Source organism: Dendrobates tinctorius, unplaced genomic scaffold (assembly GCF_039654945.1).
Source record: "Dendrobates tinctorius isolate UK_male_01 unplaced genomic scaffold, ASM3965494v1 ptg000133l, whole genome shotgun sequence".
In the NCBI taxonomy this organism is placed as follows: Eukaryota; Metazoa; Chordata; class Amphibia; order Anura; family Dendrobatidae; genus Dendrobates; species Dendrobates tinctorius.
In genome coordinates, this window is record NW_027361801.1 from 12,893,900 (window position 1) to 13,470,615 (window position 576,716).

The 576,716-nt window shown below is 43.7% G+C and overlaps 1 protein-coding gene across 4 annotated transcripts; it reads left to right on the forward strand.

Moving 5' to 3' along the window:
- The first annotated feature begins 1,787 nt into the window (after positions 1-1,787).
- On the forward strand, positions 1,788-483,633 carry DOCK11 (dedicator of cytokinesis 11). 4 transcript variants are annotated; one of them, XM_073543480.1, is made up of 54 exons: positions 1,788-1,990; positions 58,788-58,904; positions 59,287-59,376; positions 61,199-61,281; positions 67,745-67,814; positions 68,871-68,966; positions 77,214-77,348; positions 84,318-84,495; positions 94,637-94,716; positions 101,689-101,772; positions 106,333-106,473; positions 106,879-107,091; positions 108,122-108,244; positions 117,304-117,386; positions 117,478-117,600; positions 122,689-122,765; positions 136,699-136,883; positions 136,971-137,036; positions 140,510-140,602; positions 140,769-140,892; positions 149,159-149,280; positions 150,353-150,436; positions 151,785-151,874; positions 153,789-153,907; positions 157,043-157,112; positions 161,604-161,729; positions 164,536-164,607; positions 186,306-186,452; positions 187,234-187,317; positions 192,592-192,703; positions 217,681-217,719; positions 241,112-241,290; positions 244,864-244,980; positions 262,372-262,444; positions 266,209-266,312; positions 267,112-267,223; positions 272,118-272,184; positions 274,173-274,220; positions 305,753-305,892; positions 316,985-317,100; positions 318,738-318,875; positions 328,585-328,767; positions 335,488-335,601; positions 336,867-337,085; positions 340,445-340,502; positions 340,832-340,938; positions 383,440-383,562; positions 409,785-409,898; positions 454,912-455,058; positions 458,234-458,444; positions 458,911-459,101; positions 464,289-464,389; positions 467,588-467,726; positions 482,663-483,633. In XM_073543480.1, the coding sequence occupies exons 1-54, from the start codon at positions 1,889-1,891 to the stop codon at positions 482,747-482,749; spliced, it is 6,216 nt and encodes a 2,071-aa protein (XP_073399581.1). In that variant the 5' UTR covers positions 1,788-1,888; the 3' UTR covers positions 482,750-483,633. The 4 variants fall into 4 exon arrangements, with proteins under 4 accessions (XP_073399581.1, XP_073399582.1, XP_073399584.1 ...); XM_073543481.1 differs by having other exon boundaries at positions 336,870-337,085; XM_073543483.1 differs by lacking the exon at positions 217,681-217,719 and having other exon boundaries at positions 336,870-337,085.
- The last annotated feature ends 93,083 nt before the right edge of the window (positions 483,634-576,716 follow it).

A 576,716-nucleotide genomic window follows, 5' to 3' on the forward strand; every position in this document is an offset into this window, starting at 1 on the left:
CACAGCCCTGACAGTGCTCAGCCCTCAGCAGCTCTCCTTCCTCTCAGCATCCTCCTGTCACAGCCCTGACAGGGCTCAGCCCTCAGCAGCTCTCCTTCCTCTCAGCATCCTCCTGTCACAGCCCTGACAGTGCTCAGCCCTCAGCAGCTCTCCTTCCTCTCAGCATCCTCCTGTCACAGTCCTGACAGGGCTCAGCCCTCAGCAGCTCTCCTTCCTCTCAGCATCCTCCTGTCACAGCCCTGACAGGGCTCAGCCCTCAGCAGCTCTCCTTCCTCTCAGCATCCTCCTGTCACAGCTCTGACAGGGCTCAGCCCACAGCAGCTCTCCTTCCTCTCAGCATCCTCCTGTCACAGCCCTGACAGTGCTCAGCCCTCAGCAGCTCTCCTTCCTCTCAGCATCCTCCTGTCACAGCCCTGAGAGTGCTCAGCCCTCAGCAGCTCTCCTTCCTCTCAGCATCCTCCTGTCACAGCCCTGACAGGGCTCAGCCCACAGCAGCTCTCCTTCCTCTCAGCATCCTCCTGTCACAGCCCTGACAGGGCTCAGCCCACAGCAGCTCTCCTTCCTCTCAGCATCCTCCTGTCACAGCCCTGACAGTGCTCAGCCCTCGGTAGCTCTCCTTCCTCTCAGCATCCTCCTGTCACAGCCCTGACAGGGCTCAGCCCACAGCAGCTCTCCTTCCTCTCAGCATCCTCCTGTCACAGCCCTGACAGGGCTCAGCCCACAGCAGCTCTCCTTCCTCTCAGCATCCTCCTGTCACAGCCCTGACAGGGCTCAGCCCTCAGCAGCTCTCCTTCCTCTCAGCATCCTCCTGTCACAGCCCTGACATGGCTCAGCCCTCGGTAGCTCTCTTTCCTCTCAGCATCCTCCTGTCACAGCCCTGACAGGGCTCAGCCCTCAGCAGCTCTCCTTCCTCTCAGCATCCTCCTGTCACAGTCCTGACAGGGCTCAGCCCTCAGCAGCTCTCCTTCCTCTCAGCATCCTCCTGTCACAGCCCTGACAGGGCTCAGCCCTCAGCAGCTCTCCTTCCTCTCAGCATCCTCCTGTCACAGCTCTGACAGGGCTCAGCCCACAGCAGCTCTCCTTCCTTTCAGCATCCTCCTGTCACAGCCCTGACAGGGCTCAGCCCTCAGCAGCTCTCCTTCCTCTCAGCATCCTCCTGTCACAGCTCTGACAGGGCTCAGCCCTCAGCAGCTCTCCTTCCTCTCAGCATCCTCCTGTCACAGCCCTGACAGTGCTCAGCCCTCAGCAGCTCTCCTTCCTCTCAGCATCCTCCTGTCACAGCCCTGACAGGGCTCAGCCCTCAGCAGCTCTCCTTCCTCTCAGCAGCTCTCCTTCCTCTCAGCATCCTCCTGTCACAGCCCTGACAGTGCTCAGCCCTCAGCAGCTCTCCTTCCTCTCAGCATCCTCCTGTCACAGTCCTGACAGGGCTCAGCCCTCAGCAGCTCTCCTTCCTCTCAGCATCCTCCTGTCACAGCCCTGACAGGGCTCAGCCCTCAGCAGCTCTCCTTCCTCTCAGCATCCTCCTGTCACAGCCCTGACAGTGCTCAGCCCACAGCAGCTCTCCTTCCTCTCAGCATCCTCCTGTCACAGCCCTGACAGGGCTCAGCCCTCAGCAGCTCTCCTTCCTCTCAGCATCCTCCTGTCACAGCTCTGACAGGGCTCAGCCCACAGCAGCTCTCCTTCCTTTCAGCATCCTCCTGTCACAGCCCTGACAGGGCTCAGCCCTCAGCAGCTTCTTCTCATGATGATAATGCTATGACTGAGCAATTAAAGTGAAAGCAGCAGAGGAGGAGGAGCAGCACCAGAGAGGAGTGAGAGCGCAGCTCCGGAGTGTCACACTGCAGCCGCCCCTCACTGGCACAACGAACAGCCTGACTGCCACTTCAACATGTCTGAAGTAAGGAAATTCACCAAAAGGCTCAGCAAGCCCGGGACAGCGGCAGAGCTGAGGCAGAATGTGTGTGAGGCGGTGAGGAGCTCGGTGATACTGGTGAGTGCCCACCATTGCCCCCAGCTGTCCCCTTCCCTGATCACACGTGGGCTCTATGGGGCAATGCCTGTGTCCTGTGCCCACCACTGAGGCTGCTCAGCCCCCTCCCTGCCCTCCTGTGCTGGAGACTGTGACATGAGGACATGATTGTACAGGAAGTTTGCAGCAAGATGTGGTTACAATGTATCCGGCTGACACCACTTCTCACGTCTCCTTATGAGTGAGTGCTCAGCTGCGGGGTCTGTCACTGAGTATCGGGGGCTCCTGGTGAGGACCCTGCTGCCCTCTGCTCAGTGCAGGACACATCTTTGTTGTTGCTGGCTGATGGCAGCCACACCCAGGCTGAGGAGATGCTGAGCTGAGGAGATGCTTGTGCAGCTCAGCTCCTGCAGAGCTGGCTGGGGCTGAGGGGCTCCCTGGACCACAGCAATGGCCGCTGGGCAACTTGTTATTTTCACCATAGAAGTCAATGGAACTGTGACAATGCAGAGCAATTAACGTGTATGAAGCGCCTGAGTAGTGGGAAATGTGTGTTGTTGTGTCATGTGCAATAGTCTACAAATGTCAAACGGTGAGACCAAAAAATATTTTGTAAAAATTGTTGAAATGTCTGACAGGAAATAATTTTATATGTGAAGTATCCCAGGTGAGGCGTCGTATGGCTGAGGTGCAACATGAGGTCCAGGAGGTCTTCCCTACACATGATCCCAGGGCCCTTGGTAATAGCCTCCCAGGGTCCCTCTTTGCTCTCACCCTCACCATCCAAGACTTTTTTTTACTAATAAACTTTTTTTTATTAGTTTTATTACTACCATTTTTGTGGTCGATGCAACTTTCTGATCTCTTTTTATTTAATTTTTTGAGAGGTGAAGTCATACTCCCCACCATCCCGGATTCAGCGAGACTGTCCCTACCCGAGGGCTCCAAAGAATCTGCATCTCTTGGCAGAAATCGCAGGCCAAAATGCTTGCGGAATTGATGCAACTTTGTTGCGGATTGTCATGCGTTTTTTGATGTGCGGATTTGCCTTACTCAATGTATAGTCAATGAGCGCAAAAACGCTGTGTTTCCGCACAAAGAATTGACATGCTGCGGGAAAAAAATAACGCAGCGAATCTGCGCGGATTTTTCCGCAGCATGTGCACAGCAAATCTCAAATTCCCATTGGCTATCATTGGTACTGTACTAAACTGCGTGTTTGATGCAATTCCACGCATCCAAAAACACTGCAGAAATGCATCAAAAACCGCAACGTGTCTTCATCTCCCCGTAGGCATTGAAAAAAACTGGTTCTAGCATTTTTTTTTATTTTCGGCATTCATTGCATGGCATAAATATTCTGATATTTTAATAGCTAGGACAGTTACACATGTGGCAATACTAAAATATATAAAAAATATTAGATTTTGATTTTATGTTCCAGTAAAAGGGGGGTGATATGAATTTTATAATATTTTTATTTTTTTTACATTATTTTCAGTCCCTCTAAGGGACTTGAATCTGCAATCACATCATGGTGTAAAATTGCCAGTCTCTTAGGTGTACAGACATGGCAGACAGTATGTGATCAGAGCAGCACCTTCTCCGTACAGTACATGCAGTGCACTTATCCACTGTACGTGTACGGCAGATGTCGCCAATGGAAACCTTGACATGGTGTGTTCTCTAGGTGCCAATGGCCCCAACACTTGCTTAGATTAAATGGGCACTGGTGTCATCCTATTTAGGGAATTTATCAAAAAAAGCATACAATTTTTCTGGGCTTTGAAATATGACAAATTTTGCTGCATACAGGGCTTAATAGGGACAGAGGAAAAATATTCTCTAGCAGAAATTGCTGTAAATTGTAGTCTACATCTTTGCCAGATCAAAGCTGGTATATATTATTGCTCAAGATGTGCCAAATTTATTAAGAAGAGTGCACCTAAATCTAGCACATTTTACTCCACCAGGTCTTTTGTACAAGGAAGTTTTTTGAACTTTGTAGCAACTGAGCATTGAATGGGTAAAAAAAAGATATATTTCTATTCAAAACCTCATCAATTACCCAGACTTGTACCCTTTCGGCTGGTGGTCCCAGCTCGTTTCTGCTTCCTGTAACAATGACATGCCGTACACCAAGCACATGACCATTGCGGCCAAGTCCTGGCCTTGTTGGTCAGGTATTTTGTATACCGCCACTAGAGCATCAAAGGTTTGAAAGGGTAAGTAAAGTTTCTTTGTATTTTCGCCAATCCCAGCTCTTTGCTATTTTTTTTCAATTCATGGCAAAATTAAGTTTAGGAAAAATGCATTGTATTGATTCACACAGTTTCTGCCATGCTTACCGTAGAGGCAGGCTGCAAAGCTGCCATGGTGCCTGGGAGGAGATAGATGGCAGCGGACCATGCTTGATTCCTAGTTCCAAAAATATTACTCTTGGGGAAAAATAAATATTTTGATGCCATCTAGCCTTTCTACCTTGATTGAATAAGGAGTGAAGTGTGAGGGTGATCAGCTGATGGATGAAGTGGCAGAAGGGGCATAGATTTAGTAAGAAGATTTTGCACATATAATGGGTTGACACTTGAGTTGACGTGGCAGATTGAGGGGCTGCACAAGGTAGGGTTCCCTTTTCTAAATGTGCTCTGGACCACCCACCTATAACACACACTTGTTCCACGTCTCCTCAGTAGTGTTTACAATAGATAGAATTTCAAGGGTGGTTGTTCTCAGGCTTAGGCCATGTTCACACACAGCGTAAGTGCTATTCTTAATCTACTCTTTTTTTTATCCACATATTTCCTGCAGGAGTCCGGTGTATACCCAAAAACAGTCTTCTCTAATTATTGCATTTTGCAGTGTTTTTCTCTTTATTTAATGACTTTCTGGTACAGACTCGACACAGTGTTGTTTTTTTTAGGGCAAAAAGCTTTGATTATGCATTTAAAAATCCAACTGTGTTGTTTTGTTTTTTTTTACCTTTTTTGTACAGATTTTTTTTAGACACACCATAGAAGCTTATAGAAAAAAAGTACCAAAAAACACACAGATCAGCATCTTTTCACACACAGTGGGAATGAGTTTTAGGGTATGTGCACACGTTGCAGATTCGTCTGCAGATTTTTCTGCGCGGAATCTGCAGAATCCGCAAGTCAAAATGCCTGCGTTTACCTGCGGATTTACAGCGGATTTCACCTGTGTTTTGACACCTGTGGATTCCTATAATGGAATAGGTGTAAAACGCTGCGGAATCCGCACAAAGAGTTGACATGCTGCGGAAAATAAACCTGCTTTTCCACACGGAAATTTCCGCAGCATGTGCACAGCGTTTCTTGTTTTCCATAGGATAACATGGTACTGTACATCCCCTGGAAGACTGCTGCAGATCCGCAGGGCCAAATCCGGTACGGACCTGCAGACGAATCTGCAACGTGTGCACATACCCTTAATGAAACCCCATTCACTCAGCTTGGACAGTTAAATGCAGTAGATTTTCTGGACAAAAGAACTCCAAAAAAAATCCCATGACCTTAATATTCAATGAAGTTTTGACACCTCACACCAGCTGCATATTTGCGTAGCTGACCTGCACTGTGCACTCTCCAATGCCACAGCATCACTAGCATCACAGCATCCATGATACTATACTGCAGCAATGGTCGGTAACTTAAACATCGAGCATTAAACAAGAATGGGGAAATATGAAACAGGCAATCCCTGCATGTGTTGCAGCTGTCGAACAGCCGCGAGACATGCAATCACGAGGACTCAAACAAACATATTTTTTGTGCACACTGAAGACACTTGGTTAGCATAAAAGCATGCTTGCTCACCACTAGTTCTGATCACTGGAAAATTGCATCTTGTGCCACCAACATTTCCTTCCATTGGATGAATATATTCTATTATTTCTAAACACTGTTTTTCTGTGATTACTTTGTGTCTTCGTTCATACTGCACCCACACACACAAATGATACACCATTTGAAAGGTAAACTTGCCCCCTTCAGCAAGAAAAATAGCCAAACAAACCACACATCCATGATTTGATCAAAAAATACAGTTTAAACATTAATTTTCATAAACCTGCAGTAAGGAAAAACTACCTGCAGGTGGCACCACAATACCCCAAAGCACACTACCACAAAGCTGCTTACAGACATTACAAACAAATCCAATATTTGGATTGGGGGCTTTCCAGCTAGCTCAACTGCTTGCCCAGCCTATTTCAGCCAAATTGGAGGTTTGCACACTTCAGTGCAGGTGAGTCACATATGCAAACACATTTGTAAACATGCACTGCCTATTAAATTGCACACTTGCTCCATTCATACTCCACCCACCCACACAAACAAATAATACACCATTTGCAAGGTCAAATGACCTGCAGGTGGAAGCACAGTACCCCAAAGCACACTACCACAAAGCTGCTTACAGAAATCACAAACAAATCCAAACATTTGCCTTGGGGCCTTGCTCAAGTGCTTGCCCAGCCTATTTCAGTCACATTGGAGGACTGCATACTTCACTGCAGGTGAGTCACATATGCAAACACATTTGTAAACATGCACTGCTTTTTCAGTGATTACTTCGCCCCACACACACATGATACACCATTTGAAAGGTAAACTTGCCCCCTTTAGCAAGAAAAGAGCCAAACAAACCACACATTCACGATTTTATCACTAAATACAGTTTAAACATTCATTTTCAAAAACCTGCTGAAAGAAACAATGACCTGCAGGTCGCACCTCAACCGGAAGACATTTTTTGGCCTCTACTTATCAAACCAATTTATTGTATTACCAATCTACACATATAAATACCTGTCTGTGTTCATCATCTCATGAAATACATTTACATTTGACCAGCTTGCTTTTTCTGAAATTGCATGCGCCCCTGACGACCAATGTGCGAAAATGTTGCAGCGGCCAAGCTAGTATACTCCAAAAGAGTGTTATTTTTCTTTTTTAAGTGCATTGAAAAGAATAGTTTATGCTTTGTAATAAATATTTGAAAAAAAAAAAATAACATGCTGTATATATATATTTTTTACAATGGAAGTCAATGGCTGACATGTGCAGCTGTATTTTAGCGAAGGCAGATACTCATTACCGATGTTGATTGAGCAGCCTGGATTCCAATTGTTTCACTGTACTTTTGGCACTTCCCTTGTAAAGTGCTGTTTTTACTAAACTATTGATAAATATGAGCATTTTTTTTATCTTGTTGATTGCTGTTTATTTACTAGAATCTAAACATTGTTTTCTATATGTATTACATACACTGATCCACACATGACCTTTGTGATAAAATGCACAAAGAAAATAAAAGAGGTTCTAAAGACACCCACATACGGTATGTGTTCATGTACCATTCCCTACTGTAATCAGCATCCTTTGGATTTTCATCGTGGTGTGTGGGATTTTACCAGATAATCCTGCGCCTCCATTTTTTGCCGTATCTATGACAGAAGCTCAGAACGAAGCCTATAACGAAAATGTGAAGAGAGCGTTATTGTTTCCTTCGTAATAAAAGAATTAATGAGCATTTTTTTTAATCACTTTTCTATGTGTTGTTCCTCTATAATTCCTTCTACACATTCCTGAAGAAATTGACAGGTGTTACTAAATTGGCCCTACACAATCTGACATTTAACAGTGTTGAGTATATAAGGAAAAACCCCTTTGAGATGAGGATTGGTAACACCTATTTGTCAATGTATTCATACATTTTGAAGGAGGAATAGCAGAGTAAGGCCGGGGTCACACTAGAGAGGAATACGGACGAGTGAGAGGCGTTAAAAGCACGCATTAGACACAGACAAATGATTCTCTATGGGGTACCTCGCACCAGCCGTATATTTCTCATCCATATTCTACGGTCTGTGCCAATCGCAGCATGCTGCGATTGTCAGCGTACTACGGCTGTAGTACGCCAATGCAAATCTATGGGTGCGCAAAAAATACGGGTTACACACGGACCGCACGTGTGACCTGCGAGAAATACGCAGGTCTTTTGGCTGATGCCAGGAAATGGCCCAATCCATCATCAGGAAGCTGATACATGCAAATCACCTCAAATAGCGCTCCAGACATCCAGGAAGTACGCCTCCACGGAGTACAACAGCGTCATGGCGACATTTTATCTGAATGTGGAAATGCTAATTGTCCTGGTGCAGGAGCGTCCCGAACTATGGGACCAACATGATGCCCATTATGCCCGCCGGGCAAGAAAGGAGGCTTCATGGAGGCGCATATGTAGGCAGATGTTCCATGACTTTGGTGATCGGCCACGTGATGAGCAGCAGAAACTGAGTAAGTACAAGTCAAAAAATTAGTAAAATTACCTCACAACAAAAAATGAATATAGAATCAGCACCCCCCTTCCTGTGCTTGTACTTTTTTCCTCATGAGGCCGTTAGAATTTGATGTGACACGTGGTTTGACACTGCCATCATTTGGGCCAGGCCACAAGCTCCTCATCCTCCTAGCCAAACAAGTTATTAAGTGTAGTTACTTGATACATCAACTAATGTGACCCGGTGTATCTGGCCTGTATGCCCCAATTAGATATGCCACCATGGGTAGAAAGCACACCCCAGAAGGCCCCATGCCTAGACTACTGGTAGCAAATGTGACCTATCAAATATGTGAATTTGACAATATTTCCTGTCACATTGCAGTGGAAGATGTGATGAGACGCTGGCGAAGCATCCGGGACCAATACTGCCGGGAACGTCAGCAGCTGTCCAGGAGTGGGGATGCGGGCTACGTCAAGAGAAAGTACATATACTATGACCGCCTCTCCTTCCTCACCCCAATTCTGGATCTCAGACCGTAAGTATATACCTCACACCACATTACACAGATACTTTGCAGGGCCAAAAATATTTAGTTATTTTTGGCTCTGTTCTATTTCATAACAGAACTCAGTCCAACCTTAAGGATAGAGGAACTGGCTCCGAAACTGACCCCGTCATCGATCCTCTGTCTGCAGGGGAAGAGGTGGCTGGCCCATCTTCTCCACCTACTAGGAGCATGGCTGAAGATTCTAGTCAGGAAGTGCCATTGCCTGCGCCCCAAAGCCCACCACCAGGACCATCTGGTGCGGCTGCAGCATCAGCAAGAGCAGAGGAGCAGGGCAACATTAGCAACAGCCCAACTGGCCATATTCGGGGCTCCCCACAGCCTGCTGCCACATCCCGGCGAGGAAGAAGCCGAAGGCGGCAAATACCTGCCACTAATAAATTATTTAGCCAGAGTAAATAGTGATGATGGGGAGGAGGCATACTCACGCAGCCTGGCCAATTATCTCCGTGCCCTTTCCCGTGAGGTCAGGCTCCGTATTCGAGGATGTTTTCAGATCCTGCTTGATGCGTGCACATACCCCAATACCCCCTACGAATTATTTGAATATATTGAGAGGTGGCAGCTTTCCCCAAGAAATCTCATGCGCCTTAGGCACCCCCCACAAATGCATGCTCAAGCAGGATCTGAGGATCCTCAAATACATGGGCCTACACCTCACCCCCTTCCTCCCACTACCCAACCTTCAATACAGCAGCCACAAATGTCTGCCTCTAGCCAACCACACCAATATGGCCACTTGTTCCCACCCAGTGTTGGAGGCTGGTCCCAACCTGGTTGGGGACGATATGGCTATCTTGGTGGGTATGAGACACGTGCCTACCACAGCCAACAAGATGCCCCTCCTCATTATTACTCTGGCCAGTACCACCAACAATCACAGGAGGCAGGACACTACCCACATCATGGGCAACAGTATGACCTCACACAGGGCGATGTTGGGCAGAGTAGCCAGCAGCAACCACAGGCTGCTCTTCCGTCTTCTCCTTCCCCAACGTATGAGAATTTATAATTCTGTGTCGACAATCAGTCTGATGCCAGGAGATGTCCAGTGCGGTTTCACTGGTGCTACAAACACCAATCCAAAGGAAAAAACAGGTGGTCTCCATCACCAAACTTTGTGAAAAAAGTGAAAACTCACATTTTTTTCAGAATGTTTTCCAATCATATTAATAATCCACCATGACAGGCAAGGCTACCTTACGCCTTTCAGACAGATATTACATGTCTGTACAAAAGAGAATATTTAACCATGCTATACTGGTCAAGTGAAAGGATGAAAATACACTACTCACTTGTTAAGACATAGAAAGAGCGTGATGTTCTTAAGGCTGGTCGCCTTGATTTGTGACTATAGATAGCTGGCAAAAAATTACTACTTCACTAAGGCCAGTCTTTTCTAGGGATTAGCAAGTGAGTAGTGTATTTTCATCCTTTGACTTTACAGTATAGCGCGGTGAAATATTCTCTTTTTTACAGACATGTAATATCTGAAAGGTGTAAGGTAGCCTTGCCTGTCATGGTGGATTATTAATATGATTGGAAAACATTCAGAAGAAATGTGAGTGTTATCTTTTATCAATAATTTTGGTGCTGGAGACCACCTCTTTTTTCCTTTGGATTGAACATTTCTAATGTAGCAATGTTGTCATGTTATTGCATAATGTTATTTTGTGTTCTGTTTGAAAATGTTACTTTTCAAAAAAGTTTTCTTATGCAAAAAGGGTAATTTGGCCCATTGCCACAGTTTTCATATGGCAATAATATGTTTGCCTTTAAAAAAACAAACAAAAAAAGGCAAAAGTAAAAATTTGTCTACTACAGTTTACGTATCTGTGATTTCTCAAAAACAGTGTCAGCATACTAACATACGCTTAGCAATGTAATGAAACAGTAATAGAATCAGAAGGGGTATGAATATATATATTTAGACACACATAAAACCAAAAATTATAACATAGACACAGCATGCTCTTGCCAAGAAGTTTCCCCCTCAGGTGAGATAAAGTAATTAGTGAAAATATCACGCACTTTGAGCCCAGAGAGCCGTCTACGTTGAGGGTTGATATGTGGTCTCACCCTACGCACATTGTCTGGCCTACGCACAACACCAGCCGAGGAGGAACAATCATGTATCCTGGTGAAGTTATGAAGAACCACACAGGCTTTTCCAACTTCATTAACATTTTTTTCACTCAGCTAAATGGCAGACTGGAGTACCCGCCATTTGGCACAAAGAATGCCAAAGGAACGCTCCACCAGTCGCCTAGCACGTGATAGGTGCAAGTTAAAAATTCTGCGCCTGTGGTCAAGGTTGCGCCGGGGATATGGCCTCATGACATTGCGCGTTAACTGAAACGCCTCATCTGCCACAAGGACATAAGGGACTGATTCTACAGTGGAGCCTGGTAGCTGGCGTGGTGATGGTAGATCCAACTGGTTGGTGCGTAGCCGCCGAGCCATTATGGAAGTATTAAAGACTCGAGTCTCCCGTCCTTCCATAGGCCCCAATGTCAACAATTATAAACTTGTACTGAGGGTCTGCCAGAGCCAACAGTACAACAGAAAAGTATTGTTTCTAATTGAAGAATTGGGAGCCAGAGTTCGGCAGCTTACGCACCCGAATATGTTTGCCATCAAGGGCCCCAATACAATTAGGAAACTGGCATTCCTCCTCAAAGTCCCTTGATGTCCTCAACCTGTCTTCCATCCTGGGCTCGGGCATGACGACTTGATGGAGTCTTGTCCAGATTTCTATACATGTTGACCTGACTATGCCAGAAATGGTAGCTCTTCCAATGAGAAACTCATGGTGGAGGGCGGCATAAGACAGGCCAGTGGACAGGAAGCTGAAGAACAACAGAAATGGATAATTTTAGAATGCAGAAAGTCCAAAAAAATCAGTTACATGCCGACCAAACTTGGTAGGAATTGAGATAGACTAACACACACATATTTGGTTGCACAAAGACTAAGTGATATTCAGTACATATTAGACCTAACATTCTGGTCTGTAAGTTTAAACATATGTGGACTAAGATGAGGGCATTAAACTTAGTCCAATAAGCCAAAAATACATACTTTGGCCCACACATTATGAACATAGAGAATGTGGTTTTGTAGTACATACCGTATTGTGAGTAGAAGTCGCTCCTCTGCAGATATAGCTTTGCGCATCCTTGTGTCCTGAAAGGTTATCCCAGGGCGCACTGTCTCCAAGAGTCGATCAAATGTGGCAATGCTCATGCGACAGTATTGGTAAAATTTAACAGGATGCTCCCGCAGAGAAGAATAGAGGCGGTGGAAATGACCTCTTGTGAGTCGTTGCCTCAAAAGTGGATGGACCCACATGCGTCTCCTCCTCCGCAGATCCACTATCACTGGGTATGGGTGACCAAAGCGGCGTGACAAAAGCCAGTTGAAGAGAACCTGCTCAGTTGTGTTGAAACTCAGACCCTCTGCCATGTTGCACATACAACACCAACACACCTAGTGAAGGCAAGGTCACAAATGGACAGAATGGAGGCAGCCACCTGTTCCTGAGGCAATAAATAGGGTGCAGGCTAATTATTTAAATAGTTAGCAGGCCTCAAAACCGTTAAATGTCCATTTTGCAAGGCTGCGAGAAAATCTCAGCATACGGATGCCATACGAATTACATACGGATGCAGACATGCGCAAAATACGCAACCACACCTGGCTTACGGATGACATACGGAGCACTATTTAGGGGTCATTCATCCGTATTACGCCTGTAAACTACGGACCGTATTTTGCGTCGGTTAGTGTGACCCCGGCCTTATAGCACAAATTTTAAAGGGGTTGTCATTACTTGGATAACACTTTTTAAAGGGGTTGTCAGATCGTAAGCTACAAGTTTGCATTCACTCTGTGACTGCAGACTTGTGAATCCTCACATAGCGCGCAGTGCGCACAATGAGGATTTGTCGACGCCGGGAGAGGGCGGTGATTCATACTCCCAGCCACATTCTGAATACATGGGCGCAGCCTCACTCAATACAAGTGTATTAAGCAAGGCCGGAAAGAGTCTAGTCGGAATGTTTCTAGGAGTATGTATATCATAGCGGTCACATGACTGCCTGCTTCTGGCACTGGAAAATTTTCTGAGTGCACAGTGCGCGCGATGTGAGAATTCACAAGTCTGCAGTCACATAGAGTGACTACAGACTTGAAGCTTAAAGGGCCTTTTACACATAGCGATAGCGCTAAAGCGTCTCCGATTTTGTGACGCAACAGCGATATCGCTAGCGATCACGCTACATGTGACACCTCCGACTGGCCCCCCCCGCTGGACATCGCTGATCGCATGAGAAAGTCCTGGGCCGTTTTCTTCTCGCTGGCGCTGACGAGCGACGCTTGGACGCAGGTGGAAGTCGTCATCATTGCTGCGTGTGACAAGTAAGTAAAGATCACCGAGTATCGCTGCGTCGCTGATGAGATCTGCCTGTTTGGCAGCAGATTAGCGACCATTTAGCGATGCACCAGTGATCTTGACCGGGTCGTATTGTTGTCGGGATCGCTGGTGCATCGCTAAATGTAACGGGACCTTAAGACCAGACAACCCCTTTAATTGCTGTAGTTCATTGTGTGAAATATTAAAAACTTTATACCCACCTCCCACACTTGGCCCAGTTCCAGCGATGTTGACGCTGTCACTCATGGGTGCTCATGTGACTCTCGCATGACATTGTTATGCCACTTGAGCACTACAGCTCATTAGTAGCCACTGATGGGCTGCTTCACCTGCACTCCTTTCAGACGAAACTTGAGTGTCCAATTGAAATGCGTGCAAAACAGTCAATCGGTGGCCGCTGATTGGCTGCTGCGCACACATGGAATGTGTAATGCGAGTACTGAGTAAAAGATTTGCTATTTTACGTGGCGATCCACAGCGTTTAAAAAGTGTTTTTCCAAGTAGCGGACAACCCCTTTAACTAGAACACAGGTTTTACCTAATATACAATTAACAGACCAAGCTGCGATGTTCATGTTCAGCTAAAGGGTGCCTCTTTAGTTTTGTTTAAGCACTATACTTCACTGCAGTTCTGTTGATCAGGTGATCAGACCCTCCCTAGTCACACATTGCGTATGTTTTGCCCGAAAAGCCCCTTGGTTGGTGACACTGTTATTAGACTAGATTCATACTGCGTTAGAGCAGTCCGTTCAACGCATGCATTAAACGGACTGCGCTAACACTACTTATTTTTGGTCGCGTTATGCGAACGTGCTAGCGCAGATGCTCCATCTGCGCTAGTAGTGACAGACCTTCGAACGCTGCAGACCGCGTCCTAGGGTCAGTCACAGCATGAGGGCACATCGCTAACGCATGCCAATTATGACATGCGTTAGCAATGCACTACGTTATGGCAGTCAATTGGTGTGTTACCGCATCCGTTACATAGCGCTAATGCCGCTATGTAACGGATTCGTTAAACGCAGTGCCATAACGCAATATGAGCCTAGCCTTACTTCTATAATGTCACATTATGCTTTGAGTCAATTCTGTGTCCTACTAGAGTAGCAGCACCCTCTGTTGAATACATTGTACACTCCTCTTCCAGGTTTGGACCACCTGTCCTTGGGTGTAATGTCACTTTTGTGATGTGACCCCTGAGATAGCTTCAGTCTGAACAAGAATCTTTATTGTACTTTGTGACCAGTTTCAGAAACTGTATTGTATGAATTGTTTGGCTGCAGTGCTTATCATATGACCTGGCAATGTGATCACATCATATAAACAAGTTTTGCAATACTCTTTAACCCCTTCAGTTTCACTTCATAATTTTATTTCCTTTTTCTAGGATTTTCAAATAGCCTTTGATTAAATGTAAAACAGATTTTATTAAATAATCTTAACCCCTTTCTCCAATCTCTTAGTTTTTGCGCTTTTGTTTGTTTTTGTCCTTCCCTTCTCCCAAAAGCCATCACGTTTTTGGTATTAATACAGTTATGAGGGCTTTATTTTTGCTTGATGATTTGTAATTTTGATTCACAGGGCCGTGGAGTTGGAGTCTGTGTCCATTTTGGTGGAGTCGGTGTAAAATAGACCGACTCCAACTTCTAAAATACCGTATATAATAAATTGGGTTCATTAGTTCAGTGCAGGATGTGCTGTAAATGTTTTCAGAATAATTTGGGAAAGTTATAAAAATGTCCTATAAATGTCTGTTCTATTCCTGATTTAATCATCTCTGCTGTTAGTTTAGATGAATCTGTGCCGCACTTTATGTACATGCTCAGTAGTGACCAGTGCTGTGGAGTCGTAGTTGAGATGAATCTGTGCTGCACTTTATGTACATGCTCAGTAGTGACCAGTGCTGTGGAGTTATATTTGAGATGAATCTGTACTGCACTTTATGTACATGCTCAGTAGTGACCAGTGCTGTGGGGTTGTAGCTGAGATGAATCTGTGCTGCACTTTATATACATGCTCAGTAGTGACCAGTGCTGTTGAGTCATAGTTGAGATGAATCTGTCCTGCACTTTATGCACAAGCTCAGTAGTGACCAGTGCTGTGGAGTCGTAATTGAGATGAACCTGTTGTGAGCTCATCTGTTCATTCATCTTTTGTGTCCGAGGATCTCCCTCTTCTGGTGAAGGAAGGTAGTGAGGCTAATTTGGATGAAAGAAACCAAACACTTGATCAGGTGGATTGTGACTGGGTAACGGGAACTACAGACTGGATATAAGGCAGCCGACACCCTTCTGAGTCGCTGGTGATTTCTCTGCTGGATTCTTGGAGACCAGTCTGATTCCTGCTTCCCAAAGATAAGTTTTTGCTCTGCTATTGAACTTATTAGTTTTGGTTTTGTTTACCTTGTTTTTTGAGTTCAGCCATCCCCGGCCGGGGGTGTGCTGGATTCTTTTTCCTTGATCAGTGTTCTCTTTTGCTCTGCTTCCAGAATATTCTGAGTGCTGATATAGGGTTTGAAGTCTAGTGACTTCAGGGTCCTTTTTGCTTATCAGTTGTGTTGGTAATATTTTTAGCAGGGTTTTCTCGGGTTGCAGACAGCAGCTTTTCTGTCCTGTCCTTTTTAGTTAGCTTGGGCCCAATCGTTTGCTCAACCTATCTTTCTATCTGTGTTAGTGTTTTCATCTTGCTTCACCGTCATTATATGTTGGGGGCTGCCTATTGCTTTGGGGTCTGCTCTGGGGCAGTCAGTTTTTCCCTTTTCTCTCTTTAGGCTTATTTAGATCTCCGGCTGTGACGAGGTGTCTAGGATCACCGTAGGAACACTCCACGGCTACTGCTAGTTGTGTGATAGGATCAGGGGTCTGCAATCCGCTAGTTTCCAACCTCTCTGATTTTCTGGGCTGAGCTTGTGTTTTGTTTTTTTCTCCTCGGTGACTCAATCATAACATGAACCTGTGCTGCACTTTATGTACATGCTCAGTAGTGACCAGTGCTGTGGAGTCATAGTTGAGATGAACCTGTGCTGCACTTTATGTACATGTTCAGTAGTGACCAGTGCTGTGGGGTTGTAGCTAAGATTAATCTGTGCTGCACTTTATATACATGCTCAGTAGTGAGGCTGTGCTGTGGAGTCATAGCTGAGATGAATCTGTGCTATACTTTATGTACAGGCTTAGTAGTGACCAGTACTGTGGAGTCTTAGTTGAGATAAATCTGTGCTGCACTTTATGTACATGCTCAGTAGTGAGGCAATGCTGTGGAGTTATAGTTGAGATGAATCTGTGCTGCACTTTATGTACATGCTCAGTAGTGACCAGTGCTGTGGAGTTATAGTTGAGATGAATCTGTGCTGCACTTTATGTACATGCTCAGTAGTGACCAGTGCTGTGGAGTCATAGTTGAGATGAATCTGTGCTGCACCTTATCCACATGCTCAGTAGTGACCAGTGCTGTGGAGTCATAGTTGAGATGAATCTGTACTGCACTTTATGTACATGCTCAGTAGTAAGGCAGGGCTGTGGAGTTGTAGTTTAGATGAATCTGTGCTGCTCATTTTGTACATGCTCAGTAGTGACCAGTGCTGTGGAGTCGTAGTTGAGATGAATCTGTGCTGCACTTTATGCACATACTCAGTAGTGAGGCAGGGCTGTGTAGTCATAGTTGAGCTGTATGTATGCTGCACTTTATGTACATGCTCAGTAGTGACCAGTGCTGTGGGGTTGTAGATGAGATGAATCTGTGCTGCCCTTTATGTACATGGTCAGTAGTGACCAGTGCTGTGGAGTCATAGATGAGATGAATCTGTGCTGCACATTATGTACATGCTCAGTAGTGAGGCAGTGATGTGGAGTCGTAGATGAGATGAATCTGTGCTGCCCTTTATGTGCATGCTCAGTAGTGACCAGTGCTCTGGAGTCATAGTTGAGATGAATCTGTGCTGCACTTTATGTACATGCTCAGTAGTGAGGCAGGGCTGTGGAGTTGTAGTTGAGATGAATCTGTGCTGCATTTTATGTACATGCTCAGCAGTGAGGCAGTGCTGTGGAGTCGTAGTTGAGATGAATCTGTGCTGCACTTTATGTACATGCTCAGTAGTGAGGCAGGGCTGTGGAGTTGTAGTTGAGATGAATCTGTGCTGCATTTCATGTACATGCTCAGCAGTGAGGCAGTGCTGTGGAGTCGTAGTTGAGATGAATCTGTGCTGCACTTTATGTACATGCTCAGTAGTGACCAGTGCTGTGGGGTTGTAGATGAGATGAATCTGTGCTGCCCTTTATGTACATAGTCAGTAGTGACCAGTGCTGTGGAGTCATAGTTGAGATGAATCTGTGCTGCACTTTACGTACATGCTCAGTAGTGAGGCAGGGCTTTGTAGTCATAGTTGAGATGAACCTGTGCTGCACTTTATGTACATGCTCAGTAGTGACCAGTGATGTGAAGTTGTAGTTGAAATGAATCTGTGCTGCATTTTATGTACATGCTCAGTAGTGAGGCAGTGTTGTGGAGTCGTAGTTGAGATGAATCTGTGCTGCTCATTATGTACATGCTCAGTAGTGACCAGTGCTGTGAAGTTGTAGTTGAGATGAATCTGTGCTGCACTTTATGTACATGCTCAGTAGTGACCAGTCCTGTGAAGTTGTAGTTGAGATGAATCTGAGCTGCATTTTATGTACATGCTCAGTAATGAGGCAGTGTTGTGGAGTCGTAGTTGAGATGAATCTGTGCTGCACTTTATGTACATGCTCAGTAGTGAACAGGGCTGTGGAGTCGTAGTTGAGATGAATCTGTGCTGCTCATTATGTACATGCTCAGTAGTGACCAGTGCTGTGAAGTTGTAGTTAAGATGAATCTGTGCTGCATTTTATGTACATGCTCAGTAGTGAGGCAGGGCTGTGGAGTCGTAGTTGAGATGAATCTGTGCTGCACTTTATGCACATGCTCAGTAGTGAGGCAGTGCTGTGGAGTCGTAGTTGAGATGAATCTGTGCTGCACTTTATTTACATGCTCAGTAGTGAGGCAGTGTTGTGGAGTCATAGTTGAGATGTATCTGTGCTTTGCTTTATGTACATGCTCAGTAGTGAGGCAGTGCTGTGGAGTCATAGTTGAGATGAATCTGTGCTGCTTTTTATGCTCAGTTGTGAGGCAGGGCTTTGTAGTCATAGTTGAGATGAATCTATGCTGCACTTTATGTACATGGTCAGTAGTGACCAGTGCTGTGAAGTTGTAGTTGAGATTAATCTGTGCTGCACTTTATGTACATGCTCAGTAGTGACCAGTGCTGTGAAGTTGTAGTTGAGATGAATCTGTGCTGCACTTTATATACATGCTCAGTAGTGAGGCTGTGCTGTGGAGTTGTAGTTGAGATGAATCTGTGCTGCACTTTATATACATGCTCAGTAGTGAGGCAGGGCTGTGGAGTCGGTAGTTGAGATGAATCTGTGCTGCTCATTATGTACATGCGCAATAGTGAGGCAGGGCTGTGTAGTCGTAGTTGAGATGAATCTGCTGCACTTTATGTACAGGTTCAGTAGTGACCAGTGCTGTGGAGTCATAGTTGAGATGAATCTGTGCTGCACTTTATGTACATGCTCATAAATGACCAGTGTGGAGTCGTAGTTGAGATGAATCTGTGCTGCACTTTATGTGCATGCTCAGTAGTGACCAGTGCTGTAAGGTCATAGTTGAGATGAATCTGTGCTGCACTTTATGTACATGCTCAGAAATGACCAGTGCTGTGGAGTCATAGTTGAGATGAATCTGTGCTGCACTTTATGTACATGCTTAGTAGTGACCAGGCCTGTGGAGTCGTAGTTGAGATGAATCTGTGCTGCACTTTATGTACATGCTCAGTAGTGATCAGGGCTGTGGAGTCATAGTTGAGATGAATCTGTGCTGCACTTTATGTACATGCTCAGTGGTGAGGCACGGCTGTGGAGTCGGAGTCTGAAGTCAAGGAAATTGAGGGGTCTTAGTCTGTAGTTTGGCTTACCGACCCAACAGCCCTGGTTTTGAATGACACCATTCATTATTAAAAGAAAGTGATACACATTTATTTTGTAATCTTTTACAAATTGATTGTACATTTTTTTAATTCCGTTTTCCGTAAATAAATATGGGACAGTTATCTTCCATGAGTCGCTTTTAACAGTATTCAGAGACACGCTCTGTAGCAGCTACATTGACCAAAGACCTTACAATAGTCAGGAGATGTTCATTGACTTCCATTGAAAAGTTTTCTAGGCACGTTTTGTTACCTGTGCAAAGTTGTTTTGAGAATTAGAAAAGATGTGATCACCTATTTTGAATGGTAGATGATGTTATCTATAAATGTTAAATGCTTGATAATAAGATTACTGCCGAAATGTAATCGGTACACAATAGTATGTATCAGCTTAATATTTTGACATAGTAACCAGTTGAAAAATTGCAAAATTTAGATATTTGGGATTATCCAACGCAGAACAATTTGCATGTTCTCCCCATGTTTGTCTGGGTTTCTTCCGAATACTCTAGTTTCCTCCACATTCCAAAGACAATCTGATAGGGAATTTACATTATGGGGACAGTGATGAAACGTGCTGTGGAATATGATGGCGCTATATAAGGGAGTAGTAAATAAATAAACATATTTTAGGAAGTAACTCCATAATATATCTTAGTTGCAAAATTAATAAAGAAAAACTCCGAACAAAAATTGTATCCCCCTAAATTTTATAAATATGTATGTGATGTAGCATAGGTGCATTAAAATACTGACCAATCGCCATCTTTCCCTGGTTTCCAGCACCACTCCAGTCCTTTACTGGCCCATATGACTTAAAATTAGAGTACACAGATCCCACAAGTGTTTATGTACGGACCAGAAATCACTTTTTGGCCTGGGTTACATGGCTGTCGATTCAATCATGCGAGAGAATCGGGGCCAATTATGCAAACACTCTCGGATCAAACTCTGTCAGAGTTTGATCCGAGTGTCAGTGCACTGTGCTCTGATTCTCTCGCATGAGAATCTCAGCAAAGGTATGAAGAAGACGAAAAAAGTAATTTCTCCATCTTCTCCATTGTCTGTGTCCACGGTAATCGCACTGCCCCCAGAGTGCAGTCCGATATTTCACACGCACCCAATGACTTGTATGGGTGTGTGAGAGCTGAATCTCGCAGCCACTCCCAGCATGCTGCAATTGTTTTCTCCAGTCAAATCCGCAAGACAAAAAAAAAAAAATAAATTTGGAGATCTACACTGCCCTATAGAATAACACTGGGCCCAAGTGCTATCCGATAAAACATTGCATAGCATTCCGCTGACTTATACAATTGTGTGAACAATCCCTTACAATGTAAGACTTTGAAGGCTTGTTTTGAGGCTGCATTGACTTATACAGGAGTGAGCCCCATGCAACGGTACCTGTATGAGCCTGGCAAAGATGAGGAGCGTGCACGTGATCCAGAAAAGGAGCAAAGCAATACTGGTAAAACCAGGGAAAATGACTACAGGACATCACATACATGTAAGGATTAGGGGATACACTTCTATATCTCAGAAATTTTGTAATATAGTCTTATAGTTTCACAGAATGTAGTCTTAAAGGGGTTGTTCCATGAACAAAGTATATGTTAATTATTAGAACTTGAAATAAAAATAAGTTTCACTATTGGATGTCTTAAAAAAAAAAAGTTCCTGTGCTGAGGATTTTCTAAATGTGCTCCTGCTGTGTACTGTGTAATGGCTGTGTCTGACCGTGCAGAAATATGGTCTGATCATACCACAGCTCTTGGACAGGCGAGGAAACAGAGTATACAGACAGGACAGCTTGGTATCATGTTATACGCAGGAATAACTACTCTATAGTGACTTCCATCAGACCAGCAAATGCGCAGTCACTGACACACTTTGCGGAAGTCATCACCGCTAGGCAAGACCTTAATGGCGGGATATTCTTCACCCAATCCCGATAGGGATCCCGATAGGGATGGGGGCTTTACGGATCCCTTCCCAGACTGCTGTCGCATGGTAGCTGGCATCTGGTCATGCTGAAAATGGAGTCAGGCAATAAAGTAAATCCAGAGCTAGTAGTATAAAACACAAATGAAAACCAAAGGAGAACCCTGGAACAATTGCTAATACAGAAGAACCATTAACGATCATTAGCAGCTACTGAGAAGCAACCAAAACCCAACCAGGAAGCACTCACCCTACCACTACACAAGGGAACTGAATAAACAACATTGAACTGGATTAGAATCGGGCCTTAAATAGTCAGCCCAAATCCAAAGATAACCAGGTGATGCATTCCTCCCAGTCATGTCCAGGAAACCACTCCCTGTTCATCTGAACAGCATGGTGCACACATTTCCACCATTGGGTTATACCAAGCATGGCAGTGTCCTGTGTTTTCTGGCAATCGGGAGACACAGTGCAAAACAAGTGGGAAGAATCACATTCCATGTTATAGCATTGCAAACCACTTCCAAACATGAGGCACCAGTGTGTGTAATTGCACCACCCAAGTGCACAGTAGCTCCTCCCCCAGTACTCCAGGAGGAGTACGAATGCGTCCACAGCAGGTATTCCTAACAGATCGTAAATTATTCTTTTTGTGAGGCAAAATATTTCACTTTTTTTAAGTAATGTTTTACCTCACAGAAAGAATCACCTGTGATCCCCTGCTGTCCTGTCTGTATCCTCTCTTTGCTTCCTCCCCTCCCAGGAGCTGTGGTATGACCAGCCCATGTCCCTGTACAGTCACAGACATTACACAGTACACAGCAGGGGCACATTTCTAAGATTAGCTCAGCAAAGGAACATTCTACTGTAGTTAAAGGGAACCTGTCAGCACATTCTGTCCTACTAGCTAAAAATATCATTTTATTCAGTGTCAGCTATGCATTCCTTAAATACTTATGCAACCCCCTGACTCCCCATGTACCACCCATAACAACCTTTCATATTTCTCCTGCCATGTGTGCTAATAGGGTCCTTCTGGTCCGATGGGCATGGTTTCAGTTCACTCACTCCACCCCTCTCCTCGGTGGCTGCATGCGTGCATGACCGATAACTGTGAGATATCGCGCCTGCACAGTCAAATGGTTTCTTGCGTGTGCGCAGTGTACTTTATCCAATTGTGGGCAAAGCCGAAAAGCAGAGGTGCGCATGCGCGAGAAACCATTTGACTGTGCAGGCGCGATATCTCACAGTGATCTGCGTCATCCACATCAAGGACTGCGTGCAGCAGCCGAGGAGAGGGGTGGAGTGAGTGAACTGAAGCTACGCCCATCGGACCAGATAGACCCTATTAGCATACATCGCAGGAGAATTATAAAAGGTTTTCATGGGTGATACATGGGGAGTCAGGGAGTTACATAAGTATTTAGGGAATGCATAGCTGAATAAAATTATGTTTTTAGCTGGTACGACAGAAAAGTGGTGACAGGTTGCTTTTAAACACATCGAATTGTGATTAAAATTAGTTTTGTTCGGGGGAAAACCCCTTTAAGTTTTAAAGTGTTATTTTTTAAACAACATATTTATTGTCTGAGTGCAAATGCATAGTCTTATAGACAAATTAATGTGTGTGAGGGCATCATGCATAAGGGCTTTGGTGAATTACAGGCAGAAGTGATCAGTAATGGCATAGGGAGGAAGGTCATATAGGGTGTGTTGTTGTACATTTCTGCATGTGATTCCACATTGCCCCAGGGTTGCCAATTCAAAGCAGCAGACTATTTCTGTCTACTAAATACAATTACGGTATATTACATGACCCACAAAGCATCATTCACTGCAGCCTTACTAGATCTATTCGTGTCTGTTGAATAATACAGTTCATTGGATTGTGTGTGCATTACTACTTGCTTCTAAATCACGTTAAATTACACAACTTATTTATATGTTCCATATCAACGTTCTTTCTTGATTATTTAAAGAGGTTATCTGGGCAGTTGATATTGATGACCTGTCCTTAGGATAACGAATCAATATGATATTGATGGGTGTCCAACATCTGGCACCACCACTAGACAGCTGTTATTAGCTCTTACGGCAGCTGAATGTAAACATTGACTGGAGCTGTACAACACAACTCTATTTAATGTGTAGCGGCCGCTGCCTAGTACTGCAGTGTTGAATAGGAGCTGATCTGTAGTTTTTGGTAGCGACTGCTGCACATCGAATGGAGATGGACTGTTCAGTGTTTTCATCTTGATAACCTATCTTATCAATATTATATTCCTGGTCATCTCGTTTTAAGTACTTCTATGTTTTCCCAGAAAATATAGACCGGCCTGCATGGATTTATCAGTGTATTATGAGGATGGTTATCTCCACTTGTATTGTATTTGTCCATATGTATTCATATACTGTTTCCAGTTTATTATTTATGGCTATAGACTTCCCTTTTTAAATGTGTTTATTAACCGTAAAACATTATATGCACACATGAATACAGCCAAAGTGATACACATGTACTTGTCCAAGCAACTATAAAGAACAGCAACCTTACATGTTAGATCCTTAATACATCTATTGAACTCATAAGCCCATGTATTGCTGTAAGGATAATACACCAAATCAACAAGTGAGCAGAACATTTTGCCTTTATAACCATTTGGCGATATATATCTCAAAATGACACTACATATCTAATTAAACTGCAACTACTACTAACACACTGCCAAGTACATTTATGCAGTATTAATAGCCATTCGATGCCATAGGGTAACCCGAAATATTTTAATCATAGTATTTACGGTGGTACTGAACCGCTATGTACTAGAATGGTAAGGTTAGAGGAGTTCCACTTATCCCAAATTTTATCAAATTTCCCTGGACAGCCCCGGTTTTGATATAGCATTCCTTCAAACGGTATAACTGAATTTACCAATTCAATCAACGCTCTGAGAGAAGGATGTACACCACCCATCCACCATAGCGCCAGCATCTTTCTAGCCAGAAAGAGTGTCTCCCACAAGACGATTCTAACATGGTGTCCCCACATCTTCCCGTCCAGCACCCCAAATAGACAGACCAATGGCTTAAGGGGAACCGGGATTTGTACTAAGGAAGTCAACAGTGATGTTACCTCACTCCAGTAGGAGAGGATAATAGGACAACTCCACACCATATTAGTAAAATCTGCCTCTGCTGAGTGACATCTCAAATAATCCGAAAGACTGGAGTCGACCCATTTTGAAGAGTCGTGATGGGGTTAAATATGACTGGTGTATCATATATAACTGAATCATTCTATTATTGATCGATGGAGACACCCAATCGAAGACTCAAGACCCTCCTCCCAATGCTCGTCCTGAGCATCAGGAATAAAATCCCCTCACCTCCTCCTGACCGCTACCATGGCAGAGCCAGTTCCCACAGACAGCATATATGTGTATAGAGCAGAAATGAGACCCTGGGGCCCCTGTGACTTAAAGATTCCTATTAAAGGAAAAGATGAGATAGCTTGGATCCCACCCACAGAGCGCAAATGTGACTGAAAAGCTCATCTAAGCTGAAGGTAGCAATAAAATTGGGACCTCGGGATATTGTTTTTAGATTGAATTTGTTCAAGGACACCATTTACATATAAATCTCTGACCGAGGAAACATCATATGCAATCCAGAAGTCAGTGGATGGGTGGTGCAGGAGCATCGGGAAATATGCATTGTTCCATAATGGCATTTCAGTTACAATATCCCCAAAGTGGACCACCTTTTTAATCTGTCTCCAAACTGACCTCGCTAAACGGAGTAAAGGTAATAATCGGGGGGTGCCAGGTTTATTCATTTCCAAAAAACCCAGCGGGCCGTCAATTCTCGCACCGTGGGCCAGGTGACTTTCGGAATTAGGCAGTTGGCTATCATGCATCCATCTACTCAAGGCCTTGACCTGTCCAGCCAGATAATATAAATAGAAATCTGGCAGAGCTGCCCTGCCCATCTGTTTAGGTCTCTGTAAAGTAGATAATTTAAGCTTGGGTCTGGTTTTCCCCCAAATGAAAGACGTAGTTAAAGAATTTAAATTTGCAAAAAAGGACTTGGGGATCATCACCGCACTGTGTTTGAGGGAATAACTAAGCTTAGGGAGCAAAATCATCTTATTGAGGGTTAAACGATCAGCGACAGCGGGAGTTTACTCCAGGATGCAAATATAATCTTAACTAGATCCAATAGTGGAAGGACATTAAGTTGTAGGTCAAGTTCACTATTTTTTGGAATATTAAGTCCTAGATATTTAAAATGTGACACTATAGGCAATGAAGATAAAGTATCAAGGTGGGCTCCCGGGTTATGAGAAAGGGGCAACAAGGCAGACTTCTCCCAGTTAATGTATAGACCCGAGTATTTACTGAATTTATCAATGGTATTGATTACACATGGCAGAGTCTCCTCTGTGTTATCCATGAATATGACCATGTCATCGGCATAAAGGCCGACAGTATCTAGTCGATCTGCTATGTTTATGCCCTTAATATTCGGAGATAACCTTACACGTATTGCCAACGATTCGATCGCAAGAGCAAAGAGGGCCGGGAAGAGGGGGCACCCATGCCACGTCCCTCTAGACAGGGAAAGTAGTTCCGATATGGAGTTATTTATAATTATACAGGCCTTAGGTTTTGTGTAAATTGTGCCAATCCATTTTTGAAATCTATCTCTGAAACCATATTTCTGCAAACACGCAAATAGGAAAGGCCATTCAAGGGAGTCAAAGGCCTTAGCAGTGTCTAACGATGACAAAGCCCAAGAATTGTCCGACACCAAAGAACTATACTGAACCACCAACTGGACCTGCCTAATGTTAATGGAGGTGCTTTTGCCAGGCATGAAACCAGTTTGGTCAGGGTGTATGAGATCCAATATAACCGAGTTCAATCTAGTGGCCAGAACCTTAGTAAAAATTTTATAGTCTACATTTACCAGTGATAGGGAGCGGTATGATCCACATTCAAGGGGATACAATATTTGCTTCATAAAAGGAACCCGGCATACACCCTCCCTCCAAATCCCCTGAAACACCTCTAAGAGAAGTGGCGCCAGTACATCTTTATACTTTCTATATAGTTCAATTGGGAACCCATCCGGTCCAGGAGCCTTCCCAGAGGCCATATCCATCATAGCACATTCAATTTCTTCTATAGTAAAATCACGTCCAAAAGGGCTCGCTGAGTAGGGTCAAAGGAGGGGAATTTTATGTCTGATAGATAGTCCAGATATTCTGGGACATCAAAACCACTCCTAGAAGTATATAACGTATTATAATAGTCAAAAAAGCAATGAAGTATATCCTCAGTTGAGGTATAGGCTTCCCTTTTTGCATGTGACTGGCCCCCAATACCTAGGGATTCTACATGTGATTGTTGGTAGAAGTAAAATCTAAGTTACACTGGACTGCGGATACATCTATATTTTTTTTAGGGTCCACCTCACATTTGAAGTCACTTTGAGGGGTCTATATGGCAGAAAATACCCAAAAGTGACACCATTCTAAAAACTGCACCCCTCAAGCTGCTCAAAAATACATTCAAGAAGTTATTAACCCTTCAGGTGCTTCACAGCAACTAAAGCAATGTGGAAGGAAAAAATGGACATTTTAATTTTTCCAACAAAAATTTTCTTTTAGCATCAATTTTTTCATTTTCACATGGGTAACAGGATAAAATGGATCCTAAAATTTGTTGGGGCAATTTCTCCTGAGTACAACGATACCTCATATATGGTTATAAACCACTGTTTGGGCACACGGCAGGGCCTGGAAGGGAAGGAGCACCATTTGACTTTTTGAATGGAAAATATGCAGGAATATTTAGCAGTTGCCATGTCGAGTTTGGAGAGTCACTGTGCGCCTAAACATTGGAGCTCCCCCACAAGTGACCCCATTTTGGAAACTAGACCCTCCAAGGAACTTATCTAGATGCATAGTGAGCACTTTGAACCCCCAAGTGCTTCACAAATTGATCCGTGAAAAAAAAGGACTTTTTTCACAAAAATTTTCTTTTAGCCCCAGGTTTTTCATTTTCACATGGGCAACAGGATAAAATGGATCCTAAAATTGGTTGGGCAATTTCTCGTGAGTACACAGATACCTCATATGTGGTCATAAACCACTGTTTGGGCGCACGGCAGGGCCTGGAAGGGAAAGAGCACCATTTGACTTTTTGAATGGAAAATTAGCTCCAATCGTTAGCGGACACCATGTTGTGTTTGGAGAGCCCCTGTGTACCTAAACATTGGAGCTCCCCCACAAGTGACCCCATTTTGGAAACTAGACCCCACAAGGAACTTATCTAGATGTGTGGTGAGCACTTTGAACCCCCAAGTGCTTCACAGAAGTTTATAACGCAGAGCAGTGAAAATAAAAAATATTTTTTTTTCCTCAAAAATCATTTTTTAGCCCGCTATTTTTTATTTTCACAAGGCTAACAGGAGAAATTGGACCACAAAAGTTGTTGTGCAATTTGTCCTGAGTACGCTGGTACCCCATATGTGGGGGGAACCACTGTTTGGGCGCATGGGAGAGCTCAGAAGGGAAGGAGCGTGATTTTGGAATGCAGACTCATGGAATGTTCTGCGGTCATCATGTTGCGTTTGCAGAGCCCCTGATGTGTCTAAACAGTAGAAACCCCTCACAAGTGACCCCATTTTGGAAACTAGACCCCCCAAGGAGCTTATCTAGATGCGTAGTGAGCACTTTGAACCCCCAAGTGCTTCATAGAAGTTTATAAACGCAGAGCCATGAAAATAAAAAATCATTTTTTTTCCTCAAAAATTATTTTTTAGCCCGCTATTTTTTATTTTCACAAGGGTAACAGTATAAATTGGATCCCTAAAGTTGTTGATCAGTTTGTCCTGAGTACTTTGGTACCCCATATGTGGGGGGAAACCACTGTTTGCGCGCACGGCAGGGCTCAGAAGGGAAGAAGCGCCATTTGACTTTTTGAATGGAAAATTAGCTCAAATCGTTAGCGGACACCATGTCGTATTTGAAGAGGCCCTGTCTGCCTACACTTTGGAGCTCCCCCACAAATGACCCCATTTTGGAAACTAGACCCCCCTAAGGAACTTATCTAGATTCATATTGAGCACTGTGAACCCCCAGGTGCTTTACAGAAGTGTATAACGCAGAGCCGTGAAAATAAAAATAATTTTTTTTCCTCAAAAAATGATTTTTTAGCCCGCTATTTTTTATTTTCATAATGGTAACAGGAGAAATTGGACCCCAAAAGTTGTCCAGTTTGTCCTGAGTACGCTGGTACCCCATATGTGGGGGGGACCACTGTTTGGTCACACATCGGGGCTCGGAAGGGAAGTAGTGACGTTTTGAAATACCGACTTGATGGAATGATCTGCGGGTGTCATGTTACGTTTGCAGGGCCTCTGATGTGCCTAAACAGTGGAAACCCCCCACAAGTGACGCCATTTTGGAAACTAAACCACCGAAGGAGCTTATTTAGATGTGTGGTGAGCACATTGAACCCCCAAGTGCTTCACAGAAGTTTATAACGCAGAACTGTGAAAATAAAAAATCCTTTTTTTTCCTCAAAAAATGATTTTTTAGCCCGCAATTTTTTATTTTCACAAGGGTAACAGGATAAATTCGATCCCAAAAGTTGTCCAGTTTGTCGGGAGTACGCTGGTACCCGATATGTGGGGGGGGACCACTGTTTGGGCACATGTCAGGGCTCGGAAGGGAAGTAGTGACGTTTTGAAATACCGACTTGATGGAATGGTCTGCGGACGTCATGTTACGTTTGCAGAGCCTCTGATGTGCCTAAACAGTAGAAACCCCCCCACAAGTGACCCCATTTTGGAAACTAGACCCCCCAAGGAGCTTATCTAGATGTTTAGTGAGCACTTTGAACCCCAAGTGCTTCACAGAAGTTTATAAACGCAGAGCCATGAAAATAAAAAAATCATTTTTTTTCCTCAAAAATGATATTTTAGCCTAAACAGTGGAAACTCCACACAAGTGACCCCATTTTGGAAACTAGACCACCCAAGGAACTTATCTAGATGTGTGGTGAGCACTTTGAACCCCCAAGTGCTTCACAGAAGTTTATAACGCAGAGCAGTGAAAATGAAAAATATTTTTTTTTCCTCAAAAATCATTTTTTAGCCCGCTATTTATTTTCACAAGGCTAACAGGAGAAATTGGACCACAAAAGTTGTTGTGCAATTTGTCCTGAGTACGCTGGTACCCCATATGTGGGGGGAACCACTGTTTGGGCGCATGGGAGAGCTCAGAAGGGAAGGAGCGTGATTTTGGAATGCAGACTCATGGAATGTTCTGCGGTCATCATGTTGCGTTTGCAGAGCCCCTGATGTGTCTAAACAGTAGAAACCCCTCACAAGTGACCCCATTTTGGAAACTAAACCCCCCAAGGAGCTTATCTAGATGTGTAGTGAGCACTTTGAACCCCCAAGTGCTTCATAGAAGTTTATAAACGCAGAGCCATGAAAATAAAAAATCATTTTTTTTCCTCAAAAATGATATTTTAGCCTAAACAGTGGAAACTCCACACAAGTGACCCCATTTTGGAAACTAGACCACCCAAGGAACTTATTTAGATGTGTGGTATGCACTGTGAACCCCCAAGTGCTTCACAGAAGTTTATAACGCAGAGCCGTGAAAATAAAAAAATCATTTCTTTTCACTAAAATCATTTTTTTAGCCACCATTCTTTTATTTTCCCAAGGGTAACAGGAGAAATTAGACCCCCAAAGTTGTTGTGCAATTTTTCCTGAGTATGCTGATACCCCATATGTGGGGGTAAACCACTGTTTGGGCACACGTCGGGGCTCGGAATGGAGGGAGTGCTGTTTGATATTTTGAACGCAAAATTGGCTGGAATAAATCGTGGTGCCATGTCGCGTTCGGAGACCCCGTGATGTGCCTAAACAGTCGAAACCCCTCAATTCTAACTCGAACTCTATCCCCAACACACCCCTAACCCAACCCTAATCATAACCCTAACCACAACTCTAACCCCAACACACCCCTAAACCTAATCCCAACTCTAACCCTAACCACAAGCCTAACCCTAAAGACAACCCCAACCCACCCCTAACCCTAATTCTAACCCTAACCCTAATTCCAACCCTAACCCTAATTCTAACCCTATCTCTAACCCTAATTCTAACCCTAACCCTATCTATAACCCTAATTCCAACCCTAACCCTAATTCTAACCCTAAATGGAAAAAAATATATATATTTTTTATTTTATTATTTGTGCCTGGGGGGTGTATTTACTTTTTTTTTTTTCATTTTGATCACTGTGAGAGTTTATCACGGTGATCAAAAGGAAAAATGAATGGGCAGCCGGCAAATACATGGGTGCCGCCATCTTGGACAATGGCAGGCACACTGCGCATGCGCCCGCCATTTTGCAAGATGGCGGCGCCCATGATCCGGACGGCGGGACACCGGGAGCCACAGCAGGACATCGTAGGTACCGGGGGGGAATCGGAAGGTGGGGGGAGCGATAGGAAGGGGAGGGGGAGCAGATGATGATGGCGGCGACACCAGTCGGTGTGGGGGGGGGTCGGTGTCCAGCCATGTCCGATGCTATTGCAGCATCGGCCATGGCTGGATTGTAATATTTCACCAAATTTCATTGGTGAAATATTACAAATCGCTCTGATTGGCTGTTTCACTTTTAACACTAGAAGTCCCAGAAATTTTGAGCTCCCCCCTGAAGTCCCGAAAGAGGGTCAAATGACCCTTAGTCCGAACTAATGACTCTGATGGCTCCAATTAGCATCCTTTCATTTCTAAATGTGGCCATTGTCTGAGGAATCTGCAGGGGGGAGTAGAGCTGAATTCATCCTCAAAACACTGTGTGAAACACAGGTTAAGAGACTTTGCATTTTGAGGGAACTGACAATTTGTATAAACCACACATTTTGTTTTGAAGCACACATGAAGTGTTTAGGGAGAGATGTGACCTTTTGCTGCTGATCCGTGATGTTGTGCTGCATTATCCAGGTCATTTTGCCAAATGTACATATAGTTTGCAAAACATACAATCTGTTTCAATTTTTCAAGTTTTTCTAAAATAATTTAGTTATGTTTTTCTTTTAAAAAAAGATGCGAAAGAAGTGGGTTAAAAAGGTCTTGTAAAAGAGCAAAAGAATGTAAGCTGCTCCTGAGTGTGTTTGCCCACCCCCCAGCTGCATTGTTGTTTGGAGGATATGCATAAGGTTGCTAACACCTTAGCAAATTTGCATGCAGTCTTTTGTGCTGTGGTTTATAAATAAGTGACTGCTTCACAAGAAGCAAAATGCAGAGAAGGCTCACCACTCAACTGGCATTGGAACTGATCCTGAGCTACTCACACACACACACACACACACACACACATGCAGCCCCCACTGCAGCCTATTGTAAATATGTGTGGAATTGTTTTATTCCTTGTATGTTTTTTATTATTTTTATATCAAAAATAAAAAGCATGGAGACAAATAACAGTTGTTCTTTTGTATATTTTTCACACTGACATTTCAGTCCTCTTGACTTAGACACAAATGCTTCTGGTCATTACTCACAGCTGTACCTTGCTCTAAAATTTCTAATTCTCTATTTAAAATATATAAAAAATGATTCATTGTTTCAGTGCTTTTTTGCTCAAATAAAACTAAACTAAATACAATATGTATAGTCTTTATATTATCAAATACAATAAACTGAATAGAACTAACTAGAAACTAAAAGGCTAAACTCAATGGAAAACAACAACCTCCTGTGGTGCGACAGTAGTGGCCTTAATTACAGAACAAAAGACGATGATTATAGGATGTTAGATAAAATCCTTCAGGTCATTCGACCCGTCTCTGGGTTCCAAAGGTAGAAATGTTAAATGACCCCTCTCTGGGACTTCTAGTGTTAACAGCCAACCAGAGCGATCGTAGGCATGTGGGGGCTAAGCCACGCCCCCTGGGATTAACCATAGAGTGTCACCCGACCCGCAGGAACGCTATTTATAGCATGACGCTTACGGGGGCGTCATGGGTCGTTTGGGCACGACTTTTCATGATGCCTACATAGGCGTCATGGGTCGTGAAGGGGTTAAACTATATGTTCGGCCCCGAGAACATAATAAAGTCTATATTCCCCTCCCGTGCCGCCTCCTTTCCAGTGGTGTAGGCACTCACGGTCCCGTTGCTGTGATTCAGTGGAATGACACATGATGCCCGGCGCCCAATCAGTGCTGGAATGAAGCTGATTGGAAGCTTATGTCACGCGTCACAACATCGCATCACAGCTCCGGGAAGAGCGAGTGCCGACACTGCTGGAACGGTGTCAGGATGGGAGGTGAGTATAAGCTTTATTATTTTATCGGGGCCGAACATTTAGTTTTCCTAAGAAGAATTTGTCCTAGTAGTGGACAACCCCTTTAAAGCAGTCCCATTAAATTTATCACTGGCTAATCCTGCATAAATGTGTAAATGTAGTGTATTCTAATTACATTAATATACTCACGGATCGCTTTTATAATGTAGACTAACACTGTAAAAGTGAATTCCAGCTTTCACACGTAGAGCCCAGTGCGAGCCGTCAGGTCTGAATAGCCATCAAATGACCCAGAAGAGGATCAGAGTGACACCTGAAACGGGGTAGGAAGGTGATCGGCAAGTATATTAATGCAACTGCACTACACTAACATTTACATAGGTTTAGCCAATAAAAATTTTTATGGGAATGCGTCTTTAGATTAACAGCAATATCTAAGTGAAGCAAGTGTAGAGGGCTTGTTGTATATTAGCTCTGTCCTCCGTATTTTCACTCCACACACGGACAGTGCCACCGCTTTCTATAACCCTCACATCAGCCATAGACTCAGTAGCCCCTCTCATGCATGGCAAAGTGCAACAAATCAATAGGCAACCCTGGCACAACAATCTCACCAAAAAACTTCGACAAGCATCCAGGGTCACAGAGCGGTGTTGGAAGAAAACACGCCTGCCAGACTATTTCACTGCTTTCAAACAAGCTACACTTACCTTCAAATTAGCCCTGACCTCTGCTGAACAGACCTATTTCACAATCCTTGTATCTTCATTATCTTACAACCCAAAACAACTGTTCAGCACATTCAACTCTCTCCTCCGTCCACCATTGCCACCTCCAACTCCCCTCATCTCTGCCAAGGACTTGCCCCACCTACTTAAAAAATAAAACAAAGCAAACCTTTACTGTTCCACCACCCCAACCACTCCGTATACCAGACCTCTGCCCTTCCCTAATAACCTCCCTCTCCAACATTACTGAAGGAGAGCTTACTCACCTCCTTTCGATATCACACCTCACCACCTGTGCACTTGACCCCATCCCTTCCCACCCTCTCCCCAACCTCACTAACACGCTCATTCCAGCCCTAACCCATCTCTTCAGCCTATTGCTATCTTCTGGTACCTTCCCCTTTGCTTTCAAAGATGCCACCATCACACCCATCCTCAAAAAAACTAACCTTGACCCAACTGCTATGCCCAGCTATCGCCCCATATCACTGCTCCCGTTTGCTTCCAAACTCCTTGAACAGCATGTCCATTCTCAACTTTCCTCCCACCTCTCAGATAAACTCCTTGACGACCTCCAATCTGGCTTCCCCCCCCCCACCACTCCACCGAAACTGCCCTGACCGAAATTACTAATAACTTACTCAGAGCCAAAGCAAACAGACAGTTCTCCATCCTCCTCCTTCTCGACCTGTCCTCTGCCTTTGACACAGTCGACCACTGCCTACTGCTACAGATTCTTTCTTCCCTTGGCATCAAAGACCTTGCCCAGTCCTGGATTGTCTCATACTATTCCGACCGCACATTCAGCGTTTCCCACTCCCACATTACCTCCTCATCTTGCCCTCTCTCTGTTAGAGTCACTCAAGGCTCTATCCTGGGCCCCTACTTTTTTTCCATCTATAACCTTGGCCTAGGACAAGTTATAAAGTCCCATGGCTTCCAGTACCACCTTTATGCGGACGACACTCAGATCTACCTCTCTGGCCCAGATGTCACCTCTCTGCTGTCCAGAATCCTGGAGTGTCTATCAGCCATATCCTCCTTCTTCACCTCTTGTTTCCTAAACCTCAATGTAGACAAAACCGAACTCATCATCTTTACTCCATCTCGCGTATCTCACCTACCCGACCTATCTTTTATGGTAAATGGCATTGTGTTCTCTCCCACACCTGAAATCCACTGCCTCGGAGTAGCTCTCGACTCTGCCCTATCCTTCAAACCACACGTCCAAACTCTTGCCACCTCCTGTCGCCTCCAACTCAAAAATATTTCCAGAATCCGTCCCTTCCTCAGTCCTCAATCTACTAAAACTCTTGTGCATGCCCTCATCATCTCCCACCTTGATTACTGCAACACCCTCCTATGTGGCCTCCCCGCTAACTCTCTTGAACCACTCCTGTCTGTCCTCAACTCTGCTGTCCGATTAATCCACCTCTCTCCTCGCTACTCCACTGTTTCTCCCCTCTGCAAATCCATCCACTGGCTCCCAATTACCCAAAGAATCCAGTTCAAACTACTAACACTGACATACAAAGCCATCCACAACCTGTCCCCTCCCTATATCTGAACTATTCTCCCAATATCTTCCCTCACGTAATCTTCGATCCTCCCAAGACCTCCTACTCTCCTCCACACTTATTTGTTCCTCACACACCTGCCTCCAAGATTTCTCCCGAATATCCCCTATCCTCTGGAATTCCATGCCTCAACACATCCGATTATCCACCACCCTTGGATCCTTCAGACAGAACTTGAAAACCCATCTCTTCTAGAAAGCTTACAGCCTGCAATCACCATTCTGCCGCCTCACCACCACCAGAGCTGCTGCACCCCCGACCTTCTGTCTCTTCCCCATTATCCCATAGAATGTAAGTCCGCAAGGACAGGGTCTTCTCCCCTCTGTACCGGTCTCTCATTGTAAATTTGTTTACTGTAAACAATATCTATAACATTGTATGTAACCCCCTTCTCATGTACAGCACCATGGAATTAATGGTGCTATATAAATTATTATTATTAATAATAATAATATTATAGTGTGACAGTTTTACAGAGATATATTTTCATTAAAAAAAACCTGCACTGTTACTTCCCATTTCCTGGACAATAGAAACAATTTTCTAAGTGTTACAAAATTTCATACTACACCAGAGGAAGATATACTATTTTCCATTACACATTACTCACTAGACTAAGGCTAGTTTCACACTTGCTTTTTTTTGCAGCGCGTTTTTCCCGCAAAAAAACGCATTGAAAAAACGCATACAAAAGCATACAACTGCTGCGTTTTTTTCAAGCATTTTTATGAGCATGCATGAAAAAAACGCAGCGTTTTTATGCGTTTGTATGCGTTTTTAGTGCGTTTTTACCGCGTTTGTGTTTTTTTCCAACATTAGGTGGCCCCTCACACTAACCCAAACCATGACTTTACTAACCCTAACCCTGACCCTAACCCTAACCCTGACCCTAACCCTAACCCTGACCCTAACCCTTAACCAAATCATACTTAACCCTAACCCAAACCCTAAACCCTAACTAACCCTAACCCTGACCCTAACCCTAACCCTAACCCTGACCCTAACCCTGACCCTAACCCTAACCATGACCCTAACCCTTAACAAAACCATACTTAACCCTAACCCTGACCCTAACCCTGACCCTAACCCTAACCCTGACCCTAACCCTGACCCTAACCCTAACCATGACCCTAACCCTTAACAAAACCATACTTAACCCTAACCCTGACCCTAACCCTGACCCTAACCCTGACCCTAACCCTAACCCTTAACCAAACCATACTTAACCCTAATCCTGACCCTAACCCTGACCCTAACCCTTAACCAAACCATACTTAACCCTAACCCTGACCCAAACCCCAACCCTAACCCTGACCCTGACCCTAACCCTAACCCTAAACCCCCTTAACTAACCCTAACTCTAACCCAAACCCCTAAATTCCATGGTTAAAAAAAAAAAACGCATATGCAAAAAAACGCATACATGAGCATGCCAGTGCGCACATATGCGCATCCATAGGCTATAATGGCCATTTTTAGCGCAAAACGTGCGCATATGTGCGCATGCGCTTTTTTGCAGGGCCAAAAAATGCAACATGCTGCGTCTGGAAAATACAAACGCACACCCCAAAAAAACGCAGCGCATGAAAATCGCATACATGCGCTTACAAGCGCGCAGGTATGCGCACCCATGTTAAATATAGGGGAAAAAACGCATGCGCACATATGCGTTTTTTTCCAGCGCTAAAAAACGCAAATGTGAAACCAGCCTTATGTATATATTTCATCCAAAATATACTAAACAAAAGGAGTGGATGGAACTGTGTGGAGGTTAGAAGTATTTTCTGAGAACATGGAATGTCCTGGGAAAGAATATGCAAGACAAAAATAACCACTAGTAAAATATCTGTGGAGCAGTGTTAAGGCTCATACTCATCTGTGAGGAAAACGGACAAGTGCAATCTGATAAAAAAAAATTTGATTGCACTCTGACCAATGTTAATCTATGAGTCCCTGCTCATCTGCGATTTTTTTTTCCCAGCTGAAATTGGACTGAGAAAAAAATCTCAGCATGCTGCGATTGTCCTCATATTTCGGACAAAACTCACACATGCAAATCTATGGGTGTGATAAAATAAATCGCCCTCCACTCTGACCATGCGAGTGCCCTCCAATTTTTAAACACCGGTGTCCTTGAAAACCCTACATTTCAGCAACCGCGTACAGTAAAATCACAGCGTGACCTGACAGAATAGAATAGATATATATACACACAGAGCAGATAGATATAAATGTCAGTCACATATAGAATTAGTACAGTGCTTGTGTAGCTTACTGCACATGTATTTAAATAATGAATAAATATCTGAAAAAAATGGCATGGTATCCCTCCAAACATTTTATTAACCAGCAGAGGGAAAGCAGGCAGCTGGGGCAGATGTTTATAGCCTTGTAGGGGGGTAAAATCCATGGAGCCTCCCAGGCTATTAACCCCTTCATGACCCAGTATATTTTGACCTTAATGACCAAGCCATTTTTTGCAATTCTGACCAGTGTCCCTTTATGAGGTAATAATTCAGGAACGCTTCAACGGATCCTAGCGATTCTGAGATTGTTGTTTCGTGACATATTGGGCTTCATGTTAGTGGTAAATTTAGGTCTATAATTTTTGCGTTTATTTGTGAAAAAAACGGAATTTTGGTAAAAATTTTGAAAATTTTGCAATTTTCAAATTTTGAGTTTTTATTCTGTTAAACCAGAGAGTAATAACATTTCTCACATGTCTACTTTACATCAGCACAATTTTGGAAACAAAATTTTTTTTTCTTAGGAGGTTATAAGGGTTAAAAGTTGACCAGCGATTTCTCATTTTTACAACAAGATTTTCAAAACCATTTTTTTTAGGGACCACATCACATTTGAAGTCACTTTGAGGGGTCTATATGGAAGAAAATACCCAAAAGTGACACCATTCTAAAAACTGCACCCCTCAAGCTACTCAAAACTACATTCAACCATTCAAGTGCTTCACAGGAACTAAAGCAACGTAGAAGGAAAAAATAGACCTTTTAATTTTCCCAGCAAAAATTTTCTTTTGGCATCAATTTTTTCATTTTCACATGGGCAACAGGATTAAATGGATCCTAAAATTTGTTGGGCAATTTCTCCTGAGTACACCGATACCTCATATGTGGTCATAAATCACTGTTTGGGTGCACGGCAGGGCTCAGAAGGGAAGGAGCGCCATTTGACTTTTTGAATGGAAAATATGCTGGAATATTTAGCGGTTGCCATGTCGCGTTTGGAGAGCCCCTGTGTGCCTAAACATTGGAGCTCCCCCACAAGTGACCCCATTTTGGAAACTAGACCCCCCAAAGAACTTACCTAGATGCATTTGAACCCCCAGGTGCTTTACAAATTGATCCGTAAAAAAAAAAGTTCTTTTTGTCACAAAAATTTTCTTTTAGCCTCAGTTTTTTCATTGTCACATGGGCAACAGGATAAAATGGATCCTAAAATTTGTTGGCCAATTTCTCCTGAGGACACTAATACCTCATATGTAGTCATAAACCACTGTTTGGGCGCACGGCAGGGCCCGGAAGGGAAGGAGCGCCATTTGACTTTTTGAATGGAAAATTAGCTCTAATCGTTAGCGGACACCATGTCGCGTTTGGAGAGCCCCTGTGTGCCTAAACAGTGAAAAAAAACCACAAGTGACACCATTTTGGAAACTAGACCCCTTAAGGAACTTATGTAGATGTGTGGTGAGCACTTTGAACCACCAAGTGCTTCACAGAAGTTTATAACGTAGAGCAGTGAAAATAAAAAATAATTTATTTTCCTCAAAAATGATATTTAGCCCGCTATTTTTCATTTTAACAAGGCTAACAGGATAAATTGGACCACAAAAGTTGCTGGGCAATTTGTCCTGAGTACACCGATACCCCATATGTGGGGGGATCCACAGTTTGAGTGCACGGGAGAGCTCGGAAAGGAAGGAGCACCATTTTGGAATGCAGACTTTGATGTAAAGCTCTGCAGGCGTTATGTTGCGTTTGCAGAGCCCCTGATGTGCCTAAACAGGAGAAACCTCCCACAAGTGTCCCCATTTTAGAAACTAGACCCCCTAAGGAGCTTATCTAGATGTGTAGTGAGCACTTTGAACCCCCAGGTGCTTCACAGAAGTTTATAACGCAGAGCCATGAAAATAAAAAATCATTTTTTTTCCTCAAAAAATGATTATTTGGTCCACAATTTTTTATTTTCAGAAGGGTAACAGGAGAAATTGGACCCCAAAAGTTGTTCTACAGTTTGTTCTGAGTACACTGGTACCCTATATGTGGGGGGGGGCAACCACTGTTCGGGCACATGTCGGGGCTCGGAAGGGAAGTAGTGACGTTTTGAAATGCCGACTTTGATTGAATGGTTTGCGGGTGTCATGTTACGTTGCAGAGCCCCTGATGTGCCTAAACTGTGGAAACCCCCAACAAGTGATCCCATTTTGGAAACTAGACCCCCCAAGGAACTTATCTTCCCCAAAATGCTTCACAGAAGTTTATAACACAGAACCATGAAAATAAAAAAATCATTTTTTGAGGAAAAAAATGATTTTTTATTTTCATGGTTCTGTGTTATAAACTTCTGTGAAGCATTTTGGGGAAGATAAGTTCCTTGGGGGGTCTAGTTTCCAATATGGGATCACTTGTGGGGGGTTTCCACAGTTTAGGCACATCAGGGGCTCTGCAACGTAACATGACACCCGCAAACCATTCAATCAAAGTGTGCGTTTATCAGTGTGTTTGTGTGCATGTGCATGTTTGTGTGTATGTGCGTGTGCGGACATTATACTGTGTGTGTCTGTGTATGCGTGTGCGTATGTGTGTATGTGCATGCTTGTGTGTTAATGTGCGTCTGTGTATCTGCGTGTGTGGGAACATTGTACTGTGTGTATGTGCGTGCATGTGTACGTGCGGACATTATACTGTGTGTATATGAGTGCGTATGCGTGTTTGTGAGTGTGTATCTGTGTGTATGAATAGGCATGTGTGTTTGTGCATATGGGGATATACTGGGTATGCATGTGTGTATGTGCATGCGTATGTATGTGCGTATGTGCGTGTGGGTATGCACAGACGTGTATGAGCTTGCGTGTGTATGTGCGTATGTTTCTGCTTGCATGTGTGTGTATGAGTATGTGGAGACAGTATACTGTGTGTGTATGCGTGTTTGTATGTGCGTGTATGTATCTACATGTGTATATTTGCGTGTGTGTATGCACGGGCGTGTGTGTCGTTTCATTATATGTGTGTATACATGTGCATATGTGTGTTTCTATGTGCGTGCTTCCATGTGTTTATGTGCGTGCACATGAATGTGTGTGGGGACATTACACTGTGTGTGTGCGTATGTGTATATCTGCATGTGTATATATATGCGTGTGTGTATGCACGTGAGTGTATGTGCGTGCTTGTATGTGTATGTGTGGACATTATGCTCTGTGTATATTTGTGTCTGTATGCGTGTGTTTGTGTGTAACTGCGTGCATGTGTAAGTGCGTGTGGGGACATTATACTGTGTGTATATGTATGCATGTCTAGGTGTCCCGGTGGGGGTCCGGCGGCTGGGGTCCGCTGGTGGTACTGCGCAAGGGCCTGGTACCACCAGCGGGTGCGATATTGGAATACCCATCACTTGGGTATTCAAATATGGTGGTCGGCCTACTTCCGATGCGGCACGGTGGATTGTGGGATAGCGACACAATCGCTGGAAGCTGTGACAGAGTCGATTGGCAATTATATATTAGATAGACAGATAGATAGATAGAAGATAAGCCAGCAATTCATGTGCCACATTCAGTAAAATTACAGCGTGACAGGTTAGCATAGAATACATAGAATAGATATATACACATAGAATATATATATACACACATACAGTATATATAGATGTCAGTGTCATACACACATTTATATGTATATATATTACATACTGTAGATAGAAGAGAAGCCGGCAATTCAGCAGCCTCTTAGTGTAAAATCACAGCAGGAGCAGACAAGATGGAAGAGATGGATTATATACAGTATACACACATAGAATACATAGATAAATAGATGTCAGTGACACACACATATGTATATGTACCTATATTACATAGATAGAAGAAAATCCTGTAATTCTTCTGCCGTTTACTGTAAAATCATCTCAGGAGCCGACAGGATAGAATAGCTGGATAACACACAGCAAATAAATATAGAATAGGTAGATATACAGATGTGTGTGACAAGTACAATTAGTACCATGTGTGCACCTTAATGTACATGTATTTAGTTATGAAAAGATTATTTTTCTGGAAAAAAATGGTGTGGTGTCAATTTTTGTAGCCAGCAGAAGGAAAGCTGAGGGCTTTGGGACGATGTTTATAGCCTGGGAAGGGGGTAATACCCATGGAGCTTCCTAGGCTATTAATGTCAGCTCACAGCTGTATACTTAGCTGTTATGAATGAGTCACCGGAGGAGGACAAAACAAAAATGCAAGCTAAGTCCAGAAAACCGGAGAGGTTGGTAGCTAGCAGATTGCAGACCCCTGATCCTATTCACAACAACTAACAGTAGCCGTGGAGCGTTCCTACGGTGGTCCTAGATGCCTCTTCACAGCTGGAGAACTAAATAAGCCTAAAGAAAGAAAGGGGAAATCTAAACTGCCCCAGAGCAGACCCCAAAGCAATACACAGCCCCCAACATGTATTGTCGGTGAAAACAGATGAAAACACAAACACAGACAGAAAGACAGGCAGAGCAAACGATGGGGCCCAACTAACTAGATAGGAAAGGACAGAAAAGATGCTGGCTGCAATCCGCAAAAACCCTACCAAAAGTGTCCCAACACGTCTGATAGGAAAAATGGCCCTGAAGTCACTAGACTTCAAAATCCCTATATCAGCACTCCGATATATTCTGAAGACAGAGCAAAAGAGATTTAACCGATCAGGGACAAAAATGGAAATTCAGCAGAGCCCCAGCCAGGGCTGGCAGAACACAAAACTAAGCAAATCAGACAAAATCTCATGGAACAACAACAGAGCAAAACTTAGCTTTAGAAGACAGGAACTGAACTGGAGGCCAGAGCTCAGATCAGAGAAATCACCAGCAACCCTACAGGGCGTCGGCTGCCTTATATCCACTCAGAGATTCCGGTTGTCCAATCGCAATCCACCTGTTCAGGTGACAGGTTTCTCCCATCCAAATCAGTTTCACCACCTCCTTTCACCAGCAGAGGGAGTTCATCGGACATCAAATGTGAATGAGAAAATGAGCTCACAACACTTAGCCTTTACTAGCTATTGAACTGGGGGACCCTAAAAAAAATGTAGGTCCCCCTATAATTAATAACCAGCAAAGGATATGCAGACAGCTGCAGCTTATATTAGTAGCCTAGGAAGGGGCCATGGATACTCGCCCGCCCAGGCTAAAAACATCAGCTCTCAGCCACCCCAGAAAAGGCGCATCTATAAGATGTGCCAGTTCTGGCACTTAGCCTCGCTCTTCCGACTTGCCCTGTAGTGGTGGCAAGTGGGGTGATAGTTGGGGGGGATTGATGTCACCTTTGTATTGTCAGGTGACATCAAGCCCTGAGGTTAGCAATGGAGTGGCGTCAATAAGGCGCCCCCATTACTAATCCCATATTCACATTGTAAGAAAACACACAGAAAAAAGTAGTTTAATTGAAAGAATGACAGACTCCTTTAATAATCTTAATTAAACCATACTTACGACCTCGCCTAATTCCACTGAAGCCCTCATTCTCCTGTAATAAACCAAAAATAAAAAGCAACAATATCCCTCACCTCTCCCTCGTTCTATCCCATGCCGTAATCCATGTCTGAGGGAGAAATAGTTTTCAAATCCAGGAGAACTCGCCTCTGCACCGTGAGACTTTCTCACTGTGCTAGCGGGGATCTCACCGAGGTCACCACAGTTCAGCCCGGCCGGTAACGGAGCCTCAGTGACCGGAGGTAACCTCGATGACTACCCGTCACTGATGCTGCACTCGCAGCAACTCTTTCACTACTGGTTCTCATCCTGGAAGGTAGCATCTTGGCACAGTCCAGGTTGAAAACTATGGCAGGGGACAAAACGATTGACAGGTTAGGGATATTGTTGTTTTTTTGTTTTTGGTTTGTTACAGGAGAATGAGGGGCTTCAGTGGAATTAGGCGTTAGAGGAATATAACTGTTTGTTGTTTTTAAATAAAATTGGAAAACTGTGTTTAGTCTTCTAATAAAGCACTTTATTCTGGCTTTGTCTTTATTTACCATATAACTATAGGATTAGTAATGAATAAGTGTCTTATAGACGCTTCTCCATTACTAAGCTGTGGGCTTGATGTCATCTGACAATACAAAGGTGACATCAACCCCACAAATATTACCCCACTTGCCACCGCTGCATGGCAAGTGGGAAAAGCGCTAGAATTGGCATATCTAATTGTCACGCTGCAGCTCTACAGGTAAATGCAAGCTCCACAAGATGGCAGCAGAGTGGAGGGAAAGCTGAAATACTGCACAGAGCAGACCAGCAGCACTGCAGCGAGGCTACCACCAGGTGGCAGCAGAATAGTCAAACAAGCCGAGTAAGTACCAGAGAGTAGTGCATTACCAGTGGGAATACCAAACACAGAGTCAGAGGAATGCCAAAAAGGTCAGTACCGGTCAGAAGCAGAAATACCAGAAGCAAAAGACAGGAGCAGGTCAGAGGCAAAGCAGAGTTGGGTACTGAGGAGTCCAAACACACAAGGACACACAGAGACGAGACAGGCAGGGACGGAAAATACAGACACAAGCAAAGGCAGCTAAGTGCAGCAGCACAAACCAGGGGTTCTCCAGAGTCATTTACACAAGCCCTAGGCAGGAAATATAACTGACACTGCATGCAGCAAACAGTGCAGAGAAATACCCGACCTGACTCCAGAAGGAGGCAGAGAAAAATTAACCCCTGAATGACCAGACTGGGAAAAGGAGAGACAGGAGACACCTGGTCTGGATCATGACAGTACCCTCCTCTCATGGGGCGCTACCGGACCCCAGGTTTCTCAGGATAGCGCGTATGAAAAGCCTGGACCAACCGATCTGAATGGACTGATTTCGCCGGGACCCAAGATTGATCCTCAGGACCGTAACCCCTCCAATATACCAAGTACTGAAGCGAACTGTGAACCATCCGAGAATCAACAATCCGTTCCACTTCATACTCAGTTTGACCATCCACCAAGACAGGAGACGAAGGGGATGGAGACCCAGCATAGGAAAGTACAAATTACATAAGCAGAGACTTATGGAACACATTGGGGATACGAAGCGACGGAGGTAAGCTTAAGTGAAAGGCCACTGGATTGACAACCTCAATGATCTCATAAGGACCAATACACTTTGGACCCAGCTTAGTGGAAGAAAGTTTCAGACGCATGTTCTTGGTAGACAACCACACTTTATCTACTATCAGAAATATAGGTCCTAGAGATCGTCGCTTATCAGCAAAATTTTTCTGTTTGCCCTGAGCCACCCCAGTGTTCTTCTGGACCTCTCGCCACACCTCCGCCAACCGTTGAACCGCTGAATCAGCCCCTGGACACCCTGAATCCAGCCTGAAAAATTCACCAAAATGGCGGTGAAAACCGTAGTTACAAGATAACAGAGAAGTGCCAGTGGACTGATTAACTGCATTATTAAATGCAAACTCAGCCACAGGCAACAAGGAACACCAATCATCCTGCTGAGATGTGGAAAGACACCGCAAAATCTGTTCCAGTGACTGATTGGTCCTTTCCGTCTGACTGACTGTTGGTTTCGGTATGGTAGGCTGAGGAGGTCAAGCTAATACCCAATCTTTTACAAAAAGCCCTCCAAAATTTGGACACAAACTGCACCCCTCTATCAGACCCCAAATTCAGAGGCACGCCATGCAACTGCACAACGTGTTCAATAAACAACCTAGATAGCGTTTCTGCATTGGGTAGTCCTGCCAAAGGTACAATATGTGCCTGTTTGCTAAATCTGTCAACCACTACCCAGACCACAGTTTTGCCATTGGAAAGAGGGAGATCAGTGATAAAATCCATGAACAAATGAGTCCAGGGTCTATACGGAATTGGAAATGGCACCAATTCCCCGACCGTCCGGTTATGGGAACTTTTAGCACGGGCACACGTATCACAAGCAGACACAAACATGGCAATGTCAGAAGACATGGAGGGCTGCCAAAACAGTCTAGCAATAGCTCTCCGGGTGGCCGAGATTCCATTGTGCCCACTGAGAGCAGAATCGTGGAACTCCCGGAGCACCCTCAACCGATATTGAACAGGGACGAAGAGCTTGATATCAGGCAAAGACGGAGGAGCGAGAGACTAAGCCTCACGAATTTCTCGTTCCAATTCACCCCCGCAACAACCACCTCATGCTGAAGAATGGGGGAAGGAGGTTTCGGGAGGTGATATCGGATCCAAGCTGCGAGATAAGGCATTGGCCTTGACATTCTTGGAACCCGGTCGAAAGGTGATGGAAAAATTAAAACGTGAAAAAAAAAAGCGACCACTTCACCTGTCTAGTAGTCAAACGTTTGGCAGACTCAATGTAGGACAGGTTCTTGTGGTCCGTAATCATCGTGATCCGATGAACAGCCCCCTCCATAAAGTGCCCCCATTCTTCAAAAGCCAGTTTTATGGCTAATAAATCCTGATTCCCTCCATCGTAATTTCTCTCAGCAGGAGAGAATTTCTTGGAGAAAAAGGCACAAGGTCTTAAGTTAGTCAAAGTCATGGGTCCCTGAGACAGCACCACTCCCACCTCTGACGCGTCCACCTCAACAATGAATGGTTCAGACGGATCGTGCTGTACCAATACAGGAGCAGACATGAATCATTTTTTCAATGTAGAAAAGGCTACCACTGCCGGGGCCGACCAGTTTTTAAGATCAGCCCCCTTACGAGTGAGATCAGTGAGAGGCTTGACCACCTGAGAAAACCCCTTAATAAATTTGCGATAGTAATTGGCAAAACCCAAAAACCGCTGAAGACCTTTAAGGTCTCTGGGTTGCACCCAATCAACAATGGCCTGTACCTTCCAAGGTCCATACGAAACACCGTGGCAGACAGTATGAACTCCAGAAAGGACAGCTCTTGGACAAAAAATGATCACTTTTCAGGCTTAGTGAACAGAGAGTTCTCCTGTAACCTCTGGAGAACTGCACGTAGCTGACCCAAGTGAGATTCTTTGTCAGAAGAAAATACAAGAATGTCATATAAATAAACCCCCATAAAGCGCCCATATATTCTGAAAAACCACTGGCGCAAAAGGGCATGACCAAATTTTCAAACAGACTTTCAGAGATGAGAAATGCGATTTTCCACTCATCCCCCTCCCGAATACGGATAAGGTTATATGCTCCCCTGAGGGCCAACTTGGAAATCCACTTAGCCCAAGATAATAGGTTGTACAGATCAGGATAGGCGGGAGGGAGTAGATATTTCGCACCATAATTTTATTTAGTTCCCGAAAATTAAGGCAAGGGCGTAGACCACCATCCTTTTTTTAACAAAAAAAAAATCCAGCGGCCACCGGAGAAACAGAGTGATGGATGTGACCTTTGCGTAAACTTTCAGAGATATAATTTTTCATAGCAGTACGTTCCGGTTCGGAAAGATTGTACAAACAGGCCTTGGGCAATTTAGCACCGGGAATAAGATTAATAGTGCAATCATAGGGGCGATTGCAATACCTCAGCCTATTTTTCGGAAAACACGTCCTCAAAACCTTTCAGGTACTCCGGAATACCGTCCAGATTAACGGATGCCATAAGCACAGTCGAAAGACAACCATTTGCACAATTAGGACCCCATTTCACAATATCCCGAGAGTCACAGTGAATAACAGGGTTATGTAATTGCAACCAGCAAAATCCCAACACCAGTCCCGCTGGAAGATTATCCAGACCATGACATTTGTTCCTGATGCAAGGACCCCACCTTGAGGAAAAACTCTTCAGAGACAAATTTAATAACATTTTTTGCCAATGGTGTTTTATCAATGGCAATGATATGGATTGGGGTTTCAAGCCTAACTGTCCCTATCTTACTCCTGGATACCAGACTTGAGTCAATGAAGTTCATGAACGACCCACAGTCCACAAAAGCTGTAGTGGGTGTGAAACAATCCCCGCAACAAAGATCCACCTCTATCAAAAATTTTTGGAATGAAAAAAAGGTACTTGAGAGTCTGGGTGACCTCAACAATCACCCAGACTTGGCCAGTCAGTTTGTCGGTGTGCAAGAGTAGCAGTCCTTTTTCCAATGTCCCAGACTTCCACAGTAAAAACATAGCTTCCCTTCATGTCATCGCCTCCTTTCCCTCTCCTTGAGATCAGTGGCCCCAACCTCCATAGATTCCGTATAGGGCATCACTTCGGATTTAACAAGATGTATAGGATTCTCTTGCTGGATTACTCCTCTCTCCCGCAACCTCTGATCCATACGATTGGCCTGAGTCATGGCCTCCTCCAAGGAGTTGGGTGGCGGATGGAGAGCCAGAGCGTCCTTAAGATGATCTGACAGTCTTCTCCTGAACTGACATCTTAATGCAGAGTCGTCCCAAGACACTTCGGTGTACAACCGTCTAAACTCTGAGCAATACCATTCGGCAGTGAGTTTAATCTGGGAGAGACCCATGATCGTGTCCTTTGCCACCATGGCCCGGTCTGGTTCATCGTAAATAAGTCTAAAAGCCTCAAAGAACTTATCCACAGACACACGTACAGGGTCAGTCATAGGTAGAGAAAAAGCCCAAGTTTGAGGACCCTCCCGGAGTAAAGAAATAATTATCCCCACTTGTTGGCTCATCTCCTGAAGATCTGGGTCTAATGGAAAAAAGCAACTTACAACTCTCTTGGAATGTACAGAACTTGTCTTTTTCCCTGGAGAAAATATCAGGGAGCCTGACCGTAGGTTCAGGAGAGTGCAAAGAGACATCTATGGAGTCCGAAGGCTTACAGACTAATTGTGTCAAAGAACCCTGAACAAACGTGTAAAGTATAGCGTGGCACTACTACAGGGTGCACAAGTAGGTTACCCAGACCAACGTGAATAATAAAGTAACTTGGCACTCAACTGAATGATCCTTTCAAGATGAGATATTTATTTTTGCAGTCAGAAAAATTCAGTCACAAAAAGACGTTTCGGCCTACAACTGGCCTTCATCAGTCTGCTGTAGTCAATACAAAATAAAATACAGAAAAACGAAATCATAATATGTCCTCATAATCAGTACAGTGAGGCGTAATATGCGTTTGCACTTATATGTCCAGACATGTAGTATAGTACATCATAATACACATAAAAACATGAAATTTAAGCACATTAATCCTGTGATAATACATAAGGAGGACCAAGTGGGGGAGAAATAGGTAAATTAATAAAAGTTGACGGCCTACCCGACTGCTGACAATAATGAGATTTAGGCCTCATACTCACTGGCGATTAAAAAAAGGTCCGATTTCTGGACTGTAAAAAAGGGTGGAGTGTTATGCGAGTGTCATGCGATTGCTATGCGATTTTTAATCTTTCCATCCATTTTCTATCCGTTTTCCTTCCGTTTTACATCCGTTTGCAATCCGTTTTTTTTTCCCAGCAACTATTTTTCTACAGTCATTTACAGGACCATTTACAGTGTTCTATACCACAGAATGGTAATGTATCCGTTTAAAACGAATGGAAAACGGATGGTCCGTTTTTTTAATTGCACCCATTGACTTGTATTGGCGAAAATCGCTGCAAATCGCAGCATGATGTCACCCATTCACTAACAATGGTCAGAGTGCAATCCGATTTAAAATCGGATTGCAATCGTCCGATTTTATCGTCAGTGAGTATGAGGCCTAAGAGTGGAAAACTGTGCGAGTTCCTATAATAGAAAATGAGGTGGTTCAGGGTTGTCAAGACGGATAAGTGAGACTATAAAGTGCAGTACTAGAGAAATCATACCTATTGCGAGACAGTGGTTTAGAAGCCAACTGTCTCTAGGACATATTGTGCTCTATTAGATAAAACACAAGTCAGGTGAGTATATAACATATAGTAACTCATTATAGAGAAAGTGACAAATAGGAATATACACCTGGTAAATCGGGAAAATATGGATGTTGTTAAGCGGCTATGTGAATGCTTACCGTGCCCTTCCTATTTAGACAGATCTGTTATACCCCACTTGGCGTCAGGGCTAGCAGCGGATACTGCATCCTGGTTGACACGCCTCGGTACTACACCCGCACGGTAAGCATTCACATAGCCGCTTAGCCTGACATAAGCTTCTGATTTGCATTCTAAGGCCGGGGTCACACTAGAGAGGAATACGGACGAGTGAGAGGCGTTAAAAGCACGCATTACACACGGACAAATGATTCTCTATGGGTTTGCTCCCAACAGCCGTATATTTCTCGTCCGTATTCTGCGGTCCGTGCCAATCGCAGCATGCTGCGATTGTCAGCGTCCTACGCCCGTAGTACGCCAATGCAAGTCTATGGGTGCGCTAAAAATACGGATTACACACGGAACACACGTGTGACTGGCAAGAAATATGCACCCGGTGTCTTTTAGCAAAGCCGGCAATTCAGTGCGCTATACAGTAAACTCACACTGACAGGTTTAATGAAGAAAGAATAGATATATACACATAGAATACACATATTTATATATATATATATATACACTAGATTATGGCCCGATGCTATCGCATCGGGAGGATGCGATAGCATCACACCTCTTGCCATGTTAACCCTCAACACACACACTCCTCTCACCTTTCACCATCTCCACTCACTCTTTCACTCCACATACGACCCCTTCTGTCACACCGTCTCTCATACTCACGCCGTCATCGCCGCTGTTCCACGATCCCCGACATCGTCTTCCGCCGGCGCCATCCTGGATCCAGATGTTGTCCATGCCGGCGACATGTTCTTGCGGCGACGCCATCTTGAGTATCGTGAAATCCCACGATAGTCAAGATGGCGTCGCCGGAAGAACATGTCGCCGGCGTGGCGACGTCGGGATCCAAAATGGCGTCGGCGAAATCTCGCGAGTTTTCGCCGACGCCATTTTGGATCCCGACGTCGTCCTCGCCGGCGACGCCATCTTGAGTATCGCGGGATTTCGCCGATCCAAAATAGCGTCGCCGCAGGAACATGTCGCCGGCGTGGATGCCGTCGGGATCCAAAATGGCGTCGGCGAAATCTCGCAAGATTTCGCCGACGCCATTTTGGATCCCGACGTCCTCCACACCGGCGACATGTTCTTGCGACGACGCCATCTTGACTATCGCGGGATTTCGCCGATCCAAAATGGCGTCGCCGCAAGAACATGTCGCCGGCGTGGAGGACGTCTGGATCCAGGATGGCGCCGGCGGAAGAAGATGTCGGGGATCATGGATCAGCGGCGGTGACGGCGTGAGTATGAGAAACGGAGTGAGAGAAAGGGTCGTATGTGGAGTGAAAGAGTGAGTGGAGATGGTGAAAGGTGAGAGGAGTGTGTGTGTTGAGGGTTAACATGGAAAGAGGTGTGCGGTGACGTCACCGGTTACAACTGGACGGAAGTTGTTACAACCGGAAGTTGCTTAGGGCATTTATTATTATAGATACATACATACATGTCATTGTGACAAACATATATATATATTTATATTTCACAGAGTTCTTCATAGCAGAATTGCCGCTAATTAAATTGCCGGCTTCTATCAAATCATTGCCCAACCCAACATGAAATGACACATGGTTTACATTCAATAAAGCATTTCATTTCATGTTTTTTTATATGTCCCTGACTAATAATTAGATGAGGGGGTGTGTGCAAAATTTGGGAGTTGTAGTTGTTATTTTAAGGGGTTAATTCGTTGTTAAAAAATGTGTGGGCTTCCCATTGCCCTGTAGCGGTGGCGAATGGGTTAATCTAACAAAGGGTTAATGTCACCTTACAATCGAATGGTGACATTAACCCTTTGTTAGATTAACCCACTTGCCACCACTATAGGACAATGGGAAGCCCACGCATTTTTTTACAACGAATTAACCCCTTAAAATAACAACTACAACTCCCAAATTTTGCACACAAACCCTCATCTAATTATTAGTCAGGGACATATAAAAAAACATGAAATGAAATGCTTTACTGAATGTAAACCATGTGTCATTTCATGTCGGGTTGGGCAATGATTTGATAGAAGCCGGCAATTTAATTAGCGGCTATTCTGCTATGAAGAATATATATATGTATGTTTATCTCAATGACTTGTGTGTGTGTATATATATATATACAGTATATATATATATATATATGCATTCTATGTGTCCATATCTATTATTTCATTTCCGTTATAAACCCAGTCATAGGGCTCCATTATATGTCCATTTTGCAAGGCGGCGAGAAAATCTCGCCATACGGATGCCATACGGATTACATACGGATGCTGACATACGCAAAATACGCGACCACACCTTGCTTACGGATGACATACGGAGCACTATTTAGGAGTCATTCATCCGTATTACGCATGTAAACTACGGACCGTATTTTGCGTCAGTTAGTGTGACCCCGGCCTTATACCTGCGGTTCTCACTGCCTAGCGTCCTCTTTCACAGCATAACATGTGACCTGACTCTTCAATACAAGTCCACTAAAGCACCAACAGGTATTAACTCCTTATGTGACACCATATATTTTTGGGTTTCTATTTATCTTACCTGCTGTTTCTACCGCTCAGCATTCTCTTCCACAGTGTTGTATGAAACGTGCTTCCTTAATACAATTCTGACATAGCACCAACAGGTATTAATCCCTTATATGACATCACATATATACAGTTCTCTGGGTTCTCATTCATTATCAATATTATTATAATTTTTTTTTTTCCAATTTTAATTACCTTATTTTACAAAATTCTTATATGATTTATTCATGAAATCTCTATTTCTCATAGGCATATATCCCTAACAGGCATAAAGCCCTAGAGGTTTAATCTTCATTAACAACATCCATATTTTCCCGATTTACCAGGTGTATATTCCTATTTGTCACTTTCTCTATAATGAGTTACTATATGTTATATACTCACCTGACTTATGTTTTATCTAATAGAGCACAATACGTCCTAGAGACAGTTGGAGATTTTAGTGGCTTCTAAACCACTGTCTCGCAATAGGTATGATTTCTCTAGTACTGCACTTTATAGTCTCACTTATCCGTCTTGACAACCCTGAACCACCTCATTTTCCATTATAGGAACTCGCACAGTTTTCCACTCTTAGGCCGGAGTCACACTAGCGATTAAATCGGATGAATGCAATGCGATAAAAAAATCGCATTGCATTCTTGACAATGTTATTCTATGGTGCTGCTCCCATCATGCGTTTTTTTATCGGATCCGTTCCTCGGACCGAGACCGATTTTCGGATCGGATTCGCCAATGCAAGTCTATGGATGCGAATCGCATTGAAAACGCACCACACGTGTGACTTGCGATTAAATCGCAAGACTTCTCCAGGTCAACAGGAAAGACCATCAGGCATTGGCATTGGATGTCAATTTGATGCTTGGATGCGAATAAAAATTGGTTCATCGCCATAAAATGGGATGACAGACGGATCCCTGGACAAGAAATCTTTGTGCGATTTCGTACCGTAAAAATTGGACCGATTTTTTAATGGTTGTGTGTGACTCCAGCCTTAATCTCATTGTCAGCAGTCGGGTAGGCCGACAATTTTTATTAATTTACCTATTTCTCCCCCACTTGGTTCTCCTTATGTATTATCACAGGGTTAATGTGCTTAAATTTCATGTTTTTATGTGTATTATGATGTACTATACTACATGTATGGACATATAAGTGCAAACGCATATTACGCCTCACTGTACTGATTATGAGGACATATTATGACTTCGTTTTTCTGTATTTTATTTTGTATTGATTACAGCAGACTGATGAAGGCCAGTTGTAGGCCGAAATGTCTTTTTGTGACTGCATTTTTCTGACTGCAAAAATAAATATCTTATCTTGAAAGGATCATTCAGTTGAGTGCCAAGTTACTTTATTATAAAGAACCCTGAACAGACTTAAAGGGAACCTGTCACCCCCTCCAGGCGATTTTAAGTAAAAGAGCCACTTTGTGCAGCACTAATACTGCATTCTGTCAAGGTGGCTCTTTTATTTAGAGTACCTTCCACCGCAGAAATAATCTTTTTTAAAATTGGTCAGACATACCTGATATTTGACAGGGGGGCAGGTCTTTCCCCATCTGACAGAGATGCCTCACATCCATCACTCATGTCTTCCTGCGTTGTTTGCTCCGCCTCTTCATTTTTCTTTTCAAATCCTGGCGCCTGCGCTGTAGTATGTATTCTGGGGCATGCGCAGTGACCGCTGCCTGTCCTCTCTCATGACTTCCTGGCCTTCCTATCGCTTGGCCAGAGATCCCGTCCTGCAGTCGCTTATGATTTATTCACCCTGCGGGGCTGGGAATCTTGGGCATGCACAGTAGTTATCTGTGGCTCTCATGCCCAAGATTCCCAGCCCCGCATTGTGAATAAATCATAAGCGACTGAGGGGCGGGATCTCTGGCCGCGCATCCACTCAGGCGCGATAGGACGGCCAGGAAGTCATGAGAGAGGACGGGCAGCGGTCACTGCGTATGCCCCAGAATACATACTACAGCGCAGGCGCCAGGATTTGAAAAGAAAAATGAAGAGGTGGAGCAAACAACGCAGGAAGAAATGAGTGATGGATGTGAGGTATCTCGGTCAGAGGGGGAAAGATCTGCCCCCCTGTCAAATATCAGGTATGTCTGACCAATTTTAAAAAAGATTTCAGCGGTGGAAGGTACCCTAAATAAAAGAGCCACCTTGACAGAATGCAGCATTAGTGCTGCACAAGGTGGCTCTTTTACTTAAAATCACCTGGAGGGGGTGACCGGTTCCCTTTAACCGTCTCAGTAAGATCCCTCTGGAGATGATTATGGGAAGTCGCCAAAGATCTATGTTCCACAGACAAGTCCAGCATTATTTGAGTCAAATTTGACATCTGGTCTGCAAGGGTACTTAGCGAATCCATGACAAAAGAGGAAAAAGAAAAAAACCTGTCTTCGGTCAGACCGTCAAAAGGAGAGACAGGAAAAACCCGGTCTGGATCATGACACTAATAGATGTGCCTTTTCTAAGCAGCTGTGGGCTGCTATTTTTAGGCTGGGGGGCCAATATCCATGGCCCCTTACCAGCCTGGGAATACTAGCCCCCAGCTGTCTGCTTTAGCAAGGCTGGTCATCAAAAGTGGGGGGGGCCTGTTTATTTAAATAATTTAAAAAAAACAGCATGGGGACCCCTCTATTGATAACTAGCCTTGCTGGAGCTGACAGCTGAAGGTTGCAGCCCCCAGCTGTGAGTTTTGTCTGGCTTGTTCTCAAAAATTTGGGGGAAACCATGCATATTTTTTTAAAATTATTTATTTACAGCGCATGAGCGGCTGATGAATATTTCCATCATCCACTCCTGCTCTCAGGCTGAGTTCACACGTGGCGTTTTTTTCGCGTTTCCGCGGCGGTTTTAACCACGCGATTTTGCTGCGAAAACGCGAAAAATAAGCATCCCATGCATTCCTATGGGATTCCGCAATGCTGTACTAATGCTGCGGTTTTTACCGCGGCGGAATCGCTTCGCGGTAAAAACCGCAGCATGCTCATTAATTTGCGGAATCGCGGCGATCCCGCACCCATAGGAATGCATTGTTCCGCTTATTTCCCATATGTGGCTGTGCACACCATGCGGAAAGTAAGCAGAACATTTGCGGATGGTACCCACGGTCCGGAGGAGAGGAGACTGTCCTCCGGGCTTTGGGTACCATATCCCTGCAAAAAATAGAATTTAAAAATAAAAAATTGTTATTCTCACCCTCCGACGTCCCGCGCAGTCTTCCTGCTTCTCTTCACGCTCTCGTTCCCAGTAGTCCTTTGCGAAAATGCCCGCGATGGCGTCCGTTCTCGCGGGATCGCGAAGTCTCGCGGTCATTCGCGCGACGTCATCGCGAATCACCGCGAGACGTCGCGATCCCGCGAGAACGGACGTCATCGCGGGCATTTTCGCAAAGGATTACTGGGAACGGCTGCGCGGGACGTCGGAGGGTAAGAATAACACTATTTTTTATTTTTTTTACATTCTATCTTTTACTACTGATGCTGCATAGGCGGCCTCAGTAGTAAAAAGTTGGTCACACTTGTCAAACACTATGTTTGACGAGTGTGACCAACCTGTCAATCAGTTCTCCAAGCGATGCTACAGATCGCTTGGAGAACGCTAGCATTTTGCAAGCTAATTACGCTTGCAAAATGCTAGTTTTTCCGCGGGAAAATCGCGGGAATTTAAAATGCGATTTTCCCGCGGACTGGAATTCCGGAATTCTCGCGGTAATTTCCGCGAGAGTTCCGGTACGTGTGCACTTAGCCTCACTGTTATTAGCAGCAGCAGGTGTCGGATGATGGGAGCAGTAGTCCCATCAGCTGACACCAGTCACCGAAGGTAAACTTTATACCTCCAATCACTGCTGAGTGCTCACACTGTCTTTTGACAGCATGAGAACCGCAGCTCTCTAACCGGCGGGGATGGTTTCACCGCCAATCAGAAGAGGTGTTTGCCACGCTTTCATGCATATGACAGCGTGTCAAACACTATATTGTCGGGCCCCCCCATTCAAGTGAATGGGGTTCTGGTCCGCCCTGCTGGATGACAGGCTGTATTGACGCATCAAGCAGCCTGCCATCTAGATGGATGTAGCGGAGCTGACTGTGAGGTCACATCCTGCTGTCCTTGACTTTTCTGCAGCAAATACGCTGCAAAAAAAGTCAGCCTGCATATTTGTACTGTTTTTTCACCATCCATTCATGTCAAGGGGTGAAAAATGCTGCAAAAACACTGAAAGAGGTAACATGATGTGTAAAAAAACCCCCTGCAAAGCACAAAATCTTGATGACCAAAAAAACAATGTGTGTGCAGGAGATTTCTGAAATCTCATAGGCTTTGCTGGGACTGTAAAAAGCAGCTGAAAATTAGCATTAAAAAAATGCAGCAAAAACACCCAGTGTGAACTTACTCAAATACAAGCGATAGTCTCTTCTAACCATTGTGACAATGTACATGTCTTTTTTCTTGAAACAGGAAGTTAGGGTAAGTGCACACGTTGCGGATTGTGCTGCAGATTTTTCCATGCGGATTTGGCTAAATCCGCAGGTAAATCCGCAGGTAAAAAGACTTGCGTTTTATCTGCGGATTAGCCTTCTGTTTGACACCTGGACAATGGAGCAGGTGTAAAACCGCTGTGGATTCCGCACAAAGAATTGACATGCTGCGGATCTGAAACCGCGGAAAAATCCACAGCATGTGCACTGCGGTTTTCATTTTCCATAGAAAATAAAGATACTGTACAATGCAGCAGAAACTTCTGCGGATCCGCAGGGCCAAATCCGCAGCGTGTGCACACACCCTTAGGGTCATAAAAATTGCCTGTGCCAGTGTGAAAATTGCAGGATTTCATTTCTTATTTTTAATACAAATTGTGATATGTAAAAAGAAAAAAATAGCAGAAAAATACATTTGATAGAGTAATTTAACCAATAGATTATTTTCTGATGATATCTTCCCTTTAAGTTCCAGCCTGATAGTTTTGTTGTAGATATTTTTGCTTTTGAAAATGTGTTCTATGCATTAGAAAGGGTAGTTTTCTGCTATGTGTGTTTGAATTTCTGTAAACCTTCAAGTAAATGGAATAGTTGGAGAAATTTCTGTGAATAAAGTTTTTTATGATGTAGCATTGTATTTATGCAATGAAACATAAATCAGTTTGTAACTTTAATCATTTTCTGATTCTGCAGTGTTTTCTGTATGGTAAAATAGTGACTGAGTCTGCTGTTCTAGCTTTTGTGTAGTAGGAAAACCCCTATAAGTTCATTTCTGCAGGCTTTTTAGGGTTTTGCCATTTTTGTCCCATATTTCAGCATTAGCTTTGTAATTTACATACTATATCATCTGAACCATTTATTTTTTAGATCTGTGCCTAAGTGTAAAGACACTTTTACATATTTAAAATATATGGTACTTCTGCTTTTCTCAGGAAATGTAAATGAGCCCTGCTTGTTTAGGGTCATGTTTGTGTTTTGTCGCTAAGGAAATTCGGCCATACTCTAACCACAACATACTGTTTGGTTTGCCAACAGCTTGCAGAAAAGGGACTAAGTGAATGTTAGGACTTGATTACATTAAACTAAGGAGCCAATTCATCAGTTTTTGCCAGATTCTGGCATAAGACTGATATATCAGAATTTTTTTGTGTAATTTGTAATTGGGCGTTTTTACACTTGTACCTGCTAGCTACGCCAACGTTTCGAAGAGTAGGTATATATGCAAATAGCATTAAGGTTTGGAACCACACAGGGCCTCGATGACAACAGTGGACCTATGTGGGCCTATAACTTCAAGAAGTCATACCTCAGAATTGATGATATTAAAGGGAATTTGTCAGGCAGCTTTTTCTACCCCATCTGAGAGAAGCATGATGTAGGGGCAGAGAGCCTGATTCCAGCGATGTGTCACTTTCCGGGCTGCTTGCTGTAGCTTTGATAAAATCCCTGTTTTATCTGCTGCAGATCCAGCAATTCTCTGAATGTTGAGCTCTGTATAACCCCGCCCACACTACTGATGACAGCTTTCTGTGTACACTGTGCATAGGCAGAAAGCTGCCAATCAGTGGTGAGAGCAGGATTATACAGAGCTCATGAATATGGAGGACTACATGGCAGCAGATTTACTAGTCCTCCAATGATCTCATACTGATAAAATAATGTTTTTTTATCAAAACTACAGAAACCAGCCCAGTAAGTGACATATCGCTGGAATCAGGGTCTCCGTGGCTACATCATCCTGCTTTCAAATTAGGTGGCACATATTTTGAGTCAGATTACCTTTTCAGAGCTGCTTTGTATTTATAGAGATCATGCAAAGTGTAAGAAAAGCTGTAAACATGCCATGGTACTAAACAAGAATTTTAGATAAATTTTCCTTTAGGAAAAAAGCATGTATTTTTAGAATTTGTCACGATTTGTTGTGCAGTATTTGAGAATATATTATGTAACTTGTGTGCATTAAAATGTGATAAACACTTTTGCCGTTTGCATTTTTCAGTGTTGGTTGCAGCCACTGACACATTCCCAAGAACTGTCAGCCTGGTTTCAACCACACTGTCTACAAGGGAGATCAGATAATAATGACAGACTCAGATCTTCCCATGTAGTTTTCCACTGCTGATAATTTCCACAAACCTCAAAATAAATTTTCATCACAAAAATTGGGATTTTTGCTTTCCTATGAATACGGCATGATGTCTTTAGAGTTTCCCGTTAAACCAAACTGCAAAGTGAATTAAACGCGAATAAAAGAAAACTGGCCACAAAGAGGGTTTGTCGCTTTGGAGGTCTCGGCCTATTTACAAAATGTTTGCCGTGCTCACTGCTTTAAAATAGGAACTGTGCAATACTTCAATTTTTTGTTTAATGCTAGTGTTGGTAAATGTAAAAATTTGCTATTTTTTGCATTAATGCCACTTCCGCGACTTTTCAGAAAAGTTGTGCACAGTTAGCTACTGCTAGTAATGCAGCTACATCCAGCATCTTTTGTCAGAAAAATTGCAAAGAAAGTTGTGCAAACTCACTCCAGTAAGGGAGACAGTGTAAGAAATGGAGCAACATTCCACAGAAATACAGTATAATGCATATTACGACGAATACATTTATCAAACAACATCATCTCTTTGTTGAATTTGGCACAAAGAACGGCAAGGCAGCAACAAGGAAAATTACTTTAAAAAGTCCCTTCGTAATAAGTCCTTTCCATACCATGTTCATTTTTCTTATAGGAGAAGGCAAGAGTGGTGGAACCCATAGACTATGAGACCGTTATTTCACAAAGAAAAGCTCAGATCTTCAGTGATCCACATCGAGATATGCTGATGTTTCCCATGGAGGATGTCTTTGTGAGTATTCGGCGTGTACACTTGTTCTATAGATAATAAAAAAAAGAAAACGTGGCTGTAGCTCACAGTCTAGCAACTTGTTTGTTGAAAATCAGGAATTATGAATTTTTAATCCGGTGTGCGGCATCTCCTTGAGCAAGGAGCAATGGTAGTATATGTCAAAAATCGATAAAATTCCAGCACTTGGTGTAAAAAAAAAAAATCCTATGTTCTGCCGTGATTAAAAACACATATGGTGCTGTGGTCAAAAGCCCAGATTGTTTTTTTTAGACCATATGCATTAATTTTATCTATTTATTTATTTTTTAAGATTTTAATTTGTTTTACTCATTTGTATAAATATGCTCAAGAAAGGTTTATGGTATTTTTCCTTTATTGTAAGATTTCCACAGTGGGACGTCAGCATAGAACCATCCAATCAACAGTACCAGATGATGCTGAAAACAAAGCCAGAAGCTTGTTTGTAAAGGAGGTGCGTAAAGTTTAGTAATCACGCATGCGAGTCTGTCTATAATTAACATGGGAAATCACTAAACAATGTCTTTACTTCCAAGAAATGTCGATTCACATTCCTGTCTCAAAGAAGTAATATTTTGTCTGGAAATGATTGCGTTCTCCATTGCCAAGCACATGGTACGGCAGTTATCAGTTTGTTATCTCAGATTGGTAGCTCTTGATGATTTCTTTTGGGGAATCCGTGACAAGGATCAGGAAACCCTAAGGCCACTTTCACACCTTCAGTATTTGGTCAGTATTTTACATCAGTATTTATAAGCCAAAACCTGGAGAGGAACAATCAGAGGAAAAGTATAATAGAAACCCATCACCACTTCTATCACCCACTCCTGGTTATGGCTTATAAATACTGATGTAAAATACTGAACGTGTGAATGTGGCATGAAGAATTAAGAAAAAGCTTGCTTGCAAATCATTAAGTGAAGAACATCTTTTCTACTATTTTAGCATTCTCTATAGTTATTTATTCACAATATTTGTATAACTAGTCTTTAACCTCTTAACATCCAATGACGGACATAGTCTTTCATTGGACGCCTCCCCCTCATCGCCGGAGCCCGCACCTTTTCCAGCATATGACAGATGATCTGATCAGCTGACATGTTCTCCTAACAGCCGCGGGTGAAATTGCGATTCACCCGCGGCTGTTAACATGTTAAATGCGTCTGTCAAACTCTGACAGCGGCATTTAACATGGACGTGCAGGAAGCGCGTCCTTTTCTGTTCCCATCGGCGCCCATGACCGTGGGTCGCCGACGGGTTGGCATGACAACCCAGGTTCAGGAGAAGACCCCTGTGGTTGTCATTGCTGCATAGCTATGAGCGTCACCTAGTGGTCGGCGCTCATAGCAAGTGAGCATTTCTGATACATAGAGCATCAAAGTGACTATGTAAGACATCTGTCTTTAATGCAGGTATCAAGTTGATTAGGAACGTCTAACTGGTCTGTAGGAGCCAGAACTGGTTAGTAGGGGATTAAATACTTATTTCTCACTACTAAATGCAAATAAATTTATATAATTTTTACAATGTGATTTTCTGGATTTTATTTTTGATATTCTATCACTCAATGTTAAAATTAACCTACCCTTAAAATTATAGACTGTTCATGTCTTTGTTAGTGGGTAAACTTACAGAATCAGCAAGGGATCAAATACTCATTTCCCCCCACTGTATATCGCAGGCAATAAACTAATAGCCACAGCGTACTAGGCCATTCTAGATGTATATCGTGGCCTTTCATGCACTTTATGACTAGATTGCTGTGCTTAGCAAATAATGTACAGCTATATGGTGCATCACGTTTATTGTGTAGCGCCTGATAGTTGGTTTAATGTCCCTTTTCCTCCACCCTACTGTCCCTTAAAGAAGCGTTTTCAAATTTAAAAGTTATTCACGATCCACGGGATAGGGGATAACTTCACGATCGCTGGGGGTTCGACTGCTATGATCTCCATCAATCCAGAGAACTAAGGCCAGATTGACATAACGTTATGGCCGTCCGTTTAATGCATGCGTTAAACAGACTGCGTTAATGCTACTCTTCTTTTGATCGCGCTTGTGCAGGTTTTGGAACATCCACACATTACACATTCAGGAGCTTTTATGACATCCTATTCTTTTATATGGAGGTTGATACAGTATTAATTTGGGACGGGTTAACATCTAGATAAATAAATGTTTTTTAGGTTACTGAATAGGAATAATATTATTCATGTTTTTATCTCTATAAATATACAATGAAACACCAGTATAAATCTGTATATTTATTGTTTTAGTGTATAAAATATTACAGTTCAGACTGGAAAGTGGTGAACTACAAATATGAGGAATATTCAGGGGATTTCAGAGCCTTGCCTTGGTAAGTCCTGTAAGGTTTGTAAAAAAAAAAAGCAAAAAAAACCAAAACTTCACAAAACATTGGATATGAGACTTGAACATGTAAATCTAATGAAAAGATTATGTCATTTTTTTATTTTTTAATGTCTTTAATGATCAACATCTAAAATATAAAAACCCGTCCATAGCTTTTGATGCCATCAATTGCTTAAATCTTGTCTAGATTGGAATCCCACATAAATATTGACTCATAGTCCTGGGATCCGCTGCTTTTATCATCCTCTGGGAAGCACCAGTGACAGAAGTGGTAATACATGGATAGTTACCATGTATAGACAGGCGATATGTGCAAAATATCAACATTGCTATTTACATAACTGTTCCTTTCCCTGGTGGATTTTATAAGCTGCTGAGCTCCTATTTTTGATTCTTGAATTCTTGAAGGCTGCTGTATGCTGAGAACATTGTACGCAGAGAGGCTGCAAGAAATAAGATCACAAGTTCTTTTGTCTGGGGGGCTGTGCTTCACTGGAGCTGTGTGAGAGAAATATCCAAATCTTTGGATTTGTGGATCTTTATTAATAGTGGAGATTGGCAAATGAGTGGAAATGCTCGTAATGTCCTCAGATGAGTGGACATGCTTGGGAACATGTGTATGTATCCTGTCGTGGCCAAAAGTGTTGAAATTAGAGTTGAGCGACTTTGGTCGGATCGGGTTTCATGAAACAAAATTTGAGTCGGATGAAACTGGTCCGACTAGGGCAAAAAAAAGTTGGAGTTTCGTCCGAAACCCGACCCCAATGCAAGTCAGTGGGGAATAAAAGTCGGCATTGAGTGGATGAATGTCATCCTCTCAATGCCGACTTTTATTCCCCATTGACTTGCATTGGGGTCGGGTTTCGGACGAAACTCCGACTTTTTTTGCCCTAGTCAGACCAGTTTCATCCGACTCAAATTTTGTTTCATGAAACCCGATCCGACCAAAGTCGCTCAACTCTAGATGAAATTGTTCCAGAAGATGAAGTATTTCTCCTGGAAAATTATCCAAATTGCCTTTTTTTCTCTTTTTTTTGTTCCAGTACACACAAATCAAATAAACATGTTTATAATAAAACGTGTAATTGCCGTAATTTTTGGAGAGAAATATTTCATTTTCTTTTCTTTTGTTACAGTGACATATACCTGCTTAACAGAGGACAATAGGATATATAGGACAATAGGATACTATTTTGACCTCTGATGATGGAGTCCTAAGGACATGTTTAGTGTGTCCATCAGAAGCTTTCCTGGGGCAGTCTCTAAACTGTGTGTAACAATGATATATAATCAGAACCTAACAACAGTGCTATTAAGACCTCATTCAGATGTTCGTTTGTCACTTATGTGTTATGTGTTTTTCACATATAAAACATAAACACATTGAAATTTATGGGCCTGTTCATTAATTTGTATTTTTTTGCAGACCATATGTCTGCACCAAAACATTGAGATGGGTTTGGTTTTGATCTTATCTGCCCCAACTCGACCAGAAAGAGAAGAAAAAGACCTTTTATTATACTCACCTGCGGGGCTGTCCGGTCCAAGGGGTGTCAGTGTTCTTGGTCCGACGCCTCTCACCTTCTTGCTTCGTGTGGATGACACGACCCTATGTTCTCCACATAGTCTCCTTGGCATTGCGCTCCTGTGCAGGCGTACTTCAAATAATACAGTGTGTATGCATCTGGGTTCTTTGACTTTTCCCGACACCTGCGCACTGCAGTACTTTACTCTGCCCTTGGGCACGGCAGAGAAGTACACCTGCGCACGAGCGCAATGCCGAGGAGACTGTGTGGATGACGTAGGGACGCGTCATCCACATGAAGCAAGAAGGAGGACGGCATCGCAAGGAGATTGGAGGCGCTGGACCAAGAGCATGGACACTTCTCAGACCAGACCGCCCAACAGGTGAGTACAATAGAAGGTCTTTTTCTTCTCTTTCAGGTCGGCTTGGGGGCAGATGTTCAGTATTATTATAGAATGCTGTATATCAGCCCTGAAAGGTGGAGGCCTTACCTCATATCAGACAAACCTGGTGACAGGTTCCCTTTAATCCCTTAACCCCCAAGGATGGTTTGCACGTTCGTGACCGGGCCAATTTTTACAATTCTGACCACTGTCCCTTTATGAGGTAATAACTCTGAAACGCTTCCATGGATACTGGTGATTCTGACACTGTTTTCTCGTGACATATCGTACTTCATGTTAGTGGTAAAATTTCATTCAAATAACTTGCGCTTATTTGTGAAAAAAGCGGAAATTTGGCGAACATTTTGAAAATTTTGCAATTTTCCAACTTTTAATTTTTATGCCCTTAAATCACAGAGATGTGGCACACGAATAACTTAATAAGTAACATTTCACATATGTTTACTTTACATCAGCACAATTTTGGAACCAAAATTTTTTTTGTCAGGAAGTTATAAGGGTTAAAATTTGACCAGCGATTTCTCATTTTTGCAACACCATTTTATTTTTACGGACCACATCACATTTGAAGTCACTTTGAGGGGTCTATATGATAGAAAATACCCAAAAGTGACACCATTCTAAAAACTGCACCCCTCATGGTGCTAAAAACCATATTCACGAAGTTTATTAACCCTTCAGGTGCATCACAGGAATTTTTTGAATATTTAAAATAAAATGGACATTTAACTTTTTTTCACAAAAAAATTACTTCAGGTCCAATTTTTTTTATTTTACCAAGGGTAACAGGAGAAATTGGGGGCAAAAGTTATTGTGCAATTTGTCCTGAGTACGCTGATACCTGATATGTGTGGGGGAACCACTGTTTCGGCGCATGGCAGAACTTAAAAGGGAAGGAGCGCCGTTTGACTTTTTCAATGCAAAATTGGCTGGAATTCAGATCGGACGCCATGTCACGTTTGGAGAGCCCCTGATGTACCTAAACAGTGGAAACCCCCCACAAGTAACCCCATTTTGGAAACTAGACCCCCCCAAGGAACTTATCTAGATATGTGGTGAGAACTTTGAACCCACAAGGGCTTCACAGAAGTTTATAACGTACAGCGGTACAATTAAAAAAATCATATTTTTTCCACAAAAATGATCTTTTCACCCCCAATTTTTATTTTCCCAAGGGTAACAGGACCCTAAAAGTTAATGTGCAATTTGTCCTGAGTACGCTGATACCCCATATGTGGGTGTAAACGACTATTTGGGCGCATGGCAGAGCTCGGAAGGGAAGCAGCGCCATTTGACTTTTTTGGCTGAAATTGAGATCGGACACCATGTCGCGTTTGGAGAGCCCCTGATGTACTAAACAGTGGAAACCCTCCACAAGCGACCCCATTTTGGAAACTAGACCCCCTAAGGAACTTATCTAGACGTGTGGTGAGCACTTTGAACCCCCCAGTGCTTCACAAGTTTATAACGCCTGGGCGTGAAAATAAAAAAATCATATTTTTTCCACAAACATGATCTTTTAGTCCCCAATTTTTTATTTTCTCAAGGGTAACAGGAGAAATTGGACCCCAAAAGTTGTTTTGCAATTTGTCCTGAGTAGGCTGATACCCCATATGTGGGGGTAAAACACTGTTTGGGCACATGGCAGAGCTTGGAAGGGAAGGAGCACCATTTGACTTTCTCAACGCAGAATTGGCAGGAATTGAGATCACATGCCATGTTGCGTTTGGAGAGCACCTGATGTGCCCAAACAGTGGAAACCCCCCAATTCTAACTCCAACCCTAACCCCAACACACCCCTAACCCTAATCTCAGTCCTAACCCTATCCCTAACTCTAGCCCTAACCCTAGCCCTAATGGGAAAATGGAAATAAATACATTTTTTTAATTTTATTATTTTTCCCTAACTAAGGGGGTGATAAAGGGGGTTTGATTTACTATTTATGGCGGTTTTTATGTTTGGCAGCTGTCACACGCTAAAAGATGCTTTTTATTGTAAAAATAGTTTTTGCATCACCACATTTTGAGAGCTATAATTTTTCCGTATTTTGACCCACCGAGTCATGTGAGGTCTTATTTTTTGCGGGACGAGTTGACGTTTTTATTGGTACCATTTTCGGGCATGTGACTTTTTTGATCGCTTTTTATTCCGATTTTTTGGACGCAGAATGAACAAAAACCAGCATTTCAAGAATTTCTTTTGGCGGGTGCGTTTACACCGTTCCACGTGCGGTAAAATTGATAAAGCGGTTTTATTCTTCGGGTCAGTACGGTTACAGCGATACTTCATTTATGTCTTTTTTTGTGTTTTGGCGCTTTTATGCAATGAAAACAATTTTATATAAAAAATAATTATTTTTGCATCGCTTTATTCTGCGAGCTATAGCTTTATTTTTTCGCTGATGACGCTGTATGGCGGCTCATTTTTTGCGGGACAAGATGACGTTTTCAGCGGTACCATGGTTATTTATATCCGTCTTTTTGATTGCGCGTTACTGCACTTTTTGTTTGGCGGTATGATGATAAAGCATTATTTTTTGCTTTGTTTTTAATTTTTATTTTTTAAGGGGTTCACTAAGGGGGTTAACTAATGGGACAGTTTTATAGGGCGGGTCGTTACGGATGCGGCGATACTAAATATGTGTACTTTTATTGTTTTGTTTTTTTTATTACCAAAAGATGATTTTATTAGGGAATTTTTTTTTTTTTTTATTTATTTAGTGATTTTTTTATAAATTATTTTACACTTTTTTTTTTTTTTACTTTATTACTATATTCCAGGGGGGACATAACTGTCATGTGACAGATCGCTGATCTGTCACATCACAGATCGCTGTGACAGATCAGCGATCTGTTACAGGCAGTGCAGAAAGCTTCCTCGTGCCTGCGCTTTGCAGGCATGAGTAAGCCGGCTCCCTGCAGGCCCCCAAAGGTCCCTGCTGCCATTTTGGATCCGGGGACCTGCAGGGAAGGAGATCCCCGCAGCAGCGCTGCACATTGCGCTGCTGCGAGGGTCTCAGGGAAGCACGGCTGGAGCCCCCTCCCTGCCGATGCTTCCCTAAACCCCCGGTACACTGGAATCGTGTTTGATCGCAGTGTGCCAGGGGTTAATGTGTCGGGGGTTGTCCATGTCCGCCCCTGACACATAGTGCCGGGTGTCAGCTGTGATAATCAGCTGACACCCGGCCGTGATCGGCGCTCATCACGTGAGCGCCGCTGATCGCTGTGACGTACTATCCCGTCCCTGGGATTTAAGTCCCAGGGCACATGGACGGATAAGTACGTCATATGGCAGAAAGGGGTTAAACACTGCTGGTAAAAACGTAAACTGACTTAAACACTGATGAAATTTGGATCCAAAAGATTACAGAACAACGGTTTGTGTTTTTACATATGAGAAAAATCACTGACGTCTGAATGAGACCTTACTCCTTGATATTCACTGATCATGTCAGGCAGGACTTTTGGATAGTTAAAGGAAAAAAAAAGAAAAAAACCTACATAAAAATCAATATTTGTGAATTTTCTCACAAAAATAAATGGCATATTCACAGGATATCCCAAAAATATCTACAGTAAACTCCAGAGTTTGAGCCCCTACTTATCATCATATACATGAAACACGAGAAGCAATGGAATGAGACTGAAAGGGAGAAAATACAGATTGCATATTAGAAAATTTGTTTTGACAGTGTGGGTGATCAATGAGTGGAACAGGCTGCCATGAGAGGTGGTGAGTTCTCCTTCAATCGAAGTCTTCAAACAGAGGCTGGACAGACATCTATCTGAGATGGTTTAGTGAATCCTGAATTGAGCAGAGGGTTGATTTTATAGTATCAGAAAAATTAACTGGGGAGAAGTTTCCTCGGTGCTTGTTTCTCCAGCTTCTCCCCATTCAGTACCCTATTTTCATTTAGGAAAAGTCCTTCATTCAAGTCCAGTCGGGCAGGGAGAAGCAGCAGGGAAACAACCAATGGACTTCTCTCCCTATGCTTGGACTTTTCTCCTCTTATAGTTTCCCTTTTGGGGGCATTTCCATTATGGTCCCTCTTCTAAATCTGAAATAGCTTTTGGAACAATGCCTAGGACAAATGATGGTGGTACTTCTGGCAACTATGAATCTAGTGACTTAGCTTTTGGAATTACTTAAAATAATTAGTGTTTCTTCAAAATGATTTCCAATAGAGTGTGTAATAGATATTGTACTGTAGTTTCTGAAAATAGCAATGAACAGATCTGCATTCTGGGCTAGAATAAGTTGTGAGCTAATGACTTGTCACAGACCACCGGAAAACCAGACATCTAAATGGTGAATCATACACTGAATTTCCTGTTATATTCAGTGTATTGGCTTAGAGGACGAGAAGGTATAATCTAGTGCTACAAATCATCCAGTTTCTCACTTTTTAATGGAAAATGTTACTACATGCATTTTCTGTCATCTTGGATTGAGGCAGTAGCACTCTGCTTGCAATTTAATACGTTATTAAATAAAAACTTCTTGATTTCCCCCATTTCAGCAAATCGTTTCAGCCGGAGAAGACGCCCAGCCATGTGTTTGAGATAGATGAGGATTTTGACAAAGATGAGGTAATGAATGGACTGAATTCAGCATTTTTGGGAAGATGTTGTAACAGATTTATTCCTTCCTATTTAAAGATAGTGACAAAGAGATCACAGGCAGCGATCAAAGTATTACTGTGATTTCTCTGTTCTAACAGTTCAAGGTAGGGTTCACGTTACAGTCTTGTGGAGGTAGATTACTGTGTGGCCACATAATCTGTGGTTTATTGTTGATTGCCTACAGATTTTGAAGAAAAGTAGAGGTCCAGCATTTGTTCTTATTTGCTTCATCACTACTTGCCACAAAAATGCAGCAGTTCATATTATATCGCTTGCGGTTAGCCAGGACGTTCTTGGTACCCACCAGATTACTGTCCTACGTGAGAACCCAGCCTTATGCTTTTTCTCTCTCATATGCTGAATACTTGTCCGAATCTAATGTAATCTACAGTATGTTGTGACATGGGAAGGATACTGGCCTGCAAATAGAAAATAACTATATCACTATTTACTTGTGGCTTAGTGATATTTTGGTAGTTTTTGAAGTATGGTTTTCATGTGTAAAAGTGCAGGTGGTATAACTCGTGAAATTCGCCAGTAAAGATGTATTTAAATTTTTTTTAAAAATCTCATCCATGCTTTTAACTGTGCTGAAATTGAGCTTAAAAAATATGCAGCATTGCAATTGTTTCTTTGGATTTTCACTGTGGATTTTACCCTTTTGGAATACATTGTTCGCACTCATGCAGTTGCTTTGATGGAAATTTTTCTGCAACGTATGAAACCACGCAGGTGAATAAGATTCAACAACTTGAGTTCACAAAATGTATAAACACTCAACTATAGCATGGTGCTTGACTTTGAAGTGCCATTATCTTAGGCTGTATATTTCTGAATCATATTTCTGAATCAACTATAGCATAGTCTATGGAATAATTTTTTTTCAATAAAATATACAATAAGGTTGATAAAAAGGAACCATAAATTGCTAAGATTTCTGACAATAATTACACTTTATTGGAGCCCTTGAAATATTATTATTATTATCATTGTGAAATATAATTTATTTTTATGTATTTGCAGGATTCTTCATCGATCTGCTCCCACAGAGGGGGAGTCATCAAACAAGGCTGGCTGTATAAAGCCAATATAGGCACCACCATTCCTGTCACTATGAAGGCAAGTGGTCGACTTATTTAATCATTTGTCATATTCTGTATCCGCTGGGTCAAATGCCTGAAACTACTCCTAACCCTGCAACTGTGTGTCTATCAGATGTTTTTTGGCTAAGGAAAGTATAATTTCCTTTAGTAAATTATGTTAGGGAATTACTTTTTGATCAATCCTCTAAAGGGTCCTCATAACTGACAGCACATGTGAAAAAGACTTGGGTATACTAATAGATCACAGACTAAATATGAGTCAACAGTGTGATGCAGCAGCAAAAAAGGCAAATGCAATTCTAGGATGTATTAACAGAAGCATACAGTCTAGATCACGTGAAGTCATTATTTCCCTCTACTCCTCTTTGGTCAGACCTCATCTGGAATATTGTGTCCAGTTTTGGGCACCACATTTTAAAAAAGACATCAACAAACTGGAGCAAGTTCAGAAAAGAGCGACCAGAATGGTGACCGGTCTGCAAACCCTGTCTTATGAGGAAAGGTTGCAGGATTTGGGATTGTTTAGTTTGAAAAAGAGAAGACTGAGAGGAGACTTAATAGCTGTCTACAAATATCTAAAGGGCTGTCACACTGTAGAAGGATCAACTTTATTCTCATTTGCACAAGGAAAGACTAGAAGCAATGGGATGAAACTGAATGGGAGGAGACACAGATTAGATATTAGAAAAAACTTTTTGACAGTTGGAGTGATCAATGAGTGGAACAGGCTGCCACGAGAAGTGGTGAGTTCTCCTTCAATGGAAGTCTTCAAACAAAGGCTGGACAGACATCTGACTGGGATGATTTAGCGAATCCTGCTTTGAGCAGGGGGTTGGACCAGATGGCCCAGGAGGTCCCTTCCAACTCTACGATTCTATGATTCTATGATTCTATAACTGGTTACAAATGTACAACATACTTGAAATAGCATCTGTCAGCAGGTTTTTGCTATATAATCTAAGAGTAGTGTAGAGACACAACATTGTATCTTAGTTACCAGATGTATATTTTAGCAAACCAAACAGAATAGGTTATTATCTGTATGTTGGCTTTTGAATTTATGCATTTCTTTCTGGCTGGTCAAGAAAACAGACTTTTGTTTGTGCAAGCCTGTAATATTGACTTGTGTTGTGCGCTTATCTTTAATGACTAGTCATGTTTACTGATATGCTAATTAATCATTCTCTAGGCCAGATAGTTTGTTGATTTTTAAAACAAAGGAGGAAAAACTATGCAAATAGATTAAATAATCAAGTAATGCTACTTGAGCTCATTTCCATTCTTACCCTTTATGTAAATACTGAATGAAGGACACTTGTTAAGTATAAAAAATCGGTTACATGCCTCCATATAGACTGACAGAGACAGAGAAAGAGACAGCCAGAGATTCTGCCAAGACATCCGAGCATCCAGGGGATCCTACAGGACTACTGCCAATTCATCATAGCTCCATCACAACGTACACGGATCTATCATTCTACAGGGAGCAACCTAGAGGTTTTTGGCCCCTGTTGGAAGAATACAGACCTTCTCTATTGACCATCGCTGAACCATGGAGATGTTCGGAGAAGCCAGGTTGTGACCCTCCAGTCAACTTGCCTTGAACCTCAATGGACTGTCATCTTCCTAAGCTTGTCGTTACCTTCTCTCTGTGCGTGCCACAGTTGGGGTAGTCGACCCTGGGAGCTCTGAAGTAACAGCTGCTATTATCACACCAAGCCAGCAGAAGAGTGAGACTCTGTAATGTGCACCATCTTGGGGTATTTTGCTGAGACTTTTCTATGTGTTATCTGCCTGTTTTGTGGTACAATAATGTGGTTCAGTAAAGCATTGCCACACTGTTTTACCCTCACCCTGTGTCGTTTGAATAGCGTTATGCCCACATTAAAAGGAGAGCACGTGTTCAGCGGGACAATCCCTGGTCTATGCGGTTTCGGCTAGCGGACCTGGGCACTCACCGATCCCTGTGTCTTCACAAATAGCATAATGTAGGTGCTGAGAGACTGATTCTAGCAATATGTCACTTATTAGGCTGTGTGTTGCTTTTACAGTAAAATTAGTGTTTTATCAGCAGGAGATTATCACTACCGGACTAGATATCTCATGTCGCCTAGTCAACTACTCTGTGTAACACTACTCCCTAAAATGATTAGCAGCTTTCTGGCAATGTACAGTGTATACAGAAAGCAGCCAGTTAGTGGTGTGGGTGGAGTTATACACAACTCAGTATTTGAGCTCTGCTAGGTCTGCAGCAGATAAAACAGGGATTGTATCAAAATGACAGCTTGCAGACCAGCAAGTGACACATCGCTGGAATCAGGGTCTTAGCCCCTACATCATGCTGCTCTCAGATTACATAGCAAAAACCTACTGACAGATTCTCCTTAACTTTTTTGGCAGCCAGCACTTTCTTTACATATTTGCAACTTGTACATTATGTTTTCCTTTGGGAATGTGTTAGCATTGATCTGCACGGCTGTATGTTATTAGCTGTACAGGAGTTGCATAGTCAACAGATTCCGTTTGTGTACTAAAATCACAGCCAAATTTGCACATGTGCGCCAATGGGATGCTGATGGTTTTCTCTACTAGGAAGATTAAATGGCATTTGTTCAGGATGACAGTCAAGGCGAAGATTTGTTCTAGAAAGCAGTGTTAAGACCTTTGTAGCTGCAGCATTTGTTTGGTGGTTTTCTTACTGAAAGAACCCTGTTGTAAACCAAAAATCTGCTGATTGCCAGAGTCGCACTGAATCAAGTAGGGAACACCACTATGTCATCCACATAACCTAATAGGCATATAAAAAGGAAGTGCCTGGTCTATAATAGCCATTTTCATACACACTATTCGTTTTTTATGAGTTCCATCAAGAAACTTATCAATTAGCCAGAGTGGCTACAAAAAGTGTCATTCACTATGGAGGTCCTGACAGTACATAAACAAGTCACTGATGGTAATTAGAAAAATATTATTTGTGTCTCCTTTCGTGATGCTGCTGGTCAATTACACATTTGCTGCCAGGGACCCTGTAAAACACTACTGATAACTAAGGGCATCAACTGCAAGATGTTCTGCAGTCAATGAGGGGGCCTGTATAGTAAAAGGGAGAGGGCAAAAAAATCCCTTCCTCATGACATTGCCTAAAGTTTCAAAGATAGGGAGGATGTATTCTCATGTGATCCTTTGTCTGCTCATTATCTCTCAGTAAGGCCTCATTCACACGTCCATGTTTAAAAATGTATGTCTCCATGTGTTTTTTCATGGACACATGCTCTGTGAAAAAGCACAGACATGTGAATAGCACCATAGATTATAATGATACAAGCTGTATCCCTGAAAGCAATGGGTAGAGCACATACTGTACATGCAACATGGACGTCTGAAAGAAGTTTTGCCCAAATGATGTCATTAGAGAAAAATTGCTCAAAGGAAGAGGGCAAAATGCCAGCTAGCCTAAAAGTAGGTTGATAATATGCACTTGACATAGCTGTGTGAAGCTATAGCTGTATGAAGCATTATGCTTAGCAATAATAGAGGCTTAATTTGAGTATATATTTCTTAGTAGCTCGGAACACTTTCCTGAGGGTTATTTTATGATAATTGCTTGAATAACTGTAAGGATATGTTCACAGGTTTTATTTTATATACAGTATTTTTCGGACTATAAGATGCACCGGGACCATAAGGCGCACCCCAAATTTTTGTGTGGTATATAGCAGAAAAAAGATTTTTATATGATGGAGGTCCGTCTTATTGTCTGAATTTAAGCTATCTTACCTGAGGGCCGGCGGTGGTAAAGTGGGGTCACAGAAGGCATGGTCCCTTCAGGAAGCCGGCGGCAGAAGTGGGGCAGTGCTGCAGTCCCCGGGTGTGATGCTGCAGGTCCGGTATCGGCAGTGAGCAGGGTCTCTTCCTCAGGATGCCGGTGGCAGAAATGTGGCGACGCCGCGGCCCGGTGTCCATGGCGAGCAGAGCTGAGTGCATCACCAGTTTCTTGGCGACAATCTTCCTGAGGCCGCTCGTGCGCAGATTGAGATCTCGGCGGCCATTTTCCTGAAGCCGAGGGCTGCAGAGATCTCAATCTGCGCACGTGCTGCCTCTGGCGGCCCACGGCTTCAGGAAGATGGCTGCAGGGAAACCGGTGATGCACTCGCCTCTGCGCGCTGTGAACACCGGGCCGCGGTGTCGCCACATTTTTGCCGCTATCCTGAGGAAGGGTCCCTGCTCAGATGCACTCCACACCGCCGACGCCTAGCCTCAGCATCGCCACACCTCTGCCACCGCTGGTCCTGCTGCTAGTCCACTGCCGCAACCCCCTGGTAAGCCTGCGTTCGGACTATAAGACACCCCCCCCATTTTCCTCCCAAATTTTTTTGGGAAAAAGTGCATCTTTAGTCCGAAAAATACGGAAGGCTTTTCTGGCTGAAAAATCCACTGCAAAAAAAAGCAGCTTTAAAAAAAAGTTTTTTGGTGTGTGCTTTTTTCATTTCATTGGAGCATTTTTTCTGCATCCAGTAATTCAGAAGACATATTTCGAGCATTTTTCAAAACTAGACAGCTAGAATGACACAGTGCTTCTTTTTGCATATAAGACAAACTGCAAGGAAAAAAATGGCACGAGTTTTCCCATTGAAATTAATAAAAAGTTTATTGAAAAATAATTTTAAACAGAGTCCGCTCCAAAACTCCACAAAATTCCTCCATGTTAGCATCTGATAAATACCAGATTATTTTTTTTTTAATCAAGTTCAGAAGACATTAGAGACTCTGCAAACTGCAATTATTTTTTCTTCTAATAAGTATAAAAAAATCAGGTGTGTTGCTGAGATAAATGCAAATATGCTGTAGGAGGCATCTGCAATGCAGAGAACATTAACTCTCCTATTAACACTGACCACTCATTGCTCCACTTCTGCCATAAGACAAAAAGGCTTTAGACCTCTTCTGACTGATTTTGTTTCTCAGAATTCCTGAACTGATTGGCAATGCAGGAATTAGGTGTATAAAAATGTCACATTTTGTCATGTAGTAGCTTGCAGGCTTCCAATTACGGGGAGTGCATAATAAATTTCTCCTTTTATTTGGTGGGAGTCTAGGTATTGGGGACACAATATGGGCACTGAAAACCGGGCGTGTTGTCACTGCGTGAAACCAGACTGACAGTGCTCAGACGATCTCCTATGTTATATTTTTGTAATCTAAAGTTTATATTACAAGTGGCTAATTGTATCATAGCGAAAAAATTAGAAAATTGCATCCATGTTCTCAGCCGGGTAGTATTCATTAGTTTATCTAGTATTCTCTAATGGTACTTTTATAGTACTAAGCTGAGCTGTACTTGCAGGGGGGCTTTGTGCTTGATTTTCTGCATGAATATTTAGCAGGGACAATTTGCATGTCTTTATGCTCAATACTTTAATGAGGATTAACTACCTTCTGTATTAAAAAGGAATTGCAGTGTTTTATATAGGATACACAGGACATGTCCTATCTACTATTTTTGTTGGCTGAAGCTGTGGGTGCCTACATATTGTGCTGCACCTGCTGTGCTAGGAGTTCCAGAGTAGACCGGGGCAATCTGCGACTCGCAAGCCACATCCTGTTCTATGGTTGTTACGGTCCAGCCCACAGACTGGGACAGCCTGTTAGCTAAAAGCAATGGTGCACTACCTGTGGGTGGGGGAAGCCCGGTGTCCATGGTACCACGTTTTCCTCTGTAGGACCTTACATTGATGCAGATATCGATGGATACAATGGTAGAAAATGGAACTGTTAGCTTCCTCTTCCACCATTTAGCCTTTGCAACTGAGATTTATTGCAACAGGCTCCATGATGTCAATATATTGTTTCCGCTAAACAGAGCCTCAGTCCTTGCAGCAATGAATGGAGCAATATGTTGGCGAAACGGGCCACATGAGTAGTAATTTTTTTGTTTTTCTTTATATTGTTTTGGGTACCATCATACTGTGTGGGGTCTGTGAGGGCCATCATACTGTGTGCAAATCTATGGGTTCAGCATACTGTGTGAGGCTATGGGTATCATCGTACTGTGTGGGTGGGATATGAAGGCCATCAAACGGTGTGTGGAGCTTTGTGGACCAGGATATTATGTGGGTGGCTGTGGAATTATCATATAGTTTAGCGGGTTGTATGAACCATCATGCTATGTGGGCAGCTGTGAGAGCATCATACTGTGTGGCAAACATCATTTTGTGTGAGCGGTTGAGGAGTACATGATACTTTGTGGGGACTGTGAGTACCACTATACTGTATGTGGGGGGACTGGGGAGATGTGGAAGGCATCATACTATTAATGGAAGGATGTGTTGCTCATCATGCTGTGGGATACTTCATACTTTGTGGAGAGCTATGGAGCATCATACTGTGTGAGGGGCTGCAAGGACAACTATGCTCTTTGTGAGGGGGGCTGTTTGGAACATCATACTGCATGGAGGGTAGCTGTGTGGAGTTTGTGGGGACCATCCTACTGTCTGTGGGGGATCATACTGTGTAAGGTGGAGCTGTTGATCAAGGTGCAAGGGATGAATTACAAGAGCAGTATTTACTGCTTTTTAAAAAGTTTATTAAACGCAGTAAATTATTTGCTGCTGCAGGCAAGAATACATTACAGTAAGCCCTACTGTAACATGTAGCAGCCAGTCAAAATACTTAATTATTCTCAATATTAAGCAATAAAAAAATGTTATGACCTCAGGGGAGAAATATTATGTAAAACTCAAAATAAAAATAAGTTAAAAAAAACGAGCAAAATAAAAAAACATCTAGGACCACTGTCAAACTTACTGCTGACAGAAAAAAAATCAGTGAAGAAGCCACATTGCTAGTTAAATTTCATTCTATAGATCAATAGGGGTCAAGGAAGGATTTCTATTGATTAGTAAGTAATGGAGTATTCTATACATGTCTTCACTTACTTCAGTTGTAAAACACTAATTGGGAACTATCTCAGAACTTCATACATCTGCTAAACTCAGACCAGTTGAAACCTCCTTGCACATTAATGATGATGCAGAGTCGGGTCTTCCGGGCAGACATGTACAGTACTGTTAATGCATTAAAAATCAATCTTATGGCTATTACACTGAGTAGTCTTCATTTCTTTTAAACCAAACTATTAATAAGTTTGGCATACATAAGAGTTTTTTGTTTGCAAAATGCAATAATAATTTTTTTTTATAAGTGGACTTGTGGCTTGCTCAAAAAAATTTAAATTAAATACATTGTAAATATACTTGAGCTCATCTGATTTTGTCACTTTTTCACGTTTTGTGCTGTGTCTCTCATTGTAGAGATATTCATATGTGCTCTTTCTGAAGTGCACTATGTGAAATCTCTGCTTTGCAGTCCAACTGGATACTTCTTCAGTGTCTTCTCTGGGGGGCGTGCCTTTTCACCCATTCCTTCCAAATGCTGCCAATCATAGCTTAGCAACCAAGACTGTCAGATCAGCTGCCGAGTTATGATTGACATCGTCCGGGAGGGAGGAATGAAAGAGCACCAGAGAAGACAGAAGAGGTGAGAAGGAGAATTCACATTTTTCCAGTCTGAGGATATAAGTGATGAAATTTGCTTTTATTCCTTTAAAAGCCTGTACTGTAACATAAACCAGACTAGTGTAAAAAAAAGTGATGGGTATATATTATCCATTATATAGATACAGTATGTGCAGTATTGATTATATATAATTTGTAGTGATGAGCGAACGTTCTTGGATAAGTTGTCATCCGAGCACGCTCGGGAGATAAGAGTATAATAATAATTTTATTTAGCGCTAACATATTCCGCAGCACTTTAAAGTTTGTACACAGTTTGTCCCTGATGAGGCTAACAATCTAAATTCCCTAGCAATATGTCTTTGGAATGTGGTAGGAAACCGTAGAACCCCCACGCAAACATGGGGAGAACATACAAACTCCTTGCAGATGTTGTCCTTGATGGGATTTGAACCCAGGGACTCCAGTGCTGCAAGGCTATCCACTGAGCCACTGTGCTGCCCAGTATCACTTAACATGTTGCAGCTGTCAAACATCCTTGAGACATGCAGCCTTGGCGACTCGAACATAGAGCATGCCGAAGATACTCTGTTAGCACCCGAGCTTGCTTGGATAACACCTTATCCGAGCACATTTGCTCATCACTAATCATTTGTAATCCTCAATTTTAAGGTGTTTCTGCATTGCATGTTTGTTGTACTGGCAGAAGGTGTTTTGCATTACATAACTTTGTTTTATTACACTATTAGGTATTCAGAAAGCGTTATTTTTACTTGACTCAGCTGCCTGATGGCTCCTATATTCTAAACTCATACAAGGATGACAAATCTTCAAAGGACTCAAAAGGCTGTATCTTCTTGGATTCCTGCATTGATGTCACCCAGGTACCGGGTATCAGAGTTATTTTGCTCTTCTAAGTCTAAGACTAAATGGTATTGAAAATCAGACAAAGCTTGGGTCATCTTAAGAGGCTTTTTCACAAATCTTATACTTGGACTTAATGTTTTTTTTAATAGAATTTTTCCATAAACATACGAAAAAGCATGCACTTGTAATAATTATTAAATGGAACTGACAAAAAGAAGAAATGCAAATAGAACTTCTAGAAAAAAAGACTGGTTTCAGGGCAATACGAATCATGGCAAACTGTGGCATTGATCCAATTCGTCAGCGACCACAATATTTCCTCATTTAAAAAGTTATCTACAATCGCCGGAATTCCCACAATGTTGTCATTTTTAGGAATTGTTGCTTTCAGCTGGAACTATTTCCATAATAGGGAACATAAAGGTAGTCAGATGGTCCCAGTAATGCAATTTTGCCTCAATTCAAGAGGATTCCTTTATCCCTGTGAAGCTCTAGTTAAAAGCAATAGACGTATAGATTATCAGATCATATGAAATTTACCAGGTTCTGTGCATTTTTCCCAAATAAATTAGCCGCAAACTGTAGGTGCTCCAACTGCCCTGAAAAAAATGTGTATAACACTCTGATATCTCCTAGGACTGTACCCAAACCCTTTCAATCTCTTTAACAAAATATAGTTTTGTAAATGTCAAAATGACCTCACCATAGAAACGGACCAACAATCCATTTAAAAACACAGTACATTGACAGACTTCTCATGTTTCTAAAATTAAAAAGAAGGTTGACAAATTATCCTTCTTGTGGTCAGGCAGACTCTTTTGTGCAGGACACTGAATCAAACTGACGGTGTCACTGTTAGAGGTAACATTATCCTGTTGTGACTGAGAAAAGTGATGTGCCATGTATATATATTCCATAATGCTATCCGCTATCCCACCCCCTCACTAATGCACATGCTGGTGACAAAGCAGTGGAGGACAATTGGAACATGTATTTGGAAATAATTTTGCCCAGATGGCTGGTGCTACGGTTGGTGGGGCTTCTGATAGCGGTTCAAACATTCTTAGCCATGGTATTTTTTTTTTCTTTAATACTATCCTGTCTATTTCCTGTGACTGATGAAATCTTCTGTAATGTGTAGAAAGGAAGCTAGCACTTTTTGGACAATTTATGCGAATCAAAAATTGTTTAAATTTACCAGGACCAGCAAGTTTCAAAACATTAGACTTGAATTTGATTTACCTTGAATTGATTTAGTGATCTTTAGTTTGAAGCAGAAACAAGCAAAATTTGGTGGGGAATATTTTGAAGCTGCAACAGCCTATTTCTGGTGGTTTTAAATTTAACTTTCTGATTATTAGTTACCCTTTAAAGGAAACGCGGCATAAAAATAGGCCACAGCAATCATTCCATTCTCATGTACTGTATAACATGGGAATGATAAACAAATTGGAGCCCATGCCAGGTCTTCTATTTTTTCTTTGTCAGTCAGGAAAAAACATATTTGCCCTTTGGTGTTTGTTTTCAGAAAAAACTTTTCTATTCTTCAGTAAAACCCAGCTGCATAGAATTACTCATGTGCCCAATAAATTATTTTTTTAATATTGCTGAAGCAGAAAAGTATCACAAAGTGTAAGTAAAACTTTTGGGTTCTAATCTGAAGGACATCAAGGCAAACCTTTGTCCACCCGGAGCATTGGGTACAGGTTGAACTTCGACACCTCATTTAGTTTACGGAAGTCATTAGAGAATCGTAATGATCCGTCTGGCTTCAGGATTAGTAAAATTAGGCTAGCCCAGTCACTTCGGGATTCCTCGATCACTCCCAGTTGGAGCATTTGTTTCACCTCACTCGCGATGGCTTGTCTACGGGCCTCGGGCACGCGGTATGGTTTCATTCGCACCCTTACGTGAGGCTCGGTGACAATGTCATGGTGGATGACAGAAGTACGACCGGATAATCCCAAAAATACATCTGTATTCTCCTGTACCAATTTTCCGCACCTCTCGCCGCTGTTGTTTCAAGAGGGTGTCTCCTATCTTCACCTCTCCCTCGGCCTCCGTCCAGACCAACATCTGAGGGTCTCCAGAGGACACGTCGGGAGTCACTTCCGTAAGCATACACTCCCGGTCCTTCTATGCTTTCACCAAATTTACGTGATATAACTGTTTGGGTTTCATTTTGCCAGGCTGGTAAACTCGACAGTTTACTTTCCCCACTTTTTCCCGAACTTCATACGACACTTACCACTTGGCCATAAACTTGCTTTCAGTGGTGGGCACCAAAACCAACACCTGATCTCCTGTTTTAAAGGAGCGGGCTGTGGCCTTTTTGTTATATATGCAGCCTTGCTCTGCCTGAGCACCCATCAAATACTCTTTTACAATAGGCCTGACCGCTGCAATTTGGTCCTGCATATTTGCCATGTGCTCAATGACACTTTTATGCGGCGTATGTTCCTGCTCCCACTTCTCTTTGGCTACGTCCAGCAGACTCTTAGGATGTCTGCCATACAATAGCTCAAAGTGTGAAAACCCCATGGAAGCCTGCGGTACCTAGCGAATGGAAAACATCAAGTAGGGAAACAACATCATGTCCCAATCCCTTCCATCCTTAGAGACTACTTTCTTCAACATGGATTTGAGGATTTTGTTGAAGAGCTCGACTAATCCGTTGGGCTGAAGGTGGTACACAGACGTACGCAACTGTTTTATCTTGAGTAGCCTGCACAGTTCCTTCGTCACCTTGGACATAAAAGGAGTTCCCTGATCAGTGAGGCTCTCCTTTGGTAGCTCAAGGCGATAGAACATGGCAAACAACTCCCAGGTGATAAGCTTAGCCAAGGTGTGCCGAAGCAATATGGTCTCTGTACCGGGTGGCGTAGTCTACGACTACTTTTGTGGTGGTGGCTCTGGGCGGATTTCACTATTGGCCCTACCAGATCCATCGCGATCCGCTCAAAAGGTACCTCTATAATGGTCAGAGAGACCAATGGACTCCGGTAATTCACGGTGGGTAAGGTTAGTTGGTACTCCGGATACGTATCACAGAAACTCTGGACCTCAGTGTAGACACCGGGCCAAAAAAAACGCTGCAGTATGCGCTCCTGTGTCTTTTTGGCCCCCAAATGCCCTCCCAGCATGTGAGTGTGAGACATGTCGAGCGCTGCCCGACAGTAGGATTGGGGCACTACCAGTTGTTCTAACTCCTCATCCTGGATTTTATCAACCATGTACAGTAACTCCTGGTTGATTGCCATCCGTGGGAACACCGTCTCCGCCCCCGGTTGCTGTGCCACCCCATTTACCTCGATTACTCTTTCCCGTGCCCGGGTCAGAGTGGGATCCTGGAGCTGAGCTGTCCCGAACTTACCAGGGGACACTTCCAGTTCTTCGATCGGTGGGGTCTCCTCGACCTCTCCTGCCAATACCTCTAAGGGATACCTATCGGGGTTACACTCTGTCCCTAGGTTGGCGACCCCTACGGCAGGTATCCCTGACTCGGGATCTTCGATTTCTGCGCCCAGAATACCATTTACCCAAGTCTCTTCCCAATATAGTCCCATACGGAATAGTCTTTACCACTCCCACCACGTCTTATTTTTCCACACGGGGTGGAAAACGTAACCTCCGTGGTTGACTACTCTCAGAGCTCCCCATGTATGCATATTGCCCCCATTTTCCATACATTGGGGTTGTCTCCAACAACAAAGGACCCATGAACCAGAGTAACTAAGCTCCCCGTGTCCAATAGAGCATCCGTCTGGTACCCATTAATGAGCACCTTGCACAGCTTGGGTTCGGTACCGGCAGTGCCTGTAGTGGTGGTGTAGACTGGCTGGGTGCACATAGACACACGGCAAGTATACCCACAGTACATGGATTCAGTTGTCAGGGGCAGTTGGCAGCAGCCGCACGTCTGGGCCCTTGGCACCGTCAACACTTAATAACTGCTCCACGAGTGAACCTTGGGACCGTTTTAGGGGACACTGGTCTGTTGTCACTCTCCCTTTGGGATACCCCCTTAGTATGGGCTCAGTCCGGATTGGCCCCAGTGTAGGGTCATTGATTTTTCCCAGACTATGGGGTTGGTGGGCCTTTTGTGACAGCAGAAGTGAAGCAGTGTCCCATATAAAGTCCTGAGTGGCTGTATACCGCTCCACCAGTCCAATCACCTGGTCCAGAGTGCCCTGGTCCCCCTGAACCACCCAACGCTGTATGCCTGCTGGCAGAGCCCTCACCAGCTGGTCGACCACCACCCTCTCTACCATCTGGAAAGGACTTAGGGTCATATGCCTGAGACCTGGCGAGATGCGACTCCACAAAAGTCCACTGAAATACCCGTTGAGCCCGCACATAAGTATTAACCCTCAGTTGGGCAAGGATCTCACCTTTCAGCTTCCCATAGGAAGGGCATTGTCCCGATTGAGGTCCAGATAGGCCTTCTGGGCATCTCCTGTCAGGAAGGGGACCACAACTTCAATCCACTGGGAAAATGGCAATTTTCCTCAGTGCCAACTGGACCTTGTACCGGGCATCAGAACGGATTGAGGTCGTTGGTGAGGGCACCTCTTGCAGAGCCGCAATTTGTTGCAAACTCAAAATTGTTTGTTTGCTGCTGCTCCTGTAGCTGCTGCTGCTGACACTCCTGCAATTCTTCTGTTGAACTTGAGAGACGGCCAGCAGCCTTAATATTATCTCCATCTTGTCAGCCGGCTTGAGCTGCAGCGTTGCAGGCCTAATAACCGATATGCAACACGCTTTTGGAGTGATAAAGGATTCCTCTTGACTTAAGGCAAAATTGCATTACTGGGACTCTCTGACTACCTTTATGTTCCCTATTATGGAAATAGTTTCAGCTGAAAGCAACAATTCCTAAAAATGACAACATTGTGGGAATTCCTGCGATTGCAGATAACTTTTTAAATGAGGAAATATTGTGGTCTCTCACGAATTGGATCAATGCCACAGTGCCATGATTCATATTGCCCTGAAACCAGTCTTTTTTCCTAGAAGTTCTATTTGCATTTCTTCTTTTTGGAGTATGCCTCAGTTCACACTGCCCACATTCTCCACCATATGTAGTGCAGCGGTGTGCATGCTGTGCAGTGAAGAGGCATTGAAACAGGAAAGTTCAAAGTAAAACGTAGTTTTAATGTCCAAATTTACAAACAAAACACACCGGTATCCTTCGGATCGCTGCCGGAAAACAAGACAGTCCGCAAATGCGTCCGGTTGCCAAGGGCGACTGTAACACTGTATCCCGCTGCGGGGTGCCAGGAGTTCGCTCTGCTGGGCTCTGTGTTCCCTCACACAGGCAGAGCTGTTGCAGAACTGACTGCACTGCTTGCTGCCAACTCCACACTGACACACGCTCGATCTGAACAAGGGCAATCCTACACTTGTTTTTGTTTTTTTTTTTTCACCATGTTCACTAAATGCTAAACGTGACCCACCATTATGATTCTTCATGTCATTACAAGTTCATAGACACCAAACATGTCTAGGTTCTTTATCTAAGTAGTGAAAAAAATTCCAAACTTTGTTTAGAAAAAAAAAATTGTGCCATTTTCCGATGCCCGAAGCGTCTCCACTTTTCATGATCTCGGATTACGTTTTTAATGATACCATTTTGGTGCAGATACAATCTTTTAATTGCCAGTTATTGCATTTTAATGCGATGTCGTGGCGACCAAAAAAACGTAACTCTGGCGTTTTGACTTTTTTTCTCGCTACATCATTTGCTGGTCAGGTTAATCCTTTTTTTGGTTGATAGATCGGTCAAGTCAGAACCCGTAGACACCAAATATGTCTATGTTTGATTTTATTTTTATTGTTTTATTTTGAATGGGGCAAAAGGGGGGTGATTTAAACTTTTATATATTTATTTATTTTTATATTTTTATAACTTTTTTTTTTTACTTTTGCATACTTCAATAGTCTTCATGGGAGACTAGAATCTGCTATAACCCGATCGGCACTGCTACATGTATTCAACGATCAGATCACCTATGTGTAGCTGAATTACTCACTTTCTATGAGCGCCGACCACCTGGCAGCGCTCACAGCAAGCCGGCAGTGACAACCATAGAGGTATCCAGGAGACCTCCGATTGTCATGCCATCCCACCGGTGACCCGCGATCACGTGACAGGGGTCACTGGTGGGCGGATTTCCAGCCTTATGGCCGGAAGCGCGCATTAAATGCCGCTGTCAGAGTTTGACAGTGGCATTTAATGGGTTAACGGCCACAGGTGGATCGCGATTCCACCTGCGGCTATTCCGGGCACATGTCAGCTGTCCAAAACAGCTGACATCTCTGACATTATGGACAAGATGTATTTACATAGTTTCATGGAATTGTGATTTGCAATAAATAACAATCGCCTCTCTAAGTATTCCAGAAAATGGGACCAATGGAACTTAACATTTCCTAAGCTTTAGCCAATACCAATATTTTGTTATGTGGTGGGTTTGGTTGAGACATTTCCTTTTTCTTTTAGTAGTACTTGATGTTAAAATATTATTATGCTTATTATAGTGTTTGTTAGATACTTATTAAGCCTTTATTATCACCATTTTGCTTTACCTGGGAGAGAAGCGGCATGCGCTGTACTACTACGGTGCATGTCGCAAAGGGGTTAAACATAAAAAGGTGGGAACTATGCTTCCTGATTAACCTTAATGACGTCTAAAACATGGTGAGAGTATAGAAAGTTGCAAGTTATAACTCCGTTATGATTAGCCGAGCAAAGTTATGCTTTGGTCTGAATACTTACTGGGTGTCTTTGACAAAATTGGATAAATTGACAAAAGGGTACAAAACTAATAACCAATTGTAGAAGGATCTTAAAATGGGGAATTAGTTATACAGATACATGAGATATAGACTTACATGTAAACACAAATGATCTACCTTGCTTACTGTATATGGAAACTGCTTTATATATTCTCTCTATTGACAGTACAGCTTTTTTTCTCCTTTAGTGTCCAAAGCTGCGTCGCAATGCTTTCGAGTTGAGGATGTTAGATAAATCGAGCCATCATCTGGCAGCTGAGACGGAACAGGAAATGGAGGAGTGGCTGCAGACATTGAAGAAAATCATTCAATTCAATACAGACAGCTTGGTGCAAGAGAGGAGATACACAGCAGATCCTGTCCAAGGTTATATAGCCAGCAATACCGTATGTGGTGTAATGGATGCGTGCAAGCCTTGTGTGCAGCACACATTAATAAGGCAGATGAAGATGGTCCTCTGGCACCAGCAGAGCTGCACATTACCGTTACTGATTCATTTTCAATTACAGTTTGTCATCTATGTAATTTTAATCAGTCACTGTCTCTACAAGATCAAATTCATTGCTATTGAAACGCTTCCAAAAATGATAAATGCTGCTCAGTTCTAAGCCGAAACATGTAAATGGTGCAAATTATTCTCATTTAAAAAAAAAAAATATCATAAAATTTTGTCCTTCACTTATTCTTATTTTGGTAATTGACTACCGGAAAAAAGGGTTCTTACTGTCAAAAAACTAAAATATTATAGAAGAACTATTAAAATAAATGGGACTTTCAAAAATTGCTCTTCCAAAGGCTCAGACAAAAATGCAAAACAAACAAGCCGATTGTTTGTGGGGATTGTGGGGTTGATGTCAGCAGCTGGCACTAACATCAAGCCCACTGGTTAGTAATGGAGCGGCATCTGTCAGACACCCTTATTACTACAGGCACTTACCTAGAGGTCAAAAGAAACAAATACACACACAAAAAAGTCCTTTATTTGAAAAAAATCACTCCTTGACAATGTTCCTCTTTCACCCATTTATTAAAAATATATATACTGTATATATCCACACTGGTCCGCCCTAATGCAAATGGAGGTCTCACGATGATCCCCGTCTTCTTCATCCAGTGTATGGAGCTCCGTTCAGAGAATGAAGCTCCATAGACTGGAGCACCAGCCGCTGCCAAGTCTTAAGCTGCTCTCCGCAAGACCTGTCCGCTGTGAACATTAAGGTTACCTCAGTTTACAGCTGCCGGTTTTTGCCGCCTCCTGATTCAAGATTTTTTTTTATTTATTATATGATATTTTAAGTCATTTCCTTATCTACTTTTGTTTGCAGGGCAATTGTTTTGCTCTTACCCCCATTTTGCTTCCTTTTGCAGCCCCTTAGCCCTTACAACAGCCATTTTACAGCCATTTTCTAGCACCAACGTTCGGCTCCCCATTAAGTTATATGGGGTTTTGGACCAGGGTCATGTTCTGGTATCCAAACTGAACTTTCTTCATAAGTTCGGCCGAACCTGATGAACCTGAACTTCTGTGGAGTTTTCTCATCCCTAGTGAAGATGTAGGTATTCACACATATGACTGTTTCACACTTGCGACTGGTGTATTCATATTATTATTACTTTTTTTTATAAAACTTAGATTCTTTTGAGATCTGTGCTTTTTTTGGGCACAAAACATGTAATTCTTCCTGAAAATGATTGCAAACACAAATTCTTTGGTATTATTATCTTCATTTAATTTGTCTTAAATGAAAAAACACAAAAAGAATTATCCTAAAGCCAAAATAGATATAATTCCACACCAAACATAAAAAAGAGGATGGACAAAAGTATTGGCGCTGTTCGAAAAATCATGTGATGCTTCTCTAATTTGTGTAATTAACAGCACCTGTAACTTGCCTGTGGCACCTAACAGGTGTTGGCAATAACTAAATCACACTTGCAGCCAGTTAACATGGATTAAAGTTGACTCAGTCTCTGTCCTGTGTCCTTGTGTGTACTTTATTGAGCATGGAGAAAAGAAAGAAGATCAAAGAACTGTCTGAGGACTTGAGAAACCAAATTGTGAGGAAGCATGAGCAATCTCAAGGCTACAAGTCCATCTCCAAAGACCTGAATGTTCCTGTGTCTACCGTGCGCAGTGTCATCAAGAAGTTTAAAGCCCATAGCACTGTGGCTAACCTCCCTAGATGTGGAAAGAAAAATTGACAAGAGATTTCAACGCAAGATTGTGCGGATGTTGGATAAAGAACCTCGACTAACATCTAAACAAGTTCAAGCTGCCCTGCAGTCCGAGGGTACAACAGTGTCAACCCGTACTATCCGTCGGCGTCTGAATGAAAAGGTACTATATGGTAGGAGACCCAGGAAGACCCCACTTCTTACCCCGAGACATAAAAAAGCCAGGCTTGAGTTTGCCAAATCTTACGTGAAAAAGCCTAAAACGTTTTGGAAGAATGTTCTCTGGTCAGATGAGACAAAAGTAGAGCTTTTTGGGCAAAGGCATCAACATAGAGTTTACAGGAGAAAAAAAGAGGCATTCAAAAAAAAGAACACGGTCCCTAAAGTCAAACATGGCGGAGGTTCCCTGATGTTTTGGGCTTGCTTTGCTGCCTCTGGCACTGGACTGCTTGACCATGTGCATGCCCTTATGAAGTCTGAAGACTACCAACAAATTTTGCAGCATAATGTAGGGCCCAGTGTGAGAAAGCTGGGTCTCCCTCAGAGGTCATGGGTCTTCCAGCAGGACAATGACCCAAAACACACTTCAAAAAGCACTAGAAAATGGTTTGAGAGAAAGCACTGGAGACTTCTAAGGTGGCCAGCAATGAGTCCAGACCTTAAATCCCATAGAACACCTGTGGAGAGATCTAAAAATGGCAGTTTGGAGAAGGCACCCTTCAAATAAAATATCAGGGACCTGGAGCAGTTTGCCAAAGAAGAATGGTCTAAAATTCCAGCAGAGCATTGTAAGAAACTCATTGATGGTCAGGAGGAGGACATAATTTTACCTCTATATAAGTCACTAGTGCGACCACACTTAGAATACTGTGTACAGTTCTGGTCTCCGGTGTATAAGAAAGACATAGCTGAACTGGAGCTGGTGCAGAGAAGAGCGACCAAGGTTATTAGGGAACTGGGGGGTCTGCAATACCAAGACAGGTTATTACACTTGGGGTTATTTAGTTTGGAGAATCGAAGGCTTAGGGGTGATCTTATTACAATGTATAAATATATGAGGGGACAATACCAAGACCTATCTAATGATCTTTTTACTCTTAGACCTGTGACGGGGACAAGGGGGCATCCTCTACGTCTGGAGGAAAGAAGGTTTAAGCATACGAACAGACGTGGATTCTTTACTGTAAGAGCAGTGAGACTATGGAACTCTCTGCCATATGATATTGTAATGAGTGATTCCCTACTAAAATTTAAGAAGGGACTGGATGCCTTTCTTGAAAAGTATAATATTACAGGGTATATACACTAGTTTCCTTAGTGTTGCGTTGATCCAGGGAGCTAGTCTGACTGCCGTATGTGGAGTCGGGAAGGAATTTTTTTCCCCAATGTGAAGCTTACTGTTTGCCACACGGGTTTTTTTTGCCTTCCTCTGGATCAACATGTTAGGGCAAGTTAGGATAGGATATGGGTTGAACTAGATGGACTTAAAGTCTCCCTTCAACCTTAATTACTATGTTACCGGAAGTGGTTGGTCGCAGTTATTTTGGCTAAAGGTTGTGCAACCAAGTATTAGGCTGAGGGTGCCAATACTTTTGTCTGGCCCATTTTTGGAGTTTTGTGTGAAATGATCAATGTTTTGCTTTTTGCTTCATTCTGTTTTGTGTTTTTTCATTTAAAACAAATTAAATGAAGATAATAATACCAAAGAATTTGTGTTTGCAATCATTTTCAGGAAGAAACTGAGTATTATCTGACAGAATTGCAGGGGTGTCAATACTTTTGGCCACAACTGTAAAACACTTGATGCACCCCCTTTCTTCTCTCACCACCATGGTTTAGCTGCATAAAGCTTCATGGTTATTTCTCATTTTTCTGAAAATTATTATTTTCTTAAACATTCAAAAACTTTGAGGTATAATGAAATGTCTGGATTGTACGTGTTTGAGTTTATTCTGCAGCTGTTAGCTGGTGGCAAAATAGCTAGAACTCAGTGTGTTCAAAACGTTTCCTGCGATTGACTTTTGGCTTCATGTATATGGAAAGTTAAGAATTTTGGACTGAATCCTTCTTTATCCATCAACTCAACTTACAGTATTATTATATAGCTTAGTTACAACAAAAAAAGAACTAGTAAGTCAGCAGAAAAAAAAGCAGTAAGCATATCTATACTGAAGCAATAACAAATTGGACTAGAATATATAATTTTATAAAGCATATACAGTATGTATTTCTGTAGAATCCTTTTCTCAAAATTCAGTTTTTTTACCCATCCAAAATATTCAATAGCTAAATAAAATGTGTATTCCTTAAATCCAGTTTCAGTTTAACCACCCATTTAAAGTGGTTTTCCATTATAAAATTGTTTCTCCCCATATGTTGAAAATAACAAACACACCACAATCATTGGTAATGTGCACTGCAGCCTATAAATAATCAATGGGGGAGACCACCTACTGAGGGTGACTATAGCCTAGGCTGTTTGTTATTTTCTACATGTGCAGAGCTATAAGGCTAGAGAGAGACTAGAGAGAATTACGGACGAGTGAGAGGCGCTAAAACCAAGCATTGCACTCGGACCAATGTTTCTCTAAGGGGCAGCTCCCATCTGCTGTATATTTCTTGGCCGTATTTTACAGGCTGAGAAAATACGCCAATGCAAGTCAATGGGGGCGAGAAAAATACGGATTACACACGGACCAGACCAGACGTGTGACTTGTGAGAAATATGCACCGCTGTCCTTTAACAAAAGCCAGCAATTCATTTTGCGATACAGTGAAATCACACTGACATGTTTAATAAAGAATAGAAAGAATAGATATAGACACATAGAATACATATATATTTTTATATTGCATATCTGTATATACAGTATATATATATAAACACACATGTCATTGAGACACACATATATATATGTATATAAATTTATATTTCATAGAGTTCTACATAGCAGAATAGCCACTAAATCAATTGCCGGCTTCTGTAAAATCATTCCAAAACCCGACATGAAAATGACAGATGGTTTACATACAGTAAACCATTTCATTTCATCTAGTTTTTTATATATCTCTGACTAATAATTAGATTAGATTAGATTGCTATTCCAAAAAAAAGCCATGGATCTGTAAAAAAAATAAAATAAAAAAGCAACAATATACTCACCTCTCCGCTGTTCAGTAAGGTCCCCGCTGCAATCCATCAGAAGGGGTTAACTGGTTTACAACATGATCGGTGCTAATGCGACCGACCCCGCTGTAAACCACTGCCGAATGAACTTTTTCCCACACTCATCAGTTCACCTCAGGTCAGCCAGGGGACTCGGTGCAGCCTCACTGACATCAGTGGTAGTCAGTGAGGCTACGTGGCGTCCCCTGGCTGACCTGAGGTGAACTGATGAGCGTGGGAAAAATTTCAGAAACTTTCCCACGCTCATTAGTTAATCTCTGGTCAGCCGGGGAGGCTGCGCAGAGATTAACTAATTCATTCGGCAGTGGTTTACAGTGGTGCCGGTCGCATTAGCACCGGTCCCGTTGTAAACCAGTTTACCCCTTCTGATGGATAACAGCGGGGAACCTGACTGAAGAGCGGAGAGGTAAGTATATTGTTGCTTTTTTATTATTTATTTGTATTCTTTTTTTACAGATCCATGGCTTTTTTTTAAAATAGCAGTTGAATAAATTTGGTCAAAAACTTGGTGTGTTTATTTCATTAAAAGAATTTTTAATTAATGTCTGTGTGTGTTTTTTTAACCCTTTAATACTATAGGGTTAATAATGGATAGGTGTCTCATTGACACCTCTCCATTATTAACCTGGCTTAATGTCACTTTTCAATAGCAAGGTGACAGTAACCCAATATTATTAACCCATTTGCCACCATTACATGGCAATGAGAATAGAGAGGCTAAGTACCAGAAGAGGCACATCTTATAAATGTGCCTTTTCTGGGGTGTCTGGGGGCAGATTTTTGTAGCCGGGGGGGGGGGGTCAAAAACAATAGTCCCTCTCAAGGCTATTAATATCTGCTCTCACTCACTGGCTTTACCTCTGTGGTTGCAAAATTACCGCTGGAGCCCACACATTTTTTTTCAACGAAATAACCCCTTATTTTAACACCTAGATGTCCCAAATTTTGCACACATACCCTAATCTAATTATTAGTCAAAGACATATAAAAAACTAAATTAAATGGTTTACTGTATGTAAACCATGTGTCATTTCATGTCTAGTTTTGGAATGATTTTACAGAAGCCGGCAATTGATTTAGCGGCTATTCTGCTATGTAGAACTCAATGAAAAAAAAATAAATTATATATATATGTATATACTGTATATATGTATTCTATGTGTCTATATCTATTCTTTTGTTTATGCTTTAACCTGTCATTGGGCTCCATTATATGTCCATTTTGCAAGGAGGCAAGAAAATCTCGGCATACGGATGCAATACGGATGTCATGCGCAAAAAATGCAGCCACACCTTGACAACGGATGACATACAGATCACTGTTCAGGGAACATTTCTGCGTATTACGACCGTAAAATACGGTCCGTATTTTTATACGTTGTGTCTGACTCCAGCTTAAGGGTAATAAAAGGATCCTGACATACCCTTTAAGCTTTCCCCTTTTACAACCAATGATGTATAGGTACGTCATAGGTCGCCCCCTCCCCTCTTTGAAGCACGTCAGGTAACGGATCCTCCTTCCAGTAGAAAACTCAGCTCAAAATGAGGAGCTGCCTCTTATCTCCTAGGCTGCACTCTCACGCTCTGCGCCCACCCCTCGGCTTGTGCAGTCTCTCTCCTCCCATATCTGAAAGTATGATTTTCTGTCCAGAACTGTGGAGGCTCATAACTTCCCACCCGAAGCTCTGAATGGAGCGACAGAGGTGCCACTGGATTCTGCTGGATTTTATCTGCGCTGGGAGACCAAATATGCCTACTGTATGTAATTCCTGGTAGCTATGCTTCATAACTCCATAACACAGAGTGTTAGGGGTGGCTAGATGTTATGGGCTCATGGGGGGAAGGAATGCAGAGTCCGATAATGTGTTATGCTGGGCTCAGCGATATTGCATTCTGTTATTATAGGTAATTTTCCAGATTCAATACCTCAGAGCCTTGCTGTGACCTGTGGTGCTTGGGAGTTAGACAAAGGAATCCAGTTTGGCTGTGCCTGTAGGAGAGTTCATACTCCTTTGCTAATTGCTAGTCACAGAGCTTCAAAGGGCTGGAGTTTAATTAAAGAAAAACAATATCCTGTGGAATCCCAAGGGTGGGGCACATTTCAGGAGTGGAGGGACATCTCCATCGTCCCTCACAGCCCATAACAGCTGCAGGTGCAATATCTTACAGTTGCATTTATCATATCCACGCCGGAAGCGCGTCACTATCCCTGCCCATCAGTGCCCCTATCACATGATTGTGGGGCGCCAATGGGTTGGCATGACAAGAGACTCCTGTGCTTGTCATTTCAGATCATCTATGAGTGCTGCCCTTGGGCCGGCGTTCAAAGAGAATGATCATTTCTGCTAGACATAGCAGGACTGAAGCCATCCAATGTGTAGCGCAAGAGATCAGTAGGTCGCAGCTTCAGGTCTTCTAAGTAGAAGTAAAAAGTGCAAAAATATGTTTTTAAAAATATAAAAGTTCAAATAAACCCCCTTTTTCCCCATTCATTAATTCAATCAGTAAATGTATAACGAGAAAAAAAGGGACCAGAACAACTAATCTGTGTACATGAAAAAATGAATGGGGCCATGCATCGTGAGATTTTGAGTGCAAACCTCCTTCCATCAGCAAGGGCATTGAAGCTGAAACATGGATGGGTCTTTCAGCATGATAATGATGCCAAGCACACCACCAGGGCAACGAAGGAGTGGCTTTGTAAGAAGTTTATGAAGGTCCTGGAGTGGCCTAGCCAGTTTCCAGATCTCAACCCCATAGAAAACCTTTGGAGGGATTTGAAAATCCGTGTGCCCAGCGACAGGCCCAAAACATCACTGCTCTAGAGGAGATCTGCATGGAGGAATGGGCCAACATACCAACAACAGTGTGTGGCAACCTTGTAAAAACTTACAGAAAACGTTTGACCTCTGTCATTGCCAACAAAGGATATATCACAAAATATTGAGACTAACTTTTGCTAATGACCAAATACTTATTTCTCACCATAATTTGCAAAATAAATCTTGCCAAATCAGACAAAGTGATTTTCTGGATTTGTTTTCTCATTTTGACTCTCATAGTTGTGGTCTACCTATCATGTCAATTACAGGCCTCTCTCATCTTTTTAAGTGGGAGAACTTGCACAATTGTTGGCTGACTAAATACTTTTTTTCCCCACTGTACATTAAAAAATAGTTTTTAATGGCAGGCATTCACTTTAGGAACTATTCACTTCTTAGTAAGTGATATTATTTTTTTTTTTAACCTCCACCGATCCTGATAATGAAGGGTCTACAGTGCTGCATCTCCCTCAGTGCTGGTTACCTTCAAAGCGTCAGGAGCACTGCGTGTAGGGGAGAAGCTATAACGAGGAAGCACTGTGGGTTATTCATTTTTAGGATTGTGGGAGATCCTGAGGTCAGATTCCCACCAATCGTTAAAGGGAATCTGTCAGCAGAATTTCACTCACCAAACTATTTTTATGTACATGTAACACTTTCAAAGACAAGTCCAGCTATACTTATTATGGCTATGGAAATCCTTCATTACTGAGAAATTCGTGTATGAATTGAATTGCAAATGACTATGATAGATCTGAAGCTTAACCACAGAAGCTCTATTCCCTGCCCGGCGCTGCCTCCTTTTTGCTTTACTGACAGCTCTTTTGCTTGAACGCAAACAGCATAAAGACTGTCAGTCTGGAGTAGACAGATCAATTCGTAATCTCTCAGTAATGGAAGAACAGACTTGCCAGGTAAAGGTATTGCTGGACTTGTCTTAGAAAGAGTTGCATACGCATTTACCGGTATATAGTTTGGGGGGTGAAATCCTGCTGACAGATTTCTTTTAAGTGATGGTTTATTATATAGATATGCCAACAGTTACTGTGATGTTATTACCTCTTCAAAGGGAATCTGTTACCAGGTATTTGTTACCCATTATGAGAGCAGAATGATGTTTGGGCAGAGACCCTGATTCCAGTAATGTGTCACTAACTGGGCTGCTTGCTGCAGTTTTGCTAAAATCACTGTTTTATCTGCTGCATATCTAGCAGTTCTCTGAATGCTGAACTCTATATAACACCGCCCACACCAGTGATTGACAGTTTACTGTGTACACTGTGCAGATGCAGAAAGCTGACAATCAGTGGTGGGTTTATACAGAGCTCATGAATATGGAGGACAACATGGCAACAAGTTTACTAGTTATTTTACTCACTTATATAGCGCCATTAATTCCACAGCGCTTTACAAACATTATTGACACTGTGCCCATTGGGGCTCACCCAGGAACCCAGTGCTGCAAGGCTGCAATGCTAACCACTGAGCCACTGTGCTGCCCAATATCTGCTACAGATCAAACTGGGGTCACAAGCTTTACATTATTCTGCCCTCAGACTAGGTGGCTAAAACCTAGTGACAGATTCCCTTTAAGGGGTAATACAGATGTTGAAAATAGTAAACCAAGTGTCTAGTAAATTCCTCCAATAGACAAGAATATTATACAAGGTGGAGAGAGCAGCTCAGAAGGTTAGCAAAGTGAAGCCTATGTAAGGTCTAGTCCAGCTCCATAAATGAAAATCAGTGCTGCCCAATTTCTAAAAAAATGAAATGAAGGGGGGTGTAGGGGAATTTTCTCTCTTGCGTCTTTATCCTTTATTTGGTTGATTAGCAAGACAAGGTCTGGAGATGGTGTAATTGGAGAGAGCATATGGCCACTAGCATATGTTCTTGGAATGGCTTAGGCATGCAAACATTTTTTTCCCCAAGACCGTTTATTTCAGGAGTAAAGGGAATCCTTGCAGACTGGCATACACTGTGGGTCAGTGACTCCTGTTTCCGTTTATCATTTCTTTCTAGGTTTAGTGCTCCCTGTATAAATAGTCCATTGAGCGCAATAGACATACTCTGGAAGGACTGACATGCATTTTTTTCCCAGCTCAAGTCCTTTTTGATAAAACTAAATGTCTGGTATTAATATAAGGTTAAAAATAAATTGTTTATGTTTCTGGATAGAAAATGTGCACATTTAGACTAGAGAATTATAGAGGAGTGGAAACAAATATAGCGAGTGACCTAAAAAGTTGTACTTCCCAAACTGATGCTGAGCTAAGGGAATTTCATGGCGTTCTGCAACTCACATCTGCTTTTCTCTATTATACAGATGATGAGGGCGGTGGTGCTGGGAAATCGGATAACATCATGGAAAGCCTGGAGAAGAGCATGAATCCAGAGCTGGTGAAGGTATCAGCTTTTATGACTTGGAAATACAAGGCAGAATTGGAAATAAGGCAGTGGTTATATCACGCTACTTTCCTGGAAACCAATTTTCAAATGTGTTTTTGAGGTCTGATCTCGTGTGAAGGTCAGAGATTTATACTTCTAAAGAGGTTTTTCCATTTTTCCGCCATCACTTTAAACTAGAGTATGGTATATAAAAATATAACGGAGGTTAAAAATGAAAAATTTCAGAGCTACAAAATTGTAGAAATCATTACTGGATCATGGTGGTTTTCTGTTCGTAAGAAAGGTTTAAAGGCTATGTACCCAACATATTTTTTATTATCTGCTCCCTAACTGCAAAGTAAGTAACTTTCTGAATAGTTTTCATTGGAAAGATTTCCAATATTTTGCTGCTACCAATGTCTGTAGGTCCGATATCTAGGTGAGTGCTTTTGCAAAACTTGTACAAAGCTGTCAGAGTTCCTGCTCCTGATTCTGAGGTCTCTCTCTACTCTCCTGCCCTTGTCTCAGTATTAGTAATGGCAAGAGTTGAGAGGGGATAGTTTCTTCAGTTTTATGGAGAAGTAGAGAAAACTAACCTAAAGAGGTTGTCCACTACCTTTACACTGATGACCTATCCTGATGATAGGTTATCAATTTCAAGATAGTGGACAACCTCTTTAAAATAAGGAGGAAAGCACCATAGAGAATAAAACAATTGCACTATAAGAAAATGAAGACCTCAGCACCACGGACACACAGAGATTGACACGACTGCAGCCGCAGACGCGGCCCAGCAGGCGCCTCCACGCCGACGGCGAGGGGGCAGGCGTCCCCCGGGGATGCAATATGGACCCTCTATACCACATATGGGGACCCGGGCCTACCTGAACTAGGGAAGGGCAGCGACCGGGATACTGTGGCAGCTGAGCATGTGGACAAGGACACGTAGGACTTGATGACACCGCACAACTTCAGGTATAAATAAAGTAAAGTTTACTTAAAATAAAGTCACAGTACATAGACAAAACCAGGACACACAAGGTCATCAGGACACATGAGGTCATCAGGACATCAGGGTCACCCACAGGACATCAGGGTCACCGGCAGACATCAGACAGGAGTCGTTTGGTTCCGGACATCCAACACGACCTACAGGCACCATTGCAGTCATCAGGCTCCAGGCAGCGGTCATCAGGTTTCCAGACTGCGGTCGTCAGGCTCCGGGCATCAGACCTAGGAAGGAACTCAAGCGTGATGGTGCTAACACCGCAGGATTGCTTGGCCTTCATGGAGCTAGCACCGCATGGTAGTCAGAGCACAGCATAGTAGATGCTCGGCAGGAACACCGGTTACAAGAGTCTCAGAGTCACTGGGTGCAGGGCTCCAAACACAGAGGGATTCCAGGAACACAACACAGCAGACAATTCAGAAATGGTCAGGTACAGGATCAGGGACTCAAGCCTGGATACACCGCCTCTAGGCCAGGGCAAATTTAGACAGGGTAAGGTACAGGAGCATGGATTCAGGCCCAGATATACCGCCTCCGGGGCAGGGCGAGGGAGCAGGACAAAGCAGGAATCAAGGCAGGAACTTTGGTACCATAACTGAGACAGACATGGCAAAGTCCAGGAGCTTTGTGAGTAGCTCTGGCCCCACCCATAGGGCAGGTAAGTTTATTAAGGAGCTGCCCCTCAGCAATTGGCTGGGGACAGCATTTCAAGTACACACACTAACCCTGATAAAAGCAGGGAAGGTGTGGCTGCGCATGCCCTAAGCACACACAGAAACCATTGCAGCACAATCAGTGCAGGAACTAGAGCACCTGGCATTGTGTGCAAGCCTAGACACACGTGGAAAGTCATGCACCAGCTGCAAATGACCTCACAACCCGCGGACAGCTTCCACAGCGGCGACCAGGGACCGCACATGTGAATGGTCAAGCAGCAGAGCAAAGACCTAACACCACATGTGCAGCTACGCAGCAGAGCAGGGAACTGAGCAGGCTCCATACAGGTAACAGCCAGCAGTATCCCAGCTCAATTAGGGGGAAAGGAGTAAGGGGTTAAAGCAGAAAACATGCATTGTCACGCCGACAATCAAATACAAACAGAACGGCGTGACAGAGATCTGACACCAAGGAGGTATCACTGAAAGGGATACTTCAACAAGAGATAAATCTGACATTTGACATCGTTTTATCAGTTAAAGGTAACCACTAACATATGTAAAAATGATTGTTTCCACATCAAAAGTGTCCATAGCCGGTAAAGAGGACCTGTCACCAGTTCAAAGGTGACCAGTTTTTGCTCTTATTTTACTTTCACTGCTCACCTGAGCCTTTCTTACTTTTTTTTTTTTTAAATCTGCCATGCAGTTCCAGGTTTCAAAGACATGGGCCTTCTTATTTGGTGCTAATTTTTATGATGTTTAATAACAAGGTGTTACTCATAGGTTGATAATGCAGAGCTTCCTAAAGACACGCCCCAGAGGATCCTGTGAGCCATGCCCCCTTAGTAAAAGCTAGGAAAATTTCCACTATATATATAAGTCCATACCTCTAGAACTGTATGGTTGATTAAAAAAAGCAGCAGAAAGCAGAATACTTAACACAGCAGTGAAAATAAATTCAGAGCAAAACCTTGGCTCTTTTGACCTAGTGACAGGTCCTCTTTAAGTATTATGAGCTAAACCCAGGAGTGGATCCAGAAAAGTAAAAGTATAAAAAAAAATGATATTTCTGTTTTCTTTTGTATCCATCTTTGTGTTTCCCACTAACATATGTAAAAAATCATGTTTTCCATGTCAAAAGTGTCTATAGCCTTTAAATATGCAAATTGCCTCTTCAGAGAAAAAGAGGACTTGAAACTCTATAGCGCCACCTGTTGGTAGTAGCAATCCTACAAGTCACAATCAACCCTTTAACGAGTCTTGTAATATGACTTAGGATAAAAGCCAAATCAGAATCTCAATTTGCAGACACGGTGTTTCGAGCTATTGGCTCTCAGTGCAAAGTATGAGAACTGATTTGGCTAGGTGAGAGCCAAATCAGTTCTCATACTTTGCACTGACGAGAACCAATAGCTCGAAACACCGTGTCTGCAAATTGAGATTCTGATTTGGCTTTTATCCTAAGTCATATTACAAGACTCGTTAAAGAGTTGATTGTGACTTGTAGGATCGCTACTACCAACAGGTGGCGCTATAGAGTTCAAGTCCTCTTTTTCTCTGAAGAGGCAATTTGCATATTATTTTCCCAGCCAGAAGAGCATTGCACGACGAATAAGCCTCCTTACCTTGACAAGCCAGAGCTGGCATGTCACTCTCTACAAGGAGAAACCTTACCCCTATAGCCTTTAAAGTGAATCTGTCACCAGTTTTTTGTTGTTTAATCTCAGAACAACATAATGTGGAGACAGAGACCCTGATTCCAGCAATGTGTCACTTACTGGGCTCCTTACTGTAGTTTTGACAAAATCACTGTTATCAGCAGGATATTATCACTAGAGGACTAGTAAACCAGTAGTCGTGTAGTCAAGCCCCACCCATACCACTGACTGGCAGCTTTCTGCCTTTGCACAGTGTACACAATAAGCTGCCAATCAGTGGTGTGGGCATCATTATACAGGGCTCTGAATTCAGAGATCTAATAGATCTACAGTAGATAAAACATGGATTCCAATTAGTAAGGCTGGTTTCACAACGGCATAGGGCATAGCTGTGGAGGGCTGCGTAGTTCCTCCGTTGAGCCAAGCCCACTGCCACACCTTCCATTCTGCTCCGCCTACGTCAGCATGCATCCTGCGTACCTATCTTTAACATTGGGTATGCAGGCCATGCGAATGTATGTGGATGCCTCCGCATTCGTCGTTTTGAGAGGCGCTGCAGGGGACCTTACAATAAAGTGTCAGATCGCTGATCCGACACTTTGCACTGCACTGTCAGATCAGCGATCTGACAGGCGCTGCAGAGGCTTTCTTAGTGCCTCCTGCCACCTCCCTGCAGGACCCCGAAGGCCCCCGCGGCCATATTGTATCTGAGGGTCTTAGGGAAGCACGCAGGGAGCATGTTTGATCGCAGTGTGCCGGAGGTGGTCCGTTACTGCCCCTGGCACATAGTGCCGGGTGTCAGCTGTGATAATACCTGCGTATTTGCAGCGTCCATGCAGCCTGTCATCCAGCAGAGACACTGAGCAGCTGACGCGAACCCCATTCACTTGAATGGGGGCCCGAACATACAGTATTTGCCATGCTGTAATATGCATGACAGCGCGGCAAACACCACTTCTGATCGGCGGTGAAAACATCCAAGCCGGTCAGACAGTTGCGGTTCCCACGATGTCAAAAGACAGCGTGAGCGCTCAGCTGTGATCGGGAGGTATAAAGTTTACCTCCGGTCACGTCAGTTGATGAGACTACCGCTCCCATCATCCGACACCTGCTGCCGCTAATAACAGTGAGAGTAGGAGCATCTGATGGTAGTATTCATCATCCACTCCTGTGCTGTAAATAAATAATTAAATAAAAAAAACCTGCATGGGCTCCCCCATATTTTTGATAATCAGCCAGTCAAAACTCACAGCTGGGGGCTGCAACCCTGAGCTCTCAGCGGTAGCAAGGCTGGTTATCAATAGAGGAGTCCCACAATATTTTTTAAAATTATTTAAATACATAATTTAATAAACGGCATGGGGTCCCCCACATTTATGACAACCAACCTTGCTAAAGCTGACAGCTGGGGGCTGGTTTTCTCAGGATGGTAAGGGGCCATGGATATTGCCTCCCTCCACAGCCTAAAAATAGCAGCCCGCAGCAGCCCAGAAAAGGCACATCTATTAGATGCATCAATTCTAGCGCTTTGCCCGGCTCTTCCAACTTGCCCTGTAGCGGTGGCAAGTGGGGTTCATATTTGTGGGGTTGATGTCACCTTTGTATTTTCTGGTGACTTCAAGCCCACGGATTAGTAATCCATTACTAATCCTGTAGTTGTAGTGGAAATAACCACACAGCCAGAATAAAGTCTTTTATTTTAAATAAAACGAAACACAGTTTTACCTTTTTATTTAAAAATCACAAACACAGTTATACTCACCTAACGCCTATTTCATTGAAGCCCTCGTCTTCTGTAATAAAACAAAAATAAAAAAACAACAATATCCCTCACCTGTCTGTCATTCTGTTCCATTTTTTAATCCATGTCTTGGGGATAATTAGTTTTCAGCCTGGACGGTGCCAAGATGCGACCGTCCATGCTGAGAACCACTGGTGAATGAGCTGCTGCTAGTGCAGCCTCAGTGACTAGCGGTGACGTCACTGAGGCTGCGTTCCCAACCGAGCAGAACTGCGGTGACTTTGGTGAGATCCCCGCTAGCACTGTGAGAAAGTCGTTCTGTGCGGGGCAAGTTCACCGCAGTTGATATTCACCTCAGTGAAATTCTCACGGTGAACTGTGGTGAACTCGCCCTTGCATCGTGCGACTTTCTCACGGTGCTAGCAAGGATCTCACCGAGGTCACCGCAATTCAGCCCGGCTGGGAATGCAGCCTCAGTGACTTCACCGCTAGTCACTGAGGCTGCGCTCCCAGGAGCTCATTCACCAGTGGTTTTTGCATCTTGGCACCGTCCAGGTTGAAAACTGTTTATCCCCCAGACATGGATTATGGCTTGGGACAGAATGACGGAAAGGTGAGGGATATTGTTGTTTTTTATTTTAATTCTCTTGCAGGAGACGAGAGCTTCGGTGTAAGCATGGTATAATTAAAGGAGTCTGTGGTATTCTTTTAATTAAAGGACTTTATTCTGGGTGTCTGGGTTTTCATACAATGTGACTATGGGGTTAGTAATGGGGGCGTCTTATTGACACATCTCCATTACTATCCTCGAGGCTTTATGTCACCTGACAATACAAAAGTAACATCAACCCCCAACTATCACCCCACTTGCCACCACTACAGGGCAAGTGGGAAGCGCGAGCCTAAGTGCCAGAATTGGCGCATCTTAGAGATGCGCCTATTCTGGAGCTGCTGAGAGCTCATGTTTTTAGCCTGGGGGGCCACAAGCCATGGCCCCTTCCTAGGCAATTAATATCAGCCTGCAGCTGTCTGCGTAGCCTTTGCTAGTTATTAATTATAGGGGGACCCTACATCATTTTTTCTTAGGGTCCTCCATTTTAATAGACCGTAAAGGATTAGTATACAGCTGTGAGCTGATATTAATAGCCTGGGAAGCTCCATGGGTTTTACCACGTTCCCAGGCTATAAACATCGACCCCCAAATTAAATACATGTACAGTAAGCTGCACACACACAGTACTAATTGTATTTGTCACTGACATCTGTATATCTACCTATTCTATTTGTATTTAATCCATCTATTTCATGTTATCAACTCCTTCTAAGATTTTACACTACGGGGCTGCTGAATTCCCGGCTTTTCTTCTAGATAGATAGATATGTGTGTGTCACTGACCTCTATATATCTATGTGTTCTATGCGTATATATCTATTCTATCTATTGTATTCTAACCTGTCACTCTGTGATTAACTGTACGCGACTGCTGAATTGCCGGCTTTTCAAAGGGTCTAGAGGTATGGTTCCACGGGAAGTTTTTTTTCTTCCCTGAGAGCACTCAACTTTATTAGCATGCACTAAGAGACACATATTAGCCCCAAAAACGCATGAAAAAAACACACAAAAAACGCAAACATGCTTTTTTGCTGCAGCTTCTTTCCTGCCAAGAAATCAGATTTTGCTGCAGAAAAAAAGAACAGCAAAAATGCCCAGTGTGAATATACCTTAAGAGTAAAGTAGAGTTGTAGAAGAATTGGACGTATTACAAATTTCACTTTCTATTGCTTTGTAAATCTAGAAGCTAAGTGGACCCATAGGTGTCTGGTATTTTATTACATATTTTTCAAAGAACCTTGACAGTACAATGTCTTCTATAAAAGGATATCAATTCACTTCATGATGTCATCCTATTTATTTATTTATAGTATGGAAGAGAGACTGAACAACTGAATAAATTGAGCAGAAGTGAAGGACGACAGAACCTGTTCTCATTCGACTCTGACGTGCAGGTGATGTTCTTAGCATATATTATTGCACTTTTTTGTGCAGTGCTAATAGCAGTTTTCTTTTTTAGAGTTCTATGATTGTTTTTCATTTTTTTTAGACCTAGCTGAGTACTATATATTCTTAACTTGCGTTGCACAGTATTAAAAATGTATTGTTTCTCAATTGTTCCGTTTTTTTTGTTTTGCACGTTTCTATCAGATTGAAAAGAAGGGTCAAAGAGACAGTAAAAATTAAGAGCTGTAGTAAATAAGAGCGTATGAACAGGTACATAGTTAGATTATATTTTCTCCATCGATTGCATCTCACATATAACCTTTAAATTTGTTACCAGTGGGAGACATATAACAACTGACACTTTGCTCTCATAATCATACACAGATCTGCAATGAGATAACAGATAGCACAGTACAGCAGAGCCAATACCGTACAGCAGAGCTCATACAGTACAGTTTAAATGGACTTTGTTTCATTACAAACACATCTGCATTTGTTCTTTCACATCGCTATCAGCCCTGCTATACTGGCCCTCCTCCTACTCTGGCTGACGGTGAAATGTAAGCTTAAACACTGTGAAAGGACAACTGCAAATGTGTTTGCAATTAGACAAGTTTTAGCTCCGTTTTACTTTGTTGGTTATAATCAGGAACAGCTCCGCAGCAGAACTGACAGCACTGTGAGAGGATGATTGCAGCTGCAAATGTGTTTGTAATAAGAACAAGTACACTTCTGCTGTACTACAGTATGTGAGCTCTGCTCTACTGTGTTAGTTCTTATCTCACTGCAGAACTGTGTGATTATGAGATCAAAGTATCAGTCATTACTTGGTTCACACTGATAACTCCCCCTTTCATTTAAAATAAGCGCTGGGGGCAGAATGTCAGGGAGATCTGTGTCTTGCTAATAGATATTAACTGCTCACTTGTATATGATCGCAGATATCAAGTTATCATTTTATTCAACTTTCTATGACTGCATGTCCATATGGATAGCTTAGGAGGGTTGATCCTACTTACAGATTCGATTTAACCCCTTTCCAACCTTAGACATATAGGTAAGTCTAAGATTACCTCCCCCTGTTTGCTGCGGGCTCCGGCCATGAGCCTGCAACTTTTACTACACAAGTCAGCTGATTTAACTAGCTGACATGTGCCCATAACAGCCGCAAGTAGAATCGCGATCCACCCGTGGCAGTAAACATGTTAAGTGCCGCTGTCAATCTCTGACAACGGCATTTAACATGCTCGCGCCTGAAATGCGTCACTAATCCCACCCATCGGCGCCTGTGTCACATGACTGTGGGTCGCCGATGGGTTGGGATGACAACCTAGGGCTTGAAGAAGACCCCAGTGATTGTCATTACCGAATAACTGTGAGCGACGCACAGCGGTCAGAACTCACAGCAAGTGAGCATTTCTGCTACACAAAGCAGGACAAGCCTCCTGCTGTTAAATATCCTTTGTTTGGTGACATCATGGTGACATAACCATGATGTCACCAAAAATCCTTTAAGGGAATCTGTCACCCATTTTTAGTGATATCATGTAAAGATATCACCCAATTGTGCGTCCCATAAGGATTCTATTAGGACTTTTGATTCCCCCCGACCCCGCACCTTTGATGCATAAATACCTTTTTTATCTTGGTGGAGATATATGGAAATCGCCGCAGTCCGGTCCGATGGGTGGGGCTCAGTCATCTTCTCCCCCCCTCGGCTTACTGAATGTAATCTTCATCTGTGAATATCACAGATGCCGTAGTTTTCCGCGCTTGCGCATTGGAAAGGCCTCCGACGCTTGCGCAGTATGCTTTGCCCAACTGTGGGCAAAGCATATAATCGGTACTGCGCATTTGCCGGTGTTTTTCAGCGCGGTCTATGCCCCGGAAGTGTGTCCTGCATGTGAAGACTTCCGGGGCATAGACTGCACTGAAAAATACTGGCGCAGAATAATGAGCCCCATATATTGCTTCATACAGTATAATGAGCCCCATATAATGCTCCATACAGAATAATAGGCCCCATATATTGCTTCATACAGAAAAAGGGTCCTCATATAATGCGCCTTACACAATAATGGACATCATATAATGGTCTATACAGAATAATGGGCCCCATACAATGCTCCATACAGAACTCCATACAGAAAATGGGCCTCATATAATGCTCCATACAGAATAATGGAAACTATATAATGCTCCATACAGAATAATGGGCCCAATATAATGATCCATACAGAATAAGGGGCCCAATATAATGCTCCATACAGAATAACAGGCCCAATATAATGCGCCATACAGAATAACTGGCCCAATATAATGCTCCATACAGGATAATGGGCCCCATATAATGCTTCATACAGGATAATGGGCCCCATATAATGCTTCATACAGAATAACAGGCCCAATATAATGCTCCATACAGAATAACAGGCCCAATATAATGCTCTATACAGGATAATGGGCCCCATATAATGCTTCATACAGGATAATGGGACCCATATAATGCTTCATACAGGATAATGGGCCCCATATAATGCTTCATACAGGATAATGGGCCCCATATAATGCTCCATACAGGATAATGGGCCCCATATAATGGTCCATACTGGATAATGGGCCACATATAATGCGCCATACAGAAAAATGAACACCATGTAATGCTCCAAATAGGATAATGGGCCCCATATAATGCTCCATACTGGATAATGGGCCCCATATAATGCGCCATACAGAATAATGGACACCATGTAATGCTCCAAACAGGATAATGGGCCCCATATAATGCTCCATACTGGATAATGGGCCCCATATAATGCTCCATACAGGATAATGGGCCACATATATTGCTCCATACTGGATAATGGGCCCCATATAATGCTCCATACTGGATAATGGGCCCCATATAATGCTCCATAGAGGATAATGGGCCCCATATAATGCTCCAAACAGGATAATGGGCCCCATATAATGCTCCATACAGGATAATTGGCCCCATATAATGCTCCATACAGGATAATGGGCCCCATATAATGCTCCATACAGGCATACAGGATAATGGGCCCCATATAATGCTCCAAACAGGATAATGGGCCCCATATAATGCTCCGTACTGGATAATGGGCCCCACCCTACCCGCGCCCTCCGGTCTGCTGATGACTTGAGGTTAGCATCCTCAATAATCAGAACCTCCCACTCCCGTCTCCAAGACTTTACACGTGCTGCGCCAATTCTTTGGAATGCACTTCCCAGGTCAATACGATTAGTCCCCAATCCCCACAATTTTAAGCGTGCCGTGAAAACGCATTTATTCAGATTGGCCTATCGCCTCAACACATTAACCTAATCTATCCTTGTGTGGCACAGCCAAAAGTTTTACCATAACCAGGTTCCCCGCATCATGTTCCCACATGCTTTATGCATCCATTAGCCTTCTGTGTCTGTACTGTTACACACTTAACATTATGGCTGGTCCATACAATCAGGGCAACTGTTACCACCCACCTTTCATGTCTACCTCTTTCCTCATAGACTGTAAGCTTGCGAGCAGGGCCCTCATTCCTCTTGGTATTTGTTATAATCTATGTGATTATTGTTATTGTTATGCTGTAATGTCTATTGTCTGTACAAGTCCCCTCTGAAATGTAAAGTGCTGCGGAATATGTCGGCGCTATAGAAATAAAATGTATTATTATTATATAATGCCCCATAGAGAATAATGGGCTCATCTCCCCCGCTGGGCTCATTCCCCCCCCCCCTCACTCTCATCTCCCCTGCTGGGCTCATTTCTCCCCCCCGGCTCACTCTCATCTCCCCCGGGGGCTGGGCTCATTCTCCCACCAGCCCCGCCGCCGCTCATTCTCAGCGCAGCTCACCTGAGTCTAGGTGCCGGTAACTTTTTCCTGTGAGAGAGCGCGGTCACGTGGTACCGCTCATTAAGGTCATGAATATGGGCGCCACACCTATGGGAGAGGAGTGGCATCCATATTCATGACCTTAATGAGCGGTAACATGTGGACCGCGTGCTCTCACAGGAAAAGAGATGGTGGTCAGTGTGATGTTGGGCAGAGAGCGGGGGACCGACCCCGGACTTAAAAAGAAAAAAAAAAAAACTTGTTCAGGTGCCGAGTGGGCCCCCCTGTCTCGCCAGGGCCCCGGCACTTGCCCGGGTACGCCGGGTGCAGACGCCAGCCCTGCTGACTCTGAACACTGAGTAAGGAATGTTATTTATGGTGTTTGATAAAGCTTGATAATGGAAACTTGTGTCGATGGCACCAGATTTACATGCAACCTTGTCACTCCATGTAGCTGTCAGCTAAACCCTGATGCCTGCTGCGTAGGAAGTTTCTTTCCCTGCTTTCCTCTCTGTTCTGACCCTATGCTTTAAGTAGGTTAGTTGTAACTTACATATAAGCCTTTACAAAATGAATAAAAAGTGGATAAGAGTCCCATTCTGCCTCTCGGTCGGACCCTCACTGATCTATATCTTTGACTATTTAAGCATTGTAGGTACAGTGTCTTGTATGATATTGCTGCATTCAGTGAGGCTTTTTTCCTTATATTTTTAGAGACTGGACTTCTCTGGTATCGAGCCAGACATACGGCCATTTGAAGAGAAAAGCAGACGTCATTTCTTAGTCAAATGCCAGGAACTGAGCTTTAATATACTCGGGAATGTGACTGAAAATGCTGAAGGACCCTTGACAAATGTAAGCACTTACTATGTTCAAGTTAATAACATGTAAAGTTTCCAACTGCTAATAAAAAATTACAGATTGAATTCTAGAAATATTGTCAACTGGCAAAGTTATATCTTGCTTGCTTTACACCAGTGTCATATTATAGAAATACAATGGGACCTCTGTAAAAAAAAATGGTAGTCATGCTAACTGTGTGGATTCATGTACATATAAATAAATGTTTATTAAAGAGTATTAATCATCGATGTAGTGTACCAGACAATGGGCAATGCTATATTTTGAAATGAATTTCTGAATGTTTCCTTCAACACAGTAAAAAACAATTATGATTCTTCTCCAGACCAACCACAAGATTAGTTGTGATTTTCTTCCATTCATGCACATCAGTTTCCATATACATATTTTTTTTTTCAGGTTGAACCATTTTTTGTCAGTTTAGCACTGTTTGATGTGAAAAAGAACTGCAAACTTTCCGCCGACTTCCATGTGGACCTAAATCCTTCGTCAGTAAGAGAAATGTTAAACAATTTTTCATCAGAGGCGGCTGCTAATGGAAGCCCTAAAAAGTTCTCCAGCGAGAATCTTATACACGGCATCCCAGAATCTCAATTCCAGGTCATAAAAGAGGTGAAGAATATTCAGCATCTGTTCTATTCTCTGTCTGTTTATCTACCTACATTTTGCTTGTATTTGTATATATCTGATTCAGAGCTTGGGGTCCCTGTGCAAGAAATTTGTCTAGATCTCTCTCTCTTTAGTGGCACCAAAGAAGCAGAAAGGCACATGACACACAAATTCCAGTCAAGCCCAAGACACATGCCACATAGCCTCTATTCACAGACTAAACTTATACTACATAGCCAAGAGTCACACACTAGAAACATACCACTTGAATGCCAGTCACACACTACACACATGCCACCTAGAAGTCAGTCACCTGCCACATGTATGCTTATTACACACTAGAATCATGCCCCATAGTCAACTGTCACGCCCTAAACACATGCCACATACATGTCAGTCATACTCTACACACATGGCACATAGCCAGCAATAACACACTAGATAAATACCACATGCATGTAAGTAATACACAAAGACTCATTGCTTAAAGGAGTATTCCAATCTCCAAGATCCAATCCCAATATGTAGCAGGTGTTATAATAATAATATTAGCAAATACCTCCAATTAGACATGTAGTATAGTTCTTCTGATTCGCTATGTCTCTTTCCTCGTGTGCATGCATTGCAGGACCTCAAGTATCCATGGTTATGACCACTGATACAGTGACAGTTAGTTAGCTAGTTGCTAGTGGTCATAACCATGGATACCGAAGGTCCTGAACATGAGGAAAGACACATAGCAAATCAGAAAAACTATACTACATTTCTAATTGGAGGTATTTGCTAACTTATTATTATTATTATTATTACTACTACATCTATTACATATTGGGATGAGTTCTTGAAGATGGGAATACCCCTTTAAGGCCTTGCACTGACATACAGCTAGGAAAGGCCTCTGTGCTGCTGAATCCAATGCCCAGGTGGTTTGTCTTCCCCTTAAATGCATATATGCCGACATATATCTTTAACGTGCAAGATTCCCCATTGTTTAGATCTCAGATTAAAATGCTTTTTTTTTCTATGACTACAGGGAATATTTTCAGTGACAAATCCACATCCTGAGGTTTTTTTGGTGGCACGTATTGAAAAAGTCTTGCAGGGAAATATTACACATTGTGCAGAACCGTACATCAAAATCTCCGATCCAGCAAAGGTATTCTATTTTTAGAAAAATATGTTGTAAAGTTTCTCTCTCTTTCTTTCACTCAGGTCATTGTTCCCTGTGCTTTCGCCTATAGTTTCTTGTCATTATAGTTACTGTAATTACTTACTGCTGTTTAATTGCCCACTTTATACTAAATAAAAAGCTTCCTGTTTTAATAGTTTTTTTTTCCCAGTATAATTTAAGCACTTACAGAGGACTAATAAATGAAAAGTTTTCTAAATGATCCATTACACTGTCTAAAGTTAAGCACTTGGACACATCGCCACCCACTGCTATTATCTTGAAAAAGAAAAATAACAATTGTTAATAAACAAATTAAGTAATTCTAATAATTCTTTTTTTTAAATGTATAAATAAAAAAATACAAAACGTATTAAAATACAGAATTAGTAAATATTTATGGTGGTTTATTTTATTTTATTTTATTTTGCTTATGAATTGTGTGTTGTTTTAGCTATTTCATTAATTTCATATATAATCTTTATTCTATAATCTTTTTTTAAAAAGAGCGCAAACATATTCCGCAGCACTTTATAGTTTGCACAAATTATTGGCACTGTGCCTGATGGGCCTCACAATCTAAATTCCCTATCAGTATGTCTTATGTCAGTATACAGGGGTTGGACAAAATAATGGAAACACCTAATGTTTTGGCATCATAATCTTCGAACATGTTATAAACATGCAAACCGTGACATATGGTAATGTTTTGTAGTTGATTATTTGTGTTATGTGATATGTGTATGTAAATTAACTGTTTGTTTTACAGAATTGTAAGAACATTGATGAAAACCTGATACCAATGGCAGACCTCTCGGATTTTCAAAGAGGCCAAATTGTTGGTGCTCGTATGGCAGACGCTAGTGTAACAGAAAGTGCCCAAATGCTTGGCGTGTCAAGAGGTACTGTCTACAAAGTAATGACTGCATTTGAAAGAGAAGGAAAAACGTCCGCAGCAAAGCACAGGTCCGGACGAAAGTCGAAGTTTACTGAGAGAGACCGTCGGACTCTAAAGCGAATTGTGAGAGAGGATCGCAAGACCACGGCTCCGAAAATCACTGCTGAGCTCAATGAACACCCAGTTTCCACGAAAACTGTTCGTCGGGAGCTGCACAAATCTGGATTGCACGGAAGAGCTGCAATTAGAAAACTGCTGCTCTCAATGACAAATGTTTCCAAGCATTTAGAGTGGTGTAGAAACCTCTAGATTTAGTCCCTCGAGCAGTGGAAACATGTGATATTCTCAGACGAATCATCGTTTACCCTATTTCCGACCTCCGGCCGAGTGTACGTTTGGAGACAGCCGAAAGAAGCATTCCATCCAGACTGCATTCTCCCAACCGTAAAACATGGCGGAGGTTCTGTGATGATCTGGGGTGCTATTTCGTGGAGATCCGCCGGGCCAATGATATCCCTTTATGGAAGAATTAACCGCCGCGATTATTCAGGCATTTTGGGCGACCAAGTGCATCCTATGGTTCAAGCACTGTTCCCGGAGGGGAACGCCATCTTTCAGGATGACAATGCACCAATTCATACAGCTAGAATCGTTAAAGCATTTCACGAGGAACATTGTAATGAAGTTGAGCATCTCATCTGGCCCCCACAATCCCCAGACCTCAACATTATTGAGCATTTATGGCCGATTTTAGAGATTGAAGTTAGACGTCGATTTCTGCAGCCATCGTCGCTCAAAGAACTGGAGGGTGTTTTAACTGAAGAATGGGCTACAATTCCTTTGGAAACAATTCACACCTTGTATGAATCCATACCTCAGAGAATTGAGGCTGTAATCGCCGCAAAAGGTGGACTGTTAGGACTCAGATTTCTGCCTCTCCTTTGCTGAGATCTAGGTCCTCACATTCTGCAGTCTCCTGCGCTTTTCCTGCTGCAGAGGAGATTGCCCTGCGGCAACTCTCTCCAGAGGCTAAGTCCTTTGTTCCCTCATCTGAGCATGCTCCTGGGACGAACTCCCATTGGAGTTCGGGAGTCAGGTGCTCAGGTCCTGTGTCGAATCCCATTGGCTCTTCATGGAGCCTTGGAGATTTCCGGAAGGTCCCGTTTGGTATAAAAAGCGCAGATGGCTGTTCCGCCATGCGCTAGTATTTCTCATACTTGCTGCTGTATGTATGGTGATGGATGCTTGAACTGGTGACTGACTTATTAAGAAACCCCTTCCCTCTGATAATATGATTGTGTGAGTGTTTGGGCTCAGCCAGTGGCAGCGCTAGCGCCAGCGCGCCTTAGCTCCATCTTGCACAGCAGCTTAGCGTCTGCATTGCGCCAGCGTTATTGCAGCGCCTTGCCAACGGCTCAGTTCTTGCCGTGCTGCAGTTGCAGCTTATTTCTGCGTCCGCAGTTGCGACGCCACGCAGCTCATTTTACGGTAGGTCTAGACGGAGTAGTCCTGCTGTCTAAGGCTACCCCTGTGACTCTTGATACCGTGTCTGCATCGCTGAAAGTCTGTGACTCTGAACAGACTCAGCGTTTAGTTTATGCTTTGTTCCTGCAGCTCTGTGAGCATAACAGAGCTTGCTTGAGTGCACTGGGTGCAGTTAAAACCCTGTGCACATTACCGCCTTAGTGCTCTGCCTCTTTTAGCAGCGATTTTTCCATCCACCGCACGGTGGACCCCGAGTGGCGAAGGCACTTTATTTCTTTTTTATTTAGTGTCTTCCGCCACTCCTAACATAATAATAGCGCCAGGGTCTGGCTAGAGATGGCAGAACAGCAGCAACTTCTGCAGTGTGTACGTCAGCTCGAGACTCGCCTGGTTACCCTCGAGAGGTCCCTCGCTGCTGCGCAAGCCACAGACGCTGCTGTCCAGGCACTCACAGATGTGGTAGGGCGTATGTCCATGTCTTCCCTTGTGCCGAGTTACCCGCCTCCCGTTGCCCGATAAATTCTCTGGGGATGGCGCCTCCTGCAGGGGTTTCATCAGCCAGTGCTCAATACATCTGGAGCTGCTGGCTGCGCAATTCCCTACAGAGCGGGCTAAGGTGGCCTTTATTATCTCCCTACTGTCGGGCAAGGCCTTGGAATGGGCTACGCCTTTATGGGAACGTGGTGACCTTGAGATTCGGACCGCTGCCAACTTGCTAACAGCCATCAAGAAAGTATTTCTCGGTCCTCGGGTCACACACGATACGTCTCTGCAACTACTCGCCCTTACTCAGGGGTCACTCTCGGTTAGCCAGTATGCCGTCCGTTTTCGGACACTGGCGTCCGAGTTGGAATAGTCCGACAAAGCCCTCATCCCCGTTTTTTGGCGAGGTCTAGCAGAGCATGTGAAGGATGCTCTCTCCACTAGAGAGATCCCCACCAGCTTGGAGGAATGATTTCCGTCTCCTCACGTATCGACCTCTGTTTTTCGGAGCGCGGTATGGAGCGGGCTCACTCCAAGCGAAGAGCTGTTTCGGCTTCTAAATTTTTTGAACCTCTTGAGCTGTCTGAGCCAGAGGTTCTACCCCCTGAGCCCATGGAGGTGTCTCGTACCAATCTTAATACAGACTCAGATCAGGAATCCATTTGCGGTTGTCACCATGTATGTGCAGTTTCTCCGGAAGCCAGCTCCCCACCACGGTCGGAGTCTGAACCAGTCATCGAGACCTTTGTCCCTCCTCATTTTAGGGCTCAGGTTCTCGCATGGGCTCATGCGTCCAATGCACCTCACCATCGGGGCTACGTGCAAATCTCGAAGCTTTTGGCCGGAGCGTATTGGTGGCCCCATAGAGCTCGGGACATTAAAAAATTTATCCAGGCTTGCACCTCATGTGCTCAGAACAGCCTTCCTAGGCAGAGGGTGGCGACAGCCGCCGACTCATGGCGACACTCTGTTGCATCGGCCGCTCACGCCATTTCCCAGGTGTCTCTTCTGAAACCTGGTGACCTTGCCTCCACTGATGCCGTCCAGGTGTCCCAGTTTACCGTCTCACCTACCAGGACACCAGGCTCGCCTTCGGACGAGTTTGTGCCCTATGCCACCACAGGGCACAGGTTGATGGTCCGGAGGGCTCAGGGAGGAGGGGGCCCTAGGAGGGGGGGTAATGTTAGGACTCAGATTTCTGCCTCTCCTTTGCTGAGATCTAGGTCCTCACATTCTGCAGTCTCCTGCGCTTTTCCTGCTGCAGAGGAGATTGCAGAGGAGATTGCCCTGCGGCAACTCTCTCCAGAGGCTAAGTCCTTTGTTCCCTCATATGAGCATGCTCATGGGACGAACTCCCATTGGAGTTCGGGAGTCAGGTGCTCAGGTCCTGTGTCGAATCCCACTGGCTCTTCATGGAGCCTTGGAGATTTCCGGAAGGTCCCGTTTGGTATAAAAAGCGCGCATGGCTGTGGTGATGGATGCTTGTGTTATGGTCACGTGTGTCAGGACGCAGATGATACCGCAAGGCGGACCCATAACACACGTGACCCTGGATACACCGCCTCCAGTGGGGCGCATTTAAATAATAAAACGTGCAGGTGGATACACCGCCTCCACCTGGCGAATTTGGGTATTACACGTTATACATGCAATATCTGGAAACACCGCCTCCAGTAAGGCGCATTTAAATAATAAAGGGGGGAACCTGGGTAACTTTAACAATGGTGGGCCCTGCAATAGGGAAAAGGGAATTGGAGACCTCCTGAGCTCCCCTGAGCCAGTGTCCCTGCACTCCTAACGTTCCCTATGCCGGTTTCGCACCGGGCGCCGCACGCGTACCTCAACGCCCTAGCTCGCCCTGACCCTAAACCCTCACTAGGGAATAGGTCGGTGCGGAAACTAATCCCACCACTGCACTAATAACACACATGAGGAAAGAGACAATACAGGGGAAACACCACTTAGCTTTGCTCTGTTGCGTGCGCTCCTAGCAACAGAGCCCTCCACCTGAGTGCATCTTCTCCTCCACCTGGATCCATCACCATAACTTCACCTTAGTGCAGTCTTGGAGCAGAGTCCAACACCAGTTGCAGCTGCTTAGTACCAGAGTCCCAAGGAAGTGTTCAGCTTCTGCCACGAAGTCAAGCATGCTTGAGTCCAGCTCAGCGGCCAAGTCCCACATGGTGAGTGCCACTCTCCATAGTAGCCACTCCACCAGACCATGCAGACACTTCCCGCTGACTCCATCACTGCGACCCCACCACGCCATGCGAGCCCTTCGTCTAGACACCATAGCTGCAACAAGTCCCCCCTGGCTAAGCTGCGCAGGACTCCTCACCAGCTCCATCCTTCATCCAGGCTCTCCAAACTCAGAGTGAACACAAACTCACAATATCACAGGCAGTGAGTGAACCCCCTGAGCACACCTTTATAGGGTGTCACACCTGATCCATAATTAAGTGCAAAAAACCCTAAAGTGCAATACCACTCACGACCACCGGGGACAGTCAAGACACCTTGGAACTTTCCAAAGTAAAAAAAGTTCACCCAGTGATTTAAAACTGTCAGATCACTTCAGATCATGACAGTACCCCCTCCTTAATGAGGGGCCTCTGGACCCTCAAGACCACCCCTCATTAGGGAAACACCCACAGCGGGGACGCCCAGACCCTGAGTTCACCCCACCATTACCTGACACTTCAGGTTTATGACAAACGCACCGCTGGTATTGGCAATAAAGTTCATTTTGGAGGCACCACTCATCTCCACAGCGCCGGCCTGGGGAACGAGTTTATGTAAGTGTATGCTTGTTAAGAGCTGATCAGACTCCACAACACATTTCCACAAGATGTTTTTTGGTGGCACCATACACGCTCATTCACACACAAGTCCGGACCTGAATGTTTATTGCATACATTCGTTTGTCATAATTGGTGAACTCATTCTGAACTAGACAACAGAGGCGTCCCCCTGTGTTACCACACTCACACCCCCACTATTCACCAAGGGACACCACCCTCCAACCCTTTCACCATGAGGACTGCGCCTCCTAGGGTTGGTTAATGGCGAGGGTAGAGATTTGTCCCTACTCCCCCACAGCACACCTGCTGCACACACCAGGAGGAGAAGGGGACCGGGAAATGGAGGAAATATACACTTGCTGGTCGCCTCCACACAACCAGGAGGGCGGCTTCTTCGGTGGTATAGAAGATTTGGCGTAAACCCCGCGGACTATCACACCAGTCAGCTCACCACAGGGGCGTACCCCTTCACCTCGGGGAATACCAGGCAGCTCCGTGGGGCACCATTCCTCCCACCTGCCTGGGTGCGCCCGCCTGCATGAACCAGTCCTGCTCCCCAGCAGCGACTCTAGGGGGTTTTAGTACCATAGCCGCAGGAATATGGAGGAAAATATATATACTCGCTGGTCGCCTCCACACGACCAGGAGGGGCGGCATCGAAGATTTGGCATGAGCCCCGCGGACTATTCACCAATCTGCTCACTACAGGGACGTACCCCTTTACCTCGGGGAATACCAGGCAGCTCCGTGGGGCACCATTCCTCCCACCTGCCTGGGTGCGTCCCCTGTAAGAGCAAGTCCCGCTCCCCAGCAGCGACTACACACCTAGTCTGCTCACCACAGGGATGTACCCCTTCACCTCGGGGAATACCAGGCAGCTCCCTGGGGCACCATTCCTCCCACCTGCCTGGGTACCTCCCCGTGCGAGAGCAAGTCCCGCTCCCCAGCAGCGACTCTAGGGGCTTTTGCCAGACCGCAGCCGCCATTTTTTTTTTTTCTCTGGTTATCTGAGCAGAGGCCCCAGACCGTGATAACTGCTGCTGCAGCGGCTCTAAACACCTTGCCGCTCCCCACTCACATCAGTGAGGCCCGGCAGCAATTACTCAGCGGTCTCCACATGGCCAAAACTCACCAGAAAAAAAAAACAAAAACTGTGTGGCCTGTGATAATGTCATGGTCACGTGTGTCAGGACGCAGATGTTTCCGCAAGGCGAACCCATGTGACACACGTGACCCTGGATACACCGCCTCCAGTGGGGCGAATTTAAATAATAAAGGGGGGAACCTGGGTAACTTTAACAATGGTGGGCCCTGCAATAGGGAAAAGGGAATTGGAGACCTCCTGAGCTCCCCTGAGCCAGTGTCCCTGCACTCCTAACGTTCCCTATGCCGGTTTCGCACCGGGCGCCGCACGCGTACCTCAACGCCCTAGCTCGCCCTGACCCTAAACCCTCACTAGGGAATAGGTCGGTGCGGAAACTAATCCCACCACTGCACTAATAACACACATGAGGAAAGAGACAATACAGGGGAAACACCACTTAGCTTTGCTCTGTTGCGTGCGCTCCTAGCAACAGAGCCCTCCACCTGAGTGCATCTTCTCCTCCACCTGGATCCATCACCATAACAGGATCCTTCACCTTAGTGCAGTCTTGGAGCAGAGTCCAACACCAGTTGCAGCTGCTTAGTACCAGAGTCCCAAGGAAGTGTTCAGCTTCTGCCACGAAGTCAAGCATGCTTGAGTCCAGCTCAGCGGCCAAGTCCCACATGGTGAGTGCCACTCTCCATAGTAGCCACTCCACCAGACCATGCAGACACTTCCCGCTGACTCCATCACTGCGACCCCACCACGCCATGCGAGCCCTTCGTCCAGACACCATAGCTGCAACAAGTCCCCCCTGGCTAAGCTGCGCAGGACTCCTCACCAGCTCCATCCTTCATCCAGGCTCTCCAAACTCAGAGTGAACACAAACTCACAATATCACAGGCAGTGAGTGAACCCCCTGAGCACACCTTTATAGGGTGTCACACCTGATCCATAATTAAGTGCAAAAAACCCTAAAGTGCAATACCACTCACCACCACCGGGGACAGTCAAGACACCTTGGAACTTTCCAAAGTAAAAAAAGTTCACCCAGTGATTTAAAACTGTCAGATCACTTCAGATCATGACAGCTTGGACTGGTGACTGACTTATTAAGAAACCCCTTCCCTCTGATAATACGATTGTGTGAGCGTTTGGGCTCAGCCAGTGGCAGCGCTAGCGCCAGCGCGCCTTAGCTCCATCTTGCACAGCAGCTTAGCGTCTGCATTGCGCCTGCGTTATTGCGGCGCCTTGCCAGCATCTCAGTTCTTGCCGTGCTGCAGTTGCAGCTTATTTCTGCGTCCGCAGTTGCGACGCCACGCAGCTCATTTTACGGTAGGTCTAGACGGAGTAGTCCTGCTGTCTAAGGCTATTCCCTCCTGTGACCCTTGATACCGTGTCTGCGTCGCTGAAAGTCTGTGACTCTGAACAGACTCAGCGTTTAGTTTATGCTTTGTTCCTGCAGCACTGTGAGCATAACAGAGCTTGCTTGAGTGCACTGGGTGCAGTTAAAACCCTGTGCACATTACCACATTAGTGCTCTGCCTCTTTTAGCAGCGGTTTTTCCATCCACCGCACGGTGGACCCCGAGTGGCGAAAGCGCTTTATTTATTTTTTTATTTAGTGTCTTCCGCCACTCCTAACATGGACATACACCATATTAAACTAACTTTTGTTGATTTTTCCAGGTGTTTACATTATTTTGTCCAACCCCTGTATGTGAATTAGGCTGGGGTCCCACTTGCGACAAACTTGCATGAGTCTCACATCTCAATACCCGGCACTGGCGCCGGCCCCTGGCACCGGAGTGTGCATGAGTCTCACATCTCAATACCCGGCACTGGCGCCGGCCCCTGGCACCGGAGTGTGCATGAGTCTCACATCTCAATACCCGGCACTGTTGCCGGCCCCTGGGACCGGAGTGTGCGGCTGCATGTGTTTCTATGCAGCTGAGCGCTCTGGACCCGAGTGTCGGCGGCACTACCTTTCACAAGTGTGACCCCGGCCTTATTGTTTATTTTAACTCATTAAACATGTGACCAGTCTTTTGCAAAACTTCATCAAAGTAGCTGGATGATGGCCACCTCCCCTACCAATGCAGATGGGCACCAGTCAGTATGGTGTATCAGGGCATTCATGTTCTGCAGATCTTCTTGACATTTATGGCACATCTTGTGGTTGTGCCATAACCCCTTTTTAATCAACTACATTAATTTGCTGTTTTTATATTGTTATGTATTTATCATTATTGGTAAAGTTTTTTTACAGCTAATTTTTTGTTGTTATTTACTTTTAGACTGCACAGAAAGTGCACAAGATTGCACGACAGGTCTGCAGTCGCTTGGGTCAGTACAGAATGCCATTTGCTTGGGCTGCAAGGTACATTATTGTTTGACTTTTCAGAATAGTCTATATTTAGCTTCATGTAATGTTTTAATGCATTTTCATTCTGTTATTGTTTGTTTTTAAGGCCGGTATTCAAAGACACCCAGGGGACCCTAGATGTGGAAGGGAAATTTTCTCCATTATATAAACAGGATAGCGGTAAACTTTCTAATGATGATCTTCTCAAACTTCTGGCAGAGTACAGAAAGTATGTCAGCCTTTTTATTCTCATGTATAATTTAGTCATTTTAATAAATTAAATTTGCATTTTACTTTTTTATTGATTAAGTTATTGTCATTTCTACTATATAGTATGTACAGTATTATAATGTTAATGCTTTATGTCCTAAACAATAGATAAACAACCTGTATCTGCCAGATATGAAGAGATTCAAGCTAAATAGATAAAAAAAAACCTTAACTTTACTGATTATTATACAAAAACAAACCATTAATTAAATAGACAGGACAATAAGTTGATAATATGCAATATCCTGTCAATAAAAATGCGAGTACTAGTATTGAAAATTGAAATGGAGAGAAGTATATAAACTCTCCTCTGTTAGCTAAAGGTCACATGAGTAAAGAATAAGAGGTATATTACCTAAATCCTGAAAACCATCGGTGAGAAAAATGTAGGTGCTGTGGCCTCCCTACACCCAATGCTGTTTTGCTTATGCTTCTTCCGAGGGCCTTCTGATTTACGAGCATTGGTGACAGAATGGCTACTGGTGGAAAAGAGCTCACTGATACCAGCGCGGTCCTGTAATAGGAGCCTCCGGTGTCAGTGCATGACATTTCTTCCCTCCAAAATATTCAACAATCAATACTGTTTTATTATTGAAAAGTGGAAGCATTTGGAAACCGCAGCAACTCAAACATGAAGAGGAGACCACTTAATGTTTTAGAATGGGTCATCAAGTGCTAAGGAACAGAGGTCAGAAAAGTCACCAACGCTATGCTGACTTCATAACTGCCAAACCAAACCTTTAGTATTAACATGTGCATAAAAGCTGTGCACCAGGAGATTCATGGTCAAGCGGTTGCACACAAGCCTCACATTACGAAGCACAATGTGAAGCATCAGAGAGAATGGTGTAAAGCAAGTTATCATAGCTGCATATGATGGACCAATGGATTTTGGATGGGAGGTCATAATACAGTGCTGTGCAAATTAATTGAGACAAAGCATTTTAAGTAAAATCGTAAGTGGGTTACCAGTCAGTGATTCAAACCAGTTTTAACTGCTTTGAACAGGCACTCACACCTGTTCAAAGTAGTTAAAACTGGTTTGAATCACTGACTGGTAACCAACTTACGATTTTACTTAAAATGCTTTGTCTCAATTAATTTGCACAGCACTGTAGTTCCCGTAGGTTTAATGTGTGGGTGGTCCGGTATTTTTGGCTATATCATTTAGATTGGTATTGTGTGAGCAGTGTTTCCAGCTGTTGATTTTTGTAATTTTTCTTAGAAAAAGTCTGTTTGTTCTGCATCTCACATGGACAGGAGTAGATTTCTGACTTAGTTGTACCACAAAGGTGGAGTAAATTTTGCCGAGTTTGCCAGGCAGGCTTTGCTAGGCCATGCTCCACCATGCTCCACCAATTTTTGGCATACAAGCCTCAAAAGTCTCAAATTTGTTTATCAACTTCAAGCATCATTATAAGGTGTTTTATGCCTGAAAACTAGTGAAAACACTAATGAATTGAACCATCAGTCTTTTTCTGAGTACTATGAGCATTTAACGGGTTAATTTATCACCAGTGATAAGTGTGTTTATAGTGCAGGTATCATCAGAAAATAACCTATTTTTAAACTAAGTTTTTGTTTTCAATGTACTTTTAAAAAATGTTGGCATTTTGTTTCCCTACCATGTATGTTTCATTTAATAGAAAACAAAATTAGAAATCTTGGAATTTTCACATTTGTTACCGTATTAAAGCTATTTTACACTTGTATCTCCTGTCCTTTCAGAAACATTTTTTAGTAGTTTTATCATCACAGGCAGTTTTAAATTACAGATAACACCTCATTACACAGCTGATAGCACAGTATCCACCAGTCACAATAGAGGTCACAGCTGACCCTGTGTCCCCTCCCTTTGCATTGACAGTTGGATACCCTCATTAGATGCTGCAATACAAAAGACAGAGGCTGAGTCAGTCTATTGCTGCTAATGTACGGTACATGTTGATTTCCCGGAAGAACAGGAGTCTAGAATAGTCGTAGTGGCCAACGTGAAAATTGCATATTTTTGATTATAATACAGATCCTGATATGAAAAAAACTGTATAAGAAGATTTAAAAAAATACATTTAACACAATAACCTAATTTAAAAACTTCCTGATGACACATTGTCTTTGACCCCTTCACGACCTTGTACATATACAGTAGGTACATCCAAGGTCGCCTACCCCTGTTTGCTGTGGGCTCCGTTTATGAGCCCGCACCTTTTCTGGCACATGACAGCAGATTTTATCAGCTTACTTGTGCCCCTAACAGTCGCGGGTGGAATCACGATCCACCTGCAGCTGTAAACATGTTAAATGCCGCTGTCAATCTCTGACAGCGGCATTTAACATGCCCGCACCAGAAGCGTGTCACAAACATCGCCCATTGGCACCTGTGTCACATCAAGGCGGGACGATGGGTTGGCATGACAACCCGGGGTCTGCAGTAGACCCCTGTGGTTGTCATTGCCAAACTGCTATGAGCGCTGCCCAGTGGCAGATGAGTATTTTAACTATACACAGCAGGTATGAAGCACTGCTAATGTGTAGCACAAGCGTTCAGAATATTGCAGCTTCTAGTCTCCCATGGAGACTATTGAATCCAGCAAAAAGTAAAAAAAAAACTTTTTAAAATATTTAAAAAAATGTAAAAGTTTAAATCAACCCCCATTCGCCCCATTCAAAATTAAACAATAAAAAATACACATATTTGCGATTGCCACATTCAGAATAGCCTGATTTATCAATATATAAAAAGAATTCTTCGGATCAGTAAACGGCGTAACGAGAAAAAAAATCAAAACGCCAGAATTATATATTTTTGGTCGCCACAACATTGCATTAAAGTGCAATAACGGGTGATCAAAACGTTGTATCAACACTAAAATGGTATCAATAGAAATGTCAGCTCAACGGGCTCTCACCCAGCCCCAGATCATGAAAAATAGCGACGCTACAGGTCTTGGAAAATGGTTCAAAAAACATAACTGTATTTCTCAAGATCTACACCGCAGCTATGAGGCATACAGGTAAGACTGATTTAACCTATTACCTGCACGTGCATATTAATAGCACAAAATCGTCCAGAGGGTGACAGATTGCCTTTAAATAAAAAAGAACCTATACATGTTTGGCATCTATGAACTCGTAATGACCTGGAGAATCATAATGGCAGGGCAGTTTTAGTGAACATGGTAAAACAAAAATTCACTTTTTTTGCAATTCCACTGCACTTTGAATTTTTTTCTCATTTTCCAGTACACTATATGGTAAAACCATGGGTGTCATTCAAAAGTACAACTTGTCCTGCAAAAAACAAGCCCTCACATGGCCATATTGATTTAAAAATAAAGAAATTAAGGCTCTGGGAAGAAGGGGAACAAAAAACAAAACTCAAAAGCCCAAGGTGATGAAGGGGTTAAAGAGGTTTTCCACTACTCAATGATTATGTTTCCCCATGTAAATTGAAAGCACCCTGTACTTCCCTCCAATGACGGTGCTGATCCAGTAATGTCAGTGTCTGGGTTCATGGGACATTGTGTCACGTGAGCCCTGCAGCCAATCAGTTGCTGCTAATGGGCTGCTTCACTCTCATGTCCTTAAGAAAAAGCTCACATCCGGAGGAAAGATGAACGGCTACTACTTTCTGGCTTCCTCTGTATTTCAGTTTCATCCACAAGTGATAGTGGAGCGGCCCAATAGCAGCCTCTGATTGACTGCATGGTTCAAATGATTTATCAAAAAAAATTAAAAAAAAGTAAATAATGTTTAAAAATAAATATAGATAAAAAACAAACTTTTGAATAAACCTCCATTCCCACCTGTTAAAAATAGACATAAAAAATTAAAATACTAGGAATCAGCAAGTCTCTGATCTGTATAAAATTGATTAATCTACACCATAAAAGCTGTAAAGAAAACAACAAAGTAAATGCTATAATTGCTGTTTTTTTGTCATTGTACTTCCCCCCAAAATGCAATATAAAACAATAATGCGTATCCCAAAACCCTGCCAAGCAAAATCTCAGCTTGCCACACAAAAAGCAAAGCCTTAAACTGCGCCATCGACAAAAAAGTTAGGCTATGTGCACATGTAGTTTTAGGTGCTGCGGATTTGGGAAAATCCGCAGGTAAATCCGCAGGTCAAAAGACCTGCGGTTTACCTGCGGATTAGCCTGCTGTTTACCTCTGCGGTTTCACATCTCTACAATGGAGAAGGTGTGAAACCCCTGCGGATTCCGCACAAAGAATTGACATTCTGCGGGTTTGAACCCGCAGCAAATCCGCAGCATGTGCACAGCGTTTTTCAGTTTACCATTGAAAACAGTGGTACAATGCAGCTAAATCTGCTGCGGTTCCGCAGAGCCTGAAACGCTGCGGATCCGCAGCAGAATCCACAACGTGTGCACATGGCCTTACTGGTCTCAGAAAATGGCTTTAAGGAACCAATTTTTTTTTTGAATGAACACCTGCATTTATTTTTACCACTAAAATAAAAAAGAAACAACAAAACATACCAGTTTGGTATTTCTGTAATCATAATGACCGGAACCATCATGTTGCAAGGTCTTTTTTATCTCACCATGAATGGTGTAAACCCCTCACTCCCTAAAAAAAGGCAAAATTTTTTTCCTTCACCGTTTTAGCGCACATAGAATTTTTTTTTCCTATTTTCCGTACATCATGTGAAGAAGTTAATTGTGTAATTCAAAAGCATAAATTGTCCCAAAAAACAAGCCTACGTATGGCTGTTTCAGCGTACAAATAAATAAGTTATTGCTCTTGGAAGAAGGGGATGAGAAAATGCAAAAATAAAAATTGTACGAAGTGGAAAGGGGTTAAACAGCTTCCTACTTGATCATATGAAATCAAACAAAACCACTGTATATATCCTCCGAGTTTAGTGTCTCTCCTTTATCCCATTTTGCCATCAGAACATTCAAGAGTGAGGCCAAAATTTATCATATACAGAAAAAAAGTTTTAGTTTTTTTTTTCTTTTTAACATACCGTACTTTATTTTAATTCTGTAACTAATATTTTTCAATTCTTTTCCTTATACAGACCAGAAAAGACTAAGCTCCAAATTATACCTGGACACCTGGACGTTACTGTAGACTGTGTTCCTCTCGACTTTTCAAGTATGACATTTACTATAAAATCCCTACGTCTTGAGAAATCATAGTGTTACAGCATAGGAAATTAGTAATCTGCATGTCACTAGTTTTTATCTACTAATGGTGAAAAGTATTTGCCAGTAGCTGCAGTATGGCTTAGTAATATGTCTGCAACGGTAAAGTGATGTCACATATTCTGCTAGTCTACAGCTATTTGAAATCCAATACCAACAACGTACAAATTACATTAATTCTACTTTGGGAGGCAATTTAAACACCAACTTTTGTTGCATTGTGGCTTATAATTGCAAGTTTGAGGCCCAGTAGTCGGTATAAAAATTGAAAGATTTATAATTTTTAAATATACAGTATATAGTGACATGGAAAAAAAATCAATACGTTACCTATTTTTCGGACTATAAAACACACCAGACCATGAGACGCAGCTAGGTTTTAGAGGAGGTAATTAGGAAAAAAAAAGATTGAAGCAAAAAATGTTTTTAATTCTGTATTTAACTCCTTCATGACCGGCGCTTTTTTCGGTTTTGAGTTTTCGTTTTTCACTCCCCTTTTTTCCAGAGCCATAACTTTTTTATTTTTCCATTAATTATTTCCATTTGAGGGCTTGTTTTTTGTGGGACAAATTGTACTTTTGAACGATACCATTGGTTTCTCTATCGCTTCATTGGGGGACACAGAAACCATGGACTTGTCATATCCGGCCCGGCTCTACTGTCCCATTGTCAGATGATAGGTATGAAGATGGTGCGCACTCAAGGTCTAGGGTAAAGTAGGTGCTGGTGAATTAGACCACTAGGGTCTTGTACAAATAAAAGAATGATTCACCGCACTCAACACACTGATCGTATGCAAAAAACTCATATTTATTGAATGTGTCCAATCCATCAAAAAAAGAAGGAAGTGCCCAAGCAGAATTCAAGAAACGTACAAACAAAAATACCCGACGTTTCGATCCTCCCGGATCTTATTCATGGGGTACACTAAAACAAAAGGATATACATAAAACAAAGTGAATAAAAACATATATACAGAATATACATATCACGCGTGGTTAGGCATTCATGAATGTATAAACATAATGGAGATATGAAAAAAAATTTTTATATATAGATGAACAAACATGTATAGTCATAGATCGAAGCCTAATGCATCGCTGAAGCACAATTTTAAAGACATTTATATAATACGTTAGGTAGTCAAGATACAGATGTTCAAAACTAGCAATAGGAGATTCAGAGACCAGAGACCATGGATTTACCTCGATTTAATTAATAACGGACCTAGGGCACTCAAAGAGGATACACCTCCCCTCAAGGTAACTGAAGAGAATATACAGTACATGGAAAAAATGTAAGTTATTTCATCATTATATGGTATAGAAAAAAATGTCTAATCCAGTAAGAATATATGTGCTATACCTGAAAGGTTCGTAGAAAATAGCTTCGACTGATATCCTCTAGTTAATGTAATGAAAATACAAAGGATAGAAATAGATTCCCACTAAATGAAGAAGGAGATATGCAGTATCCATTAGTATCACATTAAAGAGGATAGAAAGGTTAATGTAAAGGTATGTAATATACCTTAAGGTGGGTAGATTCTGACTTGAGGCCATAATTTGGAAGTTTCCACCTGAGGTAGGTAATGTTTAGCCAGAAATTGCCATATAGGAATTTCAACCTGTGAAATGGGTGGCACATATTACAAAAAGTAAGGAAGGGGGGGGTTTTAGGGATGCCAGTACTGAAGTGCAATAGGCGGTGCATGAAAATAAAATGAGCCTGAGCTTGAGAAGTACCGTTGCCGTGGCCAAGTAGCCTGATGAGAGGGCGTCACGAAGGAAAAGTCCGAGGCGGATGAAGGAAAGGGAATTCAGAATGACAGAGAGTGGACCGTTGATCCACAGGAAGTGCACCACAGCTGCTACAGACTCTGTAAGACCCATGGAGTGGTTGAGAGTCTGAAAGAGAAAGATACCAACTAAAAAGGGAAATTAACTCGTTCGTTGCCGAAGCAGACATTGCCAAAGCCGTGAAGAATCAGGACCCTGGATAAGAGCTTCATTGAACAAGGAAAAAAAAATCATGCGATTCACAGAAGGTAAACGTTGAACGAAGAGATTTCCTTCCTGAAAAAAAAGCAAAGATGGACTCAAACCTAGATTCCCAAACGTCATGCTGAGGAAGAAGTACTGAAGAACAACGAGGCTGAGCCTGAGGAAGGGAAGCGCTTGTCCTTCCTGTGAGCTCTTAATAATTTGGCCTATTGGAGCCACACGGAAGGAACGGAATGTTGGTGAGGGACCTCGTTGGGCATAATTTCGCTCGTGAAACAGAAAGCCAAATGGACCGTAGATGGGAACGATTAGGCAAAAATCCATGTCTCCCTACAAGAAAAATTTTGGACAGTAAGGACTGTCAAACTTCCGACCGGTCTCCAGAAGGAATGCTCTGAGCAAGCTAGGCCATGCGTCTATAGAACTTCGCAACCCGAGTGGGGGCTAAGGCAGGACACGCTATAGCGGCGGGTGCTTTGAAGGTTGACCCTGCTAACTACTGTGTGAATTCGACGTTGGTATCATTGAGGGATGAACGTCTGGGCGAGGAAAGACCGTAGCGGAGAACTTGGAACCGGAGGGTCCGTAGTCGCAGAAGTAGTCTAATTTGTGAAGCGCTCAGGAGAAAAAAGGATATACCGAGGCGCCCCCTTTGTTTGGAAACGGCTGAAGTCCGTTCCATGAGAATATGACAAGCCCTGAGAGCAGGCTCTGAGAACCTGCTAAAGAACCGAACACTGAAAACATACTGAATGGAACCTGGGGATGACCTGGATCTCATCGCTGCGATGTAGGCACAGGTTGGCTTTCAATAGACAACTGATTGCTCGATAGGCAGGTAGACTGAAGACTACTGGATGACCCTTCAGACTGAGATCAAGAGGAAGATAAACCCAACATACAAGGATGAGGGTGAATATAGGAAAAATTAGACCAGCTGGACTTATAAAACCGAATAGTCGAACAAGGAAAGTCCACGGTAAAACATGGAGTATGTCAACTGAAAGAAAGTTGGCTCTAGGTAGATCAGATAGACCCCAGAAAGACAACTAGGCTGAAAGGAAGGCCAATCCTCATGACGATGTAAACTGTCGAATCCATCCTGGACCCTCTGGAGTAGGGAGGGGATTGCAGTGTGTAGAACCGCGTGCCTAAGTCAAAGACAACGCGTGCGCAAATAACACAGTGAAAAAAATACAATTCTAGCTGAAATAAGAAACATGTTATAACAGGACTCATCCTTAGATCCAAGACTGGAGCAGCTTTCTACCCTGGTCGATACTTGCGCAGAGTGAAATCCCACTCCTGTCTGAGGTGAGATACTTGCCCCAGTCACGGTCAGAAGTCACATCTGTGAGCTGACGGAGGCTTTATTCGGTGTCTGCCTGAAAGAATAGGTAAGTTCTGACAAATAAGGAGCTTTGGTATTGTGGTAGATCGAAGGCCCTTAGGACAAACTAGAACCTATAAACTACTATTCGCCAAACCTTAATGATAGGCGTAAGACACCGGGCAGTAAAGTTAGCCTGCGGACGGAGCTGCAAACTGATCAGAAGGTGGGACAAAACTCTTGTGGAGTAACTCACACTTAGGGTCCAAATCATGCCACAGTAAACCTCAACCATCCGTACCTGACACGAGAGTGTCTGACCTACCTGAAGGTGGAGATACAGTTATGTTGCTACTGAGATCCGCCCTGTGGTACAGAGATCCCCTCCGTTTGGACATGGTAGCCTTTTACGTTTAGCTGTTAACAAACCACAGATGTTATTGACTATGAAATATGCAGCTGAAAGGTGTCCTAGACTCACATGAAAGAGGCTTGAAATCGCAGATGCAGTCCGCTAGAGGTAAGGAATGCTGTCACCTCATCTCGAGTAGTGATTATACGGGAGCTAGGCAAACGCTGCAAAGGACCCTGAGGAACGTGAGAGAGTGCGTTCCTGACTCATCTGACAATGGGACAGTAGAGCCGGGCCGGATATGACAAGCCCATGGTTTCTGTGTCCCCCAATGAAGACTCAGAGAAACAGATTTTACGGTAAGCAACTAAAAATCCTGTTTTTACCATGTCTGTGTAACAGAAAACGGGAAAAAAATTCCAACCAGGTCATTACGAATTCATAGACACCAAACATGTCTAGGTTTTTTTTTTATCTAAGTGGTGAAAAAGAAATTTCAAAGTTTGCTAAAAAAAAAAATAAAAAAAAAATTGCGCAATTTTCTGAAACCCGTAGCGTCTACATTTTTCGTGATCTCGGTTTTGTTGAGGGCTTATTTATTGCGTGCCAAGCTGTCGTTTTTAATGATACCATTTTAATGCAATGTTGCGGCGACCAAAAAAAACGTAATTCTGACGTCTTGATTTTTTTTTCTCGCTACGCCGTTTAGCGATCAGGTTAATCTTTTTTTTTTTATAGTTCAGGCGATTCTGAACGCGGCGATACTAAATATGTCTGTTTGATTTTCTTTTTATTGTTTTATTTTGAGTGGGGCGAAAGGGAGGGTGATTCGCACTTTCATTTTTTTTTTTTCTTCATATTTTTAAAAACTTTTAATTTTTTTTACTTTTGTCATGCTTCAATAGCCTCCATTGGAGGCTAGAAGCTGCCACAACTTGATCGGCTCTGCTACGTAGAGGCGATGCTCAGATCACCTCTATGTAGCTGAACTGCAGACTTGCCATGAGCACTGACGGCAGCGGCATTTAACTAATTAATAGCCGCAGGTGGATCGTGGCTATTGCGGGCACATGTCAGCTGTTCAAAACTGCTGACATGTCCCGGCTTTGAGGTGGGTTCACCGCTGGAGCCCATATCAAAGCGGGGGATACTGACAATGGCGTAATAGTACGTCTGATGTCGGTAAGGGGTTATTATCCCGTATCCTGGTATATATGGTCCCCTCATCCCCATCCTCATTCACATGGCCCCCTCATTCCTACCCTGGTATGCATGGCCTTCTCATCCCTATCTTAGTATGCATGGCCCCATCCCTATTCTGGTATGCAGGGCCCCCATCTTGTCCTAGCATGCATGGCCCCATCCCTATTCTGGTATGATTGGCCCCCGTCCTGGTCCTGGTATGCATGGTCTTAGCCTTATGATTGTTCCCCATCCCCATTCTGGCATGCATGGCCACATCAGAAAACATAAAAAAAATTACACTTACCTTCCCGGCGCTCCCTCACAGCATCTTGTTCCGAAGCCAGACGCTGCTTTATGCTTGTAAGCAGCAGGCAGGGACGTCATGCACTACTTGCAAGCTGAAAGGCAGCTGCCGTAATACTCACTGCTCTGCACGCCGGGACTGTGTGCGTAGAGAGCAGTGAGTATTCATTGTGAGTACTCAAACAGTGTCAGCTGCCGGCTTCCTGCAGCTGCTGGGCGGTCACGTGTGCCGCTACTGGGCGTGGAGAGAGGTGAATATATATTTCTTTAAAGTAGCGGCACATGTGACCACCCGGCAGCTGCAGGAAGGCTCCGGCTGACACTGTGCGCACTACTGAAGCGCAATGAATACTCACTGCTCTCTGTGCACACAGTCCTGGCGTGCAGAGCAGTGAGTATTCTGGTAACTGCCTTTTGGCTTGCAATCAGCGCATGTTGTCCCAGCTTACAAGCATAAAGCAGCTGCTGGCATCGGAACAAGATGTTGAGAGGGAGCGCCTGAAAGGTAAGTGTAATTGTTTTTTATTAAAAAATGTTTCCTGATGGGGCAATGCATTTAAGCACTGGAGTTGGGGGCCAGTCATACCAAGATGCTATTAAAGAGAAATGAATAGTCATTGCCCTCCACGCCCATGGGCGTGGAATGTAGTAAATATTCATTTCTCTTTAGCAGTGGGCACAGGAGTAGGCCACAGAAGCCGGCTCCTGCCTCTGTCACCCGCTGTTTCGACGATGCCGCTCCCCCACCACTGCCAGAGGTGGTACATCTGGACTATAATACACCCCCTCATTTCCTCCACATTTTTGGAGGAAAAAAGTGCGTCTTATAGTCCGAAAAATACGGTAAACTAATTTTAATGTAAAAGCGTACTTTTTAAAATCATTAATTTTCGGATGACACATTTTTCTTTAACCCCTTCAACACATCAGTTTATGTACGGTGCAAGTCGAAAGCGGGTGTATGGAGCGGGCTCATTGGGTGAGCCTGTACAATACTCGGTACTTAGAGGCAGGATCCGCCTCTAACAGTCGTGAGTGGAGCAGAGCTCCGCTTTTGATTATTAAGTGCAGATGGGTGGACACCTGGATGTTCGGGTCCGGCGGGTTTGGCCAAACAGTTACAAAAAAGTTCGGGTACCAGAACAATACCCGAGCCCGGATCCCATTCACTTGAATGGGGGGCTCAAACATCCAGTGTTTGCCACACAGTCATGTGCATGACAGTGCGGCAAACAGCGCTTCTGATCGGCGGTAGAATCATCACCACTGGTCAGACAGCCACCGTTCTCCTGCTGTCAAAAGACGGAGGTTTACCTCAGGTTACTTTTGTTGGCTGGTAGGATTATTGCTCTCATCAGCTGCTGCCTGCTGCTGCTAATGACAGTGAGAGCATGAGTGGCTGATAAGAGTATTTCTCTATCGCTTCATTGGGGGACACAGAGACCATGGGTGTACGCTGCTGCCACTAGGAGGCTGACACTATGCACAAAAAAAGGTTAGCTCCTCCGCAGTGTACACCCCACTGACCGGCAGGAAATTCCTCAGTTTAGCTTAGTGTCAGTAGGAGGTGGACACGGGTCTTTCATTAGACCCTTATCTACCTCGATGTGCGTCGTTCCCTTTCAGGTTTCCGGAGGGATACAGTGTGAATAGTCACAACTGTACTCCCACAAAGAGACTATGAGTACGGCGTGTACTGCCACCCCGTATCCTTATAGTTCTCCACAGCAGGACCAAGAGCTCGGCACGGGTGCGTGCCAGCGATCCAGATGGTCCTCGCCTCCCCGTCTCCCACCCACTCGCCCACCAGAGCCTGTCGGTTTGGATGAGACACGGACACAACAAAAGACGGATCAGACAGCGTGGGATAATGAGGTACCTTTATTGAATGCAAGATGGAGGTAAGTATGGGGTCCGAGTCGCGTCCTCCTCATCCCTAGATGGGCATCTCGGCGAATTTTCTTCAAAGCGGCCACGGCGGCGGCCGCAGTTACTCCTGGCCCTGGCATCAGTAGGGGCCTTGCCCGGCGGTTTCCCCCCCCCGCCTTCAGTCCTAGGCGCAGCAGATATCAGTGGCATTCTTCAGAACGGTTGCCGCGGCAGCGCTGTGGGACCTACGCGCCGCCCCGCGCTGACAGGCGGCCGCTGCTATTAATTTAGGTCCCGGCTTCATTTCGGGCCTTCTTCTGCGTCGCGGCCACCCCCCGCCCCTTTCTCCTAGTGCCTGTTTCACACTTCTGTTTTTGTGTCCGCCAAACGGATCCTTTTCCGTTTTTGACGGAAACTGATGCAAACGGATCCGTTTTTTTAAAAACGGATCCGTTTTTTTGACGGATCCGCGGTAACCGTAATGGAAGTCTATGGGACAAAAAAAAAAAACGGATCCTGCAAAAAATGGCGGATCCGTTTTTTTACGGAAAACAACGGATTTTGACGGATTTGAAAAAACGGAAGTGTGAAACAGGCCTAAGCGGGCTTCTCTCCCGCCCATGCTAGGTCCGCCCACCGCTCTCTCTTTGATCCTAGCCTGTTCTGGCCAGCGGGCGGTGCCTCCTTCAGCTTCGGCGGCTAGCTCCGCCCTTCTTCCTCTGAAAGCGCGCGTTCCTCCTGTTCCTCTCAGGCGGCCACCATCTTCGCAGCCTGTCAGCCAGACACTGCTCTCCGCTGCCCTACATCTTCAGACAAGTCGTGTGGCACGTTTTCTAGGGACACCGGACCGTGAGTAGCTCTGCATCTGCAGACTGACACCCTCCTTTGCCTTTCTGTCCCCCAACCTTCCGGCATGTCTTCAGGGTCCTTATTTCCTTCCTTCATTATGCCTAACTCTAAGGCTGAGCGTGGCCATCCGCCGGCCCCCACGGGCTCTTTAGTCCAGTTCTTCGCATGCTCCTCTTGCAATCGTAAACTTCCCTCAGGTCAGCCTGCTCCCCTCTGCCTGGACTGCAGCAATCCCATTCAGCAAGACCCCGTCCAGGAGCCATCTATTGCGCCACGTGGAAGCGAACCCCCCATTCCTGGTTGGGCCTCGTCTCTTTCACAATCTGTGGCAGACCTCACCAGAGTGTCTCAGTCCCTAGTAGTCGTCCTTGATAAGTTGCCCCTGGACACTTCTGCAGGGTCCAGCAGGTCACATGAATCTCCATTTGAGCCAGCCAGCAGAAGCCGCAAAAGGCCCAGACAGGACCTTCCGCCGGGATCCTCTCCTGGCCTCACATCCCCACATAGTCCTTCCCAGCAGTCGCCCTCCCGTGCCTCCTCACCCGAGCCAGGTGAAGCGTTCTCGGATGTGTCATCCGAAGAGATCTTAGAGCTGGATTCGGACCAGGACGTGGACATGAAGGTTACGGTACAGAACCTCATTGCTGCGATTAACCACACCTTCGAAATCTCAGGCTCTCCTGCGAAATCCTCAGAACAGGAGGTTTCGTTCAGACGGCCAGAAACACCTTCCAGGGTCTTCGCCTCCCACTCTGAGTTTGGCAAGATCCTTACCAGGGAAAGAGAAAATCCGACCAGGCGCTTTCAAAGAGGGAAGCGCCTCGGCGTGCTGTACCCGTTTGCCAAAGAGCTCACCGTCAACTGGTCTGCTTCCCCCTCGGTAGACGCACCCGTGTCCAGACTTTCTAACAACACGGTACTCCCGATTTCAGGTGTGGCGTCACTAAAGGATTCTAATGATAGAATTATAGGATCTTTAGCAACATATGAAGCGGCTTCAGCAGTGCTAAGCCCAGCCTTTGCTTCATCTTGGGTAGCGAAGGCCATAGCCACTTGGGCAGAGGATCTCCGCAAGGGCATCCTAGATAAAGCCCAACCAGAGCAATTGGCCAAACTGGCCAGCCAGATCTCTCATGCAGGGGATTATCTGCTCTCTGCCTCCTTGGATGCCGCGTCTTGCGCAGTTCAGGCGTCAAGCAACGTGGTAGCAATCCGACGTACAATTTGGCTCAAGGCTTGGCAGGCGGATTTGTCTTCAAAAAAGTCCCTTACCAATCTGCCTTTTCAGGGAGCGCGTCTCTTCGGATCCCAGCTGGACCAGATTATTAAGGACGCCACTGGGGGCATGAGTTCCCTCCTCCCTCAGTCCAAGCCTCACAGACTTCTGCTAAGACGTCAGTTTCGGCCCTTTCGGACTTTCCGCTGCTTCAATGCGGCAGACAACTTCTCTAACCAACAGAGACCGCAGGCACGCCAGGATAGAAAAAGGTGTCCTTCAGACCCACTCCCTCCTGGCGATCTCACAACTCCCAGGGCAGATCCTCCAGATCCAGATCTGGACGGTCCACATCCGCATGACTATCAACGAACTCCCGAGGGTCCTTCCCAATTGGGAGGTCGACTCCTTTTCTTCAGAGACGTCTGGCTTGCCTCAGTAGAGGATGCTTGGGTCAGGGAAGTTGTATCATCAGGATACAAGATAGAGTTTGTTTCTCGTCCCCGGGATCGTTTCTTCGAGTCCCGACCTCCAAAAGATCCTGCCTTATGTTCCGGGGTTCTTTGCGTCCATCGCCTCTCTCCTCAGTTCCGAAGTGATTGTGCCTGTTCCCGAATCAGAACGTTTCACAGGGTTTTATTCAAACCTGTTCGTGATGCCGAAAAAAGGCGGTACAGTTCGCCCCATCTTGTACCTCAAGTTACTCAACAAGAGAGTCCGACTGCATCATTTCCGAATGGAGTCTCTTCGGTCGGTAATCGCTTCCATGGAAACGCAGGAGTTCATGTGTTCAATAGACATTCAAGATGCCTATCTACATGTTCCCATATTCTCCGGCCATCAGAAATTCCTGCGTTTCGCCATTCGCCAGGAACATTACCAGTTTGTTGCACTGCCGTTCGGTCTCGCCACCGCACCCAGAGTATTTACAAAGATCATGGCGGCGTTGATGGCCTTGTTGAGAATCAGAGGTCTCGTTCTTTTTCTGTACCTCGACGACATCCTGATCAAAGCTCCATCCTTTCATCAAGCTCACCAAAGTCTTACCATCGTCCTCAACACCCTGTCCAATTTCGGGTGGCTCATCAACAAAAAGAAGTCCTGCTTTGTTCCGACACAACGTCTTGTGTTTCTGGGTCTATTGTTCGACACTCGTCGATCAAGGGTTTTTCTCCCACAAGAAAAGATTTGCTCCCTGCAGCGGGATGTACGATCGCTGCAGATCTTACGACTTCCATCTCTCCGGACAACCATGAAAGTCCTGGGAAAGATGGTGGCAGCGACAGAGGCGGTCCCCTTTGCCCAATTTCACTCCAGACCTCTCCAACACGCCATCCTGTCTCGGTGGAACAGGTCTGTTCTTTCCCTGGACCGCCCATTTCGTCTTTCATACCGGGTCAAGCAGTCCCTCAATTGGTGGCTGACGTCTCCTCTCATCTCCCTAGGACGGTCATTCCTTCCCATTCACTGGCAGATTGTGACAACGGATGCCAGCCTTCTCGGCTGGGGGGCAGTGTTCCGCAATCACACGGTTCAGGGTCGATGGTCGACTCAGGAGTCAGCTCTGCCGATCAACGTCCTCGAGATACGAGCGATTTATCTGTCTCTCGTTCACTGGGAGAGACTTCTCAAGAGCCTGCCTATCCTGATTCAGACAGACAATGCCAAAGCGGTGGCATATGTCAACCGCCAGGGGGGGACACGGAGTGTCTCCGCCCTGGCAGAAGTATCCAAGATTCTTCATTGGGCAGAGGTTTCAGTCCCGGCAATATCCGCGATGCACATTCCCGGCGTGGACAACTGGGCCGCCGATTTTCTCAGCCGCGAGGGCCTCGCGGCGGGAGAGTGGTCCCTACATCCGGAGGTATTTCTTCAGCTTTGCCGTCGTTGGGGAACCCCGGACGTAGATCTGCTAGCTTCTCGCCTCAACAGGAAAGTCCCACAGTTTGTGTCCAGGGCTCGAAATCCTCTCGCAGTGGGCGCCGACGCTCTGGCCATTCCTTGGTCGCAGTTCGAGCTCCCCTACCTGTTCCCTCCCCTGCCTCTTCTTCCCAGGCTGTTGAAGAAAATCAAGGCGGAAGGAATTCCAGTCATCCTCATCACCCCGAATTGGCCCAGAAGGTCTTGGTTCGCGGACATTGTCAACCTTCTCGCGGACGCCCCCTGGAAGCTTCCAGACAGAGCAGATCTGCTGTCTCAAGGTCCGATTTGCCACCCCAATTCTCGGCCTCTCAATTTAACGGCGTGGCTGTTGAGACCGAGGTTTTGAAGCGATCAGGCTTTTCGGATCGAGTTATTCAGACCATGATCCGGGCCAGAAAGCCATCGTCTTCCAAAATTTATTACCGTACCTGGAAGGCCTATTTCACTTGGTGCGAGGCCAACGACATTCCGCCCATGCATTTTTCGCTCCCTTCTGTCCTGGCGTTTCTTCAGGCAGGGCTTGATGCAGGCCTTGCCCTCAGCTCTTTAAAAGGTCAAGTTTCAGCGCTGTCTATTTTATTTCAGAAGACGTTGGCCTCCCGTCCTCAAGTCAAAACCTTCCTTCAAGGAGTGGCTCATACGACTCCTCCGTACCGAGCGCCTGTAGATCCTTGGGATCTTAATCTGGTTCTTGAGGTTCTGTAAGGTCCTCCCTTTGATCCTCTCAGGGAAGTTTCCCTATCCCTTCTTTCATGGAAAGTAGCCTTCCTAGTAGCCATCACCTCCATCCGGCGCGTGTCGGAATTGGCGGCACTCTCTTGGCTCTCTCCTTTCTTGGTACTCCACCAGGACAAGGTAGTTCTGCGGCCCCCGCCCTCTTTCCTTCCTAAGGTGGTGTCCACTTTCCACCTGAATGAGGATATTGTTCTCCCGTCCTTTTGTCCGGGTCCAACTCATCCTCGGGAGCACTCCTTGAACAAGCTGGACTTGGTCAGGGCGATGAAGGTCTACCTAGCTAGGACGACTTCTTTGCGGAAGACAGACTCTCTCTTCATCATTTCAGATGGGGCGCGGAAAGGTCAGCCGGCCTCCAAAGCTACTATTGCTTGATGGATCAGATCGGCAATTTTGGAGGCCTACCGGGTCAAACATCGATTGGCTCCTCCAGTTAATTAGAGCTCACTCTACCCGGGCAGTGGGTGCCTCCTGGGCGGTGCGCCACAGAGCTTCCGCGCTGCAGCTTTGCAAAGCTGCAATCTGGTCATCGGTTCACACATTTGTGAAATTCTACAAGGGCCACACCTACGCTTCGGCGGATGCCAGCCTAGGTAGAAGGATCCTGCAGGCAGCGGTGGTGAGTCCGCAGACCTGATGGAAGTTTGCTTTCCCTCCCCAGGGACTGCTTTGGGACGTCCCATGGTCTCTGTGTCCCCCAATGAAGCGATAGAGAAAACAGGATTTTTGGGTTGCTTACCGTAAAATCTGTTTCTCGGAGCCTTCATTCGGGGACACAGCACCCTCCTACTGCTTTCTGACTAACTGAGGAATTTCCTGCCGGTCGGTGGGGTGTACACTGCGGAGGAGAAGCTAACCTTTTTTTGTGCATAGTGTCAGCCTCCTAGTGGCAGCAGCGTATACCCATGGTCTCTGTGTACCCCAATGTAGGCTCCGAGAAACAGATTTTAAGGTAAGCAACCCAAAAATCCTGTTTTACCAGCCGGCTCCAACGCTTTAAATAAATAATACAAAAAAAACAACTGGCGTTGAATGGTGTTTTTTAAAAGTACAACTCGTCCAGCAAAAAAAAGTTGCCCTATTTTGTCTATGTGGTCAGAAAATTAAAAAAAGTTATGGCTGTGGGAAATAGGTGAGGAAAAAAGAAATTATCTTGTCCTGAAGGGGTTACGTAGGCTGTCAGCATCTGACCATGGGAATTATTAAAGGTGCAGAGGTTGAGCAGTTGCAGACATATTCACAACCATATGTGCAGCGCTGTACCTTGGCAAACAATAGCCATGGCCCCTTTATTTAGATGATGGGCACAGATGCCAGAGTTGGACCCTATCGACGATCAGTTGTTGGACTATCCTAAGAGAAGTGCATCAGTATTATAGTCATTGAAATACCCTTTAATATTTTCTAATTGCATTTATATTATAGTATTACTTGGTCTGAGATAGATACATCTGGGCTCAGTACCAGGCCCAAATTAGCAGATACGCTAAACTAAAGTTGATATCTTCTGTTAATAAGATATTTTTATTTTTTCACGTTACCTCTGTTAAAGTTCATGGATTTCCCATGTTTCACCTTATGTAATGCATATGTTGATTTTTGAAAAGAAACAGCAAACGGCAAGTAAAGTTGTGCCTGGGGATACAAACATTACAACTGCAGAAATTAGAAAATAAATGTTTGATGAGAAAACATTATTAAATGGATTTTGTACTGCAAGAGAAAACAAGAAAAACAACTTTGGGTTTTGGAAGTAAACCCATCATGTGATCTTGTAATGTAGCATAATGTTAATAAGAGTATTCGGTATGTTTCCATACATATACAAAGCTGACACGGATTCCTCTTGTCAATGTAACTTATGAATAATCAGATTTGTGAGTGAATTTTTTTAAATTATGCATATTTAATTAAACAAAATCTGTAATATAATCAAGGACATTTATTTTGCTTTTAGTACAGTAAGAGAGGCAAAGAATGTATGATCTCTTGGGTTCTCATAGTGGGAAGCTCTAACTTTCACTAGAATATTCCTAAACTGTCCCCTAGTTTGGGATAGTTGGTGATACAGTATAGTTATATGCTAATATAATGCTTTCTATAATTTTTTTCCACAAGATTGTGTGACGTCATCATGTATACCCATCAGACCGTATGACAAAGAAAACCAGAAAATTGCAGTGGAAGTTGAGGAATTTGTCCCAGAAGTGACAAAGTATTGCTATCCGTTTACCACATACAGAAACCATCTCTACGTATATCCTCTACATTTAAAGTACGATAGTCAAAAATCATTTGCCAAGGTGAGTAGATGATGTTCAGTTTTGTCCATTATGGTTGTATGATAGCAGGTTTTATTCTAAAGCATTGTGGTTTCTGTATTTCTACAGGCTAGGAATATTGCCGTCAAGATTGAATTCCGAGACCTAGATGAGCCGGATGCGCCAGCTCTGAAGGTTTGCCGATTTAACCTTTTGAAAAACATACTACGGGCTCGCTCACATGAACATTTTCATCGGAAGAGTGCTATGCTGTTACGATTCTGTAGTCATGTGTCCCGGGACCAGGGGCTCTTCCTCTGTCACTAACACTAGGGGGCACCCTAGATCACTCTGTTCCGCGGATTACTTCTGATAGTGAAGACGCCGAGGCACGTACCTTGCCTTAGCTCCTGAATCTGCCCTCAATCTGTACCCTTCCTTCACCCAGGAAACAAAGGAGTAGTAGTGTACCATAATACACCAACTAGGCTAACAAGGTAGTATGAACAGGGATAAAGGAAAATACCAATCATACAAATGTATTCATACAAACAGAGATATACACCGAGGAATGGATGATGGGATAAAACCAAAGGAGGAGGAGGGAATTATCACACACCCAGAACCGAGCAACAGTCACAGATAAATCCACCAAAGACCTTCTCAACTAATAACCAACAACCTCCAGCCATGCAGCATAAGCTATCTCTCTGACAATAAGTGCTTGTCAGGGCCCAGATTGTAGGAATGGGAGTGGCTAACAGTGAAGAGCTGAGCCTTAATGCAGGAAAGCTTCCAGGAGCTCTCAACTGAGCAGATTAACCCCTGTACTGCTAAAAGAAACCTGCACTGTTTAATATGAAGGTGAAGTGCTTAAGTGCTTCTAATTAGTGCAGGAGTAGGATAAATCTGACACTGTGGTCTTCTTGCTCCTCTCTGTCACCGTAAACCCATGACATATGCAATGTTTTATCGGATAGCACTCAATGGGGCAGTGCTGAGTGGCGTTTTTTTTCCCATACTGATTCGGTGTAAGAAAAAAATCTCTTTATGTTGAAAGTTACTGCACCAGTAGGATTGCACTCTACATCATACGGCTCTCTCAGAAGGTAGCAAAACCCTGGCAATAGATTCAATTTAAAACCTTTTTGTACACTTTTAGAATCATTTTTTTTCCTGAAAGGGAAAATTAAGCAGCTTTTTAAGTATTCTCCATTGGCACAGACTACAAAACAACTCTGATTATACTCTTGTTTAGCTCTTCTCATCTGTCCCCTGTTTCTTGCCCTCATACATTTAGTAGTTTAGAAAGAATAAAAGACAGTTGAAAACCAGTGTGACTGCGGGATGAAACTACACAGGGTGTGTATGCATTCACGGAGATGCACAGAGCACCATAAGAGCTGTTGACACAAAATTATAGGAAATGTTTTATAAAGACTAGAGTTGAGCGACTTTGATCGGATCGGGTTTCGTGAAACCCGAATGAAACAATCCGACTAGGGCAAAAAAAAGTTGGAGTTTCGCCCGAAACCCGACCCCAATGCAAGTTAATGGGGAATAAAAGTCGGCATTGAGCGGATGACATTCATCCACTCAATGCCGACTTTTATTCCCCATTGACTTGCATTGGGGTCGGGTTTTGGACGAAACTCCAACTTTTTTTGCCCTAGTCGGACCAGTTTCATCCGACTCAAATTTTGTTTCATTCGGGTTTCACCAAACCCGATCTGACCAAAGTCGCTCAACTCTAATCAAGACTGCTAGCAAAGTTGCTTTGCTTTTCATAATATATAAAACCGAAAGAAATGAACTGGAGTATATGATGGTATACATACAATATGTAGAAGCATGTTCACACTGGCCATTAAACCGACAAAACCTAAGATAGAAGCAAAATGAACATATACCCTGCTATAAGTAAAAAGCAATCGTGCATATAAATAACATAAACTACTTAATAAACACTGTTTACTATGTTATATATACACTATTGCTTTTTACTTACTTCTAGCAGGGTATACAGTATATTGTAGTTCACTCCGAAGGGTTAAGCAGGCTCCCTTTTTTGTCATTTACATGGTGTAATAAATTATATATTACATTGATAAATTCGTCTTGGAATTTTACTTTAATCAAATGTTGCATTTTGCCCATAAAATAAGCACAATGATAAATGTCCCACCATTACTGCTGAAAAGTGATCTGTTTACAATAGGAAGTCTGAGATTAGTATCACACTTAATGGCCAGTATGAAAATTGCAATATTTCAGATTTTCTTTTAAAATATAGATAGTGATATAGAAAAGAAATATATATATATCAGAATGAAAAGAAAAATGCATTTAACATAAAGACCCGATTTAGTGTACACTAGGTCATTTTTTTATGACAGTTCCTTTAATAGAAAGCCAAACAGATGTAAGTAAATATTTGACCATTTCTGTCTGCTATATGTCTGTTGTATTTTTTTCCCATATTTTTATTCATAAGTCCCAAATTGTCACAGTGGTTCTAAGAATACTGTTTTTAGATTTAGACGTGGGTTTTTTTGGTGCAGAAGAAAAACCATGTTGCTCACCCTCATTCACATTTGAGTTATACAAGGTGATTAATTCTCTACTGTACCGGGAATCTGGGAATAATTGCTGTAGCTTCTAAAAGAAACGGTTGACCGCACTGAAATTTGGACTGTACATGCTTTGGTTTATGAGAAGTGCAGTGAACCTCGGCGTCAAGAAATATCCTTGCATCGAGTGGTCTCACCATCTTGTCGTCCCACCGGTCATCTCCACTATGAGGTAGACTTGCTGCACGCCTTTCTGCACGTTTGTAGTTTATGTGTGGTGCTTGCATTTCACTCCTGCTGAATTCTTTCTTCATTTGTTAACAGTGTATAGATACAGTTTGGAGAAGCATGTTTTCATTGTGAAAACTTATTGGAAAACTGAGTCCTTAAAGAGGGCCCAAAGTGAGTTTCTAAAGAAGTTTGGAGGTCGAAATCCCACATCCAAACTTTGTATTCTGTCATTTGTGAATAAGTTAGAACGTACAGGAACATTACTGGATTTGGCATGATGAACTACAGCTGAAAATGTCAGGAAACAATTAAAGATGTGAAACAGCGACTTCTGGCATTTACACATAAGTCATTGCAGAGGCTTTCCCAGGAGGCAGTCATGTCATATTCCACATGTCAACAAGCAGCCAAGAAAGGTCATGTTCGCCCTGATAGAGTCACTGATCTTCAGTAATTGAAGGGGCCCGATCAAAGAAAAGAATACGTTATTACCAGAGTTTTTTCCATTTGAAGGGTTGGGTGTACAGTATCAAGCCACGAATATTACTGGCACTCCTAGAGTTCATACAGCAAGAAATTCAGGCTATGACCCGAGACGTACTGCATAGAACATTCAACAAATGGGAGTGCTGTGTGCAGCGTGCACGGATGCAAACGGTGGACATCTTCATCACCTTCTATAAGACATCAGTTTCTCATGAACCAATATATGTACAGTCCAAATTTCAGTACGATAGATTTCTCTTTTTGAAGTTACATCAATTTTTCCGGGTAAAGTAAAAAGTGAACCACCCTGTATATCGGTGATCTGTCACATAATAGTAAAGGCATTGTCATTATAACACTTTGACTTCTTGTTGGCTGCAGTGTATTTACGGAAAGCCTGGGGGACCTGTGTTCACCACAAATTCATACGCTGTGGTCCTGCACCATAACCAAAGCCCAGAGTTTTATGACGAGGTGAGTTTCTTATATGATAGCAGTGATCTCCTTACTGCCGGCTCCTTGTAAAGCAAAGGTAGTAAACTCCTTTGCCAGAAATGTCAATGTTCAAAAATGGAATTTGAATGTTTGTTTTAAAGAAAAAAATAAATATGCCGTCAACCAGATATAATTTTTTTTCCAGATAAAAATTGAGCTCCCTTTACATCTTCACCAGAAGCATCATTTGTTGTTCACTTTTTTTCATGTCAGCTGTGACATCAATTCAAAGGGAAGCAGTAAGAAACACGACAATGCTGAAACACCAGGTAAAAGACAACATTGTTTTATAGCTATGGCTTATTTCTGACTGATGTACTGAATATTATGTCTCCTGTGAAACTAGTCAATAGGGAATTTCAATGTTGAAAGTCCATCTATTTCCGACTGAACTTTTGGCATTTTCCTGTAGGACGAAAACAGTGCTATGCGTTTGGCGCACGAATTGTTTTACACTGCTGCTCCAGGCTTGGCGCACATGCCACCCTGCTACATTATCAATATATTCTCTTATGACACCAGCCAATTAAGCAGGGCACATTGCTGAGTTTTAAATCATGCATATACTGTATTGGGTAATGACAGGAACGGACAGCAAACCAGTTACTAAACTCTGCCAATTTGCTCCACGAGCCAGTAGCTATTTGTTAGATGCAGCAAAGGCCAGTATAGCGATGAAAGGTTGAATAATGAAGCATTACTCAGTCGCCTCATTGGGGGACAAAGAACCATGGGTGTTATGCTGCTGTCCACTAGGAGGCGACACTATGCATAATCTGAAAAAGATTAACTTTGGCTCCACCTCTGCAGTATACACCCCTGGACGGCGTCAGCCTTCTCCAGTTTTTGCTTAGTGTCGCATAGGAGGCACACCTAAAGATTTTTTCCCTTTTTTATTTTTCCTGTTTTTTTCCTGACGGATTACAGATGAAGAAAAGTGGGTCTCCTGCGAGACCCCCGCCATGGCTCCTTCCTTGGCTCCTATTATAGGGTGCCCGGTTGAAGTCGAGGTGGCTGTTCCCCTTGTGGCTCCTTCCCCAGTCCCTCGGGTACTGGTTCGAAGTCGAGATTCCCCTCCTTCCCCAACTTCTTTGGGGTCTGGGTTGAGGTCGAGGCGAGGATGAAGACCCCTGATGGTGACAGACGCACCCTCCTTAATCCCCCTCTGGGGGCATTAAGTTGAGACACCACAGGTACGGTCTATATAAGGCAGCATTCTGCAGCTTAAACAGCCGGGGACCCCAGCCTCACTGCGGGCTCCTGTTGGGGCCGGGGAAGAGTGCAGACAGACATGGCACATACAGAGACAGGGCTCCCTGCACCCCTGTCTCTGCGGCAGCACCGGCTCCATAGCGCCTCAGGGGGACCCCCCATACGGACACCGCTATCACTGCTGGCCCCACCGCTACTCTGTCTCTCAATCCGGGGGGGTCTGATTCAGATCTGACCCCCTCCCGGACATCCGCGCTGGCCTGGAGCCCTCCTGGGCATCAGACTTCTAATTTAGACTGCAGCTTCGGCCTAGCTGAAGCTGCCGCCTTCTCCCCGCCCCCCGGATGACGATTATGACACCCTATAGTGTCATAGAAGGGGCGGATCGAGGCAGAAAGGGCGTGTTTTTACATAGCCCTGCGCGCCCTTTTCAGTTCTCCACCCCCTTCTCCTCCTCAGCGTCCCGGTGGCCATCTTTGCTGCAAGCCACTCTGACAGGACGCCCACAGCAATGTCAGCAGTCTCTGGGGGGCACAGGACTGTGATTTGTCGGCGCTGGACCTAGGGGCACACTGGTGGGGTAAGATCACAGCTGGCTTCTCTTTACTCAGCTGTGAATTCATATCACCTATAAGGCTCTCCTATAGGCCACCCCTGTAGGGTCCCTGATAGCCAGCCTCTGTGCACTATGCCGGGCTCGAGAAAGAGAACCAGGCAGGACTGCTTTTATGCATTCTGCACAGCCTGCAAAACCACTCTCCCCAGTGGTAGCACGTACCTGCATTGCCGGGATTGCATCCAAAACACTGGGTCAGAACCGCAGGAAGCCCCTACCAATGCTTCAGCGTCGGCTACCACACCGGAATGGGCTGCTCAGATGTCGCAGTCTATGACACAGTCCATAGATAATCTAACCTCCACACTGCTGCAGGCTCTGCAGGGGCATGTCTCGGCTATGAACGTTACCCAGCAAAAGGATAGCTTGTCTTGGGAACATGCCGTTTCCGACACTCACAGACGTAAGCGAACCCAGAGGTCGCGGTCATCTGCGTCATCCCATAGCACACGGTCATCTCCCTCCAGGGAGAGACACCGTGATTCCAGGTCACCTAGACCGTCCCCTACCAGAGACAGACAACGCAGATCCCCGCAGCGATCTCCGACCACAGCAGACCTCCACTCCACTTTGCCCACCAGGGATCGCCTTAGTGACACGCAGGATTCGGAAGGCATCTGTGACTCCGACTCAGACAACGAAACGGAGAGGTCTGCCGTACCTTGTCCCCCTAGCACTACAGCGCTAGTTGAGGACATAGTCTCTTCCATCTACCGGGTGCTGGAAATTTCTGATCCAACCCCGGAAGCCCCAGAACACAAAATTTGCTTTGAAAGTGTCCTGAAACCACCTAAGGTCTTCCCTAATCACCCGGAGTTTCAGACGATACTTACTAAGCAGTTCTCACAGCCTAAGAAGAAATTTGCCAATCGCAAATATTTGGAAGCAAGGTGCCGCTTCCCAGAGAAGGACACCAAGGGGTGGACAGACCCACCCGAAGTGGACCCCCCAGTCTCTAGGCTAGCAGCACAGACCTTACTCTCACTGCCAGATTGCTCAACCCTCAGGGACGCAGCAGACCGGCAGGTAGAACGCATGGCCAGTTCAGTTTTTGAAGCGGCAGGGGCCTCCCTGGCCCCGGCGTTCGCTTCAGTTTGGGCGGCCAAGGCCATTCTGGCTTGGGCCAAAGCATTGCAAGAGGGTCTTCAAGCTTCAAATCCCGGGCTTTCGGACCAAGCGGTTCAAATAGCAGTTGTAGCAGATTACATGCTTCATGCAGCCCTGGACTCTGCAAGAGGTGTAGCGGGGATAGCAGCAAATGCCATCACGATCCGGCGTATCCTCTGGCTGCGGGAATGGAAAGCGGATGCGGCCTCAAAGAAGTCCCTCACGCATCTTCCGTACCTTAGTGGACGACTTTTTGGTGAAAAATTGGACACAATGATATCCAACGCCACTGGGGGTAAGAGTACATCTCTCCGTCAGCGGAAACCTAGACGCACGTTCAAACGGCGTAACCAAACACGATTCCGATCCTTTCGAAATTCTTCGGGCTGGTCCGTCTTGCGACCAGCACAAAATCGTAACCGCTCTCTACGCAGGGACAACCCACGGGCGGTGCAGAGGCCGGACAGGACCTGGCAGTCGAAAGCAGGCCAAGCGAAACCCAAGGGAAGAAAACCTCAGAACTTCGCTTCATCATGACTCACGAACTCCGGTAGACACACCACCAGTAGGCGGGCGACTTCTACTCTTTCAGCAAGTCTGGCTACCTATTACAGAAGACAGGTGGGTCAGGGAAATAGTGTCTTCCGGATACAAGATAGAGTTCACTTCCAGTCCACCGAACCGGTTCTTCCTCTCTGTTCCACCAAAACCGCCAGACAAGGCTCGTGCCTTCCACCAAGCGGTCTCCTCTCTCCTTCAAGCAGGAGTCGTGGTACCGGTTCCCATGAACGAACGCTTCCGAGGGTTCTACTCCAATCTATTCGTAGTCCCCAAGAAAGGAGGCAGTGTCCGGCCCATACTAGACCTAAAACAGCTCAACAAATATGTACGGGTCCGTCATTTTCACATGGAGTCCCTTCGGTCCATCATTGTGTCCATGGAGCAGGGAGAATATCTCGCCTCCATAGATATACAAGACGCATACCTGCACACACCAATTGCTTCCGCCCATCAACGGTTTCTCAGGTTCGCGATCAACCAGGACCACTACCAGTTCGTGGCTCTCCCGTTCGGGCTTGCCACGGCTCCAAGAATGTTTACCAAGGTCATAGCAGCTACCATGGACGTTCTACACTCCAGAGGCATTGTAGTCGTTCCATACCTGGACGACCTTCTCATCGAGGCTTCCACCTTCAATGACTGCGAGGACAGTTTCTCAATCACAATCGACACTCTGAGTCGCCTGGGCTGGTTAGTCAACCTACAAAAGTCATCGACTACCCCGAGTCAGGCCCTGACCTTCCTGGGGATGCTATTCAACACTTCCAGGGGTCTGGTGCTCCTACCCAGGGACAAGACACTGGCTCTCCGTCTGGGAGTTCACATACTCCTCCGCAATCCTCCTCGATCCCTCTGGTTTGCCATGAGAGTCCTCTGCAGGGTGGCAGCAGCAATGGAGGCGGTACCATTTGCCCAGTTTCACCTCAGGCTTCTTCAACTTGCCATCCTCAAGTCTTGGGACAGGAATCCCTTCTCCCTCGACAGGGAATTCCGGTTGACATCGTCAACCAGGAGGTCCCTACACTGGTGGCTCAAGCCAACTTCGCTTGCAAGAGGAAAATCTTTTCTCTCAGGTCACTGGAAGGTCCTGACCACCAATGCAAGCCTGACAGGTTGGGGTGCGGTGCACCTACATCACAGGGCACAAGGCAAGTGGTCACTAGCGGAAATGACTTTGCCCATCAATATTCTGGAAATTCAGGCCATCTTCCTGGCACTGAGAGCCTTTCATCGCTTGCTGGCAGCCTCTCACATAAGGATACAGTCGGACAATGCCACAGCGGTGGCATATGTGAATCACCAAGGTGGAACCCGCAGTGCCCAGGCGATGAGAGAAGTGGCACATATCCTCTACTGGGTGGAAGAGACGAGGTCGGTACTCTCAGCGGTCCACATTCCCGGTGTGGACAACTTTGAAGCCGACTTCCTCAGCAGACAAGGAATGGACGCGGGGGAGTGGTCTCTCCATCCCAAAATTTTTCACCAGATCTGCCATCGCTGGGGGACCCCGGACGTGGACCTAATGGCATCCCATTTCAATGCCAAGGTCTCCAATTTCATGGCCAGGACACACGACCCGCGGTCGCTCGGAGCGGATGCCCTGGTGCAGGACTGGACCCAGTTCCAGCTTCTGTACATTTTTCCACCCATCCCCCTGATCTCCAGAGTCGTGAGGAAGATCAAACAAGAGGGAGGTCCAACCATCCTGATCGCGCCGGACTGGCCAAGACGTACATGGTACGCCAACGTCGTGCAACTTACAGCAGATGCCCCATGGCGTCTCCCCAACCGTCACGACCTTCTGTCACAAGGTCCGTTCTACCATCTGAACTCAGGGGCTCTCAATTTGACGGCGTGGCCCTTGAAACCTGGGTTCTAACCCAAGCAGGGCTCTCACCAGACGTCATCACAACCATGATCAGAGCAAGAAAGCCAGCCTCCGCCAAGATTTATTATCGTACCTGGAGAGCTTTCTTTACCTGGTGCGAATCCCGTGGACAGGTCCCACTCCCTTATTCCCTCCCGAAGGTGCTGGGTTTTCTTCAATCGGGCCTGGATGCCGGGCTATCCCTAGGCTCGCTTAAGAGCCAGGTGTCAGCGCTTTCAGTGCTTTTCCAAATGCGTATTGGTAACAAGCCGCAAGTAAGGACTTTTCTCCAGGGAGTTTCCCGATTGGTTCCCCCCCTACAGACTCCCGCTGGAATTTGGGATCTCAACCTGATCCTGACAGCATTACAGGCACCACCTTTCGAACCCCTTAAGGAAGTCCCACTCTGCATCCTGTCACAGAAAGTGGTTTTTCTGGTGGCAATCACCTCGCTGCGCAGGGTGTCTGAATTGTCAGCACTCTCCTGCAGACGGCCTTTCCTAGCTTTTCACCAGGACAAGGTGGTTCTCCGTACAGTACCATCCTTCCTTCCGAAGGTTGTGTCCACCTTCCACCTCAATGAAGAAATTTCACTGCCATCCCTTTGCCCGGTTCCGGTTCATTAAGTGGAGAAGACTCTGCATACGCTTGACCTCGTCAGGGCATTGCGTATATACGTGTCTAGGACTGCACCCTTCCGGAAGTCTGATTCCCTTTTCCTTCTTCCGGAGGGCGTTCGCAAGGGTCTGCCGGCTTCCAAAGCTACCCTTGCCAGGTGGATCAAGTCCACCATACAAGAGGCTTACCGACTTAACAATTCCCCTCTTCCAGCCGGTATCACGGCGCACTCTACGCGGGCAGTAGGGGCCTCCTGGGCCATTCGGCACCAGGCTTCGGCACCAGGTTTCGGCACAACAAGTGTGTAAGGCGGTCACTAGGACTAGCCTGCACACGTTTACGAAACACTACAGTGTTCATACCCAGTCCTCAGCAGATGCGAGCCTGGGTAGACGGGTTCTGCAGGCGGCAGTGCCCCAAGTTTAGGGACCTGCTAGCACAATATTCGTCCATTGCTTCCCACCCAGGGACTGCTTTGGGACGTCCCATGGTTCTGTGTCCCCCAATGAGGCGACAGAGTAAAGGAGATTTTTGTGTACTCACCGTAAAATCTCTTTCTCTTAGCCTCTAATTGGGGGACACAGCTCCCACCCTGTTGCCCTTACGGGCCGTTGTTTACGGTTGAGTTCTCATATTGTTCTTTGACCTCGTACATAGTAGCCTTCTTACAGGCATGGTTATGTTATTTCTGTTACGTTCCTCCTAATGCTTTTGCACAAAACTGGAGAAGGCTGACGCCGTCCAGGGGTGTATACTGCAGAGGAGGAGCCAAAGTTAATCTTTTTCAGATTATGCATAGTGTCGCCTCCTAGTGGACAGCAGCATGACACCCATGGTTCTGTGTCCCCCAATTATAGGCTAAGAGAAAGAGATTTTACAGTGAGTACACAAAAATCTCCTTTTTCTGGGACTTGCTAAGTGTAGTGGCTAGTGCCAAGACTGTCTATGGAAGCTGTCTTAAAGGGAATCTGTCACCAGGTTTTTGCCACCTAACTTGAGAGCAACATCATGAGCAGTCAGAGACCTTTATTTCAGTAATGTATCACTGACTAGGCTGCTTGCTGTAATTTTTATAAAAATCACTATTTTATAAGCAGGATATTTTATTAGAAGACTAGTTGGCCTACTGTCAAGTAGTTAAGAATATTCATGTGTTTTCTGTATAACCAACCCACCACCACTGATTGACAGCTTTCTGCCTATGCACAGTGTACAAATAAAACTGTCAGTCAGAGCAGTGGGTGGGGTTACACAGAGTTCTCTGTTCTATGACAGGGGTTAGCAAAAATCTGGTGATAAATTCCCTTTAAGAGTTGGCAGATCTCCACATACAGCATGTTACACCATGGTTTGGAACTATGGGGTACTATTGAAGATGCTCTGGGGTCCTTCGGATCTGGCATCACACTGGAAGTCGCCATTTACTTTAGCTAAGTGAAAAAATAGTTCTAGTTAGGTGAGCCTCATCGCTGGTTAGTACGTTCAGTTTTAGGGTCATTTTTTGTCACATCCAAGGGTAGATTCAAGAAAAATGTCAAACACACTTTTAATTTCTAGCTACAAAAACTACGCAGAAACTGAATTCCTAAAGCCAGCCTTAAACTGCAGAGTGCTTTTTTTTATTCAAAACCTGGTGCATTATTTTATGGGAAAAAAAGAGTAATGCATGTAACAAAATGTGCCACTTTAGTGCTGTGTTTTTAATGTTCTGGTACGTTAATATATTGATGGTTTAATCTTTAGTGCCATGGCACCTTTATTCAGCAATTGTAGCAGTGCTATGAATGCTGAGCTCTGTATAACCCCGCCCACACCAACACCAGATTGGCAGCTTCCTGTGCACACTGTCAGCAAGCTACCAGTCAGTAGTGGGAGTGTGGTTAGGTAGATTTGCCGGACTGCCTTGCCTTGTAGTGATAATGTCCAGCTGTTAAAACACTGATTGTATTGAAACTACAGCAAGCTGCTGAGCAAGTGACACATCCCTGGGAATCAGTGTCTCTGCCCCTACATCATGCTGCTTTCAAGGTACATAGCAAAAACCCACTGGCAGATTCCCTTTAAGATCCTTTCCTTAGATCTGTATTATTAACCCCTTAATGACCACCAATACGTCTTTTAACTGACATGAGATATAAGAGAATAGCCTCCCCATACAGGTGACAATCCAGCAGCTGTCGGCTGTACACTATAGCTGACAAATTGCTGCATCAGCCACGATCAGTGTTTGCACCATCCAAATCATTTTAACCCCTTAGATGCTGCTGTTAATAGTGACAACATCATATAAATGGTTAATAGAGTGTGGGGGCTTCCTCTTTATCCCCATCTCAAATTTCTGATATTTTTTTATAAATAAAAACAAAACATATTGACCTAAATTTACCGTTATCATAAAGTACAATGTGTCACGAAAAAAAATCTCAAAATCACTGGGATTTGTTGAAGTGTTCCAGAGTTATTACCACATAAAGCGACACTGGTCAGATTTAAAAAATTTGGCTCTGTCACTAAGGGGTTAATGGATTTTTTGTTTGTTTTTATTTGTTTACAGTTGGATACAGCTGGATCCGATTACTGAAGGAAGGCAGAATTATAACATATGACCAACAATTGCCAGTCTCTGGCAGTCTTCCCTCTGGGTATCTGGGTCAGTCTGAGACAGACACCAAAAAGGTAAAATAGATGCATAGATAGATAAATAGACATATATTAAATATAGTAAACCATGAGATACATACATACATACATACATAGTAGGACAATAGATAGATATTAAAACAATATATAGGCATTCGACTGGTACATATCTATTAGATAGATATTAGAATGATAGTGTCATGAGGGTGTCATGTCCCCCTGGAAGACCTGGAGTTAGACAGTTACGTTGGTCAATGAATCGCAGGTGTTCTTTAAAGATGGTGTAATTTGTGTCTCGTATTAAATGGATTTAGTTTCTTCTGGTGCCAAAAAGGTTAACAACCCTTTCTTTGCTGATCAGATGCATGCAGCTCCATTTCAGCTGCTTCTGATCTGGTCATTACCTCTTTCTATATAAACTGGTGAGACCTTCTTGTCCCTGCCGGTGAAAGATTTGTCTTCCTGTGCTGTGTGCTAAAGCTAAGTGTCTGGAGTAGAGTTGCTGTAGACGTGGTCTGTGGTTTGCTGTAGTACGTGTGTGTTTATCTCCTTGTCCCTGTTTCCATTTAGTTTATTCCTCATGTCACTATCCTCCTCCCTATTGTTGGTACAGTTAGTACTTTTGTATGATAGAGGTTTTCTGTTATCCCTGTTTTGTCTTTGTGTCTTGTTTACATTACATTTCTATCCCATCATTCTGTTGCATCATGTGGTGGGGGATGAGACAGATCAGGGTTTAACAGGAGCATAGTAAGATTGGAGACTCAGGCCTCTCTACCTTCAAGAGTATCCCCGGGGACAGGCATAGTTAGGGTCCCAGTTCCAGCGACAATACAAGTCCCCCTTTCCTTACCAAAGACCATCACAGCGTGACCGATAGATATATTAGATAAATAATAGATTTTAAAATATATTAGATAATACATACATATTGATAGATATTACAACAATCTATAAGAATTCGAGCGATAGATATATATTAGATAGACAGAATGATTGATATATTACATAATATATACATTCTTTCCAGATAGAACAATGTATAGGTATTATAACAATTGATAGATAGATACAAATAGTAATCATGGCAATTTTTGTGCATTTGTAGATTAGCAGTGATATCAAATGGGTGGATGGAGCAAAACCACTATTCAAAATTGGGAGTCATCTGGAATCCACTGTGTATACACAAGTAAGTGTGTCCTAGTGAGCCCCATTTGTAATCCGTGTAATATACAGTTTCTCTAAGTCTGTGATAATCTTTTATTTCATTTGAAATATTTACAATATTTGGATGTTGCAAAAAAACTGTTTATTTACCATTATTTGCAGAAATTCTTTTAACTTTCAAGATTATCCAATCAAATAATTGACCCTAAATTTAGATACTAATCGTTAGTCATGACTAAACCATTAGTCAGAAATATGTGAGAACAAAGAATTCAGGTTGACTGATAGTCACAAAGATTTTACTCTAACGTTGAATTGGCTAGCAATTAGTTGTAAATAGTAAGTTAAAAAGTGTAATAGTATAGTTGTTTTAATTACCTCACTGTTTCCTTTAATTTCCAAGCCAGTTCCCTTTCCTTGTCTATACATTGGAGAAGGGGGCTGGCTTGGCAATTGGAATGAGCAGTCAACTGGCCATTTCCATACTCTGCTCCGTTTATGTTCTGAAATAGGAGACACAGGACTGGATGCCGAACTGCTGGGACCTAGGATGAAGCGGCTACAATAGGCTAGGTGTCTAAACAAATATATTGATAATGTGCATTTGGTTCCACTCTCTGAGTGCTGTGTTGTCGCTCTGCAGAAGAATTCTTTCACCATGGCACTCTGCATTATATGGGTGAGAACGTTAGCACACATGCTTCATCCAAAATGCTTAAAACATCCAATATTAATATCCGTAAATGTCTGTATAACTTACGGTATATTGACAGGCTGCAGGTGGTCAGCGTCCGTTGATTAGCTGCAAAGGTCACATGTCCTAACAATTTCAAGTGACCACCAAGACACTCCGTGCCTACATTGGAGGAGCGGTTTCAATACAGAAGGCAATCATGTGGCTTTTTTATTTTTAATATGGCCACTTTGGCTGTCTAGAAGTAGACAACCCCTTTAATATTAGATATTCTGTTTTATTTATTTTACTCACCGTATATAGTGCCATTAATTCCACATCTTCATTAAGACTGTATAAATAAGTTATCTAACTTACTAGTTCTTGTTTACATTTTTTTTCCAAGAAAACCCCTTTTAATATGACAATTCATTTCCAATTTTCATAACTTTAAGCTCATGGGTCCCAATGCAGAATCTGTTACCAGGTGCCGCTCCTGCCATGTCTGATTTATATTATGATGTCTTTTCTCATGGTAGCAGGGCATTAGGGTCCGCATGTAGCTGCAACCTCTGCTCCCCACCTTATCTAGTCCCCCTGGTAATGTTTTGTCTTGTAATATAAGTGTTAATCGTTGTAGTCGCTTTTTTTTTTTGCATTATTAATGGTCTGTAACTGACGCATTATCTGCTTTCAGGATTTACATCTGTACAATTTCTTTGAGTACTGCCAGAAAATCTCGTCCAGCTCTAAAGATGTTCCCGGGGAACTTGTGAAATATTTAAAGGTACAAATTGCTTTTTCAGGCCGCTTACACCAGTTTTTCCCAGAGCGAATGCTTCCTGCCACAAAGTGTTTACAGCTGCTGTCACAGCTTTTATTGGTAGAGTGTTAGTGAGCGCTGGAGTATATATGTAGTAAGGCTTTTGATTCATTCATCACTCGTTCACAGATTTAAAGTCGCTTCAATGGAAGGAATAACTTACACTTAGCTTATTCCTCCAAAGACACTGGGAGTGGGGAATTTATTAAACTATTTACCCCAGTTCCCTTGTGTAGAAAAGTGCCAAATTTTAACGTATACCACATTTGCACAAAATTAGCTACTTTTTACTTCTTTGGTCACTTTTGAAGTGTGAAGAGAAATGCGTTGGTTAGATTTATTCATTTACTTTTCTTATATAGCGGCATCATATTCTGCAGCGCTGTACAGACATCACTTTCCCCATTGGGGCTCACAATGTAAATTCCCTGTCAGTCTGTGGAGTGTAGGAGGAAAGCCATGCAAACACGGGGAGAACATACAAACTTACTATTATAGATTTGTATTTACAACAGAAATTGGCGTAAATTAGAGCGCAAATCTAGACCTGCTCAGAACATGCATAGATTTCACTTTTTGGCACATTGTCGGCGAGTGATGCACCAAATTTATTAGGAGGCATGAAGCTTTTATTAAATTGACAAATAAAGTTGCACTGTGTAGTGCTATAGTATGTAAACATGAAATATGAATTGCAATACTGCTTTAGAAAATAGGAAAAAACAAAGTTACTTAACACATAATTTGGCCAATTTATGCATGCCCAGCATCCAGCGACAAAACGATCTTCTTTTTCTGGGGACCTAACCTAATGTGTTTCCTCTCCTGGGCAGATCGCCTACATGTATATGGGTAGGTGGGATCCTGCTGTGATTAAAACCGCCTTGTCGGTGGCTGCTGGGCATGCATGAATTGGCCAAATTATGTGCCAAGTATCTACATTTTTTCCTATTATTGAGAGCAGTAATGCTTATTACAATTTCATACGTGTCGTATTTACATGCTATAGCACTACAGAGTGTTACTTTATTTGTTATTTATATATGGAGATGGCCACTCTTAGTAAGCACCTGTTCACACCAGTATTCTGTTTGAAAGTGACGTTCAGTCTTTTGATACTTTTAATAAATTATGCACATTTTAGCCCAACGTGCTGTTGCTTATCCAGGCTGACATAAGCGGTGAAATTGCATTACAGGTGATCAGACATGAAAGTGTTAAGGACTTCTCATATACGTTTTCCAAAGTAAGAGATTATACCAGTAGGATGGAATTCTCAACTTTCCACTGTACTGGCGGACACTTATTTAACCACACTTACTCCCGGTCACATTGACCTAAAGGTCAGGGATCAAACAGGTGTCATGCTGTTAAAACACGGTTTAGAGGAGCCTGTGTTCTGTAGCCATTAAAAATGTGATGACTAGGGAATCTTACGTTTTCCCCAGACTCTTGTGTTATTTTTTTTAGCTCCCGAGTTGGTAAAGTAAGCAATTGCAATGATAACCCAATGTTGAGTTTTTTTCCTTGCAAGAGTGAAGTGTTACTCTCTGTAATTTTTAGTGCAGGGTCTGAGGTGCTGGAGTACGACAAAGGGAATTTGTGTTCTTTGAATCCTTGTTTTATATACTACCACTTAGTGATAGGACAAATATTTCTGTACGCTTTTTAAGGGCTTTATTTTTACTTTTGTAAGACATCATTAACCAGAGATGTTAGTTTATGGACTTGGTTTAGTGAGTGCAAATTTTTTGTCTCCAAAAAGAGCCGAACATATACAGTAATTGATTTAAATATACATCTGTTAAATGGAGCATATCTGCCATCTAGTGGAAACTTGTGTGTATTACACCATTGATGGGTCTTATTTCCCTGCAGTGTTTGCATGCCATGGAGGTCCACGTAATGGTAGAGTTCCTACCTGTAACTCTCATGCAGCTTTTTCAAGTTTTGACATCGCTTTCCAATGAAGACGAAGTAGCTTTAAATTGTTCTTTGTAAGTGTGCTTTCCATATGGTAATAGTAGACATGCTTGAAATTAGATGTTATGTCAGGATATCTGTTACGTGCACTATGTCTGACGTCTAGTGGAAGTTTAAGTCCATTGCACCTTGGATGTATCTTTTTTTTTTTTAAATTCGTTTATTAAACCATAGACAGGGTATACAATATTCGAACTGACGATGAAAATACCATATAAAACGTATACGTTACACAAAGCATTAATATCAAACAGTGTATGTATACCAGTTGTTTACAGAATAAAATATAATGTCAGTTACCTTACATTAGTCTGCATGGTATTATTCAAATAATAAAGCCTGTCAAACCTCCAAACCATTACTACTGCTACAAAACAACAACTATTTGCAGCCTGTGTCCTCATAATTGACTCCCCGCGATATCGCCATCCTACAATGTGAGATGAGAGGAATTCCACCTCTCCCATATCTTCTCAAATTTACCCAGGCACCCTCTGTTTTGGTACAGTGTCCGCTCGTATGGTATAATCGAGTTTACCAATTCAATCCAGGCCCTAAGGGAGGGATCTGAACCCCCCCAACACCGTAGTGCCAGTACCTTCCATGCCATAAACCGTCTCCCGCAAGAAAATCCCCGTATAATGTCCCCATGTCTCATCAACCCTGGATGTATCTTGTAATATCTTTGCATCAAAATAATTCAGATTACCTCCCTAGAAGGTTAATGTAATCCATATTGTAAGGGAGTCTTTTTGCATGCCATTCAGAACATCTTTAGACATGGGCCATAATTTTCAATAGTGTCCTATGTCATACCACGCTATTGTAAAAGAATGTATAAGAATAAAGTATATGACAGAGCACAGTCAAACAGCCGTGATACCCATGCGAGGAACGCATTGCAATCCTCGGACTGGTAGACGCTCTCTTGACCTGAATGTGACAGTATGTGTTTTTATGCAGCTGTCACTCTTGAGTCAGGAGAGACGACAGCCAGTTCAAGGATTGTGATTTGATCCTTGCGAGACTATTACGGCCGTCTGACTGCGCTCTTAGATGTAGTCTGTAAGCATAAAACGGCTTTTCAAACCAAGCCTCACCGCTCATTGCATCATGCGAATGGACAAGAAGTTCAGTGCAGCGCCCTACCTTCTTGTTTTCTGTTTATCTCCTTCCCCCTCTTTATTGATTTACATCTGTGGCTTTACAGAGGCCAGAGAGATAGATGATAAACATGTAGGTGAGACGGTGGACTGAACTGCTCCGGCATGCAGAGGGTGCACTGAGTGCCTGTGCTTGGTCTAAACTATGGGTGCACAACTCCGGTCATCAAGGGCCACCAACAGTGCATGTTTTCAGGATCTCCTTAGTATTACACAGGTGATCATTTAATCATCTGCACAGCAAATGATTTCAACACCATGTGCAATGCTAAGGAAATCCTGAAAACATGACCTGCTGGTGGCCCTTGATGACCGGAGTTGTGTATCTCTGGGCTTAACAGTCATTTTCTGTTGTCAGATTCCATTTAACCACTGTGGCTCTTTGTAGCCTTCTTTTTTTAAGCCTACTTCTTTATGGCTTTGAAATATACCATTGTCTGTAGTAAAAGTTTACTAATAGTATTAGAAGCCATCAAGTTAGGAACAAAAGTTTAAAGGGAACTTGTCAGTTTCATGCTGCCCAAAATCCACAGCTGCACAATTCAATCTGATGTTTAATAAAAAATATATTTTAAAGACCCTGCTGGGGACCATAGGCATAGACGAAACTAGTCCGGCCAGTGCTGCTCCAAGTGACTGATGGGTCTCCTATGTGTGAGCATCGGAAGAGACCTGCTGGGAAAAGCCGTTCGGCGGCAGCTTTGGACTAGTTTAATCTCTACACATAGACTCCATCTGGATCTTTAAACTACATTTTTCTGTTGAAGAACGAAGCATATTATGCAGCCCTAGTTTGGGCATCATGAAACAACTGACAAGTTTCTTGTAAGGTGCATTATTATTGTGCCTATTATATTTGGGCTAATGCCTCTTTATAATTTGTTCAATGAATACATGTTGAGGATCTCTATCAAATAATTGTAACATATGCTGCTGGATCCCAGTCCATACATCAGTCTTTGGGATCGTGCACACAACCGTAATTATTGGAAGAGTGCTGTCTGTCGTTTTAATGGATGGCACTCATCCCCATGTTATTCAGTGAGGTAGTGCACATGTCTGATCTTTTCCATGAACAGAGTCTTTCCAAGGAAAAAAATGCAGCTTGCCTGAGTTTGATCCAATGTTCGGATCGCATTCAGGCATGGAAGTCAAAGGGTGCGTGGAAAACATTGGACTGCATTTGGATGACGTCTGAGCTATGTCTGATTTTGGAACTGACAGAATGAAAAAGATGGAACAGTTTTTTTCTCCATCTTCTCCACATCCAAGAGAATCGGATCACGCTGTGATCATACTCTGAAGGGAGTTCAGTATTTGGTCAGTATTTTACCTCAGTATTTGTAAGCCAAAACCAGGAGAGGAACAATCAGAGTAAAAGTATAATAGAAACCCGTCACCACTTCTGTATTTATCACCCACTCCTGGTTTTGGATTACAAATAGTGATGGGAAATACTGACCAAATACTGAACGTATTATACATTATTATACAAATACTGAATTTTTCTGATTCACTATGTCTCTTTCCTCAAGTGCAGACATTGTAGGACCTTAGGTATCCATGGTTACGACCACTGATATAGTTACAGTTGCTAGTGGTCGACTCGTAACCATGGTTACCTAAGGTCCTGCAATGTCTGCACATGAAGAAGGAAATGTAGCGAATCAGAAAAACTATAATATATTTCTAATTGACGGTATTTGCTAATATTAGAATTATTAAACCTACTGCATATTGGGATAGGATCTTGGAGATGAGAAGACCCCTTTAATGTTCATATATTGGCAGACCATCATAATTGCTGCCTCAGAGAAGCCTCATCCGTGGATTTTCCCACTATCAGGACCACTTGAATATTGTAGCATTGGCTTCTTTCATATCTCCATTAAGGTTAACAATATATAACCATATGTAATATATAAGTAAGTACGCTGTTTGCTGAATTTTCAAATTCATATAATTAAATTAATGTTTTCATTGAAGGGTGCTTCTCCATATTGTGTCCAAGTGCCATGAAGAAGGTTTAGATCACTACCTTCGGTCTTTTATAAAGGTAAGATGAGCCTTAAATATAGTCCACCTCGCTTTGAGAAAATGAAACAAAAATTCAAGCAAATGTAACTGAGCAAACATACCCTGCATGTTGTTCATGGCTAGGTGTTAGGCGTCGGGTTCCTGTCGCTGCTCAGCAGGAAGCCCAATCAGGGCCGGCTCCAGGTTTTTGTGGGCCCCGGGCGAAAGCGTCTCCCCTTTAACACATACCACAATTTATGATGCACAGATACGGCAAAGAAATATAGGTATAGTACAATGCCAAAGATTTCACTTACTTCTTACATTACATGAGTGATATCTATTGTAAATTCTACAATGGCTCAGAAACCAGCAAATCCTCGCAGAGCACAGTGCGTGCCCTAGTGGGGATTCAAAAGTTTTCATTTAAGACCGGACAGTATAGAACTCCATACATTATTCTGGGCATCACATAGTCTTCCATACAGTTTATTGGGCACCACATATTGCTTCATACAGAATAATGAGCCTCACATAATGCTCCATACAGAATATTGAGCCTCATATAATGCTCCATACAGAATAATGAGCCCCAAATATTGCTTCATACAGAAAAATGGGCCTCATAATGCTCCATACAATATAATGAGCCCCAAATATTGCTTCATACAGAATAATGGGCTTCATATAATGCTCCATACAATATAATGAACCCCAAATATTGCTTCATACAGAATAATGAGCCCCATATATTGCTTCATACAGTGTAATGAGCCCCATATAATGCTCCATACAGAATAATGGGCCTCATATATTGCTTCATACAGTATAATGAGCCCCATATATTGCTTCATACAGCATAATGGGCCCCATATATTGCTTCATATAGAAAAAGGGTCCTCATGTAATGCTCCTTACATAATAATGGGCATCATGTAATGGTCTATACAGAATAATGGGCCCCATACAATGATCCATACAGAACTCCATACAGAAAATGGGCCTCATATAATACATAATAATACAGCACAGTACAAAAAGAGGACTTGAAAAACCTCCAATAATGAGAACAGCAATAGAACAACAAGGTTTACCCGTACAGGCCTCCAAACAAATGCACTATCAGGGTGCAGTGGACCCATATAAAGATGGCAACACAGGTGCAAAAATACCAATCAAGCAACTGCTCCAGCCTACCAATACATGGAGGGGGCGATTGCCTGGTATGTTGATGCACAAAAACAACTTGTATGCAGCGCTGTTCACACTAAGGCCATGCACAGCGTCCAGGCCAGCCTAGTACCAACACCCTTCTATTAGTTCAGGCGGGCTGCCCAGCGCTAACAAATGCATGCCGTGTGGAAAACAGACACCGCAGTTTACAAGACCAAATGGGCCCAACTGCACCCTGAATAAAAAGTGCAAAAAACACATTTTAAAAATATTTTTTAAAAAATGTGGAGTATTAGTTAATATTTTGGCCAAAGTAGTGGAGTAGATTTCTTCTGCTGAAGAAAGTCCTCCACGCTGCTACTGCATCTGTCTTAAACAGAGAAAATAGAGCAGGCATCCATCTCTGTATGTTGTGTATATGAGACCTCATGGCAGCTAATCTCCACCCACCAGCTCAGAGAGAAATAAAAATTAGAGATGGCGTATGCACTGGGGAAAGCTGGTGAAAAATACAGGATACAAATTACATGATTGCCAGAAATAGTGTTATTCCTCATGTACACACATAACAGCTTATTCTGATAAGTCACCTGAATTGACAGGTATGCTTTAAAATGGTAGAGTCACCTCACAGATAAGGGTAAGATATTTTAAGGAGCCATACTGTAAGCTTGCTCTTCAGCCTGAGGTGGTGGGAGGAGTTGCAGCTCCTTTGCTTTGCTCTGCAGTAATTATCGGCTCTGATAACTTGCTGGTCTTTCATTGGCCAGCTTGAAGGAGCACATTTGTCAGAATGCAGACTGTTCCACAAGATATGTTTTAGTGACGTTATAGTGTCTGCAATATCTGTTTAGGAACTGCTCCAAGTTACTTGGAGAGGTCCTCTTTTTGTCCTTCAGCCATGGTGAATGAAGATTTGAGAGTCCTAGTGTTAGGGCTGGCGGAACGCACCAAATAATAAAGATGGTAATAAGGTGCGTTTGCAGCCCGGGGTCCACCCTGCAGGGGTGGTAAACTGCTGCTAGTAATGGCGGACGCTATATGGCGGTATAACAGAGGGATACATGTGGGTTAACATCACCCGGTGTGTACAGGGGCGGACTCTGTTGCTTCACAGAGCCGCACTACCGCTGAACATAAATGCTCACAGAGCTCGGCAAGGTAAACGCTCAGTATCAGGTCACAGGACTCAGCCCCAAGGACACAGGGTCAGAGTCCCTCTAGAGCTACTAAGCGTGCGGCGTCGCAACTGCGGACGCCACTAAGTGACGCTGGCGACCGTGGAGTGTCAACCAAAAGAACCGTGGCGTACAGACCAAGCCACCACTTGGCGTTGATGCCAGTCACTGACTCTGCCTCCTACTTGCTCCTCAGCCTGGGCGCTAACAGGCTAGACTACACAAAACATGCATACCAAGGGTAGGGGTTTCCAATGAGTCATTCACCAGAGACATTCATACATGCATACAACTCTCACTCCACATGGTCTAAATCCTTCTCTATATTAGCGCATGGCCGAGCGGCCATGCGAACCTTTTATAGCCATGTCCTTCTGGTACCTTCCTGACCTTCCTGATGGTCCAGTCAGAGCTGGAGAAGGACCTGAGCATGTGACCTCCGATCTCCAATGAGATATCATCCCACGGGCATGCTCAGTGGACTGAAAGGAGGACTTAGCCCCTGGAGTAGCTTGCTGCTGACCAGCATGCATTGCTATAGCTGGACCAGAGGTGGCAGCAGCAACCAAACCTACAGAGCTGGTCTGAGCAGAGCGCCTTGATCGACGAGTCTGCTGAGCAGCCTCCTCTGCGTCTGGAGAGGAATGGGAGACTGCTGAATGCAAGGTTTGGGATCAGGGCCGGCGTCAGCACCCGGCATACCCGGGCAAGTCCCGGGGCTCTGGCGAGACAGAGGGGCCCACTCGGCACCTGAATGTCGGTCCCCCGCTCTCCGCCCAACATCAAACTGACCACCATCTCTTTTCCTGTGAGAGCACACGGTCCACATGTTACCGCTCATTAAGGTCATGAATATGGATGCCACTCCTCTCCCATAGGCGTGGCGCCCATATTCATGACCTTAATGAGTGGTACCACGTGACCGCGCGCTCTCACAGGAAAAAGTTACCGCCACCTGGACTCAGGTGAGCGGCGCTGACAATGAGCGGCGGTGGGGCTGGGGGGAGAATGAGCCCAGCCCCCGGGGGAGATGAGAGTGAGCCGGGTTGGAGAAATGAGCCCAGCAGGGGAGATGAGAGTGAGGGGGGGAATGAGCCCAGCGGGGGAGATGAGCCCATTATTCTCTATGGGGCATTATATGGGGCCCATTATCCTGTATGCCTGTATGGAGCATTATATGGGGCCCCTTATCCTGTATGGAGCATTATATGGGGCCCATTATCCTGTTTGGAGCATTATATGGGGCCCATTATCCTCTATGGAGCATTATATGGGGCCCATTATCCTATTTGGAGCATTACATGGTGTTCATTATTCTGTATGGACCATTATATGGGGCACATTATCCTGTATGGAGCATTACTCCACTCCATTACTCAGCAGAACTAATCAATGTAGCTGTGAATCCAGCACTGAAGTCAAATAAATTACTTGCAAGAAGTATCTCTATCTCTATATGTGTCAGTGCCTTTACCTGTTTCTCTGTTCTCCATACTTTGATAGGCTCAGTGACCTGATACCTCTGTGATCTGGATGTCCATCTTGCTTAAATCAAGATTGATTTTGGTAGTTTTTTTGTAATTGATGAGACAAGAGGGAGGAGAACAAGTGGCTTTAAGTATACAAAGATATAGTATAGGAAGTATAGGAAGTTATATTACAAAGTTTATTTTACTTACTTGAACTACTGATTTATGCAAAGTTTGTTGAAACAAAAGTGATACGGTAATTTAAATATCGGAAATCCTGCAAGATTCTTGTTTAGCTTATCCTCAATAAAAGATAGGGAATGACAAACTCTAACTTAAAATTAATATATGAGACCTTTATTTTTTATATAGCGCTAACATATTCTGCAGCGCTTTACAGTTTGCACACATTATCATCGCTGTCCCCGATGGGGCTCACAATCTAAATTCCCTATGTCTTTGGAATGTGGGAGGAAACCAGAGAACCCGGAGGAAACCCATGCAAGCGCGGGAGAACATACAAACTCCTTGCAGGTGTTGTCCTTGGTGGAATTTGAACCCAGGACTCCAGCGCTGCAAGGCTGCAGTGCTAACCACTGAGCCACCGTTCTGCCCATATAGTTAAATAGTTGCACTACAATTTCTGAATATAAATGTTTGCTTCTATCTTTGCTGTTTTTCGTTACTGATCATTGTTGTGTATTTTTGCAGTATGTCTTTAAAACACAGAAGCTGTCTTCTCCGCAAAGCAAGACTCTCCATGAGATTTTGGCAACCACAATGATTACTGTTCTGAAGCAGTCAGCTGATTTCTTGGCAATAAATAAGTTACTTAAGGTAATGTGGCATGTGTTTTTGCTAGATTTGAAGTTTATGGCTGCCATTTAAAACATAGTATTTCGATCAGAGTTTCTTTGTTGCACTCCTAAGATTGTGGTTGGTGCTTAAAAGGAAATAGATAAGTCTAATACTGATAGGTAACATTAAGCACTCAATTTTTGCGGTCCAGTATAGATGAAGCAAAATGTTTTTATTATAATATTATGGGAATCCACAGCCAAAAATGAGCAAAACAGAAATTATTATCACAAAGTTTTGGCCTTTATGGCCTTTTTCAAGGGTTTTCTGCATGACAGAAGTATAAACATAATTACATTATAACAGTTAATAAATGCCAATTTTTTGTTTCTTAGCAGTTTTAGAATCTGATACTGCAGGTGCTATTTTGGGTTCACGTATCGCCTGAACAGTCTCAGGCTCAGGTACTGCATGTACGGTTTCAGGATCATGTACTGCCGGAGCGGTTTCAGGCTCAGGTACCACAGATGTGGTTTTAGGTTGAGAATACTGCTTGAGAGATTTCAAGTTCAGGTACCGCTGGAGCGGTTTCAGGCTCATGTACTGCAGAAGCTGTTTCAGACACGAAGTGCAGATACAGATCAGATTGGACCAGGTACTAGAACAGAACAGAAACAGGTACAGGGACCTGACAACAGGCTTGCAGCTAGCAGACTGCCAAAACTCAGTTATTGCTCAGGCACTTTCCTACAGGTGGAGGTGCCTTAAGTACTAAGTACCTCCCAGCTATTGGCTGGGGACACATAAGATTGTGTGCTCTGTTTCTTTAAGAGATTGGGAGTGTACGCACCCTAAACGCACCAGCAGGGGAGCTCTGTGGCGCAGACCGAGCTTGGAATGTGGGAACCAGAGCATGGAGACATGACAGGGCAGACTGAGCGGTGAGTAAGTAGGTGTCCCAGCCAGAAGGGAGAAGCTGGGGCATACAGGGATGGAGAAGTTAAATATTGGCTCCTCTAATGAGGCAATAAAAGTCCTCAGTACTTGCATTAAGTAAAAATAATAACAACCCTTTTTCAGTGTTACAGCTGATCTGTGGTCCTGATTTAAGTTTGATGTAAATGTGTGAAGTTCGCTCTTGTGCAATATAAAGTTTTAAAAAATGAAAAGAGATATTTATATCTGTAACTGTCTATAATATTAGGGACAGGCCTAACAGATTGAAGGTTGAAATCAATTAAAAATATTAAGATTGGTGAATTTAACTTGTGTGATAGTACAGTGGCCAGTAGTGAGGCAGCAACACTTGGGCATTGTTGTTATTATGTCCTGTTAAATTAAAGCATATATTTGGAGTAGGGTTTACTTTCTTTTTTTTTCACGACTTGTAGACATATAGGTTTAATGGATAATTATATATTACTGAGTTTGTAAGTGAAAGTTGTGTTCTCTCTAGAGATGGGCGGACCCCTGTATGTTTAGGTCCGGCGGGTATGGCCAAAACAGTTTAAAAAAAAAAAAAGTTTGGGGTTCAGTACAAGAACAGTACCCGAACCCGGACACCATTCACTTGAATGCGGGGCCCCGAACATCATGACATGACAGCACAGCAAACACATCTGATTGGCGGTAAAATCACTACTGCCGGTGAGACAGCCACGGTTTCCACTTCGTCAAATGACAGCGTGAGCTCGCAGCTGTGATCGGAGGTAAAAGGTTTACCTCCGGTCACTGGCGTCGGCTGATGGGACTACTGCTCCCATCAGCCTACGCCTGCTGCCATTAATAACAACGATAGCAAGGAGCAGTTGATGGGCGTATTCATCAGCCGGTGCCTGCACTCTAAATAAATAATTAAAAAAAAAAAAAGCCTGGTGTGAGTTCCCCTGTATTTTTGATAACCAGCCAGGCAAAACTGACAGCTGCGGGCTGCAACCCTCAGGTGTTCGCATTCGCAAAGTTGGTTATCAGTAATAGAGAGGTTCCATGCCATTTTTTTAAATTATGTAAATAAATAATTTAAAAAAGCAGGCTTGGGCCCCCCTACATTTTTGACAACCAGCTTTGCTAAAGCAGACAGCTGGGGGCTTGTATTCTCAGGCTGGTAAGAGGCCATGGATATTTCCCCCCAGTCTAAAAATATCAGCCCACAGCTGCCTAGAAAAGGTGCATCTATTAGATGTGCCAATTCTGGCGCTTTGCCTGACTCTTCCAACATGCCCTGTAGCGGTGGCAAGTGGAGTTCATATTTGTGAGGTTCATGTCACATTTGTATTTTCCGGTGACATCAAGCCCATGGCATAGTAATGGAGAGGCCTCTACACGTTGCGCAAAAAATCTGATTGTAGTTAGCCTGAAGACTGGCTGAAATTTGATGAATTTCCCGCAAGATCTTTTTTTACCTTTTAGGGTGTTCATTGTGTTCAGATGCTAGTTACTAAAGGGGTTGTCCAGTGAAAGCAAGTTATCACTTATTCACAGGGCCCTACCATGTGGACTTCTACCTAACAACAGAAAAGGGCACTGTTGCATTCATGCCCTATGGAGCTCCCGAATGCTACACTGAGCTTTTTCCGTCAGCCCCATAGAATATAAATGGAGTTGCGGTTGGGTATCCGACCTGTCCCATTTTAACGGGAGTAAAAATTACCCATTCTGCTGAGCAGTGCAGGTCCCAGCAGTCGGATCCCACTAATCAATAAATTCTCGAATATCCTTTGGATAGGTTATAACATGTGTTCACCGGACAACCACTTTAAATACTTTTTTACTAGCAAACGGTATAAAAGCATTTCAATGTATTCTATATCTAATTATTAAATTGGTATGTCATTATTTTTTTCAGTACTCGTGGTTTTTCTTTGAAGCATTGGCAAAGGCTATGGCATTGTACCTAATAGAAGAAAACAAAATCAAGGTAAGCTGTGCTGACGATCAAGAAAGTCTGTATAAGCATATTTGGAATATATCGGATTGTAGGCCTAAGACTACGTGCAAACGTTCAGTTTCTGGTCAGTATTTTACATTAGTATTTGTAAGTCAAAACCAGGAGTGGGTGATAAATACAGAAGTTGTAACGTATTATTTCTATTATACTTTTCCTCCTGATTTTGTGTTACAAATATTGATGTAAAATACAGACCAAATACTGAATGTGTGAACTCGGTCTTAAAGGGAACCTGTCAGCAGGGTTATGCATAGTAACCTACACAGTGTTAGTTCGGCGCCATTATACTGAATAAAATGATACCTTGGTTGATGAAATCCCTCTTGTGGCCATATCTTAATCTTTATTTTCAGTAATGATATGCTCGTGTCCTAAGGCGGGGTTCATGTATGTGGTGCTCTGATTAGATATCCATAACGCAGACTGCTGACAGGTCACTGATCCCTCACCATCCTGCCCGATAGTTTACATAATGAATACCATCACATACTGAATAAAAAAAAAATGCTTCTGCAGGCAGGTGCTCACTGTGGCACCTGCGCTGCAGCATAATTGCATGGTTACTGTGCACGTAATCCCTTTTGCAGATTTACTTGAGTGGGGAAAAAAAAAGTCATTTTGAAAATGGCACCTGGGGTGCCTGCGCAGTAGCAGCTATCAGTTTGTATAGAGATCTGATAGCTGTTGCGCAGGTGCCTGGGGCACCATCTTGCTGGAGAAAAAATAAAGATGGCGCCACCCGCGCATGCGCAATAGCAGCTGTCGGCGATCTGCGATATCTGCTACTGCACAGGCGCGGGTGGCGCCATCTTGGAGGAGGACATTTTTTTTCCTTCTCCATTCTCCAGCAAGATGTCGCCGCCGGCACTTGCGCAACAGCAGCTATCAGATCTCGATACAGACCAACAGCGTCTACTGCGCAGGCGCCATTTTCAAAGTGGCTTTTTTTTCCTCGCTCAAATAAATCTGCAAACGATTAAGTGCACAGTAACCATGCGATTATGTTGCAGCGCAGGTGCCACGGCCGGTATCTGCCTGCAGAAGCGTTTTTTTTTTAATTGAGTGTGTGATGGTATTCATTATGCAAACTAGGGGGCAGGACGGTTAGAGATAAGTGACCTGTCAGCAGTCTGCATTATGAATATATAATCAGAGCACCACATACACCAGCCCCGCCTTAGGACACGAGCATATCATTAACACAATACTGAAAATAAAGATTAAGAAACAGCCACAAGACAGATTTCATCAAACAAGATATCACTTTATTCAGTATAACGGCGCCAGTCTGACACTGCGTAGATTACTATGCACAATCCTGCTGACAGGTTCCCTTTAACATGACTCTATACTTTTTCACACAGTTTTCTTTTACTCTGTCGCCTAATTGGGGGACACAGAACCTTGGGTGTTATGCTACTGTCCACTAGGAGGCGACACTATGCATAATCTGAAAAAGATTAACTTTGGCTCCTCCTCTGCAGTATACACCCCTGGACGGCGTCAGCCTTCTCCAGTTTTTGCTTAGTGTCGCAAGGAGGCACACCTTTTTTCTTCCGTTTTTTTCCTTTTTTTCACGGAAATACAGATGAAGAAAAGTGGGTCTCCAGCGAGACTCCCGGCATGGCTCCCTCCTCGGTCCCCTATTAGGGGTACCCGGTTGAGGTCGAGGTGGTTTTTCCCCATGTCGCTCCCTCCCCAGTCCCTCGGGTCCTGGTTCGAGGTCGAGACCCCCCTCCTTCCCCAACCCCTTTAAGGGGTCTGGGTTGAGGTTGAGGTGAGGATGAAGACCCCCTGACGGTGACAGACACACCCTCCCTAATCCCCCGCAGGGGGTATTAGGTTGAGACGCCTCAGGTAGGGTCGGAGATCAGGCGGCATTTCGCAGCTTCCAGGGACCCCAGGCTGGCTGAGGGATCCTGTTGGGGCCGGGGGAGGGTGCGGACTGGATGGCACAGCAGAGACAGGGTTTTTCTGCGTCCCTGTCTCTGCAACAGCAGCGGCTCCATAGCGCTTCAGGGGCACCCCATACAAAAACCGCTACCCCTGCTACCCCCACCGCTATCCAGTCGACCATTCTGGGGGGGTCTGGTACAAATCCGCCCCCCCCCCCCCGGACTACCGCGCCGCTCTGGAGCCCTCCTGGGCATCAGGCTTCTAATTTAGGCCGCGGCTTCAGCTAGGCCGATGCCCAGGAGGGCTTTTCCCCGCCCCCCGGCCCGCGCCCCGGATGACCAAAATGACACGCTGGAGTGTCATAGAAGGGGCGGATTGAGGCAGAAAGGGCGCGTTTTTACACAGCCCAGCGCGCCCTTTTCAGCTCTCCGCCCCCTCCTCCCTCTCCTCAGAGCCCCGGGTTCTCATTACTCAGCTGTGAATCTATACTTCCTATAAGGCTTTCTGTGGGTTCCCTCTGCGTAGCCACCCCTGTACGATCCCTTATAGCCAGCCTCTGTGCACTATGCCGGGCTCAAGGAAGAGAACCAGGCAGGAATGTTTCTATGCATTCTGCACAGCCTGCAAAGCCGCGCTCCCTAGTGGCAGCACGTATCCGCCCTGCCGGGACTGCATCCAGAACTCTGGGTCAGAACCCCAGGGAGTCCCTACTGACGCTTCAGTGTCACAGGCCACGCCGGAATGGGCAACTCAGATGTCTCAGTCTATGTCACAGTCCATAGACAACCTAACTGCTACATTACTGCAAGCTCTGCAGAGTCGGGCCCCGGCTATGGACGGTACACAGCAAAAGGACAGCTTGTCTCAGGAACATGCTGCTTCCGACTCTCACAGACGTAAGCGGACCCACAGGTCTCGATCACCTAAGTCGCACTATAGCACAAGGTCGTCCCCCTCTAGGGAGAGACAGCGTCATTCCAGGTCTCCTGGGCAGTCCCCTGCCACAGACAGACAGTGCAATTTACCACAGGGATCCCCCATCACAGAAGACCCCCGCCCCAGGTCGCCCTCCAGGGATCACCTTAGCGAGGCACAGGATTCGGAGGGCATCTGTGACTCCGACTCAGATAATGAAACGGTCAGGTCCGTGGTACCTTCTCCCCCTAGCAATACAGCGCTAGTTGAGGACATAATTTCTGCCATTCATCGGGTGCTAAAAATTCCAGAGTCGCCCCCGGAAGTCCCAGAACATAGGATTTGCTTCGAAAGTGTTCAAAAACCACCTAAGGTCTTCCCTAATCACGATGAGTTTGAGAAAATACTTACCAAACAGTTTGCGCAGCCTGACAAAAAATTTGCTAATCGCAAATATTTGGAAGCGAAGTACCCCTTCCCACAGAAAGACACCAAACAATGGACAGATCCACCTGAAGTGGACCCTCCGGTTTCTAGGCTAGCAGCGCAGACTTTACTCTCTCTGCCGGATAGCTCAACCCTCAGGGACGCAGCAGACCGGCAAGTAGAACGCTTGGCTCATTCTATTTTCGAAGCGGCAGGCGCCTCTCTGGGCCCTGCATTTGCTTCAGTTTGGGCATCCAAGGCCATCCTGGCTTGGGCCAAAAAACTACAGGAGGGTCTTCAGGCTTCAAATCCTGAACTCTCGGACCAAGCGGTCCAGATGGCAGTGGTAGCAGACTACATGATTCATGTAGCCCTTGATTCCGCCAGAGGTGTAGCGGGAATAGCATCAAACGCCATCACGATCCGACGCATCCTCTGGCTGCGAGAATGGAAAGCGGATGCAGCCTCAAAGAAGTCCCTCACGCGACTTCCGTATTTTACTGGAAGACTTTTCGGCGAAAAGTTGGACACCATGATAGCCAATGCCACTGGGGGTAAGAGTACCTCTCTCCCTCAACTAAAACCGAAACGCACGTTTAAACGAAGAAACCAGACGCGATTCCGATCCTTTCGGAATTCCTCAGGCTGGTCCGTTTCGCGCCCAGTGCAAAACCGCAACCGTTCTCCACGCAGAGACAACCCACGGACTCAGCAGCGACCGGACAGGGCTTGGCAGTGGAAAGCAGGCCAAGCGAAACCCAAGGGAGGAAAACCTCAGAACTTCACTTCATCATGACTCGAGACCTCCGGAAGACACCCCACCAGTAGGCGGCCGACTTTTACTCTTTCAGCAAGTCTGGCTGCCTATTACAGAAGACAGGTGGGTCAGGGAAATAGTGTCTTCCGGATACAAGATAGAGTTCACTTCCGTTCCACCGAACCGGTTCTTCCTTTCTGTTCCTCCAACACCACCAGAAAAGGCTCGTGTTTTCCACCAAGCGGTTTCCTCTCTCCTTCAATCAGGAGTTGTGGTGCCGGTTCCCGCGAACGAGAGATTCCGAGGATTCTACTCAAATTTGTTCGTAGTCCCCAAGAAAGGAGGCGGCGTCCGACCCATACTGGACCTAAAACAGCTCAACAATTACGTACGGGTCCGTCATTTCCGTATGGAGTCCCTCCGGTCCATCATTGCATCCATGGAGCAGGGAGAATACCTCGCCTCCACAGACATACAGGATGCGTATCTCCACATACCAATTGCTCCCGCCCACCAAAGGTTTCTCAGGTTCGCGGTCAACCAAAACCACTACCAGTTTGTCGCCCTTCCGTTCGGACTCGCCACGGCTCCAAGAACGTTCACCAAAGTCATGGCGGCCACCATGGACGTCCTGCACTCAAGAGGCATCCTAGTTGTCCCGTACCTGGACGACCTCCTCGTCAAGTCTCCCACTTTCAAAGACTGCGAGGTCAGTGTCTCAATCACTCTAGACACTCTGAGTCGCCTGGGATGGCTAGTCAACCTACAGAAATCGTCGACCATCCCAACTCGGACTCTAACATTCCTGGGAATGGTATTCGACTCCGCCAGGGGCCTGGTGCTCCTTCCCAAGGACAAGACACTGGCCATCCGTCTGGGAGTTCGCACACTCCTTCACAGTCCTCCTCGATCTCTCCGGTTTGCCATGAGAGTCCTCGGCCGGATGGCAGCAGCAATAGAGGCAGTGCCATTTGCCCAGTTTCACCTCAGGGTCCTTCAACTAGCCATGCTCAGATCTTGGGACAGGAACCCCTTCTCCCTCGACAGGGAGTTCAGGTTGACGTCATCAACCAGGAGGTCCCTGCATTGGTGGCTCAAACCAACCTCGCTTACATGAGGGAAGCCATTCCTCTCAGGACAATGGAAGATCCTGACTACCGATGCAAGCCTGACAGGCTGGGGGGCGGTGCACCTACATCACAGGGCACAGGGCAAGTGGTCACCGAGGGAAGTGACATTGCCCATCAATGTTCTGGAAATCAGGGCCATTCTCTTGGCACTGAGAGCCTTTCATCACTTGCTTGCAGCCTCGCACATACGGATTCAGTCGGACAATGCCACGGCTGTGGCATACGTGAACCACCAAGGCGGGACCCGCAGCGCCCAGGCGATGAGAGAAGTGGCTCATATCCTCCGCTGGGCGGAAGACACAAGGTCGGTACTTTCTGCGGTACACATTCCGGGTGTAGAAAACTGGGAAGCCGACTTCCTCAGCAGGCAAGGAATGGACTCGGGGGAGTGGTCTCTCCATCCCGAGATTTTTTACCAGATCTGTCAACGCTGGGGAACCCCGGATGTGGACCTAATGGCATCCCATCTCAATACCAAGGTTCCCAATTTCATGGCCAGGACACACGACCCGCGGTCGCTCGGAGCGGATGCCCTGGTCCAGGACTGGTCCCAGTTCCGACTCCTGTACATTTTTCCACCCCTCCCCCTAAGGCTGTGTGCACACGCTGCGGATTAGGTGCGGATTCATCCACGCGGATTTTGTAAAATCCGCAGGTGAAACCGCAGGTCAAAAGACCTGCGGTTTTACCCGCGGATTGCTCTGCGGTTTTGCCCTGCGGTTTTTCATCTCCTCAATGGAGGAGATGGCAAACCTCAGGGGAATCCGCAGAAAGAATTGACATGTCAATTCTTTCTGCTGATTGAAAACCGCAGATAATCCGCGCGGAAAATTCCGCACCGTCTGCACTGCGGTTTTTGATTCCCATAGGGAATCATGCTACTGTACACCGCAGCAAAAACTGCTGCGGGTCCGCAGCGGCCAAAATCGCTGCGGAACCGCAGCAAAATCCGCAGCGTGTGCACACAGCCTAATCGCCAGGGTCGTGAGGAAGATCAAGCAAGAGGGAGTTCCGACCATCCTCATCGCGCCAGACTGGCCCAGACGTACTTGGTACGCCGACATCGTCCAACTTACGGCAGACGCCCCCTGGCGTCTACCCGACCGTCACGACCTTCTGTCTCAAGGTCCGTTCTTCCACCAGAATTCAGGGGCTCTCAATTTGACGGCATGGCCCTTGAAACCTGGATTCTAACCTAGGCAGGTTTTTCACCGGCAGTCATTACAACTATGATCAGGGCAAGGAAGCCTGCCTCCGCCAAGCTCTATTATCGTACCTGGAGAGCTTTCTTTTCTTGGTGCGAATCTCATGGACAAGTCCCACTCCCTTATTCCCTCCCGAAGGTACTAGGTTTTCTTCAATCGGGCCTAGATGCCAAGCTATCCTTAAGTTCGCTTAAGAGTCAGGTGTCGGCGCTTTCAGTCTTTTTTCAAAAGCGCATTGCTATTAAACCGCAAGTCAGGACTTTCATCCAGGGAGTTTCCCGATTGGTTCCTCCCTACATACGTCCGCTGGATACGTGGGACCTCAATCTGGTCCTGACAGCATTGCAAGCTCCACCCTTTGAACCTCTTAGAGGAGTTCCACTCTCCATTCTGTCTCAGAAAGTGGTTTTTCTAGTGGCGATCACCTCGTTACGCAGAGTGTCGGAATTGTCAGCACTTTCCTGCAGACGGCCTTTCCTAGCCTTTCACCAGGACAAGGTGGTTCTCCGCACGGTACCATCCTTCCTTCCGAAGGTTGTGTCCAACTTTCACCTTAATGAAGAGATTTCACTGCCTTCCCTTTGCCCGGTTCCGGTTCATAGAGTGGAGAAGGCTCTGCATACGCTTGACCTCGTCAGAGCATTGCAAATTTACGTGTCCAGGACTGCACCTTTCCGGAAATCTGATTCCCTCTTCATTCTTCCGGAAGGTAGTCGCAAGGGGTTACCGGCTTCCAAGGCTACCCTTGCCAGGTGGATCAGGTCCACCATACACGAGGCCTACCGACTTAACAGTTCCCCTCTTCCGGCCGGTATCACGGCACACTCTACACGGGCAGTAGGGGCCTCCTGGGCCATTCGGCATCAGGCTTCGGCACAACAAGTGTGCAAGGCGGCCACTTGGACTAGCCTACACACGTTTACGAAACACTACAGTGTTCATACCCAGTCCTCAGCGGATGCGAGCCTGGGTAGACTGGTTCTGCAGGCGGCAGTACCCCAAGTCTAGGGGACTGTCAGCACAATATTCGTCCACTGCTTCCCACCCAGGGACTGCTTTGGGACGTCCCAAGGTTCTGTGTCCCCCAATTAGGCGACAGAGTAAAGGAGATTTTTGTGTACTCACCGTAAAATCTCTTTCTCTTAGCCTTTAATTGGGGGACACAGCTCCCACCCTGTTGCCCTTACGGGCCGTTGTTTCCTGTTGAGTTCTCATATTGTTCTTTGAGCTCGTACATAGTAGCCTTCTTACAGGCATGGTTATGTTATTTGGTTACGTTCCTCCTTATGCTTTGGCACAAAACTGGAGAAGGCTGACGCCGTCCAGGGGTGTATACTGCAGAGGAGGAGCCAAAGTTAATCTTTTTCAGATTATGCATAGTGTCGCCTCCTAGTGGACAGCAGCATAACACCCAAGGTTCTGTGTCCCCCAATTAAAGGCTAAGAGAAAGAGATTACTCTGTCGCCTAATTGGGGGACACAGAACCTTGGGTGTTATGCTGCTGTCCACTAGGAGGCGACACTATGCATAATCTGAAAAAGATTAACTTTGGCTCCTCCTCTGCAGTATACACCCCTGGACGGCGTCAGCCTTCTCCAGTTTTTGCTTAGTGTCGCAAGGAGGCACACCTTTTTTTCTTCCGTTTTTTTTTTTTTCCTTTTTTTCACCGGAAATACAGATGAAGAAAAGTGGGTCTCCAGCGAGACTCCCGGCATGGCTCCCTCCTCGGTCCCCTATTAGGGGTACCCGGTTGAGGTCGAGGAGGTTTTTCCCCATGTCGCTCCCTCCCCAGTCCCTCGGGTAATGGTTCGAGGTCGAGACCCCCCTCCTTCCCCAACCCCTTTAAGGGGTCTGGGTTGAGGTTGAGGCGAGGATGAAGACCCCCTGACGGTGACAGACGCACCCTCCCTAATCCCCCGCAGGGGGTATTAGGTTGAGACGCCTCAGGTAGGGTCGGAGATCAGGCAGCATTTCGCAGCTTCCAGGGACCCCAGGCTGGCTGAGGGATCCTGTTGGGGCCGGGGGAGGGTGCGGACTGGATGGCACAGCAGAGACAGGGCTTTTCTGCGTCCCTGTCTCTGCAACAGCAGCGGCTCCATAGCGCTTCAGGGGCCCCCCATACAAAAACCGCTACCCCTGCTACCCCCACCGCTATCCAGTCGACCATTCTGGGGGGGTCTGGTGCAAATCCGCCCCCCCCCCGGACTACCGCGCCGCTCTGGAGCCCTCCTGGGCATCAGGCTTCTAATTTAGGCCGCGGCTTCGGCCTAGCTGAAGCCGCCGCCTTTTCCCCGCCCCCCGGCCCGCCCCCCGGATGACCAAAATGACACACTGGAGTGTCAAAGAAGGGGCGGATTGATGCAGAAAGGGGGTGTTTTTACACAGCCCAGCGCGTCCTTTTCAGCTCTCCGCCCCCTCCTCCCTCTCCTCAGAGCCCCGGTGGCCATTTTTTCTGGATGAGATCCAGGAGAGGAGCATCACAGCGGTCTCCGGGGGGCACAGAACTGGGATCTGTCGGCGCTGGACCTAGGGGCACACCGGTGGGGTAAGCTCACAGCTGGGTTCTCATTACTCAGCTGTGAATCTATACTTCCTATAAGGCTTTCTGTGGGTTCCCTCTGCGTAGCCACCCCTGTACGATCCCTTATAGCCAGCCTCTGTGCACTATGCCGGGCTCAAGGAAGAGAACCAGGCAGGAATGTTTCTATGCATTCTGTACAGCCTGCAAAGCCACGCTCCCTAGTGGCAGCACGTATCCGCACTGCCGGGACTGCATCCAGAACTCTGGGTCAGAACCCCAGGGAGTCCCTACTGACGCTTCAGTGTCACAGACCACGCCGGAATGGGCAACTCAGATGTCTCAGTCTATGTCACAGTCCATAGACAACCTAACTGCTACATTACTGCAAGCTCTGCAGAGTCGGGCCCCGGCTATGGACGGTACACAGCAAACGGACAGCTTGTCTCAGGAACATGCTGCTTCCAACTCTCACAGACGTAAGCGGACCCACAGGTCTCTATCACCTGAGTCGCACTATAGCACAAGGTCGTCCCCCTCTAGGGAGAGACAGCGTCATTCCAGGTCTCCTGGGCAGTCCCCTGCCACAGACAGACAGTGCAATTTACCACAGGGATCCCCCACCACAGAAGACCCCCGCCCCAGGTCGCCCTCCAGGGATCACCTTAGCGAGGCACAGGATTCGGAGGGTGTCTGTGACTCCGACTCAGATAATGAAACGGTCAGGTCCGTGGTACCTTCTCCCCCTAGCAATACAGCGCTAGTTGAGGACATAATTTCTGCCATTCATCGGGTGCTAAAAATTCCAGAGTCGCCCCCGGAAGTCCCAGAACAGAGGATTTGCTTCGAAAGTGTTCAAAAACCACCTAAGGTCTTCCCTAATCACGATGAGTTTGAGAAAATACTTACCAAACAGTTTGCACAGCCTGACAAAAAATTCGCTAATCGCAAATATTTGGAAGCGAAGTACCCCTTCCCACAGAAAGACACCAAACAATGGACAGATCCACCTGAAGTGGACCCTCCGGTTTCTAGGCTAGCAGTGCAGACTTTACTCTCTCTGCCGGATAGCTCAACCCTCAGGGACGCAGCAGACCGGCAAGTAGAACGCATGGCTCGTTCTATTTTCGAAGCGGCAGGCGCCTCTCTGGGCCCTGCGTTTGCTTCAGTTTGGGCAGCCAAGGCCATCCTGGCTTGGGCCAAAAAACTACAGGAGGGTCTTCAGGCTTCAAGTCCTGAACTCTCGGACCAAGCGGTCCAGATGGCAGTGGTAGCAGACTACATAATTCATGCAGCCCTGGATTCCGCCAGAGGTGTAGCGGGAATAGCATCAAACGCCATCACGATCCGACGCATCCTCTGGCTGCGAGAATGGAAAGCGGATGCGGCCTCAATGAAGTCCCTCACGAGACTTCCGTATTTTACTGGAAGACTTTTCGGCGAAAAGTTGGACACCATGATAGCCAATGCCACTGGGGGTAAGAGTACCTCTCTCCCTCAACTAAAACCGAAACGCACGTTTAAACAAAGAAACCAGACGTGATTCCGATCCTTTCGGAATTCCTCGGGCTGGTCCGTTTTGCGCCCAGTGCAAAACCGCAACCGTTCTCCACGCAGAGACAACCCACGGACGCAGCAGCGACCGGACAGGGCTTGGCAGTGGAAAGCAGGCCAAGCGAAACCCAAGGGAGGAAAACCTCAGAACTTCACTTCATCATGACTCGAGACCTCCGGAAGACACCCCACCAGTAGGCGGCCGACTTTTCCTCTTTCAGCAAGTCTGGCTGCCTATTACAGAAGACAGGTGGGTCAGGGAAATAGTGTCTTCCGGATACAAGATAGAGTTCACTTCCGTTCCACCGAACCGGTTCTTCCTTTCTGTTCCTCCAACACCACCAGAAAAGGCTCGTGTTTTCCACCAAGCGGTTTCCTCTCTCCTTCAATCAGGAGTTGTGGTGCCGGTTCCCGCGAACGAGAGATTCCGAGGATTCTACTCAAATTTGTTCGTAGTCCCCAAGAAAGGAGGCGGCGTCCGACCCATACTGGACCTAAAACAGCTCAACAATTACGTACGGGTCCGTCATTTCCGCATGGAGTCCCTCCGGTCCATCATTGCATCCATGGAGCAGGGAGAATACCTCGCCTCCATAGACATACAGGATGCGTATCTCCACATACCAATTGCTCCCGCCCACCAAAGGTTTCTCAGGTTCGCGGTCAACCAAAACCACTACCAGTTTGTCGCCCTTCCGTTCGGACTCGCCACGGCTCCAAGAACGTTCACCAAAGTCATGGCGGCCACCATGGACGTCCTGCACTCAAGAGGCATCCTAGTCGTCCCGTACCTGGACGACCTCCTCGTCAAGTCTCCCACTTTCAAAGACTGCGAGGTCAGTGTCTCAATCACTCTAGACACTCTGAGTCGCCTGGGATGGCTAGTCAACCTACAGAAATCGTCGACCATCCCAACTCGGACTCTAACATTCCTGGGAATGGTATTCGACACCGCCAGGGGCCTGGTGCTCCTTCCCAAGGACAAGACACTGGCCATCCGTCTGGGAGTTCGCACACTCCTTCACAGTCCTCCTCGATCTCTCCGGTTTGCCATGAGAATCCTCGGCAGGATGGCAGCAGCAATAGAGGCAGTGCCATTTGCCCAGTTTCACCTCAGGGTCCTTCAACTAGCCATACTCAGATCTTGGGACAGGAACCCTCTCTCCCTCGACAGGGAGTTCAGGTTGACGTCATCAACCAGGAGGTCCCTGCATTGGTGGCTCAAACCAAACTCGCTTACACGAGGGAAGCCATTCCTCTCAGGACAATGGAAGATCCTGACTACCGATGCAAGCCTGACAGGCTGGGGGGCGGTGCACCTACATCACAGGGCACAGGGCAAGTGGTCACCGAGGGAAGTGACATTGCCTATCAATGTTCTGGAAATCAGGGCCATTCTCTTGGCACTGAGAGCATTTCATCACTTGCTTGCAGCCTCGCACATACGGATGCAGTCGGACAATGCCACGGCTGTGGCATACGTGAACCACCAAGGCGGGACCCGCAGCGCCCAGGCGATGAGAGAAGTGGCTCATATCCTCCGCTGGGCGGAAGACACAAGGTCGGTACTTTCTGCGGTACACATTCCAGGTGTAGAAAACTGGGAAGCCGACTTCCTCAGCAGGCAAGGAATGGACTCGGGGGAGTGGTCTCTCCATCCCGAGATTTTTTACCAGATCTGTCAACGCTGGGGAACCCCGGATGTGGACCTAATGGCATCCCATCTCAATACCAAGGTTCCCAATTTCATGGCCAGGACACACGACCCGCGGTCGCTCGGAGCGGATGCCCTGGTCCAGGACTGGTCCCAGTTCCGACTCCTGTACATTTTTCCACCCCTCCCCCTAATCGCCAGGGTCGTGAGGAAGATCAAGCAAGAGGGAGTTCCGACCATCCTCATCGCGCCAGACTGGCCCAGACGTACTTGGTACGCCGACATCGTCCAACTCACGGCAGACGCCCCCTGGCGTCTACCCGACCGTCACGACCTTCTGTCTCAAGGTCCGTTCTTCCACCAGACTTCAGGGGCTCTCAATTTGACGGCATGGCCCTTGAAACCTGGATTCTAACCCAGGCAGGTTTTTCACCGGCAGTCATTGCAACTATGATCAGGGCAAGGAAGCCTGCCTCCGCCAAGCTCTATTATCGTACCTGGAGAGCTTTCTTTTCTTGGTGCGAATCTCATGGACAAGTCCCACTCCCTTATTCCCTCCCGAAGGTACTAGGTTTTCTTCAATCGGGCCTAGATGCCAAGCTATCCTTAAGTTCGCTTAAGAGTCAGGTGTCATAGAATCATAGAATCATAGAATGATGTCGGCGCTTTCAGTCCTTTTTCAAAAGCGCATTGCTATTAAACCGCAAGTAAGGACTTTCATCCAGGGAGTTTCCCGATTGGTTCCTCCCTACAAACGTCCGCTGGATACGTGGGACCTCAATCTGGTCCTGACAGCATTGCAAGCTCCACCCTTCGAACCTCTTAGAGGAGTTCCACTCTCCATTCTGTCTCAGAAAGTGGTTTTTCTAGTGGCGATCACCTCGTTACGCAGTGTCGGAATTGTCAGCACTTTCCTGCAGACGGCCTTTCCTAGCCTTTCACCAGGACAAGGTGGTTCTCCGCACGGTACCATCCTTCCTTCCGAAGGTTGTGTCCAACTTTCACCTTAATGAAGAGATTTCACTGCCTTCCCTTTGCCCAGTTCCGGTTCATAGAGTGGAGAAGGCTCTGCATACGCTTGACCTCGTCAGAGCATTGCGGATTTACGTGTCCAGGACTGCACCTTTCTGGAAATCTGATTCCCTCTTCATTCTTCCGGAAGGTAGTCGCAAGGGGTTGCCGGCTTCCAAGGCTACCCTTGCCAGGTGGATCAAGTCCACCATACATGAGGCCTACCGACTTAACAGTTCCCCTCTTCCGGCCGGTATCACGGCACACTCTACACGGGCAGTAGGGGCCTCCTGGGCCATTCGGCATCAGGCTTCGGCACAACAAGTGTGCAAGGCGGCCACTTGGACTAGCCTACACACGTTTACGAAACACTACAGTGTTCATACCCAGTCCTCAGCGGATGCGAGCCTGGGTAGACTGGTTCTGCAGGCGGCAGTACCCCAAGTCTAGGGGACTGTCAGCACAATATTCGTCCACTGCTTCCCACCCAGGGAATGCTTTGGGACGTCCCAAGGTTCTGTGTCCCCCAATTAGGCGACAGAGTAAAGGAGATTTTTGTGTACTCACCGTAAAATCTCTTTCTCTTAGCCTTTAATTGGGGGACACAGCTCCCACCCTGTTGCCCTTACGGGCCGTTGTTTCCTGTTGAGTTCTCATATTGTTCTTTGAGCTCGTACATAGTAGCCTTCTCACAGGCATGGTTATGTTATTTGGTTACGTTCCTCCTTATGCTTTGGCACAAAACTGGAGAAGGCTGACTCCGTCCAGGGGTGTATACTGCAGAGGAGGAGCCAAAGTTAATCTTTTTCAGATTATGCATAGTGTCGCCTCCTAGTGGACAGCAGCATAACACCCAAGGTTCTGTGTCCCCCAATTAAAGGCTAAGAGAAAGAGATTTTACGGTGAGTACACAAAAATCTCCTTTTTACGGTGAGTACACAAAAATCTCCTTTTTTTTTGTTTACACTTCTGTCCTTGAGAACCTCCATGAAGGATCTTGAGGTGTGTGTGTGTGTATATATATATATATATATATATATATATATACACAGTTTTGGCAAAAATTAAGAGCCCACCACATCAAAACTCTGTCATGGGCAGTCCATTCTCCAGACCTGAACCCCATTGAAAACCTCTGGCATGTAATCAAGAGGATGATGGATAGTCACAAGCCATAAAACAAGGAAGAACTGCTTAAATTTTTCCACAAGAAGCAGTGTGAAAGGCTGGTGGAAAGCATGCCAAGACGCATGAAAGCTGTTTTTAAAAATCATGGCTATTCCACAAAATATTGATTTCTGAACTGAACTGAACATTAGTATTGTTTCTAAATGATTATGAACTTGTTTTCTTTACATTACTTGAGGTCCGAAAGCACTGTTTTTTTTCTCTAATTTTAAGCATTTCTCATTTTCAGGAAAAAAGTACAAAATGTATTGCTTGGAAATTCGGAGACATGTTGTCAGAAGTTTGTAGACTGAAAGAACAATTTACGTTTTACTCAAAAATATACCTATAAAGAGAAAAATCAGACAAACTGAACATTTGAAACAGAGATATATATACAGTACAAATACACACAATGTGGAAAATAAGTATTTGATACACTGCTGATTTTTCTAATTTTACCACCGACAAAGAGTGGAGAGAGCTGTAGTTTTTATCACTTCAACTGTGAGAGACAAAATCTAAAATTAAAATCCAGAAAATCATATTGTATGAGTTTTAAATAATTAAATTTAATTTTTATTTCATGAAATAAGTATTTGATATGCAATTTAATTATGTAAAAATCATACAATGTGATTTTCTGGTTTTTTTTAAGATTCTGTCTTTCACAGATGAAGTGTACCTATGATAAAAATTACACACCTCTCCATTCTTAGTAGGCAGGAAAACTTGCAAAATCGTCAGTGTATCAAATACTCATGTTCCTGTTTGTATGTATGTGTATGTATATATATATATATATATATATATATATATATATACTAGCTGAAGAGCCCGGCGCTGCCCGGGCATAGTAACTAACTGTGGTTAGTTATAGCAAATTATAATTATCCTCCATCCCATAGTCCCGTGCCCATATACCCATCATACATATCCTCCATCCCAAAGTCGAGTGCCCATATACCCATCACACATCCTCCATTCCATAGTCCCATGCCCATATACCCATCACACATCCTCCATCCCATAGTCCCATGCCCATATACCCATCTTACATATTCGCCATCCCATAGTCGAGTGCTCATCTACCCATCACACATCCTTCATCTCATAGTCCCATGCCCATATACCCATCATACATATCCTCCATCCCATAGTCCCGTGCCCATATACCCATCATACATATCCGCGATCCCATAGTCCCATGCCCATATACCCGTCATACAATTCCTCCATCCCATAGTCCAGTTCCCATATATCCATCACACATCCTCCATCCCATAGTCCCGTGCCCATATACCCATCACACATCCTCCATCCCATAGTCCCATGCCCATATACCCATCACATATCCTCCATTCCATAGTCCCATGCCCATATACCCACCATACATATTCGCCATCCCATAGTCGAGTGCCCATATACCCATCACACATCCTTCATCTCATAGTCCCATGCCCATATACCCATCATATATATCCTCCATCCCATAGTCCCTTGCCCATATACCCGTCATACATATCCGCGATCCCATAGTCCCATGCCCATATACCCATCATACACATCCTGCATCCCATAGTCCAGTGCCCATCTACCCATCACACATCCTTCATCTCATAGTCCCATGCCCATATACCCATCATACATATCCTCCATCCCATAGTCCCGTAGCCATATACCCATCATACATATCCGCGATCCCATAGTCCCATGCCCATATGCCCGTCATACAATTCCTCCATCCCATAGTCCAGTTCCCATATATCCATCACACATCCTCCATCCCATAGTCCCGTGCCCATATACCCATCACACATCCTCCATCCCATAGTCCCATGCCCATATACCCATCACACATCCTCCATCCCATAGTCCCATGCCCATATACCCATCATACATATTCGCCATCCCATAGTCGAGTGCCCATATACCCATCACACATCCTTCATCTCATAGTCCCATGCCCATATACCCATCATACATATCCTCCATCCCATAGTCCCTTGCCCATATACCCATCATACATATCCGCCATCCCATAGTCCCATGCCCATATACCCATCATACACATCCTGCATCCCATAGTCCAGTGCCCATACACCCATCACACATCCTCCATCCCATAGTCCCGTGCCCATATACCCGTCATACATATCCTCCATCCCATAGTCCAGTGCCCATACACCCATCACGCATCCTCCATCCCATAGTCCAGTGCCCATATACCCGTCATACATATCCTCCATCTCATAGTCCAGTGCCCATATACCTATCACACATCCTCCATCCCATAGTCAACCATTATGGCATCATAATGAGTGGCGGGGCTTGCAACCTATGATGACATCAGCGTCGCCATGGCAACCATTATGACATCATAATGAGGGGTGGGGCTTGATACACACACACTTTTTCCCCATTATGTAGATAGGGGCAACATTTTTGGTGAATTGGAACACGCGGGGTTAAAATTTCGCCTCACAGCATAGCCTAGGACACTCTCGGGGTCCAGACGTGTGACTGTGCCACATTTTGTGGCTGTAGCTGCCTGGGCATAGTAACTAACTGTGGTTAGTTATAGAAAATTATAATTATCCTCCATCCCATAGTCACGTGCCCAAATACCCATCATACATATCCACGATCCCATAGGCCCATGCCCATATACCCATCATACATATCCTCCATCCCATAGTCGAGTGTCCATATACCCATCATACATCCTTCATCTCATAGTCCCATGGCCATATACCCATCATACATCCTCCATCCCATAGTCCCGTGCCCATATACCCATCATACATATCCTCCATCCCATAGTCCCGTGCCCATATACCCGTCATGCATATCCTCCATCCCATAGTCCCATGCCCATATACCCGTCATACATATCCTCCATCCCATAGTCCCTTGCCCATATACCCGTCATACATATCCTCCATCCCATAGTCCAGTGCCCATATACCCGTCATACATATCCTCCATCCCATAGTCCCGTGCCCATATACCCATCACACATCCTCCATCCCATAGTCCCGTGCCCATATACCCATCATAGATATCCTTCATCCCACAGTCCCGTGCCCATATACCCATCATACATATCCACCATTCCATAGTCCCGTGCCCATATACCTGTCATACATATCCTCCATCCCACAGTCCCGTGCCCATATACCCGTCATACATATCCACCATTCCATAGTCCGGTGCCCATATACCCATCACACATTCTCCATCCCATAGTCAACCATTATGACATCATAATGAACGGCGGGGCTTGCAACCTATGATGACATCAGCGTTGCCATGGCAACCATTGTGACATCATAATGAGGGGCGGGGCTTGACGCGCACACATTTTTTCCCCAGTATGTAGACGGGGCAAAATTGTTTGGTGAATTGGAACACGCGGGGTTAAAATTTCGCCTCACATCATAGCTTAGGACGCTCTAGGGGTCCAGACGTGTGACTGTGCCAAATTTTGTGGCTGTAGCTGCGACGGTGCGGATGCCTATCCCGGACATACACACATACACACACACACACACACAGCTGAAGAGCCCGGCGCTGCCCGGGCATAGTAACTAACTGTGGTTAGTTATAGAAAATTATAATTATCCTCCATCGCATAGTCCCATGCCCATATACCCATCATACATATCCACGATCCCATAGGCCCGTGCCCATATACCCATCATACACATCCTCCATCCCATAGTCCCATGCCCATATAACCATCATACATATTCTCCATCCCATAGTCCCATGCCCATATACCCATCATACATATCCTCCATCCCATAGGCCCGTGCCCATATGCCCATCATACATATCTGCCATCTCATAGTCCCGTGCCCATATACCCATCATACATATCCTCCATCCCATAGTCCAGTGCCCATATACCCATCACACATCCTCCATCCCATAGTCCCGTGCCCATATACATATCCGCCATCCCATAGTCCCATGCCCATATACCCATCATACATATCCTCCATCCCATAGTCCAGTGCCCATATACCCATCACACATCCTCCATCCCATAGTCCCGTGCCCATATACATATCCGCCATCCCATAGTCCTGTTCCCATATACCCATCATACATATCCTCCATCCCATAGTCCCGTGCCCATATACATATCCTCCATCCCATAGTCCCGTGCCCATATACCTGTCATACATATCCTCCATCCCATAGTCCGGTGCCCATATACTCATCACACATTCTCCAATCCATAGTCAACCATTATGACATCATAATGAGCGGCGGCGGGGCTTGCAACCTTTGATGACATCAGCGTCGCCATGGCAACCATTGTGACATCATAATGAGGGGCGGGGCTTGACACGCACACACTGCTTCCCCAGTATGCAAATAGGGGCATTGTAAGATGCTCCATAGATTATGCCCCAATAAGATGCTCCATAGATTATGCCCCATATAATGCTCCATAGATTATGCCCTCATATGCTGCTCCATAGAATATGCCCCCATATGCTGCTCCATAGATTATGCCCCCATATGCTGCTCCATAGAATATGCCCCCATATGCTGCTCCATAGAATATGCCCCCATATGCTGCTGCATAAAATATGCCCCATATGCTGCTCCATAGACTATGCCCCCATATGCTGCCCCATAGACTATGCCCCCATATGCTGCCCCATAGGCTATGCCCCCATATGCTGCCCCATAGAATATGCTGCCCCATAGAATATGCCCCCATATGCTGCCCCATAGAATATTCCCCCATATGCTGCCCCATGGAATATGCCCCCATATGCTGCCCCATAGAATATGCCCCCATATGCTGCTCCATAGAATATGCCCCCATATGCTGCCCCCATAAGATGCTCCATATATTATGCCCCCATATGCTGCTGCAAAAAAGCCATACTCACCTCTCCTGCTCAGGTCCCGGCACCTGAGATATTCACCTGTCCGGGGTCCATCACTGCTCACCGCTATCTGCCGCTTCCTGTGTCAGTGACTGTTCAGCCAGCAGAGGGCGCAGCATGCACTTACCATATCACCGCGCCCTCTGCTACCTAAACGTCACTGACACAGGCCGCAGCAGACAGCAGTGAGCAGCGATGGACCCCAGACAGGTGAATATCGCTATACTTACCCCCTCCTGGCGTGGTCTCTGCAGCCCCGCTTCTCCAAGGTCTCTCTTCCTGCCTTCAGTGGTCACGTGATACCGCTCATTACACTCATTAATATGCGCATATTCATGAGTTTAATGAGTGGTACCACGTGAAGGCAGGAAGGGAGACCGTGGAGAAGCTGGGGGGGGCTGCAGAGACCGCACCAGGGGGGGTAAGTATGATCTCTGACACCCCCGCTCCCCCTCCCCCACCGACGTCCAGGTATATGACTTGTGTATAAGCCGAGAGGGGGGACTTTCAGCCCAAAAAAATGGGCTGAAAATCTCGGCTTATGCAAGAGTATATACTAGGTTCCTTGATAGGGGGTTAATCCAGGGAACTAGTCTGATTGTTATATGTGGAGTCGGGAAGGAATTTTTTCCCCAATGTGGAGCAATGTAAGTCAGAAATGGGTGTATGGAGCGGGCTCTTGGGGTGAGCTCCGCTCATGCTCGGCAAGTCATGGCTGTGTGTTACAGCCATGGCCTGCCCCTAACAATCGCAGGTAGTGCAAAGCGCTGCCCACATTTGGTAAAACACATCGGCATAGGGGTGCATCATTCTATGCGCCCATCGGCGCTTCTGCTTGATTGTGGATCATCGATGTGTTACTATGATAGCAGGAGGGGGTAGTCCTGCATTTACCACAAGTGCTATGTATACAGCATATACATAGAATAAGCAACCAGACAATTCCAGCTTCAAGCCCCCTAAGGGGACTAACAAGATCAGTGCAAATGAAAAAAAAAAAAAGTTCAAATCTCCCACCTTTTCACCCATTAAAAATTAAGATAAAAAAATAAACATATGAGGCATCGCCAACTTAATAAATGTCAGATCTATCAAAGTATAAAAGTAAGTAACTTGATTGGTAAACATCATAAACGAAAAAAATTGAAGAGGTTAAAATCACATTTTTTCGGTCACTGCAATACCACAAAAAATGCTGTAACAAGCTATCAAAACATCATATCTATCCTAAAATGACATCAATAAAAATGTTGTATCGCACAGAAAAATGAAAACATGACGAGTCTCAGAATATGGTGACACAACTCCAATTTTTTTTTTAAATATCAGAATTATTTTTAATCACTAAAATAATAAAAGACTGCATGTCACTGTAATCATACTGATGAGAAAAATCATATTGTGATGTCGAATGTACACAGTAAAAACAATTCCCAAAAAACAATGTCAGAATTGTGATTTTTTTTTTCCCACAATTTCTCTCCACCTGGAATTTTTTCCCCGTTTTCCAGTATACCATATGGTAAACTAAATGATGTAATTAAAAAGTACAACTTGTCGCACAAAAAACCAAGCCCTCATATGTCTATGTGGACAGAAAGATTTAAAAATAAGTAATGACGCTGTGAAGACAGTGAGAAAAAATGAAATTGCAAAAATGGAAATTGGCCGCTTTTTGAAGGGACTAACAGCCTTCATAGAAATATATGAAAAAATTGTGACTTTCGGTTGCCATCTGAGCTGTTTTTTGCCTAATTTGTTAATGAATTCCACTATATAGGCAATATGCACCTCTTAAGCTCCCACTAATATTAGCTGCAGAGTATCTCTCTGCTGAAACCCATAGTGGTCAGATATTTACTGTAGGTAAACCTGGAAGCTATTGTGAAATGGGCTCTGCAAGCAAAGAAAAAAAATTGCCTAGGGGATTGCATTGGTAAAAAAATAAACTGTTATACTGACCTAGTGGCCACCCAGCTGGATCCAGTGCAAAGCACTCTGTATTCCGTGGTCTACTTAGAGCTAGGAAGCACTGATGTCACCAATCGATCAGCTGCTGGACAACAATATCCTGTGATTGACTACAGTGATCAGGTGACTGAGCAATGCATCATCATAAAACATTTGATAATGCATTGCTCAAGTCACCTGATCGCTGAGGTCACAGGTGGTTGGTAGAATGGTGTCATCATCATTTCCTGTCTCTGCAGACCACGGAGCGGCCTGTGCTAGAAAAAGTGGATGAGTATGTTTGCTTTCTTTTAATAGCTGAGCAAAGTTTTATTTGGACTGGACAACTCTTGTAATTATCTCTTTAGGCGTACTACATAAGAAGTAAAGTTTTACAATCAATTACAATTAACATCTACAGGATGTCTTCCACCTTGCCCACTTCATGGAGGTCCTCGATCAGGAATGCCCCAGTAACATAGTTCAAGGTCAAGAAAAGGCCCAAATATTTATAATATTTTAGTTTTTCCCTTAGTTTTCCATTCCATTTTAAGTTTCAGTTTAATATTCAACAGGTACCTCGACCTCAGAGGTTTCCAGACTCGTATCAAAATGTTCTACATTCTTTGCTGCTGTCAATAATACCGCATGTCACCATAAGATACGGTGAGATTCCCGAAGAGTCTCGAAATGTCAACATGAGCTTGGCAAACTTCATCAAGGTGAGATTATGTCCGTGCATGCAATATTTACAGAACACCTATTGATGTAACTAGATTGGACATACCGTAGAATTATTTTAATATTCTTAATGTCTTTTTTTTCTAAAACATTTACAGTGTCATAGATTTTTACATCTTTTGTAGAGCCCAGTCTCATAGTTTTCCCCAAACATCCCAATACAGCATATTGATAATTTTGTAGGTCAGGAAGTTGAAGATTTTTTACTAACTTCTCCTTGATACTTAGTAGGTGCCTTACATTAATGGTTATAACTGAGTGCATTTGATCACCATTTCCCTTTGGCACTTTTGACATGACCTTCTTTTAAATCCCAGTGCTTTTGGCATCATCGACAGCAAATTCTTCACTCATCAATAGATATCAGCGAGTACAGGCAGCCGAGCTTCTCTTGTGTATAGAGCCAGCTGCTCTGCTTCCTGGACATCTTCTGTTCTTCCCAGATCATTAGCTTCACATACAATGGTGTAACTGCTCGGGTAGACAGCACAGCAGCTTCTATGATCGGAGGGTCCCAGTAGTGCGTAGTTCTGTGCATAGGTCTTAAGCTGTAATTGTGTTATAGCCCTTTTGAAGAAGCCAGAATAGATCACCATGGTTTGTGTAAGATTAAAAAGAAAGAAGTACCATAGAATGGGCAAAGGGAACTAAAATGAAAAAAACACAGGATGTGCAACCTTTTTTTTTAACCACTTATTTTGCTTTATTTCTATAAATTTAGTATGAACGTGAATAATTAACTAGTTTCCCATGTTATTTCAGAGATGTCTTACATTTATGGACAGAGGATTTGTCTTTAATCTCATTAATGACTACATGTCTGGATTCAGTCTTAAAGATCCAAAGGTAAATGAATAGACTTTAAGGAAATGTTATACTATGTGATGCAGTGACCCCTGTGACAGCTAGGGGGCGCTGTATGGGCTTCCCAGGACATGCATGCAGGCATTTCCTTTATTGTGATGGGGAAAAGTTGAGCGGCAGGATTGTAAATGGCCGATATGTATCACAAGGGTGAGTGCCTTGTTGTGGAAGCTTGAATGTGTGTTGACAGCAGATAATAATGCTGAGGGTTTGTTGCTGTGTTTTGGGAAAGCTTCTAGGTGGCTTGGTGAGATGGGCGGGACCAGTCATCTACAAACCCACCCAGGGGCGTGTGTCTAAATGCCCAGGATACAGCCTGTGTGTGTGGCTGTGTGAAATAGGACCTTTAGTGAGGTCATAACCATGTGATCCATACCTCACCAGTGTCTGCAAATTGAGATTCTAATTCAGCTTTTATCCTAAGTCATGTGACAAGGCTCGTTAAAGGGTCGACATTCACTTTTAGGATTGCTACTTCCAATAGATAGCACTAGAGTTCTAGTTCTCTTCCTCTCTGAAGAGACAATTTACAAAATAATTAGTGACTCCTGTAATAAGGGTTGCCAGGTAGATCCAAATATTTCAACTAAACAGAGAGAAGATCAAATATGCAAACATTGCAGTCAAAAACAATCAAGCTGGTACTAAGCGGTGATGTGGTGGATAACAGGTGGAAAAAAAGAGCATGTCAACAGCTGTACACGAGATCAACATATAAAATGTTGCAGTTATACAAATAATAGGTGAGGATCTATAATAAATGTGACCTAATATATGAGTAGCTGTTTGCAGGCTGTGTGATGCACTACACTAAAATTAATGCACTACACTAAAAGTATAATGCCCAGGTACAAAAACAAACAGTAAGCAGCACTTCAAACAGACTAAGTAGTGCACTGCGATGAGCACTGCATTGAGTTTTCCATTGGAATGCCCAAAAAATAGGTTTACACTGGAAACCCCGACAAAGCAGCTCACTATTAAAAGGCCAGCAAAGTCAAATTGGCCTCCTGAGGCAAAAATATTTGTATTTCTTATACGTGCACTACTGGGATGGAAGATGGACAGAGTCCAAAGTAACGGTCAGGGCTTCACTCAAGTCCCTTTTTTTTGGGGGGGGGGGGGCTGTGAGTATTTCAGTGGAAATTCTGACATAATGCTCAACATAGAGCCTTGCATAAGTGTGAATTTAGCCTAATTATTAGGTAGAAATAATAGCAAGTAGAAATAGCAAAAACTGAGGCCCATTCTTCAGCTAGATGTCTTGGACATTGTTAGCAATGTTTCCAAAGAGTGAAGTGTGATGCTAGTCTTGAATTGGCTCCATTTCCTATTTTGAAGCAGAAACTTTGGCCTTGATGCTGTCGTTACTACATAATGTGAAACATTCTGAGACGTTGTGCCTGCTCCAAATTAAATTGTAAAATCCAAACTGATACATTGAGCATCAAGACAGATCTCTCTTTATTACATCATAGGTCAGTGTATCTATAGGCATTTTCTGGACATCCATTGTAGCAATATAATTGGCTCAGCTTATCTCTACATATATACTGGCACTAGCATACATACATCTCATTGACTAAAGTTAATACTGTCTACACCCAGCTGAAGAGATCAGGTGTGGCTCTATCTCTTCTTTACTTTCACTTTGGTATGTTTTCTCGCTAAGGCCTGTTTCACACTTCCGTTTTTGACCATCAGTCAAAATCTGCCGTTTTTGCAAAAAAAACGGATCCGCCATTTTTTTTGGGCGGATCCTTTTTTTCCCCCATTGATTTGCATTACCGGCGGATCTTGACGGATGGCCATCCGTTGGATCCGTTTGTTTGCGGATCCGTCAATTTTTTTGCGTCCGCCGAGATGCCTGGACGGACCATGTAACGTTTTTTGTGCTGAAGGATCCGCATTTTTATAGTGCGCATGCTCGGAGGAATGAAGTCAGGTGGAAATTTAACCCTGAAATCATTTCTGGCGGACAGAAAAAATTCTCTCTCTCTCTCTCTCTCTCTCTCTCTACAGCGGTTCCTTTAAAATTTTTCTTTCCGCCATTTTGGCGGATTTTAACTGACACAAAAAAACGGAAGTGTGAAACAGGCCTAAGTCTGTTAGACAAAGAAATTCCTTAGACTCTCTTATCTCAAAACACACAGACGTCCATATTTAAAATCAAGCCAGACATGATGGCAAATTGCAGACATGACTGGCTCTGTGTGCAGTTCCATGTGCTCATCCGTATTGAGGATGGTTGGGGAGCTGATTTTTATTGCATATTTCTTTTCTGGTCCGTAGAACAGACCAAAGTAGTGCATTATGCTGTTTTTATGGAAAAACAGCCATGTGCACTGGGATAATGGCTATGAGTGCACGGTGTGCTTTCCGTGTACAGGCCGTGGACGTCTGAATCAGCCACTACTTGTGCAGCTGCTAGATTTTGTAAAAGATCACCCACATGGTACAGCTCAGTGCATACTATATGGCAATGATCAGGTCGCTGTAAATACCATTGACATGTGGGGCCTTCTTTGTGCTAGAAGGCATGTTCTGATAATTCCCTGACTGGATTCTGGAGTCTTTGTAACGGGGTGACAGTGTCATCGGTCCGAAATACGCTCTGGGGATGGAACTGTCGGGGCCGTCATGCTGCGTGCGCAGTGCAAACGCGCATAAAAAACGCATCATGCTCTTTTAGTGAGTTTTTTTGCGCATGGTTTTTACCTAAATACGCACACGTCAGCGCTCCCATAGACTTTAATGTGTTTTGGGGTGAATTCCGTGTGCATTGCGTGCGCATGCGTTTTTTGAGACAGGTCGGATGCACAAACGATTCAACAGTTTGCATTTTGTGCGCCTGGGAGCACACTACAAAAAAACACGTACAAACGCATGACAATGTGCACCCATGTTAAATATAGGACAAAAAAAAAGCATGCGCATGTTTGCGCAAAAACGCAAGTGTGAAACCAGCCTAAGATATGGAGATTTACTGGTATAAAATATTTTGATGTAATTTGGTTTATAGTCACTTACACATTTCTCTACCAGAAGAAAATATAAATGATGTCAATAGAAGCACTAATGTCATATAAAGTCCTTATCAACTGATAAATCATCAAACACAATAAAAATTTTACTGCGATACAAACAAACATAGGTCTCACCATCAGATAACATGCGTTTACTTTGCTGATTGCCAGATGGAAACAAATGTTCTTTGTCGAAATCCTCCTGATAGCATACAGTATATTCAGTCTGTACGACAGGTTAAATAATACGGTATCATTTTACGATGAAGAGTAAGGTTTCATTAATGCAGTGTTAGGATTTGCATAAATTGTGGTTGGGCCCCTGATAAGACCTGAATGCTGTTTATTGTTGGAATGTTTTTTTTTTTACAGCAGAGTATTTTTTCACATTTTTTGTACTGTGTTTCTCTGTGTTCCAGTCTTTTGGTGGTGTGAACACTGTCTTAGGGCAGTTTCACACGTCCAGATAATTCCGGTACCGGAAAAAACGGTACCGGAGTCGTCCGTGTGCATACGGAGGCCATCCGTGTGCTATCCGTATGTCCGTGTGTACCATCCGTGTGCTGTCCGTGTGCTGTCCGTGTGTCCGTGTCCGTGTATTTGAAAAATTAGTTTCAATATTAACCCTTTGACTTTTAAAAACGCACACGGACAGCATCCGTGTGCGGTACGTGTTTACAAGGACCCATTGACTTGTAGGGGTCCGTGTGATCCGTGCTGTTGCACAAAAACGGACATGTCAGCGTGTTTTGCACATGGACATACGGTCCGTGAAAACACACTGACATCTGCATAGACACATTTATTCGGATGTGTCTACGTGTGTCAGTGTCTCCGGTACGTGAGAAAACTGTCACTACACGTACTGGAGACACTGACGTGTGAAACTGCCCTTACCGACTTGTTCACTGTATGTGCATGGCCCATGCGTTCGTTTTTATTCAATTGGTTTCTTGCTTTTTGCAAGTCTATGGGAGGTTTCCACCCCTCCCATGTGGGCCATGCACATATAAAGCCGTCTCACACAGCATGTCCACATCAGACATTGCCGCTCTGAACCCGGCTCATGTAGGTACTGTTCACATGGTCAGGTTTTAAATACATTGGATAGGACTGCTCTGATGGGTATACCTTGGCGTTGGTAGAGCGGCTTAGCATACATTTTTTGCAAAAAAGGTATCAACTGAATACCCTATTATGTTATCATCTTTTTACTAGCACTTGCTGTTTATTGTTGGATTTTTTTTTTTTACAGCAGAGTATTTTATCACGCTTGTTGTACTGTGTTTCTCTGTGTTCCAGTCTCTTGGTGGTGTGAGCACTGTCTTACCAACTTGTTCACTGTATGTGCATGGCCCATGCGTTCGTTTTTATTTAATAAGACCTGAATATAGACTTCATATTCCCAAGATTGCACTCCAAAAAGGATTAATTAGGGTAAAGTTTCTTATTTTTGCACGTACTGTCAATTTCTGGAAAGAAAATAAATTAGGCTCACTTCACATGTCCACTTGTCATCTGTATGTAACAGATTCAATATAAAAAAAAACTGGATCTATTACAAATGAAGCAAAAACAGGTGCAAAATGAAAACCAACTTTTATGATCCATTTCCTATGTTAAAAACCGTATCCACGTGCTGTTGGATGAAGAAAATAGTTGTGCAGACTACGTCTTTTGATCCAACTTAAAAAGGGATAAGGAAATGAGGCAAACTGTAGACATTTTGTGACACTTTTCCCATTCAGATGATAGGCTCCTGTACTGGAAAGATTTATTTCCATTTTTTTCACCCAGAATAGTTGCAAAAAAAAGGAAATAAGTACTGGACGTGTGAACAAAGTCTTTGTGCTAAAGCTATTCTGTGACTAGATGATTACTGTGGGAACAGCTCTAGAAATCCTTGATGATCAGTCATGATCGATCAAGCTACCCATACATTTTCTCTGTGGTAGACTCTACAGGTAAAAAGCAGTAATGTATGCCAGCCAGTTAAATAACTGTCCAAGTAATACATTAAAGTGAGAGGACCACCAGACTCTGATCTTGCTAATAGAGGGGGTCCTAAATGGCAACGTCCATCAGCCCTAAAGGAATTGTCTTAATGAGCCACCCCTGTAATCACTGACCTATTTTATCTATGTTGAATGTGTAATGTTTGATATGAGTGACGCAGGGTTGCTAGATAAATGTTACAGATCTGACAACTTATTTCTTGTTCAATTGACAGATTCTAAATGAATATAAATTTGAATTTCTACAAACCATCTGCAGTCATGAGCACTTCATCCCTCTTAACTTGCCAATGACATTTGCCAAGCCAAAACTTCAAAGAGTGCAAGGTAAAAAAAATAACAGATACAAAGTACTGCACATTTTGCTGTATTATTATTCATTGTAATATTTAGATTTTGTGTTTGTTTTGTGTATCACCTAATGTCACCCCTAAGTCAATGTATCTGTATTGAAAAAAATGTATTTCTCTTGTCTGAGACTACTTGATTGTTGCGCTGTGTAGATTGCTCGTGTTTCAATCTTATGTAAGGTTCTTATCTTTTTCTCAGAGATATGTACAGTATTACTACAAGTAGATGTTAGCGCTTTTTTTCATACTCTTCCATATGGATTAATAGAGTGACCAGGAGTGATAGTTGAACATCTGCTATATTCTTCTGGCATTTATCTGTGGCTACATGCATGCAGCTTCCATACCTCTTTCATAACTATATTTAAAAGAGTTGACCACTTTCAGGAAAGTGTACCCCAAACATTGTAAAATACCTTAAATATCGAAAACAGCACAAACTCGACCTCTTTCGGTCTGGCGTCGAATCCCCACCACTTCTACAGTAGTGAAGTCATGTTGAAAGGGCGCATCACCGGTGTAGCTAATCGCTGAGCTCAGCGGCTATGTTGAAGTAGACGGCACGATCTGCTGACTTCAGTGATTGGTTATAGAAGTTATACATGCTATAGATGTGATGCCACCACTCCAGCCAAAATACAAAGCAGTGGTTGGGAGCCCGAGCTGGACCGAGGGAGGGTGAGTATCTGTTTTATGTGTCATTTTATGTATTTCACAGCATTTTGAGCCCACTTTCCAGAAAGCGGACTACGCGATTTTCCAGGTTTATTATCCTGCTCTAGATAAAAATAAGAAAATAAACCTTAATGCCATTTTATATCTGTCTCGATCTGCGTTGACATGACTGCAGTAGTGACGTCACGACTGCAGCATATGACCACTGCAGCAAGTCACAGGGTTCAGCTATCATGATATCACCATTTCATTCATGTCAAGAAAACGAGACCAACATGAAGGAGGTAAGTAAAATAAAAAAATGAAAAAAAAGACCTTACTTACCCTCTTCTACAACAGTAGCTTTTGTCCTCAGCTCCCTTACTACTTTGTTGATATGGCTGCTGTGGGGAGGTCATGGCCATTGAGTTCAGTGATTGTTTCATAGTTGTGCTATCATTGCTGTAGCCATTCCATTGAGGACAGGCAGCTGCAGAGAGGCAGTGCTGTAGTTGCAGGGTATGGCTCATTTTCCTATTTCTAGTTAGAGCAGACCCATGGATTAAAAAAGATACTTAAACCAAAAAACCCCCTTTAAATGAGTGGTCATCTTTGATGAAGGAGTTAACTGCTCCTACCCCCCCCAGGGCCTGTAAGCATATTGAAGAAAGCAGGATTTAGTGTTCCAATGCTGAATAGCAAGGCCTTTTAGTATGATAATGAGATAAGACCAAAAACAGAATTTCATAGAATAGAATCATAGAATCATAGAATCATAGAATCGTAGAGTTGGAAGGGACCTCCTGGGCCATCTGGTCCAACCCCCTGCTCAAAGCAGGATTCGCTAAATCATCCCAGTCAGATGTCTGTCCAGCCTCTGTTTGAAGACTTCCATTGAAGGAGAACTCACCACTTCTCGTGGCAGCCTGTTCCACTCATTGATCACTCTAACTGTCAAAAAGTTTTTTCTAATATCTAATCTGTGTCTCCTCCCATTCAGCTTCATCCCATTGCTTCTAGTCTTTCCTTGTGCAAATGAGAATAAAGTTGATCCTTCTACAATGTGACAGCCCTTTAGATATTTGTAGACAGCAATTAAGTCTCCTCTCAGTCTTCTCTTTTGCAAACTAAACATTCCCAAATCCTGCAACCTTTCCTCATAAGACAGGGTTTGCAGACCGGTCACCATTCTGGTCGCTCTTTTCTGAACTTGCTCCAGTTTGTTGATGTCTTTTTTAAAATGTGGTGCCCAAAACTGGACACAATATTCCAGATGAGGTCTGACCAAAGAGGAGTAGAGGGAAATAATGACTTCACGTGATCTAGACTGTATGCTTCTGTTAATACATCCTAGAATTGCATTTGCCTTTTTTGCTGCTGCATCACACTGTTGACTCATATTCAGTCTGTGATCTATTAGTATACCCAAGTCTTTTTCACATGTGCTGTCACTTAGCCCTATTCCTCCCATTCTATATATGCTTTTTCCATTTTTATTGCCCAGATGTAGTACTTTGCATTTCTCCCTGTTAAAAACCATTCTGTTAGTTGCTGCCCACTTCTCCAGTTTATTTAAATCTTTTTGAATCCTCTCTCTCTCTTCTCTAGTATTAGCTATCCCTCCTAGCTTTGTGTCATCAGCAAATTTAATCAGTTTACCCTCAATGCCTTCATCTAAATCATTGATAAAGATGTTGAACAATACAGGGCCCAGGACAGAGCCCTGTGGTACCCCACTTGAGACATTCTTCCAACTGGATGTGCAGCCATTTACGACCACTCTTTGGGTCCGATCACTAAGCCAGTTATGAATCCACCTAACAGTTGCCTTGTCCATTCCATACTTAATCATTTTTTCAATAAGGATTGTATGAGAGACTTTGTCAAATGCTTTGCTGAAGTCAAGATATACTATATCTACAGCATTTCCTTGATCCACCCAATCAGTGATACCGTCATAGAAGGAAATTAAGTTAGTCTGACATGACTTATTAGTTACAAACCCATGCTGACTCTGTTTAATCACTTCATTCTTATCCAGGTATTGACATACATGTTGTTTAATAATTTGTTCAAAGATCTTTCCTGGTATAGAAGTCAGACTCACCGGCCTATAGTTACCTGGGTCCACCTTCTTCCCCTTTTTGAAGATAGGAACAACATTTGCTCTTCTCCAGTCTTCTGGCACTTCTCCTGTTCTCCAAGAATTTTCAAAGATTATAGAGAGGGGTTCAAAAATTTCTTCTGCTATCTCCTTCAGTACTCTGGGGCTTAGGTAAGCTTAGGTAAGGAGCCACGCCAGCATGGGGCAGGAAGATGCCTGAGGGCTTCAATTATAAGGTACCTGCCAGCTAGGCACAGAAATACACATCCATTGTCTCTCCCAGCCTCTCCGGCTCCATCCTAGGATCATGGATTATGAGCACATCTTTCGAGTTATGGACTCATGAAAAATATCCGAGTGACCCTGAGGAAATTGCGCATCTGGCAGTGTGACTCCTGAGTCGGTGAAGGTTCTGGGACCTGAGATACATAGATTGGCCATTCACAGCGACCCAATGGGGCCATGTTTGCTCTCCACACGACAGGCAAAACAAGCAGCGGAGCGCGAGCAAGCGGCGGCAGAGCGTGAGCATGCCGAATGTGTGCTGCAGGCTGCAGAACACCGTGAAGCTGCGGAGCGCCGACACCGACTGGAGATGGCTCAGCACGGGCTCCCGCTGGACTCTCCAGCCCCACCGGGGACCAAGGCTTCCAAGGTCCAGGCAGAGGACTTCCCCCTGCTTGAAAAGGATGGAAACCTGGATTGGTTTCTGCTGGCCTTTGAGAGAACCTGCCTCCAACACCATCTGGCCCTGGATCAGTGGGCAAGGTACCTGACCCCCCGTTTGAGGGGTAAGTCCCTGGAAGTTTTGGGGGACTTACCTGCCGGGGAGGAGCAGGACTACAACAGCATCAAGCGGGCCCTGATCCAGCACTACAACCTCACCCCGGAGTCGTACTGCAGGAAGTTCCGGAGCCTGCAGCGGGGCTCAAAGGACACCTGGACTGACCACATGCGGGCACTGCTGAGAGCTGCGGAGCACAAGACCTCGGGTCTAGAGCTCACCACCCGCCAGGAGGTCCAGGAACTGTTCGTCACGGAGCAGTTCTTGTGGAACTGCCCAGAGGACCTCCAGCAGGTCCTCTGTGACCGGAAACCAAAGGGGGCTTTTGCTACAGCCGCCCTGGCAGAAGAGTAGGGCCTCTGAGCCAAAGAAGCCTGCCAGCAGCACCTAGAGAGGGGGTAAGCCCAATCCTGCCCCTGTCCCCCCAGCCCCCAGAGTTCAAGGGGTGTACCCCCCCTGCTGCCCTCTCCAGGCCAGGAGCAGAACCCAGACGTTGTCATCATTGCAACCAGCCGGGACACTTTAAGGCTGCGTGTCCCCAGTGCCATAAGGCCCCATCCCTGCCCCAGAAACCGTCCACTGTTTTGTGTGTGGGAGGGTGTGGTGGGAGGTCCCTGGACAATTACCAACCCGTCACCATCGGCCGCTCAGCGGTCATGGGACTGCGGGACACAGGCGCTGAACGAACCCTGGTACGTCCTGAGGTGGTGTCCCCTCAAGACTTGGTGCCTGGGAAGACCCTTTCCATCTCCGGAATTGGAGGTGTTGAACCGGCGCTGCCCGTTGCCAAGGTGTTTTTGGACTGGGGCCCCGGGAGGGGGAGGTGGGAGTAACAGCAAATGTTCCTGCCAATGTGTTGCTTGGGACCGATTTGGGGCGGTTAGTGTCTCAGTATGTGGCCACTGAACCCCCAAGTCCGGCTCCCCAAGAATGTCATGACTCTACTGTGAATGCTAATGTTAATGTGTTGAATGTGCCTCCAACAGTGGAGGAGGGAGTGAAACCTGATGGTAAGCCATGCACTGACACTACACACACAGGGCTCACAGTGAGGACAGGTGAGAAGACTGCAGGGGAGAGCTCAGAGGTGGAGGGAGGGCTGCTATGGGCAGTGTAGGGCCCCTAAGTGAATCCAGCCTGCTGAGTCTAGGGCCTCTGCAGAAAGAGGAACAGGCCATGGGGGGAGGGGGCGTCCCAGGAGAGGAGCCACCAGGTAAGACCCCAGGGCAGGAGTTCCCTGCATCCGGGATGTCAGGAGGCCAGGGAAGTCTGCCTGACCCGGCGACTTGGTTGGGGGCCGAGGGAAAGCAGGCGCTACCTGTGGTCTCAGCGGGCGTGGCCGCTGTTACCAGGAGTAGGAGCGCCGGAGCCCAAGGAGCATCGCGGAGGTCCGACGGTTTCCCCCTCTCTGACCAAGTGGCTGCCGAGTCAGACAGCGGCCAGGAGACAGATCCCGGGGAGCTGACAGAGGATGTGGCCGTTTCGTCAATTCTTGCCACATCGAGTCAGGGATTTCAGGCAGCGTTGGAAGCTGACGCTAGCCTGAAAGCTCTCAAGGAGCAGGCGGCACAGCCTCCCCTGGAGTCCGACCGCGAGCGAGTGGTCTGGGACCAGGGATGGCTGTACCGGGTAACGGTCCAGCCGGGTTCACTGGAGGCGTGACCCAGGGACCGACAGTTAGTGGTACCCTATCCGTTCAGGGCAGAATTGTTGCGGATCGCACACGAGATTCCCATGGCCGGACACCTAGGGATCACCAGGGCCAGGCTAGCTTAGCATTTCTACTGGCCGGGAATGAGAACCGAGGTGATTGCCTACTGCCGTTCGTGTGACACCTGTCAGAGGGTGGGGAAGGCGGGGCAGCGCCCCAAAGCCCCACTGGTAACTCTGCCCATCATCGAAGAGCCTTTCTCAAGGGTGGCTGTGGATCTCATTGGACCTCTGTCCACTCCCAGCCGCTCCGGGAAATGCTTCATACTAACAGTAGTGGACTATGCCACCCCGGTACCCGGAGGCGGTAGATTTGTCGTCCATTCGGGCCGACAAAGTGGCCACTGCCTTACTGAAGATTTTCTCCAGAGTGGGGTTTCCCCAGAAAATGCTCACCGACCGAGGGACCCAGTTCATGTCGCAGCTGATGGAGTCTCTCTGTAAGCAGGTACAGGTGCAACATCTGGTAGCCAGCCCGTACCACCCACAGACCAATGGCCTGTGTGAGAGGTTCAATGGCACCTTAAAGCAGATGCTGAAGATGTTGGTCGACTCCCACGGGAGAGACTGGGAGCGGTATCTCCCACACCTGCTGTTTGCCTACCGGGAGGTCCCACAGGCCTCAACGGGGTTCTCCCCCCTTTGAGCTCCTGTACGGGCGACGTGTACGGGGGCCCCTTGCTCTGGTGAAGGAAGCATGGGAAGGGGATTTGGCCACCCTTGGAGTGTCGGTCATTGAGTATGACGTGCGCTTCCGGGACAGAATGATGGCCTTGACACGGCTGGTGTATGACAATATGGCCCAAGCACAGGCTAACCAGAAGCGGTGGTACAACCAGAATGCTTGTGAGCGGACCTACGAGGTGGGTCAAAAGGTGTGGGTACTGGTCCCCATACCTCAAAACAAGCTTCAGGCGGCCTGGGAGGGTCCATACCTCGTGCACCAGCGGCTCAACGCTGTCACCTATCAGGTCACCCTGGACCACGCCTGTGGAAGGAGGAAGGCCTTCCTTGTGAACATGATGAAGGCCCATCATGAGCGGGAGGCTTGTGCCCACCAAGTGTGCAACCTTCCTGAGGAAGGAGTGGTAGAAACCCTCCTGGATCTACTCACCCAAGCCAAGGCTGGTGGATCCATCGAGGATGTGGGGGTTGGCCACCAGCTCTCGGAGGACCAACGTTCCCAGCTGGGGTAACCCTACACCCCTTTCTGGAGCTGTTCAGTAGCCTGCCCGGAAGGACTGAGACAGCCGTCCATGATGTGGACACCGGCAATCGCCCCCCGATCCGGCGTTCAGCATATCGGGTCTCTCTTGAGGTGCAGCAGCACATGCGCCAAGAGATAGACGAGATGCTGAAGCTGGGGGTGATCCAAGTGTCCAACAGCGCGTGGGCTTTGCCTGTAGTCCTCGTCCCTAAAAAGGACCGAACTACGCGGTTCTGCGTGGACTACCGGGGGCTCAACGCTGTGACGGTCACCGATGCGTACCCAATGCCGCGCATCGATGACCTGCTCGATCAGCTGGCTGGGGCCAAGTACCTGACCATCATGGATCTGAGCAGGGGCTATTGGCAGATTCCCCTGACCCCTGGGGCACGGGAACGCTCTGCCTTTATCACCCCATTCGGACTGTACAAGTCCACGGTGATGCCATTCGGCATGAAGAATGCCCCTGCCACTTTTCAGAGGATGGTCAACACGCTGCTTGAGGGACTGGAAGGGTATGCGACCACGTGCCTAAACAACATTGCCATCTTCAGTTCCACCTGGGAAGATCACCTAGAGCACCTGGCGCAGGTGCTCGGGTGGATCCAGCGAGCAGGCTTGACCATTAAGCCAGAAAAATGCCAGCTGGGTATGAGTGAGGTCCACTACCTGGGACACCGGGTAGGTGGGGGAGCTGTGGATGCCCACCCCCAGGACCAAGAAGCAGGTGATGTCCTTCTTGGGGACTGTCGTGTACTATAGGAGGTTTGTTCCACACTATAGTGCCCCGGCCAAGCCCCCTGTAGTAGAGAGCTGGAAAGGGCGGTCTTGAGCACCTGGAAAGCTGTCTCGCATGCGACTGTCCAGTCGACTGCGACGGGCAGCCTCTTCTTGGTGAGGTCCGTCAGGGGCTTGGCCGGGGCACTATAGCGACTTCACGCGGCCGTTCGTAGTGCAGACCGACGCCAGCGACTTCGGCCTCGGGGCTGTGCTCAGCCAGGTCGACACTACGGGCCATGAACACCCCGTTCTGTACCTGAGCCGGAAGTTCCTGCCGAGGGAAGTGGCCTATTCCAAGATGGAGAAGGAATGTCTGGCAATTGTGTGGGCCCTGCAGCATCTGCAGCCATACTTGTACGGACGCCAATTCACCACGGAAACAGACCACAACCCCTTCAGCTGGTTACACACGGTCTCTGGGATGAATGGGAGGTTGCTACGCTGGAGCCTCGCTCTTCAACAGTATCACTTCACCATTCGCCACAAAAGAGGCAGGGACCATGGTAACGCTGATGGGTTGTCCCGGCAAGGAGAGGGTGCAGAAGTTCGCAAGGGGGAACACAGGAATGTGATGCCCTCTAAAGCAGGGAGGTGTGATGAAGGAGTTAACTGCTCCTACCCCCCAGGGCCTGTAAGCATATTGAAGAAAGCAGGATTTAGTGTTCCAATGCTGAATAGCAAGACCTTTTAGTATGATAATGAGATAAGGCCCAAAACAGAACTTCAAAGCTTATGTAAGGAGCCACGCCAGCATGGGGCAGGAAGATGCCTGAGGGCTTCAATTATAAGGTACCTGCCAGCTAGAAACAGAACTACACATCCATTGTCTCTCCCAGCCTCTCCGGCTCCATCTTAGGATCATGGATTATGAGCACATCTTTCGAGTTATGGACTCATGAAAAATATCGGAGTGACCCTGAGGAAATTGCGCATCTGGCAGTGTGACTACTGAGTCGGTGAAGGTTCTGGGACCTGAGATGCATAGATTGGCCCTCCACAGCGACCCAGTGGGGCCATGTTTGCTCTCCACACGACAGGCAAAACAAACCGCATTCACTGGTACCTCTCATGTCCTGATCCAATTATGCTGTTGAAAGTTACCCCCTTTCTTAGATATTGGGAAAAAGTTCTGCAGAGATCTAAAGGGTGGAGATTATTAGCCCACCCTCTGACACAGGGGGAGGAACCTAGCATGTTTAAGAACTAGCAGCCCATGGCAGAGACAGACACTCACACAGAAGAACCAGACGATGGTGATCTAAGAAGGAACTGGGGACAGACCTGCCAAGGGGAGCAGCGGCCCGTGCTTTTGGGGTCTGTCCGGCCACTAAGATTCTTGTACCCGTGGACTGCAGAGCTCCCGGCACCCACATGCACCCTACAATCTGGTAAATTGACCTCCAGCTTAATATCTCTAAGTCTTGTACCCTTATTGTTATATTTTACTCTGACTGCAAATTCACTGTAATTCCATCGTACAGCTTTCTGTATATTTCTGTAATTATCTAGTGCGCCCTTAAGGCAATTAAACTATAAAATTAATCTTGTGCTGATGCTTTTACTCTAATTACGAATCTTAGAATACCCAGCGGGTAACAGGACATCCTCCCCGGCAGCCATTTGCTCTAGGTGCAGTTCCCTTACTGACCTGAGAGACCAAGGGGGTGCCGGAGAGCCGTGCCTGTGTAGTTACGTCACATTGGTGACGTGGGAGGAACGGGTCCTGTCCTGCTTCCTTATAAGTTCCTGTTGAATACTGTTCATCCTTTCAGTGGAGTAGATCGCATTGTAGGGGCACCTTGTTGGTACGATGCACTGGTTGACACACTCATACTGGCAGCTAATTTTCAGTGGCAATGCTATGCTGTTGGATGAACTATATACTATTTATGTGAAAAAAAAAAAAAAAATCTGAAGGCCGGGTCTGCATTGATATTATTATGCTAATATTGGTACTAGCTCGTATTGGTACTAGGCACTAGCTAGGCAATAGGATGCCAAGAAGCATAGCAAATGGCAATATTTGTGTAATTTTTTGAGGTGTTTTCAATTTTGTGTCCAAACTTGGTTAAGCTTTTATGTCATGGGGAAGTGGGGAAAAGACACTGCAGTACTATGAGGCCTTGATTATTGCATTATGTTCTTGAGGTTGATATTTTTATGTTATGCAGTATGCATGTAAAAAAAAGAACTTCAACATGTGCTTGTTTACTTCTCTAACAGCTTGCTACCGTATGTTTCCACAATATGCAGTCACCTCTAGTAAATACTATCTAGGCAATTGTGATGGGTTAATTACACCTTGGTATAAAGTAATGGACACATACTTCATACATCAGTGAATTGCTAAATAGAAAATAAATACATATACGGTAACTCTTCACAAATGTTGAATCTACATCAATTGGCAGAGCCACCTTGTTTATCTAGGCGACATTGCTTCAGGAAAACTCCGGGCGTCTTTTTTATGAAGTGCCTTCAGTGGCAGCTGTGCCATCGTTAAAAGAAGTAACTAAAGACTGAACATGTGCACAGCAAGGTCATTTTTATTTTGCTGTGCACAATGTTGTGGGTTTTTTTTTTTTTTTTTTTTAAGGTAGTTTTGTTGCTCTTTTTCAGGCAGGTTACAGGCGAAATCTGCCTGAAAAAGACATTGCGGGCATATACCAAGCACATTTTACAGCATTACTTATAATCCATTACTCATTATAGGATTTAATAAATTTGCAGTAGACCAATTCCCATGAAGAATGGGCATTTGTGTGCCTTATTATGACAATGTAACCCTGAAATGCTCATTTACTGCCTTAAATCCTAAGATAAGGAGTGCCTTGATGGACTGAGGGCCCACATGATGGTTGCAAAACTGTATAGACACATCTTATGGTCACTATTACTAATCAGTTTGGTGCATGAAACAAGAAGTGTAAATGCAGCTTAAGGGGTTGGTGTTATTTATGACTTATTATACTATAACAATTTATAATAGATGAGACCTACACCAATTTCCAGAACTTGGGCACTCTCATCCACCATTTCTACTTATGCCTGACCTGTAATCAGCATGGTACTCTGTTATCTCCTACAGACCCTTAAGGGGGTTTTACACATAGCGATATCGCTAGCAATATCGCTAAAATGTCACTAATTTTGTGACGTTATAGCGATATTGCTAGCGATATCGCTATGTGTGATACTTACCTCCGACCGGCTCCCCCGCTGTCCGTCGCTGATCGCGCGGCTCCATTTTTCGTCGTCTGCTTCCTGGTGGGTTTCCTGCTGCGTGAGACGAGCGACGCTGGACGCGGGCGGGTGGACGTCTGGATCGCTGTGTGTGAAAGGTGAGTATCGTGCACTGCATCGCTGCTGCATCGCTGTGAGATCTTTCTGTGTGAAAGCTCACTAGCGATCATTTAGCAATGCACCAGCGATCCTGACCGGGTCGTATCGCTGGTCGGATCGCTGGTGCATCGCTAAATGTAAAAGGGCCTTTAGACAACGCATGGAGTCATGCGTATGCACTTCAAACATTTCATTCAGTTCTTAGGATCGGTGGTGGTCCGTTTGGTCGGACTTTTATCGATAAGCAAGTTATTGCCTATCTTATAAATAAGTGATAACTTCATATCTTGGTACAAACTCTTTATCCATGTGTTTTCAGGAGCATAAAGAGACAAGCATTTCGTCGGACTGGTGGCTTTGCTTTGCCAACAGCCCAAACCATGGGCAAACATTTCATTGTTGCAGCCTGTGCAGCCTCACAGGGGCCAAAATTGTTAAGGAACCCAATTCTACCCCCAATTCAATGGAATTGTGCATTATGATTGGATTGCATAGGGCCTTGTTGTGGCACAGGGTCCCTCTTATGTCAGTGTTGGCTTTTTGTCCAAACTGTCAATAATCAGTAGCACACCGCCCTCAGGGCAGCAGTGCCCTGCTGTTGACTGAAAGTCTAGGCCAGTGGTATAGCAGAGCCACCACCCCGTAATGTGCAATCTACAATGCGCAAGCAGATAAAACTTTGCCTCCGCAGCATCACAGGAGCAAATGGGCAATGAAGCTAGTCAGATCTGCAAATCTAGCCAGCTTCGGAGTGGTGCTAGCTATCTCTAAGGCCTCTTTCACACATCAGTATTTTTGATCAGTATTTGTATGCCAAAACCAGGAATGTCTCCAAAATAAGGAACAGGAGTCAGTCTTTCAATTATATTTTTTTCTCGGTAAGTTCCATTCCTGGCTTTGGCATACAAACACTGATGCAAAATACTGACCAAATACTGACGTGTGAATGAGCCTAAGGCCGGGGTCACACTAACCGACGCAAAATACGGTCAGTATTTTTCATGCGTAATACGGATGAATGGCCCCTAAACAGTGCTCCGTATGTCATCCGTAATCAAGGTGTGGTCGCGTATTTTGCGCATGTAAGCATCCGTATGTAATCCGTATGGCGAGATTTTCTCGTCACCTTGCAAAATGGACATATAATGGAGCCCTATGACAGGTTTTATAACACAAACCAAAGAATAGATATAGACTCATAGAATGCATATATATATATATATATATATATATGAGTATGTATGTCAGTGTCCAGCTGCAGCAATGAGACTCATTAAGTCTATCCCACCTGGTAATCAAGTTCCTGCACGGACTGAATTAGGAGTAAATCCTTCAATAAGAGAACAAAAAGGAAATCCAGCAAGGACTCAGCAAACCAGGATTGGAGTAAAATAATACTTTTCTTTATTTCTTCAAAAAGGTTAAAAAGGAGACCCACAAGGATCAGGAACCAAAGTGCGTGGCAGAAATAAATGCAAATGGGACTACGCGTTTCAGCGACCTAATCCGCCTTCTTCACGGTCCAAACCTAATCTGCTCCTTGTATGTGGAACCATATATAGGGCAATCCTGAATAAAATTAGTGCAAATAATTACAAACATATGTGTAAATAAAAAAAACAGAGGAATGCAGAGAAAAGTCTCTATTAGTCTGCTATTAGAAGTGAAAAGGAAGAACAAAGACAAAATAATCTAATTAATAGAAATATTGGAGAAAGAGAAACCAATCACAAACTAAAATGTTTCTATACTAATGCACAAAGCATGGGCAACAAACAAGGAGAAGTGGAACTACTAACACAGGAAAAGAAATATGACGTCATTGGAATCACTGAGACTTGGTGGGACAATACACATGATTGGAATACAAGACTAGAAGGATACAACTTATTTGCAAGAAACAGACTTGATAAACGAGGAGGAGGTGTCGCATTGTATGTTATAAACGTGTATATCTGCACAGAGATTGAAGCTTCAGAGACTGGGAGTTCTGTGGAAACTGTTTGGGTAAGAATACAAGGACAGAACAATGGAAAGGACACCATTGTAGGCATTTACTACAGGCCGCCTGTGCAAGCTGAAGATATGGATGAACTCTTTATGCATCAAATGGCCAAGTTCTCCAAAAAATATGACATAGTTGTCATGGGAGATTTCAACTATCCAGACATTTGTTGGGAATCTCTCTCAGGCAAAATGAACAGGTCAAGGAAATTCTTATCCTCTCTTGCTGACAACTTTATCTTCCAGAAGGTAGGGGAGAAAACAAGGGGAACTGCTACCTTGGATCTAATCCTTATAAACAGGGAGGAAATGGTTGAGGAGGTAAAAGTGGCTGGGACCCTAGGAGGTAGCGACCATGCTATTTTAGAATTTTGGATAACTAGAGGCGGAAGACCTGTGAAGACTCAGACGTCAAGGTTAGATTTCAGAAAGGCAGATTTTAAGGGATTCAGAAAGAGAATTGGAGGGATCCAATGGCTGGATATCCTTAAAGACAAAAATATCCAGGAAGGATGGGAAATCTTGAAAAATGAAATTCTCAAAGCACAGTTGTTAACAATTCCGAAAAGAGGGAAGAATAGGAAGTATTTAAGGAAACCAGGATGGATGAACACAGAACTTAAGCACATGCTAAAAAGGAAGAAAAAAATGTTTATAAAATGGAAAGAGGGAGGCATATCTAAAGAAGAATATAATGCTGTCTGCAGAACCTGCAGGGCACAAATCAGATTATCTAAAGCTGAAAATGAATTGAGGCTTGCAAGAGATGTCAAAAGCAATAATAAAGGATTTTGGGGATATGTCAAAAGTAAAAGAAAAGTCAAAGATGCTATAGGATTTTTACAGGATGAAAATGATGAAATGGTAAGACAGGATGTTGAGAAGGCTGAACTTTTAAATTCCTATTTTGCATCTGTTTTCTCTCAGAAAGGAAATGTAGCATCAACTGTTCTTCACTGTCCTATTAAGGGAATAGAAGAATCCAGGATATCTATAAACAGAAAGATAGTGAGGAAACACTTAGCTAACCTAAATGAATTCAAGTCTCCAGGTCCAGATGAATTACACCCCAGAGTACTGAAGGAGATAGCACAAGAAATGTTTGAACCCCTCTCCATAATCTTTGAAAATTCTTGGAGAACAGGAGAAGTCCCAGAAGACTGGAGAAGAGCAAATGTTGTTCCTATCTTCAAAAAGGGGAAGAAGGTGGACCCAGGCAACTATAGGCCGGTGAGTCTGACTTCTATACCAGGAAAGATCTTTGAACAAATTATTAAACAACATGTATGTCAGTACCTGGATAAGAATGAAGTGATTAAACAGAGTCAGCATGGGTTTGTAACTAATAAGTCATGTCAGAGTAACTTAATTTCCTTCTATGATGGAATCACTGATTGGGTGGATCAAGGAAATGCTGTAGATATAGTATATCTTGACTACAGCAAAGCATTTGACAAAGTATCTCATACAATCCTTATTGAAAAAATGACTAAGTATGGAATGGACAAGGCAACTGTTAGGTGGATTCATAACTGGCTTAGTGATCGGACCCAAAGAGTGGTCGTAAATGGCTGCACATCCAGTTGGAAGAATGTTTCAAGTGGGGTACCACAGGGCTCTGTCCTGGGCCCTGTATTGTTCAACATCTTTATCAACGATTTAGATGAAGGAATGGAGGGTAAACTGATTAAATTTGCTGATGACACAAAGCTAGGAGGGATAGCTAATACTAGAGAAGAGAGAGAGGATTCAAAAAGATATAAACTGGAGAAGTGGGCAGCAACTAACAGAATGGTTTTTAACAGGGAGAAATGCAAAGTACTACATCTGGGCAATAAAAATGAAAAAAGCATATACAGAATGGGAGGAATAGGGCTAAGTGACAGCACATGTGAAAAAGACTTGGGTATACTACTGTAACAACCCTGCTGGCATCACTTCATGGCCTCCCATCCCCCGCACACCAACTTACTTTCTGCTTCAAGCCATGCTGTGAAATCTGTCTGTTGCCAGCCCTGAGCTCCATGTGCTATGCCTCTTGTTCTCCTGCTTGCTCTCCATGTTTCCTGACTGTGTGTATAAGGGGGCAGCGCCTGAACTCTCTGGTTCTTATGCAGTCTGGGTGCACCTGGGTAATCTGTTCCTGACCAATCACCTGGAGCCCTTGACTATTTAGTTTCACCACTCCCACTGAAGCATGGCCTGTGCAATGTCTATACTCAGTGTCTTGCAGCTGAGGAAGCCAGGCCCTGTTCTGTGTATCTCCTTCTCTGGAGGAATACTTCTTGTCTTGCCTTGTACCTTGTCTGCCTGCCAGGAGGCTGAATATCCTGGTCCTTGTGTCTTTGTCCCTGTGTCTCTGTCTGAACTCAGTCTTACCTCTGTCTGATAGTCTCCTTGTTTGTGGTTCCTTCTCTGCCGTGTCTTTCCTTGTGTCCTCCCTGTCTGTGCATCTGCACTCTCGCAGCTTTATCTGTGCATCTGCACTCTCGCAGCTTTATCTGTGCATCTGCACTCTCGCAGCTTTATCTGCACTCTCGCAGCTTTATCTGCACTCTCGCAGCTTTATCTGTGCATCTGCACCCTCGCAGCTTTATCTGTGCATCTGCACCCTCACGGCTCTGCCTGCTCTGCATCTCCTGCGGCTCTGCCTGCTCCGCATCTCCTGCGGCTCTGCCTGCTCCGCATCTCCTGCGGCTCTGCCTGCTCCGCATCTCCTGCGGCTCTGCCTGCTCCGCATCTCCTGCGGCTCTGCCTGCTCCGCATCTCCTGCGTGAACAGGTCCAAACCTGTTCTCTCATATACCACTCCTTCCTGCCTATATCCATACCTGCACCTCCTGTGTGAACAGGTCCAAACCTGTTCTCTCATATACCACTCCTTCCTGCCTATATCCATAGCTGCATCTCCGGTGTGAACAGGTCCAAACCTGTTCTCTCATATACCACTCCTGCTTGCCCAGTGTCTCCAAGCCGTGCCCGCTTGCCCAGTGTCTCCAAGCCGTGCCCGCTTGCCCAGTGCCTCCAAGCCGTGCCTCCAAGCCGTGCCTGCCTGCCAGTGTACCAAGCCGTGCCTGCTTGCCCAGTGTCTCAGCCTGCTTGTCACTCGCACCTGTCCAGGTGTCCTGTTCCCGAGTGGGATCAGCAGCCACAGCCAGACACCACCCTGGAGTGGCACCCGGCAGCTACCTGCCGCACAAGCCTGACCTCACCATCAGAGGCTCCAGTGAAGACCAAGGTAGCTGCCGTAGTTACGTGCCTTCCAGGGTAGTCTGGTTTGTGGCACAGTGGGGCCACAACCCCCCGGCTCGCGCCATTCAGCCAAGGCGCGAGCGTGACAACTAATAGATCACAGACTGAATATGAGTCAACAGTGTGATGCAGCAGCAAAAAAGGCAAATGCAATTCTAGGATGTATTAACAGAAGCATACAGTCTAGATCACGTGAAGTCATTATTTCCCTCTACTCCTCTTTGGTCAGACCTCATCTGGAATATTGTGTCCAGTTTTGGGCACCACATTTTAAAAAAGACATCAACAAACTGGAGCAAGTTCAGAAAAGAGCGACCAGAATGGTGACCGGTCTGCAAACCCTGTCTTATGATTAAAGGTTGCAGGATTTGGGAATGTTTAGTTTGCAAAAGAGAAGACTGAGAGGAGACATATTAGCTGCCTACAAATATCTAAAGGGCTGTCACATTGTAGAAGGATCAACTTTATTCTCATTTGCACAAGGAAAGACTAGAAGCAATGGGATGAAACTGAATGGGAGGAGACACAGATTAGATATTAGAAAAAACTTTTTGACAGAGTGATCAAAGAGTGGAACAGGCTGCCACGAGAAGTGGTGAGTTCTCCTTCAATGGAAGTCTTCAAACAGAGGCTGGACAGACATCTGACTGGGATGATTTAGCGAATCCTGCTTTGAGCAGGGGGTTGGACCAGATGGCCCAGGAGGTCCCTTCCAACTCTACGATTCTATGATTCTATGAAAAGGTTTAACCAATTTGCTACTGAGGATTAGCTAACAGCATTGCTACAAAATGAACAACTTATTCTTATGTAATGAAAAATGCAAATAAACGTCCTAAATAATGACACGATAATATAAAATAAAATAATAATAATAAATAAAAAATAAATTCCACTGAAACTTCAATGTAGAATAATATCTGTACGGCTATTATATCCTAAAGGAGTTCTTGTACCCATTTAAAAAATCCATTTGCTTTCTCTAGCTAGAACCTTCCTGCGTAAATCCCCCCCTCTAAGAGGTTTTTTTACTTGTTCAATTCCCATGAAGGAAAAACTAGAAAAATTACCACTATGAATTTTGGAGAAATGGCGTGAAACAACTGAAGCTCCAACTAAAGGTAAATTTTTAGCATCGGATATGTGTTTTCTCATCCTGGTTTTCAATGAATTCATAGTACAACCAATATACTGAAGTCTACAAGAGCTGCAGCTAATCAAATAGATCACATTTTCAGTGTTGCAGTTTATAAAAGATGCAACACTAAACTCTTTGTTATTAGAAAATGAAGAAAAATGTTTTGATTTATTAGCAAAGCCACAGCAGATGCAGACATTAGCTCCACATTTAAAGAAACCCACAGTTTGTATAGTTTTTAACCAATTATTGGACTTCTTATTCTGATCAATAAACATGCTAGGAGACAATAAAGACGCTAAGGTAGGTGCCCGTTTAGCTACAAACACCACATTATGATTGTGCACAATATTTTTTAAAACGTCATCCTGCGTTAACAGTGGCAAGTACTGTTTTATAATGCTGACTATGGTATTATATTGTGGGCTGTAAATAGTGCTAAATACCACCTTCGAATCAAATGAGTTCATTGAACGTCTCTGTTTTCTCCTGAAGAAGTAAATTTCTATCAATATTATTAACAATTCCTCTAGCTCTGCTAAGTGACCACTTAGAATATCCTCTTTTTAATAGGTTAGTGCAGGTTTTATTAGCTTCCATCTCAAAATCCGTATCCAAGGTGCTGTTTCTTTTTAATCTAGTAAGTTCACCTACTGGAATGTTTTTTATAACATGTTTGAGATGGTTAGAAGTTGCCATAAGAATGCTGTTGCATGCCGTGGGTTTCCTATAAGGGGCCACAATAACTTTATTTCTACTGCTGTCTCCAAATAAATAAATAGTATTCAGCACAACTTATAGCAACATGATGGGGGATAGAGGGATATAACCCTACTACATCACAAGAGAGCCAAGACTAGTCAGCCTGCCATTGAATTTTCTCTAATATAGAAACAGTAACTTTTGTGTCTCTCAAATGACTTGGTGTCAAAGGTACCAAAGGTTGAAGGTAGTGATCCACCCATTCCCCCAGCCTCTCACTAAATGAGCCTATCCCTGAGACTATTAGTCTAAAAGGAGGGGGAAAGATTTCTTTATGTACCTTGGGGAGTGAGTGGTACACTGGAATAATAGGTGAATCACAATAAATATACTTTTGTATTTTTTCAGAGATGGCACCCTCATTAACACCCTCTTGTAGCAACTGGGATAATTTTAGATTAAAAAAGGAGGTCGGATTAGAATGTAATTCATTATAAACGTTAGTATCTTCTAAACTGGAAAGATTCATTTTTTTGTAAAGTCCCGAATTGAGGATCACAATAGCCCCCCGCCTTGTCAGCCGAAGTGACAAGGAGGTCACCATTTGCCCTCAGCTCACGGACCACCCTGTGCTCAGCTTTACTTAAGTTATATTTAACCCGAGCTGAACCCTCAGCGTGATATAATGAAACCAGTTCATTCTCAATGGCTTCCTGAAAAAAATCTAAAGAAGGTGGCCTGGATTTAATTGGATAAAACTGTGTATTATATGTTTTATAGACATTATTTAAATTGACCTCACTTAATATGTTATCACTATCCAGTTGTCTAAGATTTTGCAGGGTACATTGATCAGAAAAATACAAACAATCAGTATTAATGCTGGTAGCAGGTAAAACAGAATCATAAGCAGATTGTACAGCTTCTTTGCTGAAATAAACTTTCAGAGTCAAGTTACGCTTAAATCTGTTGATATCTACTATAGTGTCATAAAGATCAAATTTTTTACAAGGTGAAAAACCCAGTCCTTTTGATAGCAGCGATATCTGCGGTTCTGTAAGAATATAACTCGACAGATTAAAGATAGGAATGTTCATATTTTCCGCTTCCTTGTTCTCAGATATGAGCCTATTGGCCCTGTGTTTTCTGCCACCCCTCCTCCTCGATCGTTTTTTGGCATGGCTCCTTCTTGCAAAAAGTCTCTTTTATTATGTTTTTTATTTGTATTCTGAATAATAGATGATGAGGAAATAGAAGAGTCTGTTAGTTCATCAGAGGTTTCTCCAAATGAGGTGTCTGAAATAGCAGAGGAATTGCTGAAGGAGACTTTGGATTTTTTAAACCAAGATTTTTTTCTTTTGAGTATAGATGGAGGCTGATGAGACCAGTTGTAAATTTTATTACTCTTGTAGTCCTCCAGATCTCTTATAAATTTTCTTTTTTTGGTGGATACTATAGAGTTTTTCCCTTCTTTTTAAGTTGTTATGCATTCTCTCCAAAAACTTGGTTTTATTGTCTGATATAGGCAAATCATTAACAGACTTTTTCACCACCTCAATTTCAACATTCAGTTTATCCAGCTCTTTAGATTCCTCATCAATGATCAGTTTAATTAATTTTAGTGAACATTCGCTTAAAACCTTGTCTGCATGTCTGCATCTGCTGTGGCTTTGCTAATAAATCAAAAGTTTTTTCTTCATTTTCTAATAACAAAGAGTTTAGTGTTGCATCTTTTATAAACTGCAACACTGAAAATGTGATCTATTTGATTAGCTGCAGCTCTTGTAGACTTCAGTATATTGGTTGTACTATGAAGAATTCATTGAAAACCAGGATGAGAAAACACATATCCGATGCTAAAAATTTACCTTTAGTTGGAGCTTCAGTTGTTTCACGCCATTTCTCTAAAACTCATAGTGGTAATTTATCTAGTTTTTCCTTCATGGGAATTGAACAAGTAAAAAAACCTCTTAGAGGGGGGGATTTACGCAGGAAGGTTCTAGCTAGAGAAAGCAAATGGATTTTTGAAATGGGTACAAGAACTCCTTTAGGATTTAATAGCCGTACAGATATTATTCTACATTATTATATATATATTCTTTCGTTTCTTTATTAAACCTGTCAGTGTGAGTTTACTGTATCGTGCACTGAATTTCCGGCTTTGCTAAAAGACTTTGCGTATTTCTCGCAAGTCACATGTGTGGTCCGTGTATAATCCGTATTTTTTGCGCACCCATAGACTTGCATTGGCGTACTACGGCCGTATGCTGCGATTGGCACGGACCATAGAATACAGACGAGAAATATACTGCTGGTGCAAGGGACCCCATAGAGGATCATTGGTCCGTGTCTAATGCGTGCTTTTAGCGCCTCTCACTCGGCCGTATTCCTCGCCAGTGTGACCCCGGCCTTAGGCCGGAGTCCCACTACAGCGTATTACAGCCGAGTCTCGCAGATTAAAACCAAGCTCTGGCGCCGGCACTCCGGAGCACAGCGTGCAGCTCCATGTATTGCTGTGTGGCTGCTCGCTCCACTCCAGAGTGCCGGCGCCAGAGCTTGGTTTTAACCTGCGAGACTCGGCCGTATCTCGCTGTGTGTGATCCCGGCCTTAAAGCAAAGGTCTTGCAAGCTTGTGCTCCTGGCTAAGAAACTGGACATCTCTGATAAGAGAAAAGTTGCAGTAATGTAGGCAAACAGCAGTAGAGAAATAAAAATTCCTCTGTTGTTGAGAATGGAAAGAATATTAAAAAAGCAGTAAATTGCAACGTTGCTTGTTGTTTACCAGCACTTTGCAATTTTACCCATTTTAGATGATGAGACTACAATCCTCTTTAAACAAGTTGCTTACTAAAAATGAACTTCTTCCCAAAAACAGAGTCTCTTTTATCCATGCGCTTTGTCTGATATTGCATTTCAACTGTCTAAGCTACAACAGAAAACACAGTCCCATGTAAAAAATGCTATTTTTGGGCAGTTTCACACGTCCAGATAATTCCGGTACCGGAAAAACCTGTACCGGAGCTATCTGTGTCCGTGTGCATACGTATGCCATCCGTGTGCTATCCGTATGTCCGTGTGTGCCATCCGTGTGCTGTCCGTGTCCGTATTTTTGAAAAATTATTTTCAATGTTAACCCTTTGACTTTTAAAAACGCACACGGACAGCATCCGTGTACGGTACGTGTTTACACGGACCCATTGACTTATATGGGTCCGTGTGATCCGTGCTGTTGCACAAAAACGGACATGTCAACGTGTTTTGCACACGGACACACGGTAAATGTAAATATCTTTACATTAAGATAATGCTGCAATATCCTAAGGCCCCGTTACACATAACGATGTCCCAGCGATCCCACCAACGATCCGACATGATGGGATCGCTGGGACATCGTTAGGCTGATCACTGGTGAGCTGTCACAAGACAGCCCCTCCAGCGATCAGGACCAGCGACGCTGGTTTCTAATGTAAACAGCGGGTATCCAGGAGCCGCGGCTCCTGGATACCCGCTGTTTACCTTGGAAACCAGCGTGTATGCCGGTTTCCAAGGTAAACAGCGGGTATCCAAGAGCCGCGGCTCCTGGATACCCGATGTTTACATTAGAAACCAGCGTCGCTGATCGCTGGTCTCTTGCTGCCACACGCAGCGATGTGTGCTGGGCAGTGGGAGACCAGCGATAAAAAAAACAAAAACGGCCCAGGCCAATCAAGCACGATCAGTGATACCCAGCAGGGGGGCCGGTCGCTGATCCCCATCACACACAGCGATCTCGCTGGCGAGATCGCTGTAGTGTCACAAAATCAGCGATCTCGCTAGTGAGATCGCTGTGTGTGACGGGGCCTCTACACCACCGCTATTAACTAGTAAACATTGAAGAGGGCACAATGCATGCACAAGTGCCAGGGCCCCTTCACACTGCTACTCAGCAGGGAATCCAAGAGTTGGAGCCCTGCTGGTCTGATATTGGCCCTGGTAAAGCTCCACTGTAGTGCTACGCTATGGGTTTACTGTGTAAACAAAATGTACAGGTGCACCTCACAAAATTAGAATATCATCAAAAAGTTAATTTATTTCAGTTCTTCAAGACAAAAATGTAAACTCATATAGAGTCATTACAAACAGAGTGATCTATTTCAAGTATTTATTCCTATTAATGTTGATGATTATGGCTTACAGCCAATGAAAACCCAAAAGTTATTATCTCAGTAATTATCTGCGCTGACTTTGGTCTTGATAAAACATGCAAACACAAGCCGCGGAGACACCATCACGTTTCTCAACTCAAGCAATGACTAGCCAGGTCTTTCCCCGGGAAGGAACAACCACGGGAAGGGCAGTCTCCAATGAAGGAAACCACCTATGCCAAAACATGGTATCCATCCACAGACAGCTGTTTCGGGGTATTGCCCCTCATCAGTGTGGAGTAGGAAACTGGCCAGTAGGAGCAATGCCTAGTAGAAGACTGTGAAAAATGAGGATGAATGAACTCATGGAGATCAACATCCAACACTGCGGAGACACCATCACATGTTTCTCAACGCAGTGATTCTAGAGCAATGCCCCCATCCCTTATGGGAAATATGTAAAAACATGCAAAACACAAGCCGCGGAGACACCATCACATGTTTCTCAACGCAAGCAATGACTAGCCAGGTCTTTCCCCGGGAAGGGCAGTCTCCAATGAAGGAAACCACCTATGCCAAAACATGGTATCCATCCACAGACAGCTGTTTCGGGGTATTGCCCCTCATCAGTGTTTAGTAGGAAACTGGCCAGTAGGAGTCTTGATAAAACATAGTGGACCTACACCAGCAGATGACATGGCTCCCGAAACCATCACTGATTGTGGAAACTTCACACCAGACCTCAAGCAGATTGGATTGTGTGCCTCTCCACTCTTCCTCCAGACTCTGGGACCTTGATTTCCAAGGCCTAGTGTGAAGTTTCCACAATCAGTTATGGTTTTGAAGAACTGAAATAAATTTTGATAACTTTTTGATGATATTCTAATTTTGTGAGATGTGCCTGTATGATATGGTAAATACACAAGTAACAGATCTAGTGTGTGTATTTGTATTTTGTACCAAATTTCTGTATCCTTTGGAATTTTTCTTCCATAATGGTTTTCTTAAAGAGAACCTTTCATCAGTTTTAGGCTAGTTTCACACTAGCGTATCTTCGCAGCGCATGGCGCCACTAAGTCCCGCCCCCTGCTTGCCCCCTCCAGTCATCTCCTCCCTACTATCGCACAGCGCTGCATGCGATCTGCGCACCCTATGTTTAGCATAGGGTGCGCTAGTAGGATTTTTGCGTGTGCTGGGCACTTTTGAAGGTGCGCCGAACGTATCAAAAGTGCGCAGCACACGCAAAAATCCTACTAGCACACGGTCTGCGCACCCTATGCTAAACATAGGGTGCGCAGATCGCATGCAGCGCTGTGTGATAGTAGGGAGGAGATGACCGGAGGGGGCGGGGCTTAGCGGCGCCGTGCGCTGCGTGAAGATACGCTAGTGTGAAACTAGCCTCAGCATGTTAAATTGGCCACATCATGGAATAGTGGCTGCAGAGCTTATTAAAACATCTTTTTGATTTTTTTTAAGTTCTCTCTTTTGCAGAGATATCAGCTTGTAAACTTTTGTTTAAGGAAATCTTTCAGTAGGATTTCATTTTCCAAGCTATTTATGTGAGCATTTAGCTCTTTCAAGGACAAGTCCATCAATACCTTTACATGGTCATTCCATTCCTCCATTACTGAGAAATCAGTTTTTGTATTTTTATGCAATTGAGGCTTAAGATTTGAAGCCTCTGTCACTCCATCTCTATTCCCCTTCCAGTGCCTCTTCCTGCTTTACAGACGACTCCTTTGCCTGAAGTCACACCGCAATAAGAGCATGATGAGGTGATGCTGGGCATGAAATAGAGCTGGAGTGACATAGGCTTCAGATCTACATTTAGTTCAGCTTCATTTGCATAACAATTCAAACCGATTTCTCCGTAATGTAGGAACGGACTGGTCAGGTAAAGGTATTGCTGGACTTGTCTTTCAAAGAGCTACATGCATGTATAGTTTGGTTGTGAAATCATGCTGGCAGATTCCCTTAAAGACCAAAGAAGCATTACCAGAGATTTTCCACAGGGAGTGTGTACTTCTTCCTCTTCATGACATTGACCAATCAAAAAAAGGCAGCAAGAATCTGGGAAAATAGAGCTTTCCCACAAAAAAGCAAGGGAACAATCTTTTTCCTGTGTGAAACATTTAATGACAGACAGTCTGTTCTCCTCAGTAATCTCACTGCAGAGCTAGGTGATTACAAAGTGCTAGAATTAGTGTAGAGATGAGTACAATTACACAGACCTTTCATGTCATGACATCCAGTGTGGGGAGGAGGGAGAGTACACCAGAGCTACGTTTTGTGTCATTCCAAATACCTCTATAGCAGCAGCTCTACTCTCACAGTTCTGTCAGCTCTGCTGTATTCTCCTTCTCCCACACTGGCTTCCATGAGATGAAAGCTGTGTGTAATCAAACTCTGCTCTGCTCTCAGCATTTTGTATTTACACACTTCCTGCAGTGAGGCCAGTGAGGAGAGCAAACTGTTGTTATATGTTTCACACAGGGGAAACCTGCTCTAAGCTTATGTTGTAACATATTCTTCTTTCCCATGTATGTTGCTGCCTGCTTAAGATTAGTTTACCTCATGTGGCGGAAGAAGGTGTCCCCCTTCCAGCCCCCAGAGACCATAGATTGTAACCTAAACTTTATAAACTAATATCACGGCAATAAAACTGGTGAAACAACCTCTTTTAAAAGAATACTAAAGTTAGAGATCAAGCAAAAAAACAGGAATATTAAAATAATTTGCCTTCTTTCCAATTTCTTATCATAATGGATACCCATGAGTTTTAAAGATAAGGATTTTGGGTGGTTCTAGTGCAGCTGGTAGGCAGCATGCTGCAGCCGAAACTCCAGTACTGGGTGAAAAAAAAAAACAAAAAACAATTTTACCCTTTTGTTCACTTAACCGTATGTTGTAGTCTGTCATCTGCCACAGATCCCTGTGTCCCTTTTATCACTTACTTCCAATGCTTTATATGTTGATAGGTAGTGTATCGAGGCGGTACAAACACTATCACCTCTTTCCTGATCCCAAGTTGACTAAGCTCATTGTTTCTTCTGTGCCTTGTACTAGTCCTGCTGATAAAGATATTGTACCCAATTATTTACTGTATCATTAAATTATTTTATACTTTTGCCTTTTGTTTTCACAAAACCATTAGATTTGTTATCATATGCTGTGGAGCGGTTCACATCTGTAGGTAGGTTGGTAATGGTAATTCACTTCCATAATGAAATGACTCCATATTTGCTGATCCACGTTCCACTCACTAATTCTCACTAACATTACAGCAAACCGATGGCTTCTCTTACTACTAACATAGCTAACAGCTGAAAAAAAAAGACAAGCTGGTTGCTGATTTTGCTGCTGAAAGTGCATAGTCTCCAACCAAAATGAATCTGTCTCATTGACCAAGCAGTCTGATCGGTCAAAATCATTGTATAGGGCAGGAGGAGATGAGCAGGTTGATATAGGGGTTTATAGGGAAAGATTTTTGTTTTATATTCAGTAAGACACTGTTCACATGTCCAGTTGTACGTTTGTAACTGATCCAGTAATAAAAAAAAATTGATCAATTACAAACCGAGCAAACACAGATGCACACTTTGGTTTCTGTTTACCATTTGTAACAGGTTTGTTTTATTAAACGTTTTTCTGAACAACCCCTAGTGTTATGTGCATGTCAGCAGGTTTTTGGTATTTAATCTGAGAGCAGCATAATATAGGTGCAAGAGAGCCTGGTTCCAGGGATGTGTCACTTATTAGGTTGTGTTTTGAAGTTTCAATACAATCAGTGTATTATCACCAGGAGATTATCACTGCCTTGCTAGGTCTCACATGGAGGTTAGTCATGCTAATGTGTGTAACCCCACTCTCACCACTGATTGGCAGCTTGCTCATAATGCAGTGTACACAGGATGCTGCCAATCAGTGGTGAGGACGGGGTTATACAGATCTCAGCAATCTGACCACTTCTACATCTATAACAGAGAAAACAGGGATTATATAGGGATGACTATGGAGGAGTACATGGCAGCAGGTTTACTAGTCCTCTTGTGATAATCTCCTGCTGATAAATCAGTGATTTTATCAAAATTACAGCAAGCAGCCTAGTAAGTGACTCATTGCTGGAATAATGCTCTGTGCCTCTACAATATGCTGTTCTCAGATAACATAGCAAAAGCTGCTGACAGATTCCTTTTAAAGAGCAATCATCATTTGTATTAAAAAAAAAAAAAATCAATAGTATTCATGAAAACAAGAGAATTCAAAATATATCTTATCAGAGAAATCAGCTTTTTTCCCTGCTAAACTGCTAGTACTTTTCTTTTATTTTCAAAATTCTCATTTCCAGGTAAAATCTGTATTCACTGAAGGCTGAGATGTTAGGTGCTACTGATAAGATTCTATGTAGAAGGAACAGAAAGGACCAAAAAAAAAACGTAATTCTGGTGTTTTTAATTTTTATTCTCATTATGCCGTTTAGCGATCGGGTTAATTCTTTTTTTTATATTGCTAGATTGGACGATTCTGAACGCGGCGATGCCAAATATGTGTATATTTGATTTTTTTATTGTTTTATTTTGAATGGGGCGAAAGGGGAGTGATTTGAACTTTTTTTTAAAAAATTTAAATATTTTTAAAACTTTTTTTTTTTTTACTTTTTGCATGCTTCAGCAGTCTCCATGGGAGGCTAGAAGCTACAGTACAGTGTACTCATAGCAATCTGGCAATAACAATCATAGAGGTCCTGCAAGCATGTGACGGGGTCACTGATGGGCAGATCCATTGACGCGCTTCCTGTAAGCTAGTTAACAGCAGCGGGTGAATTGTGATTCCACCCGCGGCTGTTGCGGGCACATGTCAGCTGTATAGATCAGCTGTCATGTGCCCGGAAAGGTGCGGTCTCCGGCGCCAAGCCCGCACCAAATGCGGAATCCGACATGTGTGTATTATTACGGCACATGTCAGAAAGGGGTTAACATCTCAGTAATATAAAAATCCCTCTTCACTGGATACAGATTTTACCCGGAAATTAGAATTTTGAAAATTAAAGAACATGCTAGCGAGGAAAAAAGCTAATTTCTCTGATAAGATATATTACACATTTTCTTATTTTCATGTGTACTATTGATTTATGGAATAGAAATTAAAACAACAGTATCGCTTTACAAAATAGATCAATTAATGGATGACGTAACAGATGAACATCCATTATGATTTATTAGATTTTATTACTTAAAAAAAAAACAGATCGAGTTGCTGTTAATTTTTTGGGCAATACAAAAAGTTGTGCACAGTACATTTTTTTGTTCCAATAAATAGATTGTAATGAAATTGAAGACACTTTAGGATATTTCCTTCCTCATTGAAATACATGGATCATGTGCTGAAATAATTTAGGTTTGTTTTTGTCACCCCAAAACTGATCTAAAAATGGAGATAACTACTAGACATGTGAACATAGCCTTAGATCTCTTTCTTGGTTCAGACATTCATGAGGCTGCTTTATCAGTGACAGCTATCTCTATATATGCATGCTCCTTGGAGAAGGATATCAGTCACTGATAAGATTGTCCACTCAACTTCTGAGCCGAGATCTATATTATTAAATTACAAATTTTACAAAAAAAGTCACAAATACTATACATAAATCTGTCCAGCTCGTCCTATTCTATAACAACATAGCAAAATATTGGACATTTTTTGGTGCTCAAGAAAACAGAAAAATACCTTGTAAAAATCACTGAGCTCCCCTAATTCTGATTATTTTTTCCGTCTTGCTCTGCATTGCAGTGATATTCAGATTTGTTGTTTTTGGGTACACTATTTGACATTTTTGCTTGCAGATCAAGTGGGGGTTTCTTCAGAGTCTTCATTGGGGGCATGTGCTTTCAACCCTCCCAGAAGTTGCCAATCACAGCTCAACAACTGATCTAGCAGTCTCAGAAGCTGCTGCTGAGCTTTGAGCCAGTGTATAGGAGAGAGGAGTGAAAGCTCATGACCCCAGGGAAAACTCTGAGACTGCTAGACTGCCAAGCTATGACTGGCAGCATTTGGGAGAGAGGGGTGAAATCATACACCCCAATGGAATACTCTAAAGAAATGACCAGTTGATCTATCAGCAGAGATTTCACATAATGCTCTCCAAATGAGCAAATGTGAATATCTTTGCAATGGAGCTACGCTGCGCAAAAAAAGGGGCAGAATCAGGGATGTCAGGGATTTTTTTACGAAGTATGTTTTTTTGAGCAAGTGACAGGTTCTCTTAATTATCACTCTGCTTTAAAAAAAGAGTGATTTATAAATGCATATAGAATAATCACACAAGAAAAAAAAAAATCAAATCATAGATTGCTTCATCTGAGCTTGACAAATTAAGTAATAACTTAAGAGAACAGCATTTGTTTTCTTGATGAACGACAACCATATTTATGTGTTGTGCATGTTTTTTATGCGATTATATGTTTTTATGATCTCCACATTGGAATGTTAAATGTCCTTTATCAACCTAGATAAAGGGAGACACGCGGAACATGTGCCTCCCTTTAAATGAAGTATGTCAAGTACATTGCACTTCTGAACCAACTTTCAGTATTCCATTAAATATTCCTACATTTGCAAAGGAAATTTACTGTTGAAGTGGCTCATTAGTACTGTCACATAGAATGAATCCAATAGTTTAGGATACATACTTTTTATGATTACATTACTGCAGAAAGAATTACTTTTTCCAGATTGTATTGTATGCATATCATAGGTCAATATTAATGCTTTTTCAGGTATTCAGTTTACAGCCGAAGGATCTCATTAACTTATTTAATTAAATATTTAAAAGAATTCTAACAGTAAAAGAGCTGAGCTCAGAACAGACAAACATTTATTCACACTACAAAAAAAATACCTAGCAGTGAGCACCTTGTCTATCTATCAGTATATTCAGCAGATTGCAATGGCTATATGCATAATCAGCGCTCCAAACATAGCAAGTCTCCAAAATGCATGCAGTACATTGATATAGTGCACAATATTAACAGTGAATAGTTCATTCTCACCTCACTTCTTTCTGTATGCACTTACAGTAGTTTCTGCTGGATCGAAAGACCGGGTTAGAAGCTTACAATAAGGGGTTCCTTTCTACTGTTTCCGTCTTGCCCAGTGTAGTGCCCGCCCTTACAAGGGCAGTACCCAAGTGTATATCCTATAAACAACCATACCCCTACAAAAAATCCCTCCCGACACGTTTCAACCTCTTTCATGGGGTCTTATCAGGGGAGTGTATTTGCAAGAGGGCAATGGATCTAACAGATCCAAAGATAATGAAGGGTCTTGAAGGGGGTACTTGTGCAACACCAAGCACGCCCCAGAATCGCAATTTTTATAAAGGAGTGCAGCATTTGCACACTTCTCCAGTAATATGAGGTGGGTTTATGGTGCCACTGCATACCTCGCTCTATACCCCATCTTGTTTGTTATCTTTGGATCTGTTAGATACATTGCCCTCTTTCAAATACAGTGGGGAAAAAAGAATTTTGTCAGCCACCAATTGTGCAAGTTCTCCCACTTAAAAGATGAGAGGTCTGTAATTGACATCATAGTTATTAGAGTCAAAACTGAGAAAACAAATCCAGAAAATCACCTTGTCTGATTTTTCAATATTTTTTTCCAAATTCTGGTGGAAAATAAGTATTTGGTAACCTAAAAAACATGCAAGATTTCTGGCTCTCACAGACCTGTAACTTCTTCTTTAAGAGGCTCCTCTGTCCTCCACTCATTACCTGTAGTAATGGCACCTGTTTTAACTTGTTATCAGTATAAAAGACACCTGTCCACAATCTCAAACAGTCACACTCCAAACTCCACTATGGTGAAGACCAAAAACCTGTCAAAGGACAACTGCAGGTGGGTGGGGTTGGTGATAATGTGATGGTTACGTGTGACTGGACACACCGCCTCCAGCAGGGCGAATTTCTCTGACACACATGACCCTGGATACACCGCCTCCAGTAGGGCGAATTTAAATAACATAACGTGCAGCCGGATACACCGCCTCCAGCAGGCGAATTTCAGAATTACACGTGTATCTGGATACACCGCCTCCAGCAGGGCGAATTTAAATAATAAAGGGAAACACCAGGGAAAACAGTTACAACGGTGGGCCCTGTTCTAGGGAACGGGGACGTGAAGACCTCCTGCACTCCCTTGCCAGTGTCCCTGCACTCCTCACATTCCCTATACAGGCTTCACCTGTCGCCGAGCAGGATACCTTTAAACCCTAGCTCACCCTGCACCTATCCCTAACTAGTGAGCTGGATGGTCCAGAGACTAATCCCACCGCTGCACTAATACACACACAAAAGGAAAGATACAAACCGGGATAACACTACTTAGCTTTGCTCTGTCGCTCTTGCTCCCAGCAACAGAGTCCACCACCAGAATGCAGCTGTCCTCCAGAATCGTTGCTACTTCACCAAGCTTTGTCAGAGCTGCAAGGAACTCTCTCTAGCTCCTTCCTCCACCAAGTATGGTTGGAAAAGACCAATATCACCAACAGTGAGTGAGAGCACTTGACACTCCTATATAGTTAAACCAGAGCAATCACACCTGTTAGTGATAATCACGTGCACAAAAGTAACCAGAGTGCAATGACCCTAACGGCCACTGGGGGCAAAATTAGAACTGAAATCACCACAGTGCAATGACCCTAATGGCCACCGGGGGCAAAACTACCTTTAAGCACACAGCTTAAGGAAAAAAAAGGTTACTTGTGCAATTATCTTTCATAATCCAACCTGGATCATGACACAGGACGACTTATCCGTGTACATGAAAGAATGATTGGGGGCTATGTATTGTGAGATTTTCAGTGCAAATCTCCTTCCATCAGCAAGGGCATTCAAGATGAAACATGGATGGGTCTTTCAGCATGATAATGATCCAAAGCACACTGCCAGGGCAAAGAAGGAGTGGCTTCATAGAATCGTAGAGTTGTAAGGGACCTCCTGGGCCATCTGGTCCATCCCCCTGCTCAAAGCAGGATTCGCTAAATCATCCCAGACAGATGTCTGTCCAGCCTCTGTTTGAGGACTTCCATTGAAGGAGAACTCACCACTTCTTGTGGCAGCCTGTTCCACTCATTGATCACTAACTGTCAAAAAGTTTTTTCTAATATCTAATCTGTGTCTCCTCCCATTCAGTTTCATCCCATTGCTTCTAGTCTTTCCTTGTGCAAATAAGAATAAAGATGATCCTTCTACAATGTGACAGCCCTTGAGATATTTGTAGACAGCTATTAAGTCTCCTCTCAGTCTTCTCTTTTGCAAGCTAAACATTCCCAAATCATGCAACCTTTCCTCATAAGACAGGGTTTGCAGACCGGTCAACATTCTGGTCGCTCTTTTCTGAACTTGCTACAGTTTGTAGATGTCTTTTTTAAAATGTGGCGCCCAAAACTGGACACAGTATTCCAGATGAGGTCTGACCAAAGAGGAGTAGAGGGCAATAATGACATCACGTGATCTAGAGTGTATGCTTCTGTTAATACATCCTAGAATTGCATTTGCCTTTTTTGCTGCTGCATCACACTGTTGACTCATATTCAGTCTGTGATCTATTAGTATACCCAAGTCTTTTTCACATGTGCTGTTGCTTAACCCTATTCCTCCCATTCTGTATATGCTTTTTTAATTTTTTATTGCCCAGATGTAGTACTTTGCATTTTTCCCTGTTAAAAACCATTCTGTTAGTTGCTGCCCACTGCTCCAGATTATTTAGATCTTTTTGAATCCTTTCTCTCTCTCTTCTCTAGTATTAGCTTTCCCTCCTAGCTTTGTGTCATCAGCAAATTTAATCAGTTTACCCTCAATTCCTTCATCTAAATCGTTGATAAAGATGTTGAACAATACAGGGCCCAGGACAGAGCCCTGTGGTACCCCACTTGAGACATTCTTCTAACTGGATGTGCAGCCATTTACGACCACTCTTTGGGTCCGATCACTAAGCCAGTTATGAATCCACCTAACAGTTGCCTTGTCCATTCCATACTTAGTCATTTTTTCAATAAGGATTGTATGAGATACTTTGTCAAATGCTTTGCTGTAGTCAAGATATACTATATCTACAGCATTTCCTTGATCCACCCAATCAGTGATTCCATCATAGAAGGAAATTAAGTTAGTCTGACATGACTTATTAGTTACAAACCCATGCTGACTCTGTTTAATCACTTCATTCTTATCCAGGTACTGACATACATGTTGTTTAATAATTTGTTCAAAGATCTTTCCTGGTATAGAAGTCAGACTCACCGGCCTATAGTTGCCTGGGTCCACCTTCTTCCCCTTTTTGAAGATAGGAACAGCATTTGCTCTTCTCCAGTCTTCTGGGACTTCTCCTGTTCTCCAAGAATTTTCAAAGATTATGGAGAGGGGTTCAAAAATTTCTTCTGCTATCTCCATCAGTACTCTGGGGTGTAATTCATCTGGACCTGGAGACTTGAATTCATTTAGGTTAGCTAAGTGTTTCCTCACTATCTTTCTGTTTATAGATATCCTGGATTCTTCTATTCCCTTAATAGGACAGTGAAGAACAGTTGATGTTACATTTCCTTTTTGAGAGAAAACAGATAATAATAATAATAATCTTTATTTTTATATAGCGCTAACATATTCCGCAGCGCTTTCCAATTTGAACACATTATCATCACTGTCCCTGATGGGGCTCACAATCTAAATTCCCTATCAGTATGGCTTTGGAATGTGTGAGGAAACTGGAGTACCCGGAGGAAACCCACGCAAACACAGGGAGAACATACAAATTCCTTGCAGATGTTGTCCTTGATGGGATTTGAACCCAGGACTCCAGCGCTGCAAGGCTAACCACTGAGCCACCGTGCTGCCAATGCAAAATAGGAATTTAAAAGTTCGGTCTTCTCAACATCCTGTCTTACCATTTCATCATTGACATCCTGTAAAAATCCTATAGCATCTTTGACTTTTCTTTTACTTTTGACATATCCCCAGAACCCTTTATTATTACTTTTGATGTCTCTTGCAAGCCTCAATTCATTGTCAGCTTTAGATGATCTGATTTGTGCCCTGCAGGTTCTGCAGACAGCATTATATTCTTCTTTAGATATGCCTCCCTCTTTCCATTTTATAAACATTTCTTTCTTCCTTTTTAGCATGTGCTTAAGTTCTGTGTTCATCCATCCTGGTTTCCTTAAATGCTTCCTATTCTTCCCTCTTTTCGGAATTGTTAACAATTGTGCTTTGAGAATTTTATTTTTCAAGATTTCCCATCCTTCCTGGACATTTTTGTCTTTAAAGATATCCAGCCATTGGATCCCTCCAATTCTCTTTCTGAGTCCCTTAAAATCTGCCTTTCTGAAATCTAACCTTGACGTCTGAGTCTTCACAGGTCTTCCTCCTCTAGTTATCCAAAATTCTAAAATAGCATGGTGGCTACCTCCTAGGGTCCCAGCCACTTTTACCTCCTCAACCATTTCCTCCCTGTTTATAAGGATTAGATCCAAGGTAGCAGTTCCCCTTGTTTTCTCCCCTACCTTTTGGAAGATATAGTTGTCAGCAAGAGAGGATAAGAATTTCCTTGACCTGTTCATTTTGCCTGAGAGAGATTCCCAAAAAATGTCTGGATAGTTGAAATCTCCCATGACAACTATGTCATATTTTTTGGAGAACTTGGCCATTTGATGCATAAAGAGTTCATCCATATCTTCAGCTTGCACAGGAGACCTGTAGTAAATGCCTACAATGGTGTCCTTTCCATTGTTCTGTCCTTGTATTCTTATCAAAACAGTTTCCACAGAACTCCCAGTCTCTGAAGCTTCAATCTCTGTGCAGATATACGCGTTTCCGACACCTCCTCCTTGTTTATTAAGTCTGTTTCTTGCAAATAAGTTGTATCCTTCTAGCCTTGTATTCCAATCATGTGTATCATCCCACCAATTTTCAGTGATTCCAATGACATCATATTTCTTTTCCTGTGTTAGTAGTTCCAGTTATCCTTGTTTGTTGTCCATGCTTTGTGCACTAGTATAGAAACATTTTAGTTTGTGATTGGATTCTCTTTCTTCAATATTTTTATTATTTAGATTTTTTGTCTTTGTTCTTTCCTCCCATTTCTAATAGCAGAGTTCTCAATAGCATTTGTCAGGTGTATGGCTTTTTCTGGCCTTTTGCTTCCCTTCCCACATTGTTCTAGTTTAAAGCTCTCCTTATAAGTGTAGCAAGGCGACTTCCAAATACATGTTTTCCAATCTTCGTAAGGTGCACCCCATCTCTAGCAAGTAGTCCATCGTATAGGTAATTTACTCCGTGATCCAGAAATCCAAATCCTTGCTGACGGCACCATCGACGTAGCCAGTTGTTCACCTGCAGAATCTTATTCCACCTCCTTGTTCCATGGCCATCCACTGGGAGGATGGAAGAGAAGACCACCTGCGCTCCCAGTTCTTTCACTTTCTTGCCTAAGTTTTCAAAGTCACTGCAGATGGCTTCCAGGTCATTTCTTGCTGTGTCATTTGTCCCCACATGTAGTAGCAGGAATGGGTAGTCATCTGTTGGTCTGAAGAGTCCTGATATCCTGTCAGACACATCTTTAATTTTTGCACCTGGAAGACAGCACATTTCTCTTGACGTTATATCCGGTCTGCAGATAGCGGCCTCTGTTCCTCTCAACAGGGAATCCCCCATGTCCACCACTCTCCGTTTCTTCGTCACAACATTTTTCTTTCTCCATCCAGGAGGATTCTGAAGGTGTACAAGGTTGATGTTTGTGGGCAAAGTCTTATCCTGATGTATTTCTTCATCATTCTCCTGCGTAAGAGCCTGGTGTCATGGTCACGTATGTCAGGACGCAGATGATGTCGCAAGGCGAACCCATAACACACATGACCCTGGATACACCGCCTCCAGTGGGGCGAATTTAAATAATAAAGCGTGCAGGTGGATACGCCGCCTCCACCTGGCGGATTTAGGTATTACACGCCATGCATACATATATCTGGAAACACCGCCTCCAGTAAGGCGCATTTAAATAATAAGGGGGGAACCTGGGTAACTTTAACAATGGTGGGCCCTGCGATAGGGAATGGAGAAATGGAGACCTCCTGCACTCCCCTGAGCCAGTGTCCCTACACTCCTCACATTCCCTAAACAGGCTCCGCACCTGTCGCCGCACGCGTACCTTAACGCCCTTGCTCGCCCTGAGCCTAAACCCTCACTAGGGAATAGGTCGGTGCGGAGACTAATCCCACCACTGCACTAACAACACACATGAGGAAAGAGACAATACAGGGAAACCACCACTTATCTTTGCTCTGTTGCGTGCGCTCCTAGCAACAGAGCCCACCACCTGTGTGCATCTTCTCCTCCACCCTGATCCATCACATAACTGGATCCGTCACCATCGTGCAGCCTGGGAGCAGAGTCCATCACCACTTGCAGCAGTCCAGTACACAGAGTCCCAAGATGAGTCCAGCCTCTGCCAAGAATCCAAGCATGCTCGAGTCCAGTTCTCAGCAACCAAGTAGAGCATGCTGAGTGCAACTCTCTTCCAAGTCGCCACTCCTCCAAGCCATGCCCACACTTCCCGCCGACACCACAAACTGCGACTCCACCAAGCCATGCCAGTCCTTCCTGCAGACACCATTAGCTGGCACTCATCCTCTCTGGCTGACTGCGCAGGACTCCTAACCCGCTCCATCCTTCCACCAGGCTCTCCAACAACTCAGAAAGAAATATCACCAGCGGTGAGTGAACCCCCTAAGCACACCTTTATAGGAAGTCACACCTGATCCCTAATTAAGTGAACATTAACCTAAACCTATGGTGCGATACCGCTAACCACCACCGGGGACAGTCAAAACACCTTTGAACTCAACCAAAGTAAAAAAAAGTTCACTTTGTGCTTTTAATACCGCCAGATCCAACACTGAATCATGACACCTGGTACTGGTTCCTGAGCAGTATGGGCGCAGACTGCCTCCCGATCCTCCTGCTTCTCTGGGTCACATGTTTCCATTTCTCTGTTTCTTCAGGTGCACTTCGAATTTCTTCTCTTTCTGTAACATGAAGAGATAATTCTGCTCTGTCTAAGAACTCTTCACCTTCCTTAATGATCTTCAACGTAGCTAACCTGTCTTCGAGATTTTTGCAACTTTTCCTCCAACAGGGACACAAGCTTGCATTTGTGGCATGTGAAGTTTGGCTTTTCCACTGGTAAGTCTGTGAACATGTAGCAAGAAATGCAACTCACCAAATGGCTCCTGGCCTCTTCTATATTGAGATTTCAAAACGAGGAAAAATGAGCCAAAATTCGGCGCACGGTTTACCGATTTCCTCTTTTCAGCTGCAACGGCCAAAATCCAGTGATCGTTGAGCTCGCGGAGACTCTTCACTTATCCCAGAAGGCACTGGGAATATGCAAATGATCACCTCAGGACTCTTCCCCTGGTTCCCCTTCGTAAGAAGCATATGAAGATCCTGGAGTGGCCTAGCCAGTCTCCAGATCTCAACCCCATAGAAAATCTTTGGAGGGAGTTGAAAGTCCAGGTTCCCTGCGAAAGGCCCAAAACATCACTGCTCTAGAGGAGATCTGCATGGAGGAATGGGCCAACATACCACCAACAGTGTGTGCCAACCTGGTGAAGACTTACAGAAAACGTTTGGACTCTGTCATTGCCAACAAAGGATATATAACAAAATATGGAGATGAACTTTTGTTAATGACCAAATACTTATTTTCCACCATAATTTAAAAAAAAAATGTTGCCAAATCAGACAAGGTGATTTTCTGGATTTATTTTCTCACTTTGACTCTCATTGTAGTCTACCTATGATGTCAATTACAGGCCTCTCATCTTTTTAAGTGGGAAAACTTGCACAATTGGTGACTGACTAAATACTTTTTTTCCCCACTCTTCTGATGAAGCCCCATGAATGAGGTTGAAACGCATTGGGATGGATTTTTGTAGGGGTATGATAGTTTATATGATAATACACTTAGGAACTGTCCTTGTAAGGGCAAGAGCTACTCTGGGTACGACACAGACAGTAGAAAAGAACCACTTTTAGTAAGCTGCTAACCCGGTCTTTCGTTCTAGCAGGAAATAAGTGCATACAGAAAAATGTAATGTGACATGGAACCATTCTTCTTAAGCACTGGTAATATTGAGCATTATATCAATGTACTACATGCATTTTGGAGATTTGCTGTGTTTGGAGTTCTGATTGTGCATTTAATCTTTGCAAGCTGCTGAAAATACTGATAGCAGTGAGCACCTTATCTATCTAGGTATTTTTGTTTTAGTGAGAATAAGTGTTTGTCTGTTCAGAGCTCAGCTCTTTTATTGTTATAATTATTTTAAATATTTGATTAAAAGTTAATTTTTAATAAGTTAATGAGATACTTCTGCTGTAGATCTCAAACTCCCTCTGAAGTGATACCATTTGGAAAAATGGAATAAGGCTTGTTTAAAAAAAATTCAGGTATTCAGTTAATTTAAAGCATTGTTGCTAAAAATCTTTGTCAAAGAGTACAGCATAAGGACAATGTTAATACACCGTAGAAACATCCAAAATCCAGAAAATCACATTGTATGATTTTTACATAATTGCGGCACATGCTCAGATTGAGATCTCAGCAAAGAGATTTCTGGTGCCAAGATCTCTTCTCAGGACGAGTTCTCAATCTGAGCATGCGCCGCCTCGGCGGCCATTTTCCTGGAGGCCACCGCATCACAGTAATGGGGGGCCATTTTCACCCCCAGGGGCTCACATCGGAGCACCCCTCTTCCCAGCCTGTGGCAACGCGCCACCCTTGCTTCCTCCAGCAGCGACCCTGGGACCCTGCTCCACCGTGGCCTGTAAGGTATATCCACATTATAAGACGCACCCTCATTTTCTTCCAAATTTGGGAGAAATAAAGTGCGTCATAATCCGAAAAATATGGCATATACGAGGGGCGATCCAAAAGTAATGATAATCAATAATAAACACAATGAATATAGTAAAAAAAAAATTATTTTTCTACATAGTCTCCTAACAAGTCTATACATTTAGTCCATCTCTTTTCTAAACTTAGAATTCCCTTCGAAAAAAATTCTTGATCTTGACCCTCAAAAAACTCCCCAACAGCGGTTATCACGTCGCTATTGTCAAATTTCTTGCCCCGGAGGTGTTCCTTGAGCCGAGGAAAGAGAAAGAAGTCACTGGGGGCTAGATCTGGCGAATAGGGGAGGTGTTCCACCAGTTCAAAGCCCGCTTCTAGAATGGTAGCCATGGCAACTGCAGCTTTGTGAGCCGGTGCGTTATCTTGGTGAAACAGCACTCCAGCCCGCAGGTTGCAGCGCCTTTTCTCCTTGATAGCCTCCTGCAATCTTCTTATTTGTTCTGCGTAGTAGGAGCCCGTAATAGTGGCTCCCTTCTCCAAATAGTCCACCATAATTATTCCTTCAGCGTCCCAAAAAACGGACGCCATAACGTTCCCTGCTGAGCTTGACACTTTGAATTTCTTCAGAGTCGGTTCGTCGGCTCGTTTCCATGTCATCGATTGTTGTTCAGTTTCAGGATCAAAGTGGTCGATCCAGGTCTCATCCATGGTCAAAAAACGTGACAAAAAATTCTCCTTGTCTGCTTGGAACTTTTCGAGATTTGCTATTGAAATGTCAACTCGTTTCTTCTTTTGCTCGTCGGTTAACTTTTTTGGCACCCAACGCGCGGAGACCTTTCTCATATGCAATTCTTTTGCAAGGTTTCTTTGAATACTGCCATATGAGATCCCTGTGACGTCAGCTACATGCCTGATAGTCACTCTTCGATCTGCCAACACAACTTCTTCAACTTTTTTCACGTTTTCTTCATTGAGGGACGTGGATGGGCATTCTTCGCTATGTTCATCTTCCGTCGATGTTCTTCCCAGCTTAAATTCCTTGGCCCAGCGTGCAACTGTGGAATATGGAGGAGAAGAGTCCCCCAATGTTTCCACCAAGTCGCTGTGTATGTCCTTGGTAGACATTTTTTCAAGCAGAGGTATTTAATGACAGCTCTGAGCTGGTTTTTTTCCATTTTGATGTTCACTCCTTGGCAGTTCATATTCAAATGAATGTAGCTCCCGGGAATCGTGGCCTATTTAAGTGATTTTTTTTTTCCTGGACTAGTGGGTACCTAAGAGAGAAGAAAACATTTTATTTTAATTTCTGTGTGCAACAGAAATAACCGATTATCATTACTTTTGGATCGCCCCTCGTATATCCACATATACATATACACATACACACACACACACATCGTATATATGACTTTTACTATGCAAAAGTCTTAGTTAGGTATGGAAAAAATTCCACAAAGTATGAATTCTATTGAAAATAGAAGTGTTAATAGTTTATTTTTTAGCAATTAGCAAAGTAAACAAACAAAGATGAATAGTAAATAGAATTAATATTTGATGTGACTTCCCCTTACCTTCAAAACATCAAATCTTCTAAATACACTTGCATGAAGTCAGAGATTTTTTTTAGAATGAAAGTTTATAGTCCGGTGTGTGAGTAATCAATTATATCAAAAAGGTATGATAATTTTTTTCATATGTAGGTTGTAAGTTAAAACATTACCATAAACTGAAACAGAAATAGCTGTACTGAAGGCTTAAATCTGGGTGAGGAGCAGCCAAACTCTGCTACAAAAGTGAAGTTCAGGAAGACAATTTCATGTCACAGGTCGTGTGCCATGGCAAGACTGAGCACAGCAACGAGATACAAAGTAGTTATACTGCATCAGCAAAATCTCTCCCATGAAAAGATTTCAAAGCTCACTGGGGCTTTAAGATGCTCAAGCTAGAACTGGGTAATGTTGGGGAGCATAGGCACAGTAATTGGTCAAGGAAGCTTTAATGTGCCATGATTTCAGTACTAGCAGCAACCATTGGGACCCAGCTACACCCGTCTAATGTTCATAAAAGTCTGGCCAGAAGTGGTCTTCATGTTATAAATGCTTCCCAAAAGCCATACCTTCAACATAGAAACAAGTGACTCAACAATGCGCAAAAATATAAGAACTGGGGAACAGAAAATAGCTGATGAACTGGACTGATGAGTTGAAAAACAGGTGCTTCTCACAAAATTAGAATATCATAAAAAAAAAAAATTTTTTTACAGTTGTTTAATACAAATAGTGAAACTCATATAGAGTCATTACAAACAGAGTGATCTATTTCAAGTGTTTATTTCTGTTAATGTTGATGATTATGGCTTACAGCCAATGAAAACCCAAAAGTCATTATCTCAGTACATCAGAATAATTAACAAAAACACCTGCAAAAGCTTCCTAAGCATTTAAAAAGGTCCCCTAGTCTGTTCCAGTAGCTCCACAATCATGTGGAAGACTGCTGACTTGACAGATGTTCAGAAGGCAGTCATTGAAGCAGTCCACAAGGAGGATAAAGCCACAAAAGTTCATTGCTAAAGAAGCTGGCTGCTCAGAGTGCTGTATCCAAGCATATTAATGGAAAGTTGAGTGGAAGGAAAAAGTGTGGTAGAAAAAAGTCCACAAGTAACCGGGATAACTGCAGCCTTGAAAGAATTGTTAAGAAAAGGCCATTCAAAAATTTGGAGGAGATTCACAAGAAGTGGACTGCTGCTGGAGTCATTGCTTCAAGAGCCACCACACACAGGTGTATCCAGGATATGGGCTACAAGTGTCGCATTTCTTGTGTCAAGCCACTCGTGACCAATAGACAACGCCAGAAGCGTCTTACCTGGGCCAAGGAGAAAAAGCAGGACTGTTGCTCAGTGGTCCAAGGTGTGGTTTTCAGATGAAAGTAAATTTTGGATTTCATTTAGAAATCCAGTGTCTGGAGGAAGAGTGTAGAGGCACACAATCCAAGCTGCTTGAGGTCTAGTGTGAAGTTTCCACAATCATTGATGGTTTGGGGAGCCATGTCATCTGCTGGTTTAGGTCCTCTGTGTTATGGTCGGCGGAACGCACCTAATAAAAATAATACAAGGTGCGTTCGCCGCCCGGGGTCCACCGTGCGGTAGATGACAAGACCGCTGCTGGACAATGGCAGATACTCCAATGAGTGAAGTAGTGCGCTCGGGATAACGTCACCTTAGCAGCTAAGGCCGGCTCTGTTCACGCACAGAAAACCTTTTAACAAATAAATACTGAAATGCTGGCCTTGTTAAACGCACAAGGTAACCAGCGGGGCATCGCAACTGCGAACGCCAGAGGACTGCTAAGCGCAGCGCGGCAGAACTGCTAAGCCCAGGCGCGGTGGTAACTCACGCCGCTAGACGACGGTGCCGACAGGCGGACACCGACTGGCGCTAGTGCTAGGTGCGGTAGCACAGTGGCAAATAGCTAGCCACTACCTGGAGCTGACTATACTCACTCGGTCACCACTCGTAATATCAGAGGGTAGGGGTTTCATAATAAGTCATCCACCAGAACATGCATCCATCACCATTCACACATAGCATAGTAGGTCTACACTAGCGCATTGCCGAGCCGCCATGCGGGCTTTTTATAGCCATGCGCTTCCGGGACCTTCCAGTAACCTGGGAAGAACCAATCAGATCCGACGCAGGACCTGGACATGTGACCCCTGCTCTCCACTGAGAGGACAAGTTGCGGGCATGCCCAGTAGCACGGCACGAGGACTTAGCCTCTGGAGCGGTTCTCTGCAGAGCAGGTTGCGCTACCATTGCTGCACCAGAGGTGGCAGCAACATCCAGGCTCACAGAACGAGTCTGGGCAGAATGCCTGGCTCGCCGTGATTGCTGAGCAGGAGTCCGAGCGGTCGGAGTGGAATGGGGGACCACCGGATGTCTGGCTCTGGATTCCCGCTGTGCAGCGTCAGGAATCCGGCGCCTAACATTACCCCCCCCGCCTCACTGCGCTCAAAGGCCGCGATTAGAAGCGGTGCGTGGATGTTTTCCACCGGCTCCCAGGTCCGAGCCTCGGGACCGTGACCCTTCCAATCCACCAAATAGAACTTTTTGCCACGCACAAACCTGTGCCCCACGATGGCATTAACCTCAAACTCGTCAGATGACAAGTCTGATGACCCGGCCGATGACTCGGAAAACCGGGCCATGTGAACTGGTTTGAGGAGGGACACATGGAACACATCTGAAATGGCTAAATGTGGAGGAAGAGCCAGGCGGTAGACCACCGAGCTAAGTCGCTCAAGGACCTTGAATGGTGCAATATATCGCGGCGCGAACTTGGGGGACTCGACCCGTAGTTTGATATTTGGGGTGGAGAGCCACACCATGTCGCCAGGGGAGAAGCTTGGAGCGGGTCGCCGATGCGTGTCGGCGGATGCCCTCATCCTTTCCTTAGAGGCACGGATAGCATCCTGAGTGCGGTCCCAAATGTCCCGTGCCTCCACTGCCCAGTCTGCCACCCTGGAGTCAGCGGAGGACACTGGCATCGGGACAGGGACGCGAGGATGTTGGCCGTAATTTAGGAGGAAAGGCGTCTGACCCGTGGAATCAGCCACTGCATTGTTTAGGGCAAATTCAGCCCAAGGTAGCAAGGATTCCCAGTCATCCTGTCTGGCAGATACAAAATGCCGTAGGTAGGTGACCAAGGTCTGATTGGCTCTCTCAACCAAGCCGTTCGTCTCGGGATGGTAAGAGGAGGACAGATTGAGCTCGATGCTAAGTAAGCTGCAGAGCTCCCTCCAGAACCGAGACGCGAACTGGGGGCCTCGGCCACTCACGGTTTTGTCCGGCATACCATGTAACCGGAATACGTGCTTTATGAACAAAGTGGCAAGACCACGAGCGGAAGGCAACCGTGCGAGTGGCATCAGATGCACCATTTTGGAAAAATGATCGGTGACCACCCAGATGACCGTACTGCCACCAGACTTGGGCAGGCCAACCACGAAGTCCATGCCAACCATCTCCCAAGGTCTATCCGCCACTGGCAGGGGATACAACAGCCCTGCCGGCCTCTGTCTAGAGGGTCTGTTCCGAGCACACGAGACACATGCTTGCACGTACTCCTTAACATCTCGAGCCATATGTGGCCACCAGTATGACCTTGCCAGGAGTTCGGTGGTCCGTTTATTGCCAAAATGACCACCCACCCTGGAGGCATGTGCCCAGGCGAGGACCTCTGGCCGTAGCTGAGGAGGCACCAAGGTCTTGCCTGGTGGCACTGACTTGAGAGCGACTGGAGCCACGGTCGTAAAACTCTCCGGCGGGAGAATTAACCGAGGCTCAGCCTCTCCTTCCTCCGCTGAAACCACCGAGCGGGAGAGAGCATCCGCACGGACGTTCTTTTCTCCTGAGAGATAGTGCAGGGTGAAGCGGAAGCGAGAAAAGAAAAGCGACCACCTAGCCTGACGGGAGTTCAGGCGCTGGGCCGTCTGCAAATAGACCAGATTTTTATGGTCTGTGTGTACCTGGAAGGGAAACCGAGCCCCCTCCAGGAGATGTCTCCACTCAGAAAAGGCCAACTTCATGGCTAGTAGCTCCCTATCACCGATGGAGTAATTCTTCTCCGCCGGTGAGAAGGTCTTTGAGAAGAAGAAGCATGGATGCTTCCGACCTTGAGCGTTCTTCTGGAAAAGGACTGCTCCTGCACCGACGGAAGAGGCATCTACCTCCAGTATAAACGGTTTATTCACATCGGGACGATGTAATATGGGAGCGCCGGCAAAATGCGATTTTATAGCCGAGAAAGCCTTGGAGACCTGTTCCGACCAAGCATTGGGGTTAGCTCCTTTCTTGGTGAGAGAAACCAAAGGAGCCACCAGTGTGGAAAAATGTGGTATAAACTGGCGGTAGTAATTCACGAACCCCAAAAAGCGCTGCACCGCTTTGAGGGAATGGGGTTCCTGCCAGTCCATTACCGCTTGTAGTTTGGCAGGATCCATGGCCAGCCCCTGGGCCGAGATGATATAGCCCAGGAACGGCAAGGACTCCTGCTCAAACTGACACTTCTCCAGCTTGGCAAATAGAGAGTTCGCCCGCAGACGGTCAAAGACCCTGCAGACGTCTCTCCGGTGGGTGGCCAAATCTGGCGAAAAGATGAGTATGTCATCCAGATAGACCACCACCGATGTAGAGAGCATGTCGCGGAAGACGTCGTTGACAAAATCTTGGAAGACAGCTGGCGCATTACAAAGGCCAAAGGGCATAACCAGGTATTCATAATGGCCATCCCTGGTATTAAAAGCTGTCTTCCATTTGTCTCCTTCGCGAATGCGGATCAGGTTGTATGCCCCCCGCAGATCTAATTTTGTAAAGATCCGGGGCCCCCGCAACCTGTCAAATAACTCAGAGATCAACGGTAGAGGGTATTTGTTTTTAACCGTGATAGCATTGAGACCTCTGTAGTCAATGCAGGGACGTAACTCTCCGTTCTTCTTCTGTACGAAGAAGAACCCTGCGCCAGCCGGTGACACCGACTTTCTGATAAAACCCCTAGCCAGGTTCTCCCGGATATATTGAGACACAGCCTCTGTCTCAGGGAGTGATAAAGGATACACACAGCCTCGGGGAGGTTCTGTGCCTGGCAGGAGATCAATCGGGCAATCATAGGGACGGTGCGGCGGGAGTGTCTCCGCAGACTTCTTAGAGAAGACGTCCGCGTACTGGTGGTAGGGCTTGGGGAGCGCGGAGAGATCCGCAGGCACTTCAGTGGAAGCCGCCTGAACACTGCCCCTCAGGCACCTTCCCTCACAGTCCTTGCTCCATCCCAGTATATTCCCCAAAGCCCAATCAATGTGAGGGGAATGGCAACGGAGCCAGGGAACTCCCAGAAGCACCTGGTCGATGCCATCTGACAGAATGAGCAGGGACAGAATCTCACGATGAGAGGGTGAGATAGAGAGCCCGAGTGGAGCTGTCTGATGGGTCACCTGAGAGGGTAACGGGGCACCGTTAACCACCCTGATGGTCAGAGGCTGTGGTAATAATACCAGGGGGATAGCGTGTTTCTGGGCGAAGATAGAGGACATAAAATTCCCCTCGGCCCCAGAATCCACGGTAACCTCTGCCTCCCAAGTGGAAGACCCACTGTCTAAGATACCCCAAAATACTGGTTTGGATGAGAAGGGTTTCATATTGGACTGCCCACCACCTACGGCCACTAGTCGTGGGCGTTTTTTCGCCCGCAGAGGACACGTGCTGGCCGGGTGACCAAACTGGCGGCACTGATAACAACGTACCGAGCCTCGCATCGGCCGTGGCTTAGAGCCGGTGCGAGACACCTCCATGGGTTCGGAGGGCGAAAGCTCCCGAGCCGGACAAGTTAGCGGCTCGGAGAATATGGGAGCCAAATTAACCCTTCGTCTGGATTGTGCACGTTCCAACCCGCACTCCGTGAACCGGAGGTCAATGCGGGTGGAAACTGCAATCAATTCCTCCAGACTCGTGGGAACTTCTCTAGTGGCTAAAGCATCTTTCATGTGCTCAGCTAACCCACTCCAAAACACCGGAACTAATGCTTTGTCCGGCCACTCTATCTCGGAAGCCAGTGTCCGGAACCGGACCGCATAGTGGCTAACCGAGAGTGAGCCCTGTGTTAGGGATAGTAGTTGGAGTGAGGTATCGTGCCTGATCCGTGGTCCCAAAAAGACCTGCTTCAGGGCCGCAAGGAACTGAGCAGGACCCTGAACCACGGGATCACCACGCTCCCACAGTGGCGTGACCCACTGTAATGCCCGGCCAGACAGCAAGGAGACAATAAACCCCACCTTAGCCCGCTCTGTAGGGAACCGTGCAGCCAGCAACTCCAGCTGAATAGAGCACTGGCTGACGAATCCCCTACAGGTGGCGCTGTCACCCGAAAACTTGTCAGGGAGCGGGAGGCGAGAGATTGTCGGTGTGGGCGAGATTGTGGGCACACGTGTGACAGCCTCTGCGACTGTCTGGGCAGCAGCTAGTACAGCATTCGCAGCTGAGTTGGCGCTCTCGATAGCCGCCAACCTGCTCTCCAGCTGCCGGATGTATCGCTGCAGCTGCTGCAGGTCCGCCATTACCAGCCAGACCCTGGCGCTAGTGTAATGTTATGGTCGGCGGAACGCACCTAATAAAAATAATGCAAGGTGCGTTCGCCGCCCGGGGTCCACCGTGCGGTAGATGACAAGACCGCTGCTGGACAATGGCAGATACTTCAATGAGTGAAGTAGTGCGCTCGGGTTAACGTCACCCGAGCAGCTAAGGCCGGCTCTGTTCACGCACAGAAAACCTTTTAACAAATAAATACTGAAATGCTGGCCTTGTTAAACGCAGAAGGTAACCAGCGGGGCATCGCAACCGCGAACGCCAGAGGACTGCTAAGCGCAGCGCGGCAGAACTGCTAAGCGCAGGCACGGCGGTAACTCACGCCGCTAGACGACGGTGCCGACAGGCGGACACCGACGGGCGCTAGTGCTAGGTGCGGTAGCACAGTGGCAAATAGCTAGCCACTACCTGGAGCTGACTATACTCACTCGGTCACCACTCGTAATATCAGAGGGTAGGGGTTTCATAATAAGTCATCCACCAGAACATGCATCCATCACCATTCACACATAGCATAGTAGGTCTACACTAGCGCATGGCCGAGCCGCCATGCGGGCTTTTTATAGCCATGCGCTTCCGGGACCTTCCAGTAACCTGGGAAGAACCAATCAGATCCGACGCAGGACCTGGACATGTGACCCCTGCTCTCCACTGAGAGGACAAGTTGCGGGCATGCCCAGTAGTACGGCACGAGGACTTAGCCTCTGGAGCGGTTCTCTGCAGAGCAGGTTGCGCTACCATTGCTGCACCAGAGGTGGCAGCAACATCCAGGCTCATAGAACGAGTCTGGGCAGAATGCCTGGCTCGCCGTGACTGCTGAGCAGGAGTCCGAGCGGTCGGAGTGGAATGGGGGACCACCGGATGTCTGGCTCTGGATTCCCGCTGTGCAGTGTCAGGAATCCGGCACCTAACACTCTGTGTTTTATCAAGACTAAAGTCAGCGCAGCCATGTACCAGGAAATTTTAGAGCGCTTCACGCTTCTGTCTGCCGACAAGCTTTCTGGAGATGGAAATGTCATTCTCCAGCAGGACTTGCCACCTGTCCACACTGCCAAAAGTACCAATACCTGGTTTAAAAACAACAGTATCACTGTGCTTGATTGGCCAGCAAACTTACCTGACCTTAACACCATGAAAAAATCTATGGGTTATTGTCAAGAGGAAGATGAGAGGCACCAGACCCAACAATGCAGATGAGCTGAAGGCTGCTATCAAAGCAACCTGGGCTTCCATAACCCCTCAGCAGTGCCACAGGCTGATACCCCTCCATGCCACGCCGCATTGATGCAGTAATTGATTCAAAAGGAGCCCCGACCAAGTATTGAGTGCATTTACTGAACATACATTTCAGTAGGCCAACATTTCTGAATTTAAAATAATTTTTCAAGCTGGTGTTATAAAGTATTCTAATTTACTGAGATAATGACTTTTGGGTTTTCATTGGCTGTAAGCCATAATCATCAACATTAACAGAAATAAACACATGAAATAGATCACTCTGTTTGTAAAAACTCTAATGAGTTTCACTTTTTGTATTGAAGAACTGAAATAAATTAACTTTTTGATGATATTCCAATTTTGTGAGAAGCACCTGTATTTGGCTGTATCAAAAGGTTTGTTCGCTGGAGCGGGCCACAATAATTGTCTGCAGACAACAGTGAAGCATAATGGAGGGTCCTTGCAAATTTCAGCAAATTCAGTTGGGTGATTTGGTCAGAATTAATTGTGTCCTTAATGCTGAGAAATACAGACAGATACGAGAAATACAGGCAGATACTTATCCATCATGTAATAACATCAGTGAAGCATCTGAGTGGCTCTATTTTATTCTGCAGCAGGACATCGACCCCAAACATACAGCCAATATCATTAAGAACTATCTTCAGCGTAAAAATGATAAGGGCCCCCCAGAGCCCTGATCTCAACATCATCCAGTCTGTCTGGGATTACATGAATAGACAAAAGGATTTGTACATGCTTACAACGAAGATATTTGGAACAACCTTCCTGCCAAGCTCCTTCAAAATTAGCAATGTGCTGGGAGATCAAAGAGCCCGTAAAAGCCAAACGACACAACATTTTTATTAAAAAAAAAAAATTATATGTCCTTCATGCTAATATTACACTGTGCAATATTTTAACCTTATATGATGACATACAAAGAGCTACTGACCCATTTTGATCCCAAGAAACTATGATATCTAACATTTTGTTGCAAAGTCTTGATACATTAATGTATGTGTATGCATTACTGTATCTGGGCAAGAATATTCACAGTTCATAATTATCAGTGGAGAAAGATCCATTTATAGCCAACAGTAAAAAAAATTTCTACAGATTGCTACATATTGACGCATTTGTGCTAATTTTTTAATGCCTCTAGCAAATGTCTAAGTTCTTTTCAGAGCCTGCAAACCTCTTTTCATGTGATTTCTATAGTATTTGCTAAAATGCTGTCTTGCCTACTGAACATTGCCAGACTGATTTTCTAAATGTCCTTTTTTGCTTATATAGCACAGAATTAATTCTTGTTTCTCTTTGTTTGCAGATATGAACCTTGAATGGGGTTTAACAGATGATTATTGCAAAAATCATTTTCTCGTCGGTCTCTTGTTGAGAGAAATATTGCAGGCCATGCAGGAAAACTGCGACATTAGATTCGCTGCCATCTCCAGTCTAAAACACCTGCTAATCAAACACGCATTTGACAACCGATATCAACACAAGGTAATTTTTGTTCGATGATCGTACAATGGGAGTACTCACCAATTCATTGAAATAATGCTTACCGTAATTAAAATGTGTCAGGAAGGTAGCGGTTTATATAGGGGTTTTCTAGTGGAACAAAAATAAAAATAAATGGTGTTTATAAAGTGATGAATATGCACGTGACTACACTCCCATAGGCGTGGAGCGCATATTCATTACTTTAATGAGCGGTACCACATGAATGCTGATCACAGGAAGAAGCTGCTGGCGCCGGAGACCATCAGAGAAGCATGGAAGTGCAGACACTGCTCCAGGAAGGGGTGAGTATGACGGGGAGGACGGAGGAGCCGTGCATACAACAGGGGGAGGACAGAGGAGCCATGCATACATCAGGGGGAGGATGGGGGAGCCATGCATACAACCGGGGGAGGACGGAGGAGCCATGCATACAGCAGGGGGAGGATGGGGGAGTCATGCATACAACAGGGGGAGGACTGAGGAGCCATGCATACAACAGAGGGAGGACGGGGGAGCCATGCATACAACGGGGAGGGCAGAGGAGCCATGCATACAACAGGGGGAGCTACACATACCAGGACAGGGATGAGGGGACAATACATACCCGGCTTATACTCGAGTCAATAAAATTACCCAGTTTTCCGTGGCAAAATTAGGCGCCTGGGCTTATACTCGGGTTGGCTTATACTCGAGTATATACGGTAATCAGTCAGATTCTAAGCTCTCCAACATGGGCAAGACCAAAGAGCTTTCTAAGGATGTCAGGGACAAGATCATAGACCTGCACAAAGCTGGAATGGGCTACAAAACTATAAGTAAGACGCTGGGTGAGAGGGAGACAACTGTTGGTGCAACAGTAAAACAATGTAAGAAATACAAAATGACTGTCAATCGACATTGATCTGGGGCACCATGCAAAATCTCACCTCGTAGGGTATCCTTGATCATGAGGAAGGTGAGAGATCAGCCTAAAACTACACGGGGGGGGACTTGTTAATGATCTCAAGGCAGCTTGTCCCACAGTCACCAAGAAAACCATTGGTGACACATTACACTGTAAAGGTTTAAAACCATGCATTGTCTGCAAGGTCCTCCTGCTCAAGAAGACACATGTGCAGGCCCATCTGAAGTTTGCCAGTGAATACCTGGATGATTCTGTGAGGGATTGGGAGAAGGTGCTGTGGTCAGATGAGACAAAAATTGAGCCATGTACCGTAAAAAATGGAGCCATGTACTGTAAAATTCTGAGTTACAACCTCATTCCCTCTGCCAGGACATTAAAAATGGGTCGTGGCTGGATCTTCCAGCAAGACAATGACCCAAAACAAACAGCCAAGGCAACAAAGGAGTGGCTCAAATAAAAGCACAATAAGGTCATGGAGTGGCCTATCCAGTCTCCAGACCTTAATCCCATAGAAAACTTAAGGAGGGAGTTGAAGCTCCGAGTTGCCAAGCGACAGCCTCAAAATCTTAATGATTTAGAGATGACCTGCAAAGAGGAGTGGACCAAAATTCCTCCTGACATGTGCGCAAACCTCTTCATCAACTACCAAAAATGTCTGACTGCTGTGCTTGCTAACAAGGGTTTTGCCACCAAGTATAAAGTCTTGTTTGCCAGAGGGATCAAATACTTATTTCTCACTGCAAAATGCAAATACATTTATATAATTTATACAATGTGATTTTCTGGATTTTATTTTTGATATTTTATCTCTCAATGTTAAAATTAACATACCCTTAAAAGTATAGACTGTTCATGTCTTTGTCAGTGGGCAAACTTACAAAATCAGCAAGGATCAAATAATTATTTCCTTCACTGTATGTGCGAAGTGGACAAGTACTGTATTCATTCTGATGTACAACTGAAGAGGTTTGTGTATACTCCATGCCAATTACAGTGTCTCTCCCTGCTGCTGTCCCTCATCCCCTTCCTTTTCAGAGCATTAGGCTGTTTTGATATGTGTATGAGACTGGCCTAAGTCTCAAAATTGCCATGAAAATTTTCAATAAAAGAGGGCGCCACATGCTGCTGGAAAGTACTATGTTTCCTTCCTATAATATTGTATATAGCAAAGGGTTGTATACTTACATGCATTACTGATTCAAGCAAAAAATAACATACTGTAAAGCTTAACTTCATCATATTGACTACATGCATGTAATGTAATTATTATTGCATTACATTTTACAATGACATGTGTATTTCTACTCTTCTGCAGGCCGGTAGGTTGTCCAGCAAACCACATGACTGAGTAGTTGGTAGGAGAAGCATTGAGTCACGATTTCACCACGCTGTGAGTGACAGCTCAGCCACGCTTTTGGATAGAGGCGTGCTACTGGCAGTATTGTGAGAGAGAGCCCAATTACCCAACCTGAGACAGGGGCATAAGGGGCTTTCAGGATTGTGATGTGCAGCTTGGCTGTCAATCTGGCCTGTCCTGCAGGGTCTCCCAGATGTCACACGTTCTGGATGATTACCTGGCTATTTAACTTGCTAGCTATTATCAGACCTTGCCAGTTGTAGCTTAGTTCAAGTGCTGTGCATTTGATCTATGCTCTAAGTTTCTGTTTTCTGATCTTTGTTGCCTGACCTTGGATCTTGCCTTTGACCATCCATTTGTCTATCCCCTTGGTCTTGATTTGCTACCTTCTTAAAATTCTGACCCCGGAATGTGACTTGGCTACGCCTTTGTCTCACCCCTCTGTTTATGACAATCTCTTTTGGTATCTAACCCCGGACCCCTTGACTACCCTGGCTCACGGTTTATCCGTGAGTAGGGACTCAGCATCACAATTGAGGTTTTTTTTCTATTATGCATGAGAAAAGGAGATGATGCGCAGATCGTAAACACTGATGCACAAGCTAAAAATAAATCCAGCACACTGAAAAAAAGGCACGATTTCATTTACGAGACATTTGATTACATCCATGTAAACGGAAAACTCAGCACTGAAAAGAATGTGAGAATTTCTTGATGCAATAAGTGAGTTTTGTTTATTTTGATCTTGCAAGAAATGGTCCAACATTTCGGCCTCCTACAAAGGTCTTTTTCAAGGATATCTGTATCTTGGGGGAGACAGCCATGGGCGCACAGATGTCCACGAGAAAGACCGTTGTTTGTCGAAACGTTTGACCATTTGTTGCTGTATCAAAATAAAAAAAATACTCACTCTCAAAAAGTTCTGTCTCTCTTCCTTATTGATGCTGAGGTCTCAGTCTGCATTGAACTAGGACTTTGGTCCTTTCCTCAATCACGTATCCTTCATGAGTAGTAGTGACAGTCTTTCCTTTAGGCCGGGGTCTTACTTGCGAGAAACTCGCACGAGTCTCATGTCTCATTACCCGGCACTGCCGCCGGCTGTCGGGACCGAAGTGTGCGGCTGCGTGTATTTCTATGCATCGGTCCGAGTGCGAGGTATTGAGACGTGAGATTCGTGCAAGTTTCTCGCAAGTATGACCCCGGCCTTAGAATTTGATTGCATCCAGGCGTGTATATTATAATATATTATTTATACATCAGAATGATTATATTAAAGTTATCATTACGTCACTTATTTATGTCTGTTTTGCAGAACCAGCAAGCAAAAATAGCCCAGCTTTATCTTCCCTTGGTTGGAATGTTGCTAGAAAATGTCTCCCGTTTTGCGAGCAAAGACACACTGTATAACTGCACTGCTATATCCACTTCGGTAAGTTATTTTTTTTTTCCTACCTAAAAATTGTATACTATATTACTAACATTTTGGAATAACCGAATCATAGAGTAGTTCCTTTTTATGATATTATACATCATATTGTATAAACTAAGAGACTAAACAAAATGCTAACGGTTCCAATGTGCCAACACTCGCAGTTTGTTCACAGACTGCAGTCCTGCAATATTTAAGACAATGTAAAGTAAAAGGAATTATATAGATAAGAAAACATATTACTTAGTTTAGCAGGAAAGAGAAGATAAAATGTATTGAGAGCACCTCTATGCTAATAACACAGGATCACACCATTTTTGATAGGATAGACTATGCATTCTATAAAGCTGAAAAAATAAGTATGTCTAATAAGGCACATTAGATACTTATTTTAACAGTGTTTCCAAATACAGTTCTAAGAGTGTATTTACATGGAGCAGTAAAATTGCTCATTTTGCTCCAGTTAACACAAGACAGAATTTGACCGCACTCCTACAGTGTAAGGGCTCATTCACATACCAATTTGTTTTTTTTTGCGCACATGTGATCCATTAACTTAATGAATAGCACAATGACACTTTAAAACAATAGTTATGTAGATAATACTGTTAAGAAAAGACAAATGTTCATCAAATTCACCGATATTGACGGGTTCAGCTGGCAAACTAATTTGTATGGTGTATGGGTGCTCCGGACAATTGGTTGTTGGGGAGTTAAAAATCCGGCATTAGAGATGAGAAAACCCGAACTTAAAAATTTGGCATTTTCACCAGACAGCTAGGCTATGTGTGCATGTTGCTTATTTGCTAGTTGAAATTTCTGCATGGTTTCTGCCTCTCTTGGCAGAAAACGCAGTTGAAATTCCTCGCGGATTTGATGCGTTTTTGATGCAGATTTGTATGCGGATTTGTAAGCTAAATAAAGATATATTATTTAAAAAAAAAAAAATATTTGTGATATCATTTCCTTGTTCATCCTCTTCTTTTTCATTCTCCGTTGAAGACCATAATATAATTACATACCATCATACCATGTTCAAATATAAGGTTTACACACACAAAGCAAATCTAAGTGAATATTATATATATATCTATAATAATAAATGCGCTAAGCAGCTTCCGGGTTGTAACAACTTCCGTCCAGTTGTAACTGGTGACGTCACAGCACACCTCTTGCCATGTTAACCCTCAACACACCACTCCTCAACACACACTCCTCTCACCTTTCACCATCTCCACTCACGTCCACTCACTCTTTCACTCCACATACGACCCTTTCTCTCACTCCGTCTCTCATACTCATGCCGTCATCGCCACTGCTCCACGATCCCCGACATCTTCTTCCGCCGGCGCCATCCTGGATCCAGACGTTGTCCACGCCGGCAACATGTTCTTGCGGCGACGCCATCTTGAGTATCGTGGAATCCCGCGATACTCAAGATGGCGTCGCCGCAAGAACATGTCTCTGGCGTGGATGACGTCCACGGCAACGAAGGAGTGGCTTCGTAAGAAGCATTTCAAGGTCCTGGAGTGGCCTAGCCAGTCTCCAGATCTCAACCCTATAGAAAACCTTTGGAGGGAGTTGAAAATCCGTGTTGCCAAGCGAAAAGCCAAAAACATCACTGCTCTAGAGGAGATCTGCATGGAGGAATGGGCCAACATACCTACAACAGTGTGTGGCAACCTTGTGAAGACTTACAGAAAACGTTTGACCTCTGTCATTGCCAACAAAGGATATATCACAAAGTATTGAGATGAAATTTTGTTTCTGACCAAATACTTATTTTCCACCATAATATGCAAATAAAATGAAAAAAAACCAGACAATGTGATTTTCTGGATTTTTTTTTCTCAGTTTGTCTCCCATAGTTGAGGTCTACCTATGATGTAAATTACAGACGCCTCTCATCTTTTTAAGTGGCACTATTGCTGACTGACTAAATACTTTTTTGCCCCACTGTATATCTCAGTCATAATGTTTTCATTATATAACACCGTTGTATTAATGTAATACTGGGTGTTTTTAATTATTTCTTTATCCTGGTCAGATAACTTTGTTAGCGCAGGTACTGTTCATACTGATGCTTTTTTTCTCTACTCGTTTCCGGAAGCTATAGTTAACATTGAAGGATGTTATCTACACCTGTTACTACTTCTTGATTATGAGGTTAAGAAATGTTTTTTCTACTTAAGAATGTTGGAGTCTTCCAGAATCAGTTTGAGACCGTGAAGAAGGCGGCAGTTGTTACCGCCGAAATGCGTAGTCTGTTCAGTATTATGTCTGCATCTTGTTACTGAACTCTGGATTTTTTAAATTGTCTGCAATAAAAACTCTTGCATTTTATTATACCACCTGAAGTTTCCGCTTGCTGGACTTTTCTGCCTTTATTTCTACATTGTTGGACTTGTTCCCAGTCTTGGTCCGTGCAACACAGAAGAAACAGGTATTTACCATCCAGAGCTCGGAGGTTAGCTGGTCTATGTGTTGTTTTGCACTATATATATATATATATATATATATATATATATATATATATATTATTATAGCGCCATTTATTCCATGGTGCTTTACATGTGAGGAGGGGTATACATACAAGTACAGTAATCTTACACAATACAAGTCATGACTGGTACAGGATGAGAGAGGAACCTGCCTGCGAGGGCTCACAATCTACAAGGGATGGGTGAGGATACAGTAGGTGAGTAGCAGAGGTTTCGTGGATCGGTGGCTGCTGCAGGTTGTAGGCTTGTCGGAAGAGGTAGGTCTTCAGGTACTTTTTGAAGGTTTCCATGGTAGGCGAGAGTCTGATATATTGTGGTAGAGAGTTCCAGAGTAGGGGGGATGCGCGGGAGAAGTCTTGTATGCGATTGTGGGAAGAGGAGATAAGAGGGGAGTACAGAAGGAGATCTTGTGAGGATCGGAGGTTTCGTGCAGGTAAGTACCGGGAGATGAGGTCACAGATGTATGGAGGACTCAGGTTGTGGATGGCTTTGTATGTCATGGTTAGGGTTTTGAACTGGAGTCTTTGAGTATTGGGAACCAATGCAGGGATTGACAGAGGGAAGAGGCCGGGGAATAGCGGGGGGACAGGTTGATTAGTCAGGCAGCAGAGTTTAGAATAGATTGGAGGGGTGCGAGAGTGTTAGAGGGGAGGCCACAGAGCAGGAGGTTGCAGTAGTCAAGGCGGGAGATGATGAGGGCATGGACTAGGGTTTTTGCAGAATCTTGGTTGAGGAATGTACGGATCTGTGAAATATTTTGAGTTGAAGTCGGCAGGAAGTGGAAAGGGCTTGGATATGTGGTTTGAAAGAGAGATCAGTGTCAAGGATAACCCCGAGGCAGCGAGCTTGTGGGACTGGAGAGAGTGGGCATCCGTTTTCTTTAATGGATAGGTCCATTGGGGGGGTCACGTGAGATGGGGGAAAGATGATGATTTCTGTTTTGTCCATATTTAGTTTTAGAAATCTAGCAGAGAAGAAGGATGAAATAGCAGACAGACATTGAGGGATTCTGTTTAGTAGGGAGGTGATATCTTGGCCAGACATGTAGATCTGTGTGTCATCAGCATAGAGGTGATACTGAAAGCCATGAGATTCTATGAGCTGTCTGAGGCAGAAGGTGTAAATGGAGAAGAGCAGGAGCCCTAGGACTGAACCTTGCGGGACGCCGACGGATAGGGGGCGCGGTGAGGAGGTGGTGTGCGAGTGGGGGACGCTGAATGTCCGGTCTGTTAGGTATGACACAATCCAAGATAGGGCCAAGTCTGTGATACCAAGGAATGAGTGGGTCTGTAGTAATAGAGAATGGTCCACTGTGTCGAAGGCAGAGGACAGATCCAGGAGGAGGAGGACAGAATAGTGTCGCTTGGCCTTGTGGTTAGTAGGTCATTGGTGACCTTAGTTAGGGCAGTTTCAGTGGAGTGGTGTTGCCGGAAGCCAGATTGTAAGCGGTAAAGGAGGGAGCAAGAAAAGAGGTGGGAGGACAGTTCAAAATGGACGTGTTGTTCCAGTAGTTTTGAGGCATAAGGGAGAAGTGATATAGGGCAATAGCTAGATACAGAGGATGGGTCAAGAGAGGGCTTTTTGAGGATAGGTGTGATTGAGGCATGTTTAAAGCTTGAGGGGAAAACACCAGTTGTTAGTGATAGGTTGAAGAGGTGGGTTAGGGTTGGGATGAAGACTGTGGTGAGTTTTGGGATGAAGTGGGACGGGATCGGGTCAAGTGCACAGGTAGTGAGATGTGATCTTGAGAGTAGAGTGGAGAGTTGATCTTCTGTAATGGTGGAGAAGTTGGTTTTGGATGAGGAAGGGCACTGGGGGTTGTTGACCAAGACGGTTTCTGATGTTATCAATCTTCTCCTTGAAATGTGAGGCAAAGACTTCAGCTGAGATGAGTGGGGAGGGAGCAGGTGCTGGTGGGCAGAGGAGAGAATTGAAGGTGTTGAATAACTGTTTAGGGTTGTGAGACAGGGAGGATATGAGAGATGAGAAGTAGGTTTGTTTTGCTGCAGCGAGTGTGGCCTTGAAAGTAGTGAGGGACTGTTTGAATGCGATAAAGTCCTCATTGGAGTGGGATCTTTTCCATCGCCGCTCAGCAGCCCTGGAAGCCCGCCTCAGTTCTTTGGGCAGACTGGTGTGCCAGGGCTGTCTGTTGATTTTGCGAGCTTTGGTATGTTTGAGAGGGGCAACTGATTCCAAAGCTACAGCTATTGTGGTGTTATATAGAGCGGCAGCGGCGTCCACAATGTGTAGTGAACTTATGTCTGTAAGAAGGAAGAGGGATTCAGACAGTGAGTGTAGATCGAGGTCTTGAAGATTTCTGCGAGGGTGGGCAAGTTTTTGAGGTGGGGATTGTGGACCTGAGGAGGAGAGGGAAGAGAATGTAAGTAGGTTGTGGTCAGAGAGAAGAAGAGGTGAGTTAGAGAAGCTAGATAGGGAGCAGAGGCGGGTGAAGATGAGGTCTAGTGTGTGGCCATCTTTGAGTGGCTGCAGAAGACCATTGAGTGAGGCCGAAGGAGGAAGTGAGAGATAGAAGTTTAGTGGCAGCTGAGAGGGAATTGTCAATGGGGATGTTGGAGTCGCCCAAGATGATAGTGGGGATATCAGTGGAAAGAAAATGAAGTAGCCAGGTGGTGAAGTCGTTAAGGTGGTGGCTGACCCTGGAGGGCAGTATATGACAGCTAGTTGGAGGCTGGAGAGAGAGTAGATGCGCACAGAGTGCACCTCAAAGGAAGGGAGGGTAACAGAGGGTGGCAGTGGGATTGGGGTGAAGGAGCAGTTATCTGACAGGTAAAAACCAACTCCTCCGCCATGCTTGCTGCTGAGGTGGGGGGTGTGGGAAAGGAGTAATCCACCATACGAGAGTGCAGCAGGAGAGGCTGTGTCAGAGGGGGAGAGTCAGGTTTCGGTGATAGCGAGGAAGGAAAGTTTGTTAGTAATAAAAAGATCATGGATGAAGGAAAGTTTGTTGCAGACAGAGCGAGCGTTCCACAGAGCTCCTGTTAGTGGGACTGGGGAAGCTGGGGCTGGGAAAATGTGTATAAGGTTGGAGTGGTTACGGAAAGTTGTGATTGGGCATGGATGGGAGGTAGAAATGACTGTGGGAATGTGGTGAGGAGGACCAGGATTTGGAGAGATATCGCCGGCAGTGAGGAGGAGCAGAGAGAGTGTTAGCAGGTGGGAGCAGGAGAGGGCATGAGGGGGCTGTCTGTGTTTGGAGACAGAGGATTGTATGTTGAGAAACAGATGTGAGCAAGAGGTGATATGGATTGGAAGGATTGAAGAAGAAATGAACAGTTCCTTGCTTGGTGTAGGGATTAGTGGGGTTATCAGAAAGTGAAGGATTATAGGTGTCAGAGTGGAAACAAACAGAGACATTGTTTACAGTGACTCTTTCCAGTTACCTTCTGTTCCCTTCTGGTTCAAGTCTGGATTAATGCATATATTCATATCATCTCACACTTTTAAGATACACACTTCTAGGATACACACTGCAGACTAAAGTCTTGGCAGACTTGTGCTATGCAATATATGTGCTACAAAGTGCATTCAGGTGTGAAGCTGAGAGGAGTGGCCTGTGCTCATCTTGGTCAGACAATTAAGACTGGACCAGATGCTTATGATCAAGCCATAGTAAACATGGACATAAATAACACTGGGGTAAAGCAGGGGGTTAGTTGAAAGACATACCAAGTGAATATACACATACGGGTGGTCCAAAAGTAGGTGGCCTCTTATGCTTCGATAAACATTTTTGCACAAGTCTCTTTGGGTATTAATTTCTTGAAATGCATCTCTTATGTAATTTTTCAAATCACTGACACTTTTTGGTTTTCAACTATAAACTTTGTCCTTGAGTACTCCCCAAAAGAAAAAATCCATTGGGGTCAAGTCTGGTGAACCTGCTGGCCAATCAAGTGAACCTCTTTGGCCAATCATTTTATTAGGAAATGTTTCATTACCCTATTACACATACTGTTCACCTGCTTTTGGACCACCTTGTGTGTGTGTGTATATGTATGTATGTATATAAATATATATATATATATGCAGATCTGACAAAAATTAAGAGACCACTGCACCGTTTAAAAAAAAAAAAAAAAAAAAAACAGCTTCGCTACATGTCTGACAGACATTCCATTCCAGTGTCAGTTGAATTCCAACCAGAGTACACTTCATTTTACTTAATGTGCTTCTGATTAGGTGATCACCTGAACCAAATCTTATTTAACGAAGGAAAGTATAAAAAAAAACCCTGCTGTGGTGTACACAATCCTCTTGCAATAGGACAAGCTGGATGGCAAAACAAGTGCTTGTAATATCCCAAAAGTAATAGGAATGAAAAAATAACTTTTAAACATGCCAAAGGAGTTGAAAAGATAAGTCTTGAGTGAGGAAAAGAAGGGCTCAATTTTGGCTTTACTAGCAGAGGGATACAGTGAGAGTCATGTTGCCTCCTTCCTTAAAATTTCTAAGACTGCAGTCCATTACAACAATGTCAAGCAGCAGACAAAGCTTATAGACTGGCAGAGGGTGAAAACGACTCTCCACTGACCAGGATGACCGTCATCTTATTCAAATGTCACTCAACAACCACACGATGACATCAAGTGACCTACGAAAGGAATGGCAAATGGCAGCTGGGGTGAAGTGCATGGCAAAAACAGTTCGTAACAGGCTCCTAGAGGCAGGGCTCAAGTCATGTAAAGGAAGAATAAAGCCTTTCATCAATGAGAAGCAAAGGAGAACCAGACTGAAGTTTGACAAAAACCATAAGGATTGGACCATAGAGGACTGGAGTAAGGTAATCTTCTCTGATGAGTCTAATTTTCAGCTTAGACCGAGACCTAGAGAAACATACAAGCCACAGTGTCTTGCACCCACTGTGAAATTTGGTGGAGGATCGGTGATGATCTGGGGATGCTTCAGCAAGGCTGGAATCGGGTAGTTTAATATTTGCGAAGGATGTATAAATCAAGCCGCATACAAGGTTATCCTGGAAAAACTGTTGATTTCTTCTGCTCAGGCAATGTTCCCGAACTCTGAGGACTGGTTTTTCCATCAGGACAATGCGCCATGCCACACAGCTAGGTCAATCAATGTTTCGATGAAGGACCACCACATCAAATCCCTGTCATGGCCAGCCCAATTTCCAGACCTGAACCCCATTGAATACCTCTGGAATGTGAAAGTGTAAGAGGCGGCCAGGACGGTAGTCGCAGCCAAGGACACCGGAGCTCTGGTGTCCTGGCCTCCTCCCACAGGAAAACTTTCAGCTTCTACCGGCATACCTGTTTGAGGTGCTGGTCCACAGACAGGGATTCCATTGCGGTGCCATCCAGCTCCTGTACACTTGATTCCAGTGCTTAAGGTTGAAATAACGGACACAGATACCAGTTCAGAAGTCAACTCAATGATTTTACTGTTCTCTTCAATGGTCCCGGACACATCAGTTACATTACAGTCCACACAGCATTCCTCCTGCACTTTTCCATTCTTACGTTCTGTATTCTCACGTGCATTACGGAGTAGTAGCGCCCTTTGTGGTACCACAGCATCACTCCTGTAGGACCTCAAGATATAGGGGATCCCGTTCATCCACTTCACCTCAGACTTGCAGGCTTCAGCCCTATTTTAAGATCTGCCACATGGTGAATACTCTGCATCCTGCATGACTTTTGGACCACAATTTCCTTTCCGTTCCTTCTGCTGTCATAAACTGCAACTCCCCTGGGTGCTCCGGTCTTATCCAGCACCCATCTGACTGTGCCCTTGCATTCTTCTTCTAGCAACATTGCGTAGCTGCTATGGCATCCTGGGCTTAGAGCCCTTGTGGACTTATCGGGCGTGCTCTCCCTTCTGCCTGGTTCCTATTAGCTACGCTTACTTAACCCATAGCAGCTCCTCCTACAGTTAACCCCATGTTAACTTCCTATCAGCTATACCTAACAAGGCCCACTAGTATCCCCCATCTAGTGGCCCACAACAGAACTACTTACCCATATCTATGAACTGTATATTAATAGTGCCCTCCACTATTGAACCCGAAGGATGCACTGACTTACCCTAAGCTTATACAAAACATAATACAATACCATACAATCTATACATCTTGGTAACACATATACTGTGGTAGTACCAGTGAGAACAGCGGTAATGCACAATAGTGTAGCAGTACCGGAGCATAAACATATCTGTACAATATATTTATATTAGAACTCTTTAAAGGGGAGATGGCATTAAAGGGATATTCTTCTTCAATCCCCTTCAAAAGACTGGTGGAAAGCATGCCAAGACGCATGAAAGCTGTGATTAAAAATCATGGTTATTGTACAAAATATTGATTTGTGGACTCTTCCTGAGTTAAAATATTAGTATTGTTGTTTCTAAATTATTATGAACTTGTTTTCTTAGCATTATTTGAGGTCTGCAAGCACTGCATTTAGATACCCTCATTAATAAAACGGTACATGAAGAGTTAAATAAAGACACACGCATGCGCACATCAAATCTGCATGAAACACAATATCTGTTTATTTTTCAAACAAATGTTTTAAAAAAATTGCATGGACTCCCGCGTAATTTTCATAACCAGCAGAGGGAAATCCAACGGCTGAGTGCTGATGTTAATAATCTGGGAAGGAGCCAATAGCCATAAAGGTTCTCAGGCTATTAATATCAGCTCGCAGATGTTTGCTTAGACTTTACTGGCTATTTTACAGGGGAACTCCAGAAAAAATTGACATGGGTTCCCCCTATAAAATTGAACCAGCAAAGGCTAGACAGACAGATGTGGGCTGATATTAATAGTCTGGGAAGGGGCCCTAGATATTGGCACCCCCCAGGCTAATAACAGCTCTCAACCGCCCCAGAAATGGTGCATCCTATAGAAATAAAATTTATTATTATTATTATTATTATTATTATGGTACGTTGCCTCTCTCTTCCCACTTGCTCTGTAGCGGTGGTGTTGTGAGTTCATTTTCCCCTTCACCATTGAGGTCTGATGAACTCCCTCTTCTGGTGAAGGAAGGTAGTGAGGCTGATTACCAAGCATCTGGGCAGGATGATGATGACTGGGTGACGGGAATTGCTGACTGGATATAAGGCGGCCGACGCCCTTCTGCCTTGCTGGTGATCTCTCTGAGGGATTCTAGGAGACCAGTCTTGATTCCTGCTCCTCAAAAGCTAAGTTTTCTGCTCTGCTTTTTGCATTTGTGTTTTTGGTTTTGTTTTGCCGTGTTTTTCTTGATTTCTTCCATTCCCTGCTGGGGTGTGCTGAATTCCTTTTTGCTCTGTCTTCAGAAGATACCTGAGTGCTGATATAGTCTTTTTGAAGCCTAGCGTCTTCAGGGCTTTTTTCCCTATCAGCTGTTGGCTCTTGTTTTGATAGGGTTTTGGCGGATTACAGACAGCAGCTTTTCTATCCTGTCCTATGTAGTTAGCTTTGGCCCCATCTTTTGCTCAGCCTATCTTTCTATCTGTGTAAGTGTTTTTTCATCTTGCTTCACCGTCATTATGTGTTGGGGGCTGCCTATTGCTTTGGGGTCTGCTCTGGGGCAGTTTAGATTTCCCTTTCTGTCTTTAGGCCTATGTAGTTCTCCGGCTGTGATCGAGGGATCTAGGGCATCGTAGGAACCCCCCACGGCTACTGCTAGTTGTTGTTGATAGGTTCAGGGGTCTGTAATCTGATAGCTGCCATCTTCTCTGGTTTTCTGGACTTAGCTAGTATTTCTGTTTTTGCCTCCTACGGTGACTCATTCATAACACGGTGGCAAGTGGGGTTCATATCTGTGGGGTTGATGTCACCTTTGTTTTGTCCGGTGACATCAATCCCACGGCTTAGCAATGGAGAGGCGTCTCTAAGACACCTATCCATTACTAATCCTATAGTTATTTGGTAAAGCAGAATAAAGTCCTTTATTAATCTTAATTAAACCATACTTACCGAATGCCTGTTCCCCGACTCCCTCGTCTCCTGCCACAAAAATAAAATAATAAACCAACATACGACATAGTCCACTTAATACGGAGTGTCCCACGACGATCTCACGTGTAGAGCAGTCACATTGGGACCGCTCTACCCGGCCTCCGGTGATACACTACGGGAGATATTACCTCCTGTCATTGTATCACTGCACAGCAGTGAGAGTTCGCCGGAGTTCACAGCTCCGGTGTTCTCATGGCACTACCACTGTGTGGTGTGAGAACTCTCCCTTGCAGTGGTGCTGCAAGTGACAGCATGGAGCTGATCAGCCAATACACTGCAGGAGTGATAATTTCCAGTCAGTGTATCGCCGGGTAGAGTGGTCACACCTGCCTGTTTTTTACCACAGGTCATTGCTGCGGGTCACAGTCAGCTGCGGAATCATGCTGACATCTGCCAGCATGATCCCGCAGCGTTGTGATCGACAGTCCTGGTGGTAGCGTTACCGAACACAGTCGCTCACACACAAACACCCTCACACATCCGCATACACACACACAGACACCCGCAGACACACGCACATATTCTCCACTCACATATATTCTCTGCCACACATATAGTGTCTGCCCACGAGCTCTTCCTCCTTCTGACTTCATCTCCTTTTCTGCAGTGTTTTTGCCAGCACATCCTCAGCAAATCCGCAAACCTTTTTACTTCTGCAGTTTTGCTGCGGATTTGACTGACTCATTGGAAGTCAATGGGTGCAGAAACGCTGCAGATCCTTAAAAAGAATTGCCATGCTGCGGAAAATAAAACACTGCAAATCAGGACAGATTTTTCTGCAGCATGCGCACAACAATTCTGGATTCCCATTGATTAACCTTGCTTGAGCAATTCTTTGCGGATTTTGTGCAATTCCGCACAGAGAAAACGCTGTGTATCTGCAAAAATTCTGCAACGTGTGCACATAGCCTTACTGTCTGGTGCTAAACTCTGAACATGAACGTGAGAGAGAGGAAAGAGAAAAAAAAATGGGGTTCTGGTTCAAGTACAGTTCTGGTATCCAATCGAAGTTTGGAATAAAGTGGGTCCACTCATCCCTATCCTGCATGTCTGATTTCGGACTGCCAACCCTTTTATTCTCCTTGACATCATAAAGAACACAGGAGCATTCGGTTGAACAAGCAATCCTGTGTATAGGAGATTTGGGTGAGATAGGTGCTGGTCATCTAATATAATTAAGATTAATAATTTTTATGGTAAGGAAGCTTTTCTCCTCTGGAGATTGAACCTTTCATATTCCAGACAGACCGAATTCTCCTTTGACTTTTAAGGGGGTTTTACAAGAAAAACAATGTTTGACCATACTTTTTGTATGGGCCATTTATGTACTTGTTAACCATGTTAATCCCTTATACTTTTCTTCTGAAGACTAAATAAATATAATTAGTTTTTCTTCATAACTATGTCTTTTCATCAGTTTTGTGGCTCTTCTCTGTACCTTTCTAACTCCAGGGCATCCTTTCTATAAACTAACACCCACACCCAGAATTGAACTGCATATTCAAGATGAGATTGCACTATTTGTAAAGTGATAGTATTATGTCGCCAAGTTCATACATCTTTTAATACATGACAATATCCTTTAGATGCCGCTGATTAACTCCAAAGCTATTTAATCTGCAATGTACAAGTACAAGAACACCAGAAAAAAAGGCAGAGATGCTTTCCTGTCAAGGCCTCCAAACAAAAGTCCTCTTTTTGTGGTTTTGCTATTTAGTGATAGGACCCTCAAGTGTTGGGACCCTTGACGTGTGTTGCAAGCTTCCATATTTTGGTCATTATTTCAACTAATACCTCACATATATTTATATGTGTTTTCTGCACTTTATTTTTCAGGGTGCAGTTGGGCCCAGATGGCTCTGTAAACTGTGGCGTCTGTTTACACGGGATGTATTTTGATTAGCACTGGGCTTTTGATTAGCACTGGGCTTTTGATTAGCACTGGGCAGCGCGCCTGATCTAAGAGTATGGACATCACTAATAGGCTGTAAGCCAGAAGCTCTGCATCACCTGTTTGTGAACGGCGCCGCATGCAGACTATTTTTTGTGCACTGATATACCAAACAACCACCCCCTCCATGAATTGGTAGGTTGAGAGTGGTTATTTCATCAGTATTGTGGCACCTGTGTTGCCGCCATCCTTAATTGGGTCCATTGCACCCTGATAGTGCATTTGTTTGGAGGCCTACGCATCTCTGCCTTTTTTCTGGTGTTTTTGAATATTTTTGAAGGATTTCCAAGTCCTCTTAACATAGTAACAGTATTTAAGGTTGAAAGCAAACTTTAAGTCCATCTAGTCCAACCCATAGCCTAACATGTTGATCCAGAGTAAGGCAAAAAAAACCCATGCGGCAAACACTAAGATCCACATTGAGGAGAAACATTCCTTCCCGACTCCACATACGGCAATCAGACTAGTTCCCTGGATCAACGCCCTATCAAGGAATCTAGTATACTGTATATACCCTGTAACATTATACTTTTCAAGAAAGGCATCCAGTCCCTTCTTAAATTTTTGTAGTGAATCACTCATTACAACATCATACGGCAGAGAGTTCCATAGTCTCACTGCTCTTACAGTAAAGAATCTGCATCAGTGATTATGATTAAGCCTTGTTTCCTCCAGACATAGAAGATGCCTCCTTGTCCCCGTCACAGGTCTGAGTAAAAAGATCATTAGAAAGGTCTTTGTACTGTCCCCTCATATATTTATACATTGTAATAAGATCACCCCTAAGCCTTCGTTTTTCCAAACTAAATAACCCCAAGTGTAATAACCTGTCTTGGTATTGCAGACCCCTCAGTTCTCTAATAACCTTGGTCGCTCTTCTCTGCACCCGCTCCAGTTCAGCTATGTCTTTCTTATACACTGGAGACCAGAACTGTACACAGTATTCTAGTGACTTGTACAGAGGTAAAATGATGTTCTCCTCATGAGCATCTATGTCTCTTTTAATGCTCCCCATTATTTTATTTGCCTTTGCAGCAGCTGCCTGACACTGGCCACTAAATGTGAGTTTGTCGTCCACCCATACACCTAGGTCTCTTTTAGTGACAGTTTTGCCCAGTGTTTTACAATTAAGCACATACCGTATATACTCGTGTATAAGCCAGACCCCCCCCCCCCCCAATTTTGTCACAAAAAACTGGGAAAACTTATTGACTCACGCATAAGCCTAGGGTGGAAAATGCCGAAACTACTGGTAAATTTCAAAAATAAAAATAGATACGAATAATGTTGCACAGTGATTAGTGGCCCCTTATAATGTTGCACAGTGATGAGTGGCCCCTTATAATGTTGCACAGTGATGAGTGGCCCCTTATAATGTTGCACAGTGATGAGTGGCCCCTTATAATGCTGCACAGTGATGAGTGGCCCCTTATAATGCTGCGCAGTGATGAGTGGGCCCTTATAATGCTGCACAGTGATGAGTGGCCCCTGATAATGCTGCACAGTGATGAGTGGCCCCTGATAATGCTGCACAGTGATGAGTGACCCCTGATAATGCTGCACAGTGATGAGTGGCCCCTTATTATGCTGCACAGTGATGAGTGGCCCCTTATTATGCTGCACAGTGATGAGTGGCCCCTTATTATGCTGCACAGTGATGAGTGGCCCCTTATTATGCTGCACAGTGATGAGTGGCCCCTTATCAGCTGAAAAGATATGGTTTGTCTAAGAATCTGCTGATCTTATTCTTTAATGCTGTCATCAGATCTGTGATTTGTTCCTCTCTGATAGTCTGGTATGGGGGAGCCACTGTGCATGACAAACTCCGCTTACAAAGGACTTTCAGAACAGCAGAGAGAATTATAGGTTCCCCCCTGCCTAAAATCCAGGATCTTTATGATAAGAGTATTCGATCCCACGCATTGAAAATTTCATCCGATCCCTCTCACCCAGGACACTCCTCATTCCAACTACTCCCTTTAGGACGTCGCTTCAGAGTCCCCAAATGCAGCACCAACCGCCATATGAACAGCTTCTATCCACTCTCTGTTCAACAATTAAATCGTCATGTGTAGACTATATACTGTATCTGTCTTGTTAGATGTTACTTGTTGTATCTGTTGTTATATTATGTTGCCTCTTTGCCACAAAGAATTCCTTGTATATATGTAATATGTACTTGGCGATAATAAATTTGATTTGATTGATTTGATTATGCTGCACATTGATGAGTGGCCCCTTATTATGCTTCTGCCGCAATTAAAAAAAAACCTATATACTCACCTCGTCGCTGCTGCCGCTGCTCTGCAGTGAATGTTCAGGCAGAGGGTGCCTGCTACCTACGTCATGGCGCCCTATGACCTGAACGTCACTGCCAGAGGACGCAAGACAGCAGAGCGACGTACAGCGGTGGAACGGGGGTCAGGTGAATATAGCTCCCCCCGTCATACTCACCTCTCCTGGCATGTTTCTGCAGCCCCCCGTGCTTGTTCCATGTTCGGCGCACTGTTCTTCCTGCCTTCAACGGTTACATGGTACCGCTCATTAAAATCATGAATATGCGCATATGCGTGACCCAGTCCAGTAATAACCACCCTTTGTTTCCTATCCCTGAACCAGCTTTTAACCCACTTACAAATATTTTCTCCTATCCCCATTGTTCTCCTGTTATGTATCAACCTTTTGTGTTGCAGCGTATCAAAAGCTTTTGAAAAGTCCATATACGCCACGTCCACTGCATTTTCTTTGGTCCAGTCCGGAACTTACCTTTTCATAGAAGCTTATCAGATTAGTCTGACAGGAACGGTCCCTTGTAAACCCATGTTGATATTGGGTCATGAGGTTATTCTTCTTTAGATACTCCAGTATAGTATCTCTTAGAAAACCCTCCAGGATTTTATCCACAGTAGAGGTTAAGTTCACTGGCTTATAATTTCCAAGTTCAGTTTTTGTCCCCTTTTTGAATATTGGCACCACGTTTGCTATAATGGTCTATCTATGACTGTACTTAATTCCTGCAGTACTCGGGGGTGTATCCCATCCGGGCCTGGGGATTTGTCAACTTTCATGATTTTTAGATGCCGCCGTACTTCCTGCTGGGTTAAGCAGGTGACATTTAATGGAGAATTTTTTTTTATCACTGATCATGTTATCAGTCATGGGATTTTCATGTGTAAATACTGTAGAAAGAAAAGTCATTTAGCATATTGGCTTTTTCCTCATCCATCATTTCACCCAGACTATTTTTAAAGGCACCAACACTGTCATTTTTTAGTTTTTTATTTATGTAGTTAAAGAATATTTTAGGATTATTTTTACTTTCTCTGGCAATGTTTTTGTGGTTTTCCCAATCTACAAGTACACCCAGATCCTACTCCTAGTTTTACTCCCTCTACAACATATGATGCCTGTAGGTTATCCGTGGCCAGATGCATAATTTTACAGTCCTCCACTTTGAACCTCATTTGCCAAGTGGAAATCCCACCACTGAGTTTGTTCAAGTCAGCCTGCAATTTATGAAGATCTTCCATCGACTGCACTGTACTACATAGCCTAATCTGATCTGCAAAAATAGAGACGGTACTATTAATGCCATCTTTTATATATTTAATAAATATTTGAATAGTAGAAGACAGTCATTGTGACTTTTCACATATCCTTCCTTAGGAAATTAATTTTTTGTACATATAAAAAAAAATAAATGAAATAACAATGGAGTCTTGTCCCACTTTCATCATTGCATTTGTGTTGCATACCGTAGTCGCCTATTTAAGTGAATGGATTCATGAACAAATGGACAGCACTCTGATGCCATCTGTGTCATCCAAGGGATGTTCGTTTTATGACTTGATAGTTTTTTCATACAAGAAGTACAGAAGACATGCAAATTGTAAAAACTGACCATCGTACCAAAAGTAAATCCAGCACAATAAAAATTTTAAGTCCATGTCTTGGGCACTTCTTTGGTTGGACACACCATTTATGGTATACTGTGTCCCCCCAATGTAGGCTACGAAAGAGATTTTATGGTGGGTGCCAAAAATCTTCTTTTTTTTACTTAAAAGAAAAAAAGGCTCTATGAATTCGGCCTGCCTTTTTAGTATTCTCACATGGAAAAGGGTATTTGTAGCTAAGTAAACTTTAACCAGTAGATTGTACATGGGATTTTATAGTATCTTTGGTGTAAAACAGCTGTTTTATATGGCATATCAAAAAACATTTATTGCTTCTGACATACAGTACCATATGTATTTTCATTTTTAAAGACATGAACAGTGAGTGTATCCTGTAGTAAAAAATACTGAGTTGTAATAGAAACTAGACAAAACCATTCTTATGTCAGTGACATAATGACTTTATTTTATGGGTAGATGAGCTACCATGGAAGCCAAAGATCTAGTGAAAACTACACCTAAACCTTTCATTTTGGTGTTTAGTACAACTAAGAGCACAGATGTCCTTTTTTTCCTCTTTTTTTTTTTTTTTGCTATCAATATCATTCTGGCATCTTTCTATTTTAACATACAACTAAATGTGGACACAGTGACATTGTTTAATGTGTTAAAAGCTTAATTAATTTAAAGGGAATCATGGGCAGCATGAAATACAGAGAAAACTTTCTCTACAGTAATCCTGTAATTTATATTTTACTGTGAAACACTGAGGCTATTAAAAAAAATGAGCCTGGCAAGGGGAGAGGCGTCCCCTGGGTGGATCGCTCTGGCTCCTCCTGAATTGCTTGGCTCGATCGACAGGTCTCTATACGCTAATACCCGGGTTATTTGGCAATCTACGTATGTTTTCTCTTTTATGTCAGAGTTTCAAAGTAAAACAAAGCCGTCAGAAATGATGGAGCCTGTTTGTATTTTATGCTGCCTGAGCTTTTTGCAGCATGAATGACCAACCGGTTCCCATTAAATGCTTGTCACTTACACTACGTTATTTTTTTACAGGCGTCCAGGGACACATTTATGTGCAGTTTTTCTTCCTCCAACAGATCAAGTTTGATCATAGACAAAGACGCTGGTGAGTAATAACTTCTCAATTTTTATTAAAAAAAAAAAACACATAAAAATGTTACTTTAGTTTACAGTAGAAAATGTAATGGGTTGCTATATTATTCTAGAACACTTTTATGAATGTCTCTTTTACTAGAGGGACTGAATCCATAATAACCTATAGGGCAGAATGCAACAGCCAATGTGATGCACTGCCAAAAAAAAATCATATCTACGTTATGCTGTGTATTTTGACAATGTCTTTGATAAGTGAAACATCAGTTTATCCCCAAAAGGTGAAAAGTTACTTAATTAATTTAAAACTCTCAAGATAACCTTTATCACACCCACAACTTTTTTCCCAATGGGAAAACATTGTAGCCACCTGCAGACCAAAAACTGTCTGAAGCTCCAGCCTTAACTACTTCTGGACCACCCACAGACCATAAATGTCTGGGCCATCTGCATTATACTGTATAGTGACTTTTCTAAAACATCACAGCATATTAGAGCAGCTGCAGAAGATCGTGCATATGCATGAGTAGGAAGCAGCTGCCAAACAAAGCCAAATGTCTGGATTCCCATTCACTGTGTACAGTGCTGAACAAGCACTGTGTATAGCAGCTGTCAAACACAGCCGGACTCACATATAGAAGGCAGAGTTGGTTTATTACCATGTCTGCATTTCTGTTCACTGTATACAACACTGAACAAGCACTGTGTATAGCAGCTGTCAAACACAGCTGGACTCCCATATAGAAGGCAGAGTTGGTTTATTACCATGTCTGCATTTCTGTTCACTGTATACAGCACTGAACAAGAACTGTGTATAGCAGCTGTCAAACACAGCCAGACTCACATATAGAAGGCAGAGTTGGTTTATTACCATGTCTGCATTCTCGTTCACTGTATACAGCGCTGAACAAGCGCTGTGTATAGCAGCTGTCAAACACAGCCGGACTCCCATATAGAAGGCAGAGTTGGTTTATTACCATGTCTGCATTCTCGTTCACTGTATACAGCGCTGAACAAGCGCTGTGTATAGCAGCTGTCAAACACAGCCGGACTCCCATATAGAAGGCAGAGTTGGTTTATTACCATGTCTGCATTCTCGTTCACTGTATACAGCGCTGAACAAGTGCTGTGTATAGCAGCTGTCAAACACAGCCGGACTCACATATAGAAGGCAGAGTTGGTTTATTACCATGTCTGCATTCTCGTTCACTGTATACAGCGCTGAACAAGCGCTGTGTATAGCAGCTGTCAAACACAGCCGGACTCCCATATAGAAGGCAGAGTTGGTTTATTACCATGTCTGCATTCTCGTTCACTGTATACAGCGCTGAACAAGCGCTGTGTATAGCAGCTGTCAAACACAGCCGGACTCCCATATAGAAGGCAGAGTTGGTTTATTACCATGTCTGCATTCTCGTTCACTGTATACAGTGTTAAACCAGCACTGTGAATACAGTATAGGAAAAGCTGACTGCGCTTCATCCTCCGGACCCAGCGGTCATATGATCACTGGGTTTAGGGAGGGAGCAGGAGCTACTGGTTCCTAGGAGACCCAGTCAGTTCTTCTGTGTAACCTTAGATATCTTACTAGCTGTCCTGGTAGAAAAAAAAAGTGAACGCTATATAAAAATGATTTTATACAGAAAGAACACAATTTAAAATGTATTTTAGTGGTTATAAAAAAGAAAACTGTGAAACACTTTTTTTTCCTTTATAATACCACAGATATTGTCCAATATCGAGGGGGGAAAAAAAATTAAAATAACTTAATTATTAGGTCTCCCAAGTCAGGAAAAAAAGATGCAAAAACTATTTGAATATCGCTAACTTTTTTTTTACAGCTCTTTAAACCACATGTGTGAAAAAACTAACACGTGACTGGTCAGGAACAGGAGTACATGGCCTGGTCTTTAACTGGTTAATAATAATAATAATAATAATACTTTTTATAAAATCTTAATATTTTCCTTCCACCCTTCTCTTCCCTTGTAGCACAAGCAAGTTTTCATTAATGGAATTGTCTCTTAAAGGAGTTGTACCATAAAAGTATAACCTCTTGTTATAAATTCCTTTTAATCTTGATATACAGCAAGTCCCTATTTACTGTTATAACAAATCATTAAGTGTTGCAACAATAGTATTGTAAACGTGGCAGTCAAGAATATTTAGAATAGGAAACTTTGACATCATTCATGATACATTATGCCACTTACTCAGTTTGGTTTTTTTCCCTGCTGTTAATTTCATTGTAAATTTTCAGTTACCATTTAATTTCTAGCAATAAACAGCAACAAGGTGATAAATCTTGCAACAATGCTGTAAATCAACATTTTTCTTCTCACAACAAATAAACAAAATGTCAGGTTTCACCGCTCTGTAAAAGCTGCAGTGAATTTCTTAAAATATAATATTTATACTGGGGCGGTGGAATTATTGGAATCACTGGATTGATAGACATGTTAATGATGTGCAAACATTTTCAAAACATCTCGAATTATTCAGTATCGAGTAAGGAGCACCCTTTGAAAGGGGTCAAAGGCGGGCTACTAAAATGATAAATGGAGTTGGTTCACTACAATACCCAGAAAGGTTATCAAAATTAGGTCTATTTACTCTAGAAAAGAGAAGATTTAGGGGAGACCTAATATATATGTACAAGTATATCAGAGGGCAGTACAGAGATCTCTCCAATGAACTGTTTGTACCAAGGACTGTGACAAGAACAAGGGGGCATTCTCTTCGTTTGGAGGAAAGACAATTTCTGCACCAGCATAAAAGAGGGTTCTTCACGGTAAGAGCAGTGAGGCTCTGGAATTCTCTTCCTGAGGAAGTGGTGATGGCCAACTCACTGAATGAATTTAAGAAAGGAATGGATGCTTTTCTTGTGAGTAAGGCTAGTTTCACACTAGCGTTTTTGAGCGCAGCGACGGCCTGCGCACGGCCGCCGCTAAGCCCCGCCCCCTGCCGCGCCTCCGCCGGTAGCTCCGCCTACCGGCGCATGACACTGCATGCACCCTGCGTCCTCTATCTTTATCACTGGGGGCGCAGGCCTGCGCAGTATGCGTTTGGCGGCGTAGGAGACCTGCGCCAAACGCAACCTGCTGCAGTTTGGTTGCGCCGGCGCACCGTCAAAAAGGCGCATGCGCCGCCAAACGCATACTGTGCACGGCCTGCGCCCCCAGTGATAAAGATACCGGCGGAGGCGCGGCAGGGGGCGGGGCTTAGCGGCGGCCGTGCGCAGGCCGTCGCTGCGCTCAAAAATGCTAGTGTGAAACTAGCCTTACAATATAGAAGGTTACGAATAACAGAATATTATAGGTAGATGGTTGACCCAGCTTAGGGGAAGGAATTTTTTTCCCTATGGAGAAAATTGGCTTCTGCTCTGTGGGTATTTTGCCTTTCCCAGGATCAACAATGCAGAACAGCTGCACTAAAAATAGGCTGAACTAGATGGACATAAGGTCTTCCTTCAGCCTTCAAAACTATGTTACATGCAGAAAAACACGTTCTTACATGCCTTGGTTATTAACCCCTTTCAAATATATGATGTATTGGTGTGTCATACTGTATGTCTGCTCAATGATTTTGATGCAGGCTCAGGAACTGAGTCCGCATCTTTTCTGGCAGATGATGACTATGTTAATCAGCCATCATCTGCCTTTAACAGCCAGAGGTGGAACATTTCTTGAGTTTTGCACAAATGTTGAAAGTGATTTATTGGATTAATTATTTTAATATAAATGTAATTTCATAATATGTCCTTTGTTCTGATTGAAGGTTACAGCTCCTCATTCTCAAATGGTTGCATCATGAAGAGAGAGGACTCACGTGGATCTATCAACATAGATGTGACAATGGAGCACGCCATGAATGGAGAAAATGTAGGTTTATGTCACTAAAAACTGTCTTTACCACAAAATTCCTATAGTTTGGCACCTGATTGTCTGACAAGTCTGATAGTTGTCTGCAGTAGGTTTCATATCGGAAAAGTAAAGAATTAAAGGTGTTTTCTGATTTATTTATTTTTTCTTTGAAACAATGAGCTTTACTTGCTGTTCTCAGGTCCAGTGCTGAATATCTGTTACTACTCCCGGCGACTTATGTTCTGCAGTTCTGATGTCATGTTGACAGCGCTGCTGCCAATAACTGAGCGCAATGTCTCTGCCTGAGTAGACTGCACAACCCGCTGCGCTCACTGATTGGCTGCAATGCTATTGACTTAACATCAGTACTGCAGACAATATCAGATTGCTATGAGAGCAGCATGATATAGGAGCAGAGAACCTGATTCCAGTAATGTGTCACTTGCTGGTCTGCATGGTCATTTTGATACAATCACAGTTTTCTCTACTGTAGATCTAGCAGTGCTCTAAATGCTGATCCCTCCATAACCCCACCCACACCACTGATTGGCAGCTTTCTGTGTACACTCATCATTGACAGAAAGCTGTGAATTAGTGGTGGTGGCTGGGCTACACAGAGAAGCTGACTAGGAGGGACCAGACACCTAGTCCTGTGCTGATAATCTCCTGCTGATTAAACTCTGATTTTCTTGAAACCGCAAGTGACACATCAGTGTAATCAGGTTCTCTGCCCCTACATCATGCTGCTTTCCTATTCCATACCAAAAACCTTCTGATAGATTCACTTTAATGGTTCTTTTTTTTCTGTCCTCTTCAGATGCGTAGAAGCTCCACAAAGAGCACCGTGTCTCCTTATACCCGATTGGATTCATATGAAATTAAGAGCCTGCTCATCTGTTATCTGTACATAGTCAAAGTTATTTCAGAAGGTAAGTGTTCTTGTATAAGGCATGTTATATCCATATTTTATACAGATACGTTTTAATAATTTAGCACTTACTGAAAAACATCAAGAAGAGAAGAATAAGGGTATGTTTCCACTGTCAGGATTGGCTCAGTATTTGCTCAGGATTTGACGCAGGTGAAATCTGCATCTGTGGTCACTGGCAGGTCATCTGCGTTTTTGATGTGTCTTTTTATTGCATGCGTTTTTTTGTCACTTGAAATAAAGCTTATTGAAAGCTAGCTTCTGGGAAGGAAAAAAAATGATTTCCTGTTTGCAGATAGGGTATGTGCACACAGTCAGTAAATGCTACAGGTTGGACCCTGCGTACATCCGCAGCGTCCAGATGTTACAGCATAGTGGATGGGATTTAAGGAAAAAGTTCAAAGACACAGGCGGCAGACCTGCGTAAACGGACATGTGGTGCTTCTTTCCAGACCGCAGCATGTCTATTTATGATGCGGAAGCGCTCAGTCCCCGCAGCGCAAAATTCCGATAGACTATGGCTGGAGTCACACATAGCGACTCACCAGCGATCCTGACAACGATATCAATGTGTCAGGATCGCTGGTGAATCGCAATGTGATCGCTGGTGAGCGGTCAAACGGACAGCTTCACCAGCGATCAGCACAGCGACGCCCAGCGCCCGGCGTCGCTGTGCTCATTAGTAACCAGCGCGCTGATGCAGGAAGCTGGTAACTAACGTACACATCGGGTATCTAGGGACGTGCGTCCTTAGATACCCGATGTGTACGTTAGATACCAGCTCCCTGCATGAGCGCACTGGTAACTAACGTACACATCGGGTATCTAGGGACGCACGTCCCTTGGATACCCGATGTGTACATTAGTTACCAGCAGATCGCTGGTCTCCCGCCTGTCACATGCAGCGATGCGTGGTGGCCAGCGGGAGACCAGCGACCAAAAAAAAGTGTCCTGGCCTTTCCTGCAGCGATATCGGCAAGGGGGGCGGTCGCTGATCGCTGTCACACACAGCGATCTCACTGGTGAGATCGCTGTTGTGTCACAAAAATTGTGACTCAGCAGCGACCTCGCTAGCGAGATCGCTATGTGTGACAGGGCCTTATCATTAGATGCTGTAAAACCACATCTAATTATTAGTCACATGCGTAATAACTGTGGGAACGCAGCTTACTACACATGTGTACTAATTTACATATGTTGAATCTTGTGTCACATCTGAAAGTACATGACAGGCTGGTGTCACACTTGCGAGTGTGATGCGAGAAACTCCCACGAGTCTCTCGCATCAACACCCGGCACTGCCGCCAGCACTCGGAACCGGAGTGTCTGGCTGCATAGAAATACATGCAGACACACATTCCTGTCCCGAGTTCCGGGTGTTGATGTGAGAGACTCGCTAGAGTTTCTCACATCACACACGCAAGTGTGACACCAGCCACACAGAAAGTTCCTTAAAGCAGAGAGAGGAATATGTAATGTCCTTTCCTTTTTTTTCCTAAATAAATAATTTTTTAGAAAAATGGGGTGCGCTCCCTAGCAATTTTCCAAACCAGAGAGGGAAAGACGGCGACTGGGGGATGATGTTTTAAGCCTGGAAAGCGGCAGTAAGTTACAGTTGTGGCCAAAAGTATTGACACCCCAACAATTTTGTCAGATAATACTCAGTTTCTTCCTGAAAATGATTGCAAACACAAATTCTTTGGTATTATTATCTTCATTTAATTTGTCTTAAATGAAAAAACACAAAAAGAATTGTCCTAAAGACAAATTGGATATAATTCCACACCAAACATAAAAAAGAGGGTGGACAAAAGTATTGGCACTGTTCGAAAAATCATGTGATGCTTCTCTAATTTGTGTAATTAACAGCACCTGTAACTTACCTGTGGCACCTAACAGGTGTTGGCAATAACTAAATCACACTTGCAGCCAGTTGACATGGATTAAAGTTGACACAACCTCTGTCCTGTGTCCTTGTGTGTACCACATTGAGCATGGAGAAAAGAAAGAAGACCAAAGAACTGTCTGAGGACTTGAGAAACCAAATTGTGAGGAAGCATGAGCAATCTCAAGGCTACAAGTCCATCTCCAAAGACCTGACTGTTCCTGTGTCTACTGTGCGCAGTGTCATCAAGAAGTTTAAAGCCCATTGCACTGTTGCTAACCTCCTTAGATGTGGACGGAAAAGAAAAATTGACAAGAGATTTCAACGCAAGATTGTGCGGATGTTGGATAAAGAACCTCGACTAACATCCAAACAAGTTCAAGCTGCCCTGCAGTCCGAGGGTACAACAGTGTCAACCCGTACTATCCATCGGCGTCTGAATGAAAAGGAACTGTATGGTAGGAGACTCAGGAAGACCCCACTTCCTACCCGAGACATAAAAAAGCCAGGCTGGAGTTTGCCAAAACTTACCTGAAAAAGCCTAAAACGTTTTGGAAGAATGTTCTCTGGTCAGATGAGACAAAAGTAGAGCTTTTTGGGCAAAGGCATCAACATAGAGTTTACAGGAGAAAAAAAGAGGCATTCAAAGAAAAGAACACGATCCCTACAGTCAAACATAGCAGAGGTTCCCTGATGTTTTGGGGTTGCTTTACTTCCTCTGGCACTGGACTGCTTGACCGTGTGCATGGCATTATGAAGTCTGAAGACTGCCAACAAATTTTGCAGCATAATGTAGGGCCCAGTGTGAGAAAGCTGGGTCTCCCTCAGAGGTCATGGGTCTTCCAGCAGGACAATGACCCAAAACACACTTCAAAAAACACTAGAAAATGGTTTGAGAGAAAGCACTGGAGACTTCTAAGGTGGCCAGCAATGAGTCCAGACCTGAATCCCATAGAACACCTGTGGAGAGATCTAAAAATGGCAGTTTGGAGAAGGCACCCTTCAAATATCAGGGACCTGGAGCAGTTTGCCAAAGAAGAATGGTCTAAAATTCCAGCAGAGCATTGTAAGAAACTCATTGATGGTTACCGGAAGCGGCTGGTCGCAGTTATTTTGGCTAAAGGTTGTGCAACCAAGTATTAGGCTGAGGGTGCCAATACTTTTGTCTGGCCCATTTTTGGAGTTTTGTGTGAAATGATCAATGTTTTGCTTTTTGCTTCATTCTCTTTTGTGTTTTTTCATTTAAGACAAATTAAGTGAAGATAATAATACCAAAGAATTTATGTTTGCAATCATTTTCAGGAAGAAACTGCGTATTATCTGACAGAATTACAGGGGTGTCAATACTTTTGGCCACAACTGTATGCGAAGTCTTGAAAGTCCATATAAAGTGAGATTCAGGACATAATTATTTGGCTTAAAGTTGGACTCCTCCAGAATATTCAGAGCATTAACAATCTACTGTAGTTTCTTGCTAGTCTCCAACACCTGGCAAGTGAGCAGCAAAAAGTTTGCATAGGAGCATGCACTAATGTCCTCAGAGAGCATTTCATTTGTAAACTCATAGAAGGTTTTTGTTTATTATTTTGTCCAGCATAGAAAGTTATGAAACATTGCCAGGCACTTTTTTTGCTGTAAACACCTACATTTTCCCAGTCTATCTGCCTTCCTTTTTCTGCATTGATATCAGAACATACTCATTTGGAGTACTGATGATACTCATTTGGAGTACTGGTGATGGCAGTGAAATTGTTAACATCTTTCTCTTCTTCTGGGTGTTATGTGTAGGGCTCGCTCACACGGCTGAGCGCAGAATACGCCCATCAGCTGCCCCCTGCTCTCACTGTTATAGCGGCAGCAGGTGTAAGCTAAGGCCGGGGTCACACATGCAAGAAACTCGCACCAGTCTCACATCTTAATACCCGACACTGCCACTGGAACTCGGATCGGAGCGTTCAGCTGCATGTATTTCTATGCAGCTGAACGTTCCGATCCGAGTGCCAGGTATTGATGTTCGAGACTCATGCGAGTTTCTTGCAAGTGTGACCCCGGCCTAATAGGAAAAGTAGTCTCATTAGCTGACGCCAGTTACTAGAGCTAAACTTTTTACCTCTGATTACAGCTGCAGGTTCACGCTGTCATTTGACCGGTGGTAATGATTTAGATGCTTATCAGAAACCGTGTTTGCCGTGCTGTCATGCACATGACAGCATAGCAAACACTGGATGTTTGGGCCTCCCATTCAAGCGAATGGGGTCCAGGTAACTGTTCGGCCGAACCCGCCGGATCCAGGGGTCCGCCCATCTCTACTGACTATACTTTTTGGCTTCACAAATCCAACATCTCAAACAATGGGATGAGGAAAATATTTAAGGTATTAGAGTGACTATGTTAAAGTAGTATCTTGGAGGTGGCAGTCTGTTAAGCCCCCGTCACACATGGCGATCTTGCTAGCGAGATCGCTGCTGAGTCACAAGTTTTGTGACACAACAGCGATCTCACCAGCGAGATCGCTGTGTGTGACACCTATCAACGACCGGCCCTCCTGCCGGGTATCGCTGATCGTCCTGGAATGGCCAGGACATTTTTTTGATCGCTGGTCTCCCGCTGGCCAGCACGCATCGCTGCGGGAGACCAGCGATCAGCGTGCTGGTAACTAATAACACCTATAAATCTTTAAGTCAACTACAGGGAGCGTTTCATGTACCAAATATACCCTTCTATCAGTACTTACAGGGTGGTCATGAATTTGAAACTCAGCATAGAAATAAACCGTTATGAATACAAATGGATGTCATGACTGTAAAGGATTTTGGGTTATCTCTTGTATATGTGATCTTATTTTTGTATCTGTTTAGATGCAAAATCCTTACAAAATATAACAAAAAAATAGCTGAATATGAATAACTTTCTCAGTATGGAGTATAGGAGAAGAGACATAATATTATGAGCACCATATCTCACACTTGACTATTGTGTATCCTAACGTAAATGTTTGTGTTATTCTCAGATTCTCTGGTTAGCTACTGGAATAAAATGTCCCCACAAGAACTGCTGAACTTTCTTACACTTCTAGAGTAAGTTGAATAATAAAATTTACCACTGCACTTTCTTTTTTGCTTATTCTGTTGCCATAATTTATTATGCTAATAAACTAAAGTGAGATGAATGGTCCATAAAACACTGATCCACTGTTTGGGTGCTTTCACAGAGCTGTTTTAATGTAGTTTTTGAAGCCAGTGTCAGAAGTGAATCCCTTCCCAACCGGGTGTTTTTTTGTTTTTTTTCTGCTGTCATTTTTTTCTCCATTTCTTACACTAGCCATAACTTTTTATTTTTCCATGGACATGGCCATATGAGAACTTTTCTTTTTATGGGGGACAAGTTATACTTTTGAATGTTAACATTTAATGTAATGGAAATGGGAAAATAATTCGAAGTGCTGTGAAATTGCACAAAAAACCCGCAATTCTTCAAGTGCTTTTGTGTTTTGTTCTTACAGCATTCATTATGCAGTAAAATTGACCTGGCAATAGGATTCTCCAGGTCAATACAATTATGGCAATACTAAACTTGTACAGTTTGCTTTTTATTTAAGTAGTATAAAATAATTCAAACATTTGAAAGGGAAAAAAAATTGTTGTTTGAGGACTGTTTTTTTTGAATGTTTGCCTAATTTATACATTTTTGGGGTAGATGCTATGTTTTAATCACTTGTTGAAAAACTACAATTTTAGCATTTTATGTTTTTTCTCTTTGTGTTGTTTACTGATCTATCCCTAGCCTATTGGAAGCAGTGATACCAAATATGTTTATCCTTTTATTTTTTATTTTAATGTCTGTATTTTTAATAAGGGAAACTGGGGATACTTCTAATTATTCTATTTTATATTGTTACATTTTGTTTCCTTACTTTGCTAGTATCCTTAGTGCAACCATCTGATTGCTTCTACTATATTAAATCAAAAGATGAAAATTGGTCCTTATCTAATAAGGTGTCACGATATCAATGTGTAAATCAAAAAGGTGTATCATATCCTCAGGGATCAGGTGAACACAATGACAATTTTGAAAAAAATATGCCTGAATAAAGTTTTATTAACACATGCAAAACATAACTGCAACAATGTTAAAATAAGGTGCTTCTAGTGTGAGAAACACAGGGACATGTTAACCAGCACATATCGATGAAGACATTCTATGCTGAGATGGTATCTCTAAGTTATTATACGATATTATACCCTAAAACAATGGCATCAAGTGTAGCTAAAAAATGGAAAAATTTAAAGAAATGCTGTCCAACACAGCAATAAGAAGATTAAAGTGCATATTAATAACATTTCTCCTGGACTTCAGGGAGACTATTTAATCCTGTGGTAAGGAAAAAGAGCAAGCTGGCTTGCATGAAAGAATCAAAGTATCATAGAAAGTGACAATCTACTAATGGACCACTGAATGTAATATATCAATGAATTGACAAATATGTCAGCTGTGCAAGTAAGAAGGTGATGATGAGTAGTAAAGTGCCCAGTATAAGGATTGTCACTTACTTATCGGAGTGTCTCAGGCTGGATGAGTCCCATGCCTCTCTGCCCCGACGCACGTTTTGTCCTCACTTCCTCAGGGGGCAGTTAACTAGAAAATTGTCACCTTCTATGATGCTTTGTTTTGTTTTTTCCCCAAAGCCTTTTTTCCAGCCTTTTGATTTTACATTGTCACGTTTGAAGTGGGTTCAGTAATAATTCACTTCATGACTTTTCTGTCTTACAATTTAATGCTGGGATTAGTTGAGTCCCCCAGAGCAAAACTTCTAAGCTAGCATCCTGGTGGGACAACCCATTTAAAGTGGTCTTCAGGGAAAGAGATGAAAATTTAAATACCCTACATAGGAAATAACTTCTGCATTATATTATTTTTCAAACTATACATTATTTTTATAATTGTAGTATTAATATATATTGTTGGACATTTGCATATATAATCTTCATATATTGTCTATATACATGATGTTATTGTGTACAAGGCATTAAGTTGTGACAATTATGTGATCTTTCTTGCTTTATAGGGCTTGCCTATTCCATTTCCGATATGCAGGAAAAAGGAATATTGCAAGGTAAGAGTTTTACATAGTTACTTGCCTTTTGGATTTCTGGAGTGAATACAGTGATTGGTTGGTAAATTACATGTGAAGTAATTGCCTTTTAGTCTAAAAGGGCCTGTCACACTAAGCGATATCGCTAGCAATATCGCTATAACTAGTGACGTTATAGAGATATTGCTAGCGATATCTCTGTGTCTGATACTTACCTACGACCTGCTCCACCACTGGTTATCGCTGATCGCGCGAGAACGTCCAGGTCTGTTTCTCGTCGTCAGCTTCCTGCGGCGCTTCCTGTGGAGAAACGAGCGACGAGCGTGGAGCCGGGCTGGAGGACGCAGGATCGCCTAGTGTGACAGGTAAGTAGTGACCCCCGTCCCCTTCGATGTCGCTGGTGAGATCTGCCTGTGTGGCAGCTCACTAGCGACCACTTAGCGATGTACCAGCGATATGTACCAGCGATCCTGACCGCGTCATATCGCTGGTCGGGATCGCTGGTACATCGCTAAGTGTGACAGTACCTTAAGACTTGACAGCAGCTCATATTCCTGCAAATCAGTGTATCAGTAGTTTGCCATGATAGCATCGTGACCTGTATATTTCTGTTTTAGAAAAAAGTCACAAATCGCCTACTGCAAAAAATTTCAAAATGGTCTGTAGTGATTTAATGCAGTGGTTGCACAGTGGTTTGCAACATTTTAAAATAAATTGGAACAGTCATGGTTATCTTAGGCCAGTGATGGCAAACCTTTTAGAGACCGAATCCCCAAACTACAACCCAAAACTCACTTATTTATCACAAAGTGCCAAAATGGCAATTTAATCTGAATACTGAGGTTTTAGTTTAGAAAAAAACAACTCATGCAGAGAGAAGGTGGGGGCAACAGAGAGCAGCCGCAGACAGGAGCAGGGGTACCAGACTGCATATATAATGGAATATGCTTTCTATCCTGGTACATACACCCTCATGCTGGGATATGCACCTTCATAGTGGTATATGCACCCTCATCCTGGTATATGCACCCTTATCCTGGTATATGCCATTCATTCTTGTATATGCCCACTATCGCGATATATGCTCCCCTTCCTGGTATATGCTCCCCCCCAACCTGATATATGCCCCCCCATTCATGTATATGCCCCCATCCTGGTATATGTTTCCCCTCATCCTGGTATATGCACCCCCATCCTGGTATATGCTTCGCCCCATCCTGCTATATGCTTTTCCAATCAATGTATATGCCCCCATACTGGTATATGATCCCCCAAGCCATGTATATGACCTCCAATTCATGCATATGCCCCCATCCATGTATATTATATATACTTGTACCGGTCTGCAAACGATGTCATATGAGGAACGGTTACAGGATTTGGGAATGTTTAGCTTGCAAAAAAGAAGACTCAGAGGAGACTTCCCATAATAGCTGTCTACAAATATCTCAAGGGCTGTCACATTGTAGAAGGATCATCTTCATTCTCATTTGCACAAGGAAAGACTAAAAGCAATGGGATGAAACTGAATGGGAGGACACACAGATTAGATATTAGCAAAAAACTTTTTGACAGTAAGGGTGATCAATAAGTGGAACAGGCTGCCACGAGAGGTGGTGAGTTCTCTTTCAATGGAAGTCTTCAAACAGAGGCTGGACAGACATCTAACTGGGATGATTTAGTGAATCCTGCATTGAGCAGATTGGTTGGACCAGATGACCCAGGAGGTCCCTTCCAAATCTAACATTCTATGATTCTATATGCTCCCCCATCCTAGTATATGATCCCCCCATCCTAGTATATGCTCTCCCATACTTGTATATGATGCCCCCTTTTCTTGTATGTGCTCCCCCATTCTTATATCTGATGCCCACATACTTGTATATGTCCCCCATCCTGCCGTCACCGCTGTTCAATGCATTAAAAGAAAAAAACACAATAAACACTGCTGCTCACCTTCCTTCCTTTCCCCCCGGCGCACCATTTCATCTTTTGAAGCTGGCAACTGATTTCAATGTCCAAGTGATGTCACTGCCATATGCCCAGTCGTGTGTACGCCGACATCAGCTGCTGACCTCTGATTGGCCAGCAGCGTGTATTGCGGCGCACAGACCTGGCAAGTTTGTGCGCTGCAATAAACTTCAGCTGGATGTGTGTCAGAGGACATGTTAGGCTATGTTTACACTCAGTATTTTTTATGCAGGCAAAACTGGTTCTCTTGGCAGAAAACAATTACGGTCAAAACCCAAGTTTTGCAGTATTTTTGCTGTTTGTTTTTTTTTAGCTGTGTTTTCACCACATTTTTTGGGGAGTTGATTTTTGCAGCCTTTTTCTTGGTGCAGATTAAATGTGTACTTTGTCTACAATACATGTTAGTTAGTTTTATCCACCAAAAACGCACTTTTGCTTTCTCAGTGCTCTCTATAAGTGAAAATATGCTGCAAAAACAATGAAAGAATTGCCGTGATCCAGGTTTCAGAAACTTTGCAGTTCTCCAATTCAGTAAGGAAAAAAAAAACTAAAATAAGCTTTTACTGGGTCTTTAAAATGCTGATTCTTGTTTGCACAAAAAAAGGTTGCAAAAAAAGCTACAAAAGCGCTGCATGTGAACATAGCCAAACAATTTACTGTAACTTGTAGTCTCTGCATGTTAACATAATGTCATTGTCAAAACATATCTTCAACAAGATATCTATAAGTGCCCCACACTTACTTTGACCCCATAGCAGTATTAACTTGATGAGACTCATTTGTCTAGTCCAAATGGATTGCAAATGACCAGTTAAGGCTGCCTACTACCCTATTTCATGGTGGCTAAGTTCTCTACCATATGGTTTTTACAGCAAAATAATATGGCAGGGAAAGAGAAAATTTTTCCTATGAAGATATCAGAGTGTTTCCCCACCTCCTTACCATGTGTACCTACCTGACATGGTGCGCATGAGAACAAAGCAGTTAATAGCCTAGCCTAGTTATCTGTCATTGTGCTTTATGGATTACTACAGGTAACGTGACAGCGTTTGAATGTTCTCTTCATACAGATCAGTGTCTCTTTTTTGTCTTCTGGAAAATGTTAGTTTAATGTGACAACACATAATCACTGTGTGTCTAGCAGCAAGATAAATGTCAGCTCTCACAATAAAGCATTCCTGTGTGACTGGTCACATATATCCTTTGTTGTGTCCTTTCTCTGTAGCCAAGTAACATTCTTTTCTGGTAACTAGATTAATCATCTCTTGTTCTTGGAAAGATCGAGACATTAGGGCGCAGTCAGACGGGCGTATAACACAGACCAAAATCGCATTGCAGTGCTCGGACTGGCCGGCAGCTCCCCTGACCCGATTGTGACAGCTACATAGAAGAACATGCTGTCTGTTTGGGTCAGGAGAGCTGCCGGCCAGTCCAAGCATTGCAATGCGGTTGTCATCAATTATATGGCCTCCTGACTGCGACCTTAGGAAAAGTGCACACAAATAAATGCAGAGAAACTGGAAATTCTTAGATTCTTTACTGTTACTAAGCTGAGTGAAAACAAAAAAAATTTTTATATCAGAGTTTCTTTTTATCTGGTTGTGAAAATACATTTTTGACTCCTTAAAGAGGTTTTCTCCTTCGTCTCATTGAGGGACACAGAGACTGTGGGTGTATGCTACTGCCGTCTGGAGGCCGACACTAAGTATACAGGAAACAAGTTAGCTTCTCCTCCGCCGCATACACCCTCGCCCCGATAGCGGGCGGAAACCAGTTTTTTGCTTAGTGTCTGATGGAGGCACACACAGTCTGGATCTCTCCAGACTATTTTTTTGTTTGTTTGTTTTTTCTCGCTATGAAGATGATACAGGGGCGATGGATCCTATTGAAAGGGTCCGATCTCCCCAAACCATCAACGGGCGAGCACGCGTGAGTATCGCCTCCGCGTATCCTTTCCCACACCGAGGGACATCTCTGGGACTTTTCCCCAGACATCTATTTTTCTTTTTTATTTTGTGAAGATAAGACAGGGGCAACGCATCCTATTGAAAGGATCCGATTTCCCCAAACCAGCAACGGACGACCACGTGCGAGTGTCCCTCCACGTATCCTTTCCCGTGACGTGGGACACTATGCCAGACTTAGCCCTGTCCACCCCTAGGTATCGAAACCATGGGCTTGCACAGAGGCACAAGACTAGTCTGTGCGGCCCCCACTGCTCCACCAACGCACAACGGCGGTGCTGCATGGCGGCGGACGGTCCCTCTCCTCGCCCCTACAAGGCGGACGGAGCTAGGGTGCCTGCACCGTTCAAAAATGGATTACCTCATGGCCTCTGCTGAGGGCAGGTATGGATGTCTGGGGAGGGCCCCTGGGCAGTGAGAGGCTTCAGGTTAGCGGTGCGGCCAGAGGTGGCAGGTTCTTGGGCTAGGGTTGTGATCCAGCAGTCTCAATTCCTCTCCCTCCTCCCCCCTCCTCCTTCCCTATACCTGCACGTGGAGGGCCGCGTTAGGAAGATTCCCCAGCGGTGGTGAAGGAGAGCGCTTCATGTGGGTGCCGGCGGGATCGCCGGGATAGCGGGGCCGCCAGTGCACAGGCGGGCAGTGACTAATTTAGCCCGCGACTTCGGCCTAGGCCGCGGGTGGAAGTTCCGCCCCCGGCGTGACGTCATATCCGGCACCGCCCCCCATGACCGGGGCGGGCGCTGGATAAAATTGAGGCCCTGGCTTCAGAGCAGGTTAGGCCGCGATCAGGAGAGCACTCGCAGCCTACCCAGAGGAAGGAGCAGGCAGACGCAGGAGCGCGGGAGAGACGCAGGAGGCGGGTAAGTGCGACCCCGTCCCGGAGCCACACTAGGGCATTAAAGGGTTACCCTCCTCCTCATTTCCCCTTGAACCTTCAAAGAAAGAAAAAAAAAAGAAAAAGAGAGTAAATTGGCCTATTTCAGCAGTATGTCTGGGAAAGGAAAAACGCACACGTTCCTTTATACCGCATGCATTTCCTGTGGGGTTATGTTCCTATGAGCGCAGACTGTTAAGTTATGTGAAGCCTGTAACTCCGAACGCGCCCAGGAGCCCTCCCCTGCAACGGAGCCCAGGGTTCTGGATCCCCCCGGAATGGGCATTATCACTTTCTCGGTCCATGGTTTCGCTTACGAAGGCGATTGAGACCCTTCAGACGGCTCGCCTGTTTGGGAGGGTTCATCCACCTCACAAGAGCCTCCGGCCTGCAGGGGCCGCACTCTCTCTAAGCAGACGCATAGGAAGAGAACCCATACGGCGTCTCCGGGCCCCTCCGGTGCTTCGGCATCCGTGAGTGCGGCATCTCGCTCACCGTCACCATTTTCTGGGAGCGAGCAGAGTTCAGGTGATGACTGGGAAGAATCCTTGGACCTGGATACCCCGGGGTGTCGGGAGACGGTAGATAGTCTCATTGAAGCTGTCAATCAGACTCTAGGTATTGAGGAGGATGTCTCCCTAACCACAGGGCATAAGATATCCTTTAAGAAGGCCAGGCGACCACATAGAGTGTTTAGCACTCATCCAGAGTTCGAGGACATAGTGCAGCAGCACAGGGAATGTCCAGACAAGCTTTTTTCCGGACAAAAAAACGCTAGAAACGAGATATCCGTTTGCACCAGAGCTCTGTAAGAGATGGGCGGAATCTCCGGTTGTGGATCCCCCAGTGTCACGCCTCAAGATCCTTGTTGTCAGTACCTAGTGGTTCTTCCATTAAGGACCCCACGGATTGGCTCATAGAAGGTTTAGCCCGCTCGGTGTATGAGGCATCAGGATCAGCGCTCTCTTCTTCATTTGCGGCAACATGGGTAGCCAAAGCCATGATGTCATGGTCAGATTCTTTGAATAAAGTCCTACAGGATAGAGACCTCCCGACGGAGGTGTCTGAGATAGCAAATCAGATCGCGATGGCGGGTGACTATTTAATTAATGCGTCCTTGGATGCGGCTAATTGCGCGGCACTAGCGGAGGCAAATGCTATCGCCATTAGGAGAGCCTTGTGGCTAAGGCTATGGCGGGCTGATTCGATTTCTAAGAAATCTTTAACTTCCCTGCCGTATCAGGGTAACCGGCTATTTGGGGAGAAATTAGACAAACTTATTTCGGATGATACAGGAGGAAAAAGCAGCTTTCTCCCACAGCAGAAGATTAGACTGCCTTTTCGTCAACCTCAGGCGCGCTTTCGAACATTTCGCACCCCCGGGTGGGCGACAGCGGCCAGTTCTTCTGCCCCAGCTCGCTACAACCAAGGCAAAGAGCGTCAGGTCACGTATAGAGCCAACCTGCTGGGTAGGATGCAGGGCCGACCGCCCAGGTCAAGGGGGGCCAGGTCCCAGAGGCTCTCAGCAAAATGACTATGGGCATCAGGTACCCGAAGACAGCGGAGTAGGCGGACGTCTGCTCAGGTTCTGCCACGTCTGGGTCGAGGTGGCACACAACGCATGGGTGGCGGAATTAGTGTCATCCGGGTACAAAATTGTTATGATTGAGTCACCGTAGGAGGCAAAGACAGAAATACAAGCTAAGTCCAGAAAACCAGAGAAGTTGGCAACTATCATATTGCAGACCCCTGAACCTATCAACACAACTAGCAGTAGCCGTGGGGGGTTCCTACGATGCCCTAGACCCCTTGATCACAGCCGGAGAATTAAATAGGCCTAAAGAAAGAAAGGAGAAATCTAAACTGCCCCAGAACAGACCCCAAAGCAATAGGCAGCCCCCAACAAATAATGACGGTGAAGCAAGATGAAAACACCAACACAGACAGAAAGATAGACTGAGCAAAGCCGGGGCCCAAAACTACCTAGATAGGAAAGGACAGGAAGGCTGCTGTCTGCAATCTGCAAAAACCCTATCAAAGACATAAGCAAACAAGCTGATATGAAAAAGACCCTGAAGCAGCTAGGCTTCAAAAACTAAATCAGCACTCAGGTATTTTCAGAAGACAGAGCTAAAGGAATTCAGCACACCCCAGCAGGGAATGGCAGAAATCCAGAAAAACAAAGCAAAACAAAGTCAAAGCACAAATGCAAAAAGCTGAGCAGCAAACTTAGCTTTAGAGGAGCAGGAATTCATACTGGTCTCCAAGGCTCCCACAGAGAAATCACCCGCAGGGCAGAAGGGCGTCGGCAGCCTTATATCCAGTCAGTAACTCCACTCAGCCAGTCATCATCATCAGCCTCAGGTGTTTGATAATCAGGCTCACTACCTTTCTTTACCAGAAGAGGGAGTTCCTCGGGCCTCAGTAGTGAAGGGGAAAATGAACTCACAACACAAAATAGAATATGTCGGAGATCCTCCAAGACGATTTTTTCTTTCCCGGCTTCCCAAATCGGAATCCCGGGCAGAGCCATTGTTAGGGGCCATCAGGGTTCTTCAGCGCAACGGGGTCATTGTCCCAGTACCAGAGTGCGAAAGAACTCAGGGATTTTATTCCAACCTGTTCACTGTCCCCAAGAAGGACGGAACAGTAAGGCCGGTTCTGGACCTAAAGCTCCTGAACAGGTTCATCAGAGTCAGGCACTTTCGAATGGAATCCCTCCGGTCATTGATATCGGCCATGGAGCAGGGAGAATATTTGGCCTCGATCGATGTCCAGGATGCCTACCTGCATATCCCTATTTTTCCCACGCATCAAAGGTTCCTTCGGTTTGCAATCGATGGTCGGCATTTCCAGTTTGTGGCTCTGCCTTTCGGGTTAGCCACGGCCCCCAGGATATTCACGAAGGTAATGGCGGTCGACATGGCCATTCTACATTCTCGGGGCATAGTGGTTTTGCCGTACTTAGACGACCTCTTAGTAAAGGGTCCGTCCTTTTGGGCATGCGAGGAAAATGTCAGCATCACGCTGAATACCCTATCTCGCCTAGGATGGTTGGTCAACGGGAAAAAGTCATCCCTTATCCCAGCTCAGAGGATTCCATTCCTAGGGATGATTTTCGACACTTCCCGAGTGTTGGTAATTCTCCCTCAAGACAAGGCTCGGGCGCTCCGGCAGGGAGTTCGGAGTCTTCAGCAACCAGGCCCTCACACTATTCGATTCGGGATGAGGGTTCTACAGAGGATGGTGGCGGCAATGGAAGCAATTCCGTTTGCTCAATTTCATCTTCGTCCCCTGCAGCATGCTCTCTTGGCATCTTGGGACAGAAGTCCGTTCTCCCTCGATCATCAGTGCAGGTTGTCCTCTCAAGTCCGACGGGCACTTCAGTGGTGGACGCGCAACTCCTCTCCTCTTCAGGGGAAACCCTTTCCCCCAGATCAATGGTTGATGATCACAACCGATGCGAGTCTTCTCGGTTGGGGAGCAGTTTTTCGCCATCACACGGCCCAGGGGCAATGGTCTCCTCAGGAGGCTCGTCTCCCGATCAACTTGTTGGAGATTCGAGCGGTGCGGTTGGCACTGCAGCATTTTCAGCACTTGCTAGCAGGACGCCCAGTCCGGGTTCAGTCAGACAACGCCACGGCAGTGGCGTACGTGAATCACCAGGGAGGCACGCGCAGCAGGGCAACCATGCGCGAGATAGAGCATGTACTCCGTTGGGCCGAGAGGCACCACTCGGTAATCTCAGCAGTTCACATACCAGGTGTGGAAAATTGGGCAGCAGATTTCCTAAGCCGGCAAGGTGTCGCGGCTGGGGAATGGTCCCTGCACCCCGAGGTCTTCCAGCAGATTTGCCAACGTTGGGGGACTCCGGACGTGGATCTGATGGCCTCCAGGGAGAACGCCAAAGTGGGCACGTTTGTCGCGCGGTCTCAGGACCCGCGAGCAATTGCAGAGGATGCGTTGGTCCTACCATGGAACCAGTTTCGGCTCCCATACCTGTTTCCCCCACTGCCACTTCTCCCGAGGGTCATCAGAAAGATCAAGACAGAGGGGGTCCCGGCAATTCTGCTGGCCCCAGACTGGCCCGTCGAGTATGGTACGCGGATCTAGTGCACCTCCTCGCAGACGTGCCTTGGCGTCTGCCGGAACGACCAGACTTGCTGTCCCAGGGGCCGATCTGCCACCCGAACTTAGGGGCCCTCTGTTTGATGGCATGGCCGCTGAATCTTGGATTCTGACCCAGGCGGGGTTTGGACGTGAGGTGGTTGCTACAATGGTTAGCGCCCGGAAGCCAGCCTCGGCGAAGGTTTATCATAACACTTGGAAGGTTTTCTTTCACTGGTGTCGAGAGCATGGGGTTGCGCCATTGTCCTTCTTAGTTCCCAACATCCTGGCTTTTCTGCAGTCAGGCCTAGACGCAGGTTTGGCCCCGAGTTCCCTCAGGAGACAGATATCGGCCTTGTCTGTCCTTTTCCAGCGAAAGATCGCTACCAATATGCAGGTCAAGACGTTCGTTCAAGAGGTCTCTCATTTGGTGCCCCCCTTTAGAGCGCCCATAGACACCTGGGACTTTAACCTGGTTCTGAGTGTCCTGCAGGAAACTCCTTTTGAGCTGTTACAAGAAATCTCATTGTCATACCTTTCCAGGAAGGTTGTATTCTTAGTAGCCATAACTTCCATTAGGCGGGTCTCTGAGTTGGCAGCCCTATCTTGTAGAGCTCCGTTTCTGACTTTTTTTAAGGATAAGATAGTCCTTAGACCACCGCCGCCGTTTCTGCCGAAGGTCGTGTCCTCTTTCCATATTAATGAGGACATTGTTCTGCCTTCGTTTTGTCCAGCTCCAGTACACAGAGTGGAAAGGGCGCTCCACACGTTGGACCTGGTAAGAGCTCACAGGAGGTACGTGTCAAGGACAGCACCTTTTCGCCAGACAGACTCGTTGTTTGTGATTCCCGAAGGGCGCAGGAAGGGGCTCGCTGCTTCACGGTCGACCATAGCCAGGTGGATTCGTCTAACTATTCAAGAGGCTTACCGTATTAGAGGTACGCCAATTCCAACAGGAATAGGGGCGCACTCTACTCAGGCAGTGGGCGCCTCTTGGGCACTTCGGCACCAGGATTCGGGAGAGCAGGTATGCAAGGCGGCAACCTGGTCAAGCCTGCACACATTTTCTAAGCATTACAATGTGCATACTCAGGCTTCGTCAGATGCGAGCCTGGGTAGAAAAATTCTCCAAGCAGCAGTGGCACACCTTTAGACAGGAAGGCATGCGGTTTGGATCGGTGAGTTGCTCCCACCCAGGGACTGCTTTAGGACATCCCACAGTCTCTGTGTCCCCCAATGAGACGAAGGAGAAACATGGATTTTTGTGAGTACTCACCTTAAAATCCTTTTCTCCGAGACGCTCATTGGGGGACACAGCACCCACCCTGATAGCCAGTTGGCTCTTGTTTATTTAATTAGTATAATTCCTTGTTTAAGGTAGGGTGGTCCTTTTTCAGACATATGATTTTTTGCGTTAAGGCTAATTTGTTTTTATGTTCTCCTACTGCTTTTGCACTAAACTGGTTTCCGCCCGCTATCGGGGCGAGGGTGTATGCGGCGGAGGAGGAGCTAACTTGTTTTTTGTATACTTAGTGTCGGCCTCCAGACGGCAGTAGCATACACCCACAGTCTCTGTGTCCCCCCAATGAGCGTCTCGGAGAAAAGGATTTTACAGTGAGTACTCACAAAAATCCATGTTTCAAAGTTCAGAAAACCCCTGTCCCCCTGCAGGTCCTTCTACCCCGGGTCCAGCGTGGAGTTTTCACCGTTGCTCCCGATATCTGTTATTGTCTGCAGTGCTGACATCACATCGACAGTGCTGCAGTCAATCAGTGAGTTTAGCGGCTCTGAGTGGCTTTTCGCATGTACTCTTGCAGAGCCGCTGAGTTTCATTATTGGCTGCTGTGCTTTCAGTGTGAAGTTAGCATTGCAGACAACAACACATACTGCTAGCAGTGGAGGAGAGTCAATGCTGAACCCGGGGAGGGTGAGTAAAACAGTTTTTTGTTTGTCTGTTTTTTGGTTTTTTTTTAACAAACTGCACATGGAGGACAGGAGGTTTCTGAAACTGTATAACCTCTTTAAGGCCACATTCACATGTTCAATATTTGGTTAGGATTTCGCATCCGTATTTGTAAGCCAACACCAGGAGGGGGTGATAAATCCAGAAGTGGTGACGTGTTTCTATTATACTTTTCCTCTGATTGTTCCACTCCTGGTTTTGGCTTACAAATACTGAGGTAAAAACGGACCAAACACTGCTGTGTGAACGTGGCGTTAGGGTATGTGCACACGTTAAATATTTGGTGCAGAAATTTCTGTACCATTTCAGCATCTCTTGACAAGAAAAACGCTGCTTAAAAAAAGTTTATTTATTTCACTTGCTTATATGATGCCATTAATTCTACAGCTCTTTACAGACATCATCATCTCTGTCCCCATTGGGGGTCACAATCTATTTTCCCTATCAGTATTTCTTTGGAATATCTTATCCATGCTTTTCTAGATTTATGAAGGTGACCATACATCATACATTGCTTTCAGCTGAACACTTGAAGGAGTATTCTGATTTAATAAACGTATGTCCTATTCATAGGACATGAGCCGAGTTCCCTCTTCGTGGCCACTGTGACTGCAGTTGTGGATGCACATGCATGTCTCCCTCCAATCACTTCTACCATTCTGAAAATGGCTCTGATCAGGTCAGATTTCCAATAAATCTGAATAGAGGGATCTATGCCAGTACAGCCTCCTCTTTATTGCAACGTTTTAAATAACCGCACCACATTGTTTGTTATCAGCGTTTAGCTCTAACTCGTACACAACCGGTTATTGAAGGATGATGAAAATCCATAAGCAAGGTGTGGTAGAGTACAAATGACATATTAACCCCTTAACGACCAGGGGTATTTTTGGTTTTGCATTTTCATTTTTCCCTCCCCTTCTTTCCAGAGCCATAACTTTTTTATTTTTCCGTCCATATGGCCATGTGAGGGCTTATTTTTTGCAGGACGAGTTGTACTTTTAAATGACACCATTGGTTTTACCATGTTGTGTACTCGAAAACAGGAAAAATATTCCAAGTGCGGTGAAATTGCAAAAAAAGTGCAATCCCACACTTGTTTTTTGCTTGGCTTTTTTGCTAGGTTCACTAGATGCTAAATCTAACCTGCCATTATGATTCTCCAGGTCATTACGAGTTCATAGACACCAAACATGTCTATGTCCTCTTTTATCTAAGTGGTAAAAAAAAATTCCAAAGTTTGCTAAAAAAAAAAAATTTGCGCAATTTTCCGAGACCCGTAGCGTCTCCATTTTTCATGATCTGGGGTCGGGTGAGGGCTCTGGGCTGACGTTTTTAATGATACCACTTTTGTGCAGATACGTTCTTTTGATCGCCCGTTATTGCATTTTAATGTAATGTCTTGGCGACCAAAACAAATGTAATTCTGGAGTTTTGCATTTTTTTCTCGCTACGCCGTTTAGCGATCGGGTTAATGCTTTTTTTTTTATTGATAGATCGGGCGATTCTGAACGCGGCGATACCTAATATGTGTATGTGGGATTTTTTTTTTTACTGTTTTATTTTGATTGGGGCGAAAGGGGGGTGATTTGAACTTTTAGGGTTTTTTTATTTTTTTTATTTTTAAACTTTTTTTTTTTTACTTTTGGCATGCTTCAATAGCCTCCATAGGAGGCTAGAAGCATGCGCAACCCGATCGGCTCTGCTACATATGGGCGATGAGCAGATCGCCCATATGTAGCAGATTTACTGCTGTGATTTCAGCGTCGACCACCGGGTGGCGCTGAAAGCCATATGCCTGGAACAACCATAGAGGTCTTATAGAGACCTCTGGTTGTTCAGGCAACATGACGCCGACCCCCGATCACGTGATGGGGTCGGCGATGAGGTCATTTCCGGCAGGGCGACCGGAAATGCTATTTAATTGCCCGCTGTGAGCTTTGACAGCGGGATTTAACTAGTTAATAGGTCTGGGCGGTCGGCGATTCCGCTCGCGCCTATTGCGGGCACATGTCAGCTGTTCATAACAGCTGACATGTCCCGGCTTTGATGCGGGCTCAGCGCCGGAGCCCTCATCAAAGCAGGGGAGATGTCTGATGACGGACTGTGTTCGTCATTGGACATTAAGGGGTTAAGGTAGTAAAAACTTTAGCGATTGTGCAAGGTTTGTGTATGCAATCATTATTAACAAGATTAAACCTGCGTGTGGTGCAGTGCCAAATGTCGGGATTTAGAGCACATTTTCTGGTTTGCATCCAGCTTTGTACTATATCACAGTAAAATGTTAATTTTGGCAAACCTAACTTCTTACCTATCATATTACAACCGTGTTCAGAAGGGTTAGGGCACAATTTTGGCATAAATTTTGGCATCGTATTCGCTGTATGAAATGAGTGTTCGGTCTTTTCAGGAGTCTGCTCCAGACAAGTACAAGCATATTGATGTGGTATCTTATGTAATAACCCCATCCCAACATGTGACATGCCCACTTTTCCTCTTTAAAAAGAAAGACATATTTGGTATTGGCACGGCACATCTGTAAAAGCCTGACCTATATAATAATTAAACCAGTATGATAAATGCCTTAAAGCAAAAAAAAAAAAAAAAAAGTCAAAATGCCAGAATTGCCATGTTTCAGTCAGGGCACCTCTGCCCCCACCCTATAAATGCAATAAAAAGCTACTCATACCCCAAAGTCGTAACCAATGAAAATATCAGCTCATCAAAAAACATGCCCTCAAAAGTCATAAGTGTTATAAAAACCATAATAGAGAATATCCTCTTTTATTACAAAGTATGTAATAAATTACCAAAGTACAGGTGTCCCTGGGAAACCTTCATCTCTAAAGTTGACAGTTTTTAAGTACATCTGTTTCTTACGTAGCGGTGTGTCATGGCTACCGTCTCAGAGCTTCCGTGAAGATACATGGTCACCACAAGACCAGACAGTTCACTGTTGAATGCATTAAGGATTTAAAAAATAGAGGTTACAGTCACTTCAGGGACATCCAGAGAAGAACTGAATAGGAGGAAATAGTATGTTTATTTATTTTAAACTTATCTATCGACAGGCTCATCATTTCTTCAAATATCTTAAGAGTATCCTCCAGTTTGGAAGTTATTTTGTATCCATATGATAAGGGATGAAATCCTGACCACCATCAGCAATCCTGAAAAAAATAGGATTCTGAAGAGCTGTGTGTGAATGGAGGGGTGGTCAGTCATGCACACTGCCTCTTCATTCATTCTTATGGGAGTGCCGAAGAACAGCGCATGGACATCTACAGCGGTCCCATTAACAATGTGCAGTGAACATGATCAGCCATGACTCTATTCACATGGGACTCTTCAGAGCCCCGTTTCTCAGGATCAGTTGCGGTACTAGCAGTAGGACCCTCAGTAATCAGGATATTTTCCCTATCCAGATGATAGAGGATAACTTTGAAACTTGACAAAACTCCTTAGGCCTCTTTCACACTTCAGTTTTTTTGCATCAGTTCAAATCCGCCAAAAAGTTAGAAAAGCGGATCCGTTCTTAACTGATGTGAACGGATGGCACAGGATCCGTTTTCAGACGGATCCTGAAAATGAGGAACTTTAAAGGAAACGCTGGCTGGGAAGGAGAGAGAGAGAGAGAGAGAGACAGATTTTTTTTTTTTTTTTTTTTGTCCGGCACACAGACAGAATTTCGGGTTAATTCAGTGTCTGGAGGATCCGCTGGGAAAAAAAACATTACAAGCTCCGTTTCAAAATCTTTGAGGATGGAAACGGACAGCAACATCACGGCGGATCCTCACAAAAACGGATGCAACGGACAGCAATCCGTCAGGATCCGCCACTAATGAAATTCAATGGGGAAAAAAACGGATCCTCAAAAGAAAATTTCGGATCCGTTTTTTCCAAAACCTGGCGGATTGTGACTAATTGTAAAAAACGGAAGTGTGAAAGAGGCCTTAGGCCCCGATCACACGTCTGTATAATACCAGTACCTGTATGGCAGCAGAGCAGGAGCAGAGTGTCATTATCATATCGCATCCGATGCTCTGGCCTGAGAGAATCATCGGATGCCATATGCTAATGGGACCCCAGCCTCATACTGATTGATACTCATGGAGATACTTTTGTCAGCCATTCAATTTCAGTAATCGGAGGTATTCAAATCTGGACTCATGCGCCAATACGATTTGGCACCTGGTTAGCGATACTGTGGATTGTTTTCCCTTAGCATATACAGGGCTGTGAATTGCATATATATATATATATATACCATATATACAGTGCCTTGTGAAAGTATTCGGCCCCCTGGAACTTTTCAACCTTTTCCCACATATCATGCTTCAAACATAAAGATACTAAATGTAAATTTTTGGTGAAGAATCAACAACAAGTGGATGTACAAAACTGATAGAGACATACCCCAAGCAACTTGCCGCTGTAATCGCAGCAAAAGGTGGCGCAACGAGCCACTGGTCTGCTTGTTTGGGGTATGGGATGAGGAGATCTGGGATCGATATAATGGGGGCTTCCTGCGTGAGACGTTATTTATGGCACGGAAGATACTGGCACTACGGTGGATGGGAACTTCATGCCCCTTTCTTAGAATTTGGATTGACTTGGTGAATTCGATTGTTCCATACGAGCGCACGTTATACCAAAATAGGGGATGCCCGGGTAAGGAAAAGATTTGGGGGAGGTGGAATTCCTCTCATATTACCCTGCAAGGTTGAGACATCACATACGAGATAATATGCTGTAGGATACTAGGCTGCGAAATAGTAGATATTAGTTGATGTAGTGGTAGTTGTAGTTTAGTTTAGGAATTTCTGATTAGATTTCATTATCTGAATAATGTGTTAAAGGCTTGTGAGATTTGATCGATATACATGTTTTATAATGTATAGCCAACTGTCCTTTGTGCATGCTTGGAAGGTTATGTACATGCTACCTTGTATTTTAAAAAAAAAAAAAAGTGTGCAATTTTTCAGCTCTATATTTTATAATGGATGAAAAAATATATGCTCTGTAAAAAATGCTTCTTATCATAGGCCAATTGTATGTTGTACATCTTTTATGTCCTGAAGTTCAATAAACGAATTTAAAAAAAAAAAGGTGGCGCAACAAAGTATTAAGTTAAAGCGGCCAAATAATATTGCACGCCCCACTTTTCAGTTTTTGACTTTCGACAAAAATATAAAATAACCAATAAATTTCATTCAACTTCACAATTGTGTCCTACTTGTTGATTCTTCACCAAAAATTTACATTTGGTATCTTTATGTTTGAAGCATGATATGTGGGAAAAGGTTGAAAAGTTCCAGGGGGCCGAATACTTTTGCAAGGCACTGTATATTTACGTTCAGGTACATTTTTGGAGCTCTGCAGGCCACTATTTTTTTTATTTAAAATGAGACAACTGAGGTACAAGTGAATTGGAGACTTTCACGTTTAATTAAAGGGTTTGAACAAAATTATCCTGTGAAACGTTCAGAAACTGCAACCATTTTTCTACAAAGCCTCCTTGTTTCATTGGCTCAAAAGGAATTGGGCATACTTTGACATAAATAAAATGTTCATTTTTAATACTTTATAGAAAATCCTTTACGGGTAATGACCGCCTGAAATCTGGGAGTCATGGACGTTGCCAAACGCTGAGTTTCCTCCTTTGTGATACTTTGCCGCCTTTACTGTAGCTAACTTCAGTTGTTGCTTGTTTGTGGGTCTTTCTGTGTTAATTTTTGTCTTAAGCGTGTGAAATGCATGTTCGATGGGGCTGAGATCTTTTGATTGACTTGGCCATTGCAAAATATTTCACTTCTTTGCCTTAAAAAAACTGAGTTGCTTTTGCAGTATGTTTTGGTGCATTGCTTATCTGAACTGTGATGTGCCGTCCAGTCAACCTTGCTGCATTTGGTTGAATCTGAGCAGAAAGTATCACCCTGTACTCTTCAGAATTCATCTCGCTGCTTTTGTCCGCAATCACATCATCAATAAACACTAGTCACCCAGTGCCATTGGAAGCTATGCATGCCCGCACCATCACACTGCCTCTGCCATGAGGATGTGGTGTGCTTTTAATCATGAACTGTTCTAAGCCTTCTCCATACTTTCTTCTTACCATCATTCTGGTACAGGTTGCTTTTCCAGAGCTGAGCTGGCATCTTGAAATGTTTTTTTGTGGCAAAGGCTAGTCTGACCTTTATATTTTTAGGCTGATTAACGGTTTGTAGCTTGTGGTGAACCCTCTGTATTTGATCTCATGAAGTCTTCTCTTTATGGTAGACTAGGATACCGAAACACCTACTTCCTGGAGAGTACTCTCCATTTGGTGGATATTGTGAAGAGAGTTTTTTTCACCATGTAAAGGATTTTGCGATCAGCCACAACTAGTGTTGAGCATTCCGATACCGCAAGTATCGGGTATCGGCCGATACTTGCTGTATCGGAATTCCGATACCGACTTCCGATATTTTTTCAATATCGGAATTCGGCATCGGAATCGGAAGTTCAAAGTTGATTGACAGCCTGACGTCATCATGATGCGCGGTGTGTGTGTAGTGTCGGTGGTGGGGTGCCGAGCTGGGGGGGTGATAGGGGGTGGTCCCACCTCTTACCGCGCAGAGATGATAACAGAGACACGATGAGGCAGATTCTGGGTGCAACAGGTCCAAGTTTATTGTTCACCGTCCGACTGACGGTCCTCGCGGTACACCGCGATATCTCTCTCTCTGCCCTCCGTGTCCAGGGCCGCTTCAACACCGTACGTTACGCTAGGGACGTATTTATATGTACCGTCCCGTCTCACACTGTGACAATCCTGACAGCTCAGTTACTGTGGCCGCCTTAGGCCCGTACACCATCAGCACTTTACTGGTCAGTTTCGTCGTAACACATACGGTGTCTTCCACCCAGAGCCTTGTCTCTGCTGCGGTCCTTCCCTGTCAGGACCACCCCCCTGACGTTTCCTCTCCTCAGTCCCCCTGGTCGGATTCTCCTCAGGGAACACAGACTGGCGTGGTCCTCCTGTCACCTGGGCTCCCCCTGGGGACTGGAATCTTCTGGAACCCTCCCTCAGAATTTATAACTTCCCCGGTTCCTTGAAACTGTCACTAACTGTCACCACGCCCCCCATGACCAACGGTTTCTAAAGCCCTAAGCTGCTGTAAAGTCCTTTGCTCACACTCCACCCTGCCATCTAATGGTCATCCCAAGGTACTGCACGTCCACTACACTTTCCTAGTTGTTTCCCCACTGTAATCACTGTCTCCTACCTACACTGTGCAAACCTATCTTTCTTCACTCTGACTAGTCCGTCCGTCCGTCAGGTCACCTTCCCTACACTCCCCCTTCCTTTGTCCATTGTCGACCTCGACAATCGTCATCCCTGCCTTCGTCGTTCTGAATCTACACCTACATTCTGTTGTCGGACCAGAAGTTGAGCCAAACCCACTATCTGCGGGGGCCGAACCATACTGGGAGCACTATGCTCTGAGCAGCCTACTGCTACTCACCAGCGCGCACGCCACATGACAACGTCTTTCAAATTGGGCAAGGTACACCCGTATTCTCTCTACGGCGTGTATCTTTCCCCTACTCTCCCCTACTGTTACCTTTCACTATCCGGTACGCCATGATCGAGGCCACTCACCTACCAGATCATTGCCGGCGCCCGCCTTTCCTTCTTCAGGGGTGTCCGTGGTGTTGGGGACCTGACCTAGGACGGCTGTCTTTCTCACGTCTTCCCATTCATTTTCCTTCTTTCAATTACATGTCATGGTCGGCGTCCCGGTCTCCCAGACCTCAACTCTTAGATCCCTACCGGATCTCACACTTTCCTTTGGTCCCGCAGACCTTCCCTTACCCGGACCTGTTGCATTTTACTTTGGCATATTATACAATAAACAACTTTATAATAGCACAAGTACCCATTTTTATATTTTTTTTTTCCATTTTCTTTTGCTCATTTTAAAACCAACATATAACAACATAACATTGCATGTCTTCTTTCTCCCCCCTTCCTTGGACCTGAACACTCCTCTCTTCTAAGTATCCCCGCTCTGTCAGTCTAACAAGTAAACATGGACTATCCTGTAAGAGGAACATAGAAAAACAGAAATAAAAATCACAGATAAACATTTTTTTTTTTTTTTTAAATCTGACCGCGAACTGTCCTTTTGACTTGCACAACGGTGCAACGAACTCTTGACAGTTCAATCCTCCTTTCAGTGGTCAGTAGTAAGGGACCCCACAACCGTGGAGCTCCCAGGATGCAAGAAGTGTCCCTTTCTGCAAGTTAGTATAATCGAGCCGTCCCGGGGGTCGTGCAGCCGCCATGCCAGCCTCTCTCCTCTCATGGAGCAGGTTCCAGACTTCTTGCCCCCTGGCCCTCTTCTTCTCTATAACTCCTGCGACCCAAACAGAGGGTCCGGCATGAGCCCTGGAGTCCGGTGGGCGGGACTTAACCGAGGAAGGGCATGGATCAGAGGCGGCCGATGATTTTTGCGGCTCAACAGCCACTGGGGCCAGGTGGCAAATGGGGACAACCGGGTCCTCGGAGGCTGGAATCACAGGGCCCACTAAGTCGGCCGCAGTCGACTCCAGCAGCGGCATAACCGCGGCCTCAGGACAGGCCGCATCCACTACTTCCAATGGAGCCGGAGTAACGGCCGGTTCCAACGACGCAGCTGCTATTAGCAGGGAAAGCGCAGCAGCATCTTCTTTGGGTGAGCTCTGCACTGGTGACTCCGGGCGGGGTAGTTCGGGGACATGAGCGGGGACCTCGCTCAGCTCTGCATACACCACGGGGCCCGTGGTAACTAGGCCTTCCGGTGCGCAGGGGGCCGCGTGCTGCAGCAGAATGGTGGGGGCCGCTTGCGGAGGCACTGGTAGGGCCGGGGGTACTCTCACCTTCCCTGGCGCTGCGGCCTCCGTTCCATCATCACGCAGTTTCCCCCGCAGCCTCCGTTCCTTGCTCCACTGTCCTGCGGGCCTTCCCTCCGGACTCGGGGGCTCCGCTGAGAAGTCCTCTGCTGGTATTGGTGGCAGCCGTTCTCGCTGACTCCCCTCAGGCTCCGCTCCCCGGCTCAGCATCCCGCTGCCTGCCCGTAAATCTGAAGATGACTTCTGGTGCAGCTCCATCTCTCGCCGCCATTGCCACTCTAGGCGGCTGATGCCCCGACACCCGCAGCATCTCATACCGTCCGTTGGGCAGCACTCGAATGGCGTCAGACAGCCGCAGCCAAGTTTTTCTTCTGTGCCACTCCTCCTGCTGGGTGGGGCGTTGGCAGACCTTTCCATCCATCTGCCAGGGTCCAATATATGGAAACGTCGGTCTCTGGGCATATATTGCTTCCTTTTGGGGTACGTTGGAGGGGGTCCCAGTCCATTCAACACGACTGAAAACACCCGGACCTCTCCTCTGCGCTGAAGCAACACCGCCATACTGCACAGTACCTGGTACCGCCCCGGATCCTCTGCTGGCCACACAGATCCGCCACAGCGCTTCCCATTTGTATTCCACAGGTAGGTCATTTGTAATCCACAGGTAATTGTAATCCAAACAGAGTAGTCCAAGTCCTTTTCCATTCTTTGAGGCAGGTCTGCCGCAGAAGATGGGGTATTAGTGGCGGCGATCCTGCCGACTACGCCAAATGTAGTGTCGGTGGTGGGGTGCCGAGCTGGGGGGGTGATAGGGGGTGGTCCCACCTCTTACCGCGCAGAGATGATAACAGAGACACGATGAGGCAGATTCTGGGTGCAACAGGTCCAAGTTTATTGTTCACCGTCCGACTGACGGTCCTCGCGGTACACCGCGATATCTCTCTCTCTGCCCTCCGTGTCCAGGGCCGCTTCAACACCGTACGTTACGCTAGGGACGTATTTATACGTACCGTCCCGTCTCACACTGTGACAATCCTGACAGCTCAGTTACTGTGGCCGCCTTAGGCCCGTACACCATCAGCACTTTACTGGTCAGTTTCGTCGTAACACATACGGTGTCTTCCACCCAGAGCCTTGTCTCTGCTGCGGTCCTTCCCTGTCAGGACCACCCCCCTGACGTTTCCTCTCCTCAGTCCCCCTGGTCGGATTCTCCTCAGGGAACACAGACTGGCGTGGTCCTCCTGTCACCTGGGCTCCCCCTGGGGACTGGAATCTTCTGGAACCCTCCCTCAGAATTTATAACTTCCCCGGTTCCTTGAAACTGTCACTAACTGTCACCACGCCCCCCATGACCAACGGTTTCTAAAGCCCTAAGCTGCTGTAAAGTCCTTTGCTCACACTCCACCCTGCCATCTAATGGTCATCCCAAGGTACTGCACGTCCACTACACTTTCCTAGTTGTTTCCCCACTGTAATCACTGTCTCCTACCTACACTGTGCAAACCTATCTTTCTTCACTCTGACTAGTCCGTCCGTCCGTCAGGTCACCTTCCCTACATGTGCGCATCATGATGCGCCGTCATTTCGGGCCTTCCGGGGGTCTCTGCCGGCCTGCCGGGGGGCTGTGTGGACTGCCCGGGGTCTGTACCGGCCTGCCGGGGGGCTGTGCCGGCCTGCCGGTGGTCTGTGCACCCTGTGGGGGTCTGTACCGGCATGCCGGGGGGCAGTGCCGGCCTGCCGGTGGTCTGTGCACCCTGTGGGGGTCTGTACCGGCCTGCCGGGGGGCTGTGCCGGCCTGCTGGTGGTCTGTGCACCCTGTGGGGGTCTGTACCGGCCTGCCGGGGGGCTGTGCTGGCCTGCCGGGGGGCTGTGCTGATGTCCGGGGGTCTGTGCAAGCATCGTCCGATGGGACTACAAGTCCCATCTGGCGATGCCTGCTACCATGACAGTGATTGACACATTAGCCAATGATGGGACAGTAGTAGTCCCATCATCCGGCTAATGTGTTAAATGTTAAAAAAAAAAAAAAAAAAAAATACTACATACATACTACATGCATGCTACATACATACTACATGCATGCTACATACATACTACATGCTACATACATACTACATGCTACATACATACTACATACATACTACATGCATGCTACATACATACTACATGCATGCTACATACATACTACATGCTACATACATACTACATGCTACATACATACTACATATATACTACATGCATGCTACATACATACTACATACATACTACATATATACTACATACATGCTACATACATGCTACATACATACTACATACATACTACATACATACTACATGCATGCTACATGCATGCTACATACATACATATTACATGCATGCTACATACATACTACATGCATGCTACATGCATGCTACATACATACTACATGCTACATACATACTACATACATACTACATACATACTACATGCTACATACATACTACATATATACTACATGCATGCTACATACATACTACATGCTACATACATACCACATACATACCACATACATGCTACATGCTACATACATACTACATATATACTACATGCATGCTACATACATACTACATATATACTACATGCATGCTACATACATACTGCATGCTACATGCATGCTACATACATACTACATACATACTACATGCTATATACATACCACATATATACTACATACATACAATACATTCATACAATACATACATAGACATACAGTACATATAACATAGAGTAACATACTTACCAATACTTGTCACATTGTTCCCCGAAGCCATTGTCTTTTCCGGAATAAATATTAACATAACAAACCACAAAAATACTCACCCACGATCCGAAGCAGTCCACGAGTGTGTCCCACGACGATCTTGGGTAGAGAACTGCAGCATCAGATGATGCTGCCGTTCTCTACGGGCTGCAGGAATCCAATGACGGAAGGTAGGTATCCTTCCGCACTGTATTCCTCCGCCACTTAAAAAAAAAAAAAAAAGTCCCTAGTCTCACTTTATGCCATTGCTGCGTGGGAAATTCCCACACAGCAATGGCATAAAGTGAGACTAGGGACTTTTTTTTTTTTTAAGTGGCGGAGGAATACAGTGCGGAAGGATACCTACCTTCCGTCATTGGATTCCTGCAGCCCGTAGAGAACGGCAGCATCAGCTGATGCTGCCGTTCTCTACCCAAGATCGTCGTGGGACACACTCGTGGACTGCTTCGGATCGTGGGTGAGTATTTTTGTGGTTTGTTATGTTAATATTTATTCCGGAAAAGACAATGGCTTTGGGGAACAATGTGACAAGTATTGGTAAGTATGTTACTCTATGTTATATGTACTGTATGTCTATGTATGTATTGTATGAATGTATTGTATGTATGTAGTATATATGTGGTATGTATGTAGCATGTAGTATGTATGTAGCATGCATGTAGCATGCAGTATGTATGTAGTATATATGTAGTATGTATGTAGCATGTAGTATGTATGTAGTATGTATGTAGCATGCAGTATGTATGTAGCATGCATGTAGTATATATGTAGTATGTATGTAGCATGTATGTAGTATGTATGTGGTATGTAGCATGTAGTATGTATGTAGCATGCATGTAGTATGTATGTAGTATGTATGTGGTATGTATGTAGTATGTAGCATGCATGTAGCATGCATGTAGTATGTATGTAGCATGCATGTAGTATGTATGTAGTATGTATGTAGCATGCATGTAGCATGCATGTAGTATATATGTAGCATGCATGTAGTATGTATGTAGTATGTATGTAGTATGTATGTAGTATGTATATATGTAGTATGTATGTAGCATGTAATTTTTTTTTTATTTTTTTTTTTTTTTTTACATTCAACACATTAGCCGGATGATGGGACTACTACTGTCCCATCATTGGCTAATGTGTCAATCACTGTCATGGTAGCAGGCATCGCCCGATGGGACTTGTAGTCCCATCGGACGATGCCTGCACAGACCCCCGAAGCCTGCACAGCCCACCGGCAGGCCGGCACAGCCCCCCGGCAGGCCGGCACAGCCCCCCGGAGCCTGCACAGACCACCGGCAGGCCGGCACAGCCCCCCGGCAGGCCGGCACAGCACCCCGGAGCCTGCACAGACCACCGGCAGGCCGGCACAGCCCCCCGGCAGGCCGGCACAGCCCACCGGAGCCTGCACAGACCACCGGCAGGCCGGCACAGACCACCGGAGCCTGCACAGACCCCCTGGCAGGCCGGCACAGCCCCCCGAAAGGCCCGTACAGACCCCAGAGAGGCTGTACAAGGCAAAAACAGGGTTTTTCTTATTCCGATACCGGAAGTCCCATAGACTTGAATGGGACTTCCGGTATCGGAATCGGCGATACCGATACTTTTTTTAAAGATCGGCCGATCCATTCCGATCCGATACTTTGAAGTATCGGACGGTATCGCTCAACTCTAGCCACAACTATTGTTTTCCATTGACATCCATGCCTTTTTGAGAATTTACCAAACTGTCAATTTGGCCACTTCTAACATTTCTGCTATTTTTCTGATGGATTTCTTCTTTTTTCAGCCTAATGGTGGTCTGTTTCTCTTCCATTGAGAGCTCCTTTTGCTGCTTATTGTGGGTTCACAGCAACAGATTCCAAATGCAAATGCCACACCTGGAATCAGCACCCGACCTTTTATTTGTTAATTGATGATGGATTAAGTAGGGATTAGCTCATTCAGCCCATTAAAGAGCTTTTGAGATAATTGTCCAATTACTTTTGGCCCCTTTCAAAAGAGACAGCTACTTATTAAAGAGCCATAATTCCTAAATCCTTACTTCAATTAGGATGTGAATACCCTCTAATTAAAGCAGTGAGTCTGCACTTTAAGCCCATATCAATTATACAGCTGTTTCCTGAATATATTTTGATAAACATCTAAAATGCCAAAATATGTGTCACTGTCCAAACATTTCTGGGCCTATATATATATATATATATATATATCTGGCAAAAATTAAGAGACCACTGCACAGTGTTATAAAAATCTGCTTCACTACATGTCTGACAGCCATTTCATTCCAGTGTCAGTTGAATTCCAACCAGAGTACACCTTATTCTAATTAATGTGCTTCTGATTATGTGATCACCTGAACCAAATCTTATTTAACGAAGGAAAGTATAAAAAACCTGATGTGGTGTTCACAATCCTCTTGCAATAGGACAAGCTGGATGGCAAAACGAGTGCTAGTAATATCCCAAAAGTAATAGGAATGAAAAAATAACTTTTAAACATGCCAAAGGAGTTGAAAGAAAAGTCTTGAGTGAGGAAAAGAAGGACTCAATTCTGGCTTTACTAGCAAAGGGATACAGTGAGCATCATGTTGCCTCCATCCTTAAAATTTCAGAGACGGCAGTCCATTACAACAAGGTTAAGCAGCAGACAATGGGGACCACAAAGCTACAGACCAACAAAGGGTGAAAACGACTCTTCACTGACCGGGATGACCATCATCTTATTCGAATGACATCAAGTGACCTACAAAAGGAATGGCAAATGGCAGCTGGGGTTAAGTGCACGGCAAGAACAGTTGGTAACAGGCTCCTAGAGGCATGTCTCAAGTCATGTAAAGCTAGAAAAAGCCTTTCATCAATGAGAAGCAAAGGAGATCCAGGCTAAAGTTTGCCAAAGACCATAAGGATTGGACTATAGAGGACTGGAGTAAGGTATTCTTCTCTGATGAGTCTAATTTTCAGCTTCGCCCCAATACCTGGTCGTCTAATGGTTAGATGGAGACCTGGAGAGGCGTACAAGCCAAAGTGTCTTGAACGCACTGTGAAATTTGGTGGAGGAACAGTGATGATCTGGGGATGCTTCAGCAAGGCTGGAATTGGGCAGTTTATTCTTTGTGAAAAATATATGAATCAAGCCGCATACAAGGTTATCCTGGGAAAACAGTTTATTCCTTCTGCTCAGGCAATGTTCCCCAACTCTGAGGACTGTTTTTTTCCAGCAGGACAATGCGCCATGCCACACAGCCAGCGTCGGACTGGCCCACCGGGGAACCGGTGGATTCTCCGGTGGGCCCTGGCATCTGGTGGGCCCTGGCACCTGCTGGCATACAGGGCCAGCAGTTGCCTAGGGCCCCCGCTGCTCCAGGGGCCCCCAGCCAGTGGTGTGTTGCACACCATGCAGCTGCTATGGGGGCCCCTGCCAGCGGAGCAGCAGCGGGTGTCAGGAGGCAGGAGCCCCTGTCCCCGCTGCTAAAGAGAAATGAATATTCACTGCGAAGCAGTGAATATCATTTCAGGTCTCCACACCCCCAGAGGCCCCGCCCCCAGCCCAGTAAGCTGCTCTGCATCAGGGCCGGCGCCGCCCTCAGTCCTCTCTGCTCCTGACTCACAGCCAGTGCGCGATGACGTCACTACATCGCGCACCCGCTGTGTGTCTGGCAGAGGGGGGCAGCTCCTGACACTGAAGCCGGGATCAGCGTGGGAGCGAGGAGGAGAGGTGAGTATTGTGTTTTGTTTGTTTTTTATATCTCTCTAGCTCTCTCTATCTGTTTCTCTCTATCTATCTATCTATCTCTATATATCTCTCATATCTATCTATCTATCTATCTTTCTATCTCTATCTATTATCTATCTCTATATCTATCTCTATCCATTATCTGTATCTATCTATTTCTATATCTATCTCTATCGCTCTATGTTTATATCTATCTTTCTATCTCTACATCTATCTCTATATCTATCTATCTATCTCTATATCTATCTATCTCTATATCTTTCTATATATATCTCTATATCTATCTATTATGTCTATTTATCTCTATATCTATTATTTCTATATTTATTATCTATCTAGCTACCATCTATATCTATCTATCTTTATCTATATATATCTCTATCTAATATCTATATCTATCTATCTCTATACCTATCTATCTATTTATCTATCCGTTATCTATCTCTATATCTTTTCTCTGTATCTATCTATCTCTATATCTATATCTCTCGCTATCTATCGCTCTATCTCTATATCTATATCTATCTCTATATCTATCTTTATATCTATATCTATATATCTATCTCTATCTATCTCTATATCTATATCTATTTCTCTCTATATCTATCTCTATCTCTCTCTATAGCTATCTATCTATATATCTCTATATCTATCTCTCTGTAGATCTATCTATCTATCTATCTATCTTTCTCTATCTATTTATCTCTATATCTTTTCTCTGTATCTATCTCTCTCTATAGCTATATCTATCTATCTCTATATATATCTATTATCTCTATATCTATATCTATTTCTCTCTATATCTCTCTCTATATCTATCTATCTATCTATTTATCTCTATCTCTATATCTATCTCTCTGTATATCTATCTATCTATCTATCTTTCTTTCTATCTCTATATCTATCTCTATATCTATCTATCTTTCTCTATCTATCTATTTATCTCTATCTATTATCTATATCTATCTCTATCTATCGCTCTATATCTATCTTTCTATCTCTACATCTATCTCTATATCTATCTTTCTATCTATCTATTATGTCTATCTATCTAGCTATCTCTATTATCTATATCTACCTATCTCTATATCTTTATCTTACTCTATCTCTATATCTATCTGTTATCTCTATATTTATTATCTATCTTTATCTATCTATCTCTATCTATTATCTATATCTATATCTATCTCTCTATCTATTTATCGATCTCTGTATCTATCTCTCTCTCTATCTCTCTCTCTATCTACCGCTCTCTCTATCTCTATCTTTATATCTATATCTATCTATCTCTATATCTATCTATTATCTCTATATCTATCTACCTATCTATCTCTATATCTATCTCTATATCTATATCTGTTTCCCTCTATATCTATCTCTATATCTCTCTCTATAGCTATCTCTATATCTATCTATCTATATATTATCTCTATATCTATCTATCTCTATATCTATCTGTTATCTCTATATCCATATCTATCTCTATATCCATATCTATATATCTATCTATCTCTATATCTATCTTTCTATCTAACACTATATCTCTATATCTATCTCTATATCTCATTATCTATCTATCTCTATCTCTCTCTCTTTATCTATCTATTGATCTATCCATCTATCTCTATATCTATCTATTATATCTATCTATTATCTCTATTATTTATATCTATCTATCTATCTAGCTATCTCTATCTATCTCTATCTCTCTCTATATCTATCTATCTTTCTAACTCTATATCTATCTATCTCTATACATATCTCTATATCTAGATATTATCTCTATATCTATCTCTATATCTATCTTTCTATAGCTATCTGTCTCTATATCTATCTATCTATCTCTATATCTATTATCTCTATATATCTCTATATCTATTTTTATTTATAGCCATCTATCTATATATATTTATCTCTATATCTATCTATATATGTCTATATTATTATTATTATTATTATTATTATATCTGTATATCTCTATCTATTATCTATCTCTATCTATATATCTATCTATCTCTATATCTTTCTATCTATAGCTATCTATCTCTATATCTATCTATCTATCCATTATCTATTTTCTATCTGTCTCTATATCTACCTATCGATCTATCTATCTATCTATCTATCTATCTATATTTCTTTCTATATCTATCTTTATATCTCCATCTATCTCTATCTCTATGAATCTTTCTATCTATATCTATCCATTATCTACTTTCTATCCATTATCTACTATCTATCTCTATATCTATCTATTTCTACATCTATCTTTCTATCTATATCTATCTAACTCTATATCTATATATCTATATAGCATTATACCCTATGAGGGGGGCAGTATTATACCCTATGAGGGGGGCAGCATTATACCCTATGAGGGGGCAGCATTATACCCTATGAGGGGGCAGCATTATACCCTATGAGGGGGCAGCATTATACCCTATGAGGGGGGCAGTATTATACCCTATGAGGAGGCAGCATTATACCCTATGAGGGCAGCATTATTCCCTATGAGGGGGGCAGTATTATACCCTATGAGGGGGGCAGTATTATACCCTATGAGGGGGTGCATTATTCCCTATGAGGGGGGCAGTATTATACCCTATGAGGGGGGCAGTATTATACCCTATGAGGGGGGCAGTATTATACCCTATGAGGGGGGCAGTATTATACCCTATGAGGGGGTGCATTATACCCTATGAGGGGGGCAGTATTATACCCTATGAGGGGGGCAGTATTATACCCTATGAGGGGGGCAGTATTATACCCTATGAGGGGGGCAGTATTATACCCTATGAGGGGGGCAGTATTATACCCTATGAGGGGGGCAGTATTATATTCTATGAGATGGCTGCATTATATTCTATTAGATGGCTTCATTATACTATGTGAGGGGGCTGCTTTATATTATATGAGGGGGCTACCCCAACTCCTGCTACATAATTAAGACATGTACAACCTTATATTATACCCGGATATTAGCGTGTTTTACCGCATAATTGGTGGTCTGGTTTTTAACTCTATGCAGCTACGTAGTGGGCCCCAAGAATGATTTTCTCTGGTGGGCCCAAGGTGTTCCAGTCCGACGCTGCACACAGCTAGGTCAATCAATGTGTGGATGAAGGACCACATCAAATCCCTGTCATGGCCAGCCCAATCTCCAGACCTGAACCCCATTGAAAACCTCTGGAATGTAATCAAGAGGATGATGGATAGTCACAGGCCATCAAACAAAGAATAATTGCTTAAATTTTTGTACCAGGAGTGTGGCATAAGGTCACCCAAAAGCAGTGTGAGAGACTGGTGGCAAGCATGCCAGGACACGTGATTAAAAATCATGGTTATTCCACAAGATATTGATTTCTGAACTCTTCCTGAGTTAAAACATTAGTTTTGTTGTTTCTAAATGATTATGAACTTGTTTTCTTAGCATTATTTGAGGTCTGCAAGCACTGCATTTTTTGTTCCTTTGACCATTTCTCATTTTCTGAAAATAAATACGAAATTTAGCGCTTGGAAATTCGAAGACATGTTGTCAGTAGTTTATAGAATAAAAGAGCAATTTACATTTTACTCAAAAATATACCTATAAAGAGAAAAATCAGACAAACTGAACATTTTGCAGTGGTCTCTTAATTTTTGCCAGAGCTATATATATATATATATATATATATATATATATATATATATATATATTGTGAGCCCTCGCGGGCAGGGTCCTCTCTCCTCCTGTACCAGTTATGATTTGTATTATTTAAGATTATTGTACTTGTTTTTATGTAAACCCCTCCTTACCTGTAAAGCGCCATGGAATAAATGGTGCTATAACAATAAATAATAATAATATATATATATATTAAACATAAACATGTGCCTATTTAAAACTTGTTTAGCAATATTGATGGGCATTTTCCCTTATGTCACTTAGAACTCCATGGAAATATTGTGTATGTGCATGCTGATGATGTGCTTTGGGTCATACAGGAGAAGCCTGTAATTCAGGCTAGTGCTGTTTAGGTTCAAAGACGTTCATGACATTACAAGGCATCATTCTTATGAGGTGTAGACTAGATTGGACCACATGGTGGGATTTGTGTATGAATGAATATTAATTGTGATTATGAATTTTACACATAAACTGCTAATATTAGTTTTTGAATATTTTGTGTGAAATATAAATGTATTCTCTTGTCTGGAACTTTATTGTACAACATTATTGTCTCGATCCATTTTTGGATATGTGACAGATCTGGATTCTCACATATAAACTTTTTTCCTTTCTGGCCATCAGGGGTTAATGTCTGTCCCCCCCCCCCCGGTGGCCGCTGGTGTAATTACATTGTTGCTGAATTTGGTGATGCAGGTGGTGGCCACTCCCACCTTCCTTTAAATGGTCACCTGATGCATCAGCTGACCGTCAGTGTTAGAGTTCATGCTACAGCGACAGAACTGGAGGAAGGAGCTTGCTGGGAACGGTGGTGCCTCAGCTGTTCATGGTGAATCTGGTGTCATGATATTGCTGTGGGGTGCTTTACAGCAGAAAGCTAAGTGTTGTATTTTTTTTACCCTGTTCCTTTTACTGTCTGTCTGTCCTTACCTTGTGTTGTATTAGTGCAGCGGTGGGACCAGTATCTTCACTTGCCAATTCCCTACTTAGGGAAGGGATAGGTGCAGGGCAAGTGAGGGCTAAGGTGTCCTGCTGGGTGACAGGTTGAAAGAACCTGTATAGGGACGCTAGTAAGAGCAGGGCACATCCTCAGGAGAGTGCAGGAGGTGCCCATTTCCTCATTCCCTATTGCAGGGCCCTCCATTGTAATTGTTTGCTGTTTGGTGACCAACCAATCGTTGGGTCGTGTCGCACTGGTCAGTCGCTCTGTGACAATTGTATATTGATTCATGCTAATTGATGCATGATGTTCACATCCCTTTAAATATCAGCACTTTCACACCATGTTATTCTTGGCAAAGGCTCATTAATGTATTTTCTGGAGCTGAAATGTCACACTGAGATGAGCGAATAATTACGACCACTTTTTTCATACTTTTTTAGGATTTTTATTTTGTATCTGTTTTATGTTCTGTGTATGAGGCTTGGGTTTATTGTACAAATTCACACTCACTCCTGGCAGATATATTTTGTACTATTTGTTCATCTGTTTACACGACTTCATTAGTGTTTATTTCTTAGCCGAACTTAATGTGACCCATCAGTCTGTGTTGCCTTAATAGGTAATAATGTGTTCAATCAACTGTCTTTTTAGGGTCCAGGATGCCTGGATATCTAAGCAGTTTGTGGCAGGAGATAGAAAATCGCAGACGATGCCTGCTCTGCGGAGTAAAGCTGGAGCCACACGTCTGCAACACCTTAGCAGTCTAGAAAGTTCCTTTACACTGAATCATAGTAAGTAATACAACACATTACTTCAACTTTCTAGAAAATCATAGTAATGGTTATGATGCTTATATCTAGTGCGTAACAGCTTGATTATTCATTGCAAGGTACCTGGAGCACCCAGGCCACAATAATAGGGGTGACTCCCGAGTCCAACAGTATCTGCCACATATGATGAGATCAGTTCTGTAAATTACATGTGATATTGGGGAGACCTTGTGTGTAGTAGGACGAGAAACTCCAAATAACTCTCTGCTAAGCCCTGACCTCAGACTAGGTTTTCTATAAGGCCAGGTTCACATAGACATATTTCAGCATCTGTATATGGACTGCAATGCCCGGATTGACATGGGTCTCCTGACCCGAACTTACAGCCTAAGCTGTGTTTATGAGGCTATAAATATGGGTCTAGAGACTTGCAGTCAGTCCGGGCATTACGGACTCTGAAGTATGCCTATGTGAACCCAGTGATTGGCAGCAGGGCTGTGGAGTTGGTAAGCCAAACCTCCGACTCCTCAGTTTCAATGACACCGACTCCGACTTTGGCTCCACTAAAATGGACTCCGATTCTGACTCAACGACTCCAACTCCACAGCCCTGCTAGGGCTGTGGAGTCGGTAAGCCAAACCTACTACTCCTCTATTTCCATGACTCCGACTCCACCAAAATGGACTCCGACTCCAACTCCACAGCCTTGATTGGCAGTTGCCTGAGAATTTTCGTTAGTCAGTGCTCCCTGCAGGCAAACTTAGCGCTGTCAATCACCAGTGATGGAGACAACCCAGTTGCAGGAGCGTAGCACTGAGCCTCTAGACCACACCGAAGGATGAGTGAAGCAGTTAGCATATCTGATTAAACTTCATTTTTTACAGAGTGGAGGCAGTGTTTAGAAAAACTGACGACACAATTTTTAATAGGAGCCATAAATCCTATAAGGCTATGTGCTTAGTTTATCACCTCTAAAAGAAAAATTTATTGCAGCACTGTCAAAAATATTATTGTCTTATTTTCAATCTCACAAGCCAGATAAGGTGTACAAACACACAACACGTGGCTTTCTGTTTGCACTGTGTATCCTGCTTATGCACGTGAAATAAATAATATATTTGCCTTAATTAATTTATTTATTGGAAGTGCTTGCAGAGGACCACTACAATACACTAGTTCATTGCTAATATGTACACTGCTGCCACAGTGACTGCCCAGTGACGACTTGTTTTTTTGTTTGCTTCAATATGTGCCTCGTTTATATTCTTATTTTTAACAGTTTCTCTTTAATTACCTTCGTTCTGGTGGTCTAGCGTGACATATTTAATCCCTGTTGATCAATAGTACAGGAGGGGATGTATTATGGTAGAAAAGAGGATAATGTCTTATTTGTCTTATTTCATTGTGGAGTGGATAGTTAAAGAGAATCTGTAAGCAGGTTTTTGTTAGGTAATCTGACAGCAGCATGATGTAGGGACAGAGACTCTGATTTCAGTGATGTATCACTTAGTTTACTAGATGCAGCAGTTGTGATAAAATCTGTTTTCTCTGCTGCAGATCTAGTGGAGCTCTGAATGTTGAGCCCTTCTGTATAACCCTGCCCACACCACTAACTGGCATCTTTCTGTGTACACTCTATATTGACAACTGCTAATTATTGATGAGCGAACCTGCTTGGATAATGTCTTATCCGAGCAAGCTCGAGTGTTATGAGAGCATCTTGGAGTTTTCATATGTTATGTTCGAGTCCCTGTGGCTGCATAATTTGTGGCTGACAGATATCCTCAACACAGGCAGGAATTGCCTGTTACGGAATCCATAGATGTGTTGCAGCTGTCTAACAGCAGTAAATCATGCAGCTGCGGGGCGTGGCTATGCCGTGAACGGGAGAGGACGCTGGTATAGAGAGCTCCTCATCATCCTGTCAGATCCTGATCGTTGGACCCCTTCCTGACAGCGCACTTACGGCTGGCTGGACCTCCTTGGACAACGGGACCCCTGGGCACTCCGTGGCAGGTTGGGAGAAGGCTTCTGAGAGCGGGCGGCGGAGGAGATAGAAGCGGGCGGCTGGTTTCCCCACGAGGCGGTGGCCATCTTGGGCGCGCAGCTCAGCTGCTGAGTGCTGCAGCGCCGACTTCCATTGCTGCACCGCCGCCGGGCAGTGAAGAAAACCAGCTGGCAATCTGAGGGGGCACGTGGTGAGTGCCCTGGAAAACGGGCCCCGCGTGATATCCCTCTTCATCTATTGGCTCACTGTGCCGGTTGGCACCATTATTAGGGGAGGCTCTGTGCGCCCTCCCCCACTGCAGTTGCCTCTGCAGGGGTTCCTCCTCTCTCCCCGGGTAATTAAGATCTGGATAGTACCTGGCTATCGTCCTTGTTATCCCTCGGGCGTCCCTCAGTGGCCTAATCCATAATTAACTGTTGCCAGCCCCGCTGCGATTCCCATCTGTAGTGGGCAATACCCGGATTACACGTTTTAATTGTCCAGCTAAAACTCACTGCAGACAATCATGAGCCGACTTAAAGGGTCGGGAGCGGCGGAAAAACTGAAGGAATTTGCTAGAGCTGACCCCGCTGAAAGTGCGCGACAAAATAGGAGCACGTCCTCTCAAGCTCAGTGCAAAAATCGCCATTCTGGTGGGGAGGAGGAGACGGAACAGGAGAAATTGACCCTTAAACAAGCATCGGAGCAGTTGATGCAGGCTATCTCATTGACCAGGACATCCCTGACAGAGAGAATTGAGGATGTCTATACGGAGGTGGGGAGACTCCGTCAGGATATGCAGGCTATGAGGGGACGCATTACGGAGGTGGAGACAAGGGTGTCCAAGGTGGAAGATACCATTACACCATCCGAGGCTAAATTAACGAAGGTGGCGGGCTCCATGAATGCTTGGAAACAGAAGGCGGATAATTTGGAAAATAGAATGCGCCGGAATAATATCCGTATTGTTGGACTGCCTGAGCGCTCGGAAGGTCAGCATCCTGAGCAGTTTCTGGAGGATTGGCTTAAGACCTCCTTGGGGGACGAATTCTCCTCAATGTTTGCTGTTGAAAGAGCTCACAGGGTCCCCACAAGACCCCTGCCTCCGGGGGCCCCACCTCGGCCATTCCTGGCACACCTGCTCAATTGCAAGGACAGAGATACCATTCTACGTCTCGCACTCCAGAAAAGTCCTATCAAGTTCAACAATGCTGTTTCTATCTATCCGGATTTCTCCATGGAACTGCAGAAGCAACAGGCACAATTCTTCGAGGTCAAGAAGCGGTTCATGGACAGGAACATTGTATATTCGATGATATATCCGGCCCGGCTCCGGATTGTCCATGAAGGCTCCTCCGTATTTTTTATAGATCCGGCGGAGGCGACTGAGTGGCTACGGTCCCATAGGGGATCCCCTGCGAAAGATTCCTAATGTGGCGGCTGTTACCTTGAATCCTCTCAATCAATGGTCTAATTGGAGCTCTCTCGGCGAGTTCCCAGATGCCAGCTATACCGGACGCTGTATACAGTGATGGTATCCCCTTGTTTATCTTTTGATGGGGGCGTAAGACTGTACGCCTATGTTATTAGGTTCCTGTTTTGCTTTTTCTTTCTCAAAAGTTTTACTTTTTATAATTGTTTAGATAGAGGCCACAGCCGACGCCAAATTCTGCTATCTTTGTGGGTTCTCTGCACCTGGTTCAGGCATCATCATGCATTATATCCAGATAGACGGGAATGGGTTCTGAGCTGATTGTATGACCTGGAATATGAGGCATAAAAACTCCTCGGAAAATAATTAAAGTGTTCTCACAAATTAGACATTACCGTCCTCACGTTGTCGCTCTGGTGGAGACGCATTTGACCAGAGATACGGTTCGATGGGTACAGAAACCGTGGGTGTAATGGTTTATACATGCTTTTCACACCAGCTACTCAAGGGGAATTTCACTGTTGGTTCATAAGGATGTTCGGTGGGAGGTTAGGGAGGCCCGGAAAGACCCCGAGGGACGATTTGTGTTTGTGCACGCACTGATTAATTCTCAGAAATATGTCATCCTTTGTATTTATAATCCCCCTCCGGCCAATATATCAATTATTCGGAAGGTATTGAGCTTTGCCTTGAATTATCCAGACGCACATGTCATCTGTATGGGAGATTTCAATTTAGTCATGAACAGTCATTTGGATAAATTGAGACTGGGTGATGGAATACAGGGTGGCCCCCGGGCACATCCCAACTGTCACAATTCATGGCGGGTAGCGGGTGGCTAGATCTATGGAGGGTGCGCCATCCAGAGACAAGGGAGTATACTTGTCATTCCTCCACTAAGCGCTCTCTGTCTCGTATAGACTACATTTTTGGGTCTAGCGGTCTGGCGGCGTGGGTGGATGATATCAAACATGGAAGTAGGGGGATTTCGGATCATAGTCCAGTTATTCTCATGCTTAAATTTGGGCCATTGACTAATAGGATAACATGGAAGTTGAACCCTTTTTGGCTGAAGTTGATAACATCCTCTGATAGAACAATAGATCAATTACGTTGCTTTGTCTCGTCCCACCCCGAACCCCGAAATATTAATGTATTCTGGGATGCTCTTAAAGCTTATTTACGGGGTTGTTTATCCTCTACAATTTCTCATATTAAGCGAGTGACATCGAAGGAGGATGGCGAGATGGAGCGACGTCTGAAAGATTCGGAGGCAGCCTATATATTGGATCAAACTAACAGTAACAGGGTAGAATGGCTGACCGCTCAAAGGCTATATGCTCAATACACTGACACTAAAACGAAACATAAATTATTCTTTGCCCGGCAGTCTTATTTTGAAATGGGGAATCAGGCGAGTAAATTTCTGGCATATTTAGTACGACAGCATAATACTACTAACACAATTCTACAGATTCGTGACTCAGATGGTACTTTGGTTTCCTCAACTGAAGAGATACTAAAATGTTTTTCTGACTATTATGGTTCATTGTACAATTCTAAGACTGATGGGGATGGCCTGGAGTGTTTAAATATTTGTTAGATATAGAATTTCCTAAGCTAAGTCCTTCCCAACGGGCCTTTATGGATGCAGAGTTTACTCTGGAGGAGTAAAAGAGGAGGAGTAAAAGACATGGCCTCCGGGAAGGCACCTGGGCCGGATGGATTTCCTGTGGAGCTATATAGGAAATATCAGGATATACTGGCACCCCTTTTGTTGACAGTGTTTTGTGGGATTTGGGAGGGGGGATGCATGCCGGAGTCCTTTTATGAGGCCAATATAATAGTTCTTAAAAAGGAGGGGAAGGACCCTTTAGATTGTGGATCTTACAGGCCTATATCACTAGTAAATGTGGATTATAACATTTTTACAAACATTTTAGTCAAGAGTAAATTCAGTCATATTAGATCTTGTACACCCTGATCAGACTGGTTTTATGCCGGGTAAGAGTACTTCCATAAATATCAGACGAGTGCAGTCAGTGGTCCAATATAGCTCTCTGGTACCAGATAATGAATGGGCATTGGCATCGCTGGATGTGGCCAAGGCCTTTGACTCGCTTGAATGGCCTTTTCTCCGTGCATGCTTACAGAGGTATGGATTTGGTGAAAGATTCCAAAAATGGGTTAATGTTATATACATGAAGCCCAAGGCCCGGGTTATTGTAAATAACTCCATATCTGAATCATTTTCACTGCATAGAGGAACTTGTCAGGGGTGTCCCCTTTCCCCGGCCCTTTTTGCTCTTGCTATTGAGGCGCTGGCAATACGTATAAGATCCTCCCCTAATATTGCTGGTATAGAAATAGCGGATCAGATAGACACCATAGGCCTATATGCTGACGATATGGTGATATTTATGGACAAAACTGAAGAGACCCTGGCAAGAGTGATCACTACCATAAATAATTTCAGTAAATATGCTGGCCTATACATAAATTGGGAGAAATCTGCTTTGATGCCTCTTTCCCACACTCCAATGCCACGACTTGAGACTCTCTCCTTACTGCCCATTGTAAGTAGTTTTAAATACTTGGGTGTTCATATCTCTCAAGGCAGTAAATTTGATCTGCAACTCAATATACAACCATTGCTAGAGATGATCAGGGGTAAATTCGCGATCTGGGATAAACTTCCACTGTCTGTAGCCGGACGTATTAATTTAATTAAAATGATATTACTCCCCAAGCTTAGCTACCATACTTTCTTCAACATAGTGCGGTGGTGGTACCCAAATCCTTTTTTGCTAATTTAAATTCCCAAACCACATCCTTTATTTGGGGGAAAGCCAGGCCTAAACTTAAACTAACCACTCTGCAGAGGCCCAAGAGGGGAGGAGGGGCAGCGTTACCCGATTTCTTTTTATATTATCTAGCTGGACAGGCCAAGGCCATAAGTACATGGATGCCTGGAGGTCATCTTCCAAATTCTGAGAGTCATCTACTTCATGCTGCAGGGATTGGTTGCCCACTGGGTTTTTTGGAAATGAGGAAAATAAATGTCTCGAGACTGTTACCTCTGCTTTGTCTGGCACGATCGATATGGAGACAGATTAAAGGGGTGGTTAGATTTGGGGATATTATAGCTGAAATGCCCCTATGGAATAATGACTACTTCCCGGTGCTACTTAAACATCCATCTGCTGAGTTTTGGGCTCAATATAGTGTCTCTACGATAGGTGATCTATATGATCATTGAATATACACTATAGGAGGAAAGAGCGCAATAGGGTCTTACCTGGGTAAACTTTAAGAAAAGATGAAATAATTATACTCACCCTTTGCAGGAGAGATTTAAGCACGTAGATTCAATAGTCAGCCTGCTGCACGTCCAAGGGTCCACTCTGTGGCCACCAAAACATCAGTTTTTTAAGGAATAAATTTATGGACTTTCGTGCGATGCTCGACAAATTACCACATCCAAGCTGTGTTAAAGGATTAACCATTTAATTCCCAACGCGTTTCGAAGTATACAGCACTTCTTCCTCAGGGGAAGAAGTGCTGTATACTTCGAAACGCGTTGGGAATTAAATGGTTAATCCTTTAACACAGCTCGGAGTGGATCTCTATACAAACAGATAGCAGCTACTGCGCAGGTGCCCCGAGCGCCATTTTCAAAATGACTTTTTTTTTCCTCGCTCAAATAAATTTGCAAAAGGGATTAAGTGCACAGTGACCATGCGATTATGCTGCAGTGCAGGTGCCACGGCCGGAACCTGCCTGCAGAAGCGTTTTTTTGTTTTTTCATTGAGTTTGTGATGGTATTCATTATGCAAACTTGGGAGTAGGTCAGTGAGGGATTAGTGACCTGTCAGCAGTCTGCATTATGAATACCTAATCAGAGCACCACATACATGAACCCCGCCTTAGGACACAAGCATATCATTAAAGGGAATCTGTCACCCTTTTTTTGCCCTATCAGCTGCTGGCATTGACATCAGGGGCTTGTCTACAGCATTCTGTAATGCTGTAGATAAGCCCCCGATGTAACCTGAAAGATAAGAAAAACACGTTAGATTATACTCACCGGAGGGGGCGGTCCAGTCCGATGGGTATCGCGGTCCGGTCCAACGCCTCCCATCTTCATATGATGCCGTCCTCTTCTTTCCTTCCTGTCATGGCTCCTGCGCAGGCGCACTGCTCTGCCCTGTTGAGGGCAGAGCAGAATACTGCAGTGTGCAGGTGCCAGACCTCTCCTGATGCCTGCGTATTGCAGGACTCTGCTCTGCCCTCAACAGGGCAGAGCAGTGCGCCTGCGCCGGAGCTACTACAGGAATGAAAGAAGAGGACGGCATCGTATGAAGATGGGAGGCGCCGGACCTGCGACACCCATCGGACCGGACCGCCCCCTCCGGTGAGTATAATCTAACTTGATTTTCTTTTCTTTCAGGTTACATCGGGGGCTTATCTACAGCATTACAGAATGCTATAGATAAGCCCCTGATGTCAATGCCGGCAGCTGATAGGGCAAAAAAAGGGGTGACAGATTCCTTTTAACACAAAACTGAAAATAAAGATGAAGAAACAGCCACAAGATGCATTTCATGAAAGATATGTCATACAGTATATAATATCATTTTTTTCAGGATAACGGCACTGACCTGACACTGTGTAAGTTACAGTGCTTAATCCTGCCGACAGGTTCCCTTTGAGGGCTCATACTCACTTGCGAGAGACTCGCACGATTATCATGCGAGTCTCTCACATGAAAACCTGGCACTGCCGCTGGCACTCGGACCAGAGTGTGCGGCTGCATAGAAATGCATGTAGCCGCACACTCCGGTCCGAGAGCTGGTGGCAGTGCCGGGTTTTCATGCGAGAGACTCGCACGAGAATTGTGCGAGTCTCTCGCAAGTGAGTATGAGCCCTAAGAGCAAAACACAGCCTTGTAAGTGACACATCACTGTTATCAGGCTCTTATCCTCTACATCATGGTGCTCTCAAATTACAGTGGCTTGTGAAAGGATTCGGCCCCCTGGAACTTTTCAACCTTTTCCCACATATCATGCTTCAAACATAAAGATACCAAACGTAAACTTTTGGTGACGAATCCACAACAAGTGGGCCACAATTGTGAAGTTGAACGAAATTTATTGGTTATTTTAAATTTTTGTGGAAATTCAAAAATTGAAAAGTGGGGCATGCAATATTATTTGGCCCCTTTGACTTAATACTTTGTTGCGCCACCTTTTGCTGCGATTACAGCTGCAAGTTGCTTGGGGTATGCCTCTATCAGTTTTGTACATCGAGAGACTGAAATTCTTGCCCATTCTACCTTGGCAAACAGCTCGAGCTCAGTGAGGTTTGATGGAGATCGTTTGTGAACAGCAGTTTTCAGCTCTTTCCACAGATTCTCGATTGGATTCAGGTCTGGACTTTGACTTGGCCATTCTAACACATGGATATGTTTATTTGTGAACCATTCCATTGTAGATTTTGCGTTATGTTTGGGATCATTGTTTTTGTTGGAAGACAAATCTCCGTCCCAGTCTCAAGTCTTTTGCAGATTCCAACAGGTTTTCTTCAAGAATGGTCCTGTATTTGGCTCCATCCATCTTCCCATCGATTTTAATCAACTTCCCTGTCTCTGCTGAAGAAAAGCAGGCCCAAACCATCATGCTGCCACCACCATGTTTGACAGTGGGGATGGTATGTTCAGGGTGATGAGCTGTGTTGCCTTTACGCCAAACATATTGTTTGGCATTGTTGCCAAAAAGTTTGATTTTGGTTTCATCTGACCAGAGCACCTTCTTCCACATGTTTGGTGTGTCTCCCAGGTGGCTTGTTGCAAACTTTAAATGACACTTTTTATGGATATCTTTGAGAAATGGCTTTCTTCTTGCCACTTTTCCATAAAGGCCAGATTTGTGCAGTGTACGACTGATTGTTGTCCTATGGACAGACTGTCCCACCTCAGCTGTAGATCTCTGCAGTTCATCCAGAGTGATCATGGGCCTCTTGGCTGCATCTCTGATCAGTCTTCTCCTTGTTTGAGATGAAAGTTTAGAGGGACGGCCGGGTCTTGGTAGATTTCCAGTGGTATGATACTCCTTCCATTTCAATTTAATCGCTTGCACAGTGCTCCTCGGGATGTTTAAAGTTTTGAAAATCATTTTGTATCCAAATCCGGGTTTAAACTTCTCCACAACAGTATCACGGACCTGCCTGTTGTGTTCCTTGGTCTTCATGATGCTCTCTGTGCATCAAACAGAACCCTGAGACTATCACAGAGCAGGTGCATTCATACAGAGACTTGATTACACACAGGTGGATTATATTTATCATCATTAGTCATTTAGGACAACATTGGATCATTCAGAGATCCACAATGAACTTCTGGAGTGAGTTTGCGGCACTGAAAGTAAAGGGGCCGAATAATATTGCACGCCCCACTTTTCAGTTTTTGAATTTCCACAAAAATTAAAAATAACCAATAAATTTCGTTCAACTCCACAATTGTCCCACTTGTTGTTGATTCTTCACCAAAAATTTACATTTGGTATCTTAATGTTTGAAGCATGATATGTGGGAAAAGGTTGAAAAGTTCCAGGGGGCCGAATACTTTCGCAAGGCACAGTATATAGCAAAAATCTGCTGAGAGATTCCCTTTAGTTTATTGTTCCTTGGTGATCAAGTGTAAATAGAGGGTTTAAACGTGGTGAACTAGTCTGACGTTTTCTTGAATAAAAGTTAATCTTATTGTGCCAAAAATATCATACATACATGTGCATCTCACAAAAATAGAATATAATTTAGTTAATTTCAGTTTTTCAATACAAAAAATGACACTCATATATTATATAGTCGTTACAAACAGAGTGATCTATTTCACGTGTTTATTTCTGTTAATGTTGATGATTATGGCTTACAGTCAATGAAAACCAAAAAGTCATTATCTCAGTAAATTAGAATACTTTATAACACCAGCTTCAAAAAATGATTTTAAAATCTGAAATATTGGCCTACTGAAATGTTTGTTCAGTAAATGCACTCAATACTTGGTCAGGGCTCCTTTGGCATCAATTACTGCATCAATGCGGCGTGGCATGGAGGCGATCAGCCTGTGGCACTGCTGAGGTGTTATGGAAGCACAGGTTGCTTTGATAGCAAACTTCAGCTCGTCTGCACTGTTGGGTCTGGTGTATCTCATCTTCCTCTTGACAATACCCCAGAGATTCTCTATGGGGTTAAGGTCAGGGGAGATTGCTGGCCAATCAAGCACAGTGATACTGTTGTTTCTAAGCCAGGTATTGGTACTTTTGGCAGTGTGGACAGGTGCCAAGTCCTGCTGGAGAATGACATTTCCATCTCCAATAAGCTTGTCGGCAGAGGGAAGCATGAAGTGCTCTAAAATTTCGAGGTAGACAACTGATAAAACACAATGGACCTATGAAAGCAGGTTGCAGGATGCAGTGACAGGCAGAAGGCAGAGCAAAGGTTAACCAGTTTAACAGCTTTAATTTAACAGGGAATGAACTCCTCGCAGGGAGATGAAGGGTTAAAGAGAATAGAAGTTCAATTATAAAATTTTCATCTCACCCTCAGTTCAAAATCGTACTTGTCTCTGCAATTTTTCTGAAATTCTTTGTCCTCTAAATTACAATTTTTTTTTTAAAGATTATGCACTTTTACAGGTTCAGGTTTCACTGAAGCTGATATTTTACATCAAGCATTGCTCGAAGGTAACTGTACTACGGAAGTGTCCTTGACTGTACTGGATACCATCTCTTTCTTCACTCAAACCTTTAGGGTAAGGATTTTCTCTTAAGAGAGCAGCATAAATTCTGTGTGCAAGAAAAATGCTCCAGGAAAGAAAAAAATTTATTTTTCTGTACCAAATTCAGGAATTTTATTCTACAGTGTTCTGAATACAGATTCATTATTGTATTTGAATATTTTTTTTTCCTAGTCTTTGGTGTTGTTCACCTGTGTTTTTTTATTCACATCTTATTCTTTTCCTAATTTGTGCCCTTTCTAAAGTCTATTTTACATTTTTGCAGTATATTAACCTATTAACCCCTACTAACCCCTCTTAACCTGTCCTTGTTTCAAAATTCACCACTATGCACAATTAACCACAGCGCAAGCTATATTTATCTTATTTTACATTTTTGTCTGTTTTTAATTTTTTGTTCATCATTGTAGGCAGGATTTAGGGTTTCCAGATTTTCTTGGCTGATCAGTTGCAACTGATTTTGTGTGTGTAAATTTTACAACATTTTAGGATAACCTGCGAATTATTCACTAAAAGGTGGCAGAAAAGGTTACAGACTTCTTAGTATTTGAAAAAACTTTATTGATACAGTCATGTATAGATCACATGCGTTTTTAGTGCATTTCCACATTTGAGTTTTTTTTATCTATTGCATTTCAGGGAAAATCCGCACATAAAAGACAGGTTGTGGATTTCAAACACCAACTACAGTGTGTCAGTTTGCACTGGGCAAAATAAAAGCACAGTGGGCAGGAGATTTCTGTAAATCCCATCCACTTTGCTGGAACTGTAAGACGCTGCGTTTTTTGCACAGTGAAACTGTGCAGCATCAAAAACTCATCATGGGAGCTTAACCTAAGAACAATCCCTAATGAATAAAGAAGTGATGCATTTTGTGTTAGAATCATGTTTGTAGGTATATAATTACCAACATGAAAGAAATTTTCACATAATATAGTGCAAATCTATATCCGCTCATACCTGGCTTAGGATTTTAGTTTCTGGTGCAAGTACAGCTTGCACCTTTAAATAAAGATAGTACACAACATTCAACATTTACGCTACAGAATGCTGAATATTTAAGACCCACACCTAAAATACCTCAAACAATCCAGGAACACCCTCCTTTGAAAATTGCTTTGTTAAACCCTGTCCTTTTGTGACAACATCACTGGACCATTTTGACAAAAATAGGACTGATTGCAGCTAGTAACACAAAATTTACCCTCAGTTGGGGAATTCACTAAATTACGCTGTAATTTATTAAGGGATTATCCCATCTTTATAGTCGGATATCATCGAATAGTACACATCTGTTTGCAAGTAACTACTTAAAATTTTCAACTGTTGTTGGTATGTTAACACTTAATAGCTTGCTGCCTTGGAGACTGATCATTGCTGCTAGACAACAAAACATGCATTGTGCTCTTTTTCGTAGAGCTTGTAAGTACTGCTTTGAAGCTGGCTAAGATTCCTGGAGTGTGCTGTTACCTCCTAGTGATTGCAGATTTTTATGCTTTGACTTCATGTTTGTGGGGCATTTTGAACTGAATGCCAAAAATGCGACTACGACTGCTAGCTAATTTATTAAGCAGATGAAACATTTGTCAGAAAATTAAGGTTCCCATTCAATTTCAATTATCTGTACGTTTTTGTTTTTTCACACTATCTAGGCTCAGCTCCTTAATTCAGATTGCCAGAACCCATTGATGAAGAAAGTTTTCGATATCTTCTTGGCATTTCTGAAAAATGGACAATCAGAAATTTGTTTAAAACATGTCTTTGCATCACTCCGATCCTTTATTAGCAAGGTAGGTTGTGTATGTAAAATACTGTATGAGTATTATAATTTTTCAGCATGTGTTTTATAGAAAAAGCACTGAATGAAGTAGTTGTCTCGTCAAAGCAAGTTATTGCCTATCCGGCCGATAATTGATAACTTTCTGATCGATGGGGGTCCTACTGTAGAAGCTTGCACCCATCGGCAAAAATAGAAATTTTTATCTCTCATGGGACACTTTTATCCCCGTTAGACAACAAAGCAGCAGGTTGGATGCTCGACTGTCACTCCATACTCTATTGAGCTGTCGGAAAAAGCAGAGTGCCATGTTCGGCAGCTCCATAGGAAATGAATGTACAGTTGTGGCCAAAAGTATTGACACCCCTGCAATTCTGTCAGATAATACTCAGTTTCTTCCTGAAAATGATTGCAAACACAAATTCTTTGGTATTATTATCTTCATTTAATTTGTCTTAAATGAAAAAAACACAAAAAGAATTGTCCTAAAGCCAAATTGGATATAATTCCACACCAAACATAAAAAAGAGGGTGGACAAAAGTATTGGCACTGTTCGAAAAATCATGTGATGCTTCTCTAATTTGTGTAATTAACAGCACCTGTAACTTACCTGTGGCACCAAACAGGTGTTGGCAATAACTAAATCACACTTGCAGCCAGTTGACATGGATTAAAGTTGACTCAACCTCTGTCCTGTGTCCTTGTGTGTACCACATTGAGCATGGAGAAAAGAAAGAAGACCAAAGAACTGTCTGAGGACTTGAGAAACCAAATTGTGAGGAAGCATGAGCAATCTCAAGGCTACAAGTCCATCTCCAAAGACCTGAATGTTCCTGTGTCTACTGTGCGCAGTGTCATCAAGAAGTTTAAAGCCCATTGCACTGTTGCTAACCTCCTTAGATGTGGACGGAAAAGAAAAATTGACAAGAGATTTCAACGCAAGATTGTGCGGATGTTGGATAAAGAACCTCGACTAACATCCAAACAAGTTCAAGCTGCCCTGCAGTCCGAGGGTACAACAATGTCAACCCGTACTATCCGTCGAGGTCTGAATGAAAAGGGACTGTATGGTAGAAGACCCAGGAAGACCCCACTTCTTACCCCGAGACATAAAAAAGCCAGGCTGGAGTTTGCCAAAACTTACCTGAAAAAGCCTAAAACGTTTTGGAAGAATGTTCTCTGGTCAGATGAGACAAAAGTAGAGCTTTTTGGGAAAAGGCATCAACATAGAGTTTACAGGAGAAAAAAAGAGGCATTCAAAGAAAAAAACACGGTCCCTACAGTCAAACATGGCGGAGGTTCCCTTATGTTTTGGGGTTGCTTTGCTGCCTCTGGCACTGGACTGCTTGACCATGTGCATGGCATTATGAAGTCTGAAGACTACCAACAAATTTTGCAGCATAATGTAGGGCCCAGTGTGAGAAAGCTGGGTCTCCCTCAGAGGTCATGGGTCTTCCAGCAGGACAATGACCCAAAACACACTTCAAAAAGCACTAGAAAATGGTTTGAGAGAAAGCACTGGAGACTTCTAAGGTGGCCAGCAATGAGTCCAGACCTGAATCCCATAGAACACCTGTGGAGAGATCTAAAAATGGCAGTTTGGAGAAGGCACCCTTCAAATATCAGGGACCTGGAGCAGTTTGTCAAAGAAGAATGGTGTAAAATTCCAGCAGAGCATTGTAAGAAACTCATTGATGGTTACCGGAAGCGGTTGGTGTATTGTAAGGGTTTCCAATGGATTGTAATGAATAAGAAAATGCTCAGACAAGAATTGAATTTACTAAATTGATTTACTTAATAAGTGATAAGATCAAATAATAAACAGTATAAACAATAAATATACACGTGAATTAAACATACATTACATTATTCAGGTAGAATTCAGGTCTATCTCTTTCTCATCTCCATGTCCTCCTCTGGTCAGATCCTCTCCTCTCTCTCTCTCTCTGTCTTCTGCTAATCAGTACACATCTCCTCCTGCGCCTATTCTTATTCACATTTTTCATTACATAAGCTTCAAAATTCCTTTGCATATTGTCATGCTGTTTCATTTGGTCTCTCAAGGCTGATTGCAAGCTAATCCTTTGCTCTATAGCTGTATGCAGCTCTAAACACAAATTATCTATCTCCTCCTGTAAGCTTTGAGACATTTGCACACAGATCCATACAACGGCTGCTGCAGCTTTCTGCTCTTTTGCATCATACCTTGAGAGATCAAATTTGGCAGCCACATCCTGGGAATTTGATAAGCGCTGTCCCTCCATATATTTGTTACATCCCTGTGCCATTGGGGTCCACTTTCCTGGTAACACCCATTCTGGCAAAGATCTGACACTACTCTCAACTGCTTTCCTACTCTTAACAAACTTATTCAATTTTGCAAACATTTTTATTCAAAACAATCCCACTTCTGACACCAATTTGTATTGTAAGGGTTCCAATGGATTGTAATGAATAAGAAAATGCTCTCACAAGAATTGAATTTACTAAATTGATTTACTTAATAAGTGATAAGATCAAATAATAAACAGTATAAACAATAAATATACACGTGAATTAAACAGACATTACATTATTCAGGTAGAATTCAGGTCCATCTCTTTCTCATTTCCATGTCCTCGTCTGATCAGATCCTCTCCTCTCTTTCTCTGTGTCTTCTGCTAATCAGTACACATCCCTCTCCATGTGTGTGTGTGTGTCCTCTTTTTATATCTAAAAACTTCTCTAAAGCCTTTAATTTATCCTTGAATGCTAATGAGAAAGTCCCCTGAAACCAAATAGATGTGAATTCACCAGATAACATCCTTGGGAATGTTTACACACCCAATCTAATTATGGCAGTTGCCTTGAATATCAATGGTCCTTTGTTGATGGATAAACAAATGACCAGTAATTTACATTCCTTTATCTTAAGTAAGTTTCAGTGACCTTTTGCTTACCTCCCTGGAAGTAAGGATACAGTATATATTATATTAAACTGATTGAAACCATTTAAAAATAACTCATAGTATACAGTTGGTCGCAGTTATTTTGGCTAAAGGTTGTGCAACCAAGTATTAGGCTGAGGGTGCCAATACTTTTGTCTGGCCCATTTTTGGAGTTTTGTGTGAAATGATCAATGTTTTGCTTTTTGCTTCATTCTCTTTTGTGTTTTTTTCATTTAAGACAAATTAAATGAAGATAATACCAAAGAATTTGTGTTTGCAATCATTTTCAGGAAGAAACTGAGTATTATCTGACAGAATTGCAGGGGTGTCAATATTTTTGGCCACAATTGTAGCTTTAGTCGGCTGTACGCACTGCTGCTTTATTCTAATGAGGCCGTTCCTCATTCTGCTGATCCCATCTGTCAGATCACCACGATCAGCAATTTATCACCAATAAAGCAAATAGGTGATAACTTGTTTTCATCTATCAACCCCTTTAAATAGTAGTTATGTGATACATATCTAATGCAGTGGACTCTACACTATGACCAGAAGCTGTCAGCGAATGCTGGCTGTTGCAGCTTTGCCAGTAAATTGTCCTAAACAAGACATTAATGTGCTCAATGAATATTGTCTCGTTACAAACTGTAATTTTTATTGCATATTTTTTAAATTACCGTAAATTTTGTATTTAATGGAAACCAAATAGAAAAAAAAAACTTTGGCAATCAGAGATAATTCTAACAAGAAGTGATACATAATCTTATCTAAGTCATATTTCTAAGTGTATTCACACAGAGTAGTTCACCATAGTAAATATAAAAATCATATGCAAGAAAGGTATCATATTTTATATAAAAGTACTTTTAAAAAATATCATTGTCACTTACTGAAAGTAATTAGCCAAATTATACTCCTCAACATTGAAATTGCAGCACCAAGAAGGAAAAGTCATGGAATTATAGAAATGATGCAATGGATAAACATGTGTTAGTGATATCTAAATGCCGAAAAGAAAATGGAAACAAAATTTTCAAAATATCTCGATTTATTCAGATATTGTGTATGAGCGCCACATGCAGAAATCCCCACAATTGCAGCCTTGGATGCTATCAGTGAGGTTATTAATGGTTGTTTAAGGAATGTTCTGCCACGCTGAATGCATTTGGGCAAATCATCAGATCCGCTGCTGGTAGCTCCTTTCCAGTTTCCGAACAATGATATCCAAATGTGCTCGATGGGAGAAAAATCTGGACATATGGACCACCATGGTAGTTTTGGCCACACAGGCTGCTCATAGTAGCATGAGCAACATTCGGCCTAGCATTTTCGTGTTGAAAAATGGCTCCTGGGTCCCTTTGGAGAATTAGCCGTATTTCTGTTTCCATGACCAAGTCAATGAAATGATGAGCAATTAATGTGCCTGGAATGAAGACTAGAGGGCTCCGATTACAGTACATTATGCCACTCAACATCATAATCTTCAGTGTAGGACTGGTGTGATATTCCATCGCTAAAGCCTCTTCATTGACCTCACACCAGTACTCTCCAAGGCTATCATGGTGATGAACATGAAGGAAAAGGAGGTCTATCCTTTTCAGTGATGGGTCACACTTTTGTCTTGAACGCAATAATAGCCAGAGGTTAGTCTGGAGACCATATAGGCAATGCCATAAAGAGGCCTTATGGTGTGTGGTTGCATATGTGGCAAGTGTAATAACATGTTGCTACATTTATGGTATTTGTCAGAGGAGGTGGTGATGGAGTTTGACTTTTCCAGGATTCTTTCCCCCGGGACCAAAGTTTAGACAGTGTATAACTGCAGGTGTCTCCCACTGCTTTCTGTGACTGCCGAGTTGTTAGTGAGTGTAGGTTGTCATTCCTGCTGTGTGCACAGGCAATGCTAACAATTAGAGCAGGTTTACACCCCCTTAGTTGCAGCAGCAATAAACTTGTGCCGACTACTTGTTTGCTGATTTATGGTAGTTTTTCTGGTGGGTTGATGACACTTCCGTGCCTACAGAGTAATCACTATTAGATCATACTGTAATTGTAGAGTGTAATTGTTCTCGACGGCACATTGTCCTGTGCAAAAGTGCTGCTGATCATGCTTAAAAATCACGTCACCTGGTGAATGATCGTTTTACTTGTTCATCGTGTGATCATCTGCCTGTTACACTGCCAAAGTGTCTGGAAACCAGCATTCCTAGGAATACTCTTCACAACAATCATTCAGTGTAAATGCAGCTTAACCCCTTAAGCCCCAAGGGTGGTTTGCACGTTCATGACCGGGCCAATTTTTACAATTCTGACCACTATCCATTTATGAGGTAATAACTCTGAAACGCTTCCATGGATCCCGGTTATTCTGACATTGTTTTCTCGTGACATATTGTAATTCATGTTAGTGGTAAAATTTCATTTAAATAACTTGTGTTTATTTGTGAAAAAAACGGAAATTTGGCGAAAATTTTGAAAATTTCGCAATTTTCCAACTTTGAATTTTTATGCCCTTAAATCACAGAGATACGGCACACAAAAAACTTAATAAGTAACATTTCCCACATGTTTACTTTACATCAACACAATTTTGGAACCAAAATTTTTTTTGTCAGGAAGTTATAAGGGTTAAAAATTGACCAGCGATTTCTAATTTTTGCAACACCATTTTATTTTTACGGACCACATCACATTTGAAGCCACTTTGAGGGGTCTATATGATAGAAAATATCAAAAAGTGACACCATTCTAAAAACTGCACCCCTTAAGGTGCTCAAAACCACATTCAAGAAGTTTATTAACCCTTTAGATGCGTCACAGGAATTTTTTGAATATTTAAAAAAAAATGAACATTTAACTTTATTTCACAAAAAAATACTTCAGATTCAATTTTTTTTATTTTATCAAGGGTAACAGGAGAAATTGGACTGCAAAATTTATTGCGCTATTTGTCCTGAGTACGCTGATACCTGATATGTGGGGGGAACCACTGTTTCGGCGCATGGCTGAGCTCAGAAGGGAAGGAGCGCCGTTTGACTTTTTCAATGCAAAATTGGCTGGAATTCAGATCGGATGCCATGTCACGTTTGGAGAGCCCCTGATGTACCTAAACAGTGGAAACCCCCACAAGTGACCCCATTTTGGAAACTAGATCCCCCCAAGGAACTTATCTAGATATGTGGTGAGAACTTTGAACCCACAAGGGCTTCACAGAAGTCTATAACGTACAGCGGTACAATTAAAAAATCATATTTTTTCCAAAAAAATGATCTTTTCACCCCCAATTTTTATTTTCCCAAGGGTAACAGGACCCTAAAAGTTATTGTGCAATTTGTCCTGAGTACGCTGATACCCCACATGTGGGGGTAAACCACTATTTGGGCGCATGGCAGAGCTCGGAAGGGAAGCAGCGCCATTTGACCTTTTTGGCTGGAATTGAGATCGGACACCATGTCGCGATTGGAAAACCCCTGATGTACCAAAACAGTGGAAACCCCCCACAAATGACACCATTTTGGAAACTAGACCCCCCAAGGAACTTATCTAGATGTGTGGTGAGCACTTTGACCCCTTCAGTGCTTCACAGAAGTTTATAACGCCTGGGCGTGAAAATAAAAAAATCGTATTTTTTCCACAAATATGATCTTTTAGTCACTAATTTTTTTATTTTCCCAAGGGTACCAGGAGAAATTGGACCCCAAAAGTTGTTGTCCAATTTGTCCTGAGTACGCTGATACCCCATATGTGGGAGAAAACTACTGTATGGGCACACGTCGGGTCTTGGAAGGGAAGTAGTGACGTTTTGGAATGCAGACTTTGATGGAATGGTCTGCCGGTGTCATGTTGCTTTTGGAGAGCCCCTGATGTACCTAAACAGTGGAAACCCCGTACAAGTGACCCCATTTTGGAAACTAGACCCCCTAAGGAACTTATCTAGTTGTGTGGTGAGCACTTTGAACCCCCCAGTGCTTCACAGAAGTTTATAACGACCGGGCGTGAAAATAAAAATCATTTTTTTCCACAAGAATGATATTTTTGCCCCCAATTTTTTATTTTCCTAAGGGTAACAGGAGATATTGGACCCCAAAAGTTGTTTTGCAATGTCCTGAGTAGGCTGATGCCCCATATGTGTGGGTAAAACATTGTTTGGGTGCATGGCAGAGCTTGGAAGGGAAGGACCACCATTTGACTTTTTCAACGCAGAATTGGCTGGAATTGAGATCAGACGCCATGTTGCATTTGGAGAGCACCTGATGTGCCCAAACAGTGGAAACCCCCAATTCTAACTCCAACCCAACCCCAACACACCCCTAACCCTAATCTCAACCCTAACCCTAGCCCTAACCCTAGCCCTGGCCCTAACCCTAACCCTAATGGGAAAATGGAAATAAATACATTTTCTTTTAATTTTATTATTTTTCCCTAACTAAGGGGGTGATAACGGGGGGTTTGATTTACTATTTATGGCAGGTTTTTATGATTGGCAGCTGTCACACGCTCAAAGACGCTTTTTATTGTAAAAATAGTTTTTGCATCACCACATATTGAGAGCTATAATTTTTCCATATTTTGACCCACCGAGTCATGTGAGGTCTTATTTTTTGCGGGACGAGTTGACGTTTTTATTGGTACCATTTTCGGGCACGTGACCTTTTTTGATCGCTTTTTATTCCGATTTTTGGGACGCAGAATGAACAAAAACCAGCATTTCATGAATTTCTTTTGGGGGGGGTGCGTTTACACCATTCCGCGTGCGATAAAATTGATAAAGCCCTTTTATTCTTCGGGTCAGTACCGTTACAGCGATACCTCATTTAGGTCGTTTTTTTGGTTTTATGCAATGAAAACTATTTTATATAAAAAATAATTATTTTTGCATCGCTTTATTCTGCGAGCGATAACTTTTGTATTTTTTCGCTGATGATGCTGTATGGCGGCTCGATTTTTGCGGAACAAGATGACGTTTTCAGCAGTACCATGGATATTTATATGCGTCTTTTTGATCGCGCGTTATTGCACTTTTTGTTCGGCGGTATGATAATAAATCATTATTTTTTGCTTCGTTTTTTATTTTTTAAGGGGTTCGCTAAAGGGGTTAACTAATGGGACAGTTTTATAGGGCGGGTCGTTACGGACGCGGAGATACCAAATGTGTACTTTTATTATTTTGTTTTTTTATTTCCAAAAAATGAATTTATTGGGGGAATATTTTTTTTTTTTTCTAATTTATTTGGCGATTTTTAAAAAAAATTATTTTAACACTTTTTTTTTTTTAACTTTATTACATTGTCCCAGGTGGGACATCACTGTCCAGTGACAGATCGCTGATCTGTCACATCACAGATCACTGTGACAGATCAGCGATCTGTCACAGGCAGTGCAGCAGGCTTCCTCGTGCCTGCGCTTTGCAGGCACTGAGGAAGCCGGCTCCCTGCAGGCCCCCGAAGGTCCCCGTCGCCATCTTGGATTCGGGGGCCTGCAGGGAAGGAGCCCCCCGCAGCAGCGCTGCCTATTGCGCTGCCGTGGGGGGCTCAGGGAAGCACGGAGGGAGCCCCCTCCCTGCCGATGCTTCCCTTTAACCCCCGGTACACCGCGGTCGTGTTTGATCGCGATGTGCAAGGGGTTAACGTGTCTGGGGCGGCCTGTGAACTCCCCTGACACATTGTGCCGGGTGTCGGCTGTGATAATCAGCTGACACCCGGCCGCGATCAGCGGCGCTCACCACGTGGGCGCCACTGATCGCTATGACGTACTATCCCGTCCCTGGAAATTAAGTCCCAGGGCACATGGACGGGATAGTACGTCATATGGGATTAAGGGGTTAAAGGGAATCTCTCACCCTTATTTTTGCCCTATTAGCTGCCGGCATAGACATCGGGGGCTTATCTACAGCATTCTGTAATGCTGTAGATAAGCCCCCGATGTAACCTGAAAGAGAAGAAAAACACGTTATATTATACTCACCGAGGTGGGCGGTCCGGTCCAATGGGTGTTGCGGTCCGGTCCGACGCCTCCCTTCTTCATGCGATGACTTCCTCTTCTCCCATCCTGAAATGGGCAGAGCAGAATTCTGCAGTGCGCAGGCGCCAGACCTCTCCCGACGCCTGCGCACTGCAGGACTCTGCTCTGCCTTCAACAGGGCAGAGCAGTGCGCTTGCGCCGGAGCCATTACAGGACGGGAGAAGAGGACGTCATCGCATGAAGAAGGGAGGCGCCAGACGGGACGGCAACACCCATCGGACCGGACTGCCCACCTCGGTGAGTATGATATAACGTGTTTTTCTTCTCTTTCAGGTTACATCGGGGGGCTTATCTACAAAATTACAGAATGCTGTAGATAAGCCCGCGATGTCTATGCTGGCAGCTGAAAGGCCAAAAAAAGGGTGACAGATTCCCTTTAAATAAGACTTGTCACCAGGTCAGAAGTAGCCACTTTTTGTTCTAATTCCTGCTGCTCCCAAGAGTATTAAAGTTTTTTTCTTTTTTACTATCCGCCATACGATAGGAGTGCCCCCCGGTTGGTAATGCAGAGGAGCCTAAAGACACGCCCCAGAGAATCTTGTTAGCCAGGTCTTCTTGGTAAAGATCATAAAATATAGCACTATTGACAGTTCTGTTTATCAAAACTAGCGTTGTAAGTTTGTTCTAACATTATTTAATGAAAAATTAACTTCTCAATATTATGGAAGAGCTCTGCTGCATTTGGTCAGCTCTGCAACTAACAGTGTAATTACTCATGTCTTTTCAATGTCTTACATATTACTGTCTAAACTCATGTTTCTCTGTTGATTAAGTTTCCCTCAGCCTTCTTCAAAGGAAGAGTCAATATGTGTGCAGCGCTTTGCTATGAGGTTCTCAAATGCTGCACATCTAAGCTCAGCTCCACCAGAAATGAAGCTTCAGCTATTCTGTATCTTCTCATGAGGAACAATTTTGAGTTCACCAAGAAACGGACATTTCTCAGAACACATTTACAGGCAAGTGTGTTAAAAAAAAAAAAAGTGGCCTGGCAGCCACATCTCTCTCCATCTCAGGATAAGTTTTATTATATCTTTAATGCAAAGAGAAAACACAAACTGCATCAGTGGAGATCCTATATCACAATTGTAGATGTATGTTCCCTTAAATTTTCTGAAGTACAGCAGCACTTATCAACAGGTATGCAGTGCTCTGCATGCATATGTCACATCTAGATTTATAAATGAAAAAGAAAAATGTGGCACTCACCATTTTGAAGCTGACTATTCAAAATCCTTTATTTCACCTTTGGTGGTTTGGACAAGAAATATGGATGTGCAGGTCAAGGAGGCATGCGGGGAGAGGGAAGATGGACTGTGGCCGTTGCGCTTATGATCGCTTCAACGGGTCCAGGTAAGTAATTACGTGAGATAATTTCCTTTATAAGGGGTGGACCGTTAAACATAATATCAAAGCAAACATTAATACATTTAAAACGTGAACATTAGTGCATAGTATCATGTAGTAATTACATTCTTTTCACAGACTGTAAAAAATTAAACATTTTATTAGAGGAAAACTGACAAATCTGTTCTGTCATTTAAGCCGAGCGGACCTTGTACATTTGTTTTCAGGATCCACTGTGTTTCCAGTTTTCATAGATTTTTATTATGATTACCATGGATATTGCATAGAATTGTGCTCATCTTGTATATGTCTTATAAGCCTTAATGCACCCTTTCCTGAAGTTATGGATCGATAGTGTTCACGGAACCTAGTTGATAGAGGTCTTATTGTTTTTCCTTTTTAATAAAATAAGCAAGGACAGAATAAGACGCAGACCACGAACTTGGCTCTACAGGATATAAAATCTGAAACACAATGTGTGATTGGGCCGATGCGAAGAGGATTAGAAATATCATGCAGGTCTGGAAGGAAAATCTATTAAAATGGGAAACACAGTGGATCCTGAAAACAAATGAACCAAACAGATTTGTCAGTTTTCCTTTAATAAAATGTATAATTTTTTACAGTCTGTGAAAATAATGTTATTACTACATGATATTATGCACTAATTTTCAATTAATGACCTCACGCAATTACTCACCTGGACCCGTTGGAACGATCACACGCAAAACGGCCGTAGTCCATCTTTCCTCTCCCCGCATGCCTCCTTGACCTGCATGTCTATTTTTCATGTCCAAACCACCAAAGGTGAAATAAAGTATTTTGAATAATCAGCTTAAACGTGGTGAGTGCCGCATTTTTCTTCTTCATATATAAGTTATATTATAAGTTAGATCAGAATTTACTTAAGTCAAAGTGAAAGCAAAAAAAAAAAGAGAAAAAAAATTAAAAATCTACATACACTTTGTTAGAATGGTATGCTGGTCTACATAACTTATCAAAGATTTGGTGATTAGTCATACATTTTTTGCCCCCTTTCAGCTATTTTTAACCTCTCAGTTACATTTAAAATACACAAGTGGCCTTTAGTTATACTCCCCAGGTCCAGCTCTGCCTCTCCTTCACTGCTCTGATCTCTGTTGATGGACTGCAGTTTTGACATCACATTGACAGCACTGTAGCCAATAAGGCCAGGTTCACATTGCATTAATGCAGTCCGTTTAACGGATTGCGCTACAAAGCGGCATTAACGCGATGTAACTAGAGTTGAGCGACTTTGATCGGATCGGGTTTCATGAAACAAAATTTGTTTCAGATGAAACTGGTCCGACTAGGGCAAAAAAAGTCGGAGTTTCGTCCGAAACCCGACCCCAATGCAAGTCAATGGGAAATAAAAGTCGGCATTGAGCGGATGACATTCATCCACTCAATACCGACTTTTATTCCCCCTTGGAACAAAGTATTTTTGAACATTTCTTGAGTAACCTGAAGTAAGATACAAAAGAAAGTTTGTTCCAAACATCAGCCAAGATCATTTAGTTTGACAATCGTAGCCTGATGTTCAGTTTATGGAATCCATCAGTCATCTAGAAATTAATTGACGTCTAAATTGTTCAGACCAGTCTATTTAAAGTTAAATCTAATCCCAGATTATGTTAATGGACATGTTCCTAGAAAGATGTGGTTTCTAGAGGTCAGTCCTTTCCGATCCCAGACGCAGGAAGAAGCCAGTCATTCTCAAAGCTAGCGATGTTGAGAAGAAAAGAACACATTCCCGTGAGAGATCTATAAAGCTATAATAACCAAATCTTAAGATGCTACTATTGCCTGGGCAGGAACTTCCTGACATAACGTGATATTTGTGCCAGTATAATACCAAATAATTTTTACTTTGTTGAAATGTTATTACTGCAGTATTTTACAAGGTGATTAAAACATCCTTCTTGTCATGCAAATGGTTTCGAAGCCATTTGTATAAACCTTTTTACTTCTCTCATAGTAAATGCAATTTTATAAGTTCTCACTCTGAAGCTCCTTTACTTTACTTTGGGAAGTGATGTGTCTCCATCCGTAGGCTTGTTTTCCAAATTTTGCCCAGTCTTCATTCTATAGACAGTTTTATTCAGATCCAAATCGCAGACCAATGAGCCAAGTGTCATATAGTAGCCCATCTACGTCATACAAACAATAAAGACATTGCACTTGACAGACATCTGACAGCCTCCTCTGTCTAACAAGAAGAAATGTAATGATGATACATTTCCAAAATCTGTGTTGTGTACCCCCAGTGCGCACAACCCAGGAGGATACAGTACACTTGTATTCTTGCAGTGGTTTTAATAGGTTCAGCACAGTAAGTGGTTACAGATGGGTTTTTTTTTTGTCAAGACTGGTTATATTAAAAGTGTCCTTTAATGGGCTTTAGGATTGTTAGATGCCAGGTAATTTCTCCTTCGCCTCATTGGGGGACACAGAGACTGTGGGTGTATGCTTCTGCCGCTAGGAGGCTGACACTAAGTGAAAAAAAGAGTTTAGATCCTCCTCCGCAGTATACACCCTCACCCCTATTGCGGGCGGAAATCAGTTTTATGCTTAGTGTCCATGGAGGCACACGTCTGTTTTTTTTCTCTCCAGACTTTTTTCGTCTTTTTCCCATGAAGATTAGACAGGGGCAGCGGATCCTTTTGAAAGGGTCCGATTTCCCCAAACCAACAGCAGGTGAGCATGTGCGAGTGTCCCTCCACTTATCCTCTCCTGCAGCGTGGGACACAATGCCGGACTTAGCCCTGATCACCCCTAGGTATTAAAACCATGGGCTGTACAGAGGCACAAGACTAGACTGTTCGGCCCCCACTGCTCCACCAATGCTCAGACTGCGGTGCTGCAAGGTGGCGGACGGTCCCTCTCCTCACCCCCTGAAGGGGTTAGATGGAGCTAGGGTCCCTGCACCGTCCTATTTTTTTTATCAAGGTCCCCCTCACATACCTGCGCTCAGGCTGAAGAGGATCATCAGTGAGGAGAGGGTCAGGGAGGGCTCCTGCGAAGACTTCGGGCTGGAGCCCACAGCGCGACCACTAGCCATGCAAGAGAGGGAGCGATCCGTCAGACAGCAGCCTGGGTCAGGAACGCCGCACCGGTCGGTAGCGCCCTTTTTTGTGGTACCGCCCCCCCCCCCCGGTCGGGTAGGCCGCGTCCGGAAGTTCCGCCCCCGGGGCCGCGCATTACTTCCAGCGGCCGGCCCCGCACTGGGCGGTGGTAAAAATCGAGGCCCCGACTTCGGAGCGCGGCTAGGCCGCAAAGCGGAAGTACCGCCCCTAGAACGGTTTTTACAGGCTGGTTTAAATGAAGCATCCAGGTCGGGGGGGGGGGCACAGGACTGGGGTAAGTGCTGCCCGAGAGGTCACGCTACAGGGAAAAACGAGGTGCTACCTCCTCCCCATATCCCCAGCAGTGGACAGACACAGCATGTCCGAAAAGGCAAAGACGCACACGTTCTTTTATGCTGCATGCATCTCTAGTCAGGCTGCGTTTCCGCGGGCGCAGAGAAAGCGTTTATGTAAAGCCTGCGAATCCGAACGCGCCCAGGAGCCCTCTCCTGCGACCGCGACCAATGTGTCAAATCCCCCGGAGTGGGCCCGATCACTGTCACAGTCCATGGCGTCGCTTACGAGAGCAATAGAGTCCCTCACCGCCTTTAGAGGGAACCTCCACCTCACTAGAGCCACCAGCCTGCAGGGGCCGCTCTCACTCCAGGCAGACCCAGAGGAAACCAATCCACACGGTGTCGCCCAGTCCATCCGGTGCCTTGGCATCCGTAAGCTCTGCTTCTCGCTCCCCGTCACCAGTGGTTGATAGCGAGCAGACCTCAGATTGCGGCCCAGATGAGCCCCTTGACCTGGACACTCCAGGGTCACGTGAAACAGTGGACAGCCTCATAGAAACCGTCAATCAGACCCTGGGGATTAAGGATGATCCCACAGCGGCTACGGGGCATAAGGTGGCATTTAAACGAGTGAAGCGGCCACACAGAATTTTTTCCTCTCACCCTGAGTTTGAGGACATAGTGCAGCGGCACAGAGAATGTCCAGACCGGCGTTTCTCGGGTCAAAAGGCACTCGAAACGAGGTATCCGTTTGCTCCGGACCTCCGTAAAAAATGGGTGGAATTACAGATAGTGGATCCTCCGGTTTCACGCCTGGCCACTAAGACCCTGTTATCTGTCCCTACGGTTGCCTCAATTAAGGATCCCACGGACCGCCTTATTGAGAGCCTAGCTCGTTCAGTATATGAGGCGTCAAGGTCTGCACTCGCTCCCTCGTTCGCAGCAACTTGGGTAGCTAAGGCTATGATATCATGGTCAGAAACATTAAACAAGGTCGCACAGGAGCAGGATCTACCTGCAGAAATTTCGGAGGTCGCAGGTCAGATGGTGATGGCTGGGGACTATGTATTTAATGTATCTTTGGATGCGGCAAATTGTTCGGCACTTGCTGCCGCCAATGCAATCTCTATCAGAAGAGCCCTGTGGTTGAGGACATGGCGAGCCGATTCTACTTGACTTCCCTGCCTTATCAGTACGGCCGCCTATTTGGGGAAAAGTTGGATCAACTTATCTCAGACTCCACAGGAGGAAAGAGCGGGTTTCTCCCTCAACAAAAGGTTAAACCGCTTTTTCGTCACCCAGTTCAGGCACGTTTTCGGGCTTTTCGCAACCCCGGGTGGACTACGGGGCCCAATTCCGCCGCCTCAGGCCACCCCAATCAGGATAGGGAGCGGCAGGTCTCATATAGAGCCAACCCATTGGGGAGAATGCGTGCTCAACAGGCCTGATCGAGGGGATCCAGATCCCAAAGATCATCGGCCAAATGACTTGAGGTCTTTACAATGATTAGCGCCCGGAAGCCTGCTTCAGCACGAATTTACCACCACCCCTGGAAGGTGTTCTTCGCTTGGTGTCGAGGCCGCGGTGTTTCTCCGCTGAGATTCTCGATCCCCAACATCTTGGCTTTCCTCCAGTCGGGGCTAGACTCGGGCTTGGCTCCAAGTTCCCTCAATTTGCAGGTGAAGTCTTTCATCCAGGGAGTCTCCCACTTGGTACCTCCCTATAAGGCACCTATGGACGCCTGGGACCTTAACCTGGTCCTAAGTATTCTGCAGGAAGCTCCTTTTGAACCGCTTCAGGATGTCTCTTTGAGGTACCTTTTTTGGAAAGTGGTGTTCCTAGTGGCCATCACTTCTATCAAGTGGGTTTCAGAGCTGGCGGCCCTATCCTGCCGAGCTCCGTTCATCACTTTCCATAAGGATAAGGTGGTGCTCAGACCAGCCCCTCCTTTTCTGCCGAAGGTCGTGTCCTCTTTTCACATTAATGAAGATGTTGTCTTGCCTTCATTTTGTCCAGCACCGGTGCACCGTGTGGAAAAGGCTCTTCAAACGTTAGACCTGGTAAGAGCCCTCCGGAGGTACGTGTTGAGGATGGCACCCTTTCGTCAGATAGACGCACTGTTCATGCTCCCCAAAGGGCGCAGGAAGGGACTCGCTGCTTCAAAATCGACCATAGCCAGATGGATTCGTTTGACTATTCAGGAGTCCTACCACATTAGAGGCACGCCAATTCCAGCAGGAATCAGTGTGCACTCTAGTCGGGCAGTGGGCGCCTCTTGGGCGCTTTGGCATCAGGCTTCGACGGAACAGGTTTGCAAGGCAGCAAACTGGTCCAGCCTGCACATATTTGCCAAACATTACAATATCCATACTCGGGCCTCAGCGGATGCGAGCCTGGGTAGAAGGATTCTCCAAGCAGCGGTGGCGCACCTTTAAACAAGAGGTGCATGTAGCTTGGATCGGTGAGTCAATCTCCCACCCAGGGACTGCTTTAGGATGTCCCACAGTCTCTGTGTCCCCCAATGAGGCGAAGGAGAAACAGGGATTTTTGTGATAACTCACCGTAAAATCCTTTTCTCCGAGACGCTCATTGGGGGACACAGCACCCACCCTGATAGCCAGTTGGCTCTTGTTTTGTTTAAATTAATTTGTGTCTACTTATTTGATATAAGGGTGGTGGTTTCCTTTGGACATGTTGTACCTGTATTGAGGTTGATTTTGTTGTCCTCCTACTGCTTTGGTACCAAACTGATTTCCGCCCGCAATAGTGGCGAGGGTGTATACTGCGGAGGAGCTAACCTCTTTTTTTCACTTAGTGTCAGCCTCCTAGCGGCAGAAGCATACACCCACAGTCTCTGTGTCCCCCAATGAGCATCTCGGAGAAAAGGATTTTACGGTGAGTTATCACAAAAATCCCTGTATTTCTTACAAAAAAGCATTGTTTTCTCTAGATCATAATTGCTGTAAGTCAGCTGATTGCGGACGTGGCTCTTAGCGGAGGATCTAGATTCCAGGAATCACTTTCTATCATTAACAATTTTGCAAACAGTGACAAAGCAATGAAGGTATGTTTCCAGTTATTTATTCATTTACTTTATTATAAATTGCTTAATTTGCTTGTAACACCAGTTTTTCTTAATGCCTAGCAGAACTACAAAGGAAATCCAGTTAAAATAATCTGAAATGTCATATGTGAGAATCTTCCTTTCTGTTAGAAATGGCTGTGGATTATTATAGTATAAAGCTGACATCATGTTTAATAGCGGTATAAAATGTTATGCAATCGTCAACAAAAATTAGTTGTGCAATGAAAATCTTCTAATCAGTCAAAAAATCTTTGGATAAGACCACATGTGACAGCTATTTGGTGGCTGACAATGGCATTGGCTAATTGCTTGTCAAATAATCATTTGATTGTATAGAAATGTGGTTTTTCAGATTAAACAATTGCCTGCACTTGTACACAATTCGGCTGTCCCGTGTTACCTTACCCTTATTGTTTATAGTTAGTTGTAACCAACAATGGATTAATGGATAAAACAGTAATCAAAAGTTCAACTGAAACTTTGGACACTAGTTAAGCAACTTATTAAAAGTGCTTTTTTTTTTTTTTTTAAATTGTCTCTCATTATGGACACATATATGGACTCAGTCTTTCTAGTTTTTTTTTTTGTTAATATAAGAATACTTGAAACATCACAACTAAACCTTTTAAAAATCTTCTCTAACTATGTAAATAACTATTGACTCTTAGTGGTAGCACAGTGAATATTCATCTCTCTTCAGCAGCGGGCACAGGCTTTAGCCGCAGCAGCCAGGTCCTGCCTCCTGTCACCCGCTGCTCCGCTTCTGCTGCTCCCCCTCCATCTTCAGGGACCTTCACTCGAGTATAAATCGAGGGAGGCATTTTCAGTATATATGGTAATACCCAAAACTAAAAACTCAGGTAAGAAATGAAATATGCTGAACTGAAGAGCTACAGAAGTGTAATGAATATTCTTGTATTATGTGGCTTTGCTTACAAGAATATTCAAGAATTTGTTGCTTTTGAACATTATTTTTCCTTTATCACGTATTTGCAGAAAGAAAGGGAAGAAACCTGTAATAGACTAAACATTTACATACATTCTATGACTAAGGGCCCTGAAGTGTGCCCGAAACGCGTAAGGCTTGGAGGGTTTTCCCTCTTATTTTAAATATTTTTAAGCTATTCTAGTAAAAGAAGATTTTATTTTACCTGAGTGGATGTCCTGGCATCACCTTTTCATCTCTTCATACATATATGTGTTGCTCACCTATATTTTTTTCCATTTCCTAATGTTACATAAAGCAGTCAATAGCGTTTCCCTCAGAAGTGAAAGATCTGACAAAGAGAATCCGTACAGTAATCATGGCAACAGCTCAGATGAAGGAACACGAACGAGATCCTGAGATGTTGATAGATCTACAGTATAGCTTGGCCAAGTCATATGCTAGCACACCTGAGCTTAGAAAAACCTGGCTGGAGAGTATGGCCAAGATCCATGTGAAGAATGGAGACTATTCAGAGGTGGGTGCCTTGTGGAAACCTTGTGTTGTTGGTTTTTTGATGTGTTAATGTGACTTCATTTTTTACAACTTTCGTTGCACATTCTGACCACGTAGTGTATGAAATACACAAATGTCACATACGGGTTCATCATCTGTATTTTGAAAAAATAGGTTACAGACCTCATTTATAGCCTAAAATTAAGGCAAGTGTGTGGCACTGATATGTATTTCAGGGTGATTTAAAAGATTTTTAAGCCTTTTCCCACGTTGGCCCATTGGCCCATGATAACATCAGACACTGTTTTAGTCGACAACCCCCAGAGCCCTTCCTCCTAACTGCCCAGCCCTCCTCCACAAAAAAACACTTCTCCACCATTACAGAAGATCGACTCTCCACTCTACTCTCAAGATCACATCTCACCACCTGTGCACTTGACCCAATCCCATCCCACTTCATCCCAAACCTCACCACAGTCTTCATCCCAACCCTAACCCATCTCTTCAACCTATCACTAACAACTGGTGTTTTCCCCTCAAGCTTTAAACATGCCTCAATCACACCTATCCTCAAAAAGCCCTCTCTTGACCCATCTGTATCTAGCTATCGCCCTATATAAAGCCCTATCTTGGCCCATCCTCTGTATCTAGCTATCGCCCTATATCACTTCTCCCCTATGCCTCAAAACTACTGGAACAACACGTCCATCTTGAACTGTCCTCCCACCTCTCTTCTTGCTCCCTCCTTTACCGCTTACAATCTGGCTTCCGGCCACACCACTCCGCTGAAACTGCCCTAACTAAGGTCACCAAAGACCTTTTAACCGCCAAGGCCAAGCGACACTACTCTGTCCTCCTCCTCCTGGACCTGTCCTCTGCCTTTGACACAGTGGACCATTCCTATTACTACAGACCCTCTCATCTCTTGGTAGCACAGACTTGGCCCTATCTGGTATCGCGTCATACCTAACAGACCGGACATTCAGCGTCTCCCACTTGCACACCACCTCCTCACCGCGCCCCCTATCCGTCAGTCACGCAAGGTTCAGTCCTAGGGCCCCTGCTCTTCTCCATTTACACCTTCGGCCTCGGACAGCTCATTGATTCTCATGGCTTTCAGTATCACCTCTATGCTGATGACACAGATCTACATCTCTGGACCAGATATCACCTCCCTACTAAACAGAATCCCTCAATATCTGTCTGCTATTTCATCCTTCTTCTCTGCTAGATTTCTAAAACTTAATATGGACAAAACAGAATTCATCATCTTTCCCCCATCTCACACGACCCCCCCCCCAACGGACCAATCCATTAAAGTAAACGGCTGCCCACTCTCTCCAGTCCCACAAACTCGCTGCCTCGGGGTTATCCTTGACACTGATCGCTCTTTCAAACCACATATCCAAACCCTTTCCACTTCCTGTCGACTTCAACTCAAAAACATTTCACGGAAGCATAGGCACCACCTGGTGGCAACAGAGAGGTCAGTCGAGCCGAGTCAGAAACCGAGAGTGTCATGATCGAGGTTGGATATGACAGGTTTTGAATGAGTAACCTTTTTTTTCCTTTGAGCTGCTTGCTTGGAGTTGGTTTTGCCCCCAGTGGCCATTAGGGTTATTACACAGTGGTGTCTTTTGTTCTAGTTTGCCCCCGGTGGTGGTGAGCGTTATTGCACGGGAATCTCTAACAGGTGTGAGACTCTGGCTCCTAACTATATAGGTGTGTCAGGTGTTCTCACTCACTGTTGGTGATATTGGTCTTTTCCAACCAGCCTTGGTGAAAGAAGGAACTTGAGAAGAGTCCCGGGCAGCTCAGTCAGAATCCTGGAGTGGCAGCTATGGTGTCAGCGAGGAGTTCTTGCAAAGCTTGGAGGAGTGGCCGCTATGGTGTCAGTGTGGAGTTCTTGCAAAGCTTGGTGGAGTGGCAGCTATGGTGTCAGCGAGGAGTTCTTGCAAAGCTTGGTGAAGTGGCAGCTATGGTGAAAGCTGCACTCGGATGCTGGACTCTGTTGCTGTAAAGCTGCACTCGGATGCTGGACTCTGTTGCTGTAAAGCTGCACTTGGATGCGGGACTCTGTTGCTGGAAAGCTGCACTCAGGTGTTGGATCCGGGTGGAGGAAAAGATGCACTCAGGTGTCGGACTCTGTTGCTTGGAGCATTAGCAACAGAGCAAAGCTAAGTGGGGTTTCCCTGTTTGCACTAAAACACACATTGAGGAAAGTGACAGTGGTGGGATTAGAGTCTGCACCGTCCACTTCACTAGTAAGGGATTGGTTCAGGGCGAGCTAGGGATTGCAGGTATCCTGATCGGCGCCCAGTGCGGAACAGGCCTAGGGATCGTTAGGAGTGTAGAGACACTGACTCAGAGGAGTGCAGGAGGTCTCCACGTCCCCGTTCCCTATCGCAGGGCCACCATTGTAATTGTTTTCCTGGTTTTCCCCTTTATTCTGAAATTCGCCCTGCTGGAGGCAGTGTATCCAGACTTACGTGTACTACTGAAATTCGCCTGCTGGAGGAGGTGTATCCGGCTGCATGTTCTATTATTTAAATTCGCCCTGCTGGAGGCGGTGTGGCCAGTCACACGTGACCATGACAAGACGGAACGAAGCCAGTCACACGTGACCATGAAAAGAGGGAATGAAGTACCAGAGTCAAATACAAGCCAGAAGTCAGAACCAGATGGGAGCAGAGGTAACAGAGACGTGAGACAATCAAACAGGCTGGGTCACATACCAAGGGGTTCAAACACAGGGAGCGAACACTAAGGTAAGCGGGGAGGCAGGAAAGGGAAGTTACTGGATCAGAGTACTCAGGCAGAGGACAAAGCATGGTATCAAAGGTTCAGCTGCTCTAACCTGGGAGCATGAACTATCACTGCAGACTGAAATAGCCCCATAGAACCCAAAACGAGGCAGAGAAGGTTAACTCGTGCACAACCAGACTGGGGAGAGAATAACAAGAAGCAAACGCCGGCCTGGATTATACCAATGTATTAGCTTACCTAGATCACATTTATATCTTGGATTAGCATCCCTTCTTTTCTCCTTTTACAGCACCCTTCCATTTTAACCTGCTTTTTCATGAATTTTATAAATAAAATATTTTCTTTTACAAGAAACATAGCACTTCATTATTTCCATGGTGAAATTCATATTTGGGTAAGTGTTCGCTGTAAAAATATTGATCATTCTGAAGTGTGAACCATGGATTTAGGCAAGTTGCACATTACCGTAATTGGAAAAACTTCATATAAATAGTGTTGGTATATGTATTAGTTGGATTACTATCTGGATCTCGTTACATTTGAGGAAAGAAATGTCTGTCTGAAATTACGGTAAATATGTGAAGAAAATGCAAATGATCTGATTGTTTTTTCTAGGCTGCAATGTGTTGCATCCATGTAGCTGCCCTAGTTGCTGAATTCCTCTACAGAAAAAGTAAGTTTTGCATTTCTGAATGCCAGTTTTTCATTCCTATCTTGTCAATAATTAGATAATTATTAAAGGTAAGGATTCAGCAGGGAAAATTAATTATCGTCCTCCTTGTACTAAAATTTGCCAGGACTGCACTTTTCAGTTCACTATTCTGGTGCTTGGAAAGCGGGGTTTTCTGCATATGACAACCCCTATAGTAAAAATCACAAGCGGGGGGTTTGGGAAGCTCTAAATATACTGCTATCACGATGCTGGAGGCATACTGTAGTGCAGGTGAATAATATCCTTATTGAATGGAGTAATCCTGATTAAACCATATTTTTTTTTATCAGAACTTTTTCATAGTGGTTGTTCTGTGTTCAAGAAGATCACACCAAATATCGACGAGGAGGCAGCCATGAAGGAAGATGCTGGTGTACTGGATGTCTACTACAGTGAGGTAACAGTACATTGCTTTAATTTACTGTTCCGGCATATATAGACATAGCATTTATATGAGAAGCGGGATGGCAAAATGTCACATTTTATTACAACCATTAGATACATAGTAACCCAAACATTACATTTATAATGTTGGCTTTACCCTCTGAAGCCAATGTTATTTGCACACCGGCTGAAGCTAAATAAGATGGCACCTTTAACAAACAAACTGTAATTTTACCTGGCCCGCTTGTGTTTATTCAATTTTATTGTGACAGAGTTTAGATAAAAGATATAAATGATATTTGTGAGTTCATGGGCAATTCTGCAAAACTGTTTAATGTGACAAGCAGCTGAACATGGATTCAAGTACTCAGTCAAATCTTAGTCGTACTATACGTTAATTGTATCGGGGACCTTTACTCCTTTTTTGTTTGTTTGTTTAACCTTCTACAGGAGACCTTTTTTTTTTTTTTTTTCTTAAATGCATGTACTTGTATGGATACAGCATTTTAGCAATTCGGTTTCATTAAAAATGTGGCACTATTTTGGCTCTTTGTCTTCCTGCACATTGAACTTTGACGTTCTCTGTGGTTTTAAATCAACTGAGAAGAGCTCAATTAAAGACAGATAAATTACAAATTCTCCCATTGGTTCATCAGAGTGAACTCACTGATGGATTCTGAGTTAACTCATTCTGTATGCATTGATAGCGCAACACAGAGGTTATAGAAGGCAAGCATTTTTAAGGGTATGTTTCCACTTCCGGACTACAGTACATCAGGATTTGCTGCGGATTAGACGCTGCGTACAGCTGCAGCGTCCAATCCGCAGCGTCCAGATGTTACAGAATAGTGGAGGGGATTTTATGAAATCCCGTCTCCACTATGTGTGCACGGCAGCATACGGCGGCCCTGCGTATTCTGACATGCGGCGCGTCTTTCCGGACTGCAGCATGTCTATTTATCTTACGGAGACGCTCAGTCTCCAAGATGAATAGCACCATTCTATGTATAGGATGCGGTGATTCCGCATGTGCTCACTGAACACATCCGGAATCAGCGTGTGTACAACAGGGGGCGGCGCTTTGGGCGGAGCGAGGTTTCCGCTCCATCCAAAGTGCTGCCAGTACGCAGCGTGGACACATACCCTAATGAAACATAATTGCAACAATGATTTTTAGTCCAAAATGCATGCATTTTTGTGAGGGGAAAAAAACTGTATAGGTGGACAATCCCATTGGAATCTCAGTAAATAGACAGATATACATATTGTATGTTGAATGAGAAAGGCATCAAAAAGCGTGCTCGTTAATTCTAATGACACAGGTATTCCCACTTCAAGTCTTTTGAAACTACCAGGTATTTGGACTTTGCAAAATACCTTTAAAAAAAAATACAATTTGACACAATTTTATATCTCCCATATATCTTTTTATATTTCACACTTGTTTACAAGTAGCAGTTAAAGGCTGATTACAAATGCATGTTGTGAGCTCCATTTTTCAGTACTGTCAAAGGTATTGAAATGGAATTAAAGGGGTTATCAAAATTTTGAAAGTTATCCCAAGTCTAAAGGATATGGAATAATTTCTCAATCGATGAAGGTCCGACCTCTGGGTCCTGCACCCATGCTCAAAACTGGTTCTCCAAAAAGCGCAGTGCTTGGATGGTCTTTGTTACTAAACTGAGCGGCAGTGAGCATGATTGCCCAGCATTTCATAAACACAGAGCACTTCAGAGCCTCAATTCTAGGGATCGGCAGGGGTCCCAGCAATTGAACCCCCAGCGATCAGGAAGTTATCCCCTATGTTATCAATAGGGAAAAACTTACAAACTTGAGGCAACTCCTTTAAAGGGAATCTGTCATCTGGTTTGTGCCACCTATTCGGGGCATGATATAAGTACATAGTACCTGATTCCAGAGATGTCACTTTCTGGGCTGCTTACTGTAGTTTTCATAAAATAATTGTTTTATCAGTAGATTATCAATTGTGGACTATTAAGTGCTGCCAGATAGTCAAGCATATTTGTGAGTTCTGTTTAGCACCACCCCTACTAGTGATTGGGAGCTTTTGTGTGCACTGTGCATAGGCAGAAAGCTGCTAACCAGTGGTGTGGGCGGGGTTATAAAGAGGTCAGCATTCAGAGAACTGCTACATCTGCAGCAGATAAAACAGTGATTTTATAAAAAATAATGGCAACAAACACCCAGTAAGTGACACATTGTTGGAATCAGGGTCTCTGCCCCTACATTAGGCTGCTTTCAGAAAGGGTAGTCAAAATAGGAACAACAGTATCATCAATGATGATCAGCTTTTGGGCACGTGCACTGAATCTCGGTGTACACCCCAGCTTCATGTCCTATGTGCGCATGCTCCGGAGCCACTGAGCGTCACTGGCCACATGACAGTTTGTGAGCGTGCATGCTGTGTGCACCTGTCTTCCCGCTTACCACGCTGACACTCAGCGGCTCCAGAGCATGGGCGTGGAGAATTTCAAAACACATTTGATTGACCATGACTGAAAAGCTAGAGCTGCCCACCCCTATGACAAAAACACAAGGTGTGTGGGGCAATTATCAAAGTATAAAAAATGATTTTTGCGCTAAATACTGGGAAGTTTTGCGTGAGACAAACACGTTAGTGATGCAATGTGAATCACTAGCATGACATTGGGGGCAGTTTAATACCAATAAACGATGTGACAAGGTTCCCTTTAAATGAGAATTTTTTTTTTTTATTTAATAAATAACATATAAAATTGAAGATATGGGAGTTTAAAAACAAAGCCACGTTGGGCAAAAAGAAGATATGGCAGAGATGATAAATACAGGCAATATAGTACAATATGTAATGTGCAGTGCTACAGGAATGGGACATAAATGCAACAATGATGTAATTGCAAGATGTGATGTAAGTACATGTGTATTCATGCTACACCAGGTGTTATGGTGGATGTGCAACTGTCAGTGTAACATGTGTCTTGCATTACTTGGATAGAAACATGTGGATCAGGTTATAAGACGCAAAGTGCCTAACTATAATATTAATCCACAGACCATGAGAAGAAGATAAAGTGCCTACCACTACATAACAGTAGCATGATTATAACTACCAAACAGGATTATATAAAGTGCAAAAGTGGACTCATACCAGAATGTGCCTGTATCAGTGCACATGAAGAAGGCAACACTGAAACGCGCCTTGGTGCAGTGATGCAGGTATATTCTAGTAAGGGTCCATTTTTGCACTTTTTATAATCTCAGTTTAGTATTTAGAATCTTGGTAATGTTATATAGCGCTAGGCACTTTATTTTCTTCTGAAACACTGTGTATCAATTTTTTTGGCCAGATTTCCTGTACCTTGTATGGTAAAATGAAAGGTGTCATTTAGAACTACAGCAGAAAAAACTTTTCTTATCAACAATAGGAATCAGTACAGGCTAATGGCTTGTATGGGCAACAAGGCCAGTCCTCTGTTAGACACTATGAAGTTATATTTACTGGCATCTCAATCTGTAAAGTAATTATCAAATTAGAATACATCAAATAAAAAAGTGTTTTCAGGTGACAGGGAAGATTAACAGGTGAGACAAGAGATCTTACCTGCCTGGTCTCTTGTCACACCTGCTAATCTCCCCTGTCACCTGCACAACCGCACCTTACCATGTTATCCATGTAGTGGAATAAAGGACTATATCTTCAAGGATCAGGAGAGTGCTGCAATTCTTTTGTTTTCCTTTTGGTCTATCAACGCATGCTATGACTATGCACCACCCTGAAGAGATCCACTTATATGAAGTTTATTGGATACGCAGACACGATAAAAGGTTTACAATTGGTGCCTCGATCTCCACTTGATTTTATTACAGAACAATTTTTTTTTCTCTACTTATCTATTTCTTCTGCATTAACCACTTATTTCAGTCTTCGGACTCTCTTTACAGAGGCAGAGATTAGATGGATTTTTAGAGTTACTGAGAGACAAGATTACAGCTTCTGCCCATAGTAGTCTACATAAAAGAGAGATGGAGGCGAGAACATGATTTGAGAGAGATAGATAATCTTTATTTTTATATAGCGCTAACATATTCCGCAGTGTTTTACAGTTTGCACACATTATCATCACTGTCCCAATTGGGGCTCACAATCTAAATTCCCTATCAGTATGTCTTTGGAATGTGGGAGGAAACCGGAGGAAACCCACGCAAACATGGGGAGAACATACAAACTCCTTGCAGATGTCCTTGGTGGAATTTGAACCCAGGACACCAGCACTGCAAGACTGCAGTGCTAACCACTGAGCCACCATGCTGCCCCTAAAGGTACTGCTGCTTCTAGTCAGTATCTTCCAGTTACATCTCCATAGTAGAATCACGGGTGCACTACAGTGCTGTGTATGGGAAACATCATAGCAGCCTGCTCTGGGAATGCCATCAATAAATGAAGGCTACTAGAAATACAGTAATTAGGCATAGTATTATTCCTTGTGTACATATAACTTGTTCTGAAAAGTTACCCAGAATAATAGGTACACTTTTAACAGAGTATATAATGTCCTCTTTATAAGCCCATATAATATAAATACAAACCACAAAATCAAAAAAAATTTATCATCTATCTAGTGCCTAGGTCACATCGACCCCCAGTTGCAGTCAACTCAGTACTTAATATTTTCCCGTGGAAGTTTCTCACTTCTGTGACCTAATATAAGTTTAGACTTCTTCTGAAGTAGGGAAAGGTCAAGTTCTTGTTACGCTTGTATTTATAATTTATCTAACCACAATCACATAGGCTGTGAGAATACATACATGCACCATCATAAGTCACTCTGCGACTAATTGAGAAAAACTATTTGCATGGAACTATCTACACCTCTAACAATGTGCATTAGGGGCTGTTGGTGAGCTATCTGTCTGTAGTTATGTTCTGATAAACCTTTCCGTTAATGTTCTGTTAGTGTGCGCAACCGACTGTACACAGACACTACCCTGACCATTATTCATTGTATGTGGTCAAAGCAAATTTGTCCTTGAAGAAACTATTGGACTAGCCTCAGGCTACAACCATTCTTCCCTTTTTTATCCCATTTCATTTAAGAACCCGATTGCAATGGAATTTTAACACAGTGTATATTTTACATGGGGAGTGAGTATGCTCTTATAATGCTTGCTCTTATAAATAGAGGGCTGGAGTCAGGGCCTCTATAATGTCAATATGCCATAAGCACATGGACATGGGCTTGTTTTCTTGAGATAACTTCTTTAAGGCACCAGTCCAACAATTCTTTTTACGTCACCGCTTGAGTGGTGCCACTAATCGAAGTTCCGTGCCCTAGTATATTTGCCAGCTGGAATCTTCTGTTATCGACACCGGTCCGGTCGGTCTTCTGCAGGTTGTGACTTGCCAAAAAGCTCCAGTATTTTCTGGGTGATTCGGAAGTTACTGCTTAATGTAAGTCTATGAGAGACAAAACAAGGCTCTCATAGACTTGCACTGAGAGCTTGCGAGTGTTACCTCACATGACGGCAGATTGGGACTCGAGTTGCACTGGGAACAGCTGAAGACAGCAGCTCGTACAGTATAATACTAAGGTCAGGGAACTTAGATTGGAGGCATCAATGATGAAATAGTTAAAGCACCATCCAGCATTTTTTTCTATCTCATCTACAAAGACTGCTGTTCTATTAGCATCCTTCCTGTAGTCATCCTTTTAAAATGTTAGTGAGATCCGAGAGCCTGAATTAGGAACACATTTTAATATTGCAAACAAAAGAAAACAAGATAAAAATTTTGCACTACCATCAATCAATAGAGTTGAACAAACAATTGTTGAAAACTATATTCCAATGTTTATGTCGAAACCACATGGAAGCTGGACAAGGGTAGTGCAAACTTCCTTGGCCAACACTCGAATGCCAGCATTCTGGGCACCTCTTGTGATCACAAGGCCTCTTCAACATGCTGACGCCGCAGTTGAGTGCCAGCTAAGGAAGTTACCACTGATATTTTCCATCTGCCACTTATTCCAACTCCGTATTTCAGAGTACTGACATGGAAGCTGGACGAGGATGTTGTGAATCTTTTTCGCTCAACTTTATCAATGACTTGATTATTATGATTGATGTGGTTAGTGGAAATAGTTAGGGAGCAATGTGACTAAAGTGCAGAGCAGATGAAGGAATATCATATTCCCTATTTTCCTGTTTGCTACATTAAGATAAATGTTGAAATCGGGTGAGTCATGGCCACAAATTGCACATGCATCTGGATCCACGTGCAGCTCAGTGTGCTGTGCCGTGAAGCGGAAAAGTGCAAAAGTCTGCCAATCAAATAAGCACCATCTCATCCTTAAAACAGTCATAACTAGCGCATTTTGTGATTTTTTTTTTTTTTTTTTCTCACACAAACTTTATATCTATTGGTGCAGCGTGCAACAGCCCTCGTATGGGGCCATTCCGTTCACTGTTATCCACCACGACGCAGTGTCCACAGCCGATAGAATAACCACAGACAACAGGTCTCGGGTATAAGGCTGTGTGCACACGATGCGTTTTGTTAAGCGTTTCCGCAGCGTTTGAGCCGGCTCAGATGCTGCAGAAACGCTTAAGGGTATGTGCACACGTTGCAGAAAATTTCTGCACAAAAACCTGAATCCCTTCCCAGAAACCGCACCTATTTTTCCGCGGCGGTTTTTGTGCGTTTTTTGCGCGGTTTTGATGCGTTTTTGATGCGTTTTTTACCGCAGCGGTTTCTAAAAGCATGGGAGAAGCCTAAACCGCGGAAAAAAACGCAAAATTAATGTGCATGCTGCGGTTTTTACCACGATGCGGTTTTTTCGCGGTAAAAAACGCATCAATGTGCACACAAAGTGCAAAATGCATAGAAATGACTGTGCAGCTTATTTTTAGCAGTTTTATAGCGGTTTTATAGTGAAAACCGCGGTAAAAACCGCTAAAAAAGTGCTGTGTGTGAACACAGCCTAACAGCTGCTTTACTTCAGCAGAACGGGGAGAAATAACATGGAATTATGGTAACAGTACACATGGGGAATCCACGACCAATACAGTTCAGGATTGGATTCTGACACAGAATTGAGGTTCTGGAGCTTTAAGAACCTGTATTAATTAGGAGCATTACTTGCAGGTAGTTATAAGGCTAAGTGCACACGTACCGGAACTCTCGCGGAAATTACCGCGAGAATTCCGGAATTCCAGTCCGCGGGAAAATCGCATTTTAAATTCCCGCGATTTTCCCGCGGAAAAACTAGCATTTTGCAAGCGTATTTAGCTTGCAAAATGCTAGCGTTTTCCAAGCGATATGGAGCATCGCTTGGAGAACTGATTGACAGGTTGGTCACATTCGTCAAACATAGTGTTTGACGAGTGTGACCAACTTTTTACTACTGAGGCCGCCTATGCAGCATCAGTAGTAAAAGATAGAATGTAAAAAAAAATAAAAAATAGTGTTATTCTCACTCTCCGACGTCCCGCGCATCCGTTCCCAGTAATCCTTTGCGAAAATGCCCGCGATGACGTCAGTTCTCGCGGGATCGCGACGTCTCGTGGTCATTCGCGATGACGTCGCGCGAATGACCGCGAGACTTCGCGATCCCGCGAGAAGGGACAACATCGCGAGCATTTTCGCAAAGGACTACTGGGAACGAGAGCGTGAAGAGAAGCGGGAAGGCTGCGCGGGACGCCGGAGGGTGAGAATAACAATATTTTTTATTTTTAAATTCTATTTTTTACAGGGATATGGTACCCAAAGCCTGGAGGACAGTCTCCTCTCCTCCGGACCATGGGTACCATCCGCAATTGTTCTGCTTACTTTCCGCATGGTGTGCACAGCCACATGCGGGAAATAAGCGGAACAATGCATTCCTATGGGTGCGGGATCGCCGCGATTCCGCAAATTAATGAGCATGCTGCGGTTTTTACCGCGAAGTGATTCCGCCGCGGTAAAAACCGCAGCATTAGCACAGCATTGCGGAATCCCATAGGAATGCATGGGATGCTTATTTTTCGCATTTTCGCGGCAAAATCGCGCGGTTAAAACCGCCGCGGAAACGCGAAAAAAACGCCACGTGTGAACTCAGCCTAAGAACTTCAAAATCTCTTGGTGGCATAAAGGCAAAAGAGAAAATATTTGGCAATATTTACAGACCTGAAATCCCGTATTCATTTTCTCAGCTGGTCACGGTACGTGCAGAAATATACTTGAAGTAAATGATGGATAATTTGCGGTTAGGCGGGGGACCCTCCATTACCTCAACACGCAGAGCAATAGGTTCTTTTGTACACATTTAGTGCAACCTAATGCTGTAGAAACACGCCTTAAATCGGAAAGCAGGGATCCAGGGTAAAAAAAGTTAAAAGTGGGGGCGTGGCATGGCGAGCGAGGAGTGAGGACGCATGTAAGAGAGCTCCCGCTCCAGCACCGGTGACCGACCCGAACAGAGCCCAGCATACTCACCCCACCTTCCGATGTCGGCTAGGAGGACCAGGGGGAATACGTCCGCGGGCCCCTCAGCACCCGACAGCACTCCCAGAGGCATCTCCCGCTACCTTATAGGAGCGGGAAGAAGGAAGGCCGCGGGCGCCATGACAGGTGTGGAGACCGGAGCGCAGCAGGCCCCGCCGCCACCAGGAAGTAAGGTGCAGGCGGGAGGAGAGAGAACTGGTGAGACGGCAGACGGAAGGGGACCCCCTGGGAGGAACGGGGGCACATCCACGGGGGCCCAGCAGGCAGCGAGGCTCTCTCCTCCAAATAAATCCTCTGGGGCCCAGGAGACCCGTCAATCACAGGGGCACCACGCGGATGGTCCCGCGCAGACACAGGTCGGCGGATCACATAAGAACCCCGGGGGGATGAATGCAGAACAGAGAGGCGGCAGTGTCCCCCCAGACGTCGACATAGCCACTACAGCTGTCCCTGCAGCACTAGGAGCAGCAGACCCCATGATGATGGACACCGCAGCATCAGATATACAAAATGATGCAACCCGCCGACCAGACGCACTCCTGACACCGCAACACGGGAGATCACCCTCTTCTACGACAGGGTGCTCCGTAACACCCATGGGAGCTGATTTCAGTCTATTATACAATAAGATAAAAGATATCCCGACGAAGCAGGATATGGAGCAGTACATTGCTCGTTTGGAATGCTCCTATAAGGCTGAACTTTCCGTACTAAGAGATGATATTCAACAATGTGGCGAGAAAGTGGAATCTCATGACCAGCTTATAGCCTCCCTAACCGAAAGAATGGAGGCTCAGGAAGCCGCCACAGCCGCACAAGCAAGACAGTTGCAAACTCTAGCAGAAATGCTGGATGATTCTGAGAATAGGGGATGCAGAAATAATATAAGAGTAAGGGGATTGCCTGAATCTATACCCCCCCAGGAGTTGAACACCACTTTGAGAGATATTTTTAACTCGGTACTAGATAGGCCTCAGGATGCCCCACTGGAACTGGATCGTGCCCACAGGTCCCTGGGCCCGCGTCCCAGCGAGCAAGATCCACCGAGAGATGTGATATGCCGGGTTCACAAGTACCAACTTAAAGATGCGGTCATGGGAGCAGCCAGGAAAGCAAAATCCATAAACCACTTGGGATCTCGTATACAGCTCTTCGCAGACTTGTCCAGATGGACACTACAGAGACGCAGAGCTCTCCGCCCCCTCTTAGACGAACTACAACGACGCGGCCTTCCCTATACTTGGGGATTTCCATTCTGTCTTCGGGTTCGGAAGGGAGGTAGAGTGCATTGTTTGAGCCATCCTGGCGGAGTTCCGGCGTTCTCAGCTGCCTTGGATCTAACGGAGGTGGATATACCTGACTGGCCACCCCTGCCTTCATACTATAGACTTGAAGGTCTCCAAAGAGGCCAGAACCCTCAGCAGCAATGTCGTCGCAGGGGCCGGCCCAATGGTCCAGGGCACATGCATTCGGTAGACGACGAGGCTGGATAGTATGCCTTGTCCTAAAGTGCAGGTGGCCCTGCGGTGTTATGTTTTGAGGGATAACTTACAGTCTAGAAGGTTATATTGGTTCTGAGTTTAAAAGCGAAGTATTCATAATACTATCAGTGTTGTCGATATCGAAAACAGTTAAGAATTGGGGTATGCTTCACTAGCCTATAATTAGATATTATACGTATATTCTCTATCTGTTCAGTCCCCGTTATAAAGGGAATATGATGGTTAAATCATTACGGGGTCAGGAACCGGGGGAGTAGGTGTCTCCAACTCCTCTTTTTGCTGTACACTTAACCCCCGGAGGCGCTGTTTTGCCATTGAGGCACGCAGCTGTTATATTTTACCTCCAACAGGTTTTCCTGGAGTGTGCTTACTTACACTCGTATAGTTAAAAATCCTGTTTCTTTGTCTTCTTTCTCTTTTTCCTTTTTCTAACTTCTCGTCTACTTTCTTTGTTAATACCCACTCCCTTCACTAGCTCTCCCTCCCTCATCAACAACGGGCGTAGGACTCCGAAGCCGATCCATCTTGTTAGCCGTAGCCTGCATCCTTGACCTCACGCTGCAGATACAATGTCGGGTAAGACCACTGTACAAAAGATAACATTGGGCTCTTTGAATACTAGAGGCTTTAATACTCCGCAGAAGCGGTCACATATTTTACATGGTATGCATAAGAAAAGAGTAAATATAGTAATCCTGCAAGAGACACATTTTAAAGTCGGACACATCCCTAATATTCACGACAGACACTACACGACCTGGTTTCATAGTGCTAACCCGGATTCACGCTCCTGCGGGCTATCTATAGCGCTCCATAAATCTCTCCAGCATAACATATTGGACACCTTGGTTGATACGGAGGGCAGATACGTGCTTTTGAAAATTCAAATTTTTTCAACCACATATACTATAGCGGGTTGGTACGCTCCCGGCCGGGACCAAATACGAGCTGCTAGATCTTTCCTGAAGATCGTGGCTGAGTTTGCTGAGGGGGTGGTCATACTGGGAGGTGACTTTAACATGACTCTTAACCCGACTCTAGACTCCACGGCAGCGAAGTCATATCTTTCATATCGTCAGCTATCCTCACTGAAAAGGGATCTCCAGGATTTGCGACTCACTGACGTCTGGAGACTTTGTAATCCCAATGAAAGAGACTATACGTTCTTTTCCACACCGCACAACTCTTATGGGAGGATTGATTTCTTTCTCCTTAGCCACTGTGCATTGGCCTGGAACCCGAGACCTTCTATCGGGAGTTTTCTATGGTCGGATCATGCTCCAGTGTTTCTGGACATTAGCCCTCCTGACTCGGGGCTGCGGCAGTGGACGTGGAGATTGAACGATAATCTTTTAAAAGATAATACTTGCGTGGCCGACATCAAGTCTACCATAGCGGACTTCTTACAAGACCATGCACATGACACCACTGCCATCCCTGTTAAATGGGAGGCCCTTAAATGTGTTCTTAGAGGGGTTCTCATTAAGCATGGATCTCGCTTGAAATGAATAAAAAGTAAAGAGATTACAGACTTGACAGAAAAGATATTGACGTTAGAGACGAAGCATAAAACGGACAAGGACACGGAAACGCTGATTGACTTGATCAAATACAGAGACGATCTGAAGTCCCTACTGAGTGAAAAATACCGACACCACAGAAATCGCTTTAAAAGTATATTATACGGTCAAGCTAACAAATGTGGACGTCTACTGACCAGGTTCTTGCATCCGCGTAACCAGACTACATACATCTCTTCTCTCCAGCAAAAAGGGGGTCGAGCGACGTCAAACCCGACAGAAATTTTGGACATAATGAGGCGTTACTATCATACATTATATAATATTGGTGGAGATTGTCCCCCTCAGTCACCTTTGGATCCTCAACCATGCATAGAATCTTATATTCACGACACCGCCCTTCCCACACTGGCCACGGATTTAACTATCCCGTTGGATTCGGACTTTACGACAGAGGAGATTGTTGAAGTCATCCAAAACACTCCGGCTGGTAAAAGCCCGGGACCGGATGGGTTTTCCCCTCATTTCTATAAGATGTTTCAGGAACAACGTAGCCCTATTATGACGGGGGTATTTAACTCCATCACAGCTGAGTCCCCGTTCGCCCCACAGTCTTTAGAGGCTTTTATTACGGTGTTGCCGAAGCCGGGCAGGGACCCTAAATTAGTAACAAATTACCGCCCAATATCTCTCATCAATGTTGATGTAAAATTATACGCCAAAATACTGGCAAATCGACTGGCTCCTCTCTTGCCCTCAGTAATACATTCAGATCAGGTGGGATTTGTGCGAGGAAGGGAGGCGAGGGACGGCATAAGTAAGACCCTCAACTTGACTGCCTATGCTAAATCGAAATGTAAACCGTTGGTTGTACTGTCGATGGATGCGGAGAAGGCCTTCGACCGTGTGCACTGGGGCTTCATGTTTTCGGCCCTACGACAGCTGGGCCTGGGAAACCGTTTCCTGCATAGGGTCGCAGCCCTATACTCTGGCCCGTCGGCCAGGGTCAAGGTAAATGGAGCAATGTCGGGCTCTATGACCATTGGGAACGGGACCAGGCAGGGGTGCCCTTTGTCGCCCCTTCTATACGCGATAGTTATGGAGCACTTGGCAGTGGCGATCAGGAAGAACCCTAGTGTACACGGTCTATGGGTGGATGATATTCATTATAAAGTCTCTCTTTATGCGGATGACCTCTTAGTGTATATATCCCAGCCACACATAACCCTCCCATCATTGATGGAAGAGTTCCAAAAATACGGAGAGGTCAGTAATTTCAAGATTAACTTTCAGAAAACTGAAGCCCTAAATATATCCCTAGGACAGACTGAACTTACAAGACTTATGGGAAATTTCCCCTTTCGGTGGAAGACTGGGGCCATTCAATATTTAGGCATTCAAATCCCTACTGACACGACCGACTTATATAAATTAAATTATGTGCCTTTGTTGGAGTCGACTCTGAAACGGTTGAGGGAATACGGACGGAAGAACATCTCATGGTTTGGCAGGATGAATTCATTTAAAATGGACATTCTTCCTAGGTTTTTATATCTATTCCAGGCGGTCCCGATAGTGCCGCCGAAGACATTCTTTCAGACCATTAGATCTGCGTTAATCGCTTTACCTGGCAGACATCTAAACCTCGTCTTAAATATTCTATTCTAACCGCCCCGAAACCCAGAGGTGGAGCGGGCCTCCCTGACCTGGAACTCTATCACAGAGCTTCCCTACTTGCACGTCTGTTTGACTGGCAGTTTGGTCATCTTTCTAAACAATGGGTTCAACTGGAACAGGTATCTTTCGGCGTCCCATTGCGTCATCTCCCGTGGATCAGACGTACTGAACAGGTTGCAAATGACTATAAGGGACCAACAGGTTTCTTGACTCGAGAAGTTCTACGGGTCTGGAATCGTGTTAAACATAAACAGAAACTGATCAGTAATTTGAACCCACTGTCACCGATATTTGGTAATCCGGACTTTCCCCCAGGGTGTCACAGAGACCAATTTTTAGGTTGGCATAGGAGTTCTGACTTACGATTGGGACAGATACTAGTAGACGGAAATTTTCCGACATGGGATGCCTTACGGGAAAAGTTCCCTAGTAGGTCACTCTCCTGGTTGGAATATAACCAGTTGAGATCGTTTATACCGGGACGTTTGGCCGACCGTGCTTCTCGCCCTCCCATGACGCGGTTGGAAGCTCTCTTACAAATGCAAGACCCTCCCTCACATTTGATTTCCTTTTTATATAAGGAACTTCACTCAGGGGAATCGGAAGGGGTTCCAAGTTACATCCGCGCATGGGAGGAGGAGATGGGTTGCAAGTTCTCGAAGGAGGACCTTGATAAAGCTTTTCTTTATACACATAAAATGTCTCCGGCCGGGGGCGCTCAAGAGAAAAATTATAAGATACTAACTAGGTGGTATCTGTCCCCCGTTAGATTGAAGTCCATCTTCCCGACATTGGATGATACATGGTGGCGCTGTGCAATGGAGAGAGGCACGCTATACCACATATGGTGGCAATGCCCTGCTATACGACCCTTCTGGGAAGGGGTGTTTTGGGCCTACCAGGAGATCTCTGGGAAATGTGTCCTTCCCTCCCCACAAATTGCCATTTTATCAATTCTCCCGGGTTCCATATCCACACAAAAGAAGAGCCTTCTCCGGTTTTGTATTACTGCAGCAAGGATGGTGATCCCACGCTACTGGCTTACAACGACAAAGCCAACTATAGCAGAGTGGTTATCAGAGTTTATAGACATTTTTCGTATGGAGGAGTTGATGGCTGAATTGGAGGGAGATAATTCCCGTTTGATTCGAACATGGCAGCCCTGGATCGTGTTCAGGGAGACGCCTGGACTACTTCGATTGACCGAAAATGTTTCTTAGAGGCCGGCTCGGAGGTCTGAAACCCATCCCTCTGTCCCCCCCCCCCCTCCCTGTGAGTTATCCTTTTCTTTCTGATTCCTCTCTCTCTTTGATATTCGTAATACACCCTCACAGGTTATGGGCAAAATGTTGGCGAATCCGGTATGGCTTGGTGTATAACCGTGTATAATACTGTATCTTGTACCTTATGTCTTGTATGTTATATGTTAAAATCTTTTCAACTCCTTTCAATAAAATAGATTCAACATAAAAAAAGTTAAAAGTCTTCAGCCATCTTTGCTGTAGAAGTCAGGGGAAGATCCAAGGCATTAGGCCTGGCTGTAAGTCTTTAGATGAAGAGAAAGATGAACCTCCAGGCTTGGAGCCTGGAGAGGGGTCAGGAGACCCCTCACATGAGGCCCAGAAGCAGCGTCTGGGTGCTCTGCCTGTTCTGACCCCTCTTTGTTTGACATGGATGGCGCGATCCCAGGGCCCGGGTAGTGCCGCCCTGGGTTGCGTGGGCGCGTCGAAGGTGGAGGTGAGCTCCCTGTGGTCCATCCGGTGCAGGCTTCGGCCGCCTGACGCCGTGTGAGGGCTGTTTCCGGATCGGTCCTCCACACATACAAGGTGATCAGTGACGCGCCCGTGAACCAGAAGTGCTTCTACTTAACTTCTAGAGGGACCGGGGAGCTGCATTGTGGATGGGGAAGTGAAGGGGCATGACCAGGCCTACTTAATCCGGCAGCATGCAGCAGCGGTGTGCCGGTGGAATGTCTTCCCCAAGAGACGTCGAGGAGCACCCACCGCTAAAAAGGGGGACGCCGAACGACACAGAATTGGCAGCAATAGTGGTTGCTCTAGAGGCAGTGACACCATGGATGTCAGAAATGAATGGAGTTGCCAGTCATCTGTAACCTACAAATCACGCGCTGGTACCCTGTTAACAAGCTTCAGATGGTGAGTGCATATGGTGATCCCCTGGTAAGCTGAATCCCCCTTCTGTTTCTATGTATTCCAAGGTAGAGAAGTCTGTTAAAACCAAGCCCAGACGGTGTGCTTTATGTACAGAGACCCAGCCTGAAGCTTATCTTAAAACGCTGTGTCAGTCGTGTATATGCCAGTCCCTGGAGGAAGAAGCTCCTAAGGGTACTTATGATCTTAAAACATTTATCAGAAAGAAGATTAGGAACTCCCTTAAGTGGAAAACTCATAGTAAGCCTAGCTGCATAAAATCTGACTCAGGATATAGCCTGTCAGCAAGAGGACAGCAAATGGAATCTGTAGAATCCTCCTTGTCTTCATCTTCCTCAGATGAGGAGGGCAGGTCTTGTATCCCTATTGAGATTGTGGATGCTTTGGTGAGATCAGTCCGTTCCACCATAGGGATGGCTGACCAGAAAGGGCCCATGTCTGCTCAGGACCTGATATTCACAAACTTAGGCCATAGGAATCAGAAATCCTTTCCTGTGATTGACATGGTTAAAAACCTTGTGAAGAGGGAATGGGAGAAGCAGGACAGTCGGGGGTTCCTGCCATCCTCCTCAAAACGTAAATACGCCTTTCATGATGATATGTTAGCAGAAAGTCCCTAAAGTCGATGCTGCAATAGCCTCTTCATCAAAACGGTCAGCATTGCCCCTAGAAGATGGAGGTCTCCTAACGGATCCATCTAATAGAAAGGCAGAAATGTTTCTAAATCAGACCTGGGAGTCGTCGGCCGGAGCATTTAAACTGGCTGTTGCGAGCACCTATACCGCCAGGTCGATGATGGTCTGGCTAGACTAGCTGGAGAACCAGATTCGATCTGGAATGCCTAGGGACAAGTTGCTGAACTCGTCCCTACAAATCCGTGGAGGGGCAGTCTATCTGGCGGATTCTTCTGTCGACTCATTGCGGTTAGCTGCCAGGTCTGCGGGTTTGTCCAATGCTGCCCACCGAGCCCTCTGGTTGAAGAGGTGGAAGGGGGATGCACACGCTAAGACCAAATTGTTTGCCATTCCATGTCGGGGTGAGTACTTGTTTGGCCCTGTGCTGGATGAGATGCTCGCAAAAGCAGGTGATAGGAAAAAAGGGTTTCCTAAACTATATACCCTTACTTTCAGGAACACCGTTAGGAGACGGTCATCTTTCCAGAGGAAGTATAGAAACCGAGACTGGGAGCCAGCGGAGCCGAAACAGAAAGGTGCCTACTTCGGTGGGGCCTCATTGTCCAAATATAGGCGCAAGTATCGCTAGCCATGATCTCCTGGTGGGGGGGTAGGCTGAAATTTTTCTTTAAACAATGGGTCCGTATAACATCTAACACCTGGATCCTCGATATAGTTTCATCTTGGCTAAAATTGGAGTTACAGAATATTACTTCGGACTCCTTTATATTATTATTATTATTTATTTATAAAGCACCATTGGTTTCATGGTGCTGTACATGTTAACAACCTTCAGAGATTCCCCTGATCGACAATGGGCCCTGGAACTGGAAATTCTGCAGTTGATAGATAAACGGGTCCTAGTTGAGATTCCTGGGGGCCAGGAGGGGAGAGGGTTTTATTCTCCTCTTTATAACCATTATTAATTTGCGGAAGCTAATTTCCTTCTTATGATCTCATACTTTTAAAATGGAGTCTATAAGATCTGCAGCCAAGCTTCTGTTTCCCAGGTGCTTCATGACAGTTCTGGACCTAAAAGATGCTTATTACCACCTGCCTATATACCAATACCACCAACAGTACCTTAGAGTGGTGGAATGGCTGGGCGATCAGGTTAGACACTTTCAGTTCGCCGATATGCCATTTGGTCTGTCCATGGCACCACGTGTATTCACCAAGGGGATGGCAGCGGTGATGGCCCATTTAAGAGAACAGGATACCCTGGTCATCCTGTACCTGGATGATTTCCTTATAGTAGGGAGGTCGGCCACACAGTGTAGTACCCAGTTGAACCATATAATATCATCTCTACAGGGTCTTGAATGGAAAATCTGGAAAAATCAAGACACTTCCCCTCGACCCTGCAAAGGTTCATCGGTCTCCTTCTGGATTCGGTAGCTCAACGTTGCTTTCTTCCACAGGTCAAAAGTCTAAGCATCATCCACAAAATCGGGAAGATAATAGACAAACCAGATCTCTCCTTGATGGATGCAATATTCTTGCTAGGTTCTCTGACATCTTGTATGCTGGCCGTGCAGTGGGCCCAATTCCACACCAGGGCTTTACAGAACGAGGTGCTCGGGGCAGAAAGGAGATTGCAGGGTCACCTCGAAGGAAAAATGCGGTTGTCAGTCGACACTGTGGACAACCTATTCTGGTATCAAAACCCACTACATCTGTCCAAAGGGGTTCAGTGGGAGATAAAACCCGACATTATAGTCACAACAGATGCCAGTCCCTCAGGGTGGGGAGCTCATGTGGGAGACAGACTAGCCCAGGGGAAGTGAAAGACCAGGGAGGCACAGGGTTCTTCAAACCTGAAGGAACTAAGGGCGGTCAAGTATGCGCTTCTTGAGTTTCTACCGATCCTGCAGGACACCCATGTACAAGTACACACCGACAACACTACTGTTGTGGCCTATTTGAATCGGCAGGTTATAGTCACTAATGTCCACCTCAGACGACTTACTCACACTGGCAGAAAATCACCTCCATTCCCTGTCGGCACTTCACATCAGAGGGGAACACAATATTCAGGCAGACTATCTCAGTCGACACTCTTTACGCCAGGGGGAATGGTCCCTAGACCGACGGATTTTCAGACAGAACGGTTATGGGGCCTCCCGGACATAGACCTTTTCGCCACAAGGAGCAACAGACAGGTCAGGAGGTTTGCGTCCCTTCAGGCTTCAGACCAGCCAGAAGTGATAGACTCCCTTCAAGTCCGGTGGGATTATACTCTTGCCTACGCATTCCCTCCAATGTGTCTGATTCCGCTAATGTTCAGGAAAATCAGAAACGAGGAAGCAAGTGTAGTTTTGATCGCCCCCTTCAGGCCCAAGAGTCCTTGGTTTTCTTGGCTGAGGGCAATGTCTGTGACCAACCCTTGGGTGCTGCCAATGAGCCCGGGGCTTCTCTCTCAAGGCCCATTCTGTCATCCCTAGATGGAAGGTTTCCACTTGACGACGTGGAATTTGAGAGGGAGCTGCTGAGGCGTAGAGGGTTTTCAGAAGCCCTAGTCACCACATTGCTGAAGAGTAGAAAGGAGGTTACCACAAAAATTTATTATAAGACTTGGAGGAGGTGTTTGTTATTCCACTCAGCTCCCCTGTTGGACCAGGTTCCAACTCTGGCAATTCTGGAATTTTTGCAGAAGGGCTGAGGGTTGGGGTTATCTGTTAACAACCTTAGAGTACAGGTCTTTGCTCTAGGCGCACACTATATAATGTAACAGGGGACAGGTGGGTCACTAGATTTATAAAAGCCTGTGAATGTGATGACCCAGTGCGTATTCCTACGTTAGCTCCGTGGGATTTGAACCTTGTACTAGACACCTTAACAGGTCCCCCCTTCGAAACCTTAAATGCTGTCTCTGTTAAAATTCTGACCCTCAAAACAGCTTTGTTAGTAGCCTTAACTTCTGCAAGACGAGTCAGTGATATTCAGGCACTATCGGTAGATGCTCCATTTTTCATGATTTATCAGGATAAGAGAGTTCTGAAACCGGACCCGGCTCATTTACCAAAAGTCACGTCTAGATTTCATAGGAGTCAAGAAATTTATTTACCATCCTTCTTTGATAGCCTTTTTACAGTGCAAAAACAAAGATATCATACTTTAGACGTCAGAAGAGTTGTGCTGGAGTACTTAGAGAGGACTCTCTTGGAGGCAGAGTAGGGCCTTGTTTGTCTTCTTTCAGGGCAGAAAGAAGGGGACGGGTGCCACCAAGTACACTCGCCCAGTGGATAAGAGATGCGATCTGCCTTGCCATTTCAGCTAAAGGGGAAACCCCAAAAGAGGAAATGAGAGCTCATTCATCGCGCGCCATGGCATCCTCCTGGGCTGAAACGGCAGATGTCTCCAATGATTAGATTTGTAAGGTGGCAACGTGGTCTTCACCTTCCACATTTTATAAATACTACCATCTTGACCTATCATCCACCTCTAGTCTAGACTTCGGGCGATTAGTTCTTAATGCTGTGGACCCTCCCAGGTGACAGTCTCTGAAAGTCTCTCAGTAGGGTGCTGTCGTGGTGATCAGAAAACCGGATATTACTTACCGGTAATAGGATTTTACGGAGTCCATGACAGCACCCACACATTCCTCCCATAATTATTCACTTGGCTTCCTGCACTCTGAAGGGAAGTGTATTATAATTTTCTCACTCTTTAGAGGTGATGGTATTTTGTGATGTAAATATGATGATTATTGTGTACTAATCCGGCTGGCGGTTCCTCTCATACTCTGAAACACAACTGAGGAGGCGAGAGGGACCTCCCCCTTTTAACCTGTAGGTTCCCTGTCCTGGTGGGCAGATCCGCTCTCTCTCAGTAGGGTGCTGACGTGGATTCCGTAAAATCCTATTACCGGTAAGTAATTTTCGGTTTTTTTTTAAACACTTCAGGATACTATCAAAATACCCCCTAATATTAATACTTTACGCAGATCACCTAATTTGTACCTATAGCTAATTTTTCCAGTGAACATTTATACAGCATATCTATAAATTAAATTGGAATTACTGTAAAGTAAAAAAAAAAACTCTGGACGGTGAACCTTCTTGTTACAAGTTTCTTCTATGCACTATATGACCTTTTTTAATGAGGGAAATGTCTGCAGACAACTTACGTAATGGTATGTGGTTTTAAACTGAGAAGGAAAAACCCCAACTACAGTCTTAAAGGAAGTAAGTTAGATAGCCAGAAAAATAAGTTAAAAATATGCTTACCAGTGAAATGTTTCAAAAGCTTGCATGGAAACTTGCATCAAAACCACTTGATAGAGTGTAAAATTTAAAGTAGGTAATTAGGAAGACGATTGGACTCATGACCCATACGTAAAAGAGAAGGAGAGGGAAGCCTTTTGCCCCACTGCCTCGTCTGATGGGACCAGGATTTTGGTCCTCTTCACTCAAAGTTGGCCTCTGAAGTTATATAGGCAGCAGCATTAAATCTGATATCTCCACAGCACAGGGAAGGCATTGTTTAGACTTACTGCTGTGTTCCTCATGCCACTGTGGTTGTCATTGAGATGCAGTAAGACCAGTATGCAAGTCCTATCAGAGGAGGCATTGAAAGCAAAACAGTGCACATCAGATAGGATAACTATATATGAAAAATGTATATTAACATTTCATTGCCACGATGAAAGGCTGCTTTAACCCTCTTCAATTTGCCACTCTTGCCTACCTTTTCTTTTTTTTTTATCAGCGAGAAGAGCTATAAAAATTAGCAATGTATAAAATATAGCTATTACATGCATCAACGGAGCAGCATTTACAGTTTTACATCACTGATCACTCAGAAACAGGCAACAAACACAGCTCAGCTCTGCACTGCCAAACTCCGTTGAGGATGAGTGCAGCAGAGTTGAGCTCTGTTAGAAACTAGATAATGATGTAAAACCGCAAAGCAGCTATAATGATAAAGATGGCATAAGATAACATTGGTCAGGCAGGGTGCACACAGGATAGAGGGAGGGTCTGCAGTACTTAGGAGAAGCAGGGTGCTACTGGGAAATAAAGAAAAAACAGAACCATTTTATTGAAAAGTAGAGGATTAGATTGAAAATACATAAAAAAGGCAAGTAGGCGCACTTGCTAACTCAGTGGGAAGATCCTAGAAATAGACCAGAAATGCAGAAATACTGCTTGAAACAGCCAAAAAAAGAATGGTGTAATATATATATGTATATATATATCAGTATCCAAATAACTACACATATATTTCACGTAGGTGCACGTCACACAAGAACAAAATAGTATCTCACATATACAACAATCATGTATTAAGGCTATATCAACATATTATAAAGCGATATTGCTTATCCAAATATCGGAGGTTCTATGCCTATTACATAGTAAAGATACTTTCTGAAAATCTCATTATTAGTAGTTATACAGGTAAATATAGAGACTCCATTTAGAAATAATAAGGGTGTGTGCACACGCTGCGGATTCTGCTGCAGATCCACAGCGGTTTTAGTCCTGCGGGTCCACAGCAGTTTCTGCTGCATTGTACAGTACCCTTTTAGCCTATGGAAAATGAAATCCGCAGTGCACACTGTGCAGATTTGCTGCGGTTTCAAAACCACAGCATGTCAATAATTTGTGCGGATTCTGCAGCGGTTTACCACCTGCTCCATGACAGGTGGCAAACCGCAGGCTAAACCGCACAAAAACTGCAGATAAACTGCAGGTCTTTTGACCTGCGGATTTACCTGCGGTTTTTCTCAAATCCGCGTGGAAAATTCTGCAGAGCAATCCGCAGCATGTGCACACACCCTAAAGGGTAAGTACCTATTAGTTGTATCCAGGAAACACACCAGCCAGATTCCCAACATGCGTTTCGTATATCTGGCTTCCTCAGCAGTATTTCCAGTCTAGTTCTAGGATCGTCTCACTGATTTAGCAAGTGTGGCCATTTTCTTTTTTTTAATGTACAAGTATTTTCAATAAAATGTATCACTTTTATAATGGCAGCATAGACTTTTGGTTCTCTTTTTTCTTTATGATTTTTTGAGTTGCTACATTCAAAGTACATAAGTATTTTTGACCAGTAGGTTAAACTGGAACATGTTGTGAATGCTACTGAGAAATAAAGTTATAGCGCTGTAAGAATGGGACTGCCCAATTCAGCTATGTGCCGCTGTAGGCACAGAGGGGCAGATATAGATGAAAAAAGAAACAAAGGTCCAAGAAAGAAATATACAGGCTGTATATTAACATTGATTGTGAAAAATAATGACATTAAAGATTATTTCCACAAAGAGGTTGTTTAGTCACATCTTGGTCATAGAAGCGGTGTTTTATGGAAACCCTGCATTAGAAAGTCGTTTTATGAAGAGGACTCCTGTTTATATGTTCTATTAGGGGACATGGACTTCATGTGGTCTTATTTAAACATCTATGAATGATTTTGCATTCATGAAAAACTAGTAGCACATGAGTGATTTCCAGACAGGCCAAATGTCTGGCTGGCGATGTCAACTTTAACCTAATGAGTATCTGTAGAAATTCTTTCTCACATGAGCAAGTCTTACGTTGGGCTGCTGACTGTGTTAATATTGGATAGCATGTGGAACAATGTTATTTAATATGGCTGTTTAGATGAGCTTATAGGTTTTTTTTTTCTGAGTGTCCATGTATACAGAGTCCGGTATCAGAGTATTTCTGATGTTTGACTTTGATATGTGATCATGTCCTAAAATGGACACTGTACATGTAAATCAATTGCAGCATCCACTATTCTCTTAGATTTTTCGAATGAGAATCGTCAGAACTTGGTCTATTTGCATTTTGCACCAACCAGCGTGTGTGTGACTATCTACAGGTTTCTTAGGTCAGCCCAAGGATGCAGTGTATTCTCATAAGAGTACAGCTCCTACAAGGACATGGACTACATTTGGCAGAGTCTGTATACAGTTTAAAGTGCTAGAGTGAAATTATGTTTATTGTGGTTTAGTATGTTATCTTTTATTTGATTATACAAATACAAACTCTTTGACTACTCATAGTCAGAGAAACATACAAACATTTTTTTCCCTGGAGAATTAGCATCACGTAGCCTACAACTGAGGACCGAAAATTATACACCACTTATCATATCTCCAGCAGAAGGTAGCCATATATAGTTTTTAAATCAAGTCCAAGAAATTCATACAGCACTCACCAGGTAATTTTCATATTACTTTTATTCCATAATAAAAAAAAAATCCATGATCATTCTAACATTGTGAGAAGGAGCTCCAAGTCTATTGCCCCAATGATCATGGAATCTTTTATTATGGAATACAAGTAATATGAAAATTACCTGGTAAGTGTCGTATGTGTTTTCTGGACTTTAATGAAAAACTATATGGTTATTTGTTCTGGCAATTCTTGGATACTCAGCACCACCTGTTCAGATTGGATCTGTTTACTCCATTGGGGTATTAGAAGGTATAGTACCGAACTTGGAATCTTTACAAGGATTGTAGTCATATATAGTGCTGTGTATACATTTTCGGCTTGGGTGGGAAATATGCTTCAAATTAGTGATGAGTCCAAAAATAGAAATGTTAACAGTTTATTTTCTCAATTAACAAAATACAAATTGAATAAACAAAAGAGAAATCTAAATCAAATTAATATATAATTAATATATGACCCTTCGCCTTCAAAAGAGCATCAATGCTCACATGCAGTTTTTGAAGGAACTCGGCAGAGAGTTGTTTCAAACATCTTTGAGAAGTAACCACAGATCTTCTGTGGATGTTGCTTGTGTAAATCCTACTGTCTCTTCCCTTAATCCCAGACAGGCTCAATGATGTTGAGATTAGGACTCTAAAGGGGCCATACGAGACAGAAGGATTTGCACAAGCCTACATCCACAGAAGGTCTGTGGCTTGCTCTCCAAGATATTTGGAACAACCTCCCTGCCCATTTCCTTCAAAAACTGTGTGCAAGTGTACCTAGGAGAATTGATACTTTTATGCTGTTTTGGAGACAAAGCAAGGTCACACCAAATATTGATTTTATTTACATTTCTCTTTTTTGTTCATTCACTTTGTGTTTTGAAATTGATAAATAGAAACTATTATTACTTCTATTTTGAAAGCATTCTTACTTAGCAGCAATTATTACACACCTGCCTGAAACTTTTGCACAGTACTGTATATGCAGGCAATCACCATTAGGTTGGTTTCAGGTTCATTTTTAAAATGCAAATGTTAAGCAGCATTCTTGATTAGATCTTTATCAGTGTTTGGTCCATGTGTCAGTTTTTACCATCAGTGTTTCATCCATTTTCTCAAATGCAAAAATGTTCAAAACCTGTGAAGGTTTCTTAAGTCTGTCAGTCCCCAAACTGAAATTGAACTATTAGAGTTTCACATAATTGACAGTCCCTATTAAAATCACACTTGTACTTTAGATTTTAGTAAATTTGTTGTGTAGAAAAAGTTTTATTACATATGTAAACGCGGGGAGGGAGGGGGGTGGCTTTGGTGCACCGTTGGCATGGCCAAGTTCTCGGTGCACAGCTCCAAACCTTAAATTACCCTCCTCCACTCCTCACCTTATGATGGTTGACAGCACTCACTTTGGAGCGTTGCTTATTCTAAATCCCCAGCTCTACGCATACTGACAGTGCAGCAGTCAACAGTAAACATAGTGTAAGTCCTATCTGCAGTGGCCACTCGCCACTATGTGCAATAGAATCACAAAGCAATGAGTGGACAATGCTAACAGGAAATAGAGGTGAGAATGCGCAAAATGTCATTGTGTATGCACTTTCATGTTCCTCTCTTAGTAGTTGAAGAAAAAGGCGGCATTTTAAAGGATGAATCGGGCCTATAGAATTAAAGAGTATAATTTGCGTCATGACTTTGATCATAATTGGACATGTTTTGTTTTTGTTTTCTTTTTTGGACAACCGATCAGCAAAACGGCACCATTAACTATAATGGGTAAATTTTCTATACATTAAAAACAGACATTAAAATCAGACTTGTGAAAGAAAATAGTTTCAGCATAATCTAAACACAAAAACTATTCTAACTGTGAAAGGTCCATTCTCCATGGCATTAGTGTCCCAGCAATCGGTCTGCAAATTTCATTACTAAGGCCGGGGTCACACTAGAGTGAAATACGGATGAGTGAGAGGCGTTAAAACCACGCTTTACACACGGACAAATGATTCTCTATGGGGCAGCTCCCATCAGCCGTATATTTCTCGTCCGTATTCTACGGTCCTTGCCAATCGCAGCATGCTGTGATTGTCAGCGTACTACGCCCGTAGTACGCCAATGCAAGTCTATGGGTGCGCAAAAAATACGCATTACACTCGGACCACACCTGTGACTTGTGAGAAATATGCAGGTCTTTTGGCAGGTGACAGGAAATGGCCAATCCATCATCAGGAAGCTTAGACATGCTAATTAGCTCAAAAAGCGCTCCAAGCATCCAGGAAGTACGCCTCCACGGAGTCCTGCAGCGTCATGGCACCATACTTCCTCAATGTGGAGATGCTGATTGTACTAGTGCAGGAGCGCCCGGAAATCTGGGACCAACGTGATGCCCATTATGCCAACTGGGCAAAAAAGGAAGCGTCATGGAGGCACATATGTCGCTAGATGTTCCACGATTTTGGTGATCGGCCACGTGAGGAGCAGCAGCAAATGAGTAAGTACAACCCAAAAATTGTTTAAAATTACCTCACATCAAAAAAGGCATTTAGAATCAGCCCCCCCCTTCCTGTGCTTGGCCTTTTTGCCTCATGAGGCGTGTAGATTTTTATGTGATCCATTGTTTTACACTGACATAATTTCGCCCAGGCCTCAAGCTCCTCATCCTCCTAGCCAACCAAGTTATTAAGTGTAGTTACTTGACCCCTGAACTATTGTGACCCTGTGTATCTGGCCTAGATGCCCCAATTATATATGCCACCCTGGGTAGAAAGCACACCCTAGAAGGCCACATGCCTAGGCTACTTGTAGCAAATTTTAGCAAGCAAATATGTGCAATTTAGAATATTTCCTGTCACATTGCAGTGGAAGATGTGATGAGATGCTGGCGCAGCATCCGCGACCAATACAGGTGGGAAGGTCAGCAGCGGGCCAGGAGTGGTGATGCGGGCCACACAAAGCGAAAATATATTTATTATGATCGCCTCTCCTTCCTCGCTCCAATTCTGGATCTGAGGCTGTAAGTAGATACCTCACACCACATTACACAGATACTTTACAGGGACAAAACTAATGTTTAGAATTTTGGCTCTGTTCGATTTCATAACAGAACTCAGTCCAACCTTACGGAGAGAGAAACTGGCTCAGATATAGAGGCCATAATTGATCCTGTGGCTGGAGGAGAAGAGGTGGCTGGCCCATCTTCTCCCCCTACAAGAAGCATGGGTGAAGAGTCCTCTCTGGAAAACCCAGTGCCTGCACCACAAACCCCACCACCAGGACTACATCCACAAGCAGGACCGTCTGCTGCAGCACCATCCGCCATACAGGAGGAGCAGGGCAACATCAGCACCAGCCCAACTGCCCAGATCCAGGGCTCCCCACAGCCTGCTGGACCATCCCGGCGAGGAAGAAGGCGCCAGATCCCTGCCCAAGATACCCGTACCAATGTTGACACATTGGTACTGAACTATCTGGCTAGAGTCAATAATGATGATGGCGAGGAGGCGTACTCACGCAGCCTGGCCCGCTATCTTCTGGCCCTTTCCCATGAGGTGAGGCTACGTATTTGAGGATGTTTTCAGATCCTGCTTGATGCAAGCACACACCCCAATACCCCATATGAGTTATTTGAATATCTGGAGAGGTGGCAGCTTTCCCCAAGGAATCTGATGTGCCTTAGACACCCCACACACATGCTTGCTCAAGCAGGCTCTGAGGATCCTCAAATACGTGGGCCAACACCTCACCCCCTTCCTCCCCCTACCCAACCTTTCCCACAGCAGCCACATATGTTTGCCTCTAGCCAACCTCACCAATATGGCCACTTGTTCCCACCCAGTGTTGGAGGCTGGTCCCAACCTGTTTGGGGATGACATGGCTATTTTGATGGGTATGAGCCACGGGCCTACCAGCCCCAACAAGAGGCCCCTCTACATTTTCAGTCAGCCCAGTACCCACAACAATCCCAGGAGGCAGTACACTACCCACATCATGGGCAACAGTATGCCCCCACACAGGGCGATGGCCAAGTTGGCCAAAGTAGCCAGCAGCAAACACAGGCTGGTCTTCCGGCTTCTCCTCCCCCGACCTACCAAAATTTGTAATGTAGCCATTTTGGTCTTGCATAATGGTTTTGTTGTATTTTTGTTTTTATGAAAATGTTTTGTTTCTAAATTTTCACATCTGCAAAAAGGCCACTTTGGGCCATTGCCACATTTATCATATGGCAATAATATGTTTAAAAAAAAAAAAAAAAAAGGCAAAAGTAAACATTTGTCTATTACATTTTACGTCTCTGTCTCAATTATAAAAAAGGTGTCAGTATACTAACATACGCTTACCAAGGCAATTAAACAGTCAGAGAATCATAAGGCTGCGTGCACACGCTGCGGATTCCGCTGCGTTTCCGCAGCGTTTTTGGCCGCTGCGGACCCGCAGCAGTTTTAGCTGCGGTGTACAGTACCATTCAAATGAATGGGAATAAAAAACCGCAGTGCCGACGCTGCGGAAAAATCCGCGCGGATTTGCTGCGGTTTTGAATCCGCAGAAAGAATTGCATGTCAATTCTTTCTGCGGAAACCGCTGCGGGTTCTTATCTCCACCATTTTGGAGATAGTGAATCCGCAGGACCAAACCGCAGGCAAAACCGCAGATAATCCGCAGGTCTTTGGACCTGCGGATTATCTGCGGTTTTTGCAAAATCCGTGCGGATTAATCCGCAGCGGATTCCGCAGCGTGTGCACGTACCCTTAGGGGTTTAAATATATATATTTACACAGACATAAACAAAAAAATTATAACATAGACACAGCATGCTCTTGCCAAGAAGTTTCCCCCTCAGGTGACGTAAAATAATTTGTGAAAATATCACGCACTTTGAGCCCAGAGAGTGGTCTACATTGAGGGTTGATGGGTGGTCTCGTCCTACGCACATTGTCCGACCCACGCACAACACCAGCAGAGGAGGAACAATCATGTATCCTGGTGAAGTTATGAAGAACGACACATGCTTTGATAACTTCATTCACATTTTGTTCACTCAGCTGAATGGCAGACTGTAGGACCCGCCATTTGGCACAAAGAATGCCAAAGGAACACTCCACCAGTCGCCGAGCACGTGATAGGCGCAAGTTAAAAATTCTGCACCGGTGGTCCAGGTTGCGCCGGAGAAATGGCCTCATGACATTGCGCGTTAACTGAAACGCCTCATCTGCCACAAGGACATAAGAGACTGATTCTTGAGTGGAGCCTGGTAGCTGGCATGGTGGGGGTAGATCCCACTGGTTGGTGCGTAGCCGCCGACCCATAATGGAAGTATTGAAGACTCGAGAGTCTCCCGTCCTTCCATAGGCCCCAATGTCGACAATTATAAACTTGTATTGTGGGTCGGCCAGAGCCGACAATACAACAGAAAAGTATTGTGTATAATTGAAGAATTGTGAGCCAGAGTTTGGCGGCTTAATCACCCGGATATATTTCCCATCAAGGGCCCCAATAGAATTAGGAAACTGGCATTCCTCCTCAAAGTCCCTTGTTATCCTCAACCAGTCTTCCATCCTGGGCTCGGGCATGACGAGTTGATGGAGTCTTGACCATATTTGACTACATGTTGACCTGACTATGCCAGAAATGGTAGATCTTCCAATGAGAAACTCATGGTGGAGGGCGGCATAAGACAGGCCAGTGGACAGGAAGCTGAAGAACAACAGAAATGGAACATTTTACAAGGGAAAAATTATAAGAATACCAGCTACATACATACCAAACTTTTTTTTGTTTCATATGTACTAACACACATATATTTTCTAGCATAATGACTACGTGATATTCAGTACATATTACACATAACATTTTGGTATGCAAGTTTAAATATATGTGGACTAAGATGAGGGCAATAAAATTATTCTCTAAACCAAAACAAAGAATACATTGGGCAACACATCATGAACATAGAGAATGTGGTTGTGTAGTATATACCGCAATGTGAGGAGAAGTCGCTCCTTTGCAGATATAGCTTTGCGCATCCTTGTGTTCTGAAAGGTGATGCCAGAGCGCAGTGTCTCCAAGAGTAGATCAAATGTTGCAAGGCTCATGCGACAGTATTGGTAACATTTTTCCGGATGACCCTGCAGAGAAGAATAGAGAGACAAACTCAGCAAGCATATGGGTATCATTCTTCATAAAAGAAATAAAGTATTATATCACATGAAATCACATATTGATACCCCAAATAATGGACAAAAATAAGGACTGATCGCAATAATGCATATAAACCACAACCAAAAAAGAAAAAAAAAACGATCATCAAGTCCAGAATCATCAAATGTATAAATATTTTATTGGATTAATTACAAATATGGTAGCCAGTATAGGATGGTACACACCAAAGTGCTATGTGCAGTTAACAGACAAACAAACAAATGGGATGCAGGTGTCTTAAATAGAAAAGAAAATATCCTTTTTCTATATAGAAAGTGGCTAAACACCACTTAAATTAGTGGTGGTCGCTGTCTTCATTCCCACTTTGCCGCTACCTCCCTCGTGGCCTGGCGATTTGAACTCGGTATGTACTGTGAGTTACAGGGCTTTATCTCTGTTGATACTATATTGATAATATGCTTTAATAATTGCCGCTTGGGCGGTATAATTAATCTTTTTCATGCAAAAATATCTGAGGGAATGTCTATTATATATTTTACTAATTTAAGTGGTGTTTAGCCACTTTCTATATAGAAAAGGGATATTTTCTTTTCTATTTAACCCCTTCCTGACATCCGACGTACTATCCCGTCCATGGGACCCGGGCCCCTATGCCCATGGACGGGATAGTACGTCTACCGCGATCAGCGGCGCCCACGTGGTGAGCGCCGCTGATCGCGGCCGGGTGTCAGCTGATTATCACAGCTGACACCCGGCACAATGTGTCAGGGGCAGTCATGGACCGCCCCGACACGTTAACCCTTTGCACACCGCGATCAAACATGATCGCGGTGTACCGGGGGTTAAAGGGAAGCATCGGCAGGGAGGGGGCTCCCTCCGTGCTTCCCTGAGCCCCCCACGGCAGCGCAATGTGCAGCGCTGCTGCGGGGGGCTCCTTTCCTGCAGGCCCCCGAATCCAAGATGGCGACGGGGGCCTTCGGGGGGCCTGCAGGAAGCTGGCTTCCTCAGTGCCTGCAAAGCGCAGGCATGAGGAAGCCTTCTGCACTGCCTGTGACAGATCGCTGATCTGTCACAGTGATCTTTGATGTGACAGATCAGCGATCTGTCACAGGACAGTGATGTCCCACCTGGGACTATTTAATAAAGTTAAAAAAAAATTAAAAAAAGTGTTAAAATAATTTTTAAAAAATCGCCAAATAAATTAGAAAAAAAAAAAAATATTCCCCCAAATAAATCCATTTTTTGGAAATAAAAAAAACCAAACAATAAAAGTACACATATTAGGTATTGCCGCGTCCGTAACGATCCGCCCTATAAAACTGTCCCATTAGTTAACCCCTTTAGCGAACCCCTTAAAAAATAAAAATAAAAAACGAAGCAAAAAATAATGATTTATTATCATACTGCCAAACAAAAAGTGTAATAACGCGATCAAAAAGACGCATATGCCATGGTACCGCTGAAAACGTCATCTTGTCCCGCAAAAAACGAGCCGCCACACAGCATCATCAGCGAAAAAATAAGTTATTTTTTATATAAAATAGTTTTCATTGCATAAAAGCGCCAAATCATAAAAAAAGACATAATTGAGGTATCGCTGTAACCGTACTGACCCGAAGAATAAAACCGCTTTATCAATTTTACCGTACGCGGAATGGTGTAAACGCACCCCCCCAAAAGAAATTCATGAAACTCTGGTTTTTGATCATTCTGCGTCCCAAAAATCAGAATAAAAAGCGATCAAAAAATGTCACGTGCCCGAAAATGGTACCAATAAAAACGTCAACTCGTCCCGCAAAAAATAAGACCTCACATGACTCGGTGGGTCAAGATACGGAAAAATTATAGCTCTCAATATGTGGTGATGCAAAAACTATTTTTACAATAAAAAGCGTCTTTTAGCGTGCGACATCTGCCAAATATAAAAACCCGCCATAAATAGAAAATCAAACCCCCCGTTATCACCCCATTAGTTAGGGAAAAATAATAAATTTAAAAAAATGTATTTCCATTTTTCCATTAGAGTTAGGGCTAGGGTTAGGGTTAGGGCTGAGATTAGGGTTAGGGGTGTGTTGGGGTTCGGGTTGGAGTTAGAATTGGGGGTTTCCACTGTTTGGGCACATCAGGGGCTCTCCAAATGCAACATGGCGTCTGATCTCAATTCCAGCCAATTCTGAGTTGAAAAAGTCAAATGGTGCTCCTTCCCTTCCAAGCTCTGCCATGCGCCCAAACAGTGTTTTACCCCCACATGTAGGGTATCAGCCTACTCAGGACAAATTGAAAAACAATTTTTGGGGTCCAATTTCTCCTGTTACCCTTAGGAAAATAAAAAATTGGGGGCAAAAATATCATTTTTGCGGAAAAAAAATGATTTTTTTATTTTCACGTCCGAGCGTTATAAACTTCTGTGAAGCACTTGGGGGTTCAAAGTGCTCACCACACATCTAGATAAGTTCCGTGGGGGGTCTAGTGTCCAAAATGGGGTCACTTTTGGGGAGTTTCAATAGTTTAGGTACATCAGGGGCTCTCCAAACGCACATGACACCCGCAGACCATTCCATCAAAGTCTGCATTCCAAAACGTCACTGCTTCCCTTCCGAGCCCCAACGTGTGTCCATACAGTAGTTTTCTCCCACATATGGGGTGTCAGCGTACTCATGACAAATTGGACAACAACTTTTGCGGTCCAATTTCTCCTGTTACCCTTGGGAAAATGAAAAAATTGGGGACTAATTGATCATGTTTGTGGAAAAAATACGATTTTTTTATTTTCATGCCCGGGCATTATAAACTTCTGTGAAGCCCTTGGGGGTTCAAAGTGCTCACCACACATCTAGATAAGTTCCTTAGGGGGTCTAGTTTTCAAAATGGGGTCATTTGTGGGGGGTTTCCACTGTTTAGGTACATTAGGGGCTCTCCAAAGGCAACATGACACCCGCAGACCATTCCATCAAAGTCTGCATTCCAAAACGTCACTACTTCCCTTCCGAGCCCCGACGTGTGCCCATACAGTAGTTTTCTCCCACATATGGGGTATCAGCATACTCAGGACAAATTGGACAACAACTTTTGGGGTCCAATTTCTCCTGGTACCCTTGGGAAAATAAAAAAATTGTGACTAAAAGATCATGTTTGTGGAAAAAATACGAATTTTTTATTTTCACGCCCGGGCGTTATAAACTTCTGTGAAGCACTGGGGGGTTCAAAGTGCTCACCACACATCTAGATAAGTTCCTTGGGGGGTCTAGTTTACAAAATGGTGTCATTTGTGGGGGGGTTTCCACTGTTTAGGTACATCAGGGGTTTTCCAATCGCGACATGGTGTCCGATCTCAATTCCAGCCAAAAACGTCAAATGGTGCTGCTTCCCTTCCGAGCTCTGCCATGCGCCCAAATAGTGGTTTACCCCCACATGTGGGGTATCAGCGTACTCAGGACAAATTGCACAATAACTTTTAGGGTCCTGTTACCCTTGGAAACATAAGAATTGAGGGTGAAAAGATCATTTTTGTGGAAAAAATATGATTTTTTAATTGTACCGCTGTACGTTATAAACTTCTGTAAAGCCCTTGTGGGTTCAAAGTTCTCACCACATATCTAGATAAGTTCCTTGGGGGGTCTAGTTTCCAAAATGGGGTCACTTGTAGGGGGTTTCCACTGTTTAGGTATATCAGGGACTCTCCAAACGTGACATGGCGTCCGATCTGAATTCCAGCCAATTTTGCATTGAAAAAGTCAAACAGCGCTCCTTCCATTCTGAACTCTGCCATGCGCCGAAACAGTCGTTCCCCCCCACATATCAGGTATCAGCGTACTCAGGACAAATTGCACAATAACATTTGCAGTCCAATTTCTCCTGTTACCCTTGGTAAAATAAAAAAAATTGAACCTGAAGTTTTTTTTTGTGAAAAAAAGTTAGATGTTCATTTTTTTTAAATATTCAAAAACATTCGTGTGACGCACCTAAAGGGTTAGTAAACTTCTTGAATGTGGTTTTGAGCACCTTAAGGGGTGCAGTTTTTAAAATGGTGTCACTTTTGGGTATTTTCTATCATATAGACCCCTCAAAGTGGCTTCAAATGTGATGTGGTCCTAAAAATAAAATGGTGTTGTAAAAATGAGAAATCGCTGGTCAACTTTTAACCCTTATAATTTCCTAAGAAAAAAAATTGTTGGTTCCAAAATTGTGCTGATGTAAAGTAAACATGTGGGAAATGTTAGTTATCAAGTTTTTTTTGTGCCGTATCTCTGTGATTTAAGGGCATAAAAATTCAAAGTTGGAAAATTGCGAAATTTTCAAAATTTTCGCCAAATTTCCGTTTTTCTCACAAATAAACGCAAGTTATTTGAATGAAATTTTACCACTAACATGAAGTACAATATGTATTGAGAAAACATTGTCAGAATCACCGGGATCCATGCAAGCGTTCCAGAGTTATGACCTCATAAAGGTACAGTGGTCAGAATTGTAAAAATTGGCCCAGTCATGAGCGTGCAAACCACCCTTGGGGGTGAAGGGGTTAAGACAGCACACCTGCGTCCCGTTTGTTTGTCTGTTAACTGCACATAGCACTTTGGTGTGTACCACCCTATACTGGCTACCGTATTTGTAATTAATCCAATAAAATATTTATGTATTTGATGATTCTGGACTTGATGATCGTTTTTTTTTTCTTTTTTGGTTGTGGTTTAGAGAAGAATAGAGGCGGTGAAAATGACGCCGCTGCCTCAAAAGTGGATGGACCCACATGCGTCTCCGCCTCCGCGGATCCACTATCACTGGGTATGGGTGACCAAAGTGGCGTGACAAAAGCCAGTTGAAGAGAACCTCTTCAGTTGTCTGCCATATTGCACATACAACACCAACACACCTAGTCAAGGCAAAGTCACAAATGGACAGAATGGAGGCAGCCACCTGATCCAGAGCCAATAAATAGGGTGCAGGCTAATTAATTAAATAGTTAGCAGGCCTCAAAACTGTTAAATGTCCATTTTGCAAGCCTGCGAGAAAATCTCGGCATACGGATGCTTACATGCGCAAAATACGCGACCACACCTTGATTACGGATGACATACGGAGCACTATTTAGGGGACATTTCTCCGTATTACGCATGTAAAATACAGACCGTATTTTGCGTCGCTTAGTGTGACCCTGGCCTTACTGTTCTTGTAGACTTGAGAGCAAGGAATTGCAACAAGCAGACATCAAATGCTGTTATGGATATTTATTAAGCGACTAAAGCTTCTGTTTTGCTCAAATATTTGTGATTTTTTAATATTATACTTTGCTCTAGCCAAATTTGTTTTTAAAATAGAGGTAAAGTAGAGGAAGGGAGAAGGAATGGGCCTCGTAACAGATTGAGGCTGCGTTCAAACATAGCGTTTTTTTCGCGCTTTCGCAGCGGTTTTTACAGCGCGATTTAGCCACGAAAATGCGAAAAAACAGCATCCCATGCAATCCTATGGGATTCCGCAATGCTGTGCTAATCCGCAGCATGCTCATTAATTTGCGGAATCGCGGCGATTCTGCACCCATAGGATTGCATTGTTCTGCTTACCGTACTTTCCGCATGTGGCTGTGCCCACCATGCGAACAGTAAGAAGAACATTTGCGGATGGTACCCACGGTCCGGAGGAGAGAGACTGTCCTCCGGGCTCTGGATAACATATCCCTGTAAAAAATAGAATTAAAATAAAAAAATCGGGTTGTATTCACCTTCCGGCGTCCCGCGCAGCGATACACGCGGCAGCTCCCGTTCCCAGTAATGCATTGCGATGACCTTTGGTGACATCGCGTCTCGCGATGCTGTAGCGATCTCGCGAGACCGCGACGTCATCAAAGGTCATGGCCGCAATGCATCACTGGGAACGGGACCTGTCGGAGCATCGTGGAGGCCTGGGGATGCTGCGCGGGACGTCGGAAGGTGAATATAACCAGATTTATTATTTTTTTAATTATTTTTAACATTAGATCTTTTACTATTGATGCTGCATAGGCAGCCTCAATAGTAAAACGTTGGTCGCACTCGTCAAACACTATGTTTGACGAGTGTGACCAACCTGTCAATCGGTTTTCCTAGCGATGCTACAGATCGCTTGGAAAACGCTAGCATTCTGCAAGCTAATTACGCTTGCAAATCGCTAGTTTTTCTGCGGGAAAATTGCGGGATTTTAGAATGCGATTTTCCTGCGGAATGGAATTCCGGAATTCTCGCGGTAACTTCCGCTGGAGTTCTGCAACGTGTGAACTTAGCCTTAAAAGTCAGAATCTGAACCTGCCATAACTTAAACCGCAAATCTACTTCTTGCTGAGGTCACAAATGATCACATATGGATAAAAATGGGTTTGAGTGGAACTTGTGTGATTTAAATGGAAACTTTCACCCATTTCATGATGCCCAAATTACAGGCAGGGCCGCCATCAGGGCATTACTACTCTTACTGGTGTAAGGGGCCCAATGAGCAGTAAAAAAGGAGGAGGGGCCCGCACTGCCTGAGACACGGTAGCAGAGTGTCTGACCCAGTCCTGACCATCCTGTTTTGCTTCAGTCAGCGTTAGTCATCTTTATTTGCTAACACAGCTGCACGCACATGCAGGATGTATAAACACAGCCCTGCATGGTGCGTGTCTGTGATTGGCTGTGAGCTGCTTCTCACTGCTTTGTGGACCTGCTCTTCGGCTCCAGTGACGAGAGGTTTCCCTGTGTGTTCAGAGTGGTGCATAGAGTCCATGGCAATGATCAAGAAAGGGAAGCGGTGGGCAGAGCCTGGTATGTAGGGGAATGAGACAGTACTGAGGAGAGGGGTAATGGGACAAGCTACTGATGACATGGGAAAAGCTACTGAAGGGAGGTTGATACACGGTACTGGGGAAAGAAGACTAGAGTAATATTCCTGAAGGGAGGGGAGAAACTTGACAGCACTTTCCCCTGTATGGCTGCTAGTCACACACAGGAGCCCTCTCCGTCCTGTAATGCTTCCAGTAGCTCAGTAGTCAGGACGGGGGCGGTGTGCAGGGCTGATAAGAGGGCTCCCTGCGCTGCTGATTCCTAACTACATTACCCCCTCCATTTCCTGTCCTTTATGATGAAGAAAAGAGTGCGTGTATATGTATATATACAGTGCGCATAGTGTGTGTGCAGGCTGTGTGTTGTAATGTGAGTATATATGTGAGCTCCAGTGTATAATATCCCTGGTGATCACTGTTTTACCTGTACACTATATACAGAGCTCTTGTGTATATTGTCACCGGTGATCCCTGTATTACCTGTATGCTGACACTATATACACAGTTCCTGTGCATATTGTCACTGGTGATCATTGTATTACCTGTACACTGACGCTATACTCAGAGCTCCTATGCATAATGTCAAACTATATACAGAGCTCTTATGTATAATGTCACCGGTGATCACTGTATTACCTGTTCATTGACACTTTATACTGAGTGCAGATCTCCTGTGTATAATGTCATGGTGATATTAGTATTGTGTTTTTCTATTATGATCAGTATTTTATTATTCGTTTGTGGTATTATTCAGTCACTATGGTGGTAATATGTGGTCTGGCCATGGTGTGGAGGTATTTTTCCGCAGTACGTGGTGGTATTTGGTCACTATGAGGTGGTAATATGTGATCTGGTCATAATGTGGCAGTATTTCATCCTTGTATGCAGGGCTGTGGAGTCGGTAAGCCAAACCTGCGACTCCGACTCCTCAATTTCCCTTACTCCGACTCCGACTCCCACACATATTGCTTATATTTAAGTGAAAAATTTATTGTAGTACAATGTGAACATCAGACATTTAATCATTTTTATGATCGAATAATCAAGATATTTAGATAGAACATAATATATATTTATTGGAATACAGCATTAGAACACAAAAAACTGTAATAAATTGTAAATATGTAATACACCATGTAATATCGAAAAGTTTGGACACACCTTCTCATTCAAAGAGTTTTCTTTTATTTCATGACTATGAAAATTGTAGATTCATTCTGAAGGCATCAAAACTATGAATTAGCACATGTGGAATTATATAATTAACAAAAAAGTGTGAAACAACTGAAAATATGTCTTATATTCTAGGTTCTTCAAAGAAGCCACGTTCTTTGATTACTGCTTTGCACACTCTTGGCATTCTCTTGATGATGTATATATACAGTCATGGCCAAAAGTATTGACACCCCTGCAATTCTGTCAGATAATATTCAGTTTCTTCCTGAAAATGATTGCAAACACAAATTCTTTGGTATTATTATCTTCATTTAATTTGTCTTAAATGAAAAAACACAAAAGAGAATGAAGCAAAAAGCAAAACATTGATCATTTCACACAAAACTCCAAAAATGGGCCGGACAAAAGTATTGGCACCCTCAGCCTAATACTTGGTTGCACAACCTTTAGCCAAAATAACTGCAACCAACTGCTTCTGGTAACCATCAATGAGTTTCTTACAATGCTCTGCTGGAATTTTAGACCATTCTTCTTTGGCAAACTGCTCCAGGTCCCTGATATTTGAAGGGTGCCTTCTCCAAACTGCCAGTTTTAGATCTCTCCACAGGTGTTCTATGGGATTCAGGTCTGGACTCATTGCTGGCCACCTTAGAAGTCTCCAGTGCTTTCTCTCAAACCATTTTCTAGTGCTTTTTGAAGTGTATTTTGGGTTATTGTCCTGCTGGAAGACCCATGACCTCTGAGGTAGACCCAGCTTTCTCACACTGGGCCCTAAATTATGCTGCAAAATTTGTTGGTAGTCTTCTGACTTCATAATGCCATGCACACGGTCAAGCAGTCCAGTGCCAGAGGCAGCAAAGCAACCCCAAAACATCAGGGAACCTCCGCCATGTTTGACTGTAGGGACCGTGTACTTTTCTTTGAATGCCTCTTTTTTCTCCTGTAAACTCTATGTTGATGCTTTTGCCCTAAAAGCTCTACTTTTGTCTCATCTGACCAGAGAACATTCTTCCAAAATGTTTTAGGCTTTTTCAGGTAAGTTTTGGCAAACTCCAGCCTGGCTTTTTTATGTCTCGGGGTAAGAAGTGGAGTCTTCCTGGGTCTCCTACCATACAGTCCCTTTTCATTCAGATGCCGACGGATAGTACGGGTTGACACCGTTGTACCCTCGGACTGCAGGGCAGCTTGAACTTGTTTGGATGTTAGTGGAGGTTCTTTATCCAACATCCGCACAATCTTGCATTGAAATCTCTTGTCAATTTTTCTTTTCTGGCCACATCTAGAGAGGTTAGCCACAGTGCCATGGGCTTTAAACTTCTTGATGACACTGCGCACGGTAGACACAGGAACATTCAGGTCTTTGGAGATGGACTTGTAGCCTTGATATTGCTCATGCTTCCTCACAATTTGGTTTCTCAAGTCCTCAGACAGTTCTTTGGTCTTCTTTCTTTTCTCCATGCTCAATGTGGTACACACAAGGACACAGGACAGAGGTTGAGTCAACTTTAATCCATGTCAACTGGCTGCAAGTGTGATTTAGTTATTGCCAACACCTGTTAGGTGCCACAAGTAAGTTATAGGTGCTGTTAATTACACAAATTAGAGAAGCATCACATGATTTTTCGAACAGTGCCAATACTTTTGTCCACCCTCTTTGTTATGTTTGATGTGGAATTATATCCAATTTGGCTTTAGGACAATTCTTTTTGTGTTTTTTCATTTAAGACAAATTAAATGAAGATAATAATACCAAAGAATTTGTGTTTGCAATCATTTTCAGGAAGAAACTGAGTATTATCTGACAGAATTGCAGTAGTGTCTATACTTTTGGCCATGACTGTGTATATATATATACACTCACTGGCCACTTTATTAGGTACACCATGCTAGTAAGGGGTTGGACCCCCTTTTGCCTTCAGAACTGCCTCAATTCTTCGTGGCAGAGATTCAACAAGGTGCTGGAAGCATTCCTCAGAGATTTTGGACCATATTGACATGATGGCATCACACAGTTGGCGCAGATTTGTCGGCTGCACATCCCTGATGCGAATCTCCCGTTCCACCTCATCCCAAAGATGCTCTATTGGATTGAGATCTGGTGACTGAGGAGGCCATTTGAGTACAGTGAACTCATTGTCATGTTCAAGAAACCAATCTGAGATGATTCGAGCTTTATGACATGGCGCATTATCCTGCTGAAAGTAGCCATCAGATGTTGGGTACATTGTGGTCATAAAGGGATGGACATGGTCAGCAACAATACTCAGGTAGGCTGTGGCGTTGCAACGATGCTCAATTGGTACCAAGGGGCCCAAAGAGTGCCAAGAAAAAATTCCCCACACCATGACACCACCACCACCAGCCTGAACCGTTGATACAAGGCAGGATGGATCCATGCTTTCATGTTGTTTACGCCAAATTCTGACCCAACCATCCGAATGTCGCAGCAGAAATCGAGACTCATCAGACCAGGCAACGTTTTTCCAATCTTCTACTGTCCAATTTCGATGAGCTTGTGCAAATTGTAGCCTCAGTTTCCTGTTCTTAGCTGAGAGGAGTGGTACCCAGTGTGGTCTTCTGCTGCTGTAGCCCATCTGCCTCAAAGTTCGACGCACTGTGCGTTCAGAGATGCTCTTCTGCCTACCTTGGTTGTAACGGGTGGCAATTTGAGTCACTGTTGCCTTTCTATCAGCTCGAACCAGTCTGCCCATTCTCCTCTGACCTCTGGCATCAACAAGGCATTTCCGGCCACAGAACTGCCGCTCACTGGTTTTTTTTTCTTTTTCGGACCATTCTCTGTAAACCCTAGAGATGGTTGTGCGTGAAAATCCCAGTAGATCAGCAGTTTCTGAAATTCTCAGACCAGCCCTTCTGGCACCAACAATCATGCCACGTTCAAAGGCACTCAAATCACCTTTCTTCCCCATACTGATGCTCGGTTTGAACTGCAGGAGATTGTCTTGACCATGTCTACATGCCTAAATGCACTGAGTTGCCGCCATGTGATTGGCTGATTAGAAATTAAGTCTTAACACACAGTTGGACAGGTGTACCTAATAAAGTGGCCAGTGAGTGTATATATATATATATATATATATATATACTGTATATATACATAGTGTGTGTGTGTGTGTGTATATATATATATATATATATTTATATGAGTGAGTATGTATATATATATACGTGTGTGTGTGTGTGTGTGTGTATATATATACACTCACTGGCCACTTTATTAGGTACACCATGCTAGTAAGGGGTTGGACCCCCTTTTGCCTTCAGAACTGCCTCAATTCTTCGTGGCAGAGATTCAACAAGGTGCTGGAAGCATTCCTCAGAGATTTTGGACCATATTGACATGATGGCATCACACAGTTGGCGCAGATTTGTCGGCTGCACATCCCTGATGCGAATCTCCCGTTCCACCACATCCCAAAGATGCTCTATTGGATTGAGATCTGGTGACTGAGGAGGCCATTTGAGTACAGTAAACTCATTGTCATGTTCAAGAAACCAATCTGAGATGATTCGAGCTTTATGACATGGCGCATTATCCTGCTGAAAGTAGCCATCAGATGTTGGGTACATTGTGGTCATAAAGGGATGGACATGGTCAGCAACAATACTCAGGTAGGCTGTGGCATTGCAACGATGCTCAATTGGTACCAAGGGGCCCAAAGAGTGCCCAGAAAAAATTCCCCACACCATGACACCACCACCACCAGCCTGAACCGTTGATACAAGGCAGGATGGATCCATGCTTTCATGTTGTTTACGCCAAATTCTGACCCTACCATCCGAATGTCGCAGCAGAAATCGAGACTCATCAGACCAGGCAACGTTTTTGCAATCTTCTACTGTCCAATTTCGATGAGCTTGTGCAAATTGTAGCCTCAGTTTCCTGTTCTTAGCTGAGAGGAGTGGTACCCAGTGTGGTCTTCTGCTGCTGTAGCCCATCTGCCTCAAAGTTCGACGCACTGTGCGTTCAGAGATGCTCTTCTGCCTACCTTGGTTGTAACGGGTGGCAATTTGAGTCACTGTTGCCTTTCTATCAGCTCGAACCAGTCTGCCCATTCTCCTCTGACCTCTGGCATCAACATGGCATTTCCGGCCACAGAACTGCCGCTCACTGGATTTTTTTTCTTTTTCGGACCATTCTCTGTAAACCCTAGAGATGGTTGTGCGTGAAAATCCCAGTAGATCAGCAGTTTCTGAAATTCTCAGACCAGCCCTTCTGGCACCAACAATCATGCCACGTTCAAAGGCACTCAAATCACCTTTCTTCCCCATACTGATGCTCGGTTTGAACTGCAGGAGATTGTCTTGACCATGTCTACATGCCTAAATGCACTGAGTTGCCGCCATGTGATTGGCTGATTAGAAATTAAGTCTTAACACACAGTTGGACAGGTGTACCTAATAAAGTGGCCAGTGAGTGTATATATATATATATATATATAACACTATGACTTATCTCAGCTAAGACAAAGCCTTGATCCTCAGGCTACATTCACACCATGGGCGTAGCCAGGATCAAACCTGGGGGGGGCAGAACCTCATACTGCACACCTCAGCCGCTGCAGAACCTCATACTGCACACCCCTACACTTGAAAATAAAGCCTGCACCTTAAGAAGATGTGGTTGTGATGATGATTTATTCCAACTATCAATTGATGTTGATGTGTTACTGAAGACGAGCAATGCCTGTCCTGGGCGTCCTTTTGGGCAGCTATGAGGTGTACCTGACTGGTGCTAAAAAAAGGAGTGTTAGTCTGTGTACTACCCGGTTTTCATTCTTTTTGGTACAGATACGATATGGATAGACAGATATGGATAAATGGATGGATAGAGCAGATTTCTAGTCTGCTTTTGCTATTGAAAAGGCGGAGCTGGGGTGGAGCCTAGGTGGAGCCTCAAGGGGGCCCCGAAAATTGGATGCAGGATTGCAGCCATGTATATTTTCTGTGAAATGCTCTGGCATTTCAGAGAAAATATAGGTAGAATATCCCAGCTTTTCCCAATACCACTCCAGGTTATTTACAGGTCAACATTTACACAAAACTGCTTCCGTTAATTTCTTGTGTAGCTAGAATCATAGAGAAGTCAGTTGAAAAAAAAATTAGTAATAGTATGGTTCTTGTCATAATTAATGTATAGCCCAATTAAGATTTTTCACTATCTTCTGTTTTTATCCCACCAGGAGGTGTTGGTGGAGTTGCTGGAGCAGTGTGTAGATGGCTTGTGGAAAGCAGAGAGATACGAAACCATATCTGAAGTGTCAAAACTTCTTATTCCTATTTATGAAAAGAGGCGAGAATTTGAGGTTTGTGTTAAATATGTTTATGTCTCAATCAAATACATGTAACAGAGTTCAGTTCACTCATTACACAGAGTGGAAGGGAGAGAGCCACACACATCCATGGTCACTCATACAGTCAATTTCTGGGGCACCTCCATTATCACAGACAGTGATTAGATGCCATAAATGTCTATGGTGACACATACCTTGGTTGTCCCAAAGTGGACAAGAAGCAGAATACATCTCTAAGGCTACATTCACATTAATGTTCGGGAGCTCTGCGGAGGGCTGCGTACTTCCTACGTTAAGCCCTGCTTTCTTTCACATACATCTGCATGCGTCCTGTATTGGGTACACTGCACATGTGGATGCGTCGTTTTGACGTGCCCGCCGACCGCACGAGAATGCAACAAGTTGCGTTTTGTGCGAACGGCGGGCGCGTCAAAACGAAACATCCGCATGTCCAATGTTAAAGATAGGTACGCAGGACGCATGCAGAGGTATGCGGAAGTAGGCGAGGCTTTACGGAGGAAGTACGCAGCCCTTTGCAGAGCCTCCGAACACTAATGTGAACCCGGCCTAAATACCCTTGTTAAATAAAATGCAAGACAGACTGATCTCTGCCTTGTGGGCTGTGGCTATTAGCTGGCCTCCCTTATCTCCACTTGAGAGAAATGTCAAGACTGCAATGTTGGTTGTTGAATGTTTATTCTATTGTTCGTTTTCTCCCTTTTCTTATATTTTTTTATGGGTCACATTACTGCCTACATTTAATGTCAGAATTAGAAATACATTTGTACATGTCTGTGCACTAAGGGTAAAACCTCATATTACATATACAAATATACTAATATGGCACCAATGCTAGATATAGTGGCGTGGAATGTCCGGGGGATGAGGGAAGCCACTAAGAGATGTGCAGTTTTTACATACTTAAGTTTCACTCAGCTATTTTTTGTATTTCTGAAACTCACATGGTGAAGGACAGGATTCATTTAAAAATTGCTTATGAATATCATTCAGTGTAATCTACGCATTCTAGAGGAGTGAGTGTTTTAGATCACGGATTGGTCCCTTTTTCTTGTATTAAGTCCACTATAGATATGGATGATAAATATGTATGCTTATGTGCATTCATTTGTACTATATATAATATAAAACTCATATATATATATATATATATATATATATCTTAAGAAAATATTTACCGTATATACTCGTGTATAAACAGTTTTTCAGCACATTTCTTTGTGCTGAAAACACCCCCCCTCGGCTTATACATGAGTCATTGTCCCAGAAGCCGGCGGGGGAGGGGGAGCGGCAGAGTAGCGGTTCACAGGAGGCAGGAGCCGGGGGCTGTAACTGTGCCCGCTGCTAAAGAGAAATGAATATTCACTGCACTGGCAATGAATATTCATTTCTATTATAGTGTGCACAGCCTTCTAAGCGCGCCCTTGCAATGTCTGTTTCCAACTTCCAGCAGCTCCTGCGGCTGAGCGATCATGTGTCCCCGGTGACTGAAGCGAGGAGAATATTCATTACCTTAATGAGCGGGGACACGTGATCAGCCAGCCGTAGGAGCTGCTGGTAGCTGGAACAGGATGATGCAAGGGTGCGCAGGGAAGGTAAGTAGGTTTTTTTATGTTTTTCTTATGGGGGCCATGCATTCAAGGACAGGGGTGAGGATCCATGCATGCAAGGATAGGTATGAAGAGCCATGCATACCAAGACAGGGATGAGGAACAATGCAGATAAGGAGAAATGCATACCAGATCAGGGATGAGGAGCCATGCATACAAGGATAGGGATGAGGAGCCATGCATATGATATAGAAGGGTTAATGGTTTGCCTTTAATTGCCTTTTGCCTTTAACTGATAGAATTTATTCTCATGATGCAGCAGTCTGTCAGTCTCCTCTTCAAGGAAACTATGCTTCTTATCATACATGTTCTCAGTAGTCAGCCACAACGTGTTCTGGGTACATGGTAAACAAGGTATGACCCTGGGTAAACGGTGGGGGCTACATGAGCTACGTAAAGTTACATTTGTTGTAAATGGTATAAAATATTGCCTTGTGTTTCATTATGTCAGATAAAGTGATTTGCCCACGACCTGTGTGCAGTCTCCTTTGTCTCCAAGCGCGCTTGTCAATTAAGGGCGTAACCTCCTAATTTGGCCTCACTGGTGATCTGGCATGCCTGACTTTGGGTCAGAAAGAAAATAGCTACAACACATACAAGGATAGGGAAGAAGGGACACTGCGTACCTGGCTTATACTCGAGTCAATACGTTTTCCCAGTTTTTCGTGGCCAAATTAGGTGCCTCAGCTTATACTCGAGTATATACGGTACTTTTATTCGCGCTTTCCCTGATGTCCCAACTCTGATAGTAGGACATTTTCATAATTGCTTACATCCCTATTGGGCTAAACTTTATTCTGGTACAATTCATGAAAATGCTCAACCCACATCACTTGCTAGACTGATGTAGTAGATGGGAAATGTTGATTATGTTGTATTATAAACCCCGGGGTACAACAATTTTTATGCTACTCCAATTCCCATCAGTCCTTATCTAGGATTGACTTGGCTGTTGGAAATTCATTAGTGCTACTATATATATATATATATATATATATATATATATATATATATATATATATATGTGTATATGTGTGTGTGTATATATATATATATATATATATATACAGTGGGGCAAAAAAGTATTTAGTCAGTCAGCAATAGTGCAAGTTCCACCACTTAAAAAGATGAGAGGCGTCTGTAATTTACATCATAGGTAGGCCTCAACTATGGGAGACAAACTGAGGAAAAAAAATCCAGAAAATCACATTGTCTGGTTTTTTTTCATTTTATTTGCATATTATGGTGGAAAATAAGTATTTGGTCAGAAACAAGCAATCAAGATTTCTGGCTCTCACAGACCTGTAACTTCTTCTTTAAGAGTCTCCTCTTTCCTCCACTCATTACCTATAGTAATGGCACCTGTTTAAACTTGTTATCAGTATAAAAAGACACCTGTGCACACCCTCAAACAGTCTGACTCCAAACTCCACTATGGTGAAGACCAAAGAGCTGTCAAAGGACACCAGAAACAAAATTGTAGCCCTGCACCAGGCTGGGAAGACTGAATCTGCAATAGCCAACCAGCTTGGAGTGAAGAAATCAACTGTGGGAGCAATAATTAGAAAATGGAAGGCATACAAGACCACTGATAATCTCCCTCGATCTGGTGCTCCACGTAAAATCCCACCCCGTGGGGTCAGAATGATCACAAGAACGGTGAGCAAAAATCCCAGAACCACGCGGGGGGACCTAGTGAATGAACTGCAGAGAGCTGGGACCAATGTAACAAGGCCTACCATAAGTAACACACTACGCCACCATGGACTCAGATCCTGCAGTGCCAGACGTGTCCCACTGCTTAAGCCTGTACATGTCCGGGCCCGTCTGAAGTTTGCTAGAGAGCATTTGGATGATCCAGAGGAGTTTTGGGAGAATGTCCTATGGTCTGATGAAACCAAACTGGAACTGTTTGGTAGAAACACAACTTGTCGTGTTTGGAGGAAAAAGAATACTGAGTTGCATCCATCAAACACCATACCTACTGTAAAGCATGGTGGTGGAAACATCATGCTTTGGGGCTGTTTCTCTGCAAAGGGGCCAGGACGACTGATCCGGGTACATGAAAGAATGAATGGGGCCATGTATCGTGAGATTTTGAGTGCAAACCTCCTTCCATCAGCAAGGGCATTGAAGATGAAACGTGGCTGGGTCTTTCAACATGACAATGATCCAAAGCACACCGCCAGGGCAACGAAGGAGTGGCTTCGTAAGAAGCATTTCAAGGTCCTGGAGTGGCCTAGCCAGTCTCCAGATCTCAACCCTATAGAAAACCTTTGGAGGGAGTTGAAAGTCCGTGTTGCCAAGCGAAAAGCCAAAAACATCACTGCTCTAGAGGAGATCTGCATGGAGGAATGGGCCAACATACCAACAACAGTGTGTGGCAACCTTGTGAAGACTTACAGAAAACGTTTGACCTCTGTCATTGCCAACAAAGGATATATCACAAAGTATTGAGATGAAATTTTGTTTCTGACCAAATACTTATTTTCCACCATAATATGCAAATAAAATGAAAAAAAAACAGACAATGTGATTTTCTGGATTTTTTTTCTCAGTTTGTCTCCCATAGTTGAGGTCTACCTATGATGTAAATTACAGACGCCTCTCATCTTTTTAAGTGGTGGAACTTGCACTATTGCTGACTGACTAAATACTTTTTTGCCCCACTGTATATATAAATATATATATATATATACACACTCGGCTACCTATTTATCCTGCAGTGTGTCAGATAATTTTGCTCTCCCTATTCACCTTCCACTAGTTCATTTGGATCACCGTGCTAGAACTCCTTGGCGTCTAAACACCTTCTGGATCCAATTAATACTCCATATGAGTATTCTAGAATATTTTACTGTAAATGATGATACAGCTCCTAACCATATAGTCGGGGATACCATGAAGTCGTTTGTTCGTGGACTATATATTAGAGAAATTTGCACTAGAAATACGTAAACTAGAGAGCTAATACTTTGATGCGTGGTCTTGCAGATGCAGAGAGTACCCTGATGCCAGACCCTACTCAAGAAACAACGGTTGCCCCTGAGAGGGCACAGACAGTACTAAAGAGACATCAGATGTCTTTAGACTCTAATAAACGTTTTTTCATTTAAGCAGAGATTCTATATGGAGAAGAGTCACCTGGCAGAAGTGCTCTCTCTCCCTGCTACTATTTGCAATGGCCATAGAGCCATTGGCGGCCTTGCTCAGATCCTCCAGAGAAATTTGTGGCTTTAGGTGTGGTCTCATTGAGAATAGAGTATCCCTCTATGCAGATGACAAACTTCTATACTTACGTGAGGTCCAGGTCTATATAATACCGGCCATGAATATAATTGAGGAGTATTGGAAGTGGTCTGGACTTTCGATGAATAGGTCAAAGCCTGTTCTGATGCCAGTAGATCCTCCCCACACAGAGTTCATAACTCTACAATTACAGATTGCAGTGGTGTATAAGTTCAAATACCTGGGGATAACTGTCAGCGTGAGACCAATGGAATACCTATCTCTTAACCTAGACCTAGAGTTGAGCGAAACAGGTCGGTCAGATTCAAAAATCGCCGACTTTCGCCAAAGTCGGGTTTCGCCAAGCGAAACCCAACCATAGTGTGAAGTCGGCCATGCGGTCATCGACCCGAGCGCCAAAGTCACGTTTCCCATAATGCTTGCAGGCGCCTTTTCTCAGCCAATGAGCAAGGACGCACACTGTGGGCAATGAGATGACATGGGCAGCAGCCACCACCATCTTAGAGAAGGGCATTGCAGTGATTGCCCTGACCGCCGACCACCATTTTACTTCTGCCGATCTTAGCGTAGGGAGAGGTTGCTGCCGCTGTTTCTCAGTAGGGAGAGAGTTAGGCAGGAAAGAAAAGTGATTCTGTGCTTGTGCTGATAGCAATTGTGCTGTACAGTTAGTGTGCAGTGACGGGAGGATTTTGTTGTGTGCAGCAGCGCTGATTATTAGGCTGCCTGCCAGTGACAGGGGAGGATTTTCTTTTGTGCAGCAGCAGAGCTGGTTAATAGGCTGTCTGCTAGCTGTATTGCTGTGTGTACACTGCTGTGCAGACTGCTTTTTACCCAGCACTAATACTTTTATTCTTTTTTTTCTGCACACTTACTGAGCGTTCATTTTTTCCCACACCGTATAGAGCTGTACGCTCCTCACACACTACCGTGTACCAGCTGGTATCATGGACAAATACATGCTGACTATCTGTGTGTGACTCTGGAAATATATACAGAGATTTATAATTACCCCTAGATTGTATACAGCTGTACGCTTGTGATACAGTACCCTTTTTCAACTTTTTATATTCTTGTATAATCCATACTGAGCCTGAGAGTATCTGTGTGACTCCTGAAATATATACAGAGATTTAAAATTACCCCAACACTATATACACCTGGTATCTTCTGATACAGTACCCTGTTATGAGTTCATTTTCCCCTTCACCATTGAGGTCTGATGAATTCCCTCTTCTGGTGAAGGAAGGTAGTGAGGCTGATTGCCAAACACCTGAGCTGGTAGAGGATGACTGGGTGACGGGAATTGCTGACTGGATATAAGGCAGCCGACGCCCTTCTGCCTCACTGGTGATTTCTCTGAGGGATTCTAGGAGACCAGTCTGATTCCTGCTCCTCAAAAGCTAAGTTTTCTGCCTTGCTTTTTGCATTTGTGTTTTGGTTTTATTTTGCCTTGCTTTTCTGGATTCTGCCATTCCCTGCTGGGGTGAGCTGAATTCCTTTGTGTCTTTTTGCTCTGTCTTCAGAAAATACCTGAGTACTGACATAGTCTTTTTGAAGCCTAGCGTCTTCAGGGCCTTTTTCCCTGTCAGTCTGTTGGCTCTTGTTTTAATAGGGTTTTTGGCGGATTGCAGACAGCAGCTTTTCTATCCTGTCCTATCTAGTTAGCTTGGGCCCCATCATTTGCTCAGTCTATCTTTCTATCTGTGTTAGTGTTTTTTCTTGTTGCTTCACCGTCATTATATGTTGGGGGCTGCCTATTGCTTTGGGGTCTGCTCTGGGGCAGTTTAGATTTCCCTTTCTGTCTTTAGGCTATGTAGTTCTCCGGCTGTGATCGAGGGGTCTAGGGCACCGTAGGAACCCCCCACGGCTACTGCTAGTTGTTGTTGATAGGTTCAGGGGTCTGCAATCCGATAGCTGCCAACTTCTCTGGTTTTCTGGACTTAGCTAGCATTTCTGTTTTTGCCTCCTACGGTAACTCGTTCATAACAGTACCCTTTTTCAGTTTTTATATTCTTGTCTAATCCATACTGAGCCTGAGAGCGTCTGTGTGTGACTCCTGAAATTTATACGGAGATTTACAATTACCCCAACACTATATACACCTGGTATCTTCTGATACAGTACCCTTTTTCAGCTTTTTATATTCTTGTCTAATCCATACTGAGCCTGTGAGCGTCTGTGTGTGCCTCCTGAAATATATACGGAGATTTAAAATTACCCCAACACTATATACACCTGATACCTTCTGATATAGTACCCTTTTTCAGCTTTTTATATTCTTGTCTAATCAACAACTGAGCCTGGAGCGTCTGTGTGTTACTCCGGAAATATATACGGAGATTTACAATTACCCCAACACTATATGCACCTGGTATCTTCAGATACAGTACCCTTTTTCAGCTTTTTATATTCTTGTATAATCCATACTGAGCCTGTGATCGTCTGTGTGTGACTCCTGAAATATATACGGAGATTTAAAATTACCCCAACACTATATACACCTGGTATCTTCTGATACAGTACCCTTTTCCAGCTTTTTATATTCTTGTCTAATCCATACTGAGCCTGAGAGCGTCTTTGTGACTCCTGAAATATATATGGAGATTTAAAATTTTCCCCTTCACCGTATACAGTTGTACGCTTCTGATACAGTACCATATATCTGCTGGTATTTTTGGTACATTTTCCCAAACATGAGGAAGTATGGTGGAAGAGGCCGTGGACGTGGACGGGGGGGGCCAGCTGGTACTGATGGTGGTGGTGGGGCATCTGCTGGTAGTGCCAAAAGCACAATAGCACCTAAGGCAGGAGGTGTTGAGCGTGTGTCATCATCTGGCTCAAGAAGGCCTGTAATTAAGGCTCCCTTTTCTGGGAGTAGGTAAACCGCTTTTAAAGCCGGAGCATCAAAAACAGGTTTTGGCTTACATTGCCGAAACAGCCTCCAGCTCTATCGCCTCCTCTTCTGAAGTTTCAAAAAATGCAAGCACTGAGTCGTCAGTGCAGGCTTCTGGTCAGGAACAACACCTTTCCTTGTGTCCTTCACCCCCACCAAAAGTGAAGGATGCGGCAGGCCACACTTCAGATAACTCCATGGAGCTCTTTTCACATACCATACCTGGGTTATCAAGTCAAATCCTGAATTCCCCAGTCCAAGATGAATCTGACATGGAGTGCACTGATGAACAGCCACAGCTAGATGATTCTGCCGGTACATTGACCCAGAGCACTACATTACCCTCGCAGTCTACTGAGCCAGAATCTGACCCTGATGAAACTCAGGTGCCCCTTCCCGCATACTATACCACCTTACACGGTGACAGAGGAAGATGCAGATGAAATTGAAGAGGAGGTGATGGATGACCCAGTTGTTGACCCGGATTGGCATCCATTGGTGGAAGAGGGTGCCGCTGGCAATAGCTCAGAAGAGGAGAAGGATCCGCAGCAGGCATCGACATCACAGCAGCGGTTATCTGGCAGGCCCGTAGCTGTCCAAAAACGTGGTAAAAAAAACAAAGAGTTGCAGGACAGCTTGGCCAGATAGTCAAATTAGCACAGTGTGCAAGCCCTGAAAATTTATACCATAGTAGGAAGAGTGCAGTATGGCACTTTTTTGACCAAAATCCTAGTGATGAGGCAAAGATTATCTGTAAGAAGTGCGGAAGGACCTTTAGCCGAGGGAAAAATCTCTGAAATTTGAAATACCAGTTGTGTGCTTAGACATTTAATCACCATGCACTTGCAAGTGTGGACGGACTACAAAACCACAGGTAACGTGTGCACCTGCTCCAACTGAAGGTAGCCAGCAGCGCTCCATCGCTTCCCCCACTGTAAGCCCACCGGTAAGCACGCCACCAGCAAGAAATGTTGAGGTGTCGTCGCAAGGCCAAAGCAGTCGGAATCACGTTTTTGCAACGAAAGACTGAATCTAGGCCACCACCACCACCATCACCAACCCCCTCTCAGTCCATCATGTCCACCGCTAGTTCCCCCATATGCAGCTCTCAAGTCCAGCTCACCCTAGCAGACACTCTGAGTAGGACAAGAAAGTACTCATCCTCTCATCCGCGTACACTGGCTTTGAACGCCTAGATTGCCAAACTGATCTCATTAGAGATGATGCCCTTCCGTTTGGTTGAAAGCGAAGCATTCCGAGAGCTCATGGCCTACGCTGTCCCACGCTATGACCTACCCAGTCGGCACTTCTTTTCTAGAAAAGCCATCCCTGCACTCCACCTGCATGTGAAAGACCGCATTGTCCATGCACTCAAACAATCAGTGAGTGTAAAGGGGCACCTCACAACAGATAAATGGGCCAGTCGGCATGGCCAGGGCCGTTACGTGTCCATCACTGCGCACTGGGTTAATGTGGTGGATGCAGGCTCCACAGGGGACAGCGGCAGTGGAACAATGCTGCCTAGCCCACGGTATAGGAAACAGTTGGCTGTAGGCGTTCAACCCTCCTCCAGAAGCGAAAGCTCGTCGACAGAGCGCAGTTGCACGAGCACTCCATCTGCAGCTGCCAGTCTTGCACACGAGGTGTCCCACTATTGAACAGCTAGTGGTAAGCATCAGCAGGCTGTTTTAAAGATTATATCTTTGGGCGACAACAGACACACCGTGGAGGTACTGGCCGACTACTTGCAGCGACAAACTGAGTCATGGCTGGGCAGTCTACATCTTGAGCCAGGCAATGTAGTCAGTGATAGCAACCGTAATTTTGTGGCGGCCATAGCCCTTGCAAAACTCACACATACCTTGAACCTGGTGGTGCAGTGCTTCCTAAATAATTATCCGGATTTAACTGCCCTGCTCCATAAGGTGTGAAGACTGTGCTCGCACATCCGTCGCTCGCCCTTAGACTCCAGTCGTATGCAGAGGCTGCAGCGATCGCTCCACCTCCCCAAGCACCGCCTAATCATAGACGTTGCAACAAGGTGGAACTCCACCATGCACATGGGTGAGAGGCTGTGCGAACAGAGGCAGGCTGTAATGCATTTGTGGGAGGATACACGGGCAGGCAGTTTGAGGGCAGACATGGAGTTATCGGTGTTATGAGTAGGTCACCGAGGAGGAAAAAGCCTAAACAAGCTAAGCCCCAGAAAAACCAGAAAGGTTGGTAACTATGCAGATTGCAGATCCCTGATCCTAACCACACAACTAGCAGCAGCCGTGGAGCGTACCTACGATGAACCTAGACGCCTCGTCACGGCCCTAGGACTAAATAAGCCTAAAGCAAGAAAAGGGGAAAACTAACTGCCCCAGAGCAGACCCCAAAGGAATAGACAGCCCCCACACATGTATTGACAGTGAAACAAGATGAAAACACAAACACAGGCAGGAAAATAGGCTTAGCAAACGATGGGGCCCAAACTAACTAGAAAGGAAAGGAAAGACTCTGTCTGCAATCTGCCCAAAACCCTACAAAATAATGTCCAACACTTCTGATAACAAAATTAACCCTGAAGTCACTAGACTTCTCCCACTATATCAGCACTCTGAAATATTCTGAGACAGAGCAAAAAGAGGCCAATCTAATAAGGGACTAAAAGCAAATTGGCAAATACAGATAAATAAGAGTGGAAATTCAGCACAGCCCCAGCCGGGCTGGCTGACCACACAAAAAACTGAATAGAACAACAAAATCAAGTGTGAACATTAGCAGAAAAACTTAGCTTGAGCTGACTGGAACAGAGCTGAGAACCAAGACCTGACAAGCAGAAGGAATCACCAGCACCAGAGTAGGGCGTCGGCTGTCTTAAATTCAATCTGAGATTCCTGAGGTCCAATCGTCATCCTCATTATCAGGTGGCAGATCTCTACTGACTAAATCAGCCCTCACTACTTCCTGTTACCACCAGAGGGAGCCTGGAAGGAGAACTCACAACTGGTAGACCAGAAAATGAACTCACAACATGTCGGGTGTGCAGTGGTCAAAGCTGAAAGACCTCTGTAAAGTCCTTCAGTGATTTGAGGAATGCACACAGCTGGTAAGCGCAGACGACGCTATCATAAGCATGAGCATCCCACTTATGCGTCTGCTCATGCAAACTTTGACACACATTAAGGATCAGGCGTCTGCAGTGGAGGAGGAAGAGGAGGAGGAGGGAAGCCTTGATGACAGTCAGCCATTGTCTGCTCAGGAAACTGTCCTGGACCAGGTGGAGGATGAAGAGGAGGAGGAGGGGGATGATTATTTTGGGGAGGAGGATGCTTCTCGGGGGGCAAGAGAAAATGTTGGTGTGGCAAACAGGGTTTGTGCGTGACTGGAGGGATGTGGATTTGGCAGAAAGTGCTCCTCCACCCACCTCTGTCAGTGCATGTTTGACACCTGTTACATTGGCCCACATGTGTGGTAAACCGTTTGTTAGAGGCATTCCCAGCACACAGCAGCGGTGCAGGTTCTACCACGAGCCGTACTGGGCCAAATGGAAGAGGTGTTCGTGGTGCACACAGCCGAACTGACATTGGAGACAGGGGTTTCATGACCATGTTGTGGGCTGATTTCTCGAGTACTGCTCACACAACTGTTAATACTGAATCGATTGCAACAGACAGGAGACCGCAGTTGTCAACTATGGTTCAAAATTACCTCTCCTCCCCTATTGATGTTCTCCCTCACAGTTCATTCCCCTTTGACTACTGGGCCTGTAAACTGGACACCTGGCCTGAATTGGCACAATATGCCTTACAGGAGCTCGCTTGCCCTGCTGGTAGTGTGCTATCAGAAAGAGTCTTCAGTGCTGCTGGATCAATCCTGACAGAAAGAAGGATCGGCTGTCGACCCAAACTGTTGGTGATCTCCTCTTCATTAAAATGAATCATGCATGGGTTTCAAAGGATTTTGTCCCACCTTCCCCTGATGACACATAAGTTGCCAGCAAAATGGCTCGCTTTGTCCTCCCTTCCTCCGACTTCTCCAATTCCTCCATTTGCAGCTGCTGAACGTCCAGCCTACACATCAACATATGCCAGTTTTTCCACCTCCCTAACTGGGCTGTACCCCCCCAGGGCCATCGTCAGCACCTGGCGCACCCGGACAAGTGGTGGTGCCCTGAGCAGGTGGGGGGGCCCACTCGTGGATGACGGCACTGGTACAGGGCCCCTCACAGTACGCTGGTGTCTCTGATGGTGCGGGGGCCCACTCGCTGTCAGAGAAGCTGTCATACTATGAGGGGCCCTGTGCCAGTGCCGTCGCCCATGAGTGGGCCCCCCTGCTTGCTCAGGGCACCAGCACTTGCAATACTTACCTCTCCCTGTTCCACCGCTGTGACTTCTTCCGCGTTTCCTGACAATGACATTCAGGTCAGAGAGCACGATTACGTCACATCTGTATGCCCTCTGCCTGAACAGTCCAAGTGCAGAGAGCTGGAAGATGGCGATGCTGAGGAGTGCCCAGCGAGGAGAAGTATTTCATTTTTTAATGTTTGGAGCAATATATGGGGAGCATTATACACTGGAGAATTATATATGGGGTCCATCATACACTTGAGCATCATAGATAGGGCCCATTATACACTGGAGCATCATATGGGGCCCAATATATATGGAGCATTATATGGGCCCATCATACACTGGAGCAATATAAATGGAGCCCATCATACACTGGAGCATCATCTATGGGGCCCATCATACACTGGCGCATTATAAATGTGGCCCATCATACACTGGAGCATCATATACGGGGCCCATCATACACTGGAGCATTATAAATGGAGCCCATTATATATGGAGCATTATAAATGGGGCCCATTATATATGGAGCATTATACATTTGCATAATTATTATTAGGCAAGTTGTATTTGAGAGGATTCTTTTTATTATTGAACAACTATGTTCTCAACCGAAAAGACTCATAAATATCAAAGCTTAATATTTTTGGCAGTTGGAGTGGGGTTTTTTAGATTTGGCTATCTTAGGAGGATATCTGTTTGTGCAGGTAACTATTACTGTGCAGAATTATTAGGCAACTTTAATAAAAACCAAATATATACTCATCTCACTTGTTTATTTTCACCACGCAAACCAATATAACACAAAATTTAGAAATAAACATTTCTGACATTCAAAACCAAAAAAAAAAGTGACCAACATAGCCACCTTTCTTTATGATGACACTCAAAAGCCTTCCATCCATAGATTCTGTCAGTTGCTTGATCTGTTTACGATCAACATTGCGTGCAGCAGCCACCACAGCATCCCTGACACTGTTCCGAGAGGTGTAATGTTTTCACTCCCTGTAGATCTCACATTTTATCAGGGACCACAGGTTCTCTATGGGGTTTAGATCAGGTGAACAAGGGGGTCATGTCATTATTTTTTATTCTTTTAGACCTTTACTGGGCAGCCACGCTGTGGAGTATTTGGATGCATGTGATGGAGCATTGTCCTGCATGAAAATCATGTTTTTCTTGAACGATACCGACTTCTTCCTGTACCACTGCTTGAAGAAGGTGTCTTCCAGAAACTGGCAGTAGGTCTGGGAGTTGATCTTCACTCCATCCTCAACCCGAAAAGGTTCCATAAGTTCATCTTTGTTGATACCAGCCCATACCAGTACCCCACCTCCACCTTGCTGGCGTCTGAGTCAGAGTGGAGCTCTCTGGCCTTTACTGATCCAGCCTCGGGCCCATCAAGAGTCACACTCATTTCATCAGTCCATAAAATCTTACAAAAATCTGTCTTAACATATTTCTTGGCCCAGTCTTGACGTTTTATCTAATGTTTTTATTCAAAGGTGGTCGTTTTCCAGACTTCCTTACCTTGGCCATGTCCCTGAGTATGGCACACCTTGTGCTTTTTTATACTCCAGTAACGTTGCAGCTCTGAAATATGGCAAAACTGGTGGCAAATGGCATCTTGGCAGCTTCACGCTTGATTTTCCTCAATTCATGGGCAGTTATTTTGAGCCTTTTTTATCAACACTCTTCTTGCGACCCTGTTGGCTATTTGCCATGAAACGCTTGATTGTTCAGTGATCACGCTTCAAAAGTTTGGCAATTTCAAGACTGCTGCATCCCTCTGCAAGACATCTCACAATTTTTGATTTTTCAGAGTCCGTCAAATCTCTCTTCTGACCCATTTTGCCAAAGGAAAGGAAGTTACCTAATAATTAAGCACACCTTATATAGGGTGTTTGTCATTAGACCACACCCCTTCTCATTACAGAGATGCAAATCACCTGATTTACATAATTGGCAGTTGGCTTTCAAGCCTATACAGCTTGGAGTAGGACAACATGTATAAAATGGATGATGTGATTAAAATACTAATTTGCCTTATAATTCTGCACACAGTGTATAGGCCCATCATACACTGGAGCATCATACATGGGGCCCATCATATACTGCAGCATCATATGGGGCCCATTATATATGGAGCATTATATAGGAACATCATACAATGGAGCATCATTCATGGGGCCCATCATATACTGGAGCATCATATGGGGTTCATTATTTATGGGGCATCAGATAGGGTATGGAGCACATATGGGGCCTATTCTGTATGGAGCATTATATGGAGCCTATTCTGTATGGAGGGAGCAATATATTGGGCCCATCATATACTGTATGGAGCTTTATATGCGACTCATTATACTGTATGGAGCAATATGTGGGGCTCATTCTACACTATGGGGACCGTCCTATACTGTATGGCACATTATATGGGGGCCATCATATACTGTAGCATTATGTGGAGTTCATCATATACTGTATGGAACATTATATGGGACCAATTATTCTGTATGGAGCAATATATGGGGCTCATTATTCTGTATGGCGCACTATGTGGTGGCCATAATACTGTATGGAGGAATATACTGTCCGGTTTTTGAGCGATTTGTAGAATTTAAAATAGATATCAGTCATGTAATGTAAGAAGTGATGGGCAGCACGGTGGCTCAGTGGACAACATCTGCAAGGAGTTTGTATGTTCTCCCCGTGTTCGCGTGGGTTTCCTCCGGGCACTCCGGCTTCCTCCCACACTCCAAAGACATACTGATAGGGAATTTAGATTGTGAGCCTCATCGGGGACAGTGATGAAAATGTGTGCAAACTGTAAAGCGCTGCGGAATATGTTAGCGCTATATAAAAATAAAGATTATTATTAAGTGAAGTATTTGTCATTGTCCTATCCCTATATTTCTCTGCCGTATCGAAGCATCAGGAATTGTGGTATGTGTTAAAGGGGCCCACTGACACTCTTTCGCCAGGGGCACACGAAAACCTGGAGCCAGCCCTACCCCCCCCCCCCACAACTTTAGCCAAATAATCCCCAGTTTTCAATGTGTAACTATTATAAAGTAAATTAAGGTTGACAAGCTTAAGTAATAAGAATTGATGTCGTTGGCATTGATATGGGCACTGTGGGTGTGTTTACTGTCCTCCACTCCCTGACGACTTTGCTTCCCCATTGACTTGCATTGGGTTTCGTGTTTCAGTCGGACCGCCGACTTTTCCCGATGGTCGGCCGATTTCGTTCGACTCGACTTTAGAGAAAGTCGGGTTTCATGAAACCCGACTGGACCCTAAAAAAGGCAAAGTCGCTCATCTCTACCTAGACCCCTTACTGGCCCAATTTAGAACTAAGGTCTGTTATTGACAGAGCTATTCTGATTAGACTGGTGCTGATGCCACAACTTCTGAACAAAATTAACACTCTGTTTAGGAAACGTATTTGGAAGAAACAAATTGCGAGAATTCAGAGGAAAAAGGGAGATGGGGGGTTTGCAGTACCAAATCCATGTGTGTATTACATTGCCTCACAACTGCAACACTTTAGAGGGGGACAGATGAGGCATACGGTATAAGGGGACGGCTGATAAAGGAGGGCACATCCTGGAAAAACCCTGTGGGAATTCTGGAGACAGGAAGTTTGCTAATCAATAAAGTGAGACGTTCAACGCTTGCTATGATCTTCATGGTATGGGATAGGGATAAAAAATTATTGGGTATATCCGGATATTCGGATTATTATCCTGTTTGCATAACCCAAGTTTGGGATTCATAAACTTGCAGGTTTCAAACTATGGCTAAGGGAATAACTCTACTGACTCAATTATTTCAAAATAACATTGAAAATTTTTGATCAAATTAAAACAGAATTTGGAATCCCACACAAAGCCTTTTTTCAATATTTATAATTGAGACATGCCTTTGGAAAACAGGCAAATTTAACCAACATTAAAATTGAATAAAATGATTTCTAAGTCTGAATCCTCCAGAGGTATCACATCTATGGTATATAAGAAACTCCTGCCTTCATATCTTATTTATATTACTTACTTATATTTCTTATGCAGGTGAGATCCAAGTGGGAAAGAGATTTGGGCCCACTGACAGAGGAGCAGTGGGTAGATGTGTTGGAACAAACCCCTAGGTTGGCTGTATCTGAAGGACAGAAGTTATCTCAGCTCTCTTTTATAGAGTTTACAGAAAATTGGGGACAGACAGGACGCGTTGTGTCCTAGATGTGATCTTGTGCACATGATGTGGGAACAATGAAAAATTCCTGAGGGATATTCTTGTTAGACAGGTTTATAACATCCAAATACTACTGAATCTGTTATCATGTGTCCTGTGTCTACAGGGGAAGGAGGCTTATCCAGATTCTCCAATGAGCTTGGGTGTTTCACGTATTTTATTTTATATCAGGTCAGAATGTTGTTAGCTTAACACTGGCTGGATACTGCCCCCTCAACTATTGGAGAATTTAGGAATAAAGTGAACAGCATAATATGCCTAGAGAGGGGAGTGTACCTAAAAAGAAATGCATTACACAAATTCTATCAAATCTGGAAACAATGGTAGATGTCCCGGGCCTCCCTTCGCCAGTGATACTTCAAGATGCGTTGGACCGGCTCTTACTCATCTCAGTATAATATTTATCCTAGGTTCTCTTAGATCGCAAAGAGGATCTCTCTATTCTTGTCTCTTGGATGTCCCCAGTCAGATTGATTCTTTCTTACAAAATTGTTAATAATTAGTGGTTCTAACCTGGGACATAAAATTGCATGTAGTGTTGAGCATTCCGATACTGCAAATATCGGCCGATATTCGCTGTATCGGAATTCCGATTTACAATATCGGATACCGGAATCGGAAGTTCCCAAAATGCAATGAGCCAGTGTTGTGGCTGTGATTGGCTGCTGAAATGATGTCATCATGATGCGAGGTCTGTGCGGGCCTGCCGGGGGTCTGTGCGGGCCTGCCGGGGGTCTGTGCGGGCCTGCCGGGGGTCTGTGCAGGCCTGCCGGGGGTCTGTGCGGGCCTGCCGGGGGTCTGCACGGGCTGCCGGGGGTCTGTGCGGGCCTGCCGGGGGTTGTGTGTGTGTGTGCAGGCATTGTCCGATGGGACTACAAGTCCCATCGGGCTATGCCTGCTAAAATGACAGTGATTGACACATTAGCCAATGATGGGACAGTAGTAGTCCCATCATCCGGCTAATGTGTTGAATGTAAAAAAACAAACAAACAAAAAACATACATACTATATACATACTACATATATACATACATACTACATATGTACTACATTCATACAACATACTTAAATACATACATACTACATATATACTACATTCATACAACACGCATACATACATACTACATATATACTACATTCATACAACATACATACATACTACATACATACTACATTCATACAACATACATACTACATATATACTACGTTCATACAACATACATACTACATATATACTACATTCATACAACATACATACATACTACATATATACTACATTCATACAACATACATACATACTACATAAATACTACATTCATACTACATACATACATAAATACTACATATATACTACATACATACATATATACTACATACATACAACATACATAAAACATGCTACAGACATACTACATACATACTACATACAATACATTCATACAATACATACATGTAGGCATACAGTACATATAACAGAGTACATACTCACCATCACTTGTCACTTTGATCCCCGAAGCCAGTGTCATCTCAATGTAAAAAATATTAAAATAACAAACAAGCAATATACTCCCTGATCTGCAGAAATCCACGAGTGTCCCACGACGATCTCCTGCAGTGCATGACTGAGAGGTTACTATAGTTCACTGGTCTCACTTTATGGCAAAAGCTGCGTGGGAACTTTCTCATACTGCAATGCCAAAAGTGAGACTAGGGACTATTTTTTTACAGTGGGGGAGGAATACATTGCGGAAGGATACCTACCTCCCGTCATTGTATTCCTGGGGCCCCTAGAGAGGGGTGGCATCAGCTGATGCTGCTGTTCTCCACGGGAGATCGTCGTGAGACACTCATGGATTTCTGCGGATCAGGGAGTATATCGGTTGTTTTGTTATTTTAATATTTTTTAAAGATGACACTGGCTTCGGGGATCAAAGTGACAAGTGATGATGAGTATGTACTCTGTTATATGTACTGTATGTCTATATGTATGCATTGTATGTAGTATGTACACTCACTGGCCACTTTATTAGGTACACCATGCTAGTAAGGGGTTGGACCCCCTTTTGCCTTCAGAACTGCCTCAATTCTTCGTGGCAGAGATTCAACAAGGTGCTGGAAGCATTCCTCAGAGATTTTGGACCATATTGACATGATGGCATCACACAGTTGGCGCAGATTTGTCGGCTGCACATCCCTGATGCGAATCTCCCGTTCCACCACATCCCAAAGATGCTCTATTGGATTGAGATCTGGTGACTGAGGAGGCCATTTGAGTACAGTAAACTCATTGTCATGTTCAAGAAACCAATCTGAGATGATTCGAGCTTTATGACATGGCGCATTATCCTGCTGAAAGTAGCCATCAGATGTTGGGTACATTGTGGTCATAAAGGGATGGACATGGTCAGCAACAATACTCAGGTAGGCTGTGGCGTTGCAACGATGCTCAATTGGTACCAAGGGGCCCAAAGAGTGCCCAGAAAAAATTCCCCACACCATGACACCACCACCACCAGCCTGAACCGTTGATACAAGGCAGGATGGATCCATGCTTTCATGTTGTTTACGCCAAATTCTGACCCTACCATCCGAATGTCGCAGCAGAAATCGAGACTCATCAGACCAGGCAACGTTTTTCCAATCTTCTACTGTCCAATTTCGATGAGCTTGTGCAAATTGTAGCCTCAGTTTCCTGTTCTTAGCTGAGAGGAGTGGTACCCAGTGTGGTCTTCTGCTGCTGTAGCCCATCTGCCTCAAAGTTCGACGCACTGTGCGTTCAGAGATGCTCTTCTGCCTACCTTGGTTGTAACGGGTGGCAATTTGAGTCACTGTTGCCTTTCTATCAGCTCGAACCAGTCTGCCCATTCTCCTCTGACCTCTGGCATCAACATGGCATTTCCGGCCACAGAACTGCCGCTCACTGGATTTTTTTTCTTTTTCGGACCATTCTCTGTAAACCCTAGAGATGGTTGTGCGTGAAAATCCCAGTAGATCAGCAGTTTCTGAAATTCTCAGACCAGCCCTTCTGGCACCAACAATCATGCCACGTTCAAAGGCACTCAAATCACCTTTCTTCCCCATACTGATGCTCGGTTTGAACTGCAGGAGATTGTCTTGACCATGTCTACATGCCTAAATGCACTGAGTTGCCGCCATGTGATTGGCTGATTAGAAATTAAGTCTTAACACACAGTTGGACAGGTGTACCTAATAAAGTGGCCAGTGAGTGTATGTTGTATGTATGTAGTATGTATGTTTTATGTATGTTGTATGTATGTAGTATGTATGTAGTATGTACTATGTATGTATGTTGTATGAATGTAGTATGTATGTAGTATGTATGTATGTTGTATGAATGTTGTATGAATGTAGTATATATGAAGTATGTATGTAGTATATATGTAGTATGTATGTACATATGTTGTATGAATGTAGTATATATGAAGTATGTTGTATGAATGTAGTATATGTGAAGTATGTATGTAGTATATATGAAGTATGTATGTATGTAGTATGTATGTATGTATGTATGTATGTTTTTTTTTTTTTACATTCAGCACATTAGCCGGATGATGGGACTACTACTGTCCCATCATTGGCTAATGTATCAATCACTGTCATTGTAGCAGGCATAGCCGGATGGGACTTGTAGTCCCATCGGACGATGCCTGCACACACACAACCCCCGGCAGACCCGCACAGACCCCCCGGCAGGCCCGTACAGACCCCCGGCAGGCCCGTACAGACCCCCGGCAGGCCCGTACAGACCCCCGACAGGCCCGCACAGACCCCCGACAGGCCCGCACAGACCCCCGACAGGCCCGCACAGACCCCGCCCGCACACACAGACACGCACAGTGTCCGCCTACGCACCGCCCACACTCTTCCCCCTCCTGAACTGGATGTACAAGTAAAGAAAGGTTTTTTTTTTTAATTCCGATATTTATGTCCCATTGACTTGAATGAGGTTTCTGGTATCGGAATCGGCGATACCCGATACTTTTTGGGTATCGGTCCGATCCAATCCGATCCGATATTTCTCAATATCGGATGGTATCACTCAACACTAATTGCATGCATAAAATTGTTGTCATGTCATAATGGTGTAACCCCTTAATATACAGTTAGGTCCATATATATTTGGACAGAGACAACATTTTTCTAATTTTGGTTCTAGCCATTACCACAATGAATTTTAAACAGAACAATTCAGATGCAGTTGAAGTTCAGACTTTCAGCTTTCATTTGAGGGTATCCACATTAAAATTGGATGAAGGGTGAGTTTCAGCTCCTTAACATGTGCCACCCTGTTTTTAAAGGGACCAAAAGTAATTGGACAGATTAAATAGCTGTAAATAAAATGTTCATTTCTAGTACTTGGTTGAAAACCCTTTGTTGCCAATGACTGCCTGAAGTCTTGAACTCATGGACATCACCAGACGCTGTGTTTCCTCCTTTTTGATGCTCTGCCAGGCCTTCACTGCAGTGGTTTTCAGTTACTGTTTGTTTGTGGGCCTTTCTGTCTGAAGTTTAGTCTTTAACAAGTGAAATGCATGCTCAATTGGGTTGAGATCAGGTGACTGACTTGGCCATTCAAGAATATTCCACTTCTTTGCTTAAATAAACTCCTGGGTTGCTTTGGCTTTATGTTTTGGGTCATTGTTCATCTGTAGTATGAAACGACGACCAATCAGTTTGGCTGCATTTGGCTGGATCTGAGCACACAGCATGGCTCTGAATACCTCAGAATTCATTCGGCTGCTTCTGTCCTGTGTCACATCAATAAACACTAGTGACCCAGTGCCACTGGCAGCCATGCATGCCCAAGCCATGACAATGCCTCCGCCGTGTTTTACAGATGATGTGGTATGCTTTGGATCATGAGCTGTACCACGCCTTCGCCATACTTTTCTCTTTCCATCATTCTGGTAGAGGTTGATCTTGGTTTCATCTGTCCAAAGAATGTTCTTCCAGGACTGTGCTGGCTTTTTTAGATGTTTTTTAGCAAAGTCCAGTCTAGCCTTTTGATTCTTGATGCTTATGAGTGGCTTGCACCGTGCAGTGAACCCTCTGTATTTATTTTCATGCAGTCTTCTCTTTATGGTAGATTTGGATATTGATACGCCTACCTCCTGGAGAGTGTTGTTCACTTGGTTGGCTGTTGTGAAGGGGTTTCTCTTCACCATGGAGATTATTCTGCGATCATCCACCACTGTTGTCTTCCGTGGGCGCCCAGGTCTTTTTGCATTGATGAGTTCACCAGTGCTTTCTTTCTTTCTCAGGATCTACCAAACTGTAGATTTTGCCACTCCTAATGTTGTAGCAATTTCTCGGATGGGTTTTTTTCTGATTTTGCAGCTTAATGATGGCTTGTTTCACCTGCATGGAGAGCTCCTTTGAACACGTTTCCTTCACAGCAAAACCTTCCAAATGCAAGCACCACACCTCAGATCAACTCCAGGCCTTTTATCTGCTTAATTGAGAATGACATAACGAAGGGATTGCCCACACCTGTCCATGAAATAGCCTTGGAGTCAATTGTCCAATTACTTTTGGTCCCTTTAAAAGCAGGGTGGCACATATTAAGGAGCTGAAACTCCTAAACCCTTCATCCAATTTTAATGTGGATACCCTCAAATGAAAGCTGAAAGTCTGAACTTCAACTGCATCTGAATTGTTTTGTTTAAAATTCATTGTGGTAATGTCTAGAACCAAAATTAGAAAAATGTTGTCTCTGTCCAAATATATGGACCTAACTGTATACATAACATTTTGTAGTGTTATTTTTTTTTTTTTTTTATTCACCTCGCTTGTTATACTTGTAACCGTTGTACTGTTGTGAATGACAAAGTTTGTTTAAGCAAAATTAACCTGATTACAAAAAAAATGTTTATGGTGGGAAAACTCCTTTATTCTCATCGCTGATGGCTGATGTAGTAATGTAATGCAGAAGCTTTTGCAAGTAAATAGTTTTCTCTGTTATTGTAAACATAGGAAAAGACTTTGTGGCTGCTTTGCATAAAGCATTTAGAGTGGTAAAACAAAATATAAGAAGACTTGATAAATTAAATCTGGAATGTAACTAAAACTCAGTACCGTAAATAAATTATTCGGAAAGTCACAGAACCATCTGGAGGGTCATGTTTTTATTAATTGTAGCAAAACTTTGTACTTAGTAAACAGAGAGATCTGTATGTAGAGCCCGTAATGATTGATGTTTGCTAAAGGGCAGGATTGTAAAGTTAAATGTTTAATATCAGACTTTTAGTTCCACCATGCATTATGACTACTACCCAAATTATTTGAGAAAACCCATTTTCTAATGCAATTTTAAGTGGTTGTTCACTGCATTTCCTAACTCTTTTATAATATAATCTATCTTCAGCAAATTTTATATTACCAACACAAGTGCAATAATGGGAAGCATATATATTGATAAGGCTGTAAAATTTGCCTCAAGGAGAAATATACGTTGGTCTATGAAAATAAGTGACACCCAAATTTTGCTTGTGTTATACGCACAGTGTTCATTTTGGCAGTCTATAGCAGCTGCATACATCTGTCAGTTACTCCTAAGGCTTCTTTTACACTTGCTTTGTTTTTCTGGCCGTTTTTGCAGCCCCAATGCATTTCTATGGGGCTGCAAAAACGGCCTGAAAAAATTAGTAGGAAGACGATGCTCCGTATGGCCATGAGGGCCGTGAAAAATTATCGAGCTTGCTCGATATTTTTCATGGCTTACGGACACGGCTGCAATGCATTTCAATGGTACAGCAAAAACAACATTAAGTTGTTTTTGCGGTACACCTTATCTGCAGATCGCCGTTTTTTCCTGCTATTTGTTATAACGGAAAAACGGCGATCCGAGAAGGTTTTTTTGCAGCCCGTTTTTGCAGAATACTGTAAAAATCACGGCAATACGGCCCGCAGAAAAAAACACGGCAAGTGTAAAAGCAGCCTAAGCAGTACCTATTTTTTAAAATCATTGTTTTAAGGTTGACATTTTTTTTTCATAATAATAGTAATAATAATAATAATAAAAAGTAATTATTTCTCATCAATAGCTATAGTAGAAAAAAATACTAAATTTTTCAAATTTTCAATTAGTTGGCCATTAGGTCTAATATTAGAATCATGCCTCCTGTTTTTCACATGGACACTAGCACCAATACACTGACTCAGACCTTATTTGTTTGTATAGAAGCTTTATCTGACCATGCTCTAATCAAGGCAAAGGTCCTTGAGTTTAGAAAAGCTGAGGGGAGCTGTAACATTACCTGTTGTAAATTGTGGATCCTGTTTTTAACTACTGTTCCTAGTAGCCGAGTGATTAGGCCCCACGCGACATTGCCGTTGCAAGGCCAAATGAACGCTATATAACAAAGTTCAGCTCACCGTATTAGACATCTTGGAGAGTTCGGAGCGCGGAAACGCTGTCAGGGCATGAAGCAATCAATAAAACAAAGTATCCAGCTCTATGAAATAGTGAAAAAAATTGTGATCCTTTATTCACTGGGAAACATGCTTGATAAGAGGATAAAAACATCAGCGTAAACAGTTCATGAAATGCGATATCAACGCGTTTCTGGTGACTAAGCACCCTTAATCATGATGTTTCTGTCAGGAACACCACACCGCACTTGCTTACTGAGCCAGTGCGCGTGTCCTGAGTACAAAAACAGTGCTCAAAGATACCTGTGGAGCGGGGCAGCATCGGTGACGATGCATGCTCCAGGACCTGAAGCATGTGACTGCTGGGGGCGTGGCCTAAACTCCACAGAGCTAGGAGCTGCAGGGAAACTCCTAGAAAGGTAACTACGGGACAAGTTACCAAGGAGCATAGACAGGGACGTAAACCAGATCAAGCTGGGTCAAAGCACGAGATAGCAGGACAGTACCAAAGGGTTAGACAGAGCGAATAGTCAGGATATAGCAATAGATCAGAAAACCAGAACGGGCAATGGACGGTACAATATGGACAAACTGTAACGGAGATACAATAGCCAAGCCAGGAGGTTAGAACTGGAGAAGGCAATAGTAACAAAACGAGAGACGGAGTACAGAGTGAAGGGATAGACCGGGTCATACACGGGAATCAAACAAGCACTGCAGTATACACGCACACCAGGGGGGTTAGACACACAGCCAGAATAACAGTATAGCTGACAGGGAATCCTAGTCTGGAGTGAGTATAAATACCCCTCCCAGATCCAAAGAGACGCCGGCAAAAGTTAACCCTGTGAGAACAGAACATTAACCATGTCCTAACCATGACAGTTTCCCAGTGAATAAAGGATCACAATTTTTTCCACTATTTTGTCTAGCTGGATCCTTTCTTTTACCAAGTTTGCCAGGCACAGAAGGGCCCCGTATCCTTGGATCTGGGCAGCACAAATTTCTCATCTCTAGTATATAGTGGTATTAACATTCATTCTTATCTGATCTGTGATGATTGAGACTTCTGTAAAGTATTTTGTTAAGTGTAGGAAGTTTTAAGGGCCTGTCACACTAAGGCCTCTTTCACACTTCAGTTTTTTACAATCAGTCACAATCCGCCAGGTTTTGAAAAAAACGGATCCTCAATTTTCTTTTGAGGATCTGTTTTGACTTCCATTAATGGCGGATTGTGACGGATTGGCGTCCGTTGCATCCGTTTTTTTTGAGGATCCGCCAAAAGTTGCTGTCCGTCACCATCCTCAAAGATTTGAAAATGGAGCTTGCAACGTTTTTTCCTCTGGCGGATCCTCCAGACACTCATTTAACCCGGAATTCTTTCTGGGTGCCGGACAAAAGAAAAAAATCTCTCTCTCTCTCTCTCTCTCCTCTCTCTCTCCTCTCTCTCTCCTCTCTCCTCTCTCTTTTTCCAGGCTGCGATTCCTTTAAAATTCTTCATTTTGCGGATCCAATTCTTAATTTTGCGGATCCGTCAAAAAAACGGACGGGTGGCATCCGTTGTCATCAGTACTAAAACGGATCCGCCATCCGTCCTTTTGGCGGATTTTGACTTATGCAAAAAACTGAAGTGTGAAAGAGGCCTTAGCGATATCGCTAGCAATATCGCTATAACATCACTGGTTTTTGTGACGTTATAGCGATATTGCTAGCGATATCGCTATGTCTGATCCTTACCTCCGACCGGCTCCCCGCTGATTATCGCTGATCACGCGAGAACATCCTGGGCCGTTTCTCATCATCAGCTTCCTGCTGGGCTTCTTGTGGCGCCAACGAGCGACGTGTGGACGCGGGCGGGAGGACGTCAGGATCGCCTCGTCTGACAGGTAAGTAGCGACCCCCGACCCCTGCTATGTCGCTGGTGAGATCTGCCTGTGTGGCAGCTCACTAGTGATCACTTAGCGATGCACCAGCGATCCTGACCGCGTCATATCGCTGGTCGGGATCACTGGTGCATCGCTAAGTGTGACACTACCTTTAGTCTAGTGTATCTTGCAATATTTCATGTTTTTTATATGGATAATGATAAGGGAATTGAAATAAAACACATTTTTTTTCTTCAAGAATGCATTTATCATAAACCCCTGATTCAAATAATAGGTCATTTTCTCATTAAACATTCAATTTAGGTTCACCGATGAAAGCTTACTAAAAAAAATCTTTTACAGACTCAAAAAATAGCCGTCAGTGACCCCTGTTCACCTCAAACAGTGCTTCAAGACCATCAAATTATTGATGAGGAGTGTTACTGCCCGTCAGCACAATGCGTGCAATGTTATATTTAATTCTGTTTATTGTACTTGTTATTATGAATTTGTATTCCTTACTTACATAATGTTATTATACAACATAAGAATAAGAATGATCTCCTTTTTGGTATTGGTGTAAATTATGTTTTCCTTTTTTTTTTTTATCACTTAGAAACTCACGCAACTCTATAGGACTCTCCACAATGCATATACGAAAATACTGGAAGTCATGCAGTCTGGAAAGCGGCTTCTGGGAACTTATTTCAGGGTGGCTTTTTATGGTCAGGTAAGACAAATTTGCAAATTAAAAATGGATTTTATCATTGAATTTTTCTACATGCATTTTTTCTTTAAAGTGGTTTTCCACTACTAGAACAACCCCTTCTTGATCTAAATGTTTGGCCCAAATATAATAAAGCTTATACTCCTTTCGTGTGCCGGCGACATTCCAGCGGGGTCGGCACTAGCATTCCCGGGGCTCTTGTATGGTTGCATGATATATGGTGCCCGGCGCCCAAAGAGGAAGTCCGGGCTGCGGCTGCTCTCTCACTTCCTCTTCATGAAGGCATGGACAGGGACGCCAGCGCTGATTGGGTGCCGGGCACCACGTGTCATGCAACCGCACGAGAGCCCCGGAACCGTGAGGGCTGACAACACTGGAACGGCGCCGGCACGGGAGGTGAGCATAGATTTTTTTTATTTTATCAGGGCCAAAGAATCAAGAAGGGGTTATCTTAGCAGTGGTCCACCTTTACTTTCTGTAGAGAAACCAAAGTACAAAAATACCCTACACTTGAAGTTTGTTGAGTTTGGAAAAAAATGGTGCTGACCGCTTTTCAGTATGTTAATGTAGACTTTAAAGGAATATCTGGTTGCAACCTTTATGACTAAAAAGAAAAGCTAACAAATATAACAAATTACCAAAATGCATCAAAACAATAACTGTAGTCCACTAACAACTGGTCAGACAGGTTTTGGAGATCACCGATTGAAATCGATTGTAAGTTTGTGTGAATTCTAGACCAGTTATTCTCAAACTGTCAGGCACCAGCAAGGTGTTGGTGAGGTATACCAACTTGGTAGGAGACAGTTTTCAAAGAAACTATAATTAGCTGCCCTGCCCCTTCTATGGCTGCAGTAATATTCAGCTTAAAAGGATCCTGTCACCTGGTTTGACTGATAGTAGATATGGCCAGCACCTTTCAGGCCTGATATACAGCATTCTAAGAAAGAGAAAAAGAGCTTATATCATACTCACCTGCGGGCGATACGGTTCGAGGGATGTCGCTGGTCACGATCCGGCGCCTTCCTTCTTCTTGCGATGCTGTCCTCCTTTTTGCTTTGTGTGGATGACACATCCCTATGTCATCTACACAGTCTCGCTGGCATCGCGCTCCTGGCAGGCGTACTTCTCTGCCCTGACTAGAGCACAGTAAAGTACTGCAGTGCGCATGCGCCAGGGCTTTTTGACTTTTCCCTGCACCTGCGCATGGTGGGTATAATAAATGTTCTTTTTTCTTTCTTTTTCTTCTCTTGCAAGTCAGGTTGGGGGCTTATATATACACTACCGTGTAAAAGTTTAGGGTCAATTAGAAATTTCCTTATTTTTGAAAGAAAAGAACTGTTTTTTTCCAATGAAGCTAACATTAAATGATTTCAGGAATACACTCTATACATTGTTAATGTGGTAAATGACTATTCTAGCTGCAAACGTCTGGTTTGTAATGCAATATGTTCATAGGTGTATAGAGGCCCATTTCCAAGAACTATCACTCCAGTGTTTTTATGGTACTTTGTGTTTGCTAACTGTGTAAGAAGGCTAATGAATGGTTAGAATTCCCTTGAATACCCTTGTGCAAGTTTGTTAGCATAGCTGAAAACAGATTGGCTGATTAGAAGCTATAAACCTGACCTTCCTTTGAGCTAGTTGAGAATCTGGACCATTACATTTGTTGGTTCCATTAAACTCACAAAATGGCCAGAAAAAAGATCATTCATGTGAAACTCGACAGTCTATTCTTGTTCTTAGAAATGAAGGCTATTCCATGCGAGACATTGCCAAGAAACTGAAGATTTCCTTCAACGGTGTGTACTACTCCCTTCAGAAGAGAGCACAAACAGGCTCTAACCAGAGTAGAAAGAGAAGTGGGAGGCCCCGCTGTACAACTGAGCAACAAGACAAGTACATTAGTCTCTGTAGTTTGAGAAATTGACACCTCACAGGTCATCAACTGGCAGCTTCATTAAATAGTACACGCAAAAGGCCAGTGTCAAGGTCCACAGTGAAGAGGTGACTGCGCGATGCTGGCCTTCAGGGCAGAGTGGCAAAGAAAAAGCCATATCTGAGACTGGCTAATAAAAGGAAAAGATTAATATGGGCAAAAAAACACAGACATTAGACCAAGGAAGAGTGGAAAAAAGTGTTATGGATACACGAATCCAAGTTTGAGGTGTTTGGATCACACAGAAGAACATTTGTGAGATGCAGAACAACTGAAAAAATGCTGGAAGAGTGCCTGACACCATCTATCAAGCATGGTGGAGGTAATGTGATGGTCTGGGGTTGCTTTAGTGCTGGTAAAGTGGGAGATTTGTACAAGGTAAAAGGGATTTTGAATAAGAAAGGCTATCACTCCATTTTGCAACACCATGCCATACCCTGTGGACAGCACTTGATTGGAGCCAATTTCATCCTACAACAGGACAATGACCCAAAGCACGCCTCCAAATTATGCAAGAACTATTTAGGGAAGAAGCAGGCGGCTGGTATTCTATCTGTGGAGTGGCCAGCGCAGTCACCAGATCTGAACCCCATTGAGCTGTTGTGGGAGCAGCTTGACCGTATGGTATGCAAAAAGTGCCCATCAAGCCAAACCAACTTGTGGGAGGGGCTTCTGGAAGCATGGGGTGAAATTTCTCCAGATAACCTCAGCAAATTAACTGCTAGAATGCCAAAGGTCTTCAATGCTGTAATTGCTGCAAAGGGAGCATTCTTTGATGAAAGCAAAGTTTGAAGGAGAAAATTATTATTTCAAATAAAAAATCTTTTTTTCGAACCTTGTCAATGTCTGGACTAGATTTTAAATTCATTTGGCAACTCATTTGCTTAATAAAAGTATGAGTTTTCACGGAAAACACAAAATTGTCTGGGTGACCCCAAAATCTGGAACAGTAGTGTACAGCATCTTAGAATGCTGTATATCAGACCGGAAAGGTGGTGGCCGTATCTCATATCAGTCAAACTTGGTAACAGGTTCGCTTATAGATTGGATCAGATTTTTATGGCCATATTACAATATTTGTATCAAAGGAAACTGTAAATGGTACTGTATTGTAAACGATTGATAGCTGCTGAGTAAAAAAAACAGATTGTATACGGACAGCACATGGATGAGAAGTGAGAAAAAAATCATCTCACTCACCTGGATGAGAATGGGACCGATAATTATTTATACACCAGTGAGAGCGAACCCTAACCAAGATCACGCCATTTACCCCAATTCCTGATCAGGCACATTTTCAGGTTCTTTCATACGTGCAGTTCATAAAGCTATCATTTTCCCTTCACCCATGACAGCACCACCTTGAGAGAGGTATCCACTCTGCCAGGACAGGAACCTACTGAGACATAAGGGGCGGCATCTCTCCCCCGCTTCAGTTGGCTTCTTGTCCTGGAAGGAATCCCACTGTGGCGGTGCCTGTCATGGCGAAGAGAAAAAAAAAAAAAAAAGAGGACCCAGGCCCGTGCCTGCGCGGGAAGAACAGGTAGCTTACCTGTAGCGCCGGCCGTCGGGTCCTGGAAGCACAGTCCCCGGGGTTCCTCTGGGCTCCGGGTTCGTGTGGGCGCGGATGGGATACCGGTGGCTCCGGGGAGCCCCCACCATGCTGCCCTCCCCTCGCGCACGCCGCATCTCGGTCCCCGTGGCAGGGGAGAGATGCTGGCTTCTTCCGGTCGCTGACGTCAGCGGCGCTGTGGATTCTGGGTGCGCTGGCTGATGTCAGCAAAAAGGCGACTGTGTAATGGCACCTGGTGCGGCGCCGGCCGGCTTTCTGAAGCGGTCGGCCGGCGGTCACAGGGGGAGGGGGAGGAAGAGGGAGACGCTCACCAGGACGGAGGCGCGTCATTTAAAAAGAGGAAGCGGCGGCAGAACGAGCGGTGCAAGATGGAGTCAGAACAGGAACACTCAGTGTCCCTGCCTCCTTCACAGCCCTCTGGCAGAAAACATGGAAGCCATTCAAGCAGCAGTCGCCGCAGCCACAGGTCGGGGGACTCCTCAAGGTCCAACGAGCACAGGTCACGTGCTCCGACGCAGCCTCCGAGTCCGGTACCCTTGATTACGGGTGGTGAGTGATCTTCATGAATGTTAGCTTTTTGTTAATAGGGTTTCTCTGTTGTATGCTCTACCCTGTAGGAAAGGCCCAGAAAAGCAGGAAACAAGAAGAACAATAGGGACTGTGCTATATGTAAGAATCCCCTAGCAAGAGACTGGCAGAAAGATCTCTGTGCCTCTTGCATCCAGCGGACTATGGCGGAGGAAGCGCCTAGTTTCGCAGCCAATTTGATATCCGCCCTCAGGTCAGAAATGGAGGATTCAATTAAGTCCCTATTGAAAAAAGGGAAGAAAAGTAGGAAGAATCCCCCTAGTTCTCCCTCAGAGTCCGCATCAGCCTCGTCTCAGGCAGAACAATCATCTTCCTCAGACTCCTCAGACAGTGACACGGGGTGTAAGCCATGTTTCCCTGTAGAAGACACAGATGCCCTTCTAAAGGCCATTAGAACCACAATGGGCCTACAGGAAGAAAGGGCGGCTAAAACCCTAGAGGATGTCATGTTTGGGGGGCTACAGGAGAGGAAAAAGCGGACCTTCCCAGTGAATGAAAAAATCCAGGCGCTTATTGAGAGAGAGTGGAAGAAACCGAAAAATCTGGGGCCCTTCTGTCCACCTCTAAGAGACAATATCCCTTTGAGCACAAGGATGCGGAGATATGGGATAAAGTCCCAAAAATAGATGCTGCAGTATCCAGGTCTTCCAAAAGGTCGGCCTTGCCCTTGGAAGACTCAGGGGTTCTTAGAGACCCGCTGGACAAGAAGGCGGACTCATATTTGAGGCACGCGTGGGAAGCGACAGCAGGAGGACTAAAGCCGGCGATAGCAGGCACCTGCACGGCACGCTCCCTCATGATTTGGCTGCAGCAGTTAGAAGAGAAACTAGCATCAAAGGTCCCAAGAGAGAAGATTTTAGCAGATAAGTATCTCTTGCACGGGGCAGCAGCTTTTTTGGCAGATACCTCGGCGGACTCTATGAGGTTGACAGCTAGAGCAGCGGGACTCTCAAATGCTGCTAGACGCGCATTATGGCTTAAGGGCTGCCCAGGTGACCTACATTCTAAACTAAATTGTGCTCTCTCCCCTGCGATGGTCGGTTCTTATTCGGCAAGAACTTGGACGATATCCTGGAGAAAGCAAGCGATAGGAAAAAAGGCTTCCCCAGGTTCCAGACGGAACAGAGAAGACAGCCCTTTCGGAGGGGAAGATTCAATAGGGGGCGTCCTCCCGCTGATAGGAGAAGATGGGAGGACAAAAGGAAAAAAGAGTCGGGATTTATGTTTGGTGGGGGTACCTCCACCTCAAAGAAATCGCCACAATGATGCCAGTATTCCAGTAGGGGGGAGATTGGCACTTTTTTTCCAGGTCTAGGAAAAGATCTCCTCCAATACCTGGATCCTGGGCATCCTAAGAGATGGCCTGAGAATCCCCTTTATTCGCCAGCCCAAACCCGTGGTTGTCATTACACCCATCAGAAAGATAACCGAAGAACAGTTGGCCTTAGAAGCGGAGATCCTGAGCCTGAGAGACAAGCGGGTACTTTACGAGGTCCCACATACACAGGAAGGAAGGGGATTCTATTCACCCCTTTTTCTCATAAAAAAACCGGATCAATCATTCAGGACTATCATAAATCTCAGACGGCTCAATCGATGGATAAGAAACCAGACCTTCAAGATGGAGTCAGTGGCTACGGCAGTGAAGCTACTACATCAAGATTGCTTTATGGCCGTAGTCGACTTAAAGGTTGCATATTATCACATCCCTATCCATCCAGATTACAAAAAATACTTGAGGGTTGCACTTTATATCCAAGGTGTACTGAGACATTTCCAGTTCAGAGCTCTTCCATTCGGTATATCCATAGCCCCGAGAGTTTTCACCAAGGTCATAGCAGAGGTGACAGCCTTTCTCCGGATTCACGATACGGTCATAATACCATACCTGGATGATTTCCTTATAGTGGGCAGCTCCGAAGACCACTGCATGGCGCAGTTGAGCCGGGTGACCGACACCTTGCAAGAATTAGGGTGGATAATCAATTTCAAAAAATCCAAATTACAACCCCTAAAAAAACAGACCTTCCTGGGATTCATGCTAGATTCAGTAAGGCAGGAGTGTCTGCTCCCAGAGTCCAAGATAGAGAAGGTGCAAAATCTGGCCTTGGTGGCCCGGAACCAGCCATGTATGACATTGAGAAGGGCAATGTCCCTACTGGGTACCCTAACATCCTGTATTCCGGCGGTCAGGTGGGCTCAATTTCACACCCGACAACTCCAGGGGGAGATATTATCAGCACAAAGATTGCTAAGAGGGCGTTTAGAAGGAAAGCTGGAGCTTTCCGTAAAAACCAGAGACTCTCTCAACTGGTGGCTGGACGATACAAATCTGACCTCAGGAATACCGTGGGACACTCAGACGACAGATGTAATTTTAACAGACACAAGCTCCTCGGGGTGGGGGGCACACCTAAGGTGCCTCATAGGCCAGGGCTCCTGGACACCTCAGGAAAGGGAGGCGTCTTCCAACCTAAGAGAACTGTTGGCAGTGAACAAGGCCCTAAGTCACTTCATTCCGCTACTCCAGGGTCGCAATGTATGCATCATGTCAGACAACAGGGTAACAGTGGCATACATCAACCACCAAGGAGGGACAAGATCACACTCCCTAATGAAAGCGGCGAGCGACATTCTGAGCAGAGCAGAGGAACATCTACACTCCTTGACAGCCTTACACATAAAATGGGCAGAAAACATAGAGGCAGATTTTCTGAGTCGCAATACACTGAGGCAAGGAGAATGGGCGCTAAATCGGTCCATTTTTCAAAAAATAACACAGCTTTGAGGGAAACCAGTAATAGACCTCTTTGCCAACAAGCACAACAGGCAAACAGAAAGGTTTTGCTCTCTAAACCCAAGGGAAAAGCCATGGGCAGTGGACTCATCCACATCCAGTGGAACTTCAGGCTGGCTTTTGCGTTCCCCCCAGTGGCTCTGATCCCAACAGTTGTCAGGAAGATCAGAAACAATCAAGCCAGGGTAATTCTAATAGCCCCGTTTTGGCCGAAAAGGCCCCGGTTTTCTCTACTACAAAGAATGTCCCTCTCCGATCCATGAGTTCTGCCAGAAATCCCGGACCTATTAGCTCAAGGCCCAATATTCCACGCTCAGGTCAAAGGATTCCATCTGACGGCGTGGAATTTGAAAGGTCGCTGTTAATGGATAAAGGGTTCTCCCCTGGGTTGGTGGCCACTCTGCTAAAAAGCAGGAAACCAGTGACGACTAACATCTACGGCAGAACATGGAATAAGTTCCTACAGTTCCTGGGTGAGCCGTTAGGAAAACAACCCCCGATTAGTACCATCCTGGAGTTCTTACAATCGGGGTTGCAGATGGGGTTAGCGTTGAACACACTTAAAGTTCAGGTGTCTGCACTAGGGGCGCTCTACAACTGCAAATTGGCATCAAATAGATGGGTAGCCAGATTCATTAAATCCTGCCATAGAGCTAGGCCTATCCCAATACCCAGAATAGCCCCCTGGGATTTAAACCTAGTGCTAGAAGCCCTTACAAAGGAACCGTATGAGCCGTTACACCAGCTACCCCTAAAGTTTCTGACCCTAAAGACATTCATTTTGGTGGCCCTTACATCAGCCCGCAGAATAAGCGACTTACAGGCTCTCTCAATAAATCCGCCCTATAAGCAAGTTTTTCAGGATAGGGTAGTATTAAGAACAGACCCCGCTTATCTGCCTAAGGTAGCATCAGATTTCCATCGGGGTCAGGAGATTGTCCTCCCATCCTTCTGCGAGAATCCGAAAAATTTGGGGGAGGAAAAATTCCATAGTTTGGATGCTAAGAGAGCTCTAGTAGAATATATATCTGTCACTAGCCATTGGAGGAGATCCCAGTCCCTATTCGTAGCTTTTCATGGTGCCAGGAAAGGCTATGGGGTTTCGAAAGGGACTATTACTAGATGGATTAGGGAGGCCATTAGTGTAGCCTACACAGCTAGTGTTATCCCGATTCCTGACGGCATCAAGGCTCATTCCACCAGAGCCGTGACGAGCTCCTGGGCTGAAAAGGCAGAGGTATCAATTGAACAGATTTGTAAGGCCGCTACCTGGCCCTCAACCTTTTTTAAGCACTATAGATTAAATCTATCCTCCTCTGCTGACTTAACCTTTGGTAGAAGGGTGCTGCAAGCGGTGGTCCCTCCCTAAGGTGTTCGAAGTCTCCAAAAATCTCTCAGGTGGTGCTGTCATGGGTGAAGGGAAAACCACCATGGTTACTTACCGGTAGCCGTTTTTTCCGGAACCCATGACAACACCCGTATATTCCCCCCCCTTTTTCACCGTATGGGTGTGCACAGTTAGTAGGGTGCTTTTGAGTGATGTGGTGTTGGATTAAACATGTAACTAACCGGGGAGTCCTCTCAATGCTCTGTAACCCAACTGAAGCGGGGGAGAGGTGCCGCCCCTTATGTCTCAGTAGGTTCCTGTCCTGGCAGGACGGATCCCTCTCTCAGGTGGTGCTGTCATGGGTTCCGGAAAAACCGGCTACCTGTAAGTATGCATGGTGGTTTTCTTTCATAAGTTTTTGCATCTTTTTTTTCTTGAAAAGTGGGGATTCATTTTACGTCACTGTTATATTCTTTGTTTTTTTTTGTTGCTGGTATCAGGCAATATGAGTAGGAAAAAAGGAATTTTTTTTTTTTCAGTTTTTTTAATAACCACAAAGGACCACTAAAATGCATTTATAAATTTGTTACCTATTCTGTAAAAATGATTTTTTTTCTGGGACAGGGCTAGTAACAGTGTTTTAGATTGCCACTGCTGTTTTAATTTATTTTTTATTGGCTATTTTTTACTTATTTATATATTCATTTTATTTTTAATTTATTTGACATATTGTGCCCTCTGTAAGGTTATAAAGAGGAGGAGGGATTTCAATATGTTATATTTTCATCTTATTTCTCTTGTCTGGGGCTGGTATATGAGGCTGCTTTCATGTATCAGTTTTTTGCCATCAGTCACAATCTGTTGGCTCGACGGACCCGTCGCAGATTGCGAAAAACTGATGTGACGGATCCGTTTTTTCATCCATTTCTTCCTTTTTTTGACGGATCTGTTTTTAAAAACGCCCACAGACAGACAGATATACACTCACTGGCCACTTTATTAGGTACACCTGTCCAACTGTGTGTTAAGACTTAATTTCTAATCAGCCAATCACATGGCGGCAACTCAGTGCATTTAGGCATGTAGACATGGTCAAGACAATCTCCTGCAGTTCAAACCGAGCATCAGTATGGGGAAGAAAGGTGATTTGAGTGCCTTTGAACGTGGCATGATTGTTGGTGCCAGAAGGGCTGGTCTGAGAATTTCAGAAACTGCTGATCTACTGGGATTTTCACGCACAACCATCTCTAGGGTTTACAGAGAATGGTCCGAAAAAGAAAAAAAATCCAGTGAGCGGCAGTTCTGTGGCCGGAAATGCCATGTTGATGCCAGAGGTCAGAGGAGAATGGGCAGACTGGTTCGAGCTGATAGAAAGGCAACAGTGACTCAAATTGCCACCCGTTACAACCAAGGTAGGCAGAAGAGCATCTCTGAACGCACAGTGCGTCGAACTTTGAGGCAGATGGGCTACAGCAGCAGAAGACCACACTGGGTACCACTCCTCTCAGCTAAGAACAGGAAACTGAGGCTACAATTTGCACAAGCTCATCGAAATTGGACAGTAGAAGATTGGAAAAACGTTGCCTGGTCTGATGAGTCTCGATTTCTGCTGCGACATTCGGATGGTAGGGTCAGAATTTGGCGTAAACAACATGAAAGCATGGATCCATCCTGCCTTGTATCAACGGTTCAGGCTGGTGGTGGTGGTGTCATGGTGTGGGGAATTTTTTCTGGGCACTCTTTGGGCCCCTTGGTACCAATTGAGCATCGTTGCAACGCCACAGCCTACCTGAGTATTGTTGCTGACCATGTCCATCCCTTTATGACCACAATGTACCCAACATCTGATGGCTACTTTCAGCAGGATAATGCGCCATGTCATAAAGCTCGAATCATCTCAGATTGGTTTCTTGAACATGACAATGAGTTTACTGTACTCAAATGGCCTCCTCAGTCACCAGATCTCAATCCAATAGAGCATCTTTGGGATGAGGTGGAACGGGAGATTCGCATCAGGGATGTGCAGCCGACAAATCTGCGCCAACTGTGTGATGCCATCATGTCAATATGGTCCAAAATCTCTGAGGAATGCTTCCAGCACCTTGTTGAATCTCTGCCACGAAGAATTGAGGCAGTTCTGAAGGCAAAAGGGGGTCCAACCCATTACTAGCATGGTGTACCTAATAAAGTGGCCAGTGAGTGTATAGACAGCTCGATAGATAGATAGAGATAGAATACATAGATATATCTATGTCTATAGACCCGAGGTGAACTGACAGCAATCAGTTCATGTCCGGTCAGGCGGAGAGGCTGTGCAGGCAGCTTCTTAGTCATTCCTCTGTGGTTTACAGCCGGGCCGGTCGCATTAGCACCGTGGGACATGACTATACGGCAGACAGGTATGGATATTGTTGCTTTTTTATTTTGGAACTTTACAGGAAAGCAAGGGCTTTGAATGGATTGGGAGTGAAATAAAGATGGAAAAAATGTGTGTTTATTTATTTCATTAAAAGTCTTTTTTCTTAATGTGTGTGTTTTTTTAACCCCTTTCAGACTAGTGGATTAATAATGGATAGATGCCATATTACCCCATATGCCACCGCTACAGTATAATGGGAAGTGCCGGAATTGGCGCATTTTACAGATGCACCTTTTCTGGGGTGGCTGGGGATTTTTTTTAGCCGGGGGGGCCAAAAACAATAGTCCCTCTCTTGGCTATTAATATCTGCCCTTAGTCACTGGCTTGCTCTCTCTGGTGGAGAAAATTGGGCGGGAGCCCACACCAGTTTTTTCCATGAATTAATCCTTTAATTTAACACCTACAGCTCCAAAATTTTACACAAATACACTAATAACATTATTAGTGAGGGACATATAAAAATATAATGGATATGCAATGGTTTACCATATGTAAACCATGTCTCACATCCTGTCGTGTTCTATAATGATTTTACAGAAGCCGACAATTGAATTATTGTCTATTCTGCTATCTAGCTCTGTATGAAATATAAATATATATATATACTAGCTGAAGAGCCCGGCGCTGCCCGGGCATAGTAACTAAATATGGTTAGTTATAACAAATTATAATGAATGAATATATATATATATATATATATATATATATCCATAGATATATAGCTGAGTGTAGAGCCCTGCCCACTCCGCATAGCAACATTCACTATAATATCCCACATCATCCCGTAAGCCAGAGCTACCAGACAGCAACCCCTAATATACCACATTGACCCATCAGCCAGAGCCACCGGACTACTACCCCTAATATATCACATCATTCCATCAGCCAGAGCCACCGGACAATTACCACTAATATCCCACATCATCCCGTCAGCCTGGAGTCAGATCCAGAGCGCTAAGTGGAATGGTGCTAACTTCCATACCGGGGATCCCTTTTAGAGAGGCCTGGTGTCAGAATCAGAGCGCTGAGGGATTTACCATAACTTCCATACCGGAGATCCCTTTAAGAGAGGCCTGAGGTCAGTACCAAAGCGCAGAGTGGATTTGTCCTAACTTCCGTACTGGGGATACCTTTAAGAGAGCCTGGGATCAGAACCAGAGTGCTGAGTGGATTTGCCCTGACCTGATTTGCATACCAAAGATCCCTTTAATAGAACCCTGGGGTCAGAATCAGAGTGCTGAGGGATTTGCCCTAACTTCCATACAGGAGATCCCTTTAACAGAGCCTGGGGTCAGAACCAGAACACTGAGTGGAATTGCCCTAACTTCCATACCGGGGATCCTTTTAAGAGAGGCCTGGCATCAGAACCAGAGTGCTTAGTGGAACGGTCCTAACTTCCATACCGGGGATCCCTTTAAGAGAGGCCTGGCATCAGAACCAGAGCGCTGAGTGGATTTGCCCTGACTTCCATACCAATGATCCCTTTAATAGAAGCCTGGGGTGAAAATCAGAGCGCTGAGGGATTTACCATAACTTCCATACCGGAGATCCCTTTAAAAGAGCCTGGGGTCAGTACCAGAGCATTTGAAGGCAATTGCCCTGACTTCCATACCGGAGATCCCTTTAAGAAAGGCCTGGGGTTAGTATCAAAACGCAGAGTGGATTTTCCCTATATTCCATACCAATGATCCCTTTAAGAGAAACTGGGGTCAGAACCACAGAGCTGAGTGGAACGGTCCTAACTTCCATACCGGAGATCCCTTTAAGTGAGGCCTGGGGTCAAAACCAAAGCACTGGATGGATTTGCTATGACTTCCATACCAATGATCCCTTTAAGAGGGAAGATGTGCCTATATTATGGAGGATGTGTGATGGGGATATAGGCACGGGAGGGGGGGATTAATTTCTGTCATGTGCTCTCTGCTTTTTTGGGGGGGGCAGACAATGGCTGGGAGCTTATGTTCCCAGGGATGCTAGATTTTTTCCCACCATGTCAGTGTCTGCTGAGGTGTTGTCAAGTGGGAAAACTTGCTCATAGCAACCAATCACAGTTCAGCTTCTTTTAACCATCTCTGGTTAAATGAGAGATGCTTAGTGATTGGTTGCAAGGAAAACTTGCTCATAGCAACCAATCAAAGCTCAGCTTATTTTGAACAGCTCTATTGAAATGAAAGATGCTTCGTGATTGGTTGGTGATACACACATACATTCAGTTTTATATATAGAGATATATATGTGTCTTACTGACATATATCTACTAGCTGAAGAGCCCGGCGCTGCCTGGGCATAGTAACTAACTGTGGTTAGTTATAACAAATTATAATTATCCTCCATCCCATAGTCCCGTGCCCATATACCTATCATACATATCCTCCATCCCATAGTCGAGTGCCCATATACCCTTCACACATCCTCCATCCCATAGTCCCATGCCCATATACCCATCATACATATCCGCCATCCCATAGTCCCGTGCCCATATACCCATCACACATCCTTCATCTCATAGTCCCAAGCCCATATACCCATCATACATATCCTCCATCCCATAGTCCCGTGCCCATATACCCATCACACATCCTTCATCTCATAGTCCCATGCCCATATACCCATCATACATATCCGCCATCCCATAGTCCTGTGCCCATATACCCGTCTTACATATCCTCCATCCCATAGTCCAGTGCCCATATACCCATCACACATCCTCCATCCCATAGTCCCGTGCCCATATACCCATTATGACATCATCATCACCATGGCAACCGTTATGACATAACCGTCACCATTGCAACCTATTAAGACATCATCGTCACCATGGCAACCATTGTGACAGCATCTTCGCCATTGCAACCTATTATGACATTAGCGTCGCCATGGCAACCATTATGACATCATAATGAGGGGCGGGACTTGCAACCTATGATGACATCAGCGTCTCCATGGCAACCATTATGACATCATAATGAGGGGCGGGGCTTGATACACAAACTTTTTCCCCATTATGTAGATAGGGGCAAAATTGTTTGGTGAATTGGAACGCGTGGGGTTAAAATTTGGCCTCACAACATAGCCTATGACGCTCTCGGGGTCCAGACGTGTGACTGTGCCAAATTTTTTGGCTGTAGCTGCGACAGTGCGGATGCCAATCCCGGACACACACACACACACACACACACACACACACACACACATACACACCCACATTGAGCTTTATACTGTATTAGATAGACTGTATATATGTTTTCACGAATATTTGAGGTTATGGACCCATTATATGTCCATTTTGCAAGCTGGAGACGTGCGGATGCCATACGGATGTCACACGGTTACTTTGATGTGAGGAAATCGCATCCTCGCATTGCACATGGATGACATATGGATCACTGTTCATGAAACATTTGTGCGATTCTCGTCCGTGAAAAACGGACTGATTTTTTTTTTTTTTTTTTTTTTTATACGTCTAGTGTGACTCCGGCCTTCGGAAGAGGAAGCGCTTATTTAATAAACTGTCTGTGCCTTTTTATTGGGGACTTTGGCTACTATGCAGTGACCTTTGAGAATGTCTCTTTTTAATAGGAGCTGGACTGCATGGATGTTTAAAGTCTGTAGGTGGTCTGAAAGGAGTTAACACCTTTATTGTTTAATTTTGTACTTATTACAATGTTATGGTGTGTGACATAGATGACTGTGTCTCTTGTTTTGTCACTTGAGTTTTCTACTTTGGCTGTTTATAATCATCAGCTCTCCAGAAATCCTTTGTATGTTACCACAAGACTATAATAACACAATGTTACCAAGGTTTTGTCCCTTGGACAATTTTGAGTGTTCCTGATAGATTTTTTTCATGCTGATTTCAGAAATGACTTCAGATTTTTCCTATCACGTAAGTTTTTTGAGAAATGATACGAAACATTATAATAATCTGTTATAATTCTAAAAACTCATATATGAACTTTTTCTGAAACAGTATTCTGAATTTTCCACTGAAATAACATAAATCGCTGATCTATAGGGATAAGCGAGTAGTGAAATACTCGGACTCGCTGTACTCGTTACGAGTAGCTCCTAATACTCGGGTACTCGTAACGGGTAGCTAGTCCAATGTAAGTCTATGGAAAATGCGAGTAATGGGCTGTGTGTGTGTGCGGGGCTGTGCTTGCCTGTGCGTGACTGTGCTGGGCTGTGCAGGACTGTGCTGAGTTGTGCAGGGACTGTGCCGGGCTGTGCGGGGACTCTGCCGGGCTGTGCGGGGACTGTGCCGGGTTATGCGGGGCTGTGCAGGACTGTGCCGGGCTGTGCGGGGACTATGCCGGGCTGTGTGGACTGTGCCGAATATTGCGAGGTGAGTAGTGAAATTTACTCGCCAGGATTCGATTATCCCATTACTCGCCAAGAACCGATTCCTAACAAGTATACTCGCTCATCCCTACTGATCTACACATATGCAAGCACTTATTATGCGAATTCTGTGCAGGCGCAATGAATCATTCGGCTGGCCATGTACGGAGCATACCACATCTCCTGGGCAGGGGAGGAATCAAAAGACAATACTGACATACTTAGAGCATGGCTGAATGGATCACGACCTTCAATGCCGTTCGCTGTCCCAATGATATGGAGAGCAGAGAGATCATGTAACAGATTGCTACTTCTGCCTTACAAATGTAACAAGGATTTTCAGGGAAGAATAAGAAATCAATAGAATATCATAATCTTCCTTCAGCCATAAGACCAGTGCCACATGATGAAAGTCTTCATGTTCCAAAGCCGCCCAAAGTATGCACAATGGAGGATGACGAAGATGAACTAACAATGTCACTGGAAAATGAAACTGCTGCAGACCCAGACTTTGAGCCTTCTACATCTAATCCACATCTGTTCAGTCAAGCTGATCTAAGTGACTTAGTCAGAGATTTGAAATTGTCAAAGAGGCAGGCAGAATTATTGGGATCAAGGCTACAAGAACGGAATCTCTTATTACCAGGAACAAGAGTTTCTGTTTTTCCCAGTTGTCAGGACGACCTAAATCAATTTTTAAACCATGTCGACAGTTTAACCTTTCGCAGCGATGTTTTGGGGTTGTTTGGTGCTCTTGGATGCGAATATGACCCGAAGGAATGGCGACTGTTAATTGACTTGTCAGCTTTAAGTCTGAATGCTGTTTTACTAAACAACGGAAATATCTATCCTTCTATACTTATTGGACATGCCATACACATGAAAGAAATGTATGAGAATATGGAGTTACTGTTGACCCATATTAATTATAGAAATTATAACTGGAACATATGTAGTGATCTAAAAGTTGTTGCACTTCTTCTTGGACTGCAGCTTGGATATACCAAGTATTGTTTTACTTGTGAGTGGGACAGTCATGCTCGAGAAATGCACTATTTCAGAAATAACTGGCCACTCCGCGAAAACCTGGTTGCTGGACAGAAGAATGTTAATCATAATCCTCTTGTTGATGCAGCAAAGATATTTCTCACTCCTTTGCATATTAAACTTGGGCTTATGAAGAATTTTGTCAAAGCAATGAACAAAGAATTGGAAGCCCTTTCTTACTTGTGACAGAAATTTACAAGAATAAGTGATGCAAAGATTAAAGAAGGTATTTTTATTGGCCCACAGATCAGAGATATAATGAATGTCAGTAGCTTTGATGGTCTTTTGCAAGGTGCCGAACAAGTGGCATGGAGAGCCTTTAAAGATGTGACCTTCAACTTCCTTGGCAACAGCAGGGCATCGAACTTTGAACAACTCATGGACAACATGCTAACAGCATATCATTTGATGAAATGCAATATGTCACTAAAAATGCATTTTCTACATTCTCACGTGGACTTTTTTCCAGCCAATCTTGGTGCCATTAGCAATGAACATGGTGAAAGATTTCACCAAGACATTGCGCTGATGGAGAAAAGGTACCAGGGAAAGTGGAGTACGTCAATGCTGGCTGACTATTACTGGAATCTTATTCGAGAAGCATCTGACACTGATTTTAAATGAAAGTCATCTGCAAAATACTTTTGAACAATTGCTTTTGCTACGACGTCATAATATAGACTATAAACTGTTGTTTCTTAAAAACCTTACATGATACAGACTTTTGGAGCACATATTCGTGTTCAGCATATCAAAATCTATCAGGTACAAGAACATTTTCTCAGGGGACAAGAACTTCCGTGAAATTTGTTGTGCAGTGTAATTATAAAGGACAAATCACAACTTCCAGTGAGAAGATTTGGATTTAGAATGTAAATATATTTTCCATTAATCTTGTCCCTGCATCACACCACGTGGGAATTCACTGCCCTGTAATAGGGGAGGCAGAAATTTTATACACCTGGCACTGCTCCCTTCTTGTGTATTTTAAATCTGTAGTATCAGACAAAGGGCGTATTCGGATGTCCGTGTTTTTCACTGATGACAAAAATGGTCCAGGTTTAATCTGTGATTTTGTTCAGTTACATCAGATTTCCATCCGTGTCATCCAAGTTTGATCAGAGTTGTGAGGCAGTGACAGATGTTATATGCGGTCGCTATGTGTCCCCCAGGATGCGCATAGAAAAGTATTAAGACCGCAGGAGTGCATTGCAGTCACAGCTATAGCTGTGATTGCAGTGCAAAATAAAAGTAAGTTTGGTCTTGGTCAAGCTATTTGTCCTAGGCAAATTTAAGAAAATCCGGCATGAACTTTTATTTTTGGAGCGAACCACAGGATGGTAGTGGGGCAGTTTACTCCCTCCAGGCCGGGTGTTACAAGTAGCTCATGGCCACAGATTCCATTTTAAAAACCCAGCAGCAAAGGGTTGGGGGTGTCAGATTGGAGTTTGCAAGTTGCAGAGCAGGTGGCTCTGTGCAACCCCACGCCTCTGTGAACCTAACACAGAGCCTGGGAACTCAAGGCGGCTGACACACCCAGAAGCACGGCGATGTCGTTGCCCACAGCAACGGGTTCTGAGTTTTGGACTGTGTTTACGGAAACCCGTCTGCGATCCAGAGTACATTATTCCTTTGAGTGAGTTTTTTTGGACATTAAAGATATTTTCTTTTGAACTTTCCTTGGTCCCTGCCTATCTGTCGCACTGCACAAACCCGCTGCACTACAGAGCTTTATCAGTTTTTCACAGATTAGAAAAAAAAGAAAAAAATTTATTTACTGTCTTCTATCTAGAAACCTGTGAAAAATAGACCCATACACTCCCATTGCCGATTTTGATCTGATACTTGGATCAATATTGGACATGTCTCCACAATTTTGCGCGGACCACTTGGTCCACTAAATAAATAGATCAGACATGTGAACAGCCCCAAAGACTATTGTAGGTATGAGTACTATCTATAAAAAAAAAGGTAGAATTTGTATGTCAAAAATAGAGGTCTGAATGAGGCCTAACCGAAAACATTACACAGAAGGAGCCAGTGCTGATAATGGGACTAAAGCCTCGTTCACACGTGTTTCCAGTATGTATTGCACATATGACAAGGGCCAATACAATTCTATAGGTCCGTGAAAGACAAGTACGGTAAGCACACAGATTACATCCAAGTGCCATCCGTGAGCTGTTGTGTTTAACAATGTAAAGTATAGGAAAATGGACACATGGACGACAAATTGATGGAAAACACCTACACCAATACTGTTTTTTTCATGTGCACGTTTTATACTGACGTGTGAAGGAGGCCTAAAGGACATTACATTCTGCATCCAAACTTCCATTACGTCTCTTACAGCAGCAGCAAAACATATAGAAATAAAGGTTGCAAAATCGACTAAGAAGAGACTTACAGTACATATCTCAAAATTGACAGCCAACAGTAATTTCATCAGTAGATCTGTCACAAAGGCCTGTCTTGATTAATAAAAGTGTTCACATTAATTTGGAGTCCAAATTAAATATTTACTCTACAGACAAAAGAGAGGGGTTACCAAATATTTTGAACTGAAGACCAAGAGAACCTTGCTGATCTTTTATAATTGTAAGCCCTAAATTGTGCTACTTTAAACTAGGGGGTAATGCATATTTTAAAAGGTTTTCTTCCACTTTATTTGGGATTTTTTTTTATCTAATTTTATCTAAGCTAGTAGTCCTACAATAGGATTTGCACTATGTAAGAAAAACTACACTGAAAATTATCTCTAGAAGAGCCATCAGATTCGAGAGCTGGGAAATAAATCAGCTGAATAATTTTGACAAAGGACACCTTTTGGCTAAATATTGGTAGCAATATAGTCAGGTATCAAAAATTTTGACTTCTAATTCAATCTACTGTATTTGAGGTTACTGGATTGAGAGACAGGTAGAAATCTCAGCACGGCCTATTTTATGATAATTATACAATACCAGAACAATTTGGTAATGCAGAAAACCTGGGCTTGAATAGTGAAAGGATTATGAACCTCTTCAATCCCTTCCTGCAAGAGAAGCAGGTTGAAAGTTGCAGACTAAAAATGAAAACCTTTTTTTTTTTATTTCTGGAGATAATCATAGTAATAACAGATCCTGTAATGTTACTGGTACATATCAGGCTGATAGTTGCTTGGATTTTAGTAGAGCAATATAAAACTTGAGACAAACTTTCTCCCATAATCCATGTATGTTTAACTACACTTTATTGAGCCAATATGGGTGAGGGCTCGCCTCATTGTATATGGAGCAACATACCAGACACTTTCCATTCTTTACTTATTCCCATTAAATGTCTGCTCAGAATATTACAGGAAACCTGTCACTCAATTCATACTGACCAAACCACATGCAACATGAATTGGAGCCTGTCTTTACAATTGCAGCCATGTACTGTATATTTTGAAGAGCTGCTTTAGGTGACAGGTTTTTCTTGTGTACACATAGCAAGAGACTTGTCAATCACCTTGAGCGACGCTGGGTAAGGCAAGCCCGGGTGCAGTGCCGGACTAGTCTTATCTTGGCCTATGGTCCTTTTCAAATTGTGCAGCCAGGTTCTCATTCATGCTGCCTGCCATTTGGACTGCATGAGTAGAGAGACAGATTCCCTTTAAGTTTTCCCATGAACATAGAGATGTTAAAAGCTGCCTGAGATGTTTCATGATTGATCATGTTTAATGAACAGGCTTCCTTTCTTTATTAATGGTACCAACATTGTATAACCTTGAGCGTTTATGGAAGAGAGTCTGGTCCTATTGTTGGTATTCAGCTTAATTATTTCCCTTATCAATGGGGTAAGAAGGTTGGATGACAAAGCCAATTCCTGCAAGTAACCTAGCATGGTAATGGTGTCCAGTTGTCTTCTCTAGTTAGATTATAAGGCAGTCTGTTTATACAGGATGCTCAGAGCAACTTTTTGGTTAACTTTCATAAGGTTTCAGAAGAATGCAGTAATTCCCCATCTTGAAAGAGGCTACCTTCTCTAAACAACAACAAAAATGTACTTTTTAAGCTTTACATTTACTTGTCAATACAAAATGACCATACACAGATACATCTGGTAATAGGGAGCTACAGTATAAGTATCTGCAGATGATCATGTTTTGGTCTACAAAAACCTTTAAAACTCCTACATTAATGTAATAAGGGGAAATTTCCTCTAAAAATATAGAGGGACTTTCTCCACCTCTATTGAAGTCTGATAATTATAAATGTCAACTTTGACTAGTAACAATTAATATACAACTTAGTGGTGTCTTAACATTATCTGTTCCTTATTCTATATAATAACTTAGACAAAACCATGTAACAATAAAGAATATTTCAAAACTACAATTACATAATATACCACCCATGTTACCTAATCACATACATCCAATAAGCATCCCACTTGGCTTAACTGTCCCTATATATAAATCAAGGGTTTAATAACTGTGCAGATATAAATATCTAGTAGGGTATGCAGGACTCAGTAAGTAGGGGGTTACAAGGAATCAGGAGGTACTCAGCCAATGTGCTCATTATGGTGCCATAATGGAGTAATTGAGAGCATATGGGCAAATCTAGGGTTTTAAGTACAGAAGCCAAGAGAAAGTTTTAGGTGAAAGGAAATTATGTCATTCTATTGTATTATTCCCCACCCACTGGCTAAGGTTCATTCCTAGCTGAACATGTTTTAAGCAATTGACTGGACATCCTTATTGTCTCACCTCCTCCCCCCTCTGCAACCACACTGTAGCACTCAACCTGATGAGAACTATATCAGCGGGGGGCATTATTCATGTGGAATACATGTGGTGGAAATATATATATATATATATATTATGTGAGCATCCGCAATGCAGGTGGGAAAGTGCTCACCGTACCTTTTCCCTGCAGGACCTGCAGGTGTATGAGAACCTACAGTGATGTCATGATGATCACATGACTAGTACCTGGACCTGTGGTTCAGTCTGTGTTGGGAGAGAGGTGGAACTACCACGTGGCTTCCATGGGAGCTAAGGACGCTGTGTGCCTGCAGGACAAGCACTCTGAGAGACTTTATTTTTGTTTTACCTTTTTGCCAGAAAGGCTTTGTTTGTTTTTCCTGATCCCTGTGAAGGTTTATGCTGTCTAAAATAAATCAGCAGGTGAATTTCTACTAGGACTGTTCCTGTGTCTACCTTTGTGAAGCAGCGGAGCGAGTCAACCCCTCACAATATATATTTTCATACATGGGCTAACGTGCAATATCTCTCTCTCTGTATTTATATACTGTATAATACACATATGTACAGTTGTGCTCAAAAGTTTACATACCCCGGCAGAATGTTTGCTTTCTTGGCTTTTTTTTTTCCAGAGAATATGAATGATAACGCCAAAACTTTTTCTCCACTCATGGTTAGTGGTTGGGTGAAGCCATTTATTGTCAAACTACTGTGTTTTTTCTTTTTAAATTATAATGACAACCCAAAACATTCAAATGACCCTGATTAAAAGTTCACATACTCCATTTATTAATAGTGTGTATTGCCCCCTCTAACATCAATGACATCTTGAAGTCTTTTATGGTAGTTGTGATGAGGTTCTTTATTTTCTCATATGGTAAGGCTGCCCATACGTCTTGGCAAAAAAACATCCAGCTCCTGTAAATTCCTGGGCTATCTAGCATGAGCTGCGAACTTGAGATCTCCCCAGAATGGCTCAATGATATTGAGGTCAGGAGACTGAGATGGCCACTCCAGAACCTTCACTTTGTTCTGCTGTAGCCAATGGCCTTTTGTTTTAGATCGTTGTCATTTTTGAACATCCAAGTATGTCCCATGGGCAGCTTCCGGGCTGATGATTGCAAATTTGCCTCCAGTATTTGCTGATAACGTGCTGCATTCATCTTTCCTTCAACTTTGACCAAGTTTCCGGTGCCTTTGTAGCTCACACATCCCTAAACATCAGCGTTCCACCTCCGTGCTTTACAGTAGGAATGGTGTTCCTTTCAACATAGGCCTTGTTGACCTCTCTCCAAATGTAACTTTTATGGTTGTGGCCAAAAAGTTAAATTTTGGTCTCATCACTCCAAATTACCTTGTTCCAGAAGTTTTGAGGCTTGTCTCTGTGCTATTTTTTGTATTGTAGGTGAAATACTTTGTGGCATTTGTGCAGTAATAAGTTTTCTTCTGGCAACTCGACCATGCAGTCCATTTTTATTCAAGTGACTCCTTATTGTGCATCTTGAAACAGCCACACCACTTGTTTTCAGAGAGTCCAGTATTTTAGCTGATGTTATTTATGGGTTTTTCTTTGCATCCCAAACATTTTCCTGGCAGTTGTAGACGAAATCTTTGTTGGTCTACCTGACCGTGGTTATGTTTTTACAGAGCCCCTGATTTTCCATTTATTAATCACAGTTTGAACGCTGCTGACTGGTATTATCAATTCCTTGGATATCTTTTTATATCCCTTTCCTGTTTTATACTGTTCAGCTACCTTTTCCTGTAGATCCATTTGCAAATACTTTTGCTTTCCCCATGACTCATAATCCAGAAACATCAGTGGCTGGATGAAAGAGGCAAGAGTATGTCTGGATCCCAGAAACTCACTCAGCTTTTATGCACACACTGATTGCAAGCAAACAGGTCACAGGTGACGATGTTACCTTTAGTAGCCATTCAAACCCATTTGTGTCAACTTCTGTGCATGTTGTCAAGCCAAAATCACGAGGGTATGTGAGCTTTTGATCAGGGTCATTTGGATGTTTTGGGTTGTAATTATGATTTAAAAAGAGAAAACACAGTAGTTTTGGTGTTATCATTCATATTCTCTGAAAAAGGCCAAGAAAGCCAAAATTCTGCCGAGGTGTGTAAACTTTTGAGCACAACTGTATATACACTTTGGGGCACTTCCCTTCTATATTGAAGTAAATAGGCACAACTAAAATGGATTTGATGCTGAAATTTATCAGCACCCTTCTGGGAGATTTGCAGACGGCAAGCTCCCACCGCCTTTGCTAGTTTGTGGTTAGGGGTTTTCCCTTATTGTTTGTCAAGTGTTATCATCTCATCCGGCTCTAGTCAGAAAAAATAAACACAAGTAAATTGTACATTTTTGATGTATATGACCCATATGGCCCTTCTATAACCTCCTGTGGAGAGTGTTATTTTTTGACGACCTCGACAGCTGGGGTGGATTTGTTTGAATGACTAGCATTTTAAAAGCACAAATTGTCAAATTCTGACAGTTGGTGCTTTTAAAATGCTATTGAAAGGCCAACATAACATTCTGCTGCAAGTTGTCCTGAAACCACAGTTACAGTTCTCCATAGAACTCTGTCATCTTTTAGCAAGGTAAATTAATTTTGCACATGAATTGTGAGTGAAAGCGCAAACCGGGAGGAGAAAATGTAGATTTCTCTAATAAGATATTACAGAATTGCTTATTTTCATATTTATTTATGAAATAAAAACTAAAGCTTAATTTGCTATTTAACTTTCGTATGGTTATTTCTAGACTTAATGTATGGGGCAAATCCTTTTGATTCTTGACCTATTCATGTTGCCATTTCATTTTATTACTTACCCTGTAGACTCTTACTTGCTGGTACTCATGTTTTATCTTTGCCATGTTGAATAAATAACATTTAATGATTTTGAAGTCACATGCATTTTTAGTTGGTGGTTTTCATTTGTTTATAGTATCAGGGACCAATCGTAACTAAGGGGCCTTTCATTAAGATTATATTTTAAATGACGATTACTAATCCCTACAAAGAAAAACCAAGCACTTCATTGTTAAGCATAGTGTGTACATTGTTTCTCCTTATTGTTTGCCTGTGCAGTATTGAGTATTGTGTGAATTGTCATCACAGTTACAGCTTATTTCCTCATTGTTGCACTTTTATTTGTGTGAATGTGCCAAATGCGGAGGACAGTCATTATTAACACTAACACGGTTCATGGGAATCCTGTCACCCATATAAACTCTACAACACTTATTTCCTTGTCACCATTTATTTTTCCTTGTGTCCACCCAATTGCACAAGTTTGACATGGATTGAATTTCAGCCTTGGTGTCTAAGTCATAAAATAGAAGTGGGAAAATACTTTTTTAATACCAAGGTACACTCAGGTTGCATTTAGGTTAATCATTGCACAAAGAACCCAGGAAATGTGCAATACTTTGCTCACTCCCTGTATATTGACAGAAGCAAACTGAATAGTGTTCCAAATAAAACTAAAGGATTACAGGGTAAAACTCAGGCCTTATTCAGACGTCTATGTATGATGTATGTGTTGTATTTACGTTTTTCACGGATAGAACAGGTACCCATTATAGTCTATTTGGCTGTTCACATGTCCATCTGAGCTGTTTGCAAAAAAAAATAGAAACTTTTTTGTTCTTAATTCAAGCCTTGAGTCAAAATAACCCATACAGGCCTGGGGTTCCTTGCAAAACCACTGACAGCACATATTGCCTTCTGTGTGCTGCTTGTTTTTAACAATTAAACCATATAAATGGGTAACAAAACACAATGTCGGATGGTATAGACACACGTGCCCACAAGAGGAAGATTAAGTGGAAAAGGGTTCAGTGTAAAAGATCAAATATACCATATATAGAAAAATACACTACTAGAACCAAATTGTAATTATAAAAAAATACATATTTATTAGCAAATCATATAGTTACCGTAGCTATAAAGTGCAAAGTACAAACCAGAGACAGGGTAAACATGACAATGAACGTCGCCAAATGAGTGGAGCCGCAGGTCAGAGGTATATAAAATAAGCCCAAAATCCTATTGTTTCATGTGTTTTTTGCTATCTCTAGCATACTGAATTTTCGTGCAAGATTTCACCGGCTACTCTTTTGTGTAAAGAAAAAAGGGTCTGATTTTCATCAGTGTTTGGTTAGCATCTCTTTTTACCATCAACGTTTCATCAGTGTTTTCTTATGATAAAAATAAATAGTCTAACTTCTTCTGTCTACTACTTTGTTAAAAACAGATATACCATATAGAGAAAAATGCACTACTAGAACCAAATTGTAATCCAAAAAAATCCATATTTATTAGCAAATAATTAAAACCTAGATACATATAATGTGCAAAGTACAAACCAGAGAGAGGGTAAACATGACAATGAACATCACCAAATGAGTGGAGCCGCAGGTCAGAGGTATATAAAATAAGCTCAAAATGCCTATGGTAATAAGTAAGCGTTCACATGTGTTACAATAATAAGTATGACATCACATATGTGTGGAATAATAGCAAAAGTAAGACACCAGTGAATGAAAGAGACGGGAAGTTACAAGGCAAAGAGCATAGATGGACAGTAATTACCTGCGGTGCCACAGCTCCTACGTACGTTTCTGCTGAGTGCCTTCCGGGGAAACGGCATCACTTAAGCCCCCGTCACACATAGCGATCTCGTTAGCGAGATTGCTGCAGAGTCACAAGTTTTGTGACGCAACAGCGATCTCACCAGCGAGATTGCTGTGTGTGACACTGACCAGCGACCGGCCCCCCCTGCCGGTTATCGCTGATCGTCCTGAAATGGCCAGGACATTTTTTTGATCGCTGGTCTCCCGCTGCCCAGCACGCATCGTTGCGTGTGACAGGCGGGAGACCAGCAATCAGCGATCAGCACGCTGGTAACTAAGGTAAATGCAGGATTTCTAAGCTGCGCGCGGTGCTTAGAAAACTGATGTGTACCTTAGTTACTAGCGTGCTGATGCAGGGAGCTGGTAACCAAGGTACACATCGGGTTTCTAAGTGACGCACGCTGCTTAGAAACCCGAAGTGTACCTTAGTTACCAATTCCCTGCATCAGCGTGCTGGTAACTAACAAACACAGCGACGCGCCCTCTCGGCGTTGCTGGTGCTGATCGCTGGTGAAGCTGCCTGTTTGACAGCTCACCAGCGATCATGTAGCGACACACCAGCAATCCTGACAAGTTGATATCGTTGTCGGGATCGCTGGTGAGTCGCTATGTGTGACGGGGCCCTTAGCTGCAACGTCATTTTATAGTTAGGAGCAGGCAATAGTAACTGGCACTAGTGATGTGTCGTTCGCGAACGATCCGACACAAAGAGCCAGCTCCCTGCTGTGACAATGGGAGCCGAAACCCCAGTGAGAGCCACTAAAATCCCTGAATGGCTCTCACTGGGCATAAAATCCCGATGCTCGGCGGATGTAACTCCGCCCACCCGAACAAAACTGCGCCCACTCAGCAATTGAATTGGTTCTTAGAAAGTGGGCGAGGTTTATGCGGTAGGTGGGTGGTGTTTCGGACGCCTGAGCAGGTATGCAATAGGGATCCATTTAGGATCCAAAAAGAGCCGTCTCTTTGGTGAGCGGAGCCGTGAGAGCCAGGTCACCAAAAAGAGCCGGACTGCCCATCACTAACTGGCACCTCCAATGCACACTGTATTTTGCGCATGCGCAGCTGATGTCGATGGAGCCGGCGGCGCCGAGAGCGTCATCAGCCTACACGTGATCTGTGACATGTCACATCCGCCTGGAAGGGGAGGAAGGGCGGTCACATGGTCTGTGTAGAGCCAATGGAGACGCCGTCAGTGGCGCCTAGCAACAAAGGAATAGCGTGCATGCGCACTGGCCGGTACCGAGGAGATGCAAGGGGAAACTAATACCCTGGGAAATAGTCTGCAACGAGTGCAGAGAAATGAAAGAATGGGTAAGCGCAATGGCCCTGCTGCAATCAATGAATTTAAAATATATTTGCAAATAGTGATCTTGATGGAAATCTCAGTGTATCTAATATCACCATTTAGCATAGTAAGATGAACGGTTGTACAATAACACAGGATAAGGAAGTAAAGGGACCAAAGTGTCCTAATGTAATATAATATAAAATGTATAATTAGATGTCCAGACAATTAGAGATAAAACATTAGGTTGTGCGATTGTACAGAACAAGATAAGACACTATAGAGGGGAGAAAATTTTCCTGAAGCAATCTACTTTATAATCGTCTAATTCTGTCTGTCTGTAACGGAAATCCTGCATTGCTGATTGGTGCAGTCCGGCTCCGATGCCACCGCTACCATCGGGAGATCTGCGGCGCTAGCGGGTCATCTCTTGCTTCATGGAGGTCAGCAGCGACGCAGCCAGGAGATGACTGGCGCAGTGCTCAATGTGCGGATGGTACCCAGGGTACGGAGGAGAGGAGACTTTCTTCCAGGCCCTGGGTACCATAAACCTGTGAAAAATAGAATTAAAATAAAAAATAGTGATATACTCACCTTCCAATGGCCCCCGGACATTTTCCCTCCTCTCACCACGCGCCCGGCATCTTCCAGTCCCAGTAATGCTTTGCACAAAAGACCGCTGATGATGTTGCGCTCTCGCGAGAGTGACGTCATCTCCGGTCCTTTGCGCTAAGCATTACTGGGACCGGAAGATGCCGGGAGCATAGAGAGGAGATCGAGGGCCGTCGGAAGTTGAGAATAACCTTTTTTTTTAATTTTTTAAAATTATTTTTTACATTCTATCTTTTACTATTGATGCAATAGTAAAACATTGATCACAATTGTCAAACACTATGCTTGACAAGTGTGATCAACCTGTTGGAATGCACTTGAATTCTGCATGCGAAAATCGCGGGAAAACGTATGCGAATTCGCATGCATTTTTCCCGCAGCGGGAGTTGCGGAAATGCTGTGGAAATTTCCGCAGCATTTCTGCAACGTGGGTACTTAGCCTCAGTGTGACACACAGCAGCGACCAGGCCCCTGCTGTGAGATCGCCGATTGTGGTGGATCGTCTTGGACCATCTTTTGAACGTCGGTCACCCGCTGGCCATATTCTAGAATACCCGATGCGTTAGAATTGGGCCACCATCTAGTACAATATATAAGTAGATACCCGGACAAAGGAGTCCTGATGGAATGTAATGCATAAAATATAATTAAATACCCAGACAATTAGTAATGAAGTATTAAGATGCATAGCATACCTGGATTAAAAAAGGAAAAATAGAAATATTTGGGTGCAAAAAAAAAAAAAAAATTGAGGTGAAAAAATGAATTAATGAAATCCCCAAAGGAAACTAGTCCATTAACAGGGGAAAATATAAGAAAACCGACAACCCCGTAAAATATAGTATACCAAAGAAGAGCAGAGTTATCATAATTAGTGGAAAAAATGTGTATAAATACATGTGCAGTGTATGGTAGAATTAATACAGATAAAAAATCCTACAAATTCGTGAGGATCCCATAAAATCAGATAACGTCCAGGTAAGTAACATTAAACAGGACAGAGGGCCTGAGAGCAGTTCCTCTTCATCTTCTAGAAGGTATGTCCAGGATCATGAGACATCAGCAGAGCCAAGTCAAAAGGAAAGGACTGAAGGATAAAGACTGGAAAATAAAAGTAAGATGTGAGACTAGAACTTATAAAAGAATGAATAAAAACAATTAAAACACAAAACCAAAAACATATAGGTGCAGTCAAGTAAATCAAAGAAAATATGCAAAGCTTAAAGTTTTTTTTCAAGCCTTGTGGTTGCAAGGTCTGCAACTCCCATATCCAACGCGATTCTTTGTGCCAAAAAATGACTCAGATTACCCCCTCAAAGGTCCATACATACACAGTCAATACCCTTTACCCGAAGGAATAATTTGCTTAAAATGCCTGGGAAAGGTCTTAAGAGACTCCAAATCATCTTCTTCCTTAGCCACCAGAATGTCCCTCACATGCTCCCGTACTCTGACCTTTAAAGCCTGTGTAGTAAGTCCAATATAAGTTTTTGTACAAGGACAAGTTGCGTAGTACACCACAGTACAAGTGGAGCATGTGATGGGGTGGGTGATTAGAAAGCTCCGTTCATCCGATGAAAGGAAGTTTTAGCAGTTTCAATATTTGGGCAAGCGACGCATCTCCGACAGGGCTTGCATCCCCATTTTGTCAACAGAGTTTTAGTTCCGGGGAATAACAGCGGAGGAGCTATAGGTGCATAATAACTTCTCACAAACATGTCACCTAAATTTTGGGACCGTCTGGTCATCATTCTCCACTGGGATTGGTACTGGGTTACAAATCTTACCTGATTTCTGGAACATTGTCTTCTAGAGCAGAATTCCCCAACTTCAGTCCTCAAGGCCCACCAACAGGTCATGTTTTCAGGATTTCCCTTGTATTGTACAGGTGATGCAATTATCACTTGGGCAATACTAAGGAAATCCTGAAAACATGACCTGTTGGTGGGCCTTGAGGACTGGAGTTGGGGAACCCTGTTCTAGAGGAGTAGAGGAGTTCCTGGTGATCAATATTCCTTGCTCTGTTGTAGGCTTTTTTGATTGACCTTATGCTATACCCTCTTTCAAGAAAGCAAATTTTCATTTCTACCGCACGGTTTTCAAAATCCTCCTGTCATGATCCAAGGTGGATCTGACAAGTAAATGGACAAAGTGAACTTATTTCCCTTTGGCTTGGTGCCAAAGTGGGTTGATTGCCCCCGGTGGCCATTGGACTTATTACACGTGGTGTCATTTGTTCTAAGTTGCCCCGGTGGTGGTGAGTGGTATTACACTTTAGTTTTAATGTGCACGTATTACAAATCAGGTTGAGGCTCTATAAAAGAGTTTCAGCTGTGTTTGATGATTGTGGCTGATATTGATCGTTAGTCATTAGGGAAGCAAGTTGGGTGATGAAGGAGCTGAATGAGAGTCCTGGGCAGCCCAGCCAGAGGGGTTGAGTCAGCTATGGAGTCTGCAAAGAGTGCTGGCATGGATTGGTGGAGTTCAACGTTTGTGTCTGCAAAAAGGGCTGGCATGGCGTGGTGGAGTCGCAGTTTATGGTGTCAGCAGGAAGTGTTTGCATGGCTTGGTAGAGTGGCGACTATGGTGAGAGTTGCACTCAGCATGCTGGACTTGGTTGCTGAAAGCTGGACTCAAGTATGCTTGACTTCTTGGCAGAAAAGTTGGACTCGAGCATGCTGGACTTTTTGGCAGAAGCTGGACTCATCTTTGGAACTCTGTTTACTGGGCAGCTGCAACTGGTGGTAGACTCTGCTCCAAGGCTGCACTAGGGATTTGGATCCGGTTATGGTGATGGATGCGGTTGGAGGAGAAGATGCCCGCAGGTGGTGGGCTCTGTTGCTTGGAGCGTACGCAACAGAGCAAAGCTAAGTGGTGTTCCCCCTGTATTGTCATTTTCCCTTATGTGTGTTTAGTGCAGTGGTGGGATTAGTTTCCGCACCGACCAATTCCCTAGTGAGGGTTTAGGTGCAGGGCGAGTCAGGGTTTGAGGTACGCGTGCGTTGCCCGGTGCGGAACCGGCTTAGGGAACGTTAGGAGTGCAGGGACACTGGCTCAGGGTAGTACAGGAGGGCTCCACGTCCCTATTCCCTATCGCAGGGCCCACCATTTTTATTGTTACCCAGGTTTCCCCTTTATTATTTAAATTCGCCCTACTGGAGGCAGTGTATCCAGGGTCACGCGTGTCATGGGTTCACCTTGCAGTACTCGCTGCGTCCAGACACACGTTGACCGTGACACCTCCTCCGAGTAACATATCCTTTTGATACGGAGGAACTGGCCAGTAGCTATTGCATTAATCACATGGGGAGGGTGAGAGGAACTTGCGTGAAATATTGAATTCACTACTGAGTCCTTACGGAAAGCATCATTACTTCTCTTTATCAGAACATCCGAAAAATTCAATTTGTTGATAACTGTAAATGAACAATAAATGTATATTCCGATTGTTGTGAAGATCCTGAAAAAATAATTTATGTTCAGATGGAGTATCCCACCAGATCAGGAAAACGTCATTGATGTAGCATGTCCAAAAAACCACCCGCTCAATCGATGCGCCCCAATCTGACGAGAACAGATCCCTCTTCCACAGCCCCAGGAACAGGTTGGCATAAGAGGGTGCACAGGCAGCACCCATAGCTGTTCCCTAAAGCTGCAGTTAGAAGGATCTGTTAAAAAGAAAAAAATTGTGAATGAGTAAAAATTGTAGTAGAGAAAGTAAAAACTCATTGATATCAGAAAGTAATTAGTCATGGCCAGGTATGTTGACACTGCCCTCAAACCATCCTGGTGGCGAATATTCGTATATAATGACTCTACATCGCATGTCACAAGGACCATATCTTCATCAATGTGAATGGAGTAAATTTTTTCAAAAAAATCAGAGGTGTCATTGAGATAAGAATAGTCTCCACCAGTGACTTGAGGAAAGAGTCGATGTATTTACTGATGCCCTCCGGTAGGCCCCCACACCAGAGATTAAGGGCCTACCTGGGGGAGTTTGTAAATTCTTGTGAACTTTTGGTAGAAGGTACAAAGACAGAACACGGGGATCCATTGTTAGTGGTATATCCCGTACTTCAACTGTGATGATCTGGCTTTCCTCAGCTTTCCATAGAATTTTACATAACTCCTCCTTGTAGGAAGACAGGAGGAGTTAAAGGTTACCTTCTTGTAGCAGGATGAGTTCCTGAGCAAGCGGTATGCCTCAGCCTCGTACAACTTAGAAGGCCACACTACAATATTTCCACCTTTTGTCCGCTGGTTTATTGACAACATCCTTCAGATTCTTATTCTTAAATTAGGGGAGGTATTTTATCTAGCTCACTTGTAACCAGCTGGAAGGAGATCTCCTCATTAGGGCATAAATTCATTAGAGGAAATTTCTTTGTCGGAAGAAGTGAAGGGGGAATCTTACCCAGCAATGGATTCATATGTTCTTCCGCCAGTTCCTCCAATGTCCTCAAGGCAACTTTTTCAGCAGGCATTGGAAAGAGTTTTTGGATTTCCACACTATGGTGCCATATCTTAAAAAGGGGTGATCTCCCAAAAACATGTAGATCCTTTATCACTGTAAATACATCAAATTGCATGCTTGGTGAGAAAGTTAAACCTTTGGAAAGAATGGAGATTTCCTCATCACTAAATTTGTAATCAGACAAATTAATTCCCTTTAAATTGTCGCTTTTTGTGTTCCCACCCTGGGTATGTTTACTAGTAGTAGGTTTAGGTTCCCATTTCTTTCTTTTATCTTTCCTAAAGTGAGTTTTCATGGAATGCTGTGAGGTGTCCAGTGTTTCACCAGATGATGAAACAAACGAAAAAGAGGCTAATCTCTGTTTCCTAGTACCAGAGGGGGAAGTACTTCTCCATTTATAGAGGGAGCCCTGTTGGTAATCGGTGTTATCACGAAGCAACTTCTTTGCCTGTTTTGATTTGTGTTTCCCATTCATCAAAGCTCTTGTCCATAGACGTATTAAAGGTTGACAGAGATTCAGCTGTGGATATCTTTTTAAAGTTGTTATATAGTTCATCAATCTCAACCTCAAATGATGTAACAGATTTCTTGTTTAGATCAATCAATAGTTCATAAATTGGCAGGATGATTTGGTACAAATATCTTCCCTCTTACTGGTAAATATTTTATCATTAACAGGAAAAGATGAAAAAATCTGAATTCTTAACCCACGTGGAAAAAAATTTTCTTTAACTAATTTTCAAGGAAAGGACTAGTTTCCTTTGGGGCTTTCATTATTTCATTTTTTCACCTCACTTTATTCACCTCTTTTGTACTCAAATATTTATATTTTTCCTTTTTTTTTTTAATCCAGGTATGCACCTTAATACTTCATTACTTACTGTCTGGATATTCAATTATATGTTATGCATTGCATTCTATCAGGACTCCTTTGTCTGGGTATCTAATTATATATTGTATTGCTTCAGGAAATTTTTCTTTCCTCTATAGTGTCTTATCTTGTACTGTACAATCGTACAACCTAATGTTTTATATCTAATTGTTCGGATATCTAATTATACAATTTATATTATATTACATTAGGACACTTTGGTCCCTTTACTTCCTTATCCTTTGTTATTGTACATTCGTTCATCTTACTATGTTATATGGTGATATTAGATACGCTGTGAGATTTACAACAAGATCACTATTTTCCCATTTGCAAATATTTTACATTCATTGATTGCAGCCGTTGAATATAAGCCCCCGATGAAACCTGAAAGATAAGAAAAAATAGTTGGATTATACGCACCCCGGCGTTCGGTCTGGTCCGACGGGTGTCGCCGTCCCGTCCGGCGCCTCCCATCTTCATACGATGACGTCCTCCTCCTTGCTTCTCCCTCGGCTCCTGCGCACGCGTACTTTATCGGCCCTGTTGAGGGCAGAGCAGAGTACTACAGTGCGCAGGCAGATAAAGTACGCGTGTGCAGGAGCAGAGGGAGAAGCAAGGAGGAGGACATCATCATATGAAGATGGGAGGGATGGACCGGACCGCGACACCCACCGCACCCGCCCCCCGGTGAGTATAATCTAACGTGTTTTTCAGGTTTCATCGGGGACTTATCTACAGCATTACAGAATGCTGTAGATAAGCCCCTGATGGCGGTGGCCCCAGCTTATGGGGTAAAAATGGGGTGACAGATTCCCTTTAAATAAACTACATACATATTCTAGAATACCCGATGCGTTCGAATCGGGCCATGATCTAGTCTACTATATAATCGTCTAATTCTGTCTGTCTGTTTGTAACGGAAATCCCGCATCGCTGATTGGTTGCGGCCAGCCGGGTGCGACCAATCAGCGACAGGCGCAGTCCGGCCGCAAATCCCGCGTCGCAGGTTGGTCGCGGCCGGCCGCGATCAACCTATCAGCAACGCGAGATTTCTGTTACAAACAGAGAGACAGACAGACAGAATCGTGTAGGACGCAGTTGTAGGAATAAGGCCCTCACAGGAACAACTGTAATGTGGTACCGCGCACTCCCGTGTATGAGGCCGGTGTGTTGTCCGCTGCGAGAATTCTCGCGATATGCCACCTGCTCTCGTGGTGAGTTAGGCACCGGCTGTGGTTACCTGGCAACGCTCTGACTCCAATCAGCGACAGGTGCAGTCCGCCCGCGAAACTACATATTCTAGAATACCCGATGCGTTAGAATTGGGCCACCATCTAGTATATAATAAAAGGTTCATTCATGAGAGGGAATGGGAGTCCCATGACTTCTGAATCATTCTTGCTAACAGAAGGGGGCCCCTTGAATCCTGCATCCTCCCTGATAAAGTAACCTCTGGCTGCTATATACTGTATATAAATTAAAAAGAGATGAAAAGGTAACTGCTCATGTTCACGGCTTTCTACATTCACTTCTTCTTTGGTAAATTCTCTTATTGACAGAATACGTTAATGCAATAAAAAGGAGCCTAAATGTAACGGATCATCAACATGGGCTGAATTAGTGCATTACAGGTTACAAATCTGGTGTTGTAATTAGCGATACGGACATACAGTCCTTTAGAACCAGCACCATCAAGAAAACAATTACAGAAAAAGCCAGTTATTGCCTTTATTATCATGTATGGGATCCATGGCACCTGTCAGATTTATGGCACTTTTTTAAAATTTTCATTGTATTGTATTTTTTTTTCAAGGATATGTTGCATTTAACCTATTACATACTGTTAGGCAACAGTATATTTTCTTTAGCATACACTTTCCTGCTGGTTATAAAAGGGACATGACATAATACACTGTGTCCGGTGCATAAAAGAAAAACTTACCCTATGACTGGCTTGTTTGGATACTATGGCCCCAATTTATTAAGACTCACAATGTACATGTACAAATTTTAACAAGAGTCCATGCCACTTAATGGATTATTTGCATCTTATCGCACAGTGTAAATACAGCTCTGGCAAAAATTAGGAGACCACTGCAAAATTTTCAGTTTGTCTGATTTTTCTGTTTATAGGTATATTTTTGAGTAAAATATAAATTGCTCTTTTATTTTATAAACTATTGACAACATGTCTTCGAATTTCCAAGCAGTAAATTTTGTATTTATTATCAGAAAATGAGAAATGGTCAAAATAACAAAAAATGCAGTGCTTACAGACCTCAAATAATGCTAAGAAAACAAGTTCATAATCATTTAGAAACAATACTAATGTTTTAACTCAGGAAGAGTTCAGAAATCAATATTTTGTGAAATAACAATGATTTTTAATCACAGCTGTCCACTAGTCTTTTACACTGCGTTTTGGGTGACCTTACTCCACTCCTGGTGCAAAAATTTAAGCAGTTCGGATTTGATGGCTTGTGACTATCCATCTCGCTCTTGATTACATTCCAGAGGTTTTCAATGGGGTTCAGGTCTGGAGATTGGGCTGGCCATGACAGGGATTTGATGTGATGGTCCTTCATCCACACATTGATTGACCTAGCTGTGTGGCATGGTGCATTGTCCTGCTGCAAAAACCAGTCCTCAGAGTTGGGGAACATTGCCTGAGCTGAAGGAATCAACTGTTTTCCCAGGATAACCTTGTATGCGGCTTGATTCATACGTCCTTCTCAAAGATTAATCTGCCCAATTCCAGCCTTGCTGAAGCATCCTCAGATCATCAACGATCCTCCACCAAATTTCACAGTGGGTGCAAGACACTGTGGCTTGTACGCCTTTCCAGGTCTTCGTCTAACCATTAGATGACCAGGTGTTGGGCAAAGCTGAAAATTAGACTCATCAGAGAAGATTACCTTACTCCAGTCCTCTATGGTTCAATCCTTATGGTCTTTGGCAAACTTCAGCCTGGCTCTCCTTTGCTTCTCATTGATGAAAGGCTTTTTTCTACCTTTACATATCTTGAGCCCGGCCTCTAGGAGCCTTTTACGAACTGTTCTTGCCGTGCACTTCACCCCAGCTGCCATTTGCCATTCCTTTTGTAAGTCACTTGATGTCATCCTGCAGTTGCTAAGTGGCATTCGAATAAGATGGCGGTCATCACGGTCAGTGGAGAGTCGTTTTTACCCTCTGCCGGTCTGTAGCTTTTTTGTCCCCAATGTCTGCTGCTTGACCTTGTTGTAATGGACTGCCGTTTTAGAAATTTTAAGGATGGAGGCAACATGACGCTGACTGTATCCCTCTGCTAGTAAAACCAGAATTGAGCCCTTCTTTTCCTCACTCAAGAGTTTTCTTTTCAATTCCTTTGGCATGTTTAAAAGTTAGTTTTTCATTCCTATTACTTTTGTGATAGTACTAGCACTTGTTTTGCCATCCAGCTTGTCCTATTGCAAGAGGATTGTGAACACCACAGCAGGGTTTTTTATACTTTCCTTTGTTAAATAAGATTCGGTTCAGGTGATCACCTAATCAGAAGCACATTAAGTAGAATGAGGTGTACTTTGGTTGGAATTCAACTGACACTGGAATGGAATGGCTGTCAGACATGTAGAGAAGCTGATTTTTAAAAAACTGTGCAGTGGTCTCTTAATTTTTGCCAGAGCTGTATATTTCCCTACTGTTGTGCTGATTTCTTATGTAATGGAGAAAATTGCTACGGTACTCATCCATTATTCCAGTTGGGGGAAGCGTTGCATTTTTTACCCCCTTTTTATCATTTCTATATCCTTAATTCTAGAACTTGGTCCCCCAATTAACACCCTTCTGTGAGCCTTTGACAGGACTCACACGATTTAAACCCCTAGCTTCTTGCCTTTAGTTGCAAGTTATAATTTCCCTTACTCTGGTTCACACTTATTTCTTATTTTGCACTGATTATTGATTCCAGTTTCTAAGGCTAGTTTCACACTTGCTTTTTTTTGCAGCGCGTTTTTCCCGCAAAAAAACGCATTGAAAAAACGCATACATAAGCATACAACTGCTGCGTTTTTTTCAAGCATTTTTATGAGCATGCATGAAAAAAACGCAGCGTTTTTATGCGTTTGTATGCGTTTTTAGCGCGTTTTTACCGTGTTTGCGTTTTTTTCCAACATTTTTAGGTGGCCCCTCACACTACCCAAACCATGACTTTACTAACCCTAACCCTGACCCTAACCCTGACCCTAACCCTAACCCTGACCCTAACCCTTAACCAAATCATACTTAACCCTAACCCAAACCCTAAACCCTAACTAACCCTGACCCTAACCCTAACCCTGACCCTAACCCTTAACAAAACCATACTTAACCCTAACCCTGACCCTAACCCTTAACCAAACCATACTTAACCCTAATCCTGACCCTAACCCTAACCCTGACCCTAACCCTTAACAAAACCATACTTAACCCTAATCCTGACCCTAACCCTGACCCTAATCCTTAACAAAACCATACTTAACCCTGACCCTAACCCTGACCCTAACCCTTAACAAAACCATACTTAACCCTAATCCTGACCCTAACCCTGACCCTAATCCTTAACAAAACCATACTTAACCCTAACCCTAACCCTGACCCTAACCCTTAACAAAACCATACTTAACCCTAATCCTGACCCTAACCATGACCCTAATCCTTAACAAAACCATACTTAACCCTAACCCTGACCCAAACCCCAACCCTAACCCTGACCCTGACCATAACCCTAACCCTAAACCCCCTTAACTAACCCTAACTCTAACCCAAACCCCTAAATTCCATGGTTTGAAAAAAAAAACGCATATGCAAAAAAACGCATACATGAGCATGCCAGTGCGCACATATGCGCATCCATAGGCTATAATGGCCATTTTTAGCGCAAAACGTGCGCATATGTGCGCATGCGCTTTTTTGCAGGGCCAAAAAATGCAACATGCTGCGTCTGGAAAATCCCAACGCACACCCCAAAAAAACGCAGCGCATGAAAATCGCATACATGCGCTTACCAGCGCGCAGGTATGCGCACCCATGTTAAATATAGGGGAAAAAACGCATGCGCAGGTGTGCGTTTTTTTCCAGCGCTAAAAAACGCAAATGTGAAACCAGCCTAAGCTTGGCCATTCTTTGCCAGCCCACTCCATTGGTAAAAATCCACTCCTTGGACCCAACCCTGTGACCCTTATCTACCTCCAGATCCCTGCAAAGGGTTAAAAGGTGAAATCAGGAAACTTTCCAAAATTTGTTAAACATGGTGACTAGAACACCACACCTATCTGTGGAAACCCTATCAAGAGCTGCCAAGCTACCATGTGCCCCTGTAAGGCTGGTTTCACCTTTGCGGTCGGAGGGCTGCGGACTTCCACCTTGAAGCCCCACCACGCCTCCTCTGGCTAATTCCGCCCATTTCTGCATGCGGCCTGCGTACCCTATCTTTAACATTGGGTACGCAGGCCGTGCCGCAGTATGCAGATGCCACCGCATGCGTCGTTTTGACGGTGCGGCGACCTGCGTAAAACGCATCCTGTTGGAATTTTATGCAGGTGCCACATTGTCAAAACGACGCATGCGGCGGCATCCGCATACTGTTGCATGGCCTGCGTACCCAATGTTAAAGATAGGGTACGCAGGCCGCATGAAGCCACATGCAGAAAGAGGCGGAACTAACCGGAGGAGACGCGGCAGGGGCGGGGCTTCACGGAGGAAGTCCGCAGCCCCACGACCACAAATGTGAAGCTAGCCTAAAATGAAGTTAGTGCAGACAACCGATAGAGCAATTTGCCATAGCAAGTATTGATCTGGGTGTCTGCTATCTGTAATCAGTTTTATGGGCTATTGCCTAATGTTATCTCCATATGGTACATGTCACTGAAGATTAGATACTAGAAGAACAAGAAAACCTCACTTAGATTGTAGGAGTGCTTCAGTGAACTCTATATCTGGCATCCAGGATAAGATCTAGCTAACTCACCATGTTTTCAATTGTTGTCAAATCATTCGGCTTCAAATATTTTACCTTTATTCAGCCCTTCTTCACTAGGCACTCTTAACACCTCCTAAGATGCAGTGTGTGCATTTGAAATGTTTTCAAAGCTTCTGACAGACCATGCTCTATATTGATGTTTACAGGAATACTAAAGCCAATATTTACCATATATATTTACTTTTTAAGCTCATAATCCCATTAGTTTGAATCTCACTTTTTTTCCAAGTGGCTTTTTTGTTTTGCTTGCATCTATGTATTACATTTCCTTCCTCTTTTGCAACAAAGACCTTATGATGGCATGTTTACTTTTCATGTACTGATATAACACGAAGTTGCCAATGCAAATGATACAGGTATTATAAGCAGCATGATAGTTAAAAGAAAAAAGTCCCAAATATATTGTGTGATCTAGTATTAGGTATTGTAAATAAAGCAATAGAAATATTAGATACAGATATAATTAAAACGATTTTAAGTAATCTTTTGTCACGCCCGTGGTTCGTGGACCCACTGGGATGGGCTTATCAAGGAGGGGCGTGCCTAAGTGGCTACCTGATTTTTACTGGAGCTCCTGATGGTGGAGTCAGATTTGAGCTGCAGGATGCTACCAGGTTCTACTCCTAGGCAGTCCCTGGTACTGCAGCTGCTGACCCCAAAGGGGCAAGTATGCTGACACAGAATGAATTCGGAGTCACAGACAAGTCTGAATTCGAAGCCTGTTCAAACAGATGCAGTTTCAGGATTCGGGTACCTCCAGAGCGGCTTTAGGTTCATGGTCCGCTGGTGCAGCTTCAGGGTAACGTACATGCTATCCAGGAATATGGGAACAGAATCAGGATATCAAGCTAACGACAATGGATTACGACAGGGAACCTGGCAACATATAGTTGCACACAAGAGATGTAGGAAAATTACAGGGGTTGCTCAGGCACCTCTCTACTGAGGAGGGTGCCTTTTAAACATGATGTCTCCCAGCTATGGGCTGGGGGCATTTACACAGTGCACTCACTGCCCCTTTAAGAACAGGGGAGCCTGTTTGTCGTGCGTAGGAAGTAGAGAGACAGATGGCTCTCCGCCAGCCGAGGCAGTGAGTATGTCGACGGACGTGCATGGAGGGGGAAGGGGAACCATGCATCGGCGCAGCCATTAGTGTTACATTTTGCTTGGATTAGTACCGTTGTCTGATGTTGAACACTTTTATTTTTTGTAGTTTCTAAAGCACCAAAATAATGAGATACATTTTAACATCGTTAAAAGGGGAGAAATGTGTGTACAACACTTACACTTCTATTCTGCAATCCCAACCTCTGAGAAAAGGGAGGAGAGTAAGAGAATTGTCAGAACCAGGACCTCTGACTAATTTGTAACATTTTTGCAAACGCGGTCAACTAGATAAAGGAGTTACAGATACTCTGCGACAAAAGGGTAGAGACATTTTTAATTAAAACCAGTTATAAACTTTACTTTTGCAATTAAAAAGGCAAATAAAAAAAAATCTGTGTGAGGTTATGTGCCCACGTAGCATTTTATTCCGGACACTAAAAACCGGACTCCTTCCCAGAAATCGCGCGTTTTTTTCCGATTATGATCGCGATTTTGCCACGATTTTCGCGTGCGATATTCAAGCACTTTCCAAGCGATTTGAAGCATTGCTTGGAAAGTGATTGACAGGTTGGTCACACTTGTCAAACATAGTGTTTGACAAGTGTGACCAGGTTTTTACTATTGAGGCCGCCTATGCAGCATCAATAGTAAAAGATTGGATGTTAAAATGCTAAAAAAAATAAAAAAATCGGGGTATATTTACCTTCCGGCATCCTGCGCTGCCATCCCGGGCCTCGGCGTTCCCAGTAATGCCTTGCGAGACCTGTGATGACGTAGTCTCGCGTTACTATAGCGATCTCGTGGGACCACGTCATCACAGGGCCTTGCCGCAAGGCATTACTGGGAACGCTTAGGCCGGGAATGCAGCGCGGGACGCCGGAAGGTAAATATACCCCGATTTTTTATTTTTTATTCTTTTTTTTACAGGGGTATGGTACCCAGGGCCTGGAGGACAGTCTCCTCTCCTCCACACCGTGGGTCCCAACCGCACATGAGACGCTTAACTTCCCGCATGGTGGGCATAGCCACATGCGGGAAGTAAGCGATTCTCATGCATTCCTATGGGTGCAGAATCGCGGCAATTCTTTGCGATTCCGCACAAAAGAATGAGCATGCTGCGATTTTTTCCGCAATGCGATTCCGCCGCGGAAAAAAGCGCAGCATTAGCACAGCATGTGCGGAATGCCATAGGAATGCATGGGGGGCGTTCTGTACACGATTTTTAAACGTTTTCGCGTCGAAAATCGCAGCAAAAACGCTTAAAAATCGCTACGTGGGCACACAGCCTTAGAGTTCCCACCGATCAGTTGAAATCGGCTCTGATATAGGGAAAATACTGGCCAGAACATAGTGGACCCGTACCTAGTGGCTTCTGCCAGTTACTGCAGTTTATCTCCCATTCATTTGAACAAGAGATAAACTGCATAACTACAGCGGCCAATAAGTTGTGTTTGGTCCTATACATGGCTTATATCCATCCGCTGCCAAATCATTTTTCTACTAATTAGTGGGGCTGCTGGGTATCGTGTCAAACCCATATTGATGACCTATCCTATTCCTAGGACATTAATTTTTAAGTTCTGGACAACCCCTTTACAATTAAGATGTTATATTCTATCTAATAAGGCAATATCCCAGTGATTTTGATGGAAACCACTTGGGTGAGTCAAGCAGGTGAAGGTGAGGCGAGAAGAGGAATAGTCAGGGAAGCAGAACATTGTAAAGTGCTTTGACACTGTATTTTTAGATCTATCTTTGCTCCTTCCTCATCTTCATTGGTTATATACCGTAACAACCCCTAGCTATTCCCTCAGATATTTTGGACTTCCACTAAAATCTAAACTGAATTTCCACAATGAAAGTCTAAACATTGCAAAACTAGATGAAAGTGTATAACCCAAATCTCTCATAACCATATTCCATATATACAGTCATGGCCAAAAGTATTGACACCCCTGCAATTCTGTCAGATAATATTCAGTTTCTTCCTGAAAATGATTGCAAACACAAATTCTTTGGTATTATTATCTTCATTTAATTTGTCTTAAATGAAAAAACACAAAAGAGAATGAAGCAAAAAGCAAAACATTGATCATTTCACACAAAACTCCAAAAATGGGCCGGACAAAAGTATTGGCACCCTCAGCCTAATACTTTATTGCACAACCTTTAGCCAAAATAACTGCAACCAACCGCTTCCGGTAACCATCAATGAGTTTCTTACAATGCTCTGCTGGAATTTTAGACCATTCTTATTTGGCAAACTACTCCAGGTCCCTGATATTTGAAGGGTGCCTTCTCCAAACTGCCATTTTTAGATCTCTCCACAGGTGTTCTATGGGATTCAGGTCTGGACTCATTGCTGGCCACCTTAGAAGTCTCCAGTGCTTTCTCTCAAACCATTTTCTAGTGCTTTTTGAAGTGTGTTTTGGGTTATTGTCCTGCTGGAAGACCCATGACCTCTGAGGTAGACCCAGCTTTCTCACACTGGGCTCTAAATTATGCTGCAAAATTTGTTGGTAGTCTTCTGACTTCATAATGCCATGCACACGGTCAAGCAGTCCAGTGCCAGAGGCAGCAAAGCAACCCCAAAACATCAGGGAACCTCTGCCATGTTTGACTGTAGGGACCGTGTACTTTTCTTTGAATGCCTCTTTTTTCTCCTGTAAACTCTATGTTGATGCTTTTGCCCTAAAAGCTCTACTTTTGTCTCATCTGACCAGAGAACATTCTTCCAAAATGTTTTAGGCTTTTTCAGGTAAGATTTGGCAAACTCCAGCCTGGCTTTTTTATGTCTCGGGGTAAGAAGTGGAGTCTTCCTTGGTCTCCTACCATACAGTCCCTTTTCATTCAGATGCCGACGGATAGTACGGGTTGACACCGTTGTACCCTCGGACTGCAGGGCAGCTTGAACTTGTTTGGATGTTAGTGGAGGTTCTTTATCCAACATCCGCACAATCTTGCGTTGAAATCTCTTGTCAATTTTTCTTTTCCGGCCACATCTAGGGAGGTTAGCCACAGTGCCATGGGCTTTAAACTTCTTGATGACACCGCGCACGGTAGACACAGGAACATTCAGGTCTTTGGAGATGGACTTGTAGCTTTGAGATTGCTCATGCTTCCTCACAATTTGGTTTCTCAAGTCCTCAGACAGTTCTTTGGTCTTCTTTCTTTTCTCCCTGCTCAATGTGGTACACACAAGGACACAGGACAGAGGTTGAGTCAACTTTAATCCATGTTAACTGGCTGCAAGTATGATTTAGTTATTGCCAACCCCTGTTAGGTGCCACAGGTAAGTTATAGGTGCTGTTAATTACACAAATTAGAGAAGCATCACATGATTTTTCGAACAGTGCCAATACTTTTGTCCACCCTCTTTGTTATGTTTGGTGTGGAATTATATCCTATTTGGCCTTAGGACAATTCTTTTTGTGTTTTTTCATTTAAGACAAATTAAATGAAGATAATAATACCAAAGAATTTGTGTTTGCAATCATTTTCAGGAAGAAACTGAGTATTATCTGACAGAATTGCAGGGGTATCAATACTTTTGGCCATGACTGTAGTAAAGCACAATGTATCACACAGAGCATTACGTATCAATATAATGTTATACAGTGGACAAATACACGATGGTTGTTAAAATATGGACTGGCAGAGTGGAATTCCTAGGGCTCTTAGCTGCTGGATATTGTGTTGTTTCTTTTTTTTAGATAGTAGTTGACTTGCACTATTAGCAGAAGTAGACAGTCCATTTGTAGTGGCATAAATGATTCCTTAACTTGAAATATGAACTTAAACATTGCCGTGCAAACTCTTTGTGTCTAGTTGTTCTTGATGTTATGCTAAAGGAATTTATTTACATTCACAAGGCTTGTGGTCGCCCTCTTGGAACTGATAATTAAGACTGCTGTTACCAATACTGCTTCTTCCTGTGTCAAAACCAAAAAACTGAGCTGGAGCTGGTATACAAGCAAAGTGCTCATTTTTGGGTTCTTCCTTTGACAGCAGAGCAGCTGCTTTTATATTTGTGACCACAAATGTGATTTGTAGTATTTTATCACAGTCGCTGCTGTATATTTCTCAGTATCATAGTGTACTCTCTGTGTGCTTACACATAACCTGCTTTTTCTTTGAAAGAGTTTTCGCTCATCTGGTATCGCAGCGGTTTCTGTTTATACAGAAGCATGCACATTGCATTTACACCACAGCTGCTTCTTTTTACATGTTAGCACAGATTCCTCTCCTTCCTGAGAGTCGTGGATATGCTTTTCCTTATGTATTCAAAGATTTCTCTCTACAGGATCAGCACATTTTCTATAGATTAAAGTTTATTATTACTATAGAAAAAGTATTCTACAGCTGACTTTTCAGTTTTACTTTATAAATTGTGATAGAAAGATGACTTTGCACAACTTAATTAGGAGGTGGACAACTTAAAAAGGATAATCCAGCCTCTTAAAGCTGACGATTCTGCTTCGGTGCTATTATTCGCCCAGCCCACCACTTACACTGCTTGACTGACTGGATATGTAGTCAAACCATTGAACTGTCAAGCAGAGTAAGGTGGTGCTAGGTGGGAAATAGAGTTGGTGTGGCGTAGGTTTGGTAAGTGCTTTGATACGCCCAAAGAACGTAAGCCTCATTTGAATGAAAACATTTTTTTTTCCAGTCAGGGAGCAGCAGATAGCATATGTAAAGGTGTGGATGACATTATCTTTCATAGAGCAACATGACCATATAAACAATTTGTGGGTTGTATCATTCTGACAGATTACCTATTAAGGTAGTTGAATTGCAGTTCTGGCGGAGAACAAGGCAAGGCAAGATAGAAACACTATGCACACATACCAGGATCCCCAACATCTACCCTTCCATTCCCTGGTATCAATGTTGCTAAGACCTCCATACACATTAGACTAATGTTGGCCGAACCAACCGCTATTGACAGGTTCAGCCGACTGTCAAATGTATATGAATATAAGGGCCGTATATTGTTGGAAGAGTTAAGGATCCAGCATGTGCAATTTTTGAATGCAGATCCTTTTGTTATCTCGGAGATAAGCCACAACCAGATATGTCTCCCGACCGCTCTTTTGTATGGGATTAACGACCAAGATGGTCACCGGCCAGCAGCCATCTAATGTGCAGCGGGCATAAACCAGAAGAGGAACAAAAACAGTGAAAATACAATGGAGAGATTTCTGTATAAAAGGGCCTGCATTCTCATTACTTCTGTATTTCTTCAGGGTTTCTTTGAAGAAGAAGATGGCAAGGAATATATTTATAAAGAGCCAAAGCTAACAGGGCTTTCCGAGATATCCTTACGGCTACTAAATCTGTATGGTGAAAAATTTGGCACAGATAATGTGAAAATGATCCAGGATTCCAACAAGGTATGTTCAGTGTGCAATCTGGAGTTACATTTTGCATTTATTCTTTGCAAAATGTGGGCAACTTAATGAACAGGAAAAAATCTTCGATTAAAATAATGAATAATAGACCCTGATTCAATAAACATATTAAAGGGACTTAAAAAAATGAACTTTTATTGGAGTAAAAGTGTGTATAGGTATAAAATAACAAACATATCTGTACTCACCATCCCCAGGCTCTCAGCTGCTCTTTGTTTACAGTCTGCAACAGTCACATCACAACTGCGCTGCAGCCAAGCACCGACTACGGCGACTTGTGCCATCTATGTCAGTAGTACTCAGTGATTGGTTGCCGTGGTGATGTGTACACTCGTGATGTCACCATGGCAGCCTGTAAACAAAGAAAAATGCAGCGGTGGAGAACCTGTCAACAAAGAGAGTATAGCTGTGTTTATTTCATAACAATATCCACCTTTGCTAAAGTAACATTTTGTCTTGGAAAACCTGTTTAACATTTGAGCAAAATTAATTTCTGTACATTAAATTTGTTTAACTATGTAGCACTGATATATTCAGCCAAATTTTTATAGAGAATGTATTTCCTAGTAGAAGTTCCTTCCCCAGTGCAGGTAATAGTTTCTAGGTAAAGTTTGTCCTTGTCATATGAAACAAATTACTCTTGCTAAAACTGATAAAAAGAAATGTGTAGGTATTTATTTTTACCGGAATGTTCCTTCAAGGCAGAAATACTTAGCTCACATGTCATCTACAATATGTAATGCCTTATTCTCACAGCAGCATGTTTGAACTGGTTCCAAAGTGTATTATTGTCACAGCAGGGCAACAAAATCTGAACCGTGAATTTCATATACAAGTCTGCTACTTTGGAAAATTAAACGTCAAAAAGGATCTGTCACCAGATCAAAAGTGGTCAGTTTTTGCTTAGCCTTTATTTCCTCTTAGTATGTCATTTTTTTTTTTTTTTAAATCCATCATACATTTCCAGAGATACATGCCTTTTTAATATTTAGTGCCAATTTTTGAGGTGTTCACCAAAGGAGCATAGCTCTAAGTAATTATCCAGAGCGTCCTAAAGACATGTCCCCAGAGAATCTTGTGAAAAGCGTCCCATTCATAAAGACCATAAAAAGTAGCACTAAATATAAGGGACCATATGTCTGGAGCCATATTGGAGATTTAAAAGGAAAGAAAATTCAGGGGAGCAATGGGAATAATATAAGAGTAGAAACTAACCACTTTTGACCCTGAAACATGTCCTCTTTAAGAGAAAGAGGAAAATTCTTTAAATCTGATTACCGTATTTTGCGGATTATAAGACACACTGGTTGGTGGTGCTTCTTATAATCCATGCCATTTATTGCTTACCGGGGGTGGTGGCTGTGGTGAAGCGGGGTCCCAGGGTTGCTGCTGAAGGAGGCAAGAGTGGAGCGCTGCTGCAGGCTGGGATGAGGGGATGTTCGGATGTGCGCCGCTGCAGGTGTTCGTTAGTGCGGGGGCTCTTCCGACATTTTGTCAAAACCCAGAATCCCCGCACTTACATGGTTTACTATGCGGTGGACTCCAGGAAAATGGCTACCAGGGGACGTTCATGCGCAGATGGAGATCTCGGCACCAAGATCTCGGGAGTGCTGAGATCTCATCTCCCGAGATCTTGGTGCCGAAATCTCCATCTGCGCATGCACTGCCCCCAGCAGCCATTTTCCCGGAGTCCACCGCATAGTAAACCACGTAAGTGTGGGGGCTCTGAGCGTTCACAAAATGTCGGCAGAGCCCCCGCACCACCGAACACCAGCAGCAGCGCACATCCGAACACCCCCCTCATCCCAGCCTGCGGTCTGCAGCAACGCTTCACTCTTGCCTCCTCCAGCAGCGACCCTGGGACCCTGTTCCACCGCGGCCGGTAAGGTATATCCACTTTATAAGACACACCCCATTTTCCCCCAAAATTTGTGGGGCAAATGTGTCTTATAATCTGAAAAATACGGTATAATTCAGTTTATACAGAACTGCGAGGAATTTCTGAATTCTCTTCACTTGCTGCAGATTTTCAGTATTAGTTATACAAGAATATATCTGTTGATATTTTCAGTAGTCAGACCAGAATGATTAGTGGCAGCCGACCAAGGACTGTTCTGCTTATATATAAACAACCATGAACACACTGTGGCCGCAGATGTTTAGGAGTGTTGGAAGTTATACTCCACATCTAAACACAAATACATCACCATCATTATTTGAATAAAAGAAAGTTAATGGAAGTATAAAAAAAACTTAAATTTCCATGTTTGGTCCTCTGAAATACTAGTAACACTGTTACACTAGTTACATAATCACTTCTGACGTGACAAAAGGGGAATTGGAACCCAGTGTAGATTACACAAGACTTTTCATCTATTCAACGCTGCCATATTGAATGGCTTCATGCTTGACGTTTTATAGCAAACCGATATGGGCTATGGCAATAACAGGAGACACATACCATGTATGGTAAATTACAACATTTCCACATGTACCCTGTCTTACAAGTTTTCTTATGGCTGTCTTACAAGTTTTCTTATGGAAGTTGAATGAAATTCTTGTACAGCTTTCAGAAACCCCAAGTAGCATGTAGTGTAATGTATAGCAGATAAAATCTTGTGTCATCACGTCTGTGCACATAACTACACGTACTACAATCAGACAGTGGCTACCAAACAGGAAGTCTTGTGGTTGCTATAAACCATAAAAAAATAATGAGATTCTGCATACCCAAGTTATGGATTTGATGGGGCTTCTCTACTGCATATCCACAGCATATGTAACCATAACTGGGCCGACAACCACTAATGTGTCTAGAGGGCTCTAGAGTGGTGAAACCTAAAACTGCCAAACATTAAATAAAAGCTAAGCATAGTGTGAATTAATCATAGCAACAACTCAACAGATTTGAGACTTTTTGAGTGATGGATTTTCCTATTTATTATTTGAAAGATAACTGTGGAATGCTATTATTATTTTTATCTTGTACTATATTTGATTCCAGTGGATTTGTGGAGTACCGTATATTTTCTAGACTCACATATTAGTGGTCAAATATATATACTACAGTACATCATGTCAATACTACATGTTCCAATCTTTACAGTCTATCTTAATTTACTCTAGTATGTCAATAATACCGTCTCTATTTATATAGGTAAATGTAAAAGATCTTGATGTGAAGTTTGCCCATATTCAGATAACATATGTCAAGTCCTATTTAGAAGAGCAAGAGCTTACTGATAGAAGGACAGATTTTGAGAGGAATCACAATATCAGTCGATTTGTTTTCGAAACTCCTTACACACTGTCAGGCAAAAAGCATGGAAGTGTAGAAGAACAGTGTAAGAAGAGAACCATATTAACAAGTAAGTCATCCTGAAATCCTGAACTGTAGCATCGAACACTTGTTACACTGAAGAGACCACTGCACTATTAAGAGCGCCATGGGGACGATTCACTAGTGAGTTTAGATCAGAATTCTGGCGTTAAGCTCTTTAATAAGTCGCTAAATTACTACTCGGAAGTAGCACAAAAATATTGGCATTTTAACGCTAGTTCGGGCCAAGTATGTCTGTATGGGCAGAGCAGGGATGCTAGTCAAAAAGTTGCGCCACGTTAGTGGCTTAAATTACTCCAGGAATGTACTGAGGTAGCTTTGTGGAATACATTTCTACCTGAGGTGCATAATTAGGCACATCTTACTCCAGCACATTCATTAAGACTGGAGTGTATAAAGGCAGTTTTAATTAATCGGGACCCATGTCCCTTTAGTTTTTTATTTCATTTCTGCTATGTATGGTTTGTATCTTACCACAAATATTTAATTTTCAGCATCAAACACTTTTCCATATGTCAAGAAAAGAATACCTGTAATCTATGAGCACCAAGTGGATCTTAAACCCATTGATGTTGCTATTGATGAGATTAAGGAGAAGACCGCAGATTTGCAGAAGATCTGCTCATCTGCAGATGTTGACATGATCCAGTTACAGCTAAAACTACAAGGATGTGTGTCTGTGCAGGTAAAACATGTTCCCAAACAACATATCTGAGTTGAGATGTACCAGCCTTTGAAAGGGAGTCTGTCACACCTCAAAATGTATTTTAAACAAGCTATTCAGTGATAAAGGGGACTTAGCCCTTATAAAAATCATATCAGCACGATATCTGTTAGCAAGTACCGCACCTAAGGAAAAAAAACTTAATTCAGTGCAAATTAAGAGACACTGGTGCATTCTTGGCATGGCCAAGATCACTGAACACTGTTACGCCCCTCTTGCTTTGAATGTTGAGTACTTCCCCTGCATCTGAGTGACTGTGATAACCAACACAAACCCAATAAATAATTATCAAGGCAAAAACTCCTGACGAAGAAGCGAAACGCGCGTTGGGGCGAGGGGGAAGCCAGCGCCATTTACTTCTATCTTGTAAGTGCCCTTTACTGGAATGTCCGTATGCATTTATATTGTCTTTACATTATAGCGCTTTTTAGTCTGGGCGCTCCTAGCTAGTAATTGACATGTAATCATGGACAGGCTATGTTTATTCCCACTGTGGAAAGCACTGTGAGTTCAGATGCATTCGCGCTGCTCATATTCTAATAATTGTTACTGGTTTGAGTGCAGCATATTTTATGCCTTTCCATGATTTATAATTGAAATTGATTTGTATTTGTATATGTTCATTCGGGCACATGTGCAATATGGCTCCCTCATTGGATAGCAGTGACCTATTTTTGTAATTTTTATCGATTTATTTGTTATGCCTTTGCATTCAATAAAATTTGTATTTATGCCAATTTATACTTATTTTTGTGGTTTATGATCTGAGTGACTGTGCCTGAGCCAGGCCACGGAGGTGCAGACAGTGTGCGTGATCCACTCTGCAACTCAGGCAACGCTCTCTTTGGGAAGCTAGCACTGTCAATCGGAAACAGAGAAAGTCCCCAACATGCAAAATGAGGAGGCGTAAAGGTTCACCGAGCTCTTGGCCAAGCATGCACCAAAACCCCCTCATTTGCATTCGAATGAACAGTTATTTTCTCAAACTCTGTCCCACAAACAGGTACATTGCTAGTATGATTTTTTGTTATAGAATCTAGTTTATATGGAATTTTGGGGGCTTCAGACTCACATTAAGCAATGTTTCTGTCCATGGTCCTGAAGGATGTGATAAGTGATGTGTACATAGTTGTCATTGTAAGGCAGCTTGTATCAATGGTCTCAGCAGGGCTGAATGTATATTAAAATAGATAAAGGTGAAATTAGAAATAAACATTCTTTTAAATAAATATATAGAATAAAAATGAAGTTAAACATTTATTTTAATATCATCAGAGACGAGAACAGCCATGACCAGCTTAACAAACACTTCAGGCCGTATTCATCAAAATTTCCTAATGATAAGAGTGACTTTGTTGCCCATAGCAGCCAATCACAGCTCAGCGTTCATTTCTGAAACTGCTCTGGAGAAATAAAAGCCAAGTTCTGGTTGCTATGGGCAGCAAGGACCTTTTTATTGATAGGCTGTTTTGATGATTAAGGTCCCTTATTTGTAGCTTAAGAACATGTATTACGAAAATGTTCTTAAATAAGAGACTTCCTCAATGTTATCAGTATATTTCTAGTGAAGTGTTCACGATTTCTTCAAAACTTCAACTTCTCTGTAATTTTTGATCTACTTTCAGCGATCAGTTTGTACAAATGTACACAATAGAATCACAAGGGTTTTACAGGTAAAATCAAATTTAAGAAATGGCAGTGAACCCACAGATGTTGTATCTATTCCAGACCTACTTTATCCCTATGGTACCACGGGAGGTTTTCCATCTCACCTGAGCTGGCATCATGCCTTGCATGCCTGATAATATCATGTACTTTTACAAATAACAAAGCTGATTGGTATCTAATTTTAATAAATATAATGATGCAGTCAGACTGGCTCCATTAGTACTGGTAAATTGCCCAACCATAAGCCCACTAAGCTTGACACCCAACTTATGGCCAGCCCTACTCCGATCTCACACCTAGTATCATCTCTCGAAAAGTATAAACCAATAACAATTGCTTCATATTGAGTTTAACCACAATATAGTTATAGTATTTTCCAAGTTACTCCACTTTTTAGGAGTAATGCTTTTCTCCAGGGTTGACATGAGATTGTTCATGATTGTTGGACAAGAATGATATTTTAACACATAACAAACATACTGAGTTTCTTACTATCCCAGTGCGTATCAATGACAGTAGAATTTTTTTGGGAACTTGTGGAGGGGAGACTACAAAACTGATTGGATAAGCCTTCATCTGAAATCCAGAAAAACCTCCGAAAAAAAAATTTTGGGATCAAGAGACAAAGCGGACACCAAGGTAGCAACAGAAAAAAAGATCCCTAAAACTTCACTTTTAATCAATATATAAAAACTAGACAATCCCAGTTCATATGGACTAGGGTAATAAACAACACCAGACACAGAATAATAAATACTTCGGGCCACTAAACTCGCCCTAATAAGCCCTGGCAGTCCCTGCCTGGCCGCGGAGGTTGGCACCCTAATTGTAGACGATAGTGGCGCCCCCGCTCAACGTCGGTGACCCTAATACACCCTAAAAAACCCTAGTCCACGGCGAGGATACACAGAAAAACACAACCACACAATAAACACCCGAAAAAACCCCTGGTGGAGAGACTGTATAACGTCTCTAAGATAATTAACTTATCTCGTACTAGAATCATGGGCATATAAACCCACCCTAGATAATATCTTGTAGTAAAAAATACTGATATATAGCAGCTTTTGTTAACTTATCTCGTAATGAAAAAGACTTATGCTGCAAAAAGGGATAGACCAGATATACCCCCCAAAAAAAGGGGAAAAAAGAAAAGACGTTTATACAGAAAAAAGTGCACCCACAATAATGCACAAAGCACTTCAGGTTAAATAACCACAAAAAATTGTAACCACCAGATGGAAATTAGTGGCATATAAATGATATATATAAAACGCTTAGTGGACATAATAGTCCTACATATAGACAATAGCGTTGTAAGATTGATACTTATCAGCCATCCAAAAATATGAGGCCCAGCCAAACAATAGGTCTATCAGCGTTATAAGATTGATACTTATCAGCCATCAGGAGATATGAGGCCCAGCCCGACGCGTTTCCCCCTCCTAGATACCGAGGGTTCATCAGGGGCAGAGAGAAAAAGGGGATTCCATCACCCCGGCCGAAAGATCAGTACAATGTGCGGCGTCTTTTCCGTGTCTCTGAGGCTCATATTTACCGCGTTGTTTTTATATATTCATCTGAAATCCACCAGAGTCAAAGCCTTTATGCAAAAATAGAAGAAGGATGTGTGTTACTAACTCTCGTTACAAACATGACAGGGTTACCAGATGACTTCTCTGTATTCCACTGGTTCCATTATCAAACCTCACTTCAGCACCTGTAAAATCAAGACCGTTATCCATTCTGAGTTGGAAATTGGCATGTAACCTATAAAGACTTATATCACTACACATGTGCAGTTACAGCGTCCTGTGATAAATATAAGTGGTTCAGGGGAAATCTTTAATGAGCGCCCCTCGTAGTTATTATCTATGGGAGCTTGCAAGTATCCCTTATTGAGATATCAAATAAATTTAACTTCATGCCTGCTTGGTGACAATTAGGATTTTATCTAGCCCTCGCCACACATTTAGCTGTTTTCGGGCTATTAATGTTAATGACAATTCTTCACCTTATGGTCTATAAGAAACAGAAAAAAAGGTATTTCAGCTCACCAAACATTCATCCGAACGAACATGGAGATCCTGAGCCGACTCCCAGGTGAATAAACCATATACAATAAAAGGAGGAAGTCCAGTCACCAGCAAAATGGCGTAGGAAAATTAGGCTGTGATATTAAAAAAAACATTATCCTTTATTATAATTTCATAAAACCATCTTGCTTACACCGTTTCAGACCACACAGGGTCCTTAGTCATAGCCATGGTCTGAAACAACGTAAGCAAGATGGTTTGCTGAAATTACAATAAAGCATAAAGGTTTTTTTAATATAACCTAATTTTCTTCTATCAAAATACGCCATTTTGCTGGTGACTGGACTTCCTCCTTTTTTTGCTTGTGGTCTGTGCCTTTATTTAAAGTTGAGGAACTTATACTTTTGGATTCTTCAGGTGGAAATGGAGACTCCCTAAATTAAAAAAATTGTGATGGTGATTGATTAAATCTGGAAATTTGTGATTTTATACTATTAATTAAAGGGAATCTGTACCCCCCGGGATGTATATAACCTATTACTATGGGAATACACATGATAGAATTAAAATATTCCTACATGTATACCTCATAGCTGCTTTCTTGTTGCTTAGAAATAAACTTTTAATCTTTTATGTTAATTAGTTCTGCAAGCTCTGGGGCGTACCTTTTATACCCTTCTATGGGCAGTGTCTTCACCATTCTTCTGCACAGGCTAGTCACTGCTAGTCAGTAGCAGAGACTCGCCTGCACAGAAGACTAGGTTATATACGTCCTATGGGGTGACAGATTACCTTTAAATACCATCGGCTCTGACACCTCTGTCAGTACCATCAATACCATTGCCTCTATTAACCGGTTCACAAGATTTAGCCGCCATAGTTGTTGCTAAATGGAGAATTTAAGATGTACAGTGTTGTAAATCGAGTGTTGAGCTAGAACACAAACGTTTTTGGAGACAAAGAACAGTTAACTCACAGATATTTTAGGTTGCCCTCTAATATGGAAAGCTTGGACCACAAACATTGAAAAAGCCCTACACAATCATATACAATAGAGTAAATAAATGATGTTTTTAAGACCTAAAAGTAAAAATTCAGAGGAAATGAAGCATGTGTCTGTGCAATATAGATACATTGCTGGGAATATGGGCTCATGGTCTTAAGGGTTGAGGAAAAAACATTGAAATAAATTTGTTTTTAAGATGATGCAGGAAAATTTCATTTTGTGAAAAAAAAAAAACAAACAAACTGGGAGCAAATAGGGAGGAAGGAGGGAAATATGTTTACACAATGCTCTAGTAAATGATGCAGCCACAACTATTTCCAATTTTTTTGTGGGCACAATGTATTCTTCTAATTGTTGTTATGATAAAATATATTATTCTATGCAGTTATGACTACCAAAATATAATCACATGATAAAGAACATATTTTTTTGTTCTAGGTAAACGCGGGACCTTTAGCCTATGCAAGAGCTTTTCTAGATGACAGTCGGCCCAGCAAGTATACTGCCAAAAAGATAAAGGAGCTAAAAGATATCTTTAAGTACGTTGATAATGACTTCATTGCTCAGCCAAGGTCTATACTTTTGTCCAACAAAGTGAGGCATATAGGCTGAGATTCATTCACTCTCCGATTTTGTCTTGGTGTATTAGTTGCCTTTTTTTCTCAAAATGAATCAAAACTGCACATGTGATTCATGAATTTGGCGCAAAGTCAAAAATGTGTTTATTTCCTGTCTTGATTTTGTTTTTTGTTTTTTTTTTAACATCAAATTCGTATTTTGGCTCTAAAAGACAAAAATTGTGCCAACCTTTTGGCGTACTCCTAAACACACCAGATAGGAGGGGGAGGGAGTGAATTTGCGTCAAATTTTGTGACGTTTTCTTTAATAAGTACTACAGAACGCCAGTGACTGTCTGTCCGCAGTCTCCAATATCATGTCCACTCTCTATTTGAAACTCAACCTCTCCAAAACTGAACTTCTTCTGCTCCCGCTGTCTACTAACCTCCCTAAATCTGACATTTTCCTCTCTGTGGGTGGCACCACAATAACACCCCGGTAGCAGGCGCGCTGTCTGGGTGATATGTTTGACACCAATCTCTCCTTCACATCCCATATACAATCTTTTGCCCGCTCTTGCCGCTTACACCTAAAGAACATCTCTAGAATCCGCCCTTTTCTCTCCATGGAAACAACAAAAACCCTCACTGTAGCATTGATCCACTCCAGCCTGGATTACTGCAACGCTCTATTAATTGGCCTCCCCGTCACTCGACTATCCCCTCTCCAGTCCATACTTAATGCAGCAGCCAGGGTCGTCCATCTGGCTAATCGGTACTCGGACGTGTCCGCTCTTTGTCAGTCATTACACTGGATGCCCATTCATTATAGGATCCAATTCAAAGTACTTGTTCTCACCTACAAAGCTCTCCACGGTGCGGCACCCCCCTACATCTCCTCCCTCATTTCTGTCTATTGGCCTAGCCGATCGCTGTGCTCTGCAAACGACTTTCGACTAACCTCTGCACTAATCCGTACCCCCCACTCCCGACTCCAAGACTTCTCCCGTGCTGCTCCTATCCTCTGGAATGCTCTACCCCAAGAAAATAGGACTAACCACAATTTGCATAGTTTTAGGCGCTCCCTCAAAACACATTTGTTCAGAGTGGCTTATCACGTTCACTAATCAAAGTCATTCTATGTGCAAGTGTGCGTGTGTAGCCCATTCACTATCTCCATTCATCCTTCACTCCCTCAAGATGGCTGGACCTTCATTATAAATACATCATTGTAAATACACACATGTACTTTGTATCTCCCCCACCTCATTGTAGATTGTAAGCTCTCATGAGCAGGGTCGTCTTATTTCATCTTATTTTGCTTTTAATTATTGTATTGTTAACATTGTTACTTATGACTTGTGTTTTGAAACTGTTAAACTGTAAAGCGCTGCGGAATATGTTGGCGCTATATAAATAAAGATTATTATTATTAATAAGTTGCCATTGATGAATCAGGCAAAATCATCTGGAATTGCTATTGTTGACCTATACAGCGGAGAAAAAAACTAACAGCCAACCACATGTAAAAGACTTCAAGAAAGGCACCAATAGAATAATGAATTGGGTGCATACAAAAATCAGGTGCAACATACATAAAACTAGACACAAAAAAAAAACAGGAGCAAAGGCAATGATGACTTGGGACCATAGGCCTTTATGAATTAAGACTGGCTTTCCGGACAGTGCACTGGAGTAAGATGCACCAAAGAGGTGCCAAAACAAAAAAAAATGTTCTCCAGTGAATGACTGGAGTATATTTCTGTTGTAATTTATGCCACTTATGGCATTAACCCCTTAGTGACGGGGCCAATTTTTAAAATTCTGACCAATGTCACTTTATATGGTGTTAACTCTGGAACGCTTCAACAAATCCCATTGATTTTGAGATTGTTTTTTTCGTGGCACATTATAATTTATGATAATGGTAAATTTAAAGTCTGATGAAGCGGTAGCGAAACGCGCGTTGGAGTGGTGTGTGTGGGACGCAGTGGAGTGCCAGACTGGTTGGTATCAGATTTTCTATCCACCTTTATCATTGCACTACTTGCACTTTATCTTATTAATTATGGTTGATCAGTATTAAGTATATATCTTTCATCTTATGCACACTTTATTCATTTTGTATGGGAATTAGTTATTATTATCTGATCATGTTATTCATTTATATACTTCCCATTAATTTATATAATATTTAGAATATCAATTATTTGATATACTGACAGTATGATTTGCCACATGGTATTTAATTATTGAATCACTGTCACTTATGCACTTGTCATTTACGCCTTGTGTGCACTGGTGTACACTATTATATACATTGCTCAAAAAAATAAAGGGAACCCTAGGCACTCTTAGGGGTACTTCACACTAAGCGAGATCGCTAGCAAGATCGCTGATGCATCACCGATTTTGTGACGCATCAGGGATCTCGCCAGCGATCTCGCTGTGTGTGGCATGCATCAGCGACCGGCCCCCCCGCCGGGTATCGCTGATCGAGCAGGAATGTCCTGGGCCATTTTTTGATCGTTGATCTCCCGCTGGCCAGCACGCATCGCTGCGTGTGGCTACAGGAGATCAGCAAGCTCCCAGCGCTGTAAGCAGTCGCTGGGAGCTGGTATCCAAGGTAAATAGCGGGTAACTAAGTGCACGCGTGGCTTAGTTACCAGCTGTTTACCTTGGATACCAGCTCCCAGCGCGAGCATGCTGGTATCCAAGGTACACAGCTGGTAACTAAGCCACGCGCGCGCTTAGTTACCCGCTATTTATCTTGGATACCAGCGTCCTTGCAACATTTTGTTGCTTAAGTCTTCCCTTTATTTTTTTGAGCAGTATACTTTATATTCATTTTATATGTTATATACTTTTTATATATATAAAATTGAATTTTTGCCGATTTGTCTGCCATTCCATGCCCCTTACATCACACGTGTATGTTATTTGTTTTTATGTATATTTTTTTAATTAAGTTTTTTTAAATATATTTCTTGTATACATTGTTTTTATGGTATTTTTTATGTAATCATGTTTTATATATTAATAAAGCTATATATATTTTTAATATAGTAGGACTTGGAATATCTCTTTTTGGATTATTAAATGTGATTCTGATCCAGATTAAATGCATCTACCCTGTCAGATAAATACCATAACCTGTTCTCTGTATTCTTATCTATATAGACTGTTTATCCAAGTGTGTGCCACAGCTCTGGACCTGAATGAACGGCTCATAAAAGAAGATCAGGTTGAATACCATGAGGGGCTGAAAACAAACTTCAGGGAAATGGTGAAAGAGCTTTCTGACATTATCCATGAGCAGGTACATATCCTAATGCATTCTGCGTCAATGTATTTTGTGGAGATACTGGGTCCCAAAGATTCAGTTTTTTTTGCCCCAGTTTGTATTGAAATATCCCAGCCAAGTTAAGGCCCCGTTACATTTAGCGATGCACCAGCGATCCCGACCACGATACAACCTGGTCAGGATTGCTGGTGCATCGCTAAATGGTCGCTAGTGAGCTGCCAAACAGGCAGATCTCACTAGCGATGCAGCAGCGGTCAGCGGTCGCACTTACCTTTCAGACGCGGGGTGTCCGTCTTCTGTCTGCGTCCATGGCTTGCTCATCGGCACCAGCAGGAAGCCGACGACGAGAAATGGAGCAGGCCGATCTTGCACGATCAGCAATAGCCAGCGGAGGAGCCAGTGGGGGAGCCGGTCGGAGGCAAGTATCACATGTAGCGATATCGCTAGCAATATCGCTGCTGCGTCACAAAATCGGTGACGCTTTAGCGATATCACTATGTGTAAAGCCCCCTTTAGAGTAGCTCGCTGGCCTTTCCATTAGCTCACAGCAGGATCCCCATCTTTAGGCTAAGTTCACACGTACCGGAACTCTCGCGGAAATTACCGCGAGAATTCCGGAATTCCATTCCGCGGGAAAATCGCATTTTAAATTCCCGCGATTTTCCCGTGGAAAAACTAGCATTTTGCAAGCGGAATTAGCTTGCAAAATGCTGCGTTTTCCAAGCGATCTGTAGCATCGCTTGGAGAACTGATTGACAGGTTGGTCACACTCGTCAAACATAGTGTTTGACAAGTGTGACCAACTTTTTACTACTGAGGCCGCCTATGCAGCATCAGTAGTAAAAGATAGAATGTAAAAAAAAATAAAAAATGGTGTTATTCTTACCTTCCGACGTCCCACGCAGGCGTTCCCAGTAATCCTTTGCGAAAATGCCCGCGATGGCGTCTGTTCTCGTGGGATCGCGATGTCTCGCGGTAATTCGCGATGACGTCGCGCGAATGACCGCGAGACTTCGCGATCCCGCGAGAACGGACGCCATCGCGGGCATTTTCGCAAAGGATTACTGGGACCGGGAGCGTGGAGAGAAGCGGGAATACTGCGCGGGACGCCGGAAGGTGAGAATAACAATATTTTTTATTTTAAATTCTATTTTTTACAGGGATATGGTACCCAAAGCCCGGAGGACAGTCTCCTCTCCTCCGGACCGTGGGTACCATCCGCAACTGTTCTGCTTACTTTTCGCATGGTGGGCACAGCCACATGCGGGAAGTAAGCGGAACAATGCACTCCTATGGGTGCGGGATCGCCACGATTCCGCAAATTAATGAGCATGCTGCGGCTTTTACCGCGAAGCGATTCCGCCGCGGTAAAAACCACAGCATTAGCACAGCATTGCGGAATCCCATAGGAATGCATGGGATGCTTATTTTTCGCGTTTTCGCGGCAAAATCGCGCGGTTAAAACCGCCGCGGAAACGCGAAAAAAACGCCACGTGTGAACTCAGCCTTACTGCTCTCATCTCATGTTTCAACGCAAATAAAAGTGCCGAATCACAACATGTTTGCAAGTCGGTGGTCATTTAATAGTCTGTTTAGACAGGTAGAGACTCAGCTTCAGATGCACACTGCATAATCAAATCAGCTATTATCTGCATACAAGGCTCCTTTCATTCTCAGCAGCAGATGTTCTGTTTACACAGGATGAAGTGCAGTCGGAAAGATGATCTTTTCGGTACGCCATAAGATTATTTCACCAGATGAATTTTGCTCATTGGGTGATTGGCAGACTGTTTACACTGTATGAATATCGGGAATAAGCATCCTTAAAAATGATCAATCACGATTAATTGTGTTGTGTGAATGCACCAAAAAGAATGTTCACCCAAAAAACATTGTTTACTGCTGTAGTGCATCTAAAATGAAGGTTAAACGGGTCTTTACCAAAGGGATAGTTGTTCATAAAATTCTCTGGTGACTTGCTTTTATTCTGCCTTGTGGTATATTGGACACACTAAATAAAAATGGCCCATATCTCTGGAATTGTATGGCAGTTTTCCAGAAAAAACAAAAACATAATAATACTTGGGGATGTAGTGGGAATAAAACAGCAAACATTATCTGTGACGTCTTGCTTTGGATAAGTATCTTGCCACTGAGAGTTTTTCCCATTCCTCGAGGCAAAACTGCTCAATCTCCTTCAAGTTAGATGGTTTCCTCTGGTGAACAGCAATCTTCAAGTCTGACCAGAAATTCTCAAATGGATTAAGGTCTGGTTTCAAATCACTGACAGACTGAAACTGGTTTTGCTCAAGAATATCCCTGAATTTCGCACTATCCGTTTTCCCTCGATTCGGATTATTTTCCCTGTCCCTGCTGCTGAAAAACATCCCCACATTCCCCATGGTGCTGCCACCACCATGCTTCACTGTGGGAATGGTGTTCTTGGGGTGATGAGCTGTGTTGGTTTGGCATCAGACATAGTGTTTACCCTGGTGGCACAAAAGTTCAATTTTGGTCTCATCTGACCACAGCACCTTCCTCCATACATTTGGGGAGTCTCCTACATGTATTTTAGCAAACTCAAAACAAGTCTTACAATTTTTGTGTATAAGTAAAGGCTTTTTTCGCCCTCTCTTCCATAAAGGCCACATCTATGGAGTTTACGGCTTATTGTGGTCGTATGGATAGATACTCCAGTCTCTGATTGGAAACTCTGCAGCTCATCCAGGGTTAACTTTGGTCTATGTGCTGCCTCTCTGATTAATGCCTTCCTTAACCTTTCTTGGCAGGTTTCTTGTGGAACCATGTTCTTTTCATTTGATGATAATAGATTTGATGGTGCTCCGGGGGATCATTAACGATTGGGATATTTTTTTCCTGACTTGAACTTCTCCACAGCTTTGTCTCTGACTTGTTTGGAGATCTCCTTGGTCTTTGTGTGTTGTTTCGTTATTGGTGCCTCTTGTTTAATAGTGTTGCAACCTTTGTGGCCTTTCAGAAAAGTTGTGTATATATTGACAGCCCATGTGACACTTGGATTGCACACAGGTGGACTTTCTTTCACTAAGTATGTGACTTATGAAGGTAATTGCTTGCATGAGAAATTTTTAGGAGCTTCATCGCAAAAGAGGCAAATACATATGATCATGCCAATTTTTAGTTCTTTGATCCCATAAATTTAATTTATGCCTATATGTTCCTCACCTCACTTGGGATTACAAAAATATTTTAAACGAAGTTGTAATGTAACAAAATAGGTAAAAAGCCAAGGGGGTGAATAGTTTTTCAAACCACTGTAACTATCAGGATCCATCTGTGCGGAGTTTTTTTTGTAGTCTGTACCCATGGAAACACATAGGTCTGTGTAAAAACTATAGACAAAAATAAGGCTGTTTGCAAAGCTACTTCATTTTTCATTTCAGCTGTTTTGGTAAATGTCACACCCACAGGAAACCCTGTCAAGATAAAATACTTTTCACAGCTGAGATTTACTATCTCTGTATCTAAATTAGACAATCATCCAGAACAGCTTAATTTCTAAACTGATATTTAGCTCAGTATTAACCTCCTGGCATCAAATTTCTCCTTTAAATAAACAATGTATAAAACTTATTTTTAAAATAAATATAGTAAAAGTTTTGGTCAGTGAAAATACAGTGTACGATTAGAATCACAAAGTTGTGTTCACTTATTTTTAATATATGAATTTGTTATCCATTCATGGTTTCACTGACTGATTCCTGTATACACTAAACTCTTTTTATAGTCAGAGAGTCAATTATTAATTGATTTCTTAATTCATTCTTCCTAGCTGCTGATTTACTGGGTAGCTTGCTGTTAGTAGTATTTATACTACTGCTTTTAAAACTCCAGGACACCATACAACAGCTCCGAAACGTGTTTCACCAGTTTTCTGGCATCTTCAGGGGTCCATGGGGCTAATGACTTATTATATTCAGTAGACCCCTCAGACCTAAATAGCTGTACTGAGCAGTGTAAGTTTTCAGCACCAGCAGTGAGGAGGGATACCAAGAAGCTGTCAATCAGACTAGTTGAGTGGAGATTGATACACCTCATGAATTCAAGTGTGTTCATGAGCAAAACTCGCTTCTATTGCTGGATTTAGGCTTTCAGAAAAGGATTATACAGCCATTCTGACAATTTTAAAAATGTATTTCATCATATCAGAGATACTCATTTTATAATCTGTGCAGTGTTTATTGTGAAATCTATTGTGTGATCCGTTTTAAGCTGTATTTACATAAAATCGGAAATGCTGCAACAGCAGAGTATAGTAATTTCTTTTTCTCTAGCACTGCCAAGTCTCTTCTGTTACTGTTTGATTACTTGTGAGTAGAGTTGAGCGATACCGTCCGATACTTCAAAGTATCGTATCGGATGGTATCGGCCGATCTTTAAAAAAAGTATCGGTATCGCCGATTCCGATACCGGAAGTCCCATTCAAGTCTATGGGACTTCCGGTATCGGAATAAGAAAAACCCTTTCCTGCCCTTGTACAGCCTCTCTGGGGTCTGTACGGGCCTTTCGGGGGGCTGTGCCGGCCTGCCAGGGGGTCTGTGCAGGCTCCGGTGGTCTGTGCCGGCCTGCCGGTGGTCTGTGCAGGCTCCGGGGGGCTGTGCCGGCCTGCCGGGGGGCTGTGCCGGCCTGCCGGGGGGCTGTGCAGGCTCCGGGGGGCTGTGCCGGCCTGCCGGGGGGCTGTGCCGGCCTGCCGGTGGTCTGTGCAGGCTCCGGGGGTCTGTGCAGGCATCGTCCGATGGGACTACAAGTCCCATCGGGCGATGCCTGCTACCATGACAGTGATTGACACATTAGCCAATGATGGGACAGTAGTAGTCCCATCATCCGGCTAATGTGTTGAATGTAAAAAAAAAAAAAAAATTACATGCTACATACATACAACATACTACATACATGCTACATTCATACTACATAAATACTACATGCAACATACATACTACATATATACTACATGCATGCTACATACATACTGCATGCTACATACATACTACATACTACATATATACTACATGCATGCTACATACTACATGCTACATACATACTACATATATACTACATGCATGCTACATACATACTGCATGCTACATGCATGCTACATACATACTACATACATGCTACATACATACTACATACATACTACATACATACTACATGCATGCTACATATATACTACATGCATGCTACATACATACTGCATGCTACATGCATGCTACATACATACTACATACATGCTACATACATACTACATACATACTACATGCATGCTACATATATACTACATGCATGCTACATACTACATGCTACATACATACTACATATATACTACATGCATGCTACATACATACTGCATGCTACATGCATGCTACATACATACTACATACATGCTACATACATACTACATGCATGCTACATGCATGCTACATACATACTACATATACTACATGCATGCTACATACATACTGCATGCTACATGCATGCTACATACATACTACATACATGCTACATACATACTACATGCATGCTACATGCATGCTACATACATACTACATATATACTACATGCATGCTACATACATACTACATGCTACATGCATGCTACATACATACTACATATATACTACATGCATGCTACATACATACTGCATGCTACATGCATGCTACATACATACTACATACATGCTACATACATACTACATACATGCTACATACATACTACATACATACTACATACATACTACATGCATGCTACATATATACTACATGCATGCTACATACTACATGCTACATACATACTACATATATACTACATGCATGCTACATACATACTGCATGCTACATGCATGCTACATACATACTACATACATGCTACATACATACTACATATATACTACATACATACTACATGCATGCTACATGCATGCTACATACATACTACATATATACTACATGCATGCTACATACATACTACATGCTACATACATACCACATATATACTACATACATACAATACATTCATACAATACATACATAGACATACAGTACATATAACATAGAGTAACATACTTACCAATACTTGTCACATTGTTCCCCGAAGCCATTGTCTTTTCCGGGATAAATATTAACATAACAAACCACAAAAATACTCACCCACGATCCGAAGCAGTCCACGAGTGTGTCCCACGACGATCTTGGGTAGAGAACTGCAGCATCAGATGATGCTGCCGTTCTCTACGGGCTGCAGGAATCCAATGACGGAAGGTAGGTATCCTTCCGCACTGTATTCCTCCGCCACTTAAAAAAAAAAGTCCCTAGTCTCACTTTATGCCATTGCTGTGTGGGAATTTCCCACACAGCAATGGCATAAAGTGAGACTAGGGACTTTTTTTTTTTAAGTGGCGGAGGAATACAGTGCGGAAGGATACCTACCTTCCGTCATTGGATTCCTGCAGCCCGTAGAGAACGGCAGCATCATCTGATGCTGCAGTTCTCTACCCAAGATCGTCGTGGGACACACTCGTGGACTGCTTCGAATCGTGGGTGAGTATTTTTGTGGTTTGTTATGTTAATATTTATCCCGGAAAAGACAATGGCTTCGGGGAACAATGTGACAAGTATTGGTAAGTATGTTACTCTATGTTATATGTACTGTATGTCTATGTATGTATTGTATGAATGTATTGTATGTATGTAGTATATATGTGGTATGTATGTAGCATGTAGTATGTATGTAGCATGCATGTAGTATGTATGTAGTATGTATGTAGCATGCAGCATGTATGTAGCATGTATGTAGTATGTATGTAGTATATATGTAGCATGCATGTAGTATGTATGTAGTATGTATGTAGTATATATGTAGTATGTATGTAGCATGTAGCATGTATGTAGCATGCATGTAGTATGTATGTAGTATTTTTTTTTTTTTTTTTTTTAACATTTAACACATTAGCCGGATGATGGGACTACTACTGTCCCATCATTGGCTAATGTGTCAATCACTGTCATGGTAGCAGGCATCGCCCGATGGGACTTGTAGTCCCATCGGACGATGCTTGCACAGACCCCCGGACATCAGCACAGCCCCCCGGCAGGCCGGCACAGCCCCCCGGCAGGCCGGTACAGACCCCCACAGGGTGCACAGACCACCGGCAGGCCGGCACAGCCCCCCGGCAGGCCGGTACAGACCCCGGGCAGTCCACACAGCCCCCCGGCAGGCCGGCACAGCCCCCCGGCAGGCCGGCAGAGACCCCCGGAAGGCCCGAAATGACGGCGCATCATGATGCGCACACACCGCGCATCATGATGACGTCAGGCCGTCAATCAACTGAACTTCCGATTCCGATGCCGAATTCCGATATTGAAAAAATATCGGAAGTCGGTATCGGAATTCCGATACAGCAAGTATCGGCCGATACCCGATACTTGCGGTATCGGAATGCTCAACACTACTTGTGAGCCAATTACATGTGTAACACTTTTCCATTCTGTTATTTTGTATATCCATCTAAGATTAGTAACTTCTGGACTTAATCCTAGAAAAATTCAAGTTTTAAGGCTTTGCTGGAACAGCAATGTTGGATTTTGATAATAAATTGTCCCGAAACTTTTACTGTTTTTTTCCCCTTTTACTACTATTTATTTCATAATTTCATAATTCATATTATCCAGCACCTAACACTGTAATCATGTCAGTTCCATTGCAAGTGAAGTGACAGAAAACTGATCCTTAGATAACACTATCCTAAGGTGATAAAAACATGTCCCATGATATATACAGAGGAGTCATTATGCCTGCATAGACACATAAATAATAATTGTCGTTTTAATTTTTGCCATAACGCAATATTACACATGAAAATAAGACATTGTAATATATGCTTTTCTCCTCTTGGACTGATCAAGATTCCGTATTCAGTAAAGATGAATTTTTACATTACAGAGATGGGAGATGACAGTTGTTTTTTATAATATTGTATGTAGAAGGAACTGGTGGGAAAGGGGGAAGAAAAATTCAAGAAAACCTCTTTACTTTATGGATTCACCTGAGACTGACAGATTATTACATTATGGCTGCCCTGCAATATCAGCAGATTCCCACAAAGCCTTGATTTTTGGGGAAGCTAGCTGCCCAGCCGAGCTTAAAACCATTCTGACTGATGCCTTTTTTCCTTAAAGGGGTTGTCCAGGACCAAGTTTTAAGTCACCGACCACTCCTCCCAGCAATTCAGTTGCTCAACATCAACAGAGCAGGTCTTCTACTTCTGGGCCGCTGTCGACGGGGTGTGACTAAAGGCCCTTTTACATTTAGCGATGCACCAGCGATCCCGACCACGATACGACCCAGTCAGGATCGCTAGTGCATCGCTAAACGGTCGCTAGTGAGCTGCCACACAGGCAGATCTCACAGCGATGCAGCAGCAATACAGCGGACGATACTTACCTTTCAGACACAGCGATCCTGATGTCCTCCCGCCCGCCTCCACACGTCGCTCGTCGGCGCAACAGGAAGCCCAGCAGGAAGCGCCCGACGAGAAATGGAGCCGGCTGATCTCGCGCGATCAGTGATGGACAGCGGGGGAGCCGGTCAGAGGTAAGTATCACACATAGCGATATCGCTAGCAATATCGCTATAACGTCACAAAATCGGTGACGTTATAGCGATATTGCTAGCGATATCGCTATGTGTAAAACCTCCTTAACTCTGTATGTCAATCAGCATGACGTTGGCAGTCACACACTGTCAACAAAGCAGAAGAGAAGCTACTAATCTGCCGATATGACATCAGAGGAAGTCGCTAAATCCCTGGCAGAAACGCGTTGTGACCAAGGCTGTGGAGTCGGTAAGCCAAATCTGCGACTCCGACTCCTCAATTTCCCTTACACCGACTCCGACTCCCACATATATTGCTTATATTTAAGTGAAAAATTTATTGTAGTACAATGTGAACATGAGACATTATTTTTATGATACAATAATCAAGATATTTAGATAGAACATAATATATATTTATTGGAATACAACTTTAGAACACAAAAAACTGTAATAAATTGTAAATATGTAATACAATATATATATATATATATATATATATATATATATATATATATATACAGTATGTAAATATATATATATATGTATAACACTATGTAATAAACTATGTAAGTGGCAAAAAACAGTTTTCAACAAAAACATACTAAATTACATTTGTGCAGTCTATGAATTTGTTCTAAGAATTAGAATTGCCTCCATCAGATCCTCCTTCACAGATGACCTCAAATCTGACCTAATTTAAGGCTAGAGAACAACCTCCCTACACTAACTTGGGTTGGAGGTAAAGCCGTAACCACATGGGCAACATCTCTAACAATTTCAGGGTATAAAGGAATTGCCTCATGCACAGTCAGTTTTGATGAACGGTTGAATTCTTCTATTTCTTTGAGAACAAGTGAAACATTTTGCTGAAATATGGTCAATCTGCTTGCTATAGGAGTCGGAGTGAAATCTTTTTCCTTGCCGCAACGCTTTGCCTGCTCCATGTCATCCAAATACTTGTCAAAGTCAAACTCCTCATCTGATGAGGATGAAGATATGGCAGCAGTAGCACTGTCAGGACCCAAGTCCTCTTGCGCCTGGCAGTCCTCCTGTAGGCCACTCATCCTAACTGCTACCTCAGTCAGAGCTTCTTTTCCTTTAGTAAGCTGTTGATCATCAAGCAGTATACGATGACTTGGGTCCACATAAACAGCTACCAGAAAAATTTTATTTTCCAATAGCTGTATCTCTCTTTTATTGAAGCAGAAATGCCATCTGTGATTAAACCTCCTCTTTGGGACAAGCAAAATAGCAAGTGCTTCCACTCCCTTATGAAAATGCCAGGAGTTAAATCCTCAGCTTGTAATTTTTTAGTCATGGTAAATGGGTGATTAACCAATTCCTTCAATTCAGCCACCTGTGTCCATTGACCTTCATTTAGGGTTACCTGAGGGTTCGTCATATCTATAAGAAACGGTTTTAGTTCAAGCAATTGCTCAATCATTAAATAAGTGCTGCCCCACCGAGTGGCTTGATCGACAATTGCCCCTTTCCCAGATGGAATCAATTTTAGGGGTTCTGGCGGCAAAAACCAATTTCCTCACTTTTCCAATCAGAATTCCAGCATGTCCCTCTTGCAGACTATCTCTTATTGCCAGCTGCAGTGTGTGCACAACTTTCTCACTTTCTCCAGCTCGGGGCCCAGGAATCGGATCCTGTGCAGGGCAGCCACCCCTCCCCCTCCTCTCTCTGGTGAAGACGGCAGAAGACAGGACAGAGGAGGGGAGATTGCCCCCTGCAGTCTGGAGCCGGTGCAGGACGGGAGCACTGCAGCATACAAGTGAGTTTTGATAGGTGCGTGCCCCTGCTTCTAGGGGGGGGCAGCTGCCCCCCCTGCCCCTCGCTGGCTATGGCCATGATTCACACACAGCGTTATTGCGGATCCGTTTTTTGCAGTAAAATGCAGTGACTCTGGGCATCCCAGCAAACAGCAAAGTCAATGGGTTTCAAGATATGACATTCAGACATGTTTTGTGAGGATCCGTTTTTGGGCTGAATGAGCATGTCAGTTTGTGTAGCGTTAATCTAATCTGCTTTTGCTATTCAAAACATTATCTATGAGCTCAAAAACCTTTCAGGTGATGCGGTTTTTTAAAAAGCTGATCTGCTTTTGCAGCTGAAAAACATATCCTCCAAAAAACGCAGGAAAAACGCTGTGTGTGAATGTAGCCTAAGATCAGAAACAGAACAGCCATTTATAGGACATTTCATAACTTTCCCAAATTCCTATGAAAAAATATTCAGTACATTCTGCATTGAACTATTGTACCCAATTTATTATATATTTCAGGAGTCGGTCCATTTTATACCGACTCCACCTAAATGATCACCGACTCCGACTCCACGACTCTGACTCCACAGCCCTGGTGACCACTCTGAGATCAGCGCCAGTCAGAACAGGCAAGTAGTTAGCAACAACCTTCCTGTTAGTTCTTAGGCCCATCGTAAGAAAATATACAGTCCTGGATAACCAGTTTAAGTTATATTTTAACTTTTACCTGGCATTTAGTTTTTGCACTTTTTTCGTATAGAAAATTTCTAAGCCCCACTTAAACATTCATATTACAGTGGTAATACCAAGATCTCCCCCATAGTTCTTCTAAACCAGGTGTTGTGCCTGTACTACAGATGCAACAAATGGATTGGCTATAAGAGAAGAGTAGAAGATTTTCCTTCCACTTAGTATTTTTATAATTTCCAGGAAAACAAAAATAACAATATAGTACGCCACTTAAAGGGAACTTGTCAGCAGGATTGTGCTGAGTAACCTACAGTGCCATGTCGGTGCCGTTATCCTGATTAAAATGATACCTTGGAGTGATGAAATCCGTCTTGTGGTTGTTGTTTAATCTTTATTTTAAGTGAGCTAATGATATGCTCGTACTGCGGGGCGGCCTGTGGGGTGGGGGGTCTTCATGTGGTGCTCTGCTTAGGTATTCATCTGTATGGCTTCAGACAGGTCACTGATCCCTCACTGACCTGCCCCCTAGTTTACATAATGAATATTATACTGTATATATAGGAAAAAAACCCTTCTGCAGGCGGGTGCCGGTGGGGGCGCCTGTGCTGCAGAATGATCGCATGTGTAATGAATTAGAAACACACATTTGTTTGATGTAATCCTGAAGTTCCTAAAAAAAAATCTGTTTGAAACTGGCGCAGGCCACTCCTGCGCAGTAGCAGCTATCGGTAATCCGATAGCTACTATTGTGTAGGTGCCAGCGGCGCCATCTTGCTAGGTAAAAAGAAAAAAATTCCTCCTCCAAGATGGCGCTGCCTGCGCAATAGCTGCTATTGTCCAGGCGCTGCCATCTTAGAAGAGGAAATTTTTTTTTTCCCTAGCAAGATGGCGCAGCCTGTGCCATACTAGCTAACGGCAACTGCCAATAGCTGTTTTTCTCTAGCAAGATGGCACCACCGACACAGTAGCAGCTATACGACCACTGATAGCTGCTACTGCGCAGGCGTGGCCAGGTCCATTTTCAAAAACAGAGTTTGTTTTTTTCGTTTTAGGAACTTCAGGATAACATCAAACAAATGTGTATATAATTCATTACACATGCGATCATACTGAAGGTTTTTTTTTCCAAGATATTATATATACAGCTCTGGTCATTCATCTACACATTGATTGACCTTGCTGTGTGGCATGGCGCATTGTCCTGATGGAAAAAACAGTCCTCAGACTTGGGGAACATTGCCTGAGCAGAAGGAATCAAGTGTTTTTCCAGGATAACCTTGTATGTGGCTTGATTCATACGTCCTTCACAAAGATTAACCTGCCAAAATTCCAGCTTTGCTGAAGCATTCCCAGATCATCACCGATCCTCCACCAAATTTCGCAGTGGGTGCAAGACACTTTGGCTTGTACACCTCTACAGGTCTCCTATTTAACCATTAGACAACCAGGTGTTGGGCAAAGGTGAAAATTAGACTCATCAGAGAAGATTACCTTACTTCAGTCCTTTATGGTCCAATCCTTATGGTCTTTGTCAAACTTCAGCCAGGCTCTCCTTTGCTTCTCATTGATGAAAGGCTTTTTTCTAGCTTTACATGACTTGAGCCCTGCCTCTAGGAGCCTGTTACAAACTGTTCTTGCCGTGCACATCACCCCAGCTGACACGCCCACCAGGGCCGTGGGGTACTCTGAACCAGGTCAGACAGTTCTTTGGGGGAAGTCACGGGGCCGTGACCCTACTCCGTGGCTGTGCCGTAAAATGGGGAATATATATATATAATATGGGTTTTAACGTGACGCCACCTGTGGTGTTCGGCAACGGTTGGCTGACACTGCTAAAGGAGACCGCTGGGACTGATGGTGACGCAGCTGGGATGGTTCTGCTCCCCACAGGTGGAGCTGGGCGCCAGGGCTACCGGTTCCATTTATGTCATGCTTCGTGTACCTTGTGGTGCAGGACTCAGGGCGCAAGAGATCACTGGAGGACACAAGGACTGTAGTTTTCTTTTCCTTTACTTGATGTTTGATAGTACAGACTGGGGTAATGGTAACAGATCGTGATAGAGAGCCGGGCAGCCTGAAAGCAATTTTGGATATACCTGGCCAGGTAGGTACGGAGCCCTTCCATCTACGCTGTCCTCCCTTTTTCCTCGCTGTCTAACAGCTCATCTTCCTGCTGCTAACGGTCTCTCTCTGTTTTAAAAACAAACCGTTGCCCGCATGGCAGGCAGCTAAGGCTCCAGGCTCCGGTATGCTGCTGTGCCGCCTGGTATTAGATAGGGCCAGGAGACCTGCAGTCCCCTGCCCTATGGATTTAGCTGCCGGACTTCAGTACCCGTGCAACCATGGACTCCGTTATCCAGTTCCTAGCGCTCAGCTCTGGGGCAAGTTTAATCACAGCTCCACTCCCCAGGTTCTGCTCGAATTCTGACATCTGGTAAGGGGACCCCTCCTTGCTTCCAGGCATGACATTCCTCCCTGTGAGGCAGGCAATGCCACTGTGGCAAACCGACTCCTGGGGTTCCACACAGCCGCCATTTGCCATTCCTTATGTAGGTCACTTGATGTCATCCTGCAGTTGCTTAGTGACATTTGAATAAGATGACAGTCATCCTGGTCAGTGGAGAGTCGTTTTCGCCCCCTGCCAGTCTGTAGCTTTGTTGTCCCCAATGTCTGCTGTTTGACCTTGTTGTAATGGACTGCCGTCTTAGAAATTTTAGGGATGGAGGCAACATGATGCTCACTGTATCCCTCTGCTAGTAAAGCCAGAATTGAGCCCTTCTTTTCCTCACTCAAGTCTTTTCTTTTCAACTCCTTTGGCATGGTTAAAAGTTATTTTTTCATTCGTATTACTTTTGGGATATTACTAGCACTTGTTTTGCCATCCAGCTTGTCCTATTGCAAGAGGATTGTGAACACCACAGCATGGTTTTTTTTTAAACTTTCCTTCGTTAAATAAGATTTGGTTCAGGTGATCACCTAATCAGAAGCACAGTAAGTAGAATGAGGTGTACTCTGGTTGGAATTCAACTGACATTGGAATGGAATGGCTGTCAGACATGTAGAGAAGCTGATTTTTATAAAACTGTGCACTGGTCTCAATTTTTGCCAGAGCTGTATATGTATATAATATTAATTATGTCAACTAGTGGACAGGTTTTTGAGGGATCAGTGACCTGTCAGAAGCCATACAGCTGAATACCTAAAAAGAGCACCACATGAAGACCCCCCTCCCCCCACAGGCTGCCCCGGAGTACGAGCATAGCATTAACTTAAACCTGAAAATAAAGATTAAACAACAACCACAAGATGGATTTAATCAACCAAGGTATCATTTTAATCAGTGTAACAGCACCAACCTGACACTGTCTGTAGGTTACTGTGCACAATCCTGCTGACAGGTTCCCTTTAAATCAATGCAAAACGGGAATGTATTACAACGTCATGAAACAGTCAGCTTTGAGCTGAACAAGGAATGATCACCTCAACTTGATAATAGGTCTACTGCACAAATCAAGATCATTTGCAGTGTTGCTTCATTTTCATGTATTGGGATAATGAGGAAAATCTTACTGTGATGATTTACTGTACATGGCCAAATACTGTGCCTAGAATTTGTGTATGAAAATAGTACTTTGCAAGTAAATGCTGTGACTTCCTTTCAGCCTCTTCCTTTCTGGAAGACAATGCCTAATCATTACTGTTTATGTATAATAATAGAAAATGAAAAGTAATTTTTTTTCTTTCCTCTTCCAATGCTACATCTGGAAAGCTTTGAAGGTAAATTTAGTTTTGTTGCCTGCAGGTTAGATGGAAATACCTGGGATCATTTTAACTGTGTTGTGTGCTCTGTTTCCTGCAGATTTACCAGGAAGATACCATGCACTCGTCATGGATGCAGAATTCCTTGCATGTCTTTTGTGCCATCAGTGGAACCCCAACTGAATGAGATACTGACAGCAGACTGACAAGACGACTAAGCCTTACATTCATCTATCTCAGGAACAACCCCGATGGACTTCTAAACTAATGTGGACCTTCTTATATTTGTAAAGTAATAGTAGTGCTGAGGATTATAAGGAGAGCTTGTCCTGTTGCCATTATACAATGTAATTAATAGATCGGAGATTGCATATTGTCAGTAGTGTTTGGTTGTCCTCACATTCATTGCACAATGCAGTAAAGGCTCCTACAAAGTTGTACATACAAATGTAACAGAGCTAGGTTTGTCAGTACAACTCAGTTGTAACATGAGGTTTACCATATATTTCTCCAAGATTGAAGGTAAACTTAAAAGATTGGCTGAATCATCTCAAAACCACCCAGCTACATCTGTCCAAAATAAATAATCATGACTATCCTTCAGTCTTAATTTTTAGTTCAATAATTAAAGTGCATATTTTTAAATTAAGAAAACAATTGGAACAATATGCCTAAGACTGGAATAATTACAAGGATGAATATGGTATCTACAGGCATTGGTGTACTTTCACCAGAGCCCATATCTGTTGTAAATACTGTATGGGCAACAAGCAAGCGCTTGAAAGATTAGGAAACCAATCATTTTCTGTATAAACAATCTGTTGAATACGATCTTTTCATTTTTTATATTTTTAAGCTTGTTTTCATAATCATATTTATTTTATGATCAAATAAGGACCTCACAAAATGAAGTCCAGATTGCTGAAATGGGGGAGATAGAAATAAAGTTGGATATTTGAGATTACGTCATATGATGGAGATATGTTAGTATGCACAGACATTCTGAATTATACTCTCTGGGGAAAAAAAAAGTATTACGTTTTATATAAAACAGTTTTTTAGCTGATGGTCTATCCTGATCTCTTTATTGTGTGGTATGGTATGTTCTGTATGAATGTGAACCTTGCCTTACTTTAAAAAGATATCTGGGGAAAAAATGGTATCTGTGTTATGTCCAGTGCCGAACGCAAGAGGCCACAGAACACTTACCATAGTGAGAATCCCAGTCTTATTCACTAACTCTCAAGCCCAGCACAAGGTATACTGTAAGATACCATTTTGGCAAGGTATATTCCTTTTTATTATCTGAACATTAACTCCTTGAAAAACTAAAAGCAGTGACTACCATTTATGAATGTTACCAATGAGGCCATAGTTTTATATAGGACACCTACAGTATATGGAAAAGAGATACCAATAGTATACTAAAAAGTATATATACTCCGAATATCTATAATACAATATAGCGCAAACAAAAAGACATTCAAAGTACTGATGAAAAAATTATTTTATTCAATATACCCCAAATAAAGATCTTATGACATACAATATCAATAAAAAGGAAAAAAGACAAGATGTTGCAAAAAGAGATTTTATTCTTGTTTTCATAAAAAAAAATATAAGGAAAAAATATAAAAACACAATGTGTATGCAGGGGGCACGGAAAAAAAACATTACTCTATCAGCTATTTTCTATGTATATATACACAACCCAGAAGTGAAAGAGTATATCTCTATATAATCATAGTATTCATCAATCAATATGTGTAATCCAAGCAGTGATCATAAAAGATTAACACGTGATAAAATCTCCTATATGTAAGAGATATCCTACTCATTAGAATAAAAATAAGTGCAATATATTGCCAGTGCTAAAATACCATAAGTATGCACTAAGATGATTACTTTTTATTATGTTTTTGTGATTAATCATCTTCGTGCATACTTATTTTTAGCACTGGCAATAATTAATCAAGGGCCCTAGGTTGTTGATTAGTCATGTTGTCTTTCTTTTTATATTTGCTCAAAGTTTTTAAGTCATTTGTCACAAGTTTAGTAAATATTTCATCCTGTGGGCACAGAGACAAAGGAGGGAATGTGGTAGATCTGGATAAAATAGGGGGTGGAGAAATACCTGCAATATTTGATTCAGATTCAGTATCATAGTAACATAGCTTTGAAGGCTGAAGGAAGACCTTATGTCCATCTAGTTCAGCCTATTTTTAGTGCAGCTGTTCTGCATTGTTGATCCTGGGGAAGGCAAAAAACCCACAGAGTAGAAGCCAGTTTTATCAAGTTCCTCCAGGATGTTGATCGCCTCTTGTTCAGTGGTACTGTTCAAATCCTATTCAGTAGATGTCCTGGAGTAAAGATTTTGAGAATCAATTTTCTTAAAAATAAATGCAGGTCCTTCAGGTCTGTAAAAAAAAAAATCATTATTACAGGGAGCAAAAGACAAACCTAGTTCAAGAGCCTCTTTCTGAATTGGAGAGATATTGTGAATGTAAAGATTAATTACCTCTAATTTTTTTTTTTATCCCTTTGAGGTGAGGATATTAACTTGCATTTATTCCCATTTCTTCCCCCTCTGGAAACGGTATCAAATGATTTCTCCTGTCCCAGGTTGATCGACTATGATCCCTGGTTTGAGATTTATCCTCAGTAGCGGATATCGATGAAAAAGACATGGATCAAGCACGGACAGATGGTCGATTGCTCAGATTGGTTTTCCTCCATTTATAAACACGATTGTTCTGCCTATCGTTCAAATCACGTTGATATTTCTTAATTTTATTAAGAACAATCTCTTTTTCCCATTTCTCAAGGTCTCTCTCTATTTCTTTATTAAATTTATTTAGTGTCTCAGAAGTCAAAGAACTATTCAATTGTCCCCGTAAATCGCTCAATTCAGTGTCCAAATCATTAAGTTTCATTTACTTGGATTTAATTAACAGTTCAATGAATCCTTCTGAACAATTGGAAGCTAATTCCTCCCATTGTGTTTTAAATGATTCTTCCGAAATGAGGGAAAAACTTGGACTCAAAGTCCCCTAGGGACCAGTCCACAGGACACACATCTCTCCAAAAAGATTTATTCCACCATAATCTCGTATGCCTACTCAGTAGGTCTTTGAATTTCTGTGTCATTTCCGTATTAGCTCTGGATTTAATGTCTAAAATTACACCTGTCCCATCACTAAACACTTTGTCAAGTTGGGTGAGCCACGTTTCCTCATGGGCCCTGTAGTCCATCTGTTCAAGTGTTCACAATTCCCTATGTCGGCGAATGTATCCGGTAATACGTCCCAGGGATTGCATCACTTCCGGCAAGGTTCCTTGATGCTGCGGGTCACAATGACCATCGTGCTGACGTCACTGACCCGCACATGTCATCACCCAGCACCATCGGCAATGCTCCTGATCGAAGTAAACCGGTGACATGCGCACAAGGATCCTGTGACGATATGGGTAGGTAACACCCCCCTGTAGCTGGAGATAAACGTTAACCCATGCCATACCTCTACAAACAAACAGTGTGACATAACTTACAGTAAATAGACCATATTGCACTAGTCATATCTAACTTTAGCAGATAAGAAATAACTCTGAGTGATAACAGTGTTTATCCATAAACAATTATTTACCCACACTTGTAATCAGATACATATACAATAATATACCTATGAATTGAGTGTGAACTATGCTAAATGACACTAGTCCATACAGATTAAGAAGGTTATCTACATACAATTTACCCATATGACATGGGAACATAACATCATGGTGAAGACCCCTGGAAACATTTCTGACTTCCAGGTCACAGCTGTGAACAATGATGTCAGAGTCTTACACCATTTTTACAGGCACACAATAAAACATACAAAAATGAAACCAATATGGATTTCCTGGGAAATATGTTAAGGAACATCCTTTCCAGGGTAATGACTTTTATATAAGGCAAAATAAATAACCCAAAAACAAAAATGTTCCTCCACCACTTGGGCTATGTTCACATGTAGCATTTTTGATGCGTTTTTCAACTTTACCATTGCTTTCAACCAAGACAAATGCATTCACTGGGAAAGGTAATTTTAACAGTTTACAACCTTGTTCGGCCATGTGGTGTGTGACACATCCTGTTTATGAAGGAGGGACTCTGAAAGTCACAAAGTCTATTTTTATAGGGCCAGCAGTCGTCCCTCACTATTCTTAGAGAGCCATCAGTCGGCTATGCTTTGTTGTTCCCATTATTAAACATTGGGTCCCTTATACTGTTATTGCATATGCAGTGAGTGGCAGGGCTGCCCAAAATTTGGATGCACCCCAACAACCCATTGAACAGACGTCATGGATGACCACATGCAACCAAAGTTCCAAGTATTCATTTGGTACTCCCATACTGTTTGCTTATGCATTGAATGCAAGGCCTGCCCTGCACCAAAGTTACATGCACCCCAATAAGCCTTTGAACACACGTACTGGATGGCCACAGGAAAACCAAGTTCACATTATTCATTTGGTACACATTGAGAAGGAGGAGGATAACAGCAAATAGCCAAAATCAGGAAGCGTATACCCATGTGTGGGTGTGAAGAGGTGCATGGGAATATACCTCCCAAAAAAAGACCCTGGATTTGAGGTTAGGTTTCACTGTTATCATTCGGTGGTGTACAGAAGTCTGGCCCAATCCATCTCTTGTTCATTTTTGTAAGAGTCAGCCTGTCAGTATTTTCAGTTGACAGGCGGATGCGCTTATCAGTTATAATTCCACCAGCGGCACTAAAGACGCGCTCTGACAAAACGCTAGCGGCAGGACAGGCCAGGACCTCCAAGGGAGAGTCAGTTCATGTCACTTATCCAGCTTTGAGACCCAATAATTAAAAGGCACAGAGGAATCTTGGAGGATGTTGGTACGGTCAGCAAGAAGGTACTCCCTCACCATCTTCCAAAACTTTGCACTCCTTGTGAGAGTACCCCATGCCTCAGGGCCACTGCGATGGGAGGGTCTGAGAAAACTCTCCCAGAAATATGCCAGTGTTCCCCTTCCTCTGCTGGATTGAAGTTGTGCCTCTCTCACCTGTACTCCTTGTTTATCCAATGAACTGTGACCTCTGCCGCCAGCGTTTTCAGATGGGAATTTCTTTAATAATTCCACAACAAAGGCCTTCTGATACTGCAACATTTTAGTACACCTGTCTGCCTCTGGAAGAAGAGATTGAAAGCTCTCCTAGTAGTGTGGGTCTACAAGTGTCACAAACCAGTAATGACTGTCACTGGAAAGGTAGTACAACAAAGTCAGCCATGCGTGGCAGACTTCTAACAGACAAGACTTCCGTGTCCTCACCAAGAGGACAACTGACCATGCTCTCCTCCTCCCTGTCCTCAGGCCATCCACGCTGAACAGACGATATGACAGTTGTGCTTGTACCATCTATAGCGCATGAAAGTAACGCCTGTTCCTCCTCCTCCTCTTTCTCATTGTCAACCAATCCATGTTGGGATGACATGAGGCTGGGCTGTGTGTGATCACCCTGTATTCTTTCTTGCTCCATCTCATTGTGCTCAGCCTGCAATGACACCTCTTTGATTGTGAGCAGAGAGCATTTCAGAAGACAAGCAGGATGGTGACGCTAGTTATGACATCATCGCCGCTCACCATCTTGGTTTGCTCCTCAAAGTTTTGTAAGATGGTACATATGTCTGACATCCATGTCCACTCCCGAGGTCTTATATGTGGAGTCTGAACTGAATACCGAAGACCTTGTTGATGCTGGTAGTCAACAACTGCCCTCTTCTGCTCACAAATCCTTTCCAACATGTGCAGTGTTGAGTTCCAACGCGTAGGACATCACACACCAGTTGGTGAGCCAGAAGCTGCAAACGCTGCTGAAGCACGGCAAGGATGGCAGAAGCTGGAGCTGACTTTCTAAAATGGGCACACAGGTGGCATACTTTCACAAGCAGATCCGGCAGCTCTTGAGAAACTATTGAACGAGGTTAAGCACATGGGCCAGGCATGGTACATGTGTGAGCTCACCTTGCCTCAGAGCCGCCACCAAGTTCCCACCATTGTCACTCATAACCATGCCTGGCTGTACGTTCAATGGTGTTGGCCACACATCAGCCTGCTCTTTCAGAGCTGTCCACAACTCTTCAGCATTGTGCAGTTTGTCACCTAAGCATATTAGCTTCAGTACAGCCTGTTGACGCTTGGCTGAGGCAGTGCTACAGTTCTTCCAGCTTGTGACTGATGTAGTCATTTCAGAGATGGTGGCTGAAAAGCAGGATGGGGATGAGGTGCAGGAGCTGTAGACTGTGGGGTCAACCCTGATTGATGTAGGGCCCGCAATCCTCGGCATTGGGAGACCGTGTTCCATCCCAAGGTCCCTCTGAATCCCGGCTTCCACTATGTAAACCCAGTGTACCGTCAGGGAGATGTAGCATCCCTGCCCATAAGCACTTGTCCACGTGTCCATGGTTAGGTGGACTTTCCCAGTAACAGCATTGTTCAGGGAACAGGTAATGTGGGCCACGTGCTTGTGTAATGCCGAGAAGGCACACTGGGAACAATAGTGACGGCTGGGGACCAAGTAACTTGGGATGGCCTCCATCCGGTTGTGGAAAGCTTCCGTCTCCACTACTAAAAGGCAACATTTTGAGCGAAAGAAATGAGAAATGTGTGAATTTAGTACTGTGGCCTGTAGGGTGTTGGCTGTGTATTTACGCTTGCTTTCCAATGACTGGGGTATGGATAACTGAAGGCTACGCTGGAACAAGGACATGGACGTGCTTGATGATGGTGGTAGTTGAGTGTGGGTAATGACAGATGCAGGGCAGGAGGCATGTTTGCATGCAACGTGGACAGGGGATTGGCTTGCACACACTACAGTGGAAGAAGCAGTGTTTTCACCCACAGACACTGTTCCTGGAGCCTGGTGTTCAGCCCACAAAGTCGGGTGCTTTGCTGCCATGTCCCTGATCATGCTGGTGGTGGTCAGGCTGTTAGTTTTGTTTTCCCTGCTGATGCGGGCATGGCAGGTGGTGGTGCAAAGGCCTGTTTGGGGTTATCGGCAGAGTCTTTTAAAAACAGACTCGGGAAGACCTAACAGTTGTACTGCCAACTTCCGTCGTGTTGGTGTTACGAGGAACGGTTGCCCGCCTTCTATCTGCAGACACCACACTGCTTCTTCCTGACTGTTGGGGTGCTACACATCCCTCCCCCTGTGTGCTGCTGTCCTCGCTCTGCATGTGCTCCTGCCAGGTTGGGTCAGTTACTATATCATCCACCACCTCGGCTTCCTCTTCCGCACCCTGGTCCTCCTCCTGATTTTCTGGCAATTGTGTCTCATCATCGTCCACCTGTTGTGACACATTCCCACTGTCGCCTTTGTGTGAATGTGGCTGCTCAAATATTTGGGCATCGCTACATGCGATCTCATCTTTCCCCGCTTCAAGTGGACCGGGCGAGAGGCCCGAATCTATAAATGGAAAAGTGCTGGTGGTGGTGGAAAAGTGACTGGAAGCATTATCCGCTATCCAACCAACAACTTTTTGACACTGCTCTAGTTTCATTAGTGCTGTTCTGCGGTCCCCTATGAATTTGGGATGAAAGGTCATGTGAGATGTCGGCGTTTGTTGTGGCACAATTTCAGCTTGACCTCTGCCTCTGCATGCACCATCACCTTCACGTGCACTTCCCCGTCCCTTGCCATGTGCCTTGCCCGTTTTAAATGGAATACAATATTTTCCACTTTCACTACAAATGGCTGAATTGAGAGCAAACTTCTATGTGATTCATGTGTGGGAAAACCACACTTTAAAATATCTGGACTGTAGGTAAAAATTTATTCTTTATCGAACTGGTGTCAATAACTGTGGTAAGACACAGCAAATACAGTGGTACAGTGGAATGGAGGCCTGAAATGCCACAAGTTGTAGCCCACAGATAGATCAGGCATCTGACGGAGATACTACACTGTTCAATATGTGGACTGTATTTTTTTTATTTTTTTACCCCAAAATAGTGTATAGAACTAGGGTAACAGACAGAAAATACCGTGGAATGAAGGCCTGAAATGCCACAATTTGAAGCCCACAGATAGATGAGGACGGAGATATCCCATTTTCAAATATCTGCCCTGTATTTTTTTTTTGGCCAGCAAAACTGTCAATAAGTATGCTCTGACACACAAAAAAAATTTCCATGGAGGGCAAAAATGGCAAAATTTTGAGCGCAATGATATGTGATTTGTGTAGCGGACAAAACCCAGTGTAGCTAAATATTTTTTCTATAAGACACTCCAAAAAAATTCTACAGCACCACAAAAAAATGGCAGAATTTTCTGTACACTCAGATGTGATGCCTGGGATAGGCAAACCCTTTTAAAATTGCTGGATTTTCATGCTGTACTATGAAAAGGATCTGGCTGTAGTCTGCAGAGTCAACAAGCAAATGGAAAAAAAGGGGTTCTGAATTGTTTTAGAATAAAATAATCAGGATTAAGATTCCAAAAAAGTTATTCCTAGCCACTGATACCTGGGGCTAGGTACTGTATATAAGGTCAAAATATGTAATATGCAGCAGCAGACAGTACTGGAATGGACCCTCTTGATGTATGCAATGATATCTATATACCCACATACAGTGCCTGCATACCTTGCACTGATATGAATATAGCCACATACACTCCTCCTGCCTACCTAGCACTGCAATCTATATACCCTGTAATTAGTCCTTAGAAGGACTGTTGGTTTAGCTGATTTGTGGATTCTATGATGGTATACCCACACTAATAAACCCCCAAATCTGTTCCTATCTCAGCAGCAGCTCTCCCTACACTGTCTAATTCCGGATGTGACTGTGATGAGTAGGCATTACAGTGCGTGGCAGACAATTCCTGCATGTTGAATGGCACTCAAAAGAGCGCCAAACTTGCAGGGCGGAGACCCGAGCTCCTGACGAATAATCCCAGAAAATGCTCGATGCTTGCAGAGTACAAGTAAAGCGATACTCGGATGAGTAACGAGCATTACCGAGCCTGCTAGCTCATCACTAGTATGTATCTATGCTGACCAGGATCCAGTAGCCACTCTCTACCTGCTCTCCTTGCTTTATATGTCTCTTGCACTGATCTATGTTCACTTTTTTGATAAATAGATATATGTGAATGTATTTACAATGTGTTTAATAAATTTATATCTTTTTAATTAATCTTGGACTTGGTGCTCCTTTGTTTTCTGTTTACCACCAAAGTATCTCTAAGTAGCAAAGAAAAAATATTTGCCGGTTTTGACCAGTCAGAAAAAAATTGTTGAAGACAATGTTCAAATTCTACAGGAGCGATGCATTACTGCAAGATGTCCAGATGTTAACTAGTGACACCTCCACACCCTGCAACTATTATGCATCTCCTCCACAACCTTCTGAATGAATAGCTTCCTGTCCACAACAGCAATACTGTAGAAGGTAATCAGCCGCAGAAATTTTGCAATTAATGTCTGTTTTTTATTTTTACATGTATAGTCATTCACCACAGTGTCCAATATTATAATAGATGATGATGGATAAAGTGGTAAGTTAGGTCACAATAGGCAGTGCTGCCAACTTCACTTTTTATATTTTTTCTGGACGGCTTATCAAAAAATCATGGATAGACAATACTTTTTACAGACACATTGGAAAACTATAATAAATCATTATGATTAATGCCAGATTCATATAGCGTTAACACAGCGCGTTCAACGCATAGCGTTGACGGGCTGCGTTAACGCTATAGCATAACGCGATATGTGTTATGCTGTACCGCTAGCGCTGATGCTTCATCAGCGCTAGCGGTGACGGAGCCTCAGATGCTGCAGCCCGAGTCCGAGGCTCCATCAATGAATAACGGCACGTCGCAAACCCATGCCGCTTTACAGCATACGTCGTGATGCGCCACATAAAGGAGGTCTGTGACGGCATTACACTGCGTTATACCGCGGTGTATCGCAGTCCTTTTAACGGACTGCCATAACGCAGTGTGACCCCGGCCTAAGTGTTAGAAGTCTACAACCCATAATTATGATATGAACTTATCAACTGCATTCACTGTAATCTGTAAAATTATGATAATTAGTCAAAATAATCTGTCCAAGTTTCTTCAGCCAAAAAAAAATAAAAATCATGGACCCCTTAAATTATTTTTACAAATAGGGCAAAAAAAAGTGCTTTTTTTTTTTTACAAGCTGTCCAAGAATTTCTGGACGTTAGGCAAACCTAAATACTGGGCAGAACACTGTGTAAAATTTCACATTGGATGGCTTCTCATCAACTACTACTGCCTTTTAGTAGCGATAATGCCAGAAACATCATGGTTGCCATGAGTTTAGGCAAAGCTAGATATGCTCACTACATGGCACCCGTCCTAAATTTTTCATCAAAATAATGGGCTTCCATGACTACAATTTTCATTACCATCATCATCATTTTTAGTGGATACAAGAATTATTTGGGGATCACCTAGTGTGAATTCACCCTTCACAGGGATTGGCAGAAAAGGCAAATTTTGTTTTTCACATAAAAATTGCTGGGTTTCCATGATTACATTGTTCGTTATGATTATCCTCATTTTTTTGTCATCTTGAAAATTTTCCGTCTTTCAACTGCTGTGTATTTCCTCAGTAGAAAATTAAAAAAAGGCACAAATGCAATAACAAAACAGGCTCTTTGCATCCAGACCAAACCACCTTAATGCCAAGTAAACAATGTAATTTTCAGGGCTGTGGAGTCGGTAAGCCAAACTTGCGACTCAGACTCCTCAATTTCCCTTACACCGACTCCACGACTCCGACTCCCACATATATTGCTTATATTTAAGTGAAAAATGTATTGTAGTACAATGTGAACATCAGACATTTAATCATTTCTATGATCCAATAATCAAGATATTTAGATAGAACATAATATCTATTTATTGGATTACAACTTTAGAACACAAAAAACTGTAATAAATTGTAAATGTGTAATACACTGTATAATATCGATTACATACATACGGTACAGACCAAAGTTTGGACACACCTCATTCAAAGAGTTTTCTTTATTTTTATGACAATGAAAATTGTAGATTCACTCTGAAGGCATCAAAACAATGAATTAACACATGTGGAATTATATAATTAACAAAAAAGTGTGAAACAACTGAAAATATGTCTTATATTCTAGGTTCTTCAAAGTAGCCACCTTTTGCTTTGATTATGGCTTTGCACACTCTTGGCATTCTCTTGATGAGCTTCAAGAGGTAGTCACTGGAAATGGTCTTCCAACAGTCATGAAGGAGTTCCCAGAGATGCTTAGCACTTGCTGACCCTTTTGCCTTCACTCTGCGGTCCAGCTCACCCCAAACCATCTCGATTGGGTTCAGGTCTGGTGTCTGTGGAGGCCAGGTCATCTGGCGTAGCACCCCATCACTCTCCTCCTTGGTCAAATAGCCCTTACACTGCCTGGAGGTGTGTTTGAGGTCATTGTCCTGTTGAAAAATAAATGATGGTCCAACTAAACACAAACAGGATAGAATAGCATGCCGCTGCAAGATGCTGTGGTAGCCATGCTGGTTCAGTATGCCTTCAATTTTGAATAAATCCCCAACAGTGTCACCAACAAAGCACCCCCACACCATCTCACCTCCTCCTCCATGCTTCACGGTGGGAACCAGGCATGTAGAGTCCATCCGTTCACCTTTTCTGCGTCGCACAAAAACATGGTGGTTGGAACCAAAGATCTTAAATTTGGACTTATCAGACCAAAGCACAGATTTCCACTGGTCTAATGTCCATTCCTTGTGTTCTTTAGCCCAAACAAGTCTCTTCTGCTTGTTGCCTGTCCTTAGCAGTGGTTTCCTAGCAGCTATTTTACCATGAAGGCCTGCTGCACAAAGTCTCCTCTTAACAGTTGTTGTAGAGATGTCTGCTGCTAGAACTTTGTGTGGCATTGACCGGGTCTCTAATCTGAGCTGCTGTTAACCTGCGATTTCTGAGGCTGGTGACTCGGATGAACTTATCCTCCGCAGCAGAGGTGACTCTTGGTCTTCCTTTCCTGGGGCGGTCCTCATATGAGCCAGTTTCTTTGTAGCGCTTGATGTTTTTTGCCACTGCACTTGGGGACACTTTCAAAGTTTTCCCAATTTTTTGGACTGATTGACCTTCATTTCTTAAAGAAATGATGGCCACTCGTTTTTCTTTACTCAGCTGCTTTTTCTTGCCATAATACAAATTCTAACAGTCTATTCAGTAGGACTATCACCTGTGTATCCACCAGACTTCTGCACAACACAACTTATGGTCCCAACCCCATTTATAAGGCAAGAAATCCCACTTATTAAACCTGACAGGGCACACCTGTGAAATGAAAACCATTTCTAGTGACTACCTCTTGAAGCTCATCAAGAGAATGCCAAGAGTGTGCAAAGCAGAAATCAAAGCAAAAGGTGGCTACTTTGAAGAGCCTAGAATATAAGACATATTTTCAGTTGTTTCACACTTTTTTGTTAATTATATAATTCCACATGTGTTAGTTCATAGTTTTGATGCCTTCAGAGTGAATCTACAATTTTCATAGTAATGAAAATAAAGAAAACGCTTTGATTGAGAAGGTGTGTCCAAACTTTTGGCCTGTACTGTGTGTGTATATATATATATATATATATATATATATACAGTATACAGTTGTTGCCAAAAGTATTGACACCCCTGCAATTCTGTCAGATAATACTCAGTTTCTTCCTGAAAATGATTGCAAACACAAATTCTTTGGTATTATTATCTTCATTTAATTTGTCTTAAATGAAAAAGCACAAAAAGAATTGTCCTAAGGCCAAATAGGATATAATTCCACACCAAACATAAAAAAGAGGGTGGACAAGGTATTGGCACTGTTCGAAAAATCATGTGATGCTTCTCTAATTTGTGTAATTAACAGCACCTGTAACTTACCTGTGGCACCTAACAGGTGTTGGCAATAAATCACACTTGCAGCCAGTTGACATGGATTAAAGTTGACTCAACCTCTGTCCTGTGTCCTTATGTGTACCACATTGAGCATGGAGAAAAGAAAGAAGACCAAAGAGCTGTCTGAGGACTTGAGAAACCAAATTGTGAGGAAGCATGAGCAATCTCAAGGCTACAAGTCCATCTCCAAAGACCAGAATGTTCCTGTGTCTACCGTGCGCAGTCTCATCAAGAAGTTTAAAGCCCATGGCATTGTGGCTAACCTCCCTAGAGGTGGACGGAAAAAAAAAACTGACAAGAGATTTCAACACAAGATTGTGCTGATGTTGGATAAAGAACCTCGACTAACATCCAAACAAGTTCAAGCTGCCCTGCAGTCCAAGGATACATCAGTGTCAACCCATACTATCCGTCGCCATCTGAATGAAAAGGGACTGTATGGTAGGAGACCCAGGAAGACCCCACTTCTTACCCAGAGACATAAAAAAGCCAGGCTGGAGTTTGCCAAAACTTACCTGAAAAAGCCTAAAACATTTTGGAAGAATGTTCTCTGGTCAGATGAGACAAAAGTAGAGCTTTTTGGGCAAAGGCATCAACATAGATTTTACAGGAGAAAAAAAAAGAGGCATTCAAAGAAAAGAACACGGTCCCTACAGTCAAACATGGCGGAGGTTCCCTGATGTTTTGGGGTTGCTTTGCTGCCTCTGGCATTGGACTGCTTGATCGTGTGCATGGTATTATGAAGTCTGAAGACTACCAACAAATTTTGCAGCATAATGTAGGGTCCAGTGTGAGAAAGCTGGGTCTCCCTCAGAGGTCATGGGTCTTCCAGCAGGACAATGACCCAAAACACACTTCAAAAAGCACTAGAAAATGGTTTGAGAGAAAGCACTGGAGACTTCTAAGGTGGCCAGCAATGAGTCCAGACCTGAATCCCATAGAACACCTGTGGAGAGATCTAAAAATGGCAGTTTGGAGAAGGCACCCTTCAAATATCAGGGACCTGGAGCAGTTTGCCAAAGAAGAATGGTCTAAAATTCCAGCAGAGCATTGTAAGAAACTCAATGATGGTTACCGGAAGCGGTTGGTCGCAGTTATTTTGGCTAAAGGTTGTGCAACCAAATATTAGGCTGAGGGTGCCAATACTTTTGTCTGGCCCATTTTTGGAGTTTTGTGTGAAATGATCAATGTTTTGCTTTTTGCTTCATTCTCTTTTGTGTTTTTTCAATTAAGACAAATTAAATGAAGATAATAATAAAGCAAAGAATTTGTGTTTGCAATCATTTTCAGGAAGAAACTGAGTATTAGCTGACAGAATTGCAGGGGTGTTAATACTTTTGGCCACAACTGTATATATACTGTATGTGTGTGTGTGTGTATATATATATATATATACACACACACACACACACACACACACACACACACACACACACACTATGACTTATCTCGGCTAAGATAAAGCCTAGATCCTCAGGCTACATTCACACCATGGGCACAGCCAGGATCAAACCTGGGGGGGGCAGAACCTCATACTGTTCTGCAGAATTTCATACTGCACACCTCAGCTGCTGCAGAACCTCATACTGCACACCCCTATACTTGAAAATAAAGCCTGCACCTTAAGAAGATGTGGTGAATGCAGTCTATTTATTCCAACTATCAATTGATGTTGATGTGTTACTGAAGACGAGCAATGCCTGTCCTGGGCGTCCTTTTGGGCAGCTATGAGGTGTGTGTGCTATCCGGCTTTCATTCTTTTTGGTACACATATGATATGGATAGACAGATATGGATAAATGAATATATAGATAGAGCAGATTTCTAATCTGCTTTTGCTATTGAAAACATTAGCTATGAGCTCAAAAACCTTCAGGTGATGCCGTTTTTTAAAAAGCTGATCTGCTTTTGCAACTGAAAAACGTATACTCAAAAAACGCAGGAAAAACGCTGTGTGAATGTAGCCTTAGATCAGGAATAGAACAGCCATTTATAGGACATTTCATAACTTTCCCAAATTCCTATGAAAAAATATTCAGCACATTCTGCATTGAACTACTGTACCCAATTTATTATATATTTTAGGAGTCGGAGTTGGTCCATTTTATACCGACTCCAACTCCACCAAAATGAGCACCGACTCCGACTCCACAGCCCTGGTAATTTTGACAATCAATGATTGGATCCAACCATAACTGTTCATTGTCACCTTGCTTTGTTTTTTTTCTGTAAAGCTTTGAATAGAGAGTGGCCGTATGAGTGGTAGCTCTTACCTAGATGACACAGATGGAGCAAGTCACCACATTAGTTAGCACACACTACTCGAGTGGCACACCCTCCACAAGCATATCATGCAATTCACAAATAACAAAGAGAGCTTCATGTAGTTCTATCCTTACTATGTCGAGCATTGAGCCTCCACTAATCAGCTGTTTGCAGGTCCAGTGATAGACAGTAGCAAGTGTTGTACAAGGCTGGAATACCACAGCTCCATACACTGTGCAGTTGCTGCTCTCAGGTGCTAAAGTTCTGTTTCTATTCACTACAAAAGAAGTTCAGCCGCAGTACCCAAGAGTGGCCACTGGACAACGCGGCCCTTCTTTTTGCATTAACCCCTTAGCAACCGCCGATACGCCTTTTAACGGCGGTAATTAAGTGTACTTAAACCACAGCGCCACTAATTCACGGCACTGTGGAGAAAGTGACTAGCGCCCCCCAGTGTCGGATTTTCTCTGGGGTCTCGGCAGCCCGGGGTAGGGTCCCCGATCCCCCCCGGTACCTCTCCGTGGTCCAGGGTCCCCTCCCGGTGGGCGCCACCATCTTGGATCCGGAAGAAAATGGCAGGCGCATGTGCAGTGCGCCCGCCGGGAATCTGCCGGCTCCGGCTGGCAGATTCCATTCATTCATTTTGATCACTATGATAAACTAACATAGTGATCAAAATAAAAGAATAGTATATAATCCCCCCCCCCCGTTTATCACCCTCTTAGTTAGGCCAACATAACGAAATAAAGAAAATATTTTTTTTTTTCAGTTTTCCATTAGGGTTAGGGTTAGGGCTAGGGCTAGGGGTTGGGCTAGGGTTAGGGTTAGGGCTAGGGTTAGAATTAGGGTTAGGGCAAACTAGGATTAGGGTTAGAATTATGATTAGGGATTAGGGTTGGGAATAGGGTTAGGGTTGGGATTAGGGTTAGGGGTATGTTGGGGTTAGGGTTGGAGCAAGAATTGAGGGTTTCCACTATTCACCAACTTTGGGGGTCTAAAAATTGGGGTCTAAAACATCACTTTTGTGGAAATAAAAAAGACTTTATTTTCACGGCTCTACGTTATAAACTTCTGTGAAGCATTTGAAGGTTCAAAGTGCTCACCACACATCTACATAAGTTCCTTAATGGGTCTAGTTTCCAAAATGGGGTCACTTGTTGGGGGTTTCCACTGTTTAGGCCCATCAGGGGCTCTGCAAACGTAACATGATGCCCGCAGACCATTCCATCAAAGTCTGCATTCCAAAATGGCATTCTTTCCCTTCCAAGCTCCCCCATGCGCCCAAACAGTGGTTCCCCCCCCCCACATATGGGGTATCAGTGTACTCAGGACAAATTGCTCAACAACTGTGGGGGTATGATTTCTCCTGTTACCCTTGTAAAAATAAAAATTTGGGGGCGAAAAAATGATTTTTTATTTTCACGGCTCTACGTTATAAACTTCTGTGAAGCACTTGAAGGTTCAAAGTGCTCACCACACATCTAGATAAGTTCCTTAAGGGGTCTAGTTTCCAAAATGGTGTCACTTGTTGGAGGTTTCCACTGTTTAGGCACATTAAGGGCTCTCCGAACGCAACATGGCATCCGATCTCAATTCCAGCCAATTCTGCGTTGAAAAAGTCAAACGGCGCTCCATCCCTTGCGAGCTCTACCGTGTGCTGAAAAAGTGGTTTGCCCCCACATATGGGGTATCGGCGTATTCAGGAGAAATTGTACAACAAATTTTGTGGTTGATTTTCTCTTTTAACACTTGTGAAATTAAAAAAAATTGGTTCTGAAGTAAATTTTTTGCAAAAAAAAGTTTAATTTTTTCCTTCCACATTGCTTTAGTTCCTGTGAAGCACGTAAAGGGTTAATAAACCTTGAGGGGTCTAGTTTTTAGAATGGTGCCACTTTTGGGCATTTTCTGTCATGTACACCCCTCAAAATGACTTTAAATATGATGTGGTCCCTAAAAAAAATGGTTTTGTAAATTTTGTTGTAAAAATGAGAAATCGCTGGTCAACTTTTAACCCTTATAACTTCCTGACAAAAATTTTGCTTCCAAAATTGTGCTGATGTAAAGTAGACATGTGGGAAATGTTATTTATTAAGAAATTTGTGTGACACATCTCTCTGATTTAAGGGCATAAAAATTTAAAGTTTTAAAATTGCAAAATTTTCGCCATATTTCCGTTTTTTTCATTAATAAACAAGACTTATTTGAATAAATTTTACCACTAACATGAAGTACAATATGTCACGAAAAAACAGTCTCAGCATCAGCGGGATCCATTAAAGCGTTCCAGAGTTATAACCTCATAAAGTGACAGTGGTCAGAATTGTAAAAATTGGCCTGGTCATTAAGCTGCAAAATGGCTCTTTCACTAAGGGGTTAAGATAAGAGCATGGTCAAGAGAACTTTTCAATGTAGTTAAGGCAAAATATTTACTTGCAGCTAACTGTATGCCAAAAGGACACAGTAGCTACAAAAAAAAAAAAACGATGAGTTTTCATGACCATCTTAGGCAAAGTTGAACTGTGGCTGTAAATTACAAACAGTACAATATACTGAATTTCATTTTACCCCCTTCCCGACATCGGTTGTACTACAAGAGCAGTACCTGCATCTTTCCTGGCAAGTACAGCCGCAAGTGGTGTGAAATGTAGCCCACCCGCTGCTGTTACTCTCTTAGATGCATATGTCAACCTGTCACAGCGGCATTTAACGCGCATGAATCGCGGAGGGTGGTTCCACACATCCACCCCCAACATAATTGCATGGTACCAACCGATGGGCTACCACAGCAGCAGGTGACCAGCGTTAACAGGGCTCTTGCAAACACTAGCCTGCAGCTGCCGTTCATAGGAGACTGTAGTTTTCACTATATACTGCAAAATCATTGTATTATAGTACAAAAATATAATTATATATAAAATTTGAATTAACCACTTTTTCCTTATACAAAGTAATAACAATAAGAAAACATTTATGTTGTATTACTGCATCTGTAAGGCCATGTTCACACGTTCAGTATTTCCCATCACTATTTGTAAGCCAAAAGCAGGAGTGGGTGATAAATCTAGAAGTGGTGACGGGTTTCTATTATACTTTTCCTCTGATTGTTTCACTCCTGATTTTGGCTTACACATACTGATGTAAAATACTGACCAAATACTGAATGTCTGAATGTGGCCTAAAAGTCTAATAATAATATTTAAAATCAAAATCACAAATATTGAATTTTTTTCTTATAATATTGCAAAAAATGCAATAAAAGTTGAGTAAAATGTTTTATGTAATTCAAAATGTTATTAATAAAAATGTGAGACCGCTATGCAGAAAACAAGCAGACATATTTAACCCCTTCACGACATGCGCCGTACATGTACTGCGCATATCATGTCCCTCCCTTGGATTTGGGCGATCGCTAAGCCTACATCTTTCACGGCACATATCAGGTGTTTTGAACAGCTGACATGTGCCCGCAACAGCCGCGGGTGGAATCACGATCCACCACGGCTGTTGATCCGTTAAATGCCGCTGTCAATCTCTGACAGCGGCATTTAATGTGATCACACCGAAAGTGTGTCACTAATCCCGCCCATCGGTGACTCCATCACGTGATCGTGGGTCACCGATGGGTTGGCATGACAACCAGAGGTCTACAGCAGACCTGTTTGGCTGACATAGCAGGATTGCAGTGGTCATAGCAAGTGAGCATTTCTGCTACATACAGGTAATCTGATCATCGCCTGTATGTAGCAGAGCCGATCGAACAAATTCATTTTTTTTTCTCATTAATGTACACTCTGCACCCCATCTTGACTGGATAAAAAAACAAATGTAGACATTCTTGCAAATTTATTAAAAAAGAAAAACTGAATTATCACAAAGTCATAAGTATTCAGATCCTTTGCGCAGTATTGAGTAGAATCACCCTTTTAAGCTAGTACAGCCATGAGTCTTCTTGGGAATGATGCAACAAGTTTTTCACACCTGGATTTGGGGATCCTCTGCCATTCTTCCTTGCAGATCCTCTCAAGTTCCATCAGGTTGGAAGGTGAACGTTGGTGGACAGCCATTTTCAGGTCTCTCCAGAGATGCTCAATTGGGTTTAGGTCAGGGCTCTGGCTGGGCCAGTCAAGAATGGTCAGAGTTGTTCTGAAGCCAATCCTTTGTTATTTTAGCTGTGTGCTTAGGGTCATTGTCTTGTTGGAAGGTGAACCTTCGGCCAAGTCTGAGGACCGGAGCACTGAGGAAGAGGTTTTCATCCAGGATATCTCTGTACTTGGCCGCATTCATGTTTCCTTCAATTGCAACCAGTCATCCTGTGGAAACGGAGGCTAGGGCTGTAGTCGTGGCTGACTATGGATGCTCTTTCGCACCCTGGCCCTCCGTCACATAAACACATTGTCCCTTCTGTTGTGGACTTAGTGGTTCACTTACTTGCACATCAGAGTTCACTCCGGTCTTCTTGGGCCTTTTTCCTTTAAGTATCACGCAATGACAGTCAGAGTCCATAGCTATTTCAAGCAAAACAACTTTACTCAGTTCTTTATACAGCTCATCCAGTTTAGTCACAGAAACAGCACAAGATTCTTCACAGAGTATAGCCTTTCCTTTCCTTGTGCTGTCCCTCTCTCTTCCAGGAATATCGCAGGGTCGTACCGTTGCCTTCAATACTGCAGCTTATTGACTGGCCAGACCAACCCACTTCAGAAGTACTCTGTTTCGCCCCGGACGTTTGGGATTGTTCCCATGAAGTTAGCTGCTATCATCTTGATGCTGCTCGGTATTCCTCCACTATAGTGTGACTGTGTGACTGTCAGCCCATAGGCCCTGGACGGCTGGGCTCTTTGCTTAAACATTATTGGCCCCTACTAACTGAACTCAGGAAGCTCTCTTACACCCAGTTGGCCCCTCCTAGCTAGCTAAGTCCTATTGGCCTGACGAATTCCTTACTCTATTCTATTTTGCCCCCTCTAGTGGGCTAATCTAAGTTCTACACTCTCCCTACCTATGTCTAACACATTAAACATGTGTACATTGCATTATACATTATAAGACATATGAAGCAATATATATATATTTACAATACACTATACCATATAGCAGCATTATAAGACATAGCAAATGTACATTACATTATCAGATATACCAGCTTTACAGGGACATGCTCAAGAAGTGTGGGAGATGAACTAGTCTCTGTATCCCCTTACACTGTCCCTGCAGCTGAAAAACACCCCATAGCATGATGCTGCCACCACCATTGTCGAGATTGTATCGGGCAGGTGATGAGCAGTTTTTCTCCACACATGCCGCCTAGAATTATCACCAAAAAGTTTTATCTTCTCATCAGACCAGAGAATCTTATTTCTCATAGTCTGGGAGTCCTTCATGTGTTTTTTTGCAAACTCTATGCACATGTCTTGCACTGTGGAGAGATTTCAGTCAGGCCATTCTGCCAAAAAGGCCAAACTGGAGGAGGGCTGCAGTGATAGTTGACTTTGTGGAACTTTCTCCCATCTCCATACTGCATCTGTGGAGCTCAGCCACAGTGATCTTGGGGTTCTTCTTTACCTCTATCACCAATGTTCTTCTCCCACGATTGCTCAATTTGGCTGGACGGCCAGGTCTAGGAAGACTTCTGGTGGTCCCAAACTTCTTCCATTTAAGGATTATGGAGGCCACTGTGCTCTTAGGAACCTTGAGGACTGCAGAAATTCTTTTGTAACCTTGGCCAGATCTGTGCCTTGCCACAATTTTGTCTCTGAGCTCCTTGGCCACTTCCTTTGACCTCATGATTCTTATTTGGTCTGACATGCACTGTGAGCTGTGAGGTCTTATATATAGACAGGTGTGTGCTTTTACAAATCAAGTCCTATTAGTTTAATTAAACACAGCTGGACTCCAATGAAGGAGTAGAACCATCTCAAGGAGGATCACAAGGAAATGGACAGCATGTGACTTAAATATGAGTGTCTAAGCAAAGTGTATGAATACTTATGACCATGTGACATTTCAGTTTTTCTTTTTTAATAAATTTACAAAAAATTCTACATTTTTGTTTTTTTTCAGTCAAGATGGGGTGCAGAGTGCATTAATGAAAAAAAAATGAACTATTTTGAATTTATCAAATGGCTGCAATGAAACAGAGTGAAAACTTTAAAGAGGTCTGAATAATTTCCATACCCACTGTATATCTGACTCCGTTTAACATTGTGGTACCAAATATATAGAAAAATTATTTACTAGACTCAATAGCAAGGGCAAAATAAACAACTGGTTTTATTTAAAAAATCTATTAGCAACTCCTACAATCTCGCATGGGAGACCATCTGTCACAGGTTACAGAAAGGAGCCAGAAAACAGCAGCATCTGATTTCTCCTACTCCTGCACGGATAAGAAGCACATCACCTTCATACTAAATGGTGCAGGTTTCTTTTCACAGTGAATACAAGACAATAAACCAGCTCAACCTCCACCAGCTGCAGCAGGTTCGGGAGCCCACGATCAGTGCTGCTGCGAGCGCTCAGTTAGATGCAGAAAAAAAAGGGATCCAGCTCCCGATAGGTTATAGATTTATAGAGATTGGGGATTCAAAATCGACCTTTTCTCCCCAATATCCCAATATGCATATTTTGCGGTCTGCTTGGATTTGCACACCAAGTACCTTTTTTTTTTTATTAAAAATAGTGTGTTTTTCCAGTAGAAGACCAATCAACGGGACACTCACAGAACATGTTTAAAGGGAACCTGTCAACATGATTGTGCTGAATAACCTACAGACAGTAGCTAAGGCAAGGTACGTGGCCCTGTCATCTTTACATCAGAAGTGATCTGTGGAACAAGACGAGCTGGACATCCCTAGCATTAGGGACAGGGAAGGAGCCCCTCGTTCCGAGGTTCCCAACAACAGAGTTGTGACACCATCCCTTGATAGCTAAATTAACATGGGAAGCAGACGTGTGGCCGATTACGGAAGAACAGTGGAAAGAGGTGTTGGAACTTGCTCCGAGACTGCCCCCATGTGAATCTCAGATGCTCTCGCAGATATACCTTATTGTCACACACAGTGTAGGAAAGGCTAAATGCAACACGAAGGGAAAAGGGAAATGCAACCAAACACTAGGGAAGGGGGGAGTGGAGACCTCTAGGCAGATCTAACATCACCCTGATTGTCCTATCATTCCTATATAGGTTCTGCACATATCGCCGAGCAGGATACCTAATCCCTGCCTGACCCTGGTGATAAGCCCTGCATAGGGGAGGACAGGATAAGCTCTAGTCAATCCCCACTACCACTAAAGACAGATGGGATACAAAAATAAGAGGAACACTTAGCTTGAGTAGGTTCAGAGAGAAACACATGTCCTCCAGCAACACAAAGAAGTAAGATAGCCAACTGCTAAGGCCCCAAGCCTCAACAGGGAAATGGAAATAGAAATAGAATACCACAACTTCCAGTAGCAAGATGGGAGATATATACACCCCGATCCAGGTGTGTCAACTAGAGCCAGGGGAGGTTGTCAGCAGGATTGTGCTGAGTAAACTACAGACACTGTCAGGTTGGTGCCATTATACTGATTAAAATGATACCTTGGTTGATTAAATCCATCATGTGGTTGTTTAATTTTTATTTGTAGTTTTCAGTTAATGAGAATCTCGTGCTTCGGGGTGGCCTGTGGGGCGTCTTCATGTGGTGTGCTGTTAATATATTCATCTGTATGACTTATGACAGGTCATTGATTCCTCAGTGACCTGCCTGCCCCCTATTTTACATACTGAATATAAAAATTCACATTCATCAGGCAGGTGCCGATGCCTGCGCTGTAGTATTATCGCATGTCTAATGTCCATGTAATTATTTTATTTTGTAACATACATGTGTTCAGAAAAAAATTCCCCCTCAAAATGGCGCTGCTGGCGCCTTTTTGCTAGAAGAAAAACAAATTATCTCCACCAAGTAGCATCTATCGGAACGCCAGCACTATTTTCAGATGTTTTTTTCTGAATACATGTATATCACCAAATAAAATAATTACATTGACATTGTACATGTGATCATGCTACAGCGCAGGCGCCAACGCCAGTGACTGCCTCCTGAATGCAATTTTTTTTTTCAAAACATTATATTCAGTATGGAAAATAGGGGCAGGTCACTGAGGGATCAGTGACCCATTATAAGCAATATAGATGAATATCTAAGCATAGCACCCCAAAAAGATCCCCCCGATCACGAGAATCTCATTAACTGAAAATAAAGATTAAACAACAACGACAAGACAGATTTCATCAACTAAGGTATCATTTTAATCAGTATAACGGTGCCAACGTGACACTGTAGATTATTCAGCACAATCATGTTGACAGGTTCCCTTTAAACATGTTCTGTGAGTGTCCTGTTGATTGGTCTTCTACTGGAAAAACACACTACTTTTAATAAAAAAATGTACTTGGTGTGCAAATCCAAGCAGACAGCAAAATATGCATATTGGGATATTGGGGAGGAAAGGTTGATTTTGAATCCCCAAGCTCTATAGATCTTACGCAAACACTGAATCAAGCACGCAAACTTATTGCACAACATCGGCTAGATGATCAACCACCGACAGTTAATTAGTTAATAAATAAGTTAAACAATATTACTTGGTTGGAAAAAAAGGGTATGTAGAAAGAGAAACGTAATCAAGAAATTTAACATCTGGGGACCCTGGTTGAATGTTCCAGGTCTAAAGATGACAACTTTATTGTATTTTTTTTGCATAACAATGATATATAATGACAATCTGTAACATTGAAAAATCTCTGTGTTCTACTGATCTCTTTTTGTAAAATTGTTATTGTATAATTTTCTTAATAAAAATAATCTGATTAAAAAATGTGTCTATACAAATCTGCAGAGCATGGGAAGCAAACAAGGAGAATTGGAGCTGCTAGCACAGGAAGAGAGAGATACGATGTCATAGGCATCACTGAAACTTGGTGGGATGATATACTTGATTGGAATACAAATATTGAAGGCTGTAACTTATTTATTAGAAACAAGCTTAACCCCTTCACTACCAAGGGTGGTTTGCACGTTAACTACCGGGCCAATTTTTACAATTCTGACCACTGTCCCTTTATGAGGTAATAACTCTGAAACGCTTCCATGGATCCCGGTGATTCTGACATTGTTTTCTTGTGACATATTGTACTTCATGTTAGTGGTAAAATTTCATTCATATAACTTGCGTTTATTTGTGAGAAAAACAGAAATTTGGCGAAAATTTTGAAAATTCCGCAATTTTCCAACTTTGAATTTTTATGCCCTTAAATCACAGAGATATGGCACACAAAAAAGTTAATAAGTAACATTTGCCACATGTTTACTTTACATCAGCACAATTTTGGAACCAAAATTTTTATTTGTTAGTAAGACATAAGGGTTAAAAGTTGACCAGCGATCTCTCATTTTTGCAACACCATTTTATTTTTACGGACCACATCACATTTGAAGCCACTTTGAGGGGTCTATATGATAGAAAATACCCAAAAGTGACACCATTCTAAAAACTGCACCCCTTAAGGTGCTTAAAACCACAGTCAAGGAGTTTATTAACCCTTCAGGTGCGTCACAGGAATTTTTTGAATATTTAAAAAAAATTAACATTTAACTTTTTTTCACAAAAAAAATTAATTCAGGTTAAATTTTTTTTATTTTACCAAGTGTAACAGGAGAAATTGGACTGCAAAAATTATTGTGCAATTTGTCCTGAGCACGCTGATACCTGATATGTGGGGGGAACCACTGTTTCGGCGCATGGCAGAGCTCAGAAGGGAAGGAGCGCCGTTTGACTTTTTCAATGCAAAATTGGCTGGAAATCTGATCGGACGCCATGTCGCGTTTGGAGAGCCCCTGATGTACCTAAACTGTGGAAACCCCCCACAAGTGACCACATTTTTGAAACTAGACCCCCTAAGGAACTTATCTAGATATGTGGTGAGAACTTTGAACCCACAAGGGCTTCACAGAAGTTTATAATGTACAGCGGTACAATTAAAAAATCATATTTTTTCCACAAAATGATCTTTTCACCCCCAATTTTTATTTCCCCAAGGGTAACAGGACCCTAAAAGTTATTGTGCAATTTGTCCTGAGTACGCTGATACCCCATATGTGGGTGTAAATAACTATTTGGGCACATGGCAGAGCTCGGAAGGCAAGCAGCGCCATTTGACTTTTTTGGCTGGAATTGAGATCGGACACCATGTCGCGTTTGGCAAGCCCCTGATGTACCAAAACAGTGGAAACTCCACACAAATGACCCCATTTTGGAAACTAGACCCCGCAAGGAACTTATCTAGATGTGTGGTGAGAACTTTGAACCCCCAAGTGCTTCACAGAAGTTTATAACGCCCAGGCGTGAAAATAACAAAAAATTTTTTTTCCACAAAAATGATATTTTTGCCCCAAAATTTTTATTTTCCTAAGGGCAACAGGAGAAATAGGACCCCAAAAGTTGTTTTGCAAATTGTCCTGAGTAGGCTGGTACCCCATATGAGGGGGTAAAACACTGTTTGGGTGCATGGCAGAGCTTGGAAGGGAAGGAGCACCATTTGACTTTTTCAACGCAGAATAGGCTGGAATTGAGATCAGACGCCATGTTGCGTTTGGAGAGCACCTGATGTGCGCAAATAGTGGAAACCCCCAATTCTAACCCTAGCCCTAGCCCTAACCCTAGCCCTAACCCTAGCCCTAACCCTAGCCCTAACCCTAATGGGAAAATGGAAATAAATACATTTTTTTAATTTTATTATTTTTCCCTAACTAAGGGGGTGATAACGGGGGGTTTGATTTACTATTTATGGCGGTTTTTATATTTGGCAGCTGTCGCATGCTAAAAGACGCTTTTTATTGTAAAAATAGTTTTTGCATCACCACATATTGAGAGCTATAATTTTTCCATATTTTGACCCACCGAGTCATGTGAGGTCTTATTTTTTGCGGGCCGAGTTGACGCTTTTATTGGTATCATGTTTGGGCATGTGACATTTTATGATCGCTTTTTATTTCGTTTTTTGGACGCAGAATGGACAAAAACCAGCGTTTCATGAATTTCTTTTGGGTGATGCGTTTACGCTGTTCCGGGTGCGGTAAAATTTATAAGGCGGTTTTATTCTTCGGGTCAGTATGGTTACAGCGATACCTCATTTAGGTTGTTTTTTTATGTTTTGGCGCTTTTATGCAATGAAAACAATTTTATATAAAAAATAATTATTTTTGCATCACTTTATTCTGCGAGCTATAACTTTTATATTTTTTCGCTGATGATGCTGTATGGCAGCTTGTTTTTTGCGGGACAAGATGACGTTTTCAGCGGTACCATGGATATTTATATGCATCTTTTTGATCGCGCGTTATTGCACTTTTTGTTCGGCGGTATGATAATAAATCATTATTTTTTGCTTCGTTTTTTATTTTTATTTTTTAAGGGGTTCGCTTAAGGGGTTAACTATTGGGACAGTTTTATAGGGCGGGTCGTTACGGATGCGGAAATACCAAATATGTGTACTTTTATTGTTTTGTTTTGTTTTTTATTTCCAAAAAATGAATTTATTGGGGAATATTTTTTTTTTTTTTTTAATTTATTTAGCGATTTTTTTAAAATTATTTTTACACTTTTTTTTTCTTTTTTTTTACTTTATTACAATGTCCCAGGGGGGACATAACTGTCCTGTGACAGATCGCTGATCTGTCACATCACAGATCACTGTGACAGATCAGCGATCTGTCACAGGCACTGCACAGGCTTCCTCATGCCTGCGCTTTGCAGGCACTGAGGAAGCCAGCTTCCTGCAGGCCCCCGGAGGTCCCCGTCACCATATTGGATCCGGGAACCTGCAGGAAGGGAGCCCTTCGCAGCAGCGCTGCACATTGCGCTGCCGTGGGGGGCTCAGGGAAGCAAGGAGGGAGCCCCTTCCCTGCCGATGCTTCCCTTTAACCCCCGGTACACCGCGATCGTGTTTGATCGCGGTGTGCAAGGGGTTAACGTGTGGGGGGCGGTCCGTGACCGTCCCTGACACATTGTGCCGGGTGTCAGCTATGATAATTAGCTGACACTCGGCCACGATCAGCGGCGCTCACCACGTGGGCGCCGCTGATCGCGATGACGTAATATTCCGTCCATGGTAATTAGGTCCATGGTCACATGGACGGAATATTACGTCAATTGTAGGTAAGGGGTTAAGGGCCCGTCTCATATAATGAGATCGTTAGTGAGATCGCTGTTGTGTCACCGATTTTGTGACGCAACAGCGATCTCGCCAGCGATCTCGATACGTGTGACACATAAGCGGCGACTGACCTCCCCGCTGGATATCGCTGATCATGCTCGAATGTCCCCGGCCATTTTCTGATCGTTGGCCTCCCGCTGGCCAGCATGCAGCGCTGTGTTTGACACCGACAAGCGACCTCGTTGGCGATGCAGAACTCAGGGACGCAGGCGGGAGTCGTCAGAATAGCTGCTGTGTGACAAGGTACCAACGACCGCCGAGGTTATACGGATCGCCGAATTGTTGCTGCATCGCTGAGTAGATCTGTCTGTATGACAGCTTACTAGCAACCATTTAGCAACGCACCAGCGATCCTTACCAGGTTGTATCGTTGTCGGGATCGCTGGTGCATCGCTTAGTGTAATGGTACCTTTAATGAGAAGGGAAAAGGTGTTGCATTGTTTGTTAATTAAGTGTATATCTCCACAAAGATCCAAGCTTCAGAGAATGTTGGCTCTGTAGAAACTGTTGAGCTAAGAATAAGTTTGGAGAAAAGAAAAAGGATACTATTGTAGGTGTTTAATGTAGGCCACCTGGGCGGACTGAAGATATGGATGATCTATTTTTAAATCAGTTGTCTTTGGTCTTAAAAAAGTGAAATATTGATCATGGAAGATTTTAACTATCTAAATATTTTTTGGTAATCTCTCTCAGGCAGAAGAAATAAGTCCAGAAAATTCTTATATTCTCTCGCTGACAACTTTATCTTTCAAAGGGTAGACGAGAGAACAAGAAGATCTTACATCTCAGACCTAATTCTTACCAACAGATAGAAAATGGTTGGATTACACGAGGTGGAAGACCTGCTACGACTCAGACTTTAAAGGTTGGAAATCAGAAAGGCAGATTTAAGTGGACTCCGAACAAGTGTGGGAAAGGTCCAGTGGCTGAATGACTGAATGGTTTTAAAGACAGAAATGTCCAAGAAGGATGAGAGCTTTTTCTAAATGAAATTTTCACTGCACAATCAGTAACATTCCTGAAAAAAATGGAAGAATTGGAAGCATTTAAAGAGGCCAGGATGGATAAGCAGATAACCTAAACACTTACTAAAAAGGAAAAAAAAAAAATATAAAATGGAAAAAAGGGGGCATATGTAAAGAAGAATATAATGATGTCTGCAGGGAATGCAGGGCAAGCGATAGAAGAGCTGAAGCCAGCAAGGAATTGAGTCTTGCAAAAAAAAAAACAAAAGCAGTAAAAAAAAGGATTTTGGGGGTATATCAAAAGCAAAAGAATGCTATATCAAAAGCTGCTATATGATTTTTATTGGATGAAAAGGGTGAAGTGTTCAAAAATGATGCTGAGAAGGCTGAACTTTTAAATTCCTATTTTGCATCTGTATTCTCTAAGAAAGAAAATGTAACATCAACTGATATGAATGTAACAATCAAATGTAACATTAAATGAGGAATATTATAATCCACGCTATCTATAAACAGGGAGACGGTGAGGGAACACTTCGCTAATTTAAATGAATTAAAAAGTGTTAGCAGAGGAAATTGCAGACCAGTAGCCAGAATCTTTGAAAAATCCTGAAGAACAGGAGAATTCCCAGAAGATTGGAGAAGGACTAATGTCCGCATCTTCAACAAAGGAAAGAAGAGCCAGGAAATTACAAGGCAGTAAGCCTTACTTGTACACTGGGTGCAGAATTATTAGGCAAATGAGTATTTTGATCATATCATCCTTTTTATACATGTTGTCCTACTCCAAGCTGTATAGGCTTGAAAGCCAACTGCCAATTATGTAAATCAGGTGATTTGCATCTCTGTAATAAGGAGGGGTGTGGTCTTATGACATCAACACCCTATATAAGGTGTGCTTAATTATTAGGCAACTTCCTTTCCTTTGGCAAAATGGGTCCGAAGAAAGATTTGACAGACTCTGAAAAGTCAAAAATTGTGAGATGTCTTGCAGAGGGATGCAGCAGTCTTGAAATTGCCAAACTTTTGAAGCGTGATCACCGAACAATCAAGCGTTTCATGGCAAATATCCAACAGGGTCGCAAGAAGCGTGTTGATGAAAAAAAAAGGCGCAAAATTACTGCCCATGAATTGAGGAAAATCAAGCGTGAAGCTGCCAAGATGCCATTTGCCACCAGTTTTGCCATATTTCAGAGCTGCAACGTTACTGGAGTATCAAAAAGCTCAAGGTGTGCCATACTCAGGGACATGGCCAAGGTAAGGAAGGCTGAAAAATGACTACCTTTCAACAAGAAACATAAGATAAAATGTCAAGACTGGGCCAAGAAATATCTTAAGACTGATTTTTCTAAGGTTTTATGGACTGATGAAATGAGAGCGACTCTTGATTGGCCAGATGGATGGGCCCAAGGCTGTATTAGTAAAGGGCAGAGAGCTCCACTCCGACTCAGATGCCAGCAAGGTGGAGGTGGGATACTGGTATGGGCTGGTATCATCAAAGATGAACTTGTGGGACCTTTTCGGGTTGAGGATGGAGTGAAGCTCAACTCCCAGACCTACTGGCAGTTTCTGGAAGACACTTACTTCAAGCAGTGGTACAGGAAGAAGTCGGTATCGTTCAAGAAAAACATGATTTTCATGCAGGACGATGCTCCATCACATGCATCCAAATACTCCACAGCGTGGCTGGCCAGTAAAGGTCTAAGGCTAGTTTCACACTTGCTTTTTTTTGCAGCGTGTTTTTCCCGCAAAAAAACGCATTGAAAAAACGCATACAAATGCATACAAACGCTGCGTTTTTTCCAAGCATTTTTATGCGCATGCAGGAAAAAAACGCAGCGTTTTTGTGCGTTTGTATGCGTTTTTTGTGCGTTTGCGTTTTTTTACAGATTTTGGAAAACCACAAAAAAGAAAAAACAACCATTCAACAACACCCAAGACCAATGGGACTTCATTGTGGGTGTGGTATGTTAATATATAGACCCTGTCTACAGTATTCTTCACATTTGCTTGATTCTTCTCGTGACCATGGATCTACGCTGGAAGAGTTTTCACTTCAACTTGGATTTGGACATCGCGATGGCTCAGGCGTATGCAGTTGCTTGCCATGAACAAAGGAAGAGAGAGAGGCAGCGAAGACGGCGGCGTATGTGGATACATCCGATTGTTGAACTCCGGGAGAGCCGTGGGGCATACCACACCCTCTACAGCGAGCTCCAGTCAAACCCGGAGAAATTTACAGATTATATCCGGATGTCCCACGAAAGTTTCATGGATTTGCTTGCTCGTGTCCAACAATCCATCCGGAGACAGGACACACAGCTCCGTCGTGCGATTCCTCCTGAGGAACGGCTACTGGTGACATTACGGTATGTTTTAAAAACCAAGGGGTGCGGTCTGATGTTTTTTTTAAAATTTAGTATTCAAAACCTTGGGTAATTAGTTTTCGTGAATGTACTAATATTTTATTTTATAGTTTTTTAAAATAATATACATAAATATTAATTTTACTTCTTTGTCTGTTCACAGATTCCTGGCGACTGGAGAAACCCTATCTTCACTACACTTCCAGTACCGTATTGGAATCTCTACCTTGTCTGGAATTGTTGCTGACACCTGCCGGGCTCTCTGGAATGTTCTTTGTCCAGAATTTATGCCCCTGCCCACCGCTGAAAAGTGGATGGAAATTGCTGACAAATTCTGGACAGTATGCAATTTTCCCAACTGTTTGGGAGCTGTTGATGGTAAACACATACGGATCATCAAACCCCAAAGAACGGGATCTGAGTACTATAATTACAAAAAGTACTTTTCAATAGTACTCATGGCGATTGCGGATGCCGGATGTATGTTTGTAGCAGTGGACATTGGAGCATTTGGCCCTGGTAATGACTCACAGGCTTTTAAAAACTCAGACATGGGCCGGAGGTTGTATGGCAACCAATTTAATTTCCCTATGCCACGGCCTCTTCCTCACACCGAAGCTCCGCCACTGCCCTTTGTAATGGTTGGCGATGAGGCTTTTCAAATGTGCGGAAACTTACTGAAACCCTACTCCAGCCGGGACTTGGACCACACCAAAAAAATATTTAATTACAGGCTGACCAGGGCCAGAAGAACTGTCGAGTGTGCTTTTGGGATTCTTGTCTCCAGATGGCGAATTCTGGGCACGGCCATTAATCTTAAACTTGAAACAGTCGATGAGGTGGTGAAGGCCTGTGTGGTTCTACATAACTTTGTGATGGCTAAAGAGCACCCGACCTTTGAACTGGACGATGATGCTCCTAACCCATTGCCTGGATTCACTCAGCACACTCTCAGGTCATCCGTTGAAGTTGGCCAAATGAGGGACCAATTTGCGGCCTACTTTATTTCTGATGTAGGATGGGTGCACTGGCAAGATGAAATGGTGTAATGTTTTTGTTTGTTTATGGTAATAAAAAACCTTATTTGATACCATTACTGAGTGCACTATATTTTTTAAACTCCAATTAAATAAAAAACTTCCCATGTATAACTTAATTTTTTGATGTTCACACACCTGGGCAGGTAAATACACATATGAGTTAAAATGCAGCATTGCTAGTCTGCGTGAAATATATTGGAACGAGCAAAGCTGCAGGCCATGAATCAGGAAACCAATTTTTTTCAAGAGAAAATTGTGCAACTAGTTGAAAAAAAAGTATGTGATTTTCTCAAAACACAACCCTCAAAACCCAACCCCAATGAAAGTCCATGGGGAATACAAGTCAGCATTGAGTGGATGAATGTAATCTGCTCCATTCCAACTTACAAGTTATTACACTAGGCCTTGGAATGACTATACTAGGCCGTGGTATTTCAAATATGAGTATATATTACGCCTTGTGCCTACTATTATAGTCATATGTGAAATACCACTGCCTAGTATAGTCATACCAAGGCCTACTCGATTTTTGCCAACTACGATCTTGTTTCACGAAAAACAAACTGGTGAAACTTGACAAGTTTCAACAGTTTGTTTTTCATGAAACCAGATTCTAGTTGGTAAAACTAGAGTTATTACACTAGGCCTTGGAATGACTACACTAGGCCGTGGTATTTCAAATATGAGTATAGTAGGCCTTGGGGCTAGTAGTATAGTAATATGTGAAATACCACGGCCTAGTATAGTCATACCAAGGCCTACTGTAATAACTCGATTTTTAACAACTAGCATCTTGTTTCACAAAAAACAAACTGGTGAAACTAGAAAGAAACTTATTTTTTAGACAAGTTTCAACAGTTTGTTTTTCATGAAACCAGATTCTAGTTGGTAAAACTAGAGTTATTACACTAGGCCTTGGAATGACTACACTAGGCCGTGGTATTTCAAATATGAGTATAGTAGGCCTTGGGCCTACTAGTATAGTCATATGTGAAATACCACGGCCTAGTATAGTCATACCAAGGCCTACTCGATTTTTGCCAACTAGAATCTTGTTTCACGAAAAACAAACTGGTGAAACTTGACAAGTTTCAACAGTTTGTTTTTCATGAAACCAGATTCTAGTTGGTAAAACTAGAGTTATTACACTAGGCCTTGTAATGACTACACTAGGCCGTGGTATTTCAAATATGAGTATAGTAGGCCTTGGGGCTAGTAGTATAGTAATATGTGAAATACCACGGCCTAATATAGTCATACCAAGGCCTACTGTAATAACTCGATTTTTAACAACTAGCATCTTGTTTCACAAAAAACAAACTGGTGAAACTAGAAAGAAACTTATTTTTTAGACAAGTTTCAACAGTTTGTTTTTCATGAAACCAGATCCAAGTTGGTAAAACTCGAGTTATTACACTAGGCCTTGGTATGACTATACTAGTCCGTGTTATTTCACATATGACTATACTAGGCCTTGGGTTGGTTTTTAACATGTATTTACCCATCAGTGTGTGTGAGCGGCGCAAACAACATTAATGAAACTTTGTAATGGTGAACCACAAATGTAAATTTATTTTTAATCACAAAAATAAACCAAAAAATTATTTTTTCCGGCGTTTGGGGGCAGATGGTTTCAATTTGGGGGTGTGCAGGGAATATGCAACACTTGCAGTTGAAGACGGTGTTTGAGGGGAAGGGGCAACAAAACTTGTGGGGGAAGGTAGTCCAGTTAAGGGAATTAAACTAGGAACACTTGGAGGAGAGGAAATCTGTTCAGGTACATTAGTTGTAATGGCATGTCGCCGTAGGCTTGTGTGCCTGGACCGACTTTGGCCCAATGCCCGCCTTGATAGATTTCGCCTTGAACTAGGGGCAAATATTGAGTGTAGGTCCCCCGTCTGCTGGTGTGGCTGCTGCTGCTGCTGAGGTGGCTGCTGCTGCTGAGGTGGCGGCTGCTGCTGAGGTGGCTGCTGCTGCTGCTGAGGTGGCTGCTGCTGCTGCTGAGGTGGTTGCTGCTGCTGCTGAGGTGGCTGCTGCTGCTGCTGAGGTGGCTGCTGCTGCTGCTGAGGTGGCTGCTGCTGAGGTGGCTGCTGCTGCTGCTGAGGTGGCTGCTGCTGCTGCTCTTCGTTGGCAGTGCTCGTCCTTGCAGGAGGACTGGTGGCGGCAGTGATGGTCCAGGTTTGCAGAGTGGTGGTGGCAGGGCTACTACATGTTGTTGTAGCGGCAGGGCTGTTCCATGTTTGCCTAGTGGTGGCTGAGCTCCACGCATGCATGGGAGTGGCGGTGGTGCTCCAGACAGGAGCAGCGCTTGCCATGGTGGTGTCAGTGAAGTGACCAGCTGCACTCAGACTTGTGGTGGTGTAACGGTGGGTGTCCTGGCTTTGAATAGAGGTGTCCGTGCAGTGGTATGCAGCACAAGTCGGTAGTGAGGTGAAGCGAGTCAATGGTGGCGCAGGTGGAAATGACACCACTGACTGCTGACCGTACCGATTATGCTGCATAGCCTGCAAGAAAGCATTGTTGCAGGCCTGCAGCACATTCAGCTGTTGCTCAGGACTAAGGTGTTCCGCCATGCCCTTTTCAATCTTACTAAAAAAATGGTGTGCTGGTCTGTTGAGGTCGGCCTCCAGACGGTCAAGGCGCTGTTCTACAGAATTGAAGCGGTGTTCAAAGTGGTTAAAACCACGTTCCATGAGTGCAAAACCGCTTTCAACTCTGTCGGACAGTGACTTGAGGCTGGAATTAAAGGCCTCGCTCAAATGCATAAACTCGGGCAAGACATTCCTGTCCAAGGCCCTCTGCCGCTGGCGGGTAGTGCCCGCATAACCAGTGGCAGAGACCTGGGACAGGGGAACACCTGATGGCCCAGCTTCCTGGTCACCAGCTGTGTGTGTGGCTGACCTGCAAGGTGCTTCCTGGCTGTCGGATGGCTGGGACGGGTCAGAGGACGTCCGAGGAAGGACCGCTCCAGGGCCAGGTTGCAGGGTGCTGCTCCAGGTGCTGTGGAAGAAAGGAAAATCATTACTACCATGCCTTTACAAGAAGCATCAGCTGTGGATTAGAAAAACACAGATTAATAAAAATAAAAACCCAAAATTTATAATACTTACGATCTCGTGGCAAGGACCGGTCTTAGGAACTGCAACGCGTGATAGTGACGGTATCTAGTTCTGGTCCTTGACGCAGATCCACTGCGAACCTGGCCCTCAGCACGAACATCACTGTTGAAGCGGTCCTTGATCGAACGCCAACGTGTTCGGACTTTGTCCACTGTTGTTAAAAAAAAAACAGTGCCGTCAAGGACAACAGTCACTGCGGCACAATATACAATACAATACTCAAAGCAGTCACTGTAGACCCCGATGACACTGTTGGGTTTCCTGCTAGAATACACCTAGCACGAAACCCAACAGTGCCGTCAAGGACAACAGTCACTGCGGCACAATGTAGCAATACAATACTCAAAGCAGTCACTGTAGACCCCGATGACACTGTTGGGTTTCCTGCTAGAATACACCTAGCACGAAACCCAACAGTGCCGTCAAGGACAACAGTCACTGCGGCACAATGTAGCAATACAATACTCAAAGCAGTCACTGTAGACCCCGATGACACTGTTGGGTTTCCTGCTAGAATACACCTAGCACGAAACCCAACAGTGCCGTCAAGGACAACAGTCACTGCGGCACAATGTAGCAATACAATACTCAAAGCAGTCACTGTAGACCCCGATGACACTGTTGGGTTTCCTGCTAGAATACACCTAGCACGAAACCCAACAGTGCCGTCAAGGACAACAGTCACTGCGGCACAATGTAGCAATACAATACTCAAAGCAGTCACTGTAGACTCCGATGACACTGTTGGGTTTCCTGCTAGAATATGCCTAGCACGAAACCCAACAGTGCCGTCAAGGACAACAGTCACTGCGGCACAATACAGAGCAGGGAAATACTCACTAAACGCCTTTTTGGAGGATGCTGTGGCGCTGTCCCAGCCATTCATCAACGCTGCGGCCACCTCATTCCATAGCCGCCGGGTCACCACAATGTCCTTGTGCAGCCGGTCACGGCTGTCCCACAACGGCGAACGCTCCTGGACCAGGCTGATGAGCTGCTCATTATCCAGGTAGACGTCTTCATCCCGTTGTGGAACCTAGACAAAACACATTCATTAGAATAATCAAATTTAAATTGAATAAAAAGTTACAAAAAAAGAAACATAAAAAAGAGTAAAAATAGAAGATAAAAAATAAAGAACATTACAAATCATTTGATACATACATTCCGTATCACCACCGGGACTTGGCTTCGCTGCTCCTGCTCTTCGCCCTCACTAGTCCCGTCCGCAGAAGAAGATGATGATGACGATGTCTTAAAAAAGTTGAAAAAAACGTAAGAGATTTGGAGAAGCAGCAGATATACTTACCAGATGCACGAAAATAATCACCTCACGGTCTGCTTGCGCCAATTCCTGCCGCGATGGGGAATACTCGGATTCTGAAGACATACTGCATGTAAAAATAATAAAAATCATTAGTACATACATAATTTAAAAGGACAGGCATATAATGTAATATACTCACATTCTTCGCTGATAGAAGATGGGTTCCTTGTTGACTGTCTGCTCTCCAATCTGTCAGTGTAGTAGTGGCAGAGTTTTGGCAGGCACCTCCTTTATATAGACTTTTTTTTTTTGACTTTAGAAGATTATAACTAGTACAACAAGTGGACACTACCAAAAAAACGCAGCGCTAAAAAAACGCATACATGCGCATGCCAGTGCGCACGTATGCGCATCCATAGGCTATAATGGCCATTTTTAGCGCAAAACGTGCGCATACGTGCGCATGCGCTTTTTTGCAGGGCCAAAAAATGCAACATGCTGCGTCTGTAAAATACAAACGCACACCCCAAAAAAATGCAGCGCATGAAAATCGCATACGTGCGCTTGCCAGCGCGCAGGTATGCGCACCCATGTAAAATATAGGGGAAAAAACGCATGCGCACGTATGCGTTTTTTTCCAGCGCAAAAAAACGCAAATGTGAAACCAGCCTAAAAGAAGAAAAAGTAATGACATGTCCCCCTTGTTCCTCTGATCTGAACCCCATAGAGAACCTGTGGTCCCTCATAAAATGTGAGATCTACAGGGAGTGAAAACGTTACACCTCTGGGAACAGTGTCAGGGAGGCTGTGATGGCTGCAGCACGCAATGTTGATCGTAAACAGATCAAGCAACTGACAGAATCTATGGATGGAAGGCTTTTGAGTGTCATCGTAAAGAAAGGTGGCTATATTGGTCACTGATTTTTTTTGTTTTGTTTTTGAATGTCAGAAATGATTATTTCTAAATTTTGTGTTGCTCTATTGGTTTACCTGGTGAAAATAAACAAGTGAGATGGGTATATATTTGTTTTTTATTAAGTTGCCTAATAATTCTGCACTGTAATAGTTACCTGCACAAACAGATATCCTCCTAAGATTGCCAAATCTAATAAAAAAAACCACTCCAACTTCCAAAAATATTAAGCTTTGATATCTATGAGTCTTTTGGGTTGATTGAAAACATAGTTGTTATTCAATAATAAAAAGAATCCTCTCAAATACAACTTGCCTAATAATTCTGCACACGTTGTATTTCAGTAAAGAACTTTGAACAAACAATTAAATAGTATGTATGTAAGCACTTGGATAAGAATACAGTAATTAATAGTAATGAGAGGATGTGTTCAGATAACATGAGAGGTTTTTGGTTGTTAAGCAATACCCGCATGTGTGGCAGCAGTATAACAGCCGCAAAACATGCAGCCGCAGGGACTTGAACAAATTATTTGTGCATGCCCAAGATACAAGGATAACACCAAAGCATGCTCGGAGAACACGTTTTAAGAGCACATTAGCTCGTCACTAGTAAATAACCAGAGCCAGCATGGGTTTCTAACAAACAAGTCATGCCATACAATTCTAATTTTCTTCCATGATGAAATCACTGACTTGGTGGATCAGGAAAATGCGGTAAATATAGTATATATCAATTTCAGCAAAGCATTTGATAAAGTATCTCATACTATCGGTATTGAAAAAATGAACAAGTATAGGACTGACAAGGCTATGGTTAGGTGGATTCATAACTGCTTCAGTGATCATACTCAAAGAGTGGTAATAAATGGTTGCACATCTAATTTAGCTACGAAGGTCAGATTAATAGGACAGTCATATGTACGATGACAAGGCAAATCCTGACATCCCAGAAAAAACGTCCTCAAAGCCAGACAAAAATGCAGGTAAGGTTTCTGTAGAGACTGTAGAAAGGGAAATATTTAAACAGTTCTCATGGCAGTAATCAATGATCTCCCTGGCTTGAAAATCCACCAACGGATTATGTTTTACCAACCAGGGAAGACTCAATATAATTGGGGTGGGAAGACTGTCCAGGGCATAGCAACGAATTATCTCACAATGAACCGACCCCCACCCTCAGTCTTACATTATGTACATTCTGAGTGACAGCTTCCTGTGCAAGTTGCTCTGAGTCGCTGGTGAAGATGGGAATGTGTTTAGCTAAAGTACAGCAAGCAAGCCCATGAGTTCTAGCAAACTCAGCATCAACCATGCTGACTCCAGCTCCACTGTCAACAAACACAGAAATCTCCTTGGTTTTGCTCTCCAGCACCTCCTCTGCTGTCAGAACAAACCAGGAAAACTGCAGGTTGACAAAAAATGCACCCCTTGCTTATTCAACTCCAGACTACCAAGGGTTATACAAGTCTCCTTTTGCTTAGGCATCAAAGGAGAGGCCTCAATTAAATGTCCTTTTTTCCCACAAAAAACACACACCCTTTTTTTTGCGAAACTCCGGGGAAGTGTATGATGCAGTGACACCCCCAAACTGCATAGGTACCTCCACCCTCCTCATTACTGGTTCACCACCAGACTGCTCCCCTGGCAAAGAGGCACTACCCTGAAAAGTAGGCTCCGGAGAAGGTGGTCTTACCCACCTATCCCGAAGACGTCTATCAACACGTATAGCCAATGACATGGCAGCCTCCAAAGACTCAGGGATTTAATAGACTGCCAAGGCATCGTTCAACCTTTCAGTGAGGCCCTGAAAAAATTGGCTTCTTAGAGCCAGGTCATTCCATTTAGTATCAGTTGGCCATATGCGGAATTCGGAGCTAAACGTCTCCGAGTGATCCCCCTGCTGAAGGCGACACAGCCTGGACTAGGCCAAGGAGATTCAGTCAAGGTCATCATAGATGAGAGCTAGAGCCCCCCAAAAAAACCCACCACAGACTGGAGACACCGAATCCAGCGGCAAAGAGAAAGCATAGGAATGAGGATCTCCTTGCAGCAATGAGAACACAATTCCTACTCGTTACTCCTCATTTCTGGAGAAGTGAGGACAAAGTTTAAAACACAGTTTGCAAGCCTCCTTGAATACAAAAAACTTGTCTCTACCTCCGGACAACCTGTCTGGGAGGGCAATGTTGGGATCCAGCTGGACTGGCCTACCTGCAGAGACCCCAACATTAGCAACATGCAGCCGCAGTTGCTGAACCTCATAGCAGAGGTTAATCAACTCCAGAGACAGACAGTGCAGCTACTCTGCCAGCACTGCAACCAGATCCATAACCAAAGAAAAAAAAGAAACACAAATTAAACCACGTGTCGTTTTTTTTTTCCTAAATATGCACGGCCGGTGATAATGACACGCACAGTGTGGGAAATATTAAGTGCAACATGTAGGGATGAGGGGAAAGAATCCCAAACACTAGGGAATGGGGGAGTGGAGACCCCTAGGTAGATATTATAACACCCTGCCTGCCCTACTGTTCCTAAAGTGGTTCCTCACCAATCACAGCGCAAGAAACCTAAGACCGGTATATCCCAAGAGCTAGTCACTGGATAGGGAGGGTGGGGATGAGCACTGGTCAGTCCCCACTGATAACTAAAGACATGACAGGAGAAAAACAAGGAGAGAGGAGATTAGCTGGAGCAGACTCTAGGGGGATAACACCAAACGTCCTCCCAAAGCCAAATAGAGGAAGTTAGCCGACAGCTACAGCTCCAAGCCTTTAGAAGGGAATAAGTGAATATCACCAGCGACTCCCTGAAGCAGACTGGGAGTTTATAAACACCAAGGTCCAGGTGTGTAAATTAGAGCCGGAGGGAGACTGCCTTTGAGTCCAACAGTCAGAAGGATTAAGGAGGCGTCTACAGTGCCAAATGCAGAGACCTTCTACAGCCAGATGCAGAGCTACTGTCTGTTGCATCTGACACACCCTTGACAATGGATATGTCGGGGGCTTCATCTGAATCACATATTTGAGAGATGAAGAAGGAAATCCCGATGTAAGTGCTCAGTGTAAAGAACAGGATAAATGTGAACTGATCCAAAATGTTATACACCCCAAAATGCTGCCAATAGCATTCAACGCAACCCACAAGAAAACAAGTCTCCACTCAGGTCCGTCATCTCTTAACAAAAGTATATGGGGCTTCCACGTAACTGGTAGCACAACGGCTCTGGAAAAGTGCTATGGATCCCTGCCACCCAAAAGAAATCCAGCAATATCTATTCTCCCAAATTATCCCTTCCTTCTCAGCCCCACTGTGTGCCTAAACCACATTTAGCGCCCACATTTGGTGTTTTTGTTGCAATTAATGCATGCCTAGTTTATGGGATGTGCGTCTCCAGAAGCTTGAGCTGGCAACAATGTATGGCACTACAATGCACAGGCACTACAATGGAAAGTCTGCAATTTTGACTCAGCAACATCCACCAATAGAGTCAAAATTACTACACCTGTAGAAAAATTCCCAGAAAAGTGTAATTTCCAAGATGGTGTCAGGACACAGCTGTCGGGTGACCCGGGACCAGGGACTCTTTCCCTGTCCCTAACACTAGAGGGTGCCCAAGCTTGCCCTATTCCCCGGGATACTTCTGAAGGTGAAGATCCCGGGACCCTACCCTTTGCTTTATCTCCTGAGTCAGCCCTCAGTCTGTCCTCTTCCCCCACCCAGGCAAGAGGGGCACTACCGTGCAACGTAGTACACCAACCCAACAAAGGCAACACAAACAAAGGTTAACAGAAAACTCCAGGCATACAAAAATTCACTCACATATAACAGAGGAATGCACTGGGGAGTGGAGGTAGGGGAATAAATCAAAATAGAGAAGGATAGGGAATTACTACACTTACAAACCAAGCAAGACTCAAAGATAACTCCTCAAACACTCCTTATCATATGAATACCTCTCCTTCCTGAAGCCATGCAGCAAATGCTATCTCTGACAAGTATTTGCATCAGAGCCCAGATTATAAAGGGGAAAGGAGTGGCTAACTGAGCTCAGAAATTTTCAACATGGCCAATTAAACCCTGTTTTGCCAGGAAGGAATAAACACCATTGAAATGAAGGAGAAGTGCTTCTTCTCAGCGCAGGAGTAGGAGAAATAAGACGCTGTGGTCTCATGGCTCCACACTGCTGCAGTAACCCATTGACAGCTGCCTTATCAATTTTACCACATGCGGAACTATATAAAAAAAAAAAAACATAACAATTCCTGAGTTGCTGGCTTTTGTTCATTCCGCCTCCCAAAAATTGGAATAGAAAGCGATAATAAATGTCATGTGTATAAAAATGACACTAATAAAAATGTCAACTCGACCCACAAAAAACAAGCCATCACATGACTCTGTGGGCCGAAATATGGAAAAATGATAGATCTCAAAATATGGTGATGCAAAAAACTAGCATTTAGCGTGTGACAGCAGCCAAACATAAAAACACAATATAAATCTGGTATCGCTGTAGTTGCACTGACCCAAAGAATAAAGTTGCCTAATCACTTATACTAAATGAGGAACAGCGCAAAATATAAATATAACCAATGCTTCACCTGCTGTTGATTTTTTCATTCTGCCTCCCAAAGATCGCAGTAATGCTTGGCACACATTTATCTTGTGCTCTGCACTGAGCGCTTACACCTGGGTTCCTGTGTTAATCTCTGAAATACGCGATTTAGACAGAGCCTCCAGAAGAAGATTCCCTATATTGAGGCAGATGGAGGCACTGTGGACACCATAGGACCTGTGATCTGACAGTGTCCATTTTTTTAGGTGTGCATAAAAGTGCCACAGTTTTGTGCACTTTTGCAAAGAAGGACACCACTGAACAGAGGCCAGAAGGAGTCCAGAGTAACTCTACTGCCTCTTTATAGTGAATGGATCCCTCAGAGGTTTCATTTAAATCATATCACTCGTAGATTTAGATGGAAACTACAAAGTAAGTGCTCAGAGTAGAGTGCCAGATAAATCTGATCCCAATTATTATGCAAAATGTTCCCAATAAAAGCATCAACACAATCCACAAAAAAGCACGTACCCACTCAGGTCTATCATCTGTTAACGGAAATATAGGGGGCTTCCACAAAGGCTCTGGAACAGCTAAATGGTTCCTCGCTCCTCAAAAGAAATTCAGCAAATTCTGTGCTAACAAATCCAAATGCTCCTCTCCCTTCTGATACCCACTAGGTCTAAACCACATATAGCATCCACATGTATAGCATTTCTCTAGTAATGAGAGCCTGCCTAATTTACTGATGTGTGTCTCCAGACGCAAGAGCTGGGTATAATGTACTGGTCACTACAACGTACTGGTTACTACAATGGCAGTTTGCAATTTTTACTCAGCAACATCCACTGCTGCTTGTTTTTGAAAAACATTGATAGAGTCAAAAGGTCATTATAACTGTAGATAATTTCCCAAAGAGGTATAATTTCCAAAATGGGGTCAATTGAGGTGGGATTCTGCTTTTCTAGCACTTAGGGATCTGTATATGGAGTCTGCTAACTATTCTAGGAAAATCTACATTCCAGGAAGCAAATAGCTCCCTGTCCCTCCCAAGTCTCTATGTATGGCAAAGCAGTACTGTACAGCCACATATGAGGTATTTCTACATTCAGCAGAAATTGTGGAACAAGTTTTAGTGCCATTTTTACGGTGTTCCACAATTTGGGGCTAACATACAATTTTGGTGGTAAAACTGTAAATTATTTTTTCTCCGGTGCCCAATGGTATAGAATTCTGTCACATACCTGTGGTGTGAAGATGATCACTGCACCCATAGATAATTGAGAGGTTTAGTTTGTAAAATGGGGTCACTATTGGGGTGGGGTTCTGCTGTTCTGGCACCTCAAGAGCTCTGTCAATGTGACATGGCACCCTCAAATCAGTGCAGCAAAATCTTCACAGTAATATGGCGTTACTTCCGTTCTGAGCTTTGCACTGTGCCTCAAAAGTAGTTTTCGACACATATGGGGTATAGGTGAACTCAGGAGAAATTGCACAACAAATTTTGAGGTCCATTTTCTCCCGTTACCATTGTGAAAACACAAATTTTTTGGCTAAAAAAATTTTTGTGGGAAAAACTGGATTTTTTTTATTTTCATGGCTCAACGTTATAAACTTTTATGAATCACCTGAGGGTACAAGGTGACCACCACACATCTAGATAAGTTACCTGAGGGGTCTAGCTTCCAAAATGATTTCACTCTTGGGGGACTTCAACTGTTTAGGCACATGAGGGGCTCTGCAAATGTGACATGGCGTCAGCTAATTATTCCAGCAAATTTTACATTACAAAAATCAAATGGCATTCCTTCCCTTTTGAGCTCTGCACCCAAACAGTGTTTTTCCCCACATACGGGGTATCAACGTACTCAGGAGAAATTACACAACAAATTGTATGGTGCTATTTCTCCAATTTCACAGCAGCCCCAGAAATGGAGCATTACATTAGATGCCCCACTTCTGGTGCTTCGCCTTTGCTCTTCCCAATTGCCCTGGTGTGATGGAATTCGGGGTAATGGGGCTTAAGGTTGATGTCAGCCGTTATCGGTCAAAAAATTACTGCTGGCACCAAGCCCTGGTGTTAGTAATGGAGACTGGTCTATCAAAACACCAAATAAAAAATGAAAATATAGCCAGCTCACCAGAATATGCCACAGGTGCTCGGAACAGCTGTGTAGACACCGGAGAAGTCCAAAGAAAAGCAAAAGGTTCCAGCTCTGTAAAAACAATTACTTTATTCCATCTTCATAAAATATAATTGTCTACATGAGACCGTGCCATTTATATTTTATGAAGATAGAATAAAGTAATTGTTTTTACGGAGCTGGAACCTTTTGCTTTTCTTTCTATCAAAACACCCCCATTAACAACCCAGTAATAAGAAAAAAACACACAGAAAAAAACACTATATTTAAATACACCCACACTTGCCGTGGTACACCAATTTGTATTAAAAAAATCCCACACAGGTCAAATGTAGTCCACAAATGGAAACCTGAAAAGCATAAAAAGATGCTGTCCCAAAAAAGTTCCCAGGCAGGTCTGACGTAGTACAACGATTCCCACTGTCTTGAGATTCCCTACACTACAGTAAAATAAACAGCACAGCCAAAGCAATAAAAGGAACTTTAAAAATCCCCTAAATAATTCACTTCTAAATGTAGCAAAAGGCAATGGTATTTACCAGCCAAGGTCATTAAAGAAAATGCACAAACAGGATGCATCAGAACCCCTTACTAGAGGACGTTGCACCTGTGTTACTTTTTCTAGTAAGGGGGTATGCTGTATTCCGATTTACTCCTAAGAAGGGATGATCGGGCACTAAATGGAATGGAGCACTTCGGACGCGCTTGACTTGAGTACCAAGGATAATGGAAGCCAAAGGGAAATATGAGTATTTTTCCGGAAGACTTAACGGGAGGGCTGGGGGTGCGCAGGAAAATTGCGGAAGTGGATAGTGTGACAAACTGGCGACGGTATTTTTCCAGCACGGAGCACCGATACATTAATCTTATTGTTGTGTCTCTTAGAGATCTGCTTGCTCGTCAGTTTAACCCCTTAGTAACAAGCCAATTTTGACCTTTATGGTCAAGCCAAATTTTTTAATTCTGACCAGAGTCACTTTATGTGGTTATAACACTGAAACATTTCAACGGATCCCACTGATTCTGAGACTGTTTTTTCATGATAGAAGAAAATTTTCTTTGATATGATTTACATTTATTTATGAAAATATTGGAAAATTGGCAAATAAATTAAAAATGTTGCCATTTTCAGACTTTTAATACTTATGCCTTGAAATCAGTCACACAAAACAGATAATAAATAACATTTCACACATGTCTACTTTAATTCAGCACAATTTTTGAAACATAATTTATTTTTGTTAGTAAGTTATAAGGGTTAAAAGTCGACCAGCAATTTCTCATTTTTGCGACAAAATTTACTAAACCATTTTTTTTAAGGACAACAACACAGTTAAAGTGACTTTGGGGGGACTATATGACAGAAAATACCCAAAAGTGACACCATTCTAAAAACTGCATCCCTAATTTACTCAAAACCACAGTCAAGAAGTTTATTAACCCTTCCGGTGCTTCATAGGAGCTAAAGCAATGTGGAAAGAAAAAATGAACATTTAATTTTTTTTCACAAAAATTTTACTTTAGCTCCAAATTTGTTATCTTCACAATGGTAACAAGATAAATTAGACCCTAAAATTTGTTGTGCAATTTCCCCTGAGAATGCCGATACAGCATATGTGGGGGAAATCCACTGTTTAGGCGCACGACAAGGTTCGGAAGGGAAGGAGCGCCGTGTGACTTTTTCAATGCAAACAAGTCTGCAATCGAGAGTGGACACCATGTCACGTTTGGAGAGCCTCTGATATGCCTAAACAGTGGAAATTCCCCCACAAGTGATCACATTTTGGAAACTAGACCCTTTAGGGAACTTATCTAGATGTGTCATGAACACCTGGAACCCCTTGGTGCTTCACAGAACTCTATAACGTAGAGCTGTGAAAATAATGATAAAAAAAATCAAATTTTACTCACAAAAAAATGTACTTTTAGCCCCAATTTTTTTATTTTCACAAGGGTAACAAAATAAAATGAACCAAAAAAATTGTTGTGCAATTTCTACTGAGTATGCCAATAGCCCATATGTGGAGGAAAACCACTATTTGGGTGTACGGCAAGGAAGGAAGAAGTGACATTTTGGAATGCAGACTTTGATGGAATGGTCTGCAGGCGTCATGTCGCACTTGGAGCGCCCCTGATGTGCCTAAACAGTGCAAAAAAACCACACATGACCCCATTTTCCAAACTACACCCCTCTAGAATTTTATCCATGGGTACAGTGAGCATTTTGAACCCACAGGTACTACGCAGAATTTGATAACATTAGGAAGTCATATTGAAAATTTTCATCTTTTTTTCATAAAAATGTTTTAGCTCCAATTTTTTTTTTTTACAATAGATGATAGGAGAAAACAGACCCCATAATTTGTTGCGCAATTTTTCCCGAATTCGACTATACCCCATATGTGGTCAAAAACATATGCTTTGGTACATGGCAGGGCTACAAAAGGAAAGAGCGCTATTTTTGCCTGGGATAGATTGTGAATGCTGTGTCCCATTTGAAGTGCCCCTGACATGTGAAAACAGCAAAAAAAAAAAAAAAAAAACATAAGTGACCCCATTTTGAAAACTAGACCTCTCAAGGAATTCATCTAGGGGTTTAGTGAGTATTTTGAACCTATAGGTGCCTCACAGAATTTTAGGACACTGAGACGTGGAAATATTAGATTTTAGTGGTAAAATGTAATTTTTGTAATTGCTGCAAATTTGTTAGGTACACAAGGTTAATGGGTGAAACTAGACCCCACAATTTCTTGCACAATTTCTCCCAAACATGGTGCTGCCCCATATGCTGTCAGAAATTACTGTTAGGCGACACATCATGGCTGAGAAGGAAGGAGCGCAATTTTGCTTTTGGAACACAGATTTTGCTAGAATTATTTGCGGACGACATGGAGACACGAAGGTGCCAGAACAGCAGTAAACCCCCTCTGGCAGATTCCATCTTTTTAGGTGTGCACGCATCTGTGGTTGTGGTGTGCTAAAAAGACGTCTATAATGATGGGAAACCGCTGGAACACAGACCAGTCCAAAGTGGCTCCATCGGCCTCATAAGTTAGTGGTTCCGTCGGGGTTTTGTTTTAATCATGGTTTTGGAAAATTTACACAGAAACCCTCACACACGCACTCAGCAGAGTGCAGCATAAATCTGAGCTGAGCCTCATTCCGATTTTGGGAGGTAACATAGTAACATAATTATTAAGGTTGAAGGGAGACTTTAAGTCCATCTAGTTCAACCCATATCCTACCCTAACTTGCCATAACATGTTGATCCAGAGGAAGGCAAAAAAAAACCCATGTGGCAAACAGTAAGCTTCACATTGGGGAAAAAAATTCCTTCCCGACTCCACATACGGCAATCAGACTAGCTCCCTGGATCAACGCAATATTAAGGAAACTAGTGTATATACCCTGTAATATTATACTTTTCAAGAAAGGCATCCAGTCCTGTCTTAAATTTTAGTAGGGAATCACTCATTACAATATCATATGGCAGAGAGTTCCATAGTCTCACTGCTCTTACTATAGGTAGAATGAACAAATAGACAGCAGTAAAAGAATAGTTTTTAGTTTTATTTTTGCGCTGTTCACCGTACGGTGTAAGTGATGAGGTGCATGTATTCTTCGGGTCGATGCGATTACAGCGATACCAGATTTATATAGCTATTTTTAGGTTTTGCTGCTATCACACAATAAAAATGCTTTTTATAAAAAGTGGGGTTTTTGTCACCATATTCTGAGAGCTTTATTTTTTGGCGAACAGGGCTATATGAGGCTTATTTTTGCGGGACGAATTGCAGATTTTTACGGTGCGAGTTTGGGGTACATACAATTTTTTGATTGCTTTTTTTCAAATTTTTCAGACACAGATTGAACAAAGCCCAGCAATTCAGTTATCGTTTTTATTTATTTATTTTTTTGCGCCGTCACAGTGAGGTAAAAGTGATAAGACCGATTTGTTTGTTGGGTTGGTACGATTACAGCGATACCGGATTTATATAGTTTTTTTATGATTTGCTAATCTTTACATGCGCAAAACAATATTTTAGCAAAATGAATGTTTTTGCTTTGTCCTATTCTGAGAGCTGTAACTTTTTTACTTTTTTGCCAAATGAGCCATATTAGCGCTGTTTTTTTGCGCGACGGTTTGGCATTTTCATTTATGTCATATAATAATATGGATTTTTGATCGCTTTTTATTCACTTTATTTAAGTCACTGATGAAAAAGCGTCATTATTGGCATGTTTTTTACATTTTTTTACGGCGTTTGCTAAATGGAATAAATAGCAGGTCATTATGGATGCGGCGATACCATTTATGTGTACTTTTTTATTATTGCTTTATCACAAAGGCTGTGTTTTGTGTGGCAAAACGGATTTTAGTGATTTGTGTGTGCATTTTTGTGTGTTTTTTTTACTCTTTTACATATTTTACTTTACTTTTTTAATTTTTTCAATGTGGGACGTGTATAATTTTTTCTTTGATCACTGGTCTCATACACTGCTGTACTCATGTACAGCAGTGCATGAGAGCAGCCAGTGTCTCACTGCACTCATTGATTCATTGCAAAAGAGGGAAAGGGGACAGTGAATAAAAGTTATACTTTATTATAAATCATAAATATTAAATTTAAATGAAATATTCATACATCATAAGATGTACATTGGATCATAGTGTGTGAGTTATTATGTTATAAGCACCACTATGATCCACTAGTTAAGAAGTGATAGGTCTCAGAAGTATATAATAAAAGATATCCCAGCTATTGACCCTATAAAAATAGCCTGGGTTTCAATTTAATATTGACCCTAGAGAGCTCTGATCACTAAATGTTAAATTGCCATAATTTTTATTTTTATCACACCACCTATATTACCGTTGTAAATCACATGGGCTTATATTCTGCAACACTATGGTGGTATTAAATGTTCCATGTATTCCCAGCAGATGTGTGACACTATTTAATAGTTACCAGTAAATGCCAGTGATCTCCGATTCACCTGTTGGTGTTTGCTATGGAGATCGTCGGCACTGCAGCCCTAGCCGTACTGTTGTAACACAGCTTCAGGCTGAAGCCAAGAGTGTTCGTGTCACTGTCTGGTAATGATGTTATAATTGATTGCAAGTGTCGATGGTCCCTGATCCGCTAGTCGGTGTTGGTTGCGGAGATCATCGGCGTTGCACCTCAGAACGCTAAAACTATTGCACAGCCACAAGCTACAGTGGATAGATGTCACTGTCGGGTAAGTATGCCTTATTAGAGGCAAAGTGTGCTAATCATGCACACTGACCTCTAAATAGTTTCACATATCTTGTGTCAGGAGACCATGCGGTAATTAAGGTAAGCGCGCCAATCCCTAATTCTCAATACCCGCATCTCAAGCAGAGATCTATCAGGAATGGGGATAACAAGCAGTGGCTAAGCAATTTTTTCCATATTATTCTGAGATCATTTCTACTAGGGATTAAGTCCATGACGCCGGTTTCGCCAGGAGAACAGGCTTTCTCTAAGGGCGGGATCGGGATTCGGAATTCATTTATACGTCTCCCCATGATTGTCAGGTCTTTCAGCCAATCCATGACATAAATTACTACATATATCCATATTTTACTTATAGAGTAAGCATAAATGTCTATTCTTTAGCATAATATATCTGTACTTTGCAGAATAAATTATTAAAACCCAAGCTCTTACTGGGTATATATAAAAAGGGGAATACTACACATAGAATTATATCCATCTCCATGTTAAATATTTTAAATATGCAAGGTTGGTGTTAATTTACATAAGTTGTTTTTATGAATTATTAAAAGGATGGCTTACAGCTGGTTAGACATCCATTCAATTGTATTTTATAACTGTAGATATGGACATCTACAGATGTCCTAATATTCTGGCATACTAAATAATTCTATTGCTTTTACTTCCAAATTATATTATGGACGTTATGTTTGTTCAAGTGAACATTTCCCTTCCCCTTTCTTATCACAACCCAATAAGTAGGATTTTTAGAATATAAGTAGGTGTTGCCCTTACTCCCTTACTGGATGTCAGGGATTGTGAGCAAAGGAATTGGAAAAGATAAATAAAAAAGGGGGACATAAACTCATAGAAAACAACCAAAATTAAAATTCTCATTTAAGTCATGGGGGTTGACAGAATTCATCCTAAAAATCCATTCATTCCAGGGTCGGACTGGCCAACCGGAGAAATGGAGGATTCTCCGGTGGGCCCAGGCACTTACACCTGCTGATTTATAGGGCGACAGCTGCCTAGGGCCCCGCTGCTCCAGTGCACACCATTCCCGATGCTAAAGAGAAATGAATATTCACACTACCCCACGCCCTCATGGGTGTGGAGAGGAATGACTATTCATTTCACTTTAATAGCGGGCAGTGTTAGCCACAGGTTGCCCGCAGGGGTCGACATACCGCATGTAAAGCCAGTGCAGCTGCACTGGGGCCCCGGAGGTGGGCCCTTGCAAGGTGGCTAACACTGAGGGCAATCGGCAGGCATCTTCTCCTGTAGGCAGCGGAGAAGAGCTGCAGGTGTCCGTCCTGCTTCCTGCTTGCGCTGCTGTGTCAGACAGGAAGCGTGGTCAGGAAGCAGGATGGATATCTACAGCTCCGCTCCGCTGCTATCTTCTCCTGTAGGCAGTGGAGCTGCAGGGATCACTCCCCGCCCGCCGATTGCCCTCAGTGTTAGTTGCCCTGCTGGATGATGTCATTATTCAGTGTGTGGCTGTTTCAGAGAGAAAGCTGCTGGAGCCAAAGATGCTGTTGATGCTGCCGGGACATGCGGCAAACGTGCGGAGAAGTGAGTGGTGCTGTGTGTCTCGTGCTTGCTGTTGGGGGAGCAGACAATGATGGTGAGAAGTCAATGATGGAGGAGATGGAAAGGACAATAATGGGAGTGGTGGTTGAGAAAGCAATGATAGAGGTGGTGGAAAGGACAATGATTGGGTGGTGGAGAAGGCAATGATGGAGAAGACAATGATGGGATGTGGGGGGGGAGGCGGACAATGAAGGATGTGGGTGATTGGGATGGGAGGAAGGGAGACTTATAATGGACTTACAAACGAGGAGGTGGAGGAAGACGTTAGATATGGATGTAAAATGAATTAGGCGATGCAGAAGGGTGCCAAATCCCTGATAGCGTCCTCTTCCATCTCCGAATTCATTGTGATGCTATCCAATGAAGGAGTAGAACCATCTCAATGAGGATCACAAGGAAATGGACAGCTTGTTACTTAAATATTAATGTCTGAGCAAAGGGTCTGAATACTTATGACCATGTGATATTTTAGAATTCAGTATTTTAGCACTTCTGTTTTTTTTCAGTCAAGATGGGGTGCAGAGTGTACATTAATGAGAAAAAAAATGAATTTTTTGAATTTACCAAATGGCTGCAATGAAATGAAGATTGAAGCATTTAAAGGGGTTTGAATACTTTCCGCACCCACTGTATAATGAATGATAGGGACACAGGACAGGGACTAAGGCTATGTTCACACGTTCAGGATTTGCAGGAGAAAATTCTGCTGCATGTACTAATGTGATGGCAGGAAGAACGCTGCGTAAAAAACATTTATCTTTTTCCCACATTTTTGCCTTGCTTTTGTTACGTATTTTTCCCCCATTAGTACGGATGAAATATGCTGCAAGAATTGACATTATACATATTTTAATCAGCTGCAAATCTGCACGGAAAAAATAAGCAGCATGTGCATGAGACTTCAAGGATTTCATTCACTTCGCTTGTACTGTAAAACCTTGCATATATTCCATGTGCATATAGCCTTACAGTAAATTGCGCAGAGTCACAGGCTGAATAATTTATATCATTGGGAGTCAGAGATTATAGGCAATAGGGGGCACAGTACTGCTTATCACTTTATATTTTTAATGGTGCATGGCTAATAGTATATTAATGGTGGGGTACATATCTGTATTCATGAGGGAGACGCATGTATGTATACAATGTATGTTATCTTGCTATTTTCGGGGCTGCGACGATCATCGTGACAAGACAAGTCATGGCTGGAAGATGTCAACATGAAGGTCTGACCAGATGGAGAAGAAACAGGAGAAAGCGGCTGTAATCAGACGAGGTGTAGGCGGTAAGTGCCTGGATTAAAGGAAACAAAGGAAAATGCTTAAAGGATGGTAGGGCATCCAATATGGTTATAATGACAACCAGTGAATAAGTGAGAGTAATATCCTTGCGACCAAGAAGTTTGGACCAAAGTAATGATGGTGGACAGTCAGAAATTGAAGAAAAACAAAAAAGCGCAAAAGAAAGCAGACCATGAAGTCCAATATATTATAATGATAATATACAAGTTTATTATATAAAGCAGGTACAATAACAGAAAAAATATCAATGATTATAATGAGGTAAAAGTATATATAAACAAGGACGCACACCCAGGAATGTAAAAAATAGTGAAACTGGGTAAGAGAAGTGCCAGGGTGATGTGTGACACCCCAGAGTCCGGTTGTCACAGTGAGCAGAAAGGGGACCCCCATGCCAGGTAACATAGATTAAATCACAATTCCTGCTGCAGGTCAGAAAAGGGAGTTGCCTTATAAATTCTGGCCAGCAGAGGGGGTTGGTGAGTCAGCTAGAGGTGAGCTGAGGGGGTTGTCATGGAAACGAGAACAGCTGTGAGGAAAATGACAAGACAGTTAAACGTGAGGTAAAGAGATCTTTCTGGAAGATCCAGTCAGTTCAAGACAGGGAGCTGATCTGTAAGGAGATGGTGTGGGGCAGCTGATCTGTGAAGAGGGAAAGGACACGAGCAGAGACGGAGAGGCTCTGGGGAAGCTAAAAAACTGCATATAGCAGACCCCAGAGCGAAGCGCTAATAGAGAGAAAAGGGACGTCAGAGTCCTTGGTGGTCAGGAGCTGTATGTCCTGATCGCCGAATCTGTAAGTATAGAGGATTGTAAATTCCTGTGCGACATTGAGCACCTGAAGGCACGGCAGCAGATAAGGAACCCGGGGCTGACAGTGAAAAGGACGGTACCCGTGGAATAGGCACATGCTGACAGCCGTACAGGTTAGTGAAATCATCACGCAATTGAGGGTCGCAGCTTAGTTATAAACCGTGGCGACCCACACACAAAGCGCAGAAGGAAGGTCCTATATCCGCACCTGGCAAGGTGGATCCCATGAATGCCTCCAGGCGAGCTGGACTCATCCCACCACCTGTATGTGGTACTCCGGATTGCAACCAATTACGAGTAAAAGGTAAAGAAATTGCACCTCTCTGTGTCCTCCTCTCATTTCTCTGCACCCCAACAGTCACAGCCATTTTGACTATTAATCTAACATCTTTGCCCTGGGACTATTGCTCAACCTGTGGAGAGCTATTTTCACCTCAGCTGTGACACACCAACAGTCTCAGGGGAACAACACCGCAGCGCTGATCACCTCTGACCAGATTACCACAGGTGGCGTCACGTATTTAATCATCTACAAACGTTATCTTCATTTTTACCCAATCTAACAACATCACCAACAACTTTTCCCCTTCCCCTTTCATCTTTTTATTTAATGGACGCCCAGGGCCATGGACCGGGTCGCCGCCGTGACACCGTCCCCCGTTGAAGCCAACAGGCCCGGTACCGAGTACCCCACGCCCTGCACAGCGCGCGCTCTCTCACGCCGCCACACGTGCCCGGGCGCTCCACATGCGGCCCCTGAGGCAGGCATCTGCGGCCCGTGGTGCACCACATGTCTCGCTCCCTGAGGCAGGGGGAAGGCACGCATTCAGGAGCGTGCGATCCGGGATGGCTGTTCTGTGTGCACACTCTGCACAGGACCTGGGATGAGGTCACAGGAGGAGGAAGAGTCAGGGGTCACATGATCAGGGGCCTCGTGTATGCAAGATGCTGCTCTCTGTGCTGGTTGTCATGGTGCTGGACGAGGTAAAGTTTCTGTGTGGGGTCAGGAGGGGTTTACAGTGTGGATGGAGCAGAGCTGTGTGTGTATGGAGCGGATCTGTGTGTACAAGGTGTATGGAGCAGAGCTATGCCGTGTGTGTACAGAGCCGCATGTGAACGAGGTGTACGGAGCAGAGCCGTGTGTGTACGAGGTGTACGGAGCGGAGTCGCATGGGTACGAGATTTACGGTGCGGAGCCGTGTGTGTACAAGGTGTGGGGAGCCGCGTGTGTACGAGGTGTGCGCAGCAGAGCCGTGTGTTTACGAGGTGTATGGAGTGGAGCCGTGTGTGTACAGAACGGAGCAGAGCCATGTATGTACAAGGTGTACGGAGCGGAGCCGTGTATACGAGATGTGCGGAGCGGAACCATGTGTGTACGAGGTGTACGGAAGGGAGCCGTGTGTGTACGAGATGTACGGTGCGGAGCCGTGTGTACGAGGTGTGCGGAGCCGCATGTGTACATCTGGTGCATCTGGTACCACTCTCTCGGCTACCTTCGGCACGGAGCCTGGCAGCGTTGTTTATTAAACATGTTTTCCACCTACACGGCATGCTGGATAAGATTGTCAGCGACCGGGGTCCTCAGTTTGCGTCTCGGTTCTGGAGAGAGCTCTGTTCTCTGCTCAGCATTGAGCTAAATCTCTCCTCGGCCTATCATCCCGAGACTAATGGGTTGGTTGAGAGAGCCAACCAGACCCTGGTGACATACCTGCGACATTTTGTCTCGGTCAGGCAGCATGATTGGGCATCTTTGCTGCTATAGGCAGAGTTCACCTTGAACAATGCTGTGGCGGACTCCACCGGTCAAACACCATTCCTCCTAAATTACGGTCAGCATCCGCGCGTCCCTGTGCCCATGCCTGTGTCGTCCACCGACTCTAGGGGGGCAGACTGGGCGGTGGAGGCACGTGACATTTGGGATCGCACGCAGGATGCTATCCGGGCCTCCAAGGAGAGAATGAGGTCCTTCGCTGATACTCGCCGGCGCCCTGCTCTGACCTTCACCCCTAGCGACTTAGTGTGGCTCTCCGCTCGAAACATCAGGCTGTGGGCTGAATCCGCTAAGTTCGCACCGCGCTATATTGGCCCTTTCAAGGTCCTCGAGCAGATTAACCCTGTGGTCTACCGTCTGGCCATTCCACCACACTTGGCTATCTCGGACACGTTTCACGTGTCTCTCCTTAACCCGGTTCACTTGTCCCGTTTTCTGAGCCATCTGCCGGGACATCAGACCTGTTGTCTGACGAGTTTGAGGTCAATGCCATCGTGGGATGCAAGGTGATGCGGGGCAAAAAGTTTTACTTGGTGGATTGGAAGGGTCATGGTCCTGAGGCTCGGACCTGGGAGCCGGTGGAGAATATCCACGCTCCTCTTCTCATTGCGGAGTTTGAGCGCAGCGAGGTTCAGAGGGGAGGGGGCCCTAGGGGGGGGGGTAATGTTAGACGTCAGATTTCAGTCGCTGCACAGCGAGAATCCCGAGCCTTACTTCCAGCGGTCTCCCATTCCTCTCCAGTCCCAGAGGAGGTTGCTCAGCAAACTCGTCAGTCCAGGCGCTCTGCCCAGACCAGCTCCATGGGTTTGCTTGCTGCTGCCACCTCTGGCGCAGCTATGACAATACATGCTGCTCAGCAGCGAGATTCTCCAGGGACTAAGTCCCCATGTCGGGCCACTGAGCATGCCCGTGAAGTGATCTCCCATTGGAGATCGAAGATCACGTGATCAGGTCCTGCTCCTGTTCGGATTGGCCCATCCGAGAAGCCAAGAAGGTCCCGGACGCTCACGGCTATAAAAGGTTTGCATGGCCGCTCGGCCATGCGCTAGGATAAGATTGTATTTACAGACTATGTGGAGTGAGTGATGTATGCACGCATGAATGACTCATTAAGAAACCCCTACCCTTGGTACGCATGTGTTGTGCAGCCTAGCCTGCTAGCGCCCAGGCTTAGGCATAAGTAGTACAGAGGTTGAGTCAGGCATCAATCCTCACCAGGGACTTGGCACACCTCAGTGCACGTGCTCCATAGCCAGCGTCTATAGCAGCGTTTGCGGCAGCGACACCGTGCGTTCAGTGGGCCTAGAAGGACTCTAACCCCGTGTCCTTGGGGTAGAGTTCTGTGGCCGTACACTGTGCGCTCTTTTGGCCGGGCTGTGTGAGCTTAACAGGCTCCGGCATATACGTTCAGCGGTTGTGCGGCTCTGTGCATTAACAGAGTTCGCTCCTGTTCACATTGGGTGACGTAACCCACGTGTGACTGGTTTCATACCGCTTAATTCTTCTGCCATTACTTAGCAGCAGTGTACAACCTCTGCACGGTGGACCCCGGGCAGCGAACGCACCTACTATTTTATAATTTGGTGCGTTCCGCCAGCCCTAACATTATGTTTAATCTATAAGTAAAATATGGATATATGTAGTAATTTACATCATAGATTGGCTGAAAGACCTGACAATCATGGGGAGACGTATAAATGAATTCGAAATGCGGCCAATCTCACCCTTGGAGAAAGCCTGTTTCCCCGGCGAAACCCGCGTCAGGGACTTAATCCCTAGTAGAAATGATCTCAGAATAATATGGCACAAATTGCTTAGCCACCGCTTGTTCTGCCCATTCCCGCTAGATCTCTGCTTGAGACTTGTGTATTGAGAATGAGGGATTGGCGCGCTTACCTTAAAGGGGTTGTCCGGGCTTTTCACATAATCTCAGTACATATCTGGGCTGCAGAATTATGACAATAATTAATTTATTTTCTGTCACTAGTTTGCACGTTTTTCTAGATATTCTGAACAGAACGTCCAAGGGGGGGGGGTGTTATGGCATTGAAATGAGAACTGGTCGTAACCTCCAACTTTACTACAAACATGTTCTCTATGGCAACAACCCCACCCTCCATAGCTACAGGCCCTCCCTGACCACATGAAGAAGCCCTCATCACACAGTAACAAATCCTCCCCCTCTAGCAGCCTCACTGCAGAGAGCAGACAACCCAGCTGCTCCTCCCCCAGACACACGCTGAACAGTGATCTATGCAAAGTGAAACTAGTGTGGAGGGAAAATCGTCCTGTATTCTGGGACAGGCTGCTCCCATCAGTATTTGTGTCATTAGAGACACAGTGCTCACACATACACTGCACCAAATCTGCTGCTGTGTGAAGACATCAGTGACACAGAGCTGTCTCATTCACACAGCAGAGGCTTTGTCACACAACAGATTACATCAGTGACTGCCATCCCCTGTGCAGATTAGAAGCTGCAGACTCCCATCACTGGCCATCACACAGTCTGTTCTCACTGCTGCCAGCAGCCTGGGACAGTGAGGGAAGGAATTACTGATAATGAGTTATGTATTGTAATCATGGAGTGGCCCAGAATACAGGACAATTTTCCCTAGTTTCACTTTCCTTAGATCACTATTCAGCGTGTGTCTGGGGGAGGAGCAGCTGGGTGGTCTGCTCTCTGCAGTGAGGCTGCTAGAGGGGAAGGATTTGTTACTGTGTGATGAGGGCTTCTTCATGTGGATGGGGAGGGCCTGTAGCTATGGAGGGTGGGGTTGTTGCTATAGAGGACATGTTTGGAGTAGAGTAGGAGGTTACGAGCAGTTCTCATTTCAATGCCATAACACCCCCCCTTGGACGTTCTGTTCAGAATATCTAGAAAACCGTGCAAACTAGTGACTAGAGTAAATTACTTATTGTCATAATTCTGCAGCCCAGATATGTACTGAGATTATGTGAAAAGCCCGGACAACCCCTTTAATTACTGCATGTCTCCTGACACGAGACATTTGAAACTTTCTAGAGGTCAGCGTGCATGATTAGCACACATTGTCTCTAATTATAATTAATTTATATAGCACCATTGATTCCATGGTGCTGTACATGAGAAGGGGTAACATACAAAGTACAGATATCACTTAAAGTAAACAAACTAACAGCCACAGATTGATATAGAGGGGAGAGAGGACCCTGCCCTTTCGGCCTTACATTCTACAGGTGGGGAAGGAGACAGTAGGTTGGGGGGTTGCAGCAGCTCCAGTGATGGTGAGGCGGACATACTTACTAGACAGCGGCATACATCTATCTGCTCTATCTTGTGGCAGTGCAATAGGCAGAGCGTTCTGAGGTGCAATGCCGATGATCTCCACAACCAACACCTACTAGTGGATCGGGGACCGTCGGTATTTACAATCAATTATAACACCGTTACCAGACAGTAGCGCGAACACTCTTGGCTTCAGCCTGAAGCTGTGTTACAACAGTACGGCTTAGGCTGCAGTGCCGACGATCTCCATAGCAAACACCAACAGGTGAATTGGAGATCACAGGCATTTACTGGTAACTATTAAATAGTGTCACTATACATCTGCTGGGAATACATATAACATTTAATACCACCATAGTGTTGCAGAAAACAAGCCCATGTGATTTACAACGGGAATACACACTGCTCAAATAAATAAAGGGAACACACAAATAACACATCCTAGATCTAAATAAATGAAATATTCTCATTCAATACTTTGTGCTGTACAAAGTTGAATGTGCTGTCAACATAATCACACAAAAATCATCAATGGAAATCAAATTTTTGAACCAATGGAGGCCTGGATTTGGAGAGACCCCCAAAATGAAAATCAAAACAAGACAAAATTAAAGTGGAAACAAGGCAAATTGATGCTCAGTATTGTGTGTGGCCTCCACGTGCCTGTATGACCTCCCTACAATGCCTGGGCATGCTCCTGATGAGGTTGCGGATGTTCTCCTGAGGGATCTTCTCTCAGACCTGGACTAAAGATCCGTCAACTCCTGGACAGTCTGTGGTGCAAAGTGACGTTGGTGGATGGAGCGAGACATGCTGTCCCAGATGTGCTCAATCGAATTCAGGTCTGGGGAACAGGCAGGCCAGTCCATAGCTTCAATGCCTTCATCTTGCAGGAACTGCTGACACACTCCAGCCACATGAGGTCTGGCATTGTCCTGCATTAGGAGGAACCCAGGGCCAACCACACCAGCATATGGTCTCACAAGGGGTCTGAGGAGCTCATCTCGGTACCTAATGGCAGTCAGGCTACCTCTGGTGAGTGCATGGAGGGCTGTGTGGCCCTCCAAAGAAATGCCACCCCACACCATTACTGACCCACTGCCAAACCGGTCATGCTGAAGGATGTTGCAGGCAGCATATCGCTCTCCATGGCATCTCCAGACTCTGTCACGTCTGTCACATGTGCTGAGTGTGAGCCTAGGGAGTGTGCGCACACAGGGCCTAGTCAGAAATTTGAAATGGCCACCTCGGTGCGCACAGGTCGCCTCTCTGTTCTCTCTGTCTGATGCTGGCGTGCTCTCCCTCCAGGGGCGTCGCTAACGTGACAGCTGAACTCCGGGAGTTCTTGCCTTGAACGTTTTGCCCAGAGCCCTGGATGCCGCTGATTGGCCAGTGCTCCTGTCCTCCTGTGCAGCTTGACTCTGAGGGAGACAGCCAGCAGTAATCAAGATGAAAGGTCAGCATACCTGCCTGTGTGTAAGTGGCTGCTCCCAGGAAGAGATAAGCTTCTGTCAGCATGGTGACAGCTTCTCCTGCTCTCATCTGCTATCCCGGTAGAAAGGAGAGACCGGGGGATGTGCCGGACAGTGCTGCTGTGAGCACTGAAGAGCTGTTACGTGTGAGCGTGACCTGTGCGATACATGTGAGCACGAGCTGTGCGATATGTGTGAGCGTGAGCTGTGAGATACGTGTGAGCATGAGCTGTGTATGTGTGAGCGTGAGCTGTGTGTGTGAGCGTGAGCTGTGTGTGTGTGAGCGTGAGCTGTGTGCAGGGCTGCCACTAGGAAATTCGGGGCCCCATACTTGCAAAATTTTCGGGGCCCCCTTTAGACTCCGCCCAGGTTCCACCCCAGCCTAGCCTCCACTCCTCAAACTGTCCACAGTCCCACCGCTCTCTTGGAAAAACTCCACTTCTCACCAATCACACATTAACAGTTCCCATCACCAGATCACACATATAGCCGGCAGCTTTTGCTTTGGACAAAAGATTTTTTAAGCCGCCATCACAACACTGTAGACTCTTTTGGCCGAGCCCTACTCTACTGTAACCTATTAAATATTTGTTAACATATGCAATACAATTTAGGTACAGTATATTTTTTATTTTTCAATTTTTAAAATGACCAATAATATCACATAGAAGGGACAAATACCATCGCACCATATCCAGACCACATATTACCACCACATAGCGACCTATAATACCACATACAAGGAACAAATACAGCCACACCATGACCAGACCACATATCACTACCATAGTGACCGAATAATATCACATACAAGGAACAAATACCACCGCACCATGACCAGACCACATATTACCACCACAAAGTGACCAAATAGCACATACAAGGGACAAATACCACAACACCATGTCCAGACCACATATTACCACCACATAGTGGCTGAATACTACAATGCTGATCTGTAATAAAAAAATACAATACCATCACCATAAGTGCCATTATACACAGGAGATCTGTACTTAGTATGCAGTGTCTGTGTACAGGTAATACAGTCATCAATGACATTATACACAGGAGCTCTGTATATAATGTACAGGTAATACAGTGATCACTGGTGACATTATACACAGGACCTCTTTATATAGTGTACAGTATATAGTGTCAGTGTATAGGTAACACACTAACTCACCAGTGATGTATCTAGGTGAAGTCCTTCATCTTTGCTTTTCATCTTTCATCCAGCACAGACCGCCTTACGTCTTCCAGCCAGGACTCGTCTCTGCAGGAAATAACAGTTATCTAGAGCTCCGCATGCAGAACACATTACTTATTTTTTCCCAACTTCTACATTACATCACATGAAATGAAAAAAAAAAAGGCAACATAGTGTCACTCTACACAGTAACAGGACCATCCCCCCATTTAAAACATTATACTCAAAAAATAAAATAAAGACATCACTGCAGTAATAATATCCCTTAATTAGCCCCTATGGTAATAATATTCCCCATCCTGGCTCCTGTGTGTCTCATTCCTGGCTTCAGCCATATGTTCTCCCATCCCGCCCTCATGAGTATCCATTGTGCCCCATATGATCTCCCCATCTGTCTCCATCGTATCCATCCTGCCCCATGATCCTGCACCCTTCTTGTGTCTTACTGCCACATTTTGCCCCTCCTGTGTCTTACTGCCACATTCTGCCCCAGTGCCTCACATTCTGCCACCTCCTGTGTCTCACTGTCACATTCTGCCCCGTGTCCATTCTGCCCCCTCCTGTGTCTCACTGTCACATTCTGCCCCGTGTCCATTCTGCCCCCTCCTGTGTCTCACTGTCACATTCTGCCCCCATCCTGTCCAGCATTCTGCCCCCATCCTGTCCAGCATTCTGCCCCCATCCTGTCCAGCATTCTGCCCCCATCATGTCCAGCATTCTGCCCCCATCATGTCCAGCATTCTGCCCCGGGCCCCCCGGATCGCCGCTTTCAATAAAAAAAAAAAAAAAAAAAAAAAGAAATAAAAAAAAAAGAAGTTCTTCCTTACCTGGCCGCGCTCCAGCGGTGACGCTCGCACTCCCTCCACACTGCTGAAGCGCGCACTCGCCGGCGACTGAACGTGACGTCAGATGCAGGCGACGGGCGCGCTGTGGCTGACGTCAGCTGCGAGCCTCCGATTGGCTGGCGGCTGTTAACTATTGTCAATAGCGTGCAGCTGCCGCAGCGCCGCTAAGGGCCCGGTTTAGCGTGCCGGTAGGGGCCCGGTGAGCAGATGAGACGGGGCTCGATGCGGGCCCCCTCTGCCCACCGGGCCCCATACGCCAGTCAGGGCAGTAATGCCCTAATGGCGGCCCTGTCTGTGTGTGTGATCTAAAGCAAAAGTTGGCACAACCTGCCAGGGTTCTACGATTTGGGTGAGGACATTCATTGCATGTGGGCTGATGAATTTTTTTTGTGCCAGGGCTCCTTTTTGGTCTCAGTCCGGCCGTGGTTGGGACACATCTAATCCTTTCTCTGAATTGATACAGCAGATCAACTCAGGGATAATTAGTTATCAGTCAAAAGTGTATAAAATTAATTTTTCTTGTCCTTTTGACGAAAATTAAGAACAATTGAAAACTACCTCTGAAGAGCTCTAAACAGTTGCAGTTGAGACAAGAACGGCTAAGGCCTGTTTCACACTTCCATTTTTGACCATCAGTCAAAATCCGCCATTTTTGCAAAAAAACGGATCCGCCATTTTTTTGGCAGATCCGTTTTTTTCCCCATTGACTTGCATTACTGGCGGATCTTGACGGATGGCCATCCGTTGGATCTGTTTTTTTGCGGATCCGTCAATTTTTTTGCGTCTACCGAGATGCCTGGACGGAGCATGTAACGTTTTTTGTAGTAAAGGATCCACATTTTTATACAGCGCATGCCCAGAGGAATGAAGTGTGGAGGAAATTTAACCCTGAAATCATTTCTGGCGGCCAGAGAAGAAAAAAAAAAAACTCTCTCTCTCCCCCCCCCCTTACCAGGCAGCGGTTCCTTTAAAATTCTTCATTCGGCGGATCCGTCAAAAAACGGATCCGGTGACATCCGTTCACATCAGTTACGAACGCATCCGCTTTTCCGCCTTTTTGGCGGATTTTAACTGACACAAAAAACTGAAGTTTGAAACAGGCCTAAAAGATGACATTAGAACAATATTTAATGGGGATCAAGTGATGGGAGGATACTCCCATCTGATACTCTGGAGACCGATGAACTTCTTAAAAAGTTCAAATACATTCAGATAAAACATATGCAAGCCACCTGGACCAAATTGAGCCTTGAACAATACTTAGAACAGAGCTTGATTTCCAGGGGCTTGCGTGTTTCAATTTTTCCATCATATGATCTGACAAAACCTGATTTAAAAGAGATGGGAGGCGACCCAGATGGAATGTTCACGCCAACTAATGAATATTGTCATTGAAGATGAGACATATATTATAAGGAAGTTAGAAAAAGAACTTGATGACATCACTCCCAAGATGAATAAATTGGATGGAAAGCCTGATTTTGAGGAAGGGTTTAAACAAAACCTTACAATTTATTGATAAGGTAGAAACCAAAATCAAGACATGCAAAAGGAGGAAATATCTGAGGGATAAGACAGACCTCCCCAAGGGATTGATCTATAATTTGGGGGGAAAAAAAAAATTAATCCCAATGGCTTAAAAAATATCCCAAGAAAAATGACAAGCAATTTTCAGGCACGGATGCTGAAGTAGTAACATGTCAGAATCAGATACTGAACAACACCCCCATCACACTATTAAAAATGATCAGGCAGGTAAGAATAGTCTTACTGTGCCTTTCTTACGGGACAGAGGTCGATGGGGTTTCAGGGGTTCAACCAAGGACAGGAACAGGAGGGAATACTCGGACAGGCCAGTGATACGGATTATCAGTCTTTCAAAACATGTATTAACTAGCTCTCAAGCCAAGGTCTTGAAGAAAGCCTTCAACTTCTGTCTCCCTACTCACCTTAATAAATTTAATATCAAAGATTTACATCTCTTTGGCATTACTGGCCAACACCACAAATTTATATGTCAATTCTGAAGAAATACGGGTATTTAGGGAATTGAAAGAATGGGATGATGTGGTGTTTAAGCCCAGTGATAAGGGTGGCAATATTGTCATCTGGCCACAAGAAAAATATATTTCGGAAGCAAAAAAACAACTGAATAATAAAGAATGCAACAGAACCCTCTGGAATGACCCCACCACCGAATTCCTTGACGAGTACTGCAAAATCATTCATCAAGAATGGGAAATAGCAGCAATAATAATAATAATACATTTTATTTCTATAGCGCCGACATATTCCGCAGCACTTTACATTTCAGAGGGGACTTGTACAAACGATAGACATTACAGCATTACAATAATCTCATAGATCATAACAGATACCAAGAGGAATGAGGGCCCTGCTCACAAGCTTACAATCTATGAGGAAAAAAAGGTAGACACGAAAGGTGGGTGGTAACAATTGCCCTTATTGTTTGGACCAGCCATAATGTTAAGTGTGTAACAGTACAGACACAGAGGGCTAATAGATGCATAAAGCATGTGGGAACATGATGCGGGGAACCTGGCTATGGTAAAACTTTTTACTGTGCCACACAGGGATAGTTAGGTTAATGTGTTGAGGCGGTAGGCCAGTCTGAATATATGCGTTTTCAGGGCATGCTTAAAATTGTAGGGATTGGGGACTAATCGTATTGACTTGGAAAGTGCATTCCAAAGAATTGGCGCAGCACGTGTATAGTCTTGGAGACGGGAGTGGGAATTTCTGATTATTGAAGATGCTAACCTCATGTCATCAGCAGAACGGAGGGCATGGGTAGGGTGGTAGACTGAAACGAGGGAGAAGATGTAGGGTGGTGCTGAGCCATGGAGAGCTTTGTGGGTGAGAGTAATAAGTTTGTACTGGATTCTGGAGTGGATGGGTAGCCAGTGTAATGACTGGCACAAGGTAGAGGCATCGGTGTAACGATTGGCAAGGAATATGATCCTGGCTGCAGCATTCAAGACAGATTGGAGGAGAGTTTGGTAAGAGGGAGACCGATTAGAAGAGAGTTACAATAGTCCAGACGAGAATGAATAAGAGAAACAGTAAGAGTTTTTGCGGAATCAAAAGTAAGAAAAGGTCGAATTCTAGAAATGTTTTTGAGGTGCAGATAACAAGAGCGAGCCAGTGATCGGATGTTGGGGATGAATGAAAGTTCAGAGTCAAGTATGACCCCAAGACAGCGGGCTTCTTGCTGGGGAGTAATATTGGAACCACACACAGAAATGGCAATGTCGGGTATAGGTACATTAGTAGAGGGAGAAACACAAGGAGTTCAGTCTTTGACAGGTTCAGTTTCAGATATAGTGAGGACATGATGCTAGACACAGCGTTTAGACAATCGCTGGTGTTTTCTAAAAAGGCAGGCGTGAGATCACTGATTGTTTGACAAATAGGGGCAGTATACAAAGAGAAGAGGAGGGGGTCTAGGACTGATCCATGAGGAACCCCAACAGTAAGGGGAAGATGAGAGGAGGAGGAACTAGCAAAAGATACAGTGAAGGAGCGGTCAGAGAGCTAGGAGGAAAACCAGGAGAAAACGGTGTCCTTGATGCCGATGGAGCGGAGCATGGTGAGGAGGAGCTGATGATCCACAGTGTTGAATGCTGCAGAGAGATCCAAGAGAATTAGCACGGAGTAGTGACCATTAGATTTAGCTGTCTGTAGATCATTAGAGACTTTAGTGAGGGCAGTTTCAGTAGAGTGCAAATAGCAGAAACCAGATTGGAGAGGGTCGAGAAGCAAGTTATCAGAGAGATAGCGGATCAGACGGGAGTGGACCAGGCGTTCCAGGAGTTTAGAGCTGAAGGGAAGATTAGAGACAGGTCTATATTTAGCGGCACAGTTTTGGTCGAGGGATGGTTTTTTTAAGTAGTGGATGTATGATGGCATGCTTAAATGAGGAGGGAAAGATACCAGAAGAGAGAGAGGTTAAATATTTTAGTTAGGTGAGTGGTGACAGCAGGGGAAAGGGACTGGAGGAGATGTGACAGAAATGGGTCACTGGTGCAAGTGGTTGGGCGAGAAGAAGCAAGGAGCCTGCTTACTTCTTCTTCAGTGACTGCTTCAAAATCAGAGAGTGAGCTAAATGCAGTGGGGGAGGGAGGACAGTGCATGGTATGAGGTGATTGGGAGATAATTTCCTGTCGGATATGGTCAATTTTTTCTTTGAAGTAATTGGCCAGATCGTCAGCTCGAAGCTCTGTGGTTGGGGCCTGCAGGGCCGCCATCAGGGCATTACAGCCCTTACTGCTGTATGGGGCCCAGTGAACAGCAGTACAGAAAGGGGCCCCGCAGGTCAGGGGCCCCGCTCCTGTGCTCCTAGTCATTGGGCCACAAGTGCTGCGCGCTACGGCCGAAGAGTTGAAGGACCTGTGGTGACATCATCATGTGATCAGGGGGCGTAGCTGATCACAGGCCTTTACCATTGATCAGTTCCACCCCCTGATCTCATGATGATGACATCACCATCGGTTCTCCAGCTGAGCCCACACAGCAGCTGCATCTTCGCCGCAGGAACACGGCCAGGTAAGAAGAAAGTTTTTTTTTTTTTTTAATTTAATTATTTAAAGTGGCCAATATGTTTCCCCAGACACGGGGAGACACAGGGGAGGCAATATGGAGACGGGCAGGATTGGACATGGGGGCAGGATTGGAGACATTGGGGTCAGGATGGAGACGGGGCAGGACTGAAGATGGGCAGGACTGGAGACGGGGCAGGATTGGACACGGGGGCAGGATGGCGACAGGACAGGAATGGAGACATTGGGGGCAGGATGGAGATGGGGCAGGATGGAGATGGGGCAGGATGGAGACATTGGGGGCAGGATGGAGATGGGGCAGGATGGAGACATTGGGGGCAGGATGGAGACATTGGGGGCAGGATGGAGACATTGGGGGCAGGATTGGAGATGGGGACAGGATGGAGATGGGGCAGGATGGAGATGGGGCAGGATGGAGATGGGGCAGGATGGAGACATTGGGGGCAGGATGGAGACATTGGGGGCAGGATGGAGACACTGGGGGCAGGATTGGAGATGGGGGCATGATTGGAGACAGGGCAGGATGGAGATAAGGCAGGACTGGAGACATTGGGGGCAGGAAGGAGACATTGGGGGCAGGATTGGAGACGGGGCAGGATGGAGACGGGGCAGGATTTGACACGGGGGCAGGATGGCGACAGGACAGGAATGGAGACATTGGGGGAAGGAGGGAGATGGGGCAGGATGGAGACATTGGGGGCAGGATGGAGATGGGGCAGGATGGAGATGGGGGCAGGATGGAGACATTGGGGGCAGGATGGAGATGGGGCAGGATTGGAGATGGGGACAGGATGGAGATGGGGCAGGATTGGAGACATTGGGGGCAGGATGGAAATGGGGGCAGGATTGGAGACGGGGGCATGATTGGAGACAAGGCAGGACTGGAGACATTGGGGGCAGGAAGGAGACATTGGGGCAGGATTGGAGACGGGGGCTGGATGGAGATAGGCAGGATTGGGAGCAGGGTGGAGATGGGGCAGGATGGGAGACACTGGGGGCAGGATGGGAGACACTGGGGGCAGGACTGGAGACACGGGGGGAGGATGAAAGACACAGGGCAGGACTGCAGGTACAGGGGGCATGATTGGAGACAAAGGGGGCAGGATGAAAGACATGGGGGCAGAATTTCAGACACAGGGGGCATAATTTCAGACACAGGCGGCAGTATGAAAGACACAAGGGGTAAAATGGAGACATGGGACAGGATTGGAGACACGGGGTATGATTGGAGACACAGGGGGCAGGATTGGAGACACAGGGGGCAGGATTAAAGACACAGGGGTAGGATCATGGGGCAGGATCATGGGGCAGGATGGATACGATGGAGAAAGATGGGGAGATTATATGGGGCACTGTTATGAATGAGTCACAGAAGGAGGAAAAAACAAAAATACAAGCTAAGTCCAGAAAACCGGAGAGGTTGGTAGCTATCGGATTGCAGACCCCTGATCCTATTCACACAACTAACAGTAGCCGTGGTGGGTTCCTACGGTGCCCTAGACCCCTCGTTCACAGCCGAGAACTAAATAAGCCTAAAGAAAGAAAGGGGAAATCTAAACTGCCCCAGAGCAGACCCCAAAGCAATAGACAGCCCTCAACATGTATTGTCGGTGAAAAGCAGATGAAAACACAAACACAGACAGAAAGACAGGTTGAGCAAACGATGGGGCCCAACTAACTAAATAGGAAAGGACAGAAAAGATGCTGGCTGCAATCCGCAAAAATACTGCCAAAATAACGTCCAACACGTCTGATAGAAAAAAGGCCCTGAAGTCACTAGACTTCAAAAACACTATATCAGCACTCAGGTATATTCTGAAGACTGAGCAAAAGATCAACTTGACCAGAGACAAAAATGGAGCTCAGCCTCAAGGGCAGGCAGAACACAAACACTAAGTAAACAGACAATATATCATGGAAAAATAAGAGAGCAAATACTTAGCTTTCAGAAGACAGGTACTGAACTGGTTTGCAAGAGCTCAGAGCAGAAAGGATCACCAGCACCCCTGTAGGGCGTCGGCTGCCTTATATCCACTCAGTGATTCCGGGTGTCCAATCAGGCTCCACCTGTTCAGATGACAGGTTCTTCCCAACCCAATCAATTTCACTACCTCTCTTCACCAGCAGAGGGAGTTCATCAGACATAAACGGAGAAGGGGAAAATGAACTCACAACAGGGCCCAATACATACTCATGAAGGGGGATGGGAGAACATATGGCTGAAGCCAGGAATGAGACACACGGGGGCCAGGATGGGGGATATTATTACCATAGGGGCTAATTAAGGGATATTATTACTGCAGTGATGTATTTATTTTATTTTTTGAGTATACTGTTTTAAATGGGGGGGGCAGTCCTGTTACTGTGTAGAGTGATACTATGTTGCCTTTTTTTTCATGTGATGTAATGTAGAAGTTGGGAAAAAAAAGTAATGTGCTCTGCAAGTGGAGCTCTAGATAACTGTGTTATTTCCTGCAGAGACGAGCCCCAGCTGGAAGAAGTGATGGCGATCTGTGCTGGATGAAAGATGAAAAGCAAGGATGAAGGACTTCACCTAGAGACATCACTGGTGAGTTAGTGTGTTACGTATAAACTGACACTGTATACTATATACAGAGGTCCTGTGTATAATGTCACCAGTGATCATTGTATTACCTGTACATTATATACAGAGCTCCTGTGTATAATGTCATTGATCACTGTATTACCTGTACACAGACACTGTATACTATGTACACATCCCCTGTGTATAATGGCACTTATGGTGGTAGTATTGTTTTTTTTTTTATTACTGATCAGTATTGTAGTATTCAGTCACTATGTGGTGGTAATATGTGGTCTGGACATGGTGTTGCGGCATTTGTCCCTTGTATGTGCTATTATTTGGTCACTTTGAGGTGGTAATATGTGGTCTGGTCATGGTGTAGTGGTATTTGTTCCTTGTAGGTGATATTATTCGGTCACTGTGGTAGTAATATGTGGTCTGGTGTTAGTGTGGCAGAATTTGTTCCTTGTATGTGGTATTAATTAAAGGTCACTATGTGGTGGTAATATTGTATCTGGTCATGGTGCGGTGGTATTTGTCCCTTGTATGTGATATTATTGGTCATTTTAAAAATTGAAAAATAAATAAAAATATACCTAAATTGTATTGAAAATTTTAACAAATATTTAACAGGTTACAGTAGAGTAGAGCTCGGCCAAAAGTGTCTACCGTGTTGTGATGGCGGCTTAAAAAATATTTTGGCCCAAAAAAAATCTACCGGCTATATGTGTAATCTGGTGATGGGGACTATTAATGTGTAATTGGTGCGAAGTGGAGTTTTCCAAGAGAGGGCAGTGGAACTGTGGACAGTTTGAGGGGTGGAGGAGGGGCTGGGGTGGAGCGTGGGCGGAGTCTTAAGGGGGCCCTGAAAATTTTGCCAGTATGGGGCCCCGAAATTCCTAGTGGCAGCCCTGGGGGCCTGCACTCTCGGGTTGAGCAGGGAATGAAAAGTGTCAAAGAGACGTTTAGGGTTATTGGATAATGAGGTGATGAGGGTGTTGAAATAGGTTTGTTTGGAGAGGTGAAGGGCAGTGTTGTATGTTCTAAGCATAAACTTATAATGGATGAAATCTTCGTGTAGACTGGATTTTCTCCACAGACGTTCAGCACACCTGGAGCACCACTGCAGGAAACGTGTTTGCGGGGTGTACCAGGTTTGTCACGTCTTTTTGTTCTATGTAAAGGAGGTGCAAATTCATCCATGTCACTTTGAAGTGTTTCATTGTAATGCTTCAGTGCAGAATCAGGACATGAGAGGGAGGAGATAAGGGCCAATGAAGACTGCAAGTTCTTCATAAGTTTCTGGGTGTTAATGGGGCCTGTATGTTTCTATAAACATGGACAGTGGGAGTAACCTGAGCGGCCTGGCAGTTCTTGATAGAGAATGAAAGAAGGTTGTGGTCAGAGAGCGGGAGAGGGAGTTTGTGAAATCATGCACTGCACAAAGCCGAGAGAAGACCAAGTCGAGGGAGTTTCCGTCTTCATGCGTTGGAGAATTAGTAAGCTGTGAAAGGCCAAACGAGGAGGTTAGAGATAAAAGGTGAGTAGCCTTTTTCTGGGTAGCTCCAAGAAAAAACCATTGCGTCTTTATCATGTGGCCCCTGAGGGTGTATTGCTTCCCTCCTCAGTTATTCTATGTGATCGTCCACAGATAGCGAGATATTCTTTTGAATATATTTAACTAGGGCATTTTTTCTCTACATTTGCCAATCATTTAGAATGGGTGCACCCCCTTTCTTCGTTTGAATCCCTATGAATGGCTCCTACTACTCCTGCGCATGCAATCTCCGATATCTGTAAGCTTCTATTAGATAGTGATCCAGATGTGCTTTCCCCTTTTTGTAAGGCGTGGGAAAGAGAGCTCCATCAAATCTTTACAAGAAAACAATGGTATAAATGTTTCCATCTCTCAAAAATCTAATATAGCCACTAAAGCTCAGGAAACTAGTTATAAAATAGTATCTAGATGGTATCGCATTCCTTCAGTCTTACATAATTGGTTCCCAGGAGTATCCAACTTGCGCTGGCGATGTGGGTTCGATGTCGCATATATGGTGGGTGTGCCCGGCCTTGGCGGCCTTCTGGGAAGGTGTTCTTATCTTAAAGCAATTTAAGAAATGACAGGGTGTCAATCCCTAAAAGCTCGGAAGCAATTCTACTATTTATGTTTCCCATGCCTAAGAATGCTTTTAAGAAATCATTATTGAGGCACCTTCTTCAGGCTTAGTGGGAAATTCCACACTACTGTAAAAGTCCTTAGACCCACCTTCTCTAGAGAAATGGTTTGGGGAGGTGGCTAGAATTCTCCGGATGGAATCCCTGATAGCCCATACACAAGAAGTAGCTAACAAAGTGGCTGTGAAATTGTTTCATTGGGAATGCTTCTTATCTTCATCGATGTACCAAAATTTGCTAACATAATTGCTACCTTATCCTTTTAAGATATTTTATATGCCGGTATCATAGTTCATACTCCATCTGCCTTTGTGATTTGTTCTCGTGGTCGCTATAAACATTTCTTCTCTTTTCTCTTCTCCTTCTTGTTATTTAGTTTAACAATTTGTCAATTTTCTATTTCAAACTACTGTTGATACTGTATGGAGTTGTTTGCTTTCATGTAACTAAACAATTCTCAATTTCAGTAGTTACTATGACATATGGTGTGTTCGTATGAACCTGTTGATATGTTTTCTTTTGTTGTGTATTATAAAACAATAAAAATTTTGAATAAGAAATTACTTTCTTTTTGACGACTACTTCTACATTCAAACGCGGGGAACCGCTATGGGGCGGCCGTCGCACCTACTTTCGCTAATTTATATCTAGGGGGTGGGAAGAAGAGTGTGTCTTCTCCGAAGAAATGTCATCTTATGTCGAGAATCTTGTAACATGGAAATGTTACATAGATGACATCCTCATAATATGGAGAAGCACACAAAAACATGCGAGAGAATTTATTGATAGTCTTAACAATTAATTAAATTTAAAACTTACACCCTCTGTACATAAAAACTATAACCCCTTCCTAGATATAATGATTCAGAGAGACGAACAGAAGAGAATACAGATGGATCTGTACAGGAAAGAGACCGCAATGAATAGCATCTTGCATGCTCAGAGTGTGCATTCGGCAACAACCATCAGAGCCATCCCGAAAGGGGAATTCCTACGTTTGCGTCAGAATTGTTCCACTTTTGAAAGTTTTAAACATGGGGCTATGGAACTAAGACAGTTCTTGAGAGGGACTACTCAAAGAGGGTCATTAAGAAAGCGTATAACAGCACTTTAAGGACGGACAAGAAAGACCTATTATTTCCAAAGCTCCGTAATCAGGACCCGGAAAATCAGATCTGATTTATTAAGGAATATCATGAAAACTGGCCAGTGATGTTGGATATTTTAAATCGACATTGGAACATCATTAGATCTGATGGGGATTTACAGGTATATAACCCCAGGGGCTTCTTCAGGATAGCGTAAAATGATTTCCAATTAAAATCTTACAGCATCAAGCCATTTCAAAAGTGCGGAAAGAACAAAACTAATGAGAGATCCTGGATTTTTCCTTGCAAAATATGCAAGGCTTGTGAGATCCTAGTCCCCCAAAAAATCCATCTTAGATGCCTTTGGAAAAACTTTCAAACTCTACCAACATGTTAATTCCTCATCCAGTGGCGTAGCTTAATTTTGGCACCTGTGGGCTCAAATATGTGGGTAAGACCACGAGAGACCTGAAAACCTGTATATTGGAACACATAAGGAGCATAATTAACTTTGATAAAGATGAACGTACCCATAGGGAACAGAATAAAATCTTTGCACCGACTCCAATTGCTAGACATTTCAAAGGTGCTCATGGGCTACGCTGGAGAGAACTGAAAGGATGGGCAATTTACAACAGAAATTGAATATTAGGGGTGGAAATCTGGATGAGGCACTCATCAAGAAAGAGAATGAATGGATTTCTAAGATGAATTCTGTCAATCCCTATGGCTTAAATGAGAATTTTAATTTTGGTTGTTTTCTATGAGTTTGTTTACGTCCCCCTTTTTTATTCATCTTTTCCAATTCCCTTGCTCACGATCCCTCATGTCCAGCAAGACTATAAGGGCAACACCTACTTATTGGGTTGTGATAGAAACAAAGGGTAAGGGGAACGCTCACATCGACAAACATAACGTCCATAACATACGGTAATTTGGAAATAGATGCAATAGAATTATTTAGTATGTTTGTATAATAGGACATCTGTGGATGTCTGTAACTACAGGTATAAAATACAATTGAATGGATATCTAACCAGCTGTAATCCATCATTTCATAATTCATAAAAACAAATTAAGTGAATTAACACCAACTTTGCATATTTAAAATATTTATAACATGGAGATGGATATAATTCTATGTGGAGTTTTCCCTTTTTATATATACACAGTAAGAGCTTGAGCTTTTATCCCCTGGCCAAACGCGCGTCAGGGACTTAATTCCTAGTAAAAATGATCTCAGAATAATATGGCACAAATTGCTTAGCCACCGCTTATTATCCCCATTCCCACTAGATCTCTGCTTGAGACGCAGGTATTGGCGTGCTTAACTTAATTACCGCATGGTCTCCGAACACGAGACATGTGAAACTTTCTAGAGGTCAGCATTAGTGTTGAGCGATACCTTCCGATATCGGGAAATATCGGATCGGACCTATACCCAAAAAAGTATCGGGTATCGCCGATTCCGATACCGGAAACCAATGCAAGTCAATGGGACAGAAATATCGGAATTAAAATAAACCCTTTCTTTCCTTGTAGGTTAATTCTACATGAAGGAAAACAACTAAGAATAATGTAGAATGTATTGGGGGAGGTGGTGGAGACAGTAAAGGCATAGAGGTTTAGCCCAATCAAATGGAATAGCAGGAATTAATTTTTTTTATTTTTTTTTAAGACGTTCGGAGTTACAAAGATATTGACTATGTTAAAGGAGTTGTGTAGCAATAGAGGGAGACGTTCAGAAAAGGCACATGTTGGTGGAGTGTTGGAACAGAGTGCTTCATCTAGCTTGGAGGTTGACTGAGCCCCTGACCCGGAGGACACGGCAAGGATGCGGGCACCTGTATGCACAACAGACTGTGAGTAAAGCTTTGGAACTACATGCCCTGGTGTCCTCCAGTTATTTCTGCGCCAACACACTCAGCACTGCTACATCTCTGTGCCTGGCACTGCACCACCTACGTCTCTTCACTACCTCTCCATCTACACTGCCCTGGGACTACAGCCCTACCTGTGGAGGGCCACAACATCAAAGCTGCACCACATCATCTGTCCCAGAGGATCTGTCTGCAGCGTCGGCTTAACATCTTCATTGCCGAACACCACAGGTGGCGTCACGAATGATTCACTCATAAACTTTAATCATCATCCACACTTTCAACATTTCCCTTTTACAATGGACGCCCAGGGCCATGGACCAGGTCAAAGCTACCGCAACATCTCCCATTGAAACCAACGGGCCCGGTACCGAGTACCCCACCAGCCCTGGATCAACTTGGCGGAAATACATAACATAACAGGTTGTCCGGGCTTTTCACATAATCTCAGAGCATATCTAGGCTGCAGAATGCTGACAATAAGTAATTTACCTTCTGTGGCTAGTCTGCATGGTTTCCAAGATATCATCTCTTGCTTCTAAGATAAACGTCCGGGGGGGGGTGTTCTGGCATTGAAATGAGAACTGGTCGTTTCCTCCTCCCTCACTAGTTTCACTTTCCATAGATCACTGTTCAGCGTGTGTCTGGGGGAGGAGCAGCTGGGTGGTCTGCTCGCAGCCAATCACAGCCATGCCATTAGTTAACATGCCTAACAGGATGTGCCCACACTTCTTAGGATTCCTCATTGGCTGAATGAAATCAAACTGGCTCATAGCATTATGGGAACTTCTGATTCCGGTATTCGATATGCAAAAAGTATCGGAACTCAGTATCGGAATTCCGATACTGCAAATATCGGGTATCAGCCGATATTCGCGGTATCGGAATGCTCAACACTAGTCAGCATCCATCATTAGCACACATTGTCTCTAATAAGACATACTTACTAGACAGCGGCATACATCTATCTGCTCTAGCTTGTGATCGTGCAATAGGCAGAGCGTTCCGAGGTGCAGCATCGACGATCTCCGCAACTAACACTGACTAGTGGATCAGGGACCGTCGGCATTTGCAATCAATTATAACACCATTACCAGACAGTGGCACGAACACTCTTGGTTTCAGCCTGAAGATGTGTTACAACAGTACGGCTAGGGCTGCAGTGCTGACGATCTCCATAGCAAACACCGACAGGAGATCACTGGCATTTACTTGTAACTATTAAATAGTGTCAATATACATCAACTGGGAATACATGCAACATTAAATACCACCATAGTGTTGCACAATATAAGCCCATGTTATTTATACCGGGAATATATATATGGTGCGATAAAAATAAAAATTATGGCAATTTAACATTTAGTTATCGGAGCTCTCTAGTGTCCATATTAAATTGAAACCCAGCCTATCTCCCGAGATCTTGATGCAGAGATCTCCATCTGTGCATGCGCGGCCCCCCTCCAGCGGCCATTTTACCGAGAGTCCACCGCACAGGAAACCATGGAAGAACTACCGGGCTCTGGACTGTCACAAAATGTTGGCACCCCGGGCAGCAATGCCGCATACCCCGGGCAGCACCGCCGGGGACACCCACAGCACTTGACACCCACAGCACGCTGCACATCAGAAACCCCCTCATCCCAGCCTGCGGCATCACACCACTCCTGCTTCCTCCAGCAGTGACCCTGGGACCCCGCTTCACTGCAGCCACCACCCCCGGTAAGCAATAGGACACATGGATTATAAGCACCATTTTATTAAAAACATTTTTTTCCTATTTTTCTCCTCAAAATTTGAGGTGTGTCTTATAATCTGGAGCATCTTATAATCCGAAAAATACGGTATAACTTTTATTCACTATCCCCGTTCTCTCTTTTGCAATACTAGATTGGTGATGTACACCTTGAGAATGTATCCTATGAGTTTGGATCTTTTCCCACTCATTGACTCATTGCTTATTGCTGGATCTCACAGGCTACCATACCCTAGGGTCATCACGTAACCTCAGGGTACCATGGTAACCATCGCAACCTGCGATTCCCATTGCGAGGGTCCGATGGTTACTATGGGGTTCTTGTGATCCCCTTGTAACAACTTAAAACACCGCTGTTGCGATTGACAGCAGTATTTAAGGGGTTAATCGTCCCCAATCGGACACAAAAACGGTCGGGTCTGACATTGTAGGCTGTCACATACAGCTGACACCTGCGGGAAATGCTGCCGCTCGGCAGCACTATTCCCTTATTCCTCAGCGCCATTAAAAATGTCGCTGAGGAATAAGTATCCTTAATGACTGCCGTTAAAAGGCGTAATGGCGGTCGTTGAGGGGTTAAGTGCACTAATTTTTCTTGGCAAGCGTTCAGCTTCAAGAATCAACATTTTAATTCATGGACAGTAAGCAGAGGAAGATGTGTAGGCTGGATCTAATGGATACATTAGAGGCCTATATTACCATTTCTGTCATGCATCTGGTGGGGGCATGTGTGTGTCTTTCTTCCTCTCTGCAGGGGGCATCCCTAATAAACCACCCTGAAGACAAGCTGGAGACTCGGTTTCTGAAACATTTTTCATCCTTTAAGCTAAAAGCAAATGTTTAAGGGAGAGGGTGTGAACACTTCTGCCCATCCAAGGGCCTGATCCCAGGTGAGGGAGAAAAATTATTAGGGACCCTGCCCTACATTATACTGGTTTATGGGGAAGGAAACAATATGTTGGGGGTTGCAGTAGCTCCGATGATGCCGAGTTGGCCGCCCGGTCATTGCAGGTTCTAAGCTTTTTTGAAGAGATGGGTTTTCAGGTTCTGTCTGAAGGATCCAAATGTGGTGGATAACCGGACGTGTTGGGTTGGGAATTTCAGAAGATGGGGGATATTCGGGAGAAATCTTGGAGGCGATTGGTAAGCGTGGAGGAGAGAAGGTGGTCTTGGGAGGACCGGAGTGTTAGAATCTGTTCAGTTTGTGGCTATCCGCCATTTTCTGAAAGTGTTCTGGCTGCTGGTCTTTTTCCTCTAGTGCTGGGTTTGTCTCGGTCCAGGTGATTGTATCACCCTTTATTAACCTACACCTGTCTCCCATTCCTTGCTGAACAACAGTGTTAATCCGCTTGAGTTCTGGCTTGGAGCTTTGCTTTGCCTTCTGTTTGTTTAATTAGTGCAGTGCTGGGACCTCTGGTTCTGCTAGCCTTAGTTTCTGTTTTCAGTTTGTTTCTGCAGCCTTCTCTTTGTTTTCTATTAGGAGGTGACCCGTTTTGGTACCCAGTCTTTAGATCTTTCAGGGACCCCTTCCCCCTATTTATAGGTCTTCGCTTGAGATTAACCTAGGCTCGTCAGTGGATCTATTCGCTAAGAATGGGTCGCCCACTTCATCGTAGGGTATCAGCCTAGTTGCAGTGCAGGGTCAGTTTTCCCCCCTCCTACCCTAGTCCTGTGCTGCAGTACCATAACAGTTTGTCCAGCCCGAGAAAGTATAAAAGAAAAAAAAAAACCCTCCCGGATTTCTGCAAAATGAACAGCGTTCAGGATCTTGCTCAACGCCTGCAACGGTTAAAGTTGGAAGTTTCTGGCTTACAACAGCATGTGAGTAATTGCCCAGTAATCCACCCGGAAGAGCCTTGGTGGGTTTGCCTGAATGTTTTTCTGGTAAACGGCAGGAATTTTTTTCGTTTAAAAATGCATGTTTACTTTATTTTCGGCTTAGACCCAGGTCTTCAGGGGCTGAAATACAGCGTGTGGGGATTATTATGTCCTTATTGCGAGTGGAGCCGCAAGTTTGGGTATTTTCATTGTGTTCAGATGACCCTCGTTTGGTGTCCGTAGAATCTTTTTTTCTGCTATGGGGTTAATATATGACGATCCGGATCGGGTCGCTACAGCCGAGGCTAACCTCAGACGGCTGAAACAGGGTTCTGGTGAGACTGAGGGATATTGTACCCAGTTCAGACGATGGTCTGCAGAAGTCAGCTGGAATGATCCAGCACTCAAAAGTCAGCAGGTCTGAATTGCAGGGTTAAAGACTTACTCATTGCATACCCTGCACCTGCTTCACTTGAGGCTGCCATGCAGTTAGCTATCAGGGAGGATAGAAGATAGAGAAACAGGCAGAATGAGAAGGCTTCAATTCTGCTGGGTCCAGTCTCTCAAGAGAGCCCCGTGGACTATGGGGAACCGATGTAACTTGGGGCGACATCCTCTCATTACTATGAAAGGGAGAGAAGGTTCTCTAAGGGGCTATGCCTTTATTGTGGTAAGACTGGCCATTCTATCAAGCAATGTGAAGATTGCATAAATCAGGGAAAAAAAAAAAAGGGGGTTCAGAGTAACCCTCCTGTTCGTATTGCATTTTTACGGTCCGCAGGAGTTTATTTTTCTGGTAGTCTTATCTGTCATGGTCATACTATGGATTTTCAAGTGATGGTGGACTGTGGGTCTGCACCGAATTTGATCCATCAACAATTTCTAGACAAGTATAAGATTGAGTGTGTACCTTTGTCATCCCCTTTTCCTGTAGTGGCGATTGATAACACTCCTCTAGAGCATGGGTGCGTTTTTCGAAAGGTCACAGGGTTTCCACTCACTGTGAATATGGAGCACCAGGAATCTTTAGACTTGTTTGTACTTGATAAATTGCCTTCTAGTCATCCTGGGGTTACCCTGGTTAAAAATGCACAATCCTGTGCTGGACGTCAAATACGATAAGATCCTGGGGTTAGGGGTGTTATGGGAAATGTTGTGATGTACACATCGCTGCTGTTGTGAAAAATGAGCTACCTGAAGCCATTCAGGAATTCTGGAAAGTATTTTCTGAAGTTGAGTCACAAGCTCTATCACCGCATAGAGATTACGATTGCGCTACTGAGATCGTCCCAGGTGCTGCTCTCCCTAAGTGTCGTTTATTTAATCTGACGATTCCAGAGAAGGAGGCCTTAAAGGAATACCAGCAGGCTAGTCTTGCTGCAGGCCATATAAGACCCTCCAAGTCCGCTGTGGCTGTGGGATTCTTTTTTGTCAAAAAGAAAGATGGGGGTCTTAGGCCGTGTCTGGATTTCAGGGAGATTAATAAGATCATTGTGCGCAATCCTTACCCCTTGCCGCTAATTCCAGATATGTTTAACCAATTAGTTGGAGTCAAGTGGTTCTCAAAAATTGATCTCCGTGGGGCATATAACTTGCTGCGGATTAACCCCTTAAGCCCCAAGGGTGGTTTGCATGTTAATGACCAGGCCAATTTTTACAATTCTGACCACTGTCCCTTTATGAGGTAATAACTCTGAAACGCTTCCATGGATCCTGGTGATTCTGACATTGTTTTCTCGTGACATATTGTAGTTCATGTTAGTGGTAAAATTTCATTCAAATAACTTGCGTTTATTTGTGAAAAAAACGGAAATTTGGCGAAAATTTCGCAATTTTCCAACTTTGAATTTTTATGCCCTTAAATCACAGAGATACGGCACACAAAAAACTTGATAAGTAACATTTCCCACATGTTTACTTTACATCAGCACAATTTTGGAACCAAAATTTTTTTTTGTTAGGAAGTTAAAAGGGTTAAAAATTGCGATTTCTCATTTTTGCAACACCATTTTATTTTTATGGACCACATCACATTTGAAGCCACGTTGAGGGGTCTATATGATAGAAAATACCCAAAAGTGACACCATTCTAAAAACTGCACCCCTTAAGGTGCTCAAAACCACATTCAAGAAGTTTATTAACCCTTTAGGTGCGTCACAGGAATTTTTTTGAATATTTAAAAAAATGAACATTTAACTTTTTTTCACTAAAAAAAATACTTCAGGTTCAATTTTTTTTATTTTACCAAGGGTAACAGGAGAAATTGGACTGCAAAAGATATTGTGCAATTTGTCCTGAGTATGCTGATACCTGATATGTGGGGGGGAACCACTGTTTCGGCGCATGGCAGACCTCAGTAGGGAAGGAGCGCCGTTTGACTTTTTCAATGCAAAATTGGCTGCAATTCAGATCAGACGCCATGTCGCGTTTGGAGAGCCCCTGATGTACCTAAACAGTGGAAACCCCTCCCCCCCAAGTGACCCCATTTTGGAAACTAGACCCCCCCAAGGAACTTATCTAGATATGTGGTGAGAACTTTGAACCCACAAGGGCTTCACAGAAGTTTATAACGTACAGCGGTACAATTAAAAAAAAAATCATTTTTTCCACAAAAATGATCTTTTCACCCCCAATTTTTATTTTTCCAAGGGTAATAGGACCCTAAAAGTTATTGAGCAATTTGTCCTGAGTACGCTGATACCCCATATGTGGGTGTAAATGACTATTTGGGTGCATGGCAGAGCTCGGAAGGGAAGCAGCGTCATTTGACGTTTTTGGCTGGAATTGAGATCGGACACCATGTCGCGATTGGAAAACCCCTGATGTACCAAAACAGTGGAAACCCCCCCACAAATGACACCATTTTGGAAACTACACCCCCCAAGGAACTTATCTAGATGTGTGGTGAGAACTTTGAACCCCCAAGGGCTTCACAGGAGTTTATAACGCCCGGGCGTGAAAATAAAAAAAAAAAAATAGTATTTTTTCCACAAACATGATCTTTTAGTCACCAATTTTTTCATTTTCCCAAGGGTAACAGGAGAAATTGGACCCCAAAAGTTGTTGTCCAATTTGTCCTGAGAATGCTGACACCCCATATGTGGGAGAAAACTACTGTATTGGCACACGTCGGGGCTCGGAAGGGAAGTAGTGACGTTTTGGAATGCAGACTTTGATGGAATGGTCTGCGGGTGTCATGTTGCCTTTGGAGAGCCCCTAATGTACCTAAACAGTGGAAACCCCCCACAAATGACCCCATTTTGGAAACTAGACCCCCTAAGGAACTTATCTAGATGTGTGGTGAGCACTTTGAACCCCCAAGTGCTTCACAGAAGTTTATAACGCCTGGGCGTGAAAATAAAAAAAAATCATTTTTTTTTCCACAAAAATTATATTTTTGCCCCCAATTTTTTATTTTCCTAAAGGTTAAAAGGAGAAATTGGACTCCAAAAGTTGTTTTGCAATTTGTCCTGAGTATGCTGATACCCTATATATGGGGGTAAAACACTGTTTAGGCACATGGCAGAGCTTAGAAGGGAAGGAGCACCATTTGACTTTTTCAACGCAGAATTGGCTGGAATTGAGATCCAACGCCATGTTGCGTTTGGAGAGCCCCTGATGTGCCCAAACAGTGGAAACCCCCCAATTATAACTCCAACCCTAACCCCAACACACCCCTAACCCTAGCCCTAACGGGAAAATGGAAATAAATACATTTTCTTTTAGTTTTATTATTTTTCCCTAACTAATGGGGTGATAACGGGGGGTTTGATTTACTATTTATGGCGGTTTTTATGTTTGGCGGCTGTCACACGCTAAAAGACGCTTTTTATTGTAAAAATAGTTTTTGCATCACCACATATTGAGAGCTATAATTTTTCCGTAATTTGACCCACCGAGTCATGTGAGGTCTTATTCTTTGCGGGACGAGTTGACGTTTTATTGATACCATTTTCGGGCACGTGACATTTTTTGATCGCTTTTTTATTCCGATTTTTGGGACGCAGAATGAACAAAAACCAGCGTTTCATGAATTTCTTTTGGGGGGGTGCGTTTACACCGTTCCGCGTGCGGTAAAATTGATAAAGCGCTTTTATTCTTTGGGTCAGTACGGTTACAGCGATACCTCATTTAGGTCGTTTTTTTATGTTTTGTCGGTTTTTTGCAATGAAAACAATTTTATATAAAAAAAAATAATTATTCTGTGAGCTATAACTCACTTTTTTGCAGATGACGCTGCATGGCGGCTCGTTTTTTGCGGGACAAGATGAAGTTTTCAGTGGTACCATGGATATTTATATGCGTCTTTTTGATCGCGCGTTATTGCACTTTTTGTTCGGTGGTATGATAATAAATTATTTTTTGCTTCGTTTTTTATTTTTTAAGGGGTTCGCTAAAGGGGTTAACTAATGGGACAGTTTTATAGGGCAGGTCGCTACGGACGCGGCGATACCAAATATGTGTACTTTTATTTTCAAAAAATGAATTTATTGGGGAATTTTTTTTTTATTACTAATTTAGCGATTTTTTAAAAATTATTTTTACACTTTTTGTTAATTTATTACATAGTCCCTGGTGGGACATCACTGTCCTGTGACAGATCGCTGATCTGTCATATCACAGATCAGCAATCTGTCACAGGCAGTTCTGCAGACTTCCTCATGCCTGCGCTTTGCAGGCACTGAGGAAGTCAGCTCCCTACAGGCCCCCGTCGCCATCTGCACATTGCGCTGCCGTGGGGGGCTCAGGTTAGCACGGAGGGAGCCCCCTCCCTGCCGATGCTTCCCTTTAACCCCCGGTACACCGCGATTGTGTTTGATCGCGGTGTACAAGGGGTTAACGTGTCAGGGGTGGTCCGTGACCTCCCCTGACACATTGTGCCGGGTGTCAGCTGTGATAATCAGCTGACACCCGGCCGCGATCAGCAGCGCTCACCACGTGGGTGCCGCTGATCGCATTAGACGTACTATCCCGTCATTGGGAATTAGGTCCCAGGGCACATGGACGGGATAGTACGTCTAATGGCAGAAAGGGGTTAAAGAAGGAGATGAATGGAAGGCAGTCTTTAATACCCCAGAATGTAATTTTGAGTGTCTAGTAATGCCTTTCGGCCTTACAAATGCTCCAGCATTCTTTCAAAATTTCATCAACGACATTCTGAGGCCATTGGTCGGTAGAAGCGTTATAGTTTATTTGGATGATATTTTGATCTACTCGCCCGATCTAGAGTTGCATTGGCAGAGAGCCCGCGAGGTTCTGCAGATTCTGAGAGAAAACACACTCTTTGCTAAACTGGAGAAATGCGAGTTTGTGGTACAGAAAATTAGCTTTTTGGGGTATATTGTTTCCACTGATGGGTTTGAGATGGACCCGGTGAAGGTTCAGGCGGTATTGGAGTGGCCTAGACCTGAAAGCTTGAAGTTAATTCAGAGATTCTTGGGGTTTGCTAATTATTACAGAAAATTCATAAAGAATTTTTCTGTTATTGCCAAACCCCTTACTGATCTGACTAAGAAGGGTGCCAATACTGTCCAGTGGTCCCCTGAGATTGTTAAGGCCTTTGAGCATCTCAAGGAGAAGTTTAGCTCTGCTTCTGTTTTGATCCAGACAGATGAGACTAAGCCCTTTCTGGTAGAGGTGGATGCCTCATCAGTAGGAGTGGGGGCTGTTCTGTCACAGGAGGGAGAGGATGGGGTACATCCCTGTGCATTCTTTTCTAAGAAATTTTTGGAGGCGGAGCTCAACTGTGATGTTGAGAACCGAGAATTGCTGGCTATTAAGCTTGCGTTTGAACATTGGCGACATTTTTAGGAGGGTGCTAGACATCCTATACAAGTCTTCACTGATCATAAGAATCTGATCTATCTGGATGCTGCTAAACGTTTGAATGCTCGTCAAGCTAGGTGGGCATTGTTTGATGCCTGGTTCCATTTCTCTGTGACATACAGTTGTGGCCAAAAGTATTGACACCCCTGCAATTCTGTCAGATAATACTCAGTTTCTTCCTGAAAATGATTGCAAACACAAATTCTTTGGTATTATCTTCATTTAATTTGTCTTAAATGAAAAAAAAACACAAAAGAAAATGAAGCAAAAAGCAAAACATTGATCATTTCACACAAAACTCCAAAAATGGGCCAGACAAAAGTATTGGCACCCTCAGCCTAATACTTGGTTGCACAACCTTTAGCCAAAATAACTGCGACCAACCGCTTCCGGTAACCATCAATGAGTTTCTTACAATGCTCTGCTGGAATTTTAGACCATTCTTCTTTGGCAAACTGCTCCAGGTCCCTGATATTTGAAGGGTGCCTTCTCCAAACTGCCATTTTTAGATCTCTCCACAGGTGTTCTATGGGATTCAGGTCTGGACTCATTGCTGGCCACCTTAGAAGTCTCCAGTGCTTTCTCTCAAACCATTTTCTAGTGCTTTTTGAAGTGTGTTTTGGGTCATTGTCCTGCTGGAAGACCCATGACCTCTGAGGGAGACCCAGCTTTCTCACACTGGACCCTACATTATGCTGCAAAATTTGTTGGTAGTCTTCAGACTTTATAATGCCATGCACACGGTCAAGCAGTCCAGTGCTAGAGGCAGCAAAGCAACCCCAAAACATCAGGGAACCTCCGCCATGTTTGACTGTAGGGACCGTGTTCTTTTCTTTGAATGCCTCTTTTTTCTCCTGTAAACTCTATGTTGATGCCTTTGCCCAAAAAGCTCTACTTTTGTCTCATCTGACCAGAGAACATTCTTCCAAAATGTTTTAGGCTTTTTCAGGTAAGTTTTGGCAAACTCCAGCCTGGATTTTTTATGTCTCGGGGTAAGAAGTGGGGGTCTTCCTGGGTCTCCTACCATACAGTCCCTTTTCATTCAGACGCCGACGGATAGTACGGGTTGACACTGTTGTACCCTCGGACTGCAGGGCAGCTTGAACTTGTTTGGATGTTAGTCGAGGTTCCTTATCCAACATCCGCACAATCTTGCATTGAAATCTCTTGTCAATTTTTCTTTTCCGTCCACATCTAGGGAGGTTAGCCACAGTGCCTTGGGCATTAACCCCTTCACTACCAAGGGTGGTTTGCACGTTAACTCCTGGGCCAATTTTTACAATTCTGACCACTGTCCCTTTATGAGGTCATAACTCTGAAACGCTTCCATGGATCCCGGTGATTCTGACATTGTTTTCTCGTGACATATTGTACTTCATGTTAGTGGTAAAATTTCATTCAAATAACTTGCGTTTATTTGTGAAAAAAATGGAAATTTTGAAAATTTCGCAATTTTCCAACTTTGAATTTTTATGCCCTTAAATCACAGCGATACGGCACACAAAAAACTTAATAAATAACATTTCCCACATGTTTACTTTACATCAGCACAATTTTGGAACCAAAATTTTTTTTGTTAGAAAGTTATAAGGGTTAAAAATTGACCAGCGATTTCTCATTTTTGCAACACCATTTTATTTTTAGGGACCACATCACATTTGAAGCCACTTTGAGGGGTCTATATGATAGAAAATACCCCAAAGTGACACCATTCTAAAAACTGCACCCCTTAAGGTGCTTAAAACCACATTCAAGAAGTTTATTAACCCTTTAGGTGCGTCACAGGAATTTTTTGAATATTTAAAAAAAATGAACATTTAAATTTTTTTCACAAAAAAAATACCTCAGGTTCAATTTTCTTTATTTTACCAAGGGTAACAGGAGAAATTGGACTGCAAAAGTTATTGTGCAATTTGTCCTGAGTATGCTGATACCTGATATGTGGGGGGGAACCACTGTTTCGGCGCATGGCAGACCTCAGTAGGGAAGGAGCACCGTTTGACTTTTTCAATGCAAAATTGGCTGGAATTCAGATCGGACGCCATGTCGCGTTTGGAGAGCCCCTGATGTACCTAAACAGTGGAAACCCCCCCAAGTGACCCCATTTTGGAAACTAGACCCCCCAAGGAACTTATCTAGATATGTGGTGAGAACTTTGAACCCACAAGGGCTTAACAGAAGTTTATAACGTACAGCGGTACAATTAAAAAATCATATTTTTTCCACAAAAATGATCTTTTCACCCCCAATTTTTATTTTTCCAAGGGTAACAGGACCCTAAAAGTTATTGTGCAATTTGTCCTGAGTACGCTGATACCCCATATGTGGGTGTAAATGACTATTTGGGCGCATAGCAGAGCTCGGAAGGGAAGCAGCGCCATTTGACGTTTTTGGCTAGAATTGAGATCGGACACCATGTCGCGATTGGAAAACCCCTGATGTACCAAAACAGTGAAAACCCCCCACAAATGACACCATTTTGGAATCTAGACCCCCCCAGGAACTTATCTAGATGTGTTGTGAGAACTTTGAACCCCCCCAGTGCTTCACAGAAGTATATAACGCTCGGGCGTGAAAATAAAAAAAATCGTATTTTTTCCACAAACATCATCTTTTAGTCCCCATTTTTTTATTTTCCCAAGGGTAGCAGGAGAAATTGGACCCCAAAAGTTGTTGTCCAATTTGTCCTGAGTACGGTGACACCCCATATGTGGGAGAAAACTACTGTATGGGGACACGTCGGGGCTCGGAAGGGAAGTAGTGACGTTTTGGAATGCAGACTTTGATGGAATGGTCTGCGGGTGTCATGTTGCCTTTGGAGAGCCCCTAATGTACCTAAACAGTGGAAACCCCCCACATATGACCCCATTTTGGAAACTAGACCCCCCACAGAACTTATCTAGATGTGTGGTGAGCACTTTGAACCCCCAAGTGCTTCAAAGTGGGCGTGAAAATAAAAAAATCATTTTTTTCCGCAAAAATGATATTTTTGCCCCCAATTTTTTATTTTCCTAAGGTTATCAGGAGAAATTGGACCCCAAAAGTTGTTTTGTAATTTGTCCTGAGTAGGCAGATACCCCATATGTGGGGGTAAAACACTGTTTGGGCGCATGGCAGAGCTTGGAAGGGAAGGAGCACCATTTGACTTTTTCAACGCAGAATTGGCTGGAATTGAGATCAGACGCCATGTTGCCTTTGGAGAGCACCTGATGTGCCCAAACAGTGGAAACCCCCCAATTACAACTCCAACCCTAACCCCAACACACTCCTAACCCTAATCTGAGTCCTAAACCTAGCCCTAACCCTAGCCCTAACCCTAATGGGAAAATGGAAATAAATACATTTTCTTTTAGTTTTATTTTTTTTCCCTAACTAAGGGGTTGATAACGGGGGGTTTGATTTACTATTTATGGCGGGTTTTTATGTTTGGCGGCATATTGTGAGCTATAATTTTTCCGTATTTTGACCCACCGAGTCATGTGAGGTCTTATTTTTTGTGGGATGAGTTTTCATTGGTACCATTTTCGGGCACGTGACGTTTTTTGATCGCTTTTTATTCCGATTTTTGGGACGCAGAATGAACAAAAACCAGCGTTTCATGAATTTCTTTTGGGTGGTGCGTTTACGCCGTTCCGCGTGCGATAAAATTGATAAAGCGGTTTTATTCTTCGGGTCAGTACGGTTACAGAGTTACCTCATTTAGGTTTTTTTTATGTTTTGTCGGTATTTTGCAATGAAAACAATTTTATATAAAAAATAATTATTTTTGTATCGCTTTATTCTGCGAGCTATAACTTTTTTATTTTTTTGCGGATGACGCTGTATGGCGGCTCGTTTTTTGCGGGACAAGATGACGTTTTCAGCGGTACCATGGATATTTATATGCGTCTTTTTGATCGCGCATTATTGCACTTTTTGTTTGGTGGTATGATAATAAATCATTATTTTTTGCTTCGTTTTTTATTTTCATTTTTTATGGGGTTCGCTAAAGGGGTTAACTAATAGGACAGTTTTATAGGGCGGGTCGCTACGGATGCGGCGATACCAAATATGTGTACTTTTATTTATTTTTTTTTTTTTTGAAAAAATGGATTTATTGGGGAATATTTTTTTTTTTTTTTACTAATTTATTTAGCGATTTTTTAAAAATTATTTTTAACACTTTTTTTTATTTTTTTTACTTTATTACCTTGTCCCAGGTGGGACATCACTGTCATGTGACAGATCGCTGATCTGTCACATCACTGTGACAGATCAGCAATCTGTCACAGGCAGTTCTGCAGACTTCCTCATGCCTGCGCTTTGCAGGCAGTGAAGTCGGCTCCCTACAGGCCCCCGAAGGCCCCCATCGCCATCTTGGATCCGGGGGCCTGTAGGGAAAGAGACCCCCGCAGCAGCGCTGCACATTGCGCTGCCGTGGGGGGCTCAGGGAAGCAAGGAGGGAGCCCCCTCCCTGCCGATGCTTCCCTTTAACCCCCGATACACCGCGATCGCGTTTGATCGCAGTGTACAAGGGGTTAACGTGTCAGGGGCGGTCCGTGACCGCCCTTGACACATTGTGCCAGGTGTCAGCTGTGATAATCAGCTGACACCCGGCCGCGATCAGCGGCGCTCACCACGTGGGCGCCGCTGATCGCTGGGACGTAATATTCCGTCCATGGTAATTAGGTCCAGGGTCACATGGACGGAATATTACGTCCCTTGTAGGTAAGGGGTTAAACTTCTTGATGACACTGCGCACGGTAGACACAGGAACATTCAGCTCTTTGGAGATGGACTTGTAGCCTTGAGATTGCTCATGCTTCCTCACAATTTGGTTTCTCAAGTCCTTAGACAGTTCTTTGGTCTTCTTTCTTTTCTCCATGCTCAATGTGGTACACACAAGGACACAGGTTGAGTCAACTTTAATCCATGTCAACTGGCTGCAAGTGTGATTTAGTTATTGCCAACACCTGTTAGGTGCCACAGGTAAGTTACAGGTGCTGTTAATTACACAAATTAGAGAAGCATCACATGATTTTTCGAACAGTGCCAATACTTTTGTCCACCCTCTTTTTTATGTTTGGTGTGGAATTATATCCAATTTGGCTTTAGGACAATTCTTTGTGTTTTTTCATTTAAGACAAATTAAATGAAGATAATAAAACCAAAGAATTTGTGTTTGCAATCATTTTCAGGAAGAAACTGAGTATTATCTGACAGAATTGCAGGGGTGTCAATACTTTTGGCCACAACTGTATATCCCTGGGACAAAGAATGTTTAAGCTGATGCTTTGTCTCAAAGTTTCTACCCAGCGGTTAATACTGAAAAGGAGGAATCTATTCTGCAGAGAGGGGTGGGGGTGGCAGCCTTAGGTTCTGAGTTGGAAAATAGCATTCTTAAAGCCCATGATGCGGCACCAACTAACACTCCGTATGGGAGATTATTTGTGCCTAAAGCCCTGAGGAGAGCTTTGTTTACGGAATGTCAGGAGTCTTGTTTGGCGGGTCATCCAGGGATTGCCGAAACTAGAAAGTCGATCGGTCGGAGTTTCTGGTGGCCGGGGTGGCTAAGAGAAATTGTCAAGTGGGTGCGTCAGTGTACCATGTGCGCTAGGTCTAAGGCTTCTCATGCACCAGCGACAGGGTTGCTGTGCCCGTTAGAGGTTCCTTGTTCCCCATGGACGCATCTTGCAATGGATTTTATCACCGACCTGCCGGTCTCTAAGAGTTTTTCTGTCATCTGGGTTGTGGTGGACCGGTTTAGTAAGAGGTGTCATCTGGTCTCATTCAATAAATTACCCTGCGCTAACACACTTGCCAGGGCTTTTGTGAAAGATATTGTCAGACTCCATGGTGTCCCCACGGACATTGTCTCAGATAGGGGATCACAGTTTGTGGCTCGAGTTTGGCGTGCCTTTTGTGACAGACTTAAGGTTCATTTATCATTTTCGTCGGGTTATCATCCTGAGTGCAATGGACAGACCGAGAGGAAGAACCAGGACGTTGAGCAGTTTTTGGGATGTTTTGTAGCAGACAATCAGGAGATGTGGTCTGAATATCTACGATTAGCTGAGTTTGCTCTCAAAAATCATATGTCTTCTTCGGCTGGGTGTTTTTTTTTTGTTGTACTGGGACGCATCCATCTTTCAGTCCTTTTTCTAGGATTGGGGCAGCGGTGCCTGAGGAGGAGAGTTTTTCTGGAAATTTGGAAAGGGTTTGGACCAATGTGCACCATAATCTGAATCAGGCTAATAGGAGGACTAAGATATATTTTGACAAGAGAAGAAGGGAGGCGAGGTTTGTTGTTGGGGACATAGTTTGGTTGTCCTCTAGGAATCTGCGTTTAGCGATCCCGTCTAAAAGGTTGGGGCCTAAGTTTGTAGGACCCTTCAAAGTGGTTCAGATTGTCAACGCAACAGTGGTCATATTGGACATTCCTTCGTCCTGGAAAATTAATCCAGTTTTTCATGTATTTTTGCTGAAGAAAGTTGACACGCCAGATAAGGTGGCGATGCCGTCTGCTCCTCCAATTGATGAGGACTGTGAGTTTGAGATTTCACGCATTCTTGATTCCAGGTGGCACAGAGGAGACTTACAGTATCTCGTGTTCTGGAAGGGTTTCGGTCCCGAGAACAATTCCTGGGTGAAAGCTGTGGACGTCTCAGCCTCAAGATTAATTAAGGCCTTTCACAGGAGATTTCCAAATAAGGCTGGGCCTAGAGGATCCTCATTAAAGGGGAGGTACTGTTAGTCACAAACTGAACAGATTCTATCTGCCATTTTCTTGAAGTGTTCTGGCTGCTGGTCTTTTTCCTCTGGTGCTGGGTTTGTCTTGGGTCAGGTGATAGTATCACCCTTTACTAACCTGCACCTGTCTCCCATTCCTTGCTGAACAACAGTGTTAATCCGATTGAGTTCTGTCTTGGAGCTTTGCTTCGCCTTCTGTGTGTTTAATTAGTGCAGTGGTGGGACCTCTGGTTCTGCTAGTCTTAGTTTCTGTTTTCAGTTTGTTTCTGCAGCCTTCTCTTTGTTTTCTATTAGGAGGTGACCCATTTTTGTACCCAGTCCTTAGATCTTTCAGGGACCCCCCCTATCTAAAGATCCTTGAGATTAACCTAGGATCGACGGTGGGTCTATTCGCTAAGAATGGGTCGCCCACTCCATCGTAGGATATCAGCCTAGTCGCAGTGCAGGGTCAGTTTTCCCCCCTCCTACCCTAGTCCTGTGATGCAGGACCATAACACGGAGATTATGTGAGGGAAGATATTGGGAGATTAGTTTGGAAATATACGGAGGAGTAAGGTTATGGATGGCTTTGTAGGTCAAGGTTAGTAGTTTAAACTGGAAACGCTGGGAAATTGGGAGCCAGTGACGGGATTTACAAAGAGGAAAAGCAGGAGTGTAGCGAGGTGAGAGATTAATTAGTCGGGCAGCAGAGTTAAGGATGGACTGGAGGGGTGCGAGAATGTTAGAACGTAGGCCACTAAGGAGGGTGTTGCAGTAGTCGAGGCTGGAGATTATTAGGGCATGCACAAGCATTTTGGTAGAGTGAGGGTTGAGGAAAGGATGGATCCAGGATATATATTTGAGCTGGAGGCGACAAGAGGTGGCAAGAGCTTGGATGTGCAGTTTGAAGGACAGGGCAGAGTCAAGGGTTACTCCAAGGCAGAGGATTTCCGGGACAGGGGAAAGTGTGATTTCATTTATTGTGATAGATCAGGTAGGGAAGATATGCGAGATGAAGGAAAGATAATTAGTTCAGATTTGTCCACACTGACTTTGAGGAAGCGAGACGAGAAAGAAGATATGGCTGATGGACACTCTGGGATTCTGAACAGCAGAGAGGTGACATCTGGTCCAGAACAATAAGCCATGTTTAGTGAGGCAGTTGGTGCAGTGACACCAAGCGGCGAAAATCTGTTGGTGAGGTCCTGGTGCTCCTGTATGGAAGGTCTATGGAGATTGGAGATCGGTTGCTGGCTGGAGCTTGATACAAGTGCTACGGTCGTGACATCTGTGATGAAGGAGTTCACTGCTCCTACCCCCCAAGGGCCTGTAAGCATATTGAAGAAAGCAGGATTTAGTGTTCCAATGCTGAATAGCAAGGCCTTTTAGTATCATAATAATGAGATAAGGCCCAAAACAGAACTTCAAAGCTTAGGTAAGGAGCCACGCCAGCATGGGGCAGGAAGATGCTTGAGGGCTTCAATTAGAAGGTACGTGCCAGCTAGACACAGAAATACACATCCATTGTCTCTCCCAGCCTCTCCGGCTCCATCCTATGATCATGGATTATGAGTAGTGTTGAGCATTCCGATACCGCAAGTATCGGGTATCGGCCGATACTTGCTGTATCGGAATTCCGATACCGACTTCCGATATTTTTTCAATATCGGAAGTCGGCATCGGAATCGGAAGTTCAAAGTTGATTGACAGCCTGACGTCATCATGATGCGCGGTGTGTGCGCATCATGATGCACCGTCATTTCGGGCCTTCCGGGGGTCTCTGCCGGCCTGCCGGGGGGCTGTGTGGACTGCCTGGGGGCTGTACCGGCCTGCCGGGGGGCTGTGCCGGCCTGCCGGGGGGCTGTGTGGACTGCCCGGGGTCTGTACCGGCCTGCCGGGGGGCTGTGCCGGCCTGCCGGTGGTCTGTGCACCCTGTGGGGGTCTGTACCGGCCTGCCGGGGGGCTGTGCCGGCCTGCCGGGGGGCTGTGCTGATGTCCGGGGGTCTGTGCAAGCATCGTCCGATGGGACTATAAGTCCCATCTGGCGATGCCTGCTACCATGACAGTGATTGACACATTAGCCAATGATGGGACAGTAGTAGTCCCATCATCCGGCTAATGTGTTAAATGTTAAAAAAAAAAAAAAAAAAAAAATACTACATACATACTACATACATACTACATGCTACATACATACTACATATATACTACATGCATGCTACATACATACTACATGCTACATACATACTACATATATACTACATGCATGCTACATACATACTGCATGCTACATACATACTACATACATACCACATATATACTACATACATACTACATGCATGCTACATACATACTACATACATACTACATGCATGCTACATACATAACACATATATACTACATGCATGCTACATACATACTACATGCTACATACATACCACATACATACTACATACATACTACATACATACTACATGCATGCTACATACATACTACATGCTACATACATGCTACATATATACTACATGCATGCTACATACATACTACATGCTACATACATACTACATATATACTACATACATACTACATACATACTACATGCATGCTACATACATACTACATGCTACATACATACTACATATATACTACATGCATGCTACATACATACTACATGCTACATACATACTACATATATACTACATGCATGCTACATACATACTGCATGCTACATACATACTACATACATACCACATATATACTACATACATACTACATGCATGCTACATACATACTACATACATACTACATACATACTACATGCATGCTACATACATAACACATATATACTACATGCATGCTACATACATACTACATGCTACATACATACCACATACATACTACATACATACTACATGCATGCTACATACATACTACATGCTACATACATACTACATATATACTACATGCATGCTACATACATACTACATGCTACATACATACTACATATATACTACATACATACTACATACATACTACATGCATGCTACATACATACTACATGCTACATACATACCACATACATACTACATACATACTACATGCTACATACATACTACATATATACTACATGCTACATACATACTACATATATACTACATACATACTACATACATACTACATGCATGCTACATACATACTACATGCTACAAACATACTACATACATACTACATACCACATACATACTACATACATACTACATACATACTACATATATACTACATGCATGCTACATACATACTGCATGCTACATGCATGCTACATACATACTACATACATACTACATGCTACATACATACCACATATATACTACATACATACTACATACAATACATTCATACAATACATACATAGACATACAGTACATATAACATAGAGTAACATACTTACCAATACTTGTCACATTGTTCCCCGAAGCCATTGTCTTTTACGGAATAAATATTAACATAACAAACCACAAAAATACTCACCCACGATCCGAAGCAGTCCACGAGTGTGTCCCACGACGATCTTGGGTAGAGAACTGCAGCATCAGCTGATGCTGCCGTTCTCTACGGGCTGCAGGAATCCAATGACGGAAGGTAGGTATCCTTCCGCACTGTATTCCTCCGCCACTTAAAAAAAAAAAAGTCCCTAGTCTCACTTTATGCCATTGCTGCGTGGGAAATGTAGCATGCATGTAGTATATATGTAGCATATATGTAGTATGTATGTAGCATGTAGTATATATGTAGTATGCATGTTGCATGCATGTAGTATATATGTAGTATGTATGTTGCATGTAGTATATATGTAGTATGCATGTTGCATGCATGTAGTATATATGTAGTATGCATGTTGCATGCATGTAGTATATATGTAGTATGTATGTTGCATGTAGTATATATGTAGCATGTATGTAGTATGTAGTATGAATGTAGCATGTATGTAGCATGTAATTTTTTTTTTTTTTACATTCAACACATTAGCCGGATGATGGGACTACTACTGTCCCATCATTGGCTAATGTGTCAATCACTGTCATGGTAGCAGGCATCGCCCGATGGGACTTGTAGTCCCATCGGACGATGCCTGCACATACCCCCGGCAGGCCGGCACAGCCCACCGGAGCCTGCACAGACCACCGGCAGGCCGGCACAGCCCCCCGGCAGGCCGGCACAGCCCCCCCGGCAGGCCGGCACAGACCACCGGAGCCTGCACAGACCCCCTGGCAGGCCGGCACAGCCCCCCGAAAGGCCCGTACAGACCCCAGAGAGGCTGTACAAGGCAAAAACAGGGTTTTCCTTATTCCGATACCGGAAGTCCCATAGACTTGAATGGGACT

Excerpts from the sequence above, each read along its gene's own strand:
- DOCK11 (XM_073543480.1), top strand. The coding sequence starts at position 1,889 with ATGTCTGAAGTAAGGAAATTCACCAAAAGGCTCAGCAAGCCCGGGACA. Across the intron at positions 77,349-84,317 it reads CCTGCATTGATGTCACCCAG|TGTCCAAAGCTGCGTCGCAA; the intron begins GTACCGGGTATC and ends TTTCTCCTTTAG. Across the intron at positions 117,601-122,688 it reads CTTCTGGCAGAGTACAGAAA|ACCAGAAAAGACTAAGCTCC; the intron begins GTATGTCAGCCT and ends TTCCTTATACAG.